This window comes from Thamnophis sirtalis, unplaced genomic scaffold, assembly GCF_051295495.1.
Source record: "Thamnophis sirtalis isolate CommonGarterSnake01/CBP01778 unplaced genomic scaffold, rThaSir2_p1.2 scaffold_4, whole genome shotgun sequence".
Taxonomy (NCBI): Eukaryota; Metazoa; Chordata; class Lepidosauria; order Squamata; family Natricidae; genus Thamnophis; species Thamnophis sirtalis.
In genome coordinates this window covers 9,271,827-9,738,828 of record NW_028261384.1, presented here as the reverse complement: position 1 = coordinate 9,738,828, position 467,002 = coordinate 9,271,827, and the positions used below count along the sequence as shown (strand labels likewise).

Here is a 467,002-nt window from a genome sequence, read left to right as displayed (position 1 = left end):
ATCTCCAGGGATACACCAAAGAGGCTGTTTTTGCCATCAAGAAGATACCTTAGATAGCTCAATGCTGTACCCAAATCCCAATTCTACAAAAACAGATGCATATGTAATATAAAAAGTATAGAAAACATAATTGTGCAGATTATGTTTTATGCATAGCAGAACATATTATTTAATAAATGATCATGCTAGTAGTTCTAGTTTTTTCCATTTTGGACATCCTTATCAGTTATAGAACCTGCTTTATTTTTGGATTTTTTTAAAAAAGCCTATTTAAAACTATTGTAAGCCCTCTCTTTCTCCCCCACAAAGCTTTTGATTATATCTTATGAACAGAGCACAGTTGATTCTGCACACTTAATTAGGTAACCTCCTGGACTAGGAAGAGCTTTCTACTACTAACAGACTGGCTGGTTTCACTGAATTAAAATAAAAGGTACTGTTACAAAAGTTAAAAAATCATAAATGGCATAAGGTAACCAAGCATTTAATGTACAATAGAAACCAAAAGGACAGTTGCTAATATGAGTGTCAAAAACACCTAGTGTTAATAATAAAAAATGCAATACAAAATACATAAAAATGGATATTTTTCTCTCTCCATGATATTGCAAAGATAAATCATAAAACATTTTTCTAGACATACTTTTTATGTGCTGCCTGATTTTAAAAAGGAGTATCAAAACCTTAACTAGAATCTAATCCCATTCGCAATCCTTAATGTGGACTTTAAACTACACTGCATAAATTAAGGACCAGGTTTCCCAATGGAAGTTTTCAATCCATTATCAAATTCAAGCTTCTCACAAATATTTGTGTGTATCAATAACTTGTAAAATGATCTGTTTTTTTTAACCTCTTCCCGAACAAATGGGGTAAAACTGAATATGATAAAAATCAAGTAACAACTTAGGGTAATCACTTAGCTGCCATCTGAAGTTATAACTGATCCAAATGGGGATTTTTTTTATGACCTGGATTCAAAATTCTGATGATGGAGCCTTGTCCCTCCACAGTCGCCTAACCAAAATTTGGGCACTTTTCAAAATAGCTCCGTTTATGGCCAGCTGCAGCATCCCACAATCATTGGCCGTGTTTTACGATGGTTTTGCCAAAAACTGACATTTACATCCAATGTTCAGCAAAAGGTGTCTCAAGAGAGAACCATTGGTTTGCCTAACAATTGCTGCAAAAGGTTGTATGCGACATGCAACCGTAATGGGCAGTGTCTATTATAGTCACATATTACCTGTAAACTTTTTAAAAATGCTGTCGCGTACTGTGGCATTTCAAATTGCTTTGGAAGAACAGAAAAGTTATGCCACCTGCCCTTTGCCCCTCGTTTGTCAATCATTCTCTCATGCAGAATTTCTCAACCTTAAGTTTGAGATATCTGCCTTTCAACTCCCAGAACTTCCCAGGCAACATGCCAGGTGAGGAATTCTGGGAATCAAAATCCAGACTGTTTTGATGCTGCAAATCCAATAGTCGCCCCGTATGGGCTTCCTGGCACATAAGGGAGCCTGAGGGGATGGGGGGGGGGGTACAGCACTGGAGCTGCATTGAAGCAGGCAAGTGCTACTTGGTCTTCGGAATCATCAAAATGGGACCCTGAACTGGTTAAAATATTATAGGACATTGAGATGGACATTTTATTAGATTAAAATTAATAAAATTATTTACAAAAAAGACAAGAGTTAAAACGTAATTTTCTCCAGAATCCCAGCCATAAATTCAAATGGAAAAAGTACCATAATACTTCTGCAAAAAATACTGGCAAAACACGGTAGTTTTCTGACAGACCATTTAGGCCGGCTTCATTAGATGCATTCACTAATTAAATTACATTGTCCTAATTATCATTTAAAATATTTCTCTACACTGTTGGACTCCGAGGAATGTCATCGCACTTCTACTCCTGCAGAAAGAAGGGGCAAGAAATGCAACCACTTCTGCTCCAACTTGAAGATTGCCGTGCACTGTGATTTCTGACCTTCATTAAAATAGTTTCCTTTAAGTGTTCAGGGATAGAAATAGCAGCAAGGATTGCCAGCCTCAGAAAATAATGCAGAAAGCTAAGAGTCCCTGCACAAGTGGGCATTCCTTGAGGCGGTAGGTACTCAATTCTCCAAGCGCCACTGCTGAAGGGAGGAGCCATCGCATATGGCCATGGTGACGTAGCCTTTGAGATTAAGTGGATCAACCATCTTCATGCACTGCCCAACAGATACTTGATACAGCCTATTGTTTTTCTGCAGAGAGAAACATAGCAGGTGAGATAGAACAGTTCCAAACCTATTTTTGCAGCCAAGTTATTCCTTTTAGCAGGCTTATGTACTTAGGTGCTCCCGTACCAGCTCTGCCTTTACTAGCAATAGTAACAGCAATAACATTTAGACTTACATACTGTACCATAGTGCTTTACAGCACACTCTGGGCAGTTTACAATGTACACATTATTTGAATATTGGCCCCAACAATCTGGGTCCTCATTTTACCGACCTCGGAAGGATGGAAGTTGAATTAAACTTGAGCCTGCCAGGATACAACACCAGGCAGTGGGCAGAGTTTGCCTGCAATACTACATTCTAACCACTGCGCTACCAGGGCTGTATAGATTTTACATTTTAGTCTTCATAAACTGCAACTTACTCATCAAAACATTACTTCTGAATAATTCTGTCAGCATCAAAAAAAACCCCATTGAGACACATATTCCATGCTGCCCATATAAACCTACTCATCTGGTCTTGAAAGGCCAAGTTTTGATTAACAGTACTTTCATTCTTCCACTAGTTTTTTGCTTCTATAAATTTATTAGTCACCAATAAAATTAAAATAATTTTAATTAATGATAATTGCTGCTTCAGAATTCCAGATTTAGACCATGGCTACTTCTACCAATGAATTAAGACTAAGTATTTTGGCATTGTTCTACTCCTAACAGGTATTAGTGGGCATTGGGCTACAAGGCAGGAGACTGGGAGTTCTAGTCCCACCTTAGGCATGAAAGCCAGCTGGGTGATTTAGCCCAAATCACCTCACACCTCACCACATTGTGTGGGAAAAAGAGAAGGAGAAAGAAGTATTAGGGATGTTCACCACCATGAACTACTTCTAAAGTAGTAAAGCTGGGATAAAAACCAAATAATCGTGCTGAAAGGCAAGGATTTAAGCTTTCAAAAACATCAAAACTGGTCAAAATCTTTCTGTCCATGTGACATATTCCTAATTGGAGGCCTTGCTATGTGAAGGACCCACAGCCAATAAGGTTACGGTAGGCATTCTCGTGAATATCTAGCTTTCACAATACTCTGTATAAACAGGAAATGATCCATGCACAAAGCGAACCAATTCTCAAGCTTATATAAACTTTTAACAACCTTTAGCCAGAACTGCACTAGACTGAAATTCATCCTGGCCAAATTCACTTACCCCAAGTAGCCACTGCTGAGATCCTCCGGAGCCATGACATTTCATAAGGCGTGGTGGATCGGACGTGCGCGTTTCAGATACATCCAAACACAAGAGGTTATTTAAGATTAATTCATGATCCTCGTTATATATCCATACCTACGAAAATGATTACGAATATTTTAGGATCTCTAGGAACCAATGAATTGAGGGTGGTTTAATCATGAAGGGGAGAAAACTTCATACGCTTCTCTTTCATTGTGTCAGTATCTTCACTACATTTTCATCTGCTTTGGTTTTCCATCCTGGAGCAAAATTATTTCTTACTGCAGGAGATGTTATTTAAGATGACATGATGTTGATTTACCCAAATAATTATAAAATTAACAAATCAACCAAATCACGTCTGCTCATATTCTGCCATTAATTAATAACATTAGCTGAATATACAGATGCTAATACTGAATGAAAAGGCACTTACAGCTGAATACACACCTAGCAAATAACAAATAGTTTCCTATTAATTTTGCTTCTGTTTGGATGATCTCAAAAGACCCCACCCACCTACCATTTGTTTCCATCTGTCTGTTTCACAGGCATATTTCCAGTTCATTAGATTTGTTTCATGTAATATTTGCTTAAATTCAGAACTTCTTTCCCCAACTTGATATTTTCAGTATCAGGTATATGTCCCATAATCCCACCCAAAGTGTCCAAGGGATTTGGAAAACTGATTCAATACATTTGAAAGGCAGCTAATGAAACAAGCTGGAAGCAAGTTGCCACGCGGAACACAATTTTAACCAAGGTACCCCTTAATATTTAATATACAGTGATTGATTTCTGAAAATATTGAAAAGATTTCAGGGAAAACATTAATTAAAAAGTGATTTATTCCCCCGTTTCCATAGAGTAGCTCAGTTTAGGCATAAATGTAAACCTATCTATAGATTAGTATTTTTTTAATTTGTCATCCATTAGTGCGAACTAGTCAATGGAGATTCTCAGTCATACAGGTCATGGTTGTCCCAAAGGTGCTTTTTCAAAAGGCAACTGAACTTTGTTTCCCCTTGAAGACATTTTGCTCCTCATCCAAGCAGCTTATTCAGTTCTGACTGAATGGTGGAGGATGGAAGGATTTATATTCCTTGCGATCATCTAGTCGTTAGCCCTCTTTCTGAGAGTCACTGAAGCCACTTAGAGGTTTATCTGTGCCCTCAGGGTCACCTGAAGAGTGCAAATGGGGTTGGAACCTTCTTGGAATGGCTGAAAGGACCGTGTTGTAAACAGGAGATAGATAAACAACCACTTCATAAATGCATGGCACAACATAGCACTTAGCAATAGCACTTAGACTTATATACCACTTAACAGTGCTTTTACAGCCCTCTCTAAGCGGTTTACAGAGTCGGCCAATTTGCTCCTAATAATCTGGGTCCTCATTTTACCCACCTCGGAAGGATGGGAGGCTGAGTCAATCTTGAGCCTGGTGAGATTTGAACTGCCAAATTCAGAGCAAAAAAATGTCACAAAATTGAGTGCAACCCGCAAAGGCAAGCAAAGAGTTTGGACAACGGTGGATTAAAGCAGTGGTTCTCAACCTGTGGGTCGGGACCCCTTTGGGGGTTGAACGACCCTTTCACAGAGGTCCCCTAAGACCATCGGAAAACACATATTTTTGATGGTCTTAGGAACCGAGATACCAATTTGATGGTTGGGGGTCACCACAACATGGGGAACTGTATTAAAGGGTCACGGCATTGGGAAGGTTGAGAACCAATGGATTAAAGTAAGGCAGCCCTCTGGGAAAATAGGAACACGACATGTGAAAATTAGCAAAATCAGCAAAAAAATAAGGGGTTTAAGGAAACTTGCCTGATTTTTATTACTGTAGTCACATTCCCTGACCACCACAAGTCCTCCTTTTTGACTCGGGTGGCTTTGCGCCGCCAGACATTTATTAGTGTGAAGGTGATGCAACTATAAGGAGAAGAAACAAACACACTGAGAAGAGAACATCCGATGTGAACAGAGGTCATATTCGCAACCACCCTTCCGTCCAACATTCCTATTATATTCTCTAAGAACAAAAGTGTGAGGAACAAAAAAAAAAAGATTAAATATAAATTACCAACCAACGTTTTCAGCGTTATTACACTGAGATATTTCACAAATGAAATATCTGTCTCTTTCTATCATTAAAACTTGCCACCATCCTGCTGGGCCAAGAATAAACTTGGCAAAAAAAGATACACGATATGCAGAGGCATAAGGTAGATCTCTCCTAACAAACCATCCGATCACCTTGTATGGCTACAACTGCAATATTTAGGTTGTGTAAAACTTTACTTCTAGAAGTGGAGACAGTGTAATTTTTGAGAAATGTTAGTACTTGGCGGCTTTAAAACACAAGGTATATAAATAGAAAACTAACTGGCACAATTATTACACTTTTTAAAAAATTTAGTGCTAGAAACCAATTTCTATAGAAGGACTTTATATTGAAAGTAGAACGGTCACAGTACAGTACAGACAGGATCTAATTTTACACAACCACGTAACAAATCATCAGCAGTATTAAGAAGGGAGACGGGAATTAAATGGTTAATTATAGGCAAGCTACAGAATTCTGGAAGACTGCTTTGTTTCCGACAGTATATAAGCATACCAAACAGATTGATAATTTTTTACAAAAATCAGAATATCTGTCTGGACAGCTGGGATGGATAATCATCTACACACAGACACTATTTGTTCACAAAAGAAGTACAAACATATTTGGGGACTTGATATAAACATCATTTTTATAGGATAAAGTACTCAAAACTGATTCTGATACAGTTACAACCTGTTTACAAAAAAAGTAAAACTGAAACTCCATTTTTATTATTTATCCAACTCTCACATTCAGCATTTTGTTCCACCGTTTCAAAGACTGAATTTAAGAACAACTTTATCTGATCTCCATCAAATTTCAATATAGGTAGTCCTCGATTTAGAACCATTTATCTAGTGACCATTCAAAATTTTGACGGCACCGAAAAAAGGTGACTTATGATCCTAGCAACCATTGCAGTAACCCCCATGGGCACGACTGGCAGGTGACTTTTATTTATGACGGTTGCAGGGGTCATGTGATCACCCTTTTTGACCTTATGGCAAGCAAAGTCAACGGAGAAGCCAGAGTGACTTAACAAATGCAATGATTCGCTTAACAAATGTAGCAAGAGAGATGGCACATTGGGACAAAACCATATTGATTCACTTCACAACTGTCTCACTTAACAACAGAAATTTAGGGCTCAATTGTAGCCGTACATCACTTGTATATGCCTAGAGATTCCTTCCTTGATGGCATCTTTTCCACCTCCATGTAACAAGAAGACAAAATGATTGAATGATGTATACAAAGCCGTTTTAAAGACTTTGCTATGAGGTCAGAAAATTGTCTTACACAGTCTATGAAACAGGAATTGTTATACATAAGAATCTGATTTTTATGCTAAAGCATGAATTAGCCACCCAATTTAATTTGTGAAGAGTAGATTCAAAACTAAGAAAAAAACAAACTTCTTTGAAAGACGAACATGCTTTCCCAAAAAAACACAAGGGGCTCAACTAGAGATAGACATGAGCCATCAAAGGGAGTTTGCTTTCCTTCCCTTTTTTCCCCCCTTGTCCAGAAATCAAAGTCCACTTTGATTTAAATTCAGCCCAAATAGGGAAATAAACCCTTTGTGTTCTGACTCATCCAGCAGGAGGACGACTCAGGGATTCAACACTGCATGCAGGTTAAGAAGACAGCCTTATCGGTTCATGATAGCCAAAAAGTGAAATCTGGTAGCACTAACAGATTTTATTTATAATCAAGCATTCGGTGGTTAAAATGTTGTCCTATAATTTTGTCTTTCTTCAGTCAGATGTCAAACTTGTTTCCAGGATTCTCAATTACAGGTATGGTTACAATTACTCTGTGGAGGTTGAGAACTGCAGAATTCACATGCACCAAAGATTTTGGGCTACCTGGAAAGGTATTAACCCATGATGGCGAAACTATAGCATGCGTGCCCAAAGTGACATACAGAGCCATGTTGCCTCGCATGCGCAGCGTCGCCTGATCCTCTTCCAAGTTTCTGGCGTGCATGCGTCAGCGGGCTCTCGTGCATGCAGCAGTGCCGGAAATTGGAAGAGTGGTTCTTCCATTTTCTGGCATGAGCGCCGGCCAGCTAATTATCAGGTGCGCATGCACACCAGTAACCAGTAACCAGTGTGGCTCGGAGGAGAGCCTTCTCTGTGGCTGCCCCGACCCTCTGGAACGAACTCCCCGTGGAGATTCGAACCCTCACCACCCTCCAGGCCTTCCGCAAAGCCCTTAAAACCTGGCTGTTCCGACAGGCCTGGGGCTAAAGAGCTGTTGCCCCCCCCCTCGAATTGGTATGACTGTTGTGTTTTAATTATGCATTGTTTCTTTATGTCGTTTAAATTCTTGTTTGTATCCCCCTTCCCTGGTTGAGTTGTGAGCCGCCCTGAGTCCCCTTCGGGGAAAAGGGCGGCATATAAATAAAATCAACATCAACATCAACACACACTGGAAACCGGACGTTCATTTTCCAGTGCTGTATGCCCCCCGAGCAGCTCTTCTTCCGGGTTGCACCCCAGATGAGCGCGCACAAAAACAACTCGGTGCCAAAAAGATTCGCCATCCCTAGTCTTAACCAACACTGTGGAGACTGTAACATGTTAGCTCACTAACTGATGGGATACTTGTAATCTCTCACACATATAACCTGCTTCTGCAAAACCATCCCACCTCCCCATCTGCCATAGCTTCATCCCAATCTAAATCAGCTACTTCAGCTTAACCATTTTGTGCCTCTGATGAACTGAATGATGAAAAAGAGTTTATGCCTTATAATAACATTTATTAGTCTGAAAAAGCGCTACTGGACGCCTCCTGATTCTGGGATGGATGCATGGTTTTTGATTGCTTGATTTCTATTAGCAACAGCACTTAGACTTATATACCGCCTCACAGTGTTTTACAGCCCTCTCTAAGCGGTTTACAGAGTCAGCCTATCGCCCCCAACAATCTGGCTCCTCATTTTACCCACCTCGGAAGGATGGGTCAACCTTGAGCCGGTGAGATTTGAACTGCCGAACTGCAGCTAGCAGTCAGCTGAAGTAGCCTGCAGTACTGCATTCTAACCACTGCACCACCTCAGCTCTTAGCTGATATTTAGAAAACGCATTTAGATTCTTTTACCTGAAAGATTTGGCATGTTAATAATATAGAATTCCCTACAAGATTATGACAGCTATTGGATTGATCGACTTAAAATGGATATTTAGCAAGTTTATGGAGGGCTGGCATAGGACTGCTATAATAGCTATATAAGTAAATCTACTGTATTTTGAAACTCTGCTTTTAAATATGAATGGATAGTAGACAGGAAAACAGGGAGGGCTGTAATTTTTGGAAATACACCACTATAACTAAGAGTGGGCATTTTTAAAAAAGATGACGGCTCCTTGGCTTTATAATATACTCTGCCTAGAATTTAGATTAAAAAGTTATAACCCTTTTAGATCACAGGTGCGACCACCAAAATAAATCTCTTTGATTTCTGCTGATTTCTACATAGCTCCTTTGTACTGTTTATATAGCTAAGAGAAGCTGCAGACTCAAGGAGCGGAAGCTATCAGAACAAAAGGTGAATGTGTACTTTTAACCTGGTAAGTAGGGCAGTGCTCCAGTTACATCATCTTCAGATTGATCCGAAAAGGCAGAAAATGTTAGGCAAGCCATGTGCCTTCACAGGCTGTGAAGCCCTTGCTGATAAAGGAAATCACATTGCAAGTGTGCTTATTAAAAAAAAAAACTGATCACCACTGACCATTCAGCTATGATGGGGGGGGGGTCTGCCTTAGTTTTTAGTGCAGGCTGTAGAAAACATTCAGAAAGATTAAATACTATTTGCCCAAAAGGAAACCAAATGACACAACAGTCAGACATCTTCATCCCAACTACTGCAGCGTTATTACTTATTTTAAAGCTAAACTTCTGTATTGTACTAATATACTTCCTTTCCCTTCAAATACCACTTGAAAATTTCCACTCCTAGATTTTTAAGAGCTCGGATTTAAGCAAATCTGAAGAATAGCCTCTTACCCTTCCTTGTTGCAGTATTTTTGGCCTTTTCTGTCCTTTATTGAAAAAGACCGGAGGCTGAACCTTGGCATTGGGCCCAGAGATTTGCATCTCTGGATACACATTGTCTAAATACCATTTGAATGACTTGCAGTTCAATTTTTTTCTTAATTCCACACGGTCAGTAATATTCCCATAGTTCCTTGTTCGTAGCTCTGGACGCAAGGCAAAATACTGTTCCTGTTTGAAAAGATTAAGGTAGCAAAGAGAGTCACTGTTATTCCTGTTATGGGAAACTAAGTCTAAGAACAGCTAGTCCTCAATGAACGACGGTCATCTGCCGACTGATAACTCTGTTGATAAGCAACGTGTGGAAGTGTGATGTCATGGGACCGCTGATTGTGGCTGTTGAGCGAATCCTGAATGGTCTTGGGTGTTACTTGCTCACTCTTTGCAATCTTCTCTGGCTTTTTGTTGACCAGCGTTGAGGGTCACAAACGCTGATTGTATGTGACTGCAGGATGCTGCAAATACTGTAATTGCAAACCGATGGCCAAGCAAGCCCCCGAGTGGTAATTACATGAGGCTACAGTGGCCACAATAAGAGGATCAGTTGTAAGTCTCCTAATTCAGCCTTGTTGTAACTTCAAATGGTTGCTGAATGAGTGATTGTTAAACAAGGACTACCGGTAACAATGGCCTTTATGGTGGGAGGAAGCTCATTTCTCTGAGCTATTCCTTCAAATTCTTTCCTAGGTAAAAATTACAAAATACCACTGAAAAAAAATTAAGGTTCTATATGTGTTTCCAACATTTATGCCTCTGTTCCCTCCCCATATAAATTTCCAGAAACATTCTAATAATCAAAAGTACTAATGCCCTGGAAACGGAAGATATAACGATGCTTATTTCTTCCAACAACCATAACATCAATAGATTTTTTTTCAGGAAGGTGGGAAAAAATCCATCTTTTGCTCCCTTCACAGGTTCACTGAGGTATAACTCTTGTCCCACCCACCCCGCCTCACCCAGTAATATATAGTTGTCACGGCCTTGCCTTATATTCATCCATCCACACATGTGCGAGGCGTAGAGAATTATGTGCCATTGTGTCCTGCCCTCCTGGAGACCCATAGGGACGCCTTTTACGGAAGATGTGCCCTACTCTGGAGCAAGGGATGATGAGAAGTTTGCCTCCACACATCCAAATCTGTTCGGAAATAGAAGGACTTAGTAAAATATTTGTACTGAAGGCAGGTGATCTTAGACACAAAATCTAGTTTCTGGAAAGGTTTTGCCTATTTGCGTAACTGTGACGTCTGGATCTTATTAATAGCCGAATGATCCCATTCAGGATGGCAACTGTCATCAAAGATTAATGTTCAGCTCTGTACTCCTCTCCCAAAAACACAGAATGAAAGCAAGGAGTTTTTGACCACCGTTATACAGAAGTCCTTGGCTTGTAACAGTTCACTGAGAGACTGTTCAAAGTTAGAATGGCACTGAAAAAAGTGACTTTATGACCATTTGTCACTGATACAACAGTTGCAGCATCCCCATGGTGACGTCATCATAATTAGGACACTTGGCAACTGGCTCATATTTACAACCATTGCTGTGTCCCGGGGTCATGTGATCACCGTTTGCGACCTTCCGACAAAGTCAATGGGGATTCACTTAACAACTGGGTTACTAACTTGTTAACTGTAGTGGTTCACTTGAGACAAAAAAAAAGGCTGTAAAACGGAGCAAAAGTCACTTAATAAATGTCTCACTTAACAATAGAAATCTTGGGTCCAATTTTGGTCGTACGTCAAGGACTACCTTTATTGTTAAAGCAAGATATCTGAGGTCCAAGATATTTGAGGAGCAGTCTTGGGTGCCAAACTCTGCAAACAAATCAGTTTTCTAAGTTCATCATCAAATTGTCTTCACTCCAGAAATATGTTCAATTGCCTAAATTCAAGCCCTGTCCCTTCCCAACAACGGCCCCACAAACTATATGCCTCTCAGTTTTTTATCACCGTTATATATAACATATATTTATATCTTAACCTATATGCAGTATATATAGAAAACAGATGGTAGCTAGATAGCTAGATAGCAAGAGAGAGAGGTATCTCTTATAACAGTTCTTCCTGCTTTGAGATAAATAATATTTCAATTACTCTGACAATAATTTCATGTGTCTCTATATATAAAAGTTTTTTTGTGTGTGTATGTGTGTGTGTGTGTGTGTTCTAGCATAACTCTGGAACGCCTCAAGCAATTTCATCCAAACTTGGTACACAGATGGCTTACTCTTTGGAAACAAATACTGGGGGGGGGGGGGGTGTTAACACAACCCTAACACCCCTCGGTGTGGGTGTTCTGTTAAGATACAGCCTGTTGTGCCTTAAAATGGCTTTTACTGCACAGCACAGTGGAGTTGCCATGGTAAGGGCTTCACAGTACTCCACAAAGGGGCTCCTCTGGTAAGGGGGAAAATCCAACATTAGAAATTATGTTTGGTCCGGATATTTTCCCCTTATAAATAAATACCAGGGCAATGCCAGGTTATCACCTAGTGCTAGATAATTTTTCTAGTATGTCGCAATGGATGCTTTACCTGAAATAATCTCAGAGAAACTATTATTCTAGAATTAATGTTTAGCTTTTTGGAGGGGTTTTTTGTTTTTGTTTTTTGAAGATAACTTCATCTTTCTAGCTATTTAAAATCAGAAAAATTCATACTACTGTTGTCTTCGATGCTACAGAAAGTGATCAATAATGTGCAAACACCTCCTAATTCTGAAAGCAGCCTCCATCAATCATCCAAGAACAAAAAAAGAATGCCCACTAGTAAATCCCAAAAAGAAACATACCCGAAATGATATTTCCAGATTTTCCCCTCCCCAGATGTCCATGCCGCTGTCATACTGTCCAAGCGCATTGAAATATTCTCTGTCCATTGCGAACAAGCCTCCTGCCATTGTGGGGGATCTAAGATGAAAATGAAATCTTCAGCAAAGCCCTGGCAGAAGTGGGAGTAAGCAGTGGGAAACATAGATCCACAAAGAACTTCCTACATCAAGAGAATATTTAAACCTAACCCCTTCTTGGAGCAGCCTTAGGAGGAAGCAGTGGTCAGTGCATGAATGGATCAGGGCTTGGCCACCAGTGCGGCCTTGGTCAAACATGGAGCTATTGATTTGGCCCTCTAAGACAGTCCCAGTTTCTGATGTGGCCTCTTGGGAATACTGCCCACCCATGCTCTACATACTACTCCTATGGTTTCATAGGATGGCAACAGAGAGCAAGGTTTAGTAACTGCCTTGTAAATTTAATAGATAAAATAAAAGAAGCAGTTGATCATAATAAAAGCAATAAAAACAAGAGAGAACAAATTTTATTATTTACTGAACAAGACTCAATTCTTAACACCTTTTAAAAAAATAAAATAAAAATGGAATTCTTCCAAAGGTCTGGCTTTAAATCTTTAGTTAAACCGAAGCATTTTTCCTGGGAATGTACTATAAGCGAATATCAATTAATACATATTAACAAACAAATATTGAGGGTACTGATATTGAGGGTACTGATATTGTCCTCCCTCCATATAAAATTAAATGTCTGTGGTTTGGCATGATACGGTTACTGCATTTTTAACCCACACCCTTGGTGGAAGAAACTCGTAAAACCTCTTTTCTGGTTTTAAGTGAAACTGTTCACCCCATTAGAGCAGAGTTCCCCAGTTCCTTTCTGGGTTGGCAGCCCAGAGGGAGGGGCAGGTGCCTTTATGCATGTATGCGCACAAGCAAAAGGAGCCACTATTGCGAGGGGGAGTGCGTACATGCACGCACGCATTGGCCAGCCACTCACGCAGCTGGTAGCCAACAGGCCATGGCCCAGTAGTGGGACACAAGCCCACAGGTTGGCGGCCTGTATTGGAGGACAATATTTGAAATTGGGATGTCTCACCTGATGGGGGCGATGGCTTGTTCAGGTCCTTCCAACTCTGACAAAGGAACGAGATCCCATTTAAAGTGAAGGCCCCAGTTGAACCCTCCGCGGACAACAGGAGAAGAGCTGTAGGTCAGCGTGTCCGCACTGATGATATCAATCACAGGACAAACAACTGCCCTGCGGGATTCCTGGATGGGTGTCAGCAACGGCTGCAACCACATCTCGTTCACTTCACAATGGCTGTCCAGAAACACAAGCACCTTTCCTGGGAAAGTAAAAGCGGAAGAGGCATATGAGATACAGACTAACCAAATAACAAGAGTTGGAAGGGACCTTGGAGGTCTTCTAGTCTAACCCCCTGTTCAGGCAGGAAACCCAATGCCATTTCAGTCAAATGGTTCTCCAATCTCTTCTTGAAAACATCCAGTATTGGAGCACCCACAGCTTCTGGAGACAAGCTGTTCCACTGATTCATTCTTCTGTTAGGAAATTCCTCCTTAGTTCTAGGTTAGTTCTCTCCTTGATGGAGTTTCCATCTGTTGCTTCTTGTTTGAGACAAGAAGACAAGAGACTGCCCAAAAGCCCTCCTGAGAACACCATGGTCTCAAGAATCTAATTTACACGAGAATATTATGACATTTATCACTTGCACCTTTCAGCATGAGTAAGAGAAACTGGGAATTAATACTGAGATTAAGTGATAGGAAAAGAAACAGCAAGGGAAGGGGGGGGGATCCCTCAATATTAATGGAAAGTTATGTTTAACTGGAAAGTACAGAGTGAACTTGTTTTGTACCCAGAGATATTGTGGGCTTGGTTCCAAAATACTGCAATAAAGCGAGCTTTGAGGGTCCCAGTGAGTGTAAAAGTTTTATTTATATTATATTATGTTCTATTAAGTGTGCAATATCATTATGTCTAAAATAAGGTACATAGCTTAATTAAAAATACTTTAGTACTAAAAGCTAAACTTGAGCTCCAGTAGTTATAATCTTTTTGCTTAGAGCCAAGGTGGTGCAGTGGTTAGAGTGTAGCACTGCAGGCTACTTCAGCTGACTGCTAGCTGCAGTTCGGCAGTTCAAATCTCACCGGCTCAGGGTTGACTCAGCCTCCCATCCTTCCGAGGTGGCTAAAATGTGGAGCCAGATTGTTGGGGGCAAGAGGCTGACTCTGTAAACCACTTAGAGAGGACTGTAAAAGCACTATGAAGCGGTATATAAGTCTAAGTGCTATTGCTGGTGGAGGGTCTTATAAAAAATGCATTATCAGTGAGTCCAATAAAATGAAGTGCAATATAACAAGGTATGCCTGTATTTCTATATATTTTACTTTTGGTGGAAATTGTTAGGTACCAAGTGAACTGATATCACTACTGTAATCTCAACATATTTAAATAATAGTTGCAGTGTCCCGGGGACAAGGGATCACTTTTTGTCACCTTCTGATAAGCAAAGTCAATGGGGAAACCAGATTCACTTAACGACAATGTTGCTGACCACTGCAGTGATTCACTTTAAGAACTGTGGCAAGAAAGGTCATCATATGCAGCAAAGGTGACTTAATCACAGAAATTTTTGGCTCAACTGTGGTTGTAAATCAAGGACTACCTGTACTATATTCTACAGATTTATGGCAAACAACTCTTAGTCAATTTAGTGCATTGATAAACCTCACTATTCCCAATAATTCCATTTAGGAAGTGCTGGAATGCACAAGACAAGGATATAACATTACTACTTAAAAGGCACAAGGTGTATTGTGTATTGCCTGCATTAGTGCTGGATGTTACCTGTAGCATGGGAAGCTCCAACCATTCTCCCTCGAATTAGCCCTTCACGCTTTTCATTTCTTACTAGTTTCACTTTATTTGGAAGATTTTTTGTTAAATATATGTCCAAGTCTTCTTTTAAATCAGCTACAACAGAAGAAGGAAAGATGAAAAAAAATTGCTTTATAGCTATCCTAAACCTTTCCAGCTACTTCTCACATTTCTTCTATTTTAAAAGGCTGGCAAAACAAACTTGAAACGAAACGCAACAGCTGTGACAATTGTTAAAGTGTTCTTCCTTGTGGAAGGAAATGAGATAGCTGATTAATCCTAGTGACACATCTCTTCTCTAATAAAGACTGGAATTTAGAAAGGTATGTCAGAATGCAGGGCATAATTAGAAATGCAAGAGAACAGAGAAACAATCAGACTACCATTTAATGAACAGAATTCCATTTTTGGAAGCAACTTGCGTAGCCCATGATGTGTATCCTTAAGGCCCTCTCTGCAAAAAAAATTCCCTAATAGAGGGTGACGTGCAAAATATTTGGGACATTTTGCACTTGAAAAGCTGTGTCAAGTTTGAAATGCTCAGTTCAGTAATGGAGCAGCTGCCCTGAACATTCCACAAGTGTTTTGAACTTGAAATGTGTCTCTTGTGTGTTCAATACACCTGTTTCAAAGAGATTTACTGGGCTCAAAATACTTCCATAATAGCTGGAACCCTGTCAAAGTATTTCCAATAATGCTGGAACAACCTGTTTCAAATACCAAACAACTGCTCAAAATCTGAAATACTTGTACACTCCATACTATTGTTCTTATTTATTCCAGGAAGCTGAGGTTAAGACAATAAAACCTACAGCAGAGTCATATTTTAATCCAATTCTTCCTAGAACTGAATTGGCAATCTTCCTGTGCATACAAGCCAGAGGTCACGCCACAACCAAGGATGGGGAAGGCATAATCAAAATGACTATCTAAGGAGCTGGCCCTCTGTTTTGTGGGTTGTCAAAATATTATTATTTTTTTGGGACCAGTCATGTGATAGTGAGCCTATGGACCACAGATATCCCACCCCTACCCCAGAGCGACACACAAATCTAAGAATCTCTTACCTAATTCACTTCTATCATCCACCAAAATGATTTCATGGAGAAGACGAGATGGTGTTCGATCCAGAACGCTATGAACAGTCCGAAGCAAGGCCGAGAAAGCTTCATTATAGAAGCAAATTATAACACTGGCAGAAGGAAGATCATGAGGATATATTTTTTCTTTACACCTAGAGAAGGAAAAAATATATTATCCTATATTATCATGTCACTTCACTTTCCCTAGCCACCATAAAGTCATTTGGCTCTTGGAAGAAAATGTTTATTTTATGATAGCTTACTTTCTGTCCCTCGTATCTGGCACATCTCTGTGATATCCCAATCGGTTACTGATGAGCACGTTAAAAGCATGCTTCTGGTAGCCCAAATCTCTCACTTCCTGATCCTGTTCATTGAAAATCATACCTGAAACGGAGAATCCACTGATTCTGTTAATATATTAATAATGATTTTCTAAAATATCCCCTTAATCTCAAAATTTCCACTAAGGAGGCTTCCCAAAACAAGCTACTCTTCCTACAATGGTTTTGGTAATCTATCTTGAAACTCAAGAAAATTGGCAGGTAAACAGAGACCATCATGAATTCCTAGCATGAGCAATATAACACTATAATATCTGTTAACAACATTATGATATTGCAGCTCTATTTTTCACTCTTTGCATTAAAAGCCATAATTTGTCTGTCTGGCTTAATGCAAAGTGTGAACCCTGCCACTGTGGCTTATATATCATGGAATTGGTTTGATTAATTACCTCCCTGCGACCAATTAGATCACACAGATTGGGCCTCCTCCGTATTCCATCGGCCAGCCAGTGTCGGCTGGCAACCACAAGGAGGAGGGCCTTCTCAGTAGTAGCCCCGACCCTTTGGAACGAACTCCCCGTGGAGATTCGTACCCTCACCACCGTCCAGGCCTTCCGCACAGCCTTGAAGAACTGGCTAGCCCGTCAGGCCTGGGGATGAAGATAGTTGCCCCTCCCGAATGATGAATGCATGTTGCCTATTGTTTTTATTATATGTGTCTATGTTACTGTTTGCATTTCCCCTTCCCTGATTTTATGTGAGCCGCCCTGAGTCCCCTCAGGGAAAAGGGCGGCCTACAAATTTCAATAAAATCAAAAAAAATCAAAAAAAAAAATTAAATGATTTCCCGCTTTCATTATTTTTACAAGTGACTCATGGCTGCAAACATATCCAACACATCTTCCTCCTCCTATTGTCCCCACAACAACAACCCTGTGAGGTGGGCTGGACTGAGAAAGAGGGACTGGCCGAAGGTCACCCAGTTGGCTTTCATAGCTGTGGCAGAATTTGAGCTCACCTTCTTCTCTTGCTTTCTAACCTGGTGCTAGACTGGCCCTCGTGCCAGTATGTTAGGATGGCAGCTAATTCACCAAATTAGCTTTAAACCAAATTCTTCCTCCTGCAATATCTGAATCCATATGGATCATTAATTGGCTTAGGCAGACAACATCTCTCCAAAGGTCTCAGCCTCCGCCCAACTTTATCAGACTTTCAGACTGATTCAAAGATCAGTGCCTGGCCTTCCCCAATATGGAGATAACTACCTTAGTGCTCTATCCCTCCAACCAGAGGTGGGTATTCAGCAGGTGCTGACCAGTTCTGGAGAAGCGGTAGTGGAAATTTTGAGTAGTTCAGAGAACTGGAAAATACCGCCTCTGACCGCCTCTGCCCCCATCCATTCTCTGCCTCCAGAGTCCCAGCTGATTGGGAGGGAATGGGGATTTTGCAGTAACCTTCCCCTGCCACACCCAGCAAGCTATACCATGCCCACCAAGCTATGCCCACAGAACCAAACATTTTGAATCCCACCACTGGCTCCAACATACCCATTTCAGGGGAAAACTCTGTATCACTCCTGAGGAGATCCTGCACAGCATTTCCCAAGGGATTCCTGATCTTGCCATATCTGGGCTTAGATTCCTGCATTCGTCCTGGTCCGTTCACAAGCTGGGGATAGAATCTTTTGGAGAAGGGCTTCTGAGGTTCAAGCCCCTTGATGGGCACATTTTTAAAAGATTGGGCCTCTTCACTGAAATTAAAATAAATGAACAGCAGAACTGTCCAGGTTACCGAGGTAAAGAGACAGCCATAGCAAAAATAGCGAAGTGTGACACTTCCCATTGTAAACCTAGCATTGTTGTTGGCACATTTTCAATCCCCTAAAAGAAAATCAAAAGGGAAAAAAAAAGTAAGTACAGAGATTCTTCACTGTTGCATATTAACAGTTGGCCTTTCTGAAGAGAGACAATTCCAGATTAATTTTACACTGAAAATTACCTGCGTTTTCATTTTGCATAAATGCAAACAGCAGCAAACATTCTAAATTATATATCTTTAAAATCCATAACACTCATGTGGCATTAAGGAAGGCAATGAATATGATTTAGAGTTGCATAGAATTCTGTAAAGATTACATTTTCAATTTATCAGATGTATAAATATTTCAATTTGGTCTCGTATACTCATGATGTTTCTCTGCAAACAGTAGGGTGTAAATTAAAAGATTAGGGATTCTCATATTTTATCAAAAGCTCTCATCTAATTTTTTCCCATTTTTCAACTCCAAGACTGAGCTGGACTGTAACTTGCTATATTTTTAATTAATTGATTACTTGAAGTTTAATCTGTAATATATTAAAAACCAAAGTTTAAAGATTTACTGCTTGGAGTATTTGTCACTTAGGTCAAGTAACAACTAATTTTTAACAGAAAAGAATTTTTAGTAAAGCTTTAAACCAGCCATTAGTTCTATCTCAATTCAGCTATCTCTTTCTAAATGAAAACCTGAGACCCAGATAGGTTTTCTGGTTCTAATATAGGAATAAATCCTCAAAACACAATAGGAGGTTTAAAGAGAAGGAGAATCAGATTAAACAAGTGACATCTATATAATTTATAGAGTGGTTAAAACTGCAAGCAAGATTTTCTAAACTCTTGACATAAATTATATTCTATGTCCTCTTTATTACTGGTTTACGGATCTTTATCACTCCACTAGCAATTATATACATGTGAATTATTCTTCTGAAGTTTACAATACTTTCAACTCAAAGCACACAATCAGTATTCATTCTAGATCAGGGGTGTCAAACTCATGTTATCATGTCGTCATGTGACGTATTGTGACTTTATCTTCCTTCACTAAAGCGAAGTGAGTGTGGCCAGCGCGTGACGCATCCAACCCACAGGCTGCGAGTTTGACACCCCTCTTTTATACTAATCCAGCATCTAAGTAAGCACAACAAAACCACAGGGGGTATATTTAAATGCACAGAAATAGCCTCTTTGAATCGGTCGTATGATACAGTTCTTGACTGATTCCTTTGCTTATATAAAATCCTTGAATATTTCAAAGATTAATATGTATTTTCCTAATCTTAAATATCTGTGGTTCATGTAAGATGGACTCAGTGATCTTGAAACATAGGAAAAGGAGAAGAGAACTTATGAAGCATTTCTCTGCAGGACCTGGAACAGTCTGAAAATGATTTGGAAAAAATGCTTCTGAACTGGTATTACTCTTCACTCCTACCCATTGGAGCATCGATCTTTTTTTCAGCTTTCCATGTTAGTCTTTTAAAAATGTACCTTATTTTTTGGAGTATGACATGCACCTTTTTCCCTCAAAAAAGAGACTAAAAATCCTTGTGCATCTTATACACTGAATATAGCATTTTTTGCCTCCTGAAACCCCACCTCCTTCAGCAAAATGGCCGTGCATAGCTTTGAGGAGCCTAGCAGAGTGCTCCTGGGGGCTAGGGAGGGCAGAAATGAGCAAAAAACAGGCTGTTTTTGCTCAATTTTGCCCCCCCCCACAGCCCCCAGGAGCACTCTATAAGCCTCCTAAAGTCTATGCATGCCATTTTTTTGACAATGGGCCCATTTCCATAAAAAATGGGACAGTTTTTGCTCGTTTTTGCCCACCCACCAAGCCTCCTAAAGGATATTCATGCTTCTTTAAAAAAAAAAAAAAAAAAAAAACAAGGCCGTTTTTGCAAAAAATGTGCCGTTTTTGGGAGGAGTGCAAAAACCTTTTTTTTTTTAAATTTGCCTCTCTAAAACCTTGGTGTGTCTTATACTCCAAAAAATACGGTAGCTCTTTAAAGAGTCAAAAATTAATGCAACTCCTAAATCAAAGTCAATGGGGAAATCATAATTCACATGATATTGTGCCCTAATAACTATGGATGCTTCACTTAACGAGTGCAGCTGGAACTAATGTAGTAAGTAATCTGGTGCTGACATAAGACAGTTCACTTTATGACCATGTCATTTAGCAGCAGAGCAAACAACTGTATACAGGCAGTCTTAACTGACCACAATTGGCCTGCAACTCTTAATGCAGGCAGTCTTCAACTTATAACCCCAGTTGAGATCAGAATGCAGGATAGATATAAATAAAATAAACATATAAATAAAAATAAATAGTTCTTCAGTCACTACCCGTTTATGTCCTGGAGCATTTCTTCCAAATCAATTTTAAAATGAGCACAACTATATTAACAGTTTCCGTGTGAGAAGGCATAAACTTTAATATCGTTTGGAAAGAGCTAGAAAAGTCATTTACAGCAGAGTAATAATCAACTAAGGATCATGAAATTTCTCAAAATTATAAGAACCCTCATTTACACTGATCCATTAAAAGACTTATATTATTTCTCCTTGCAGAAGAAACCTTGATTATTTACATGTTTGGCAAAATACTTAGTTACAGAGGAACCTGAATTATTTGCCTTATTAAATAACTCTTGAGCATGATCAAATCCAAATTCCCAAAGAGGTCACATATTTTCAAAATCCTATGTAGCTAGGTCTCTTCTCTCGCGTATCTTAAATCTTACCCTCTTTTATAAGCAAGATGCCTCATTGTTCTCTTTTCTAAAATCTATTTAGGAATCACAAATAATAGCTTTTGTTTTTTTTATTCTGCCTAGGTAGGTGGGTGGGTAGGTAGGTAGATAGATCTGGGTGCAGCTGCATCTGCTGGGTTTCCCATCAGCTCCAGTCTCTGCTGGAGGAACATATCAGTCAGCATATTGCCTCAATGTCATGTTGCCATATTTGTCGTGTTGAGGGACTGCTGAGGAGGGTCAAACTATTTTCCAAAGCACCAGAAGGCAAGGCAAGAAACAATGGATGGAAACTAATCAAGGAGAGAAGCAACCTAGAACTAACCCAATATTTACTAAAGGTGAGAACAATCAACCAGTGGAATCAGCTTGCCTTCAGAGGCTGTGGGTGCTCCATCACTGGGAGCTTTCAAGAAGAGCCATTTGTCTGAAATGGTAAGGTCTGTCCGAGCAGGAGATTGGACCTCCAAGGTCCCTTCCAACTCTTGTTATTCTATGTTATTCTAATCCCATGCCACAAAAGGAGACCAAAGTCATCCAATGCAATCCACAGCTTTGCCACTCTCTGAGCGAACTTCACATAGGAAATGAGACAGAATGTGAAAATTACTAAAGCACAGAAGCCACAGGAGGCATCAAGGTTTTCTGCCCGTAGGAGAAATAGCCTGTGGGATATTTAATGAACCCCTGCCATCCTCTAATCTTTGAGGTGACAATCAGCATAAAGAAACTCACATAGTTTGGGCATGTGATATAGTTTGCCAATTTTGTTTGGCACATTTGAAAGAAACAACACCTGGGGAAGATAACAGATAAGATGGATGGATGGATAGAATCAGGGAGATCACTAGAAGATGCCATTAGAAGAGTTAGATTTTGTTTTGAAGTTGGGGCCTAATACCAGATATCTGCTCCCCTACAATCACCAGAAGTCAACCCAACTTAAGCAGCTGACCCTTTAGCACCGTAGATTCTTACTTTAGCTGCCAACATTTCTCATTAAGTCTTTGTAATCAAAATCTCAAATAAATAGCTAAGCTGTTCCTACTCTACTCAAACTATATTCATACGTACATTTATTAACTAGTCCCTGCTGGTTCACTGTTTCAGAGGAATTTCCTTACTTAAACAAGAAAAACAGAATAACCCTTGACAGGAAAAACAAAAAAGGAGCAAGGAGTAACTTCCAGCAGTGACTTTCCTTGTGGGAAGCTAACAGGGAGCATTAAAAGCTGCAGCACTCAAGTGGTCACAACCAGCAAATTTTAATCCCATTAGAATAAGGGACAATAATAATAACAACAACAACAATAATCCTACAAGTAAAACAGACTCTGGAAGAAGAAAAACACAGCTTGAATGATTACATCCAGAAAAGTGAAGAACCAATGATTAAGGAAGTAAATAAAGGCCTTTTAAAGACAACTAAGTCAAAAGCTGAATATAAGAAAGAAGTAATTGAGAAGCGAGCTGAAAATTGGAAAAACAAAGCTATGCATAGCCAATACTTGAAAAGTATTGAAGGCAAAGCTGACCAAAAGCTAACTTGGAACTGGTTAAGATCAGGAGCACTGAAAAAAGAAACAGAAGGCTCTATTTTGGCAGCTCAAGAACAAGCCTTAGCTACAAACTACATGAAGGCAAAAATTCAACATGTTACCACCAACAGCAAATGTCGCCTCTGTAATGAGAAAGACGAGACAGTCGACCACTTGATCAGTGGGTGCAGCAAAATTTCACAAACGGACTATTTACAATACCATGGTCGCATTGCTAAGATCATTCACTGGAAATTGTGCCAAAAATTTGGATTTGAGTACTCCAAGACCCCTTTCACAGTTACTACTGTTGAGCAAGGTACCACCTATACTGTACCTGTGCATTTCGTTTTTCTTGCCTAAATGAAGAACCTTGCTCTTTTCACCATTGAATTTCATTTTATTAGATAGTGCCCAATGTTTAAGTTTGTCAAGATCCTTCTGTATCTTAAGCCCATCTTCTGGAGTGTTGGCTATTCCTGCCAGCTTGATGTCATCTGCAAATTTGATGAGTTCCCCATTTATTCCCTCCTCCAAATCATTGATGAAGATGTTGAAGAGTACTGGGCCTAAAACAAAGCCTAGGGGTACTCCACTGCATACTTCCCTTTACGACTTATGATTATGACTTGTATTATTTTACACACATTTCCTTTGTGAAACTAACCATTCCCTATTATTTTTCCTGTAATATCCACAACAGAAATAATTTGAGTTGATTTGCTATTCCTCAAAGGTCATACATGCATTAATTCTTGTGTAGAGGCTGCACATAAATTATTGCATGATAAAATCACCAATAGTGGTTTATTGATAATACCCACACATTCTTTAGTATATATACCTAAGAACATGGGTCTCAAGTTTATATTATTCCCATGAAGATATGCAACTCTACCAGCTTTTACTTTTCCATTGTGTTATTAATTTGACTTCTTATTTTCCTGGAACCAGACTGATACCATTCACTTAAGGAAAAAAACTCTGTGAAATATTTGTATACCAACTATTTCATAATGGAAATATTTCAGCTTATTTTCCGAGAATAAAAACTGGCCAGGTTGCTTTTTAAGTGCCAATTTAAAGCTATTTCTGACAAGCACACCAAGGCTGTATTTTCCATTCTAGAAATTACTTATTACCACAGTTTTAAACTTGTTATTACGTTCGTGCAACTTCGACCAATTTTACAAACTTGAAATTTTTATAGCTGTTTGAGGAAAATGATTTCCAAATATCAATCCACTATGAATCAAATGGGAAGAAATCAGGTAATAGTTTCAATGTGTTCAATATAATTGCAAAGCAATTCGTTCCCTGACTGATTGTATTCATTTTATAATACAACCATCATGTTCCATAGCCCACTAAATTATCCCATTCACCCCCACCCCCAATTTAAAAATCTTCAGCAAAAAGAACAGCACTGCTTAAAGAGGGCTGTTCTGCTCTTACCGACAGCAACTTCTTCCTAATTATTCAGCAGTCAATCTTTCTTTTAATTTCAGCTAGTTCTCCTCCTTTCTTCGGTCTCAATAGAGAAGACCCTCCCTCACTCAAGCCACTCTGTGTGCTTTTAGCCTTTTAGATCTTTGTAGATCCGTCTCCCCTGAGCCTTTTTTTCTGCAACAGAAACATACTCAGCTCCTTGGCCCATTCCTCACACATTCTGGCTTCCAGCCTCCTTAACACTCTGGGAGCTCTGAAAATGGTTCCTTTCATTTGGGCAATGCCCAAGCAATATGCACCGAGCAGAGCATAATGAAACAATTACCTCCACTGATCTGGATGCAATTCTTCTGCCAATGCCCTGTAATAGTGCACTGGCTTTCTGAGTCACACTGCATCACTCTTTTGTAACGTTTACCCTATGATCCACTAAGACTCTTAGATCCTTTCACAAGCCCTGCCTCCAAAACAAGTTTAGTCAACTAATCATTTGGAAGGCTAATCATTTCAGGTGTTTTTTCCCATTTAAACAGGGCTAAGGCATCTTCGTTCCAGTTTACACAGAAGTGCAACTCGGTGTAACTGGCACAAATGCAAGCAGGACCTTTACTGCCTCCGCCTGCAATCTGTCTCCCTCTTTCAGACACATCACGAGAAGACTGGCAGCTCCCTGGGAAAAGGCTCTGATGCTGGGAAAGGTGGGAGCAAACAGAAAAGAATGGCCGCCAGGAGGGCCCCAGTTGCAGCAGCAATGGATGCACCACTTATTATTTATTATTTAGTTAGTTAGTCACTCATGTACAAGATAACAGGAATAAGAATAAACACTGAACACAGGAAATAGGGGACAAATAAATGGGGACAGGAGGACAGGGACTGAAGGGACACTGGTGCACTTATGCACGTCCCCCTTTACGGATCTCTTAGGAACGGGGTGAGGTCCACGGTAGACAGTTTAAGGTTGAAGCTGTGGGGGGTTTGAGGATGTAACTCAGGTAGAGCATTCCAGGCATTGACCACTCTGTGGCTGGAAGTTGTATTTTCTGCAATCGGGTTTGGTGCAGTTTAACTTGAGTTTGTATTAGGAGACCTGAAGGACCCAGCAGGTTAATGATAAATCTCTCTGGTCAAAATCTATCTATCTGGTTGGTTGTCCCGAAGAGGCTGTAGAGATTCTCCAATAGACTTTTATCTACGTGGTTTCTCAAAGTCAACACACATTAATTGAGATGGTATACCATTCATCGTGGACTGGTATACTCCAAGATGATGGGAAAAGGTGCAGGTATTAAGCCCAAGTAGGGGCTCAAAGGACACTCCAGAGTTGAAGAGGCAAACACAAACATGCCTGCCTGCATGCATACACAACACACAACACACAACAAACAGGGCTTTTAAGAGTGCAGCTCTCCTTTGCTAAGTTTCCCAGCCTCCTCTCGCCCCCCCCCTCCCTCGGCCCACCCGTTCCCCCTCCCCTCTTCTTTGGGCTTACCAGATCTGGACCGCCTGCCGCCCCGTGAGCCCAGCAGCCATCCGCCTCCGAGACCCCCGGGACCCTCTGCCAGGCGGGGGCAAACGCCGGGCAGATCAGCTGCTCACCCGGGGGGGGGAGGACGGGTGGCTCGGCGCCTTCCCTCCCGAGGAGGAGGAGGAGGAGGAGCAGAGGCGGCGTGGCAAGGAAGAGTGGAAGCCGCCTCCCCTTCGCCGCCGGCTCCAGCAGCTCTTCCGAAGGCAGCCCGGCTCTACTGTTGGGCCAAGTGACCCGCGAGGGTTGTTTCGTCCTCCCGCCAGTAAGGGGCGCTGCGGGAACTCTCATTTTCTCTTTGTCTCTTCTCCCCCCCCCGCTTTCCCCGGCCGCCGCTCAGGCCCGAGCTGGGTTCCGCAGCCCTCACCGCTGGTCCATCCCGCCGCCGCTGCCGCCCTACCGAACACCGTGGTTCCCCTCCGTCTCTTCTCCCTCGGACTCACCCGTGTGGCCGTGACGGTACGGGAAGCGGCGGGGCGCCTCAAGCAGCATCCTGACCTTCCTCCTCTCGATGGCACCGCGGCGACCGCTCGCTGATACGGCGGGGAGGGGGGGTTGGTGTGGGGAGGGGAGAGCGCGAGCCGAAGCAACCGGCGATCCGAGGGGGCGTGGCTTGTAAGGGAGGCCTGAGGAATTCTGGGGGTTGAAGTTTACCCATCTAACAAGGTCCAAGTTTGAAAGAAGGGAGGGGGACACGCTGGATCAAACACTGACTCCACCTAATCAACCCGATCGTGAGAACTGTATCCTGCGTGGCTAATTAATTAATTATGGACTTTTGTGTGTGTGGAAAAGAAAACCGGGGGGGGGGGGATTTTCCAGTTATGGATTGCAACCTATGGCGATTGCCTTTGAAATGCCCAGAGGGCTGAAAACAAAATATTAAAATAGAATAGAAATAGAATAGAAATGAATGGAATAGAATAGAATTATGACAGGAGAGAAGCGAAATAGGAATAGAAGAATAGAATAGAATAGAAAAGAGAATAGGAAATATGGAATAGGAATAGAATAGAATAGAATTCTTTATTGGCCAAGTATGATTGGACACACAAAGAATTTGTCTTTGGTGCATATGCTCTCAGTGTACAGAAAGAAAAATAAAATAGAATACATTAATCAAGAATCATAGGATACAACACAGTGATAGCCATAGATTACTAATAAGCAATCAAATTATATTAGGAAACAAATAAAACAATATAAATTTTAAAGATACAAGCAGCATGGTTATAGTCATAAGTGGAAAGAGATAGGTACTAGGAAGGAAGAGAAGAATATAGTAATTACAGTCTTAGTAGGTATTATATATACAACAATGTGAAATTGCAACTCACAGTTTTTCAGCTGACATTGACTTTCATAGGCATTGAGTTCTTCTCAAGGGCTTGGGATTGATTTGTTAATCAAATTTATATGACTACCCTTCTTATGGAAGATGGCAGCTCTACTTGGGGCTGCCCCTGAAAAGTGTTCGGAGACTGCAATTAGTCCAGAATGCAGCCGCGCGAGCGATACTGGGTGTGCCAAGGTACACCCATATCACACCTATCCTCCGCGAGCTGCACTGGCTGCCCATTGGTCTCCGAGCACGATTCAAGGTGCTGGTTGTCACCTTTAAAGCCCTACATGGCTTAGAACCCGGGTATCTGCGAGACCGTTTTCTGCCACATACCTCTCTCAGACCAATAAGATCGCACAGGATGGGCCTTCTCCGGGTGCCGTCAGCGGGACAATACCGGCTGGCGACCCCTAGGAGTAGGGCCTTCTCTGTTGCCGCTCCGGCCCTGTGGAATGAGCTGCCCCCTGAGATCCGGGCCCTACCCACTCTCATGGCCTTTTGCAAAGCCATTAAAACCTGGCTTTTCCAGCAGGCTTGGGGCTGTTGACCCCTTGATTGGGTGTTTGTTGTGTTCCCTTTATAACTTTGTTGTGCCCCATTGTTTTTAATAATTCTTTTTTTAAAAAAAATTTCATTTCTGTAAGCTGCCCGGAGTCCTCCAGGATTGGGCGGCATAGAAATTTAATAAATGAATGAATGAAATAATAAATGAATGAGATAATGTACAACAGTCCAGAATGTCATTATGAGGTTGTTGGCCTACTTAGTACCAATAGATGCAAGAATTGTGGCCTTTTGTAATTAATGGATGAAAATTTTGTCAATATGCAATATTATTAGATTTTTTTTCATCCCACCTCAAAGCAATGAACATACCTAATTCTCCTGCTTCCCATTTTCCCCACAGCAACAGCCCTTTGAGGTGGGTTGAACAGGAAGCTTTTTTCATACCTGGACACATCTGTATTTTTCCGAGTATAAGACTCTTCAAAAAAGAGGCTGAAAATCTGGGTGTGTCTTATATACTGAATACAGCAATTTTGCCTCCCAAAACCCCGCTCCCTTCACCAAAATGGCTGCGCATGGCCTCTAGGAAGCTTTCAGAGTGCTTCTAGATGCTGGGGAGGGCAGAAATAAGTGAAAAATGGCCCAGTTTTTGCTCAGTTTTGCACCCCCAGGACCACTCTGGAAGCCTCCTAAAGGCTTTCCATGCCCTTTTTTTTGCTCGTTTTTGGGAGGCCCATCCCCCAGGAGCACTCTGCAAGCCCCCTAAGGGCGATTCATGCCTCTTTTTTGGGGGGGGGGAAATGCCCGATTTTGCAAAAAACGGGCCATTTTGGGGGGTTTGCAGAGTGCAAAAACTTTTTTTTTATTTGCCTCTTTAAAACCTTGGTAAGTCTTATACTCCGGTGCATCTTATACTAAAAAAAAAAATACGGTACTTTTTGCATTGGGATCAACACAAGAATAAATTATGGGAGGGTTTCTCAACTGGACACCACCACACCTTTATGAAATGTCACTCTAAAATCCACCTTATACCAATAGTTTCAATTCGGAACAAGAAAAATAATCCCTCAAATTTTGAACTATAATTCACAACCACTTGCTCTATCTTTCATGTTTTAGCTAGTTCATTTTCACTGTTTTTTATTGTTGGTAGTAGTGGATCTTTCTTTAAAAATGAAGTTGCACTAAGATGTATTGCTAGAGCAAATGACTTCTTTGGTGTCAAAATACAAATGATCCTTGACTTGCAACCATTTGTTTAGTGATCGTTCAAAATCACAACAGCACTGGAAAAAGGGATTCATACTTATGACTGTTGCAGCATTCCCATGGTCACATGATCAAAATGTAATCATTTGGCAACTGAATATGTTTTTATGACAGTTGCGTTGTCCCATGATCATCTTTTGCAACCTTCCTAGCCAGCTTCCAACAAGCAATTCACTTAATGACTGCATGATTCACTTAACCACTGCAGTTATTCAGTTAACAACTCTGGCAAGAAAGGTTGTATGGAACAAAAAGTATTAAAAACTGCCTTGCTTAGCAGTGAAAACGTTGGCCTTAATTGGCACAAGTCAAGGACAACCTATACTTCCGATTGTAACCAGTAAAAAGTGTGCAGGAAACGTGGCAGAGATGTCTTTTGTGGGAGAGGTGAGGGTGCACAAGCAAAATAACAGCAACATTTTCATAATGGTAGCTCCGCTCCCTTTTTACTAGCAGTGTACACAGCTTACACATTAAAAAAGAGTTGAGTTTTGATTGTGCTATCACAGTCATCATTGTGAGTCTGGAATATTCCCTCCAAATATCTCCACTGCATACATGTCTAAAGTTCTTTTGGTTTAATATATATCCTTGTCATTTTTTTAAAAAGTGCCAAAAAGTCAAATAAAGGACATCTTGTGATCGTTCCATCTTTGAAAATTGTTTCTGATCCATTTTAATCACATTTGGTCACATTTCCTCATGCATTAACTGAGTTTGGCAAGAACTTTGATCTTGTTTAAAGGCCACCATTCCTCAGAAGAAATGCGGTTTTTAATACTCTTGTTCTCAGTTCCAAAGCGCATAAAATTCAAAATACAGTGAGATTTAATATAAGTCAAAACGATTTCTCAGCATCCAATGCTGTCCTTCCCTCTATGATCACTCCCACTTAACCTTTAGCAGAGTTTTAGGTAGGAAAACATTTCAAAGTACCAATTGTTCCTTATCAACCTGGCAAATGTAATGAGAGATCTATGATAGTGAACGTTTATTTGCTGAAGCACAAATGGCATCTGATATTATGATTTGAAAAGAAAAAGCAAGCCGTGTTGCAACATATTGCCCTTAATAACAACCGTATTTTATCTGCTAAAAGTGACAATTCTAATGGTTGAACTTGTCCAAAAAGGGAGATTTAAGGCCACATCTTCATGAAGGCAAATGTTGCATATCTAAAAGCAGAGCCAAGCCTGAAAAATAGTGTTGTCAACTACAGGTAGTCCTTGACCTATAACAATAATAAAGTTAAGTCATGATGGGTGTAAAAAAGATTTGTCATGTGACTGATTCGATTTTACGAAAAAAAATTGTAGTAATTAAAACTGTTTCTCAACCTTGGCAACTTGAAGATGTCCGGACTTCAACTCCCAGAATTCCCCAGCCAGCAAATGCTGGCTGGGGAATTCTGGGAGTTGCAGTCCGGACATCTTCAAGTTGCCAAGGTTGAGAAACACTGAATTAAAAGAATGTCACGGTTGTTAAGTGAACCAACATTCACTGTGGATGGCAGTTTTGTCAAAAATTGGAAGTAAATGTCACTTTTAGCAAAACCGCCATAAAGTGAGGTCATGTGGCCATTGGGGCACTGCAAACTGGCATAAATTCAACCTCGTTGTTGAGGATGTTGATGGACAGAACTTTTGTGAATAGCGCCTTATAGGCCTGTCATAATTTTGGAACAGTTTCCAAGTGGTCATAAGTTGATGACTACCTGTACCATCAGCCCAATAATATTGCTGACATAGAGTTTTCCAATCTTATTCCATTAAAATTAGGCCTTCTGGGCCCATGTATCTATTTTAATAACTTACTTTCTTTTAATTTTTGTGTGTTTTATTTGATTTGAAGCTCAACTTTCTTTCAATGGGATAACGAAGACTTCCTTATAGTTTAGTCTTAGGATACCCTTTTGAGGTATGATAGATTGAAATTTGTCGATTGTCCAAGGTAGGCTGTTGAGTTTGGATTGGAACTCAGCCAAATTCCAGCCAACACCCTGCCCTCCCCCTCCCCCCAAAAAACAAGGACAAAAAATAGCTTAGTCTTCATATTCTGCAAACACATAAGATTTCAGTCTGGACAATGCACTGGACAATTGAAGGCAGTAGAATATGAGATGGAATTGTCTTTTCTTTTGCTTTTTAGACTACCATAATAACTTCTGCTTATACAATATACACACACATACACAGTATGTACACAGAGTTTTCTTTTGACTCATTGATTGAACACAGTCATGTGACATGTGAAGCTCAGATTATTTAAAAACTAATCTCCAATAAACACTGATATAGAAGGCATTTATTTATACATTTGATTTTTATCGCACCTTTATAAATATCTCAAGGCGGCAAACATCTACAATATTCCTTATTCTTCCTCTTTTTCCCTACCACAACAACCCAATGCGGTGGGTTGGGCTGAGAGAGAGAATGACTGGTCCAAACTCACCCAGTCTGCTAAGGTGGAACTAGAACTCACAATCTCCTAGTTTTCAATACTTTCTTTAAACACAGCCTTGCACACATCTTTCAAACTTGCTGGACTAAAATAGAAGATAGCTAAAATAAAATTAAAAAACAGCTACACGAGAAATGAAGTTTAGAAGGAATGAAGTTCACGAAAAGAGGAACTTGGATCTCTTTGTTGACACTGATATTGTTGGATTTTCTCAAACACACAAACATACACAAATTTTCTTTGGCCAGATGTAATTCCCTATGCCTTCACTAGATGGATCTCCAAAACCATCTGATAGATGTGCTGTGCTCAACTGACAAAGTAGCAGGATCTTGAAGAATCAAAAATCAGAGAAAAGATTGAAGGAAACAACATCAACAATTTCCAAAATGCTGATACGTCGCCTTTCAAAAACCAAAGAAGTCTGGAAACATCTGATCAAAAGGATTAAAGAAGGAAGCGAAAAAATTTGGCCTCTTCCTGAACATACAAAACAACAAACTCCTGACCTTTGTAAGGAACAAAAATGTCAAAATAACAATTGTGAAGAGATTGAATCATACAAGAATTCACTTAACTAGGATGACAGATTGATGAAAGCAGTCAATATAGTCCAGAAATAAAGCATCGAATTGCATGGGCATACATCGAGTATGGAAAAGCGAAATCATCAACCTGGCAATTAAATGCAGATTAAACTTCTGGACCATGAAAAAAACTAGACAGAAAGAAAATTGACTTGTTTAACCTGTGGTGCTGGAGAAGGCTCCTGCACATTCCTCGGATAGCAAAACTAACAAACAATCGATCCTGGAGTGTATAAAACCAGTGATATTGAGGGCAAGGTTACAACATTCTCCATTCTACAACTTACTTATTTCCTCCATGTCATGCAATCAAACTTGTTGGAAGATAATTTGCTCGGAATAAGTTAAAAGTTCCCCTCGCACATACGTGCTAGTTGTTCCCGACTCTAGGGGGGGCGTGCTCATTTCTCTTTCAAAGCCAAAGAGCATGTGCTGTCTGAAGATTTCTCCATGGTCATGTAGCCGGCATGACTAAATGCCAAAGGCGCACAGGATGCTGTTTCCTTCCCACCAAAGGTGGTTCCTATTTTTCTATTTGCATTTTTACATGCCTTCGAACTGCTAGGCTGGCAGAAGCTGGGACAAGTAACAGGAACTCACTCCATTACATGAAACTAGAGATTTGAACTACCAACCTTTCTGATTGACAAGCTCGGCATCTTAGCCACTGAGCCACCACATCGTTGCTCAGTGCTAAGAATGGCTCAATGGTCAGTGGTAAAAGGAAATGAGGTCACCAGAAAAACATAGTAGCTATTCAACATCAAAACCAGCACCAGCCAGAGCATTAAAACAACAGAAAGAAGCCATATAAGATTGGAATAGGAGGAGGTAACTGGTAAGTAGAATTGTTGATAATTGGACATGATTGAATGGCTAGCCTCCTCCTCCTCTTCAGAAAGAAGAAATAGGAATGGCAATTTATGTAACTCCATTAATACCCAGAGTTTCTCCATAGCTCTGTGCAACTTAAAATATAGCCATTTAACATCATCAATGTATTGAAAATGGAGTTACAAAAGGAGTTGTTTTCTAATGTCATTTTTGCTTTATTATTTTGGTTCTTGTTTTTTGCTCCATTTTTAGAATTCCGTGATGTCAGCCAATAAGTAAAGTCATACAAATGGGGGAGTGGCTATTGTTATCCGAGGGTCTCTGGCTCCTCGTAGGACCCCTGCTCCGGAGCTTGTTGGGTGTGAGTCCTTACTGGTGAAGTTGGACCTTGGGGGTCAAGTGGGCTTGTTGTTAACGTACCTGCCTCCCAACAGCATTGCAACAGCCCTCCCCTCGCTCCTCGAGTCAGTAGCCAAGCTGGCGGTTGAGTTCCCCAGGCTTATGGTGCTGGGGGATTTCAACCTGCCTTCAGTCGGCGAACACTCTGACAGAGCGCAGGAGTTCATGGCTTCCATGACAGCCATGGGCTTAACCCAAGTAATTCGGGGTTCGACTCACTCAGCGGGGCACACGCTCGACCTCGTATTTCTCTCGGAGCAGTGGAGTTGTGATCTTGGTCTGAGGGGTATCAAGATCTTGCCCCTGTCATGGTCGGACCACTGCCTACTGAGGCTTGACTTTCGGAGGCCAATCCCTCACTGTAGGGAGGAGGAAACGATTTGGTGGTTCCACCCTAGGCGCCTTATGGATCCTTTGGGCTTTCAGACGGCGCTTGGTGTTCTACCTGATACTCTCGTCCACAGTCCGGCTGAGGCCTTGGTCGCTGCTTGGAACTCAGCGGCGGCAGAGGCTCTTAACCAGATTGCGCCTTTACGGCCTATCCGAGGCAGCGGATCCAGGAGGGCTCCTTGGTTCACTGAGGAACTCCGGGAGATGAAGTGCCAAAAGAGGCGCCTGGAGCGCCGTTGGAGGTCCAGTAAGTCTGAGTCAGACCGAGCACTGTTAAAAGCTTGCATCAGAGCCTACCTTCTGGCAATTCGGACTTCAAAAAATACATACATTGCCGCTCTGATTGCATCCGCTGAGTCGCACCCAGCCGCCTTGTTCAGGATAACCCGCTCCCTCCTGAAAGGGAGGGATGTGAGCAATCCTTTACAAGGCAATGTCCAATTCCTCGCGGATAAAGTTGCTCGGCTTCGGACAAACCTGGACTCCAATTGCGCAGAGCCAGCCGAGGTACCGGGGGAAGGTCTTGAACGACATCTTTGGATTGACTTTCAGTCTGTTACTCCTGAGGAAGTGGACAAGGTCATCGGAGCAGTGAGTGCCTCCACGTGTGTACTGGACCCGTGCCCCTCCTGGCTGGTTGCGAACAGCAGGGAGGTGACACGGAGCTGGATCCAGGCGATAGTTACCGCCTCCCTCCAGGAGGGGTTCTTTCCGCCCCCCCTAAAGGCGGCAGTGGTGAGACTCCTCTTGAAAAGGCCGTCTTTGGATCCAGTCATTTTAAACAACTATCGTCCAGTCTCCAACCTCCCCTTTGTTGGGAAGGTTGTTGAGAAAGTGGTGGCCTCTCAGCTCCGGCCGTCCTTGGATGAAACCGATTATCTAGACTCCTTTCAGTCTGGATTCAGGCCTGGCTACAGCACGGAAACTGCTTTGGTCGCACTGACCGATGATCTCTGGAGAGCCAGAGACGGGGGCCATTCCTCCGTCCTAGTGCTCCTTGACCTCTCAGCGGCCTTCGATACCATCGACCATGGTATCCTTCTGCAACGGTTACGAGAGGTGGGGGTGGGAGGCACCATTCTTCGGTGGTTCTCCTCCTACCTCTCGGACAGGTCGCAGTCGGTGTTGGTTGGAGGGCAGAGGTCGACCCCTAGGCCCCTTAAATACGGAGTGCCACAGGGTTCAGTCCTGTCCCCCCTCCTGTTTAACATCTACATGAAGCCGCTGGGTGAGATCATTCGTCGGCACGGGATAAAATACCACCAATACGCGGACGATACTCAGGTATATCTGTCCGCCCCGTGCCAACTCAGTGAAGCGGTTGACGTGATGTGTCAGTGCCTGGAGGCTGTCAGGGTCTGGATGGGAGTAAACAAACTTACTGTCAATCCTGACAAGACCGAGTGGCTTATGTTTTTCCCTCCCAATAATTGGCCATGTTTTCCAACTCTCAGGCTGGGGGGTGAAATTATACGCCCCTCAGACAGGGTTCACAATTTGGGAGTCCTCCTGGATCCACAGCTGACTTTAGATCACCATTTGTCGGCTGTGACCAGGGGGGCATTTGCCCAGGTTCGCCTGGTGCACCAATTGCGTCCCTACCTGAACCGGGAGGCTCTCACAACAGTCACTCACGCCCTTGTGACCTCAAGACTGGGCTACTGCAACGCGCTCCACATGGGGCAGCCCTTGAAGAGTGTTCGGAGACTTCAGCTGGTCCAGAATGCAGCCGCGAGAGCGATTGTGGGTGCGCCTCGGTACACCCACGTTACACCTATCCTCCGTGAGCTGCACTGGTTGCCCATTGGTCTCCGGATATGCTTCAAGGTGCTAGTCGTCACTTATAAAGCCCTACATGGTATTGGACCTGGGTACTTGAGAGACCGCCTCCTGCCGATTACCTGTGGTTAGATCCCACAGATTAGGCCTCCTTCGAATTCCATCTGCCGGCCAATGCCGGTTGTCAACCACCCGGAGGAGGGCCTTCTCTGTGGCTGCTCCGGCCCTCTGGAACGATCTCCCCATGGAGATTCGGACCCTCACCACCCTTCAGGCTTTCTGTAAAGCCGTTAAGACCTGGCTGTTCCAGCAGGCCTGGGGCTGTTGAGTTCCATCCCCACTCGAATTGGTGCGCTTGTTGAGACCTTTTTAACTTGTTTTGTATTGTTGTTTGTTTCTGTTGCCTTCCCTTTTGTATTGTCCCCTCCCCTTCCCTTGGTTTTGTTAGCCGCCATGAGTCCCTCGGGAATAGGGCGGCATACAAGTTGAATAAAACCTAACCTAAACCTAAACTTATTACTGTAAATGTCTGTCTGTCTGGCTAGCTAGCTATCTACATAATACTCCCCTCCCATGTTTCCAGGCAATTTGTGTGCCTAAACCAACGAACGGGCTATAACATCCAATAAAACAGATTTACTGTGTGTGTGAGTTAGGCTGCTGTATAACTCTGTTTAATAAATAAACAAAAATAAATAAAACACCTTTACAAAAATCCACAAACTTTTAACAGATAATATCCGGTTCCAACTAAAAAGGCTGGCCACCATTATTTCTTACGATCCTCGAATCAATCTTGAATCCCAGTAACTACATGGCCCATAACATTTTCTTGGCAACATTTTCAGAAGTGATTGCTGGCACCTCCTTTCCTAGGCTGAGAATTCAGCGTCATCCAGCTGGCTTCCTGATTAAGGGAGGACTAGAACCCACACTTTCCTGTTCCTGGCCGAGTGTTTTTAAACCCTTCGCCACACACACTTTCCTGACATCATTACTAAGATTAAAAACCCTACCTAAACAAGATCATCTTTGCCAAGTGCACTTTTGGGAGCCAGGTGCTTCAGAGCACAAGACTCACCAGGGAGATAGTAGAAAGTCTCAAGGGAGAAATTTCCTAACACATCTCTTCTCTCAGTGACTGTTCTGGGAAATCCATGTGGACGAGGTCACCAGCAGGGTTACTCAAGGGACACATCGTGTAGGGCAGAGCTGGCTGGAGAATTCTGGGAGTTGAAGTCCACAAGTCTTAAAGTTGCCAAGTTTGGGAACCACTGATGTAGGGTTTTGGGAATTAAAACCAACAAAGACGCTAATGAGGAAAATTTGTGGAAAAGGCTTGGAGAGGGGAAATAGAAACCATGTGGTAATGGAGTACAGGACTTATGCTCACCTAGCAACCACTTGAAGTTCTGACCAAGCTACTGTAGGAAGTTATCACCCAGCCCTCTCCCAGAAAAATGAAATATCCTAGGAAATATTGAAAAGGCAGAATATTTCTCTGGATGTGAAAAGAAAGAAACATGTTTTAGAAGACAGAATAGCTGCCTGCAGCTTCCTACCCATCCCCACTTTGTCAATGGGCCATTAAGAAGGCCAAGCTAGTCCACTTTACATAATAAAGAGTTTTCCCCTTCAGCTCCAGAGTGATGGGATTAAGGCATGATAATATTGGCCCTTTACCCATCTCACCACAAGGACACATGGGAAGAAGCAAGGCTCAACCAAACTTGGATTCAAAACACAGCCTAGAGAGTTGCCCCTGCATTACCCCATGGGAGTCTGACAACCAATCAGAATACAAGATCAAGATCAAAGGCCAGAGAAGGCATAAAACCAGGGACTTCCAGCATCTCAGTCCTTCCTTCTCTTCTCCACCAACATTGAAGCATTGTGATCACTATTTCTGCTCAAGAGCTCAAGCCATGTGATCCTATCCAGCATTAAAACCATCTTTCCAAGCAGCCTCCATGTCTCCAGTGTCTTTTTCCACACTTGGAGCCGAACCCAGAAGGACATTTCTTCTAACACTACCTAAGGGATACTTGCAACCCACATTCAAACATTTACACCACTACCACAGCTACATGGCCGTACCTTGAGTGCTTGGCAGCCAGGCTTCATCTGCTGTTTGCAGCATCCCGCAGTCATGTGACATTTATAACAATGCAAAACTGCACCCATAGCAAATAAATGGTTTGCTTAACAGCTGCCGTTTTCACTTAACAACCATGGATCTGGATGATCACAGTAATTTGTTTTAACTCCTGAAAAACAGTTATAAAACCAGGTTGGTCACGTGATGTGGTTCTATGACCATCACGACTTGTCGCGATGACGGACAGGTGCTGTTAAGGCCATCACGTGAGGTAGTTTAGAAAGAGACTTACTTTATTGTCACTTTTGAATGTACACTAATAGGCATACGTTAAAATGAAATTATATTTCATACAGCACTCAAAGGATTTCTATCTCTAATATAAACATAAACATGCCAAGGTAAATAAATAAATAAATAATGCATGTGCCCATATATTTTATAAGAGTGGAGAAACAACACAGTCTGGTTTGAATACATACATGTAAATGGCAGGAGAAACAGATATTCTAAGTTTACTAGAGGATGGGATAGGGAGGGCTGCTAACCTTTTTGTCGTTGTGTGCCGACAGCATGCGCACGTGCCCGCACCCATAATGAATGCACAAGTGATCCCCACGCCCCACCACCCCTGCGTATGTGTGCGCGACGCCCACACTCCCCCTGCTCCCCCACGCATGCACGGGTGACACCCCCCCCTCGCGACTTGTTTTGGGCCTAGTAGGCCTCCCTGCAGCCTCCTGGAACAAAAAATGGACCGCAGGGGTGGTGCACTGCACTTCCCCATGCGCCTCTCACCCCCCATCCATGGACATGTGACCTCCGTGCATGCGTCTTCCACATGTGCCTCGTCCTTCCCACATACGCAATAGAGACCCGAAAATCAGCTGGCCAGAGGGAGGCGCACACTCATACATGGTGGAACTGAGCTGAGGCGGCTACTTGCGTGCCCAGCCGAAGCTCTGTGTGCCACCTATGGCACGCGAGCCATGGGTTCACCATCACGGGCATAGGGAATAAAGAGCAGTGCCATACAGAGTCATTCCACTTTGATAGCAATGTCCCTTCTAATTTTGAAATGGATCTTCTAAGTTTCCAGAATTTGGTAATCAGAATATACTGTATTTATAACCATTCTGACCAAATAATTACTAGTGATTTGCTGGGTGGGGGCAGGCAGGGATTAAGGTGTCGGCCAAGCCAATGAGAGACCCAGGATTTCCCACAAAGAAGCTTCCTGATTGACTTCCAGCCTATTACTTTACAAAGTAGTTGCCATTGTGCAGAAAATGAGAAGCAAGGCTGTTGTATCGTGAGCATCTGGAAGAAGTGCAAATTGCAAAATCTAAAAAATGAATAAATCACTTAACAATACCACTTATATTGCAAGTCTGAATTTGTCACCTGATGCATAGCAACTCCAAATAGCATCCGCTTGATTTAGCTTCATTGTGATTCTACCATATTAGACGCATTAGATGAAACTGTAAAAAAACCTTTGATTATTGCAACATTTATTCTGGAAAAAGAAATCCTGTGGAAAAGAACAGTGGATTCTGCTCGCAAGAGAGAGGGAGGAGTCACAAGGTTCTTTTTTAAAAAAAAAACATGCTTGGCAAATCTCTCAGAAGCTTTACAAAAGTGTAATAAAAATTACAATCATAAAATCCCCGTCTTCATTTTTTCCATGCCTAGTCATGGTAGGAAGAGAGATTGTAGAGGAATCCTCCTATTATTTTTTTTAACCCACTTTCTCAAATCAGTTTTCTTGCATTTGGACTGGAAAAAGAAGTCTCGAAACAGGGGGGAAAAAATCCAAGCAAACCAATTAAGGCTCACTAGACAGATCTTTGGCCCAGGAATCACCAGCTCCTCGTCATTGCTTCAGAATGTCCTAATAGGGCAGGTGCCTACAAAATTGGCAGTCTTGGGAGATTTTAACTCCTAGAATTCCTCAGTCAGCCAATTCTGGGAGTTGAAGTCCACAAGACTTAAAGTTGCCAAGTTTGGAAACCCCTGAAATAGGGAAACAAAATCTCTAATTCGTGATCAAAAAACATCCTAGAAAAACCATTGAGATGAACGGTAAACCCTCCACAAATTCCCAAAGGAACTTTTCCCTAAAGTTCCTAAGATAGAACTTATTGATAGTTGTTGGAAAATTGGGTGCATTTCAAGGCACTTTACAACAACCGGGGATAATAACCCCTCATCTGTGTTGTTCTGTTGGAAGAAATGTCCTGAAATGGGTTCAGCTCCAAGTGGGGAAAAAGACACTGGAAACATGGATGCTGCATGGAAAGATAATGGTGGACAGGATCACATGGCTTGAGCTGAACAGAAAAGGGGGAATCACATGCTTCCAGATGTTGGGTGAACAAGAAAAAAGAGCGAGACGCTGAAAGTTCCTGGCTTTATACTCTCTGTTCGGCCCCACCTCTCTATTTCCTGTTCCTGTGTAAGAAATGTATTCTGATTGGTTGTCAGATTCCCATGGGGCCGTGCAGGGGCAACTCTCTAGGCTGTGTTTTGAGTCCAAGTTGATGCCATGTGGTGAGTTTCTGTAGAAGGCTAATCCTATCTTTGTTATGTAGAGTAAATGGGCCCCTAATGGCCCATTGAGAAAGATGGGGGCTATTAAGAGGGGGTCTGTCTCCCGCCCAAAAACATGTTTCTCCATTTCTGATCCAGGGAAATTTAATATTCTTCCTTTTCAATATTTCCCAGGATATTTCATTTTTCTAGGAGAGAATGGGTACTAACTTCCTACAGTTCAGGGGGGCTCACGTGCAAATTATTTTCAGGATATTACTTGATGATATTGATTCCATGCTGCAAGCAAATATCCAAACTACTGAAATGTTTACCAGTATTTATTTACTTTATTAGATTTTTATCCCAGCTTTATAATTTTATAAGTAACTCAAGGTAATGAATATGTATATTATTTCTTCCTCTCCTCCTATTTTTTCCATAACAACAGATCTGCGAGTTGAGTTGCGCTAAGAGAAAGTAACTGGCGGAAAATCCCTCAACTACCTTTCATTCATAAAGCGCGATTAGAATGCAAAACATGTCCCAACTGACCTGTTTCCTTTCTTGGTGTCTCTGCCCATGTCAGGAATTTGTTTCAGCCGCAGCTGCAGAATGTGCTGATAGCACTGCCATATTTTAGTTAAAAGTGTCTTCCTTACAAATCCAATGGAGGCTGTTCCTGCTTTCATCCTTCCTACAGAGCCAAAAATAATCTTCCTAGGCTGCATTAACCCTATATGGTTTAGGACCTGGCTACCTGAGAGGCCGCCTCCTGCCACATACCTCCCAACGACCAACAAGATCTCACAGGTTGGGCCTCCTCCGGGTGCTGTTGACTGGGCAATGCCGGCTGGCGGCCCCCCCGGGGACGGCCTTCTCTGTAGCTGCGCTGGCCTTATGGAACGATCTACCCGTAGAGATCCGGACCCTTACCACCCTCCCGGCCTTCCGTAAAGCCACTAAGACCTGGCTCTTCCGGCAGGCCTGGGGGCTGTTGATCAATGTCCAGCCCCACTTAGACAGAATGGATGGTGTGCAATTTTAACAATTGTACTTTTCATCTTTAAATTTTTTTAATGCTTTTTATCTTGTCTGTAAGCCGCCCAGAATCCCAAGGGAGTGGGCGGCGTACAAATTTTATTAAATTGAAATTGAAATTAGCAGAGGGGTAGAGTCAAGGCACTTTCAAGCCTAAAACAAGACTAGAACTCACAGTCTCCTAGTTATTATATGCCAGCACTTTAATCACTGCACCAAATGGCTCTTAAAACCCTATAAAATATCATAAAATGAATGGATGGATGGATGGATGGATGGATGGATGGATGGATGGATGGATGGATGGATGGATGGATGATAGATGGATAGATGGATAAATAATGATATACACTTCCATTTTTCAGGCATGGCACCATTCTTTTACTGTTTGCCAATTCTGTTTCTGATGAACTGGATATGTCTTCTCCGCCTTTCACCTTACTAAAATTAAATGCCTAAAATTAAAAGTGTTTAAAATGTTTAAACCATACAGTTTCCTTTGATACTTTATTTACCAGTTCCTCATCCAGCTTTCTGACAGCTTATCAGTTTGAATCTGTTTGGCCTGTATTAACCTATATATTTGGTGACCTGTGTTTTTCCTATCTTGCCTAACTTTATTGTAAACTTTTAGGCTTCTGGGTAACAATATTTCTACCTCCCTCTCCTTCACGCTTTTTTCCAAGAATTCCCCCCCCTGCATTGGGAGTAGATCAGGGGAACCCCATCAATGGGTCAGTGATTAAATGTTTCACTTTAATATTTAGCAAGATTTTCATGACAGCCCTCATAATAGGGAGTGTTCCTAGGAGTTTCTTTTATATAAAAAGTGTGAGAGAATAGATCAAATATTATGATAGCACAAGCTGGTCAATTATTAGCTTTTCTGCAATTTCAGGTCAGACTCTACCTTACAAGGATGGCCATTAATATATGATTAAGTGGCAAAGGAATGAGAAAGAATGTTAAGGGCAGATCGAAGGTAAGGTACTAAATCAGATATATATTTGTACCTGCAATCAGGTATTATTTTTCTCCTCAGCATTCATGTGATTTTTTAACCTATTAATAAAGGGTAAAGGTTCCCCTCGCACATACCGTATATACTCGAGTATAGGCCGACCCGAATATAAGCCGAGGCACCTAATTTTACCACAAAAACTGGAAAAGTTATTGACTCGAGTATAAGCCTAGGGTGGGAAATGCAGCAGCTACCGATAAATTTCAAAAATAAAAATAGATACCAATAATGCCATTGCCCATTGAATAACATATACAGCCTGCCTGTGCCCATTAAATATACAGTAGCCATTGTAAAAATTTGCTCTGCATAACAAATTATTATCACACAATACCGGTGTATTCAATGAAATACTTCACTCACCTCGTGATGCTGATGTCCCGCTGTGATGATGATGTCCCGCCTCCTATGACACACGGCACAGTGATTCCTATCATTGGATCACTGTACCAGAGGAGGTGGGACATCGCTATGTGGCTGCTTGCCATAACAAGGAGGAGGTGGGACATCGTTGCAGAGCGGCAGGAGGGGGAGGAAGGGGAATCGTAAGATAGCCCTGCATTACATTAGAACGTGAGGAGGGAGGATGGTGCGGTGAACGCTGTGCGGCAAACTGACACAGAGGGGAAACTCAGGGGCGCTGGGCCATTCACGAGCGTCACCCAGCGGCATGGCCCCGCCCCTTTTTCTCCTCCATTTCGGGCAAATTTTTCACTGACTCGAGTATAAGCTGAGGCAGCTTTTTTCAGCTCAAAAAGTGGGCTGAAAAACTAGGCTTATACTTGAGTATATACAGTATGTGTTAGTCGTTCCCTACTCTAGGGGGCAATGCTCATCTCCATTTCAAAGCTGAAGAGCCAGTGCTCCGTGGTCATGTGGCCAGAATGACTCAACGCCGAAAGGGCATGAACGCTGTTACCTTCCCACCAAAGGTGGTCCCTATTTTTCTACTTGCATTTTTACATGCTTTCGAACTGCTAGGTTGGCAGAAGCTGGGACAGGTCATGGGAGCTCACTCCGTTACACGATGCTAGGGATTCGAACCCCGAACTGCCAATCTTTCTAATCGACAAGCTCAGCATCTTAGCCACTGAGCCACCGCATCCCTTAACCTATTAATGCAAGGTATTAAAATACTAATTAACATTCTCACCTCCTTCACGCTATGTATTCCATGACATTGGGGAATTTCAGCTCTTCTTCTACTTCTTGATAAGCAAAAGACCACAGAATCTGCCTTCCATGGAATTAAGACATAGAATTGTTCCAACTGAGCTGTTTTGCCCCTCCGTGTCTCTGCCCATGTCAAGAATTCCTTTTGGTAGGACTACTGGAAGTGCTGGTAGGTAGCACTGCCAACCTTTAGCCCAAAGTGTCTTCCTTTGAAAACCCAGTGGCGGCTGTATCAGCTTGCATTGTTCCTAAAGAACCCCAAAATAATCCTCCTCTGAGTGTTGAATGATTCTCGAATTAAGGGCAACCCACAAAAGAAAAGACAAAAAGACCCAAAGTTGTGTGTAAAATGCTCTTGGCAACATGGACTAAACCAGCAAATTCCGTGAATGGAGTTTCTTGTATTGCCAGAAAACAAGCCAGAATGACTAGAATACAGATAGCAAAAGAAATTCCAAATCCTTTTGGTTCTTCTTTGGAGAAACACTAGTCTAGATAGCTAACCAGGATTAAGCCTGGGTAATATTTAGAAGCGGAAATATTTACAGTGGGGAATGCTTATCTGTGTGATGGTTTATTACACACCTTTATCAAGACATAATAAAAAGCAGAAAAATATCATAAGCACAGAATTCCTTCGGATGAGGTTTAGTCCACGGCTTAACAGGTAACTTAGTAAGGTAGTATCGACAAATGAGATTGATCCAAGGCAACAGTTATACTTAATGAAATAATTCCTCCAGTACAATTAAGAAGGCAGATGTCCACAATGAAAATAGAACAGGTGTTGGGTAGAATAACTGGGCTCTTTAGTAACTTGCAAAACTAATAATTATTTCAACCCCAGTTTAAAGGCCAATCAACTTTCACAGAAGTGAACAGAAATAGGAAGTTGATTTTAGAATCGTAAGTTCAGGTCCTGGAAAAACTGGTAACCTTTGATGCATGCAGGGTATGTTGGCACACATACAAATTGGGCATTGCTTTGATCCTATGGTCACTGTTGCCATCCTGACTACAGGTAGAATAGAATAAAGTAGCAGAGTTGGAAGGGACCTTGGAGGTCTTCTAGTCCAACCCCCTGCTTAGGCAGGAAACCCTACATCACTTCAGACAAATGGCTATCCAACATTTTCTTAAAGACTTCCAGTGTTGGGGCATTCACAACTTCTGGAGGCAACTTCTGTTCCACTGATTAATTATTCTAACTGTCAGGAAATTTCTCCTCAGTTCTAAGTTGCTTCTCTCCTTGATTAGTTTCCACCCATTGCTTCTTGTTCTACCCTCAGGTGCCTTGGAAAATAGTTTGACTCCCTCTTCTTTGTGGCAACCCCTGAGATATTGGAACACTGCTATCATGTCCTTCTTTCTATTAAACTAGACATATCCAATTCCTGCAACCGTTCTTCATATGTTCTTCATATGTTTTGGTCTCCAGTCCCCTAATCATCTTTGTTGCTCTTCTCTGCACTCTTTCCAGAGTCTCCACATCTTTTCTACATCGTGGGGACCAAAACTGAATGCCGTATTCCAAGTGTGGCCTTACGAAGGCCTTATAAAGTGGTATTAACACTTCACGTGATCTTGATTCTATCCCCCCCCCTTTATGTAGCCTAGAACTGTGTTGGCTTTTTTGGCAGCTGCTGCACACTGCTGGAGGCAACTTACGACCTCAATTGAGCCCAGAATTTCTGTTGTTAAGTGAGACATTTGCTAAGTGACTTTTGCTCCATTTTACAACCTTCCCTGCAGTGAATCACTGCAGCTGATAAGTTAGTAACTCAGTTGTTAAGCGATTCTTGCTTCCCCATTGACTTTGCTTGTCAGAAGGTTGCAAAAGGTGATCACATGACGCCGGGACATCGCAACCATCATAAATATGAACCAGTTGCCAAGTGTCTGAATTTTGATCATTTGATCAAAATTAGGGATGCTACAATGATAGTAGATGTGAAAAATGGTCTTAAGTCACTTTTTTCCAGTCTCTCTGTAACTTTGAACGCTCACTAAATGAACTGTTGTTAAGTTGTGAGGCACCTGTATTTGAATGCTGCTAAGTCAAACTCAGCTCAATTATGAGTTTATTTTCTGTCTTCTAATACGAAAGCCTCAATCTGCTGCAACACAATCACATAATTCTACCCCAGTTCTGAATTGATTTTTTTTTGGGTAGTTTCTTGCAAAGTTGCCAATGCAACAATGTCTTAATTTTTCTTAATAACTGAATTAAATAGTTCATTTTCTTTTTATTAGCAGCCAAAGATGTGGTCAGATGACATAACTAAAGGGAAATTGCATTTTGATAAAGCCAGACGCCACAAAATGAACCCATTGACACTAGCAAATCAGGATTGTTTTGAAACTGCTTGTTTCCTTCTGTTTGATATCCAAAGAAATAACCTTGATAAAGGCATAAAAATTGCAGCAGACAACTTCTAAAAATTCATAACTGTCACAGGTAAACCTCGAGTTACGACAATTCACTTGTTAACTGTTCGAAGTTAACGCAATAACCCCGAGTATTTATGACACAGTCCCCAAATTACTAATGTTGCAGCACCGTGGCGGTTGTTCATCCTTACAAATGTCTGCAGAGGCATTGCAACATTCCTCCCTTCTATTTCTCCCACCATTGCTTCCTCCCAGTGGTGGGTTTCAAAATTTTTTAGAACTTCTTCTGTAGGTGTGGCCTGCTTTGTGGGAGTGGCTTGTTGGCTATGTGACAGGGTGGGAGTGGCTTGCCAGCCATGTGACTGGGTGGGCGTGGCCAACTTGTAAAATGTGGTGAAACTCACTTAACAATGCTCTTTCTTAGCAACCAAAATGTTGTCTCAGAAACTCTGGCATTTGAAGCACGCAAGTTTTAAATCTGTCAAGTTACAAGACCCTTGCACCCCTAACCCTTTAGAAAAAAAAATACCAGGGGTGTTCAAACTTGACAGCTTTAAGACTTGTGGACTTCAACTCCCAGAATTCCTCCTCTCGCTCTTCATCTTGATGATGTGCGGACGGGCGGGGGGAGGGAGTTGGAACCGGTTCTAAACGGCACTGTAGATTTGTGGAACCTCTTCTATAGAAGAAGTTAGAACTGACGGGGACCCACCCCTGCTCCTGCCCCTCCCATCCTGCCACTCTGGACGCACTTACCTTGCGAAGATCTACTCTCCTCTCTGCTGTGATTTCTTTGAGAGCGGGATGATTTCACTTCCTGCATTCCATCAGTTTTCGTGCACCAAGAGTGAAATGTTCTGGGTGCCATGATTTCGTGTGACTTCAGCCCACCATTCTCTGCAAAAGCGGACAGGTGCCTGAAGTCGCGAGGGATCACGGCGCCCAGACCATTTCACTCTTGGTGCACGAAAAATGTTTGAAAGCCAACAGGATCATTGAGGGAGCAAAATCAAGCTGCCTCAATGCATCCCATCGCATTGCAAATGTTTTGAGTGAAGACTGGAAGCTTCCTGGGGCCATGATCTTGCGTGGCAGAGAGGCTAGAGAAGAGACAGCTCATTGGATCTTCACAAGGTAATTCACCCGGCATGGCAGGGTGGGAAGGGGAAGCAATTGTGGGGAGCATGAGGCATATTAGTGGGCTGGGGGAGGCCTTGGGTCAGGGGTGTCAAATTCAGTTTCATTGAGAGATGTGTCAGGGTTGTGTTTGACTTCGGGGGTGATGTGGTGGGCATGCCTGCAACCCTCTGCCTGTGAAAACAGGGTTTGGGAGTGCTGCCCGTGGCCCTCACAAGCTCAATTTCTGAGTGTGGCGGCCTCCTGCAACTCTCTTGACTGTGAAAATGGAGTTGGGAGTGCTGCTCGCAACCCTCGTGAGCTCCATTTTCAGCTGCGGTGGCCTCTTGCAACCCTCTGCCAGCCAAAATGGAGCTTGGGAGGATTGCACGCAGCCTTCCCAAACACCATTTTCGCTGGCAGAGGCACTGCAGGATGGTCTTTCCCTGTTTCCAGAGCAGCCCCACGGGCCATATCTGAGCACCCTGTGGCCCGGAAACGGCCCATGGGCCTTGTGTTTGACACCCCTGCCTTGGGTGGTCTTAAGCAGATTGCCTGTTCCATCACTAGGCACCCCTCCATGGCCTTCCCCACTCTGAGATATACCTCATATGCATTTAACGATCTGCACATTTGATTAGCGAATGCCTGGCTGAAAGCAGGGAGTGTTCAAGTTCATTTTACGTGATTCACTCCAACGAATCCTCAGGTTACGAATGTAATTGGGAGGCTCCATTACATTTGTAACTCAAGGAGTACTTGTATTTATTTGGTGGGCTTTTTTTTTCTTTTTAGTTTTTGTACACTGACTTTTAAAAAGTCCTTAAAAACAATGGGAGATGAAGGAAGGAAGCAGGGAGCCCAGCCAGTCTTTTAACAAACGAACAGACAAAGTTATTTAGAAACAGCGTATATATTTCTAGAGACTAAAGAAACCGTTCTGTTGAGAGTATCTCAAGTTACCAGTATCAGCGAAGCTGTTTGAATTGTCCAGAGATTTGCTTTATTGATTCAATAGAGCAGGATGGAAAGAAGCTTAGAGATGTTAGTGGCTCCTAAAGCATCAGAGATGGATGGATAAAAACCACCAGTATTTGCTTTGTAGTGTTTACAACTTTGATCAGGGATCAGAAATCTCTAGCTCTAAATATGGCCTGAAACGCTTTTGGCATGCCAATTTTCTTAACAAGCACTGCTTTTTCATTTCGTAGAGATTGTTCAAACTCAGCAGCCACTTCTGTTTGTTAGCTTTTACCCTGTTAAAATGTCCCCAAATCTCTGCTAATCTTTGTTAATTCTTCAGCTCCTTTTCTCCCTTTAAGGCAAGGCTAAAGGTACATCTGAAAATATCTGATATGTTTCTAAGAAGAAATTACTTTATCAAAAGTTGTGATGCTTTTGCTTTTAGGCTACAAGCTTAATGATCTATTTACATGTTACTATGATACTGAAATTACAGTGTAGCAACTGAATGTGTAGCATTCTCTTGGCCAGAATAATTTTTGCTTGATTTAAAGGGGAAAAAAAAACCCTGAAATGAACAAAAATTTCATCACAATCTTGGCTACTGCTGAAATTATCTTTTGTTTCAAACTGGAATTTAGTTTTGGGGTTGAAAGTTATTGATTCAAAATAGTAAGAGACATCATCTAAATAGGATCTAATTAGGACCTATCTAATTCTACTGGGGAAAAAATATCTTGCCAATTATTTTGTGCTCTGTATTGTTTTTATTTTGGATGTAATTGGTAGGATAATAATGGCCTTGCTATTTTTGTGTCAGTTTCATGGATTCAAATCAATAATAAGGAAGTTTTCTTTATTCCTTTCACTGTTCCAGTGAAGTTTGCCTTCGTGGGGCCATCTGTCTTAAAGAGATAGATAATTTCTGTTTCATTACACTTTTCCTTCCTTGAGGAATAAAGTCATCCCCTGGGTATTAACATTTTCATTTATTGATTGTCTGGTAGGATTCATTGAGTCTTCAAGGTAGCTAACAGAATTGAAAGCAAGAACAGAATAAAAGAAACAATAAGTGGACAATGATATCAAAACACCTAAAATTTTCAAATAGTGGTAAAACAGATGTCCCGTATTTTTCGGAGTATAAGATGCACTGGAGTATAAGATGTACCAAGATTTTGAAGAGGCAAATTAAAAAAAAAAGTTTTTGCACTCTGCAGGCCTCAAAAAAATGTCCTGATCTTCACAAAAACGGGCCCGTTTTTTGCCAAAAAAAGAGGGCATGCATAGTCCTTAGGAGGCTTATAGAGTATTCCTAAGGGCTGGGGGAGGGGGGGCAAAAATGAGCAAAGAGATGGCCTGTTTTTTTTCTCATTTTTGCCCTCCCCAACCCCCAGGAGCACTCTGGAAGCCTCCTAAAGGCTATGCATGGCCATTTTTGCAAAAGAGCGGGGTTTCGGGAGGCTAAAAATGCTGTATTCAGTGTATAAGACGCACGCAGATTTTCAGCCACTTTTTTGGTTGAAAAAGATTTATACTCCAAAAAATACGGTATCTTGATGATTTCCTAAACTAGTGGTTAAGATGCCTGGCTAGGAACCAGGAGACGGTGAGTTCTAATTCTACCTTAGGCATGAAAGCTGGTTAGGTGTCTTAGGCCAGTCACCTATCCCAACTCATCTGTGGGGAAATAGGCAGGGAAAGGAGTATTATGTATGTTCATCTCCTTGAGTTATTTGTTCAAATAATAAAGGTGGAATAAAAAAAAACTTTAAGTGGAATGGAGAAAGAAATGCAGTTCCCAAGGAATCTGTGCTTCTGTAATCCTCATGGAAAGGAGAAATCCCAACCTGGATGCCCTAAGGCAGGTGTGTCAAACTCAAGGCCTGGGGGCTAGATGCGGCCTGCGGGGTGCTTAGATCTGGCCCGCAGGGCTGTGTCCTGGAAACAGTGAAGGACCATCCCACAGTGCCTCTGCCAGCAAAAACGGAGCTCGGGAGGGCCACATACTGGCAAAGGGTTGCAAGAGGCCATTGCAGCTGAAACAGATCTTGGGAGCCCGTTGTCGCTGGCAGAGCAGTGCGGGGGTTCCTACCAGTTCAGACCAATTCGGCTGAACTGGTAGTGGTTTGGTAGCTGGGTCACTGGAACCGGTAGCAACCCAGGCCTGCCACGCCCCCAAATTGGTTCCCTGATCGGCACCATCGGCGACGGCATCTTATTTTTCAGTTGTGCGTATAGCGAAGCATGCACACAAGCAAACTAGCAGTAGTGCCAACTGGCAAAAAACCCTGTGGCAGAGGGTTGCAGGATGCTGTCACAACTGAAAACAGATATTGGGAGCCCATTGTCACTGGCAGAGCGCTCAGATCACCACATCTGCCCCCTGATCAGAGGTGTTATTCTGCCAGTTCTCCCCGGTTCGGGCAAACCGGTAGCGGCAGTGGTGGGAGGCTCCGCCAACCCACCCAGACATCATCACAGATGCTCTGCGCATGCGCAGAAGGGAGCGCTCCCAGTTCCAAACCAGGAGCAAAGATAAGAGGATTTCTTGCCTGCCCGAAACGAGCTGGCCACGCCCACCTTAGCTATACCCATCCCAGCCCTCCGAAGTCAAACACAACCCTGTTGCGGCCTCAATGAAATTGAGTTTCACACCCCTGCCCTAAGCAAAGACTTTCACAGCATGGGGGCATCTTCAAAAGAATTTCTGGTGCATATCTTATCTACCTGATAGCCCTGAAACCAGAGAGATTGTCCCTTGGATAACCAAAGAGACTTGTAGGTAATACAGGGATGAAGGAGGCAGGTATGTTTTATCTCCCTGTGTGTGTGTGTGTCAACTGAAACTTCAAGGCAGAATTGTTCTCCTTGTGATGAAAATCTGAAGAAAATGGGTAGGCCAGTGCCCATCCCAGTTTTAATTCTTACAGGCTGCCTGTCAGATAGACTTCTGGATCGACCCGATGACTTTCAGGCATAATCTTTAAAATATATGCAAAATAATTAGATTGTCTTAACTCCTCCATCTTTAAAATGTGGGTCCTTCTGAAAAGCAAAGAAGAAGGAAAGGAACAAGAAGGGTGGGAGTTTGGGAGAGTGGGAGGGAGGGGGAAGGGAGGCTAAGATTTTCCCCTAATATCTGGTTAAAGTTAGCATTTTCAGAAAAAAAAGGATTCTCCAGCTAATAAAAAAACAAATTCTGCAGAAGTAACATCTATTCCAGGGGTTTCTACTTTTTTTTAAAGGGCTAAGAAAAAGTTTGCCAATAATTGCACTAATTTCAGATTTATTTATTTTTTGCTTCTGCTAGTTAATCGTATTTATTGTCATTAATAAAGGAAAATATTTGCAGCTCAGGGTTGAACTGAGGGGCCCTTGATGCACTCTGAGCTGGCTTGTTTTCTTGCAGATGTTTCATTACCCAAACTAGGTTAACAGCAGCAGCAGTGCTAGTAAGGAGTGTGATCCTTGCTGTCAGTTTATATTCTAGCAGCTTTCCTGCCAATGTTGGTTAACAGTTTCTTGATTGGGGTATTATTTACTGGATTGTTGGAGTTGATCTATTGCTGATATGGCTGCTGCCAAAGAAGGCAACAGCAAACAGACCAATGAAAGATTATCTAAGATGACCCTCACCAACACACATGCGCCTTCCACCGCCAGCTGATTTTCGGGTCTCTGCTCTGCATGCAGAGGATGCGCATGCATGCGGAGGGGGAGGGGTTGCATGCACAGGGGCGGAGGGAGTAGAGGGAGCGCCCCCCTGTGCCCCATTTCTGGACCCAAGAGGCTTCAGGGAGGCCTGCTAGGACCAAATGGGGGCATGGGGGGGGAATCACACGCATGCACAGGGGGAGTGCTGGGGGGTTGCGTGCATGCACAGGGTGGCGGGGGTCAAGGGGGGGTCATGCACACATACACAGGGGGGCAGGGCGCTTTGCATTGTAAGTGTAGGCATACACAAGTGATGTGTGTGCACAATTTCAGCATGCGAGGTTAACCATCACTGCACTAAAATATAAAAGGAGAGCAAACCACACTCCTTCCTAGCATTGATAATGTTACTCAGCTTGGGCAATGAAAGGCCTGCTAGAAAACAAGCCAGCTCATAGATTAGGCAAATGCCCCTTGATGGTCACGGATACACATTTTCTCTGTTTCTGAATACTGGAGTGCCTTTGTGCAGATTGCCACTTCGTTACATCAAAGAATTGGTGGCTAAGTGGCTGTCTGTGATTTTAGCAGTCTTCCTGTTTCCTCCATCATTAAATTAAATGTTCTCTCTGTGACATTTGGAATCCAAGTGGAATGTTAACCTTTCCTTCCTTCCTTCTTTTTAAAAGTTTGATTCTACTTACTGTAGGTCTTGTGAAGTTGATGGACCAAAAGAGCTACATGCCTCCTGCAGGAGATGGTGCTCTGGATTTCATTTTTACAGCCTTTTTCTCTTTCTTTTGGCCTTTTTGTTTTGCAGGTGGTTTTCATAAGCTGTGGAAGTCCTGTGTCTCACACACATGATGGGGGTCATAGGTGGAAGGTGCCAGGTGAGGTGATTTTTGGAATACAAAGGTGGAAGCAGTAATCACCACCCTGCAATTACATCAAGACAAGAGGTAGGTGAAGTGTGCAGAGACTCAGAAGTCTTCTGGAAAGTAAAGTTGTCACTAAAAAATATTTACAATCAGGATTCAATCATTAAGCCAACACCATGTTTTATTTTCAACATTCTCCAGTAGGAAGTTAGCACCCATCCCTCTCCTAGGAAAATGAAATATCTTAGGAAATATTAAAAGGGCAGAATGTTTTCCCTAAAAGGGTGGCAGAAACTCAGCCTCCCACCACCTTTGTCAATGGGCCATTAAGGCCTGGGCCAGTCTATTCTACATAACAAAGATCCACTTCCTTCAGGCAGACCCATAAAAGGAATCCCAAAACCCTTTCATTACATCATCACCCAGCAAGAGTCAACCAAGCTTGGGACTCAGGACAGCCTACAGAGTTGCCCCTGCATGGCCCCCATGGGAATCTGACAACCAATGAGAATACAATCTCAAATTCAAAGCCCAATGGAAGTATAAATCTCTCTCTCTCTCTCTCTCTCTCTCTCTCTCTCTCTCTCTCTCTCTCTCTCTCTCTCTCTCTCTCTCTCTCTCTCTCTCCCTCCCTCCCTCCCTCCCTCCCTCCCTCCCTCCCTCCCTCCCTCCCTCCCTCTTTCTCTCTCTCCTAGCATTAAAGCACACATGAAAAATAGTTCTAAGAATATTTTCATGTTGCATTCAGGTTTAATAATGCTTAAAGAAAAACATTAAAATCAGTTGTGTGTGAGAATATAGATCTAGCTCTAATCTTTCAAATTAATAGAGTAATTTATTTATTTTTTAATTTGGGCTTGTGGATCTATCAGAAGACAGCTTAATATGAATCATCCCCAAAGCTTGCGTGAACAGCTAGCATTTGCCTATCTTATCAAATTAAGATTCTAAGGGAATCCATGATAGTTAACTGGAATGCAGTTTGTGATTCAATGTCATGAAAAGGTAATGTTGCTGATGTAAAATTCCTTTGCATTTGGTCCTCTCTAGATATTAAAAGAAAAAAGAGAGACAGAAAAAGATGAAAAAGAAGAAGAAGAATGCATGCAGAAAGTGAATTTAAAAAAATAAAACAAACTATCTCTGCAAAATAAAGAGACTGGAAAAGGGAAGCAGATTAAGGGGTGGCAAATATGGTAGATTTTAATATTTTTATCCCAAGTTTGTAATTTTTATAAACAGCTCAAAGTGGCAAACTTACCCTATTCCTTCCTCCCCCTAATTTCCTCCACGATAACCCTCTGAGAGAGAGCCATCCAGACTACTTTAGTGCCTAAGGCAGGACTAAAACTCACATATCCTGGTGTTTGGCCCAAACTCACTCAGCTGACGTTCATACTTAATGTTGGACTAGAACTCACCATCTCCTGGTGGTTTGCCCAAAGTCATCCAGCTCAGAGGTGGGTTGCAAATCCCGGCGCTACTGATCCTCTGATGCTCACGCTTGCTATGCTTTTGCGTAAGCGCAGAAGTGTCTGGGCGGGTGGGTGGAGCCTCCTGCCACCGCCGTTCGCCCGATCCGGGCCAAACCTGAAGCAACCCACCTCTGATCAGTCTACTTTCATATCTGAGGTGGGTCTAGAACTCACACATCCTGGTGTTTGGCCCAAATTCACCCAGCTTTTGTGCTTAAGGCGGGACTAGAACTCACTACTTCCTGGCGATTGGCCCAGATTCATCCAGTCTTCTTCCATGCCTAAGGCAGGACTAAAACTCACAACTTCCTGGTATTCTAGCATGGTGCCTCAACTGTGAAACCAAAACACTAACTAGATCTGGTGTGGCAATATTGGTGTCAACTTCAAAGCGACATTTTGCTGATTGCAGCTGTTGCTGCTTCTCCGCTGGCACAGAGACAAGGGGAGGATGGCCACCTGTGGAATCCCAGATCCAGACGACAGGACATCCTCCCCTGGGAACCAAGGTCATTTGACCAGGTGCGTTACCAAGACCCAGACAGTTGCCAAAACAACGCTTCGACTTCTAATTGGACAATGTGACCTGCACCAATGTCTCTGGAGATTTTATTCTTTAACTATTAAAAAAAAAGAGCATGAAAAATATCCAGGGTTGGTTTTGCTTCAACCGGTGCTGATGTGATATACTCAATAAATCATAATCAACCATAAAATAATAAATCATAATAAATCAATAAATCATAGCATAAAGAGACCGGAATGTTTCAAGCCTGCTTGCTCGGTTGGGTTCACCAGTCGGGATGGTTTGAGTATTCATTTCATTTTCATTTCATTTATTGAACATTTATAGGCCGCCCTTTTCCCTGAGGGGACTCAGGGCGGCTTACAATCACAAAGGAAAGGGAGTGTAGGACAGTGCAAAAAGAAATGTGAACAAAAATAAATTAAACAATAAAACTCAACATTCACTCAACATTCGGGAGGGGCGAAAATAGGCTTAGCCCCAGACCTGACGGGCTAGCCAGTTCTTGAGGGCTGTGTGGAAGGCCTGGACGGTGGTGAGGGTACGAATCTCCACGGGGAGATTGTTCCATAGTGTCGGAGCTGCAACAGAGAAGGCTCTCCTCCGGGTAGTCGCCAGTCGGCACTGACTGGCGGATGGAATACAGAGGAGGCCAACTCTATGCGATCTGATGGGACGCAGGGAGGTAATTGGCAGAAGGCGGTCTCTCAAATAGCCAGAACCACTACCATGGAGCGCTTTATAGGTGGTGAGTAGGACCTTGAAGTGCACCCGGAGATCGACAGGTAGCCAGTGCAGCTCACGGAGGATCGGTGTTATGTGGGCGAACCGTGGTGCGCCCACGATCACTCGCGCGGCCGCATTCTGGACTAGCTGAAGTCTCCGGATGCTCTTCAAGGGCAGCCCCATGTAGAGCACATTACAGTATTCCAGCCTGGAGATCACAAGGGCTCGAATGACTGTTGTGAGGGCCTCCCGATTCAGGTAGGGCCGCAACTGGCACACCAGGCGAACCTGGGCAAATGCCCCCCTGGTCACAGCTGAGAGATGGTGGTCAAAAGTCAGCTGTGGGTCCAGGAGGACTCCCAAGTTGCGGGCCCTTTCTGAGGGGTGTAAGTTTTGTCCCCCCAGCCTGAGTGATGGTATGTTGGTCAGATTTTTGGGAGGAAAGCACAACAGCCACTCGGTCTTGTCTGGGTTGAGTATCAGCTTGTTTGCTCTCATCCAGTCTTTAACGGCCTCTAGACCCTGGTTCATCACGTCCACCGCTTCATTGAGTTGGCATGGGGCGGACAGATACAACTGTGTATCGTCCGCAAATCAACAGTAGCTGTTGATTTACATGATTTCGTTATATGATTGCTGTTTTCAAGTCCTCTTCCCTAGATTCCAGGCCTTCTGCTTGCCAGTGTGCTCAAGCACTATGGATGATAAAGCGCACTTGTTATTGGAAGCAGCCGCCGTCTGGCTGAACAGGGTATGTGAGTTGTCACTCTGACTTTACAATTCCAAGGAGGACTCTTACATAAGGAGATGCAACAATTTCCCAGAACTCTTCGATTTTGCTGAGCTTTTTGATTTAGTGATTAGCATTTGCTCCATTTGGGACTAGGGGATAGTTTATTTACTTCTGCATCTCCTTGGCGTGCCTGCTTTCTTCCCAGTGAGTCTGCATTAAATGCTTCTTGGCATCTGCTTGTTGACTCTGCAGTAGTTGGGATCAGCCTGATCAATGTTTTAATTCAGGGTGTAGAAGTGTGCAGCGTCTACTAGAACAGTGTTTCTCAACCTTGGCAACTTGAAGATGTCCAGACTTCAACTCCCAGAATTCCCCAGCCAGCATTCGCTGGCTGGGGAATTCTGGGAGTTGAAGTCCGGACATCTTCAAGTTGCCAAGGTTGAGAAACACTGTACCAGAAGATGAAATATTTTGGGAAACATTAAAAAGGCAGAATATTTCCCCCTAAAAGGGAGGAAGAAACTCAGCTCCCCCAACCTTTGTCAATGAGCCATTAAGGCCTGAGCCAGTCTACTCTACATACCAAAGGTAGGACTAACCCTCCACGGATCTCACCACAGGGCACCTGGGAGGAAGCAAGGCTCAACCAAACTTGGATTCAAAACACAGCCTACAGAGTTGCCCCTGCATAGACCCATGGGAGTCTGACAACCAATCAGAATGCAAGCTCAAGATCAAAGGCCAGAGAGGGCCCTTGTACCAAATAACTTCCTAATTACCAAGAATGAACAAATGCAAATATCAACAGCTCCCTGGGCCATAGAAGTTAATGCAGACAAGATTGCTGGAGGGAAGAACGGAGAGAAAGAGAGAGGGGAGGGAGGGAAGGAGACAGAGACAGGGAGATTGACTGACTGCAAACTGGGACTTTTCCATCACACCCAACCAAAATGGAAGGAAACATGCAAGGGGAAGTGGGAGGGGACTTTTTTTTTCTTTTGTAATATATCTTTAAAAAAATGCTGCCTGGAGATGCATCCATGAATCATGCTTGAAGTGGCAGACTAAAATTTTATTTGCCTGGCACTGCAACCTCTTTCATAACTGATTTTAATCAGTACTCCATAGTTTAACTGTGGATTTTCATTTTTATTTTATGTAGAGGTGGCTGCTGTTTCAGTCAGCTTTGAATGGAATATCTGCACATCCCTGTGTGTGTTTGTTCTTTAATTCCAGAACAGATTGTAAAACAGCAAAGAAAATATTTGGAGATTTAAAAAAAAAAATCATATCTTTCTTTTAAAAGTTGTTGTTTAAATCCAATTCTGAGTTCATTGATTATACTATGCCAATGTGGTTGGCCTGTTTTTGGCATGAGGCAAATCCCAGGCCCTGGCCGATTGCTGGGTGTTGCCATCACAGCCAGATGTGTTTTCTATAAACTATTATTAAACATAGTTTCGTTGGAAGAAATGTCCGTCTGGGTTCAGTTCCAAGTGGGGAGAAAGGCACTGGAAACAATAGTGGCTGTTTGGAAAGATGGTTTTAATGGTGGACAGAACCACATGGCTTAAGGTCCTGGGCAAAAAGGAACGTGTGTGTGTGTGTGTGTGTGTGTGTGATAGAGAGAGATTTATACCCTCTGTTGGGCTATGAATTTGAGCTTGTATTCTGATTGGTTGTCAGACTCCCCTGGGGCCATGCAGGGGCAACTCTGTAAGGTGTCCTGAGTCCCAAGCTTGGTTGATCTTGCTGGGTGATGATGTAATAAAGGGGCTTTGGGCAATACCTACTATGGCTCTGCCTGAAGGAGGTAGGTCTTTGTTATGTAGAATAGACTGATCCAGGCCTTAATGGCCCATTGACAAAGGTGGGGGGGGGCTGAGATTCTGCCTCCCTTTTAGGAGAAATATTCTTCCCTTTTAATATTTCCCCAAATATCTCATTTTCCTAGGAGAGAGGTGGGTGCTAACTTCCTACAGTTTAATAGCTATGCATAGCACAGAGGGTTAGCCCTGGTTCAGAATTCAGGGGGAACCCTATGAATAGTATGGGAAAGGAAAAAGGCAGAAGAGGTTTCTTGGATTCTTTCTAGCCATTTTTCCAACAGAGAGCATGGGGCTGCCAGTATGTTGTATTTGTGGATGTGCAATTTTGCTTTCGCCTCACGTTGCATTTCTATGCGTGGGAAGTGTGCAAATTGGGTTCTACGCTATACAAGTATCCCTTGAATTGCAACCATTCATGTTGTGACCATTCAAATTACAACAGCCCTGAAAAAAGTGACGTAATTGTTTTTCACAGTTATAAACTGTTGCAACATCCCCGTGATAATGTGATAAGAATTCGGAGAAGGTTCTATTGCTGGGAAAATCAGAAGGTAAAGAGAAGAAGATGGCTACCAGATGGATGGATTCAGTTAGAGTGATGGTGGTGGTGGCACCATTGGAAAACTTGGGAGAATAAATTTGGGATAAATCATCATTGAAAAAAAATCTATTTATGTGATCACAAGATGTCAATCCCTCTCTTAGAAAAAAATGAAATATCCCGAGAAATATTGAAAAGGCAGAATATTATATTTCCCTGGATCAGAAATGGAGAAACATGTTTTTAGGCAGGAAACAGACTCACTCTTAATAATCCCCACCTTTCTCAATGGGCCATTAAGATGCCTGAGGTGGTGTACTCTACATAACAAAGAGTTCACCCTTCAGCTCCAGGGTGATGGGATTAAGGCATGATAGTATTAGCCCTTTACCCAACTCACCACAGGGCATCTGGGAACTCAGCCAAACTTGGACTCAAAACGCAGCCTAGAGAGTTGCCCCGCATGGACCCATGGCAGTCTGACAACCAATCAGAATACATTTCTTACACAGGAACAGTAAACAGAGAGGTGGAGCTAAACAGAATATAAAAAAACCCCAGCAAGTTTTTTTCTCTCTCTCTTTTCTTCTTCACTCAACATCTGGAAGCATGTGATCACCTTTTTCCCCAGGACCTCAAACTATGTGGTCCTGTCCACCATTAAAATAATCTTTCCCCCACTTGGAACTGAACCCAAATGGACATTTCTCACAACGACATCATGTGGGTACATCTTGTCATTCTGACATCTGCCAGATTTTATGCCAAATCATCTTTAATTCTGTATTCATTTTCCCTGATATTTACTTTCAGAGTGATTTCAATTAAAAAAAAGATCCCAAAATTAACTGAGGGAAAAAAATGAGTTTAAAAAAAGAAAAAAAAAAGGTTTTGGGTATCCCAATATTGTTTTCCTAGGCAGGTTTGGGCCCCCAAAATAAAATAACTATGAAATGATGTGTTCACACCACTTTCAGAAATCTTGACAATAAACATCAGGAAATGTTTGGAGGTCTTAAGAAAGTTGCTATCTTTGGGAACATTTCCTAGTGATCCAAAGCCAATTTGCTTCCATTTAGCAACTCCCTTTTTTTAATAGCAATTTAAACAAAGGCTTCTCTTTTCTGAAAAATATATTCGTCAAGAACACCATCTTCCAGTGTGTAATATGTCAACACTAAAATATAAAGCTGCTTTGTTTTCCTTTAGAGCTGTGGTGCAACTATGTCTGATTACAACCCCAGGACAAGACAAAGATTGGATGATCATTCTATAAAGCCAGAAATAACTTACAGAAGCCAAACTTAAAACAGAGTTGTGGACAAATAATGAGATAGCATGAAAACACAAAAAAGTGGTGTGCACACAGTTTCTTTGTCTTTCCCTGATTTCCAGATTTTGCAAGCTAGCAGGATGTACGTGCTTTCTTGTATGTAATATTTGACTGTTAATCAAAATGAGAAGTTGCAATGGATATCAAACTAGATAGGGGTGGGATTTGGAGGTTCCCCGAACAAGCCATAACGTTAGCTATAGGTTCTGTTGAACAAGGGCAAACCCATAGCAGCCCACCCCTATATTTATCCATCTTTGGCACTCTAAATCGGCTTAAACCTCGCAGAGGTAAGAGATGTATACCTTCACCCACATACAGGTAATGTCCTTTAGATGTATATCTGTCAAAATAAATTGTACTCAATGAATGAAAAATGTTTGCATTCTTCATTTAATTTGTGTGTGTCTGTCTGTCTGTCTAATCTGTCTGTCTGTCTGTCTGTCTGTCTGTCTGTCTGTCTATCTATCTATCTATCTATCTATCTATCTATCTATCTATCTATCTATCTATCTATCTATCTATCTATCTATCTATCTCCCAACTTTATTGTTTTATAAATAACTCAAGGCTTTCCATACCTTATGCTATTTTCACGTCCTATTTTCCCCACAAGAAGTTTGGGCTGAGAAAGAGTTACTGGCCCCAAATCACCCAGCCTGCCTTCATGCCTAGAGCAGGACTAGAGCTCACAATCTCCTAGTGATTAGCCCAAAGTCATTCAGTTGGCTTTGATGCCTAAGGCCAGACTAGAACTCACAAACTCCAAGTTTCTAGCATTCTGGCTTGCAAGCAGCAGGCTTGAGCTAGCTATTGGAAAAGTTTAAGCTGTTTCTGTAATGGTATTCGATATTTACAAATAGAGTTTATTATTTGAAAACATCCAAGAGACTCCTGCGATGATCATCGAAAAGGAAGTAAAACCAATTAAATCAGAACTCCATTATTTGTAGAAGCAGGAACAGACATAAAAATGCAGCTCTCGTGTGCATCTGATCACTGAACACTCATTGCTCTCAATATATGTCAGAAATGTGTATGTTTTATATTTTTACTTGTTGAAACCAGGAAGTGAGTTTGATATTCCCCATTTTGCTGGACGTCTTTTCTTTGAATCAGATGGTCTTTTTTGGGTGATTATTCATAAGAACTGTACATATCTTTGCATCCAATTTGCTTTAATTGCTAGGTAAAGCAAGCAAGAAAATATTGTCCCATAAACCTTGAAAGGTCTTCTTTTTTTAAAAAATATAGTTTTTATTAAACATTTTAACCTTTAAAAACAGGGTGGGGGGAGAAACAAATACCGAAAAAACAAGACACACATAACAATATTAAATAGTTTTACAACCTTCTGTATTGGCTTCAGTGACGTGCAGTCAGGGGAGGCAGGGCCTCACTACTGTCATCATGAAAAGAAAAAAATAAATAAAAGGAAAAAGGCTGAGCTAGTTGCTGCCAGAGTCACAGTGGATGACTCTGCTTAGTGCTTAACTGTTTAAAAAAGCCTCTTTAAAAAAGCGCCCTCTGCAAGAGGAGGAGAGAGAACCACGTGCCTCATTTAGTCTATCTTTATAATCACTTGAGCAGAGTTAAGCAAGGGTTAAAAGGTGAAAAATTCCTTATGTAGATGAGGCACGTGGTTCTCTCGCCTCCTCCTCTAGAGGGCACTTTTTTTAGAGGCTTTTTTTAAACAGTTAAGCAGAGTCATCCATTGGAGACTCTGGCAGCAGCTAGCTCAGCCTGACTTCAGCAGTCTTGCCTTTTTCTTTTTACATTTTTTACATTTTCATCATGGCAGACAAGAGCAGAGTTGAAATCCTCTGTGACACAGCTGGAAAAGGTATGTGGGTCGGAGGAAGGAATTCAAAATTATTGTAATTTGTAAGTAATTTTTTATTGTAAGTAATTTGTGTGTGTGTGTGTATGTGTGCGTGTGTTTGTTTCTTCACTTCACTCAAACAAACTCTCTCTCAATTTGAGAGAGAGTTTGTTTGAGAAGAGAGGGGCAGCCTTGTTTGAGAAGAGAGGGGCAGCCCGCCAGCAGAGGCGGGTCTTTTACTGGCGCTTTATTTCTTTTGCCGCTGTGCCCCCCTTCCTTTTCTCCTTTCCCCCCACCGGGAGCCCCATCCTGCTCCCCTCCCCCTTTCCTCCTCCTCCTCTCCCCTTTCTTCGCTGACTGCAACTGAGTAAGGAGGCACTGCGGGGCCAGGCCCCTCGCACCCACATCCAGCCCACTGGAGTTTGCTGCGCCGGGGGAGGAATGAGACCCCGTTGTCCCGCGGAGCCCGCCACCGCTTGAGTGGGGGGGGAGGAGGAGGAAGAGAAGAAGAGTGGTGAGGCCTTGTGCCGGTTGGCCAGCCATGCGGGGAGTAGGTCGGGCGGGGAATGGGTGGGCTGGCTGGCTGGGGAGGGGGGATCATGGCCGCTCAGGTGCCCCCTAAAGCCCTGCCGAAGCCCTGGCTCATGTCCGCCATAGAGTGGGACGTGTCCCACTGTATGGCAGACACGGCGACAGGGCTTTAAAGTCCCGGCGCCGTATCCACCATAGGCCGGGACGCGTCCCGCTGTATGGCGGACATGGCGGCAGGCCTTTAAAGTCCCGGCATCGTGTCCGCCATAGAGCGGGATGCATCCCACTGTATGGTGGATACGGCGCCGGGGCTTCAGCGGGGCTTTCTGAAAACCGCGCAGGGGCTTTGATGTGGCTTTCTGAAAGCCTTGCCGAAGCCCCGGCGCTGGCAGACATAGGGTGGCAGGCATTCCTCACCAGCCATGAACACTGCACGTCACTGATTGGCTTACATATTAGGTTTTCTATTCTACATTGCCTTCCTTCCTATCAGTCTTAACATCTGTAATAGTGTAATAACAGTTGTATTCACAGTTGCAACAATAACAATTTGTTCATATCACCATTATATTTACATTATGGTCAATACTTTAAGTTTGATAGTAATTAGTAACTTTAGTTAATTTTTATTCAATACTAGTTTAGAAAAAGCAAAGAAAAAAAGACTTCTGTTTTGGCTTCAGTTTTCTAGCCACTTATATATTCTATTCCGTATTTTATAATAATCCGATTCTTCTCTTTCTTTTAACTCCATGGTCATTTTGTCCATCTCTGCACATTCAAGGACCTTGAAAGGTTTTCCAAGGTACACATGAGAGAGTGGGCTATTCTTATCTTGGCCTCTTCTGTCCTGTTTCTGTAAGGATGAATGTGTGATTGAAGGGTGTGAATTTTCTTCCATTCTCCTTATTTGAGAAAGCAGGTTTGTTTTGCCCTGGGAACTATGGACAGGGCTCTGGTTTTAGAGTTGAGATGTAATGACTGATGGCACCATGCTAGAGGGAAGATACAAATATTCAACATGCGTTAAAAACCACAGAAAAATCACACTCAACAATTTCCTGTTCAGCCAAGCTATCACATTTGGATTGCAGAAACCCAAAGGGCCACTAGATGGCAGCAGTTTCCCGCATCTCTTTGCTGTCATGGAGTAGTTTTCTTGCTACCCAGATGTGGCAGGCTTTCTCCACGGTCATTTGCATTACAGATAGTCCTCGATTTATGGCTATAATCAGGACCAGAACCTCCACTGCTAAGCAAGGTGGTTGTTAGATGAGTCATGTTCAATTTTGCAAACTTCTTTTGCCACTGTTCTGAATCACTGAGTGCTTCTGCAGAAGTGTTAAGGGGGCCCAGGCTCAATCCCAGCCTTAGAATGTCTGAATTAAATGGCCTGCCGAAGGATGCGGTAGCTATGAGGTGTGTGGGGGGACTACGGACATGGGAATGGGCCGGAACATTACGGTCATGACAGGGAGGGGCAGGTATGGCGGGAACTTCAGGGCGAGCCATTACCGGGGAAGGAGGGTCCACTACATCACAGCGATCCTGCCTTCTGGCCCTATTAATCCCACTCCAAGGCCAGATGGCGTGAGTAATCAGGACCCTGGTCTCAGGCTGCTGTCGCTAAATGCCAGGTCTGTAGTTCACAAGGCTCCCCTCGTACGGGACTTAATCTTAGACGAGAGGGCAGACCTGGCATGTATTTCTGAAACCTGGCTGGGCCCGGAGGGAGGAGTCCCCTCACTGAAATATGCCCAGTAGGTTTTCAGGTGCTGCATCAGCTGCAACCCCAGAGAAGGGGTGGGGGAGTGGCTATCATTATCCGAGGGTCTTTAGTTCCTCGTAGGATCCCTGCTCCAGAGCTTGTCGGGTGTGAGTCCTTGCTGGTGAAGTTGGACCTTGCGGGTCAAGTGGGCTTGTTGCTAACGTACCTGCCTCCCAACAGCATTGCAACAGCCCTCCCTTCGCTCCTAGAGTCGGTAGCCGAGCTGGCAGTTGAGTTCCCCAGGCTTATGGTATTGGGGGATTTCAATCTGCCTTCGCTCGGTGGTTACTCTGATGGGGTGCAGGAGTTCATGGCTTCCATGACAGCCATGGACTTGACCCAAGTAATTCAGGGCCCGACCCACTCAGCGGGTCACACGTGCGACCTCGTATTTCTCTCGGAGCAGTGGAGACGTGATCTTGATTTGAGGGGTATTGAGATTTTGCCCCTGTCATGGTCAGATCATTTCCTACTGAGGCTTGACTTTCGGAGGCCAATCCCCCACTGTAGGGAGGAGGAACCGATTAGGTGGTTCCACCCCAGGCGCCTGATGGACCCTATCAGTTTTCAGACGGCGTTTGGTGTAGTACCTGACGCTCTCGTCCACAGTCCAATGGAGACCTTGGTTGCTGCTTGGAACTCAGCGGCGGCGGGGGCTCTTAACCAGATTGCGCCTTTACGGCCTCTCCGAGGTAGCGGATCCAGGAGAGCGCCTTGGTTCACCAAGAAACTCCGGGAGATGAAGCACCAAAAGAGACGCCTAGAGCGCCGTTGGAGGGCCAGTAAGTCTGAGTCACACCGAGCACTGATGAGAGCCTTTATCAGAGCCTATCTCATGGCAATACGGGCATCGAAATGTGCTCATTTCGCCGCTCTTATTGCGTCCACTGAATCGCGCCCAGCCGCCTTGTTTAGAATAACCCACTCCCTTCTGAAAGGGAGGGATGCGGATGACCCTTTACAAGGTAGAGCTGAGGAGTTTGTTCAGTTTCTAGCAGATAAAGTCGCTCGGATTCGGACAGACTTGGACTCCAATTGCTCAGATCCAGCCGAGCTACTGGGGGAAGGTCTTGAGCGAAATTTATGGACTGAGTTTCAACTTGTCACGCCTGAGGACGTGGACAAGGCCATGGGAGCTGTGAGTGCCTCCACTTGTATACTGGACCCTTGCCCCTCCTGGCTGGTCATGAATAGCAGGGAGGTGACACGTGGCTGGATCCAGGCGATAGTTAGCATCTCTCTCTGGGAGGGATCCTTCTCGCCCCTCCTAAAGGCGGTGGTGGTGGTGAGACCCCTCCTGAAGAAGTCGTCTCTGGATCCAGCCATCTTGAGTAACTACCACCCAGTTTCCAACCTCCCCTTTCTTGGGAAGGTTGTTGAGAAAGTGGTGGCATTTCAGCTCCGGCGGTCCTTGGATGAAACCGATTATCTAGACTCCTTTCAGTCTGGATTCAGGCCTGGCTACAGCATGGAAACTGCTTTGGTCATGCTGATCGATGATCTCTGGAGAGCCAGGGATGGGGGTCACTCCTCCATCCTAGTGCTCCTTGACCTCTCAGCAGCCTTTGATACCATCGACCATGGTATCCTTCTGCGGTGGTTGCAGGAGGTGGGAGTGGGAGGCACCGTTCTTCGGTGGTCCTCCTCCTACCTCTCTGGCAGGTCGCAGTCGGTGTTGGTTGGAGGGCAGAGATCGACCCCTAGACTCCTTAATTATGGGGTGCCACAGGGTTCGGTCCTGTCCCCCCTCCTATTCAATATTTATATGAAGCCGCTGGGTGAGATCATTCGTTGGCACGGGATAAAATACCACCAATACGCGGACGACATACAGTTGTATCTGTCCGCCCCGTGCCAACTCAGTGAAGCGGTTGAAGTGATGTGTCAGTGCCTGGAGGCTGTTAGGATCTGGATGGGGATGAACAAGCTTGCACTCAATCCCGACAAGACCGAGTGGCTATTGCTGTTCCCTCCCAAAAATTGGCCTTGTACTCCATCTCTCAGGCTGGGGGGTAAAATTATACGCCCCTCAGACAGGGTTCGCAATTTGGGAGTCCTCCTGGACCCCCAGCTGACTTTAGAACATCATTTGTTGGTTGTGACCAGAGGGGCATTTGCCCAGGTTCACCTGGTGCACCAATTGCGACCCTACCTGAACCGGGAGGCCCTTAGAACAGTCACTTACGCCCTTGTGACCTCAAGACTGGACTACTGTAACACGCTCTACATGGGGCAGCCCTTGAAGAGCATTCAGAGACTTCAGCTTGTCCAGAATGCAGCCGCGCGAGCGATTATGGGTGTACCCCGGTACACCCATGTCACACCTATCCGCAAGCTGCACTGGCTACCTGTTGGTCTCCGGACACGCTTCAAGGTGCTAGTCGTTACTTTTAAAGCCCTACATGGTATTGGACCTGAGTACTTGAGAGACCGCCTCCTGCCAATCACCTCCCTACGACCAATTAGATCCCACAGACTAGGCCTCCACCGAATTCCATCCGCCAGCCAATGTCGACTGTCGACCCCCCGGGGGAGGGCCTTCTCTGTGGCTGCTCCGGCCCTCTCCCCATGGAGATCCGGACCCTCACCACCCTTCCGGCTTTCCGCAAAGCCACTAAGACCTGGCTGTTCCGGCAGGCATGGGGCTGATGAGTTCCCAGCCCCTCTTAAACTGTTGTGACTGTTGTTTTGTTTTAACATGCTTGCCTTGTGTTCTGTTTGTATTCCCCTTCCCTTTGGTTTGTTAGCCGCCCTGAGTCTCTCGGGAATAGGGCAGCATACAAGTTGAATAAACATTCCAAACAACACTGCGGTCATTAAGCGAATCATGAAGTTGCTAAATGAACCCAGTTCCCCCCCCCTTTGACTTTGGTTGTCAGAAGTCAGGTGGGGAGGTTGCATATGATGAATTTGCATATGGGATGCTGAGAGAGCCTGAGTTTTATGCCCTCTCTAGGCCCTGCCTTTGTTTTCTGTTCCTGTATAAGAAACATATCCCATTGGCTGTCATACTCCCAGGGGACGGGGGTCTTATCTAACTTTGTAGGCTGCCTGTCTTTTGAGCCCCAAGCTTGGCTGAGCTGTTGCTGGGTGATGATGTAATGAAAGGGCTTTGGGATTCCTATTATGGCTCTGCCTGAAGGAGGTAGATCTTTGCTATGTAGAATAGACGGACTCAGGCCTTAATGGTCCATTGACATAGATGTGCAGCAGGGGGAGGGGGAAGGAAGCTGCAGGGAGCTGCTTTGTCTTTAAAACACTTGTTGGAAGAAAAGTCCTCCTGGGTTAAGTTTCAAGTGGGGAAAAAGACACTGGAAACATGGAGGCTGCTTGGAAAGATGGTTTAATGGTGGACAGGATTACATGCCTTGGAGTTCCTAAAAAGAAAAGGAGGATCAGATGCTTCCAGATGTTGGATGAAGAAAAAGAGGCAGAGATGCTGAAAGTCCCTGGTTTTATGCCCTCTCTGGCCTTTGATCTTGATCTTTTATTCTGATTGGTTGTCAGACTCCCATAGGATAATGCAGGGGCAACTCTGTAGGCTGTGCTTTGAGTCCAAGTTTGGTTGAGCATTGCTTCTTCCTATGTGTCCTTGTGGTGAGATGGGTAAAGGGCTAATACTATCATGCCTTAATCCCATCACCCTGGAGCTAAAGGGGAGAGATCTTTGTTATGTAGAATAGATTGGCTCAGGCATTTTAATGGCCCATTGTCAAAGGTGGGGGCTATTAAGAGTGAGTCTGTTTCCTACCTAAAAATATGCTTCTCCATTTCTGATCCAGGGAAATATAATTTAATATTTCCTAAAATATTTCATTTTTCTAAGAGAGGGAGGGGTGGGTGCTAACTTCCTACGCCACAGCCACTGTAAACATGTATTGGTTGCCAAGCACCTGAATTCTGATTGCGGTTCAGTAATTCCTAGCCATCCCATCCAATCCCAAACGCCTGAGGACCTTTTTTGCTAAAGGTGTTTCCAAAAATGCTTCTTGCATTTTTCAAACACCAACTTTGATCATTTGTCTGGCACTCCCTAAAGCAATGGCTTCACCATGTCTTCCAGGCGGCTTGTTCATCTTTTAAAAATTCTAATGATGTCAGCGGCTGGGTTTATGCAATTTGTTGAACCATGGTTTCCTTACCTTGTGGATTAAGTAAGCCATCATGGTCTGGTACAGTTTTAAGACATGAGCTGTGATTTATTAATTACAAAGATTGGTTTTGAAGGAAGTTAGCACCCATCCCTCTCCTAGAAAAATGAAATATCCTAGGGAAATATTAAAAAGGCAGAATATTATATTTCCCTGGATGAGAAATGGAGAAATATGTTTTTAGGCAGGAAACAGGCTCACTAATAGCCCCCCCCCCCGTCAATGGGACATTAAGGCCTGAGCCAGTCTATTCTACATAACAAAGATCTACCCTGAAGGGGCAGAGCCATTTCATTGGCCTTCATTGCACCACCCACCAAGTTTCAACCAAACTTAGGACACAACCTACAAAGCTTGCTATGACCTCTGACAGTAACCAATCAGGATACACTTCCTGTGCCTCAGGAAGTTCAAAGCCCAAAGAGGGCATAAAACCCGGGGACTCTTAGTATCTCTTCCCTTTTCACCCAGGATGCATGTGATCCTGTCCACCATTAAATCATCTTCCCAAACAGCTTCCATGTTTCCAGTGTCCTTCTCCCTATTTGGAACTGAACCCAGATGGACATTTCTTCCAATAGTTTCAAGTATCATTATCAAGCTATAATGGGGGAAAAACCATTCTGGCTCAGAAAGTTACCCAACATCTGCTCAGTCGCCTTAAACCAGTGTTTCTCAACCTTGGCGACTTTAAGTCCTATGGACTTCAACTCCCAGAATTCCCCAGCCAGCTCTGCGAGTTGAAGTCCACAGGACTTAAAGTTGCCAAGGTTGAGAAACACTGCCTTAAACCATGAGATGGGTAGCAAATAAATTTGATAATAGTAGTCCTTGGACAGTGGATAAAAATGCCAAGTCCAACATCTTGATGACTGTGCAATGAACCATAATAAGGATCAGCTCAATGACCAAAATTACAAGGGACAAAACTCTAAATTTGTTTAAACTTTCATCAGGCCAGTTTAATGTAAATGTGTAAGAAAATGTTTTGGGGACACTGAATTAAAGCCATGCTAGATTTATCTGGTGGGAATGCCAGTTTCAGTTGCCCTAGAGGTGATGTGTTCGTGATAAATGGGAACATCTTTAGGACAACATATCCTAATCTTGTGTGACTTTCCACATTGTGCAAATGTTCAGCCAAAACAAACACGCCACGTGAAGCAAAGCAAATCGATTTTTAAAAATAACATATCCTAGAATTTTCACCATAGCCTCCTTATATTATTTTCTAATTGCATGGCTAAACACTCGCACGGTTCCACAGATGTATTTGTTTATTCAAAACAGCTTACACAACTTTCTTCCCTAAACATAAGATCATGGAGAGAAATGAAGAATACTATATTTCTTACCGAAGAAGTGATAAAACCTGGAGATTGGGAATAGTCAGGCAGGGTATGGATAACGTGCATTTAAAGTTACTTAAACATCTGGGAAAATAAAATATCAGAAAAAGGGCCAGGTGAGACTTTGTGGGGAAAACTTCCCACAGAATCACTTCTGAGAAAGTTATGCCTCCCGCTGACACACCCCAATTCAGAGAACCTCCAAACATGATCTCAGCATGTTAGAAAGTCCTGATGTGATTTTTTCCCCCAGATATCCAAACCTGAAACAGGACGTGATTTTCCAAGACAGTGTCATATCTTTAACTTACGTTCAGATAAAGATGGGAACAAAATCATTTTATGAGAAAACAGGTTCCTAAAGTAGAGTCCCAGCTAAACTCAACCAACCTAAACATCGTTTTAATTATTTCACCTGTTTGAAGGCCACCCTATAAAAAATGTTTTCCCCCAGGACAGCTAACAAGTCTTCAATTTTTTTTAAAATCATGTGGATTTCAATAGGCCTGGTAGATTTACAAGAGACAAAATCTGGCTCTAAGTGCTGAAATCTAAGAATTTAAATGGCTTCAATTAGACTGAAATTTAAAATCTAAGTGCTGAGCTTCAAAACTAAAAGGGGTCAGCACGTGGCGGTAGGGATTAGCATATTCTCAACTTTTCATTCTGCTTCTCTAAGAACAGTGTGTGTGTGTGCCTGCATGTATATCTATTCACACATCATTCCAAGGCACAGAAAGGGCTGCAAATTTGGAAGGAGAAATCTAATATCAGATTCCTATTCCTGTTCTCCCATCTGCTTCCAAGTGCAGCTGCTTCGGTGCCAGAGACCACCCTGCAGTTGGGTCGCCAAGACAAAATAACGACATGTGTATATTTGTCGTCATCAGGCAAATCCTGTCCTTATGTCCTTCGTCTGTAATGTTTGATGCACGTACATGTTGCAGTATTTGCTTCCCAGCAGTTGTGCCCAGATAAGGGAAGCTGAACAACTGGAAAGGGGTGGGCAGAAACTGCACTGTAAGGATTCAAAACTCAACCAACTTGCCCCAATAACCTCAATCCACGTAAAAAAATAATTCCCCTTTGCTAGCAAGGAGGCGGAAAGAAATGTCAAGGGTCAAGATTTGAGAGGTACTCTATACAGGTAGTCCTCGACTTAACAATCACAATTGAGCCCAAAATTTATGTTGTTAAGTGAGGCATTCGTTAAGTGAGTTTTAATTTAGCTCACACTAAATCTGCATGGGAGGGGGCGGGAAACTTCTTGCAAATTTCACGGCTTGTGCTTCTCTTTATTTGCCTCTGCCTGAAATTGGCAATAGCAATAGCAGTTAGACTTGTATACCGCTTCATAGGGCTTTCAGCCCTCTCTAAGCGGTTTACAGAGTCAGCATATTGCCCCCAACAACAATCCGGGTCCTCATTTAACCCACCTCGGAAGGATGGAAGGCTAAGTCAACCCTGAGCTGGTGAGATTGGAACAGCCGAACTTCAGTCAGATGAAGTAGCCTGCAGTGCTGCATTTAAACCACTGAAATTGACCTCTTCTTCTTCAATAGTAAGCCCAGTTGTGTTCTCACTGCTGAAGGCCAAAAGCCAAAGAGCCAAAAAGGCAAACTATTGAATATTGGTGTGGCAGTGCATTAGCTGGATGGTTGTTTGTTCGTTTATAAATTTATTAAGTTGCTATGCTGCCCATCTGGTCAAGAAATTCTGGGCAGCTTAAATCATCGTAAAATCAAACATACAAAAGATTAAAAAGTTTAAAAAAACAAAACAGAAATTAAAGAAGTTAACAACCGGAATGAGACGAGGTGGCGTTGGAATCTTCTTCCTAGTCCACTAAATCACCTCCCGTGGAAATGGCCCCTGGGGTCCCAGGCTAATTGGCAGATATGTTTCAGCCTTTCAGAAGGCCAAGAGGATGGGGCAAATCTTGGGAGGACAGGGGGATGATGTTCCAGAGAGAGGGTGGGAATTGTGGCAGAAAAGTCTCTTCTTCTAGAGATCCTGCTAGCCAGAATTCTTGACTGTGGGAGGGGGCCACAGCATTCCCTTTCTGCCGGAATGAATGGGATGGAGCGATCTTGTAAGAGCAGACATCTGAAATTGGGACTCAGAAGCAAATTGGTGACAATGCAATTCAGACAAGTGCCTTTCCTGGGCCACCCTAGGTAAAAGTTCCCCTTAAACACATGCTAGTCGTTCCTGACTCTAGGGGGCGGTGCTCATCTCCGTTTCAAAGCCAAAGAGCTAGCACTGTCCGAAGACGTCTCTGTGGTCATGGGGCTGGCATGACTAAATGCTGAAGGCGCACGGAACGCTGTTACTTTCCCACCAAAGATGGTTCCTATTTTTCTACTTGCATTTTTTATGTGCTTTGGAACTGCTAGGTTGGCAGAAGCTGGGACAATGAATGGAGCTCACTCCATTATGCAGCGCTAGGGATTCAAACTGACCTTTCTGATTGACAAGCTCAGCATCTTGGCCACTGAACCACCAAGTCCCTCTGGCCCACCCTAGAGTCTCCCAAAACTTTCTGCTCTGCTGCATTTTGTGCTAGCTGTTACCTTCTGAATACTCTTAAATAGGGTAACCCCCTTGCAGCGGTCCCAAGGCTGAAATGACCAAGAGCGTTTTTGAGTGGCCCAAAAGAAACAGTACCTCCCTCCAATAATGAAGTGGTAAAGGCCGCCGGTCTGTCAGCATCTGTTTAAAGGAAAAGCGGCGCTCTCTTTTCAAGGGAGCCACAGAAACCGCAAAATCCACCCGTGGGGAGGAAACGCGCGGGAGCATTCAGGCCGCTGCAGTGTCGACACCTTTGGCCGCTGGCGCCTCCCGCAGACTTTGTGCCAGCTGCGCAGCGGGCAGGCGTGTCTGGCGGCGACGCGCCCTCCGCCGCGCGCTCCCCCGCTCCAAACCAGCCACCCGGGGGGACACGCGTGGCTTCGTCCTCGCAGGTCACACACCTTTGCCCAGTCCAGAGGGCCCCAGAGGAATTGGGGAGAGCGCTGGGTACCCCGCCTGCCCAGCACCTCCGGTGGATTCCTTTCAGATCTGGCCAAGCCACCGCCGAGGAGTACCCGGGAGACCGGGCACCGCAGCGGCCGAAGGGCGTCCTTCAAGAGGCTGCTCGGCGGAGGTCTCCGGCGGCCTTGGCCAAGGGGAGAGGCGCGGAAGGCGCCGAGGGGCGTGTGCGCGCATTGTGCCAGGGCTGGCCGGGAGAAAGTTGCCTTTTATGAGCGTGCACTTCCTGTTAGCTGCCTCTCCGCCTCCTCGGCGGCTAGAAATGTATTTACACACACAGGTTTGCACCTCCCTCTCTGGGCAGGGTTTCCTCGCTTTCCCCCTCGCTTCTTTTCCTCTTGTTTGTGCCGCGGCCGCTGTCAGATTCGCCTCTTGCACGCCCGAAAGAGGCTGGTGCAGTCGCCGAGCGTCTCCGCGCTCCCTCTCGCCTCTGCCTACCAGCTGCAGCCGCTAGCCCGGGAATCCGGCGACCTCTCAAGGAGGGTTGCAACGCCCTTGCTTGCCCCACGCCCGCCAAAGAAGAAGAAGAACAAGAAGGGGGGGGACGTGATCTGCAGCCCAGCCCTGCGGGGGGCTCGGGCTGCGTTTGCACGCCCTCTTTGCACCCCCCTTTTGCACGGGGCTCTTTCTGGCTCTTTCCCCGAGCGCGCGGGGTCTCCAGGAGGATGCCTGCTTGGAAACTTTAGTCCGGGGAATTGGGGCGGATTCTGACTCTGCAGCAACCTCGGTGTCCCGCCAGTGGGATCGGGTTGACCCCGCAGGGGCATCCGGGGCTCGAGCTGGCGGGTGATGAGCCGAGGCTCCGTCCGTTGGCATCTCCGTTGACCCATCTCTTGGCCTCCGAAGCCCGAGCAGCGGCCAAGTAAACTTCCTCCGTCTTTGGATAGCTCTCTGCTCACCTCCCCACGGCGCTCCAACTCGGGGACCCGAGCTTTTGCAAGCGGGTGGAATTGTCCGTAGGAAGCTGGTGAGCAGCCTCTGTTCGCATCCCTGCGATGGGAAGTAAGGCCATGGACGCCAAGAAGAAGGATGCCTCGTCTGGTAAGAAGAAGGACGCTGGCCAGAAGAAACGCACGCTGCGCGTTCACATCCCGGTAAGTCTTCGCCGGGCAGGGTTAGCAGGACCTCTTCGTTTGCTGCTCCGTTCTCACGGTGTCCAGATCCGCAAAGGGGCTCTGCGCAGACCGCATGCTAAATCTGATTGGCTAGTTGCTGGTCAGTCGTGGGAACGCAGCCCTGGCAAGAAGTTGGAAGTTGTTCTTTTGAATGCTCCACGAGGTCTCCTGCGCAGAGTGCCGCGTGAAATCTGATTTATTTATTTTTTGGCAGTAGCAGCCACAGGTTGGGGGTGGGGCAGAAAGGAATGTGCACACGCCTGTCACTTAACAGCGCCATTGGGGAGGGATGTTGTGGCGGGGGGGGGGAGGGAAAGGGTGTGAGAGCAAGGCAAAGGATCCACAAAACGGGCATGTTTTGGAAGAAGCCTTCTAATTGTTTTGCTTCTCTTTGTCCTAGACTTACAACAGTTCCTTTAGTGACCATTTAAAGTTGCAAGGGCACTAAAACAAAAGTGACTTATGACCAGTTTTCACACTTAACAACTTGTTGCAACATCCCCAGGGTCACTCAAACAAAATTGGCAACTGACTCATATTTATGACGGTTGCAGCGTCCCCGGGGTCATGGGATCACCTTTTGCGACTTTCTGACAAGCAAGGTCAATGGGGGAAGCGAGATCAATGACTGCATGATTCACAACAACTGCAGTTATTCAGTTAATAATTCTGGCAATAAAGGCTATAAAATGGGGGCAAAACTCACTTAGCCGTCTTTCTTAGCAGCATAAATTTTAGGGAATGGGGATTTTGCAGTATCCTTCCCCTGCCACGCCCACCAAGCCACGCCCACAGAATCGGTAGTAAAAAAAATTTAAATTTCACCACTGTCCTGCACCTCAAAAATAATAAGACCTCCCTGAAAATAAGGCCAAGCACTTATTTTGGGGGGGTGTCAAAAGAAAATAAGACCCTGTCTTATTTTGGGGAAAACATGGTATGACACATACACACAAGCATGCACATGCATGGACATGTAGACACAGAGTTCCATACATATTTAAACCATTTTTTAATCTGATTAGACCAGTGTTTCCCAACCTTGGCAACTTGAAGATGTCCGGACTTCAACTCCCAGAATTCCCCAGCCAGCATTCGCTGGCTGGGGAATTCTGGGAGTTGAAGTCCGGACATCTTCAAGTTGCCAAGGTTGGGAAACACTGGATTAGACACTTCTAATGATGACCTCACTCTGTTGAATTAAACATTAAAATGCTGTTTTTTCTTACCCCTGTTTACCATGGAGAGCGCTTTAACATTCATACAACCCCAGGAAGAGGGATTCAGAAATAGTTTTAAAATGGGCAGAAGAGGGAAGCACCTGTACCTGCAAGACAAGGGGAAAAAAAACTCTTTAAAAACACATTCTTAGTTTTGGATGGGAAGCTAGGAATTAGCAACATTTATATCTTGAAGGTGCCTGCCCTGCACCCTGTTTGCAAAGTAGGGTGCCCTTCGGGAACATTGGGATTTTTGCAAAGTCTACTTTTTCATTTCCTGGTACGGCGGGGCCTTTAAAGATTTAAGCCTTCAGAAGAGTTGTTTGGTAAAGAGATCTGAAGGTGGTAAGCAGGCCAGCCCCTGAAGGAGCCTAGGGTCAGATATCCTGTAGTTTGCTGTTTCTTCCATGGAGCATCAAATCTTGAGGATCAGATCAAAACATGCTGACATGGATCCGAATCCCTGGATTGCATAGGTGGTTGAAAGGCAGCTGGACCATAATAACAGGTCCATCTAGGACAGGGGTCGGCAACCTTAAATGCTCAAAGAGCCATTTGGATCCGTTTCCCACAGAAAAGAAAACAGCGGGAGCCACAAAACCTACTGGGGATTGAAAAGCTCAATAAATCGTCTGCTGTTGAGTGTCGCACGTTGGCGGTTGTGACACATATTTTGAGCGACGGGGAGCCGCAGCAGAGGGATGAAAGAGCCACATTTGGCTCCAGAGCCACCGATTACCGACCCCTGCTCTAGGATCTCTAATCCTAGGAAGATTCTAAGGCAGGACTGGGTAATTATGGCAACTTTAGGACCTGTGGACTTCAACTACCAGAGTCTGTGCCAACATGGGAGCTGAGCCATCACATCCTGGGAATTCTGGGAGTTGAAATCCATAGGTCATAAATTTGCCATAGCTGCCTCACTCCTGGCCTAACGGAAGAAGTGACAGCACATGGATTGAAGATAATGGACGTTTCAGATTGCAGAGCTCTCCCCAGTCTGAACTGTTTTTGTTGGTAGATCTGAAGATAAGCAGGAAAAATGGGTGGTAGGCCTTCTTTTAGGGGTAGACCTCAACTTACAACCATTTGTTTAGTGACTGTTTGAAATAACAAACACCATGAACGGCATCCTTAGCATCATGTGGTGAAAATTCAGGCACTTGACAACAGGTATGTATTTACGGGACATGGTGGCTCGGTGGCTAAGTCGCTGAGCTTATGAATCAGAAAAGTCGGCAGTTCGGCGGTTCGAATCCCTAGCGCTGTGTAACAGAGTGAGCTCCCGTTACCTGTCCCAGCTTCTGCCAACCGAGCAGTTCGAAAGCATGTAAAAATGCAAGTAGAAAAATGGGGACCACTTTTGGTAGGAAGGTAGCAGCGTTCTTTGCGCCTTCGCCATTTAGTCATGCTGGCCACATGACCACGGAGACGTCTTCGGACAGTGTTGGCTCTTCGGCTTTGAAACAGAGAGGAGCACCGCCCCCCCCCCTAGAGTCAGGAACGACTAGCACATATGTGCGAGGGGAACCTTTACCTTTTATTAATGTGATCTGCCATTTGTGACCTTCCCAGCTAGCTTCCGTCAAGCTAAGTCAATAGGGGAAGCTGGATTTGCTTCCCAGCCACCTGATCCACTTACCAACCACAGGGATTCATTTAACAACTGTCGCCAGAAAGGTAAAATTGGATGTTACTCATATAACAAACATCTTGCTTAGCAACAGAAATTTTGGTCCCTATTGTGGTTGTGAGTTGAGGACCACCTGTGTTCCAGGCTTGTAGTCGAAAGACAATTTATTGTCCTCATCTTTGTTATCCCTGATTCAGTTTAGATCAGGTGTCTCCAACCTTGGCAACTTTTAAGCCTGGCTGGGGAATTCTGGGAGTTGAAGTCCGCCAGGCTTAAAGTTGCCAAGGTTGGAGACACCTAGTTTAGGCAACTTTTTTCCTTTAGGAGCCCAAGGGGGCTTACCTGGGTGTGTCTTCATTTTATCCCCAAGTATGGGTCCTGAGGCCATTTTGGTTTTGAAACAGATGGGTTCCATTCAGCCATTTGGAGATTTGAATCTGAATTTATTTTACCCATCTCAATCCAACATCTGAACCTTCAATGGCTCAGTGATGGAGACTATGAGAGTGACCCCTTGTGGTCAGGGTTAAAAATAGCCATTTTCAGGGTTCAAGATACAACGTAAGGGGAGTGTGGGACCATTTCCATATCCTGCATAGAAGGGAGGAAATGATAGTGGAAGGGAGCTTGAAGATTATCTACACCGACCCTCCACTCGGGGCTAAATCTGCAATGCAGAATTCAGTTGTAGCTATCATAAGAGATCAACATCCCCCTATGTTTAAATACCGGCAGGATAGGGTAATAGGCCCACTTTCCATAGAGGAAATTTATCCCTTGCACTTGCTGTAATCTTTCCAGATACCTGGAGGGCACAAACAGTGGGTTGGGGATGCTTCTGTGCATGTGTTGGGAAGAATTCGCCTCTCTTGGTATTGCAATATGATTTAATGAGGAAAGCATTGGCAGAAACTATGAACATCATGGCAGTGGAGATTAACGTGTACTCCTGGTATGCTGTTACATAATGTTGTTGGGGAAGTGAAAGCTATTATATCCATTGGCAAAAGTGAATGTTGACAAGTTGTGAACCTGCCATGCAGGCTTGAAAGTTTATATCAGGTGTCCGACAAGTCTATTAAAAAGCGTGACCCGACAAATGCGCGCAATAGCAATAGCAATAGCAGTAGACTTATATACCGCTTCATAGGCCTTTCAGCCCTCTCTAAGCGGTTTACAGAGAGTCAGCATATTGCCCCAACAACAATCTGGGTCCTCATTTTACCCACCTCGGAAGGATGGAAGGCTGAGTCAACCCTGAGCTGGTGGGATTTGAACCGCTGAACTGCTGATCTAGCAGTAGCCTGCAGTGCTGCATTTAACCACTGCGCCACCTTGGCTCATTTATCGTCGGCGCGCACGATAAAAGCGCGCCGACAAAACCGCGGCGGTAAAAACGCAATGTCATCAATGCGACAACAGCACGGTGACAGAAGCGCGATTTAAGTTAAGGTAAGGGTTAGGTTTAGGGTTAGGGTTAGGATTAGATTTAGGGTTAAGGTTAGAGTTAGGTTTACGGTTAGGTTTAGGGTTAAGGTTAGAGTTAGGTTTACGGTTAGGTTTAGGGTTAAGGTTAGAGTTAGGTTTACGGTTAGGTTTAGGGTTAAGGTGGCGCAGTGGTTAAATGCAGCACTGCAGGCTACTGCTAGATCAGCAGTTCAGCGGTTCAAATCTCACCGGCTCAGGGTTGACTCAGCCTTCCATCCTTCCGAGGTGGGTAAAATGAGGACCCAGATTGTTGGGGGCAATATGCTGACTCTCTGTAAACCGCTTAGAGAGGGCTGAAAGCCCTATGAAGCGGTATATATAAGTCTACTGCTATTAAGGTTAGAGTTAGGTTTAGGGTTAGGTTTAGGGTTAGATTTAGGGTTAGGGCTAGGTTTAGGTTTACAGCGTGCTTCTGTTGCCGCGCTGTTGTCGCCGCGCTTCAGCGCTCATTCATCGGCGCGCTTTAGAACTCGCGGTTTTGTCACCGCGATTTAGTCGGGCGTGCTTTTGTCGTTCGCCCTTTTGTCGGTGAACCTTAAAAAGAAGGCCCAGGAGTGACATGATAGCAGTCTTCCAATATTTGAGGGGCTGCCCCAAAGAAGAGGAAGTCAAACTATTCTCCAAAGCACCTGAAGGCAGGACAAAGAAGCAATGGGTGGAAACTAATCAAGGAGAGAAGCAACCTAGAACTACAGAGAAATTCCCTGACAGTTAGAACAATTAATCAGTGGAACAACTTGCCTTCAGAAATTGTGGTTACTCCAATACTGGAGACTTTTAAGAAGAGACTGGATAGCAACTTCTCTGGAATGGGATAAGGTATTCTGCTAGAGCAGGGAGTGGGACTAGAACAGGGATGTCAAACTCATGACAACACATTGCCGTAACATGACATATTGCAACTTTTTTCCCCTTTGCGTGGCCAGCATGTGATGCATCCCGCCCCCGGGCCATGAGTTTAACACCCCTGGGCAAGAACACGAGAAGGCCTCCAAGGTCCTTTCCAACTCTGATTATTATGTTCTTTGCAACTTTAAGATTTCAGCTCCCCAAATTCCCCACCAGCCCTACAAGTCTTAAAAGTTGCCAACGTTAGACGAGCTTGGTTTATATACTTTGATTCTGTATTGATCCATTTGTTGACTTGGGTTATTGATCAATCAATGTGGTTATTCACTCAGATTATAAACCATTCAGAATGCAAATAGGCTTTGAAGGTGGAAAAGGAGGGCTAAAAACATCCTTCATAATTTTTTATTCGCCCTAGTTTCAATTTGAGAAATGGTCTTGAAGGCAAAACGTTTTCTCTGTATCACACCGGAATAAGGAGCCATACAACTCACGTCCGAGTGAACATGATTTCTGGCTGTGATGGAAAATGATTTATTATTCTGGAAAGCATTGATTGGGGAATGTTAGGCAGCTCACGGTCTGGAAGACGCTTTTAAAATGAACTATTCAGTGTCAACGCGAGCAAAGTCTTACATCTTATCCCTGTTTACTAGAAATTATAGTACTTTGAATGTAATCTATATACCATGTTTTTTGGACTATAAGACACACCGAAGTATAAGACGTACCCTGATTTTGAAAAGGTAAATTAAAAAAAATAAGTTTTGCACTCTGCAGGCCTCCCAAACCCTCTGCACGCCTGGTTTTTTGCACAAAAAAAGGGGGGCCATGAAGAGATTTGGGAGGCTCTTAGAGTGCTCCTGGGGGCTGGGGGGGAATGGTCCATTTTTTCCTCGATTTTGTCCTCTCAAGCGCCAAGGAGCACTTTGCAAGCCTCCACGTCCATTTTTGCAAAGGAGGCGGGGTTTCGGTAGGCCAAAAATGCTGTATTCAGTGTATAAGATGCACCTAGATTTTCAGCCTCTTTTTGGAGGGAAAAGGGTGCGTCTTATACTCCAAAAATACGGTACATTTCATAACAGATGGTCCTAAGCTTATGACCAGAACTGGGAGTAGAATTTGTTTCTAAGCAAAGCAGTAGTTAAGTGAGACACACTTGATGTTATGATCTTTTGTGCCACAGTCGTTAAGCAAATTACTGCAGTCGTTGGGTAAATCATCGTCAGGGGAATCTGACTTCGCCCGTTGTCTTTGCTTATCTGAAGGTCACATATCATGATCATGTGACCCTGAGATGCTACAATGATCTAAATATATACCGGTTGCCAAGCTCTCAACTTTGAATCACGTAGCCTTGGGGATGTTATGACAGTCGTAAGGGTGGGGACTTGCAGTTGGTCAACTTTTTCAGTGTCGTTGTAACTTTCAAATGGTTGTTAAATGAATGGTCGTAAATGGAGGAGTATCTGTACCTAAAACTACATCCTTGGTACACAGTAGAATGTACCTCCAGATTAGGATCTACTGCTAGGTTTAAATCAGGGGTCAAACTCGATTTCACTGAGGGCCGCATCAGGGTTGTGTTAGATCTCGGGGAGACTCTGGTGGGTGTGGCCAGGGTGGGCATGACCAGCTCAATGGCACTTGTATTGGGGGCACTTATGGTGGCTTGAGTGCTAGACCAGCGAAAATAGGCTCCCGAGCTCCGTTTTAGGTTGTGACCGCCTCCTGCAACCGTCTGCCAGCGAAAATGTAGCTCTGGAGGGCCACACACAGCTCTCCCGAGCTCCATTTTTGCTTGCAGAGGCACTGTGTGCCAGTCCTTCGCTGTTTCCAGGTCAGCCCCGTGGGCCAGATCTTAAGCACCTCATGGTCTGAATCCAGCCCATGGTTTAGATCAATTTTTCAAATGATCTAAACGGATAGATGGACTTCAACTTCCACAATTCCCCAGCATGGTTTGGAAGTTGCCAAGTTTTAAAAACAACACACAGATCCAGGAGGCCTACTAAAAATGTGTCTTGTTTTTGATGAAACGCTTTTAAGATTGGCTTGAATTAGGTTGCTGGGTTTATATTCTGCTTAGTAGCACGTTGCCTCATTTACAAATAGAGGTTTTCTTTTTAAAAAGCCCCCTGGCAAGTTGGAGTAGTAATTGTGGTAGAGCTGAGAGTGATATATGGCCCTCGGACGGTCCACGTGCTTCCTGTAACTGAAGAATAGCAACAGATTTCGTGGAAAAGGGGAAGTGTTGTGTGAGTGCGGCATTCTCTTTTTCGCACATCGGGTGCGAGCTTGTTTGTGGAGTAGGGACTTTTTGGTAAAATCCCCTTTGCCTCAAGTTTACTAATTCAGCGATGGGTGTTGCAAATAAAGATGCAGGAGCTGCATGCAAAGAAGAGATATTGGGGACTTAGGAGATATATATATATATATATATATATATATATATATATATATATATATATATATATATATATATATATATATATATATATATATATATATATATATATATATGTTTTTTTTTTTGTTTTTTTATTTGTGCTGATAAATAAATAAAGGAAGACTAGTATAGATCTATTTCAAGCTATTTAGCTCTCATCAGCTAGCCATATCCTTACTGGGATTCGAACCTGTGCTCTATTGCCTCCCAGGCAGGGAGTTAACCATTTGAGCTACAGAGAACGACTCCTTTTATCAGCCAGCCAGGGTGGGAGGTATATACTTAAAGTTACAACCCCTGGTATGCCCAAGTGTGGGAGGAAGGTCACACTTCCATTCTCTGTCATTAGGCTCATCACAAGAGTCCATCCAGACAGAAACCCAATATTTTTACTGTTGCCTTTGTTATATTTGTGTTTTTTTTTATTTGTGCTGATAAATAAATAAAGGAAGACTAGTATAGATCTATTTCAAGCTATTTAGCTCTCATCAGCTAGCCATATCCTTACTGGGATTCGAACCTGTGCTCTATTGCCTCCCAGGCAGGGAGTTAACCATTTGAGCTACAGAGAACGACTCCTTTTATCAGCCAGCCAACTTTAAGTATATACCTCCCACCCTGGCTGGCTGATAAAAGGAGTCGTTCTCTGTAGCTCAAATGGTTAACTCCCTGCCTGGGAGGCAATAGAGCACAGGTTCGAATCCCAGTAAGGATATGGCTAGCTGATGAGAGCTAAATAGCTTGAAATAGATCTATACTAGTCTTCCTTTATTTATTTATCAGCACAAATAAAAAAAAAACAAACACAAATATAACAAAGGCAACAGTAAAAATATTGGGTTTCTGTCTGGATGGACTCTTGTGACGAGCCTAATGACAGAGAATGGAAGTGTGACCTTCCTCCCACACTTGGGCATACCAGGGGTTGTAACTTTAAGTATATATATATATATATATATATATATATATATATATATATATATATATATATATATATATATATATATATATATATATATATATATATATATATATATATATATATATATATATATATATATATATATATATATATATATATATATATATATATTTCTGTCTTGCTAGGAGCAGCCCGAGGTTGATAGATTCAGCTGCTTTCCTCTTTCTTTCCTTCTATGGTTAGAAAAAATAAATTATCTTCCATGATTGAGTGCATCTATTGCCATAGTTTCTTAAAATATGGTTTGTCAAATAAATAACAATTGCCTGGGCTGGCCCACATCACTAAGTGGAAAACATTGCTCACGACAGCTAACTAGGCATGGGTTGCTAAACTGTAGGCAGGTTTAATTCAATTGTAGTCAGAATCTAGATCTAGTGGATTTGTACTCGAATGCTGAAATTGTGCGCACGAACACAATAGCATGCATGGATGTGCCCACACCCATAATGCACTGCGCCCTGCTCATGCGTGCACAACACCACCACCAACCCCGGGCTCCTCTGCCACCCCGTTCATACGTGCGATTCCCCGGGCCCCATTTTGGGCCCAGCAAACCTCCCTGAAGCCTCCTGGGTCCAAAATGGAGCACGGGGCGCTCACCACACTCCCTCCGCTCCACGCATGACCGCGCAACCCCCACCTCCATGCACATGCAACACCCTGGCCCTCCGCACATGCATGCACGTCTCCCATGTGTGCAGCAGAGACCCGAAAATCAGTTGGGTGGTGGGAGGCGCTTGATGGTGGAGCTGAGTTAAGCAACGGCTCATGTGCCCACAGAGAGAGTGCCATAGGTTTGCCATCACGGCTCTATTTAATACACTTAGAGTTTCTCTAATGTAGGTAGTCCTCCACTTACAACTGCTTTACAATTGCGGTGTCCACCCTATAAGCACAACGTTTGCTTAACAACTGCTGCAAAAAAAAAAAAGGATCTTCTTAAAATTGTTTATGGTTTTGCCATAAACTGGAAATTACTTCTGACTTTCAGCAAAACCATTCCATGGTGAACAATGGGTTCACTTAACAACTGAGGGTGTTTGTTTAATGATCACGGCTTTCATTTTGCAACTACTGCTTTTAATAACGGAATAATAGTGTTGGAAGGGATCTTGGAGGTCCTCTAGTCCAACCCCCTGCTCAAGCAGGAAACCTTGTACCGTTTCAGACAAATGGCTGAAACGTCTCTTTTTAAAAATTGTCATTGTTATATTTTCCAGACTAAATTAGGGTTGTAAATTGAGGAATACTTGCAAACTGAGGTTTTACTGCAAACGGCACCATTTATATCTCTCTAATATAATTTTGCAAATAAATTGATGCCCATAATGTAAGCTCAGATTTAACCGATGTCCTCTCTCTCTTATTATCTGCTAAACCAAGCTGTTTGTTTGAAGGTGTTATGAACAGGCTTTTAGCAACTCAGGTCCCTCAATTTGCCACCCGTGTTTTGAGAATCCAATCGCTTGACCTTCACCTGGGAAATAACAGTCAAGCAAATCATGGGTTTATGTGATGTGGGGGGCCCCCGTGCCAGAGGTTCAGAGTTTGTGGTGCTAAAAATAAAAATAAAGGAAGTGAAGTGGAAAAACAACAACATCAAGTTGCTTAGAAAGACCCCTTGTGGGAGATGGGGCATCTCAAATCTGTGCAGAGGTTGAGTGTCTTCAGGTGGAACAGAGCAAGCCAAACCTTTTCAGAGTATGCGCTGAAAGTCTGCCCTGTTTATTCTGTGGTGGAGATCCCGAGAGACATAAATAAAAAAAGATAAAAGAGTTTGAAGCCAGATGGCAGGCTGTTTGCAAATGTTGCCTGATTGTGCAATAAATTAGTCAATAGCTGTTCCCTTCAGCAGGGCTACTGATGGGGGCTAGAATAAAATTGCAACATCTCAGTCAGCAAGCAAAGTATTTTGTCACCAGTAAAAAATTTCCTTTCCTTACTTTAACCAGAGCGTTGAGAATTAGAAAGACAGAGTTGAGCAAGGAGTAGGAATGCACAGTTTTCAAGAAGGCTTTTCGTTTTAGATTTTTTTTTTAAAAAAAAAATCTTACCTTTATTATTATTTTTAAATAACTCAAGGCAACAAACATATCTAATATGCCTTCTTCCTCCTATTTTCAACACAACAACCACCCTGTGAGGTGGGCTGGGCTGAGAAAGAGAGGCTGAGCCAAGGCAGGAATGGAACTGAGTCACGGTGGTGCAGTGGTTAGAATGCCGTATTGCAAGCTGACTCTGCCCACAGCCAGGAGTTCGATCCTGATAGGCTCAAGGTTGACTCAGCCTCCCATCCTTCCGAGGTGCGTAAAATGAGGACCCAGGTTGTTGGGGGCAAAAGGCTGACTCTGTAAGCTGCTGTAAAGCATTGTGAAGCAGTATATAAGTCTAAATGCTGTTGATTGGCCAAAAATAACTTATTTGACTTTCATGGACTAGAACTCATTGTTTCCTGGTTTTTAGCCTGGTGCTTTAACCACTGCATCAAATGGCTTTTCATTATTCTTGCTTTCATTCTTTTCACAAATATCTAGTCCTGTGATGGCGAATCTATGGCACACATGCCACAGGTGGCACGCAAGCCTCCACCCTAGCTCAGCTGCACTGAGCATATGCGCATGCCTGATTTTTGGGTCTCTGCCACGTATGCACAGAGGGGAGCACGGGGGGGGCATTGTCCTCCCCGCACCCCATTTTTAGTCCCAGGAGCCTTCAGGGAGGCCTGCTTGGCCCAAAATTGGGCACAGGGGGGAGGTCACATATGAATGCACGGGAGGAGCGGGGGGGGGGAGAGCAGGGAGGGGGGGTCACGCACACACTGTATTATGGGTGTGAGCATGCACGTGTGATCTTTCAGCACACAAGGGCAAAAAGGTTAGCCATAACTGATCTAGTCCAAATGAGAAACAGCTAAAGGTAGAGCTCATTTTGGCGTTGTCCTTTTTAAAGAACTCCTTATGCAATAAAGTTTTTTTATTTGTGAAAATTGGAGGTGCTAAATGAAAGATGTGGCTTAATTTCTGTCAAACGTTACGCTGAATTATGGTCCTGTAAATATAGATGTCGATGGACAGAACGTTTGAAAGCGTTGGAATGTATAAAAATAATTCAAGAGGCATTTGCCATCTCAGATGCTGCTTGTCTGACTGTTGCCCGGTCTAATAGAATAAGAGTTGGAAGGGACCTTGGAGGTCTTCTAGTCCAACCCCTGGCTCAGGCAGGAAACTTCCTTCTGTCTCCTAAGATCATTCTCACCTATCATTACATACCATTTTGCCTTTTTTTAAAAATAAGTCCCTCTCCTTCTTCTGATCAGGGTAAAATTGTAGGAAACCCAAGATTTAGATTTCCAATACAATACAATACAATAGCACAGTTGGAAAGGACCTTGGAGGTCTTCTAGTCCAACCCCCTGCCTATAGGAAACCCTATACCATTCCAGACAAATGGCTAACCAACATCTTCTTAAAGACTTCCAGTGTTGGGGTATTCACAACTTCTGGAGGCAAGTTTTCCACTGATTAATTGTTTTGTCAGGAAATTTCTCCTAAATTGCCTCTCTCCTTGAATAGTTTCCACCCATTGCTTCTTGTTCTGCCCTCAGGTGCTTTGGAGAATAGCTTGACTACCTCTTCTTTGTGGCAGCCCCTGAGATATTGGAACACTGCTATCATGTCTCCCCTAGTCCTTCTTTTCATTAAACTAGACATACCCAGTTCCTGCAACCATTCTTCATATGTTTTAGTCTCCAGTCCCCTAATCATCTTTGTTGCTCTTCTCTGCACTCTTTCTAGAGTCTCCACATCTTTTCTACATCGTGGCAACCAAAACTGAATGCAGTATTCCAAGTGTGGCCTTACCAAGATATTATAAAGTGGTATTAACACTTCACGTGATCTTGATTCATAAATATGTATTTATAAAATACATATTTGGAAAGGGACTCCAATAAGTAGGAAAAACCTTCCCTTTACCTCTGGCTTCACTATTTGAATTGGTCTGGGAGATGAAAAAGGAAAATATTCAACATTGGTCCCTTGGAATTGCATATTGTATACTGCTCAATCTTCACATCATTGTGAAGTCAACTGATCTGTATGTTATTTTGTGATTTTGGAGTCTCGTTCCCTCAAGAGTCATACTTGGGGAAGGAAGTTGATAGTGTTTCTCCTGGTACCCTGTAATTTTGTGGACTTAGTATTTTTAAAAGGCAGGATGGTTGAGCAGGAATTGCTAGGCTCGGTGCATTGCACAAATCACTGGGTTTCATTCGTTAAAATGTGGAATAAAATTCATTGATAGAAGATGCAGAAGGGAAAAATATTAACATTCTTCCCTCATATCTCTTGGAGTCTTATAAATGCTCTTGTCAACATGGAACTGCTTTGCTTCTTTCAAGCCTTAATGCTTCTCAAAGTGCCAATGAACTGGGGCGGGAGAGAAGAGGGAAATGGAATGCTGAGAGATGGTGAGCGTATGAAAATCATCAAGGTCACCACTGCAGGTGCTGGAGAAAGAGATAGACTGTTCCCATAACAAAAGGACGTCTCCTAATTGGGCGATATGATCACTCGGGTGATGGGGGGAGGGAAGGTATTGTTTAACTGGGCAAGCATTTGTGTGGGAAAGCCAGAATTGGTTTTTTTTTTGTTTCTTCAGTACCAAAATGGTGTATCCAATAATGTTTTACTTTTGGGAACTCCGTGCTCCGAAGAGTGTATCCTTATTTTGGGTTCACTAGACAGACAATTGAGTGGTGTCAAGAGTCTGGTTTTTGTCTTGCTTCTTTTGATCAGGAATTGTACAGCAAAATTGCATCATAGTGATCTGCTCCGTCTCTGATCTGGGCCGGTTCACACACAGACACACACACACCCCCAGGCAACCTGGTGGCATGACTAAACGCCGAAGGCACGGGGAACATTCTTACCTTCCCACCAAAGTTTGTTCCTATTTTTCTACTTGCATTTTTATGTGCTTTCGAACTGCTAGGTTGGCAGAAGCTGGGACAAGTAACGGGAGCTCACTCGGTAACGCGGCGCTAGGGATTCGAACAGCTGAACTGCCGACCTTTCTGATCGACAAGCTCAGTGTTTTAGTTACTGAGCCACCGTGTCCCTATACACTACATAAACATGACTAAATAAATAAATAAATACAAAGTTATGCATATACCCAAATATATTATACTACACGGAGAAACAACAGTCCAGTTCAGTGAGAAAAACGAATCTTGCAAGTTTACCAGACGGATACCAAACACTGCCCTAACCAGCATAAACGTGTGTGTCCAGATGACAAGATGGTGGCTAACAAAATTAAATATGTTATTCAAGCACAGTTTCTTTCTATATTGGTTTAACAGATGGTTAGAGGAGTTTGTGCCTCATGCAGTCATTTGAAATGTAGTTTATTCACCAATGCACCAGGGAACAAAGCATTCAGAACAGTGGTGAAATTCATTTTTTTACTACCGGTTCTGTGGGTGTGGCTTGGTGGGCGTGGTGGGACTTGGTGGGTGTGGCAGGGAAAGGGTATTGCAAAATCTCCATTCCCACCCCACTCTGGTGGCATTTGCCAGTTCTCCGAACTGCTCAAAATTTCTGCTACTGGTTCTCCAAACTACTCAAAATTTCTGCTGCCGGTTCTCCAGAACCTGCTGTATTTCACTCCTGATTCAGAGTGGGCTTATTCACTACATCAAGCTTGGCTACTGCGTTGGGAAAAGGCCACAGCGTTCCAGCTAAAAAATGAGTGGATTTTGCTGCATGAAGGGCAAGAATAGGATGGGAGACTGACTCACCTGCATTTGGGTGACTCATCAGAGAAATTCCAGAGACAGCCTGGTAATTGATTCCAGTTTTGTCCAGTGGATGCCTGTTAACAGTGGTGTTAATAATGGGAAATGAAGTAAATGCCTTCAGAATGCCTGCTTCACCAAATGGAGCATCATTCACTGGATAGTAAGGTACTTACTTAAGGTGGTTAGAACCATTTAATGGGATATTTTGCGTTTAACCAATGGGGAAAATTGAGACTGGGAAAGAATCTTAGGAGGATCTTCAGACCAGAGTTTGAAAAGCAAATCTTCCATGGATTTTGGTTGGATAATGTTAATAATAGGATTGCTACCATATGCAGGATGCAGTAGGTCATCAAAATAATAAAAGCAGTGCTTGGGCTGTTGCAAGTAAAAAGCTTCACATTTATTTGTTTATTTGTTTCTTTGTTTATTTATTTATTTATTTCTTGCCTGTATTATCTTTATAAACAACTCAACATATCTAATAAGTACAATTATAGTAAATATGTATTATAACAAACAATTATAGTATAAATAATTATTATGATAGCATGTGGCAGATCACAGGGGTATACAAAAGACATGAAGCTTGCATTCTGTCGATGCAACATTGCTTTTATCGTTAAGTCCTCCTCGCCTTACCATGGATGCAGCACAGTGGTGGGATTCAAAATGTTTTACTACTGGTTCTGTGGGCGTGGCTTGGGGTGTGACGTATGGGGGGGCATGACTGGGTGAGTGTGGCTTGGTGAGCATGGCAGGGGAAGGATACTGCAAAATCCCCATTCCCTCCTCATCAAGGAACTCGGGAGGCAGAAAATAGATGCGGGCGGGGCCAGCCAGAGGCGGTATTTACCGGTTCTCTGAACTACTCAAAATTTCCACTAACGGTTCTCCAGAACTGGTCAGAACCTGCTGAATCCCACCTCTGATGCAGCTGTTTTAAAATATAGATGACCACAGCTGGACCTGGAATTTCTTATGCTGGTTTGCTGCCGGTTTGGCTGAACCAGTAGTAATGGCGGTGGGAGGCCCCGCCCACCCGTCCAGTTGCTTCTGTGCATGCGCAGCAGCATTGTGCGCATGCGCAGGAGCACGTGCAGTTCTGAAACCAAACCAGTAGTAAAAATATTTGCAACCCACCATTGGGTGGGATCTAGCTGTGGATGAGCTTTAACCTCTAAAAGTTCCTGCCAGCTAAGCCAGTCTTGGAAAAGGCTGGGTCTTGTAGTTCAGCCACACTGGGAGAAAACAATCTGTCCTGCTGAGTTTTATCAATCAGAGTAATTAGATTTTAAAACATGGACTAGAAATTGCATGGTTTACTACTCTTGTAGTGAAATTACAGTGGAGGGTTGGGATGGTAGAGATATAAACAGTGAAGAACCTTTGAAGCTACGTGGTGGTGGTGGGGGAATGACATTTTCTGATTTGTTGGGGATTTGGGGGAAGTAAGTAAAATATATTCAATTCCCATCCACGTAGCAACCTCCTCCCTGCTTTGAATCTATTCTGTTGTTTTAAAAACATGGTTTATTGGTGCAGTTATCATGAATGGTACATTTATTCAATGCAAATGTGGAATTTAATCTGACAATAATGATGCCTACTGTTTGAATTTATTTTAAAATGTTCTTAAAAAGTTTCTTTTGCCATTCTCTGTGCTTTTTCGTACTTTGAAGCTGAATCAAGGGCAGATCTGCCAACAGATGTCCCCCTACAGCAGATCTGGCTTCGTTTTGGCAGAAATTGTCATTTTCATTAGGGACAGAAATACATTCGCACTGCAAAATTGGGCTGCGCCACTTTGGTTACACAGCAACTGTTGAGGATTTGACTTTTTTAGATAAAAAAACATTTGCATCCCATAAGTTAGGACAGGTGGTCCTCAACTTAGGATCATTTAGTTGGTGACTGTTTGAAGTTACAATAGTACTAAAACAAGAGACTTATGACTAACCCAGTGGTGGGTTTCAAAAATTGTTCGAACCTACTCTGTGGGTGTGGCCTCCTTTGTGGGAGTGGCTTGCTGCCCATGTGACCGGTTGGGTGTGGCTTGCTGCCCATGTGAATGGATATGAAGATGCCGACGACACTTGTCAGAACCACCTTAAATTACTTCACACACAGCACTGGCATGCATAAGAATATGATGTAAACTTGTTTTTTAAAAGGCATCTTTGGTTTGCGTTAAAACAACTTCAACACACGCAATGTTCTGATTGCACCACAAACGCAGTAGTCATCCTTACCTTTCACAGAGGCACTGAGTTTTATAAATATGATAGTGTAGAATAATATCCAAGGACCAGTGGTGGGTTTCAAATAATTTTGGAACCTCTTCTGTAGGTGTGGCCTGCTTTCCGGGTCCACTGGTGGAACCTCTTCTAAACGGTTTGGTAGATTTGACGAACCGGTTCTACCGAATAGGTGCGAACTGGTAGGAACCCACCTCTGGACTAGCCCCTGCGCTTAACATATGTTGCAGCATCCCGAAAATCACTTCATCAAAATTTAGGTGCTTGGCAATGTTGTGTATTTACAATAGTTGCAGTTTCTTGGGATTGCATTATTTCCATTTACAATATTTGGCAGGTGGCTTCTGGTAAGGAAAGCCAATGCAAGAAGCCAAATTTGCTTAATGACCACATGATTCGCTGAAAAACTGCAGTGATTTGCTTAACGATCATGGCAGAAAAGGTCGTAAAATTGGGCATGATTGACTTAACAGCTATCTTCCATAGGGGCAGAAATTCTGATCCCAAATTTTGGCCATAAATCAATTATTAGAAACATGGGGCAGCAAGTATAAGGGAGCAATTCATGAGAATCTTGACTTTTTATATTATATTCATTACTTACTTACCCTGCTAATTTTTCAATTTCTCTTTTAAAAAAGGCCCTTAAAAAAGAAGAGCAGCAGAAAAAACATTTCTATCTTTAAATTATTCCTCTAAATTCCAGAGGAGTTTTGTGTGGAGGCGAGAGAGTTGATTCCCAGAATTTCACTCCCATTGTATTTTTGCCTGTGGATCTAGAGCCAAATTTTTGTTTAGGACAATCAGTGATCAAGTAGGCATCTAAAACATTATTTCACGGCAACTTTTAACTGGTGTGGGCGTCAGCTCCCAGAATTCCCCAGCCAGTATAAATTCTGGGAGTGGAACACCACACCTCTTAAAGTTGTCAAGGTTGGGGAACACTGAACAAGAAAAAACATTTTGCAATCAACTTCATCATGTAAAAAGTAGAATTAATTTCCAAATAGTTCCTAAGTAGTCTTGTTCCAATTAGGTGCTACTATTAATTTATACCATTAAATATCAGAGTGAAGGTCAAATGATGCCTAGAGTAGAGTAGAGTAGAATAGAATAGAATAGAATAGAATAGAATAGAATAGAATAGAATAGAATAACAGAATTGGAAGGGACCTTGAAGGTCTTCTAGTCCAACCCCCTGCTTAGGCAGGAAAGCCTACACCACTTCAGACAAATGGTTGTCCAACATCTTCTTAAAGCAGTGTTGGAGCATTTACAACTTCTGGAGGCAACTTCTGTTCCACTGATTAATTGTTCTAACTGTCAGGAAATTTCTCCTCAGTTCTAAGTTGCTTCTCTCCTTGGTTAGTTTCTACCCATTGCTTCTTGTTCTACCCTCAGGTGCTTTAGAGAATAGCTTGACTACTACTACTACTACTACTACTACTACTACTACTACTACTACTACTACTTCTTCTTCTTCTTCTTCTTCTTCTTCTTCTTCTTCTTCTTCTTCTTCTTCTTCTTCTTCTTCTTCTTCTTCTTCTTCTTCTTCTTCTTCTTCTTCTTCTTCTTCTTCTTCTTCTTCTTCTTCTTCTTCTTCTTCTTCTTCTTCTTCTTGTGGCAGCCCTTGAGATGTCATCACCCCCAGTCCTTCTTTTCATTAAAGTAGACATACCCAGTTTAATGAAAAGAAGGAAGAAGAAATCCCTTAATTAGGGACCCTCTCTGTATGTGTTTGTGTATGCGCATGGCATCAGTTTTTCTTCCTCTTTCTGTGTGCACAGTATCTGCTGTGTACTCACAAGCGCCTCCTGTAGCTGCATTAGCGTATGTCCTGTGTGCATGTATGTTGATATGCAGGGAGACAAAATCTGGCAAAATCTGAGATTTCTTCTTCCTCTCTGCTGCCAAAGATGTGACTCACTTGCTGAATTTTCCTGCGGCTGTCCCTGCAAAGTTCTTGCATAATTATTCAGTGAGAATGCTCCCTCAGTAGACCATGCAAGAGATTTGTCCTTCCTGACCTCATAAAGCCATAAAAGAAAGCTAAACAAATGCTGGTCTAGGCAGTTTCCCAGTTGGCAGATTTTCAAGATACTGTGTTTCCCCCAAAATAAGACCTGGTCTTAATTTCTTTTGGGCCCTAAAATAAGCACTAGGGCTTCTTTTTTTGGGGGGGGGGGTGTTTAACTTTTTTCCATGTACGGTAGGCCCACTTCTTCTGTTTGTTCATGGCAGGGCAGGAGGCCATGTGGTGCATCAGTGCTGCTTCCATGAGATGAGGAGGGGTGGAGCTGCCCCACGCGTCCCGTAATGGCTTACTTCTCAAGTAGGGTTTATTTTTGGGGGTAGGACTTACATTAGGTGCATTTGTAAAACATTCTAAGGCTTATTTTCAGGATAGGTCTTATTTTCAGGTAGTTCATGGTGCTTATACTTGTTGGGGATGAAGTGGCAGGGTTTTTTCCCCCTATGTTTTTCTGTAGTTTTTATATTCTTTAAAATGTACAGGTTAATCTTCGACTTACAACCAAAACTGAGCTCAACATTTCCGTTGCTAAGCAAGTCCATTGCTAAGTGAGTTTTGCTCCATTTTACAACTCCCTCCCCCCTGCAGTGGTTCAGTGAATTTACGCAGTTGTTAAGTGAATCATATGGTCATTAAGTGAATCTGGCTTCCTCCCACAGACTTTGCTTGACTTTGATTACGTGACCCCAGGTGAAACCTTGAATGGCCACTATACAAATGGTTGTAAGTTGTGAACTACCTGTATTTGTACATACTATAGAGATCTATTAGTTTTTAATCTGTATAATGTAATCTTCAAAAAAATTATTGGAGAGGCAGTTTTCCACATTTTTTTATTATGGAGCCTGAGCATCTTTTAAAGCCAGCTTGCCTTTCACAACCCTCAATCTGTTTTTCCAGAACTTTATTCTGCTATTTTTAAAGTGGTTTCACAGTCCCAGAGAGGAACAAAAGCAGGGCCTGTCGGGTAGTCTTTTAAAAAAAAACCAGATTAGGGTCCAATACAACGGTGGATTGCTCTTACCATCGCTACCTGTATGCTGCTCACAGGGCCGCGTGTGCTATTTGTGCATGCGCGCTGCGAACGCATGTGCAATCCACCGGCCCTGTGACGCCCAGCTGCTTGTTGGAGCTTGCGCAGGTGCCACACGTTGTGCGCAGGTGCGCAATTTGCCGGTTGCTTTAAAAACAGGTATAGAACGCAGGCGGGTGGGTGGGCCAAATGAGCCACCGTACCAGTACACTGTGAGTTGCTCCCAGCTACTACTGGTGCAGCCGTACTAGACCGTACCTGCGTGAACCCACCATTGCTCCAATACCACTATTAGTAGTATATAAAAATGAGGAGTGGCTTCAGTTGTACTGCAGTGGCCACCATCTTAATTTTTTGGACGCTCCTGCAGCAGAAAGTTCCATAGTTCAACTCAGTGGTTTGTCAACCTGGTCCCTACCGCCCACTAGTGGGCGTTCCAGCTTTCATGGTGGGCGGTAGGGATTTGCTGTAACTCTGCTTTATAAATTTTATAAAGTAAACTTACTTCCCTACTTTATAAATCACCATTACTGTGGAACCGGTGGGCGGTTAGAAAATTTTACTACTAACAGAGATACAAAAGTGGTATAAAAAGGTTGACTACCCCTGGTTTAACTAAAAACCTTGTTAAGAAAAACATCCTTCTATGTTCCATTGGTTTTAATTCGTTTTACTTTAGTTTCATTCTGTCATGATGGGAGATAGGAAACCCTCCTTCCACAATATCCATCCATGCACAATTGTAGAGACCGCTGTAAGGTAATCCTCAACTTACGACAGGCTGCTCAGCGACCGTTTGAAATTCCAACCAACCCGAGAAAGGGGATTCATTGGAATGTGTCCTTTGAATGTGTCCCCCAAATTGTATTGAATTAAACATTTAATTTGGTCGCTAGCCATCTCTGCTTTGGAAGCGTTTCTGGGTTAGCATGCTAATTAAAATGGTTTAATGAGCAGCTGGTGAACTGCACTCTGTTATTTAAATATGAGTAAGTGTTCATTTGACGTACTGAAGGAAAATCTAAAGTGCTTTGTAGTATTGAGTTCCTGACCACTTCTTATGTTTATCCATCATTAAAAGCAACTGAACATACAGGAATGTCTCATTTTTTTTGCCCGTGTAAGAGACAGAAAACCTGTTAAGAGCTTTGCGTCTGTCTTCCAGAATGATCACTGTGGTTTGATGATCAGAGTATTTTCATAAAACGCCTTAGAATGATTTAACAATTCAAAACAAGAAGAATCCGCATTAAGCCAAATGCAAAATATCTAAGGAACCAGGTCAATGGACAATGTTGGGCTTCAGGCACGGGTGGGCTGCTGCAGATTTGCACGGGTTCAGGCGATCCTTTAGCTAAGGATCTGCCCAGTTTGGCAAACCCACAAATCTCACCCACCCAACACCACCCCTCTCTACAGTCTGTACGCAGTCCGTTTGGGATGCCAGGTTAGTACAGGGCCCACATGGCGCCTGGGGATGGCAAAAAATGGGCCTCCCGGAAGTTCCGGAAGGCTGGAAACGGGCCTATTTCTGGCCTCCGGACCCTGGGGGAGGCCATTTTTGCTTTCCCAGAGGCTTGAGGAAAGCCTCCAGATCCCGGGGAGGGCAAAAACGTTCCCGCGCCATTGTGCAGGAGGCTGACTAGGCCACGCCCACCATGGCCACACCCAGCCAGCAACAGGCAGAGAACTTGTTAGTAAAATTTTTGAAGCCCACCCCTGGCTTCAGGGTTCAGTTATCATGGTTCAAATTTCCTGATGTTTCATGGGCACCTATGGCTGGCAGCTTCAAAGGGAAACTGGTGTGCTAAGTAGACCGTAAGGAATTGAGGAGCAATTTCCCCCCCCTAACTGGTAATAATGCTGGCAGCAACCCAACCCGGGTCCAAACCCCTCTCAGGCAGGGAAACCTGTACCGTTTCAGACAAATAGTTGTCCATTTTCTTAAAAACCTCCAACGTTGGAGCACCCACAAATTCTGGAGGCAAGTTTCACTGATTGTTTTCACTGACATGAAATTCGGTGGGCGTGGCCTAGTCAGCCTCCTGCACCACAGTGGGGGGGGGGACGGGACACACAACGTTTTCACCTTCCCCAGGTTCCGGAGCCTTTCCTTGAGCATCTGGGAGGATGTAAACTTCCTCCTCCAGACTCCGGAGGCCCTCTGGAGACCAGAAACTTTCCAGCTCCCAGAACTTCCGGGAGGCCTGTTTTTCTCCCTCCCCGAGCCTCCGCACGGGCCCTGCATTTACCTCACCTCCAAACAGGCCATTGGAGACTCCTGGAAGTGGCGGGGTGGTGTGGGAAGGGCCAGCCAGGGGTAGGATTTGGAAGTTCTCCGAATTGGCCATAACGTTAGCTACAGGTTCTCCCAAATCTGGGCGAACCCGTAGCAGCCCAGCCATGATAGTCAAACAAGCAGCAACTGAGTCTGCAGAAAGAATGGGGCTATGACGAAATTTCAGAAGGGGCACTCTCTAGTTTCTTCAGCTATAAAGGTGGTGTGGGGGGAAGAGAGACAGACTTTCAGAATTGTCAGATTCTAGTAATGTAACCATACAATAAATTATAAATTGTTCATCTCCATGTACTTCCCACGCTCACAGAATACCGAATAACCGAGTAGGGAGGGGCCTTGGAGGTCTTCTAGTCCAACCTCCTGCTCAAGCAGGAAACCCTACATACCATTTTCAGGCAAATGATTGTCCAGTCTCTTCTTAAAAATTTCCAGGGTTGCAGCAACCACAACTTCTAGAGGCTTCCACCGATTAATTGTTTTAACTGTCAAAATGTTTCTCCTTAGTTCTAGGCTGGTTTCCTGTCTACCTTGCAAGGCTGATAGGAGATTCTGGAGGTCGAGAAAATGAACTACTTTAGTTATAATGGCAGCTGATTCTGAAGTTGTTCACCCTTAATGCGTGATAGACCCCTACTGTACATTCAGAACCACGTTTCATGGTGCTATTTCATTTTCTGTGAAACAGATCAAAGGTTCAGAATCACAGACCACAGAGTCTGTAATAGACGCCCTTAAAGAGGCTGACCTATGCCCTAAATTTTCATATTTTCCCCACCACCTTAATCCTAAATATTTGTGCTGTCAGGACCAACAAGGTAAGCCAAATAAGTCTTCCGAGAGTTACGTGATAAAAGTTTGTCATTTCTGGTTTGTAAGCTGATAGGAACAAAGGAGTTTGTTTAACAACTTGAGTCCAGAAAGAAGACAAATTACGAAGCGGCCTGTTGTATAAAAACATGTTTTGCCTTAATAGAAGCTCAGGGAGGAGTAAATTTACACTTTCAACTCTGGGGGTGATTTATAGTGCGAATAATTATTTTGAGAACCAGCACTGAGCCTTGCAAGAGTCACGTTTTTGGCCAGGACAACTTTGTTTCTTGAAAGGATTATTGCTGATATTATACAACCCACCTGTCTTAACCAAGCGGAATTCACAAAGTCTCAGGAAAGTTGACACCAGACATGAAAGCCACAATTGATGGGGTGTGAAAAGAGGAGCAAAGGTTTTGCTTCCCACCAGTGGCATCCAATAGAACAGGGGTCCCCAATCACCATTGAGATCTGGGCCACGCAAGCGGTAGACGAGTGCATGAGCAGCGTCATTTGCTCAGGCGGTGCGCCTGCTACTTGCGTGAATGGAGCTGCTTTTCGTCTCCCCCTGCCAATCCACAAAGCTGGAAAGGTTGGGGACCACCGCAGCAGAAGACATGATGATGTCAGGGGTGCTATTCACTTGCCTTCCCTACCAGTTCGCAAATGTGTGAAAGTTGAAAGCCTACCTGAGAATCTTTCCACGACTTCTTATACTAAAGAGAATCAAGACAGGCCAGACTAGAGTTTCTTTCTCACCCTTCCTGTCTATCCAGGCTATACTGATGTTTTCATAAGCGCTGCTATGTACCTTCTTCAAGCCACTATCTGTACCTATCTACAGGGATGGGATATCCCATGTACAAGATAGCGGGTATAAATATAAACATGGACATGAACGAAAATGATTTGAGTACAAGTAAATGGGAACGGTAGGACAGGGATGGTAGGCACGTTGGTGCGCTTATGCATGCTCCCTTTTACGGACCTTTTAAGAATGGGGTGAGGTCCACGGTAGACAGTTTGAGGTTGAAGCTGTGGGGGTTAGAGGACGTAACAACAGAGTCAAGTAGGGTATTCCAGTGTTGACCACTCTGTTGCTGAAGTCGTATTTTCTGCAATCGAGTTTGGAGCGGTTTACCTTGAGTTTGTATCAATTGTTTGCCCGCGTATTATTGTGGTTGAAGCTGAAGTAATCGTTGACAGGTAGGACGTTGTAACAGACAATTTTGTGTACTGTGCTTAGGTCTGACCGCAGACAGCGCAGTTGCAGATTTCCCAAGACCAAAATTGGCCTAAGGGCCAATTGTGAGCAAAGGAGTGGAGTACTCTTCTCGTGAAATATCCCTGGACCCGCTCAATCGTATTAATGTCTGATATACAGTGTGGATCAGAGATGGTATTCTGCCAGTTGACACTTTTTCAGGTGAACCACTAGTGGCGGTGGCGTGAGGCTCTGCCCACCCACCCAGATGTCATCACGGTCTGGGCATGCCCAGACATACTGAGCATAAGCGAAGTGAGCGCGCGGGTGCGGGTGCTGTGCTCCCGCTATTGAACTGGTAGTGAAGATAAGAAGATACCATTACTAGTGTGGATCTATGTCACAACACACACTCAAAGGGCTAGAGCTTCATTAAAAGGCTGCCTTGGCCATCTTGATTTATTTTGAACCTGCTCCGTTATGAAAACTTTCCCTGCTCCGCTTTTTATTCTGTATTGCATGGGGATTACTCTGGCGATGCATGCCGCTGCGAATGAAAATAGGGATTGCTTAATGAACGTGTGATACATCTCTTTGCAAACCCAAGTCTGCTTTACTCCTATGTGTACACTTGCAACGCCTGGGTGTTTGTATCTAAAGCAATGTCGCATGGGAAATAGTTTGGGGGAGGCCTAATCTTGTGTTGCCAATTTCAGATTTGTAAAGTTGGGATCATGCTGTGATTATTTGTGCAAAAACATGACCTTTGGCCTTGTTTCTAAGAAAAAGAATATTACTGCAGGATCGTATGAACTACTGAAGTGGCCTATGCTAACACTCTGGAGTATTCAGAAGAACTGTTGTAGAAACACTTATTCTGGAATAAGCCTTGATTTTATTTCTTTGCAGGGTTGCTTCAGGGCTGAGAAATGTTGTGCAAAATTAATAGCTGGAATTCCGCTGCTTCTGATAGTTATTCAGGTCCCAAATGCCTGTCTTTAATTTAACTTCAGAACATCAATTTCCCAAGAAGCCCCAAAGCTACATGTAGCCCTCAACTTAAAATTATTCATTTAGCAAACGTTCAAAGTTACATGGATATTGAAAGAAGTGACTTAACCACCAGTCCTCGCACTTATGACCATCACAGCATTCCCACGGTCATGTGATCAAAATTCAGGCACTTAGCAACCAGCATATATTTACAACAGGGGCAGCATCCCGGGGTCATGTGTTCGCCATTTGTAATGTCCCCAGCCAACGTCTGACAACCAAAGTCAATGGGAAAAGCTGGATATACACTTAACAAACCATCTGATTCGCTTAACAACTGCAGTGATTTGCTTAACAATCAGGGCAAAAAAGATTGTAAAATTAGGTGCAACTCAACGACTATCTTGCTTAACAATGAAAATTGTGTTGTAAGTCAAGGACTTGGCTGCATGATTGTTTTCGAGCATGTGGGTCTATGGCAGGCTTCCAGAAGGAGCATACATTTTCAATGACAGGCATTCTTTATCTTGGATCGCACAGCTCTGCTTTTTTTCATTAAACAGGTTATGCAGCCTGGAGGGAGAGAAGGATATCCGCATATTGTAAAACATAACAGTATTATTTTTTTTAAAAAAAGTAAACTTTGCTAAGCAGTTCTTGGAAGAGCTTCCTGTTTAAATTTATCAGCCTTAGTGATAATAGAGAACTCCAAATAATTAAATGCACACTGAATGTATTTGGGCGTGTGTGTGTGCACCCCAACATTTTTTCAAACCTGTTAACAGCATCTTTCCCAAATACTGATATAATAACAGGTTTGGAAGGACCTTGGAGGTCTTCCAGTCCAACCCTCTGCTCAGACAGGAAACCCTATATATGCATGATGGTGAACCTATGGCATGCATGCCATAGGTGGCACATTGTGCCATATCAGCGGGCACACGAGCCGTTGCCCTAGCTCCGCTCCAGAGTGCATGCTGGCCAGCTGATTTTCACCTGGCCCACCCATGCTGCGCTTCCCTTCCCAGGAGTCTCCACACGATGCCAGAAAAAATATGGGGCTCGCGCAAAGGCCCTGAGAGGACAATTTCAGCCTCTGGGATGGAGGTGGGGGCGGGGTAGGCCCTTTTCACCCTCCTCAGGCTCCTAGAAAGCCTCTGGAGCCTGGGGAGGGTGAAAAACAGACCTACAGGGCCCACCCGAAGTCGGGAAATGGGCCGTTTCCAGCTTCTAGAGCAGTGGTAGTCAACCTGGTCCCTACCGCCCACTAGTGGGCGTTCCAGCCTTCATGGTGGGCGGTAGGGGTTTGCTGTAACTCTGCTTTATGAATTTTATAAAGTAAAGTTACTTCCCTACTTTATAAATCACCATTACTGTGGAACCGGTGGGCGGTTAGAAAATGTTAATACTACCAGAAATACAAAAGTGGGCGGTAGGTATAAAAAGGTTGACTACGCCTGCTCTAGAGGGTCTGTCGGCGGGATGGGGGAGGCCATTTTCTCCCTCTCCAGGCTCCAAGGAAGCTGTGCACACATGCACAGGGCAGCAGGACCGGGTGTCACGTGGGCACGTGCAGGTGGCACAGCGCGGGAGAGTGCAATAGCGTGCACTTGTGCTTTTGGCACTCAAGGAGAAAAAGGTTCACCATCACTACCCTATACCATTTCAGATAAATGGTTGTCCAATCTCTTCTTAAAAACCTCCAGTGTTGAAGCACCCACAACTTCTGGTGACAGGTTGTTCCACTGATTAATTTGTTCCCTCATTCAGTAAATTTATCCTTAGTTCCAGGTTGCTTCTCTCCTTGATTAGTATCCATCCACAATTCAAAACATACCAACGATGCTCCTTGAATGGTGACGAAACGTTTGCAACCCAATTGCCAAGCTTGGAGCTCAAACCAACACCCATCTTCCATCTGTTGCTTCTTGTCCTACCCTCAGGTATTTTGGACAATAGCTTGACTCCCTCTTCTTTGTGGCAACCCCTGAGATATTGGAAGACTGCTATCATGTCTCCCCTAGTCCTTCTTTTCATTAAACTAGACATATCCAGTTCCTGCAACCGTTCTTCATATGTTTTAGCCTCCAGTCCCCTACTCAGGCTATCCTCAACCTACAACCATTTTCTTAATGACTGTCCAGACTCCAAGGTTTATTTCAAGACTGAAAAAGGTGAGTTACAACCGATCTGTAGACTTATGGCCATCACAGCATCCTCAAGGTTATATCATCAAAATTTGGGTGCTTGGCAACTGGCATGTATTTATGACGGCTGCCATATTATGTGATTGCCATTTGCGACCTTCCCAACTGACTTCCAATAACCAAAGTCAATGGTGGAAGCTGGAATTACTTAACAACATTGGCTCCGCTTAACAGCTGTAGTGATTTCCTTAACATCTGTGACAAGGTTGCAAAATTGGCCATGACTCACTTATCAATGCCATGTAGCAATTGTGGTTGTAAATTGAGGACCACCTGTAGGATGGTCTACTGCAGGGATGTCAAACTCGATTTCATTGAGGGCCGCATCAGGATTGTGTTTTACCTCTGGGGGTGGGGGTGGCCAGGGTTGTGTGGCCAACTCAACATCACTCATGTCAGGGGCTCCTATGGTGGCCCGAGTGCTCTGCCAGTGAAAAGGGCTCCCGAGCTCCGTTTTCGGCTGTGATGGCCTCCTGCAACCCTCTACGAGTGAAAATGGCACTCAGGAGAGCGCACACAGCCCTTTAAGCTCAATTTTCGTCTGTGACAGCCTCCTGCAGTCCACTGCCAGCAAAAACAGAGCTCGGGAATGTCGCATGGAACGCTCTGGAGCTCCGGTTTCTCTGGCAGAGGCACTGCAGACCACTCCTTTGCTGTTTCCAGGATGTCCCCACGGGTCGGATCTAAGCACCCCATGGGCCAAATCCAGAGGTGGGTTCCTACCAGTTCGCACCTATTCGGTAGAACCGCTTCATCAAATCTACCGAACCGGTTAGAAGAGGTTCCACCAGTGGACCCGGAAAGCAGGCCACACCTACAGAAGAGGTTCCAAAACATTTTGAAACCCACCACTGGTCCTTGGATATGATTATTCTACACTATCATGCTCATATTTATAAAACTCAGTGCCTCTGTGAAAGGTAAGGATGACTAGACATTTTTTTTTTTTTTAGACATTTTATTAAGACTTATAGGCCGCCCTTCTCCCTGAGGGGACTCAGGGCGGCTTACAATCACAAGGGGAAGGGTGTGCAGTAACAAGAAACAAACAATAAGTGACCAAAGATAAAATGATAAACCACAACATGCATTCAACAATCAACACTCGGGCGGGTAAATGGGAAACCTATCCCCACTGCGTTTGTGGTGCAATCAGAACATTGTGTGTGTTGAAGTTGTTTTAACGCAAACCAAAGATGCCTTTTAAAAAACAAGTTTACATCATATTCTTATGCAGGCCAGTGCTGTGTGTGAGGTAATTTAAGGTGGTTCTGACAAGTGTCGTTGGCATCTTCATATCCAGTCACATGGGCGGCAAGCCACTCCCACAAAGGAGGCCACACCCACAGAGTAAGTTCGAACAATTTTTGAAACCCACCACTGGCCAAATCTAACCCCTGGACCTTGAGTTTGACACCCCTGGTCTACCAATATGCTAGTAGCAAAGCCTGATTTAGAAAGCTAGTTTTTAGTAAATTGATTTAAAGCGCTTGCTGTTTGAAAAAGTGGGACATAAGAGATTTGCATTTCTTTGTTTACCCAAATAGCATGGAAAATGGGGACAGTGATTTGTAATCATCCTCATTCATTTAGGCAGAATTATACACTTATTATATGATTATTATTAGATCTGCTGTGAATGGAATGTAACTGTGCAGGCCTTCAGCAGCTGACTAAAACACACAATCTGGCAATTATCTGCAAACAATTTGAGCATGCTTGTACAGCTGTAGTAGAGAGGGACCTTGAGGTGTCTAATGAGCCTCCTTATGCTTTCAGTCCATGCCCCTTCCGGTTGGCTAAGGTCTGCAGAGAGATGTCATGGTTGGATCCAGAGGGGGGTTGCTGCTGGCATTACTGCCAGTTCGGTGCATGCACAATTGTGCATGCTCCGCGTGTGTGCACACTTGCACATTAATAGACCTGCACATGCACAAAATGGGGAAAAAATTAAATTTGTGCAATGAAATTGCAAAACAAGATGGCGCCGCCATAGGAGAACTGGTTCGGGGGCATTCCTGCCCATTCCAGCGGCCCAGGCCTCCAAACCACTACCAGTTCAGCTGAACTAGTAGGAACCCACCACTGGTTGGATCATTACACCAGTGAACGCTGTTCTGACCTAGGCTTCACCAAATCACGAAGCAGACTCCTTGTCCCGACAAAACCCCTTTTTATTAAGCTTAGTGTGAATTCCTCTCATTCACACCCAGCAAAATCCCGGCAAACAGTCTTTCAAGGGTGAATTTACAACCACAGACCTTATCAGGCTTGGAGAGCTGCCAGGCCGATATCTTCCAAACGCAACGGCTATATAAGAAAATACTTGACAACAAATATTCACACTAATTAATCAAACTAATTACCTCCTGCAGACTCCACTCCCCTTTTGCACACTGGGAACAGGCTCCAGCTGTTCATCCGCCTCACTGGTGTGGGACTCTGAAGGCAGCCGATAACTGTGTCAGCACTATCGGACAATTTTTGCCCTGTCCTCAATTCTTCCTTTTTAGGAAAGATCATTCAGACGATAGTTGGATTGTAGGGCCAGAAAATCCTGAGGAAAGCATTCTCTTTCAGTCACACTTGGGTTTACTGCTGTGGTGGCACTGATCTCAGTTGTGTGGAATTGGGAGGGGAGTGGTGCCTCCATCATAGTGTCCTTCTGGACTGGTTCAGAAGACTGTGATGGGAGCCATGGTGTGGTGACCTTTCCCCCTCTCAGGTCAGTTCCAATTGATGATAGTAGATTGCGGAGAAAGGTTTAGCTATAAGCTAAATGCCTGATGAGCAGCCTCAGGCTCCTCATTTTCTATATGAAGATGTTGGGTGAAGTCATTTGTAGGCAGAGATGGAGTAACATTGGTATGCTTATAATAGTCGGTTGTACATATTTGCCCCTAGCTAAGGGGATGCCATCAAGATCCTTTCTCAGTGTCTGGAGGCCATGGGTGTCTGGATGAGGAAAAACAGGCTTTGGCTCACTTCCAGGAAAGCCAGGTGCTGAAGTATGTGACCACTTCTGAACCTAGATGAAGAGATTTCCCATCATTGTCTCCAGAGGGGAGGGCATTCCCCACTCAGAACAAGTCATCAGTCCAAGCATCCTCCTGGATTTATGGTTCATGTTTAAGAAGCAATGCCCAAAGTGGCAGAATGGCAACTTGTGTTCTAAGTGCACCTCTTCCTGGGTCACCCCTCTCTTTCTGTGGACACAAGTCTTGTGTTATTTATTCATATATTTATTAAATTTCCACACTGAAAGGTTGGAGCTCGCCTTGCTTCTGGGGAGGGAGGTGTTAAGTGTTCCAAAAAAGATTGGAGAGAGAAGGTGAGAAAGTCCCTTTCCTAGATCCTGCCAGTTGGAACTCCTTGACTGATGGGATATACAATCAGTTGTGGGATTCAGCCGGTTCGCACCACTTCGGGAGAACCGGTTGTTAACTTTCTGAGCAGTTTGGTGAACTGGTTGTTGGAAGAAATCATTAGGGCAGAGAACCGGTTGTTAAGTTATTTGAATCCCACCACTGTATACAATATAATATTTTGTTCATGATACTCAATTACACACATATTTATTTCTCATCCTTGTCCACAAATAACGATAGTCCTGAACTTACAACCACAATTGAGCCCAAATTTCTATGGCTTAAGTGAGTTTTGTCCCATTTTATTACTTTTCTTACCACAGTTCTTAACTGAATTGTCAAGTGAGTTAAATGAATCTGGCTTGCCCATTGACTTTGCTTGTGAGAAGGTCGCAAATAGTGGCCACGTGATCTTGAGACACAGCAACAGTCATAGAATGAACCAGTTACCAAGCATGTGAATTTTGATCACACGATCAAAAGGTTGGAATTGAAAAACTGTCATAAGTCACATGTTTCAGTGCCGTTGTAACGGTCACTAAATGAACTGTTGTAAGTCGAGGATTATCTTTATAAGACATAGGCTTAAAAGAAACATTTTTGTGTGCACATTTGAACATGATGGATGAAGTGGAATATGGCCAGGGACGTCCTTTTTCAATTGTCTGTTACTTGCATGGCGAAACCTGAGACATTTTATATGCAAAACACAGATTCTTCCTTTGAGCTAGGTGGCTATAATCATATGCATGTTTGAACTACATGAGACTTGAATAGAGATGTCTCAACCTGCATGGTTATCCTTCCTTAAGTCCAGAGACTTAAGACTAGGAGATTGTGAGTTCTAGTCCTGCTCTAGGCATGAAGGCAGGCTGGGTGATTTGAGGCCAGTAACTCTTTCTCAGCCCAAACTTCTTGTGGGGAAAATAGGAAGTGAAAATAGCCTAAGGTATGTTTTCCACCTTGAGTTATTTATAAAACAATAAAGTTGGGAGATAGATAGATAGATAGATAGATAGATAGATAGATAGATAGATAGATAGATAGATAGATAGATAGATAGATAGATAGATTCCTTAAGTCCAGAGATATTTTAAATGCAGTCTCTCGCTCACAGGCTGTGGGCTGGGCTTATCAAAAACCCCAACAGGCAGATGTTAAATATTGAATTGCAATGAAGATGAAATGGAAAGATCATAGTGTTCCAGAACTGAAGCAGTTTCATCCCAATATGTCCCTTTTATATTATTGATTGCCTTTGATAGCGTTTATCAGAAGGTTTGTACTGGAACAAACCAGCTTAAATGAAAAAGGGACCATGAGGAGCTCTTGGAGACCATCCAGAAGGAGTCATTTCAGCTGTTTCCATCCTTGGGTCTAGGCAGGTAGTTCTCGACTTATGACCACAATTAAGCCCCCAAATTTCTGTTGTTACGTCAGATAGTTGTTAAGGGAATTTTGCCACATTTTCTTGTTAAGTGAACCTGGCTTCACACATTGACTTTATTTGTCAGAAGGTCGTGCATGATGACCACACGACACCGGGACACTGCAACAACTGCCATAAATATGAGTCAGTTGCCAAATTTTTGAATTTTGATCATGTGACCATGAGGACGATGCAATGGTTGTAAGTGTGAAATTGTCCTGTCAGGAAATTTCTCTTTAATTCTAGGTTGTATCTCTTTTTGATAAGTTTCTCTGTTGCTTATTAGAATTAGAATTCTTTATTGGACAAGTGTCCAATTAGACACACAAGGAAGTTGCCTCTGGTGCAAAACCTCTCAGTGTACATTTTTGTCCTGCCTTCAGATGTTTTGGAGAATAGGTTGACTCTTTGTGGCAGCCGCCTAGATATTGGAAGGCTTCTATCAGGTAGGGTTTCTTGCCTAATCAGGGGGTTGGACTAGAAGACCTCCAAGGTCCCTTCCAACTCTGTTATTCTATATAATGTCTACCCTAATCCTTCTTTTCATCAAACAAGACATACCCAATTCCTGTAACCATTGTTCATATGTTTTAGTCTCCAGTCCGCTAATCATCTAATGTGCTTATCCCTCCTTTTAGATTCCTTTTAGACTTTTGTTTTTATATATACACTTTTGCTTTATATATATATTAGTTTTTTATAATAAAATTGTTAGATGGCGTATTTTCTATGCTTTCTGATTGACTGTACCCCACTCCCTTTATGCTGGTCTTTGACAGTAATTAAGACTTGATTTAATTCATTGGCAAGGCAGAATTCAAAGTGAACCAGCAACCAGCTGGATCACATCAGATCTCCATCCAGGAGAGAGCATCTAGTTCATAATTGTGATCCAGCATATCAAATGAGTTTCTAAGAGTGGTTAGAAAACCACTGTTGAGCCAAGTGAGAGGACAGTTGATGGAGAGACAAATCAATCAATTTCTTTTTCCAATTTCATTTCTGGCTGAAGATGGTGTTTCATGAAGGCTGGCATGGAAATTCAGCAGACTGGAAATAGAAAAATAAAGATTTACCCAAATTGATTCCGTACCCCACTGTAGCTCTAGTCTATTTTTAACTAGCCTGTTTTTCACACAGAGAAAGAATCCTGGGATTTTCTCCCTTCTCTTAACAAAGAAAAATCTTCAGCTTGTGCCCAGATCAGCTAAATGGGAGCTGCAGTTCTGCATTGCATAGTACAGGTAGTCCTCAACTTATGGCCATAATGACCCCCAAATTTTTGTTGCTAAGCGAGACCTTTGTTAAGTGAGTTTTGCTCCATTTCTTGCCACTGTTGTTAAGTGAATCACTGCAGTTGTTAAGTTAATAACATGTTGTTAAGTGAAGCTGGCTTCCCCGTTGAATTTGCTTGTCTGAAAGGGGTCACGTGATTCAGAGATGCTACGAATATGAGCCAGCTGCCAAGGGTCAGAATTCTGATCACATGACCAAGGGGATACCTGCAATGATGGCAAATGTGAAAAATGGTGATTTTTGAATTGGTTCACTCTTTCCAATGCTGTTGCAAATTTGAATGGTCACTAAATGTACTTGTTGTATAAGTCAAGGTACATTGGTAAAGAGAATAAAATTTTATACGCTTCTTTCATGGTCCAATATTAAATATATATATAAAATATATAAAAAAATATAAACCCTTCTTTCATGGTCCAATATAAAAAAATAATGGTTAGGATGCTGTAAAATCCATGGTGAAAAATTACGTCCTTTGGGAATCCCCCCCCCCACACACACACCTGCTTTCTGGTTGTGTTTAACTTTCCCTCCAGAGCATGTGATAACTGCACCTTTCTACAATACTGAAGTTTCAAAACAGAAGAGAAAATATTCCCCTTTTCACAGTAATTTCTTTATTTGCCCTTCAGCTTAATTCCAACTGCAGTCCCTGGCCAGCGAATTTGGCCAGCAGAGTGTCCAGTAAACAATTAGTACGGAAGAGAACGTTTCTGCAGTGTTGTGTATTCACACTCCCCATGTTTGTCATGATTCAGCACCAGTCCCCCAACCCTTCTCCCACACAAAGAGCCTTATTTTTCACTCTGCAAAATTTACTCCTCTCCAGCACTCATCTCGGGATAAACAGAAAAAGCAAACCAGATCACGGAATGTGATCTGCGGCAAGAAAAAAAAAAACAATTACAGAAAAAAAAAAAGGCCGTGCCCTAATTAACCATTCTTGCATTCGTTGACAATCTTGCATTTCTTTCATTTTAAATTGCATTTTATTAAAATAAAAGACTGCTCATAGTACCAAACAAAGCTAATAATGCACAGATCAAAAAGGAGAACCCCACAAAATAAGGAAACGGCTCCGAGAGAGGGAGAACCAAAGTTTGCTGATTAAGAAAGGTTTTGCAATCTTTGCAACTCTACAAGCTGAAGTTTTTGAACCACCTCCCCAGGGGAGAATGTTGTTGAACTGGAGAGCAAATACTACAGAAGCTTTCTTTGCCAGCATGTGTGGCCCAAAGACGAAGCACCCTTGTCATATTCATAATTAGTTAGAGCTTTTTTTTTTTTTTTGCCCAATCCTGTTGTCAATCAGCGGGGCCATTTAAAGCTCATGCATCTCACGATCTTCTTTGGATAGAATATCTTGTAATACAGGATAGGTAGACCTCGAGTTATGACTAAGTGCTTAGCAAATATTCAGAGTTACCAACAACCTAAAAAAAAGAGGAACCCAAAGGTGCTTTTTTCCCCCCTTCCCAGAGACAACTGGACTTTCTTGTTTTTTCTTTTGAAGACTTTTCACTTTTTCATCCAAGAAGCTTCTTTAGCTCTGATAGGATAGTGGGGAGTGGAAGGATTTATATTCCTTGCAGGCAGCTGGTAATCTGCATCCTTTTAGAGCCATGATAGTGGCACGCAGAGCCATGTCGCCTGTTCCTCTTCTGGGTTTCTGGCAGACATGCTCGCACGATGATCACCTGGCTATTGTGCATGCGGAAGTGCCAGAAACTGGATGAGCTGGTTTTCCGTTTTCCGGTGTGAGCATGCACATCTGCCAGCTGATAGTAGGGTTCCACCACAAAACCGCGGACGACAAAATCGCGCTCGACGAAAGCGCGTACGTGACGTCATCACAGCGCGACGAAAACATTGTGCTGTGATCGATAAATGTAAAAATAGAGCGAAAACCTTACCCTAACCCCCCCAAACCTAACCCTAAACCTAACCCTAAACCTAACCCTTAACCTAACCCTAAACCTAACCCTTAACCTAACCCTAAATCTAACCCTAAACCTAACCCTTAACCTAACGCTAAACCTAACGCTAACCCTTAACCTAACGCTAAATGTAACCCTAACGCTCTAAACCTAACCCTAACCCTTAACCTAACCCTAACCCTAACCCTAACCCTTACCTTTATGTGAATCGGCTTGCTTTAATTTTATTTTTATTTCAATTTTTAATTTTTTTCGTCGCGCTGTGATGACGTCAAATGCGCGCTTTCATCGAGTGCGCTTTTGTGGACCGCGGTTTTGACAGGTCACGGATAGTAGCACGTGCATGCATGCCAGTAACCGGAAGACTAGCTGGGCAGTGCGCATGCATGTGCCGGAAACTAGGAAGTTCATTTTCCAGAGCGCACATGTCCCCTAGGCAGCTCCTCTTCCAGGTTTTGGTCCAGATGCACGCACACACTTCCTTCCTTTTCAGCACTCTTAAGACAGCCATCACTATCTTAGAGGGTAGTTGAAGCACTTGGAGGTTTATCGGTGTCCTCAGATAAACGTAAATGCTCCTGGTTCCTGTAGGCTGCAATTTTTCCTCTGGAAATCCATTCCTACTCCCGCACTATTCCAAGGGTGTTCATGCCAAATTGTATAGCTAAGAGTCTGTAGAAATTCTCGTTGGTTTAATTTGCAAGTTCAGAGCTGAAGAAGCTTCTTGGATGAGAAGTGAAATGTCTTCAAAACAAAAGAGAAGAAAGTCCAGTGGCCTGGGTGGCTGAGAATCTCTACAGACTGAAAAAGGGGGATTTTACAATTCGGTTCCAAAGTGCCAATGGTTAGGCCTCTTCCACGGTCATGTGACCGAACTTCTGTTGCTTAGCAACCAAACCGCATTGAGGCCCATTTGCCGTGCCCCACAGTCACATGACCACATATTACGACAGCTTTGCGAAAACTTAACGTACGTCCTATTTTTGGCAAAATTGCACCTTTAGTGAACCATTGCTTCGCTTAATGACTACAGTGTTTGCTTAATGACAGTAGGAAAAAAGGAAATAAAATTAGGTCAGTCATGGGACTGACTCATGTTATGCTCATTATGACATACGAGTTAATGCACAAGCTCCATCACAGTTAGGACTCACGTATGCCTGTATTAATTTGAGCTCGTCAATTTCAATCTCACTTGCCATTCGTGAGATTCCTCAGGCCATGTGCAAAAATCAGATTTGATTATCCACCAGACTATCCATTTGCAAGCCGCCATTATATTCAGCTGATGTAGGCCTATTACATATCATTTCAGTTCAATTGTGCTGGACAGATCCAGTGATGGGTTTAGATTCAAAAACAAGAATTAGGGGCAGGTAATAATATCCTTTAAAAAAAAAAAAAAAGAGCATCTGCGGCATTTTTAAGCTGCTTTCTTTCTTATTTTTTATTTATTCTATTTATATAAGCCACCCATCTCACATTTACATGGCTTTAGGTGGCTTACAGTAAAATAAATTAAAAATACAACCTACAAAACATATTTTTTTAAAAGCCACAATAAATAAAAACTATAAAATACACAATATAAATAACAAATTAAAAATGACATAGCCGCTGGGCATAACCCAAACCTATCATCCAGACAACTAAAGATGGGTTCTAACTTTCTTGGGTATAATAGCCATGTTACAGGTATAAGGAAATCAATTGGATGCATTTTGTTTATTAAGAAAAGGTATATGGCAACCCAATTCATTCGTGGTGACTCTGGGTGGCTTAGAGCAGGGTGTCAAACTCGATTCCATTGAGGGCCACATCAGGGTTGTGTTTGACCAGGGGGGGGGTCAGGGCCAGCTCAATATCACTTGTGTTAGGGGCGCCTGTGGTGGCCCAAATGCTTTGCCTGCAAAAACGGGCTCCCGAGCTCCGCTTTTGGCTGCCACAAACTACTGCAACCCTCTGCCAGTGAAAACGGAGCTTTGGAGGGCTGCGGGCTTGGGGGGCCGGGGTGGGCCAATCCTTCACTGTTTCCAGGTTGGCCCCATAGGAAGTTTGTCACTCCTGACTTAGATCATTGGTCTCCAACAGTGGTGGGTTTCAAAAAATTTTAGAATCTATTCTGTAGGTGTGGTCTGTTTTGTGGGAGTGGCTTGGCGGTCATGTGGCCGGGTGGGCGTGGCCAAGTTGGAAAATGTGGTGAAACTCACTTAACAATGCTCTTGCTCAGCAACCAAAATTTTGGGATCAATTGTGATCATAAGTTTCCTCCCTCGCTCCCTCCCTTCCTTCCTTCTTGTGTCTCTCTCCCCCACTTATTTTCTTTCTTTCTTCCTTTCCCTTCCTTCCTTCCTTCCTTCCTTCCTTCCTTCCTTCCTTCCTTCCTTCCTTCCTTCTTTCTTATCTCTCTCTCTGCAATTTTCTTTCTCTTTCTCATTCTTTCTTTCCCTCCTCTCTCTCTCTCTCTCTCTCTCTCTCTCTCTCTCTCTCTCTCTCTCTCACACACACACACACACACACACACACACACACACACACACACACACCATTTCTATCATGTTTGCTACTACCAGGTTCACGGCCAGTGAAGCAAGCGGGCAAAAGCTGCCAGCGCCAGCCGCCTGCGTCAGGGCTTGGGGGGGGGGGCGGCTTCGGCGGGGGGGGGGGGGTCAAAGAAGGGGAAACCCACGGCTAGGCAGTCCGCTCATACATGCGCGCCCCCGGCCACACACTTCCCCCTTTGCAAAAAGGCGAAGTCGAAGCAAAAGCGGGGAAAGCAGAACCAGACCCGAAGGCGGTTTGAGGGGGTTAAAAGAAAGTGAGGGGCCAGAGAGGAGCGGGGCGCAGCGCTTCTTACACGGCTTGGAGAGGCATGGACCGTGGGCTGGGAGACTCCCAGCTCGGTCCTCCTCCCTCAGCGGCCTCTGAGTCAGGGCGGAAGGAGACTCAGGCGAGCAAGCCGCGCACAACCCTCTGAGAAGCAGCGGCACATGGGGCGCTCCTGCCGCCTTCCAGCCCCCCTCCGTCCGTCTCCTCCCAACTCGTGCGGCGAAAAGAGGGTTTAAAGGGACTGGTGGGCGGCGAAAGAGAAAGCCGTCACGTGACGACGAACCCACTTGCTGCTCCCGCTCCAGCGTGCTTCCTTGGTTGCAAAAGTGGGGAAGTCCTCTGAGCGTGTGCAGAGTGTCACCTTCATTAACCCAAGTCGGGCTGAGTTTCCTTTTTTTTTTTTAACCGTGAGGCAGTTTAACATGATGGAGTGGTTGCACTGAATCATGAGGGCACATGCACAAACACCGCTGTCTTTAAAGTGCATGCCGCCACGCCGGCCATACAGTGGGACATGTTCCGCTCTTTGGTGAAAAGCTGCGCTGGCGGCACGCACTTTAAAGACAGCAGTGTGTGTGCGCCCTCACGATTAAGTGCAGCCACTCCATCCCGTTAAACTGCCTCACGGTTAAAAATAAAAAGGAAACTCGGGCCGACTTGGGTTTAATGAAATCAGCACTCTGCACACGCCCAGACGACCTCTCCACTTTTGCAACCAAGGAGGCACGCTGAACCAGCACGGCGGCATGCACTTTAAAGTTTAAAAAAATAAAAAGTAAAAAATAAAGTGCCTGCCCGCGCGCCAGCAGAGGCGGGTAAAACACACACACACACACACACACACACACACACACACAAATTAATTACAATAATACTAATTACAATTACTTACAAATTACAATAATTTTGAATTCCTCCCCCCTCCCTCAGACCCACATACCTTTTCCAGCTGTGTCACAGAGGATTTCAACTCTCCTCTTGTCTGCCATGATGAAAATGTAAAAAGAAAAAGGCAAGAGCTGCTGAAGCCAGGCTGGGTTAGCTGCTGCCAGAGTCCCCAATGGATGACTCTGCTTAACTGTTTAAAAAAAGCCTCTAAAAAAAGTGCCCTCTACAGGAGGAGGCGAGAGAACCACGTGCCTCCTTTGCATAAGGAACTTTTCTCCTTTTAACCCTTGCTTAACTCTGCTCAAGTGATCATAAAGATAGACTAAAGGAGGCACATGGTTCTCTCGCCTCCTCCTGCAGTTAAGCAATAAGCAGAGTCATCAACTGTGACTCTGGCAGCAACTACCTCAGCCTTTTTCCTTTAATTTTTCTTTTCTTTTCAGGATGACAGTGGTGAGGCCCTGCCTCCCCTGACTGCACGCCCCTGCTCCATGTTCCCTTATATGCTCCTAGGTCTACTCTACACATATATATTCTGCTCTGTGCCAGTTGAAACTGTTTTGCGTTTGTGTGTAACTCTCCAACCTTGGCTACTTTAACACTTGACTGGTTGAGGAATTCTGGGAATTGAAGTCCACATGTCTTAAGGTGGCCAAGGTTGGAGACCCTGCTTAGAGCAATATAACCCTAATAAATCCCCTCCCTCACTGACAACAATCGGATCGATCACTTGATAGGCTCAATATCACCCTGGGTCCAGGCCCACTAACAGAAACATGCATGTCCTATTTTCCTTTCGGAAACTCAAGGGTGCATTTTCCCCATAAAAACAGTCCTGTGAGGGTGAGTAGAATTGAGAGATAATGCCTGGTCCAAGGACGATGAGAAAGAACTGGATCTTATGGAATCTAGTCCATGGGTGTACCACAGTCATTTTTGGCAGGCATGTTTGGCAGGAAGTAGTTCAAAAAATTTCTAAATCGTGTTATGGCAATACAATTGAAGCTCTGTGTCATGCATAATAAAGGTGGCGCTTTGATTCCACCCTTGTGATTGGCAACTGGACTTTACTAACCATTCTTTTTTGTTATGAATAATTTAAAATTGTTTTAAAAGATTTTTAAAAAAGCTAATACAAACTGTGGAAAAAAAAGAAGAGGAAACAAAGGAAAGAAAAAGCTGAAAGTACAAGAAAAGTGGAGTACAAGAAAAGTGGGGAAAGTAGAAGAAAGACAGAAAAAAGTAAAATAATACAAATTATGAAGTTATTTCTTACTGGATGGTTTCAATAAAACTCTCTTCCTCCTTATAATCTATTCTGTAGTCATCAACTCCATAAATCATTAATTCAAGTTTCTTCTTCATGCAAAAAGTCCATGAGGGATTTCCAATCAATAATAAATGCAGATACTTTTTTTGCTGACCCTACTCTGTAGAAATTTTTTGCATTCTGAAGAGGCACCCCTAAGCACTACAATTTCCATAATTTATTTATTTGCTTATTATCCTCCTGTATTATTCTTACCAATAGAGCGTCAAATATACCTCTGCCTCCTCCTATTTTTCTCACAACAACAACCCTGTAAGGTGGGTTAAGGGAGAGTGAGTGATTCAAAGTCACTCATCTGGCTTTTGTGCCTAAGGCAGGACTAGAACTCACAGCTTCCTGATGATTGACCTAAAGTCATCCAGCCAGATTTCATGCCGAAAGTGGGATTAGAACTCATCATCTCCTGGTTTCTAGGCCAGCACCTTAACCAGAGGTGGGTTGCTCCCAGTTCAGCCTGGATCAGGCAAACCGGTAATAGCGGCAGTGGGAGGCTCCGCCAACCCGCGTGGACGCTTTTGCACATGCGCACAATGTCTCATGCTTGCATAAGCGCGCACAAGCAAATTGGTAGTAAAAAAAATTAGAAACCCACCACTGACCTTAACCAATACTGTAAAACCCAAATAATTGCCTATAAAGATCCAGCAAGGTAGCCTTGAAGGAAAAATTCAGAAACTATCAGTAAAAAGTACAGATGCTTTCCTTAAATCCTGGGAAGAGGAATAGGTTAAGAAGGAATTTAGATCAATTTCTCCATGAGTGTTTCTCAACTTTGGCAACATTAAGACCTACAAACTTCAACTCCCAGAATTCCCCAGCTTGCCATGCTGGTTGTGGAATTCTGGGAATTGAAGTCCACACATCTTAAATGTGGCCAAATTTGAGAGACAGTGAACTGAGGTATATAAGAGGCAGTATAGAAAAAGCTTAATCAGACTTAACACAATTGTCTTAATGCAACCTTAATAAAGCCCAGTTGTAGCCTTCTTGTTCTTTCGTAATCTGACATTACCAACAATTGGCCTCCTGCTATGAGGTGTGCAGTCTGTGGAAATTTCTGATTGGAAAATTCTGCTTTCAAGAGGTACAGTTCAAAAATGGTTTAAAAACAATGAGAAAGGGTGAATTTAAAGCTCATACTTTAAACTGGGCCTGGAATATGTTATTTAGGGAAAGGACAGAAGTTTGGGTTCAGCTAGATGATCTCTGAATAGGGTCAGATGAGCAATTACAGAGGTGACTTCATCAGAGATGCTAGGGCCAAAAATTTGAATACACTTCCTTCCTGTGTATCATGTTTAACATCCCTTTGTTATTGTTTTTTTTTAAAGAAACAAACTGCTGCCTCTTTAATGGATAAATTTTAGTTATAATTTTCAACCCCTGACAAAAAAATGTGTTATTTTTATTAAGAATTTGGATTATAGTAGTATAATATAAACTTAAATAAAGAAAAGGAAATAGAAAGGAGTAAAACACTCAAGGACAAAGAGTGTTATTTATTTATTTAAAGAAATAAATAAAGGGAACATAAATATACAAAGAAATTACTTCCAATCATTGCAAGTATAAACAAATTTAGCAACTATTGACTTCCCCTAAGGTTACAGACTTTTATGTCTTCATTCCTTATCCCATTTCTTATCTATAAACAAATCCATAAAATACCTTTTCTCCTGATGTCAGCAGAAAACCCATAAAGGGCTGCCAGAAGAAACAACATATCTTTTTAACCTCTCACAAAAATTGTGCTGCTGTTTCATAATCTGCCATTTGTCAAACATGATCTGAAAATGGAGGCTGTTTGGTGGCTATAAAAATGGATTGTAAACATATAGTTGCCTTGGTATCTATCAGCTACTTGTTCTTTAAATGATCTGTGCTACATTTTAAAATTAATTTTGAAAAGAACATGGTCAACTGTGAGAGGTTGGCTAACAAAAGAGCCCAGATAGAGATTCAAAGCCTGTGATCAAACCTTCCATTTTGACTTTTTTGACTCCCCCCCCCACCCAAGACATCTCTAAAAAAGAAGGGAGATCAAAGCAGCAATCTGCCTGTGTCTCATTAAAATACCTGCATCTTCTCTCAGATGGTATAGATGCCATCTATATGAAAATGTGCACCCTGGAAAACCTCCACCAGATAGGAATAAAATTCACCTCTCTGTATATTCAGAAGTCTTTTTACAAAATAAATCTGAATCTAAGATTGAAAAATCAGCTAGGTCAGTAATAGTAAGAACAATAGGTGTATTCTAAAGATCTCGTCAGTTTAATCAATCCCAACAAAATGCATCAGAAAGAGTTAACATTTGGATGATCCACAAAATCCATGTTTAGCAGTTCTAAACTACTATACTGTGCTATGGGAAATTTCCATCAGGAATGGGACTTTAAAAACAAAATAATAACAAAAATAATAATCCTTTGAGGATGCAGAACTCCAGAGGAGGAAACAGGGAGCAAATTAAGGACAATTCTTCTGATTAGCGCGCACAGCAAGACCCACAACTGTCAAAGGTTGAAAACCTTTGTTCACAGCTGTTTCCTCTCTCCATTTGTTTGTTTTTTTAATTGCCCTTTTTTAGTTAGGTTTTCTCAGGCTCCAGAGTGAATGGACCGCAGTTGCATTCATTGGTAAAAACTAAGCAGCCACATTTGGTTTAATCTCAATGTTTGAAACAGAAATAAAGTTTGAGGGACATCCTCCAAAGGACTGTTTTGATCTTGAATAAATAAGTTGATTTCCTGAAGGAAGTTAATGTCAGAATTATTTCTCAATAAGGTGACTTTGGCCAAACCCAGAAAACTAAACAGGATCAGATTGGATTAAGTGTTGGGAGATGACCAAGACTTGTTGGTAACAAGTCAAAAACACTTGGATAAAGGTAGTGGGAACTCACCTTTTGCTGCCAAAAATTATGGGGCTGGGGAACTTTGAAATTTATATATCTTAAAAGTTGCTGAGATTGAAAGACACTACAGGCAATCCTTCATTTATGACCACAAATATCTGTTGCTAAGTGAGACAGTTGTTAAGTGAGTTTTACCCCATTTATTACTTTTCTTGCCACAGTTGTTAAGTGAATCCCTTCAGTTCTTTATAACATGGTTGTTAAATGAATTCGGCTTCCCCGTTGACTTTGCTTGTCAAAAGATCACAAAAAGTGATCACCTGAGCCCAGGACACTGCATCCCTCATAAATAGGAACCAGTTGCCACGTAGCTGAATTTTGATCACATGACCATGAGGATGCTTGCAGTGGTCGTAAGTGTGAAAAACTGTCTTAACTCACTTTTCCCGCTGCTGTTGTAACTTCGATCACTAAACAAACGGTTATAAGTTGAGCAGTACTGTATTCATTTGGTCTCTTGTCCCACCTGTTTGTTCCTTGTCTAACACTCGTCATTCTACCATTTTTCTCTTTTTGACAGTCTATCTTTGTAGGATTGATATTCAGATTCCTGAGCTATAAATCAGCCCATTTTTAAATTGTTGCCTGGATAGCTTTTCTTGAGAGATGTGTACTCAAATCTGCAGCCAGTTGTCTCCCGGGAAAGGTTGGCCCACCTGCTCCAGAGCTTCTATCACAAAGATGTTTCTTGTGCCCAAATCTGCTTCCCAACAATTCCCACCCAGTGTTCTTTACAGGCTGTTCTTAGCTAGAAAGTAGGGCTAGCTGAAGGCGGGATGTCCACCATCTTGCAAATTTTGACTGCTTCCCACATAGCCATGGGTGCCCTTAAAAGGAAGAGTATCTTGAGATAGCATTTAACACCATGAGTGAAATAATGATACTGGTGTGATCATGCCCTACAACCAGAGGTGGGTTGCTGCCAGTTTGGCCCCGATCGGTTGAACGGGTAGTAGCGGCGGTGGGAGGCTCCGCCCATTCATCTGGACACTTCTGCGCATGCACAGAAGCTTCATGCGGGCATGCAAACGCTACTAAAAAAAATTAGCAACCCACCTCTGCATTCAATGATACCTTCAACAATATCATCAAACAATATCTGCACATCCCAGGTTATTGGGAAGGAATTGATTGGCCAACAAAAATGCTAAATCCAGTCTAAACACCTGGCTGACTATCCAACCAATCATAATTCTAGCTTTTATCTGGCATCCATAACACCATCAAACAATATCTGCCTACCCAAATCCTTGGGGAGGACTCAGTGCCAAATTCAACCCAAACATCTGGCTGACTGCAGTCAACCATAATAATATAGTTAGATCAGTGTATGATATTTCAAAGGCATTACAGTTAGGACTGGGATATTTTGCTGGGTTTGTATTCCTGTTCAAGTTTCATTCTCATATTATATTTAGAGCTGGGCTTGTGCCGTGATTAGAATAGAAGCATTGCAGGCAAACTCTGCTCACATCCAGGAGGTCAATCCTGACTGGCTCAAGGTTGACTCAGCCTTCCATCCATCTGACGTCAAATAAGGGCTCAAATATTGAGGGCAATGTGCTGACTCTGTAAACTGCTTAGAGGGCTGTAAAGCATTATGGACTGGTATATACTTGAGTCTAAGTGCTATTGCTATTTAGGCTGGAACCATTCGTATCGGCTCTGTCGTTCCATTGGACTATTTCAGCGAAGGGGAGATGGGGGATCTGCTGCTTGGGTAACAGTCTATCCTCCATATTAATCCACCCAGGCTTCGTGCTGAGGGGGACACTCCAGCTTTACCTCTTTCCAGAGCACGACACCATAGTCTTTTGAGACTGAAGGATGCCCATGATTGCTATTTAGGCTAACATCTTTAACTTTCTCAGCAAGGTACTTAACTTTTCAGAATAATGTTGTGTGATGCTTCACCCAGTGGACTAAGTTATAGCTTCTTAAACTAGTTACCTGTTGGTTAACTTTTTCTTGTGTTCTAAGCCATAAATCAGGGGTCCGCACTCCCAGGCCGCGGCCTGATTCTTGGCTGTGGCTAGCTTGGAGCCAAGGCGGGTAGGCGAGTGCATGTAGCTGCATTTGCCTGAGTGGCAGGCACTCACACGTGTGCAAAGCTCACATGGAACCATTTCCTTCCCCCTCACCCCGATGGTCCACAAAGCCTTAAAAATTGGGGACCACGGCCATAAGCCCTGATTCAGGAAAGAGCCAGTGACTACAGGTCATAATCTGGCCTTCAAGCAATGAATTGCAGTTCAGTGCTGTACTTGTGTGAATTCATTTTTTCACACCAAGTGTTTTTCACACCATCTTCCAAAGCTTTTTCCAGTCTGCTACTGACACTGAATCACACCCCCAATAATCCTCCAGCCTACATGGACAAGGATGGAACGATCATGGGAATTGCAAGTGGGCTGCATGATAGAAAGTTAGTTAGCTCAGTGTATTGCCATTGCGAAATTAAATGCCATCTTCAGTGCACATCATACATAAGAAAACTATAAAAATAAAACAAAAACACACATCCTTCACGTTCTATGCAGTTGGATTGAAAACCCCTGACACCACATTCATATTGCACTCATCCTCCGTTGCGTTTATGACTTCAGCTTGGCCAGTTGCTAGAAGCAAAGAGTTAAGATTGAAACAAAGGGTGCCTTGAGCTTTTTCAAGTACGTCACAGCTGTCCAGAAATTTAGAACAGTAAATTAGCCCCCCCCCCTCCCACCAGTGTTTTAAAGATTGGTGGATTTTAAAACTTGGAAAGAGTTTCAGCCTCAGAAAACTCTCAGAACCATCTTGACGTTAAAAATATAGGAAATGTCAGAGTTGATAAATGAGGTTGGAGGTCGCTGTCCATTAGAGTCTATTAATGTTCCTCTATTAATGTTCCTCTTCCGGTAGTCAATGTCTATTGCTTTACTGGAAAAAGCTTTCCTTTTCCCAGGGGTTTTTAAGAATTGCTCTTCTGAAGGACATCAGATTGCTTCACAGGGTGATCTGTCCATTAGCCTTGCTAATTTACATCGGTCCAATAAATCGGTGATTATCTTCTTGAATCTTTGGTCTTCTTAGAGAAGATACAGCAAAGCCAGTGCCCTCTGCTGTTCTAAAGCCATATCTTACCTCTTCATTTGCATTCCTTTAAAAAAAAAAGATAATAATCAATTCCTGGTTTGTAGAAAGACACAGCCATGTAGCTTTCATGGCAATAGTAAAGAGGTAGTTTGGCACGCCTTATTCCAGAATGATTTTCATCTTCCTAGTCCAGCCCAATGTTTTTCAACTTTGCAACTTTAAGATGTGTGGACATCAGCTCCCAGAATTCCTTGGAGTCCAAAATACATTATTATGCCAACCTCTGCTTAGATTCCATACCCTGACAAGACCAGCCAGCTGTTGCCTACAACATAAAGCACAGAGATCAGTTAAGGTGGATGAAGCCACAGTCCAATCTTGGTTATTTTCCTACATGGGTTGCAGGCTGGATTTTGACATTGGTCAACCTTCCTTTCTTATTTTGGCTGTCAACCAGATGGTTTCTCCAAGATGTATTCTGGTCAGCAAACTTTTCTTGGAATTACTTGGCTATGCCTTATCTCTAGGGTTGACAAGCTATTAATCATATTTTTTATCAAGTGGCAAGTGTCAAAAACTGGTAGCACAATTTAATTTAATGCAATTAAAATACAAAAATAGTCAAACATTGCAATATAGCAGCCTTGCCCTTAATCTTGCAAAAGAATGCTGAAGTACAGTTTCAACCAGTTTTTTTTTTTAAATTTAATCCTATTTAAAATTTCAGCAGATTCTCACAAGCTTGTTTTTATATAAGAAAGATGCTAAGGACACTATACAACACTGCACACCAGAACAACTAGACATAAGGACAGGTTTTCCCTAAATGCTATCATTCTGCTAAACAAACAATTCCTTCAACACTGTCAAACTATTCACTAAGGCTGCATTACTATTACTATTAGTCTTCTCATTGTTCCCATCACCCATCTCCTCCCACTTATGACTGCAGGACTGTCACTTTGTTGCTTGTATCCTTACGATTTATATTGATTGTTTCCTAGTAGATTTGATTGCTTATTTGTACCCTCATTAAGTATTGAATCATGATTCATGACAAATGTATCTTTCCTTTTATGTACACTGAGAACATGGGCAGCAAAGACAAATTTCTTGTGTGTCCAATCACACTTGGACAATAAAGAATTCTACTCTACTCTACTCTACTCTACTCTACTCTACTCTACTTTACTCTACTCTACTCTACTCTACTCTACTTTACTCTACTCCTATTCTATTCTATTCTATTCCTATTCTATTATTCTATTCTATTCTCTTTTCTTTTCTTTTCCTGTCTTCTCTCTACTCTACTCCTATTCCTATTCTATTATTCTATTCTCTTCACTCTACTCTACTCTACTCTACTCTACTCTACTCTACTCTACTCTACTCTACTCTACTCTACTCTCTTCTATTCTATTCACTCTACTCTACTCCTATTCTATTCTATTCCTATTCTATTATTCTATTCTATTCTCTTTTCTTTTCTTCTCCTCTCTTCTCTCTACTCCTATTCCTATTCTATTATTCTATTCTCTTCATTCTACTCTACTCTACTCTACTCTACTCTAATCTAATCTAATCTAATCTAATTTACTCAATTCTCTCTACTCCTATTCCTATTCTATTATTCTATTCTCTCTACTCTACTCCAATTCCAATTCCTATTCTATTATTCTCTTCTCTTTTCTTCTCTCTTCTCTTCTCTCTACTCTACTCCTACTCCTATTCTATTATTCTATTCTCTTCACTCTATTATAGTCTATTCCTATTCCTATTATTCTGTTCTGTTCTATTCTATTCGCATCCCAACGTTATTTCAGACTCAACTCATGGGGCTTTTTGACATCATAAAGCAGGGACTAATGACATCATATATGAATCAGGCAAATGGTTTTCCAATTTCTTCTTAAAAACCTCCAGTGATGGGGCACCCACAACCTCTGAGGGCAAGCCTTATTTATTAATAAGATAGAGCCATGATGGCAAACCTATGGCACGTGTGCCAGAGGGGGCACGCAGCGCCCTTTCTGATGGCATGCGAGCTGTTGTCTCAGTTCAGCTCCGCTGCGCATGCGCGTGCCTCCCACTGGCCAACTGGTCTTTGGGTCTCTGCCACACCTGCGGGGGACAGGTGTGAATGCGGGGGCACACGGGAGGGGAATGCGCGCATGCACGGGGGCACCTGTGTGGGGGCCACACGTGCGTGTGTGGGAACTCTGTGCACTTTGCCTTTTGGGAGTTTGGCCGTGAGCGTGCGCTTTGGGCACTCAGTCTGGAAAAGGTTAGCCATCACTGAGATAGAATATACATGGCTAGAACGCCAACTTAACCTTCAGTCTGGCACCTTTTCTGTTACTTCAACAAAAAATGTCTTTTTTTCCAGCCCTGATAATGTAAAATTATTTAGTGGGGAAGGAGGTGAAAAAGTGATTCTAGGCATTATATGTATTTCAGTGGTGGGTTGCAGTGGTGGGTGGCCTGCCCAGAGCACCGAATACCGTTCCGGTATGTGCTCCAGAGGGCCCGCCTGCCCGCCATCGTCCTTACCTGTCTTTAAACTCTTTGGCACTTCTGCGCACGAGCATGGCACGTACAGCGCCTGTGCGACGCTCCACCGAGTAGCGGGAGCGTCAAAGAGGCTTGCGGAAGCGTCGCAGTTAAGTACGCAATGTGCGCACGCCACGCGCATCCATGTGGGTGACACCGGGGCTGTTCCAACCGTACCGGTTGGAACGGAATCTAGAACCCACCACTGGTGTATTTTGACTAATTTCTCTCTGTCATCTCCCAGGCCTGTTGCGATGGAGGAAAGTAGAAGGAAATACCATGTATGGGCCTCATGGTTGTGAATGAAAGTAGAATATAAATGTAATAAATTTGCACAATTTATTTGAACTACAGGAAGTAGTAAAATGAAACCCCTCTGAAATCAAAGGGATTTGCCTCCAATTGAAGAAGACCAATGATGTATTTATGATGAAGGCCTTGTCCGTTTGAAAATAGGCTGGATGACCTTGGAACATCTCAGCTTATTTCACCATCCACATTTCGTGGAAAACATTTGAGCTCTGGATCCTGTTTTGAACATAAATAAGAAAAACATTTTACTCTCATTGAGTTGAAGATCCAGAAACCTCTGGGGGAGAGGTGGTTGTTTCCATTCACTTCTATAGAAAACTGCTTTGTGCTTCTGAAGGGAGCTTATTGTAATGAGTGATAAATCAACTTTTTTTTAAAAAAAGGACTATAAATCTCTATTTTCTTTCTAAACTAGCTGATAACCCAGCATTTTCTGGATATTTATTTATCTTAATCCATACATTTGTCCTCAGAAATATAATTTCTAATGTTGGAATTTCCCCCTTACCAGAGGGTGCCCCCTTGTGGAGTAATGTGAAGCCATTACCATGGCAAGACCACTGCGCTGCACAGTAGAAGCCATTTTACGGCAATACTGTAGAAGCCATTTTAAGGCACAACAGATTGTATCTTAACAGAACACACACCCCAAGGGGTTTTAGGGGTGTTTTACCCCCACAATATTTTTTTACAGAGGGTAGGTTTAGGTTTTAGGTTTAGGTTTTATTGGGATTTATATGCCGCCCTTTTCCCTGAGGGGACTCAGGGCGGCTTACAACCACAGGGGAGGGGAAGTGCAAGGTCAAAACAAAACAATTGGTGAACAAAAGAAAATTAATAAAACACAACTTTCATTCAGCAATCAAACACTCGGGCGGGTGATTGGAAACCTATTCCCAGGCCTGCTGGGAGAGCCAGATCTTGAGGGCTGCGCGGAAGGTCTGGATCGTGGTGAGGGTGCGGATCTCCATGGGGAGCTCGTTCCATAGGGTCGGGGCAGCAACAGAGAAGGCTCTCCTCCGTGTGGTCGCCAGTCGGCATTGACTGGCTGATGGGATTCGGAGGAGGCCTAGCCTGTGCGATCTAATTGGTCGGTTTAGGGAGGTAATCGGCAGAAGGCGGTCTCTCAAGTACCCAGATCCACTACCATGGAGTGCTTTAAAGATGGTCATTAGTATCCTGAAGCGCACCCGGAGACCAACAGGTAGCCAGTGCAGCTCGCGGAGGACAGGTGTAACGTGGGCGAACCGAGGTGCGCCCACTATCACTCGCGCGGCTGCATTTTGGACTAGCTGTAGTCGCCGGATGCACTTCAGGGGCAACCCCATGTAGAGCCCATTGCAGTATTCCAGTCTAGAGATCACGAGGGCTCGAGTGACTGTTGTGAGGGCCCCCCGATCTAGGTAGGGCCGCAACTGGCGGACCAGGCGAACCTGGGCAAATGCCCCCCTGGTCACAGCTGACAGCTGGTGGTCAAAAGTCAGCTGTGGATCCAGGAGGACTCCTAAGTTGCGGACCCTATCTGAGGGGTATAAAATTTGACCCCCCAGCCTAAGCGTTGGTATATTAGCCAAATTATTGGGGGGGAAACACAACAGCCACTCGGTTTTATCCGGGTTGAGCACCAGTTTGTTAGCACTCATCCAGTTCTTAACGGCCTCCAGACCCTGGTTCATCACGTCCACCGCTTCATTGAGTTGGCACGGGGCGGACAGATACAATTGCGTATCGTCCGCGTATTGGTGGTATTTTATCCCGTGCCTCCGAATGATCTCGCCCAGCGGTTTCATGTATATGTTAAATAGTAGGGGGGATAAGACCGAACCCTGGGGTACCCCACATGTTAGGGGCCTCAGGGACGATCTCTGCCCCCCGACTAACACCGACTGCGACCTGTCCGAGAGGTAGGAGGAGAACCACCGCAGAACAGTGCCTCCCACTCCCACCTCCCGCAGTCGTCGCAGAAGGATACCATGGTCGATGGTATCGAAAGCCGCTGAGAGGTCAAGGAGAACCAGGATGGACGCATAGCCTCCATCTCTGGCCCTCCAGAGATCATCATGGGTAAGTCATCCATATACCAAGTTTGGTTGAAATTGCTCGAGGCATTCCAGAGTTATGCTGTGACACACACACACACAGAGAGAGAGAGAGAGAGAGAGAGAGAGAGAGAGAGGGAGGGAGGGAGGGAGGGAGGGAGGGAGGGAGGGATGCATTCAGAGCTCCTAGATAGTAATTCTCCTTCCTCAGAACATTAGTCAAGGGGCTTTATCTCCTGAAAATTAAAAAAGGGGGAGAAAAGGAATCCAGACCAGACAAAATATTCTTTTTGGGGACTGAATCTGAAGGAGAAAGTTCTTGAATGGAACGGAGTAGCAATAAAGCTGACACTGATTGCCATTCTTCTGCCTGTTCATAGAACAGACCAATCTGCAGCCCAGGATACAAAAGAATAACATCCAGAACTGTCTATCTACTGACTCTTCACATTAGCATCTTTGAAACGGGGTTGCAAACGTCCCATCGTTTTGGGAGGAAACGGCCAGATGCAAACTTCCTTCTTGATTTAATTTTTTAAAAACTTGGCCACCATGACAGAATAATATGGGGAGTCAGGAGAGCAAATAAAAATTAAAATGCAGGATGGAAAAATGAGCAGATATATAGTCTTCCACCCCTCGGGCCACAAAACGCTATGTGTTAAAAACTAAGGTTGACGGATCTCAGCACAATTTTACAAGTTTAAGAAGAGCACTAATGGCTAATTCACACTATTGAAATCATGTCTGTTTAGTTGGAGTAAGAGCCGAGGTGGCGCAGTGGTTAGGGTGCAGTACTGCAGGCCACTTCAGCTGACTGTTATCTGCAGTTCAGCGGTTCTAATCTCACCGGCTCAAGGTTGACTCAGCCTTCCATCCTTCCGAGGTGGGTGAAACGAGGACCCAGACTGTGGGGGTGATATGCTGACTCTGTAAACCGCTTAGAGAGGGCTGAAAGCCCTATGAAGCAGTATATAAGTCTAACTGCTATTCCAATTGCTATTGAGGTATGAACCCAGAGGTTGTGAGTTGTAGTTTGCAGCTTAATGCAATGTAGGAACACAACCACTGTGGATTATTTTGCAAACCTGAGTTCATTTATCTATCAAATTTCATCATAAAATAATATAAAAGCAGGACCAAAAGCAGAGTTAAAAACAAAATTAGAATAAGGTTAAAATTTACAAGTTATGGTTTGTTGTATCCCAGCAAAGCAGTGGCTATATTCTTACAAGGTATATCTCAAGTTGCTCATCACTTACTGAAATTTAAACCACCAGCAGTCGGCAAACAATGGTTTATGGCTTAACTTTTAAGGATGATCCAACCAGTGGAAATTCATTCAATTCAATTAATTCAATAAACGATGGTTAATCAAACTGGGTTTGAAAGTTGTGTGGCTCAGATTGTTGACTTCAGTGAGGGCTCCCTTATGGATTGTAGCTGTAGGCATCAGGGTTGGTGTAGAATTGTATGAATATTTGGTGGTGCTACAGACTTATTGCACTCTGTACTATTGGTTTAGGCGTGAAACATATATACCTGGGATGGCGAATCTATGGCACGCATGCCACAAGTGAAACGCGGAGCCATTTGTCAGGGACGTGAGGCATTGCTCTGTCAGCTGGCCAGAGTGCATGCGCGCTGGCCAGCTGAGTTCAGCCTTTTTTAAAGCCATTTTTCGCCCTCCCCAGGCTCCAGAGGCTTTATAGGAGCCTGTGGAGGTCGAAAAGAGCCTCTGGAAGCTTCAGGAGCTTCCCTGAAGCCTCCGGAGAGCAAAAAAATGGCCCTATGGGCAAACCGGAAGTTCAGGAATGGACTTCTGCTTTGCTCTTAGGATTGGTTTAAGCCCTCCGGAGGCTTCAGGGATGCCTCCTGAAGGTCCCTGAAGCCTCTGGAGGGCGTGCAGGGGGCCGGGGGAGGCTGTTTTCATCTTCCCCAGGCTCCTATAAAGCCTCTGGAGCCTGGGGAGGGTGAAAAAAGCATGCAAAAAATGAGGGGGAGCGCCTCTCATGTGTACATGCGCACTGGGGGGGTTGCGCATTGTATTATGGGTGCGGTATGCCCATGCACAACCCCCTGTGCTCCCCCCCTTATGGCGAGTGAGACAAAGAAGGTTTGCCATTGCTGATATATACCATTGACTAGTATATATTGTGACATCAAGTTTGCACATCACTTGTTGACATCTGATTATTTTGTGGCTTTGGAAAGCAGCAGAGGGCAGCATTTCTTTGTCCTTTCTTGAAGTCCGTTATTTGGGGGGAAGAACTGGTTCTCCCAACAAGAGAAAGTTTTTACAGGTTGTCCTTGACTTAAGAATACAGTGGAGAATTCATTAAGTTAGCAAATCCTGCTTCCCCCATATACTTTGTTTGCTGGAAGCCAAGCTGGGAAGGTTGCAAATGGCATTCACATGATCCTGAGATGCTGTATCCATCATAAATACATACCAGTTACCAAGCCCCCGAATTTTGATCATGTGACCGTGGAGATACTGTGTTGGTTTTAAGTGCAAGGATCACTTTTTTCAATGCTGCTGTAACTTTGAATGGTCATTAAGCAAATGATTGTAAACTGACTTGACAACGAAGCAAAGGGTAAATTCCCTGTTGCAGATGTGCTGTCACAATGAATAATAATTTGGTTATTGTGTCATAAAACAGTACAGGTAGCCCTCAATTTATAATTGATTACTTAGTGACTGTTGAGTAATGACAGACTACTTACAAAGCTACTTACCATCCCGTTTTGACGTTCCATAGTCAGCCACCCTCTGCAGTCATATTCGCATTTTGAATGACTTTGCAGATGTTTGCAATATCCCACATCAATGGTTTTCAGCTTTGGTGACTTTAAGATGGTAGACTTCAACTCCCAAAATTCTCCAGCCAAGGTTGAGAAACACTGCCCCTACATCATGTGACTGTGATTTTTGACAGTTTTTGCCAGAAACAGGTGTTCACTTTCATTTTTTGGGCAAAAGCAAACCCATAGGTTATAATGGGTTCATTTAATGAGCAGTGAATTCACATAATGGCCACATATTCTTCTAATGACCACCTCAAAAAAGATCATTGAATTGGACCTAATCACATGGTGACCCACTTAATGACTGCCCTGATCTTTGGTCACAATTGTGAGCTCAATAACAATTGTAAGTCGAGGATTACTTGCAGTTTGGAAAATCCATATTGTGAATGCTTTCCCCATTCCATAGAGCCCAGAATGGTGAATGTTAACATTTGAGAACAAAATATATAATATGGTGGCCATCTGTGAAAATTGATGATAAGCTGAAACTGTGTTTTCATAGTAGGGAGCCAAACCTCTCATCTTGAGAGTAGCAATTATATTGATTTTCTCTATTTGATCTGCCCTGCAAAATAGAAAGATCGGATATGAGTTCTTTTTGTAGTTATCAAACCAATGTGCCAGGCACATTTAAAATGCAATTTCCAAATAAGGAACCATAACAACTGTAGACGAACAGCCCGGTCAGGATTGGAAGGAACAGGGAAAAAATTCACGAAGAAGGAAGAAAGAAACTATGTAAGGAGAATTAACAGATGTTCCCATTTTACACCTGTTTGCACTCTTAAAATAGCCAAATAGCCCTGCTATCTTGAAGATATGGGACCTGATCTAACCCCGAGCTAAATTGCTTAGCTCCTGTAAGATTCAGTAAATTAAGGACCAATGTTTTTATTAGTTCTATGAATTTGCTCAATTATCATACCCATTTTTGCTTCCGGGAACCCATCACAGGTTCTTATTTTAGAAACATGATGTGGAGCTGCACAGGTTCTTGACTGAAGCAGAGTTCATTCTGTGATCTTAACTTTCCCCTTCCCTTCTTCCTACATTTAGTGGTTGTTTATTTATTTAGCAAATTTATTTAGCAAATTGATATGGTCACCAATCTCAGATACGTGAATGTAGGGACAAACAATTAAAAACAAAATATTTTAAAAGCCGCATAAAAGAACCAGAACGTTTAAAGCAATGTTAATTCCAAATACTTGGGTGGGTGGGTGACTGATTACGGACTAGAAGCCTTTGAAAATCGCTATGGAACATCATGTTCAGTCTTTATTAATTGTCATGGCAATTCAGTTGTCATTAGTGAACCAGTTCTATGAATTTGCTATCTGATGAGGCTATTGTGGATGTTAATTACAAAAACGGGACCTGGAAAACTGCCAGGGTTTTATAAAAGTCAGTGATTGAATGATAGAGATAATTAAAATATGGATGCTTCATTTCCTTGCCCAGAAAAACGCCACTCTCCAAAACTGGGGGCGGGGAAATGCCAATGAACACGAAAACGTAGAATCAACAGAAATTAAGAACACATCAAATCAAGATGTCTCTCAGAGCCCAAATATAAAAAGAAGGAATAAACGCCCCAAACAAGAATTTCCCACCCAACAAATTGAAAGCATCAAGTTGATGAAAACCGCTGAATATCAAATCTGTTTCGTACATTAAAAGGTCCAAAAACAGATTGCCAACATATTTGAATACCTAAAACACCTATAATAAGGAATTTGGAAATCTGAAGTCCACTGATTTAAGTGAGGTAGATCCTGAGTTATGACCATTGTTTAGTGCCCATAGCTATAACAGCAATCCTGTGTGATTCTTCATCCTTGAGGAAAAAGGTCAGGTGTGTAAGGCAGGAGGGCATACACTTGATTTTTCCCACTCACTCACCACCTCAGCCTGATCCTATAGTACTGGTAGTCCTCAAGTTGCAACCATTTGTTTAGTGCTGTTCAAAGTTGCGTTGGCACAGAAAACAGTGACTCATGACTGTTACTGTCAGGCCTGCAGTAATATTCCTTTTAGGATTTTTGGCCTGCCACACTTTCTATTATGTTCCTATGCTGTTTCATTAGTGTAGTAGTTGGGAGGGGGGAATAGAAAGGAGTAGAATTGTGGAATGTGTTGTTGTCATTCCTTTCTAGAAGCCCAAGGTCACCTTTTGTCTCCGCACCTCTGCACCTGACCTGGGTGGAGATGCCAGCGTGGCTGAAGAAGATTGGACCGTGTGATGGATTTATGGGTGTGGGGATAAAGATCATGAACTTTCAACTGGGTGAAATCCCAGGAAGCTTTTAGATTTGGGATTCCACAGTTCGTTGCCAACATGTCTGTATTATTAAATTGGAACTTTAAGGATAGCTCTGCCTTGGACTCTGATTTAATTCTGCATGATATTTGGAACACTGACAGTTACTTATTTACTATCATCATAGCCAGTAGTGGGATTCGAATAATTTAACAACTAGTTCTCTACCCTAATGACTGGGTGGGTGGGTGTGGCCATAGTGGGTATGGCCAGGTGGAGTGATAGGCAGCACTCGGCCTCCTGCACCCCCGTGGGAGCAAAAATGAGCCACAGGGGGAACTGCGCCACCTACCCCCGTGCACCGTATTGGGCCTAGTAGGTCTCCCTGCCCTTACCTGGGAGCCAAAACAAGGCGCATGGGGACTCCTGGAAGGGGTGAGGTAGGAAGAGGTGGGATCAGCCAGCAATTTAACAACTGGTCCGCCTGAACCGGCTCAAACCATCTGAATCCCACCACTGGTCATAGTATCCCCCAATTGTGTGATCAAAATTTGGGTGCTTGGAAACTAGCATGTATTTACAACAGTTGCTAGGTTCACATGATTGCTGTTTGTGACCTTCCCACTGATTTCTGACAAGCAAAGTCAATGGAGGAAGCCAGATTAGCTTAGCGACTGCAGCAAAAAAGAAGGTCGTAACATCGAGTGTGGTCATGTGATTACATTGCTTAGCGAAGGAAATTCTGGTCCCAATTTTGGTCATAAATCAAGAATTATATATAGATTATCCTTATTCTATTTAGTACCAATTGCATGCGTAGTAGTGGGGGCAGACCAGAGAGTTTACAACGAAATGTGAGAAAACTGTGGTTGGAAGAACTAATGGGGAGAGACGGAATAAGAAGTGAAGGCAAGAAAGATGAAAGCAGCAAAACAGGGAACAACACAAAGTCGCCTCCCTGAGTACAGATAGTCCTTGATTTATGACAATAGCCAATCCCAGAATTACAGTTCATTAGGTCATTGCAGTCGTTAGGTTTTACGCCATTTTATGACCTTTTTGGCCAGTGAATCATGTCATTAAGCAAATTCTGGATTTCTCTATCGACATCATTTGTTGGGAAGGTTACAAATGTGATTTACATTGACTTCAGGACAGTGCAAATAATTATGGGCCAGTTGCCAAGTGCCCAAATTTTGATGACGTGACCATGGGGATGCAGCATCGATTGCAATTGAGAAAAACAGTCATAAGACACTTTTTTTCACTTTGAACGGTTACTAAGTGAATGGTTGTGTCAAGGATAACTGACACAAAAACATTTGACTAAAGTAGAACATGGCAATAAAAGAAAAAAAAAGAAAAAAAATGATAGCAAGGAAAGAAAAGTATGGGGTGCCCCTCTTCCCTTGGTGCTTCTTATGTCAGTAGTTAATCCAGCTCCGGCTTCTTCCTTGCTATGTCAAATAAATTCAGGGCAAGCACTGAGTGAAATTTAGGAGGTATGTCATTTTGGACAAGATAGCACTAACAATAGCACTTAAGACTTATATACTGTCCTTTAGTGCTTTACAGCCTTCTCTAAGCAGTTTACAGAGTCAGCATATTGGCCCACAACAATCTGAATCCTCATTTTACCAACCTCGGAAAGATGGAAGGCTGAGTCGACCTTGAGCCCATTAGGATCGAACTGCTGGCAGTCGGCAGAGTTAGCTTGCAATACTGCATTCTGACCACTGCGCCACCACTGCTCTTAGAGTTGATTGATTAGGAGATTTAATTGTTCTCATTAGTAGAGCCGAGGTGGCGCAGTGGGTAGAGTGCAGTACTGCAGGCCACTTCAGCTGACTGCTAGATCAGCAGTTCAGCGGTTCAAATCTCACCGGCTCAGGGTTGACTCAGCCTTCCATCCTTCCGAGGTGGGTAAAATGAGGACCCGGATTGTTGTTGGGGGCAATATGCTGACTCTGTAAACCGCTTAGAGAGGGCTGAAAGCCCTATGAAGCGGTATATAAAAATCTGCTATTAGAGGAGAGGTAGGCATTTTCATGGAAGAAGCCTCTTCTTATAAACATCACCCCAAAGTCTCAAACCAATTATCCTTATTTTTCTGTTGTTGTTTTTTAAATATAGTTTTATCTTCGTTGTCATGACCTCCTTGGAAGATAAGACAGTGATGCTGATGAAGCGTCATCCAATTTAAGAAAGCAAGCATCTACTACTCCGTAAAACTCTTGGCAGAGAACTTTTAAGGACCTCTTAAAGGGATCTATATTTTAGGCTGTAAAATGCATCACCTGCCTTAAAAGCATTTGGCTTAGATTTTTTTTAGCATTAGTATTAGATCCTCCTATGTTATGTAGCATACTGGGGAGCAAAGGATCTCCAGTATTTACAGTTTGGGGTGAGTATGTCAGTGTACGACCGGTGTGATGTTTAAAGTTTTTAAAGTTGTCTGTGAACTTTCTTCACCATGTATTTTGGGGGCATCCTCTTGGCATTGGGGTGGGGGTGGGGGGTCCATCCCATTGCCATGTTGGGAATTTGATTATTCTTTATACAGGGTATATGACCTCCATGTTGGAGTCTTCTACATGCAATTATGCTATGTAATCAGAGATGGTATTCAGCCGGATCGGACCGGTAAACGTATGTGAATCCCACTGCTGTATGTAATTTGCAGGAGAAATTCTTTTGGAGCACTTCTTTAGTAACACATTCAAAGCAATTGATTTTTAGGATTTGACAATTCGATTTATTGGAAGATGTTGAGTAACTTGTTAATCCTCACTGACACCTTGCAGGTCTCACTGGCCTAAATAGCATAAATAGAGGCAATCAAACAAAATGTGTCAGTGATATAGTTGGCTTGGACCAGATTTTGGCTTAGATGGAGAGAATAAAAGCTAACTTGCAGATGAATTTAGACTGTTCTTGGGAGATCCTGTAGGTAGATTTCCAAGGATGCTAGGCTGGTTCAAAATTCCCCTTTTTTATGACTGCTTTGTAGAGCCAGTCCTGGGGATCTACAAAATGGGGATTATGTTCTTCAAATTGATCTGATGCTGCCTGTAAATAGTAGGAGATTGAATGATCTTGTGTCTCCTGAAGGTAAATTTTTGAAACTGATGTAATTTATATGCGAGGGAAAATAGGTGGAATTGTGTGTTGGATATGTTTGCTGCCTTGAGTTATTTCTAGAAAAAAAAATTGTTGTTGTTAGTTGAGAAGTCAGATCTGACCCATCATGACCCTATGGACAACGTTCTTCCAAGGCTTCCTGTGCTCTACCATCCACTGGAGTCCATTTAAGATCATGCCTACTGCTTCATTTAATCTAGCCAGCCACCTCATTGTCTGCTGTCCCATAATAAAGATACAAATAAATAAATAAAATCCTGCTGATTACCAAATTTCTCAGGGGTTGCCCCAAAGAAGAGGGAGTCAAGCTATTCTCCAAAGTACCTGAGGGCAGGACAGGAAGCAATGGGTGGAAACTAATCAAAGAGAGAAGCAACTTAGAACTGAGGAGAAATTTCCTGGCAGTTAGAACAATTAATCGGTGGAACAGAAGTTGCCTCCAGAAGTTGTAAATGCTCCAACACTGGAAGTCTTTAAGAAGATGTTGGATAGCCATTTGTCTGGAACGGTATGGGGTTTCCTGCCTAGGCAGGGGGCTGGACTAGAAGACCTCTAAGGTCCCTTCCAACTCTGCTATTGTATTGTATTGTATTGAATCTCCTGATAGATCTTTCCCAAACTTCCAAAATTTTCCTCATGTTTGGGGGGCCCATATTAATTTGTCTTGTAATATGAAAGAACATCCTATTTGCAGTCATATGATCCTTTGAATGGGCCTATTAGCTGCATTAATTATTAATCATTTGAGTCTTTTGGGGAATTAAAGACGTTAAGGACAAAATTTCAGGTTTTTTGTTGCTTCTTAGACTGTTCATGAGAGTTAGACTTCCTTAGAGTTTGGGCAAGACTTTGAATAATATCAAAAGAAACCATACATGCCCGTGTTGGCGAACCTATGACAGTGTGCCAGAGGTGGCATACAGAGCTCTCTCTGTGGGCACATGCACCATCACCAGCTGCTCTTCTGGTTTCTGGCGCGCACATCTGTGGGCCAATGGTGGGTTCCGGATCCCGGTGCAACCAGTACGGTGCAATGGGGCTGGGCGTCCACCACATGCACACGTGTAGCATGTGCACATCGCGTCCATGCGTACTTACTGCCTGTGACGCTCCAGCTGCTCGGTGGAGCGTTGTGCAGCTGCTGTACGCTCCATGCGTGGAAGCCCTGACCGGCTCAAATACCTGTAAGGAGGATGGGCGGGTGGCCGGGTCCTCCGGAGCACTGTACTGGAACGGTATCTGGTGCCCCCAGCAGACACCAGTACACCCATACCGGGGCGTACCAGTCGTATCCCACCACTGCTGTGGGCCCTGGGGCACTGGAAAACAGCCTGAAAATAGCCAAAAATCCCCCCAAAATAGGCATGTGGATGCCAGCCAGCTGGTCTTCGGGTTTCCGTCACGCCATGTGCACGCATGTACGTGCATGCATGTGCATTCTGGTTTGGGCACTCGGTGCCGAAAAGGTTCGCCGTCACTGATATATGCTTTTATGTGAACCTACCAGTTTAAGGATCAGTTGTTACAGTAATATGTGGCCTATTCTTGAAGCTGAACATAAAAAATAAACCATAATCCTGAAAATGCATCAATAATATACGTGAAAGAAGAAAACAAAACAATAATATTTCTACTCCCAACTTCATCAGAATTCTGGCAGGCCCGTGCAAAATTATACACAATTCAAATAAGCTAGAAACCCAATACTGAAAAAAAAAATATTGAATTTTCATTTGCTGCAGCGAGTAGGAAATTGTGGTTTAGCCGAAGCATCATTATAAGCATCAGCAGCAGAGTTTTGAGTTGTCAAAATGTAAAAATAAGCTCCATTAATAGTCTTTTCATTTATAAAGGTGGCTTTTCCTCTATCACTATGAAAAAGTTGCTTACGTTTTTTTTTTTTGTAAATTACTATAAGTTTTTCATTCTAGTAGATGAATGAAAAAGAAATTAAGGTCTAATAGATTTGCAAGATCCACCTTTTTTTTAAAGAGCTGAAGCCAATAACGTCTCCTCCCATTTCCTCCCAATAACAATAACCCTGTGAGGTAGGTTTGATATGAGAAAGAATCACTGGCTGAAAGCAGTCCAGGGGAATTTCTGTAGCTGGGGGTAGCCTAGAATCTGTGTCTTCTTTCTTCTGGTCCACATTTTGGCCATCATTCCACTCTGGATCCCTTATTTATTAGGGATCCAATCCCACTTTTCCTCCAGAAGCTCAAATCATACTCCCCCTTTCCCATTTTTTCCACAATAACCTGTTTTGCCGAAAATAAGACCTCCCCAGATAATAAGCCTAATCATGGTTTTGAGCACATGCTCTAAAATAAACCCTCCCCTGAAAATAAGCCCTCCCTGAAAATATTGCAACACAGCAGCAACCGTGAGGTGAGTACGCTCACTGGCTCCTTCACCTCAAAAATAGAAAGACCTCCCTGTAAATGCCAAATGCTTATTTCAGGGGTCAAAAGAAAATAAGATCCTATCTTATTTTGGGGGAAATATGATAATTTGGAGATGTAGGTTGGGCTCAAAGGGTCTGCCTCAAATCATCCAGTTTTTGTAGCTATGGTTGGAATTGAACCAGAATCTCCTTGATGCCAGTCCAATAGTTTAGCCTCATGCTGACTGAGGAATTCTGGGAGTTGAAATCCACACATCTTAAAATTGCAAAATTAGAAAAACCCTAGGTTAAACTAAGTTCACACACTCAGCCACATCGTGGGAATTGTTATCTATGTGGCTAAACAATCCATGTGGTTATCCTTTTGTTGCTAACTGAACTCTCCTGAGATCAAAGCAAAAGCCTATCATGGAACCATAGAATAGAAAGTCATGTACAGAAAGTCCTAGATAGTTACTGTGAAAGAGAAACGTTCTCTCTAGGCACACTTCCTCTTTGGTTAGCTTGGTTTTTATCAGGAGGGATGAAAAATGAACCAAAATAAAATGGAGAAAGCCCCAAACCAGTGGTGGGTTCCTACCGATTCGGACTGGTTCAGCTGAACCAGTGATTTGGCGGCCTGGGTTGTTGGAACCGGTAGCGATTCAGGCCTGCCACGCCCCTGAACTGGTTCTCTGGGCGGCAACCGTAGATGCCGCCATCTTGTTTTTTTGCTTCTGTGCATGCACAGAGCAATTTTTGTTGCACTGCGCATGCACACATGAAGCACGCCCGGCATGCCCACCAGTGAAACCCACCCCCGCCCCAAACTTATCAGTGGATATTTCTGTCCATTTTTAAAGTAATTGTGCTTGGGGAAAAATTGGGAGTTGGGAAAAAAATACAGCAGCTAGGAAGAATGTAATAAGCACAGCCGTAACCCATGCACGACCACATAACCCTGATGTGTGCAGGAAAGACCAAATCATCCATAACATGGGGACAGAATCACAGTTGGAAGATGTCACTGATTGCAAGACCAGAACTCCAGTTTCAGCCTTTCGATCATCTGCAGTTTCTATTACTTGATTGGTGCCATTGGGGCTTTTGGAGACAGTGTCTAGGGAAAGAACCACCCTGTTAAATTCGCCAAGACATGGACATGAGCCAGTTTGTTCTGCTGGTTATGGTGCTTACCTAGAAATCAGGAGATGGTGAGTTGTAATCCCACTTTAGGCATGAAAGCCAACTAGGGGTGATTTGAGGCCACTCAATGGGAGACGATGAACTCTAGTCCCGCCTTAGGCATGAGAGCTAGCTGGGTGATTTGGGGCCAATCACCAGAAGACAATGAACTCTAGTCCCGCCTTAGGCATGAGAGACAGATGGATAACTTTGGGCCAATCACCAGGAGACTGTGAGTTCTAGTCCCACTTTAGGCATGAGAGCTAGCTGGGTGATTTGGGGCCAATTACCAGAAGACAATGAACTCTAGTCCCGCCTTAGGCATGAGAGACAGATGGATAACTTTGGGGCCAATCACCAGGAGACTGTGAGTTCTAGTCCCACCTTAGGCATGAGAGCTAGCTGGGTGATTTGGGGCCAATCACCAGAAGACAATGAACTCTAGTCCCGCCTTAGGCATGAGAGACAGATGGATAACTTTGGGCCAATCACCAGGAGACTGTGAGTTCTAGTCCCACTTTAGGCATGAGAGCTAGCTGGGTGATTTGGGGCCAATTACCAGAAGACGATGAACTCTAGTCCCGCCTTAGGCATGAGAGACAGATGGATAACTTTGGGCCAATCACCAGGAGAATGTGAGTTCTAGTCCCACTTTAGGCATGAGAGCTAGCTGGGTGATTTGGGGCCAATTACCAGAAGACGATGAACTCTAGTCCCGCCTTAGGCATGAGAGACAGATGGATAACTTTGGGCCAATCACCAGGAGAATGTGAGTTCTAGTCCCACTTTAGGCATGAGAGCTAGCTGGGTGATTTGGGGCCAATTACCAGAAGACGATGAACTCTAGTCCCGCCTTAGGCATGAGAGACAGATGGATAACTTTGGGCCAATCACCAGGAGAATGTGAGTTCTAGTCCCACTTTAGGCATGAGAGCTAGCTGGGTGATTTGGGGCCAATTACCAGAAGACAATGAACTCTAGTCCCGCCTTAGGCATGAGAGACAGATGGATAACTTTGGGGCCAATCACCAGGAGACTGTGAGTTCTAGTCCCACCTTAGGCATGAGAGCTAGCTGGGTGATTTGGGGCTGATCACCAGAAGACAATGAACTCTAGTCCCGTCTTAGGCATGAGAGACAGCCGGATAACTTTGGGCCAATCACCAGGAGAATGTGAGTTCTAGTCCCACTTTAGGCATGGAAACTAGCTAGATAATTTTGGGCCAATCACAAGGAGATGGTGAGTTTTAGTCCTGTCTTAAGGCATTGAAAAGCCAACTGAATGACTTAGGGTCCATCACTAGGTGACAGTGAGTTCTAGTCCTGACAGTGAGTTCTAGTCCTACTTTAGCTGGTTGGGTGACTTTCTCTCAGCCCAGCCCCTTTCACAGAAAACAGGAGGAAGAAAGAATACGATGCCTATTCACCACCTTGAGTTATTTAGAAAAACGATAAAAGCAGCGGATGAATAAACACTTCAGTAAAAAAATAAAAATAAACGGGCACTCATTTTCTGCCGGGGGCACAGGAAGAAAACCCATGTCTGTCCTCAAACCTCAATCGACAGCAAAGCCACGAGACCAATAGATTCTCCTTAAGTGTAGCAGTGGTGATTTTGCTGAATTGATCCCGTTTGCATCGATAAACATATCTTGCTATGGTGTCATCGGAAAACAAAAGTCTCCTTCCAACTATTTAAAAACAGCATCAACCAGGCTTCTAACACAAATCTCTTAAAGTAGAGAGCTTTTCTTAATTTCCCCCACACTTTACACTCTGCTTTTCCCTCCCTACCCCAGTAACTTTGATGCAGGAGGAATAATGTGCTCCCACCTCCATCCTTCAGCCTCTCTTGTTGGACTGGGAGCCTTTCACGCATCTGGAGGGCAGCGGCTATCCTTTCTCTCGGGGTGATTCCCATTCCCTTCTCTTTCTAAAGTTAAAAAGAGGAGCCTGCAGGATGTTCCTGAGCATATCGAAGCAGGCTCAGATTGCAGCTTTGTGCCCACGGAACTCCTCTCGCTTCCCATCGGTATGCCCTGGCATCAGACGGATTTCTCTCCTGGGGGATTCAGAGGACACCCAGACACCGGTTCTCATCTGTTGGGGGAGCAGCATCGTCACTTCCTGGACTTGAAAGCATTTTGATTTCCCCCCCCTTCCCTCTAGTTTACCCCATCCTCAGCCACCCTCTTCCCCAAAGATTATTATTATTATTATTATAATTTTCCCTTAAGTGCATTTCTGTGGCTATTTCAACCCAAGGTGCAGGATTTTTCTGAATCGTAAGTAATGCATGAGTCATCGGTATTATGTTTTCCTGTCGTAGGAAAAGCAGGCAAACAGCCTGTGTCAGGGGAGACATCTATATTTTAGAATAAGGGGTTTTGAGCGAGCGAGCGAGAGAGAGATCAGACGTGGGAAAGGGGTAGTAATCCCTGTGTGTTTTGATGAAGTGGATGGCTGTTGTTTGGGTTACACGCCTAACCGGCACGGTGACGCTTTCCTTAATTACAGAAAATGAAAGGTTGCAGGCATCGTGGTCTTGCCCTGCTTGTTTGCCTCCCACAACTCCCCCTCCCCTTTTTTTTACAACTAGAGCAAAAGGTCTGACAGGGGAGCTATGGGGAGAAGCAAAGAGAGAGAGGGAGCGCGGGGTACCGTCTGTAGGAGACTGGGTGTTCTTTTAACCATCTGTTCTCTGCAGCGGCGTTCGCCTCGCTCAGCTGAGCAGAAGGTGCCGGAGATTCCCAGCGAGTTGCTAGTCTGAGAAATATCTACCTAGCAATCTTAACGTTTGGGTCAGTTGTCTGAGAATTTGACTTTCAAACATTCGCGCAGAATAAGGCGGTATGGAACTTCATGGCTAAGCAAAATTTGCCGGCAAACTCAGCGGTGGCTGCAAATTTGGGGCAGGCTAAAACTACATGGAGGACAAACCAGCATCCTTCTGTCCTAATGTTGGGGTGCTCTAGGGGAAACCAGGGTTTTGGAGAAGACAGGCTTGCTGAGGTTGGCCTTGTACAGCTATGACAGAAGTTTCTGTACCCAAAAGCACACCTCACCTTTGGGGTTTTTGTCTCTCCCCCCCTGATTGATGCTCAGATATGTCTCCTTCAACTTTTACTCAAGTTTGGAGAACTTGCTCTAGTAGTGTTTTGTTTTTTTAAGGGCATTACTTCAACTTTCTCTCCCCCTTGGCCATTCTGGGTGGGTATTTTAATTACAGACCCTATATTACTTTTTCCATTGCTTTGTGGACTTGCTTCATTGGAGTGAGTGCCTGGAATTCTTCTTTTCTTCTTCTTCAAAAAAAGGATGATAATTGAAGGGACAGGAGAGGCAGGGGAAGAGTAGGAAACCTTGGGGTTTGAACCTGGTTGTCTGGGTGGGGGCACTGGATCAAACCGGTATGGTTAAGCAAACCAATAGAAATAAGCTGGCCATGTTTCGAAATCCGGGCAAGATAGGTGACTTCATCTCTCAGAATTCCCCAGCCAGCCATCTCAGAAGTTTTCTCCCACACCAATATCAAAGGCATTATCTTGCTTCTTCAGAGTCCAATTTCCATTTCCAGAGAGTGTTGCGGGGAATACCCGTGGCTTGTACGATTCTTATTTTTGTAGATGTAGACATATCATGGGATCTGAATATTTTTTTTCCAAGCTCTTCATGGTCCTCTACCACAGTGGTCTCCAACCTTGGCAACTTTAAGACCTGTGGACTTCAACTCCCAGAGTTCCTCAGCCAGCAAAGCTGGCTGAGGAACTCTGGGAGTTGAAGTCCACAGGTCTTAAAGTTGCCAAGGTTGGAGACCACTGCTCTACCAGATACTGGTCAGTGGCATATTTTTTCTTAACCTTTTGTTCCTTTATTGTTGGTGGTTGATTCTACAAGGCAGAAGATACTCAGGACTTCAGTGTCTTCACTCTCTATTCTAAGGCTGATTGTTCTAGCCCAGGAGTGTCAATCTCAAGGCCCGGGTGGTGTGTGTGTCAGATCTGTACTGCGGGGTACTTAGATGTGGCCCACGGAGCCGCCCTGGAAACAGCGAGGGATTGGCCCGCGGTGCTTCTGCCAGCGAAGACAGGATCCCAAACTCCATTTTCGGCTGCCACGGCCTCCTACATCCCTCTGCCAGTGAGAAAATGGAGCTCTGTTTTCGCTGGCAGAGGGTTGCAGGAGGCCGTGGCAGCCGAAAACGGAGCTCAGGATCCTGTTTTCGCTGGCCGAGCATTTGGGCCACCACAAGTACCCCCAACAGGAATGACGTTGAGCTGGTCATGCTGGCTCTGGCCCCTCCCCCTGGTTCCCCGAGGTCAAACATAACCCAATGAAATCGAGTTTGACACCCCTTTTCTACCCGATGTCCTTAGTTTGGCCTTCTTTATATTTAATTTTAGTCCTATGTTTTCCACAGTGTTCTTCGGTGTTTAGCACCGTTTCTGAGAGACAGCAGTGAAATTGAGATAGGAATTCGGAGAAAGACTGCCTGCAGATAAATCTAAATTATTTGAAAAGCTTTAAAACTCACTTCATTGGGTCAGGACAGATGTTCTTGTTCTGCTATTCCTTTTTTTTAAAATCACGGATGGTGCCACGACATCAATGTGGCTTTTAAAAAGAAGCAGGATACATTCTGAGGGGATTCTGATGCTTGCCACAAACCATGCTGGATTTCCTTAATGAAAACCAAGTCTGTGGAGCAAATATAGCTTATTTCCCTTAATTCATTGGAGCCAGGCAGATAAACTTTTTCTTACCTTGCTATGCTGCAGGTTAATTTGAAGCTGTTTTGCATCTGGCTGTGTTCTTCAACCTTGGCATCTTTAAGAGGTGTGGATTTCAATTCCTCCGCCAGCTACTGAAGTCCAAACCTCTTAAAAATGATAAGGTACAGGAACACTGACATATAGGAAGCAACACTGCAGAAAATGGAGTTACCTACGATCTGGCATGCAAACGGCACAATGTATTTTGGCTTAATCCTGGTTTATAGACTACATCCTGGACTTTGGAGGGGTGGGAACATAGCTTTATGGATCGCTTATCCCAAGTTCTGATAACACCCTTGATTTAAAAACACCAGAAGATTATAAATCAGGAGCTGTCCAAGTTGGTACCCACAGGCTGATTCTTCATTTAGAGGCTGCACATGAACAGCAGGTGGCAGCACCTAAATGATCTAGGCCAGTGATTTTGTCCTCATGTGCTGAAATCATGCCCATGCACAACAGCGCATGCATGCATGCTCACACCCATAATGCAATGCACCCCACCCCCATGTGCATGCACACATGACACCCATGTGTTCCCCTGCACATGCGTGGAAGCCCCCTGCGCTCCATTTTGAGCCTCCCTGAAGCCTCCTGGGACCAAAAATGGGGCACAGGGGGCGTGCACACCCCCTGTGACCTCCCCACACATGCATGCATGCCCCCATGCCCCCCCCCACATGCGCACACAACCCCTGCCCCCTGCATATGCGCGCACATCTCCTGCTTGCACGGCACAGTCTCAAAAAACAGCTGGCTGGCAGGAGGCATGCGCACATGCGCAGTGGAGCTGAGTTGGGAGATGGCTAGCATGCTCACACAGAGGGTTCTGTGTGCCACCTGTTGCCACGAATGCCATAGATTCACCATCACAGATCTAGGCTGATAGCAAAAAAGCTGAACTGCACCAGTACGAAATCCACATTTCCAATTTAGATTAGGAAATAAAATTAAAGATCCCAAAAGATAGGGATAAGCCACTTTTTATACTATGACAATGAAAATAATAAATAAATGTCCATGTAGATAACTGGTGTCAAACTGAATTTAAAAGAGGTTCTCTCTTTTTGCTTGAGATAAACAGTGGGGGAAAAAAAACACACCAGGCATTGAAGTCAGCAAATATTTTATTAGGACCTGAAGGAAGAATCTAAAGTTTGGCAATTGGAGTTGGGGGGGAGATTTTATGTAGAAAAATTTATTTCGGGGCACCATTAAAAAAAAATGTGGCTTCCTTCAATTCATTATGGAAACATTTGTCATGCGTGGGTGAAATTAGAACACCGCGGGGAAGGGAAGGTAGTTTTTGTTTGCTTTTGAAATGGAAATTATGTCCGTGCACACACACAGAGACGCATAATGGAGGGAAGTGACAGGATACGACTTTTTTTTCCAATTTGTTCTGCTCAGAAGCTTCCCCAGCCATCTGTGAACTCTGTTGGATGCAGACTGATAGTACCTGAACATCCGTAAACCAGCACAAGCAGTTCTTCCCCAAAAAAATGTTCTGCCGATGGCATAAGGAGGGAAAGAAAAGGCTATGCTAGCCCAATATAAGACTTCTGATAGTCTCGGAAGTTTTTGTTTGTGAATTGAATTAAATACTTCATTTGGCTAAGCATGATTAGACCCATGAGGAATTCGTTTCTAGTGCAGAATCTCTCAGTGTAATGTAAAACAACAAAATAATGATAAGCATAATAAGTGGCACATTGATTTTTTGGACCTTCAGCAATGCTAGACAGAACTGGCTGGAGGCATCAGGAATTTCGAATGATCCAAGTATTATCTTTGTTTTCTTATATCTGTCAGTCTTGGAAGTGTGTGTAAAAAGAGGAGGAGGAAATCGAGGCTTCCTAAATACGGGCGAATTACAACTCCCAGAATCTTGACTATGCTGGCTAGTGCAATCAGGAATTGTGTCAAAACACACACACACACACACACAAACACTGACTGTGTGGCTCAGTGGCTAAGACACTGAGCTTGTCAACCAGAAAGATCGGCAGTTTGGTGGTTCGAATCCCTAGTACAGGTCTCCTGCATGAGCAGGGGGTTGGACTAGATGATCTCCAAGATCCCTTCCAACCCTGTTACTGTTACACGGAGCTGGAAACCGATCAATTTCTGCTTTTAAGATTCCAGAAATAATTTAACAGGGCTGTAGTGCTGGAAAGAGGTGATGGGTTGGATGTTTTGAATCCAATAGGTAGGGTGGAATTTTGAAAAATGATCCAAAATAGATATGCGTCGGAAAAAAACTTTAAACCCATTTAGTAAACAGACAGGCTCTGGAGAAAGGGTTTTATAGGGTAGTAGCTACTATTTAAAGGTCTAAGTTTATCCTCAGAAGCGACTAAAGTCTTTTGGGGAGGGCTGGGGGGGGTGTTTTTAAAGATGCTATTCGGAAAAGCATTCCAACTGTCTGTTAAGCTGAGACTATAATAATCAGTAGGAAAGCAGATTTCCAATTCGAATACATGAAAGGTTAATATATCATCTCCATTCATTGGAATCTGCTTCTGATTGTATTATTTCCTTTCTAATGGATGGGTAATTTTATTTAGCCCATTTGAGGATGTTTCTACAGATCCTGAACTCATAAATGAATATCTAGGGTTGAACTAATGAACTAAATAAATCTTCAAGCTTCCTTCTAGGGAAATGATTTATCTTGTGGTGTGATGAATTCCATCTTGTTGGGGCTCTTGATCTTTGCTGGAAGAGAAATCTGTGATGGGTTTCTCTGGGAATATTTCCTTTTTCCTTTTGTTTTGGGTTCCTGAGGCCCGAAGGACACATTGACCAAGTATTGACCATGAGACAGAGGATGATATTGTGACAACATACAGCTGGACGGAGACACTTTTTTCCATTGCTGGTTTCGTTTTTGCGTTATCTTGGAAGCTTTATGTTTTTTGCTCCTTTTTAGAATGGATGCTAAATTATGCAGTGGATTGATGGTTATCTACTGGGAATTTCAGAAAGAGTATAATCCCAGGGGTTGGTTTGCTTATTTATGTATTAGAAATAAGTGGAGATTTCTTAGCGCTTAAAGGCATTGGAGGGGTTGAAGTGGTGGGATTCAATTTTTAAAATACAGATTCTGTGGGTGTGGCTTGGTGGGCGTGGCAGGGGAAAGATACCGCAAAATCCCCATTCCAGGGGTGGGTTGTTGCCAGTTTTACTACCGGTTCGCAATGCACGCGCAATGTGCGCACTGCTCAGTATAAATTATTCTGCGCGCATACAGAGAGCAATTTAAATTGAACTGCGCATGCGCAGTTGCTAAAATCCAAAGTGGCGGCGTTCCAGCAGTGGCAAGGGAACCAGTTCGGGAGGGTGTCAGGCCTGGACCGCTGCCGGTTCTGTGACCCAGGCCTGACTTCCACTACCGGTTCAGCCGATTGTTCAGCAGAAACCCAGCTATGCCCACTCCCTCCCCACTCCTGGGAAGGTTACTGCAAAGTTCCTATTCCCTCCCTATCTTATGACGTCAGCGACGCGGTTTAATCGGGCGCGGCTTAGTCGAGCGCAGTTTTGTTGTGCCACGATCTCTGATGGGTTGCGGTTTTTTTCTTTTCTAACCATTGCCAAGACCTTGTCTGTCCTCCAGCAAGAAATACTGTATATGGCACTTTTTTATAGCAGTCCTTGACTTCCAATCACAATTGGGACCTGAACATCCATTGGGGAGTGATGCGGTCATTAAATGCATCACATCTGTTGTACATGCATTCATTGTGAATACATGCAAGTTGCCAAGTGCTTAAACTTTGATCGCATAACTTCAGGGATGCTGTAACAGTGCAAGAACTGGTTGCAAATCACTTTTCCCAGAAATGTTGTAATTTTGAACCTGTGTTAAAAGGATAATAAGTCAAGGGCTACCTGTAGTAGAATTGAGAAGTAACTCTGAGCAATAGATGTTATGCTACAGATGTCAAGTCGATAGGACTCAACCATAAGCTGACAGTTGTTTGTTCCTCCTTTCCTTGCAAAGTTCTGCATTGTTTATTTTTCTTAAGCATTTTGGATATTCAGTTAATAAAAGCAAAATGAATTGCTGTGCTTACGAGACACCCAGAGAATTTCTGAATAAGTTTTGAAGCAGATACAAGCTGACCTGACCAAATTGCAAACTGATTTGGCTCAATTTCTGCTTCTGGATGTTTGACATTTTTAATTTCACAAATTAGCCTACAATCCCAGGATTTCCTTGTGGTCTTCCATCGAGTGATTTCCCAGGGACCTTTCTGCTAAGCTTCTGCAAATCCAAACAGAAATCCAGCTGTCATGATACTGATGCCTTTTATGCTTTTTAGCTCCCATTTCCAGGAGATTAGTTCGTCTCAGGAATGGGTTGCTCCCGGCGTTACTGCTGATTCGCTGTGCACACCGTTTTGCACACACTATGCGCAGTTGCTAAAAATGTTCTGCACATGCGCAGAACATTTAAAAAGGAGTAAAAAAATGCCAGAGACCGGGGAACCAGGGGCGTGGCCAGCCAGCCAGCCCTACCAGTTTGGCAACCCAATCGCAATTTTCACTACCAGTTCCCCCGAACCAGTGCGAACTGGTAGCAATCTACCTCTGGTTTGTCTGCTAGAAATTAGAATGAGAAACAAAGATTTTAGCATCGTGATTCGGGTTTTTTTCTCTGTGTGAAGTACCATGGTTGCTGAGCATCCCAGTACATACAGGATAAACGATTATTTCTCAGTAACTGAGGCCAAAGCCTAATTATGTTTTCCCATCCGCTCTAGCTTGGTCTGCGAAAACAGCAATCACTTCCTACATCCCCGTTGGTGTGCGATAAAACAGATCGAACCTTCGGATACTATTTAGGGATTGAATGCACCGTGACAATGAATAATAGTAACAACAGCAATAATAAGACTGAGACTTTAATGTCTTTGTGCAAAGCTTGATCGCTTTCACGCCTGGGAATTATTGATGGCAATTAACCAAAAAGCATGTGGGAAGTCAGCAGTAAGAACAGCTGTCTCCTTCATTGCTGTGAGACAGAAGTGAAGCCATGAGGCTTGTATGCACTGAGGAGACTCTGCACAGTTTTATCCTTTTTTGTTTTCGAGGTATACTTTCCCACTGGCTGAAACAGTTGAGGAACAGACCGACTCATCCAGGCAACAGACGGGGTTGAGAAATGGCTGTTTCGTTTCCAAGATTTACATGCAGGGACCCACCACTAAAAAAATATAAAAATTCCATTAGGTTCCATACTTCCATTTATATATTGGATTTTTTAAAATCCTGCCTTATAATCCAAGGTGGCAAATATACATGCTGTGTTTTCCCCAAAATAAGACCAGGCCTTATATTATTTTTTTGCTCCAAAATATGCATTAGGGCTTATTTTCTGTTAGGTCTTATTTGGGGGAAAAACAGTACTAATTGCTTCTGTCTGGCTGATGATCTTAACTGAGGCTTATTTTGGGGATAGGGTTTATATTACAAGCATCCTGAAAAATCATGCTAGGTGTCAGGTTTCCTAAAAATTCCATAATTGATTCATGAGTATCGAGCCAGGTTTCAATACAAAACCAGTCATTTATTAGGAGCATCATTAGGCAAGGCCTTTACGCAGTCAGATCTGAGCTTTGTTTGAATTATAGCTGAACTTTACCCTTGTTCCTTCCATCCCCTCAGTCTGTGTCATAAATCACATTCCCCAATGAGGTGCACCCCTCCCAAGCCTGCTGCAGTAATCTGAGATCCAATTCTAGCTGAAAGTTTGCATGGAATGCGCTCCTACCCCCTCACCATGACAACTTTAGGAATTGATACTAGGGTTTATTTTCTGATTGGGTCTTATTTTTGGGGAAACAGGGTAATATTCCTCCATCCTCCTATTATCCCCACAACAATAATCCCGTGAAATGGTGAGAAAGCGACTATTCCAAGGTCGCACAGTTGACTTTCATGGCTAAAATGGGACTAGAACTCACAGTCTCCTGATGATTGGCCCAAATTTATACAGCCGCATTTCCCGACTAAGGTGGGACTAGAACTCACCATCTCCTGGTTTACAGGCCAGCACTGCTACATCAAACTGCAGCTACATCATACCTCTAGCCTAGTTTCCTATTTTTAAAAATGCAAGACTTGTTTATAATTCCAATATCAACACAGGATGCAGCAAACTCCTTCTCTCTTATTGCCAAGAATCCTGGATGTGTCCATAAATCAGCAGAAGTCAAGCTCCATTAAAGGAGGCTTTTTTCCCCTTTTTATAGAAGATATATCATTTAAAAAAATAAGTCATCCTCAAAACTTTCCTCAAGGGATGCAACTACAGAGCATTCCCCAGTAGTTAAAGAGCAGGAGTTAAGGGAGAGGGGGGCTGGACTAGATGATCTATAAGTTCCCTTCTAACTTTGTTAATCTGTTAAAGAAATCTCTTTCTAAACCCATTTTAGGCAATTGAGAAGATTCCAGCTGTTTAGAGGAGCAGGTATAAAATGACTGTCAAATTATCCAGGCACAAGGAGGCGCTGTTAACTTTTATTTGCCTGATAGAAAAGATGCTGTCCTCAGCTTTTGAGTGTAGATCAGGGGTAGTCAACCTTTTTATACCTACCGTCCACTTTTGTATCTCTGTTAGTAGTAAAATTTTCTAACAGCCCACCGGTTCCACTGTAAGGGTGATTTATAAAGTAGGGAAGTAACTTTACTTTATAAAATTTATAAAGCAGAGTTACAGCAAACACTTACCGCCCACCATGAAAGCTGGAACGCCCACTAGTGGGCGGTAGGGACCAGGTTGACTACCACCGATGTAGATAATTCTTGACTTAAAACCATTGGTGGAAATTGAAAATTGTCAAAAATTTTCCCTACTGGTTCTGAGGGTGTGGCTTGGTGGTCATATTGTATTTGGGGATTGAGGCACATGCATGTTCATTCGTGTGCTCATGCACTTTGGGCACTTGGCACCAAAAAGGTTAACCATCACGGCCCTAGGGTAAAGTGACCAGACTTTAAGATGGGTAAAGCGGGACACAATAATGGGGGGGGGGGGGCTCGGAGCACCTGAGCTGTAAAATAAAATAAAAAGAGGGCTGTAAACCATGAAGCGTTACCCCTGCCGCCGCCGCTGCCTCCTCCTCCTCCGTGCTTTTGAGGGGCTTCCGACGACCAAGCCTCCTCGCTGCGCTGCCGCCGCCGCCACAAAGCCCCCCCCGCCCGAGGCCACCGTGATGTTTTGTCGCCAAAACATCATGTGTTGATGCGCGCACACACAGGAGGGGAGGAAGCCACACCCCTCGTCGGGCGCTGCAAGCGAGCCGAGCGGAGGGAGATAAACCACTGCCCTCTAAAGGCCACATTGGGAATGACACTTCAGAGAAATAAAAACTTTTTTTTAACGGCGTCCTTTTTAAAATTGATGATTCGGAGTCTTTTCTTTCTTTTAGAAAATCGGGACTTTTTGAACACGCTGCGGGACACGGGACAAATTTTGAAAAATCGTGACTGTCCTGCCAAAAGCAGGACATCTGGTCACCTTACCCTAGGGCTTACGGGGAATGAGGACCATTTTTAGGTTGTACTGATATGTTGAAGGAATAGATCAAGGGCGTCAAACTGGTGACCCCCGGGCTGGAGGCATCACGTGCACACCATGCCCAGCTCCGTGAATGGGAAAAACATCGCAAAACATTACATGACAGCAATATGATGTGGCAAGTTTGACATCCGTGGAATAGACTACAACCCACCACACTAGCCCAATGCAGATGTGATATCCCTTGCTGACATATCATGACGCAGTTAGATAACATCAGTAGAAGTATTTGTCCGCCATCACTGTTGATGTTGCCTAGTTGGGTAATGAAATGTCTGCAAGAAAACAACGAACTCAGAGAGGACTAAGGGCCCACCATGCAAAGGCCTATTTTTCTGTAGTTTAGCTACTATTCAGTGCTGTCACTTCCAACCTCAGTTTCACGGGTGTTGCCTTCCCTGCTCCAGGCCTAACAGTGTGCCATCTGAATCCCTTGAATTGGGATTTGGTTGTGCAAGGAAGTGCGTTCTTAGATAAGAGTGCCCAGGACTGTGGTGATTGGGACAAAGGCATCCTTGAGAAACCCCTGGGGCCTGGTCAAGAAAGGTTCAGTGGAAAAAAAGAAACGCCAGCTCTCTTTCTCTCTTTTTCTCATTCAGTGGCATTGCAGAACAATATTCTACCCCAAAGCTGCCTGCCTGCTGTATGACAAATGGTCCATTTGAGCATGAAGGATTGAATAAACAGAGAGTCACATGCCAGGAGCTGTGTCGTCCTGTCTTCCATCAGTCTGAAATGAAATTACATTATGCCGCACAGAACTACGGCAGCATTAAGAATCCTTTTAGTGTTCTCTATCTGCCCTTTGGCTGTTATCTTTCCACAGCAAGAACATAAGTAAAAGAACGGGTGATTCATAGCACAGAAAATGTACAGGACTCAACAATTCTCTCAGGCCAGCATTGCTCAGGCTCAGCAAGTTTAAGATCAGAAGTGGTGTTCAGCAGGTTCTGGCCAGTTCTGGAGAACTGGTAGTGAAAATTTTGAATAGTTCGGAGAACTGGTAAATACCACCTCTGGCTGGCCCCGCCCCATCTATTCTCTGCCTCCCGAGTCCCAGCTTATCCGGAGGGAATGGGGATTTTGCAATGTCTTTCCCCTGCCACACCCACCAAGCTTGACTGTAGTGATTCCCTTAGCAAACATAGCAAGAAATGTGATAAAATGGATCTTCTTTCACTTAATAACTATTTTGCTTAGCAATGGAAATTTTGAGCTCAGTTGTGAACGTAAATTGAGGACTACCTGTATTAAACCACTACCACGTTTCCCCTAAAATAAGAGAGGGTCTTATTTTCTTTTTACCCACAAAATATGGGTTGGGCCTTATTATGAGGGGAAGGTTTATTGTTTTGGGGTTGCCAGGTGGCTACTCTCTTGCGAGCAGACTCCCAAAGAGCCGGGCACAGCCTCATGGGCGAATGGCTGTGTTGCATTGTCACAGCAGCACAACACAACAGCCATGAAGCGACCACACTCACGAGCAGCCACCCGGCAAACCCCCTTTCCAGCCAGGCACAGTGCCATTCACTGACCTAGGGGTATCGCCAAGCCGCGTGAACGCCTGTTCGCCGCCGCCCGGCTCCTGTGGCTTGGAGGCTTCAAAATGCCAGTGAATGGTGCTCTGCATAGCTGGAGAGGGGGGTTGCATGAGCGGCTGTTCGGCTCCCACTTGTGGGCCTCCCAGCCTCACGATGCCCTGGCCCAGCTCTTCCCACAGAGCCAGAGCACCTCCGCTGCCGCCGCCACCACCAACACCGCCATGTCTTTTTTGCCCTATTTGTATCCTCTACCCCCCCTGACTTGAGTTGTGAGCCGGCCTGAGTCCCCTCGGGGAAAAGGGCGGCATAGAAATATAATCAATTCAATTCAATCCCAGCATGGCTTTTTTGGCGGCTTCCAAACCGAGTCTTCCGGCAGTGGCCGCTCTGGGTGTATGCTCTATGGTTTTGGGGCCAGCTGCCAGCAGAGCGTACAACCATAGATCGTATGCCCAGAGCGGCCACTGCCGGAAGACTCCGTTTGGAAGCTGCCGAAAAAGCCATGCTGGGATGGCAGTGGGTGGGGGATGACGCCATTGTCTGGTGGGGAATGACAGCAAAATGAACAGTCGACTGGCAGTCCCCCGATGTCTGTTTTTAATTTTAAATGTCTATCCCTAATTTCATGCTCAGCTTTCATTTAGTCATTCGGGAGGCCACTGACACCTTCCGAAGGCTGAAGATCCTCAATCCCAGAGTGAGATTTTGCCATAAGAGGCTGTGGGGCAAATGAAGAGGACAAGCAGATGACATATCGGGGCCAGGCACAGAATAAGCCTCAAGAATCGTCTGAGTTCAGTGCAAACTGACAGCTTTATCCTCTGTGCTACTAAAAATTGAGGAAACGTAAAGCAGAAAATGTTTAATTAAAAAGTGAAGTTAATCAGAAACGTCAAGTAGCACCTAGTAACAGCAGGAAGTTAAACTGATGTTTATTTTCTAGAAGTAGAACATTAGAAAGCTAGTTTGGTCTAGTGACTTAGGCATCAGGCTAGAAGCCAGGAGACGGTGAGTTCTAGTCCTGTCTTAGGCACCCAAGCTGGCGGGCTGACTTTGGGCTAGTTACCAGGAGACAGTTGCATCTCAAGAATGAAAAGTAGTTGAGGCACTTTTAAATCAGTCACTCTCTCTCAGCCCAGCCTCCCTCATGGGGTAGTTGTGTGGAAAATAGGAGGAGAAAGGACTATTTCGGAATGTTTACCATCTTGAGTTATTTATTTAAAAAATACCATATTTTTCAGAGTATAGGACACACCTCCCCCCCCCAAAAAAAGAGGGTGAAAATCTGGGTGCATCTTATACACTGAATACAGCATTTTTGACCTCCTGAAACCCCGCCCCCTTCATAAAAATTGAAGTGCAAAAGGTTTGGGAGGCCTGCAAAGTGCTCCTGGGGGCTGGGGAGGGCAAGAACGAGCGAAAAATGGGCCATTTTTTGGTCATTTTTGCCCCCTCCCCAGCCCCTAGGAGCACTCTACAAGCCTCCTAAAGGCTAAGCATGCCCCCTTTTTGGCAAAAAAATGAGCCCATTTTCACCAAAAACGGGCCGGGTTTTTTGCTCATTTTTCGCCTCCCCATCCCCCAGGAGCATTTTGCAGGCCTCTCAAACTCTCTGCATGCCCCTTTTTTCACAAAAAATGAGGTTTGTAGTGAGTTTGGGAGGTCTGCAGAGTGGAAAAACTTTTTTTAAAAATTTTACCTCTTCAAAATCTTGGTGCGTCTGATACTCCCGTGCATCTTATAGTCCGAAAAATATGGTAATTAAGATTGGATAAAAAAGAATGAATGAGGATGACTTGGGCATCTTTGTCTCATTAGATGTGATTTTTCTTATCCATTTAGTCCTCGACTTACAACCTTTCGTTTAGTCATTGTTCAAAGTTATAATGGCACTGAAAAATGTGACTTATGACCAAAAACGGTCATAAGTCAGTTACAACCTTTGCAGCGTCACCATGATCATGTGATCAAAAATCAGACCCTTGGCAACTGTTTCCTATTTATGACCGTCGCTGTGTCCTAAGGCCATGTGATTTCCCCTTCCTTGACAAGCAAGTCAATGGGGAAGCCAGCTTCTCTTGACAACCTTGTTACTAACTTAATAGCTGTAGTGATTCATTTAACAACTGTGGCAAGAAAGGTCGTAAAATGGAGCAAAGCACATTTGACAAATGTCTCACTTAACAACATAAAATTAGGGCCCAACTGTGGTCATAAGTCGATGGGCGTAACTATCGTTTAAAGATGCGTGGTTGTTATAGCACAGGGGTCTCCCTGTTTCCTCTTTTCCATCATCTTAATTTTCTTTATTAAATATTATTAATTCGCTTAACAAGAGGATGGGGTTCCTGCAAATAAATCAAGCAGTGGCGCCCCCCAATACAGTGTTCTGACCTAGGTTTCCTGATACAGTAAAAAGCAATTGCCAAGGTTGGGAAGCCCTGGTCTAGAACCTTCTGGAAAGAGAATAAAGAGCAAGGAACCAACTGCTTTTTCTAACGGATTCCAAACGGTGCCAGCCAGAGTTAGGAGGGAAGCCTTGTCAGCGCAGTGGTCCTTCCTCTGTTGGGAAGAAGACAGCCCGTAGAGGGTTGAATTTCCTGAGGGGAACTTTATTCACCAGGAAATAAAACCTTCAAGGACTCTAAAGATCATGAGACTGCGAGAGAAGAGGGAGAAGCACAACCCTCATACTGTCAAAGAACTGCAGGCTAGATCACCTGCTCGGATGTTGCATGAAAAAAGGAGTGTGTGTGTTTCTGCTCCCACTAAGGCCAAAAGTGGTTTTGTTCCAAGAGCAGCGACCTTTGAGGAGGTATCTCCTGCGATCCAAAAGGGTCCCCAGACCCAGTGTCTTTCTTCCACTGTCTCTGTCTCTATCTCTGTCTGTCTCTAGCTATCATCTATCTATCTGTCTATCTATCTATCTATCTATCTATCTATCTATCTATCTATCTATCTATCTATCTATCTATCTATCTATCTATCTATCTATCTTCTATCTATCTATCTATCTATCTATCTATCTATCTATCTATCTATCTATCTATCATCTCTCTCTCTCACTGTCTCTCATTGACCATCTATCTATCATCTCTCTCACTCTCTCACACACACACTCTCTCATCTGGCTATCTATCATCTCTCTCTCTCTCTCTCTCCCTCCCTCCCTCCCTCCCCCCCTCTCTCACATGCACACGCACATGCACAGACACACACTCCCTCTCTTTGTCTCTTATCTATCTAACTATCCATCCATCCATCCATCCATCCATCCATCCATCCATCCATCCATCCATCCATCTATCTATCTATCTATCTATCTATCTATCCTCTCTCTCATTCTCTCTCTCACACACTCTCCTAATTTCTTTCTATCTATCTATCTATCTATCTATCTATCTATCTATCTATCTATCTATCTATCTATCCTCTCTCACTCTATCTATCTATATCGCTATCTATATCTATCAATCAATCTATTATATATATATCTCTCTCTTTCTGACTATCTCTCATCTGGCTCTCTCACACTCTGTCTCTCATCTGGCTATCTATCTCTATCATCTCTCTCTCTCTTTCTGACTGTCTCTCATATGTCTGTCTGTCTGTCTGTCTGTCTATCTATCTATCTATCTATCTATCTATCTATCTATCTATCTATCTATCTATCTATTCTTTCTCTCTCCCTCTCTCTCTCTGACTCTGTCTTTCATTTGGTTATCTGTCTGTCTATGCCTTTGTCTCTCTTTCTCTATCAACTAACATCTATCTTTCTTATATAATATGGCATCTATATCATTGTTAAAGTAACTCCGGGCAGCTTACAAAATGATAAAAAGATAATTATAAAAACAATTAAAAATAGGAATGCTTAAACAGGAACTAAAAACTAAAAATCTGAGCAAGGCTGAGGCCTTCTTTCCACCCCATTAGTCACCTCTAGTGAAGGCCCCAAATCAGCCAGCAAAGCCAGGGTTTAAGGCCCTTTCGGGAGACCAAAAAAGTGAGGTCAGAGTTCATCTCCAGCAGCAGAATATTCCAGAAGGCGGGGTCCATGGTGGAAAAAGCTCATCTCTGGATCCTGCCAGTCAAATTGCTTGACACTTAGAGCCTGTAGCAATCCTCTTTTGCAGGAACCAAGTTGGGTGGGCCAATCCTATTGGAGTGAGATGGCTCCTCTGATACCCTGCTCCCATACCATGAAGCGCTTTAAAGATAATGACCAATATCTTGAATTGGACCATGGCAACAATAGCTTGACCATAAGAAAAGCTGAGCACCAAAGAATGGAGGCCTTTGAACTCTGGTGCTGGAGAAGACTCATGTGAGTTCCTTGGACTGCAGGGCCATCCAACTGGTCAGTCCTAGATGAGATCAACCCTGATGACTCTTTATAAGGCCAGATCCTGAAGAGGAAACTCAAATACTTTGGCCATCTAATGAGGAGGAAGGACTCACTGGAGAAGAGCCTCATGCTGGGAACGGTGGAGGGCAAAAGAAGGAACGACAGAGAATGAGGTGGCTGGATGGAGTCACCGAAGCAGTCGGCGTGAGCTTAAATGGACTCCAGAGGATGGTAGAGGACAGGAAGGCCTGGAGAAACGTTGTCCTGGGGATTGCAATGGGTTGGACATGACTTCGCAACTCACAACAACAACAGCTTCCAAATAGTTTTCAATGCTACCCTCATGTGGAGTGTGTTGTAGTAATCCAGTGGATAAATGACCAGGGCATGAGTGATTGTGCACAAGACCACACGATCCAGGATTCTCACTTATCTTGGAATAAGCCTTGTTGGACTCAATGGGACACCTGAGTAACCATGCCCAGAATGTACACTCTGTTACTACTGTTTGCTTATATCAGTTATTGATACAGCATAGCTTCTAGTTTGGAGCCATTATTCTGTCCTTCCCTGGTTGAACCAACTTTCTATCATCCTTGATGGCTGGCCAGTTGAAACTGGTAAAACCTGTGATCCCAAAGCACTTGATATGGGGTAGCTAGCAGGGTGTGGTCCAAAACGTCAAGGTGGCAACCAAGATAATATCCCCAAAGGCTGTTACCTATCTTTTATGTCCGTCACACATAAAACAAAATAGCCGGAGCTCCAATCACCTCTTGTAACTTCTATCTTGGGTATTGAAGCAACCACCTAGGCCAGTGGTGGTGAATCTATGGCACACGTGGCAGAGGTGGCACACAGAGCCCTCTCTGTGGGCAGATGTGCTCTTTTCCGAGCTCTGTTTTGGGTCTCTCTGCCGTGCATGTGCGCATGCCTCCTGCCAACCAGCTGATTTTTGGGTCTCTGCAGTGCATGCGCAGGGCGCACACATGCCTGCGCCCATGCATTGCAGTTTGGGCACGCGTTGCCTAAAAGGTTCGCCATCACTGACCTAGGCCAGCCTTGTACCCATCTATCCCGTGTTGCCACGTCCTTTAATGAGTCTCGTTGTTGCTTTGATATCATTCAAATAAACTTACCTTGGAGCAGGGCTTATCTGCTCAAATAGCTTGGGGGCTTAAGGATATTTGTGAATTATAGGGAGTGTTTGCTTTTCAAGCTTCAATGAAATTTTCTGAACTTCTGTTTGTTTTAGGATCTCAGTTCCTTTGCCATGCCGTTCCTGGATGGGGACATGGATGGGTCTGAGAAACATGCTCCGCGAAAGGTAGGGACCTTCAAATGCCCTTTGAAAACCAAATTAATAAACTCTTAAGACTGTTGTGTTATTTATCTTTATTTATTAAGCTTCTGTGCTGCCCATCTTGCCAGGGACGACCCTAGGCAGCCTACAGACTTTCAATTAAAATTCACAGTGAAACATGACAACACAATAAATAAGGATCATACATTTAAAATTAAATTAACCAGGGTGGAGAGCAGTGGTGGGTTCCGGATCCCATTACAACCGGTACGGTACAATGGGTCCCAGTATCCACCATATGAACGTATGCAGCGCGGGCATGCATCCTACTCTCCAGCAACGCCTCCCCGAGCCTCCACGATGCTCCAGCTGCTCGGTGGGGCGTCATGCAGGCACCGTTTGCGCTGTGTGTGTACACGGAAGCATCGTAGAGTTCAAATACAAGTAAGGATGACGGGCGGGCAGGCCCTCCGAAGCACAGTACTGAATGTACCTGGTGCTCCGGGCAGGCACCAGAACGCCCATAATGGGGCGTACCACCTACAACCCCACTGGTGGAGAGAACGGAAGCAAAAAGTGCACAGAAAGGAAACAGAGTGTCACCTTCTCCACTAGCTACCTAATGGCTATGTGTGCCATTCTCAGTATCCAATTAACCAGTGGAACTGCTTGCCTCCAGAAATTGTGGATGCTCCAATACTGGAGGTTTTTAAGAGATGAAATTGTTTATAGGGTTTCCTACCTGAGCAGGAGGTTGGACTAGAAGACTTCCAAGGTCTCTTCCAACTCTGCTATTCCAGATTAAAAGAGGGCTATGCATTGAAGGCTAAATAAGTAACATTTATTTGGGTGAGTTTGGGCCAGTCCCTCTCTCTCAGCCCTGGGAAACAGGCAATGGCCAACTACTTCCCAAGAACTTTGCCAAGAAAACTGCAGAGAGTAGGAGTAGTTCAACGTGTCTCCAGGAGTCAAGAGTGGTTTAAAAGAAAAGAGAGAGAGGAAGGGAGGGAAGGAAGGAGCGAGAGAAGGGGGGTCTCTTTCCATTTCCATTGTTCTTTATTTCATAAGCTCCTTGCCCCACCAGCATCAGGAAAGCCACCCAATTAAAAAAGCTGCTCATTAAGTATCATCAGAAAGGCCGAAAACAAGCAAAGGCTTTCATTTCTCCAGAACTATATTTATCCTTCTCACCATAATGAGTTTCTCAAATAACCTTCCAAATATCTCATGAACTACTGACCAGTTGCTCAGCAGTGTCTTCCCAAGGAAGCTTCTTATGACTCACTGGGACCGCATAATGGGGTAGAGTGGAGATTTTTGTTATGTGCAGAAAATGATTTAAGAGCAAAAAAAAAAGAATAATGGTCAGCTGCAATGAATGAAATGGAGAAGCAAGCAAGCAACCAGTTATGTCCCAATCTCATAGCACACTGGAGCTACGGAGAAGTCAGATCAGTCAATGAATTCTGATCCAATGGTTGTTGGGTGTTTTTTTGTTCCTTCCTCTAGCGGGTGTGGTGTAGCGGTGGGATTCCAAATGTTTTCCTAGCGGTTCTATGAGAGAGAGCTTTACGCGCACATGCAGCACTCAAATACCACACTTGGTGTCAGGCAGAGGTGGGTTCCTAATGGTTTGGCTCGGTTTGGCGAGTTGGTAGTAACTTGGGCCACGCCCCCAAACCGGTTCTATTGGAGGCGCCACAGGTGGTGTTTTTTGCTTCTGCGCACACGCAGAATCAATTTTTTTACTACTGCGCATGCACACGTATCCCTGAACGAACTGGCAGTAACAAAAGCCAGAACTCACCCCTGGTGTCAGCGCTGGTGAGCTAAGCTGTTTTTTTAGCTCAGCTGAGGCGCAGCAATCCGCTCTGCCATACGAATCAGCTGAGCTAAAAAAAGGAACATAGGGAATATAGGAATGATGGGCAGGAGGGCGGGGCCAGTCAGAGCTGCTTTTTACTGGTTCTCTGAATTACTCACAATTTATGCTACTGGTTCGCCCGAACCGGTCTGAACCGGCTGAATACCACCTCTGGTGTGGTGAAACAAAAAATTAGAATGCGTCTGTTCTTCAAACCAGTTTTTCTCCTGGCATCTGGTTAGCCATTGTGGGAACGTTAATGCCAACCTGGATGAAACTTTGATCTTTGTGATATTATTGTGAAATGAAAATGAATACAAGTAGCCCAAAATTTCCATCGATAAGGAAAACATTTGTTGAGTTTGATTTTGTGAATGACTACAACACGGTTATCGGATGAAGCTGGCTTCACCATTGCCTTTGCTTCTCAGAAAGTTGCAAAATGGGATCACTTGATCCCGGGACACAACAACTGTCACAAATACTTTCCAATGGGAAAGCATCTGAATTTTGATCACGTGACCATGAGGATGTTACAACAGTTGTAAGTGTGAAGACCAGTCATAAGTCACTTTTTTCCAAGGGTGGGTTCCGGATTCTTTTACTGCCAGTTTGCTCAAGGACCCGCTTGGGGTGCACATTCTTGATGCGCACTACACGCACATGCACAGAAATAAAAAATGCTTCTATGCATGCGCATAGCAAAAAACAAGATGGCAGTGCCTTCACCACTACCAATTGAATTGGTTCGGCCAAACCAGTCCGAACTGGTAGGAACCCACCTCTGCTAATGGTCCCCCAACAAATGTCACTATCTGTATTTCTCCTGAGGAAGCCATGCAAACATGTTCTAATTAGATAGATAGATAGATAGATAGATAGATAGATAGATAGATAGATAGATAGATAGATAGATAGAGATAGAGATAGAGATAGAGATAGAGATAGAGATAGAGATAGAGATAGAGATAGAGATAGAGATAGAGATAGAGATAGAGATAGAGATAGAGATAGAGATAGAGGATATAGATATAGGATATAAGATATAGATATAGATATAGATAGATAGATAGATAGATAGATAGATAGATAGATAGATAGATAGATAGATAGATAGATAGATAGATATGAACAAGAACATATATATATGTTCTTGCCTTCTGGAAGCTCTGCGCATGCACACAGTAGGAACAGGCTCACACTGTGTGTGTGTGTGTGTGTGTGTGTGTGTATACTTGTACATGTACATATACATATATATACACATATATACATATATATATATACATACATACATATGCACACCCGCACACCCCTTGAGACAGCTTCAAGAAAAATTCCAGGAGCAATTTTTCTGTCTGGCGTTAATGTTTTCCAGGATCCATTGATTTCACAAGTAGATTGATTTAGCAGCTGAAATTGGCTGAAGTACTGTGGAGCTGACTCACATCTACCATAGTGCGACATTTTAGGGTTTTTACAGTCTAATTGAGAGCAAAGAAAAAAGAAAAAAAGATTACTGTGTGAAGCAAAATACATTCCAGGGCCTTAAAAGGTTTGCATTCCACCCACTCTCTTCTTGATGCTATTCTGTGCTCTTATCTACGATGTAAAGCCTTATCCCTTGGATTGGAGTTTAATGCTTTAATTTTTTTCTAATCAAAAGCTAAAGGAAAAATTATGAAGTCACTGATGAGATGAGCCTGCAAGCACAGATGAGGTTTTGCCTGTAGTTGCCGGTGAAAATTAATAGCTGGGGGCCTTCATGATGTTTTTGTCACTTTATTCCTGGTTAACTTACTTTTAAAAACTTGTGCAGAAATTTCTGGGACCAAACCAAGAATTTGTAAGAGGAGATGAATATTCAAAGAGCCGTATGTGCTGAGAAACATGGCAGTTGTAGGCTACCCCATATATCAAACATCAGGTTGTAGAAGGACATCTTAGTATAGGAAGAGCCCATCAAACCTTATCTCCAGGTGCCTTGGACCTCAATCCCCTTCTCTGCTGCTCAGAATGGCCACAAGCAAGGGATTGACTTATTGTCCCAACATTTGAAAAAGAACAAGGTCGTCTTCTATTCCGTGGTGGCACAGTGGTTAGAATGCAGTACTGCAGTTAATTATGCTGGCTGCCTGCAATTTGGCAGTTCGATCCTGACTGGCTCAAGATTGACTCAGCCTTCCATCCTTCCGAGGTTGGTAAAATGAGGATCTAGATTGTTGGGGGCAAGAGGCTGACTCTGTTAACCACTTAGAGAGGGCTGGAAAGCGCTATAAACCACTTAGAGAGGGCTGCAAAGCGGTATATAAATGCTGTGCTGTTGCTTCTTCTTTTCTAGAATACTAGGAAACATCTTATAACACCAGTGGAGTAGGTTTGGGTCTTACAGGATGGTAGTCCTGGGAAAGATACAACATTTATTTTATTTTTTTGGCTAGATGGCTTCTTAAAGTGAGACCAGTGCTTTTGCTTCCAAGGGAAGTAGAAAAATTCAAGGATGTGAGATTGAAGTGTGGGTTTGTATTTTCCTCAAAAGAGAAGAATGCGAGAGAGGTGAAGAAGAGCATTATCAGTTCCCCCAGATTCACCCCAAAGATTCAGCACATGCTAAAAGAAGAGCAATACAAATAGATATTCTACTCTCCATCCGAAAGGAAGGAATCATGATAGACAGATGCCCCATCTCCTAGAATGAGAGGACAAGAGTTGAGCCCCAAAAGTAATATAGATGTTGTAATTCTTAAATCTACCGTGTTTAGGGCAGTCCTCAGCTTGTGGCCATTTGTTCAGTGATTGTTCAAAGTTATGACTACACTGAAAAAAGCTACTTGCAACTAGTCCTTGCATGTATCACTGTTGCAGCTTCCCTGTAGTCATGTGATAATTTCGGGCACTTGGCAATCAGCGTGTATTTATAATGGATGCAGCGTCCCAGGATCCCATGATCACCATTTGAGACCTTCCCAGCTGGCTCCCTACAAGCAAAGTCAGTAGGAAAAAGCCAAGTTTGCTTAATGACAATGGCAAAAAATCCAGGTTCAGTGAAATGATGATTTGTTTAATGACCACATAGCAGCGGAAGGTATAGTTCCAATTGTGGTCGTAAGCCGAGAACTGCCTATAAAGCATAGTGATATAGAGAAGCACAGGAAACACCAAACTGCAATGAAATTATGATAAGTCTCTCAGTCCAGCTCACCTTACAGGGTTGTTGTTGTGATGAAGGCAGGAGGAGGAAGGAGTGTTGTGTATGTTTGCTGACTTGAGTTACTTCTAAAGTAATAAAGGCAAGAAAAAATCTAATAAATAAATGAATAAATACATGATAAGAATCCTGAGCAAAGGAAATCTTCTTCTGTGTGGGTGTAGATGATGGGGGCGGAGATGGAGGGAGAGAGAGAGAAAGAATTGGAAATAAATAACTTAATCAAGTCCTAGAATCAGAAAATTCTGGCTAGAAAAAGCTATTTGATTTACAAATGGTGAATAAGAAATGGGCTAATTTTTTCTACCTTTTGCCTCGTTTAATCAGTGGTGGGATTCAAATAATTTAACAACCAGTTCTCTGCCCTAATGACCAGCTAGGTAGGCATGGCTCGGTGATCATGTGACCATGAGGGCATGGCCAATTCAATGTCACTCACGCCGATGGGCGCTTGGCCTTACCTGTTGCAATGTGATAAGGGTTAACCGGAGAGGCAGTTTCTGTAAGCAGGGCAATAAAGATGAGGCTAGAAACAACACCGGAATGTTTCCTCCCTGCCTTCCTTACAGGATGAGCCCTGTAAAGTGGAAAAAAACAAAATAAGATTTTTTCCAATAACCGTTTTTCCGAACTGCTTAGAAAGTTAACAACTGGTTCTCCCGATTAGGTGCGAACTGGCTGAATCCCACCACTGCATTTAATGTCTTAGGAAGAAGAATTCTGCACTAGGAGATTCTATGGTGGGGAAACCGAACTTCCGAATTGAATGGGGAGCTTCCAGTTAGGACCCTTGTGGCTCTTTGAGTGTTTAAGGTTGCCGACCCCTATCCTGTATGATTGGACAACTTGCTTTAGATTCCGCCAATTAAGGGATGTCATCTAGAGCAGTGTTTTTCAACCTTGGCCACATGAAGATGTCTGGACTTCAACTCCCAGAATTCCCCAGCCAGCGAATGCTGGCTGGGGAATTCTGGGAGTTGAAGTCCAGACATCTTCATGTGGCCAAGGTTGAAAAACACTGATCTAGAGGGACTTTGGAAGGGGGCCTCCTCTATTGCAATGCCTGCCCTCTGGAGCAAGCACCCTTTGCCCCTAACTCTTCCTACCTTCAAGCATGAACATGGTTCTTCCTTCAGGCCTTTGGTTGGGGTGTCTAGTGGACTCTGAAATTTGGGAGTGACTGGACTTTTTAAAAAAAAATGTCCCCAGGGGTAATTATATGGATTAATGTTTAATATTATGAGACTGTTTCTTAACTGAAGCTATCTGGAACCAGTTTTGGGGCTGGGCAGCCTAGAAGGTATGTCTGTTGTATTTGACGCAAAGGAGGCCAGCTGGCAGCATCCATGAGGTTGATGAAAAGATCAGGATGGTAGATGCTTTGTTTGCTTCAATAAATAATTTCTCATTCAAAAAAATGGCTCTTGCTGCATGTCCTGTAGAGAAATATGCTTGGATGCCCTCAATGAATTCATCCTAGATGACAAATCTTTAGGTAATGGTGCTCAAGGCTTTTTTCGAAGCCTTTGAAACTCAGTCAAATGGGCAGGTTTCCAACGTTTAAACCCCACCAATCCATCTGTCCTTCTGTGAGGGGGGAAAAAAAAGCCCAAATGAGATCTCAAATGAATTTTACTTTTTGGCTGTCCATTTTCTTTCCGAGGACTTGGAAGGTGGATGTTGCATGGGGTTTTTCTCTCCTAAACACTGTATAAGAAGCAAAATACACTCTTACCTGGGGAATCTTAGAAGGTGGATTTTTGTTTTGTTTTTTACTTCCACAAGTTTTATTTGGAAACCGTTTTTGTGTAGCGCTCAACCATCTGCATTTCTTGTGTTTAATCAGGGATTAAATTCTACTTTGTGCTGGTGCTGAAACTTATTTTTGACGTCTTAAAATTTGTCTTTTTTATTTAAATTATTTATATCTGCTTATATAAATGCTCATTTCACAACAGTAATTCTAGGTGGAGAACAAAATTAAAATAACATTACACATCTGAACCATGATAGGCATCTAACTACCATGTTTTCCCCCAAATAGGAGAAGATCTTCTTATTTGACCCCCAAAATAAGCACTTGGCCTTATTTTGGGGGAGGTCTTATTATTTCTGTGGTGCGGGAGGCAGCGAGCGTGGTCACATCATGGCTGCTGCTGTGTTGCAATATTTTCAGGGAGAGCTTATTTTCGGAGGTTGGCCTCTTTTTGATGTTGCTAGATGGATGAGAGATTATTGCCCCTGAGTTACAAACAATCTTTGACTAGATTATATATCCTTCATCAGCAGAGCTACAGCTCTTTTGGAAATACGATTCATCATCTTTCAAAGTCAGACCACAGAGTTTGAAAAGACCCCACTTGCTTAAAAAGAAGCTGGAGAGAAGGAGGATGGAATGACTGGTCAGAATAGCAGTTAAGATGTTGGACTAGGACCAAGGAGACTCAGATTTAAATTCATCTCTAGACAAGGAAGGTTATTGGATTGGTTGAAGGCAATAGTGTAAGCCCAAAGTATTTCATAGGTTTGCTGCTAGGATGAAAATTGCTAGAGTGGGGTCAGTGGTGGGCTAGTGCCGGTTTGGTTCGGTTTGCGCGAACCGGTAGTTCCAACTAGCGGCTGGCTCTGCCCATGCGCCCTCGCACTATCCTATATAATCGCTGGTTTTTCAATGCTGCGCATGTGCTCACATTTTCGGTTCTGGGTGAACTGGTTGTTACAGTATGTGACACCCACCTCTGGGTAATGTGTGTGTGTGTGTGTGTCTGTGTCTGTGTGTCTGTGAGTGCACATACACATACTGTCTTGGGGTCCTGGAAGACAAGTGAAGTACAAACTTAGTATACTGTCCTCCAGATATGTGGATTTCAGCAAAGTTTATGGATGTTCCATATTGGGAAAGAGTAATCCACAAAAATATTGTGTGTTTTTTGTGTGTGCGTTTATGTGTGTGTGTACTGGAATATACTGTATTACGTAGGTGTGTGTGTGTATGTGTACATGTACAAACACACACACACACACACACACACACACACAAACACACACACACAGAGGTTGAAGCTGTAGTTGAAGCTGAAGGTGGTGATAGCAAAGAGACATTAGATCTCTTTGATTTTTGCTTATTTTTGGCTCCTGACCCTGATTTAATAGTTCCCATTTATAGATTTCCTTTTATAGGGAAAAAAATGCATATTGCAGCCTTAGGTTTTCCAAATCTCACGTTACTTTCTTGATCCAGTATCTCTAACTTTTCTTATATTCTCAGGAACAGTAGTTGTTGAGAACTAGATCCTTGCACAGAAAAATAATGCTGTTTAAAAAGTGCAACATACACTATCTAAAAGACAGTAGTTTTTGTATGTACGTAATAAAGAGGGACGTGGTGGCTCAGTGGCTAAGACACTGAGCTTGTCGATCAGAAAAGTCTGCAGTTGGCAGTTCGAATCCTTAGTGCCGCATAAGGAGTGAGCTCCCATTACTTGTCCCAGCTTCTGCCAACCTAGCAGTTTGAAAGCATGCAAAAAAATGAAAGTAGAAAAATAGGAACAACCTTTAGTGGGAAGGTAACAACGTTCCTTTGGTGTTTAGTCATGCCGGCCACATGACCACGGAGACATCTTGGAACAGTGCTAGCTCTTCGGCTTTGAAACGGAGATGAGCACCGCCCCCTAGAGTCAGGAATGACTAGCACATATGGGCAAGGGGAACCTTTATCTTTATCTTTAATAAAATCTTGGACTTGGAAGCTGAGATAGAACCAGGTGCTATTTGGTTTTTAATTGTGTTAGTTGAGACCCTGGAAAGTGTGCAGGGAAGAGCAACAAGTCTGATAAAGAGTCAACAGCCTAAATTGTATAACGAAGAGAAGAATTGGGGTGGTGGTGGGGACATGATAACTGTCTTCCAATATTTGAGGGGATTCTCCAAAGCACCAGAGGGCAGGACAAGAAATAATGGATGGAAGCTTATTAAGGAGAGATCTGACCTAGAGTTCAGGACAAATTTCCTGACATCAAAAGCAATTATCAGTAGAACAATTTGCCTCTCAGAGTTGCGAGTGCTCCATTACTGGATGTTTTCAAAAATAGACTGGGCAACCTTTTGACTGGGATAGTATAAGTCTCCTGCCTTGAGCAGGAGATTGGGCTAGAAGACCTACAAGGTCCTTCCAGCCTTATGATTATGTATTCTATGATTTTATGAATTCCCAATATTTCAACTCTTCCCCCCCCCTTTTTGCAGACGGAAGACAGCTGCAATTCAGGAAGCCCCTCCAAAGGAATCTTCTCAAAGGGGTTCCAGAACCGACCTTCCAGTCCATCTTCTGCTCCTGTCAAGTCTAAACATAGTCCAGGCTCACCCAAAACGGTGTTTCCCTTCCCGTACCAGGAATCACCACCTCGCTCCCCTCGACGCATGAGCTTCAGTGGGATTTTTAGGTCGTCTTCAAAGGACTCTTCCTCCTCTGGCTCTAACCCTTCCACCTCCCCCGGAGGAATCAAGTTCTTCTCCAGATCAAGAAAAAGTAAGTCATTGATCCTGTTTTTTCCCATAAGAGCTTTGCTCTGGTTCCTTTGCCTGCTGTATGAAAATAAGATAGAGGTGTCAGAGTTTGTTGCAGCAATCACATCCAGAAAGCACACTCAGGTAACTGATTCAGCAGGATTCATTAACTTCTCTTTATATATATATAATATAATACATGAAGTAAATATACAATACCAAAAGCAGGTTTTCCAACATGGTAGTAAAGACAAGCAAAACACAGGCAGAGGAGAGAACAGTTTCAGTTTGGAGCAGCAGACTAGTTTAGAGCTCAGCACAGACTCAGAGCTATAGTACAGAGCAGCTGAGACACGCCCAGGCTCCTTGCTGTCTCCTTGTTGCTCACACACCAAATACTGTTTCAGTTTCCAATCAGCCCTCATTGACTGATCTAGTTGCCATGTCTCTTCATTGACTGACCTTGTTATCATGTCTCTCCCAAGTCATGAATTCTCATACACTGACAAGAGGTAGGAGGAAAGCAGAACAATTGTTCAATAGCTTGTCTTCCGAAGTTGAGCCTCTTGATATAATGGGTGGGAACCTGCTCTTATCATCTGTAGAAATGTACATTTTGTGTCCGTGTTCGAAATGGTTGAGGTGGACCAGCATCACTCTGCTGTGATTGGGGACAACCTATGCAAGAAACTGTGCTGACTCTTGCAAACAATCTTGGAACTTTGCTCTTCAACTTCTATTCCTTCCTTCCTCCTCCTCCTGCTCCTTTCTGTACAAAGGACCAGGACCATACATTAAATTGTGGTTCAGTAAATTTATTGCTCAAGCCTATACAAAAGGCTCCAGTCAACTAAAGTTCAGTACTAAATTGGCTCCAGATAAGGGTCAGTAGAATTTAAGAGGGGTTGGAATTGGATCATTGTAGGGATGTAACAATTCTAAGCTCATGGCATGTTTAACTCCACCACCACCAACAAGCATTGCCTTTTCTTCTCCTACATCTTGCAATTTTACCAACAAGTATATATAAAAGCTGAGGTGATATTGAATTTGGGAACTTTCTGGTCTATTCAATCCTTGAGTAGTATCCAGTGGTCTGACCTTAATGGCTGTGGTATGGATTAAGCAATGTTTCCCAGAAGTTTATAATGACTACTAATTATGATAGCTGCAGGCTATTTCTGGATCAGACTTAGTACATCTTCCCTCTAGGTAGCAAGTGCAGTTAGTCCTCAACGTATGACTATCACAAAGACCAGAATTTCAATTGCTAAGCAAGGCGGTTGTTAAATGAGTTGCGTCCAATTTTACATTTTTTTTGCCACAGTTATTAAGCAAATCACTGCAATTGTTAAGTGAATCACATGGTCATTAAGTGAACCTGCCTTCCCCTGTTGACTTTGCTTGTCAGAAACCAGCTGGAACGGTTGCAAATATTGATTATATGATCCTGGAGATGCAGCAGTGGTTATAAAAGCATTGCTGATTTGCCAAATGCCTGAATTTTGATCATGTAACTTTTCAAACGCAGTTGGTTTGAAAACTTACCTTCTACTGTAGCCCCGGTGCAAAACAGCTGAGGCACGGCAATAACTGAGACCACAAGAAGATATTTAAAAATCTGGGGCATGTAATGATGTGTAAGAATGTAATATTATTATGAGAATAACTTGAAACCTGAACCCGGCCTACACTTTGGCCAAAAAATATGTTTTCGGGGAGGGGGCAATAACAATGGAATTGCTATATATGTATACCTTTAAAAGGAGGATGCATGTTGAAATTATCAATATGAAAGATGTTTATTGGAATGTAATTATCATCATCATCAATATTAAATGAAGTTTGCTCAGATGCTGAAATGCACCATGCAAGCTAAGTGGAGAGAGTGGAAGAGAGAAAAGGAGAGCAGAGGAGGAAGAGAGGGAGAAGAAGGGAGGAAAAGAGTAGGAGAGAGAGAAGGAGTGGGAAGAGGAGACAGGAGAAAGAGAGAGGAAGGGGAAGTAGGGAAGAGAGGGATGGCAGAGGGAAGGAAAGAGGTAGGGAGGAGGAGAGAGGGAGAGGAAGCAGGATGGCGGTGGATGGGGTATAATATGGTGTATGAAAAGCAGAAGAGCAAATAATAATTGTTGCGTGTTGATGATAAGAGGAACTGATATAATATTGGACAACACAAAACAGTGCTGGCTATGTAATGTTATACCTGTGGTTACATGTATGAAAAAAAACAAAACCCTTAACTGAAAAAAAGAAAAGGGAATATAAGTATAGCACAGGGGTGGGTGGGTGGGCCCAGCTGATCATCGGAGCAAACCGATTTGCTCCCAGCTGATTGTCGGAGCTACTGGTTTGCCTGAACCGATCCAAACTGGTAGAATCCCATACCTGGATAGAGATATTACTGTATGAAGGAAGATTAACATTGGAAGATGACATAGTTGGAGTGACTTCCGGTTGGGCTTGGAAAGTTAAGAGTTTAAAATCTGCAAAGCCACTAATTCCTAGGGGTGACTTCCCAGCTTCCAACCAGCGTAGAAATGTAAACATATATCATAGATTGTTGCAAACAAGATCAAGAGTGTGGCTATAAAGTGACTTCTTCCATATCTTCCGAATGACGGACAATTCTCCAAACAGAAGTTTAATAGGGTCTGTTCTTCAGATTTACCCCTTAAGGTGGTGCTGTTTCTTGTATGTTCCTGTTTTCTGTTGCTCAGGTTCAGGCTTCTAAACTGCTACGCTTATGACATGGAGATTCAGAACTCCGGTTCTCCTTGGCATTTGCTACAGATGTCAGAGGTCCCAGGTGCTCCCAGGTTGTTTGCTTGCCAATATTTCATTACCCAAACTAGGTAGATTTATCAGTGCTAGTCCTAAGCACTGCAGGCATTCCATTACCCAAACTAGTTAAACACCATCTAGTGCAGTGTTTCTCAACCTGGGTGGGGAATTCTGGGAGTTGAAGTCCATGCATCTTCAGGTGGGCCAAGGTTGAGAAGCACTGATTCTAGTGTTAGTCCTATACTCAGAGACCACCCAGAATCCCTCATTTCATCCCTGAGCTACAAATATTAACCCAAAGGTGCTTTTTGAAAAGGCAAGTGGACTTTGTTCTGCCTTAGGAAAAACAGAGGCCAGTTGCCTTTTGAAAAAGCACCTTTGGGTCTTTGCACGGAACTGGAAAAACAAGGAGATTTCTCCTGGAACAAGAAATAACAAAGAAGATACCGACGTGCGCAGAAATGGACAGGCTGACTCTAGAGCTCAAAGACAAGGGTGAGACGGAATGCCACGAAATCTGGGACAAATGCTACCAATGATTAGAAATGAGGGGACAGAAAGCTGGGACAGAAAAACATGGATAAGTTAAGAATTGGAAAATACGGTATTAATATTAGACAAGAGGTAGGAATTGGATATGTATATGTATCAGTGGTGGGTTACAACCAGTGCGCCCTGGTATAAGATCACCAGGTACTGTTCTGGTACGGTGCTCCAGAGGGCTTACCCACACCCACACGTTCCTTACTTGTAGGTAAGGAACCCACGCTCATGGAGCCACCCATGCGCATGGAGTGTACGGCGCCTGTACGATGCTCCACCGAGCAGCTGGAGCATTGTGAAGACATGGAGCATCGCAGGCAGTAGGTATGCATGCGCGTGTTGCGCGTGTTCATGTGGATGCGAGGCCCTGTTGCACTGTATTGGTTGCAACGGGATCCGGAACCCACCACTGATATGTACTGATAGTAACTATATAGTAAAAGGGATTAATGGGTAGGTAATTTGACTGATTACACATACTTATGTAATGGATATAAATTGTTATTGTTGTAAGATCAAAAAACTCTATGGAAATGACTACGCCAGAAATGTCGCACTATGTCCAACATGTTTACTTAAAAAAAAACCTTTAAAAAGAAAAAAAAGGAAAAGCATCGTTGGGACAATTATGACCTGGATGATTGAGGATCTCCATAGACATATTCATTATCCTTTAATGATTCAGAAGTCAAGCTGATGCTTCAGTCCATGGATGAAATGCTACCAGTTCGGAGCAGTTCACCCGAACCGGTAGTAAAAATGCTACTGGTTCGTCCAAACCAGAAGTAAAAAAAATGCCAACTGTTCAGGTGAACCAGTTTTTCCGATGATCAGCTGCGCCATGTGATTTATATTGCGCGGCATAGCAGATTCCCCCCCCCACCTTGCTGTTTGCTTACTTTATCTTTTTGACGCTCTGCGCGTGCGTGGGAGGTACTGCGCATGCGCAGGCTCACATTGCTACGGAACCGGTAGCAAAGGTAACTGGATTTCAACCCTGCTTCAGACCCTGTTCAAGAATCTTTGTAAATATGTACATTAATCTCCAATAGGAACACAAAATCATATTCCACTAAGTAAAATTAATATTGAAGATTAGTTTATCCATATGTGTGTTTATTACCCAGATGCTTCTCATGGATAAATAAGAGAAATCTCTACCCACAATTGGCTTTTGGAAACAGTAGAGGAAGGTTTCAAATGGAACCAAGATGCTGTATTTGCTTTCAATAATTTGTTTCATCAATTTAAGAGAGCTTTTCCCAAACATGATAGCTTGCAGACATTCAGAATACATAGCCAGAATACATAGGCTAACAAGGCTAGTTTAAAATCCAGTCATTGAGTTAGATTATCATTGTGTGTGAATATTTGCAAAGATCAAAAGATTGCAAAATTCAGCCTGTTATCAAAGCATTTTTTAAAGACTCTGGATTTCTTCCAACAAAATCCATTTCTTTCCCATTTAATAAAATTAATGTTTTCCACTTTATTTGGCTAAGATAAAATGACATAGTAAGCTTCTCTTCTTTAGGGACCAAGGAAACAAAAGTATGATTTTAAACATGTTTAGATTAATTGTGGAGTTTTTCTAAGCTCGTTCAGGTATTTCGTATAATAACATTTGATTGTAAAGTATTAAAAATCCATTATTTAAAGAGCAAAATAGCACTGAGAGGGGGACGGGGAGACCAAAGTTTATTCCTGATGAAATTTGTAGGTAGTGAGATGATCCACACAGTCTCTGAATCAACTCATTTTTAAAAATATTTATAACTTTTATTACATATCAATGCATTATTGAATGAAACATGATGGCAAGTCCATGAACTTATTCAACAGAAAATACAAGCAAAAAGGAAGAAGGTAGTTGAAAGGGGAGAATTTGGAACTTAAATAGTACTTTCAAATTTAGTTTCAGGACAAGTCGTATTTTTGGGGAAACAAGGTATGTGTTTTGAGATTCTCTCTCTTTCTCTCTCTGGCTGATAGGTTTGGAGAGGAAATAATATTAGATTTTAAAACAACCCAAAGATATTGTTTATAAGCATTATCAAAAAATAATTGAAAGAAATACAATAAAAACAATTTAAAAATAAAATTACTCTCTTTGTGGCTTACCAGCCATGAAGTTTAATGAATTTTATGGTAACTTGAGCAATGTTGTGGAGATAAAAGGGTAAAAGACGTAGGAATCATTTGCTTATTTGGTAGGTTGAAACAAAGGTAGTCTTTGTTTAGTGACTGCTTCATTTAGTTGCTGTTATTGCTGTTACAATGGTGAAGTAAAAATAACTTTGTAGATTTACAATTATCATAGTTTGTAAAAGAAAAGAAATTGAAGGAAGATCATAAGTACAGTCACAGTTTTCACTTAGCAACCAGTTATCTTAATGACTAAGTTGCTGGTCCCAGTTGTTGGCATTAAACAAGGACAACCTGTATTGTGGTAAGCTATATATAATTTTACCTGTAGTTTGTGGAATAATAACATTAGCACTTAGACTTATATACCGCTTCCCAGTGCTTTATACCCCTTTCTAAGCGGTTTACAATGCCATCCTATTGCCCCCAACAGTCTGAGTCCTATTTTACTGACCTCTGAAGGACGGAAGGCTGAGTCAATCTTCAGCTGGTGAGATTCGAACTGCCAAATATCTGGCAGCCAACAGTCAGCAGAAGTAGCCTGCAGTACTGCACTCTAGCCACTGCGCCACCAGAGCTCTTAATAAGTCACAGTTGCTGGTTTCACCCATTGCAGAAAGCCAAAATGAAAGTATCCTTGCACTGGCTTTATGGGATGTGTCAATCTGCCCCCAACTGCAGTGATTCACTTAACAATTGTGGCAAGAAAGGTTGTAAAATGGGGCAAAGCTCACTTAACAACTGTGTCACTTAGCAACAGAAACTTTGGGCTCATTCTTAAGTTGAGGACCACCTGTAAAATATAAGGAGAAGAATGTACCACTGTGTGGATCTTCAGAGCACCCTTTAAGAAATGCGAGTTTAGAGGATCTAAACAGCTTCTATTAATAGCCAATCTTGTAGTAATAGTAGCAATAATATTTTCCGAGAGTTAGGAAGGGAAGAAAGCTTAATTGGGTCCAGCTCTATTAGGCTAAACGGAGGAGGAGGAGGAAGAGGAGGAGGAGGAGGAGGAGGGGGGGGGGGAGGAATTAAGCTGACTGAAAAGACATCCATCTTGCAAGTGATTCAGAAACAAGTGATAGTAGGATTCAAATTGAATCCTGCTGATTTTTCCATGTGGACTTTTTCCTATAATCTGCCTAAGATTTATTTTGGCTTGAACAGATTAATTTTAGATCACTGAAGGAGCATTGTTCTAAGGTTGAAAAAATAATCTGCTTGAGATCTGTATAATTTCTATTTTTGCAGTTGTGTTTTCTTTTCCATTTTAAGCTGATGCACCGATCGAACCTTCTTGGGAGACAAAAGACTTGGAAGTATTTCCAACCGGCCCCTGCCCTCAATTAAATGTCCTTTTTCTCACCTTCCTCTTTAGCTACACCATGCTGTCCAATTTCCCCCCCCCCCCATTCCTGACTAATTTTACATTCATCACTATCTGAAATTGGAGCTGATTCCAGGAGACTCAAGTCACCTCTGATTGAAAAATCAGTTTTCCAGAGGATATAGCTGGATAATTGGGACATAACCTCAAGACTTTCTCCCATGCTCGTGTTTATTTGTTTGTTTGTTTTCATCCATTTTGGCATCAATTCAAGGTCAGCAAGACAGAGTAAAACAATTTAATGGAAAGCAGAAAAAGAAATAGAGAGCAAGATGGTGCATCCAGCCAATACTGCCAAAACACAGACCTATCCAACAGGAAGCTGAATCACTGTATAGATCAGTGTTTCTCAACCTTGGCGACTTTAAGTCCTGTGGACTTCAACTCCCAGAATTCCCCAGCCAGCTGTGCTGGCTGGGGGATTCTGGGAGTTGAAGTCCACAGGACTTAAAGTTGCCAAGGTTGAGAAACACTGCTATAGATAGTCCTCGGCTTACCACCATTTGTTTAGTGACCATTCAAAGTTACAACAGCACTGAAAAAAGACACGGCCATTTTTTACTCTTACGACTATTTCAATATCCCCATGATCACATGATCAAAATTCAGATGCTTGGCAACCGTCTCATATTTATGACGGCTGCATTGTCCTGGGGCTGAGAGCTGAGGTGGCGCAGTAGTTAGGAGTGCAGCACTTCAGGCTACTTCAGCTGACTGCTAGCTGCCGTTCGCAGTTCAAATCTCATCAGCTCAAGGTTGATTCAGCCTTCCCTCCTTCCGAGGTGGGTAAAATGAGGACCCAGATTGTTGTGGGCAAAAGGCTGTCTCTGTAAACTGCTTAGAGAGCACTATGAAGCGGTATATACAGGTGCAACTCGAAAAATTAAAATATCGTGCAAAAGTTCATTTATTTCAGTAATGCAACTTAAAAGGTGAAACTAATATATGAGATAAGACTCGTTACATGTAAAGCAAGATAGTTCAAGCCGTGATTTGTCATAACTGTGATGATTGTGGCGTACAGCTCATGAAAACCCCAAATCCACCATCTCAGAAAATTAGAATATTACATGCAATCAATAAAACAAGGATTGTACATAGAACAATATCGGACCTCTGAAAAGTATAAGCATGCATATGTACGCAGTACTTGGTTTGGGCCCCTTTTGCAGCAATTACTGCCTCAATGCGGTGTGGCATGGAAGCTATCAGCCTGTGGCACTGCTGAGGTGTTATGGAAGTCCAGGATGCTTCAATAGCCGCCCTCAGCTCTTCTGCATTGTTCGGTCTCATGTCTCTCATCTTTCTCTTGGCAATGTGCCATAGATTCTCTATGAGGTTCAAGTCAGACGAGTTTACTGACCAATCAAGCACAGTAATCCAACAGTCATTGAACCAGGTTTTGGTGCTTTTGGCAGTGTGGCAGGTGCCAAGTCCTGCTGGAAAATGAAGTCAGCATCCCCATAAAGCTCATCTGCAGAAGGAAGTATGAAGTGCTCCAAAATCTCCTGGTAGATGGCTGCGTTGACCCTGGTCATCCCTGCTGTTTGTGCACCTTTTTTCCCCACACCTATCCCTTCCACATAACTTTCTATTATTGTGCTTTGATACAGAACTTTGGGAACATCCAACTTCTTTTGCAATTACCGTTTGAGGCTTTCCCTCCTTATGGAGGGTGTCAATGATGGTTTTCTGCACAACTGTCAGGTCAGCAGTCTTTCCCATGATTGTGATTCTTACTGAACCAGACTGAGGGACCATTTAAAACAGTGGTTCTCAACCTTCCCAATGTCGCGATCCTTTAATACAGTTTCTCATGTTGTGTGACCCCCAACCATAAAATTGGTTTCTCGGTTACTAAGACCATCAAAAATACATGTTTTTCGATGGTCCTAGGCAACCCCTGTTGAAAGGGTTGTTCAGTGCCCAAAGGGGTCCCGACCCACAGGTTGAGAACACTGATTTAAAGGCTCAGGAACCCTTTGCAGGTGTTATGGCTTAATTAGCTGATTAGAGTGGGACACTTTGAGCCTAGAATATTGCACCTTTTCACAATATTCTAATTTTCTGGGATTGTGGATTTGGGGTTTTCATGAGCTGTAAGACATAATCATCACAATTATGACAAATCACGGTTTGAACTATCTTGCTTTGCATGTAATGAGTCTATCTCATATATTAGTTTCAACTTTTAAGTTGCATTACTGAAATAAATGAACTTTTGCATGATATTCTAATTTTTCGAGTTTCACCTGTAAGTCTAAGTGCTATTGTAATTGCTATTTGTTCAAGTTTTGTGACCTGACAAGCAAGATCAACGGGGAAGCTGCTAATTTAACAACTAAGTTATCAACTTAACAATTGCAGTGATCCACTTAAGAATTTTGGCAAGAAAGGTTATAAAATGGGGCAAAATTCACTTAACAACTGCCTTACTTAGCAACAGAATTTTGAGCTCGATTGTGGTTGTAAATTGGGGGCTACCTGAAGTCAAGACCCAGGAAGACAACTAGATTTTTAAGGCTCTCCAGAACCCCATTAGGATGGGAGCCAGCAGATCTCAGGGGGGTGGGGGTAGGTGGGATCTCATTCTACAGGGCAGGCATTGCAGTCAAGAAGGTCCCAAGACATGACATTGTTAGTCAAAGAGACCTGGAATGTGCCAACTCTGCACATTTAGTGGCTGGGCAGACACCATGGACGTTAGGTGCTTTCCATAAATAATCTGACCTTATGCCATGTAAGCTTTATGGTCACAACCAGCAGCTTGAGATGCACTCAGAATCACAGCAATAACCAGTGCAGGTTATGATGGCAGAGGGACCTGTTGGATGTGAAGACCAGGCTCTCTCTGTCTTCAGTTTCTGGAGCTCGGTGGCCCAGTGGTTCAAATGCAGTATTGCAGGCTAACTCTGCTCATTTGCCAGGAGTTCGATCCTGACTAGCTCAAGGTTAACTCAGCCTCCCATCCTTCCGAGGTGGGTAAAATGAGGACCCAGATTGTTGGGAGCAATAGGCTGACTCTGTAAACCGCTTAGAGAGGGCTGTAAAAGCACTATGAAGCGGTATACAAGTCTAAGTGCTATTACTATTCTGCAGCAAGCTAGCTTTGGTGTTTTGTACAGAGCTATAAGTATGGTCTTGGCCAAGGTCTACTTACACAATATATAACTAGAAGGTGTCAATCTTGGGCAGCTTTCATAGAAATGACAGTTCTTAAACAAATGGTCACAAATAAAGGACTACCTTTGTTTTTCCTTCAAATGTTACAGTTTCATGTCCCAAAGACCAGGAGAAGATGCTGGTGTGGACTATCTTCAGCCCCTGTTGTTACTTCTTACTCCATGATTCACTTTCTAAGTGTTTTACCAAAGGGATAACACCCAGGAGTGACCCAGCTGTGGAGTTTTATCTCCTTTGCTATTTTCTCCCTTGTCAATTTGGAGAATGGAATCCAAGCATCGCAGAAATCTCCAGCTCTGTGTTTCTGTTAGAACATGCAAAGGGCTAAAATAATTATTTTGACTCAAATGCCAAACGCCTGTTTTATTATGATGGAAAATCTGTCATTTCTCTTCCCCACCATCCTCCTGTTTTACTATTGCTGTCATTTGAGGGAGTTGGAGTATGGATGGAAATTTTTGGGAAAGAATTTTTATTCTTGGCCAGTGTGTCTCAACCTTGGCAGCTTGAAAGTTGCATGGACTTCAAGAATTCCCAGAATTCCCTAGCCAAAATGGACCAGTGCAATCTTTCAAAACACTGTACAGAAGTTGCATTAGGCATAGATTAAGGATTTGTGATCCTTGGATGCTGTATCTGTTTTAAATGGGATGCTAATTTGAATGCTAGGACCCAAATTTTGATCATGTAAGGATGATCATGTAGGGATGCTATGGAAGTTGTAAGCGCGAGGCCGTAAAGTCTTTTTTTTCAGCGCCTTTGTAACTTCAAATGGTTTCTTAGCGTATAGCCATAAATCAAGGACTATCTTTGCATATTTAACTTTTTTTCTGGACAACTAATCTTTCGGACAGTGATATTAATGAGATTGTTGATTTGCCTCATAATTGGCGCAAAAGCTGCCATCAGAACCCAGGATGCTAAACTCTTGAGAACAGAAACTTTAGCTATGCTTCCGAAGACTTTTGAGTCGAACAGCAGGTCACTGAGGTTTCCAAATTAGATCATGTCAAGCTCAAGGAAACAAAACGTATTTTTTTGAACAGCTGCTATAGGACAAGCCGGTGGATCAGCCTAGGGTTGAGCAGATCAGCTAAGAGATCCTGATTCTTTCTCCATTGCCTTCCTAATTGCTTGGGCTTTCACTGCCCTTGAGAACTTGAGTGCAAGTGCAGCACTTTTTATCTGCCAAAATATTTTTCTGAGCTTCCTGCCAAACACTCTGCCCTCCCCTGGTGCAGCCTTCCATAGAATGGCGAATTGCAGGCACACAGAGAAATAGGAATGACCCAGCCACTGGATAATCCTGTTAGAAGGGACAAGGCATGAGTATCCCTCAGCATCCGGGCATCGGTGACCTTCACCGGACCTTTCTCACGGCCATAAAATACGATAGTTCCAAATTTCTCAAGCACTTTGCAGTTAATAGCATTCGGCTTCCTCTTTCTTTGTCCTACAGCCAGCCAGCCTGCTCTGCATTTCCCTGTAATTACTGGATCTCGGCGAGGTGGGAATAGCCATGGCCACACCACGCCTTTGCTAATTCCACAGGGTTCAGGATTTATCAGCTGTAATCCAAATGCAAAGTGTGTTGACTTAGAAATCAGCCTCTTTGGCCTGGTTTCCTGAGCCGTCATGAGATTGCATTCTGGTTGTGGTGATGCTTTGACCGAGGTAGGGAGATTTCCAGAAACATGATTTATGGCTTAGCATTTACATGTGAACCAGACCAAAGAGTCTTGTTGAGCCCAATCAAGTTAAAGCAAACAATGAATAATGATGATATACGAACCAGTTACTAAAGCCAATACTGTAACTGCTGCTCGGTATGGTTATTAAATCATAGAATAACAGGGCCGTAAGGGACTTTGGAGGTCTTCTAGTCCAACCTCATGATCAAGGCAGACGCCCTCATCCTCATTGTGAATAAATGGTTGTGAGATTTTTTTTCTTGAAAACCTTCAGTGATGGAAGATTTGCCACTCCAGGTAAACTGTTCCACACATTGTTCTCATTGTCAGGAATTTTTTCCTTACTTCTAGGTTGGATCTTTCTTTTACAATTCTCACCCATTGCTTCTCGTCCTCCCTCAGGTGACTTGGAGAATAAGTCAACCCCCTTATCTCTTAGCCCTTGAGTACTGGAAAATGGCTATCATATTATTCCTAGTCCTTTTATTAAGCTAGACATGTGGGTCTTTCATCCCCCTGCTGCGGCTCCCTGTTGCCTGTTGGTAAAAGGAAAAATGATGCCGCGCTAGGAGGAGACTCTATGGTGAGGGAACCAGATTTCCGGTCAGCAGAGTAAAAAGGACAATGCGCTAGGAGGAGACTCTATGGTGGGGGAACCAGACTTCCTGTCAGCAGAGTAAAAAAGGACAGTGCGCTAGGAGGAGACTCTATAGTGGGGGAACCAGACTTCCTGTCAGCAGAGTAAAAAGGACAGTGCGCTAGGAGGAGACTCTATAGTGGGGGAACCAGACTTCCTGTCAGCAGAGTAAAAAGGACAGTGCGCTAGGAGGAGACTCTATGGTGAGGGAACCGGACTTCTGGTTGGCTCCAGAATTGAACAGGGGGCTTCTGGTTAGGACCTTTGTTGCTTTTTGAGTGTTTAAGGTTGCCGATCCCTGAGCTAGACATACTGGTACCTAACTCCCTCAACCATTCATCATACAGTTTAGCTTCCAGGCATCTTATCTTTGTTGCTGTTCTTGGCACTCTTTCTAGGGCCTCAATATATTTTTGTTGTGTCTTGGTGACCAGAAGTGGACACAATATTCCAAGTGTGGCTTTGTTATGTGCAGTATAAAGTGGTATTGTCACGTCTCATAATATTAATCCATGGTAAACCAATGGCAAAGTTCACATGCAGACGTGACAAACCAAGAAGAAACAGACCAAATCAAGTTGTCTGATGGCTAAATGTGAAGTATGAACTCTCTAAAAAAAAAAGGATTGGTATTTGCTAGTCAGATAAATTTGTTCCAATGATCTTTCCATCCAGGGTATATGGGGAGGGGGCATTTGTGTGTGTGTATGAAAAGTAAATATGATGATTGCAAACATGTGATTGAAGCCCTGCATGTATTCCAAAAAAAAAAGGGCGGGGGGATTTTGATTACATATGGTAGTTGTGTCCAAAATCATCCACCCATCCCATAGATGTTCCTGCCTCCATTACTTTGCTTCTGATTTTGCTAGCTAAAGGAATTAAGCCTCCTTTGTTGGCTTTTCCGATCAATTCCTTATATAAGTCCTTCTTGTCTATCTTCAACTTCTCCTCTTCCTTTCTCTATTCTTCCTCCTTCTCTTCCTCCTCCTCTTCTTTTTCATTCTCTTTTTCCTACTCACCCTTTTCTAATTTCTCTCTCTTTCTTTTCCTACTCCTCCTTTTTCTCTTTTCTCCTTCTTTAAAGTAATGTTATCCTAGCAACAGGCAAATAGAGGCAAAGTCCATTTATATGAACTACTTTGAAATGGGATTGGGCTGGAAAAGGCATAGAAATAAGTGGGGAAAAAATGCAAGTGAAAAACTGACCATGCTCAATTTAGGAATTAGCAATATAAGGACGGGCACATCACAATTTCCTATCCTTTCTTGCTGCCGCTTTTCCACTGTCCATTTTATATTTGTTATGGCAGGTTCAAGACCGATCATCCTCAAGACTCAGCAAGAAGTTTACTGTCTCTTTAGACAGCAAAGAACAGAAATATATCAAAGAGTTCTTGATTTCCATGAGATGCAATTAAAACTAGTGGCCCCTTTTGACTCAGCTGCATAATGATGGTGTCCATGGAAGATTATCTGGCTAGTTCATTCTACCCAGATTATCAAAATGTTTAATGGATTAGCAAACCCTATATTTAAATGTCTAAAGACAGCTGGCTTCACTGTCAATTATTTTGACTGTTGCTCTCTATTTACTCATCTTGGATGCAATCCTTTTATAAAATCCCATTGGTTTTATGGGAACAACTCACTCTATAATTACTGGGTGGCTGTAACTACTTTGTGTAGTCATTCTGCCCCCAGACCATCAGTTCTCTCTACCTCTTGCCCTTACAAGTTTAGTAAATCCAAATTCAATATGAGGTATTCCCATACAACGAAACAGAAGAGAATCAGGTGATCTGAGTTTTATCCTGCCTGGGATAAAACTCTAAGCTGAATGCAGTAGGACTTTTATAACCCTAAGAGTGACATATATGTAATGTTTTATTTACTTCTGCATTTTGTCTACTGGCTCAGTCATCAAGAGAGCACCAACGTTTTGCCCTCACTTAAAACCTTCAACTTTTTTTTGACTTTGGTGGGCTTGTGTGAGCCTAGTGACTTATGGGCAATAATTAGCATCATGGACAGAATAGATTTTTCTTCTATATTAGAGAATGTAAGATCTGAAATGTTTCTGAGAAAAGTATTTCAATGCAGATAATTGGTTAGGGCGTACATGTTTATTATTACATTTGCTTTAATAAAACCTATTAGCAAATAGGTACAGTGTCCATTTACATGAATGGCTTTGAGATGGGATTGAGATGGGAAGGGAAAGTGGGGAAAATGTTTGTAAGTGAAAAAAATAACCGTGCTCAACTGTTGAATAGAAGTCTCTCTCTCGCTTCCCTCCCTCTCCCTTCTCTCTCGTCCCCCTCCTTATCTGTCTGTCTGTCTGTCTGTCTGTCTGTGCCTGCCTGCCTGCCTGCCTGCCTGCCTGCCTCCCTCCCTCCCTCCCTCCATCCACCCACCCACCCACCCACCCACCCTCCTTCCTTCCTTCCTACCTACCTACCTACCTGTCTACCTATCTGTCTACCTACCTACCTGTCTACCTGTCTACCTGTCTATCTGTCTATCATCTATCTATCATCTCCCTCAAGGAGAGTCTTGGCAGTCCTTGTTAGCAGTTACCAAAAAGGGATATGCCATGATTTTATATCCTTCTATGAAAAAAGAGACATCAGACTTCTACTACTACTACTATTACTACTACTACTCCCCTTGCTTCTTCTTCTCTTTCACCTCCTCCCTTCCTCCTTCTCCTCTCTCCTCCTCTTTCTCTCCTTTCCATCCTCCCCTCCTTACCTCTTTCTTCTTTCCCCCGTCTTCCTTTCACACTCTCCTCCTCTCTCCCTTTCTTTTTCCTATTGTTGTTGGTACCACTCCGTAGCTTGTCACTCAGCTGCCCGGGGGGAGGGAGGGGGGGCTTGGCAGGTCTTAGGTTTATCCACAGCAGCTCCACTTGAGAGCTCAGAGACATGAATCAAAATAGTTGCATGATGTCATAATGGGAATGTGCTCCAGCCAGTGGGTGCCAAGGATTGTCTGCTCTAAAAGCGTGGTTTCCTTTTACAGACTTTTTTAAAGGGGACATCACGCTGAACTGCACATGGTCATTCCCTTCCAGCAATCTCGTGCACCAGGCAGGCTTTTAAATAAAAAGAGGCAAGACGCAGATCTTGTGGTCATAGCCCATTTTCATCTGAAGCCAGTCTGCTTGGGCATTTCTTCTACCTCCAGAGCTGCTGCGTCTATTAGGCAGAGTTAGCAGGGATTTTAAGCACGGCTGTTGCGAGCTGGCTGGGTTTGTGCAGCTGTTGAGGGCATCCATAGATGCTGGTGGGGTTGCTTGGAAGGGGCATCGGGAAGGTCCCACTCTAGATGAACTTTTGCTAAAGCTTCCTGCTTTTTAATTCTGCGGGGGTTAAGTTGAGGGAACTGGAGAAGAACTGGCTTCATCCATCTTCATCCTAGACAGATTGATAGAATTTTCCCCGCTGCTGTGTTTTGACATCTTCGAGGGTGCCTTTCTCCCTCTACCCTCTGCTCCACCTGTGGGCTGGATTTTTTTCTTTTTTTTGCTTGGAACCAAGGTTATGATTGACAGCTCTAGTGACTGAGCCCATGAAGCGGTTTGGCAGCCTGCGGGGGAGTAAGAAACGAAAGGATCAAGGCAGGAGTTCGGAGAGGCGCAAATCAGAACCTCATGGCCTTTTAGGTAGGCAAACTTTGCTGGTTTTTGGGCAGGAGTGGGAAGCGTCTAGTGCCGTGTTTCTCAACCTTGAAGAGGTGTGAACTTCAACCCCCAGAATTCCCCTGTCAGATTGCTGGTTGATGAATTCTGGGAGTTGGTCCACACATCTTCAAATGGCCGTGGTTGATGCAAGAGGCAGCTAAATGGGGATTCTTAAGAAGGGCTGTTGGATCCACATTACAGATAACTTGAGGACTAGTAGAAGACAAGAAAGAGGTACGGAAAACTCTTAACTCATCACTACCATCTGGTGTCCATCTAGATCAATGTTTCTTAAGATGTTTTTGCTCTCTAAACTTTTCCTATTTTTAAAAATGTACGAAGGTTCCTAAAAGAGCTTTGCTTTATATGGGTTATATAGTCTTCTATATTTACCATATTAAAAATTAAAATGTATGCAGCCTTTAAAATATTTATTTACTGATTAGGGTAAAATAACAATATTTAACATTAGATATTAGCTTAACAATTTTCATGAAAAAAACCTTTTTTTAATCAAAGAAAAATAGTAACGAAAAGAGTGGCATTGTTTTAAATTTTTCCAAATATTTTCAATAGCTGGCAAATAATTTTGTTGCTATGATTCCCTAACGGGGGGGGGGGTCGTGTGGGATTCCAGGGCTCCACTGATCACTTGGAAGAAGCAGTGATGTAAATATTCACAACTCATATTTTAAAACTTGGATCTTTTTTTCTTTCGGACAGCAAAAGATTTAAGTTCCATTTTGTTTTATTTTAAATTTCATAATGTGACTTCGCTACGAATGTCTAGTAGTGTATGAAACTTTATTTTTTTTAGTTTTTTTTTTAAATTTTTAAACACATATACACAATAACAAAGACATACACTACATTTGTACATCACACCAGAACTTCGCATTCCTTCTTGTAGCAGTTATCAATTGGTATATCTCTACATACATTATTTTCCCTCTCAATACATTTCTATTCAACTTCACATTTTGAACCCTCTTATCTCATTCTCTTTCACTTATCGATCTATATTTGGCTATTTATATCGAACAAACTTTATTCTTCTTCTACTAGTATGACATTTTTCCTAGCTTTGTAACTTTTATTTTTCCTAAACTGTAATTGTTATTTTCTGTTCCTATCCTTCAACCACCTATACCATTTTCCCCAAGATAGATCTGTGGTCGTGGCCAGCACAGTCTGGCTGAAATATCTGAATATTAGTATTAATATTAGTGTGGGACTCAGCACATAGCAGATCTTGGCTGGTCTAAAACATCTAAGCAGGGTTTGACCTGGTTGTTACTTGGTTAGGACACAACTACTAGACTATCCCAGGACTGTCAAGAAAGATTCATTTATTCGGCTTCCTCTTTGATCAGTCATTCTGCTTAGTTCCCCTGGTATCTTGTTCTGTTTTGAAGGGAAAGCAAAGAAAACAAGAAATTTAGCATCAACATGAAGACGCACGGGGAGACTGTTTTGTCTCCTTTCTATAGTTTTTGAGAAGATACTGATTGTAGTATCTGAGGATGAGGAATGGCGAAATGTTATTTCCAACTTCAAAGGGAGGAGGGAGGGTAGGCAGGTGATTCTGTTGGTTTTCCAGCAAAACTGAGATAACTAAAGGCTACCCAATCATATGAAGCAAAAGGAAGATGAGAAGAGAAGTAGCTGGTATGGGAGAAATCATTTTCCCTAGATTCTCAACACAAACATCACCTATTCATACCTCCCAACTAAGAAGCAAACTCAAAAGGCAGCTTATTGTGATGTTTCAAATTTGGAATGTTGCAATGCTATTATCCAGTAAAGAAATGGCAAGGCAGGAAATGTGTATAAAAATGCATGTTGCAGGATGCAAAAAAAAAATCCAGATCCAGGATCTTGGCACAAGTATATTTGCCTTCATTTGTGAAAATTGCTTGTATGGATGAAAGCGCTGTCTTTTGTTACCCCAAAATGGCATGTGTGTGTGTCTAAGTATATTGCAGCAAAAATGCCCGTCTAGTTAAATAGGAGAAATTGGTTAGGATAGCATTTTAGAATTGAGAATGCTTTTCTATGTGGGCTTTATTAATGCAAACTAGCTGTAGCAATGGGATGAAATCGAGATGGGAATAAGTGAGGCTTTAAGTGAAGAACTAAAGGGGAAATATTTTTCTCATATTTTCTCAATCCAGAATATGCAGCACAGGTAGTCCCCAACTTACAATCATTTGTTTAATGACGTTCAAAGTTATAATGGCATTAGAGAAAGTGACTTATGACCAATTTTCAAACTTATGACCATTGCAGAATACCCATGGGCATGTGATGCACCACTTGTGACTTTCCGAGTCAACTTCTGACAAGCACAGTCAATGGGGAAAGCCACATGATTTATTTAACAACTGCAGTGATTCACTTAGCAACCATGGGAAAAAGAGGTGCAACTCACTTAACAATTGCCTTGCTTGGCAACAGAAATGTTGGACCTAACTGGGCTTCTAAGTTGAGACCTACTTGTAATTCTCAAGCCTCCAAAAGGCTTGACATCCTCCTCCTCTTCAGCCTCGTGCCCTCCAGGTGTATTGCCAATATATTTACAAGTGGTCCTTGAATTGCAGCCATAATTGAGCCTACAATTTTGGTTGTAAATTGTGAGAGCCGTAAAGCAGGTACTACATGACCATTCCTGAATTTATGAGCCTTTTTTGCAGTCACAAAGCGAATGTGGCTGTCATTAAGAGAACGCTGTGGTCATTGCTTTGGGATATTTTTTGCCAGAAACTAGAAATAAAATTCCTATTTTCCACAAAAATGTTGTAAATTGGATTCACGTGACCATGAGGTACTGAAAACGGCTGTAAGGGCTGCATCTGGAGGACGTGGTAACGAATCCAGGTTGATCCCATTTTCAGGGTCTCTAGTAAGCTTGAACATTTGCAAAATGACCCGTCGTAAATTAAAAACTGCTTGTAGTGATACAGGTCGTCCTTAACCTATGGCCACAGTTCAGCCCAAAATTTCTGTTACTAAGGAAGACCATTGTTAATTGAGTTTTGCTCCATTATATAAACTTTCTTGCCACAGTTGTTAAGTGAATCATTACATTGATTAAGTTAATAACACAGTTGTAAAGGGAATCTGGCTTCTCCATTGACTTTGCTTGACAGATGTTTGCAAAAATTGATCATATGACTCTGGGACAATGGAACAGTTATAAATACAGTCGAACCTCTGGTCACAAATGATTCTGACCATGACCAAATTGGTTTTTTTGGTAAGAACCAGTGGTGGGTTCCAGCCAGTACGCCCCGGTATGGGGAGCAGCAGCCACCGTACCAGAATGGTGCTTTGGGGGGGATCTGCCCACCCACTCTCATTCCTTACCTGTATTTAAGCCAACCAGGCAATTTGCGCATGTGCATGCAGCATACGGCACCTGCGCAACGCTCTGCTGAGCAGCTGGAGCATCGCAGATGGTGGGTGTGCATGCATGTGCAGCACACAGGCCCATGGTGGACACCCGGCCCCGTCACAGCATACCGGTTGCGACGGGATCTGGAACCCACCACTGGTGGTATTGTTTACAAACAACAGCAACCCACGCATGGCTGCTGCATCAATTTTGGTTAGGTTCGTGTCACGACCAAATCGGGTTGCGACCAAAGTTATGGAATGAATTATGGTCGTGACCAGAGGTTCTACTGTACAGTTGCCAGGCATCCAAATATTGAACACATGTACATTGGGATGCTACAATAGTTGTAAGTATGAGAACCAGTCATAAATCATTTTTTTCACTGCTGTTGTGATTTTGAGTGGTCATTAAATAAATGGTTGTGAGTTGAGGACTACCTGCCCTAGAAGTAGAAGTAGCAAATCATGATGCTGCAAACATGATGAGACCTGCACGCAAATCCCACGCAAGTGACCTCCTTCCATGCTGCACCCAGATGTCTCGGCCTGGGCAGTCCGTATCTTTCACCCATGAGATGCCTACGAGCGGTTCTAGGTTTGGGGGAAACTATCTATTTCTTTCATTCTCAACCGATTTTTGATAATTGAACTACCCTGGATCATATTTATCTGTGATTTTTTTTCCTCGTCCTCTTTAAAAAGGCTGCTCCTCCCCGTCGCGTTTATGAAAAATGCAAAGTCATTGATTTTATTTAATAAATGGTCAAGCCTCGATTTAAGCTCTTAGAGTCTTTGGGGATGGTAAATTAACAGTGTTCTTCTATAACGAACTGTAAGTGTTTTCTCATTAGTTCATTAATTAAATTACTATTTCAGTGTCATATCATTAGGGAGATTTGGAGCTGATTAATGGGAGAAGTGGGAAGGAGACTCCAAAAGGCGAAAGCATTGCTTAGCCCCCACTCAACCCCCCCAGCAGAAATCTTCTGAGTCTAGATTTACGGAAACATCGTAAATAATAGGCCCATGTGTTTTGCCCCTCGGAGTCCTCTGTGACATTGTGCAAAATCAAGGCAGGTAGGGAGAAACAGGATAGGGAACAAAAGTCAAGATGGCGGCTGCAGCTGAGTGATCAAAGTCCAGAAACTCTGAATCCGATTGTGATCGCAAGTTGAGATCTACCTGAATAAGAAACCCAGACAATGCTGCAGCATGCTATCGTCTTCCCCTTACTCAGGAGCAGTTGTTTGTTATTATGTGAGCACAATAGCTATGCCTTGTACTCAGTGGTGAAATTCAATTTTTTTTTTACTACCGGTTCTGTCGGCGTGGCTTGGTGGGCATGGCAGGGGAAGGATACTGCAAAATCTCCATTCCCACCCAACTCCAGGGGAAGGATACTGCAAAATCTCCATTCCCACCCCATTCCAGGGGAAGGATACTGCAAAATTTCTGTTCCCTCCCACTCCAGGGGAAGGGATACTGCAAAATCTCCATTCCCACCCCACTTTGGGGCCAGTCAGAGGTGGCATTTGCCAGGTCTCCAAACTACTCAAAATTTCCACTACTGGTTCTCCAAACTACTCAAAATTCCAGCTACCGGTTCTCCAGAACCTGTCAGAACCTGCTGGATTTCACCCCGGCTTGTACTGCTACTTCTACTACCACATTCACGTTGGAAACATCTACCAAGGCATTTCCAGGTGGAAAAGACTAGCTGGTGACATCACCATTGCCCAGGGGGCTCCTTTCATGTCCTTTTTTATTTTCCCACCAAAATGGTACCTATTTATCTACTTGCATTTGCCATTAGAACCCTGACATTTGCATGCTTTGAAACTGCTAAGCGAGCAGGAGCTGTGCCTAGTTAAATCAAGGTTTAGGGGTTTTGTTTGCTGCATGAACATGACCACTGAGTCTAGAACTCTTCCCTTTGGTCCTTGGGGTGGTCAGAAGTTTCTAGAATCTAAGAAAACTGGGGGGAGGAAAGAAATTGGGGTGCTTGGGAATATCCAGAGGAATACATTGAATTGGAACAATCGTCTATAAGGCCTGGAAGGCAAAGAAGACAGGACCTTGGAGATCTGCTACTGGATCTCCAGGTCTTTCAGAATCCTTGGCTGCCCATCCATCTTCCACAAGCTCCGTCTTAAGGTTCTGGGAGTGATCCTCTCCTCCCTCTTTTTCCCCAGTGTTAGTTCACACCTCAAGTAAATGGGCCCTCTTTTTTATCCTAATCTAGGTACCTAGCATGGTGGGCCACCACATACGTTTGGAAGGTGATGTAGAAATGAAGGTCTTTGGAAATTCTCAATCACCCAGGTGATGACTGTCCTTTTTTTCCCCCAGGAAGCAACTGGATTTTCTTGGAAAATTTTTTCCCCTTGAAAACATTTTGCTTTTCGTTCAAGAAGCTTCCTGCCTAAGAAATAAAACATTTTCAAGGGAGGGAAAAACTCAAGAAAGTCCAGTTGCCTTTTGGAAAAGCAACTGATGTGGAACTGAAGGTTTTGTTAATCTTCCCTCCCAGCAACTAGGAGACCTCTCAGCAGGGTTGGGTTTTTAACAGCATTTAGAGAAGTAATTTTATTCTTTTTTTACATTTGGTCCAGGAAAAAGCACACAGGTGGGCAAGAAAATTGAGGTAGCAACTAGGGCCATGCATGTGTAAAAAAGAGTTGGTGCTTCAGTTGTGTAGCTGTAGGTGACAGCTTGGTTATTTTTTATTGTCCCTCAATTGTATGCCAGGCATTGCCGCATTTTACGGTTAAAAGGGGCAGTGGGAAGTTTGTACCTTCCGACTTGCAAGACTGATGTTAGCCAACCTGGGTAAACCAGACAGGAAACACAACTTTATGAGCTAAATCTACTTTATTGTAAAGTGATCTTGCAGGATTTGAAGGTAAAAACTCCCCATTGCTACTTTTAACCACCTGATTGGTCCTTTCTGAGTTTCTTCCTCTTGATTGTTAAGCCACTGCGGGATTCTGCTTCTCTTCTCTGATTGCTTCCTAGGCTACATCTTTGTCTCCCAAGGTAACCCACATATTGCATTAGTGGTGGGTTGCCATTTTTTAATTACGGGCTGGGGCGACACTTTTGCGCATGTGCAGGAGCGTCCAGGCGGATGGGCGGAGCCTCTTGTCGTCGCTACTGGTTCGTCCGATCCAGGCCGAACCGGAAGCAACCCACCTCTGTATTGCATTATACTTACTGATAGCCAATAGGTATAGCCAGTCACAAAACATCAATTTATTCAAGCAGCTCTCACATCAGGATAATCACTATCAATCTCCCAACTTCTGTTTTCCTGGAGAGAAGGCCCCCTCTTGCAAATAGCTCTGGAGTGCAGCAGCTCACCCTTTTTATTTTTCAGATTTCTGGTGGAGCCCAAGTGTTCTCTGTGGGCATCGGTAGCAAGAATGATGGTCCTGATGCTTTAGTTTGCCACAGGGCAGCTTCCTTTTATATTTTGTTTGAAATTCAAATGATTTGCAAAAAGTAAGGTTGAGTATGGGCTTGATGTAGGACAGGGGTATCAGGCTTGATTTCAATGAGAGCCATATCAGGGTTGTGGTTGACTTGGGGGGGGGGGAGGAGAGAAGGGTGTGGCCAGAGTGGGAGTGGCTAGCTTGTCAGGGGCGCCTGTGGTGGCGCTACCAGTGAAAATGGGCTCCTAAGCTGTGTTTTGAGCTGCGACGGCCTCCTGCAACCTTCTGCCAATGAAAATGGAGCTCATGGGGCCGCTACATGGCCCTCACGAACTCTATTTTCACTGGCAGAAGAACTACGGGCTGGTCCTTCGCTGTTTCCAGGGTGGCCCTGCTGGCCAGATCTGGCCCATGGGCCTTGACTTGGACACCCCTGATGTAAGGTTACCTTATGTCTGTGATGGTGAACCTATGGCACCATCTCTGCGCCGTCACCAGCTGCTTTTCTGGTTTCCAATGGGCGCTGGCCAGCTGGTCTTCATGTGTGGCAGGGTGCCAGAAACCCCAAAACCAACCAGCCGGTGCGCATGGGTGCGCCATCCAGCTGGTCATTTGGTTTCTGGTGCTCCAGCACACACACAAAACAACTGGCCAGTGCATCTTTGATTTCTGGCACTCCGACACGCATGTTCCAGTTTGGGCACTCGGTGCTGAAAAGATTCACCACCACTGCCTTATGTGAAGTGCAAGCTCCCCAAATACCCACTAAATGGAAGCAAAGAAGAATGCTCCCTGCCTCTTTGCTGTCATCTGAGGTCATTCCAGTATTTTGCAGTCCACAGGTGATTATCCCTGCCCAGTGGGCATAAAGACAGGAGCCTGTGTGGATGCTACAATCGTGGGCCACTGCTGTACCCTAGAGAACACAATTTTGGAAGAAGTTTCCAGGCAGGATGACATTACATGTACACTTTAAAGAGGCCCCATTTGTTCAGAGATATGTTGAAGGACACTTTCAAAGGAGGCAAGAGTGAGAACAGATTCATCTGATCAGATCAACACTGAGAGGAGGATGCCTTCGCACGCTGCAGCTGTGAAAACATCTGAAGGGTTTCCAGTTCAGCCTGACAGCGATTATAAAATGATACCTCTTCTTGTGCTGACACCCAACTGCTAATTCAACCCCCAATCCAAGGATGTGCTGGGACTCAAATTTTTAATAGTCTGGTCTGAGAATATTTTTCTTGGAGGCTCCAGGATGGGTTTTCACTATGTTTTCCTGGGGTGGAAAACTTATTTAGTAATAAATAAATAGACCCCAGCTTTTGCAATTAAGGCTGGATGGGAGCAAAGTTGAGGACAGACAGGCTAATTGTAACAACAACAACAGCAACAACAACAAGTTTGGTTCATTGACATTGCAATACCTGGTGACGCGCGAATTGAAGATAAGCAGCAAGAAAAAAATCACAAAGTACCGGGACTTGCAAATTGAAGTTGAGTGACTATGGAAAAAGAAATCAAGTGTTGTCCTGATTGTAATCGGAGCCTTTACCTAATCGGAGAATACCTAAAGAGCTATCTCGCTATTTGGAAATTCTAAATTTTTCAGACTTGAACATTCTGATTCTACAAAAAACCACCCTACTTGGAACAGCTTATATCCTCCGACGTTACCTTAACAGTTCCTAGGTCCTTTTTACTATTCTGCCCCAGCAGTACAGATGGCTCAGGGCATGCAGTTAAACTCCACGCTTAGGACATTCTTTTGATCAAGTTTATTATCAGGCATTCTTAATAGCAAAATTTACAGTTCAGTGTTAAGATACTTCTGACTTTCCATGAACTGTCCCATCATGTAGTGTAAAAAGTCTGTGGTTTTCTATCTCCCTTGATGAGCGGAGACGATGAAGGGAGACGTGTTCTGCCCCATCCCAGTTAACCCAGGGTGATTCAGAGAGTGACCAGTAATAAATCACTTTTCCCAGGCAGAATGCCCCGCTGCCCAATCAGGGAACACAGATGTGGTCACATGTTATGGAACTACATTTTGTATTTGTATTTGTATTTGTGTTTATTTGTATGCCGCCCTTTTCCCTGGGGGGACTCAGGGTGGCTCACAATCCAAAGGAAGGTGGGGAAAACAGACTTTTACATATAAGACAGTACATGATTAAAACGCAACATTCATACCATTCGGGCGGGTTACAATCTTTAGCCCCAGGCCTGACGGGATAGCCAGATTCTAAGGGCTGGGCGGAAGGTCTGGAGGGTGGTGAGGGTACGAAGCTCCACGGGGAGATCGTTCCATTGGGTCGGGGCTACTACCGAGAAGGCTCTCCTCCGCGTGGTGGCCAGTCGGCATTGGCCAGCGGATGGAACTCGGAGGAGGCCTAAACGATGAGATCTAATGGGTCGTGTGGAGGTGATCGGCAGTAGGTGGTCTCCCACAAGGCAGTTCTGCCTACATTTCCCATAAGGTGGCTACATTTCCCACCAGGTAGTTTCTTAAAGGAGACAGTTCTTAATTCCTACACATTAGCTATATACTGTTGGGACAGCACACTCCCCACCTGGAATTATAAATTCCACTATCAACTAACTTTTAACTAAAGGCAAACAAAGGCATGGCATAAAACAATGCAAACTTGACTAACTAACTATGATAACAGAATCATAACAACAATATGCAAACCTAGCTAACTAATTAACTGAGTTACACAAAGGCATAGCATCAAACAGTGCAAACAATGATGTAAACACAAAGCATGCAAAGCTTGAGGTTCAATCTTCTAGTTCAGTCTTTCGTAGCCACAGTACCAGGTCATTGATTGGTCTGTTGTAGAGCTTCTTGGTGGAAGTCTGCTGGTTGTGACCTGACTCCAGCGGCTTCACAACTTGAACTTTCACCTGGCAAACTAGTCCATCATTACTGGGTAGGGCTTGGTGCACAAGTCCTATTGTCCATGAGTTCCGAGGTATGTTCTTGTCTTTCAGCAAGACAAGGTCTCCTTCTTCAAGGTTGGGCTGTTTGCGCTGCCACTTGCGGCGATCTTGCAGGGAGGGTAAGTATTCCTGCTTCCAGCGCTTCCAGAATGTGTTGGCGAGCAGTTGTACTTGTCTCCATTGTTGCTTATACATGTCCTTCCCTGCTGGTGGTGGCCAGTCACCTGTTTTCTGGGTCACAGTCGACCACTTGATCAGAGGGTGCAGCAAAATTTAACAAACTGACTACCTACAACGCCATGACCGCGTTGCTAAGACCATTCACTGGAAATTGTGCCAAAAGTTTGGATTTGAGTAGAGCAAAAATCACTGGGAACATCAGGTTCAGAAGGTTTTAGAGAATGAGAAAGTCAAGATCTTGTGGGACTTCAGAATCCAGACTGACAGGCACTTGGCTCACAACCCACCTGACATAACAATAGTTGAAAAGAAAAAAGTATGGTTCGTTGACATTGCAATACCTGGAGATGCACGGATTGAAGATAAACAGCAAGAAAAAAATCACAAAGTATCGGGACTTGCAAATTGAAGTTGAGCGACTGTGGAAAAAGAAATCGTGTGTTGTCCCGATTGTAATTGGAGCCCTTGGAGCAATACCTAAAGGGCTACCTCGCTATTTGGAAATTTTAAATTTATCAGACTTGAACATTCTGATTCTACAAAAAACCACCCTACTTGGAACAGCTTATATCCTCCAACGTTACCTTAACGGTTCCTAGGTCCTTTAAGGGTTCACTGCCTGGTTGCTGGGTGGGTGTGGCCATGGTGGGCGTGGCCTCATTGGCTTGCTGCACTTTGGTGGGCGGGGGCTTTTTTGCCCTCCCCAGGTTCCGGAAGCTTTCCGGCCTTCAGGAACTTCCAGGAGGCCCATTTTTCCCCTTCCTCTGTATTTACCTTGCATCCAAAACAGGAGGTGTGGAGACTCCGGGGGGGGGGGGGCAGGGTGGAAGGCTGGGCTGGGCCAGTCAGGGGTGGCATTTGGAGGTTCTCTGAACCAGCCATAACATTAGCTAAGGGTTCTCCTGAACCTGGCCGAACCTTTAGTAGCCCACCCTGATGCAGGGGTATCTCCTATGTGTGTTCAAAATGGTGAAGATAGTGGCCACAGTAGGGTGATCGATCAAAACTCTACCTGTTTTTATGTGCCACACCCCATCATGGTCACCATCTTCTTTACCATAGCTTGAAGACATTCCTGCAGAGATGATAATGAAACATGTGAAAAAAATCCAGACGGAAAACACGTTAGTTCTCTTTGTAGGGCCAGCTGTCAGTTTTCTGCCAAATGTACAAGTACCCCTTTTGAAGCTGCAGATTTTAGGCATTGAAGCCAAATTCAATATTATTTATTTATATCCCACTTTTATTATTTTTACCAATAACTCAGGACTGCGAACATACCCAACATATCTCCCTCCCTCCTATTTTCTCCACAACAGCAACCTTTTGAAGTGGTTTGGGCTGGGGAAGAATAATCGATCCAAAGGCATTCAACCTAAGGCCAGGCTAGAATTCATAATCTCCGGGTTTATAATCTTATACTCCCTTAACCAGGAGTGGGTTGCTGCCGGCATTACTTCCGGTTCAGTGCGCAAAACAATTTGTTCATGTGCATTTGCACCTCAAAAGAACTGTGCATGCGTACAATGTTAGAAAGGGGGGGGGGGATTACATTTTTGCAATGAAGATTGTTCTGCACATGCGCAGAACTGAAAATCAAGATGGCGCTGTTGCCAACAGAACCGGTTCAGGGGCGTGGCAGGCCGAGTTACTACCTACTTGGCTGAACCAGTCCTAACCGATAGGAACTCACCTCTGCCCTTAACCACTAGATCAAGATGGCTCTCCATATTCCACGACTGTCTTACTTTGAGCCCCTTACACTATGACAATGATTTATCATAGCTTGTCATCCAAATCCAGGCCTTTGATTAGACTGTGGTTAAGAAAGAATGTTGGGTTTGCTGTCTCCCAACTTAACTGTTGTTGCTGGATTGTTACAGAGGATGGAACGAGAGTTGTGTCCTGGCTTTGTCCTCCCCAGAGAAAAAGATGGGATAAACCAGTAACAATACGTTTTTACAACACTTATCAAAGCCAGTATGGATTTCTGTAGAAGTTGGGACAATTAGTTAGCGACATATTTGATTTATTGATCCACAGTGTTTTTCCAATTTGCTTTCCAACTGTTAAGAAGATTCACAGAAAAGCTTCTGTATTGTCAGGACATTCAGAGGTCAAATTTTGTTTGCGGAAACATCAAGAGCTTTCAGGGACAGAAAAAGACTCAAATATCTGGTTTTTCAGGTCAGAATAACAGAGTTGGAAGGGACCTTGTTTTCCAGTCCAACTCCCTGCTCAAACTGAAGACTTTATACACGTGATGGCGAACCTATGGCACGTGTGCCCAAAGTGGCACACGGAGCCATGTCAGCTGGCACACGCGGCATTGCCCGTTCCTCTTCTGGGTTTCTAGCTCACACGGACATGCGACGATCAGCTGGCCTTCATGCGTGTGGCAGTGCCAGAAAGTGGAATAGCTGGTCTTCCATTTTCTGGCATGAGCATGTGTGCTGACCAGCTGATCGTCGTGTGCATGTATGCCAGTAACCGGAAGACTAGCTGGCCAGTGCGCATTTGCGCGCCGGAAACCGGAAGTTAATTTTCCAGTGTGCACATGCCCCCTGGGCACTCCTCTTCTGTGTTGTGGCCCTGACGAGCGCGGGCGCTCCCTTTTCCAGTGATGGAGCACCCACAACTTCTGGAAGCAAGCTGTGATTAATTGTTCTAACTGTCAGGAAATTTGTCTTTAGTTCTAGATTGGTTCTCCCCTTGATAAGTTTCCACCTGTTACTTCTTGCCCTGACCTTCTGGAGCTTTGGAGAATACCTTCCCGCTCTGATAACCTCTCAAATATTGGGGAGAGTGGGGTGAACCGTCCTTGGATCAAGGCAGATGTGTAGCTATGCTTGGAGTTAGTTGGCTACAAGTCCTTGTTGAGTTCTTCTTTCATTGCCTTCCCATCACTTTAGCCCTTGAGTTATTGCATTTCAGAAAATATGGAGCCACAGGTCTGAACACAGGAAACAAGTGTGTATCAACAGGCTCAGTATTTATCAGCAGGATGCCTGCTGCATAGCAGAACTCAGGTTATATTTGTAGACTCAAACTATTAAATAACTGTTTATGGCAGTGCTTCTCAACCTAAGCAAGACTGGCTGAGGAATTCTGGGAATTGAAGTCCGCATGTCTTAAAAGTTGCCAAGGTAACCCCACATCATCAAGCCCATACTCCACACTCATTGGGGCTCATTGGTTGTTGTAAATTGAGAACTACCATGTTTCCCTCAAAATAAGACATGGCCTCATTTTCTCCCCCCCCCCCAAAAGCACTTGGCCTTATTTTAGGGGAGGTCTTATTATTATTGAGGTGCAGGAGGCTGCAAGCATGGTCACCTCATGCTGTTGTGTTGCAATATTTTCAGTGAGGGGCTTATTTTCGGGTAAGGGTTTATTTTAGCGCATGCCCTCAAAAGCCCGATTGGGTTTATTATTCGGGGACATCTTATTTTGGGGAAAACAGGGTATCTGTATATCCGCATGCTGCAGAAAGTCGGGTATATTGTCAACGGAATGATTTAAGCCAGGGATCCCCAACCCCATCTGTGGATGGGCACTGGGTTGTGGCTTGCCAGAAACCGAGCCATGCAAACAAGCGAAGCCCCATCCAAAGATTGTGAGACAAGGCCCCCACTGGTCCGTGGAAAAACCTCTCCCCATGGAACTGATTCTGGTGCCCCCAAAATTGGGGGGTGGGGTGGCACTGATCTAAACCATTTTCTCCTTTCCAGTAGTTAATTCTTTAATCATGGAGTCCTAGAATGACCAGGGACTGACATTCTACGTGAACAAACTTAGCGTAGCTTTAGATGACCTGGTCAGGTTTCAGGTCAAACCCAGGACAATCTGGCTTGGGAGAATTACTTGCAAAGGAGGTTTCAAAGAGTTTGTGTTTCTAGGCTTAACTTTTCAGATGATACGAGTGTCCCCAGATGCAGAAAAGGTTTCCAAACCTTTTGCAGAGAGAATTTCAGATCCATTTTGACAGGCACTCAAATTCCAGCAGCTCTTTAATGTTGAAAAATACTAGAAATTATAGCTTTCTCTGTACATTTCTTGGAGGTGGGGGTGGGGGGGGTGGAAGGCTGAATTTATTACATATCTAAGAAACTCAAGTGTCCTAGCAAGTAACTACACTTAGAATATTAATTTAGCAGAAGGGTGAATCGTAGTTCTTTCAAATAAAAACAGGAAAATTCCTAATGGCCTACAAAACTTATGCAAATCAAACCTGCATTGGTTTTGCATATTTTTTGATATCAGTGCATGCAGCATTTTCAGACTTGAGAAGGATGTCATTGACTTGCAAGGATAGCGATTTCTAGCTAATGCCTTCAATTCTTTCTCTTCAGATAAGCTTGGTCTGGAATACGGAGATCTAAAATTCGCAGTTCATCTTAGGGTAGAAGATTTCACGCATGGTTGAGTAGGTGCCCTGCGTTGTTAAAGAAGTGTCAGATCTTAATGGTGGAGCACATGCTTTATATTTTTGGACAGAAGAAGGATTGAAGATGGTTTGAAGGAATTCCCTGCTGGAGATCCTAAGGAGACCATCTTAAGCTGAGATGACAGATAACTTGACTTCCTATGTTGCCAGCTATTTTGAAATTGGGTGAACTTGTTCTCAATCACTTTTTTAAGGGACATTGTAAGAGAGTGGCATATGCTTCCTATCTTGGTGGATCTTCTGAGTAGATGGTCTTTCCTCCTTGTGTTCTCTTTGGGAATGTCCTCTTGGTTGTTGTTTCTTTAGCCCTGCCTTGACCCATAATTTCTGGCTGGCTGCCCATCCATGACCTCTCTTAAATTATTTCAGGCAATTCCATCCTTCCGGTTATGCAAGAGCCTCCACGCAATGCCACATGGACTAACCGAGATCCCAACTTTGTAGAAATATGTCTCTTGTCACTGGAAAGGAGTCCCATCTGACTCTCTTCCCCATCACATTTCATATGGCCTGGAAGCACCATCTTGTTTTCGATTCATTTACTCCATTGCAAATTTGCACCAAGGCTTGGCTTTGTGTCTGCAAGCTGTCACTATAGCAACCCTATACTCTTACTCAAGTTTTCTGACTAAAAATAGATCACCTTGAACCCAGGGGAAGAAGTCTAGGGAAATCCAAGGGGCCAGCAGAATCTGGAAGGTGATGGACAGGAGAGAGGGCTTTCGTAGTAACTGCAAAGTAGCTCAGCCTTTCTGACTCTGGGGTAAAATTTTCAGGGAGGAAAACTTGTCTGAGTGAGGAATTAGACAATATCCTTTGGCCCTTATGCTCCTCATATTGGCTGGGCAGGAAAATTCTCTTACTTCATAACTCTGACTTGGTCTCTTTCGATTTGACAGGGTGGAATTTGCTTTCAGGAGAGAAGAGCGTTTAGGGGTTAGCTCATGATGGTAGGAGGCGTTTAGGCATTTCCATTTCCTCGGCCTTGAGGTTCTACACATTTTGGGTCGATCTCTTTACAGTCTTAACAGGTTTGGCCATTTCTCTTCAGTTTTAGGAAAAATTTGCCAGAGAAAACCCCCATGGAGTTGTTTTTTAGACCCGGAGGGGAATGTTTGCTTATTTGTTTGTTTGTTTATTTATTAGTTTGTCAAACATGTACGAGATAGCAGGTATAAGTATGAACATGGGCATGAATGAAGGAAACCAATACAAGTAAATGGGCACAATAGGACAGGAACAGTAGGCGTGCTGGTGCGCTTATGCCCGCCCTCTTTACAGACCTCTTAGGAATGGGGTGCAGAGGCGGATTTCTACCGCTTCGCCCCCGAACCGGTTCTATCGTTGTTGGCGCCATCTTGATTATCGGTTCTGTGCATTCACAGAACAATCCTCATTGCAAAAATGTATTTTCCCCCTTTTCTAACGTCGTGCGCACGCGCATATACCTTTTTAGGTGCAAATGCGCATGCTCGTGGAACCGACGGTAATGCCGGCAGCAACCCACTCCCAATGGGGTGATGTCCGTGGTAGACAGTTTAAAGTTGAAGCCGCGAGGGTTGTGAAGCAGCAGGGAAGGAATTGTGAAGGAGCAGAGAAGATTCCAGACGAGACAGGTTGCAGAAATGAGCAACCTCACCAGTAAGGCTTTTTCCTCCCCCTCCCCTCCGAGTAATAGCAATAAAACTCAGAAACATCATCACCAAAACAAAGCGGCAGGGAGACCTTGATAACCAGGAGATTAAGGCAGAAAAACAGAAGCCTCTTATTTTGCAGAGGAAGAAAACTGAAATGCTGCAAGTCCCACTAGGCAGTAATTTCCTCTTCCCTTAAAGGTCCCCACGAAGCTGTTTGAAAAGCCACACAGATGTTAAAGGATGTTCAGTAGGGAGCACACATATGTCGCAGGTTCTGGAATTGTTCTGACCAGCGAAGCCACAGCTGCATCAGTGAAATAGCTCTGATAAAACATCATGTAAAAATAAGTGTATATAGATAGCCCTCGATTTTTCCTTCGTTTAGCAGTCATTTGAACCTACATCAGCACTGAAGAAAATGACTTAGGACCAGTCCTCACACCTATGACTGCCACAGCATACATCTGGTCATGAGATCAAAATTTGGGAGTTTGGCAACTGGCATATATTATGATGATGATTGCAGCATCCCAGCAGGATTTCCATGTGATGGAAATTTGCAACCTTCCCAACCAGCAATGGGGGGAAGCTGGATTTTCTTAACAATTGTGTGATTCATTTAATAACTGCAATGATTTGCTTAACTTGTGGTAAAAAGGATTGTAAAGCCAGGCACTGCTCCTTAAACAGCTGCCTTGCTTTACATGGGAATTCTGGCCTCAAGTGTGGTCATAAGTTGAGGACTGTCTGTGTGTACTCTGACTTGCACATCACGCTGAGTCATGATGGATTGAAATCATTACGTTTGGCAAGGCAGACAATGTGGCTTATAAGCCATAGAGGTTGGCTTCACACATTCATAGATGGTCTGGTTCTTTACTTTTGGCTTAGTATGTTACATCAATCCGATCATTAATAAACCATGATTCATTGCTTAATGCGATAGGATAACTCTCCAATTAAGGGAAACGAAGAGAAGCAAGAGTAGCAAAGGAACCGTCCTTCCTCTGTTAAAGGCAGCTGTCATCCATAATCCAAATGGTTTTACAACCATAATTGAGCCCAAAATTTCTGTAGCTGTGAGACAGTTGTTAAGTGGGTTTTGCCTGATTTTGCAAACTTTTTGCCACAGTTAAGTCTCTCTCTCTCTCCCTCCCTTCCTCCCTCTCTCTCATTATTTAAGACATGCAGATAGCATGCATATAAATGGAGGGCTTTAGCCAATTTCATTTTTTTCATGGGTCACATAGTGTTTTGCTTTTGAAGGGTGGATTTTTTTTTCTTTAAGAATTCTGCCATTTTTAGACAGCCATTTGTAATCTAGTGGGGAAAGGAGCACTTTGACCGCACTAAATTGCCCTTGGTCCCTCTTAGCTTTTTACCTAATGATCATCTGAAAAATATCTTCCATATTCTTAACAGTAACTGTTTATAAACCTGGGGTATTTTCTCACATTGCCATAGCAGCGTCACGTGACGTATTGGGACACACACCCCCTTGCTAAACTGTACATGGGTGTGGCCAGTGCGTGACACATCCAGCCCATGGGCCTGGAGTTTGACAGCCCTGATCTAAATGGTCAGCAGTGAACTTTTTGCCTGAAAAAGGTTGTGCATATAATCTGAACTTATGGAGAAATATCTTAACTACCATGGGATAGGCTTGTGACAGATGATTATGGCAGGATCGTAAAATATCACGGTTGGGGAGGAGCTTGGATAATCTAGTACCTGGATGTCAAACTTGTAGTGTCACGTTGCTGTCATATAACGTATCGCGATGTTTTTTCTCTTCGCGAAACTGGGCTGGGTGTGGCTTGTGCGTGATGCATCCGGCCCACGGGCCACCATTTTGACACCCCCCCCCCCGATTTCTAATCCATTATGCTTGAGGAATTCTGGGACTTGAAGTCCATACTTCTTAAAGCTGCCAAGGTTGAAAAACGCTAATCCTGCCTAACCCCTTGCAGGAATCTCGCAAGCTTAACCTCTGTAACTACAACCTAGGTTAAAGGTAAACAACAAGGCATTCCTAAGTATGGATAATTGGCCCATATAGGCCAAGTATTATTAGGACCCGATCATGGGAGGAATTATCCCTTTCTTCTCTTCTCCATCAGCATTCTAGGTAGTTAGACCCCACCTAGAATGCTGTCCCTATGTTGGCTGCTCCAAGTAACAAGGTTTGAAGGAGAATAGTTGAAGAAACTGGTATTCAGATATTCCTCAACTTACAACCGTTCATTAAGTGACCATTCAAAGTTACAATAGCAATTTTAAAATTGACATGACCATTTTTCACACTTACAACTTTTGCAGCACCCCCATGGTCACGTGATCAAAATTCAGACGCTAGGCAACTGGCTCATATTGCAGTGTCCCAGGCAGTGGTGAAATTCAATTTTTTTTTTTACTACTGGTTCTGTGGGCGTGGCTTGGTGGGCGTGGCAGGGGAAGGATACTGCAAAATCCCCATTCCCAACCCTATCTGGGGAGAGCCAGAGGTGGCATTTGCCGGTTCTCCGAACTACTCAAAATTCCCGCTATCGATTCTCCAGAACCTGTCAGAACCTGTTGGATTTCACTCCTGGTCCTGGGCTCATGTAATCCCCTTTTGAGACCTTCTGACAAGGAAAGTCAGTGGGGAAGTCTGATTCCCTTAACAACCATGTTACTAACTTAACAACCGCAGTGATTGACTGAACATCTGTGGCAAAAAAAAAATCGTAAAATGGGGGGAAAACTCAGTTAACAAGTCTTTCACTTAGCAGTGGAAATTTTGGGCTCAGTTGAGGTTGTAAATCGAGGACTGCCTGTATTTTGCTTGCAGAATTAGAGGTGGAGGAGAAATCAGGTAGGTGGCTATTTTCAGATATCCCAAAAACTTAGGAAGCTCAGGACTGGGATGGGCTTGTCTTCTGCAGTCTTTGGGGGCCGGATCAGAATGGAGTTGTTGGGTTGAAATTAGAGGAGAAGAGATTGAGGGTTGCTCGGCTTCGGGCGGACCTGGACTCCAATTGCGCAGAGCCAGCCGAGGCACCAGGGGAGAATCTGGAGCGACATCTCTGGATTGATTTCCAACTTGTTACCCCTGAGGAAGTGGACAAGGCCATGGGAGCTGTGAGTGCCTCCACATGTGTGCTGGACCCGTGCCCCTCCTGGCTGGTGGCTAACAGCAGGGAGGTGACACGGGGCTGGATCCAGGCGGTAGTTATCGCCTCCCTTCGGGAGGGGTTCTTTCCCCCCGCTTTCCCCCCGCTGAGACCCCTCCTGAAGAAGTCATCCTTGGATCCAGCCGTTTTAAATAACTACCATCCAGTCTCCAACCTCCCCTTTGTGGGGAAGGTTGTTGAGAAAGTGGTGGCCTCTCAGCTCCGGCGGTCCTTGGAGGAAACCAATTATCTAGATCCCTTTCAGTTGGGATTTAGGCCTGGCTACAGCACGGAAACCGCTTTGGTCGCGCTGACCGATGATTTCTGGAGAGCCAGGGACAGGGGTCATGCCTCCGTCCTAGTGCTCCTTGACCTCTCAGCGGCCTTCGATACCATCGACCATGGTATCCTTCTGCGACGACTGCGGGAGGTGGGGGTGGGGGGCACCGTCCTACGGTGGTTCTCCTCTTACCTCTCAGACAGGTCGCAGTCAGTGTTGGTCGGAGGGCAGAGATTGACCCCTAGGCCCCTGAATTATGGGGTGCCACAGGGTTCGGTCCTGTTCCCCCTCCTGTTTAATATCTACATGAAGCCGCTGGGTGAGATCATTCGATGGCACGGGATAAAATATCATCAGTACGCGGACGATATGCAATTGTATCTGTCCGCCCCGTGTCAACTCAGCGAAGCGGTTGACGTGATGTGTCAGTGCCTCGAGGCTGTTAGGGTCTGGATGGGGGTTAACAAGCTTGCACTCAATCCGGATAAGACCGAGTGGCTGGTGTGTTTCCCTCCCACTAATTGGCCAAGTATTCCATCTCTCAGGCTGGTGGGTCAAACAGTATGCCCCTCAGACAGGGTTCGCAATTTGGGAGTCCTCCTGGACCCACAGCTGACTTTTGAACATCATTTGTTGGCTGTGACCAGGGGGGCATTGGCCCAGGTTCGCCTGGTGCACCAATTGCATCCCTACCTGAACCGGGAGGCCCTCACAACAGTCACTCATGCCCTTGTGACCTTAAGACTGGACTACTGCAACGTGCTCTACATGGGGCAGCCCTTGAAGAGTATTCGGAGACTTCAGCTTGTCCAGAATGCAGCCGCGCGAGCGATTGTGGGTGCACCTAGGTACACCCACGTTACACCTATCCTCCGCGAGCTGCACTGGCTGCCTATTGGTCTTCCGTTACGCTTCAAGGTGCTAGTCGTCACTTATAAAGCCCTTCATGGTATAGGACCTGGGTACTTGAGAGACCGCCTACTGCCAATTACCTCCAATAGACCGATTAGATCCCACAGATTAGGCCTCCTCCGAATTCCATCCACTGGCCAATGCCGACTGGCGACCACCCGGAGGAGGGCCTTCTCTGTGGCTGCTCTGGCCCTTTGGAACGAGCTCCCCGTGGAGATTTGGACCCTCACCACCCTCCAGGCCTTCCACAAAGCCCTTAAAACGTGGCTGTTCCAGCAGGCCTGGGGCTAATGAGTTTTTTGTCCCCCCTCGAATGGTATGGTTGTGGAGTGTTTTAAATTGTGGTATTGTTTTGTTCGTGTTTTTTTTTTTCTTATTTGTACCCCCTCCCCCTGACTTGGTTGTGAGCCGCCCTGAGTCCCCTCCGGGGAATAGGGCGGCATAGAAATATAATAAACTCAACTCAACTTAACACGAGGAGGAAGTTCCTGATGATCAGATGATCAATCAGTGGACTAGGCTGTACCTTGTATCAGCCCTCCCAGGACAACTGGAAAGGATACACAACAGTGGTGGGTTCCTACCGATTCGGACCAGTTCGGCCAAACCGGTAGTCTGCCACGCAGGTCTGCCACGCTCCCGAACCGGTTGGCGCTGCCATCTTGCTTTTGGCTATGCCCATGCGCAGAACAATTTTTATGCATTAAGCATGTCTGTGCATGCTGCACGCCCACAAACGAACCACCAGTAGTAACTGCCGGAAACATCCCCCCCCCCCCGGATACACAACTAAATGATCTAAATCCATTTCATTGTAGGGCTCTATTAACTGAATTTTGCAAGGTAACATTTTACACATTTCCTTTCACCTCTTTTGATCACTGAATCTATGGGTGGGTGGGTGGGTGGGGGGTTCCTTCCTAAATTCCTTAATCCGGCTGTTAATCCTTTGGGCGCTTTCCCCTTTCTTATCTGATTGCTTCATAAGCAGCATCTCTTCTCCTGTTCCCCAAGGTCATCCACACATTCCATTACAGAGGATAGTCCTCTGCCCAAAAGGCTTTAGCAGATCCTGCAGGAGCAACAGGGGGTTGGAATACATGACGTCTAAGGCACCCTCCAATTCGATATAGTTCTACAAATCTCTGGGATTATTTAAAAAAAAAAAGATGTTTAAATTAAATCCATTGAATAAATAAATGGAGGGGCTAGGATCTTGGAAGCCTTATCACTTGTTGTGAACCTCACTTTTATTTCCAAGTATGGCTTAGAGTCCCAAGCATCATAGGCAGCTTTGGAAAATAGAAATGCTGAGTATCCGCAGCCCACCGTTAATTTGGAGTGGTTTTTCTAGTAAGAGGCTCCTCTCCCACCCCCACCCACCCCCACCCCCCGAAGAGAAAAACTAAGAGGAGTAAAACATTTTTGCGCCAATAAATCACAGTGTGGAAAACATGTTGGTGGGAGCATTCGGGTCTTAGACATCAAAGAAGGCTGGCGCACGTCAGAAAGCCCTTTTCCATGCAAATCAACCATTTAATTGCTTGTCTGTTTAGTTAAACTGAGAGAGCTTTGATTTCGTTTTCACTCTAAACTGTCCCTGGCAGAAGAACACAACAGCTTTGACCTTGAGAAAGCTTCACTTTATCTGCAGAGCGATAATGAAGTGGTGGCAACAGAACAGATTAATTATTGTGGCACACGACTAGGGAGGCATTTGGACTTTTTTTTTTTTTTTAAAGTTGACCCAGTCAAAAAAAAAATGTTCCTATTGCATTGAGATATTGCTTTACTTTTTAAAACCGAAATGGCTCTTTACATCCATTCTCTTGCTTACATAAAACTCAGGGAACATAAAAGAGAAATTAATTGCCCGCGGAAATTAGATATAAGAGTAAATCTTGCCCAATAAAGATTATCGAATATGAACAGGCGCTGTGCTGAAGCAAAGAATCTGCTCTCGTGAAATCTGTTTGGGCTTCTCTATAGAATTGGAGTTTGATTTTACTACCATTACAGCACTTTAAAAAAAATAGATCATTATCACGTGGGTACGCTTAGCCTTATCCTAAAACTTTAGAGTGATTCAGCCATTATTCTTTGAAGCTCGAATCCAGTTTATTTGAGACGAGGAATGCAGATACAGGTAGTTCTCAACTTATGACCACAAATGAATACACTACTGGTCCGTGAGAAAATGTTGGTGGTCCGCAGCAAAATTATTTGCATTTTTTATATTGCACTAAATCAGGGATCCTCAAACTACGGCCCCTGGGATGGATACGTGCAATGAACGTTTGTGTTGCTGCAGAGGGTCTCCCTCTTCAGGGGTTTTTATGTCGGTCAGGGGGAGAAAAATTCCAACTTGGGGTCTGCTTCAGCCTCTTGATGTGGGGCTTTGGGTGAAGGCTGGAGGGAAGCGCCATTGGTGGGGAAGAGCCAGAGGGCCTCGTTCCAGTGGGACTGCATCATGGCCTGGAACTGGCTGACCAGCTCAGCCCGCTGAGCCTCCAGGCGCCGGGACCTGGCCTTGCACTCCTGCAGGTCTTCCCTCTGCCTGGAAAGCCTATGCTTGTAGTCCTCAGTGAGGTCCTTCTGCTGAACTTCCTTCTTTGAACTGAGCCAGCTGTTTTGCCCACTCTTTCTCACGGTGGCTGCTTAGCTCCAACAATTGCTTCCTGTTGGGGCCCTAAGGAGCCCGGGCAGGTAGGCGAGGAGTGGTGAGTAGAGGCTGCAAGAGCCCCTTGACATGAGTGACATTGAGTTGGGCATAGTACAGTAGTGGGATTCAAATTTTTTTACTACCAGTTCTGTAAGCGTGGCTTGGTGGGTGTGGTGGGGGAAGGATAATGCAAAATCCCCATTTCCTCCCAATCAGCTGGGACTCAGGAAGGATGGGCGTGGGGCAGCCAGTGGTAGCACTTAGCGATTCCCTGAACTACTCGAAGTTTCCGCTACCGGTTCTCCAGAACTGGTCAGATCCTGCTGAATACCACCTCTGGGTCATATCTACTCAGTCACATGACCACCTTGCCACGCCCACCCAGCCAGTCATTAGACAGATCATATTAGAGGTCTGCGGGATTTAAAATTATGAATTTAGTGGTTCCTGAGGCCCGAAAGGTTGGTGACCCCTGCCTTAGGGGATGGGATCCACCACATTCCTTCCTTCCTCCCCGCTCTGATGGGTCGGGTAGATATGACTGGCTCTGTGTTCATGAGCATAGAAGCCTCCTGTATATCAGCAGGAAGAACAGGCTCTGAGGTGCTGATAAATTAATTGCCAAGCTGGTTGAGATGCTTTCTAACTGCCCTGGAATGCAGAGCTGCCATGATCCAGTTGCTATGTCAAGAAGGCAGAGAGGCAGGAGAGAGGCAGGCCATTCACCGTTTTCAGAATAGAAGCACCGGAAATATAAATGCTGGGTCGATAGAAAGCTTAAACTTGGAATACTCCTGAAGAGGAGTCTAGCAGGATTTCTTAGCTGTGTTCACAGGCTAAAATTATGCTTTCAACCTTGGCAGCTTTAACATGTATTGACTTCAACTCCCAGAATTCCCTGTTGAAAAACATTGCACTAAAGCAGTGTTTCCCAATCTTTTTTTGGCCATGCCCCACCTAAGCATCTCTGAAATCTTGAGCGCCCCCCCCTGTGACATATAATTCTTACTTTACTCAAAAAGTGAACTTTGCTCACGCGGAGGAAGCCTAAAGGGACATTAACTTGGTTTAAACAAGGTTCAAATTGTCCACATTTTAAAAAAAATCAAACTCCCCCCCCCCCCCCCGGTTAGTATGAATGTTGCCAGGGGTGGGAGCGTAGAGGGTTATTACATTTTATTATTTTTTTATTTCTTTTATATGGTGTTTTTATATTTGTTTAAGCCTCCTTGAGTCACGATGTGTGTGTAGGCAGCAATATAAAATTTCTAAATAAATAAATAAGTTGAGGTTAATCGGGTGAACCGGCAGGGGAATAAATGCTTTAAAAAAAAGTTTTTAAAAAAGCTTCCGACGATCGTGCGGCTCACAGCCGAGCCACGCGATTGTCAGAAGCTTTTTTTAAAAAAAAATGCTTTAAAAATGTTTTTTTTTTAAAAGCTGAAAGTGGAAAAAAAAGTTGGCCATGCCCATCCAATCACATGACACCTCCAAGACACGCCCTAAGAACGGTGTGTGTGTGTGTGTGTGTGTGTGTGTGTGTGTGTGTGTGTGTGTGTGTGATTAGATTTCACCACTGCTCTGCAGCGCCCAAGTCATTGGCTTCTGCCTTGCTCTCACGGCAAAGCAAAGACTCAGAAGCCGAGTCTCGGTTTGGTCTGGATCCAGGCAGCTCTCTGTCATGCATGGCATAATATTTATCCCAGCATGCCAAGTCACATGGCTTGGCAGCTGGACACACACTCTGAGCCCATTGACGTGGGTGCCTAGACACACCTCCCGGTCATGCTGCTGTTTGCTGGTGGCATCCAGAGAAAATCATGCTGATAGTAGCATCAGGCATAAATGGCTCAGGTCTCTGCAGGCCAGAAAAATTTGAATCAGATGACCCCCCCCCCACAAGGAAAGAAGCAGAGAGAGAGAGAGAGAGGGAGGGAGAGGGAGGGAGGGCAGAAAATCACATGACCCCTTAAGAGACGGATGGAGAGAAATGCTACCTGCACTTCCATCAGGATCCACCATTTTAGGGGGATTTTAATTCTGCTTTATAACTTTGGAAGTTTGGGGCTGCATTTGTTCAGTGTGGATCAGTGTCTCTTCTCTAAACTGTTTGAAGCTTATTTCTTAAAGTCATTATTTTGTACATAGGTTGCCAAAAGCAGCAGGAAATTCAAAGGCAGCATCTGCTTCCTTGCCACAAGGAGCTGGAAGCTTATGGTGTTTTTGCAGCTATCTTGATGTGTTGCTTCTTTTTCACATCTCCCAAAGAGTCTCTTGGTCTAGAGGAGGTGGGCTGGAGCTGATAGGTAGGCCCTCCAAAATTTTGATGATAAGACTTCCTTCTTTCTGCGTTACAGCTGGGATTGCTCATCCCAGAATAGCAGATCTATTCTCTTTTTGCCCCTGTCTTGTTTAGTCAGCCTGTCCTAACTTGCTGGCTTGTTCTGGATAAAGAGAAAGATGGCAGGGAAAGGGGAATCGCACCAATTCTTCTGGAAGAGGACAGAACTAAAAAGGAACTACAGGCAGCCCTTGATGTAAGATCGCAATTTGGATCAGAATTTCTGTTGCTAAACCAGCCAGTTGTTAAGTGAGTCGTGCTTGATTTTACAACCTCTTTTCCAACAGTTGTTAAGGGGTCACCGTGGTTAAGTGAATCATGCAATATTAAGCAAAACCAGCTTCCCCCATTGAGTTTGCTTTTGAGAAGATGGCTGGGGAGGTCGCCAATGCCGATCACATGACTCTGGAATGCTGTACTACCAGTTTGCACCAGTTCTCCCAAACCAGTAGCTCTGCCGTCAAGCAGAGAGCGAACTGGTTCTCTGTTGCTTTGAAAGTGGGCCTGCCCGCCCACCTCTGGGTTATACCTACCTTTATTTCAGTTTCTGAAGCCCAGCTGATCAGGGGAGACGGATTGAATTGACTCTCTTCAGCTGTTTTCCTTGCTTTCCGAGCTAGTTTCTTTCAAGTGTGCATGTGTGCATGTCTGGCGCACACATTCGGCGAACCGATAGGAACGCTGGTACGAACCTGCCACTGTGCCAGTTTTCAAGCACCAAATCGTGCACATGTGACTGTGAGGATGCTGCATTGGTCACAGGTGAGAGGATCAGTTTTAAGTTACGTTTTTCAGTGTTGTAACTTCAAACAATCGCTGAATGAATAAATGGTTGCAAGTAGAGGACTTTCTGTAATAAAACAGGGTTTATTGAGTAAACACAAAGCATGGCTATTGTCAGGTGTGCCACCTGTGTTACCACAACACAGGAAAACAGTCTCAACCCAACAAATGAGCAGATATGGACTGCAGTGAAAGCCGGCTAAAGAGTTTTCAGGGTAACAGTACATTGTTCCACTTTATTCCACCTTTCAAATGCTTTTGAAAAAGGCCAAAGGACCTTGATATTTTACAGAAAGAGTGTCCAACCGTGGCAATTAGACTAGTGGACTTCCATTCCCAGAATTGGCTAGGGAATTCTATCCAAATTCTGCTAGGGAAGTCCAAAAGTTTTAAAGTTGGACATCTCTGTTTTACAGTCTTAATCATATACCTAGGTAAATGAAATTAGTGTACCTCATAATATCTAGCATGGGAAGAGTTTTAGATGCTCAGTTTTAGGCAGTGAAGTTTTGTGTCATCTCTGCTATATGGATAAAGGTAAAGGTTCTCCTCGCACATATGTGCTAGTCGTTCCTGACTCTAGGGGGCAGTGCTCATCTCCGTTTCAAAGACAAAGAGCCAGCGTTGTCCGAAGACGTCTCCATGGTCATGTGGTCGGCATGATTAAATGCCGAAGGCACACGGAACGCTGTTACCTTCCCACCAATGGTGGTCCCTATTTTTCTACTTGCATTTTTTACATGCTTTCGAACTGCTAGGTTGGCAGAAGCTGGGACAAGTAATGGGAGCTCACTCCTACACCTGGCTAGGGATTCGAACTGCCAAACTGCTGACATTTCTGATCAACAAGCTCAGTCCCTTAGCCACTGAGCCACCACATCCCTCTATTCAAAGTTACAATGGCATTAAAAACAGGGAGTTATGATTGGTCCTTGCACTTACGACCATCACAGCATCCTCCGATCACATGATCAAAATGTGTTCACTCAGCAACTGACATGCATTTACATGCCCAGGGGTCATGTGATCACTATTTGAGACCCTTTCCCCACCATAAAGGTCCATTTAAATAGACTTAATGACTGCCACGTGTAAAAAAAATAAAATAAAATTTCCCCCAAAAATATTCCTATAAAGATCATTCAATATTATTATTATTATTGTACTACTGATAGTTCTCAAGTTATGACCAGTCGCTCAGCAGCCATTCAAAATTATGATAGTGCTGAAGGAAGGGATTGCTTAAGACTGGTCTTCAAAAGTTTGATTAAAACTTTTTAATAAGCAGTTTTGTGTCGTGATGGAAAACATTTGGGAAAGGTTGTTTTCAGTCCATGAAAACTGCATGCAACATTCAACTACTGCATTCAAGTTTATGGCTTTGTACGCCAGGGGGGAAAAAACAACCATGGCTTAGTGTGATTTATCAATCGCTTCTTTGCAAATCCATGGTTTGTGATCACCCAGATGCTGCCTGCTCCCAATTCTTTGCCTGCATCTCTGCGTTCTTTTTATAGCCTTCTAATTGAGTACTTTGAGCTGGATGGGGCACCTCCTTAAAAGGAAGCGGAGAGGAAGAACCAGTGGCAGGGCGTAGATTTCCCCTGGCTGCAAGCAAGGCTGGCTAGCAGGTGTGAGTCCTGGCTGATTCCCGCCTGCCCTTGCTGACAGGCACATGTCTGTCACACTCAAGAGGCTGATACTGGAGTCCAGGCCGTGGTGGCGTCATCCAGTTGTGATTCTATAATTGCAGCGGCTGTGTGTGGCGTCGACGTGTGTGGGTCAAAAATAAAACTGCAATAAAAGGGCCGTTTTTCGCTTGCTCTGGGCCTTGGTGAAGGGAGGATAAATTCATACAGACATTTGGGTGTGCTTCCCTCCCTCTGGACTGGCTTCTCTTGGTTTACATCAGGGTTACACAGGTGGTACTTTAGCCATTTTTTTTTCCAGACACCACACAAATATTATCATTTGAGACCCCCACATCTTCAACTGTTTGTGGTAGTGTTGGATCGGGTAAAGGAGGCACAAAAGGCTTCAGTAAACAGCAACTCTTTATTGCAAGTCAAGTAAACATCCAGCTGGGGAATGGACGGGCAGCATCCCTTTTAAAGGGATCTGTCAGACCTCTTGACCAATGAGATTCAACCTCTGTTCCCGCTGGAACAGAGGACCTTGGTGGAAACCTCTGTCAGCAGGGCGGGGGAGATATCTAACAGGTAGGAATTGGTAAAGTGCCATTATGTTGCTGTCAACTCTTAGAAACATAGAATATTGATGGCAGAAAAAGACTTAGTGGTCCATAGAGTCTGTCCTTTCAGTTTGTTTTATGTTTCCCTGTTTGTTTTTAAATTATAATACTCAACCTAAAACCACATTGAACTCAAACGTACGTTGCTAAGCGAGACAGTTGTTAAGTTGGTTTTGCCCCATTTTATGATCTTTCTTGCCACAGTTGTTAAGTGAACCACTTAAAAGTAAATAGTTTTGGGTTGGTATTATCTTGATTAGGCTGCCATTTACCATTTGATTGTTTGTCTGAGTCATAGTTTCTTGATTGGGATATTGTTTACTGCTTGATTGCGGGTCAGGGATTAATCCAAGAAGAAAACTACACTCCCACCAACATTAGCACAGGAAGGCACTTTATATAAAACAGAAAGCAAACCCTGCTTCCTTCTCTCTGATGACATTACCTAGTTGGGTGATGAAAAGTCTGCAAGAAAACCATCAAGCTCAGAGAGCACTAAGGACGCACAGACTTTTCTAGTTTAGCACAGGATAGGAACCTACTGAAGCCAGCACAACAGACAGGTGTTCTTCCACTTGGTTTCCTTTGCCAGAATAGAACTAATTTTGGTTTAACCCCTTTCCCCACTAACCGGATCTCACCTTCATTTTCACAGCCAGCGTTGCACGCAGAAAGGAACTTGGCTGAACATGTCCCAAGTGCAATGCAAGATGAGGAACAACACTGTATCTACCAAAAAGCAGTCAGCAGGGTCCCCAAAAAATAATAAAAAATAAAGATGGCAGCCATGGTTATGGTCACCATCTTGACTTTTTGGATTGGTCCTGCACTACTTAAATTTTGCATGATTCAGCAGCAGTGTGAACATCTGGTTCTTGTTATGCATGCGTACAACACAATGCCCAGTGTGTGGCGACCTTTGAAAACCTGCTCTGCAGAGTTAAGCAAAATAACCTTGTTTGCTTTGTCCACAGGAATCCGATGCCTGCTCGGCCTTTGTTCCCCTGCCTGTTTTAATCAGTAACCCTTCCCTGTGTTCATTCTTCCCCTCCTTCTCACCTCCTTGCGGGAATGAGCCAACATTTCCCCCCCCCCTCTTCTCCCGCCAGCTGTTTCCATGCCTCTTGGGAGGGTTCAGTATTCGTTAACAGGCAGTTTTTTTCTTTTTCTTTGCAGCTGTTTCTTTTATGCCGACCAGAAAGGAGAAAGTGGGAGTTGCGAATTCAGGTCTGACCCAAGTAAACAAATCAAGCCCTAATACAAGTAGTCCTTGACTTACAGCAGTTCGTTTAATGACCGTTCAAATTTATAATGGCACTGAAAAAAGTGACAGTGACAAGTTTTTCACACTTAACAACCATTGCAGCATCCCTAAGGTCACGTGATCCAAAATTCAGATGCTTAGCAACGGATTCATATTTATGACGGTTGCAGTGTCCCAGGGTCACGTGATGACCTTTTGACTAGTACATTCAGTGGAGAAGTCAAATTCACTTTACAATTGCAGTGATTCACTTAACAACTGTGGCAAAAGAAAGGTTATAAAATGGGGCGCAATTCACTTAACAAATATCTCGCTTGGCAACAAAACTTTCGAGCTTAGTAGTGGCGATAAGGGGAGGAGTATCTGTATACCTTTCAAAGCCAGACTATGGTGGCTTTAATCCGGCAGGTCCCAACATTTTGGGCACCAGGGACTAGTTCTGTGGAGGGGGGAGTTTTTTGTGGATTGAGGGTGGGAGGAAGGCATGGATTTGCACGCTGCCTGGATCCCACCCACGGATGGATGTGGACCTCTGCTTTAATCTCTCCCTGTTTGGTAATACAAGTGATGGTTCAGGCTATTTCTAGGAAGGATACCTAGGGATGCTGGAGCAAAATAATGATATTGCTTCAGAAAATAACTTTGGGAGCATATTATAATAGATTAAATTGTTTCTCAGCCTTGGCAACTTTGAAGATGTGTGGAGTTCAGTTCCCAGGATTCCTGGAGAGTTCTGGGAGTTGAATCCCATACATCTTAAAGTAGCCGCGATTGGGAAGTACTATTCTACACTCCCCTCCCCTCCCCTTCATCAGCATCCTTTTCCATTTTCCCACATAGGTTCCTCCTTCCTCATCTGCAGTTTGGCCTCTTCAAAGTGAGCAGAAGTTGGCTCCTTCTCAGGTTGGCGAACTGTTCAGCACCAACCACCAAGTCTGCTTATTGCAAATCAAACCCCATGCTGGAGAAATCCTTTCTTTAGCATTTTGTTTTGCAGCCTGATCACCTTAGCCCAATACACCTGTTTCTTTAAAGGTTATTTCTGGTGTGGCATTAAAAACATTCTTTTCCCCTCCTAATCTTGAGCGCAGTGCAGATTTCTTGATACTGCATACCTTCGATTTCATTATGTTACCGTCTGTGATGCAATCTGTGGTCTTTGACAATAAACTCTTAAGCATCCCCCCCTCCTGTTATTAATTACCTCTTCTTGATGACCAGGAGCTCAATTCAACACTGTAGTTTAGTATTTTGAGTGAAGCCAGCCAACTTATTAGGAAATCGTCGAGAACACTACTGTGAAGTCTTAGGTTATGCAGTGTTGGAAGAGAATCAATAGCAGGCTCCCACGGTTTAATTAGGAGAAGACATTTCTGGTACATCCTTTCAGAACTGGGACTTTGGAAACCATTGAAGATTTATGGCACTGGAAATACAGAATTAGGAAATAATAAGAATTGGAAGTGATCTTGGAGGTCTTTTAGTCCAATCCCCTGCTCAAGCAGCAGATCTCATACCATTTCAGACAAATGTTTGTCCAATCTCTTCTTAAAAACCTCCAGCATTGGAGCATTCACAACTTCTGAAGGCAAATCGTTCCACTGATTAATTGTTCTCGCTGTTATTCTCCTCAGTTCTAAGTTGCTTCTCTCCTCCTCTCCTCCTCTCCTTAAATATTGAAAGGCTGCTATCATGGCACACCTAGTCCTTCTTTTCATTAAACTACACCAGGGGTGTCAAACTCCCAGTTTAGTGAAGGGGGGAAAAGTCCTGATACGTCATGTGATGCTGCTGTGACAAGGCGGGTTTGATACCCCTGAACTAGACAGACCTAGTGTTCTTCTTCTATTTTTCCCATAGCTGTATTAGCAATATTAGTATCAGGAAGTGGTGGGTTCCTACTGGTTCGGAGTGGTTTGGCTGAACCGGTAGTTTGATGGCCTGAGTTGCTGGAACCTGCCACGCCCCCAAACTGGTTCCTATGGCACTGCCATGTTGTTTTTTGCCTCTGCGCCAGCAGTGGGTTGCAGGCAGTACGCCCCGGTGTGGGCGTACCAGTCTGCCCGGAGCACTGGGTACTACCGTTCAGGTATGGTGCTCTGGAAGGTCCACCCACCTGCCTGAGCTCCTTACATGTCCTTTAAGCCTTTCGTGCTTCCACGCATGGCGCATACGGAGCCTGCGCAATGCTTGCCGAGCAGCTGGAGCGTCACGGAGGCTTGCAGAGGCATCACGGGCAAATATGACGCATGCGTGCGCCACACGTGTCCATGTGGGTGACGCTGGGCCCATTCCAACTGTACCAGTTGGAACGGGATCCGGAACCCACCATTGCTCTGTGCATGCATGCATTTATTGCATTTATGGTTAAATGCGCATGCGCGTGTGAGCAAAATTGAGCACGTGCATGCAAAATTCCGTGTGCAGCGAACCGGCAGTAATGCCAGCAGCAACCCCCCCCCCCCTGGTATTAGGATAAACATTTCCCCAAAGACTAATGCTGGCTGCTGATCATCAAGGTGATATATGTGTGTTTGGGCTGTACAATTTGAGCTGCAGGTGTGAACTTACATAGTGGAACTTTCCACCTTGAGCAAATGAGTTCTGATACTTAGCTAACTAGCTTCTTATGGGGGAAAAAATCAAGATGTTGTGTAATACTTTGGATTCAAGGAAAAAATATGCTACTCAGGAAACTGGGTTGACTGCAACCTCTTAAAGCAGCTTACTTTATCCTGGGCTCATGTGGTGGCCTTCTTCAGCTGCCCCTTGGAAAAAGAGGCATTTAGATGAAGAAGGCACAGATAAGTGTGCTAGACTCCAGTGCTATACAAGGACTTGGCCTTCAAATTGATCACTATAGAACCTTTTCCCAACTAAAGACCCTGTTTTTTCTGGACAGAAAAGATACGTGTTGATGTATGTATTGTGGTGTCAGCCAGAGATTGTTCCTCTTTTCAGGACATACCGGTACTCTTTGACTTACAAACATTCATTTAGTGGCCATTAGAAGTTAACAACAGTACTGATAAAGAGGATTTAGAACCAGTCCTTAGCACTTAGGATGTTACATTCCCGATCATGTGCATTCAAAATTTTATCTTTGGAAATAAAAATTTTAAATAATTATTAAAAAGGATTTAAAAAATGAAGCATGCTACGTATAGTGCAGTGGTGGGTTTCAAAAATTGTTCGAACCTACTCTGTGGGTGTGGCCTCCTTTGTGGGAGTGGCTTGCCGCCCATGTGACCGGATATGAAGATGCCGAGGACACTTGTAACAACCACCTTAAATTACTTCACACACAGCACTGGCCTGCATAAGAATAGGATGTAAGCTTGTTTTTTAAAAGGCAGCTTTGGTTTGCGTTAAAACAACCTCAACACACTCAACGTTCTGATTGCACCACAAACGCAGTAGTCATCCTTACCTTTCACAGAGGCACTGAGTTTTATAAATATGAGCATGATAGTGTAGAATAATCACATCCAAGGACCAGTGGTGGGTTTCCAAAAATTTTGGGACCTCTTCTGTAGGTGTGGCCTGCTTTCCGGGTCCACTGGTGGAACCTCTTCTAACCGTAGATTTGACGAACCGGTTCTACCGAATAGGTGCGAACTGGTAGGAACCCACCTCTGGTCTGGGTGCTGTTTGTTTTTAGAACTGAAATTCAAAGATATGTTTGTATATACAGAAAAGGTGGCTGGAAGACTGGTAGATTTTTCTGTCTGGGACCCCGAGAGACCCCTCAGAAAACGCTTTTCACCCATGTTGAGCCTTTTGTGTTGTTTTGTAAGCATTCACAAGTAGGTAGACCTTATTTCTTTGCTAGTCTCAGAAGGGAGGAATAGCCTTCTACACAATCTGCAGGGAAAATAAGACTCTTTCTGGACAAAATAAAAATAAAGTCTTCACAGAGAAAAAGCAAGGACCAATATTGAAATGAAAGGAATTGGTGGTACAGATCTGGAGAAAATGGAATGTGACATGGGTAGACATCAGAGGTGGGTTTCAAATTCCAGCACTACCGGTTCGCTTGTGCTCTCGCGCAACGCTTGTGCACATGCACAGAAGCGTCCGGATGAGTGGGCGGAGCCTGCCACCACCGCCGCCACTACCGGTTCGGCCGAACTGAGAGCAACCCACCTCTGGTAGACACGTAACCACAAAATCGGGTTGCCTCTCCCATCTCCTCCCCCCCCCCCATCTCTTGGACACCCTCTTGCAGAAGCTTCTGGACTGAGGTCTACAAAATGAAACCTAATGTGGAAAAACATGGGTTTGCTCTGCCTCTTTTGTACAGGTATGGAGTACAACACACGTACAAAAGAAGCAGAATTTGAAGCATAAGCCTGCCATTCTCATTTGGACAAAAAGCTCCCTGTATCCTTCTGAAAGGAAAGTAGTATTTTCCCTACCTTTCATGATAAGGAATTTGTTCTCATTTATTACCACTTCAGAGGGATAAAAGAAAAATTTCTACACATGGTCCAGAGGTAAATTCTGATGTTTGCTGTGAGATCACAAGCGATCGGTAACTGAGACGTTAAGAATGAGCTGGACGAGTTCACTGAAGATCAGGCCGAAGCTATCAGCCTTGATAGCTATTTAATACTTCCAGGATCCCAAACAAGATACTTTCAACCGCAGCTGCTATCAAAGAAGGATGGAAAATGGCCCTCTTGGTTTGGAAGCTTGTTGGATACAGTTGATTGGTACCCAAAACATTAGACATCTTTAGAGAATCCTAAAGCTACATAGATAGTCCTTGACTTACAACCATTTGTTTAGTAACTTCTCAAAGTTACAATGGTACTGAAAAAAGTGAATTACAACCACTACCTGTACTTATAATTATTGCAGCATCCCCATGGTCTTGTGGTCAAAATTTGGGCACCTGGCAATGAACATATATTTACAATGATTGCAGTATCCCTGGATTATGTGGTCTCTATTTGCAACCTTCCCAGTTAGCCTCTGACAAGAAAAGTTAATGAAGTAAGCTGGATTCACTTAATGATTGCATAATTCTCTTAACAAGTGCAGTGATTCATTTAACTATGAAAAAATAGATCATAACATGAAGTGGGATTCACTTAACAACCACCTTACTTAGCAAGGGAAAGTCTGGTCCAATTGTGGTCATACGTCAAGGACTATCTATAGATTAGACTGAGAAGTTGATGAAATATCCCAGAAAAAAAACAGCGACAAGTTACCCGTGGGATACTGTTGAAATCAGCAAGGCCCAGGCTCCACTCCAAGGTTTCTCTTTATCATCATTGGTCCTGCAGGAACAGAATGCTAGACTAAATCAGGAGTTTCCAAACTTGTCAGTTTTAAGACTTGTGGACTTCAACAAATATGATAACAGTATTCTAGTATTTGAGGAGCTGCCACAAAGAAGGTGGGGGGGGGAGCTTATTTTCCAAAGTACCAGAAGGCAGGGCAAGAAACAATGGATGGAAACTAATCAAGGAGAGAAGCAACCTGAAATTAAGGAGAAACTTCCTAACAGTTAAGATAATTAACCAGTGGAACAGCTTGCCTCCAGAAATTGTGGATGCTCCATCACTGGAGATAAAGAAAAGACTGGGCAATCACTTGTCTGAAATGTTGTAGGGTCTGCTGCTTGTGCAGGGGGCTGGACTAGAAGACCTCCAAGGCCCCTTCCAGTTCTATTCTGATTGATTGATTCCTCAGTCTGTCATAGTGGCTGGGGGAATTCTGGAAGTTGAAGTCCACAAGTCTTAAAAGTTACCAATTTTGGAGATCTCTGGACTAGATGAATCTTCCACCAATGCAGTTCTTCTGATTGTCCTCACGTGGGAAAAAGATGGATCAGAAGAATCCCGTTTTTCTGTCCAGTGGTTAAACCCCTGGAAAGTCGGACAAAGTTTGCTGCCGTAAAGAGATATCCAGCACAAACAGAGCATGAGATAGCTAGTTAGACAGCTAGGGGCTCCTGCGTCAAGGGGCAAGTTGAGAGGGCAGCCAGTCAAGGTTGGGCTGTCTCAACATTTGTCCTGATGTCAACAGAGTCCAGGGATGCCTGAGCTTAAGGGACACATCCTGTGGTTTTAATTGGCTAATGATAAGGCAGAGAAGAGAGGCCCTTCTGGATTGGAGGAAAATACCCTGTGCAATAGAGGAATAATTACAGGTAGTCTTCAAAGTTATGACCACAACTGAGCCCAAAATTTATGTTGCTGAGTGAAAAATTTGTCAAAGTGAGTTTTGTCCTATTTTACAACCTTTCTTGACACATTTGGATAAGTGAATCACTGCAGTTGTTAAATTAGTAACATGGTTGTTAAGTGACCCCATTGACTTTGCTTGTCAGAAGTTCCCAAAATGTGATCACATGATCCCGGGATACTGCAACCGTCATAAATGTGAATCTATTGCCAACCATCCAAATGTTAATCACATAGCCATCCGGATGCTACTATGGTTATAAGTGTGAAAAATGGTCATAAGTCTCCTTTTTCAGTGCCGTTGTAACTTTGAAGGGTTACTAAGCAAACTCTTGTAAGTCGAGAAGTAACTGTACAAGCATTTTCTAGACTTTATGCCTTGTGGACTTCAATTTTAAGAATCCGAGAGTTCAGACATTCAGCAGCTGGCTGCATTTATGGTCCTTTGCAATATCCTATAGGTCACGTTACTATGTTTTACGATGGTTTTGCCAAAAACTGGCATTTACTTCCAGTTTTCAGCAGAACTGTGTCCATGGCTGTATGGCTGAGGTGTTTGCTTAACAACCGCTAACAGAAAGGTCATAATATCGGATTGGTTAATGATTGATCCATTTTGTAACTGTTATGACTTACGACCATATTAGGCAGGCTCTGTAACATTCATAATTCAATCTGTATCAACAGCCTGTGTTGCAGAGTAGGTCATGGTAACATAGTAAAAGGACTATGGGTAGTCCTTGACTTACAACCATTCATTTCATGATAATTTGAAGTTACAATAGCACTGAAAAATTGACATGATGTTTTTTTCACATTTATGACTATTGCAGCATCCCCATTGCCACATGATCAAAATTGGGGCACTTGGAAGTATTTATGATGGTTGAACTATCACGGGATCACCGACACGCAATGTCAGTGGGGAAAACAGATTCTCTTAATGACAGTACGTTTCACTTAACAACTGCACTGTGGCAATAAGGGGCAAAACTCACTTAACTGTTTAGCAATGGAAATGTTGGGCTCTATTGTGGTTGCACGTTCGAGGACTACCTGTTATTTCCTCCAATGAGACCCCGTGCCTCCATCCATCTGCATCTTACTAAATCTGCATCACTGCAATACAACAACACAGGGCCTTATTAGCTGTGGCACCTGGCCTCTCTGCCATGGGAAGCAGAGGCAAGCTTGTCAATTCCCCTCCTTTTACTGATCTTCAAAAGCTTACAAGGAATCACCTTCAGTATTGGCTAGTTGACCCCTCCTACTTCCTACCTGGCCTATTTCTAATTCTTGTTTTATCTGCAATTTATCATTTCCATGGTTCCCTGCTTTTAATGCCTATTTTACTCCTTGCCCCAGAGTCAGGGGTGGAGGACAGCCTATTCTGGATCCAGATATTTGCTGTGCTGTAGCTTTTAAATGTTTCTGTCCATGTTTGGCTGTCAAAGAATAAAGAGGCCCAAAAGACCCAGCATTCCTTTGGAGATAGTGTACACAACTACCTACCTGTGCCACTGTTTATCAGCTCTGCCATTTTAGGATGCGAGAACTTCAACTCTAAGATGTCTTAAAATGGTGGACCTTGAAAAACACTGCCTTATGCTACAAACCATGGTTTGTAAATCACGTGGTAAGTTTATGCAACTCACTGAGCCAGCATAAAGAAAGCCATGCCTTAATGCTGTGTGTGTGTGTGTATGCGTGTAGCGCAGGTGTGCGAAATTATGGAAAATGCATTCAGCATCTTTTCCCTTTAGTTATTTCATCTGAAAGTTCCCACTTTCCAAGACTACTTCTCCTCAATACTGCCTCGCGTGTCAACTGGAAATAAATAGAAAGATAGATATAGCTTTCAGATGCTCCAAAAAAGCAATTTGTATGATGATCGCTTATTGAATCCCTCTTACTGTCTTATATTTATTTATTGGTATGTTGATTACTGTACACTGCAGATGGTGCGGCTTGGCTCCTGCGTGTCTGGTTATTTTTATTTTGGCACAGCCTGTTATCGGACATCCATTCCACTGATTTGTTACTCCATTAGTGCTTGTTGCAATTTTACTCCACCAGTTGTAGCAATCAGGGCTGATGCAGCAATTTCTCCTTCTAGTGGTCATTTTAATCATCGGTAGCTTGTGCGCCAGGCTCGAGCACTTTGAGAAGCCTGGTGTGTTCAACAAAAGGTTATATTTAAAAGACATCTCAGGAGAAAGGAAATGTATTAAATCTTTTTGGAAGCAAGCATTAGTAGCCAGCAATGTTATTTGAGAATACATACTGAATTTTAGAACTAGGCACTTCAAATATGGCTCAGAAGCAGAGGTGGGTTGCTGCCAGTTTGGCCAAACCGGTAGGGGAATTCAGGCCTGGGTGGCAGAACCGGCAGCAACTCAGGCCTGCCACGCCCCTGAACTGGTTCCCTCACCACCGCTGATGTCGCCACCATGTTGGATTTTAGTGACTACGCGTGCGCAGTTCGCTGTAAATTGTTCTGTGCATGTGCACAGAACAATTTCCATTAAATATCGCATGTGCACACAGCGCGCGGGTTGCAAATTGTTAGTAAAACCAACAGCAACCCATCCCTGATCAGGAGATATACTTTTGAAGGTGTGGAAATAGCCACACCGCTTTTCTTAAGAGTCATTATATATATTTTTCAGGAATCTATGGGAGCCTAGAAAAAGATGTGGCTGCTTTAAAGAGCTGGCTCATTAAAGGAGTCTTGTTCCCTTGTGGTGAAATGTAGTCTGGATTCCCAGGAGGGAGGGACTGCATTCCAGAGGACAAAGAGACAGCAAAGTTTAGATGGTTTGATTGGGAGAAAAAGAATTAAAGTGGCTCCACCCTAGCAATTCTCATAATATATCTTTAATGATGCAAGTGGGCTGCTTTATAGTTTTGCAAGATTTCTATGTGTGAGGAACAATAAAGGAAACTGTTTAAAAGTAACACTATGTGTCTTTCTCGACTCTGGGAGCCTGATACACACTTCCCAAGCTTTGCAGAAGCCTGAATAAGATGCAGTTGCTTTAAAAAGGGCAGCATGCTTGCACTCTTGTGCATTTCGAAGCCTCTGTCCCAAAATCCTTTTTCTGAAGAATGTAGTACAATTCAGACGTATCTGGATAGGGGAATCAGTTTATGATTCACTCTTTCTTTTAAAATTCCTGCAGGCATGTTGATAAATGTAATTGAACATGATTGTGATTGGGTCACATTCTTTCTACCATCACTGCAAGTTGTCCTCGAATGGTGAGCACAACTGGGATCAGAATTTCTATTGCTAAGCAAGGTGATTATTACACCTTGCTTAGTAAGTAATATTACAATCAATGTCGGCTGGCGACCCCCCGGGGGAGAGCCTTCTCTGTTGCAGCTCCGGCCCTCTGGAACGAGCTCCCCGTCGAGATCCGGACCCTTACGACCCTCCAGGCCTTCCATAAAGCCACTAAGTCCTGGCTGCTCCGGCAGGCCTGGGGCTGTTGAAGTATCCAGCCCCACGGTAATCTATGAATGTGGTTGTATTTTAAATTTGTTGTTTGTCTTATTTATTCCCTTTCCCCTTCTTATTGTAAGCCGCCTGGAGTCCTTCGGGAGTGGGCGGCATACAAGACTAATAAACAGAAACAGAAACACTTTGCCACCGTTATTAAGCAAAACACTGCAGTTGTTAAGTGAACCTGGCTTCCTCCTATTGACTCTGCTTGTCGGAAGCTCTGTGGGGAGGTCACAAAAAGTGATCGTGTGACCCTAGGATCCTGCAACGGTTGCAAAATATATACCAGTTGTCAAGTGCCCAACTTTTTATCACACGATAGTCATTGCTGCAAAGACCAGTCACAGTGTTTTCTTCAGTGCCGCTGTAATTTCAAACAGACGCTAAACGAATGGTTGTATGTCGAGGATTACCTATACTTACAAAAAAGTAAAAGGAGCCAACCAACCAACCATATCATGTTGGCCATTCTTCTTGGCTTGCCATGTCCTCTGGTGGTGCACTGAGGATTAGTGGCATCTGTAAAACTAACGAGTTGCAATATTAAAGGTCATCATTTTTCATTCACACAACGTAAGTTCTTCTTTCTTGCTTTTCAGTTCCCCTTTTCCATGAGATTTCAACCCAACTCCATTCTTGTCTATATGCTTCATCTCCCCCCACCCCCACTTCAAATTTCCATGCTCTTTTTCAATTCTTCCGCTTTTATTCCCTTCCATTTCTGGCAATGCTTCACTCCTTCAAAGGCAGGATTATAGTATACCCACATTTAAAAGAGAGCAGAAGTCTGAGATATAACTCAGGTCTCATACACTAAAGATCCTGTGATCTATTTCCATATGGATCAACAACACTACATCCCTTTTTGTGTAGTCCGAAAGCCTTCCACTTCTTAAATATACTTAAGCAAAGCCCATTTGGGGCTTTTTAAAAAACTTCGTAGAAGCATCTGTTTTTCCATGGCAACATCTAAAATAAGAAGGTGTCGTCCTGAACAATCTGGTGAGCATTTTCATGATTTTGGCCCAAACTGCTGCTGTTACATTTTTAAAGCTTTGTTTTAACTCTTCAAACAAAATTCCTTTTTCGGTTACTTATCCAAACATACTTATTCCACTCAGCAGATGGAAGACAGACTGGTATGTTCTCTTTTCCTAGAAGGGTGGTAGGAACGGAGAATGGAGAATTACTGCTGAAATCCTTTTCACTGGAAAGCTTTTAATTTTTTTGTCCTGCCATTTTCCTATTTTCCTCACAACAACCCTGTAGGGTGGCTGGGTTGAGAGTGACTGACCCAAAGTTCCCCAACCTGCTTTCAGGCCTAAGGCAGAATAGTAACATCAGCTGGTTTTGGTGCCTAAGGCAGGATTAGAACTCACCATCTCCTGATGATGGGCTCAAAGTCACCCAAGCTGGCTTTCGTGCCTAAGGTAGGATTAGAATTCACATGCTGCTGGGCCAGCATCTTAATCACTCCACCAAACCGGCTCCCTTTTGAGGTGGGGAAAGTCATTTGCATTTATATCTTCATAACAATCCACAACTTCTCGGATAACAATCATGCAGGGACAATACAATAAAGCAAAGGGCCATCATCAGAGCCTTTTGCTAAATTCCAAGGTAGAGAGATCAATTCAAAATGAAGAGGTTGGATAGCAGTGGTACCAGAACCAACAAGTTGATTCTGGACCTGCTTCTGTAGAAATACTCCCCAGGGATCTTCGCCTGACAACCCCAATTGGAACCAAAATTTCTGTTGCTAAACAAAATGGTTAAGTAAGTTACACCAACAATTATGACCTTTTTGGCCATGGCTGCTTAGCAAATCACTGCAGTTGTTAAACAAATCATATGGTAATTGAGCAAGTCTGGCTTCTCCCATTGACTTTGCTTATTGGAAGCTGGCTGGGAAGGTCATCCCTGACTCTGGGATTCTGAAATCATTGTAAATCCATGCCCATGTCCAAGTTCCTGGATTTTGCTCCTGAGACTCGTAGGGATGTCAATGGTCTTAAGTGTGCCATAAGTCTATATTTTTTTGTTTCAGAGCCAGTGTAACTTAAACGGATGGTTGTAAATCAAGGACTACCTCTATGGCATTTGAGGAATAACTTGTCTAAAACTTAACTTCTCCTGAATGGGCTCACTCTTGAAGTACATCTACTGATTTTTCCACCATTGGAGAAATAGAGAGGCTATTTTTTCTTTTTTGTTTATTAAATTTGTATGCCACCCACCTCGCTAAGGTTTATGCTGATAAAGTTTGTAAGAGAAGAGCATAATAGATTTTTCCTTCTAAGCAATCTCATGACACACTCAAGCATGATGTGATGTGTACAGTTGGGCTAAAGGTGTGGTGAGAATCCAACTGGGGACAGCAAGTAGCTATGGAGATTCTTAGTCATCTGGGTCGTGGTTGTCCCAAAGATGCTTTTCCAAAAGGCAACTAGACTTCCTTTGTTTTTTCTTTGAAAAATGTTTCTCTTCTCACCCAAAAAGCTTCTTCAGTTCCTCAGAAACTTTTTGGATGATAAGTGAAATGTTTTCAAAGCAAAAATACCCCAAGAGAATCCAGTTGCTTTTTTTGAAAAGCACCTTTGGGATGTGTTGAGAGCAAGGTGTTAATTTTTTTTTAAAAAAAAAAACTGGATGATTTGCTCCATGTGAAGGTGAAGGTGGACTAACCTGCTCTGTTTTGTTGTATTTCATCTTTAGCGTCTGGCCTTTCCTCTTCACCATCGACTCCCACCCAGGGAACCAAGCAGCCGCCATTTCCACTTGAATGCTACAGACACGAACCGGAAAGGCTAGAAACACGGATTCACACCCCCTCTTCTCCTCCAGATACTGGCCAAAGATTTGGCCTGCTTCTGGGGCAGGGGGCTGCCAAGCCGCCCTCTCCAACACCTGTCTGTTGTGTTACCTCAAAAATAGTAAGTACAGGTTCCTATTTTTGCAACTTGAGACTGATAGCACTTCTGAGAGTTCAAACATTGGCCACAATGTAGACTGATGACACTTTCAATTCTCCTACTCTGGAGAGAAATATTGTTGTTCCTAGTTTGGACAGACAAGAGAGGAATTAGGCTGAGAATCCATATTTTGCCAGCTGATGGATGCCATAGTAGAGGTCAACTAAAAAACAAGCCTTTTGACTTCAAAGTCTTTTGACTTTTGAGTGGAACCCATTGTGGGTCTACTTGAAAATAAATTCACTGAAACGTCAAAATAACCATGCAAAGGATTTCTGCGAGGTCTTCGGTGCTCTCTAAGTTTAGTTGTTTGCTTATAGATATTTCATTACCTAACAAAGAACGTCATTAGTATTAGCCAGTGTGGGATTTGATTTCTGATGATATGTCGTAGATGGGTAATGAAATGTCCGCAAACAAACAATTAACTTTAGAGAGCACCGAGGATTCCACAGTTCAACCCATATATTCTCTTCTGGAATATTTCCTTACTTGACGTGGCTTCACACGCAGAAGATGGAAGACCTAGATTTGCTGCAGATTTAATACTAGTTTAGTTTTACAAGTTCCTTGTGTGACACACAAATTCCTTGTGTGTCCAACCACACTTGGCCAATAAAGTATTCTATTCTATTCTATTCTATTCTATTCTATTCTATTCTATTCTATACAAAATGTTTGCCCATAAGAAACTGAACTTCTGTGTGATCACTTAACATTATGATCTTACTTGGTGATCCAACAGTCACAAATTAATCACAGATTTCTACAGCCCAGAAAACTAGCCTGTGATTGGTTAGATTGTTATTTAATGGGTCTGGTGAATGTTGATAATGTGAATGAATGTGTAGGTAGTCCTCAACTTGCAACCACAATTGAGCCCAACATTAAGCGAGACAGTGTTAATTGAATTTTGCTCCATTTTACAAGCTTTCTTGCCACAGTTTAGTAAATCATTGCAGTTGTTATGTTAATAACACAGTTAAGTGAATCTGGCTTTCCCATTGACTTTGCCCGTCAGAAGTTCCCAAATGGTGGTCACATGATCCCAGGACACTGCAGTCGTCATAATATGAGTCAATTGCCAAGTGTCTGAATTTTGATCACGTTACCATGGGGATGCTGCAATGGTCATAAGTGTGAAAAACAGTTATAAGTCACTTTCTCAGGGCCACGGTAACTTGGAACAGTCACTAAATGAACTGTTGTAAGTCAAAAACTATCTGTATGTAAAATGATAGTACCTGAGAACCACAGCTCATGGATATTTGGAGTCTAGGTATATAGCTAAGTGGATTCAACAAGGATTATACCCATAATTACATTTCAACTACAGATAGTCTTCAACTTACAATTAAGCCCAAATTTCTGTTGCTAGGTAAGGCATGTGTTAAACGTGTTGTGCCTCCTTTTATGACCTCTTTGTCATAATTAAGTGAATCACTTGTGTCATTAAGCAAAACTGGTTTCTCCCATTGACTTTGCTTGTTGGAGGCCAACTAGGAGGTTTACCAAATGGTGAACACATGACCCCAGGACAGTGCAGCTATCATAAATACCATGTGCCCAAATCATGTGACCATGTAGATGCTGCCAACCGTCCTAAAACTGATCATAAAATCACTTTTTTCAATGCTGTTGTAACTTTGGAAAGTCACTGAACAAGTGCTTGTAAGTAGAGGACTACCTGTAATTCTAGTGCATTGATTCATTACAGTATCGTGTTTCATCAGTGCACTGATGATGTTACCTAGTTGGGTAATTAAACATCCGCAATGAAAGCGCCATGCTCAGAAAGTACCAAAGATCCCTCATTTCAGCCTGAGCTATAAATATCCTCCTTTGTTCTTTCCTTGAGTGCTAGTATGATGAAATTTTTCTGTTCCATAGTGACACGTAAGAAAGGAAGTCAACAGGTAGGCAGAAGGTAGAGGTATTCACAGAATGTGATTAAAATGTCAATATGGCAATGGAAGGCCTGCTCATTTTTTTAAATGCATGAAGCCTTTTTGTGTAGAGACCATGATTTATAAGTGATTGTAGGATTCCAAACGTTTTTTTTAAAGTGTTTCTTCTTTTATGATTTTAGCAGTCCAAATCAAAAATTTAGCAGCACAGATGAATAATGGGGGGAATCTTTCATTTGCTAAAATTTACTTGCAGCTGAATAAAGTTCAAGACCCCCTCCCCAAAGCAAAGCTAAGAATTGATCGATATCAAATAGGCAGCAATTGTAAATATGAACAATCCTGTGGATGTGAGTGGGATCCTGTGGATCGTGACCTATCCTGTCCTCCAGTCCAGTTAGATGTTCAGCCCCAAAGGAAGTTTGCAGTGAGAACTTCTTAGTAAGGCGAGAAGATTTAGCATTCCATTTGTTCCTCCAAAAGCCAATCGTTATTTCTGGAGGGTCCATCTGAAGATAGCAAACTTATTTTGCCATGGGAAACTCAGCCCCTGTCCTTTAAAACTCTACTTATCACATCTTCCTCTGATTCCATAACTTGTTATTTTCTCAATTGCTTAAGATTGCTAGTGTGTCCCTGTTAAAGGGAGAGCCGGTCTAATGCCTTGCAAAATGTTTTGCAGTGTTTATTCAATATTTTCTCAACAGTGGCGGCTTTTGAGATGTGTAAATTTCAATTCTGGGAGTTGGAAGCCCACAGATCTTAAAGCTGCCCAGGTTGAGCAAAAACTGGTTTATGTTACAACTTAATTCCTACAATGGGAAAAGCTTTTCTCTCCTGTAGGCTAAGGGGGCTGCTAAAATTGAACCCTTTATCTTTAAGTCCACCAAGGAAATAGGATTTTTAGCAGCTATAAAATGGCTTGAGTTTTCATTTTCCCTCCCCCTCGGGAAAAGGCTCAAGATGGGTGCGGCATGGTCATGGTTAAAAAAGAAAAATTCAACCGGGGGTGTGACATTAGGCTTTAAGGTAAAAACTTAAATCTCTGATTTATGCATATCCCTAAATCTCAAGGACTTCAATATTTATGGGTTAAGCTTCCTCCTTTCCTCCATGCCTGGGATTTTTAGAGTACTCCAGGCTAAGACATGATTGTGTTCTTTGGGCTTATGAACTATGTGAATGTGGCCATTGCTATTGCTTCGTGGTTTAGTGTGTTGCTCGTGTCCTTAAAACTAGATTAGCATAGTGTGTACACATAAGCATTACAAGTAGTCCCCAGCATATAACCATAATAGAATCTGTCCATTATAGCTATTAGTCACATGAGTTGTGGTTTGTTGTTTTTTTTTAGTGGTAGCTGTTAAGCAAACACTCTGGTGGTTAAGCAAATGAATGACTTGCTATGGGAGTGGTTTTGCCAAAAATGAAGTGCATGGTGTTCAGCAAAACCATCATAAAACATGGTCAAGGTGGCTGAGGTATTTTGCAAACAGCGACAAATATGGCTGTGTTGCGGAGTGCTCAAAAGTTTGGTCACATGACTATGAAGGGGCCCCAACCATCGTAACTTCCAGTCTCCTTTTGGGGAATTGGTGGTAAGTTGAGGGCTGTCTGTATCTAAATTTTATGTAGCTCTCATAGTCTCATTAAAATTGCAAACTATCCAATTGTTTCAGCACCAACAGGGTTTCTTAACATATGAGGTTGAAATCTGGGTGGCTCTGTGGATGAGAGTTCCTTGTATGAATATTGTTATAGTGTTTCACCTGTACCCCCTGTGAAATAAAAAAAAAACACTGGAGTTTTTCTTTCTTAGAATTAAGTTTCATAAATTCACTGCAATGTCCATATAGCCTGGGTTTGCATGCAGTTACAAATGGTCTTACATTCCTTCCCTCCCTCCACCTTTAGCCAGCTTTCGGAGAATGAAGACTAACATTAAGAGAGAGAGAGAGAGAGAGAGAGAGAGAGAGAGAGAGAGAGAGAGTTAATGATTCTTATTTAACTGAGAATACAGAGGTTACACTGAAATAATTTATCAAGGAGATTACAAGCGTTTCTTGCAAATCCCTGCATACCGAATTAAACTAGGTTGGCCTTATCAGGGCTGCCCAAATCCAGATCACCATTAAGATGTGGACCGGCACTGGCCACAGTATGCCAGAAACCAGTCTGCGCAAACAAGCGAAGCCCCATCCGCAAGGATGCAGGCAGCACACGAAACCACGCCCCCTCTAATCGGGAAAACCTCTCTCCCCAGAACCTGTCCTGGTGCCCAAAAGGTTAGGGCCTGCTGCTGTAGGCCACTAGATTAACCAAATTCTTCCATGCCTTAATAGTTGAAAGAAAACAAATAAGAGGTTTAGAGACTGGCTGCCCCTCTTCCCCCCAACCCTGGGATGTTTGATTCTTCTACAAAAATAGGTGTTATATGTAAATATTATTTGTTCCCAAGGTCCAAAGATTTTCTTAGTTCCAAAGTGGCTGCTATGAAAACAGTGGAGTTACCTCACCAATCTGGGGGAAGGGAGGGGTCTTTTCACTAGCCTTGCGGATTGCAAACCCTGTCTGCAGCTTCAAGCACCCAGCAGGGTCCTTTTGGGCCACAGAAACCTCAGAAATTCTCTAACTAAACAAATAGCTGGGTTTTTTTTAAAAAAAAACCTGCCCTTTTAGCCCAGAGGTGGTAAATTGCTCAGTCTGCCTGTTCAATTTGCCTGCCTTTTGAATAGCTCATCATTTCCTCTGAATTTCTGAAAATAGCAAAAGAAAAAAAAAAGTACAGTTGGTTTTTCAGCTGAGTTGTATTCCCTCCTACTCACAAAACAAACATTTCCCTGCCTTTGCACCTTGTAGAGTTCTCTCATTCGTCCTGCAGGACTAAGGGTGAGAAAGCATGTGAAGGTTAAATATGAAAGGGATTGTTTTGTACTTTTAAACGCATTTTCATGTGATGGCATAATAAAAGTCTCCCCCTAAATATGCAGCCCAGTGAAACAGCTGCCCCTACTCCTGAAAGGAGAAAAATGTATTTTAAAGAAAAGAGATTGCAGGGTTGATTTTAAGGTTTATAGTATTCATCCAGCCACTGATGACTTGTGCAGATATTTTTTTGTGATTCATACACTCTATATTTTATGTTCGGGTAAAAATCACATAAAAAGGGGGATACATTAATTGCAGGCTGGAATTTCATGACTGTACTATCATGTTTTTTCAACCTTGGCAACTTTAAGATGTGTGGACTTCAACTCCCAAAATTCCCCAGGCAGCATGCCTAGAATTCAATTCCCAGTATTCCCCAATATGCATGGACCAATTCCCAGAATTTCCCAACTATTATGCTTGCAGGGAAATTATGAACATTGAAGTCCACATATCTGAAAATCACTAAAGTGGAAAGACTACTGTTCCAAACCATCTTTGCAATGGTTTATTGAACAAATTACAAATAGTATTCATCCATTACAGAGAGCCCTAAAATATAATTTATCATAGCAAGTTCATAGAAACATAGTAAGCTAAAAGTCTAGCAAACTACTGTATAGAGCAGGGGTCGGCAACCTTAAACACTCAAAGAACCAATAAGGTCCTAACCGGAAGCCCCACGTTCAATTCTGGAGCTGACCGGAAGTCTGGTTTCCCCACCATAGAGTCTCCTGCCAGTGCAGCGTACATTTTCCTCTACCTGTCCTAACTGAAAGCCCTATCAATTGTGGAGCTGACTGGAAAACCCACCCCTTGCCATAGAATCTCTTCCTGGCACACCCTGCTTCCCCCCCCCCCAAATCAGGAAGCTCCTCTCAAAATTGTAGTGCCGACTGGCAAAAGGGAGCCGCAGCAGAGGGATGAAAGAGCCACATGTGGCTCCGGAGCTGCGGATTGCTTAGCCCTGGTATAGATAAGGAAAGAAAAGAATTTGGATTACTTTATCCAGTTATTCAATAGAATACTTGGCAACATGTTAATAACAAAAACCTACATTGTAAGCCATCTAGAATCCCTTGAAGCATGTAGCATATAGATTTTAGTAAGTTAATTAATTGTAATTAATTAGATTAAAGGGACAGCATGAAAGTCAGGTCTCTAGTGATTAAAAAAAACCATGATCAGTGAAGTCATTAGAGCTGGGAGCAAAAGTTCATTTGGATAGCATAAAAAGGAAATAAATATAAATGGACTTTTCCTGTTTCGGAATTAAATCTGTGCAGAATATTCTCTATTGCTTGGTTGGTCCATCAGGCTGATTGATTTGATTTATATCACATCTTTATTATTTTTACAAATAACTCAAGGTTGCAAAATATATCAAACATACCTTTCCCCACAGTAACAACCCTGCGAGATGGGCCAAGAGAGGGGAACTGGTTCAAAGTCACCTCAATTGGTTTCACAGCTAAGGCAGAACTATACCTCACAGTCTCCTGGTTTATAGCCTGGTGCCTGAATCACTAGATCAAATCTATTGGCTTACTAGCCGATAAACCAGCATTGCCTGGGTATTTATTTATATTGGGAAAATGTCTGGACCAAAGGTAATTTCTAATGTTGGATCTTCCCCCTTACTAGAGGGAGCCCCCTTGTGGAGTACTGTGAAGCCATTACCATAGCAATTCCACTGCACTGTACAATAGAAGCCAGAATGGCAGTGTGGCACAACAGGCTGTAACTTAACAGAACAAACACCCCAAGGGGTTTTAGGGCTGTCTTACCCCCACAATATTTTTTTCCCCAGAGGATAAGTCATCCATGTACCAAGTTTGGTTGAAATTGCTTGAGGCATTCCAGAGTTATGCTGGAACACACACACACACACACACACACACACACACACACACACACACTAACGTTAACTGCTATTCTGTCTACCTGATATGGGCTATCTGTATAATAAGTATATATGTACAGTATGCCCTTATCATCAGTATGCCCTTATCATCAGTATATGCTACATTGAAATACGTTTCTGTGTGCACACACTCACATATTTTCAGAGAGATTGTCCTAACCCAGAGATGGTGAAGGCTCACTGATTTTGATTTTTCTTAACCACCATGTCCCAGATCTTAACTAGGTTGCCTGGAGAACAGAAAGCATCAATGAGATTTGCGGGAAAGGAGAAGAGGAAAAGAAAAAGAAGGTGTAACAAGCCAGCTTTAGCTGTTGGAAAATCAAATTCTTTAAGGAAGCTGATTCATCATAAAGAGGGAGGAAGCTTCAGTTAAGACTTGGAAAATGTATTTTCTGCTTGAGTATTATTTTGAACTCAAAGTAGTTATTAATTCCAATTCATCACTGTCATACTTTCATTTGAAACTAGAGAAATTGAATGAGCAGCTCTACTTGCAAACAGTAAAAATGCCTTGCAAACTTCTTCATCAGTAATAGGTAGTTGGCTTATAACCATTCATTCAGTAGCTGTTCAGAGTTAAAACAGCACTGAAAAAAAGGGATTTATGACCAGGCTTCACACTTACGATCATCACAGCACACCAAAGATTATATGATCCAAATTCAAGCACTTGGCATGTATTTATGTCAGTTGCAGCATCCCAGAATCATGCGATCATCCTTTGCAACCTTCCCAGCCAATTTTTGAAAAGCAAAGTCAATGGGAGAAGCCAGATTTGCTTAAAGATATGGGATTTACTTAAAAACTACAGTGATTCACTGAACAACCATGGCAAAAAAGTTATAAAATCAAACTGATTTAAAGTTGTTTACCTTATCCTATGAATTAATACAATTGTTCCTTGACTTTAAAGAATTTTTAATTGGATATCAAGATTATTGCTTTACAGCTGTTTCTGAAACCCTTAAAATAGATTGCTCTTTTAAAACTCCTAAAAGTTATTTTAGTTGTTTTTATTATTTTATTCTAACTTACTGGGGGTTCCCTAAGCGACATTTGGAAATATGGGTTGTAAAATATCCAAAATAGAATCCATAAAAGGCACAGAAATCAGGGAAATGATCATATCATTATAAATCTTACTGTGATGTCTACCAGGAGGAGGAAAAGATGCTTTATAATGTCAGAAATACTTATTGTGTACTCTTTAATCACTCTCTATTCATATTTTCTTAATTCATATAGAGCAGAGATGGGCAATTACAGCAACTTTACAACCTGTGGACTTCAACTCCCAGAATCCCTGAGCCAGTTGGCTCAGAAATTCTGGGAGTTGAAGTCCATAGGTCATAAACTGACTACATTCAATGTTGAGTTAGAATCAATCATCTTGAAAACAGGCTGTTCCAATATTCTGGAAATGTACCCTTTGGGAACAGTCAAAATAGATCCTCGCCATCCAAAATAATCATTTTGACCTTGAAATAAGGTATTTTAAGCATGAAACATTTCAAATTCTTAACATTCTCTGTACCCTTTTCAGAAGTGTGATCAGTGTTCTTCAACAGGGATTTTGCACAATTATGCTGAATGAAGGATTACTTGTTCTAACATAATCTCTGAACAGATAATTCCATAGTGTCTTGCAAATACATCTGATGAATAAGCTACTATTCTCCTTCTTTTCTCCACTTCCCCTTCCCATGCTGCTTCTGGTTCATTCTATGTGTTGTACAAGTATTTTAATCTGCTTAACAACCACATAATTCACTTAACAACTGCAGTGATTTGCTTAACTATTGCAAGAAAGGTTTCAAAATGGGGCAAAACTCATTTAATAAATTGCCTTGCTTAGCAATGGAATTTTTTTTTTTGCTCAATTATGGTCGTAAGTCAAGGACCACTTGTACTTAATTAAATACAGAAAACTAATTGAGCCACTATGGCTTGAAACCATGGCTTATGGCCTACATAATGTGAATTCAGCACTTTGTTCAAGAAACTATGGTTAAACTATGGAATAGCACAACTTGGGGAACCAATCTCTATCTCTTCTTGCTGATAAATTGCAAAAATAAAAGCATTAAAAGCATTTTTTTTTCAGAAATAGACCTAAATAAATTTAAGATTTTCTGAGAACAATTTCTCCCTGCTAATGTGTTAACAATCTGATTCAGGAAGGGCAGATGTCAGAGTTTCCCATGATGCTGGCTTTGCATGAACACACAAGAGCTAAACAAGGTTCCATCTGGTTAATAGTTGGGGATGATCAGGAGTTCCCAGAACTAATGATAGTGCTTTCTCCCCCCTCCCCAAGTAGGTATCATTGCAGTTAATATTCAACAATTTAGCTAAGATTCCTGCTTTACTTGAATTTTTGATGATTTCCAAATGTTAGAATTATAATTTCCACTGCTGTAGATATATTTGCTAATTTAGACATAGAGACAGAATTCAGATCCACAGGACTGCTTGGGGGAAGTAAATAATCATCCACCCTCTTTCCGATTGCTATACTATTCCATTATGAAAGCAACTTCTAAATTTCAGGATTTGTACATGTAGATACACATAAATAGTGATTTGTTGGTCAGGCTTAAGCCTAATCTATTCAGAAATAAAACAAAGTCAATGGATAGTATTACTAGAGGATGGAAACATCAGAGACCCTGAAAAACTGAGAGTTTGAAAGAGGAGAAAAAACTTGAATTCAAGAACCAGTAAGTTTTCAATTTGGCTAGAAGGGAGAAATGGCTTCATAGTAGATTTGAAGTTTTTTATTGTTGGAATTTGAACTATCACAATTTAAATCATGAGATAAGAACTGGAGTGGAAACTTAACCTTTGCAAAACCATAATTGTGGCATATGATACCTTCACAAATGGTGGGAAAAGTACCTTTTATGACTGTTTGGGAATTAAGATTGGTGTGGGTGATTGCATTTAAATGGGAATTCCTTCAGCCTTTAACCTGCCAAGCTTATAAAAAATTGATTTTTCTATTTTTTTTTAAATAGATGTGCAGGTGGTCCTCAAAATATGACTATAATTGGAACCAGAATTTCCATTGCTAAGCAAGGCAATTGCTAAATGAGTTTTATTATCTTTTTTTGCCACAGTTGTTAAGTGAATCCCGCTTACTGATTGGCTTTGCTTGTCAGAAGCTGGGTGGGAAGGTTGAAAATGGCAATCATGTGACCCAGAAGTGGGTTGCTCCCGGTTTGGCTCAGATTGGCTGAACCAGTAGTGGCGGCAGTGGGAGCCTCAGTTCACCTGCCCGGATGCTTCTGCGCATGCACGAGCATGAGTGAACCAGTAGCGCTGGATTTTGAAACCCACCTCTGATGTGACCGTTCTGTAGCATGCTGGAACCGTCATAAATACATACTGGTTGCCAAGCGCCTGAACTTTAATCATGTGACCATGGGGATGCTGCAGCGGTTGTAAGTTACAGGACGGGTCATAAGTTTTTTTTCCCAGTGCCATTATAACTTTAAGGGGTTGTTAAATTAATTGTTGTAAATCAAGGATTATCTGTAAGAGAAAGCTTGGTTGCCCATTCAAAGTTATGATGCCCCATGGGTGTAGTTGCAACAGTGAAGCAAACTATATCATTAGTGCATTCTTGTCACGATGATTCATGATGTCATTTTTGTCTACTGTGTACAGATATCAACATAGCAAGGACACATTTTAAGCAGGATGTTGGAAACGGCTGTCTTTTCTGTTTTGGGCTAAGTTCAATTTTTAGTTAGTGGGTTTTTTTTCTGAATAAAAAGGACAACTATTAGTATTGCTTTATTCAATGTTTTGGCCATGATTTCTCTCAAAACGCTTGAATAATTGTACGCTATGCAGGCTGCCTAGCTGTGACAAGGTTCTTGGGCTTCTACCTAGCCTGATTAATATATAACCGCTGGATTTAGTCAAAACATTTGCTTTTTTTATCTCCTGGCTTGAGAATGTGCAAGTGTTGAAATGAAAATTGTGTTTTTGGGACAGCAACGTTTCCAGTCCTTGGAAACCAAAACGTTGAATAAAGCAATACCAATAGATTAGACCATTGCTTTTGCAATTATATGAAAGCAATATAAATTGAGTGTTCCTGTCTCTGTTTTGAGATTATGTTGAATCTCTGGTGCTCAATAGATGAACAAATAGTTGTTGGTTTACAATTGATCATTTAGTGACTGTTTAAAGTTACGACTGACCACCCAAGGAATACCTACAACTCTGTTTCAAAGGTCTGATGGCTGCCCCATCATATGATTGCATTTGAGGGCTTAGCAACCAGCCCATGTATACAGCTGTTCACAGCATTTTGCAGTCATATTAATGCAATTTACAACACTTTTAGACAGAAAGTGGTTTTTCTCTTTCTGGCAAAAAAAACATTAATGGATTGTTTAACAACTATCATGTTTGCTTAGCCACCACTGTGTTTGTTTAATGACCACCAGAAAGAAAGTTGCAGAATTGGGCATGGTCACGTGATATGCTTAATGACTGGCACAACTGGGCTCAATTAGGGTCATGATTGTTGTAAGTTGAGGATCTCATTCACTCCGATGTCTCTTTTCGTGGCCATTCTTGCACAACTAGATGTTTCTGAAATTTCGAGAGCATGACATGGGCACTCTCAGAAAATGGAGATTGTGGCCAAATCTCAGTATGTCTGTTTGAAACTCATGAGGTTGCTCGCCATTACTTCTGTGTCTTGTTTTTTTCCCCTGGGTAGATGGGCTCATTTCTAAATCAAGCCAATCTTACCTCCATTGTTTCAGTTGTTCGTTCTTAAGAAAATAATATAGAGACAACTCAGAGGCATTCTTGGAAATAAGAGTGAGTTCCCCTAAGTCAAGGTATACTAGCATTTTAAGAATTCTAGAAACTAAAGTTCAAAAGTTTTGTTGGGGAGCGAATAGAGCATTGTCTTTGTCATCCAATAGCAATGGCCAATATTCCTTACAGGGAGTAGGAATGGGACAATTTCATTCAGTTTGCCTTTGGATATAGGTTTACTAGACTGCATTTATAAAATTTAAAGGCAAACTTGTAATGTGGCTATATATTGTATGTAATATTATGTTTATTTATTTAATGCCACATACCTCACTGGTGTAAGGGACACAGTGGCTCAGGGGCTAATACACTGACCTTGTCAATCAGAAAGGTGGGCAGTTCAAATCCCTAGCGCTGCGTAACGGAGTGAGTTCCAGTTACTTGTCCCAGCTTCTGCCAACCTAGCAGTTCGAAAGCATGTAAAAATAAAAGTAGAAAAATAGAGGCCACCTTTGGTGGGAAGGTAACAGTGTTTTCTGTGCGCCTTCAGCATTTAGTCATGCCAGCCACATGACCACAGAGATGTCTTCGGCCACCGATGGCTCTTCGGCTTTGAAATGGAGATGAGCACCACTACTTAAGTGTCGGAAATGACTGGTACATATAGTATGTGCGAGGGGAACCTTTACTTTTTACTTGTGAAGCAATTATTTTGTTATTCACTTATTAGTTTTTAGCATGCTTTTATTTGGTTGACTAACAAATTTGATCAGAATCCTCCACATTTTATAACGCAATTTCCTGAATATTATGTATGGGGGAAACCCTCTAAACCCACAACCAGAAAGAATTATATCAGGAAAAACTGGTTGCAAAAAGACATTTCTTTTGTAATCTATCTTGGTATCTATATCTAAAAGATTTTTAGAATAAGGGTCTTGAGTTACTTCTAGATCAAGAGTTTAATTACTTTTGAGATAAAATCCAAAGTTTTGATATTGGTTTAATTACAGTTCACATTCCTATATTGCAACCACATTCTATTTTTTTAAAAATCTCATTCATATTACCTTAAGCAATCTTTGGCTGACACTAAGCTGTGGCTTTTTTCATCAGTATTCTGACTGAAAGTAACAGTTTCTATTAACTTTGCCCCCACACAAAAAAACCCACTGCTCTAAAAGTAAGTGCTAGTGAAATACAGATTTGAACTATTTTTGTTCTAAATGTATTATAAATGCTGTGCTTTCCTTTTATAAAATAGAATTTTCCATGACTAATGAAGTTCATAGAATGTCACAATATATTAATAGGTCTAAGAAGAATATTGTGACATAATAGAATTGCAAATACAGTATCAGATTCTGAAAATGCGACCATACTACAGAATATTTTTATTTGTGTATTTTTGGTGAATATTTAATATTCATTCTTATTAGTATTGCAATAATGAGAGACTATTTTTTTTTTGTCTTACATCTTCACATTCTGGATTGCTTTTTGTTCTAAACCAGTGTTTTTCAACGTTGGTACAGGTTGTCCTCGACTTACAACCATAATTAACCTCAAAATTTATATTTTTTAAACAAGACAATTAAGTGAATTTTGCCATTCTATGATTATTTTGCCATTGTTGTTAAGTGAATCCCTGCAGTTGTTAAATTATTAACACAATTGTTAAGTGACCTTGACTTCCCAATTGACTTTGTTTCTTAGAAGTTGCAAAAGGTGACCCAAGGACAATTTAACTGTCATATATTAAGCTGCAATAGCACTTAGACTTATATACCACTTCACAGTGCTTTACAGCCCTTTCTAAGCGGTTTACAGTCAGCACATCGACCCCAACAATCTGAGTCCTCGTTTTACTGACCTCAGAAGGACGGAAAGGCTGAGTCAACTTGGAGCTGGTCAGGATTGAACTCCTGGCAGTGGCTAGTTAGCCTGCAATGCTGCACTCTAACTACTGTGGACCACGGCTCCTACGTCATTTGCCAGGTGCCTGAATTTTGATCATGTGACTACAGGGATGCTATAATGGTTGTCTGAAAAACAGTTATAAGTTACTTTTCTCAGTGTCATTGTAACTTAGACTAGTCTCTAAATGAATGGTTGTAATGTATGGACTTCAACTCCTATAATTCTCCAATCAGCATACTAACTGGGAGATTCTGGGAGTTAAAGTCCACATATTTTAATTTTCCCAGGTTGAAAAACACTGTTCTGAACTATCTTTGCTATGGTTTATTGAACAAACCACAAGTAGTCCCCATCTACTAGTGAGCCATAAAATGACTTATAAACCATCAGGGCAAGTTCACATAAATATATTAAGCTGAAAGCCAACAAGGCACAGAGGTGAAAAGGAAAAAAAATGAATTACTTGAATAACATTCTTTGATAACATGTTAATAACAAAAATCCCACATTATAAGCCACCCAGAATCCCTTGAAGTATGCAACACATAGATTGTAGTTAATAATTCATGTAATTGGAATTAATTCAGCTAATGAGAGCAGCATGAAAATCATGTTTAGATACCAGTCAGCTCTCTGGTGCTTAAAAAAAAACAAAAACATGATCGATGGGGTCATTAGAGCGAAGAAGAAATAAGATGTATTTGAATAGCATTAAAAATGTAAATGGATGTTAATGGAGGACTTGTTTCAAAATTGCACACATACAGAATATTCAGAATATTCATATATGTTGTTCGGTAAGTTCATCAGGCTGAGGATGCATATGATCTAATGTCTTAAATGTAGCGATCCACTGCAGCCACCAGACATGACTAAACTTTTAAAGACAAGTTTTGCTTTTATTGGATTGTCTTTATCCATCTGATAGTGTTGGTAGGTCATGTAGCCCGTGCAAATGTTTGATTACATTACATTTTTCTTGGTTGAAATACAGTGCTTGGTGCTCTTTGAGCTTGGTTGTTTTCTTGCAGATTTTTCATTACTTAACTAGTAAGGCCATTGGTGGGGTTGCTCTCTGTTTAAGTACACGTGCAGGGGTAGGCAACTATGGCTCCTTTATGCTCTATGGACTCCAACTCCCAGAATTCCTGAGCCTGAGAATTGAAATCTACAGGTTGTAAAGAGGCCATAGCTGCCCACCCTTATTAGTGGCTTGCCTTGTCAGTGTTGGTGGGAATGTTGTTTTCTTCTTGGTAATTCCATGATTAGCCTATTATTTGCTGTTTGATTATTTAAGTTGACAGTTCCTTGATTGGGATACCGTTGCTAAGCCTTGGTTTCTTGGACTTAGCCACTGCTTGACATTTAAATGTTTTTCTAAAATGCAGGATAGACATCTAAGAGTTCTCACCATGAGGGAGATGTTTGTAAGAATTAAAAAAATAGGTACAAGATAATCTTCAACTTATGACTGATTGTTCAAAGTTATGATGAACGACCCCACAGCTACTTACAACCCAGATATAAAGTTTCTAGATTGGGCTATGTCCTCCCCCCGCCCCGCCACTCTTGGGGCCCATGATGGCTGCTCTATTCTCCTCCAGACATATGATCAGATTTTGGAACTTGGCAGTCAACCTACATTTACAGCTATAGCCACGTGATCACAATTTACCTCTTTTGCTGAAAATCAGTGCTTAATTTCTGGCAAAAGAATGCTCGCGTAGACAAGGGGTTTGGTTAATGACAGCAGCATTTGCCTAATGACTATAGCGATTTACTGAATGACTGCAGCAGAAAACATTGTAACATTGGGCGCAACCACATGGTGATACACTTAACAACCAGCATGATTTACAACTATAATTTCTGGCTCAATTATGGTCATAAATCGAAGACTACCTGTATTGTAACTAGTTTACATTCTAATTTTAAAAAAATTTGCCCTGGCTGCTTCCATTCTGTGAGCTCTGCCGCTGAGTGGTCCTTTAAAAACATCTTTCCTGTAGCCCAACAGGAGTTTGTTAGTGTCTGAGAATTGTGGAGCCCCTCTGTAAAAGGGGTGGCCAGATATGAAACAGTATCAGTATCTGGATGACTTGCAAGTCATCCACCATTTCTTTACCATTTGTTTAAAAATAGCAAGGAGCCCATGTCGTTTCAAACTCAACTTGGAACTGAGAATCTGGGAGAAAGCCAGGAGGGAGTTTTTTCATGTGAAATAATTAAAAACCTTAGCAATAAATTTCTGGTCTGTGCTAAACTGAGACCTGCCCAATTTTGTTCCTGGTGGTTCCAGCTGGTGGATCTTAAGATAGCTTAGGAAAAGCAAAGCCTGTATTGCAAGGTAGAAGGACAAACAACTGCAACCATTTGAAAATTGGTGCCAATAAATAAAAATGGCCAAATCGGCCAAAGAGCTCCTTCTTTAAGTTCCTTCTTCTATCCATGCAACCTTTCAGAATGGCAAGGCTGCATCTGAACACCCGTGCTTAAGTTCTGATAAGTGAAAATAAGTACATTTAATTAAGATTTTCATGTGTGTTTTAATTGGAGACTGGTTGAATTAAAGCAGTTGAAATCTCATGGGTAGGAATCCTTCAAGATTTGTATTCTTCGCATGGTGGCTCATTTGAAAGCACTATGTTCTGCATTCAAGGAGGTTGGTAAACTGCTATTGTGTCAGTTGCCACCCAGCATAGGAGCAAAGAGGAAACAGATTTTGAGTATACAAATGTTGCCACTGAGGTTCAGGGGCTTTAAGCCTTGCAAAAAAACAAACTTCCTTACAGTCCAACAGTAAGGAAAAATTAAAAAGAATCTGGCTAAATAATGTAATCACAGTGAATTAATATTGTTAAAAATGAACAAATTACACAGGTATAACTGGACAGTCACATTATCAATCCAGGATTAGTTTTTATTGTTGCAAAGCCATTATTGACAAATCAGGTTTATAATGTTATGAGAGTTACATACAGTGATTATTAGTTATCTGCATGAAGAAACTACAAAATAACATAAAGTGAATATAAATAGACTTCCCTTTGTTCTTGGGGAAAAAAAGATTGACCAGGCAATCATCTGATTTCTTGTATCTCTAAAGACATTTTGTTATGACCTGGAAAAAATCCACTTTCATGAATCAAAGTGCTAGAGGGGGTATGCAGCCTAATATTCTCCAGATGTTCTAGATTATAATTATAACTCCGATAATTCAATGCTGGCAGCACAATGGAACTAAAATATCAAGTATCGGAAGGAGACAGATTACTTCAAAGTAAATATTACTGAGTGGACTGGTGGTGCTGATGCTTAAATAAAGATTGCCATTGGTTGAGTAGGCTTTCATCGGGATTTGTTTATAGCTCTGATATTCTGCAAACTCAAGGCAGTGGCCACAACCTGTGCAATTGAAAGTCTGTCTCTTTTGGTGTTGATTCACTCACATGCCCACAGTGCCATTGCATCAACCTATTTTGATGGGAATCATTTTAGGATTGCATTTTCAAACATGACGGAGAGACTGATAATAAAAATAAGCAGGAGCAAAGAAACAATGACAGGAAAATAGAATCAGACACTCTTTTGCATATTAATCAAATAATAGGGAGGCATTTTAATAATGAAAAACTGTCAATGCATGAGTAATCTTTGACATGGCTACAATTGGGACAAGCTTCCATCACGAAGCGGTGCAGTCATTAAATGAGACACACATGAATTTACATCCTTCTTTTTCCATTCAGTCATTGTGAATCTGGCTTTTCCTATTCACTTTGCTTGTTGGAAGCCGCCTTGCAAAGTAGCAAATGGTGATCACAAGACCGAAGACACTGCAACCTTTGTAAATTCATATCGATTGCCAAGCATCTAAATTTTGATCGTGTGGTCAGAGGGATGCTGTAGGTTTTAAGAATGAAGACAGACTGACTGTAAGTCACTTTTTTCAGCATCATTGTAACTTCATTTCATTAAATAAATAATCATAAGGGCTACCTGTATAAAACTTAACTTTAAAACAAATGCTCTGAATTTCTTACAAGGAACATTTATTAGAATTACTGGTATGCAAAGAAAGATTTTTTTTTGATTCTTCAACAATTGTTCGGTTTTAATGGAATATATAAAGTAGAAGAAGTTAAAATTGAATAGGGGAAAATATTTATGGATAATCCGGAAATGGATGAGTTTTATATGATTCGGGAGGCTGATGAAAGTTTTAAATAAGGTTAAAATAAGATTAATTTCTTAATGATATCCATGATTTATTAATAATTTTGAGCAGTGCTTAAATATCTTAATGTGTTTTAGAATTAGTCATCAGTATTTTTAGGATATAAAAGTATTAAGTACTATTTTTTGAAATAAGTAAAACATTTTCAAAAATTGTGATAAGCCATAGGGTAATTTACTTAGCTTTAGCTTAGTAAATACACACATTGGGGTATTTTGTACAAATCTCAAGTGTGCTGGCTTAGTCAAGGCACAGCTTAGTGCAATGTTTTTCAACATTGGCAACTTTAAACCCTTGCTGGCTGGGAATTTCAGGCGCTGAAATCCACACATCTTAAAACTTGGCAAGGTTGAAAACCATAGCATAGTGAAATAACTGAATCCAGCCTTTGTGTGTATATTACCTATTAAGTCAAAAGGTGAAGTGGTAGATATAGTTCCAGTGACACGATATCAACATACAGATTATCTCTCTCTTTACAGATGCTAAAATTCTGGATAAGCATGCTTTGTATAAAATATCTATGTACTCCTAAAACTCTCATATTTGTAACCATTTAGTGGGTGAACTATTGCATCATAGGGCAAATTTTTTTGAACCACTTCAAACGGATTAATTTATTTTAAGTACCTTTTCTCAGTATTTTAGAGTAATGCCATTTTGAAGGAGTTGTGTAATCTTGTCAAGAAATATCTCTCTCAACAGGGCACAGGTTATCTATGTTTGGGGCATGTATTGAAATATAGCTAGTACTGTATTGAAAGAATGGCAAATTCAACTTGGATTAAATTTGGGCAGAATCTTAGATTTTAGCAAGTAAGTGTAGTAGCTCAGAAACACCACCATATTGGGCAGTTTCCTCAGAAATTGGTCAGCACTTAATTCCATTTTATATAAAACCCGATTTGAAAATACTGAAGCCTGAAAACATAGCATTAATAGATTTGTAAAAAGAATGGATGCAGCTTTTAGTTTTAAAGCAAATTATAAGATTTATTTATTTGAAATGAGATGTTCTGTTTTCTTTATATAACAAGTTTGTTTTTGTACAGATTTTCCTTAAGGCTAAGATCTTTTCTTTACCCATGTCAGTTCATTGACTATTCAGAATTGAATAATGTGTAAATAATATGCAGTATTTATAAACTGTAGATTTGAACAGATTGGGTGTAGTGGTTAAGATGTCTGTTTGGAAATAATGGGTTGTAATCCTGCCTTAGACTTGAAGCTGTCATCTGGTTTTTAAGCCAGTTCCTTTCTCTCAGCCATTGGGAAGAAATAGACAGGGACAAACTACTTTTAGAAAAATTCTGCCAAGGGAACTGTAGGGATTCTTAATTACTAAGTATCAAATTGCTGTGGTGTCTACCTTTAGAAGTCCTTTAGTGCTATTAGAGATACTTAGAATTTGGCAATGATTTGGCAGGAAGAAAAGGAAACAATGGATACCATAAACCCAGGTAGATAAAAGGCAACATATCTTTGTTGCATGAAAAATAAAAATTAATGAGTGGGTAGAAATACCTGGAAAGTATCCAATGTTGTTCAGTACCAGGTGAATCTAAAGTCAAGGATTGTTTTTAATGATGTGTCACTCACTCTGGGAACCTCAATCTGAAAAAAAGTAGATTTAAGTATTAAAAACTAAAATAAGTAATGTCTAGGAACTTAGTTTGGGTGCTTAAAAACAGATATATGTGGATGCTTTAAGAACCATTGAAAGATAAAATGTTATTATTCCTATTCAGTGAAAATGAGAAAGAAAGATGATTAAAGCAGTATGCTGCAGTTCTTTTCTTATTTGCAGGAATGACAGTTCTGGATTTCAAAAATCCAGACTGCAGGTTGGCATCGGTCATAAGGAAAAATAAAATTCTTTGCTGCCAACTAGGGCTGTATACTGTGCTGTCTTGGTTCGTAAGTTGTAAGTTGAGCTGTTGACATTGGGTTTCAGGTATTGTACAGATACATCCATTGAGGTTATCACTAAACCTGGGAGCTCAGGCACTTATAAAGCAACAGGTGCTATAGAAATGATGTATTTGTGTAAACAGCAGCAGCAAAGTAATACATAGGTCCCACATATCCTCTGCTATACTGTTAGGACAACTGACCAATCTGTTAAACCTGCTTGCACATCCTGGCCTGTAGGAATAAATGGAATTATTCTAGTAAAATTAAGGCCCCTTTCTATAAGACAGTTTTGCAACGTTGCAAACTCTTCCCTCCAGGCAGGTGAATGGACATAGACAATACCAACGTCAGCTGATGGGGAGGGGAAGCGGGGCGGGGGAGAAGAGAACGGGCAATGCCTGGGGCCTCTATTCCCATCCCAGCAAAGGTGAGTGTTTTAGGGGAGGACCTTCCGCCTGCTCTGAAAGCGAAGGCAAAACGGGGCTTTTAGCTGGCTTGGCTGGCTGGCATCAGGAAGCGTCCCCTCCCCTCCTTTGAAGGTGGTAGCTGCCCTCCCCCCTCCAAGGTGCAAACCAAGCGGGGCCCGGCTGGAATGTTCCACTCAGGAGGGGAGGGCGAGAAAGAGGAGGGGGGTGTCTGGAGGTGGAATTTCAAACGCACCAACGTTCTCTCGGGATCTGTTAAGCTCCAACCGCCGCTCCGCGGAGGGCACCTCCGATGTTGCGGGAGATGGAGACGCAGCCAGCCCGCCCGCCCAGGCCTGGCGGGAAGGCCGGGGGATGGAACCGGTGGGGGGAGGCGGGGAAGCCCGCCTGGCTCCCTCCCTCCCTCCGTGATGCCCGGGCTCCTCCCCTCGCCCATTCCCCTTCCTGGAGCGCCCGTCCATCGAGCCCTCGCCGCCGCCTCCTCGCCTCACCCCGCCTCGCGTGGGCTCCTGCCGGGAATGCCGCGGCGGGTCCGTTGAGTCCTGAGCCTGGATGCCGCTGATTCCGCCGTCTCTCTCTTGTGTCTCCCTCCCCGCCCTCCTGCAGGCAGGGCCGCCTCACTCCCCGGCCGCTTCCGAAAGGATGCTGGAGAAACTGGAGCTCGAGGATGAAGGTAAGCCCTGCTGGGCTGCGGTGGGGATGGGGGAAATATGGGGGTGGGGGGAGAAAGCGGATCACAAGGTGATTGAGATACGCGGACGTGAGGAGGGGGGCTGCTGGCAGATGGGCCGCCCACTATGGTTATTGTGGTCTTTAATAATTATGCCCCGTTAGGATGGAAGGGGAGATCCGGAGGTAAGGCTGGGTCCACCCACCCACCAACTCCCGTCTTACATCTGTCGCATCAGGTGTAATTCTGTTGGTGGGGAAAATCTGGTGAAGTGGTCCTCACCCACCCACCCCTGCCCGCTCTGAAGCTGGACGATTTTGAGGGTCTGTCATAGAGCAGGTGGTCGGAATGGTGCAGGCGGATGTCTGTGTACAGTACCATCCATCAGTTTTCCCGTTGTAAGCACACTCGGGTGGGCTTCCCAAGAAGCCCCTAATTTTAAAGGTATTCTGGCTCAAGGGACCAGATGTTGGGTTGGAATTTGAATTGCTCTGGGGAGAAGAGATCAGTGAATGTGCTGATAAAAGGTGATTGTTAGGTGGAGTTAAAGATGTATCTTCATGTATATTGTATAAAGGGGACAATGAAAAAAATATAATTGTGACCACAAGGGTGCATCTTATAGTTCTATATCACTTCCCATCTAATACAGGTAGAATTCAACTAGCAACCACCATTGGGAACAGAATTTCTGTTGCTAAGCAAGGCAGTTGTGAGTCACACCCAATTTTATGATTTTTTTTTTGCTATAGTTATTAAATGAATCACACAGTCTTTACACAAATACAGCCACCTCCATTGACTTTGCTGCTTAAAAGCCTGCTAGGAAGATCACAAATTGCATAACTCCAGGATGCCAACCACCACCATAAATAGATGCTGTTGCCAAGTACCCAGATTTTGCTCAGATGACCATGGAAATGCTGCAGTGATCATAAATACAAAGACCAGTCATAAGTCACTTTTTACAGTGTCATTATAACTTTAAAGAGTTGCTAAATGAATAGCTGTAAGTCAAGCACTATATTGCAAACTGTAAAGCATGTAAACCTACCAGCTGCTAAGTTTCCATCTGCAGTAATTTCTTAAATAGGTGTAAGATGTTCAAATCATGGAGTGGGGACATTATGAAGAAATTATTTTCATACTATTTAACTTTTTTATATTCCATTCTATTTCATCTTATTCAATTTTTTTAAAAAAATCACAGGTTTTTTAGACCTCATCTGATTTGTTTACTGCTTCTGCGGTTTTTATGCTAGTCATTGACTAATTAACTACCTTGGTTGAACAGTACTCTTGGTTAAAAACTGTTAACTGTTTTCTGGCATTAATTTAACTTGCTAAAAGCCCTTTTAATTCCTTAAGCAATTTGTCTTTGAGGGATATGATGATCAGAAGAACACTGTTCCTTTTAGTGTGCAGTTGTGTCAATTTTCTGAAGTAATGTGAAAAAAAAACTGAGACTGGACAAAGGTAGAATAATTGTGTACGGTACTATAATGAGGAAGAGATAATTAAACAAACCTGGATGCAGAATTTATACCTCTCACTCCTTAGTTGTTCCCCAAGTCCCCTGAAACAGACCTACTTTCATAGAATAAGTATGTTTTATGCCTTGGGTTTACTGTAACCCTCTAAAAGTGTTTCCTCTCCATAAATCCTCATAGTGAATAGGCCTTTTTTCTTGAATGTACTTTAAACCAATGTCCTCCCTCTCCCATAAAAAGAGGCAACTTGCTTCATGCAGTTGCTAGATCATCTTCTGCATTCAGATCTTCTATGGCAAGATGACTTTTTGGGACAAGATGAGACAAAATTATTGAATCAAAATTATTTTTTTAAAAAGTAAAACATTTCTAATATTGAGTGTCAGATGTAACAGATTGCTATTATCCTCTAATGACATGCAATGTTCTGAATTGAGAGCCAGTGTATTAAATCATCTGATATACAAGATTTTTTCTCTATACTTTGTGTAGGCATTGTTGTTAGTTGCAAGTTGTATCTGACCCATCGCAACCCCATGGACAATGTTCCTCCAGGCCTTCCTGTCCATCCCTGGAGTCCATTTAAGCTCATGCCTACTGCTTCGGTGACTCCATCCAGCCACCTCATTCTCTGTCGTCCCCTCCTTCTTTTGCCCTCTATCTTTCTTGGCATTAAGCTCTTCTCCAGTGAGTCCTCCTTCTCATTAGGTGGCCAAAGTATAGGGTATAAGGAAGTATTCAGTTGCATCAAACATGTTATATTGGAATATCTTTTTTTAAAAGTATTGATTCTTTTATATGGTCCAGTTAAACATTGTTTACCAGATTGGAGAAGTAAAGAGGTGAAGGCTTAGATCACATTTCATACTAAGACATAATGTCTTTTACCATGGGTTAGCATGATGTGTGGTTCGTTCAGCCATTGGGACTGATTCAGCAAATCAAGGTTAACGCAAACACTAGCTTAGCATAATGTGTGGACTCAAACACTGAGTTGTTTTAAATTATTTGAAAGCATGAGGTGGGAGAGTCATATTGGAAAGTTAGAATGTTAATTAATTATATACAACTGGTTGTAGATCATTAATTTAACTACAACCAGTTGTATACACTAATTAACATTCATCCATTCATCATTGATGAATTTATAAACAAATCAGTTGCAATTGATTTGTACGGTCCTACTGACCTGTTTTATAACTGTATATTTTATTTCTTAAGAGTCATTTTGTAAAATAACTGGGAAAGATAAAATAGGGGTAGGTACTTTGTAACTTATTTGGATAGCAAATTATTCAAAGCATTAATGCTGAAACTCAAACTTTAAAGCATGAATTTTCTTAGTAACAAATATTAGCCATCTAATTCCATAAGAGTTGATATAATAGACTTAATAAAGATATATCATTAAAAGTCTGCATGATTTGAAGATCCAACCTCATGAATAATGCATTGCAGTAATCCTACCTGGAGTTTACGAGACAAGAGATCAACATGGGTAGTGAATGATATACTTGCTGTTCTCAAAAACAAAACTTGTCTTATAATGTAGAAGCTACATTCCTGTATGCACAGTCTAAAAATCTGTTTTTACTTTGAAATATATGTGTTAAAGTTAGGATAAACATAAATTTAGTGTAGAGCTGTTTGTAGTAATCAGTGAAATTTAATGCAAATAATATGATCTTTGAAATAAGATATAAATAATTGAAATCTCTTAAATATGTAACATGCAAGATTTATTTAAACAAAACATACATTATTTGAAACTCTGGAGACTTCAGAAGGTTTTCTTTGGATAAAGCTAGTTAATTTACTGGATTACACACACACACACACACACACACACAAACACACACACACACACACACTCACTCACTCACACTCTTAGGCCTAACTTTTTATTAGTTCATTTAACAAAGGATTTATTTTCTATTTTCCTTTGAAACATTTTAAGCCCCAAAAGTGATAAATAATGGTCAGAAACACAACTATAAATCAGAGTTATTTTCTTTTTCCACTTCATCCAACTGCTTGTTTAATAAGGAATCTTTTAAATTGCAAAGTAAATTCTGAAATTACATTCCTAAATTAACAGTAAGGAGTAAGACCTACTGGGCACAGTGAAACTGCTTTGGATAAATAAGCAAAATTTCTAAAGGAACTTTAGAAATTCCCTGTGCTAAAATTAATTTAAGTACATTTGGTTCCTAGACCACCTCCTGAAAGCTATTTCTGATGTTGGTTGACTGCTGCTTACTTGAGGAAGTTGTACACAGATCTCACTGTGGGATGACTATAGATGTCACACTCCAGTGGGCAATAAATCTATTAATTGAGGCAGGTGTTTGCTTTTATAAATTACATTTTCTGAGAAGCTAGACATTTTAAATCTTAATTTAGATTATTGCTTTACAAACAGTAAAATTATTGTAGTTGCTGCATTTTGAAATCATTTAGAATATTATAGAGTATTCATTAAATGATTATATTGAAGTATATAAAGTATACTATATGGACCTTGCCCTGAAAAGCCAACAGAAAAATACAAGGAATTTGGTGTTTTGTTGTCTCATTTAAATTTGATATAAGTGTGTTAAAAAAAGGGATATTGGTAGAATCCAAGTCTTAATGTACTTTTGCTGAAAATCTGTTTGTCATTCTAATTCCCACTGGTTAAGGGTAATTATTTTCGGTGAATAGAGAGACATTCCCTCAACTTTTGCCATTTCCAAATTTTATTTTAGAAATTGACTATAGTATTTTCCATTAAATAAGTGTCTTCCAATTATAATTTTTTCATAGAGCCATTTCAGGCTTTTTTAAAAATTTGGGAAAATTTGCTGGTGGTTTTTTTTTTTAAAGTGCTGGATTCAGGTTTAGGGAAATTTATTCATTTTCTAGCATTTATGTCCTTCTCCAGCTCAATCACAGATTTTGGATAACTCACAATGATACAAAACACAAAATCAACACTCAATTAAAACAATTCAGCTTCAGCAGTAAAAGATAACATTAAAAAACAGATTATAGTATTAGTGGCCCCATTTAACTGAAATGCCCAAAGAGCAGCATGACTTTTACAATCTTTTGGAAAACTAAAAATGTGGGCAAGCTAGTCACAAGAAACAATTGATTTCCTATGACTGAGGGCAGGCTCCTATGATAGAGCCTTACCTCTGTTTTGATCCCTACCTTCTTAATTCTCACAGCAGAAGCAAATCTTCATACCTTCTCAGCTTGCACATACACAATGGGAAGGCACCACATTGAAAAGACAGTCTTACCAATAACAAATTCCACTTTCCATAACAGTTCTTCTTGATAAAGTGGACTGACATGCAAAGGTCAGTTGGTGTTTATAGCTACCTCTGTTGGGGCTGTGCAACTTGAATTGGCTTCAGTGCTACTCTAGGTTTGTGTTGAAACACTGAGGGTCATATTCTAAAATTGTGTGGGGTTGAGAGATATTTTATCCTATTTTTGCATCTCTAACATCAGGGAGATCAACTTGACCATTTGATTTATATAGCGGAGGGTATGAAATTTGTCCCTATGAACACCTTAAGCAGAATACCATGTTATGCTTTCTTCAGAAAAGGTTTGCCACTACGGTAATTTCCGTGATTCTAAAACTGACACAGTGACATTTGAGAGATCATAAAGGGGAGAATAGTTAAAAGGTTAAGAGTAGAAATCATGAAAATGATATGTGAGTTACAGAGATAAAAGCCTGCTGCTTGGAAATAACAGAACTGTTGTGCACAGGCAGAGTCCTTTCATTCCATATCTCCCACGAAAAAATGCAGTAATCAGGCTGTTTTTTAGTCAATTGGAAAGCAGAGCCCATAAGCTTCCTGAATTTAACTGTATTAAATACAGTGAACAATGCATTTAAAAATGTGCCCTATTTTCTAATTGCATTATATTTTGCGCATAATGATACCTAATTTAGAGAAATCTGAAATTCACCTCATTTATTTTGATGATATTAAAATTCCTATATTTTAATATATCACATTGCCTTCTCATGGGGGGGAGGGGTGGAATTATCGTCCCAGTGATTTACAAAGTATAAGAACCATTTTAAAATTGTTAGGTAACAATAAAAATGATTTAATGATATAACAATGGTATGATTAAGAAAAGGGACTAATTTCATTACATTTTTATTCTGTTTTTAACTAAAATAATGATCAAAATGAGTAATTTTACAGCATTCCTTGAGCTTTCTGTTTTAATCTGTCTTGAGTAACTAACTTTGCTGCACTGTTGGCTTATATCCATTTCTCTTCCGGACACTTTTAAGAACAAGGAACAGTTAGTAGTATATAAAACAGCATTTATTCTTTGAGGTTTCCTTTTCTAACTTTGTAAGCAAAGACCACACAGGTTTGTTACTGGATATCATTTCTTTTGTTCAAAACGATGCAGATAAAATGGAATAAATTGTTGAAGGTAAGTTGAATGTAGTTTCGTCATGTAAAAATTGGGCTATAAATCCTTAAGTGAAATCAGACCTGTTTTTTTTTTCTATCACTCATTATTCCAGAAATCAATTTATAAGATATTATAAATTTATTCATTTCCTATATTTTTATAATGTGATCCTGTAAGGGGAGGAACAGGTTAGACCATGTTAGCAAAAGATCAGAGGGTCTCTGGTAGCACATTTTCCAAATAACAAATGTTATTAGAACACACAAGTTTTCATGAGCTGCTCCCTTCCTCTGGCTAGGGAACCAACATGGACAAGATGCTAAGGTTGAAAAACATTATGTACAGTCTTTGTATATTAGATAAATAGGAGAAAAAAGAAGGACTAGGGGTGACATGATAGCAGTGTTTCATCTAAGGGGCTGCCACAAAGGAGAGGGGGGATCAACCTATTCTCCAAAGCACCAGAATGCAGGACAAGGAACAATGGATGGAAACTAATCAAAGAGAGAAGCAAGCTAAATCTTTCTAATAGTGAAGAAAATTAGCCAGTGGAATAGCTTGCCTTCAGAAGTTGTGGGTGCTCCAACACTGGACTGGACAGCAATGTTCCCTCTAATTGTTTTTCAGTGTGAGCAGAAAAGTATAGTATTTGAGCGGCACATTTTCATGCCTGAGCATCTGAATTTTTTTCACAGATGTCACCTAAGACAACAACGAAATCAGTATTATTTGAAACTCAAAGTTATGTTTATTCAAGGTACCCGCTTAATTAAAAGTGTGATATAATGTCAGTATCACTTAACAACGGTCCTGCTTAGAACAACCAAAATGTTGGCTCAGAAACTCTGGCATTGAAGCATGCAAGTCTTAAAGCTGTCAGGTTACAAGACCTTTGCACCCCTAACCCTTTAGAAAAAAAAATCCCAAGGGTCTTCAAACCTGACAGCTTTAAGCCTTGTGGAGTTCAACTCCCAGAATTCCTCCTCCAGTCATGTTGGCTCAGGAACTCTAGCATTGAAGCATGCAAGTCTTAAAGCTGTCAAGTTACAAGACCTTTGCACCCCTAACCCTTTAGGAAAAAAAACCCCAGGGGTCTTCAAACCTGACAGCTTTAAGCCTTGTGGACTTCAACTCCCAGAATTCCTCCTCCAGTCATGTTACAGCAACGTCATCTGCATGGATCTGCTCCATCTTCGGGTTTTTTCACAGGGGGCAGGGCTGCCGCTGAAGATGCCAACGAGCCCCCGCCGCCACTAAATAGCTGCTGCCTCCTCCTCCTCCTCCAAAAGCACCAACATATTTGCTGCCCAGCGCTGCAGCCGAGGTGAAGCCTCCAAAGCTCCCGCAGGCGCCCCCGCCCATGGCAGCGGCGGCGGTGCCTCCCCCTCCGCTCGGAGCACCTCAGCTGGGCTCTGGGTTACCCCTGCCGCCGCCTCCACCTCCGCAGTTTTTCAGAAGCCATGAGGCCTTTTTCCCTGCCCCCCCTCCGCCACCTTCCTACTAGCTCCCGCGGCCAAATGGCTCCTCAAAAGCATGGCGGAGGAGGAAGGGGGAGGGGTAACACGGGGGCCAGCTCAGGTGCTCTGCGTGGAGCCTCCACACACAACCGGTGTGCTCCACAAACGTTCCTGCTCACTAGCTCAAAAGCGCCCTCGCTGTTTCTCCAGGCAGCCCTCGCCCCTCCGTCCAGCCGAAGGTCGCTCCTGGCCAAGCAGGCTCCCCGCAGCTGCTCAGAGGCTCGCTCTCCTCCTCGTGGCGCTGTGAAATCCTTGGGTGGCTCCCAGCTCCTCTGCAATACAGGCAGTCCTTGACTTAGCCTCCATGCAGAGCACCTGAGCTGGCCCCCGTGTTATCCCTCCCCCTTCCTCCTCCGCCATGCTTTTGAGGAGCCATTTGGCCGCGGGAGCTAGTAGGAAGGTGGCGGAGGGTGGGGAGCAGGGAAAAAGGCCTCATGGCTTCTGAACAACCGCGGAGGTGGAGGCAGCGGCAGGAGTAACCCAGAATCCAGCTGAGGTGCTCCGAGCGGAGGGGGAGGCGCTGCTGCCATGGGCGGGGGTGCCTGCGGGAGCTTTGGAGGCTTCACCTCGGCTGCAGCATTGGCGGCAAATCCGGCAGTGCTGTTGGAGGAGGAAGAGGCAGCAGCAGCTATTCCCCTCAGCTTCGGGAGCCTGTGGCAGAAATCACTGCGCGCAGTTTGAAACGGCTGCGCGGCGTTTTCTTGCCACGTGCGCAGCCGCGCACCTTAGAGGGAACAGTGCTGGACAGTCACTTGACTCAAATTGTATAGTGTCGCCTGCTTGAGCAGGGTGTTGGACAAGAAGACCTCCAAGGTCCTTTCCAGCTCTATTCTGATTGACTACCTGTACTCCCAAATAATTTGAACTTCTCTAGACTAGTCATATCCAGTTCCTACAACTGTTCTTCATATGTTTTAGTCTCCAGGCCTTTAATCATCCTAGTAATTGCTCTTCTCTGTACTTTTCCCAAAATCTCAACATATTTTTTGTAATGCGGTGATCAAAACTGGATGCAGTATTCCAGGTGTGGTCTTATTAAGGTTTTATGAAGCAATACTAACACTTTACGTGATTTTGATTCTGTGCTTCTGTTTATAGAACGAAGGATTGCATTGGTTTTTTTGGCTGCTGGCTCATATTTAAATTATCATCCACTAGGATTCCAGGGACTCACTCATAGTTACTGTTTTTGAGCCAGGTTTCGCCTAATGTGTACTTGAACCTTTGGGTTTGCTTCTTCAACTTACAATCATAATGCCATCCATTTATAACCAACATGTGGTTGTGTTGATTATAAAATGGGATACCCACATGACCAGCATGATTTAACAACCTTTTTTGCAGTGATCATTAACCCAATGGTTTGCTATGGGATGGTTTTGCCAAAAACCAGAAGCAAATGCTCGCTTTTGGCAAAACCATTGTAAAAGGCAGTCACGATCCTGCAAATGGTTATAAAAGCAAACCGAATGCTGAGCATCTAATATGCAGTTGTGTCTTTGAGGGAGTGGGGTGGGGTAAGAAATTACAGAACTGGATTTTAAGTATCCCAGAGAAGTCCACTGTAACTTCATACATGTATGCATACCTACACATTATACATAATAAGAGTTTGCATGGTTGCATATCATGTGTCTTTATAGTCATTCCATGTTCATTCTGTTTCGTTACTGTTTATGGCTGGAAGGAGAGAGGGAAGCATCATCTTAGAGCTTTTTATTAGCTGAAAAGGCACTTGATTCATTATGACAAGTTTTGATACAAATTCTTATATATATACAAGTATTCTTGGCTAATGACCATTTTTCCAGAAACCTTTTAAATTTGAATTAGGAAACTTATACTAGTTCTCAAAATTATGGCTTTGCACCATCCCATGATCTCACAATTGCCATTTGCAATCTTTACTGCACACATGACAAACAAAATCTCTTGGCATAAGCATTTATTATTGGGAAATGTTTTTTTTTAATGGAACTTTTCCATGTCTATGTTGAAGCGGTACAGCTTAATCTGTTATTTTTGTAGATAAAACTTTTAAATATTGTTTGGACTTCAATTATTTCCTATTTAGGTTATATGCTTCCCTTTTGATTTGATCCAAACCTGTGATAGGATGTAGTAGAGCAAAACAATAGCCAAAATTACTTAAGAAGGTTGAATTGGATTGGTATTTGAATGGAAGATAACCAAGAGAAACCAGAGTTGCTGGTTAAATTGTGAAGTAAAAAAATAATCTTGAAGAAAATTATTTCTCTAATGCAGGGAAACTGATAACTTGTCCATGTAGTTTGCAGAGAAAAAAAGTGATTTATGAGTGTTTTCATGCTTATGACTATTACAACATCCCCATGGCCACAATGAAAATTTGGATGATTAGCAACTGGCATGTATTATATTGGTTGCAGTGTTCCGGGGTTATGTGATCACTTTTTGCGACCTTCTAAGAAGCAAAACCATTGAAGACATAGATTAGGTTAGGTTAGGTTAGGTTAAGTTTATTTATAGGCCGCCCTTTTCCCTGAGGGGACTCAGGGCGGCTTACAACTTATATAGGAAGGGGAAACATACAAAGACATATAGGACAATACATAATTAAAAGAGTAAAGCAACATTCATTCAACATTCGGGCGGGGATGGAATATAATCTTTAACCCCAGGCCTGACGGGATAGCCAGATCTTGAGGGCTGTGCGGAAGGTCTGAAGGGTGGTGAGGGTACGAATCTCCACGGGGAGATCGTTCCAAAGGGTCGGAGCTGCTACTGAAAAGGCTCTCCTCCGCGTAGTTGCCAGTCGACACTGACTGGCAGATGGAACTCGGAGGAGGCCCAATCTATGCGATCTAATGGGTCGTGAGGAGGTAATTGGCAGGAGGCGGTCTCTCAAGTACCTAGATCCACTACCATGAAGGGCTTTGTAGGTGGTAAGTAGCACCTTGAAGCGCACCCGGAGATCAACAGGTAGCCAACGCAGCTCGCGGAGGATAGGTGTTATGTGGGCGAACCGAGGTGCACCCACAATCACTCGCGCGGCCACATTCTGGACTAGCTGAAGTCGCCGGATGCTCTTCAAGGGCAGCCCCATGTAGAGCACATTGCAGTATTCCAGCCTAGAGGTCACAAGGGCCCGAGTGACTGTTGTGAGAGCCTCCCGGTTCAGGTAGGGTCGCAACTGGCGCACCAAACGAACCTGGGCAAATGCCCCCCTGGTCACAGCCGACAGGTGGTAATCAAAAGTCAGCTGTGGATCCAGAAGGACTCCCAAGTTGCGAACCCTGTCTGAGGGGTGTAATATTTGACCCCCCAATCTGAGTGATGGAACACTGGCCAAATTATTGGGAGGAAAACACAACAGCCACTCGGTCTTTTCCGGGTTGAGTACAAGCTTGTTAGCCCTCATCCAGTCTCTAACGGCTTCCAGACGCCGGTTCATCACGTCCACCACTTCATTGAGTTGGCATGGGGCGGACAGATACAACTGCGTATCGTCCGCGTATTGGTGATATCTTATCCCATGCCTCCAAATGATCTCGCCCAGCGGTTTCATGTAGATGTTAAATAGTAGGGGGGACAGGACCGACCCCTGCGGCACCCCATATGTTAGGGGCCTAGGGGTCGATCTCTGCCCCCCGACCAACACCGACTGCGACCTGTCCGAGAGGTAGGAGGAGAATTACTGCAAAACAGTGCCACCCACTCCCACCTCCCGCAGTCGTCGCAGAAGGATACCATGGTCGATGGTATCGAAAGCCGCCGAGAGGTCAAGGAGAACTAAGATGGAGGCGTGGCCTCCATCCCTGGCTCTCCAGAGATCATCGGTCAATGCGACCAAAGCGGTTTCTGTGCTGTAACCAGGTCTGAAGCCGGACTGGAATGGGTCTAGGTAGCTGGTTTCCTCCAAGGACCGCTGAAGCTGGGAGGCCACCACCTTCTCAACAACAAAGGGAAGGTTGGAGACTGGACGGTAGTTGTTAAGGACGGCTGGATCCAGAGGTGGTTTCTTCAGGAGGGGTCTCACCACCGCCGCTTTAAGTGCGGTGGGGAAGTGCCCCTTCCGAAGAGAGGCGGTAATAACCGCCTGGATCCAGCCCCGTGCCACCTCTCCGCTGTTGGCAACCAGCCAGGAGGGGCAAGGGTCCAGTACACAAGTGGAGGCACTCACAGCTCTCATGGCCTTGTCCACGTCCCCTGGGGCAACATCCTGAAACTCAACCCAGTGATGGTCTACCGAATTATCCACCTGTGCCTCGGCTGGATCTGCAGAAGTGGAGTCCAAATCCGACCGAAACCGAGCAACTTTGTCCGCTAAGAACTGGACATAGTCTTCAGCCCTACCCTGCAAGGGGTCCCCCGTATCCCTCCCATAGTTAACATAGTTAACATAGTTAACTTCACCTAATAACTGTAGCAGGAAAAGTCATAAAATGGGACAAAACTCATTTAACAACTGTTTTGCTTACCAAAATAAAATTTGGGCTCACTTGTCATAAATTGAGGATTACCTATATAATCTTAACTGGGAAACAGAAAAGTATTGAAGAAGGCCATAATACATCACTTCCATATTACATTAAGCATAAGTACACAGAAATGAGTATGCTCATCAGGAAGTGAATTCAATTCAGTAGGATCTTTACCTTGTAAAATATTTGCAAAATATGAAAACCGTTTAAATTAAAATTCTGAGCATTGTCATAAAAATGCGCGGTGGGAGGGAATAATACAATACTTAATGCAGAATTTGGCCAGGTCATTGGATTAAAGATTTGCTTCAAATAAAGATGCAGACTGTTTCTAAGTTGACCATGATAATAGACACCAGTGAAATTAGAGGGCCAGCCTAGACCAGAAACTAGGATTAATTCCTTTGGGGTTGATGGTGGGTGAGATTCACTGTCAGAAGAGCAATACCATATACTATTATTATGCTGGAACTGGGTGTAGCTTCTGAACAATAGTTGAGGAATAGCCTAGGAAATACAACTCTGCAAATAATGCAGCAGCTTCTCAGTCTAGGACCCCAACATGGCCCTGAGCATGGCCACTGAGGCTACAAAGAATGAAGAAAAAAGAGGCCAGAGGCAGAAAGAAATAGTGTAGAGCAACTCTCAGAGATCTCATCATTAAGCCCTATTTGGAAAAAGGTTCCCAGGAAGGAGGGTGGAGGGAGGAAGATGGAATGCCATCCTTCTCTCACCACAACAGGAAAAAGGAAGTGCCAGTGATAAACTTACAGGCCCAAGTCCAAACAGTGGTGGTAGAACCCAATATTGTTTACAAACTGGTAACCTTAATGTTTGGATTACTGAAAGGCACAAGCTAAACAAGCTTACCCTTTGAGTCAAGAGGATCCAGCTACTGCAGACTGTTTTGGCCAAGTTGCTGAATATGGCACCTGGCATGGAATGCTGTGTATTTATTGAAGCAACCACATTGGCTTCCACTTTAATACTAAGCAGCATTAAAGATTGTGCCTATGATGCATAAGGTCATAAACATTTTAATACCAGGACATCTAATGGACAGTCTTTGCCATTGCAGAGCTGAAATTGTGTGCTGGGGATGGGGTGGGGTGAATTGCTGCTGCTGCTTTTACTTAGAGCTGCAGAATGTGTTACCTGACCTTGTACCTACTGAAAAAGTTTTCCTTGAAAGTTGTGAATTGTTTGTTGCAAATATTTCAGGTGCCAGCTGAGCATCTGATTGTACTCAGGCCTTCTCTGCTAATGTTAAAAAGTTACTGTTTTTGCTTCCATTTTTCTTCTCCTTCCCTGTTACCTTGAATATTTTCATATTGTTTTATATGTGAGTGCATGTGTGTATAATACTTTATAGTTATTTTGGATTTATGTGTTGTAATACTTTGCTTTCAGACTTAAGATGTTATCCACCATAAGGATGACATTTGCTTTAAGAATTGGATGTTACAATGCCCAATATGGTACATGAAGTAATGAGTATTTTATTAGAACATTACAAAAGAAAAATCTGCTATGATTTCACTCAGTTGTTTGGCATACCAAATATAACATATCATGGTTAAGGAGGAAAAATGAGGATTTATCCAGCCCATCAAGTAGAAGAATGTGGGTTAGACAGCATCACCACCGGATGGATTTGTAACTGGCTGACCAACCGCACTCAACATGTAGTTCTCAATGGAACTGCATCTACATGGAGGGAAGTATGCAGTGGAGTACCCCAAGGCTCTGTTTTAGGCCCAGTACTCTTCAACATCTTCATCAATGATTTGGATGAGGGAATAAATGGGGAACTCATCAAATTTGCAGATGACACCAAGCTGGCAGGAATAAGCCAACACTCCAGAAGACAGGCTTAAGATACAGAAGGATCTTGACAAACTTGAACATTGGGCACTATCTAATAAAATGAAATTCAATGGTGAAAAGAGTAAGATTCTACATTTAGGCAAGAAAAATGAAATGCACAGGTACAGAATAGGTGGTATCTTGCTCAATAGTAGTAACTGTGAGAAGAATCTTGAGTCCTAGTGGACAACCATTTAAATATGAGCTAGCAATGTGCAGCAGCTGCCAAAAAAGCCAACACAGTTCTAGGCTGCATAAACAGACAGATAGAATCAAGATCACGTGAAGGGTTAATACCACTTTATAATGTGTTGGTAAGGACACACTTGGAATACTGCATTTAGTTTTGGTCGCCACGATGTAGAAAAGATGTGGGGACTCTAGAAAGAGTGCAGAGAAGAGCAACAAAGATTATTAGGGGACTGGAGACTAAAACATATGAAGAACAGTTGCAGGACCTGGGTATGTCTAGTTTAATGAAAAGAAGGACTAGGGGAGACATGATAGCAGTCTTCCAATATCTCAGGGGTTGCCACAAAGAAGAGGGAATCAAGCTGTTCTCCAAAGCACCTGAGGGCAGGACAAGAAGCAATGGGTGGAAACTAATCAAGGAGAGAAGCAACTTAGAACTGAGGAGAAATTTCCTGACAGTTAGAACAATTAATCAGTGGAACAGCTTGCCAGAAGTTGTGAATGCCCCAACACTGGAAGTCTTTAAGAAGATGTTGGATAGCCATTTGTCTAAAATGGTATAGGGTTTCCTGCCTAGGCAGGGGGTTGGACTAGAAGATCTCAAGGTCCCTTTCAACTCTGCTATTGTATTAATTTAATATATAATTTTTTGTACTATATTTCAGCATTTTTTAAAGTAGAAAACCCAAAGTAATCAGTTATAATTATACTTGTATGATGAATCTGAAATATCTAAAAAAGATTATTACCCTTTACAAATTTAATGCAAATACATCTATTTGGCAAATAATATGCTATTACAGTATTTTACTTATTACTATGATTTTTATAGTCAAATTAATATAGCAAAGACTCAGTGTAAGACCTGTCTGTCTGTCTGTCTGTCTGTCTATTTATCTATTTATCTTTGTTTATGCTTCATGTTTTCACATAGTTTTGCTTTCATTAATGGGATAAGGACTTTTGAGGGGATAGCAAAAGCATAATATTTGATGTCTGGGAATTTACGGTTTTAATTTTTCAGATGGATTTTTCCTCTTCCAGGCAGCTTCTAGAGCTTGGTCTAGTTTCTAGAGCAGTGATAGCTAACTTTTTTCTCCTCATGTACCAAAATCATGTACACATGTGCCCACAACCATAATGCAATGGGCATTGCTCCTCGTGTGCATGTGTGTATGAACCTCCCTCCCACCCCCGCACATGTGTGTGACCCCCGTTTGCCCTGTTTTGGGCCTAGCAGATCTCCCTGAAGCCTCCTGGGACAAAAACAGGCCATGGGGGGGGGACTGCAACCCCCAAACCCCATTTTGGGCCTAGCAGGCCTCTCTGAAGCCTCCTGGGACAAACAATGGGCTGTGGGGGGTGCCTCATCCCCCCCATGCTCCCAACCCATGCATGCACGCATGACCCCCCACGCACCCAAAAATCAGCTGGCCAGTGGGAGGCGCACGCATATGCGCAGTGGAGCTGAGCTGGGCAATGGCTTGCGTGCCCGTAGAGAGGGCTCCACATGGCACACGGTGAACATAGGTTCACCATCACGGCTCTAGAGGCATTTGGAATTTAAGGAAAATGGATAGGGAGGAAACCTAAAGGAAATCTTTTGGTAAATAGTCTTATCTGTCCCTTAATAGTCATTGCTATTGAGGTAACTGTGGAATCTGCCTTGAACACAAGTTGTGAGTTATTATAATGAGTAAATCTCCATAGCTGGCACTATTGTATTAATTTTTTTAAGGGGATTTGTTTTGTACAGTATTCTACATTCTCAGTCTACAAATTACATAGTGATTAATTTAATTTTAAATAATAGTAGAGGGAAAACTGGAATTGTCCCACTTAAAAATCTTTTGTCTAATCTTTGGAGGCTTCCCAATCTGTCATGATAGTTACCTTTTTGCACATTTTAAAATATGTTAACTATATATAAAAAGTTTCTGCCTACAGGAGCTGTTAACAGTGAAACCACCAGAGTCTAAGGGTTACAACAGGCAAGATAGATGCAGGTTCTTGGATTTTTCCCACCCTGCCCCACCCCCAACCCCCTTTCATATTTTTTTTCTAAACTAATTTAGCCCTGTTTTAGATATTGCATTACAGTTTTTGGATGTTCCCCATCAGAATGACCAGGATTTGAGGGAGGATCAATTTCTTCCTTCCTATTTTTTACATATTAATATAATGTCATCAGAGATGGTATTCAGCAGGTTCTGATCAGATCTGGAGAATCGGTAGCAGAAATTTTGAATAGTTTGGAGAACCGGTAAATACCACCTCTGATTGGCCCTGCCTCTATCTATTCTCTGCCTCCCGAGTTCCAGCTGATTGGGAGGGAATGGGGATTTTGCAGTATCCTTCCCCGGCCACACACACCACACATGCGCACAGAACTGTAGTAAAAAAAATTGAATGCCACCACTGAATGTCATCCTATGATAATTGAATGGATTTTGAATACAGCATGAATAAAAACGGAAGTAGGACATACTTTGATTTTAAAGAAAAGTTACCTCAGTAGCAGATTTCTCCTCTGAAAAGTTTGACCAGGATGGCTGCCTGCTCTTCTCCATATGACTGGCAAGATCCAAAATAAGTAAATGTAAAACTCTTTGAGGCAAAAAATTATGCAACTGATACAAACCTCAAATATTGCCAAAAAAAAACTTCCTGGAGTAAAAGGCATATAAAGCAGCATTTCCACACTCTGTTTGGAATTCAGTTTTAGTTTCTCTAGCAGTGGCAGAGACAAAGTGGTTTCAAGTGTGAAGGTGACTGACTGAGTGGCAAGCAGACCTGAACTTAAAAGTTTTTCTCCTAGGTATAGACAGTTGCTCACCTCTGAAAATCTTTTAGCTTAGCTTGATACAGTGTCTTGCCATTGTCTCTTTTACAGGGAAAATGTAAAAAAAGCTTCCCTGTTGCTCTTATACATCAAGATATTCTGTCATAGTCCTTTACTGCCCCCTGTTAACAGAAATATGGAGGACTCACTTTTGATGCAAGGCAAATGATCAGGGATCATAGAAGAAAAGCATGTAACATTTCCTGTTAGACTCAAGATGCTAGAATTACTAAATAAATCATTCTATATAGTCCTTCACTTATTCATATTTATATTTCATATTTCTAAACCACCTATATTCTCCCAAGAGGGTGTACAATATAACATAACTGATAAATATATGAATGTATAAAATTAACATTAAAATTAAAATTAAACTAGGGTTAAAAAATTAAAATTATAGAATAATAAATAAACATCAAAAGGGGAAAAAAATCATAGGATGGCCATTTAATGTTGGATTATTACAGGTAGGGGGGGACTGTCAGACTAATCAGCCCCATGATTGGTTGGTCTTTTGTGCCCCATGTGCAAGATCACAGAGCCAAGTGTTGATCTCTTTGCAGAAGACCAAGAGATTGGTGGTTTTCCTCACCTCTGGGATCAGGATGTTCCACAAGGCAGAGAAGTCCCTCTTCTTAGACCCTGCCAGTTAAAATTCTTTGACTGATGTGATCTGCCTGATTGAGTGAGACAGGCTGATGAGATGGGGCAAAGCACGTTCTATATTCTATAGGTAACCTGGTCCTATATCACATAAGAGGTGATGGCTTGCACTTGAATCGGACCTAGAAACAGACTGGTACCTAGTACAATTCATGGACCAAGGGTGTTATATGTGCCCTTCCTCAGGCACCCAGTATGGCCCACATGGTCCCACTGTGCATCAGCTGAAGCTCTTCAGGGGAAGCCTCATATAGAGCACTTTGCAATGGACCAACTGGGAGATAAACAAGGCATAAGGAACTGCACGTAGAGCTTCCCTATCCAGGAAAGGGCATAATTTGCAGCTCAGAAAAACACAAACATTTTTCATTTTCTTTGGAATCCATTCTCCAAATAGGACGTTAATGCAAGGATTTAATCACTACAATCACATTTGGGGCGAAATCCAGCTTGTTCTATTTGGATTAGAGATTTTACTGCTAGGGCTATTCTGTTTAACACAAATCTTTCTAAAAGTTTGCAGGTGACACAGAGAAGAGCAATTGACCTGTAACTTTGTGGTTACTGGTTTCAAAATTGCAATAATTTTGCTCTTGAATATCGGAGTATAGTATGGTACTAAAAAAGGCAAGCCAATGCTTAGTTGCTGGTCTACAGTTCTGCAATAGCTCTGGGTGCATGCGATCAAATCCTGCAGCTTTTATAAGAACAGACCCCCTCTATTTTTTCTGGTGTAAATGGGCATGAGTATAAAGCATTAATATAATACACTACATTAAATAAGGATAAATAATTGCTAAAGTCAAAATTTTGATTTTCCCATTTTGATTAAAATGGGAATGGAATCAGACTAGTACACATTCATTCAGCTTACCAGAGATCACTGGACTACAGATTTCAACTGTAAGAAATCAATGAATTGTAAACATTAATCCAGAGTTAAATAAATAAGCAGACAAGATTATGAGATTCCCCCTCCCCTTTTTTTATATTAGTTTATGTGTCCATTCTGTTATATTTAAATCAGATGTTTCATGGATGACAGGTTACCAATCTAATGTGGTAAACTAAATACCTTAACCTATATACATTTTACAGTATAATTCATAAAAGCTGGTCATACTGAGTAGTGGCTTATGAGAATTATAGTTTAAAGCATTTAGAGTATGTTTGAAAAAGAGTGATAACTTTTTTTCTAAAACATTATGTAAAAAGAGCTGCAAACATGTTGAAAAATACTCTACACTTTTATTTAAAATACTATCAAGATGAACAGTATTTTTTACAAAATCTTTAAATATTTTCTTACAGCTGTTGGTGAATCAGAAAGTGATATCTACATGCGATTCATGAAGTCACATAAGTGTTACGATATTGTTCCAACAAGCTCAAAGCTTGTAGTTTTTGATACTACACTACAGGTGAGTTCTTATTTAGGGGATTTCTTTCTTTGCAGTTAGTTGTCCGGTGTCTTTAATAAACAAAAAGAAAAATGATAAAAATCTTATTAGAGGTGACATTAGTTCATATTGGAATATGCTGGTACCCTTTTCTGTTGTAGCTTACAAGCACAAGTTCACTGTTTGCTAGATTATAGCCAACATAAATCTTGGGAAAGTGCAAAAATCCCTTATCTACTTCCAGTTCAAAACCCATCAAATTGCCCCAGAACAGCATGGTCTAATCAAGTAGTTCATCATCATCCATAGGAAAACAGCACATGTTGTACACTAAGCTATGTTTTATTTCAGTGTTGGTATGCTCAATACTGAATGCTCAATTTATGACCATTCGTTCAGCAATCATTATGACAGCACTTAATTGAATGACCAGTAGTTATGACCAGTGATTGCATTTTGAGTGCTACTTACTTGCTCACATTTATGAATGGTTAGCATGATCCACAATTAGGTGATCTCCAGTACAATCTTTCCCGATGGCTTCCCCAGAAGCTGGCAAGCAAATTTGCAAGTCCCTGGGATAAGTTGCCCCCCCACACTGTCCTCTGTCATTAAATCCCATCAGCAAATCTCATGGAACCTCGGGTGATCAGAATATGTTTGTACGTAGCTGCTCGGAACGAGGCTGTCTTCCCTGACCATGCAGGTGAGGCACCACTGTGGGGGCTCGTTCAGCGGCTGCTGGTGAGCCTGGGGCCAGATAGGAAGCTAGGTGACCCCAAAACGCCACCAGAGAGTTTGTAACAGCTCCGGAGGCTCCTAAAGCCTTTTTCCGACTGACAGGCAGTCCCCAGTGCCGTTCCAAGCCGTGTGGCGGCCATTTTGAAGTTTAAAAAGGACACGAAAAATTCTTGGCCATTTGACTTGCCGCTGCCTGTCTCCTTCTGCAGATCGCTGCTGGGTGGGGTTATTTAAATCGAGGACCTTGTTCTCGGTCTCCAGGCAAGTTCCCCCTTCCCCAAAAGGACTGGTTTCAAGCGGCTACAGGATTTTTGGCTTTGAACTGGCCATATCCTGTTTGACAGTGCGGATCAGCGGGCGCATTGAACTTGTCAAAAGCACCATTTTGACCTGCTGCAGACCCCACCCCCACCATTGTTCCCGGACAGAGACCAGGACATTAAGACTTAATTGACTGACTGCCATTTTAGCCTCATAACTGTCCCTCGGTGTTGGCCAAATTGATCCAGCTACTATGGCTTCCACCAGCACAGCTGAAGACATCAATCAAGCAGGTCCTTCCTCCCCTAAACTTAGCAGGCCTGCTACCCAAGGGCAAACAGCTCAAACCTAAGGAGATGTCTAAGGCCTCTCAGAGGCTAGCAGAGAGGAGCCGGAAAGCTATAGAGAAGCAAATCCAGAAGGGCCAAAGACTTGCAGGGCCTCCTCCTCCTCCTGCAGAGGTTCCCACTGGGCCCCTTGGCCTCCTCTCCATACAGAGATTTCACCATCTCTGGCAGAGGAAGGGGACATCGATCTTTCCTCTGACCCACCCAGGGCGTCCCCGGGGTCCCCAAGTCCTTCCCTAGGGGGGAATTCAGTGCAGGAGGCTGGTTCCCTCATTGATGAGGAAGACCTTTCCTTGTTTGCACCTAGGCCCAAGGGCCACAATTTGTCCAATGAAATGCAAGAAATCATTGCTAACGCGATATCTCAGGACATTGCTGAGGGAATGAGATAGCTACGCCACAGCCTACCTCGCCAGGCATGACCCAAGCCTGGAACTCAGGTTTCAGGTTCTAAGGACCGGGCAGGGAGGTCATCCTCTCTAGCTTCCTCGGCCGTAAGCGAGGAGTCCGAAACAGAAGGAGGGGCTCAGGAGACCCTGGATTTGTCTGAGGACAAAAATCCTGCTCCTGATCCGCCCGCCTTCTCTGGGTTGTTCAAGCCCTTGATGTTCAAAGCCATCCTCACCAAAGCCAGGGCTTCTTCCATTCAGATGGGTCTCTCAGGCCAGCCTAATAAGGAATCCACAGAGCAAAGCAGTAAGGAGGCTTCTAGATCCCAGGACCCAGGTGCTGGCTTCTTCAAGGAAAACGCCCCTCCCCAGCTGTTGCCAGCCCCTCAGCTGTTCTTGGATGTCATCCAGTGGCAGTGGGCTCAGCTGGGTTCAATGGCCAATCTGAGAGGGGTGGACAAGAAGCTTTATTCCATGGGAAACAGCATTGAGGATCTCTTGAAGCTTCTTCTGGTAGACAATCCCATAGTGGCTTTGACTTCCAATTCTGTTCTTCCAGCTGCTGGAAGGACTTAAAGCAGAGGACAAGAGGGTGGAAAAGGCCTGCCATAAGACCCATCAGGTCACCGCATGGGACATGAGGGCCTCCTCTTCATTCTCTTATTTCAGTAGGGCATCCCTCTTCTGGCTCTGTAAGCTGCAATCCAAATTGCCAGCGAATGACACCAGACCGCTAGGATGTCAATAAAATCATTGTGGCAGTTGAATACTCAGCTGACGCTTCCCTTAATGCCACCAAATTTTCTTTGAGCTTGATTCCACAAACTTTGAACTCAGTCCTTGGGCAGCAAGCTGAAGTTAACCCATGCTTGGACACTCCCACAGTGCCTAGAGAATGACCGTTCAGGTAAGCCAACAGTCATTTTCCATATAGCTGTAAAGAATTGGGCTTTCATCTCTCTTGGATGCCATCTACAGGGTGGGGCATAACCTTTTCCTAGGGGGTCACAGCAACACTTGTAATAACAACACAAATAATTCATACACCATTCGAAAGCCCATCAAAAACTGAGTTTATTGACACGATTTAATAGTCAGTATGACCACCATTAGCCCTTCGAACAGCATTCAAACGAGGTGGATAAGAACACAACAAATCTTCAAACAGTTCCGTTCGATTTTCCAGATTTTTCAACACAGTTTCCAAATTCATTCTCAAAGTTTCAACCGAAACAAATTTAACATTTAATAGCTCATTCAATTCAGTTTTTTATGGGCTTTAAAATGAGGTGTCGATATTCGGTTGAAACTTTGAGAATGAATTTGGAAACTGTGTTGAAAAATCTGGAAAATCGAACGGAACTGTTTGAAGATTTGTTGTGTTCTTATCCACCTCGTTTGAATGCTGTTTGAAGGGCTAATGGTGGTCATACTGACTATTAAATCGTGTCAATAAACTCAGTTTTTGATGGGCTTTCGAATGGTGTATGAATTATTTGTGTTGTTATTACAAGTGTTGCTGTGACCCCCTAGGAAAAGGTTATGCCCCGCCCTGTAGTAGTGGATACCAAAGTTGTATTTCCCGGAAAAGATTTGAAGAATTTGAACTTGAGAAATCAGTTTATTGAGTTGTGTCTCAAATCACAGCATACATACAGTTGCAATCATTAAAAAGAGTGGAAGTTGCCCTCAAAATCTATAATGAACTAACTTTTTAAAAATATAATTCTGTGAGGGGAGGAAATGAACAACCAGAACTTCCCAAAAAGCAGCTGTTGGATATATAATTCCTTTTCTATAGTAATAGACGAGCGAAGTTCTTCCAATTATGCCCTCATTTTGTGCATGAAAAGGCAGTCTGCATTTTCTTGGTTTTCTGGTCAACCAATCCGTTTTAAAAGTGGAAGAGGGATTGTGGAAGCAAGGAATCCATCTTCCTTGGAGTCAGAATGTCACTGGAGAAATGGCAAATAAGTTAGGTAGACAGTCTTCAGATACAGAGTTATGGAGCTCAACAGATGATAACCTTTCTGCTGCAGAAAACAGCTTTATGGATGAGACCTAAAAATATTTTATTATGGATTTAGAAATCAGAGCCAGAGGATAGCAGTTAAGCATACTTCAGGGTAAAAGTGGTTTTAAAATTGACAGCAGTTCCCATAATTTTTATTTTAGGCTGCCCAACATAAAATTTCAGTTTTATATTACCCAAATTGGGTAATATAAATTCCATTTTAAAGGACCAAAAAATGAGAAATGACAAGAGAAAACCAAGATTACAAATAATGTTGCTTGGAAACTCCATTAAATTCATTTTAATAATGTGGTTATTGAACATTATCGTTCGCATTTGTAAGAATCCTAGTTCTTTGCACAAAAAACTGATAATTTTGAAATAGACATATAACACATACTGTCATATTCCTTATGACGCTTTCTTCTTGAATACTGCTAGTCATAATATATTACTGTGGTGATAAATGATTTTTTTAGAACTAAGAACAAAAGTAGCTGTGATTTTTTTTCTATTTTTTTTCCTTAAAAAAGTATAATTTCACTGCAGGTTTCTTGTAAAATAAGCAGTTATCATGACTTTGAATGTTGTAGATGAGAAAGGAAGGCAAAAATTAAATGACCTTTTCTCTTACATATATCCTAATGTGTTTAATTTTTATTTTAGTTTATTTTATTGTCGTTGCACCTTGTACAATAAAATTAAATGCGATCTTCAGTGTACAATGACAGTTCAGGTTGTGGTTGTTAAGGAATCCTGTGCAGTCATGAAGCACAACATCAGGTGGTGGCTGGTTTCCTTATTGACTTGACTTATTGGAAGCTGGCAGTGAAGATCACAAGTGGTGATGATGTGATTGTGGGAAGCTGTGACCACTGTAACTGTGTGCCCGTTGCCAAGTGCCCCAATCATGATCCTGTGACAGTGGGGACACTGCGACAGCCACAACTTCAAGAACCAGCCATAAGTCTTCTTGTTGAACACTGTTGTAACTTTGAATGGTTGCCGAACAAGAAGTCACTAAGTGAGGACTATATATATAGTGAAAAGCCCTTCCCTTTCATGGTTGACAAAGCATAATTTGGTGGGCTCCATAGTACCCTGGGGTCTCTGGCCTGCTGGCAAAACCTGTCTTCATGCTTTTTGAAAGAATCTCGGGGGGGGGGGCAACCTTATTATTTCTGGAAGGATGATGTTCCACATATATTTTGCCTCATTTCTTCAGTTTTCATTTAGTTATGTTTTTTCCTAAATGATCCCTGTCATGCAACTATTGCAGTTTTTTGGTTGTGTGTATGTGTGTTTCAAACTCAAAATAGATACTTATTTCCAAATAACTGCCTTTAAGATAATTTCTTGCTGTGTTTTTCTTTTTTTCAGGTAAAGAAAGCTTTCTTTGCTTTAGTGGCAAATGGTGTTCGAGCAGCTCCACTGTGGGAGAGTAAAAAACAAAGCTTTGTAGGTAGGATGATATTTGTTGGTATGAAATTATAGAAAAATAGTACAAATGACTTTTTTCCTTCTTTTTATACTTTTCTTACTTTTATACTAAAAATGTGACTTCAAGTATACAGTAGAAACACAATTTAATGATCTTCCATTTAGCAGATTTTGGATGCAATGGACCAAATTTCTGTCTAGGCATGTCTTCAAAATAATGGACAAATCTGATGTAACTGAAATAGTTCAGATGAAACAGCTACATTTGCATTAATGTTAGTTCGTCCATAGTGATTTGCATCATTTTGGCATGCTGTTAAGTGAGGATGTATATGAGTGGGGTAATTATGATATCTCAACTCTTACTGTGATTTGTGAAGAATAAACAATACTATGTTTGTGTATATTTCCAGGACTTCACTTGGGTTTTCTGTCACTTACCAGTAAATCTGTAAAGTTTAAATTAAAAACAGATTGGAAAACTGGATTAAATTTGCTTTTTCTTTGCCTTGTTACAGGAATGTTAACTATAACAGATTTCATTAATATACTGCATAGATACTACAAGTCTCCAATGGTAGGTACCACCTCATAATTACAGCTTTTACAGATAAAACAGGATAACTGAAATAAAAGTATAACAATGGTTAAGAGAAAGAATACCATTCTAGCTTGGTACATAAATATGGAATTTTCCTACTTTGCTGTAATCTGTAGGTGTAAAACTGAACAGGATTTTTCAATATTATTACAGCTGATTATTGTCAAATGAAAAGAAAAATATCTGTTCCCTAGATGGTAGTAATGATTGGACCAGAAATCCTTTGATGTGTTTTGGGAAATATACAAACAATGGAATAGATCTAGTGTGATTGGTTACTATTCGACTGCAGAAACTTAAATTAGAAGTGTAGCTTAAATAGCTACGTAGATAATTAGTGGATTTTGAGTAAATCAGTAACTCTCAGCCTAGTGTACTCATAAGGCATTTTATAATAATTAGCTGTTACAATGCAGCTTAACAGTATAGCAACATTATATCCAAATCTAATACTCTGAAGTCTCCATACAGAGATGTCTGAAGAAAGGGGATGGCTAGCAAGTAAGCAAGTATCACTATGTAAACCCCACTTTTTATATACTTTCATGCCATGTTGCAACACAGGTATAAAAGGGCAGAGCTAATATTGTGATTTGATGCACATTTCAATTTGAGACATAACAATTGTTAGGAAGACATCTATGTTTCTATTTTTGTATCCAGCCTGAAATTAGTTATTCCTGATATTTGAATATAGTAACTATATTTGAACCTGCCAATAACTGAAAATGAAATATTTATTATTTACACATACCATTCAAATGTACAAATATAAATACAAATACAATAGCAGAGTTGGAAGGACCTTGGAGGTCTTCTAGTCCAACCCCTTGCCTAGGCAGGAAACCCATTTGTTTCAGACAAATGGCTATCCAACATCTTCTTAAAGACTTCCAGTATTGGGGCATTCACAACTTCTGGAGGCAAGCTGTTCCACTGATTAATTGTTTTAACTGTCAGGAAATTTCTCCTCAGTTCTACGTTACTTCTCTCCTTGATTAGTTTCCACCCATTGCTTCTTGTCCTGCCCTCAGGTGCTTTGGAGAATAGCTTGACTCCCTCTTCTTTGTGGCAACCTCTGCTATCATGTCTCCCCTAGTCCTTCTTTCTATTAAACTAGACATAACCAGTTCCTGCATATATCTAATACTTGTTTCTCTGTTTCTCTGGTTAGTCATATATATGGCATATTGTTAGAACCACATATATTTACATAAATTATTTTGGACATGGCAGTTTCTGGAGACAATAGAAAAGAGATAAAAAGAGTTGGAATAGATAACAAAATGCAAATGAAAATAGAACAACTGTGGCAAAAGAAAGCAAAGATAGTACCAATAATAATAGGCATCTTGGATGCAATCCCAAAAGAACTGGAGCATCCCTTGAAAACCATCAGCATTGACAAATTCACCATCAGTTAATTGCAAAAAGCAGCTTTATTCAGAACAGCTTACATCATGCAATGATACCTCTAACACCATCAACATCTGCGTACCTTGGAATGGACTTGATTGGTGGATAAAATGCCAAATCTTGTCTGAATCTGGCTGATTGTGCGATGAACCATAATAATTTTCTGTACTGACCTTTCAGTAAGTGTTGTGTTGAGGGAAAACCACTATTTTTTTTCCACGTTATTAGTCTTTCTTCCCAGGGTTTTTTTCTGTTTTACTGAATTTGAGACAATGAAAATATTGAGACGATACTTTTTTCACCTGGAAGTTTACACAAGAGTTTTAACAGTAGACATAGTTAAACTGGTACACAGAGCCAGCTGAAGCAAATGTGATATTTAATCTTTCTAAAAGAAATAATCCTATTTCTTATATGCAAATTAACTATGCCTGCCAATTTGTAACACAAATATCCCTTGCTATTGGCATTTATGAAAAATGTAGAGGAAAGGAAACCAACTTAAAAAGTTGCTGGCATTTGGAAATCTAAATGTTACAGTCTGGTTACTTAAGAAACAGATTGTCCTCCCACAGTAATTCTGTTCATCCTGTCTTCAAATCCCAAATGTACAATTACTGCATTTGCTTATCTTCTTTACTTCCTAGCAGTAGCATCTGCACTTATTTTGTGTCTCATACTCCAGTACATTCAACTATAATTGCTCAGTCATAAGTAGGAAATGATATATACATCAAGAAAAGAAAAGTGAATCAAGCTGTAGACTAATGATCAATCAGACTGCCAAACTACCAATACATTAAATGGGATGAAATTTTTTCCTTCATGTGTATTCCCCTAAGACTGACCTCAGTGTAGTTTACTTTAAACACACAAATGTGCCATGATCCTTAGTAGACTACTTCTGTTATATTATGTTCGCAGCATTGAATGGTATATTACTGCACTGCTCATCTCACACTAGTTTTGGTGGTCTTGTCCTAGATCCATTGTGTAAATAATAATTACATTAACTTAACCAGTTGGTTCAGTGCACCATCTTATTATGGATTCCATGCATCATTCTTTTGATATAGTATGGCTGTAGTTGTTTTCATTAATTTGGAATGAGGTGACTTTCTTACAACAGTGAACAAGGCAATTTTTTTTATTCAAATGCAAGCACATTCCTTTCACTGCTGAACAATTGGAGTGCAGAATAACCATAAATAGAGTTTTAAATATGAATAGAAAACCGGGAAGGGGTGCAATATTTCTATATAATGGCAGATCTAATTGTTGAATCCTAAAATCAAATTTTCATTTTTATTTTTTTTATTAAAATGTCTTCATATATTGCTTAGTAGCTACACAAAATTGTTTAAGATGAGTGTTGATATAACTTCTCTAAAATAAATGAATAAATATTATGCAACAACAGAATATATTTGCATCTAGTAGATATGAGGCCCTTGTGGTATTATTTCCAAATATTTCTGAACTGTTCATAGCATTCCTTTGTTGGTGAGCTGCTGGGAATTGTTTGACAGCAATTAGAGACTATAGATTCCCTATTACATTGCAAAGAATGCATGCCAGTAGCTGCCCTTCACTTCATTAGCAAGATCCAGCAGTTTCATCATTCAATTTTATCACTATTTTAAAAGGAGAAATTCAACTGAGGGCAATTTTTATTTGAACAGTGTTCTTCACTAAAATGTTATTTTGAAAGTACTGTTAACACTTCGATTTTAAATGAATAGTAGCTGGAGAAGCACAATTTTTTTTATTTGTGTACAAATTTAATATCAAGAATTTAATGCTATAAGGAAGAACAGCTTTGTTTTCAGAATCTACTCTCCCTGTATACTATTTACTATACATATACTTTATGCTTTTTAATTTTTTTCCTGATTTCCTTCCATTTGAGTTGGGTATACTATGATCAGAGCTGTACTGGTTCAGCAGAACCGGTAGTGACATGCCGGCCTGGTCGCAGAAATGGGAGCGATGCAGGCTGGACACGGCTCCAAACCGGTTTGCCGTCGCCACCACCGCCATTTTTTTTCCAGTTCTGCGCATGCGCAGAACAATTTCTATTGATGTACTTGCAGCACACATTCAGCACACGAGTGAACCGGCAGTAATGCTAGCCAGAACACCCCACCCCACCCTGACTATGATAAATTAATCAGTGTAAACTTCTATTCTAGTATAATACTGATGTGTTTCACAGTGGCTTGTACAATGTGGTAAGATATGTACCATTCAACATATATATTAAAATGCAAGCTGGTTCTGTAGTCTTCATTTTTGAAAGAAAAATCATAGCTTCCCATGCCTTAGATTGGCAGTTTTGTAATTCTAGCTCCTAGGAAACTGTGAACTCCCACTTAGCATTCACTTGTTAGAACCAACAGGGGAAAGGATTAAAAATTGAAAAAGGAAACAAAGTAGGAGGAAATATTATTTAGTGATTAACACTGTTCAGACTAGTATTCTGTTGGGGACCATTGATATTAGAAAATAAAATGTATTTTTCAAAGCACTGTAGGATGAAACATTGGAGAGAAATTCGTCTTCTAACCAAATTGTTTCTTTTTAATGCAACATCGACAGAAATAATGGTGAACTGAATATAGTTCTTAATTCTAATAACTGGAATCTGGTATCTCTATTATGTAGAAGACCTGTATATAGAGCTGAGCATTCGATCTCTTTCCTAATTATGGCAAGCTCCTTGGTTGAATTTTAAATTTGTTTATTCTCTAGCCCTTGCTTATATGGAGACAATTTGGCATTGTGGTTAAAGGCACTGGGCTAGGAACTGAAAGGCTTAAGTCATGAAGCCGGCTGGATAACTTTGGTCCATTCTTTCTCTCTCAGGCTTAGGAAAGAGGCAATGGCAAACTGTTTCTAAGAATCAGGTCAAGAAAAATGGCAGGGACTTGTCCAGGTAGTTGCAAGGATCAGGAATTATTTGAGAGCGAATACTCATATGCAAACCACCCAAAAGCTCATCACTTAGAAAAAAATCCCCTTAAAGCCCCCTTTTTTCTGTCCTCAATATTTTTATTCAAAGGAAGATGTCATTATTTTAATGACTTTTAAAAATATAAATATATGGTCTTTTTGTCTTTCTTTTTTATAGGTACAAATCTACGAACTGGAGGAGCACAAAATTGAAACATGGAGAGGTAAGTATATGTAGTAAACCATTCAAAATGAATGTGATCCTCCAAATTAGCTGTGCAACTCTTTTTACTAGATCTTTTATCATCCACAAATCAAAGAATTTTAATATACCTGTAAAATGGTCATATCCTAGCATGCAGAACTAACAATGTGTCTTGACGCTTGTTCCAGTAAATGAGAGTATTATTATTTTTTGTACTTTTACAGGTAGTCCTCGAGTTACAACCATAATTGAGCCCAACATTTATGTTGCTAAGTGAAACATTTGTTAAGGTAGTTTTGCCCCATTTTGCAGCCTTTCTTGCAACAGTTGTTAAGAGAATCATTGCAGTTGTTAAGTTAGTAACATGGTTTTTAAGCGAATGTGGCTTTCCCATTGACTTTGCTTGTCAGAAGGTTTCAAAAGTGGGAATTGACCCTAGGACAGTGATGGTGAACCTTTTTTGGCTCGCGTGCCGAAAGGGGGGAGGGCAGGGGGGTCAGGAGTGAGCGTGCCGCACCCATAGTGCAATGTGCAACCCCCAGCATGCATGCGCACATGACAGGCGCTCCCCCTATTTTTTGCATGCTTTTTTCTCCCTCCCCAGGTTCCAGAGGCTTTATAGGAGCCTGGGGAGGGCAAAAACAGCTTCCCCCATCCCCCACCGGAGGCTTCAGGAGCTTCCCTGAAGCCTCCGGAGTGAAAAAAAACCGCCCTATGGGCAAACCCGAAGTTCAGGAACAGACTTCTGGTTTACTCTTAGGGGCGGTTTAAGCCCTCCGGGGCCTTTTGGAGGCTTCCCTGAAGGCTCTGGAGGATGAAAAATGACTCTATGAGCAAACCAGAAGTCCTTTCCTGAAATTCCGGTTTGCCTGTAGGGCCTGTTTTTTGTGCTCCGGAGGCTTCAGGGAAGCTTCAAGGAAGCTCCTGAAGCCTCCAGAGGGCCTCTGGGGGTGGGGTGGGGAGGTTTTTTTCACCCTCCCGAGGCTCCTATAAAGCCTCTGGAGCCTGGAGGGCGAAAAATGGCCCCAAAAGGCTAAAGTCAGCTGGCCAGCATACATGCCTCGCATGCCCTGACAAATGGCTCCCCATGCCGCCTGTGGCACACATACCATAGGTTCGCCATCCTGGCCCTAGGACATTTCAACTGTCATAAATGTGAACCAGTTGCCAACATCTGAATTTTGATCATATGACTATGAGGATGCTGCAATGGTTGTAAGTCATTTTTTCCAGTGCCGTTGCAACTTTGAATGGTCACTAAATGAACTGTTTTAAGTCGAGGACTCCCTGCATATTATTTCATTCACATTATCTTTCTCATATAGTCATTGCAGTGATTTCCCCCAGTGGAAAAACACAGTTATATTGTAGATAGTGACTATGAGTCATGTCTTAATTTTATTTTATTGATAGGTCTTCTAGACCTGCTATGTGTTGTAGAAAAATATTGATAGCCTACTGAGTTTTAAAAAAATTAATTACCCTCCTGAAATGTAAACACTTGGGTAATCCCAACCTTTATCTAAAATACTTCCCACAATTTTTGTTATAATTGTAATATTCATTCTCAGACTATAGTGACCCCTAGTGGTTATTTGGTTCTGAAAACTATTTTTCCAATTTTTTGTTTATTATGATTATTTAATTATTTTTGAATTAAAAAGTCAATAGGTGCTCATTTCTTTACAACATAAATGTTTGTGATGAAACATTAATTGAATATTATAGGTTTATGAAAATATTCTTTTTAATTATACAGAGCTTTATTTGCAAGAAACCTTTAAACCCCTAGTGAATATTTCACCTGATGCAAGGTATATAATTATTTTCCTTATCTTTTTTTATTTGTAAATTATGTTAATGTTTTATTATAAACTGTTATTTTTATAACACTATTTCAAAGAAGAATTTAAAACCAATTCAATATCTGTCAGAAGTTAGGATTTTGATGGCACTCATTTATCTGATACTCATTTTAATGTTCTTTGTATTGATGACTTTGATTGATGACTTGTATAGATGAGCTTGAGGCAGCGATTGCTCAGCAGTTAAAGGAGCTGAGCTTGTCAGCTGAAAAGCTGACAACCCAGGTTCAAGACCTATGTGCTGTGCAACAGAGTGAGCTCCTGTTCCTGTCCCAATTCCTGCCCACCTAACAGTTCAAAAGCTGCAAATGCAAGTAGATAAATAGCTACCACTTTGGTGGAAGGAAACAATATTCTATGCACCTCTTATAGTCATGCTGTCTAAGGAAAATGATTTTGGATAACATTGGCTTCCTCAGCTAAGAAACAGATATGAGCATGCCCCCTAGAGTTGGACACAATGAGATAGAGGAAACCTTTACCTTTATAGATCAGTTATCAACTATGAATTATCAACTTACTGGACACTATCAATAACTTTGAGCCTTAATAACTTTCTTCTTTCTCTACTGTATATCTTCTCACAACTCTCCTTATAATGATTCTTCTCCTAGAACATTCCTACTTGTTTTTTTTATATACTGTTGGTATTAAAATATATGTAACATGTCTACTTGAGAATTAAAACTGTATATTCTTCAGCTTTCACAATTTCCTTGAATGTTGTATACTAAGAATCATTTATACTTTGGATTTTGAGTAATTCTTTCGTAGTGGGAAAATATCTTTTTGAAATAAGTCAATAGAATAGTACAGTGGTGAAATTCAATTTTTTTTACTACCGGTTCTGTGGGCGTGGCTTGGTGGGCGTGGCAGGGAAAGGATACTGCAAAATCTCCATTCCCACCCCACTCTGGGGCCAGCCAGAGGTGGTATTTGCCGGTTCTCCGAACTACTCAAAAATTCCGCTATTGGTTTTCTAGAACTTGCTGAATTTCACCCCTGGAATGGTACTAATAATTGCAATTATTTTCTCTTTAGCCTTTTTGATGCTGTATATTCACTGATCAAAAACAAAATCCACAGATTACCAGTTATTGATCCTGTGAGTGGAAATGCACTTTATATACTTACCCATAAAAGAATACTCAAGTTTCTCCAGCTTTTTGTAAGTGGGACTATAATTTTATTCTGTTCTAATTAACTAATAAATCAGTTGTATGAATGTTAAAAAAGTCTATGTCAGTACACTCATTACATGTACCTTCCAGTTTGCAAAATGCAAACTCTACCTTGTATAGAAAAGCACAATTTAGCAAAGTCTACTGGTTGCATTAACATGGATAGCTGCATGTGGCATAAATAAGTGTAAGGCAGAGAATTCGGTTGGCACCTGGTCTATTAAATTAAAAATGGTATATGAAAGTGTTGAGTATCCCAAGTGATAATGGGTTATGGAGGTCAGTATCGATGCCATCTTTTGAACACCATGGCATAAAGAAGGTTGGGACATGGAATGTAAGAGTAAGAAATGGTAGAAACATGAACTGTCAGGTGAAATGAAATAAAGAAAAATAAAATTCAAACCTATTGGCCCTGCTGAAGTAGAGCTTCTCAGCTTGTCCTCCTGTGTTTTAGATCCCTGCCCTTCCTGATTCATTAATATCTCCTGGGAGGGGGCAGGTGGTGGGGGTTCATTCAGTGAAAAATATATATTGGAAAGAGATGTACACTTTTCACGACACATACAGGAAGAATTAACACTGAAAGTTTCAAAGCTGTGAAAGTTTTATCTAAGATGATCTCTGACGTTCCAAATAAGGACAATGGTAAAAGTAGAGTATTCCATTGATAAAAGCATTGTGAGGATGAAACATAAAAGAACTAAAAGCTGAATATTCGTTTTAAACAAATGTGACATTTAGAATTGAGTTTACACAATAATTTTAGACTTACTAAATTTCAGAATTGATTTAAATATTTATTTAAAGATTTGTTGAAGTGGAAGAACTGAAGAATACATTCCTTGTGCAAGTTTTTTTTAAAAAGAATATTGGCTTACATGACTGGAGAACGCTTTTCAAATAATTATTTTGTAAAATTTGTCTTTTATATTTTTTTCAAGGTGTCAGAAATGCCAAAGCCTGCCTTCATGAAGAAAAATCTGGATGAACTTGGAATAGGAACTTACCATAATATTGCCTTTATACATCCAGACACTCCTATCATTAAAGCCTTGAATATATTTGTAGATAGAAGGATATCAGCACTACCTGTTGTGGATGAGTCAGGTGAGCAATAAGGATTATCAAGTTTGTTACTGCTTGTTGTGAGATCTAAAGACTGGAAATGTTTTTAAATTTTAAGAAGAAAACCACAAAATGTAGATATGCAAGATTGAGATCTGAAGCACTTTTATGCGCACACCACATTAAAATATTGTGCGTACCTAATTTAAAAAATCTTTGAAGATTTCATTATTTAATCAGATCAATGTTTCTCAATGTTGACAAATTTAAGATGCATGGTTTGCAACTCCCACAATTCCCCAGCCAACATTCTGGATAACTTTGTATAGCTTCATGTGGAGGGCTTAAAAAAAAGTAATGAATATTATTCCAAGAAGCCCTAAAAATCATATTACTGGGAATTAACATAGTTCTGCAGCAACATCTGGGAGTTGATCAGCCAAAAAATATGGCTAATCACTCCAAGTCATCACCAATGCAATGTCAAGCTGTGCCAAAGTCCAGGAAAACAACAGATTTGTTCAAAAGTTAAGTCATTCACCAAAATTTTTAATATTCCAAAACAGCATCTAAATCTACCATATTTTCCCCAAAATATGATGTTCTGAAAATAAGGGTGCCACATTTTTGGGTGGGCAAAAATATAAGCCCTCCCCTGAAAATAAGCCCCCTGGACAACCCCCTCCTCCGGCCAGGCAGAGCACCGCTCACCGACCTAGCAGTATACCAAAGTCGCCAAGCTGCGGGAACCAGTGGGGGCAAAAGGCGGGAACCAAGGGGGCAAAGGCTTTTGGGATACTGCTAGGTCGGTGATTGGCACTGTGCCCAACTGGAGAGGGGGATTGTTGGATGGCTGCTCTCTTGTGAGTGGTCTCCCGAAGAGCTGGGCACAGCCTCAGGGTTGAACAGATATGTTGCGCTGTCACAGCAGCACAACACAGCAGCCATGAAATGACCATACTCACGAGCAGCCACCCAGCAAACCCCCTTTCCAGCCAGGCACAGCACCATTCGCTGACTTAGGAGTGTTGCCAAGACGCATGAGCGCCTGTTCGCCGTCCCCCTGGCTCCCGCAGCTTGGCGCCTTTGGAATGCCCCTAGGTCAGTGAATGGGGCTCTACACGGCTGGAGGGTGTGTGTGTGTGTGTGCAAGTGGCTTTTCCGCTCCCCGCTTGCATGCCTCCCGGCCTCACAATGCCCTGGCCCAACTCTCCCTGCAAAGCCAGGGCACTTCCGCTGCCGCCGTCCCAGCATGGCTTTTTCTGCAGCTTCCAAACCACGGAAGTAAGATGCTGAGTCTTCCGATAGTGGTTGTTCTGGGAATATGCTCTATAGTTGTACACTCTTACCTCCGTGGTTTGGAAGCCGCAGAGAAAGCCATGCTGGGATAGTGGCAACGGAGGTGCCCTGGCTCTGCAGGGAGAGTTGGGCCAGGGCATCGTGAGGCTGGGAGACACACGAGCGGGGAGCGAAAAATCCGCTCGCGCAACTCTCCTCTCCAGCTGAGCCCCATTCACTGACCTAGGGGCATTCTGAAGATGTCAAGCTGCGGGAGCTGGGGGACCGCGAACAGGCGCTCACACGGCTTAGGCCTGGATTCCTTTCAGTCTGGTTTCAGGCCTGGGTACAGCACAGAAACCGCTTTGGTCGCACTGACCGATGATCTCTGGCGGGCTAGGGATAGAGGGCATTCCTCTATCCTGGTTTCCTCTATCAGCGGTTTTCGATACCATCGACCATGGTATCCTTCTGCGATGTCTGGAGGAGATGGGAATGGGAGGCACCATTCTATGGTGGTTCTCCTCCTACCTCTCCGGTAAGTCGCAGTCGGTGTTGGGCAGGGGACAGAGGTCGACCCCTAGGCCCCTCAATTGTGGAGTGCCGCAGGGTTCGGTCCTATCCCCCCTCCTATTCAACATCTACATGAAACCGCTGGGTGTGATCATACGACGGCACGGGATAAAGTACCATCAATATGCAGATGATACGCAATTGTACCTATCTGCCCCGTGCCAGCTCAGTGTAGCGGTGGACGTGATGTGCCGATGCCTGGAAGCTGTCAGGATCTGGATGGGGGTAAACAAACTCGTGCTCAATCCCGACAAGACCGAGTGGCTGTGGATGCTGCCCCCGAAGGACAGTTCGGACAGTACATCCTTGATCCTGGGGGGTGAAAACTTATACCCCTCAGAGAGGGCTCGCGAATTTGGGGGTCCTCCTGGATTCACGGCTGACACTGGAACACCACTTGTCGGCTGTGACCAGGGGGGCCTTTGCCCAGGTTCGCCTGGTACATCAATTGCGGCCCTACTTGGATCGGGGTGCCCTTCAAACAGTCACTCACGCCCTTGTCACCTCAAGGCTGGATTATTGCAATGCGCTCTACATGGGGCTACCTCTGAAAAGCGTTCGGAGACTACAGTTAGTCCAGAATGCAGCCGCGCGAGCGATATTGGGTGTATCGAGGTACACCCATATTACACCTATCCTCCGCGAGCTGCACTGGCTGCCAATTGGTCTCTGAACTCAATTCAAGGTGTTGGTCATTACCTTTAAAGCCCTACATGGCTCAGGACCAGCGTATTTGCGAGACCGCCTACTGCCACATACCTCCCAACGGCCGATAAGATCCCACAGGGTGGGCCTCCTTAGGACACCATCAGCCGGACAGTGTCGGCTGGCGGGGCCTCAGAAGAGAGCCTTCTCTGTGGCTGCTCCGACCCTGTGGAATCAGCTACCCCCAGAGGTCCGGGCCTCACCCACGCTCATGGCCTTCAGAAAAGCTGTTAAAACCTGGCTGTTCCGGCAGGCCTGGGGCTGTTGACCTTATTATGTAGGGTCCAGCCCCGATCAGAATATATGCGTGTTGGGAAATTTTTAAATTATTTTTTATTTTGTTTTTCTTGTTCTTGTAAGCCGCCCGGAGTCCTCCAGGATTGGGCGGCCTATAAATCTAATGAATTGAATTGAATTGAATTGGCAATACCCCTAGGTCAATGAATGGTGTTGTGCCCGGATGGAAAGGGGGTTTGCTGGGTGGCTGCTTGTGAGCGTGGTCTCTTCATGGCTGCTGTGTTGCGCTGCTATGAGCGCAACATAGCCCTTTGAGGCTGTGCCTGGCTCTTCGGGAGCCTGCTCACAAGAGAGCAGCCGCCCGGGAACCCCAAAACAATTAGCCCTCCCCTGATAATAAGGCCGAAGCCATATTTGTGAGTCAATCAAAAGAAAATAAGACCCTGTCTAATTTTTGGGGAAACTCAATATAAACAAGCATATATGCTTTAATGGTCAGGAAAACATTCTCTTTCTTATATTGAATTGAATATCTACAATTTTCATGGTTTTTTCTTAGTTGTTTTCCTTAATCCATAAAGCTAGAAAGCAAGTGTTCTCTTTCCAAAATGATGGAATTAATATTAATTAATTTGGTCTGTCAGTTATTTGTGATCACATTATAAGGCTTATTTTCTTCCCTTTTTAGGAAAAGTTGTAGATATTTATTCCAAATTTGATGTTATAGTAAGTATTATTGGTTTTTTAATAATATTTCTTTGACTTAGTTTTTCAGTGTGACCACTCTGAAATATGCCCTGGTTCATAGAATTAGTGTCATTCTGTATGAAATTACTTTGTCAATATGTTAAATAATATTTTGTAACCTTCTTTATAATTACTGAGCTAGTTCTTTCCCCTCCCCTACAAACTACTAGAACAGTAGATTGTGTAACATGGTTCCAAAAGCTAAGTATGATGCAGTCAGAAATTGTCTTAAGCATAGTGAGTTTTGCATAAATATAAAGTGACAGCACCAAAACTGTTAAGTAAAAGTGAGAAGAAAAAATAAATTTGAGGTTTTATTTTATGAATACTTTTGATTTAATCCAGGGGTTATCAACCTTTCGAACCTCAGGGACCACTAAATTCATAATTTTAAATCCCGCAAACCATTAATATGAATTCAGCACACCGCTCGCTGAAGCGTGTACACTCCCAGTGACAGGATGCTTAGCTTGGTCACCTGTTACTGAAACTTTGAACACTCAATTTGGACCCATTTCTCACAGAAAACAAAACTGGGAATGCTCATCTCTCTCTCTCTCCCTCTCTCTCTCTCTCTCACACACACACACACATCTCTCATTCTGATTCTCCGGTGCTCTCTGGGTCTCAAAGGTGCTTCTTCAGCCTTTGTTGGTGTTGGATGCACCTTGGTTGCTTGGGGAAATGCACAACCTGTTCTCCTTCCTGAAGCAGTGGCCCAACTTAGCTGCAGCTGATGTTCTGCGTCGTAATGGGCTCCAGGAGGAGGGGACACTGTTTCCCCCACTGTGAAATGCGCTAAATTTAACTGTGGTACAAGAGCAGCGGGCAGGCCATGGAAGCACAAACAGCAGCGGAGAAGAGAAACGGCTAGGTCGGGCCAGTGTCTGGGTGCTGAGAGGAAGTTGTGCATCTCCCCATGTGACCAAGAAATGCTCGTGAGATCTAGCAAGATATTAGGCTTCGCTTCTGCTCTGAAATATGGAGCAAATCTCCATCCCTCGCCCTTTCCTTCTCAGGCCAGGCGAAGAGTGACTTTGAGGGGAGGGCAGGAGGACAGCCAGTGGTGAGTTCAGTCAACAGGAAGCCACAGCAGGGGGACAAAAGAACTGTGGGTTGCCACCACCCGTAGCTTCAGCCCATCTGCGCCATCACCACCACCCTGCTGCAACAACACCATTACCTCGTTCCGGCTAGCGAAGGCTGCGCTATTCCTTGCACGTTCACCAGCTGCAAAGTTGCAAGTTGCACATACATCCCTCTACAGAAGAGATTTCCAGCCCCACCACAAGCTGCTTGGCCGGTCCCATATTTCAGAGCTCTAGTTACAGAACTGGCCCATTGGTCATCCTGGAGCAGCTCCTCCAATCTGGTGGGCTGCAGACCACCAACATTTTCTTGCGGACCACCGGTTTTTGACCTCTGAATTAATCTAAAGCAATCTAAAATAACTAATCTAAAAGTATTCCATGGATACTTTCTAAAAAGTGGGAACAACATTCTTGGTTGAGGAAAGAACTACTGAACAATTGTTTGTAGTATCCCATGTTTCAGATGAAACAGTGCTATCCTGCCTTAAAATCAAAGATAGGAAATTAGAATTATTCTGTTGCCTTTTTCTCTTTTTGTGATCATTGCCCGTTTTGAATTCAAAATTATGGGCAATTCATATACATAATTTGCTACTTTGCTAATTGTCATTAATGAGAATGCTGGGACAAAGTGAAAGGAAAGGGAAATAGTTGAGAGGAAATGGGCAAGCAACCATACTATTCTCCATATCCCTCACCCCAAGATCTTTAACTTTAGAAAGTGAAAAATTAAGTACCATTAATGTATAGTATGCATTATTTTTAACCAAAACACTCTTTTCTTGTACCCAATTAATCCAAAATATGTATGGTAGTGTCATGGGGCGCATACAGGTTTGTCTACTTCACTTTTTTCCATTGGTTAAATCACAACATGTGGATCATGCTTCTGGAGTAATAATGAAATTTGTTGGCTGTGCATAAAAAGTGGAATTGACTCATCTGTAACTTCCTTTTTTTCTAGAATCTTGCTGCTGAAAAAACTTATAATAACTTAGATATCACAGTGACACAAGCTCTCCAACATCGCTCTCAGTATTTTGAAGGTGTTGTGAAATGTAATAAGCTGGAAACGCTGGAGACAATTGTGGATCGGCTAGTTAAAGCTGAGGTGAGAATTGGGAGGGGGGGGCACAGTAGTTTTCTGAATAGCACTGCTTATGAGATTTTTCCAGAGATTAAACAGATGGAACAGTATAAGAATAGTGATAATACAAAAATCATTGAAACATATTCTAGCCACTTTAAAAAAAGTGCAATAAATTTAGTGTATGATAATTTTGCTTCTTAAATTGATTTATAAGGATTGTTAGATTTCCTAATTAAGTATGTCACTTATTGAGATTTCAAATTGATCTTGCTGTAAATATAGTTTGGAAAAAGTTTGTTGATGTGAATGGATTAAACCATCAAAACATTTAAGAACCGCTAGGAACAAATGCGTTGAAGATGTGTGAGAACAACATGATAGAAACATTCTGTTAACACACCTTTATGTGATAATTAAAATAGCTTAAAAAGTGAATAAGAAGAAACTGTTCAACCTCTCACTTTTTTTAGCAATCAGCAATCTATTCTAAATAAGGCATAATTGAGATGTACCTTCAAAACACTGGATGTCTTCTGGAGGGTAAAGCTGTTCTTTGCTTTGCTTTAATTGCAAGTTTGATTCACTTGCAGACAACAGAGCTAGACTAGAAATTTATGCCCATTTCATTTTAGCATACACATTCATATATCCTAAAATTTTACTGTTTTCTGCTTTTTCCAAGTAATATTTGGCTGGATTTTGAGAATGCATGGGTAATCTTCCCATATAGCTAATTGCTTACCTAAGCTTATGAATTTTCCAATTCTCTTCCTCCAAGCACCATCTTTTCAAAATATAAGTAGAAAGAAGCCCCAAAATATTCTGAATTATTTTCTATTCAACTAAAATCAGAAATGGCCTTGAAATATTTTGCTCTGCGACAAAATGAAGACAGGAGCAAATTACAAAGAAGTCAAGAATCTATTGCAAAAAGATTAGGGGCTACTATGTATGCTTTTTTGAGTCTCTACAGCAAAGAAAGATAAATTTAACAAACAAATTATAGTTATGTATTATTCAGGAGCCCATTTGTGTAAGAAAGTTACCAAACTTGAAAAGAAAGATTATTTGATTAAATCTGTGCAACAGTCATAGACACATTGAACCCATTCATCATAATATTCCTACGTAAAATATCACCAATATAAGGTAAACATCTATAAAAATAGATTTCCCCCCCTTTTCTGTTTCTTTCCTGTGTTCCCCATTTGTATCAGGTGGGTATGACTGTTCAAATACAAGAGAAGAGGAGCTCTAAATTGCCTGGCCGGTAGGTGGTTCACCTCTGTCCTCCATTGTTGAAAAAACTTGACTTGATTCTGTGTGCTTACCTTTTGACAGAGTGCCCACCCTTTCTTTTTTATCAGTTCTTTTCAATTCACGTATTTCCTAAAATGGATACAAAATGAGAAAATGATAGCAAAAAGAGTAATTTACAAGGGTGGGAAATCTGGGCCCTTCAGGTTGTTGTTGAAATTTAACAGCTTGGCCTGGCTATCAAGGCTATGCTGGTAGATGAAGTTCAGCACATCTAGAAGTCCATAGATTCCCCGTTCCTGTAGTAAAATATCATCTTTATTCTAGGAATGGGGAATTAGTGGCCCTTAAGATTCCGTTTAAAGTAGGAATGCTACATAGGATCATTTATCATTGTTATAGCATTTTATTTTTCCAAAGGATAATATTTCTTGAGATTTCCTGCAGAAATGATAATCTGTTTGCCTTTTTAATCAAATGAATGTCTTTCCTTTGATCCTCTGACCAGTTCCAGTTAATGCTATCAAATATTGATAAACAGAAATTTTGAGACAATTTTTAAATATATACAATTCATTTGCAGTAACCTGAATTGTAAGTTACTAGAGCATTAGAAATGGTATAACATGTTGATCTAGATGAGTTCTATAAGTCCCTCACTTGAATTAAATGATGTGAAGAGGAATGAAAAAGATCAGCTGTCTATTGGTTTCATATACCTGTTAAATACAGGGAATCCTTGTTTTGGAGTTACAAGGTGGGACTGTCAACTTGGTCATTAAATGAAGCAGTTGCAACTCTGCTTATGATCTTCCTTTAGCTTTCCTTTGCTTTACAAATCTATTATAAATCCTAAATGTTATAAATGCAAGAATTGAATACTCAGCTTTTCACTGCCCTTTTAACTGCAAACATTTGTTTAGAGACTAGATAAGGACTATCGGTAATATGAACAATATAATAGAATCTTGTGAACTTCCATATTGTAATCACCAATACAGTTCTTTTACTCCAATTTCTGAAGCTATTAAACAACCCAGAAGATTCAGTAGAATCACAAATTGCAGCTTGTTTTATGTGAAAGCAATATTTGATCCAGAAAAACAAGGAATGGCTTATAAAGAATCCAGTTTAATGTGATTTTCATATCTTGACTAATAGAAGAGAATATTGGTAATTCAAGATTAAACTGTAAGCCATTTCTTGGAGCCAGGTCTTGGAGCCAGGATCTGAGAGCACCAAGAACTCCATGTATCTTTGCTAATTGTAGTTCCCGGATTCAGACATAATGCCTGCATTCAAAGATACCATTACTAACTCTACATGACTAGGATTTCTGGTTATGTTTGTTGGAAATGCCAGAAATGGCTGTTTTGCTCATAGTTGCTCAAACTATTATGGCTATGTACACAATTTATGCTAATCCAAAAGCAAATAAGCATAATAATGGCTTAGCACAAAATGTGAGCTTGGGCAGTGGCAAGCTATGATTAATATGGCCTTCTGAATTATTTCCCATCTCACATAAAGGGAAAAAACAGCATGTAAATGCAGACGTCTTATTCATCTCTTGACTTGTGTAATATCCAAATCGTAACCTAATATTACAGATTGGATTGAAGCCTAAGTAGGACCACATATTTGATTCCCCCAAGCAGTTAACTCCTTACCCCAGTGCACAGAGTGAATGGTTGCTTTCCGATATAAACTATACAGCCTTCAGAGACTGCATGTAAGATGGAGATTTGTTAGTCTGCTTGGGTTTACTCACTTTGCCTTCTTTTGTGTCTCCTGTCCTCCTATTGGCTATACCTGTATTCAGTTAGCTAAAGGTAAAATATGGGAATGTGTATACACAAACACACATTCATAATTTGTTAAGGTTACACATAAATTAGTTTTTGCTGTCATATATAGTAAACTTCTTTCAAATCTCATGATCTTCAAAAATAATATATGACATAGGTTAGCTACTCAAAATATTTGCTGGGAAATGCTATCATACTATACTCTTTGGAGCATAAATTATAAAAACACGCAATTAGGATGAAGCTTTTATTAGGTTGTTCTAATTTTAAATATAGTTTATGTTTGAAAACGGTAACATTACACTTCACTTTTATCATAAAAATAGACTTGTTGGCTTTATTCTGTTCCTTCTTAGATTATGTTTCAGTATTTAGTTATAATCTCTATTTTTATCAAGAGTCTTCTTAAATTTATTTATAACCAGTAGCTATTCTGTTAGAAGCAATGAATAAATACCTACATACAAGGGCATCATTGCTGTTAAACTAACACTTTGTTAGTTTTTCAACAATTACTGTTGATTAGCTGTGTGAAATTCACCTGTTCTAGTGTAGAATATGTATGCCTTTAGTTTTACCTAAGTCCACAGAAAGGACCTAAGTGCCAATGCATAGCACTGATAGTTAAGAAGAGGACTTGGAATGTGTTGCAATGGCATATTGTTAATAAAGCTAAATATAACTTGATCCAGACATCAGATGGGAGTTTGAGGAAACAGATGTCATTGCTAATGTTTGCTCTTTGTAGACTACATAAATCACTTAAGTAAGAATGGCTCTCTAAAAGAAAACAAATCCAGTTTTTAGAAAGTGCTTAAAATGTTCACGTTAATTTGATTTGGGAAGTAACCATTCCTCTGTGTAAAATAATCTAATTGTCTCTTAACCTGCATATTTTTATTTTTATTGTGCTTAGGAGGACAATTGGACAGCCATTATTGTTATGTGCATTGTGTTTTCAGGTCCATCGATTGGTGGTTGTGAATGAAACTGATACTATTGTTGGTATCATCTCCCTCTCTGACATCCTCCAAGCATTAGTGCTTACACCAACAGGTATGAGTTCCACATTTCACTAGTAAGCATTTTCTCTAGGAACATGACAAATATTTTACATTACTTTTATCTTTACAACTCCTAAAACATAGGCAGACTATGAAAGGATTCCCCATTGAAATTGAAGACAATGAATAAAGATGTTTTATGCATGTGCCTCTCAAATGTGTAATAATTCATTTTAAACCAGCATATGCTTTAGATATAATCCTCCAACTTTAAAAAATCATTAAAACTTGGTCCAGATGCAATTATAAAAGTAGGAATCTCATTTCTAATTGGCTAAGTTCTAGGTTTAGAATGCAGTGATCCTCCAGTGGTTAAGACACCACACTAGATACCAGGTGAGTTCTAATCCTGCCTTAGGCATGAAAACCAACTAGGTAACTTTGGACCAATCACTCTCTCAGCCCAGCTCACTTTACAGGGCTACTATGAGGAAAAATAGGAGGAGGAATAAGTATTAGGTAAGTTTATTTTTATTTATTTATTAAGTTTCTACATCACACACTTCATAAGTTGAACGATCTTGATGTTTGCCATCTTGACTTATTTATAAACATATAAGAAAGGTAGGATTTTAAAATATCTTTAAAAATAATATAATGGGTGAGTATGTTCTTACATGTAGTTTGTATACTGAGATTTCTTAAACATTACAAGTGAACAAGAGAATTATTATTATTATTGTTAAGTACATTTGACATTTACAGAGTCCTGATTCAGTCTGAACAGAAAAGTTTAAAATAAATTAAAGATATTAATATATTAGCTGCACTAGAAGTTCTTTGTACTAGAAGTTTAAAAGTATATTGTAAACTAGAAATATTCCAGTTGATCTAAATATGCATAAAAATATTTTTGACAGAATGTAAAAGATGTTTTAATCTATTATGTATATACAGAGGCCTGACATATACAGTGCATTTAGAGTGTTCATACATCCTTCACTTTTATTGATTTTGTTATGCTGAAGCCTGGCTCTACAATTATTGAAATTCATTTTTTCTCATTAATCTACACTGAATACCCCATAATGCCAAAGTGAAAATAGAATTGTAGAAATGACTGTAAATTTATTAAAAAGAAAAAACTGAACTGAACTTTGGCAGAAATTACAAGTCCACTGTTCTTTGCAAATCCTTTCAAGCTCAGTCAGTTTGGATGGTCACCATTGGTTGTCAGACATTTTAGAGGCCTCTAGAGATGTTCAATAGAGTTCAGGTCAAGTCTGGCCAGGCCACTCTAGGATATTCACAGAGTTGCCCCTAAGCGACTCCTGTGTTGTCTTGGCTGTGTGCTTGTTTGTTGTCATGTTGGAAAGTGAATCTTTGGCCCAAACTGAGATCCTGAGAACTGTGGAACAGATTTTCATTGAGGATATCTCTGTACTATACTCCATTCAGCTTTCCCTTAATGCTGACCAGTCTCCCAGTCCCTGCTGATAAAAAATACCCCCACAGCATGATATTGCCACCGCATGCTTCACTGTTGGGATGGCATTGGGCAGGTGATGAACGGTACCTGATTTCCTTGAGATTTAACATTTAGAATTGAGGCCAAACAATTCAATCTTGGTTTCACCAGACCAGAGAATCTTGTTCCTCATAGTCTGAGAATCCTTCAGGTGCTTTTTTACAAATTCCAAGTGGCCTTTCACATGTTTTGCACTGAGGAGTGGCTTCCGTATAGCAACTCTGCTATAAAGTTGCAATCAGTGGAGGGCTGCAGTGGTGGTTGTCCTTCTGGAATTATGTCCCATCTCCATACAGGATCTCTGGAGCTGAGTCAGAGTAACCATTAGGTTCTTGGTCATCTTTTTAAGGCCCTTCTCCCCCAATTGCTTTGATTGGGTGACCAACTCTTGGAAGAGACCTGATTGTGTCAAACTTCCTCTATTTGAGAATTATGGAAGCCATTGTGCTGCTAGGAACCTTCAGTGCAGCAGAAATTTTATTACAGCCTTCCCCATATCTGTGCCTTGCAACAATCCTGTCTCTGAGCTCTGCAGGCAGTTCTTTTAACCTCATGGCTCTTGCTCTGCTACAGTATGCATTCTCAACTGTGAGGCCTTCCCTAGAGATGTATGCCTTTCCAAATAATGTCCAATCAATTTAACATAGGTCGACTTCAAATCAAGGTGTAGAAACACGTCAGCAACAGTCAAGAGAAATGGGAGGCACCTGAACCAAATTTCAAGGGTTATTGCAAAGGATCTGAATAATTATGTCAATGTACTATTTCATTTTTTTTCTTTTTAATAAATTTACAGACAGTTCTAAAATTCTTTTTTTACTTTGTCATTGTGGGGTAACAACTGTAGAATCGGGCTGCAGCATAACAAAATTGACAAAAGTGAATGGAGTCTGAATACTTTCTTGAATATATTAAGCCTTTATATAGGAAGAACAAAAGTGTGAGTAGCACTGAGGTGAACTAGACAGTGCTGGGCCTAATCCATCTGTGCAGAAATCCTTAGCCCTGTGACATAAGCATGGCATTATCTTGAAATGGGCTCAGATTTTGATAGGCACAGTCTCTATTTCTTATAGGGAATAGCATGAGATATTAAAGTAACTAATTTCATGAAGTACAATGGGAATAAAAAAGAAAGGAAATAATCCTACAGATAATATACCACAAAAGAAACACATTTTAAGGGAAACCATGAGAAAGCAAGCGCTAAATGGGAAAATACACACTTGCTGCACAGAGATGCCAGAGATTTATCTATTTGCTGTTTATTAACAGGCGCCCGGCAAAAGGAGAGTGGAACTGAATGACTGCTTTAAACAGAAACACCTTGGAAAGAATTTGAATAAAGTGGCTGGGTCATCTTTGCCTCAAGAACATTGATGGCAGTAGAGAAGAGTCAAGTGATGATAAGAATGTGTGTGTATTAGGCTAAGTGATGGATAGTCTATTATTTCCCAGTGACTGTCGCAAAACAAGCAGCGTGACAAAAAGCTTCTGTATTCAATGCAGGCTTGCATATCAACATGTTTGCCAAAAGATTTCATCTGATGTCCATCTCAAATGCACTGGAAAAGAATAGCATTTAATGTTATGTTTTAATCTGATGCAAGTCACTGGTCAGCAACAGATCTCCGACATAAGGCAAGTGTATGGCATATTCATATCAGAGTGCCTTATGTCAAAAAGCCAACAATATGTCATCACTGTTGCCCATCATAGTAAAAGAACTTGCTCTGCGAAACAAGATACTGTATTTGAAAATTCAAGTCGCTAAGCCTAAAACCAAATCAATTTCAGTTATCATTAGATTTGTTCTAAAAGCTGTAATTTAAATATCAGTAGATTACTTTAAACTTTAATTACAACTGTGTGTTTCTAAATGTTACATTCAGAACAGATGGTAAAACAAAACTGATTAAAAGCAGCTTTATTTATTTTTATTTCTGCAATTTTTACACATCTTTGGTGGATAGTTAAACTTCACCATATTCATTAATAAAGCATTGATTCATATGTAAGAAGCAATTCTCTTATTACTGAAACAGATAATAGAAGCAATCTTTACAGATGCATTACACAAAAGATTGAGAAATTGTTTATTAAATGTATTGCTACCCAGCATGTTTTGTTTGTCCACAGCAGAGAAATCATATAGTGGTATATGTATAAGTATGTTAAATTTATGTTGCCAGAAGGTAAGAATATAGTGCTAGAAATCTATATCCTACTAAAACACTCTTTCCTATAAGCTTTAACTGGGCGAAATGATGCATCATAGGACAACAATTTTTGAACCAAGGGTACCTCAAATGGTTTAATTTACAGAAAGTGTTCAAAATCTGGGATCCATGATTCCTGAGAGAATGAGATTAGGGAAATTTGTGGCTTCTTCAGCTCTGATCACCTGATGCTCATTTTGAACAGTTCTGTGAAATCTACGATAGTTTCCCAGCTACTTAAATATTCCTGTTTTTTTTTAAAAAAATAGAAAATTTGAAGTCAAAGCACATGGATACACAAATTTACCTGCAGTTAGTTCATAATTTTTATAAAAATTAGCAGTACTACTGGATTTTTCTAAAATATTGAATGAGGGGAATTTTACATTGCCTAACTACATATTGGTAACAACCTCTTGAAAGACAGGCAGATTTCAGGCAGAGTTAAAGCTTGCTTAATTTTGTTAAACAGATGCTCAGCTTTTAGATTAACTTTTAAAATTATACAGACTAAATAGGTGCACTGATGGAAGAAAACAATCTGGAAAAAGCAACCATCTGCCCTGTTTGACAATGCTCTCTTTAAATAAAGGCAGAATTCAAATTGAGGTGTGCAGATGTACACAATTTGCTGGTGAGAACATTTTATTCCACATGTAATCTTTTTCATAGGATAATTCTTCAAACTCATTTGCACTTGCCCAATTCCAACATTCCTTTCTCAGGGTATGATGACCTGAAGTGAGCACAGCCTTCAACTTGTCAACTAGTCTGTTTCTGCTCCTTTCCTCATGACGCTAATCATTTGCCATTGTTTTTTTCTCCAGCAAGCATCACTTTCTTGGTCATTCACCAGTAAACTCAGCAAATATGTATGTAACTCCCCCCTCCCACTGTTACCTACTTTTGCCATTTTCATGTCCATTCTAGGCAGATCTTTCAATGCAGATCTCTTCAATGTCTCCTTTAAAAAAAATGGAGTACCTTGCTATCAGTACAAACAATGCCTGAAATTTTTACGCTCATCTTTCAAATTTATCCTCTATTATATGGCTGGATTCTTTCAAGCATTACATAAACAATCTGGCAAATGCTAAAAATCTACTATTCTATATTATGCCCAATCTTGATAATTTTCATATGTGTGGACTTTAGTTCCTAGAATTCTTCAGGAGGCTGGCAAGGGATTCTGGTAGTCCACATATCTTAAACTCACCAAGATTCAGAAATTTGAATTTACAATTAATCAGAAACTAATCCCAGCAACATATTCAAACATGATTGTATTTTCAGCACATGAATGGTTCATTCATTGAATCAAGACTGAAAATATGTTTTTTTCAATAGAGCCTACATTTTTACTCCCCCTGGCATGTACACTTAAGATACAATAAACACCCGCATGCAGTAAGGAGAAAGGTGGTTAAACTGCCATTATTAAATATGAGGAGAAGCAGGGTCAATTTATGAAGCGGTCGCAGCTGTATTAAAGTTTCCGGTTTGCTGAATCTGTGCCTACCAGCTGTGTTCTGCTTACTCTGTGTTGCACCTGTCCCACCTGTCCCATATATTATATATATAATATGTTGGAACTCCTGAGACGAGTATGAAACTTGCAAAGCAGAAAGACCTGATGCGATGGCCGCCGAGGGAAGAAAAGCAGCTGTGTCCTTCTGCATGCAGACCCCCTGCAAGCTGGATCAAGGGGAGTCCACTTTCCGTCCTCAACATCTTGAGACTCAAGAGGCTAGAATTCCTTGATGTTGGGCTGCACATGGAGCCACCGCTAGATGGCAATAGAGCAGTTTGGAAACCAACCTCTGGCTATGGGCGAGAAAAAGTATGCACGTACATGTGGAGGAAGAAAATAGAGAAAAGTGGGCTACTTACAGAGACTGGGTGTAAAGGAAGAGACATACATGTAGCCACATTCTCACTTCTGTTTATTTCCCTTTGTCCAATGTTTCTCAACCTTGAGGGCTTGAAGATATGTCAACAAACTCCCAGTTACCCAGCAGCAGTCTGGCTGGGGGTTTCTGGGAAATGAAGTCCACATATCTTAACATTGTTGAGAAACACTGGGCATAAAGTAGACAAGTATGTTACCCAGCAGAGAACATTGCAAATCACATTGCTTCAACTATCTGCAGGAAGGAGATCAAAATCTGCAAGTGGGTGCTGTGTTGAGATCCAGGATCTTTTGTACCTTGCAAATGTTGACCTTGCTTTTCAGAGCTGATTTGATCTAACCCTGAAGCTTTGATTTGATCATCTGGAATTTCTACAGCTTTACAGATCTTGTGAGCATTCTGATTTTCAGGGGCATGAACCCCTAATTCCATCCCAGGGTCTCTTATAGGTTATGATCAAGATGATGGCCACAATGGTGCAATCAAAACTCCCGTTTTTACATACATTTTAAAAATCCACATGTGGAGCTTTTATTGCACTATTTTGGCGGACATCTTGATTTTTTTGACAGTATCTCTCACTCCTATTGCTTGCTCAGAATTATTTTTTTCCCATTGCCCTCAAATATGTGCATCAACTCTTCATGCAGCTTTCCTCATTCTGTGTGCATTAATTGGAATATATTCCCAACCTCTAGTCCATCAGTCATAACAACAGGAACTAGGACCTCTGCTCTTGGAGAAAGCCCCTAGTTGCTCAGTAACTTGCAAATGGCCCTTTATTTTTTACCAGGAGAATGTACCAACTACTATTACATTAACCTGCCCCACCAGGACAGGATGGAAAGTTATGTTACAGATCCCATCAAATAGGTATGTACCTCTGGTGGGACTGCAAAAGAGGGCCTTCTCTGTGGTGGCCCTTTCCCTATGGAAGATAATTCCACCTGAGGAACAGTTGGCTCCCACCCTGTTTGCTTGTTTGCTTATTTATCTTACCACCAGGTAACTGGGCAGCTTACAATATTAAGATAAAATTATACAAATAAAAAAAATCATAAAAATATGATACCGAATGTTCCTTTTCCAAAAGGCAGTAAAATGTGGTTTGGTCAGCGATACTAGAGACCACATATGGAGGTGAAGCCAAATAAGTAGTTGATTTAATTGTGTGACTGATGTCGTGGGTGGGGTGTAATTTTTAACGGGCTTTTATAATGTATTTTTAATGTGAGCTATTTGGAATCATTTATGTATGAGTTGCATGGCCCTGTAGATTTGTTTAATTAATTAGATTAGATATTGTAATATATTTGGGATGGAAGTAGAAGACGACCAGGCTGAGCCCAAGGGCAGGGTCAAACTTATCATCATTCTGGAGCCTCTATGCCCCTGAAAGAGACCTAATATCAGCCACCCTTGAAGTTTGTTGACTCTTACCTGGCGCCAATTTGCCTTGACTGTTGATACAGATTCTTGTGTATAGTTACATGGAATAAACTCACAGAGCTTTTGAACTCTATCCTGGTTCCTAGTTTCTTGCGCCTGATAGTGGATGCATGAATGATATTGGTTGGTCTCTGCACCTCTGTACTAAATAATGGAGAATAACTTCATTATTTTGTCCACATTGTTCCAGTCTGAACATTTAGCCACTTTTCAGACAAAAGAATCTGAAGCGTTTAAAAATAACTATTCCTGGGAAGCAGCCTGAGAGGCTACAAGCAGTCCAACCTTTTTCAGATTTTCTTTGCATCTGCCATAAAGTCAACACTAGACTCCCCAATCTCTGCTTTCCCAACATCGTCACTGTAGTACAATCCAAGTGACATTTTGAAGCAGCCTTACTTCACAGGAAACAGAGAACAATTTACAGTGCAGTGATTTTGAACAAATGTTTCTTTCTCCACCCCCACCCCCCTCTTCTGACATTTTGCTCAGAATGCTGTTTGCTTAAAGGCCGGCCAAGAGAGACCGGGTATGTTTTCACTGCAATGTGCTGTTAACAAGAGCACAAAACCCACGGGGGTTTGTTCAGGGAACCAAACCTTAAGAGCACTTGAAGGTTGCACTCTTCTTTCACCTGGAATTGCAAACTCAGGTGATGCATTCCTACTCTCCAAAAAGAGCATCACATAATATAGGCATCTCTGAGCTGACTTATTAGTAAATGAAGAATTGTTGGGGAGCACAGTGCATATAAATCCTTAACTTATACCCATTCATTTCGTGACTGTTCAAAGTTACAGTGGCATTGAAAACAGTGACAACTAACTGATCCTCACACTAACATCCATTGCAGCATCTCCACGTTCACGTGATCAAAATTCTGGCACTAAGCAACCGGGATGTTCGCCATTTGCAACCTTCCCAGTCGGCTTCCAACAAGCGAAGTCGATGGGGGAAACCAGATTCCCTTAACCACCACATGATTCAGTTAGTGATGTCAATGATTCATTTAACAACTGTGGCTAAAAAAGTTGTAAAATATGGTGCAACTCACTACAGCCACCTTGCTTAGCAATAGAAGTTCTGGTCCTAATCGTGGTCGTAAATAGTCCTTACCTGTAATGGGCTCCCTGTGTTTCAGTTGCCTTTTTCCCATCCAAAACTGCAAGCAGAAAGCAATGCTATTCTGCTTCTTCCCCCAAAGATTTTTTCCTTGTCCCTAATTGCATATAACTACCAAAAGTCCTAGATTACAGAATATTTTACGATTACACCAACTAGTCAGTCTTAACATCACAAAAGCTTATTGCACAGGAAGCATTACTACTGTATATCTGGCTTCATTCTAATAAAATTTCATAAAAAGAAAATCAATTCCACTTTTATTCTGGGGCCGCAAACTTTTTGGAGTTTCCTTTTCCAAGGAAAGGCACAGCCTTCATCCTGAAAAAGGAAGATTTTCAAATGGGAACATTTCCACCGTTCTTTAAAGCTCTTTTTGTTACCTTGACCATTTTAATGTTTTGTGGACTTCAATTCCCAGAATTCCACAGCCGCTAAAAGGAGCAAAGTGCAACTCCCCAAAAGTTTCAGCAAGCATACAGCTGGGAAATTCTGGAAGTTGAAGTTCACACATCTTAAAATTGTCAAGATTGAGAAATACTAATTAAAACTGAAAATAAAGGCGTACCAAAAACCACCACTATTCATAGTCTTGTTTAGGAAAGGGGCTCTCAGGTGGCGCCTCCATTTCCCCGAGAATTTCGGCAGCCCCGCCCATCGTTCGTATTGTGAACGTTTTGACAATGAGTCCTGCATGGAAGCATGCATGAGCGGCGTACACGCCCTTCTGTCCTCGCGCAGCCCCGCCCTGCAGCCGCTCACCAATCAGAAGGCAGCATCCTTCCCGTTCCCGCCCTTCTCGCACCCCTGCGGCCAATAGCCGAAGCATCGAGGAAAAAAATCAATAGCGAGAGGGTGGGGAGCGTGCATCCCACGAGCGCGAGGAGGAGGAAGAGGAGAAGGAGGAGGAGGCGGGACCCCGGCCGTTGGGCGGAGCAATCTTCGGAGAGCAATGACGCCGCGAAATTTCCAGGGCCAGCGAGCGCCTCCCGTCGGCCAATGGGCGGGGCCGCCGCCCTCTTCTCCCCGCCCTCTTCCGGGGGCGTCCCCACACTGGGGGGGATCCCGGGCAGGCAAACGGGGCGTGGAAGCGTGAGTGCGCGCGCGCGGGGGCGGGGCCCGAGGAGGATGGCGGTTGTCGTCACATGAACTAAAAAGCCGCCGCCGCCGTCGCGTCCCTCAGACAGTCCTCACGGGAGTCTCGCGCAGGTCACCCGCCGCCCCTTCAGCAGCAGATCCTCCGCGCCCGCTCGCCTTCCCTGATCGGCCGCCGCTCCTGCCTCCGCCACAGCCCTTGATGCCTTTGGGTGCTCGGCGAGGAAAAGATGCCACCGTCCAAGTCTCGTAAGATCGCCATCCTGGGATACCGGAGCGTCGGTGAGTCCCGCCCTGAGGTGCCCGGGGGTGGTGTTGGGTGCACGGCGGGCTCTGTCCCCGCTTCACCCGGCGGCGGAGAGGCTCGGGGGGTGGGCAGGCGGGCGAGGCCTTCCCATAAGAGCCCGGCGCTGGCAGGTGCCAGGCATCCGTCCGGGCCTCTCACGCACTGGCGATCGGTGCGCGTGGCGGATGCCGGGGCTGCCCTGGCCGATCGGCCGCCGTCGCCCGAGCGAGGTTTGCATTTCCCGCCTGGGCAGAGCCAATGCCACGGGCCTTCCTGGGCGGGAGGCGATCCTGGGAGCACGCAGGGATGCTCCCTCCGCTCTCCCGGAAGGCGCCGCCCGGGGTCTCCCGATCGCCCCCACCGCCACCCTCCCAGGCTTCCACCCGGCGGCCCCGATCGCGCCCCCCTGGCAGCGGCAGCGTTGGGAGAAGGGGTCCGGGTGGGCGGAGGCGCCTCCTCTCGCCCACCTTCTCCCCTGAGTGGAGGCTGCGAAGGATCGGTCCGATCTCCGCGACTCTCGCCGCCTCAGAAGGACCCCGCTGCCTTTTACGGCCGCCATAAAACTTTGGGCTGAGTTGGGTGGGAGTCACCGGCCCTTTCGGAGGGCACCGTGCAAACGGCGGGGAAAAGGTTAACGCGGGTTACGCAACCTTTTGTTTTGCTTCCTCAAATTACCACACTGTCTTTTGTGTGTGTGTGTGTCGGTGTCAAGGTGGTTTGGGCTTTTTGTCCCCCCTTTCCTCCCCTCCCCTTTCTGGAATAAAAAATTAAGGGGATGCTGTGAGCCGGAGGAGGATTAAAAAGACTACCTTGAGTTTCACAGAAGAATAAATGTAAACCGAAGGTGACTTTTAAATTGTAATATTCATTCAGCCTTGACTTGTTAAGTTCAGCAGGTGTGCTTGGAGTAAAAGTTTTCTTTTGTTTTCCTAGTAATTATAAATGTACCATGTGTTAACAGGGTTGGGCATGCCACAAAAGTGAAAGTGGTGCTTTAGGGAAAGCTATTTCCACTTCTCCAGCACCAATCTCATGAAGAAGACCACTTGCGCATTCTGCATCTTGGGTTAAATTTGGACAGCACTCTCTTTCTCTCCCTCTTTTTGTCTTTCTCTTCCACTTTCCCTCTCTCTTCCCCCTTTCTCTTTCTTTTCTTTCTTCCCCTTTTTCCCTCTCTCTCCCTCTTCTCTCTCTTTCTCTCTTCTCTCTCCCTCCCTCCCTCTCTCTCCCTCTCCCTCTCTCTCTCCTTCCCCCCCTTCCCCGCTTCTCTCTGTCTCCTGTACCTTTTCATACCTTTATATCTTTGCAAGCCATTTGTAATGTTCTCCGAAGGGACAAGTAAGTGAAAAGTCAAGATGGAGAGGATGGCCACATGTGCTAAAACCCGCTCTTTACTGTGCAGGTTGCCTAGTGTTTTATGTACAGTATATTAGTGACCTCCTCTCTTGTTCTAACACACATACTTTTTAAGTACTCTAATCCCACCATCTTCAATTTCCTTATATGTTATTCCAGATATTCCCACAGCTCTCTTCCCTATGAGTGGCAGAATTATGCTCTTCTATGCAGCCATCTTTTTTTTGACACACACATCACCTTCTGCCTACTTTTCCTTCTGTCCCCATTTCCCTGGCTTACATTTTCTCCCATTCTGTTGCAAATATTTTAGGGATATTTTGTATACTTGTCCATGATGGAATAAGGACTCCTGCATTGGGCAGGGAGTAGGACTAGAAGACCTCCAAGGACTCTTCCAGCTCTGTTGATTCTTTCTTTCTCCCCCAATTTCATTTCCCTTGTCACCTGCTTGCTCAGAGTTCTGAAGTTGAAGGAAGCTGTATTGTCCCTTGAATTTACACAGATAAAAAATGCTGTGAGTAAAGCTGCACAGTTGTATACAATTGGAGAAATCAAGAGATCTAATTCAGGAAGATTAGGTATTTCCAAATTTGCTTTCAGAATGTTAATTTTCAGATCAAGAAGCAATGAAGCACATTTTGTATTCCCATTTTTTGTGGTCTTTGTAATTCTCTAGGATTCTCAGTGTTGAAAATTGTCCAGAATGGCCTCCTACTTAAAATTAGGTTCCCCCTAATTCTGGCCCCCTTCTGGGAAAAAAGTGAAGAGTGAGCTCTTTTGGAGGACATTGGGAGGGGGAGTGTGTGTGTGAGATGTCAAATGGATGGGTCATATGTGTTTTATGCTTTCATTTTTCAGGTTCTTTCTATTATCTTGCTATGATGTTTTACAAATAGTTGAGAGTCAAATTAGATTGCAAAGGTTAAACAAAATTTTAATCAATTAATAAACAATAAACTGTTACATTCCGAGGTCCTTAAATTACAGGATTGTTATGGTTTGATGTCTGTGTTTTGACTTTTCTCCAGGAACATCAAGGCAACATAATTAGTTCTTCACCAACCTTCAACCTGTTATTCCAGCAATAATTTCAAGCAGTAGTTAGGCTGGAAGAGAGTAACTAGTACAAATTACCTAATGAATTTCCTTTCTGACTGACTAAGTATCCTAGAAAATTACAAAGTGAATTTGAACTTGACCCATGCCTCTAATCTTCTACCAGGATTCATCTCTAGTTAATTTTCTTCACCACCTGATTGTGACTTACTTAGGTGATCACCAGGAAGAGTAATAAAGTAGAGGCAGACTAGTCTCCTTGTGTGGTAAAGAAAACTATATGGGTATTTACAGAAAGTCAGCAGAAAGCAAGCTAGATAGAAAATTTACATTTATTCTGCAATACATACAATCTCCTAATTGCTACTGATAAACTAAATGCAGAATCAGAAGAAAAACTGAGGACAGTAGTCTAGAACAAAACCCTCTCAGATTATTTGACAATAAAGTGAGATTTGTTGAACATGAAATGTGAATTTGTTCCTAAGGAAATTTCCCCTTTTCTAACTGCTGAAAGCAGACTGAAGCTTTCTTAGGAATTACAAAGACTTTGCAATTTGTATTGTTTCTCATTATTTCCCCTAACTGGCATAACAAGTAAATGTAGGTTAACATGCATGCATAGTTTCTTCTCTGGCTATTGCATTTAAACATGCAGTTGACAGAACATACTGAATAATACTAATGTAGATTTTCTTGCATTGAAGAAATGTGATCACCTAGTTGCTATTGGTGACCTCAAAGCTTTCCCTAGTAATTACATTTGTGAATGATTTTGAAGGAGGAGCTCCTTTTTAGAATCCTGTGAGTGTGTTGGTGATATTCAGGAACAAACTAATGATCAGCTAGAGTGGATGTTCAGACTTATTCAGATAAATGTGTTAATTTTAAAAATATTGGTTAAGGTGAGCAGAATATAAAAGTCAATTGTTTTAGGACTGGAAAACACTGCATAGTTAAAGACTTACAATTAGAGATATTTTGCAGACATAGACTTACAAAACAAAATGTAAGTGACAATTACACGCTATGTTGTCATGTATTATACAGCATATTGTTAGGGAGTTACACATGGCAGTAATCTCTTCTGATGCTTATGCCTGGTTCAATACTTGGTTTGCCTACAAGTGAAATAACTGGATGCTTATTGAAGTTCTCATAACATAAATCAGTTTTACTAAACATTATAAAATGCCCCTTTATGTCACCTACCTGCTTCTTACTCCAAGAGAGAATCATTGTATTCTACCCCCAGATGATTACAAGCTAAACTGAATCTACTTTAAAGATGTATTATCTGCTTCCCCCTCCCCCCCTTTCCTTTAAGGGCTTTAAAGAACTTTAAACAAGGAGCCATTGACATTCTTTACATATTTGTTCTATTGTAAACAGAGTGATGTTAAAGAACAAGATGAATCAGAGAATAGATCCAAAGTCCAACCAGGTATATAGGCTTGGGCCGCAACATCTATGTATATGGGAGGGTTGCATAATAATGAGTTGTCTGAAATCAAGTAATTTCCATGCAAACTAAAGAGAAAATATCAAAGGTAAAATGATTAGCAGTATCACAGTAAGCTTTGGGGTGTGTTTACTATATAATGTGGAAATATAACAGGTAATTCAGTCAGAATTTTTATATTATATTCCTATAGGGAGCTGAACATCGGATTTAATGGCCTAAACACTTTCAAAGGCATCTTTCTAGCATTTCTCTTTCATTTGTATGAATTTTGTCTTCTAGTATGTATATTTTTGAACAAGAGGTTGAACCCCAAGAACTAAGCATGATAAGTATGCAAGATTAACCTGTAAAGTCAAGCTCTATTTTTTATTTTTTATAAGCATTCAAGTAACTTCATCATACTCATTCTGTGCCAAAAAGTATAGATTTCCTGTTTGAGGTAGATTCAATTGTTTTATTAATATCTACAAATTACTAAGACCTACCATATATAGTTCTAAAACAGTATATGTGTTTTAAAGACAAGACTTGAATTATTATAAAAGAATCATTATTCTAGTCTTCCTTTTCTTAGAAAACTAATGGGAATATGGAGAACCAGTAGTTAAGTAGTTTGAGACTCTGTTAAGTGCTTTTTAAATGACCAATCAGCAATTTCCAGCTCAGTCTACCTCAAAAGTTTCTCATGGGGATAAAATCAGGGGAAGATCTCTATGTGTTCTCTTTCAGTTCTACAAGAATGGTCAATAAAAATGTAATACAGTACAGTAGTAAGAATCAAAAGGATGCAGTCTTAGTGAAACAGATTGGCAATTCCTGTTGAGGTGTGACAATAACTGTCATGGGGAAGAGGATCAGACTTTCAATTGAAAATTATATATAATAAAGATATATCTAAGACCATCTGTATGCTTAACTTGTTTTCCAGTTCTTTCTCCTTTTCTATTATCCCATTTTTATTCTCCAAGGACACAAACAGATGTACCCTGAAATGGGAAAAAGAGAATAAAGCTACATGTATCAACTGGTTTAAATAAACACCAGAATTTGTACTATCTATAGTCCTCAACTTACGACCACAACTGATTCCAACATTTCTGTTGCTAAGTAAGAGAGTTGTTAAGTGAGTTTTGCCCCATTTTACAACCTTTCTTACTACAGTTGTTAAGTGAACCACAGCAGTTAAGTTAGTACCCGTGTTTCCCAGGAAATAAGATGGTGTCTTGTTTTCTTTGACCTCTGAAAAACCGGCTAGGGCTTCTTTGAGGGGGGAGGGTCTAATTGACTCATCTTGTGGCTGCTCACACACATCGCCCCTGGCCTTCATTTCACCATCAGAGCCTTCCGGAAAGCCTTCTGCAACTGAAAAACAGGCTCCAGATTGATGTGTGCATCACCCCCAGCTTCCATTTTACCCTCAGAGACCTTCTGCAGCTGATAAGAGAGCTTCGGATCAATCTGGAGCTCTTTTATTGACTACAGATTTCTTCCAGAAAGCTCTTTGCAGCTGATAACAAAACTCCAGATTGATCCGGAGTTCTCTTATTGGCTGCAGAGGGCTTTTCGGAAGTCCTGTCAACGCAAAACGGAAGCCAGGGGCACCCCACACATTAATCCATAGCCTGTTTCTCAGGGGCAACATGTGCAAGCAGTGGCAAGCGGCCACAGAAGAAGGCGAGGCAGATGTCAGGGTGCGCGAGGCCTGGTAAGTAGGGAAGCTCCACCACCCCCCATCCTCACCCTAGCTTAATTTTTACCTGTGTGCCTCACCCCACCCTCTGCTCCCTAGGGTGGGTGGGGTCTTAATTGGGGCTAATTTTGGGGGTAGGGCTTAATTCAAGTGCATGCGTTAAAAACATAGGGCTTCTTTTCGATGTGAGTCTTATTTTGGGGAAAACATGGTAAATGAATCTGGCTTCCTATTAACATTGCTTGCCGGAAGGTCTCAAAAATTGATCATGTGACCCCGGTATACTGTAACCATCATAAATATGAATTTGTTGCCAAGCATCTGAATTTTGATCATGTGACGATGGAGATTCCGCAACGATCGTCACATTTTCAGTGCCACTGTAACTTTGAATGATCACTAAACGAATGGTTGTAAGTTGAGGACTACCTGTACCTGCATTATGCAGAGAATTATTCTGGAGATGCAAAATACTGTATTTTCCAGAATATAAGACACACCTTCCCCCCCCCCCCCCCAAAAGAGGATGAAAATCTGGGTGCATCTCATACACTGAATACAGCATTTTTGCCCGCCCAAATCCCCCCCATTTGGCAAAAATGGACATGCAGAGATTTTGGGAGGTTTGCAAAGTGCTTCTGGGGGCTGGGGAGGGAACAAATGAGCAAAAAACAGTCCGTTTCTGCTCATTTCCCTCCCCCAGCCCCCAGGAGCACTGTGCAAGCCTCCGAAAGCCTCTTCATGCCCTTTTCTTTTTGCGAAAAATGGCCCATTTTTTGCTCGTTTTTGTCCCCTCCCCCAACCCCCAGGAGCACTCTACAAACCTCCCAAAGCTCTGCATTCCCCCTCCCCTTTTTGTGTGCAAAAAATGAACCTGCAGAGGGTTTGGGAGCCCTGCAGAGTTCAAAAACATGCTTTTTAAAAAATTTACCTCTTCAAAATCATGGTGCGTCTTATACTCTGAAAAATACGGTAGTTTTCGGAGGGAAATCAACTAGAGAATCCAAAGTGAGAAAGCTCTAATACTGTACTGAGAAAATAAAATATCTGATGAGCATTGAATAGATCTAAATTTGGACGGATTTTGATTTTTTTTATTCATTGACTCATTGAAGATCCTCAAAATACCAATCCTATATTAGTGTGCTTCAACCGTAATCAGAAAATGATCCACAGAATAATCGAATAAAACTCACCCTTAATTATTAAAAACGTAGACAAATACAATTAAGGATCTGGGTATAAATTTGATGTATAGAGGGGAATTGGACAAAGAAAGAGTTTGTTCCATAAAGAAAGAATTCATATTATCAAATCATCTTGGAGTACTGTGTGCAAATTCTGACATTAATGTGTTTCATTTTGCTGCTCATTGTGTTTTAATTATTCTAGTGCTGTGGACAATTCATTCAACATTAGATGCATTTGGGTGTGTGTGTGTGATTATGTTACATAGCTACACTTTGCAGAGTTGTCAAATCTTTAATAATAAAACTGAAATAGTTCAGCAAAAGTTAAACATGTTGGGTGTTTGTAAGGAGTTTGCACTGGATTCCCATAGTGCTAGAGCCTAGATCATGCTAGCATGTTGGCTGTTCCTCAATAGTAGCCTAAAATGCCAACTTTAATTAAAAGCTTCATTTTATGCCTGCCTAGTGGCAAATCTTACTGCAGTGAACTTGTAAGTGGGAGCAGTAAGCACTAGAGGCAGTATTCTTAACTGTAATATTGAGCCAGAGAAAGGGTTGTCTAAGGACACTGTGCTAGAATTAACTCTTGAATTACCTATATGCATTTGCTTAGCTTTGATACCCCTTTCAGAAGTATTTGATTACTTAAACAGCACCTTTAATACACTATGTCCCAACATTTAGATGTTTCTACTCTACTTTCTAGCAATATTTATTTACAGATTGGCTTCTTTAAGTGGGCTGCATAACTTATGTATCCCATTGTAATTGAATCTTGGATCACTGTGCTGTGGGCATTTTTGATATAAGTAGTTCCAAAAGGAAGCTATTTGATACAATCAAATCAGCATAGTTCTAATATTCTAAAATTCCAATAGTTGTGTTTGAAAAATGTGCACGAGTGCTGTCTTTGAGGATGAATTGCACTCACTTATTTCAAATATTTTTGTAGGAAAAAAATAAGAATACTGGATTGAATTCTCAGGACCACATGGAATCCTGAAAGCCAAAAGTCTTTAGCTGCCTTGACTATTTTAATTTATATTTTCCATAATACACATTTGGATGTCTGTTCTTCATGAGTGATGTTGAATATATTGCACTTTGTTTGAAATTCCTCTTATATTCTGCATGAAATAGAAAGGTCATACTTTTATGAAAATCAATTTAGGCATCAGATTATAATTAGAGTGTACAGCAGAATGTGATGAAGTTTAATCTTAGGTTGATTTTGGTCTGACAAGCACATTAAGTGGATTGTTGAAATATTAAGTTTTGGTTCTGCAATTTAACATTGTGAAGGAAACTACAATATCCAAAGAACATAAAGTGGGATCCCCATTATGCTTATTTGCTTGCAAAATGCTAGATTTATAGAGAGAGCACTTTTCTATAAAGAAAAGGGACAACTTCATATATATTTGAATGTTGAACTTGGATTTCTCACAGTCCTGACCGAACATGGCAAAATAGTTTCAGAAATGGAAGGATTATTTTCCTCAAAAGCAATTTATTATATGTGATGCTGATTTGTTAACTTTATTAAAATCATTCTAAAAAGGCCTAGAGACAATGTTCTTTATCCTGGCTTTGGTACTTTCAGTATAAGATTCAAAAGTTTAACATAGTCTTTCTGTTCATATTTGACTCAATATTATTTGTAATTTGGTCCATCAAGTGCCTATAATTCTGTTGACAACTTCATAAATATTAGTATTATTCTTTGTTTATCAGACTTCATCTTTCTTTCATTTTTGTCAGCTCAAAGCAGCATGCGTGCCTAATACTCCTGTCTTTTATTTTGCCTGCAACAATAACACTGTGGGGGCAACTGTCCCAAAGTCACCCAGCCAGCTTTTATGCCTAAAAGGATTAGAACTCATGGCCTCTAAGTTTCTAACCCAGGACTTTTACCTACTCTCTCAATTCTCTTTCTTTGCTTTCATCAACATCTTCTAGATTTAAAGCTTTACGGTATACAGGTAGTCTTCAACTTACAACCACAATTGGGAATGGAATCCTTGTTGTTGAATGAAGCAGTCTTAAGTCAAGCTACCCAGGTGACTGTTTTGCTCAGGGACTGCAGTGCCAACACTCCCAGAGCTTGGGTCTGTGGGATCTGAACTCCATTTTTTCACCCCGCCAAAGGAATTCAACTCCCCTCAACAAACGTTTCTTTCAACCAGTTCCTCGAGACAAGAGGGAGTCAGCCCTTTTGGCGGGCAGCAGCAGCTTACAACCTTCCCTGCCTGGTTTTCTATTGAACTTTCTGGGGAAACCCACCAAGAAGATGGCAAATGGCAGTTGTATGACTGTGAGACGCTTGGCAACTGGTCATAAGTGTGAACAGGTAGCCAAGCACCACTCAGATCACAATCATGTGACTGTGAGGTAGGGGTGATAACCTTTTACAATGGCCGGCAGTGTTCTATGAGCCAAAAATTACTCTTTTGAGATTGACCAGGCGAGCACCACATATACCAAACATTCTGTATAGGAACCATTTCATGTACAGAATAGCTAATTTAGGATGGCGCGTATAGAAACCAGAACTCGGGTTTTCTTGTTATACAGTATATATGAAATGATACAGGGCTGTTTGGTTCTCAATGGAAAGCAAAACAGAATTATTGTGGTTAAGAGCCTAAAAAGCAGCAGGGGGGGGGGGAAGCTAAGGATGGGGGGGAATTACAATTGTGCAGACTTTGGCAACAATTGGAGAGAGAGCAGAAAGGACGCATTAAATATTTCTAGGTTCCTTCTAGATTTTATTTTCAGTTAAAACCTGGAGTACAAAATTTTCCAGGCTTTGTTTCTGCAAAACTGACACATTTGAAACATTTTGGCAAGACTTCCAGCGCCCTGTCTGTAGTATTTACAGATAAAGAGTTAAATACAAAGAAAGTTAAAAAGACCATAAGTCTCAATGACAGTGACAACAATGACAGTGAAGAGATTTGGAAAAGCCAGTAAAATCATCAAGGCAAAGAAACATTTTCCAAGAGCAGTTCTAATAAATAATAGGACTGTGCATAATTTTGCAAAGAATTTAGAAATGCTTTTTCAGAGGTGGGTCGTTATGAACTTGCAAACTGGTGCTGCATTGATCTCCCACACGTTCAATACTATGAAGAACCTTTTTGAAATAAAATCCAAAAGACATTTTCCAGATTTTACTTTTCTAAAAATACATTCTTAATATTTTGAGAACTGTTTTTTAAATTTTAATAGTGGAACATTTTTTTACCTTCTGGATTTTATTCCCAAAGAGCTTTTGTCTATATTTGGGAATTGTTAGAAAATAGTGTGACAGAAATTTTGTATTGGTAGATTGGGGCAAAAATCATGTATTTGGTAATAGAAATTGGATAACTTGTGAATTTCCAGTAAGATTAAAATATTGTATTAATGGTGACAAAATTAGACCAAAGTTGGAAGAACAGGTAGTCCTCGACTTACAACAATTCATTTAGTGACCATTCAAAGTTACAATGATGACCATTTTTCACGCTTACAACCATTGCAGCACCCCCATGATCATGTGATCAAAATTCATGCACTTTGCAATTGATTAATTTATGACGGGGCAGTGTTCCCGTGATCACATGATCTCCTTTTGCGACCCTCTGACAAGCAAAGTCAATGGAGAAGCCAGATTTACTTATCAACTATGTTACTAATTTAGCAACTGCACTGATTCACTTAACAACAGTGGCAAGAAAGGTAATAAAATGAGACAAAATTAACTGTCTCATTTAACATCTGAAAGTTTGGACTCAGTTATCGTAAATCAAGGCCTACCTGTATTCATTTTTTTATATTAGGTAGGAATTGAAGTGTATATAAATTATATGAATAAATACGTATAACACTATGTTGAAAATGTATTTTGTGTTTGATTCCCTTCTTCCATTGTTGCTATTTGCTTTTTTATTTGCGTATCCTATCCCTTTAACAACTAGAAAATAGCAGATTGGATAGGATGCTGTTGATTCTGACTATCAAAAAAGCTTACCTAAAATGATAAGTAATGAGAGGTTAAGGAATGTGACTATTTTAACTTTGGGCCATCTGGATATGGTCTTCAACTCACAGAGTTCCCAACTGGCCATGTGTGTTAAAAGTAGCCTGAGATTTTTTGCAAATTTTTAAACATATTAAACACATTAATAACATAGGTTATTAATATTTAAACAATTATAGGCAGAGACATTTATGTAAAACAATTTATTTGGATAATATAGTGTATAATATAGGCGTATACATTTAATAAATAAGTAAATTTACAGCTTTTTCCAACTTGGTACTTTCAGCATTTCACATTCTGGTTGCAAATTCTGCAAGTTTTTGTCCTAACATATTAGGACGGTATCCAGTTGGGGAATGCTGACATATATTGCTATGTATGTTATTATTTTGAAACAAAGCAAACCTTTCAACTTCAGAAATTTCCCTTATGAAATTTTTGTCAGTATTGAAAGTGAGCAATATGATCCTGGTGCCAAAATTATTTGTCTTCTCTATTCCCTTCTTTTGTGTAAAATAGAAAAAAATGTTTGAGTAATAAGAGAAAAAATAGCTCTCTATTAATAGCTCAAGCAGAGAGAAAAAAGATTGCTGCAACTTACAAAAATATGCAAGAATTGCACCATTCTTGATTATTTCAATGCCCTAATAGCATAAGATTTAATGTTAATGCCCTTTATTGAATACTTTTGCAGACTGTTCTGGATTTATTTACTTACAATCTCTTACATCCACCCACAGTTGAACTGATAGACTGAAATAATCACTATCACTGGCATGCATATCACCAGTAACTTCAGTCACCATGTCCACATATAACTTTATACATTTTATTCCTAATCCTTTCCTCTGCTTGCCCATAAAGTATTACTATCTCCCATTCAGAATTAAGCATCTTAATCATATGGTCTCTTACGTCCTGAACAATTGCAAGTAACCCTGTTTCCCTGAAAATAAGACCTCCCTGGATAATAAGTTCAATTGGGCTTTTGAGCACATGTGAGTTCAGCCTTTTTTAAAGCAATTTTTCACCCTCCCCAGGCTCCAGAGGCTTTATAGGAGCCTGGGAAGGGTGAAAAGAGCCTCCCCACTGTCCCGGAGGCTTAAGGAGCTTCCCTGCAGCCTCTGGAGCGCAAAAAAACCTGCCCTATGGGCAAATCGGAAGTTCAGGAATGGACTTCTGGTTTGCTCATAGGGTCATTTTTAGTCCTCCAGAGGCTTCAGGGAAGCCTCCTGAAGGTGCCTGAAGCCTCCAGTGGGGCGGGGGAGGCTGTTTTCACCCTCCCCAGGCTCCTATAAAGCCTCTTGAGCCTGGGGAGGGCGAAAAAAGCATGCAAAAAATGGGGGGAGCGCCTCTCATGCATGCATGTGCACTGGGGGAGTCATGCGTTGCATTATGGGTGTGGCACGCCCATGCATGACTCTCCTGCGCTCCTCCCCTTACGGCACATGAGCCAAAAAAGGTTGCCATCACTGCCCTATACCATTGCAAACCAATTGCTGTCTAATATCTTAAAAACCTCCAGTGATGAAGTACCCACAATCTTTGAAGGGAAGCCATTCCATTTATTTATTGTTTTCACTGTCAAGAAATTCCTCCTTAGTTCTAGGTTGCTTCTCTCCTTGATTAATTTCCACCCATTGCTTCTTGTTCTACCCTCAGGTGCTTTGGAGAATAGTTTGACTCCCTCTTCTTTGTGGCAGCCGCTGAAGTCTGCTATCATGTCTCCCCTAGTCCCTTCTTTTCATTAAACTAGACATACCCAGTCCCTGCAACCGTTCTTCATATGGTTTAGTCCCCAGTCCCCTAACCATCTTATTGCTCTTCTCTGCACTCTTTCTAGAATCTCAGTATCTTTTTTACATCTAGCGACCAAAACTGGATGCATGAATAACTCATGAGATTAAGATGAAATGTTAAGAATCATTCCTGATTTAATAGGAAAGGGCATAACTATTATCTAAGCTGCACAAACTAAAAGTTAAACTGTAGCTTCAATAGTCTCCCTCCTTTCCCACTATTGTTTTCAAAATAATATGAAAATGAATCATTCCAGATATCCCTAAAATGTATAATAGCCTTCTCTCCAAGTGCTATGATCCAAAAGGGCTTGCCTTATGAAAAGATTCCCAGCAGCTTTGTGAGCATTAGATTTGGGCGTGATCCGACAAATGCGCACCGACAAAACCGCACCGCGATGAAAAAAACAACATAGTGGGACGCGAAAACAACGTTAGGGTTAGGGTTATAACATTGTTTTCGCGTTGTGGAATGTTTGTTTCGTCACGGCACGGTTTTGTTGGCGCACATTTGTCGAGCGCGCATTTGTCGGTGAACCAGATTTGGGCAAGATTCCAATATATCTTGAAGACATCCGGTAGATAGGGATAGTCTAGAGCAAATTATTTACAAGACTTTGAATTAAACTAATTTCTGAGACTGTTCCAGTTTTCACTCAGAGATGACAGCTGATATGAAGATAAACTATGCCAATGATTTGGTACAGGCGAACATGTCCAACTTAAAGATCCAGTGTTCTGTTCTTCCCACTCAAAATAGAAAGTAGGCAGGCAAAACAGTGCCAGTAATCTTATTCGATTATAACTTTATAAAATTATAATCTACTCCAGAATCTTTCAGTCAGCTCTGAATTGTAGCTGAGGTGCAACCTGCATGCCTACATTTTGTTGGCAAGAATGAAACATGAATGTCACATAGCTGACATCTTCTGGGATGATATTCTTTTTACATTACTATAATTTGATTTGTTTGTTTTTGAATACTACTACTTATATAATGTCAGGGATTCTAAATTATTGCTTTTTCTCATCCAATTTTTCTAACAGATGCATTCTTTTACAACTGTGATTGCAACATATTTCAGGCCCTACACCCAGTAGAGTTTTATGCATAAAATGTTGATCCTAATTTTAACATATGCACTGTTTGGAATCTCTATGTAATAACATATAATGTGTATGTTGCTTGAATGTAAGTCCTAATGCTAACAAGAACTTGAGTGAAGAATAAATGTGATCAATGATCATGTGAAGAAGATGGAAATAGCACTTGAAAAACGAGTTTTATATTTCATCAACATAAACATTGGTCTAAACTGGTGTTTTTCAAACATAGCAATATTAAGATTTGTGGACTTCAACTCCCAAAATTCCCAAGCTGGCATGCTGTCTGGGAAATTCTGGGAGTTGAAATCTATACATTTTAACATTGCCGGGTTTGAATAACACTGGTCTAAACAAAACATTAAACCAGACATAAATTTATGCCAAACTATTCTTTGAATGAAGGTACAATATATTTTGTGTCTTTATGCATGTTTTAATGAAACTGATAGGTAGTGCCTACTTCTGTTCAGTCTCCCCTTTTCCTCCTTCCATTCTTTCAGATAAAACAGGAACTTCCTTTACTAACAAAACCACCCTGTACAAGGTAAGAAAGAAATTAGTCAGTGTTTTTTTTTTAAGTAAGTGAAATCTCTTCTTTGGTTTCCATGAATTCTTTAAATACGCAATATTAGTACTGAAAAGTATTTATTGAATATTCATCTAAAATAGTATTCTGTATATTCTAGAGTAGGCTTTTCAAACAGTGAGTCACAATCTTCTAGAGATATCACATGGAAATTTAAGAGAGTTTGCAACCACCAGAACTGGAATGATGATGATGATGGTGACAGCTAACAAGATAACAAGGTTTTTACTGTCAGGTTAAACTAAGGAAATTAAGGAACAGTGCTAGAATGTTCTTTTTGTACCCAGCAAACTTTTAACTCAGCTTTCCCTGTTTGGGAGTGATTGAAGAGTTGATGAAGACTAAGGGCAATATCCTCATTGCCTAAGTGTGCAAGAGAAATATTTATATTTCCTAAAGAGAATGAGTAAATTAGTCTATACTTTCTGGTGGGGGTGGGAGGGTTCTTATTTCTATTATACCCATCATTACTTATCGTTGCATATATTTCTGGATATTTACAATACTTTTCTAGTTATTACTATCAGTATCCATCATAGTGTAGGTAAAAATATACACACGTTTGTGTTTTGTGTAATGACCTGTTCTTATTGTGGAAGTACTTTCATGTTAGTGTCCACGATAGACAGCTGACCTGATTTTCTTCCCATCCCCTTTAAATAGAAGAACTTTTGGTGTTTCATTTGTGCTGCTTGAACATCTGTAGTCTGAGCATGGAGATTAGGCCTAACCTTGTAAATTTTGTAAGTTTGTCTCATGCACAAGGTTGGGAAGGAGGAATCGAGTTAGAATCGAATTTATTTACCAGGGGGCATATCGCCCAAACCTATTTACTATTTTAAAGAATGACAACATTACAATGATTTTCCTTTCCATATGATTTGTTCAGAGATGAATTTTAAGTCGCCCTTGATGAACCTGTGCCCTAGCATGTTTTTAAGATCAACTGTTCCTGTGGATGAAAATGCATACAGTAGATGAACAGACATCGATTAATTGGAAATTAGCTATGACTGGTGCCTCTTGGTTTTAGGTTGCTTTTAAAAGCATTCTGATCACCTGCAGTGTGATGCCAATTATGATTGACAATCAGCTATAGGAAGTTCTCACTTAACTGATTGCAGTTGGTACAATGCATGTCAATTGCCAAGTGCCTGAATCACAATCAAGTGTCCGTCAGGTGGCACTTGCGGAACTTCAAGGACTAGTCATAAATCTTCTTTTTCAATGTTGTTGTAAATTCAAACAGTTGCTGGAAGAGCAGTTGGTAAGCAAGGATTACTTTTCCTGTCTTGGTACCTTCCAGGTGTGATGTTACTGCTGCTGCCCCAAAATTTGGCCTTGGTGTCTGAAAATCTTGAAATTCTAATCCCATTACATCTGAAGGGTACCAGACTGGATCTATTGTAGATTCAACATCTCTGAGAAAAGTGATTATGGCATAACACTTAAAAAATATCTGTATACAGAGGAAATCTGAGGGATTTCATGTTAATTTGAAAGCTCAGTCTTTATTACACCATGACTCTTTCTCTATGGCGAAATACTAACATAAATATAACTTTAGAATTAGAAAAATGTAAACCTCAGATGAAAATACCCACTACGTATCATAGTTTAAAAATTATATTGCCTGTAGACAAACATATCAAGCAGAAATTCAGTAGGTATTTCATTAAGCTGGGCAGTATAGGCGAAAAGATATAGTTACATTTTAAAATAGTTTTCCATGTGTCTAAATTAAGGTGGCATTCTGTTTCATATTATATTGTGCTTCTGAGGCTTAAAATCTGTTATTAACTTATGTGTCGCCCAACAATAAGTACATTAGTCAAAATATTATTTTTCAGGGATTCAGCTTTGAGGATAGGTTTAATATTTGATTATAATAAGTCTATGAATTAAAGGATGGTTTATGCTCTACTCTAAGAATTGTGTCTATTGAACTAATAATCATAGCAACATAAGTGAAGAATGACGTTATAGCCAGTTCTTCATCACAAAAAAAAAAGATTTCTGGTTGATGATCAAAATAATATTGTTTTAAAATATATATGTTGTCCACAATCAAAATCCCAATGGAAGCAAGTCATTTTCTATAACTCTAGAAGTAATTGTGGTGAATTGAAAGCTGTAGCATCTGACATGTAAATTGTTGTGATTTCACTTGGAGCAGGTATTAGGATAGCCTTCCCTCTCCTGTGTTTCAGGAATATGTTGTTCGTTTGGGCAATCTGGGTATATACTTTGTATATTATGTATCCAGAAGTGCTTTGGGTTCAGTTTGTGGCATCTTCAAGTAGGGCTTGAATGACAGTCATCTAGGAAAGCTTTAAAAGTTGGTGTCAGTCAATGTAGGCAAGGCTTCCCTCTCCTAAGGTTTTTTAGATTATTAGGGCCAATACTGGCGATGTTTGCTGGGCATAAAGAGGGAACAACGTTGGAGAAGGCTGTTATTGCTAGAACTAGATAAATAGTTTATAGTATGGTAAGATTCAGAATATCTGAATTGAGGATTATAAAATAACCATTCCTACGTACTTCAGCTAAACAAAATCAAGCCATGGAAAATATTTATGGACTGAAATTCCTATCATTTTTTCAGATCTCAGTCCATTTTTTTCAGGATGCTGAAAAACAAAAATCTGTCTGAAAAAAATGTTCTTAATGTATAGTGCGCAGCACTTGTAATACTTCCTTTGCTTTCTTCATAGGGAAATCATCTTTGACCATTCAGTTTGTGGAAGGCCAATTTGTTGATTCCTATGATCCTACCATAGAGAACAGTAAGTAATTCTGAACTTTGCACAATCAGAAGAATTCTCAACTATTTCACACAGTTTCTGTATCTTGTTTTTTTTAATGTTTTCCCCTAAATGTTTGGCTATCTTAATGTTAAATGTTCAATAAAGACAGAGATATATTCTATGGATATTATATACACATATACTATACTGTGGTAATACTTCTTATACAGCCAACTCTGTGGCATTTAATCATGGTTCTCATTTTTTAAATAAAATAAAATAAAATATGCAGCTACCAAAATATATATATATATGCTGCCATTTGGCTTCGGTAGGTTTTCTAGAACAGTCTTTCTACTTTCCAAGCTTGTGCCATTTTAACCCATTCTCTCCAGGCAGCAGACTTAACTAACCTAGCAGTCTTTTCATTGCAGGAGGCCCTTCCTGGGAACCACTTCCAGATATTCTTACAATTTAACCCATACATAAGATAAACCAATGCTCAGTTAATTATGGAATTCCTACTATTGTAATATATTTTATATTATTTTTGTTTATTTTTCAGAATATGGATCAATTTAAGATTCAATTATTTTAACATTGTTTACATTAAATTTTAACCTGTCTTTGCCCAAACTACCTCAATAATATGCTAGAATTTTATATTACTAAATACATCAGAGAAATCTCTGGGCAGTATCTAAGGTACTTTGTCTATAAATAAAGGCAAATATATGTGCCTAGGATCATGTTGCAAGATCCAGTCTGGGCCAGTCACTGGGGCCAAAAGTTTACTTTTCTGAGCTTTCGGACTCCTGCTGGAGCCCATCTTCAGGAAACCTCTAAAAGAAGTTAGAGAAGTTCCCTGAAGATAGGTTCCTGCAGGAGTCCGAAAACTCAGAAGAGTAAATCTCCAGTCCTGGTGACTGACCCAGATTGGATCTTGTACTTTGTCTGCCTCTCAAAAATGGTATCTGAAGATTTTCTTATTAAATGTCAATGAGTTCTAGCCGTCTCTTCCCACACATCTACAAATACATCCACACACATGCTGAGTGTACCGGAAATCAGGCCCCATAGGCCAATCACAATACAGTTTATTTATTTATTTCTCAGAAAAAATGTTATTGTACTTAGGAATGTTCAACGGTCACATGTCAAATGAGAAAGGAAGTGCTTAGAAGCAAATAACAACCAAATCATTTATAGTTTAATTCATGTAATAAATAACCATGTTTTTCGGAGTATAAGACGCACCAAGGTTTTGAAGAGGCAGATATTTTTTTTTAAAAATTGCACTCTGCAGACCTCCCCAAAATGGCTCATTTTTTGCAAAAACGGGCCTGTTTTCCCCCAAAAAAAGGGCATGCATAGCCTTTAGGAAGCTTATAGAGTGCTCCTGAGAGCTGTGGGGAGGGGGGGGGGAATTGAGCAAAAAAAGGTGCATTTTCCACTCATTTCTGCCCTCCCCAGCCCCCACGAGCACTCTGCAAGGCTCCTAAAGGCTCTGCATAGCCATTTTGGTGAAGGGGGTAGGGTTTCGGGAGGCAAAAAATGTTCTATTCAGTGTATAAGACGCATCCAGATTTTCAGCCTCTTTTGAGGGAAAAGGATGCGGTTTATACTCCGAAAAATACGGTATCTGTGGGGCCTTGGTACACCCTGTATAGGCAGGTGCATACGCAGACACACAAAACCATACATTACACTGTATGTGTGTGTACCGTATGCACATAGACAATACTATGCCACATGGTTTTAGTTAGCATTCCTGAAGGTTATTTAATCTTATTTCAAAAATATAAGTGTGAACACTATTTCTCATATTTAACACTCCATTATAGATGAGAAGTAAGAGTTCTACAATGTGTTGGCCTGTAATAAATATTAATTGTAGTAATTTTAGAGAACTAGGTCATTTTTTGTTTTTTTGTGTTTTTTTCCTCCCTTGTGTTTGAATTGGAAACATTTGCAAATATGATTGTTGTCTGTGAATCATAAATATGTTTAGAAGTCATAAAGCAATATCTCAATCCTCAACGAGGATTATAAAACAAGTCTGAGATTTACAAAATTCTGCAGTTGTCCAGTGCAGAAAATCTAGTTTGGCTGTATTCAAAATACATTCACAAAACCTTTGAGACTTCATTCTGTATGTATGTGTATGTATATGTATATGTATATGTGTATATATATATATATATATATATATATATATATATATATATATATATATATATATATATATATATATATATATATATATATATATATATATATATATATATATATATATATATATACACACACATACACATACACACACACACACACACACACACACACACACACACACCAGATTCAGTTCGGTAACTTAAAATTTGGTTTTGTAATCATGGCATCTTTCAAACGTTGAAAGATGAACTTGATTTGAAGTCTGTTGCAAAGAACAGAATTGATGAACTGTCTTAGGATGTGCTGAGCTGTCCACCAGCAGAATTGGCTGGAGAATTCTGGGAGTTGAAGTCCACAAGTCTTAAAAGTTGCCAAGTTTGAAGACCTCTGGTCTACTGTGTTACTGCCAGGAAGCTTGTGAAACCTTGGTGGAAAAATTCCCCAGCGCTCCTGTTTTGACTCAAATTCTGAGACCTTGGTAGAAAAGTTCCTCAATTTTCCTGTTTTGACTATAAATGTTTGAGACCTTGGAAGAAAAATCCTTCGATTTTCCTGTTTTGACTATAAATGGTTGAGACCTTGGAAGAAAAAATTCCCAGCGCTACTGTTTGGATTCAAGTTAGCTTTGCAGCTGGACCTTCTCTGCATAAAAGTGCTTAGATCAGTGGCTTTGGTATAGCAGCTATTTCTTCAGCAATAATGAATGTTTCACAAGATGTATTGCATTTATCACTCTGAAATTTTATCCACCCCACATTGCTGCTGATAGAATATCTAATGTTTATATTTGGAATGATTTGGATGGCACTAGGGAAAAGAATAAGACATAGATTATACAGATCATTTCAACATATTTTTTTTTATAAAATAGAATTTGATTTATGCTAACAAGATGCTGGTTTCATCGAACATTCACTGTCAGTCTTGTAGTCAAATGCTGCATTTCTTGACTTCCGTCGACTGTAACAATTTCTCTTGTTTTCATGTGCTAAACACTTTCACAAGATGATGGATATGCCAAGCTGCAGGTACTAAATTGGGGCAGGCAGCCTTAATGATAGCAGATACAGTTCATGAAATGGAATTCCAAATCTAGAAACCTGCTGCTATCAAGCTTAATTAACTTTAAAGATTCTGATTGGCTAAGGAAATTAAATTCATGTGTAATCAAGTACAATATATTTAAATGCAGATAAGTAAAATTGAAAAGCAAGAGGCATATGAGAAACAAGGATATTAGTTTAAACATGATTTTAATTTTGCAAATGTAAAAAAAAAAGCATTTAGTCAGTTAAAATGTAATTACTTGAGTCAGCCTTTTGTTAAATATTGTTTATAATTTCCTAGATGAGAAGAATCATAAAGTCCTCAAGTTCAGCATCTTCCTGCAGGGGGGAATTATAAAATTTTCCAATTCAGCCTGCAATTTCTAAGCATTGTGTATGAGCAAATGGACTGTAAAAAGTAACTTTTTCTGCCTCTGAAAAAGCAATGCTAATGCTGTATTTTATCAAATGCATGATTTTAATGAACGATGCATCTGAAACAATAATATATTCTTATTTTTATTTGTCCAGCATTCACAAAGCTGATTACTGTCAATGGACAAGAATATCACCTTCAAGTGGTTGACACCGCTGGCCAGGTATTAGTTTGGGTTCAATATCTTCAAATTGCACAGATATTTGTTGATGTCCTTGAAGAACTGTGTTATGATCAAATGGGTTCAGTCTTTTTAGTGTTACCTTCTTCACACCCGTTTTAACTTTCCAAGTTCACTAAGATCCAAAAGAACAAGAGCAAAAGCCACTACGAAGTCAATTCCAGAGGATTTGTCCAACCCAAGTGCAGGGGATGAACCATAACCTAAGAAAATGTCTCACACAAGACCATCTGTAATTCTCAGATGGATAAAGGAAGAGGCAAGATTCTGTTGCCTACAACCTTAAAATATAAGTAGTATTGGCAAAGTCTGTCTCCAACAGGCAATCAAGAAAATGCTATGGTAAATGGCAACATCTCTGAAAGGTGCTTGGGCTGGCTAGGAAGGCAACCAAAATAGAACCTTTAGAACTTTGGGAATGTCTCATAATAAGCAGCAGGATTAAAGTTCAGATCTTTGGAACTTAGACTATTGTTTGGTCCGGCCTTTTGTGCAATACTATTTATGCCCGTTCCAGATTTTGCTATAAACTGAAGTCTTAAGTCTAACCTTTGTAATACAGTTGAGTATGTGCAAAGTTACTAAAGTGGTTTATCTAATTTCGCATTCTTAACAGCAAAAACATAAAATTGATAAAATGTAAATCTAGTAACATAATCATTTATTTTAATAGTCTTCTTGCAACTCAATTTTAATATAGCAATTTAGGAATGCAAAGTTCAGTATTACTAAATAATTCCCACTTAGCATGTGTCAAAATCATTTGGTTAGAAACTTGATTATATGGACATGCCATTTTCCGTAATACTGCTTCCATGCCTTACATTTTCAACTGATTTCTTGCTGACCCTTGTACAGGCATTGAAATCTTTCAGCTATGCCTGGAGATATTATAAGACACAGTAGTGAAAAGATGTCCGTTTGTGTACATTCATCTATGGTGTTCCAATATTGTGATGATTGTGTTTAATCTTAAGCATCAAAGGTGTGTGTTGCTACAGAACTTCAATATGAAGCTTTCTCTTCCAACAGGATGAATATTCTATATTTCCTCAGACCTATTCCATAGATATCAATGGCTACATTCTTGTTTACTCAGTCACTTCAATAAAAAGGTAAATTATGTTTCTATGTACCATACACTATATCTTTGTTGTCTGATTTTGATCTGTTTTAATCTGTGCTTCAGTCTTTCCATAAGAATAAAAATCTGTTTTATGGGTTGCTTTTATATGCATTGAGGAGTTACAGCACATGAGCTAAAATATATCCTGTAATGGAAGGCTTAAAAACAGAAGAACTGGATTGTATTTTATGCTTTCCCCTCAAGTTGCCAGTTTCACCACATTCCTCACTAGCGTGAACCTACAAGGAAAAATATGTGGTCAGAGCAGTGACTGTGCTACCTAATGTCAAAGCGACCTTTTAATAAAGTTAGGATATAAGTTGAGTAAAGACTGTTAGTACAATTACAATCAGATTTACAGTACATGTTTAAAGTTATGGGCGTCAGAGATCTTCATGGTCAAAATGCTAGTCTAAACACTGGGACGTCTAAACTGCATATGTACGAGTTCTGAATTGCTCAAGGTTATCCACTATTTTAGATAACATATTTAAAAATTAAATAATGGAACAAGTAAAAATATCCAATGATTATGCAGGAACTTGAAAAGGAACTTTCTGATCTATTTCTCACACTTTCCCCTAGCAAGCAAGGGGTGATAATTTATTTCAGTACAGTACTGAATTCTCCACTAAGTTGGCATTTGTTCTTTTTTTTGCCTCCTGAAGTAAAAACCTTGGTGCTTTCTCAAGGCAGTTAAAACTTGAGATGCTAAATCCCATTACTCTAAATATATATATATATATTTTGCCTTTAGTTCATTCATGTATATAAGGTTATATTGTGATGTTTCCAATCTGCTGCTGCCTGATAGTGTGTATAAAATAAGGAAGGCAACAGAATTAAGATTCGGACAGACGTCCTTATTGGAAGTTGTGACCCAGGATGTATTATACAGGGCAATAGAGAACAAAACTTTAATGGACCAAATAACCTCAGCTTCTGAATTGCTACTGAGGCCAACACTGGAAATTTCCTTTGCTGGAACTCGGCTTCATCTGATGGGACTCAATTATCACTTTCTCATATGTGTGTGTTCTTGGCTGCAGGGGATAGAAAATCTTTTACTTTTGTTTTTTAAAAAAAACATTTAAAATAGGTTTTTGGCATTGCAGCTAGTTGGAGAATTAATAAAAGTTGTGATGCGGTAATCTTCGGTTTCCAAATTAATATGCTGAAAACTTTTGAGAGACTTCTTACATGCAAATGATCTTTTTTTTTTAATTAAAGCCTTTTCTTTCTGCGGTGGCTTTCAACAGATTTGTTTATGGTTTATTGATTTCAAAGATTAGTTTCATAACGATGTTTTGCCCCCTACAATGATTGATCTTGTGTGAAGTGGCCAAGTAAGTATATCCTCTTTCCAACTGACCTTGATAGGGTTTAGGGTCCCCCACTCTTGCCTTGGCCTGCTATATGCTTGCAGCCACTGCCTTCTCAATTCCATGGATAATCAGCCTTTCCGGGTGGCACGGATTGGCATCCTCTCATAGAAACATAGAAAACGGATGACAGAAAAATGTCTAATGGTTTGTCGAGTCTGCCTATTGAGTTTTGTTGTTGTTGTTGTTGTTGCTTTCTTTTATCTATTATTTTAGTTTAATTTTTGACATTTTGCATCCAATTAGAAATTTTAAACCTATTTTTTAAGAGAAAATGCTGTGATATTTTTTAAATCTAAGAAATATGCATAGCTTATTAACATTTTTGAATTAAAATGACTGAAATCTCATGAGATTAGGTGGCAGACCCTGGTTCTTGTAATATTGGACTACTTCCTTCTATTTCATAGCATCTGTAAGTGCCCTATTACTTACCCCATTTATACCGTATAGGTAGTCCTCTCTAAGCAATATAGTTGTTAAGTAAGCTGCACCAAATTTTATAATCTTTTTTTGCCACAGTTGTTAAGTGAATCACCATGAATCATATAGTTAAGTGAAACTGCCTCCACTGACTTGGCTTGTCAGAAACCAGCTGGAAGGTCGCTGATGAGGATCACGTGATCCCAGGACTCTACAACCGTCAAAAATAAATGCCAGTTCCAAAGCATTGGCACTGCAAAAATAAATTTGCATTTATTTTAATGTGACAATTCACTTTGTCACAGAATTTTAATCACGTGACAATGAAGATGCTGCAACAGCCGTTAAGTACAAGAACTGATCCTAAGACACTTTTTAGTACTGTCTTAACTTTGAATGGTTGTTAAATGAATGATCAAAAGCCAAATATACAATCTTTCATTTATCCTGAAATATATGTCCTACATTTTGGTATTACTACCCTTTTCTGCTTTTCCTTTGTTCCCATCTGGGTTTTCTTTCTTAGAATTTTTTTTCTTTGTTTTTATGTTTCTTGTATTGTTATGGTTTTTAATTTTATTAATGCTTTTAAAAACTTGTAAACTCAGAGTTTCTGGGAGTCGGGCAGCATTTACATTTTAAAAATAATAATATTAATGTAAAACAGACCCCTTATTTTGAATATGTAATCATTGTATTTAGTTGTGAGATTTTACCATTTAAAAACAAATTCATATGCAGCCCAATTAATATTTCTTGCCATGGATAAATTGGGCTAAAGACTAATTGATCATTTCAAAATATATCTCTATGAAAATGTTATCATTAGCAAGTTTTCACTGATTATGTATGGACTAATTTTTTCCAGGTCTGGTTTGGCACTGGAGCGCCGGGTCACCAAATATCTTTCTGCTCCAGACAACCCACTGCCAGAAATGATCCAATCTCCCTGAAGGTTTCAGTTTGCTCTCTGGAAAGACAGAATATTCTTTATACAACCATCATTCTTATTTTTCACATTTATTTCTAGGCAAATAGACACTCTTAAGAGTTTAATAGAATCATTTGATGTATTTAAAACTATTTGTAAACTGGGTAGAAATGTTATGAGAATGACTTTGATTGTCAGATATAATGTTATCCTTTTATTTTGCAGTTTTGAAGTGATTAAAGTAATCCATGGAAAGTTACTGGACATGGTGGGAAAAGTCCAGTAAGTAGCAACATAGTCATTTTCATTCCATGTTTCATTTTTTAAATTGTTTACAGTTGTTTTATTCCCTAAGCATTTGAGTCTATTCTGAAATTAGTTGTATATCTTTTCTTCCACAGGATTCCCATTATGCTGGTTGGGAATAAGAAGGACCTGCATATGGAACGGTATTGAATATTTCCTTTTAAATAGGAAGGTTCTGCTGCAGTCATGTTAAACTTAAAATATAGTGCAATATTTAGGGGAATTCATATTTTTCCCCCTCCAATGTTCTACCTTGGACACAAAATTTTTATCTGATCCTTTTTTCCTGGCCTTTATTTGCTTGTAAACCCAACTAAGCTTGGATCATTGGCCAGTCAATGACCTATTTAGCTGAAGGCAAGAATTGCGGGCCGCCAAGGACATGCTATATTTATCCTACATTTATCACTTTTTCCAAGGGTCTTAGGGTTATTCAGGTTCAATCTCACAGGCTCCCTATGTAACTGGTTAGATTAAGACCACATAAGAGGTTCAGGTTCACCCAATGATCTTCACAGGATATGTAGGAAATCTACTGTTACCTAAATTCTTGATTTGCTTTCTAGTTCTGCAATGAATCTATGTGGCATTCACGTTTGTGCGTGCCCACTGACTTGCACTCTCTTTGTGTGGGGCACTTGTTGTGAAAATGAATATTTTTCATTACATTAAGGCTTCATCAGAGGTAGATCTGGAGCAATAGTTCATTGACAGCTGTGTTTGTCAGGCAGATTGTTCTGAGGTTTTATTTTCTCTTTATGGCAGTATTTTATTGCCTTTTACTTCTCTACGCATGTACACATTATTTCATGCATTACAATTATTCTTGAAAATGTTGTTTACATTCCTCGCTTCCTATTCAGGTTATTGTTAGGCACCAGGGTCATTGTTGCCACTGCTACATCTACCAGTACTACCTACATTGAGACTTTTGGCCAGTTTCATGGCTTTTCAAGATGCTTGCAATACAGCTATCATTGACAACATGCAGTGTTTCTCCCTGTCGCAATTGCTTTCTCTAACCTGACATTCCCCAAATGCATTGGGATACAACTCCCATAACTTCTTGCAGTTGACTTGTTGGGTTCCATAAACCTTCTTAGGAACTCATCATATCTGGAAAAATTGGGCTAGCTGGAAAGCTTAGTGTCAGAGATATTTATATTTGCTTGCGTGTGGCTTGGGTCTGGGCTATTGGAAGGACTGCCTATCCTCTATTACATCCACCTGGCCTACAGGATGTGAAGGCAAAGCTTGTTATGGATCCCATCAATTAGGGATGTACATCTGGCAGGACCACAAAAATGGCCTTCTCAGTGGTGGCCCCTTCTCTACGTAACATATTCCCTACCCCAAGTCATGGCTGGCCCTCGCCCAGTTGCCTTTCCAGAAGGCCCTAAAAACCTGCTCTTGTCAACGGGCCTGGGAACCCCAAATGGAGCCAATCTAATAGCTGATTTCATTGTGTTGTTGTACTGTAGGGGGTGAGTATAGATTTTTAATTTTTTTTTAAAAAAAGTTATTTACTCAACATGTGTGAGTTGGGTAGCTATCCAGTTGTGGTTGACTTAAACCACAACTGAGCCAAAAATTGCCATTGCTAAGTGAGACAGTTGTTCTGTGAATTTTGCCTCATTTTATGCCCTTTCTTGCCAGAGTTGTTAAGTGAATCACTTCAATTAAGTTAATAACACAGTTGTCAAGTTAATCTATCTTCCCCTATTCATTTTGCTTGTCAGAAGGTCGCAAAAGGTGATCACATGACCCCTGCAACTGTCATAAATATGAGCCAGTTGCCCAATGTCTGCATTTTGATCACATGGCCCATCGTGGTATTGAAATAGTTGTAAGTGCGAAAACTGGTTATAAGTCACTTTTTTCAGTGCCATTGTAACTGTCACTAACGGTCATTAAATGAATGAGTGTAAGTCAAAGACTGTGTCTATACATTTATTTAATAAATAAATATTTAATGCTTGAGACAGAACTCCTAATTATGATAACAATTTCATATTTTTGAATATTCTTTTACAAGAAAGATTCCCCAAATAATGACTCTTTCTGAACTGATCAGTACAGGACTCTGGAAAATGTATGGCATTTCCCTAATGGGCCCAATTGGCTGTTCCAAAAATAACACCCAGCAAATTGCTTGTGAAGCTGTTGTAATGTGCAACTGGAGATAGTGCCTAAGTTGTTGCTACAACTTGGTGATCGTTTGTAACAATAGGAGTCCATCCCTTCCCAGCAATATGTGGATTGCATAACTGTAATGAAAACGACTACAGATTGTTTTTCCCATGAAGTGTTGACCCACATGGCCTGGCAACTGGCTCATATTCATGAGGTTTGCACTGTTCTGGGGTCACATGATCACCTTTTGCAACCTTCGGACAAGGCTACAAAACTCACACACCAAGATTCCAGGGCCAAACTGAACTTGAACTTCCAGGTGAGCAAATGGGTCTTCTCCCTATCATGAGTCCCTCACAACAAATTTCCTTTCTCTCCCATCTCCGCTCCAGGGTGATCAGCTATGAAGAAGGGAAAGCTTTAGCAGAATCATGGAATGCAGCTTTCCTGGAATCTTCTGCTAAAGAAAACCAGGTAACAATATATGTATATCTATCTATCTATCTATCTATCTATCTATCTATCTATCTATCTATCTATCTATCTATCTATCTATCTATCTATCTATCTATCTATCTATCTATCTATCTATCTATTCAAATCCCAGTTTTGAAATTCAGCAAGAAGAGACATAACACTCTCAAGAGCCTGTAAAAATATTATAATTATTAAAACTTTTATGTCACCAAATGGTAATAGCAACAGTCCAGCTTTCAGCCTCATGCAATTTTGCACAGCAATCCAGTCAATTAGTTTATGGATGTGCAGAAAAGGTAAAATAATTTGTGGTTTATTTCATTTTTGTGGGGGTCATTTTGCTTCTATTTTTATTTATATTAGAACTAAATACATGCCACACATTTAAAAAAATATTTATATCCCATATAGTTAAATGCTGTTTATTTATTGCAGCAGCATTCTTATCTGTTCATACACACTCTTATTTGGTTGCTTTCATAACCTGATGCTATTCCACATTAGATGTTTAACTGGAACAGACACAGGAAATAACCCATTTTAGAAATTTGGTAATATGTGTTTTGTGATTCAGGTTAGTCCTTTCTTCTGTAATGCTTTTGTTTTTACAGTTATTTCAAGAAAGGAAACATTTTATAAACAGGCTTAAACCAAAATCATGTCACTCTTCCTACAACTTGCCAATGATCCTTTTTCAAGGGGGAAAATTCAAGACTGCCATTTATTTGACTCTTTCTGTCACAAGTCACCATATGTTACCCATTTCAGCCATTTAGGCTATTGTGAAATTGTTACAGACATCAGAAACTGAATATAGCCATTTGATTCCAATTGCCTAAAATGTTTTTTTTTTAAAGTAAAAGAAGATATAGGGGTAAGAGCCACTATTTTCCATGGACCATCAGGGCAACTTAAGTTAGAGTGTGAGATGAAAAGCTATCATGAAGTAGAAGACTAGTTCAGGGGTGCCATACTTTGGCAACTTTAAGACTAGTGGACTCCAGAACTTAAAGGTACTCAGCAGGTTCTGACCAGTTCTGGAAAATTGGTAGCGGAAATTTTGAGTAGTCCGGAGAACCGGCAAACACCACCTCTGACTGACCCCGCCTCCATCTATTCTCTGCCTCCCAAGTCCCAGCTGATCGGGAGGGAATGGAGATTTTGCAGTATCCTTCCCCTGCCACGTCCACCAAGCCACGCATGCCATGCCATGCCCACCAAGTCACACCCACAGAACTGGTAGTACAAAATTTTGAATCCCACTGCTGCTCCAACTCCCAGAATTCTCCAGCTACCATAGATCATTCCATTTTGAAATAAACTGAAAAGAGCATTACTAGTTTTCTATTCAATCCCATGCAGCCTTACGTCATGGGGTTTGAACCTGGATTAATAATGATTATTATTAATGATATTGAACCCAACAAGTAATAAGGTTTATGCCCTGGCCCAGTGGGTGAGACCAGCTGTTTGTGACATACTCAACAAATCACAAACCACTGCTTATCTATTAAGATGAGAACAGATTTTCCTTGTTTCTAAACTCCTGATTCAATAATAGATTTTTTCCCCCATCAAAACAATGTTCCTATAGGTTTTTTCCTAAAGAGAAAGTTACTTGCAGGTTAGAAATCAGTGTAGAAAAAATGTTGATTAATTGTCAATAGAGTTTAGGATTGTGCTAAAGTAATATTCAGGAGAAATAAATTAACTAGCTCCTTATGGACCATTTATAAATATATATATAGGAATACATTGATATGGTGAATATGTTCATTTCATTTTAGATTTTAAAATGTCACATGAGATCCTGTGCACATCTGATCATAAACAAAACACTGTTCAATTACTTGTTGTATTACATTTTTAAGATGCCCAAGGGATTATTTGAATCCAAATTAGACATGAAACCCAATTCAAAATTAAACCTTGTTGACAAATAATTCTTGCAATATAAGGAGGCAAGCAATTGGATTTGCTAATGGGTGGGATTCACTAATTATTGGAACCAATATTTTCTCTTGCATTTTCTGGGCAACTGTTTCTTCTTCAGTTCCAATCCTCAAATACATTTCAATGCGCTTGTTTTAAAAACAATGGAGGCAAAACTACTAATGAAAAACAATGTCATAGTAAGAGGCGGATTATTTTAATCAGGCCACACAGAAAGCCAGTATTTGGATAGAAAAATCTATAGTTCCTGGGTGGTTGTTCCTGTGTATTCTGTACTGAAGCTTTCCTCAACTTGATGATTTCTGGATAGGCTAAGATTACATTTCTCTAAATTCACTGCCAGAACCTCCATGGGCTCTTTCAAAAGACAGGTGCAGTATCTAATCCACCCCACTTAACCACCAGCACTGGCACTGGGTATTAATCATCGTTCTAACATAAAGGGAGGAACTCTTACAATTGTGCGTTGGATTCTTAGAAGATCTCCTTCTGATTCCTTCTTTCAGACTGCTGTGGACGTTTTCCGGAGGATAATTTTGGAAGCAGAGAAGATTGATGGAGCATCTTCACAAGGGAAATCGTCCTGCTCAATGATGTGACTGCACACTGGAGGCTCTAAAGTGGGGATATGTCTTCTCTCTAAAGAAGCAAACTGCCTGTTCCCCTCACAGTGAAATTACGCTTTTTATTCTGTTAACTTGAACTATATACACTCAATTTGAGACTTTTCCCTTCTGATTATGTTAAAGTCTGACTCAGAAAGGCTTCATTTTCATTTTCAAATTTTAAGCAATCATATTTTCAATTTATATATTTCTTAATATTATGACCAAGAATTTATTGGCATTAATTTTTAAGTGTAATTGGATTAGAATAATCATCCTGATGAAGCATATTGTTACACTACTAACTAGGCTTAAATATCAGTGTTTCTTTGTGTTCAATGTATACTTGTAAATAAAATACTGCAAATTAGGTGTGCCTCTTGTTGAAGTTCTTTCATGATTGCAGTTCTTTTCACATTAATAATGCTTTGCGTCAATTGTTCAGGATAATACAATTCAATGTGGCATTTCTGAACTCTGATGGTATATGTCAAAAAGAAAATTCTTGGAGGTAACTTCGAATCATAGGTCAGGAAGGGACTATGCAGATCTTCTAATCCAATTTCCTGTCCAAGGCAAGATATCTTATTGTATCCTGGACAAATGATTGTCCAGTCTTTTCTTGAAGGTATTCTACTGATTAATTGATCTCATAGTTAGGATTTTTTTCTCCTTACCTGTATGTATGTCCCATTGCTTCCACCCATGACTTGTCCTTTCGTCCTATTCCACCCATGGCTTTGGCCTGGTGCCCTAGAGAATAAATCAATCTTCTCTTCTCAGTGACAGCCCTTCAACTGCTGGAAGACAGCTATCGTGTAATCCTTAATCCTACTCTTAGATAGACTAGCTTTTTCAATCTCACAATTTAATCTACAGACCCATTATCATCTTGGTTGCTCTTCTCTACACACTTCCAGGTTCTCAATATCTTTTTTATATTGTGGTGACTTAAAGAAACTGGAAGATTTTGATTGATTGATTGATATACAGAATTATATGGCTACCTCTCCTACGGTGACTCTAGGAAGCTCACAACAGTGCTTAAAAGAATTAGCTAAAAAGAAACGCTTCTGGCAAAAGCCATATCCTAGCCCATCTATGGTGCTTGGAGGAAGACACAGGTCTCACAGTCCTCTGGAAGGTTAAAAGGGTGGGGTCCCCTCAGATCTTAGGTCGGAGGTTGTTGCAAAGGGCTGGGGTGATCACAAAGAAGACACACTTCTGAAATCCTATCAGGTATCCACTTTTAAGAGAGAGAAATTAGAGTGTGTCCAGCTTAAAGGCAATAATCATCCCTTGAGGAAAGCAAGGGCTAGTCAATGCAGCTGACAGAGCAGTGGTGTTAATTGGCACCCCCAAACTGCACATGCTACTGCATTCTGCACCTGTTGCAGCTACCAAAATTGTCTTCCAAGGACAGTCCCATGTAGAATAATAGCAGTAATAGCAGTAGACTTATATACCGCTTCATAGGCCTTTCAGGCCTCTCTAAGCGGTTTACAGAGAGTCAGCATATTGCCCCCAACAATCTGGGTCCTCATTTTACCCATCTCGGAAGGATGGAAGGCTGAGTCAACCCTGAGCCGGTGAGATTTGAACCGCTGACCTGCTGATCTAGCAGTAGCCTGCAGTGCTGCATTTAACCACTGCGCCACCTTGGCTCTAATGTAGAAGGCATTGTAGCAATCCAAATGGAAGATGGTTAAGGAAGATGGGTGAGGATGAGCAAGTGTTTTTGGTCCAGGTTTCAATCATTTCAGCTGGCAAGAGCTTTCATAGGCAGGAGTGGGGATTACACTTCAGAAGATGAGCGCAATCACACAATTGAAGACTCGGCTACATACATTCCAGAAAACAGGTCTTCAATTGCAATATTTCTACTGCCATCTTGACTCACCCTGGAGATGTCCCTAATGACTGGTTCTTACTCTGTGGGCAATTAATTAACTCCTTTTGGTGATTATATTTTAATTTGGCATTACTCTCTTCTTGGAAAGCATGGTTTTTTTCCCCCTTTTGTTGCTTCATATTCTTGTGAAGATTATTTTCAATGTGATCTCTGAAATAAGGCCTGGTCTGAAAGTGGCATGACAACTTTCCTGTAAAGCTTATCCTGATACAGTTGACTGTTGAGGTGTGTGGGAATGCATCAATTGACCAATATCACGGTGAATGCTTTAAGTTGATGTTTTTATCCTGACAAGAGTAATGGAAAAAGACTGCAGGACAATTGTGTTAAATTGCCAGCTATTTTACTAGAGTAAGCAACATGTTAACCATTGTGATCTTTGCTCACTTAGTAGATCCTGCACACAGTATTATAACACACATTCAGCCATTGTGAAGTTGCCATTAGGCAGAAAATTCAAATCACTTTCCTTGATGATGCCTTCTGCCTTTGTCTCCTACGGCTGTAAGGTGGCTGTAAGATACTTTTGGGGTGAAACTAATTGGATCTTTCCTGCTAATTGGAAAGAATAGAAACTTAGATTTAGATTTTAGATTTATTGAACATTTATAGGCCGCCCTTTTCCCTGAGGGGACTCAGGGCGGCTTACAACAATGGGGGAAGGGAGTGCAAAACAAGACATAAAAGAAAAACGTGAATATTTTAAAAAAAAATTAACTATAAAACACAACATTCACTCAACATTCGGGCGGGGTGAGAGTAAATCCTATCCCCAGGCCTGACGGGATAGCCAGATCTTGAGGGCTGTGCGGAAGGCCTGGACTGTGGTGAGGGTACGGATCTCCACGGGGAGGTTGTTCCATAGCGTCGGAGCTGCAACTGAGAAGGCTCTCCTCCGCGTAGTCGCCAGTCGGCACTGACTGGCGGATGGAATTCGGAGGAGGCCTTCCCTGTGCTATCTGATGGGACGCAGGGAGGTAATTGGCAGAAGGCGGTCTCTCAGATAGCCAGATCCACTACCATGGAGCGCTTTATAGGTGGTAAGTAGGACCTTGAAGTGCACCCGACGATCAACAGGTAGCCAGCGCAGCTCACGGAGGATCGGTGTGATGTGGGCGAACCGTGGTGCGCCCATGATCACTCATGCGGCCGCGTTCTGGACTAGCTGCAGACGCCGGATGCTCTTCAAGGGCAGCCCCATGTAGAGCACATTGCAGTATTCCAGCCTAGAGATCACAAGGGCTCGAGTGACTGTTGTGAGGGCCTCCCGGTTCAGGTAGGGCCGCAACTGGCGCACCAGGCGAACCTGGGCAAATGCCCCCCTGGTCACAGCTGACAAATGGTGGTCAAAACTCAGCTGTGGATCCAGGAGGACTCCCAAGTTGCGGACCCTGTCTGAGGGGTATAAATTTTGCCCCCCCAGCCTGATTGATGGAACGTTAGCCGAATTTTTGGGAGGAAAACACAACAGCCACTCGGTCAACTTATTTCTAAATTCTGCCATTTAATTTTGCTCCAAGAAGAAATTAGGACATTACAGAGTTTGGACCATAAGGCTTAGAAATGGGCAAATCTGAATCAGATTATTCAAATTATTATTATTTAAAGTGTTTTAGGTGAAGATTTTTTGGAAAATTGGATAACACAATTTGTTCTTAACAAAAAAGGGATTGGCATGTTCTTTTCCAAATAGCTTGAGTGCAGTACAGATAATCTACAACAAAACCACAATTAGGATTCGAACTTTTATTGCTAAGCAAGATAGTTACTTCTGATAGACACACCTGATTTTTACAACCTTTTTGCCCTGGTTAAGCAAGTCAGTGGTCGTTAAGTGAAGCGCATCATTAAGTGGGTCCAGCTTCTACTGACTTGTCAGAAGCTGGTTGGAACCGTTGCAGATAGTGATCACATGACCCCAGGATCTTGCAACCATCATAAATCCTTGCTAGTTGCCAAGGGCCTGAATTTTTATCATGTAGACATCAGAAAGCCACATTCCAAAATAACTCATGAACATTTTTCATGTTGATTGGTATTGTTGTAAACCATTTATAACAGCACTTTAAATTAGGTCCACAGAAGCAAGTCTGCAAGCGTTTTATGTTTTCTACACTGATTTCTTATCTGCTATAATTCCATAAGGGGGCTGGAAATATACGGGACTATTTTTCAGTGATTTTATTATACAAACGAATCAGGATCAATACCTAAATAAACCCTTGCTAGTTGCCAAGGGCCTGAATTTTTATCATGTAGCCGTGGGGATGCTGCGATGGTCATAAGAGTAAGGGTCAGTCATAAGTCTACCTCTTTCAGCACCATTGCAACTGCAAATGTTTGCTAAATAAATTGAGGACAATTTGAATGGAATGCTCCATTCAATATATGCTATTATAACAAAGGATTTGAGGCTGTTGCTGGAGACTCGGTCATAGGAGATCTCTCCTTTTGATGGCTAAGAGGCTGAATCAAATTCTTCTCCAAAGCAGAGGCAACATCTCCATGGTCATCGGCCAATATATTCCACATTGAAACATATACAGGTAATCCTCAACTTAAAACCACAATTGAACCCAAAATATCCATTGCCAAGCAAGATGGTTGTTAAGTGAGTTTTGCCCCAGTTTATGAGCTTTCTTGATACAGTTGCTAAGTGAATCACTGCATTTGTTAAGTGAATCATTTGCTGGTTAAGCAAATCTGGCTTCCCCTGTTGACTTTGCTTGTCAGAAGGTAGCCAAAGGTGATCTACATGACCCCTGGAAGACCGCAACTGCCATAAATACGTGCTAGTTGCCCAGTGCCTGGAATTTGATCCCATGCCCTTGGGGATGCTGCAATTATCATAAGCGTAAAAGAAAAACCGGTTATGCCATCTTTTTTTCAGTGCCACGGTAACTTCAAACAGTCACTAAATAAATGGGACTATAGTCAAGGACTATTTGTAGCATTCTGGCCTTGGGAATCCACTTAATGGCCCTGATCCCCCAGCAGGCACCAGATTGCAAGCTGCCTTCTGCTACTTCTTAGGGCTCAATTTCCCCATCTCTGGAAAAAGGACAATTGCCATTAGCTTTATCCCCAGGGGTGATGTGAAGATTTAATTAGCTTATGTCCCCAGAGTGCTTTGAGCAGAGATCTTCCTGCTAATAAATGATGTGTGGGACCAAAATAGCACTTGCTAAGCCAGTTTATTTTCATTCTGAATTTGCTGATTATTTGGGAATTAACCCTGTAGCGCTCAGAACTTTTGCAAGCACTAGAGCATGGAAGGAAAGTCAGGCCAGAAAATTATAGCAGTCTTTTGAATACAAGAGAAGTTAACTTGCCTTCATTCCTAGCACCACAAATAGGACTAACACTGACTAAACAACAATCATGTTTGCAGTCAAGTCTGCTGAACAGGTGTGCACAATATAACTGTCGGTGTTTTAGCAGATATAGAAACGTAAATTGGATAAAATGCAGAAATCACATATTATTGTGCTTACATTGTTACTAACTTATTAATGATGGCCATTCATAAAACAATTGGTTGGTGACAATCTTGTGTTGGTGAACTAACAAATATATGTGATGTGATAAAGAAAGCAAAGGCTACTGTGCCTTTCCAATGGCTGCAGGCTAACTTTTTTTCAGATAGTTGGTTAACACATGGATAGTTTTTGTGCTGTCTTACACCAGCCCGATGTTCTTGCTTTCTTGGGAAGAAATTAGGCTTGATGGGCATGCCAGATCCCCCTCCTGAAGTCACAGATAAACTTGTCGTTTTGGAGGCCTAAATGACAACGGAAAGCCACGTTCCAAAACAAATCATGTGTGTTTTTCATGTTGACTGGTATTGTTGTAAACCATTTCTAAAGGCACTTTAAAATAGGTCCACAGAAGCAAGTCTGCAAGAGTTTATGTTTTATATATTGATTCCTTATCTACTATCCTATCTATCTATACTACATACTATATACTGAATTCCATAAGGGGGCTGGAAATATCCAGGACCATTTTTTAATGGTTTGTCTTGCAAACGAATAAGGATCAATTCCTAAATACTGTTGTTTACTGAAATCAAGATGAAACTCGTTTACTACAGATTCTTTTTGTCAGGCACAACCAACTCTACAAGATTCTTGTAGAGTTTAAGTTTACTACTTTATTATCCCAAAGATACTTTTTCAGAAGCAACTGGACTTTCTTGTTTTTTCTTGTTTTTTTCCCCCTCCCTCCACCCTCCCCCCAACCCTACTCCTCCTCCTCCCCCCCCCCGACTTCCCAGAACTCGTACACGGTATGGATTTTTAACAAACACAGTCTAAAATCTATTGAGAAAAAAGAAATAAAGAAATTAATGACATCTCTACATTGATCTTAGCTTCTTCTTGCTGAATTAACTTTAAACAATTTAAATCATTTCTGATCTTAAGCATAGGCTAACTGGAATTTCTTGGTCCCGTATTTATTTTGTATATAGTCAATCCATTTTTTCCAGTCTCGTTTATATCTCTCATTTGAGTGATCTTTAAGATATGCCGATATTTTAGCCATCTCGGCTAAGTGCGTAACTTTCAATGTCCATTCTTATGTAGGCAAGTCTTCCTTCTTCCAGTATTGCGCCACCAACAGTCTTGCTGCCGTTATTAGGTGCAGAATCAAGCTGGTCTCTACCACTGTAAAGTCAGTACATATACCTAGTAAGAATAACTGAGGAGTGAACTTTATCCTTCTTTTAAAGATATTTTGCATGACCCACCATATTTTTATCCAGAATGCCTTAACCTTTTGGCAGGTCCACCATATATGTTAATATGTAGCATCGAGAGAACCACACCTCCAACATTTAGCGCTGTACATTCGGATACATAGAAGCCAGCTTTTTAGGATATAAATGCCATCTATAGAACATAAAAATTTTCTCTCAGATTTTGAGCTTGTGTGAATTTCACATTTGTTACCCATATTCTTGTTTTTTTCTTTTGAAGACGTTTCGCTTTTTATCCAAGAAGCTTCTTCAGCTCTGACAGGATAGTGGAGAACGGAAGGATTTATATATTCCTTGCAGACAGCTGGTAATTTGCATCCTTTTAGCGGGGTCCGTTGAAACACTTGGAAGTTTATCTGTGTCCTCAGGGTCACCTTCCATTCCCCACTATCCTGTGAGAACTAAAGAAGCTTCTTGGATGAGAAATGAAATGTTTCCAAAAGAAAAAAACAAGAAAGTCCAGTTGCCTCCTGAAAAAGCACCTTTGGGACAACCATGACCTGGATGAGTGAGAAACTCTACAGATGTTTACTACTTCATTATATTTTGCCTATTATACAGGAATCACCAGACTCTCGGCCTTTGTCTGGGAATAGATAAAATAGGATATACGAGCTTAAGAGGAGGGGGTCTGTTCTGGACCTGTTATGGCTGCACAAAGGAACTAATTTTGTTCTTGAGTCCCATTTCCCCCCCTCCCCCATGACCCAACAATTTAAATGAGTCTGCTTTACATCAAAGGTATCAGGGGTGGGTTGCTGCTGATTTTACTACCCGTTGGCAACCTGCATGCATCTGGCGCGTGCAGTGCATGTGATCACTTTTCAATGTAAATTGTTCTTCGTGCATGCACAGAACAATTTACAGTGAACTGACCATGCACAGTCATTAAAATTCAAAATGGCAGTGGTGCAGCAAGGAAACCGGTTTGGGGGTGTGGAGAGACTTGGGTCGCTGCCGGTTATACAACCCAGGCCTGAATTCCACTATTGGTTCAGCCGAACCGGGCTGAACTGGGAGCAACCCACCTCTGAAAGGTATCCCTAATTGGCTTGCAGAAATGTGAAGAAACACTAGATGGCAGCAGAGTGTTTTTATCAGAGATGGGTTCCTACCAGTTTGCACCTATTCGGTAGAACCGGTTCGTCATATCTACCGAACCAGTTAGAAGAGGTTCCACCGGTGGACTCGTAAAGCAGCCACACCTACAGAAGAGGTTCCAAAATTTTTTGAAACCCACCACTGGTCCTTGGATATGATTATTCTATACTATCATGCTCATATTTATAAAACTCAGTGCCTCTGTGAAAGGTAAGGATGACTACTGCGTTTGTGGTGCAATCAGAACATTGCGTGTGTTGAAGTTGTTTTAACACAAACCAAAGATGCCTTTTAAAAAACAAGTTTACCTCATATTCTTATGCATGCCAGTGCTGTGTGTGAGGTAATTTAAGGTGGTTCTAACAAGCGTCGTCGGCATCTTCATATCCGGTCACATGGGCGGCAAGCCACTCCCATCTGGTCACATTGGCAGCAAGCCACTCCCACAAAGGAGACCACACCCACAGAGTAGGTTCGAACAATTTTTGAAACCCACCACTGGTTTCTATAGATCTTTATTGATGTCTAGTGGATCTTTACATTTCTGCAGCCAGATCCAGTATGCCTAAGTTTAACTGGGGAATTTGGAGACTGAAAGGACAAACTGTTAGGTGGCACTATATTTACCGATACTCCGGACTTTCTTCTGAAGATATTTAGATATTCCAGGATAGGAAGTTTAAGTGGAAACAGACTATATGAGAAACAAGAGACTATCTTTTCAGTATTTCTTTCTATTTGTCAACCTTGGCAGTATGAAGGTATGTAGACTTCAATCCTCAGAATTCCCCACCAGCTAGGCTCACTGGGGAATTCTGGAAATTGAAGTCCACACACCTTCAAGCGGCTAAGGTTGACAAATACTGTTTTAACTACTAAGTCGGTTCTAAAGGAAATAGTAAGCACTTAACACTTGTTATAGAACTGCCTCAATGGAGTGATTCTTTTCTTAAATTGTTAGGTTTACATTAAAATTCCTACATCAACTGAATCTCAGCTTTGGAGTTCTTGCCAGGTAAACATGAATTATTCCCATGATCTATTATTTGGTAGATTTGCCTCTCACCTGGTCTCGGCTTTGCTCACTTGAAGAAGAATTTGCATTGGTACTTTTTGCAACTACCAACAGAAAACGTTCCCAATTATTCTCCATAATCAGGGAAAGTGTTTTATACTATATCACTGTTTATATCTGATATCAATTTATTATTAAAAAGATACTGCAAGGCAGAAATGAAAGTTAAACATTCCAGTGGATTGGATGATTTCCAGGGGCAATCGGGGGGAAACCGGAATTGTGTTGTTTTGCCAGTCAATGTCGCACAACTGGGGTGGTCCACAATGTGCAAACATTCCCTTTGAAATGCAAAGAAGGGAAAAGGGGATTGAGAAATAAAATGGAGAGCATCCTAATTAATCTAAATATACAATTTAACAGTGACGTTTGCAAAGCTCCCAGGAGGAAATTTGAATTAGGGGCCACACACAGTGTTACATGCTGGAGCAAAGTTGCATATTTATTTATTTATTTTGTTAAAAACACTCAGTTTTCAGTGAGCTGATTCACTAGATGCAAAAGTCAATCTGTCTTGTAGGAGATGCCATCAACATGGATAACCAATGAATATCGGAATGGGATAACTTACTTATCCAGGTTAAGAATTTATGAGTAGATGGAACAAGTCCAGTGGAGCAAGTCTCTCTCTTCTAGATCAGGGGTCTCCAACCTTGGCAACTTTAAGCCTGGAGGACTTCAATTCCCATAATTCCCTTGTCAGATTTCAATTCTGGGAATTGAAGTCCGCCAAGCTTAAAGTTGCCAAGGTTGGAGACCCCTGTTGTAGATTATCTTCCATGTTTCCTAGGCCAGAAACTGGAGATAGGCAGGCGATATGATCATTTCCAGAAAAGGACATTCATGAGCTGAGTTAATTCCCTCTTGTAGATGCTATGAAACTTGGATCTGATACAATCATGCAGACTTACAAGGCTCACAGGATCATTGGAGTGGGGAAGGAACAAAACTGAACAAATTAATTTCTCTTCTTGTCTGACCCATATTCAATCCTGATGAAGCAATGGTGGATTTTCTTTTCTAAGATCATCTCTGCATTTCAGGGAGAAACTGTCCGTATTTACCAGAAACAATTTTAGTAAAAGTTCAAATGTCGAGATGTTATTTGTTCCAGCTTGAGAACTTTATCTTGTAAATGCATCCATTGCTTTAAGTAGTGGCGATTGATTTTTTCCCCCCTTGCAAATTCTGAGACAGGATGAAAACAGGCTAAGGCCTCATTATGCAGCTCAGTCTTTGTTGGGTCATAGATTAGAGGGAAATTAATCAAAAGGGGACATATTAACTCCTTTGGGAGTTAATAGATCAGTAGGAATAGATCTTCAGAAATTCAAAAGAATAAGAAAGCACCAAGACAGGAAAAAGAGACATATTTACATTTTTAAAGGCATTTTTGGAAATTAATAGATTTTTAGATATGTAGAAAGATACTATAGGCATAAGCTTCAGAAGACCACTGAAGTAGTCAGGAGTCAGTGAATAGGAAGACCATGGGTAGCCAAGAAAACTAACTAATGTATCATTGAAAATATTAACCCAGAGTTCTCATTTAGTTGCAGATAACCAGGCCACAATTAGCCTAATCATTATGCAAAGTCCAGTTCTCTGAAGATGACTTTAATGCTAGGAAAGTTGGAAGGAAAGAGAAGGCAGCAACCAGAAGCCAGCATGATGGACTCAATTATGGTGATGATGGGGCACCATTAGCAAACCATTAGTGGTGCCGGCGGGAGGTTCCACCCACCCACCCAGATGCTGATATGATTCACTTAATAACCAGTGATTCATTTAACAATTATGACAAAATGGGTCATAAAATTGGATGTGATTCCTTACCAATCACCTTGCTTAGCAACAGAAACTCTGGTCCCAATTGTGGTTGTAAGTCGAGGACAACCTGTATGTCATATTTAGATCTGAAGTAAAAATGGTGCATCAGATCTAGGATGGGTCACCTCCTTACAGCTCTTGGATCCTTCTTAACATTTCATTAACTGAAATGTGCTTTCTTGTACAGCAGCTCTATATCCAGCAGCTTGCTTGAGTTTCAATAGGTTCAACAAGAATACCATTTTGTACTGCAAGCACCTTTCTACTTTGCATCCATACCTTGCACAAATCTAGTAAATTGCAACAATTTTGAGTATGATGATGATTTGCTGGTGTGTTGAGCTGATGTGCGTGTTTACTATATGGATGCTTCTAGGGCCACCTGTTAAGCTTTAGGATGCATATAAGCATGGGAAACCTCAAAGCTAGTTCGGGTTGATTTGTTGAACTTTTTATCTTTAATGTTCAGGTTGTATTTAAAGTGTAATTTATGTATGTTCATTTGGGCTTGTTGAACTTTTAAAAGGATTTTGTGAACATTCTTAATTGTGCTTTCCTGGTGTTGAAGTTCAAGAATACATTACAAACGCCAAGATTCTATGTTGGCTACTGGGAGTATGGCTGAGATTTGTGCATAACTATTTTGCCCTGATGAAAGACAAAATATAGTCACCCTTGACTTGCTGGTTGTAGAATCAGGAGCAATAACTGTGTTTTTTTTTTTCTTAATTGAGCTGTAATCTTTATTTATTAAAACAAAAATTACTGTGTTTTCCCAAAAATAAGACAGGGTCTTTTTTTCTTTTGACCCCCGAAATAAGCACTTGGCCTTATTTTCAGGGAGGCCTTATTATTTGTGAGGTGCAGGAAGCGGCGAGATGCTGCTGTGTTGCAATATTTTCAGGGAGGGCTTATTTTCAGGGGAGGGCTTATTTTAGCACATGCCCTCAAAAGCCCGATTAGCCTTATTATCTGGGGAGGTCTTATTTTCAGGGAAACAGAGTATAAACAATATTTGATTACAAAAACATTTTTTTTTGTTTTTTGGTGTTTTCGGCTTAAAGCGTGGTCGGAGCTGCCGTCTTTCTATAAATCTTGGTGGGGGTGTGTGGGGTGCTGGTGTTGTTTCAGTAAGTGGATTGATTGGATGTGTGGCTGTATCATGATTGGTGCTAGATTGGTGCTGATTGGTGCTGGCTGTGGGTCTGTTGCTGTTTTGTGTTGTAACAACCTGGGTGGTGGGTGGGGCTCATTTGCACCATGCACAGATCAACTCTGTAGCCAAGACTCTCATCTCCAGAACCAAACGCCTAGCCAACAAAGACCACTTGAAAACTGAATTACACACTCTCCCAAACGTATTAATCTCCAATGGATTCCAAAGAAAACCAATTACCAACCTACTCCAAAGGGAGACTCCCCTCCAAAACCAAGACACAGAACAGGACAACGGCATCGCCCTCCTCCTTTACATCAAAGGCACCACAGATAAAATCAGCAAAATTCTCCACAAACACAATATCAAGACAGCCTTCAACACTGACTAAAAAGTAGCCAACATCTTAAGAAACCCCAAAGGCAAAATCCAGCTAGAAAACCAAGGAGTCTATAAAATACCATGCAAAATCTGCCCTGCAACATACATAGGACAAACGAACAGGAGAATAAATGCATGCATCGCAGAACACAAGAATGCAGTAAGAAAAAAAGAAAAAACTTTCTCCCTTTTCCAGCACCTTAAAGCTGTATGAAATTAATTTTGAAGGAACCAGGTTAATCTCCAAAACTGAACACTTCAACAAGAGAATAATTATGGAAGCTATCGAAATAGAGAAACACCCCCACAACATGAATAAACATGATGATACCTTCCACCTACCAGACATCTGGAAACCATCCCTAGTCAACAAACAAGCCCCACCCACACACAGACCATTACAACACAAAACAACAACAGACCCACAGCCAGCACCAATCAGCACCAATCTACCAATCATGATACAGCCACACATCCAATCAATCCACTTACTGAAACAATGCCAGCACTCCACACACCCCCACCAAGATTTATAGAAAGACGGCAGCTCTGGCCACGCTTTAAGCCAAAATCACCAGTCTGGGGATGGCGAGTGAGACCTCGCCAAAACATTGCCAAGACAATCTCAAGCTTACATGGGAAAAGACCTGAATACAACAAGACCAGCATGCTGAGTCAAATAATCCCAGTTTCTCTCTCTGGTATAAATGGGAAAATTTTGATTTTAAAAACTAACACAGAACTATAGAAGCTGGGGGAGAAGAGATTGTATTGATATTATTTCACTATTTGTATTTTTAATATTTTAATATCTAGAAGTTGTGAGAACCTTATGCATTCAAGCATCAGATTTAGAAAGGTAGATGCTAGATGAAGCCATCTCAGAAGATTGGTAAGTGATAGTGGAAACTATCAAGTTGCTATCTTGGAGCAGGAGATAATCCAGGATGTGAAAACCTGGGAGGCTTCTGGGAGAGGAAGTTTCAAACATCCAGTCTTCCACCAAGAAGCTTAGCTATTTCGCCTCTTTCCCTATGCTGGGAAGTGTTTCTAAGTGCTGTCAAAATAAATATTTTTGAAATGAACACTTTTGTCCTCTTAACAACTTTTGTTAGTGCTTATTGCAAGAGCTAAAAAAGTCTTTTATGAATGAAGGCAAACATACATCTCCTAGGATAATGTTACAGGATACAATCAGGGTCGGTCACTGGGAAGAGGTTTACTCTTCCAAGCTTTCGGATTCATGCTTCCAGAGAGAAGTTCCCCAAGGAAGGGCTCAAGCTCAAATCCGAACACACGGAAGACAAAAGTTCTCGTCCCAGTGACTGATCCAGACAGCATTCTGCTAAAAAAAACAAATTATTTCATTAAGACGCTTCTTTCATAATATTTAACTAATTTTGAGCTACTGTTTCCCAACACAATTCTCTACTATTGCTTTTTAATGCTTGTAAACATGTTTTTTAAATCTTTATTTTTTTCTGCAAGTTGAATAGCAAGTCACAGTAAGAATTAGAAGCAGACCAGTTTTATAGGTACACAATTCACTGCTGCTGTTTATTTTCTTTTTTAAAAGGTTTATGGTTTTGAATCTTGTATCCAAGATTCAATGTATATTTACTCAGAAAAATCTGAATTCTCTAAGGGCCCAGAGGTATACTGAAGGAATATGCAATCTCCTTCAGGGCAAGTGTTATGCTTGTTTTTTAAATGGCCACACACCAAAAGGAAGCCAGAGGAAGATAAAATAAATATGGTTAAGACAAAGCTACATTTGACATGATTTTAATTTTAATTTAATCAAAATTGAATATTCTAACATGTTCACTCCCTTGGTATTGAGTTCCCCTTTTAAAAATATTCTGTGCAGTACATTTTAAAAGAGTTCTCCTTTTTAAAATATAGTGTAATATCATAATATTTATCCAGATCCTTGTTTGCTTAAGGTACCATGAGCATGCTTGGAATCAATGTGGGATTTAGTTATGTTTGTGGCATACTTTGCAAAATGTGCTAAAAATGACTAGTTGCAGGAGAAGGAGTGACAGAATCTGGGGGGTGAAATCAAAAGAGGAATCAGCCAGAATCTCAACATAGTCACAAATGGCCCAACCCCAACCCCTCTTGAATTTCATTGGCTATTCTCTAGTGCCAAAATAGTGTTAACAATTAGTTGAAAAAGTTCCTGTGCACAGGCCAATTAGCATAAATCAGTTTACTTGAAACGCCACGATCTTTCACACTTGACACTAGACTAGTATTGTCTCTACCATAATCAGGATAAGTTGAATGTGGTATGGGTATGATTGAGGCATATAGCTAATTATGCCTTTTTTTTCTATATGCTACTAAATTCTTAATTCCTATAACTTTTAACTGAGAGAAATGCTGCAATCTAGGGAAAACCTTTTGAATCAAAGTATCTCAAATGGACTAATGTACAGAATGCATATATAAAATCTGGGAAGCCCCCATCTCCCCTGGAATTCAAATTGGACAAATTTTATAAAATATAAAAATTATCATAAAACATTTTCTAACACAATACCAAATGTCAGTAAATATTTCTTATGCTTGTGTTTGAGATGAGAAAACCCCATTTTGTCCAAAGATTCAGGAAACACCTGAGATAATCATGGTTGGATACAAGGATGATGATAGGTTTTCAGTGTGAAACAATAATACATATCTATTTTTAACTAGAAAGACAAGAAAAAAAAAAACCCAAGAGTGAATGTTAAACAAGTGCAAGAAAGAGCAAGACCTATAGGAAAACGTAGGAAATACACACATAAATAAAGGTAAAGGTTCCCTTCGCACATATGCGCTAGTCGTTCCTGACTCTAGGGAGCAGTGCTCATCTCCGTTTCAAAGCCAAAGAGCCAGGGCTATCCTAAGACGTCTCTGTGGTCATGTGGCCAGAATGACTAAACGCTGAAGGCGCACGGAACGCTGTTACCTTCCCACCAAAGGTGGTTCCTATTTTTCTACTTGCATTTTTACATGCTTTCGAATTGCTTGGTTGGCAGAAGCTGGGACAAGTAACGGGAGCTCCCTCCATTGCGCTGAGCTAGGGATTCGAACCGCTGCCGACCTTCTGATCAGCAAGCTCAGCGTCTTACATAAACACGCACACACAAATATCCACACACTTTAACTCTAATTCTGACATTTTTCAGTGTTTTAGCCTTGATCTCCCATTCTTCACTTTCCTTGTGAGCTTCCAGGAGCCACCAGGAAGATCACAAATGGCGATCATGTGATCCAGGGATGTTGCAATCCTTGAAACCAGCATGTGGCTTTTTGCCATGCACTCACATTTTGATCATGTAACTGTGCGGATGCTATGATAATCATAATTGCAAGAACCAGTCATAAGTTGCTTTTTTCAGTGCCAAAGAAATTTCAAACAGTCATTAAATGAATGGTTGTAAATTGAGGATCATATGTACTGTAGGATCAGGCCAAGCTAATGCATGAGAAGAACAAACATATTCCCTCTTCATCTGCCTTCTACACGTGCCATTTCTCCCCAAGAATTGAAAATTACACAGAATTGCCCTTATAGCTATTTTTCTCAAACTCAGCCACTTTAAGATACGTGGACTTCAGCTCCCAGAATTACCCAACCCGGATGGCTGTCTGGGGAATTCTGGGAGTTGAGGTCCAAGCATCATAAACTGGCTGAAATTTATTTGTTTGTTTGTTTGTTTGTTTGTTTGTTTGTTTTGTCATTTATGTAGAGCCGAGGTGGCGCAGTGGTTAGGGTGCAGTACTGCAGGCCACTTCAGCTGACTGTTATCTGCAGTTCAGCGGTTCTAATCTCACTGGCTCAAGGTTGACTCAGCCTTCCATCCTTCCGAGGTGGGTGAAATGAGGACCCAGACTGTGGGGGCGATATGCTGACTCTATAAACTGCTTAGAGAGGGCTGAAAGCCCTATGAAGCGGTATATAAGTCTAACTTTTAGATATTGCTATTGCTATTGCTAATAAGAATAAACTTGAATAAGAACACAGGAAATGGGTACAAATAAATAGGGACAGTAAGACAAGGACATTAGGCACGCTGGTGCGCTTATGCAAGTCCCTACTGACCTCTTAAGAATGGGTGAGGTCCACAGTAGACAGTTTAAGGTTGAAGCTATGGGGGTTTGAAGATGTAACAATGGAGTCAAGTAGAGCATTCCAGGCGTAGACCACTCTGTTGCTGAAGTCGTATTTTCTGCAACTGAGTTTGGTGTAGTTTAACTTGAGTTTGTATCTATTGTGTGCTCACGTATTATTGAGGTTGATAATATATATAGCATCTGAAGTAATGAGGAGACCTGTGTTTATGCAACAGGTTTATTCAGAACATTAACCATAACAAGAACAACAATTTGCGCTCTGACAGCTCTTTTATACTCCCAGCTGTCAGAGTGTTATAGCGTTAACCAATAGGAACACACCAATTTTACCGTCTGAATGCAACCATAAACTAGTCCAACCAACTAATGCCATGCCTGATTGACAGAAAGGGGGCAGGACATGTCAGGACGTAACACTCCTTCTGCCCAGTTAGTGCAAACATAGTCCTTTAGGTAGGCGGGTCTGCGTTGAGTTCTTTCCGACCGCCTAGGCTCCATCATTTCTGGATGCTAATATTGATCCGGCCCCTCTCCACGGGAAGGCATGGTATCGCCTCGCCCTGTGCCATATTCCACTGTCTCCGACCGTCTGGAACTCACAAATGAATTGTCCGGCAAGAATTGTTCGACTTCCGGGGCAGGACTTTGCCGTTGGCGGCGGCTTAATTGAGCTGCCCCCAGATTTCTGGTTCGTTATCTGCTTAAACACCTAGCAGATATCTCATTCTTCAGGCAAGAAGATTGAAGAGAGAGATCCAGCTGGTAAGAGCTTTCTTTGAAGTTTGCAGCTTTTTTTTTTTTTGCTGCGAACAGAAGGGGGGAGACAACCAAAGCTGAGTCATATCTCCGGCCAGAAATCTCGGCTGTTTCAACAGCACAAGGCAAAGAAACCCCTCTTAGTACAATTTTTGAGACATTTATCTGAAACTAATACAAGCAGAGCCCATACCTGAGAACTTTATTTGCTTTTTCTAGAAAAAATCCTAGCTTCAGTTTTATAAAAGTTTCCTTTGTGCAACTGCTCCCAAGATGGCGATTCTGTAGCTTCCGCATTTGCAATAATGGTACATTCCTATTTCCTTGGCAAAGAATCAAAGGAATAGCATCCCACTAATTAATTAGCTCCACTTCTCTGAAGATTCTTTCTTATCAACCTCTAAAAGTTTTCAAAGACTCTTTGCTAATATAGAAACATTCCAAACACAGGTTTTTTTTGCCGAACTGTTTTGGTGTAATGCCAGTCTTTTGAAACCTTCCGTAAACTCTCTGCAAAAAGGGAGGTGAAAAACTTCTAAGAACAAATAAAGGGGGGACTTAATACTTTCTTCTCTCGCAAGCTACACAACGAGCCAGCAGAATTTGAATAATTGTTGAATAATTGTTTGAAGAAAAGAAATAATGGCACCAAAATCAAAGTCGGGGAGACGTCCTTTTAGGAATACACCTCACGCACTTGGCACAAAGTTGCAGCTCTCACCCTCTACGCCCCCTACTGGAGATTTGCTAACGAAAGAATTTTTTTTGAGACTCTTAGAGAATTTAGAGAGGAGATAAAGAAACTTAATGCAGACTTATGTGATAAGCTTGATACTAGGATTGCCAAAACAAAGGACGATATGGTGGGACTTGTAACTGTATTGACAGAATATGTTGCTGGAATGGAAGATAAGCTAGAGGTTCTTGATGAAGCCAACACTAACTTGACATCCAAAATTGAAGTGATGCAACAAAAAGTTGAAAATGCAGAAAAACAAATTGTTATGATACACTACAAACAGATGGAGCTTGCATTAATAGTCAGGGGGCTGCGTGAAGACGAACAGGAGAACCTGAAGCAGATTTTCTCAGAGGCCTTTAATCGTCTGGTGGGAAGACCGGGGATCAACTTTGACTGGCAGATCGAAAAAATTTATCGCATTAACTCTTGGGCGGCAAAACAGAGACAATTTCTTCGAGATGTAATTATATATTTTACTACAAGAGAGTCTAGAAACGTGATACTACAAGAGTCTTATAATACCAGGCTACAAATTGGCGGACAGGACTTGATTGTCTTGAAAGAGATACCACCCCAAATGCTAAGAGCCAGGAGAGATTATGCTTTTCTAGTGGAAGAACTCAGAAACCGTCAGATACAGTATAGATGGGATGTGCCATTTGGTATTATAATTACATTTGATAAGCAAAAATATCGTCTCAACTCTGTATGGGAAGCCCGAGATTTCTATCACAAGACCCTGAAGGTGGGACACCCTGAATCATCTGGATCTGGAGAAAGACTACGAGAAGGACAAGATAAACAGCAAATCACACAACTACCAGACAGAAAGCACCATTTCTTCCTTCCGCAAGGGCAAGGGACCAGAGAACAAGGACCTAGCCGTACGGCTACCAGACGAATGGGAAAACAAGGCAGATTGCAACAACCTCAATAATCATCGGCCATTGATCAAGGAGTTATGTCTGAACTCTTTACAGAAGAGAAAGAAAATATTTTACTATCTCAAACAGTTCAAGAACGATATAACTTGTCTGCAAGAAATTCATATTAAATTAACTGATCCAAAATATCTGTTCAACCTCGAACTTGGTCAATATTTTGTGACCTCTGCTACACAAAAGAAAAATGGTATAGTTGTATACTTAAGAAAAGACATTAAGGCTGAGTGAACTGAAGCAGATCCCTTTGGAAGATATATCGCATTAGACCTAATTCTAGAAGGGAAAAAGACTTGATGGATAACTTTGAATTTTATACAGATCACTAATGATTTATCTTCTAGGGTGAAGAAGACAAAGATTACGGCGAGGGTTCTCTTGGATCATAACCCAGTCTGGACGGAATTGGGAAGGGTAGTGCAGGCAAGAAAGTCTTGGAGGTCGAATGGGAGTTTATTTTGATATGAAAAGTATATTAATGATCGTAAAAAATTGCTATCTGAATACTTTGTTCTGAATATGAATAAGGGTATATTCAGGGAATTTGTAGGAGATGTAAGTAAAGCATATATGAGAGGAGTACTGATGAATACAAAAAAAAATATAGACATAAACAAGGGCAAAAACGAAAAGAGTTGGAAGAGGATACCAAAAGAAAAATTTGAAATGTATCCAAATTGTGTTATAGAGGAAGGAGGCACAAAGGGGACAAAATTAAGGGTTTAGAAACAGACAGATACTTAGATAAAGAGATAAGGCCCCTAGCTAGAGAAGAGTACAGGCAAAAGCTGAATCAACAAATAACTTCTGGGGAAATCCTGCAGGTAATCAAACAATTAAGATTAGGAACAATGTAAACTGCTTAAAGTTTGTGTAATGGTAAGAAGCTGAGTTCAACGCAGAGATTTTACTGACTTTTTTCTTCTCTTTCTTTTTTCTTTTCCCTTTTTCTTTTTCTTTATTATTTTTTTTCCCTAACTTTCTTGGTTTTAATACATCTTAGACTGTGTTTGATAAAAAGCTATACCGTGTACGGGCTCTGGGAAGTCGGGAGGGGGGAAGGGAGGTGGGGTCATAGGGGGGAGGGGGGAAATATAGTATGTGCCAGATTTTAAAGTAACATGATTGCACTTGTATACTGTTGCTTTTTTTAATTTTAGTATAAAAATAAGAAGCTGAATATATTGATAGCAATAGCAATAGCAATAGCAGTAGACTTATATACCGCTTCATAGGGCTTTCAGCCCTCTCTAAGCGGTTTACAGAGAGTCAGCATATTGCCCCCAACAATCTGGGTCCTCATTTTACCCACCTCGGAAGGATGGAAGGCTGAGTCAACCCTGAGCCGGTGAGATTTGAACCGCTGAACTGCTGATCTAGCAGTAGCCTGCAGTGCTGCATTTAACCACTGCGCCACCTTGGCTCTGATAGATAGTAGAAATACACCGAAGGGGGGAGTAGAGGGAAAGAAGAGGGAGGGGTAGAGAGGGTGGGAGAGAGGATCGGAAGGAGGGTGAGATGGAAGGGAGGGGGAGAAAGGAGTGATAGAGGGGGAGGGGAAGTAGGAGAGGGGAATGTTGGAGGGGAGAAAGGAAAGTTGGAGGGGGGAGAAAGAAAGGGTGTATGGAGGGGAAATGGTATATTGGTTTTGTATTTTGGGGAGTACAAGGATGGCTGTGTTTATTGCCCAATGTTATATGGCCCCAATCATGCACAATATATATGTGACTGTATGAAATGAAAATGAAAAAATGAAATAAAACATTTGAATGGGAACATATGAAAAAAAAAAAAGAACAATGCAGGTTTCACTGGAAATAAAGATAGGTCTGGAATGCAACCGGAATGGGGAGTCTCAGGCAAAGCCTGGCAATTAATAGCTGCTTCTGTCGAACTCCAGAGCCCCACAGGAGGTTCCAGGTCTGTTTCACATTGCCGCAGTTGGTCTATATGGCACCGCCACTGTCACCCATCCTCCAATTGGACCCTATAAGAACACGGTCCAGTTACCTGAACAATCTGACCTGAAACCCATTTAGGATCCCCAATACAATTTTTAGCAAATACCCTTTCCCCCAGCTTGAAGGTTCGTGCACCAGTGAGTTGAAGCGGCGTGTCAGATTGGTAATTGGGATGCAACCGATCAAGAATTGTGCGTAAACGCCGACCCATTACCAATTCTGCTGGATTTTTCCCAGAGATGGGACAAGGTGTTGTATGAGAACAGATATGTGTTAACTTTCTGTTCCCATGACCCAGTTGTCATTCAGCTTAACGCCTCTTTTGTGGAGCGCACGGCCCGTTCCGCCTTACCATTGCTAGCCAGATGGTAAGGTGCCACTAGGGCATGTTTAATACCTAAACTAGCTAAAAATGACTGGAAGGTTGCGGAGGTGAGCTGAGGACCATTGTTTGATACTAAAGTGTCAGGAATGCCGTGTGTTGTGAATAAGCATTGTAGCGCTCGAATTGTGGATTCAGAATGCATGGAACACAGCTCAACCCAATGGGAAGATGCATCCACCACGATTAGGAAAGAGTGGCCATTGACTGGGCCTGCAAATTCTAAATGTAACCAGGACCATGGTCCCCTTGGCATATTCCATTCCTTAGGAGGAGCCGCTGGTGGAGCTGGCCTAGATGTCTGGCAAGGAAGGCAAGACATAACCCAGGTTGTTATGTCAGCATACAACTTCGGCCACCACACATACCCCCCCTAGCCAGAGCCTTCATTCTGGCTATGCCTGGGTGACTAACATGCAAATGTTGCAAAATGTCACTGCGTAATGTTTTGGGAACTATTACTCTTGTTCCCCAGAGGAAGCAATTACTAAGCTCTGACAGTTCAGTTCATCTTGTAAAGAAAAGTTGGAATTCGTCAGGAAGTTGGTAACTGGGCCACCCTCGACGTACCCAGTCTAATACTTTGGACAGAATTGGGTCTGTTTTGGAATGTGCCGCTATATCCGTTGAAGACAAGGGCAGCTGCAACTCATCAATTAGTAATACGCTGCTTGTAGGAGCAGGGTTTTGGGTTAGAATTGGAAGCGGGCAGCAACTTTATGCATCTGCATGACCTATTGTTTTCCGGGTCTGTATTCCACGCGGTAAGAATATGCCGCGAGGAATTAAACCCACCGTAACATCCTCGGGGAAAGTATATTCGGTGTGGGTTTGTCACCAGCTAAAATTCCCAATAGGGGTTTATGATCTGTTTGAAGGAGGAATTGTCAGCTATACAAATAGTGGTGAAACCGCTTAATGCTCGCTACAGCTGCCAAAGCCTCCTTGTCCAATTGACTATAATTCCGCTCTATCTTGGACAAGGAGTGGGAAAAATAAGCGATTGGCGCCTTGCTGCCATTAGGGCACCTGTGGCTCAAAACTGCTCCTACCCCATAAGGAGAGGCATCGGTGGCTAATATCAGTGGTAAGGATTTGCTGAATTGCATTAGTACAGCTGAAGACATCAAGAGAGATTTGACAGCCGCGAACGCATGCGCCTCGTGGCTATCCCATTTCCATGGCGCGGAGCTGTCCAGCAGTCTATGCAACGGTTCCACTACGGAAGCCTTATGGGGAAGAAAAATAGCATAAAAATTGAGTAATCCTAAGAAAGCCTGCAGTTCAGCCCTGTTAGTGGTAGGCGGGGCGTTTTTTATGGCTTCTAATTTAGCCTGAGAGGGGTGGATGCCATTAGCATCAATATGGAACCCCAAGAACTCTACAGCTGGAACCCCAAAATGACATTTGGATTTTTTAAACTTTAACCCCCTTTTTTTTAATCGCTGAAGAACGGCGATTAATGTTTGGAGCTGTTCTCACTTGGTGTTTGCTGCTATAAGCACATCATCAAAGTAGAGTAAAACCCCAGGAATTCCGTGATGCATTCTTTCCATAATGCTCTGGAAAATGCCAGGCGCTACACAGACTCCAAATTGGAGCCTGTGGCAAAGGAACACGCCCCGATATGTAACAATCATTTGCGCATCCACAGTTGCATCGTCTACTGTCAACTGCTGATAAGCTTGAGCTAAAATTTTGCCTTTGCCAAGGGAGTGCAGCAGATGCTGCACCACAGGAACTGGATAAGGATGTGCTTGCAGGGCCTTATTGATGGTTGCCTTATAGTCGGCACAGATCCTAATGGATCCATCCGACTTAATGGGTATGATCATAGGGGTCTCCCATCTAGAATAATCAACAGGTTCTAATACTCCTTGCTTAATCAATTTTGTAGCTCTGCGTCTACTTTAGCTTGCAATGCAAAAGGAACCTTTCTTGCCTTAAAACGGATTGGCGCTATGTTTGGATCTAAATTAAAAGAAATAGGAGATCCCTTATAGGTTCCTAAGGAATCATTAACTACCTCACAATATTATTTGGTGAGCTCCTCAAATTCCCCGGAATCCATTGTGGCGTGGACTCCTGTTATTTCTAACCCCAATGCTTCGAACCAATCTAGCCCTAATAAAGTGGTCAAAGGTTTGGCCACTACGGCCAAAGGTAGTTTCCCTTTAAATTAGCCATGTTCTATTAAAAATTTTCCACTTCCTTTAAGAGGAATTGGATTATTTTGATAGTCTTTTAAAATGCAATGGCATCTTTCCAGTCGATCTTCCTGGACCCTCGGTATTAGACGTTTAAGGGTGTCCCAAGTGATGATGGATTTCGCGGAACCAGTGTCGATTTCCATCTCGCACGGGACCCCTTCTATTAGGACGGTAATGTATTTCTTCTTTCGGCTACTGGTAGTTGCCAAGGCTGTGTTGATAGCTTCATATTTTTTTCTCTTGCTTGCTCCACGAAAAAACAGTCATCAGTGCTTCGGAATGTCTGGCGATTGACAGGTCGGCCGCTCGGACGATTGAAGTATTTAGCGGCAGTATCAGATGAGGGCTGGGTCGCCCTGCACACATAAGCCAGGTGCCCCATTTTGCCTCAATATCTGCACACAGATGTTTTGAATCTGCATGTGGAGCATAAATGATTGCCTCTGCAACTGTGACAACCCGCCTGAGGCAATTCTTTGGGAGTTCTTCTCCTTCTAGCGGCACTAATGTTTAAACGGCTCACTTCTTCGGGTAGCCAGAGGTCTTCCTCTCCTTCCACCTCTTGTTGATTTACCACAGAAGAGGCCCCAAGGGGTTTATGAAGGGATTGAAATCTTTTGATCTCATCAGCCGATCGATTTGAGTGTTCGGCTGCTCTCGCTTCATCCATGGCATTAATTAAGTTTAAGTCAGATCTACCGAGCAATCGCCGTTGTAATCAGGAATCTTTTACAAATTAATTGTTCTAACAAAGCGTCATCCAGGTCAGGGAATTCGCAATGGATAGCCGTTTTTCTTAAAGCGGCCACATATTGGCTCACAGTCTCTGTTTCCCCTTGTATACATTGGCAGAAAGCACACCGCATAGCGTAACGGGAAGGTTTAGGAGCATAATGGCCCTTTAACTTTGCTATGAGAGTGTCCCACTGAACCGTAAAAACTTGGGCTGGGGCAGCTAGAGCTCGGGCAGTGGCAAACATCTCAGGTCCGCAAGAATTAAGGAAATACCCCCGTCTTCGTTCACCTGAGATCTCTTTAAAGTAATTTGTGAGTAGAAAACATTCGAACCGCTCAATAAACGATTCTCAAGATTCTCGATCAGGCATGAAGGCAGCAAACGGAGCGGGAGCCACAATAATAATAATTTTCAATTAATTTAAGAATTATATTACTGACACTATTATTTAAGAGGGACCTTTTCCTCAAGATCCCACCTTCGTCGCCAAAAGTAACATATATAGTCTCTGAAGTAATGAGGAGACCTGTGTTTATGCAACAGGTTTATTCAGAACGTTAACCATAACAAGAACAACAATTTGTGCTCTGACAGCTCTTTTATACTCCCAGCTGTCACAGCGTTAACCAATAGGAACTCACCAATTTTCCCGCGTGAATGCAGCCATAAACTAGTCCAATCAACTAACCCCATGCCTGATTGACGGAAAGGGGGCGGGACACGTCAGGACGTAACAGTTGAAGCTGAAGTAGTCATTGACAAGTAGGGCGTTGTAGTAGATAGTTTTGTGTACTACACTTAGGTCAGACCGTAGCCGCATAGTTCTAGGTTGTCCAAGCCCAAAGTTTCGAGCCTTGTGGCATAAGATATTCTGTTGTGAGTAGAGGAGTGGAATACTCTTCTCATGAAATACTTCTGGACTTGCTCAATTGTGTTAATGTCCGATATATCGTGCGGATTCCAGATGTGCTGTATTTGAGGATTGATCTGGCAAAGTCTAGAAACATTGCCTTGTAAGTTAATGAAGATTCTCTGTCAACCAGGTAGAATTGTCTGGAAGTTAAGTCATGGCAACTGAACCTATTTTCTTGTTGGCTTGAGACATTTCTCTGCCCATTCCAGCAACTTCTTCAATCTGAGGAAGTTGGTTAGGGGAATCTGAGTAGGTAGTGAGCAGTTGGAATGTGCCAACTTCTAAATTTCCTAAGGGTGTTCCCACACCAACTTCTGGCTTTATTTCCCGAAGTTGGTGGTTAATATGTCAGTGATAGGTTCAGTTGCCATGATTCAATTTTCAGACCATTCTACTTGGAAGACCGAGAATCTTCATCAACTTATTGCTACACAGGGGAAGAAACTTTGAGGTTGGAATACCCCTAAGAATCTTAGGAATTGGTACATTCCAATGGCTCTCCTATCCCCCTAAACCAGAGGTCTTCAAACTTGGCAACTTCATGGTATTGGATCTGGGTACTTGAGAGACCGCCTGCTGCCAATTACCTCCCACAGACCCATTAGATCTCACAGGGTTGGCCTCCTCCGGGTGCCATCTACCAGCCAATGCCACCTGGCTATTACCCGGGGGAGGGCCTTCTCTGTGGCAGCTTCGGCCCTCTGGAATGAACTCCCCGCAGGGATTCGGACCCTCACCTCTCTCCAGGCCTTCCGAAAAGCCGTCAAAACCTGGCTTTGTCGGCAGGCCTGGGGGTGATGAGTTCCCTCCCCTCTCGACATGTATGGTTGTGCGACTGTTGCCTACTTTTATTATTGTGTTTTGTCTTTTATGTTCCCCCCTTTTTCCCCCTTTGAGTTGTTCGCCGCCCTGAGTCCTCCTGGAGAAGGGCGGCATACAAATAATAAAATACCAAATACCAAAAAATACCAACTTTAAGACTTGTGGACTTCAACTGTTGAAGTCCACAAGCCTTAAAAGTTGCCAAGTTTGGGAGCCCCTGCCCTGAACCAACTTGTTCAGGCTGAAGAAGCTGCTGTGATGGGCAGCAAAACGTCTCAAATCAACAAGAAAATAAGTGCAGTTGCCATGACTCAACTTCCAGACACTGCCCTGTAGGCTTTCAGCATTTATCTAGCTGGATATTAGCGTTCCCTCAGGGATGAAGCGGAGGGAGGGAGGATCCCACCATTTCTGTCTCATCCCCTGACAAGTGGCTGAGTGCTGATCTCACTGTCTGATTTTCTCCTTTCCTTGTACCATGCGCTTCCTCTGGATGAGCCAGCCCATCTCTCAGAAGGCATGTGTGAGAGATGCGTGCCAGAGAACGCTGAAGGGGGTAAAGCTCTCCGCTGGAGTCAGGGAGTGCTTGGCTTGAACAAGGCACAGCTGGAGCCTTGGTTTATGCTTCCTGGATCTAACCCAAGGGAGCATCTCAAAGGAGGGCAAAAGACAATAACTCTAGGCATGCGGGCCAAAGGGTCTGAATTTCCCTGCCAATGCTTTGCTGTGGCTAGAGAGGGTCTTTTTCTCTTGATGCATCAGCGAAAAACTCTTAACACAGTTTTTGGTTAAAAACACAGCGTTTTTCATGGGGCAGGATTGTTGCTGTATTGGGATTCCCTCATACATTTCCCTTTCTTCCTCCTCTTCTTGAAAAAGGATCAGGTACAGCAAGAGTCAGGAAAATTCTCAGCTTGAAACCTCAAGTTTCAAACCTAGACGTTTCCAGATTCTTCTGCCAAAATTGCAGGCAAATGCCAGGCTGCTGCTGGTGGTGGTGGTGGGGAAGTGTCCTCCCTTCCCAAACAATGGGGACTTACAGTGAAATTTCAGTCCCTTCCAATCAAATGGCATCACTGTTTCCTCAGTCTTGCTCCCTGGCACCAGTGAGGTCCAAGTTTCTGCAATGAATCAGCCCAGCTCTAAAGAAACAGAAGGAATTACCTGGTTAATTCTGATGCTCCATTTTCAGAAGGAGGAGGAGAAAGAGGAGGGGAGAGAAAGAAAGAAAGAAAGAAGAAGGAAGAAGGAGAAAGGGAGAGATATATAAGAAAGGGAGGAGGAGGGGGAGAAAAGGGAGGAGGAAAGAAAGAGAAAGAAAGAAAGAAAGAAAGAAAAGGAAGGAAGGTAGGAAGGAAGGAAGGAAGGAAGGAAGGAAGGAAGGAAGGAAGGAAGGAAGGAAGGAAGGAAATCCTAACCCATCTTCTATCTGGTTTGATTCAGGCTTCAAGTGCTGTCCTTGGAGTGCACACATTCTTCCATCCATTCAAACACATAAGGTGCTAAATCTGCCATCACTCTTTACTACCAAATATAGTGGTGGTTTATAGAACGGTACAGGGGAAAAAAAGATCATAGTATGTCAGTCAATATTATTAGATGGTGTGCTGCATACAATAGACCCCAGGCAGAGAAAGAAATTTGGAAATAGCGGCATGCATTTCTCAATCCTTTATATTTAACATGTTTCTCACAATGCAAGGAGCACGCATGGGATTCCTGTCACCGTTTGGCGAACTTTACTACAATCCATGGCTTGTTGTAGATAAAAAGAAGTGAGCCCGATGTTGCTTTCCTTGAAAGGATCCTGGAGAAATGCTCATCTGATCTAAACCCTTGAGTTAAATCTGACGTATGTAAGATGGGATTCTTTTATAATTAAGTGGCAAATCAGTCTTCCCCAATAGGCTTATCCAAATACATTAGACTGCAGCTGTCACAAATTTCCAGCTAGCATGGGCAACATCTGGAGGACACCTGGAACTGGAAGATAACAGCTGGTTGTAAGGATTGGCAACTCTTCCCCTCTTGTAGGGAGGACACTTGGGCTTTCAATCTCCAAGGGCTGCAATGAACCATCTGGAAATCCAGCAGAATCCAGCAGAAGAGAGTAGATATTGCAGAGTATCAGCTACATGCTATGCAAGTAAGAGGAGAAGCATCAACAACCAGTTAGTGCAATTAAGTCTGCGGCCTGAATTAATTCCTGCTGGTTCCCTCTAAGATGCCAAGAAAAAACAAATCCTTACTAATAACAAACACAGACACACACACACTGTTATTATCCCAACACATAATGCATGTTGTTGTTGTATGAAACAGAAGCAAGGGAATCTTTTTTTTTTCTTGTTGTCTGTATCCTACCTTTATTACGTTTACAAATATATCAAGGCTGTGAACAAATCCAGCACACCTTCGTCTTCCTATTTTCCAACATGGTGAGATGTGTTGGGCTAAGAGAGAGTGACTGGCCCAAGATCACTCAGCTGGCTTTCATGGCTAAATAGCAATAGCAATAGCAGTTAGGCTTATATACCGCTTCATAGGGCTTTCAGCCCTCTCTAAGCGGTTTACAGAGTCAGCATATCGCCCCCAACAACAATCCGGGTCCTCATTTTACCCACCTCGGAAGGATGGAAGGCTGAGTCAACCCTGAGCCGGTGAGATTTGAACAGCCGAACTGCAGAACTGCAGTCAGCTGAAGTAGCCTGCATTGCTGCACTCTAACCACTGCGCCACCTCGGCTAAAGCAGGATTAGAACTCAAAATCTCCTGGGGATTGGCCCAGAATCTTGCTTTCATGACTAAGATGGGCCTTGAACTCACAATCTTCAGCTTTCCAGCCTGGTGCCTCAACCATGAGACCAAACTGCTTCGAGGCCCTTAGTTTCAGCAACATGGCTCAAAGGGAGATGAAAAGCTTCCACCGTTCTGCTCTCTTAGCTTCTGTGATGATGTGCCAGATTCCTTACAACTTGATCTCAATTTACAACCAGTCACTTAGTGACCATTTTAAGTTATGACTGACATGAAGAAAGGGCTGACTTAGATTTGCCTGACTGTATGTCACTTCCAATTTTTGGTAAAATCATGTCCATACAAATTTATTTAATGCTTAATGACTGCCACAAAAAAGGCCTTAAAATCAAGTTACAATTGTAATGGGCAGGCTCCATTATAGTCCTATGTCAAGAATTACCAAGTGTTTCTCCACATTGGCAGCTTGAAAATGTGTGGGCTTCAATTCCCACCATTCCTCAACTGGCATACTCGATATGTTACTGTTGTTTTTTGCAATCCAGCCCATCATTTCATCATATCTCTCATTCAAAAAGGCAGGATCTTCATCTGCATTTCTAGTTATCTGTAAATTGAAAGCTTTTAAACTCCACTTGCTATAACAAAGAAACACGATGGAATTATGGACTACAAAGAAACACGATAGAATTATGGAAGTTAAAGTTCAGACCTACATTCTCATGAGGTCAGAATGTCTGGTATGAATTCATAAAGGCACTGCAATTCATTTTATTTTGTAAATAATTCGAAGTAAAATCACTCTGGCTGCTATTGGCTACTAAGACACAGCATTTGACAGATATTCCTGAGTTCCATCGGCTGCCCTGGTTTGCTCACCAAGAAAATGATCTCACGTTAAGTGGTTCTCCTAATCTGTCGGAAAGTCTGCTGAGTGATCTACCTGAATCTGCTCATTTCCAGCAAAAGGGTCGTCTTCTTCTTCTTCTGTCTCAGGAGTGCAATGGGAGGCTGAGCTGCTCACTTTCGATAATGAACATCTGGAGGAAATGTATGCGCATGCCGCTGCCCTGGAGTTCACCCTCTGTGTGAGCTGTGGGAGGAGAAGGGGGGGGGGAGAAACGGCTGTTTCTCCCCAAAGCAATCTGACTTAGATCAAGAAACCTTGCAGCATTCTTGCCACATAGGCTGGTGATAATTTGGGCTGGGCTGCTCTTAAATCAAAGTTATCAAAATACAAGACTGGTAGCTTAGGACCAAGAGGCTCTAAGTGAGGATCAGGGAGTTGGTGTGGGCAACAGATAAGAACGGATTTGGCACGTTCCCGAGAAGCCTTCCTGGGTGTGTATGAATATTTGCATTCAAAGGTTTGGTGGATGGAATGGAAGCCACCTCCAATATTGAAACACCTTTTTGGACTTGCTGAAAAATATCCACAAGGTTTATAGCCAGCCAGTGCCTTCTGCCCCGCATTAGCTTGGCCATTGAAAGAAAGTATTAGAGCCAGGGATAGCATTCACACTGCAGAGCAAAGCTGGATAAAGATCTGTTGCTATCTGGAGGTTCTCCACACCATGAGGTCTCCGCTGTGAGATGCGGCAGAAACAAACAAAAAACAGCAGCAAGGGTAGAAGGACCATTGATTCGAAACACATGCTCCATCCCCCAAAGCACCTGAAGGCAGAACAAGAAGCAAAGGGTGGAAAATAATCAAGGAGGGAACCAACCTAGTAATGAAGGGAAACTTCCTCACAGTAAGAACTGTTAATCTTCTTTAGGAATCAATCGTCAGACGTTATGGGTGCCTCCATCATTGCAGATTTTAAAGAAGAGATTGTACAACCACTTGTCATAAATGATTTAAGGTCTCTGGCTTGAACAGAGGGTTGGGCTAAAAGACGGTTTCCAACTCTGTTATTCTGTTTCTGTTTCTAATAAAGGAGAATATTTGTAGTTCAGAGCTGAAATGAGGAGTACCTGGTACTCTCTGAGTTTGGTTGTTTTCTTGAAGATGGTTCATTACCCAAAGTAGGTAACCTCATCTGATCATCTAACACTGATGATGTTATCTAGCCTGGATAATGAAACCTCTGCAAGAAAACAACCAAACTCAGAGAGCACAAAAGCAGAGGTGGATTGCTACCGATTCGCACCGGTTCGGGAGAACCAGTAATGGAAATTGGGAGGTAGGGACAGCAGGCTGGCTGTGCCCCCAAACCAGTTTCCCGGTCTCCGCTGCCATTGTCAGCTTTCCATCTGTTGCTTCTTGTCCTGCCTTCAGGTATTTTGGAGAATAGCTTCACTCCCTCTTCTTTGTGGCAACCCCTGAAATATTGGAAGACTGCTATCATGTCTCCCCTACTTTTCAAATTATTATATATATTATTTATTTACCTATTGCGACTTGTATAATGAAGGGCTCTCTGGGTTGTTTAATGCATCCAATAGTAGATCTGCCCCACTTGCTGTAACTTGGATTATCTCTGCCCTTCAAATGGATTGACTTCTGTTTAGCCACCTAACCTTAGGAAGCAGTGACACCTGAAGATTTGGGACACAAGTTGCCATTTTGTATTTTTATCACGGTGAGCCCACTTCTCCTTGACCTCCATCCTCATAAGCCGTGGGCACTGAAACTGAATGACCACCCAGACATGGGAAAAGATGGTGAACCATTTCCTTTTTTTTTTTGTGGTCCTTGCTCTTCTCACTCAGTTCCTCTTCCACTCAAGGTATCTTAGCTAACCTGCTATGGATGCCTGTTGCTCTCTTTCCATGAAATTGTCTCTCTTGGATCACTATTTCCTTTGTCTCAGCAGTGTTGCTCCTTAAATTGCAGATCTGAGTTTTGTAAATCTTAGCAGGATTGCAGTATCACGTGGTACTCTTTACCCATTTGGAAGACCACTTGCCTCACACAGCCTGAATTTGTAACCCTTCAGATTAAAAAAAAAAAACCTTTGCAGAAAACCAGATGTTTGTTTGTTTGTTTGTTTATTTATTTGTTTGTTTGTCTTGTATGCCGCCCACTCCCGGAGGACTCCGGGCGGCTCACAAAAGACAAGGGAAAGGGGGGAACGAGACAAAGACAACATATTAAAAACAAAACCAACATTCACAATTTCCGTGGAGGTAGATGCTTCTCAGCTCCCCCCAGCCTGCTGGAACAGCCAGGACTTGGTGGCTTTGCGGAAGGCCGGGAGGGTAGTAAGGGTCCGGATCTCAACAGGGAGCTCGTTCCAGAGGGCCGGAGCTGCAACAGAGAAGGCTCTCCCCCGGGGAGTCGCCAGCCGACATTGGCTGGCAGATGGAAGAGTTAACTCTTCCAGTCAATTTCTCAATGCCCGAAAGAGAGAAAAGAAAAACCATCCCTTACCAAGAGTGACAGACCTTACTTAAATAAACCCAATATTTCGCAGACTCTGCACTGTACTCTTTGAACACACACATGGAGGCTCTACACAGCTATGGACAATTGTAGTGCAACCATTGGAAAAAGTGTCTGGTTGAAAAATAGTCTATTTAGACAACAGTAGGATTTACAATGGGATTTATGACTAGAATTAGAACTAGAATTTCTGTTGCTAACAAAGGGGTTGGGGTTTTTTGTTTTGCCATGATTAAGTGAATCACCACAGTTTTTAAGTGAATCGTAGTCATTAAGTGAATGCAACTTTCCCCCCAGTTGCAAAGGTCTCGGGGTGATTGCAGGGATATTGTGACAACCCTCGTAACTTCAAAAGGTTGCTCAGCAAATGGTTGCAAGTTGAGGACTACCTCTAAAACTGCCCATCAGGATTGTAAACTCAACGTCTGATGGATTTGTGTGCTATGCTGCAACAAAGGCAGAAGAAAGGGTACTTATATTCATAATGCAGCCGCGCGAGCGATTGTGGGTGCACCAAGGTACACCCACGTTACACCTATCCTCCGCGAGCTGCACTGGCTACCTATTAGTCTCTGAATCCACTTCAAGGTGCTGGTCGCTACCTATAAAGCCCTACATGGCATCGGACCTGGGTACCTGAGAGACCGCCTCCTGCCGATTACCTCTCTCAGACCAATTAGATCGCACAGGTTGGGTCTCCTCCGGATTCCATCTGCCAGCCAATGATGGCTGGCGAGTCCCCAGGGGAGGGCCTTCTCTGTTGCAGCTCCGGCCCTCTGGAACGAGCTCCCTGTTGAGATCCGGACCCTTACTACCCTCCCGGCCTTCCGCAAAGCCACCAAATCCTGGCTGTTCCAGCAGGCTGGGGGGAGCTGAGAAGCATCTACCTCCATAGAAATTGTGAATGTTGGTTTTGTTTTTAATATGTTGTCTTTGTCTTGTTCCTCCCTTTCCCTTGTCTTTTGTGAGCCGCCCGGAGTCCTCCGGGAGTGGGCGGCATACAAGACAAATAAATAAATAAATAAATAAATAAATAAATAAATAAATAAATAAATAAATAAATAAATAAATAAATAAATAAATAAATAAATAAATAAATAAATAAATAAATAAAATAAAATAAAATAAAATAAAATAAAATAAAATAAAATAAAATAAAATAAAATAAAAGTATTAATTTATGTATCATGAATATGTGCCAGTTGCCAAGCAACCAAGTCTTGATCATGTGACCAAGAGGATGCTGTGATGGTCATAAGAACAAGGACCAGTTGTAACTCCTTTTTTTTCAGTCCATGGTTTCCTGCTTGAGCAGAGGGTTGAACGAGGAGACCTCAAAGGCCCCTTCCAGATGTGTTATTCTGTTAACAGCTAAGGTTGGAGTGTTTTGTAAAACACACATATAGCATATACTGAAAACATGGAGAACAGTTATCAATCCCTCCCACCCAAAAGATGAAGGAGCTTTTTATAATTCTGAAAGTGACGTAGTTCAGGGGTAGGACATAGATGATTTAAGGACTAATTTTTACTTGGAACAAGAACTACAGTTGAGTAAAAGAGTTCTACACACCTGGAGGGACTGAACAACAGAAACAATATAAGGTAACTGCTTCCCAAAAGAAGCAAAAATCACAGAGAATGCACCCAAGAGAAAAGAGGAGAGGACTTTTATTTGCCTGAGCTAGCAAGCAGCAGTAGCATCCAATGATTGCCGATGCACCTTTCAACTGATTTAATATTGACTAAAATGCTGTGGAGCCTTTTCTCATCTATCAGTCCAAGAATCATGTTGATTGAATGGAATGCTGAATTATAAGAACATACTTTCCAGGAATCGGACTATTGATGTAACTATTATCTCTCTGATAGCAAAGTTGGTATTGATGTTTTCTGGTCATCTTTCCTATCATGGACCTGCAGAAGTAGTTTAGGGCATGTTCCTGCAACTCTATTTCCAAGCGAATAACAATGTAAACAGTAGAATGTGTGAGATGGAAGGTAAGAAACTCATATGGTACATCTTGGGATTAGCTTAATTTGTTCTTCCGAGGTTTCAGCATTTTTCACATACCTGATAATCATACTGAAGGCTACATTATGAAGTGATAAATTTTTGTGCCAAAAGGCATGAGAATAGTATCCCAAATTTAGTGACTTCTCTCCAGAAGTTCATCTCAGGAGCCAATTACAAGAAAGTGCATTGTAGAGGAAACAATTACCTCCTATGGACTCCACACCTGTCAATCAAAGGTTTCCGATGTCCTTTAGATGTTGTCCATGGGAAGGCATTTACTATAGTTGAAAACTAACCCACTTGGAAGGACCAAGGTTTGATAAAATTGTTATAATGTCTAACCAAGAAAGAATCCCACCCAATATGGTCTAGTTTTAACTTAAAGGACATCTGGTCAGGTGTATTTCAGCTAGAATTCAGAAAAAAATATTTTATATTAGAAGAGGAAGACAATGCTAAGAATGTACAAGAGCCTATAAATGCAAATTTGTCTTTTCATAAACCAGTTACTTTCATTTGAATGATGTTGTCCTCATCCTTGGTGATGCTTTCTAAATGCAGCTGTTCCCATGTGTAGTTTCAAACATTCAGAATGCAATCAAAGGAGATTCTTAGGTTGCATTGAAATGTTGCCTTCCAGTTCCAAGGCCAGAAATAGGGCTCTGGTGAGAAAACCAAAGCTTTCCTTTTTCTTTCCCTGCCCTTCCAAATTGTGGAATTGAAATGGAAAAAAAATGAACGGCTGGTCAGGAAGTGGCAAAGGAAGATTCTGAAGATTTGAGTGGGTTTTGACTCACTTCCAAAGCAAAAGAATATCAGGAATAGATGGTTCACATTGATTTCTTCTTACAGAAAAGACAGTAGGCAAAATTTCCACCAAGGCTGGAAATTCTTCCAAACACTCTCACATTACTAGTTGGTGAAGGATCTCCAGTTATCTTGCGGAAAGTTGTCTGAAAAATTGGATTGCACAATTTATTATTTATACAGATACTGTAACTCAAGAAGGCAAACAAATTTAATTTATTTATGTTGTTGTTAGTTACAAAATCGTGTCCAACCCATCGTAACCCCATGGACAACGTTCCTCCAGGACTTGCTGTCCTCTCCCATCCTCTGGAGTCCATTCAAGCTCACACAGACTGCTTCAGTGACTCCATCCTGCCACCTCCTTCTCTGTTGTCCCCTTCTTCTTTATTTATATCCTGCCTTTATTATTTTTACAAATAACTGAAGGTGGCAAACATATACAACACACCTTCCAGGCAGGACTAAAACCCACTATTTCTGGGATAACTAGCTTGATGTTTTAACCATTGGACCAAACCAGTTCAAGTATGTTAATAACAAAAAAGAAGAATATTTTTCATTGAAAATTAATCAAAGCTGATTGAGGCAGGGGAAAAAAATATTCCTTTATTTGGCCATTGATTGAAATCAAAATGTGAATGAAGATTGCTCTTCTTTTCTGTGGTTGAATTTGCAGCAATTTTTCAGCTTCATATATAACTTTTCAGTGATGCCAAACCCAGCTTTCCCTATAGAGAGTTCTTCTAGAACTCATCTGCCCTGTAAAAATAGCAAATTAATCCCTTCTGGAAATAATTAAGTGACAAGCAGTAATTTTGTTTGCCACTTAAAGTACACTTTACAAAAAGATATATACCAAGATTCTCAGCCAGAAAGTTGGAGACAAAAAAAAAAAGAAAGCAAATTTTTGGAGCCTAATGCAATCTTGCCTGATCCTGCTTATGCTGCTTGCACTGAGCTGCCTGCCCACGTGATCAGAGTTTCCAGAAAGGCAATTTCTCCGAAATATAAGCATGCAGAGGGTGAAAAGTGCTGATACTTGCACAGTGGGACATGATTATTTTGGCTTCTCACAAGAAATAATAACATTGGGGTCATCTGAACCTGTAATAATATTCATCAAAAATAGGACTCATGTTTTATAAGTCCTGCTTTTATCAGTTTGAAATCTCAAAGGGCACTTTCATTAAAAAAAAAAAAAGGCCTCTTTGCCGTTGGAAAAAGGACTGTTGGTGCGTACACTTTCACACACATACAAACAGTTGCCTGTTTCTCATTCTAAGCAATGTCACTATGGGTGGCCACTGAAAACAGGCTGTTTGTGCTTACATTTGATCTTCTTCTTGTAACATTGGAAGAAAATTTCATGATTTCGAAATGAAGGTTAAATCAACTGTATTGTGATTAGGACCCTAAATATGGGTTGTATTATTGTCCAAGTATTATGGAGCAGGTCTATTAAATACTTATCTATTATGGAAACACAGAAAAGCTACCCTTTTACTCCGGCTGGTACATGCCATGCCATAGTAAGTTTGGAAATGTTGTTTGGAAATGTTTATTCCATTTGTATGCCGCCCTATTCCTGAGGGACTCAGGGCGGCTAACAAAGGGGGTGGGTGGGATATAAACAACAGAACAAAAGACAAAACAAGTTAAAAACAAAGCAACAGTCGCAACAATTCAAGTGGGGCTGGAAACTCATCAGCCCCAGGTCTGCCGGAACAGCCAGGTCTTAATGGCTTTGCGGAAAGCCTGAAGGGTGGTGAGGGTCCGGATCTCCACGGGGAGATCATTCCAGAGGGCCGGAGCAGCCACAGAGAAGGCCCTCCCCCGATGGGTCGACAGTCGTCATTGGCTAGCAGATGGTATTCGGAGGAGGACTAATCTGTGGGATCTAATTGGTCGTAGGGAGGTAATTGACAGGAGGCGGTCTCTCAAGTACCCAGGTCCAATACCATGTAGGGCTTTAAAAGTAATGACTAGCACCAAATGAATTGAGACTTGGGTCTCCTGGCAGCCTTGATAGAACTTTGGGAGTACCCTGGTGATATCTTGGCTTCCTGAAGTGTGGATGATGTTGTTGCTTGGTTTGGATAATGAAACACTTGCAAGAAAACAACCAAGCTCAGAGAGCACTGAGGTCGACCTTACAGTTCAACCCTGAGCTAGAGGTTCTATTCCTTATACTAGGGGTCAGCAAACTGTGGCTCCGGAGCCACATGTGGCTCTTTCATCCCTCTGCTGTGGCTTCCTGTTACCGGTCAGCTCCACAATTGATAGGGCTTTTGGTTAGGATGGGTAGAGGAGAAAGGATGCCGTGCCAGGAGGAGACTCTATGGTGGGGAAACCAGATTTCTGGTCGGCTTCAGAATTGAATGGGGGGCTTCCGGCTAGGACCTTTGTGGCTCTGAGTGTTTAAGGTTGCCGATCCCTGCCTTATACATTACACAAGTAGATAACCATCAATGCTAGAAAAGAGTGGGGTTTACTGCTTGATAGCTTGTCTGAATGGGTATTCCTTGATTGGGTACTAATTACTACTTGAAGCGGTAAACAAAAGCCTAACTAAGGAACAATCAAGAACACTGCCACCAACGCTAACAAGTCACTATAGGATATAGGAAGAAAGCTAAACCCATTCCCTTCTAGCACTGATGATATTACCTAGTTGGATGAAACGTCTGCAAGAAAATCACAGTTCAATCCTGAGCTACAAAACTTATCTTTTATTGGTATGGAAACAAACACAGTAGTTCTCCCCAGGGGTTGGATTGTCAACTGGCACATTTCAATTCCCAGATTAGATCTGAGTCTCCACAGGGAATTCTACCCACCTGCTGTGAGTTCCTTCTTGTGCCTTCTCTACTCAATCAAGAAGAAGGCGCACCTACCTCTCCAATTAATTTCAGGTGGTATTTTGGTCTAGCGTTTTTAGGATTCCCCTGTGTAGATACATACTAGTCTTTAGTATTTTCCTGTTATCTATCTGAGAATTGAGATCTTCCCAAGCAATTTTGGAGTACCATGATCGCATGACGCCAGGACCCTATCAGGAATACGACTCAGTTGCCAAGCATCTGAATGTTGATCACATGACCATCGGCAGGCAGCAACAATCGTAAGTGTAAAAAAAAAATCCTTTTTTTTCAGTACTGTTGTAACTTAAAAAGTCACTAAATGAATGACCTATTTAAGTCAAGGACTTCCTGTCACTGTTGCCTGGATGCTATGTGTTAGATACTAGCAGCTATAATGGTTTCCACCAAGGTCCTCTGTTCTGGCAGGAACAGAGGTTTAATCTCATTGGTCGAAGGGTGTGACAGCTCCCTATAAAAGGGCTGCTGTCAGACTCAACCTTCGTTGGATTGTACATGGTTGCTACTGAGTTAATAAAGAGCTATTGTTACCGTTAGCCTGTGGGTGCCTTTCCATTATCCAATCTAACACTGGCGACAAGGATAGGATTGGAAGGCAACTAGGCGAACCAAAAAAGAGCATAGCAATCCAGCAAGTAAATCCAGCCTGGAGCTCAGCGCGGTTTTGAGCAGCCATTTTTGAGCGGCAAACTCAAAACGCCCTCAGAACACAAAATGGCCATGCACATCCCACCAACTCCATATGACCCAGTCACCGAGCACTGGGACTCGTATATCCTGAGGTTCCACTGCTTCCTTGAAGCCAACAACCTCATGGGCTTTTCTGAAGGCCGCAAGAACATGTTCCTCGGTTACTGTGGATGGGAAGTGTTCGAAACTGCCAAAGACCTGTCAGAACCGCTACAATCGGTTGCTTGGTCCATGCTCCAGCAGACGCTGAGGACTCACTATGCTCCCAAGCTGTCTAAGCAAGTCCGCCAGCACGAATTTAATATTCGCAACCTGAAGGAAGGCGAATCAATCAATGAGTATGTTGCGGTGCTACGAAAGGCCGCAGTGTACTGTGAGTTCTGAGACCTTGACGAGCTTATTCTTGATCGCATCATATGCGGTGCGCGGAACATTAATTTACAAAGGAGGTTACTCGCCAAATCTAACCTCACTCTACAAATTTCCTTGGACGAAGCCAGGACATCAGAATCGGCCATGAAGTCAACAGAAACCCTGCAGCGCCAAAGCACTTCACAAGACACGTGAAAGAACACACACATTCATTGTGAGGCTGCAGAGGCTGAGAGCTCAGGAAGCAAAGATGACAGCTGCTGCATGCGCAGTAGCCACAGCAAGCCAGTGCACAAATTCAAACAGCGTTTCCTGCCTTGCGCTAACTCCGGAGACCATGTCCGATTGGCTTGCCGTTTCCATGATGCTATCTGCCAGCGCTGTGAGCGAAAGGGGCACATCGCCAAAGTTTGCAGAAGCGAGCACCCCACGATGACCTGGCAGCCAAGAAGCTGATCAAACTGCCAGCAGAGGCCCTACCAAAGGGCATGGCAGAAGCCACCACAGTGCTCAGAGGGTGACACCTGAGTCACCTACCACACCTCAATCGGCCAAGTCCGCGCTAGGCAGCCCAAAAAGCTGATCAAGGGCTCTCCATGCAAGATGGAGATTGACATGGGGTCATAACTGACCATCATGCCGTGGACTACACTAAAGCAGGTTCTCCCTAGCCTGAAGAAGCAGCATCTATGCGCCCCTGATATCCGCCTTCATGATTACCAGGGGAACCGAGTCCCCATCGTGGGCCAGGGCACCTTCTGGGTGAATTTCAACTACTTCAGTGTCCAGCTCCCAGTGACGGTGGTCAGAGGTGACCTGCAGAGCCTCCTGCGGCTTGACTGGTTTGAAGTCCTGGGGCTAGAAGTGACCAGTATCAATGAGAGCGCTGATGAACTACTCGCAGACCCTACCCCGAGACACCAGTCTTTCGTATTGACTGTTTAAATACTGGTTCCACCTCATTTAGTGATGTTGCCCGCCACTCTGCAAGAGACTCCACGATCAAACAGGTTTTGAACTGGGTGTGGAGGGAGTGGCCCAAGGGGCCTGTTGGGATTGATTTTAAAATTTATTTAGCCAAACATGATGAGTTATCGGTTGTTAATGGCTGTCGGGGGACTGGGTCGTTGTTTCACCCAAACTGCACGTTGTAGTATTAGAGGCTTTACACATAGGGCATCCTGGAATTGTCAGGATGAAGTCTTTGGCTAGGAGTTACATGTGGTGGCCTAACATGGACAGGGAGATCGAAGAGTGGGTGGCTACCTGCACACCGTGCCATGAGTCCAAACCAGCTCCCTCAGAGGCTCCCACTAAGGAGTGGGAGCGACCTCAAGCACCGTGCTCTAGGGTGCACATTGATTTTGCTGGCCCAGTTCATGGCCAGACTTTTCTTGTAGTTGTGGACGCCTACTTGAAATGGCTACAGGTAGTCCTGATGACCTCCACTACGGCAGAAGTAGTTATCAAGGTACTACAGAGACTTTTCTTCATGCATGGCCTGCCCGACGTCCTGGTCTCTGGCAATGGCCCCAATTCATGGCCCTGCAATTCAAGACCTTCTTAGCAGCACAGGGAATTGGACATGCCCTGGTCACGCCATTCCATCTGGCCTCCAATGGTCAGGTGGAGAGAATGGTGAGATCTGCAAAGGAGGCACTTGCTAGGATAGGCCCAGGAGATTGGCAAACACGGGTTGACCACTATTTGCTAATTCAGCACATCACACCCAGTGCCACTACAGGGAGAAGCCCCTCCGAGCTTCTCATGAGTCGCTGGCTAAGGTCCCACTTAGACTGACTATACCCAAACTATTCTGCCGCATCGCCCCCTGACTCCACAAGCAAAATTCGGAACTTTAGCGTAGGGGATTCAGTTTACGCCCACAACTATGCCGGGAGGACTCTGTGGATTCCTACCACAGTGATAGGCATCACCGGGCCTCGCGCTTATCTTGTAGAACTCGAGGACAGTCGAAATTGGAGAAGGCACGTTGGCCAACTCCGTGGCCGCCTCTCCAACTCCACTCTTAGGCAACAAGAGGTAACTCCTGCACGAGTTAGCCAAAGCCCTACCCAAATGGAGCAAGAACTCACTCCATCCATAGGCAGCTCAAGCCCGAGGGTACCGGGGAACTTATCTGGTTGTGTTGCAGGCCCGCAGCGAGCTGGGAGCGAACCATCTCGAGAAGCTCCAGCCACGGACTGTGAAAGGTTCCAGGAGCTTCCACCAAGCGGAGCTGCCGAGCAAACAGGTCCATCCGACCTGTCGAAAGAACACCCTCCGACTGAATTGCACAGGTCAGGCAGGGCTACCAAAAAGCCCGCCTACCTGCGTGACCAGTAGGATTATTCCATCTAAGAGGGGAGGGGTGTTAGATACTAGCCTCAACTATGATGAGCCGAGGTGGCGCAGTGGTTAAATGCAGCACTGCAGGCTACTTCAGCTGACTGCAGTTCTGCAGTTCGGCTGTTCAAATCTCACCGGCTCAGGGTTGACTCAGCCTTCCATCCTTCCAAGGTGGGTGAAATGAGGACCTGGATTGTTGTTGGGGGCAACATGCTGACTCTGTAAACCGCTTAGAGAGGGCTGAAAGCCCTATGAAGTGGTATATAAGTCTAACTGCTATAACTGCTACTACTGCTATAATGGTTTCCACCAAGGTCCTCTGTTCTGGCGGGAATAGAGGTTTAATCTCATTGGTCGAAGGGTCTGACAGCTCCCTATAAAAGAGCTGCTGTCAGACTCAACCTTCGCTGGATTTTACATAGTTGCTACCGAGTTAATAAACAGCTGTTGTTACCGTTAGCCTGCGTGTGCCTTTCCATTACCCGATCTAACACTATGTACCATGGCTAAACTACAAAGCTGAGGGCCATGCAACATGAACATCTGCTAAGCCGACTTATCATGCAGATTGCCCTGGATTTCAAATGTAAAATTCCGCATATCCTCTTGGCATTCAAGAAGGTCAACACAATGGAGAATATTAATTTTGGGCAGGGGTGGGGAGCCTTGGCCCTTTTACGACTTGTGGACTCCAACTCCCAGAATTTCTGATCCAGTATGGGAGTTGTTGGAGTCCACAAGTCATCAAAGGGCCATGGCTCTCCACCTCTGATTTAGGGGGATAAACGGGTTAGGGGCATAATGATTATTAGCAGAAGAGGGAGGGAGAAATGCTGCCAGTCATAGTCCATGCGTGCCTTCGCTTGCTTGACAAAATTCTAACTAGGGTATATAACCATGGCTCTCCTGTTTTCCCTTGAAACCAGAGAACTGAGAGTTGCACTTCCTGTTTGCCAGAACAAAACCACAGGATTATCCTGTGAAAATTGAGCTGGGGAACAGTCTGCTCCAAACCAAATGGCTAAAGAAAATACATAAAAGATTTCTGTTTTCATCTATCTGCAGTTAGATAATATCATTATGGAGTCTTACACACTCCCTCCCCCTCCCATTTCCCCCCTCTCTCCCTTTCCTCCCTCCCTCCCGCTCTCCCTCCCCCTCTCTCCCCTCCCTACCTCCTTCCTCCTCCTTCTCTCCCCCTCCCTCTCTTTCTCTCCCTCCCTCTCCCTCACACCTCCCTCTCCCTCCCTTCCCCTCTCCCCCTCCTCCCCCCTCACTCACTTCCTCCCTCTCTCCCTCCTTCCCTCTCTCCCTCCCTCTCTCCCCTCCCTCCTCCCCTCTCTCCCTCTTACACACACACACACACATACAGATCTTTATTTACAGGCAAAATAGTGTAGATCATCAGCTTCCCATAGCTGAGTTGAAAATGCACCCAGCAGACTGAGGGCATTGGGTCTGCAACTAATGAAAACAGGATGCTTATGAATTAGCCATTTTTCAGTGTAGGAAGGGATGTTGACTTATCACATCTAGAACATGTTTTAAATAACCTCCCCCGTGTTTGCAAATAAATCTTCCATGGAGAGCGACTTGTTACGGGTATTTTTTGTTCAAAGTGAGTTGTGGCATGAGATCCGAAAGCTCCATCCAGAGGCCTCGGACTCTCCTGGACCGGTTGACCTCTTACAAAGAAGAGTTAGCTTTCAATTGTCCTTGTTTATCCCCTTTTCCAACTGCATTAAAAACTCCGATAGATTAAAAAGACAGGAAGCCACATTCTTCGCCATCATTGATCTGGCTGCCCCTTTACACTCTGGAGTTTTTAGACTGTGAGGATCCTGGGAACAGAGATTCGTCTGCTTCTGTTGGTCAGCGAGGGTTTAAGGGCCTGGAAATTCTTCAGAGTTCTTCTAGATCCATGATGGTGAATCTATGGCAAGTGGAGCCATATTTGCTGGCACGCAAATAGTGATTTTTGGCCTTCCGGAGGGCCGGGGGAAGATGTTTTCACCTTCCTCAACTTCAGGAAAGTCTCCAGAGGCTGGGGAGGGGTCATGCGTGCATGCATGGAGGGAGGGGTCATGTGCGCATGTGCTGGTGGGTGGTGAGGATTGAATTGGTGTGGGCACACCTGTGCATAGGATAGCGCGCATGCACACAATTTTGGCATGCCATAAGAAAAAGGTTTGCCATCAGTGTTCTACATCCATATTTCTCAATCTTCTCAATTTTACAAGGAATGGATGCCACTTTCCAGGCAGCTTGCAAACTTGAAGAGGTATGAACATTAACTCCCAGAATTCCCTAGCTACCTTGTTTGTGTGTGTGTGTGCGTTCGTGCGCATATTACATTTTTTGCTGATAAATAAATGAATGGAGAGTAGTATAGATCTATTTCAAGCTAGTTAGCTCTCATCAGCTAGCCATACCCTTATTGGGATTTGAACTTGGGCTATTTTACATGTTAGGCAATTATATTAACCTCTAGGCCACAAGCTTTCCTCCCTTTTCAGCTGAGCCAGGGGAATGATTAGGTGTTTTGTCAAAGCACTTGGTATACCCAAATATGGGAGGGAGCATACTGCTTCTCTTTTGCCTTTCAGATTAATAACAACGACAATAACAACAACAACAACAACTACTTCGCCATTGCCGGATGAGAAAGGAGGAGGGTTGGGGTCAGGTTGGCAACCTGGCCCCATAAAAAAACCCACCAACCCATACAATATGGTGAAAGAAACGAATAAAAATTTTATACCGCATTGGTCGTCACGCGGGTTAACAAGGGCCACGGTGAATGTTGGGGTCCCTGGACATCTGTCGACAAGTGGGCTACAAGTGGACCAGCCAACAAAATGACAAAAATATAGTGCAGATGAAAACCGTGCCATAATGGCCTGTTACTACAACTCAGAGCCAGAAAAAAGAGGTTATTTAAAGCGAATGTATGAATTATGGAAACAACAATATCCAGATTCAAATGTTAGTGAACAATGACTAGCAGATCAAAGGCGATTTATTATACGGAATAAAGTGTTTAGTGAAGTTGAACTTGAGGAAATTCAGGCAAATTGCAAAACCAAAAAAACAATATCAAAAGCAGAAATAACTGTTATTCAAGACACAACTAAAGACATTATAGTAGAACTCCCAGAAGAAGCTCTCGGGGAGGAAATAACATCACCACCACTAGAACCAGTTATCACTGAACCAACTGATGAACTAACTCAAAAACAAAAAGAATTGAAGGATAAGATCATGGAGCATTTTCTGCTTAATGAGAAAAGGCAACGTTTACCATCACTAAAAACTGTGCCTAAGAAAATTGTGGCCCCTATCATGAAAATGGTTAATACAGTGTTTTCAACAATTTATTTATTTATTTATTTATTTATTTATTTATTTATTTATTTATTTGTTTGTTTGTTTGTTTGTTTGTTTGTTTATTTATTAGACTTATATACCGCTTCATAGGGCTTTCAGCCCTCTCTAAGCGGTTTACAGATTTTTTAGCAAATTGAGTCAGCAACTTGCCCCCACAGTCTGGGTCCTCATTTCACCCACCTCGAAAGGATGGAAGACTGAATCGACCTTGAGCCAGTGAGATTTGAACCGCTGAACTGCAGATCACAGTCAGCTGAAGTGGCTTGCAGTACTGCACCCTAACCACTGCGCCACCTCGGCTCTTTGAATTGAACCGGGATCCATCTTGGAAACAAACCAGTTAATGTACAGCGCAGCTGTAATAGTCACTAATGAACTAGGCATTAAAATCAAAGTACCTAGTCACACAACAGAAAAAGCATCAAAGCCAAAGTGGAAAATCTGATTAGAACAAAAAGTCAAAAAATTAAGGGCAGATGCTAGTAACTTAAAGAACATGCATGAGCAACGGCTTAAAAACAACAAAATCATAGATCGGCTAATCAGAAGATATAGATTGGATACAAGAAACATCAATGAAGCTGTAGAGATTGTAAAACAGCAGATAACAGCAACAGCTATAAAAATTGAAAGATATGAGGCATGAATCATCCAATATAAACAAAATCAACAATTTCGATCAGACCAATGGCGTTTTTATCAAAGTCTTAATGTGAATGGTGACACCAAAAGTGAAAAACTGGAAAAACAGGCCACAGTTGAATTCTGGAAAGAATTGTGGGAAAATGCAAAGGACTACAATAAGGAAGCAAAGTGGATACATGACTTTGAGAAAAGCATTGGCAACAAACAAATGCAAGTATTAGAAACAACAACTGAGATGGTCAAAAATCGAGTAAAAAAGGTAAAGAATTGGACATCACCTGGAAAGGACCAATTACATGGTTTCTGGCTCAAACATCTGACCAGTTTACATGCAATATTGGCCAGGCAACTGAATGAAATTTTACAAAAGGGCCAAATTGATGAATGGTTGACAACTGGAAAAACATACTTGATTCAGAAAGATGCAACTAAAGGAACAACACCTGAAAACTACAGACCAATAACATGCTTGCCAACAACCTTCAAATTACTCACAGGCATTATTGCAGATAACATGATGGATTATTTGGAAACAAACAACATCTTGCTAGTAGAGCAAAAAGGCAACAAAAGAAGGAGCAGGGGCACAAAAGATCAGCTCCTAATTGATAAAATATTAGAAAATTGTAAGAACAGAAAAACGAACTTGAATATGGTCTGGATTGATTACAAAAAGGCATTTGACTCATTGCCACATAGTTGAATCATAAAATGCTTAGAAACAACTGGCATTAGCAAAAATATTACATCCTTTACTGAAAAGGCGATGAAACAATGGAGAACTGAGTTGGCAGTAGGGAATGAGATCTACAGAATGGTTAATATTAAGTGAGGAATTTTTCAGGGTGATTCACTTTCACCTCTTCTCTTCATCATCGCAATGATCCCACTATCAGTAATCTTAAAAAAAATGAAATTAGGCTACCAAACAGCCAAAGAAGCTGAAAAAATTTCACATTTACTATATATGGATGATTTGAAACTCTATGGAAAGTCAGAAATAGAAATCCAATCATTGACAAACACAGTCCGAGTATTCAGCACCGATATTTCAATGCAGTTTGGCATGGAAAAATGCGCCACTGTATCCATAAAAAGGGGCAAAATCACTGCATGTGAGGGAATTGAAATGCCCAATGGCCAACCAATTAAATGCAACAAAAATGAAGCCTACAAATACTTAGGCATTCTGTAGTTGGATAACATCAAGCATGGAGAAGTAAAAACTATTGTTAGGCGAGAGTACACCAACAGAGTTAGGAAAATTTTGAAATCTAAATTGAATGGTGGAAATACAATCAAGGCCATAAATACCTGGGCAATACCAGTTATAAGATACACAGCTGGTATAGTTAACTGGACACAAGCTGATTTGGACCTTTTGGACCGAAAAACCAGGAAACTAATGACAATGCACTACAGTTTACATCCACGTGGTGATACTGATAGATTATACCTGCCCCGAAAATCAGGTGGCAGAGGATTATTACAAGTGAAGCAAACAGTTGAAGAAGAAAAACATGCACTGGCTGATTATTTAAAAGAAAGTCAAGAACATCTATTAATCGAAGAAAAGAACAAAAATCTACTGAAGGCCCAACAGACGAAACAAGAATACAGAAAAGATGTGATAAAATCAAGAATGGAGAGTTGGCAGAACAAAGCACTGCATGGCCAATTTCTGGAAAAAATAAAAAATAAAGTGGACAGTGAACAAACTTGGTTATGGTTAACAACAGGTACATTAAAGAAAGAAACAGAGTCACTAATCCTGGCTGCGCAAGAACAAGCTATCCGCACAAATGCCATTAAGGCCAAAATCGAAAAATCCTCTGATGATGCCAAATGCAGACTTTGCAAAGAAGCTGATGAAAGAAGTTGATCACATACTCAGCTGCTGTAAAAAAAGCATGCAGACTGATTATAAATTGCGGCACAATTCAGTAGCACAAATGATCCATTGGAATTTGTGCAAAAATTATTAAAACAGCAACAAACTGGTGGGAACATCAGCCTGAAAAAGTCACCGAAAATCAGATGGTCAAGATCTTGTGGGATTTCCGTATACAAACGGACAAAATACTGGGGCATAATACACCAGACATCATACTGGTTGAAAAAAATAAGGTCACAATTATAGACATCGCAATACCAGTTGATAGCAGGGTCGCCGAGAAGGAACATGAAAAAATCGCAAAATATCAGGACTTAAAAATTGAAATTCAACTACTATGGCACAAACCAGCAGTGGTAATTCCAGTGGTAATTGGCACACTGGGTGCTATTCCAAAAGCACTGGAATTACACTTAAAACAGTTAAAAATTGACAAAATCACCATCAGTCAAATGCAAAAAGCCGCACTGCTTGGATCTGTTACAACGTCCTAGGCCCCTGGGTGGGGTCCGACTAGTAACCAATGCCAAATCCAGCGAAACAACTGGCCGCGGTGATACAATTGTACAATAATAATAATAATAATAATAACAACAACAACAACAACAACAACAACAACAACTCCGCCGTTGCCGGTCCCAAGCCCAGATGAGAAAGGAGGAAGGTTGGGGTCAGGTTGGCATCTGGTCCCATAAAAAAAAAACCGCCAACCCATACAATATGGTGAAAAAAACAAATAAGAATTCCATACCGCATCGGTCGTCGCGCGGGTTAACAAGGGCCGCGGCGGATGTTGGGGTCCCTGGACATCCGTTGACAAGTGGGCTACAAGTGGACCAGCCAACAAAACGACAAAAATATAGTGCAGATGAAAACCGTGCCATAATGGCCTGTTACTACAACTCAGAGCCAGAAAAAAGAGGCTATTTAAAGCGAATGTATGAATTATGGAAACAACAATATCCAGATTCAAATGTTAGTGAACAACGACTAGCAGATCAAAGGCGATTTATTATACGGAATAAAGTGTTTAGTGAAGTTGAACATGAGGAAATTCAGGCAAATTGCAAAACCCAAAAAACAATATCACAAGCGGAAATAACTGATATTCAAGACACAACTAAAGACATTATAGTAGAACTCCCAGAAGAAGCTCTCGGTGAGGAAATAACACCACCACCACCACTAGAACCAGTTATCACTGAACCAACTGATGAACTAACTCAAAAACAAAAAGAATTAAAGGATAAGATCATGGAGCATTTTCTGCTTAATGAGGAAAGGCAACGTTTACCATCACTAAAAACTGTGCCTAAGAAAATTTTGGCCCCTATCATGAAAATGGTTAATGCAGTGTTTTCAACAATTGAACCGGGATCCATCTTAGAAACAAACCAGTTAATATACAGCGCAGCTGTAATAGTCACTAATGAACTAGGCATTAAAATTAAAGTACCTAGTCACACAACAGAAAAAGCATCAAAGCCAAAGTGGAAAATCCGTTTAGAACAAAAAATCAAAAAATTAAGGGCAGATGCTAGTAACTTAAAGAACATGCATGAGCAACGGCTTAAAAACAACAAAATCATAGATCGGCTAATCAGGAGATATAGATTGGATACAAGAAACATCAATGAAGCTGTAGAGATTGTAAAACAGCAGATAACAGCAACAGCTAGAAAAATTGAAAGATATGAGGCACGAATCATCCAATATAAACAAAATCAGCAATTTCGATCAGACCAACGGCGTTTTTATCAAAGTCTTAATGTAAATGGTGACACCAAAAGTGGAAAACCAGAAAAACAGGCCACAGTTGAATTCTGGAAAGAATTGTGGGAAAATGCAAAGGACTACAACAAGGAAGCAAAGTGGATACATGACTTTGAGAAAAGCATTGGCAACAAACAAATGCAAGTATTAGAAACAACAACTGAGATGGTCAAAAATCGAGTTAAAAAGGTAAAGAATTGGACATCACCTGGAAAGGACCAATTACAGGGTTTCTGGCTCAAATATCTGACCAGTTTACATGCAATATTGGCCAGGCAACTGAATGAAATTTTACAAAAGGGCCAAATTGATGAATGGTTGACAACTGGAAAAACATACTTGATTCAGAAAGATGCAACTAAAGGAACAACACCTGAAAACTACAGACCAATAACATGCTTGCCAACAACCTTCAAATTACTCACAGGCATTATTGCAGATAACATGATGGATTATTTGGAAACAAACAACATCTTGCCAGTAGAGCAAAAAGGCAACAAAAGAAGGAGCAGGGGCACAAAAGATCAGCTTCTAATTGATAAAATGATATTAGAAAATTGTAAGAACAGAAAAACGAACTTGAATATGGTCTGGATTGATTACAAAAAGGCATTTGACTCATTGCCACATAGTTGGATCATAAAATGCTTAGAAACAACTGGCATTAGCAAAAATATTACATCCTTTACTGAAAAGGCAATGAAACAATGGAGAACTGAGTTGGCAGTAGGGAATGAGATCTACGGAATGGTTAATATCAAGCGAGGAATTTTCCAGGGTATTTCACTTTCACCTCTTCTCTTCATCATCGCAATGATCCCACTATCAGTAATCTTAAAAAAAATGAAATTAGGCTACCAAACAGCCAAAGAAGCTGAAAAAATTTCACATTTACTATATATGGATGATTTGAAACTCTATGGAAAGTCAGAAATAGAAATCCAATCATTGACAAACACAGTCCGAGTATTCAGCACCGATATTTCAATGCAGTTTGGCATGGAAAAATGCGCCACTGTATCCATAAAAAGGGGCAAAATCACTGCATCTGAGGGAATTGAAATGCCCAATGGCCAATTAATTAAATGCAAAGAAAATGAAGCCTACAAATACTTAGGCATTCTGCAGTTGGATAACATCAAGCATGGAGAAGTAAAAACTATTGTCAGGCGAGAGTACACCAACAGAGTTAGGAATATTTTAAAATCTAAATTGAATGGTGGAAATACAATCAAGGCCATAAATACCTGGGCAATACCAGTTATAAGATACACAGCTGGTATAGTTAACTGGACACAAGCTGATTTGGACCTTTTGGACCGAAAAACCAGGAAACTAATGACAATGCACTACAGTTTACATCCACGTGGTGATACTGATAGACTATATCTGCCCCGAAAATCAGGTGGCAGAGGATTATTACAAGTGAAGCAAACAGTTGAAGAAGAAAAACATGCACTGGCTGATTATTTAAAAGAAAGTCAAGAACATCTATTAATCGAAGTAAAGAACAAAAATCTACTGAAGGCCCAACAGACGAAACAAGAATACAGAAAAGATGTGATAAAATCAAGAATGGAGAGTTGGCAGAACAAAGCACTGCATGGCCAATTTCTGGGAAAAATAAAAGATAAAGTGGACAGTGAACAAACTTGGTTATGGTTAACAACAGGTACATTAAAGAAAGAAACAGGTACATTAAAGAAAGAGTCACTAATCCTGGCTGCGCAAGAACAAGCTATCCGCACAAATGCCATTAAGGCCAAAATCGAAAAATCCTTTGATGATGCCAAATGCAGACTTTGCAAAGAAGCTGATGAAACTGTTGATCACATACTCAGCTGCTGTAAAAAAATCGCGCAGACTGATTATAAATTGCGGCACAATTCAGTAGCACAAATGATCCATTGGAATTTGTGCAAAAATTATAATATTAAAACAGCAACAAACTGGTGGGAACATCAGCCTGAAAAAGTCACCGAAAATCAGATGGTCAAGATCTTGTGGGATTTCCGTATACAAACCGACAAAATACTGGCGCATAATACACCAGACATCACACTGGTTGAGAAAAATAAGGTCACAATCATAGACATCGCAATACCAGGTGATAGCAGGGTCGCCGAGAAGGAGCATGAAAAAATAGTAAGATACCAGGACTTAAAAATCGAAATTCAACGACTATGGCACAAACCAGCAGTGGTAATTCCAGTGGTAATTGGCACACTGGGTGCTATTCCAAAAGCACTGGAATTACATTTAAAACAGTTAAAAATTGACAAAATCACCATCAGTCAAATGCAAAAAGCCGCACTGCTTGGATCTGCACGCATATTACGAAAATACGTTACGACGTCCTAGGCCCCTGGGTGGGGCCCGACTAGTAACCAATGCCAAATCCGGCGAAACAACTGGCCGCTGTGATACAATTCTATAATAATAATAATAATAATAATAATAATATAAAATATAATAAAATATAATAAAAACCGAGAGCAGAGGGTGGTCAAGGACTCCTACAAGTAAAACAGACTGTGGAAGAAGAAAAACACAGCTTGAATGATTACATCCAGAAAAGCGAAGAACCAATGATTAAGGAAGTAAATAAAAGAGGCCTTTTAAAGACAACTAAGTCAAAAACTGAATAGAAGAAAGAAGCAATTGAGAAGCGAGCTGAAAATTGGAAAAACAAAGCTATGCATAAAATACTTGAAAGTATTGAAGGCAAAGCTGATCAAAAGCTAACTTGGAACTGGTTAAAATCAGGAGCACTGAAAAAAGAAACAGAAGGCTTTATTTTGGCAGCTCAAGAACAAGCCTTAGCTACAAACTACATGAAGGCAAAAATTCAACATGTTACCACCAACAGCAAATGTCACCTCTGTAATGAGAAAGACGAGACAGTCGACCACTTGATCAGTGGGTGCAGCAAAATTTCACAAACTGACAACCTACAACACCATGACCGCGTTGCTAAGATCATTCACTGGAAATTGTGCCAAAAGTTTGGATTTGATTACAACAAAAACCACTGGGACCATCAGGTTGAGAAGGTTTTAGAGAATGAGAAAGTCAAGATCTTGTGGGCCTTCAGAATCCAGACTGACAGGCACTTGGCCCACAACACACCTGACATAACAATAGTTGAAAAGAAAAAAAGTATGGTTCATTGACATTGCAATACCTGGAGATGCACGAATTGAAGATAAACAGCAAGAAAAAATCACAAAGTACCGAAACTTGCAAATTGAAGTTGAGCGACTGTGGAAAAAGAAATTTGGTGTTGTCCCAATTATAATTGGAGCCCTTGGAGCAATACCTAAAGGGCTACCTCGCTATTTGGAAATTTTAAATTTATCAGATTTGAACATTCTGATTCTACAAAAAAACACCCTATGTGGAACAACTTATATCCTTCGACGTTACCTTAACAGTTCCTAGGTCCTTGGTTAGGACTCGAGCTGTTAAGCTACCAACAGCCCCAAAGGCTGTGAATCTCACCAAAGATTAACCACACAACAACAACAACAACAACAACAACAACAACAACCCATGTCCAAGAATTTTACAAGATACATCAACAAACTGCAGCTTCTTGCAATAACACCAGCGGAACTGCAAAAAACTGTGCTACTTGGAACATCTTATATTTTAAGAAGGTATTTGATTGATACCTGGGACGCTGGCAGCAAACCATATCAACCATTAGCACTAGTCAATGGTATTTGTGATACATTTTTGAATGTTCAGTTGGCTGAGTTTCATATTTAATGAATAAAGTATATATAATCCTCAAGAGCCACGGTGGCACAGTGGTTACAATGCAGTATTGCAGGTTAAAGTACTGTGAAGCGGTATACTAGTCGAAGTGCTAGCGTTATTTCTATTTACCAACTGTTCTTTCAGCAACTGTTCAAAGTTATGACAATGCTGCATAAGGATACTTACGCGAAAACTTGGGAGATGGGTTGTTGCAGTGTCCCTGCACTCATGTGATTGCAATTTAGGAACTTGGCAAACAACAAATATTTAGGACACCTGCAGCATCCATGGTCACATGATTACCCTTTACAACCATTATTTCTGGCTTCCGACAATCAAAGGCCATGGAAAACCTGGGAGGAAATTGCATGTTGAGGCCACAAGGATGTTGTGCTTAACAACTCATGTCGATTTGCTTAATGACCACATCCAGAATTGATGAACCAGTATCATAAATCAGGTGTGGTCACGTGATTGTTGCATCTACTTAGTGACAGTTGCCATTTCCAATTGCAATCAGCAAGTGAGGACTATCTTTCATTAACAACTGTATTTTTCGGAATATAAGACGCACCAAGACGCACTAAGGCTGAAAATCTGGGTGTGCCTTATACACTGAATACAGAATTTTTGGCCTCCTGAAACTCTGCCCCTTTTGCAAAAATGGATATGCAGAGGGTTTGGGAGGCTAGCAAAGTGCTCCTGGGGATTGGAGAGAACCATTTTTGCTCGTTTTTGGGCCCCCAGCCCCCAGGAGCACTCTTAAGAGTCTCCCAAAGCGCTGCACATCCCCCCCTTTATTTGCAAAAAATGAGGCGTGCAGGGGGTTTGGGAGGCCTGCATAGTGCAAAAACTTTTTAAAAAAATTTACCTCTTCAAAATCATGGTGCGTCTTATACTCCAGTGTGTCTTATAATCTGACAAATATGGTATTTTCTCGACCCTTTATTTCAAACATCAAATAGCTTGGTTCACAGGAAGGTTATTAGCTTGAATCAAAATTATCTCTCTAGAGTGTTAAAACTTGAGTTCAATTAAAAAAACATATTGCCATAGGTTTGGGATGGCATGGCCAAGCTGCAAAACAGCATAATTCTTTTATTATGCTAAAAGGAATTGCCTCCCTTTTGTGGGTTAGAGCTGTTAATATTTAAGACATCTTAAAATAAGAACATCAACACTACATTTATTAATGAGACAGAAATGTACTTAGCCCAGAATTTATTAACAGCAGAGAAAAACTTTGTATCTATGAAAGAGTGCACTAATGTCCAATTTAATGCAGCTTTTGCCTTAATTGGGTTGATAATGCAAAGATAAAACCTTTAGCTGGAATAGTGACATTAAATTATTTCCTTCCCGTATTCCTTGTGTTAGGGAGTGATGTAAATAGGAAGAATTAAGATGGGACTTTGTGAGTAAAAAATATCTTTTAATTTACAGCCACCATTGCTCTGTTCTTGGGATTTCAATCTGGAAATATGTTGGGATGAATGTCAATAGGAAAACATCTGTTTTAGGGTAACTTATTTCTTGGTGCAAAGGGTAAGCCATGGGGGAACTGTGATTTCAAATCAGAAGATAGGCATATACTTTGTGGACTTTTAAGAGAGTCAACTGATATAAAAATCATACCTGATGATTTATGGAATTCCTTTTTTTCCCCTTTTGCTGCTGTTTAATTCTTCAGGAATGTGTTGTTAGCGAGGGTTAAAAAAAAGTCAAAATAATGGCCAGAACCATGAAATCAAAGTTCTAAAAATTTAGAATTCAACTAATATTCTACAGGGGTTTCCACAACATCCATATTCACCAACAATTATTTTTTGCAGCAACTACATGAGAATATAGATGGCTACATTTTGGTTTGGTGTGTTGTTATTCAGCATGGTGGGACTTTGCCAAATCCTTCCCTGACTCGCTACCTAAGCCAGCCTTCTCCACAGAGTTTGATTCAGAGGTGGGTATTCAGCAGGTTCTGACCAGTTCTGGAGAACCGGTAGCGGAAATTTTGAGTAGTTCGGAGAACCGGTAAATACCACCTTGACTGGACCCGCCCCCATCTATTCTCTGCCTCCCGAGTCCCAGCTGATCGGGAGGGAATGGGGATTTTGTAGTATCCTTCCACTACCACGCCCATCAAGCCACGCCCACAGATCCAGTAGTAAAACAATATTGAACCCCACCACTGGTTTGATTCCCATTATTCTCAGCTGTGTCTCTCCTAGCTATGGAATTCTGAAGTCTACACTTCTGAAGGATGCTAAGGTCGGGGTGGGGGGGGGTGATCTAACAAATAACAGCATAGTTGAAAATGAGCAAAGACGTTGACCTTCAACTGCAATAAAATCTGTCCTACCAGTATTGAGAGGGGACACAGTGGCCAGTGGCTAAGAAGCTGAGCTTGTCAATCAGAAGGGCAGTTCAAATCCCTAGTGCCACATAATGGAGTGAGCTCCCGTTACTTGTCCCAGCTTCTGCCAACCTACCGTGTTTCCCCGAAATTATGACATGTCCTGATAATAAAACCATGCCATATTTTTCCTGTGGGTAAAAATATACACCATCCCCCAATAATAAGCCCCCTGGACAACCCCCCCTCCAGCCAGGCAGAGCGCCACTCACGAACCTACCGATATCCTGAAGGCGCAAAGCCTCACGAGGAGCCACCCGGCAATGCCCATTTCCAGATGGGCAGAGCGCCACTCATCGACCCAGTAATATCCCAAAGGCGCTAAGCGGTGTGGCACTCTACCCAGCTGGAAAGAGAGGTTGCGTGAGCATTTGTTCTGCCTCCAGCTCGCATGCCTCCCTCCCTTACTATGCCCAACTCTCCCTGCAGGGCTGGGCCAGGGTGCTGCCGCTGCCCCGCTGATACCATCGCGGTGGCAGCGGGGCAGCGGCAACAGCGGGGTGGTGGCAGCAGCAGCAGGGTAGCAGTGGTGGCGCCCTGGCCCAGCCCTGCAGGGAGAGTTGGGCATGGTGAGGCAGGGAGGCACGCGAGCTGGAGGCAGAACAAGTGCTTGCGCAACCTCTCTTTCCAGCCAGCCAGAGTGCCACATGGCTTAGCGCCTTTGGGATATTACTGGGTTGGTGAGTGGTGCTCTGCCCGGCTGGAAAGGGGTGTTGCCAGGCAGCTGCTCATGAGTGTGGTCACCTCATGGTGACTTTGTTGCGCTGCTGCGACAGTGCAACACAGCCATTTGCCCCTGAGGCTGTGCCCGGCTCTTCGGGTGCCCGCTCACAAGAGAGCAGCCACCCAGCCACCCGAAACCAATAAGCCCTCCCGATAATAAGGCCCAAGCAAAATTTGAGGGGCTCAAAAGAAAATAAGACCCTGTCATATTTTCGGGGAAACATGGTAGCTGTTCGAAAGCATGTAGCAATAGCAATAGCAGTAATAGCAGTTAGACTTATATACCGCTTCATAGGGCTTTCAGCCCTCTCTAAGCGGTTTACAGAGTCAGCATATTGCCCCCAACAACAATCTGGGTCCTCATGTAAAGATGCAAGTAGAAAAATAGGAACCACCTTTGGTGGGAAGGTAAAAGCGTTCCGTGCGCCTTCGGTGTTGAATCATGCCGGCCACATAACCACGGAGACATCTTTGGGCAGTGCTGGCTCTTTGGCTTTGAAACAGAGATGAGCATTGCCCCCTAGAGTCAGGAACAACTAGCACATATGTGCAAGGGGAACCTTTACTTTTACCTTTACCAGTATTGAAACTTCTTTTTAACATTATTGTAGATAGGAATATTCTCTGAAGATCATATGAATTTCCTAAGGCTTGCTGTTTGATGGAAGCATGAGAAATTCTCTGTTTATTGCATGTTCCCCAGCTCTGTAACCAAAAGGTTCGACCAGAAGGACAGAAGAACCACAATCTTTTCTTTCATTCACCTTCAGCGTCATGAAAAGGTATAAACCATAATTCCCGTGTATGGGGGCTCCAACAGCTGCATTGCCTAGTTGTTCAATTCTTATATCTCTCAGGCAGTGATGGGTTCCTACCGGCTTGGCCGAACCGGTAGTGGTTTGGTGGTCTGGGTCGCTGGGTCACTGGAATGCCTCCAACCTGGTTCTGCTGGCAGCGCCATCTTGTTTTTTGCTTCTGCGCATGCGCAAAGTGAACCGGTAGTAGTCTCTGCCAGAACCCACTCCTGCTCTGAGGTGTACTTGATACTCTCTGAGCTTGCTGATTTTCCCGCAGACAATTCATTACCCAAACTAGGCAATATCATCAGTGCTAGTCCTGACGATATTCCATTGTTTGGGTATTGAGATGTCTGCAAGAAAACAAGGAAGCTCAGAGAGCACCAAGGACGAACCCACATTTCAACCCGGAGCTATAAATATTCTCCTTTATTGGCAACTTATATCTTTCTAAAAGCAATCTGCAAAGAAATGAGAATTATGGGAAGATCCACCTTAATAGGACTGACCTCCAGATGTGTGGGTTTAAAATACCTGTTTTCCTAGGCAGCTGGATGACCTGATAGCATTAGTCTAAAAAAAGGTTGACTGCATGATTTGTTCTCATGTTGGTTTGATCTGCTTAAGAGTCTTAAAGCCTTGATTTCCTACAACAAAATGAAAATGTTTTTGGGTTCCCTAAAGTATACATACATAAATACATAAATACATAAATACATAAATACATACATACATACATACATACATACATACATACATGTGTGTGTGTGTGTGTGTATATATATATGTATGTATGTATGTATGTATGTATGTATGTATGTATGTATGTATATATCAGCATATATTATTTATCAGCACAAATACAACACAAATGTAACAAAGGCAACAGAATAAATATTGGGTTTCTGTCTGGATAGTCTCTTGTGATGAGCCGATAGACAGAGAATGGAAGCAGTAGACTTCCTCCCATATTTGGGCATACCAGGGGTTGTAACACTTAATACATACCTATCTCCCTGGCTCAGCTGATAAGGAGGAGAACCTTGTGGCTTAGTGGTTAACACATCTGCCCAAGATGTAATACAGCACAGGTTCTAATCCCAGTAAGGGTATAGCTAGCTGATGAGAGCTAAATAGCTTGAAATAGATCTATACTAGTCTCCCTTTATTTATTTATCAGCACCAATGCAACACACACACACACACACATATACACACACACACATATACACACACACACATATATACATATACATACACATACATATACACACGTGTGTATACATATTGTATGTGTGCATACATATTTTGTGAGTGTGTGTGTGCTTACAGTATGTGTATTCCAACAGAATCAACATTAGCTTTTCTCTTCTCTTTATAAAAACTAATACAGATGTTTACTTATTAAATATAAATCTTTTTTTTTTAAACCAAAGCTATTTGCATTCTGAAAAGAAAACAGTACAGGATCAAATGGCACTTCTGGATTTCCTTTCATTTTATTCCAAGTACAACTGAAACTTGTTATAGGAGCCTGAATACAAACAAATAGAAGGAAGCCAAATCTGACAGGTTCGCTCTGAAATTCAAATATAAAGCCACTTTTAATACTGTTGACTGTCCAGAGAGGAGGAGGAGGGTGTCATCTGAAGCCTTTGGTAGTCAGCAATTAAAGAAATATGGGAGCTCTTTGGTTGATTGAATGAGTATCAGTAGCTTTTGATACCAGGTAACTGCAAGCTATGAACCCAGTATTTGATGTGAACAAAAGCTATATCCCCATGATCGCATGATCGAGATTCGGATGCTTGGCAACTGGCTTTTATTGATGACGGCTATAGTGTCCGAGGGTCATGTGTGATCCCCTTTCACAACCTCCTGACAAACAAAGTCAATGGGGAAGCCAGATTCAATTAACAACCATGTTACTAATTTAACAGCTGCACGATGCATTTAACCATTGTGGCAAGAAAGGTCGTAAAACGGGGCAAAATTCACTTAACAAATGCCTCTCTTGGAAACAGAAATGGGGGGGGGCGACTGGGGCCTAAATTAAAACTCAACGAAAACTCAACGAAAAACAACCAATAACAATAAAAATACAGTGGTGTTTAATGGCATTAATAGGGTACTTATGTCACAGGTGCCATTCAATTCCCAGCTACCATGTCAGGGCTGACTTGATTTGGGGGGGGGAGAATGTGATGCTCCATGGTGTAGGCAATGCCACAGAAAAGGACTTAATTTGGTTTATTTAAGCTTTCACTCTGTCAATTGTAGGGTGTTCAATAATAGAGTAAACAATGGCTCTGCTAATGAACCAGCCTAGGTGACGTTTGCCCAGATGTGCTCGGCTTCTGCTGTCCTCATCCTATTAATCTCCCTTCCTCATCCTAGTGCCTTCCAGATGTTGTTCGGGGACAATAGCTCTCAGATTTTTATTTATTTATTTATTATGTTTTATCCTACCTTTATTAATATATAAGTAAGTCAAGGTGGCAATCGTACATAGCACTTCCTCCTCCTCCTCCTCCTCCTCCTCCTCCTTTCCCCATAAAACAGCCCTTGTGAGACGAATTAGGCTAGGAAAAAGTGATTGGCCCAAAGTCAAGCAGCCACCTTCACGCCTAAGGCAGGACTAGAGCTCCCTGTCTCCTAGTGATTGGCCCAAACTCACCCAGGCTCTTTCATGCCTAAGATGGAACTCTAACTCACAGTCTCCTGGCGATTGGCCCAAAGTCAACAGCTGGCCTTTCACCCCTAAAGCTGGATTAGAACCAGAGGTAGCCGGTTCGGACTGGTTTGGGCAAACCGGTAGCAGAGATCGCGGCCACCCTGGCTCTATGCCATCCTATTTAGCCATGTTTTTGAGGCTGGGTGCATGCCCGGAAGGCCGTGTTCATGCATGGAGAAGGTGCGCGTGTGAACCAAGCTTGTGCACACATGGCGAACCAATGGTAAAAATAAGTGAAACCCACCCCTGATTGGAACTCACTGTCACCTGGTTTCTAGGCCAGTACATTAAGTGCTATTCCAAACCGGCTGTCTTGGGAGTTGTAGTGTGAAGACATTTGGGAGACACCTTATTGGAAAACCTGAAGAGACATTGAATAGGAAACCACCAGACTTCAGGGAGGCTGGAAGAAATGGCCTGGCCCCAAAATTTCTGCCTCTTGTGAAATACATTATAAGACATCACTGCCAGGATGCATGAATCCATGACACACTTTTCCTGACTCACTGACTGGATGCAGTCCTGATCTGTCATAAGAGGGATGGATCTAACTTCACTGCCATATTCTCCTGGCCCTACATTTTTCACAGAGAGTAAAATGGGGCAGGGGTTGACGGTACAGTCGGAGAGTTGCCTGGTTCATGGGCATGGTGCAAATAAAGACTAGAGAAAGGTTTGATTCTACTATCCAGGCTGTTGACTCAACTTCTTGACCTACTCTGAGGACATCACCCAAATAGGACCAAAGTCCTGGTTATTCTGACCAAGGCTTCCCGAGAGCATGAAGCCAACTCCTTGGCCCGACAAAAACCCCTTTTATTAATTTACTGTGAATTCTGCTCATTCACATCTAGCAAAGTCTTTCAAGGGGGGATTTATAGTCACAGACCTTATCTGGCTTGGAAAACTGCCAGGCCGATCTCTGCAAAACCTGGCCAGGAATCTTGGAGAGTCTCGAACCAATTAAGCAAACTAATTGTTTCCTGCAAACTCCACTCCCCTTTCGCTCCTCTTTAATTTCCTCTGAGAGGGGCCATTCATTGTCCACCTGTGGCCTCATTCCCAAGTCGACCCCTGTTTTTTAGCTGTTCCCTTCCCCTGGCAGCTCTGCGCATGTGCACCCTGGGAATAGGCTCCAGCTGTTCGTCTGCCTCACTGATGTCTGACTCTGAAGGCAGCTAGTAACTGTCAGACGGTTCTGGCTCCATCTCTGCCTCCGACACAGAGCCCCCATCAGAACCTTCCCCAGACTCCAGGACTGGCCCAGGTTCCTCCCCAACCTCCTCACTGTTCGAATTGGCTGCCAGCTCCGCTGGCTGCTGATGGGCCACAACACTGTTAGTCTTTTCAGCAGATTTTGTTAGAACTATAGCGAGGTCCCTAAGGGAAGCTAACCAAGGACATGTGCCTTTAACTAGTCCTGCGCACTAATTTAGCTTGACATCTTTCAGCTGATTCCCGCAGCCATCATGGCTGCCATGTGTAAGTGGTTACAGCACCAAGCAAAGCTTTAAATGTATCACTCAGACTACTACAGATATAAGAGTAAGGTAGTTGATTGAAAAAAACTATAATAAAGCAAATGATGGCTTAATGTAGGGTTTCCATAGGCACTTCTTGACTGGAAACCAATGGCGCTGAAAAAAAGTGACTTATGAATAATCCTCACATTTTTGACCTTTGCACCATGCACACAGTTCTGTGATCAAAATTCCAGCACTCTGAAATTGGCATTTGACATGGTTGAAGCATCCTGGGCTCAGGTCACCATTTGTGACTTTCCTTTCTGGCTTCTGACAAGCAAAATCAATAGAGAAACCCAGATTCACTTAACAACGTATGATTCACTTAATAAATGCAGTCATTTGCTGAACAACCATGGCAAAAAAAAAAGCTGTAAAATCAAGTGTGATTCAGTCTTCCTTGTTTAAGATTGGAAATTCTGGTCCGGATTGTGGTCAAAAACAAGGGCTATAAATATAAATATGGGCCATCAAACTCCAGATCATTAGGTGGCAGCAAAGACATAATGAAGTGATCATTGCTGCCCCCTAGAGATTCTTCAAATATTTTCAGCCTGGATTTAGCCATTTTAGTTTTAGTGCAATATATGTGGCCTCCAAGATCACTGCAGATGGGGGCTGCACCCAAGAAATTAAAAGTTGCTTACTTCTGGGGAGGAAAGCTATGGCAAAACTAGACAGCATGCTAAAAAGCAGAGACATCACCCTGACAACAAAAGTGCATATAGTCAAGGCTATGGTTTTCCCAGTCGCAATCTATGGCTGTGAAGGTTGGACCATAAGGAAGGCTGTGTCCCAAAGAATGGAGGCCTTTGAACTCTGGTGCTGGAGCAAACTCCTGCGAGTCCCTTGGACTGCAAGGAGATCCAACTGGTCAGTCCTAGAGGAGATCAATCCTGACTGCTCTTTAGAAGGCCAGACCCTGAAGATGAAACTCAAATGCTTTGGCCACCTAATGAGAAGGAGGGACTCCCTGGAGAAAAGCCTGATGCTGGGAAAGATTGAGTGTAAAAGAAGAAAGGGACGACAGAGAATAAGGTGGCTGGATGGAGTTACTGAAGCAGTCGGCGTGAGCTTAAATGGACACCAGAGGAAGGCCTGGAGGGATGTTGTCACAATGGGTCAGACATGACTTCGCAACTAACAACAGCAACAACATGTTTCAGATTCCTGGGTTCAGCATCACCACTAAATCAATTGGTGAAATAATCTGTCACCGATTTAATCCCTTCTGAATTTAACCTCCCATAATTTTTGTAATATGCTGACTCTGTAAACCCCTTAGAGAGGGCTGTAAAGCACTACGAAGCAGTATATAAATCTAAGTGGTATTGCTGTTCCTTCTCTCCCTTTCTCCTCTCCCTCCTTCCTTCCTTTCCTCCCTCCCTCCCCCTCAGTGGTTAGAATGCAGTATTGCAGGTTTACTCTGCATTCCCACTGTCAGCAGTTCGATCCTGACCTGCTCAAGATTGCCTCAGCCTTCCATCCTTCTGTGGTTGGTAAAATGAGGACCCAGATTGTTGGGGCAAGACTGGACCACCATAAGCCAAAGTGTGTTTTCTGATCTTCACCAGCATTATTTGCAAACCACAGTTCATGCCTGAGCATGGCGTGTGTGTGAACCCAGATTCAAATTCACTCTTACCCATAGAAACTCATTTGGTGAATTTGGATTCAATCTACCTCACAGGGTTGCTGTGATGGGAACAAGTTTAAAGCAGAGATTTGATCCCCCCGAATGGTGTTTGGAGGAAGTCAAAGAACAAAACGGGGAGGACCACAACTCTCCAACCAAAGTCCCACACCATTCCCACCTGCACCACAACATTTGCAGAAAAAAGATGGGTCTTTGGTTGCTCTGTTGTAGAGGCCACCTTGATTTTTTGGCCTCTTCCTGTGGAGATAGGTTGTCCTTGATATACAGCCATTCATTTAGTGACAATTTGAAGTTGTATCAACCCTGAAACAAACTGACTTATAACCGGTTTTCATACTCGTGTGACTGTTGCAGCACACACCCACACACACCCCTGGCCCTGAGATCAAAATTCAGGCACTTGGCAACTGGCATGTAATCATGACAATTACAGTCACAGGCTCTCTGTGATCTCCCTTTGCGGTGTTCCCAACCAGATTCCAATAAGCAGAGCCAACAACGAAAGCCAGGTTCGCTTAACGACCATTCACTTAAAAACTGTAGTGATTTGCTTAACAGCAGCAGCCAAAAGGGTTGTAGAGTCGGGCACAGCTCACTTAACAACAGCCTTGCTTAACAATAGAAATTTGAGGGGTCAATTGTGTTTGAAGGTCAAGGGTTACCTGGAATTCGCCTTGACACTCAGATTGCGGTGGTGTGTTGATCTTATTAATAAATACAGAAATGTTGCGTCATTTATCACCTGACATCTCATGGTTTGTGCCAGCCCCTCACTCTCCCAGTTTCGGCTGTCCCATCTCATCCTTCGAGGGCCCTGGGCAGTGGTGGGATTCAAATAACTTAACAACCAGTTCTCTGCCCTAATGATTTCTTCCAACAACCAGTTCACCAAACTGCTTAGAAAGTTACCAACCGGTTCTCCCAAAGTGGTGCGAACCGGCTGAATCCCACAACTGCTCCTGGGGGAGAATCACTGGGCCAACAATTTTGGCCTTTTCCGAAAGCCGCATTGGTCGGGGCGTTCTGAGTCTCTGTGCTGTAATTCTGCTTTCTTTAGGACCGTGTAGAAAATCGGAGGGGTGGTATTTGATCCCCTGCAGAGCGTGAATAAACGGAGAAGTTATGCTTTGCACAACTAATGGTACGAATGTAAGGAACAGCGGAAAAAAGGTTTGGGGGGAAAGAGAGCGAAAGAGATGGAGGTGGGTGGGGAATTCAGATGGAACTCTTTCAAACACAACCAGAGTGGCTAAGAGCTGGAGACAAAGGCAGGAAGACTTTTTAAACAAGAAAGCATAAAAATTCAGGATTTTCACCCATCTGGGATGCAGTAGCAGCCAGCCGAGCAAATTGAACTACATTCTGATTTAAGGTCATTCTCATCATCTTTTGGAGAATGCGAACAAACTTCTAGACAGCTAGGATTGGAGAATTTCAGAAGCTGGGGACAAAAACCATCCTAACAAGGTACCTTTCTTTTCTCTTTCCTTCATTCCAAGCAGCATTTTCTTGTCATCATCAGCCAGGAAGTGAGTTTCATCACTCTTGGGCTGGAATTCTTTCCTGGAATTTGAGTTTTCCAGGATTTTCTCTCCTCCCTCCCCCCACTTCCCTAAATATTAATAATTTTGTAACATGAAAATTGCTGTACCTTCTAATATTTTATGTTTTGGGATGCGCCTGGGCAAATTTGAATTTAAAAGGACAAATCATGTAGCTATTATGTTGAAGGCTGAATGGGGGGGGGTGTCTTTGTAAATTGGATCCTGCCCTCCCCCTCAGAGGAAGTTAAGGGTCTGGAGCAGTTGGGAGCAAAACAGGACCATCTTTTGGGGGGTGGGATCTGAAGCCCACAACCAATGGTGGGTGTCTTTGCAAACTATATCATCACTGGAAAATTGAAGGGGTTCAAAAGTAGGGAAAATACTCTTGTGAGATAATGGAGGGGGGGGAGAGAGATAAGAGAGCACTGCCATTTCATTTAAATCTGAAAAGGAGGGGGAATGTGGCAAAATGTGTACGTGCATTCCAGATCTAGACGAAGCTTCCTCCAGGCAGTAAACCCTCACCAAGGCTGATGAGTTCTTAAGAAGAAAAATTGTGCGTGTGTATATGGCTGCGGGTTCCTTACTCGCACACTCCAGTGCAGTCTCACAATATCGCGTGGGAGATACGGCGGATGGGGTAAGAGGGAGGTAGGCGCGTGTGGAAACGGTTACGTGCCAGGGGAGCGTCAGGCGGCGGCGGCGCGTCTTGGTCAGCGAAAATGAGGAGGGAAGGTGGCGAGAGAATGCGCGAAGCAGGGGGAGTCTGAGATGTGGAGGAGGGACTCCTAAAGGGATGGCGAGCCTGGAAGATAGAAGCCTGGGGGAGTGGGCGTCCGGGTCTCCTCCCGGTGGGGGAAGGAGAAAAAAAAAGAAACAAAGCGAGGGGGCGTCTTTGGGAATGCGCGCTGAGCGTCTGGAGAGGAAGCGGGCGAAATCGCCGGGGGTTGGGTTGGGGGCGTTGCTCCGCTGCGGGGAGGCAAGGGGAGGGGGCGGAGGGCGCCTCCAGGGTTGAGAAAGCAGCGAACCAAGGCTGCCCGGGGGTGGGGTGGGGCTCGAGAGAAATAGGGGTCAGTTACAGCCCAGCCAGTCTCCGGTGGACGTTAGGGAAACCGCGGCGCAAAGTTGGAGAGGGTTTCGCGCTCGGCTACAAGTGGCCAGGGGGCGAGCCGTGAAAGGGGGAAGGGCTGCCTCCTCCTCCTCTCCTCGTCTTTTCCCCTCCCTTTCCCCCTCCCCTCCCCCAATGCAATGACCACCCTTGCCCCAAGTTGTGGTTAGATTTTGCTTTCCCAGATCTAGTGTCGTCCAGATGTGAGGATATTGAAGCCCCCTCATATCTATTTGGCGGAGAATCATGGAAGGGAAGTTTGATTTAAACCCGATGCCCGGTTTGTAAGAGGAAGCCACATTGAACTTGGGAGGGGGGGCCTGGGTTGGGGGTGTTAACATGGGCTGCTAGGAACCCTTCCCTGCCACCCCATTAAAAATCACACCCTGAAAAAGGTGTTTTCCTTTTAAAATAAAACTCTAGAGGTGCCCAGCCTTGCCAACATTTAAGACTTGTGGACTTCAACTCATAAAATTCCACATAAGCCTTTGAAAGTTGCATAGATATTCTGTGAATTGAAGTCAGCAAGTCCTAAAATTGCCAGGATTGGACACCTTTGCTGAACCATGTAGGAGTTTTTTATTCTCCCCTAACATCTTTCAGTTCACTTCCACTCATGATGATTTTATAAAATGAAATTTTCTTAGGAACAATCCCCAAGTGTATTACTGTTGCTTTACTATATTTTACTATATGTTTAAGCTTCCCAGCCAAGGAGGAGCTGACCAGAGTTGGATATAAGATGGGTGCCTATATAAATGTTTTTTTAATAAATGAAATAAAATAGAAAAAAAATAGCCTGCAACTCTGAGATCTCCTCGTGGTCCCTCATCCAATTAATAACCTAGTCTGATCCTACATAATTCTACAGATTTGTCTAGTGACTGTTCAAAGTCACAATGGCACTGAAAAATAATGGTTTACCATTGGTTTTTCAACTTACCATGTTTGCAGCATCCCACAGGATCATGTGATCAAAATTTGGGCACTTGGTATATATTTAAAGTGCTTGCAGTCACGTGACCCTCATTTATGACCTTCCCAGCTGGCTTCTGATAAGCAAAGTCAATGGATGAAGGCAGATTCACTTAACAACCACATAATTCACTTACTAGCTGCAGTGATTTGTTTAACCACCGTTGCAAAAAAAGGAAAGAATTACGTATGTCTGACTAAACAACTGCCATGTATAGCAAGAAATTCTGGTCTCAATTGTTATAAATTGAAGAGCAACTTGTTGTTAGTTGCAAAGTCATGTCCAACCCATTGCGACTCCATGGACAACGTTCCTCCAGACTTTCTTGTTCCCTACCATCCTCTGGAGTCCTTCTAAGCTCACACCTACTGCTTCGGTGACTCCATCCAGCCGCCTCATTCTCTGTCTTCCCCTTCTTCTTTCGCCCTCCATCTTTCCCAGCATGAGGCTCTTCTCCAGGGAGTCCTTCCTTCTCATTAGGTGGCCAAAGTATTTCAGTTTCACCTTCAGGATCTGGCCTTCTAAAGAGCAGTCAGGGTTGACCTCCTCTAGGACTGACCGGTTGAATCGCCTTGCAGTCCAAGAGACTCAATGCAGGAGTCTTCTCCAGCCCCAGAGTTCAAAGGCTACCTACAATTAGCTTTTTTGCAGTCAGCCAAGGCCAGTCTAATGCAATAAGCAAATTAAGAAGAGCAGAATAATCTGCCTTAATTCCGTTTACTATAATCAATTCTGTTCCTTCCAAGAATTGTTGTATTGTTTGCAGCACATACTACATTCAGCAGAACTAGATCGGGTCACGCTGACCTTTTGGGATTCCTTACAGATCTCTTGAGAGCTCTTAATGGCTGCCTTGGCCCAACCTATTAAATCATAAACCACGATTTACAAGCACCACGGCTAAGCCAAAAGTAAGCAAATCACATATCAATGGGGTTTATGAATTCATCCCTAAGGGAGTTCGCTCTGTGTGAAGCAGCCTGCTCAATGGATAATGGTACATAACTATTGTTTCTAATGGATATCCTTGCTTATCCTTTCACTGCAACCATGGACAGCAAGGGGTCTGCATATTTTTTTTTCATAATGACCTGGATCAGGGGTGTCAAACTCACAGCATCATGTTGATTGATTGATTGATTGATTTCATTTATATGCTGCCCTTTTCCCCGAAGGGGACTCAGGGCGGCTCACAATTCAGTCAGGGAAAGGGGTACAGACAGGGGATAAAAGACGAACATAACAGTACACAATTAAAACACCACAACAACCGTACCATTCGAGGAGGGGGGCAGAAGCTCTTTAGCCCCAGGCCTGTCGGAATAGCCAGGTTTTAAGGGCTTTGCGGAAGGCCTGGAGGGTGGTGAGGGTTCGAATCTCCACAGGGAGTTCGTTCCAGAGGGTCGGAGCAGCCACAGAGAAGGTGACGTATCGTGACTTTTCTCCCCCTTCGCTAAACCTGGCGTGGGCGTGGCCAGCGCGTGATGCATCCTGCCCACAGGCCGAGAGTTTGACACCCCTGACCTAGAATGTATTAAGCTATGAATCCCACCCATTTCGCAGAAGTTTAGGCAGCACGCGACTTACAACCACAATCGAGCCCAAAATGTCCATTGCTAAGTGAGACATTTGTTAAGTGAGTTTTGCCCCATTTTATGACAATTTTTGCTACAGTTGTTAAGCGAATCACTACAATTGTTCAGTTAGTAACATGTTCGTTAAAGGAATCTGTTTCCCATTGACTTTGCTTGTCAGAAGAGGATCACAGGATACTGCAACCATAGTAAATAGGACCCAGTTGCCAAGCATCTGAATTTTGATCGCATGACCATTGGGGGATGCTGCATTGGTCGTAAGTGTGAAAAATGGGCATAAGTCACCTTTTTCAGTGCCGTTGTAATTTCAAATGGTCACTAAGTGAACAGTTGTAATGCAGGAAGTACCTGTAGCTGTGGAATAGTTAAGCTACAAGTAGTCCTCAACTTATAACCAGAATTGGAACTGGAATTCCATCACTAAATGATGCAGTTATTAAGTGAGTTGTCATATGACCTTACCCAATTTTTCTGCCATGGTCATTGAGCAGATTCAGCTTCCCCCATTGACAGTTGCAAATATTGTTCAAAAGACTCTGGGACCATGCAATCATCTTAAATACATACAAGTTACCAAGCACCATAATTGCCATCACATGACCTTAAAGAGATGGTAATAAGAATGCAGACCGTCCTAAGTCACTTTTTTCAACACTGTCATAATTTCAAACAGTTGCTAAACCAATGGTCATAAGTTGAGGACTGTTTGTGGTTCATTGGTGTTCTTGGAGAAGACCAGGGACAATTGATACTGTATGAAAATGATCCAAATGTCATCATGGGTGTAATTTCTGCAATGATGTGTCATGCATGCAATTGCCTTGGTATTCTAGTCTCTGTGATAAAATAAATATAATTTGGGCTCTAGAGAAGCATTTTTCAACCTCAGCAGCTTCTAAGATGTCTGGATTTCAATTCTCAAAATTGCTGCCTAGGGAACCCAAACATTTAAAAGTTGCTAAGCTTGAGAAATGGTGCTTTACAATATCCGGTGATAAAAGAGGATAAAATTAGTTGATTTATTTTTCATGTGCCTGTAACTAAGTGCCATGCAAAACAATGAAATGCAACACCAAAACTTTGGTATAGCAGTGCATGACATTCCAGTATGAGTTCACAAATATGAGTCGGCCCTTATGCTTTCTGGATATGCCTCCAGCTTCCAGGAACAAAATGAATTGTGAATATTCACACATTACACTCATTCAGGGGTCGGCAAGCTTAAACATTCAAAGAGCCATTTAGACCCGTCTCCCCAGTGGTGGGATTCAAATAATTTAACAACCGGTTCTGTGCCCTAATGACCAGCTGTGTAGGCGTGGCTTGGTGGTCATGTGATTGGCTGGTCGTGGCCAACTCAATGTCACTCAAGTTGATGGGCGCTTCGTCTTAGCTGTTAAAATGTAATAGGGTTAACTGGAAAAGCAGTTTCTGTAAGCAAGGACAATAAAGATTAGGCTAGAAACAACACCAGAATGTTTCCTTCCTGCCTTCCTTACAGGATTAGCCCTGTAAAGTGGGGAAAAACCAAAATAAGATTTCTTCCAACAACTGGTTCTCCAAACGGCTTAGAAAATTATCAACCGAAACTCAAAAAATTAGAATATTGTGCAAAAGTTCATTTATTTCAGTAATGCAACTTAAAAGGTGAAACTAATATATGAGGTAAGACTCATTGAAAGGTTCGCCATCGCTGAGGTAGGGAATTAAATTCCTAAAACATTTTTCCTGGTAAACAAACACACTTATTTTTTGAAAGATACACAGGTAGTCCTTGAATTACAACTGTATTTGAGTCCTGCAATCAAACTTGTAAGTCATTATTGTCACAGAGCAGTGCATCACGTGACTGGATCCGATTTTACGACCTTTTGTGTGGTAATCATTAAGTGAACACTGTGGTCGCAAAATGAAGGCAGTGGTTGTTAAGCAGATGTTGTAATTGGGGAGTGAATCAATTTATTTGCTGTGGGGTGTGTTTTGCCAGGTACTGGAAGGAAACACCGGTTTCTGAAAAAAATCTTGCAAATCACAGTCTTGATAGCAGGACAATTGCTCAGCAACAAAAATATGGTCACGTGACTGTACAGGAGGTGTCGGTCGGCCATCGGAACTTTGGAAAGTATTTTTTTGGGGGGGGGGTGTTTCCATCATAATTTTGAACATCCATTAAGCAAATGAACATAAGTCAAGGATTACCCGTATGGACCCAGAGACTGTTCTCATTTGTAGATTTTAAATCATGGACAGATTCATTTGTCCTGGCCCAGGATTATTTTGCACCATAAAAGTAGCCAACAGCTAGCATTATACTAAATCGAGAACTTCCTGTATTTTTTGCTTCTCTCGCGCACAAGACGAACAAACAAGAAAATTGAGAAACGATGTCAGCATTTCAGTAGGTTTCGGTCAATATTCCTCCCTTCAATGTCCTGAATCAGCAGAAGCCTGCTGACATTTTTAACCAAGGTCAGCTTCATAGTATACTATGGAGTAACATGTGCCTTGTTTGATGGATGTGCACTTCTGGCTAAGGAAATACATTTGTGTGCCTGAGTAATTTAGGAAAATGTATCATCCGAATGTTATGTTTTAGAAACAGAAAGCAATGGCTCTTTTGCTGATTTTTTTAAACCCCAAAAGATGGCTTAATCGGTTTTAATGTTCTTTCGTCTTCGTAAGGCTTTCTCCTGGTCTTAAGATGATCTGGACTTGATGGGGTGTGCCCATTCCAGCCACTGCCCTGTGGCAGAATGGGGAGCAGCTCTTCAGCCCTCAAAATCTGCACAGACCACCAAGGAGGCATCAACTGGATCAGCCTAAGTCCGGACGGTCAGTGGCTGCTAACGGGCAGTGAGGATGGGACGGCACGACTCTGGAGCACTGCTAACAACCAATGTCAGGCCCACTTTCAAGGTAGGTAGAATGACACAATAATAGAGTTGGGAGGGACTTTAGAGGTCTTCTGGTCCAAAATTTGTCCTTTGGTTCCAGGATATAAATTGATTATGCACCATCTAGTCCAGGGGTGTCAAAATCGTGGCCTGCAGGCCAGTTGCGTCACATGCTAGCTCCCCCGCAACCCGGTTTTAGTGAAAGGGGGGGAATTCCTGATACGTCACATGACGCCGCCATGATGGTGCAATTTTGACACCCGCGATCTAGTCAATATTGACTCTCAGCAACCAGAGAGATGGGCTTTCTCCAGGTGAACTATCTCCAATCTGGTCCTTCAGAACTTCCAATGGTGGACCCTTTTCTATTGGAATATAATCTGTCCATGTGGCTGCTGGCCATCCTCTTCTCTTTCTTCCCACCCTTGTCTAATATTATAGATTTTGCTATATAAAACTATATAAGGGAGCTGGGTCTTTGCTGTTGGTTGATTGACCGACATGCCAGGAAGTTGATGTTGGCTTTTTGATGGCTCTTCTCCAAAATGACTCATCCCCCAGCCTAGCTGTTCAGTCTCCCAACTGTTGGAGTTGCTGCTATGCAGGTAATCTTCAACACCAAAGGCGCTGTTATCTTCCCACCAAAGGTGGTTCCTATTTTTCTACATGCTTTCAAACTGCTATGTTGGCAGAAGCTGGGACAAGTAACGGGAGCTCACTCAGTTATGTGGTGCTAGGGATTCGAACTGCCGAACTGCTGACCATCTGATCGACAAGCTCAGGGTCTTAGCCACTGTGTCCCTTGGCATCCTCAACTTACAACCATACACTTGGTGACTGTTTGAAGGTAAAATGGAAATGAATGAAAAAAGAGGCTTGACTATTTTTCATACATACTACATCCTCATGTGATTAAAATCCAGGCATTTGGCAATTGGCAGATGCTTATGAGAGTTCCAGTGAACTGAGGTGAATTCTGTTCTGATCTTCTGACAAGCAAAGTTTTGTGTTAGCTACACAATAATTGTGTTACTAACTTAAGAACTGAACTGCTTCACATAACAACTAAGGCTAAAAAGGTCGCAAAGTGGGTCAAAATCCATTTAAGCACTGTCTTGTTTAGCTACAGAAATGTTGGGGTCAGTTGAGGTTGTAAGTTGAGAAACTGCCTGTAATCAAGTCCACGTACCTATGGCACATAAACTCTTCCAAATTGGCCAGATGTATGGAAAAGATGGATATGGGGAGTCAATTTGGTGTGGGGATTAAGATTGTGGCCTAGAAACCAGATTGTTTCACCTTAGTCATTAAAGCCAGCTGAGTGACTTTGGGCCAATCACTAGGAGACTGTGAGTTCTAGCTCTGTCTTAGGCATGAAAGGCTGCTTGGTGACTTCTGGCTAGTCCCTTTCTCTCAGGCCAACTCACCTCACAGGGTTGTTATTGTGGGAAAAAGAGGAAGGAATATTGTGAATGTTCGCAGCCTATTAGTTATTTATAAAATAATAAAGGTGAGATAAAAATCTAACAAATAAGTATGGATGCCATATAGCTGGGTCAATAGTGTCATAGAAACAGCACAGTGTGTGGCTGCTTTAGGCTTTTGTTTACGTGCCCATGCACTTAATCACATGCACGAATATTTTTATCCCCTCCTATGTCTCATGATTCTGCCCTGTGGGGGTGATCTTCAGCCCAGAAGCGAGATTGTCCTTGCCTCTCCAGCTTTTAAAATAGATGTTGCAGGCAGAGAGACATGTCAGGCTAAGGTGGCAGGCAATCTGAAGCTTTTTCTGACTAAAATCCTGAAGTAGAATTTAAACGGGGGTGAAGTTTTAGAGGAGGAATCTATTCTCCCACCCCAATTTTTCCCTCTACAGTGTTTCTCAAGCTTGGCCACTTTAAGATAGGAGGACCTCAACTCCTAGAATTCTCTAGCCAGGATGGCTGGCTGGGTAATTCTGGGAGTTGGTCCACTCTTCTTAAAGTGTCAAGGTTGAAAAACACTGCATACTCTGGAAATCATCTATAAGTTTTTACAATGTAAAGGCATTTTAATGTGCTTGATTGTTATGCTGCAGATGTTTCATTATTGGGTTTATTAGCATGTTTGCTATTCATTTTTCTTTATGTACACTGAGAGCATATGCACCAAAGACAAATTCCTTGTGTGTCCAGTCACACTTGGCCAATAAAGAATTCTGTTCTGTTCTGTTCTGTCCTGTCCTGTCCTATTCTATTCTATTCTCTATTCTCTTCAATATTTTTAATTCTATTCTATTTTATATTTTATATTTTTCATATTCTGTTCTGTTCTATTCCCTATTTTATTCTGTTCTGTTCTATTCTCTATTTATTCTTTATTCTGTTCTATTCTCTATTCTATTCTATTCAATATTTTCAATTCTATTTTATATTTTATATTTTTCATATTCCATATTCTGTTCTGTTCTATTCCCTATTCTATTCTGTTCTATTCTCTATTTATTCTCTATTCTGTTCTATTCTCTATTCTATTCTATTCAGTATTTTAATTCTATTCTATTTTATATTTTATATTTTTCATATTCTGTTCTGTTCTATTCCCTATTTTATTCTGTTCTGTTCTATTCTCTATTTATTCTTTATTCTGTTCTATTCTCTATTCTATTCTATTCAATATTTTCAATTCTATTTTATATTTTATATTTTTCATATTCCATATTCTGTTCTGTTCTATTCCCTATTCTATTCTGTTCTATTCTCTATTTATTCTCTATTCTGTTCTATTCTCTATTCTATTCTATTCAGTATTTTAATTCTATTCTATTTTATATTTTATATTTTTCATATTCCATATTCCGTTCTGTTCTATTCTCTATTCTATTCTGTTCTATTCTATTCTTTATTCTCTATTATATTTTATTCAATATTTTAATTCTATTTTATATTTTTCATATTCCATATTCTGTTCTATTTTATTCTATTCTATATTCTTAATTCTATTCTATTTTCTATTTTTTATATTCTATTCTATTCTATTCTACTCTGTTGCGATACCCAACAGTTCAACCCTACACACATTATCCACCATTGAAAAGATAGCAATAAGTTTGACCTGTCTATCTGTCTGTGTGTTTATTCGTTCATTCCAGGCCATGAAAGCTACATCACCTTTTGCCACTTAGAAAACGAAGTTGCTTTCACCTGCAGTGCAGATCACACTATCAGAAAATGGGATATGATGACCGGAAGATGCCTCACTATTTATCGTGGACACACATCCATTGTGAATAGGTACATGTTAAGGGTGATTATTTCATGTTTCCTAGACTCGCTTGCTCTCTCTTTTTTTCTCTCTCTCTGTCCCTCCCTCCTTCCCTCCCTCCCTCTCTCTCCCCCTCCCTCCCTCTCTCCCTCCCTCCCTCCCTCCCTCCCTCTCTCCCTCCCGCTCTCCCTCCCTCTCTCCCTCCCTCCCTCCCTCCCTCCCTCTCTCTTCCAGTCTCTACTATGTTTAGGATAACCCGCTCCCTCCTTAACAGGAGGGATGCGGGAGACCCCTTGCAGGGTAGGGCTGAGGACTATGCTCAATTCTTGGCGGACAAAATAGCTCGGTTTCGGTCGGACTTGGACTCCACCGCAGTAGATCCAGCCGAGACACAGGAGGACCGCTTGGCAAATCATCTCTGGGTTGAGTTCCAGGATGTTGCCTCTGGGGATGTGGACAAGGCCATTCGAGCTGTAAGTGCCTCCACCTGTATTCTGGACCCGTGTCCCTCCTGGCTGGTTGCCAACAGCAGGGAGGTGACACATGGCTGGATCCAGGCGGTCGTGACCGCCTCCCTTCGGGAGGGGCACTTCCCCGCCGTACTTAAAACGGCGGTGGTGAGACCCCTCCTGAAGAAACCATCCTTGGATCCAGCCATTTTAAACAACTTTCGTCCTGTCTCCAACCTCCCCTTTATCGGGAAGGTTGTTGAGAAGGTGGTGGCCTTCCAGCTTCAACGGGCCTTGGAGGAAGCTAGTTATCTTGACCCCTTCCAGTCCGGCTTCAGACCTGGTTACAGCACAGAAACCGCTTTGGTCGCATTGACCGATGATCTCTGGAGGGCCAGAGATGGAGGCTATGCATCCATCCTGGTTCTCCTTGACCTCTCAGCGGCTTTCGATACCATCGACCATGGTATCCTTCTGCGACGACTGCGGGAGGTGGGAGTGGGAGGCACTGTTTTACAGTGGTTCTCCTCCTACCTCTCGGACAGGTCGCAGTCGGTGTTGGTCGGGGGGCAGAGATCGTCCCTGAGGCCCCTAACATGTGGGGTGCCACAGGGTTCGGTCTTATCCCCCCTACTATTTAACATTTACATGAAACCGCTGGGCGAGATCATTCGGAGGCACGGGATAAAATACCACCAATATGCGGACGATACGCAACTGTATCTGTCCGCCCCGTGCCAACTCAATGAAGCGGTGGACGTGATGAACCAGGGTCTAGAGGCCGTTAGGAACTGGATGAGCGCTAACAAACTGGTACTCAACCCGGACAAGACCGAGTGGCTGTTGTGCTTCCCTCCCAATAATTTGGCGAATGTACCAACACTTAGGCTGGGGGGTCAAATTTTACACCCCTCAGATAGGGTCCGCAACTTAGGAGTCCTCCTGGACCCACAGCTGACTTTTGACCACCAGCTGTCAGCTGTGACCAGGGGGGCATTTGCCCAGGTTCGCCTGGTCCGCCAGTTGCGGCCCTACCTAGACCGGGAGGCTCTCACAACAGTCACTCGAGCCCTTGTGATCTCTAGGCTGGAATACTGCAATGGGCTCTACATGGGGTTGCCCTTGAAGTGCATCCGGCGACTACAGTTAGTCCAGAATGCAGCCGCGCGAGTGATAGTGGGCGCACCGCGGTTCGCCCACGTTACACCTGTCCTCCGCGAGCTGCACTGGCTACCTGTTGGTCTCCGGGTGCGCTTCAGGGTACTGATGACCACCTTTAAAGCACTCCATGGTAGTGGATCTGGGTACTTGAGAGACCGCCTCCTGCCGATTACCTCCCTTCGACCAATTCGATCGCACAGACTGGGCCTCCTCCGAATCCCATCTGCCAGTCAATGCCGACTGGCGACCACACGGAGGAGAGCCTTTTCTGTTGCAGCTCCGACCCTGTGGAACGATCTCCCCGCTGAGATCCGTACCCTCACCACCGTCCAGACCTTCCGCGCAGCCCTCAAGATCTGGCTCTCCCAGCAGGCCTGGGGATAGGTTCCTAATTCACCCGCCCGAGTGTTTGATTGTTGAACGAAAGTTGTGTTTTACTATTTTTTCTTTGTTCACATTTTGTTTTGTTTTTGATGTTGCACTTCCCTCCCTTGTGATTGTGAGCCGCCCTGAGTCCCCTCAGGGAAAAGGGCGGCCTATAAATTTTAATAAATTCTAAATAAATTCTAAATTCTACATCAGAGGTGTCAAACCTGAGGGCCAGGGGCTGGATCCAGCCTGTGGGATGCTTAGATCTGGTCCACGGTGCTGCCATGGAAACAGCAAAGAACTGGCCCATGGTGCCTCTGCCAGCAAAAACAGAGCTGGGGAGGCTGCATGCATCCCCCATGCCCCGTTTTTGCCTTTGACAGCCTTTTTCAGCCCTCTGCTAGCAAAAACGGAGCTGGGAAGAGACAGGGAAGGAGGAAGGGAAAGAGGAATGACAAAGAAAAAGAAGTTTCCTTTTGCAACGTTCTCAGGAAGTTTCCAACTAACAAAGTCAATAGTGGAAGCCGTATTTGTTTAACGACCATGTGGTCCCCTTAATAACCATGGCCGAAAGGGCCATAAAATAGGGTGCAACTCATTTAACAATTGCCTTACTTAGCAATGGGAATTCTGCTCTCAGCCGTGATCGTAAGTTGAGATACTACTATAGTAGAAAAACATAACCTTCGAACAGTGGTGGGTTACGACCTGTACGCCCCGGTAAAGGCATACCGGTGCTCGCCAGGAGCACCAGGTACCGTTCCGGTACGGTGCTCTGGAGGTCCTGCCTGCCCACCGACCATCCTTACCTATATTTGAGCTCTTCGGGGCTTACGCACATGCGCACGGAGCTTACGGCACCTACACGATGCTCCACCAAGTGGCTGGAGTGTCGCGGAGGCATCGCGAAGCGTTGCAGATGATAAGTACGCATGCGCATGTTCATGTGGTGGACGCCGCGCCCCTTTGCACCATACTGGTTGCACCGGGATCCGGAACCCACCACTGCCTTCGAAGTGAACTTTCTGTGCAAATAGAATGCATGTTACTTTGTTAAGCCAGGATGAGAAATTTGGTGAGTGGCTTTTTTCTCCCAACAGAATCCTAGTTTTCAAGGATTACCTCTTCAGCGGATCCTATGACAGGACTGCCCGCTGCTGGAGTGTGGATAAGGAAAAACCGATCCAGGAGTTTCGGGGCCACCGCAACTGCGTCCTGGCCCTGGCGCTCTACTCTTCGAAGGATGTCCTTGAGGAGGAAGAGATGGAGGAGGAGGTGGAAGAGGTGGAAGAGCTGAGCCAAGACTTCCTGGTGACGGGGAGCACGGACTGCACTGTCAAGGTCTGGTGGGTGTCCACTGGGCGCTGCCACCAGACCCTGCTGGGACACACTGGGGCTGTCTTATGCCTTATACTTGATGCTCCGAATAGGGAGCTCTTTTCGGGAAGCACTGATTACACCATCCGTACTTGGAACATTGTGACAGGGGAACAGTTGAGAGTCTTCAAAGAGCATCAAGGGTCCATCATTTGCCTTGAGGTAAGAGAGGCTGCATTTCTTCCAAAGGTGGAATTGAAGTTTGCAGTATTTGTGCAACTGATATTTTTTGGGGAGGGGAAAAAAATGCAGGGCAGGAAGCTGGTTTGAAGAAGGAACAACAGAAGAGCTGGGCATACAGAGTTGGAAAAGGATTCTTAACAAAACAGCATCATCCTGTCTATATGTTTATCTATCTACTGCAGGGCTCAGCAGCCTGCAGCTCTGGAGCCGCATGTGGCTCTTTCATCCCTCTGCTGCGGCTCCTGGTCGCCAGTCAGCTCCACAATAGATAGGGCTTTCAGTTAGGACAGGTAGAGGAAAAAGGACTCCTTGCTAGGAGGAGACTCTATGATGGGGGAACCAGACTTCCGGTTGACTCCAGAATTGAACGGGGGACTTCCAGTGAGGACCTTTGTGGCTCTTTGAGTATTTAAGATTGCTGATACCTGATCTACTGTCTCTCTTTCTATTCTATTCCTATTCCTATTCCTATTCCTATTCCTATTCCTATTCCTATTCCTGTTCTATTCTGTTCTGTCCTATCCTATCCTATCCTATCCTATCCTATCCTATCCTATCCTATCCTATCCTATCCTATCCTATCCATCTATCTATCTACACATATGAACTACATATCTGTGTATGGTCTGAATGTCTATCATCTATATCACATCTATCTATCTCTATATCATTTATCTTTATCATCTATCTATCTATCTATCTATCTATCTATCATCTATCATCTATCTACAGTATCTGTCTGATTTATTAAATTTATTTGCCACTTATCTCATTTCAAAGCAATTCTAGTTGGCTTACAGCATTAAAAGCATAAAACATAAATACTTCTAAAAAAAATAAAAATGATAAAAATATTCCTGATATGAGAGACTAGTTGTAATCCATAGGATTTCTAGCTGAGTAGATTCACAATCCAGCACATCCCGTGGCGAACAGAAGAAAACTTACTGGCTGCCCTTATCCCTAAAGTGGGTTTTGGATCACCCCACTAGAAAAGCTCGGCTATTATGGTTTCTGACCCATGGTTTCTGACTGGAATCTGTGGACCCACATGTGGTGGTATATTCAAGAAACCATGGTTTATGAAAACCATGCTTTAGAAAGATGTTAGAAGCAATCTTGTTTGGGGAATTAGTGTTGGAGATGGATATTCATGAGTAACAAAACATGGAGAATTTCTAGGGAGCAAAAGTAAGAGCAACAGATGTCAGTGTTTCCTTTTATTTCTTGCAAAATAATTGTTGTTATTATTTATTGGTTGAGCAATAATATCTGCACTGAAGCCAAATCATAGATTCCAAGGAAAGCATTTAATATATGTATGTAAGGTAAGGTAATTAGGAAATGGTAATGCTTTGGTACAGGTAGTTTTCAACTTACAATCACAATTGGGGTCAGAATTTCCATTGTTAACCAAGGTGGTCATTAAGTGAAGCACATGGTCATTGAAGAAATTTAGGTTCCCTCGTTGACTTTGCTGATCAGAAGTCCAAATTTTGAACATGTGACCACAGGGACACTGTAACAGTCACAAATGCGATAACTGTTCATTAGTTACTTTTTTTTTCACTTGAGTTTTGAATGGTCACTAAGCGAATGGTTGTAAATTGAGGACTACCTGCACCTAGAAAGCAGTTGACTAGATTGCTGCCCATAGAACTATGGTTAGTTTTTGGGGGAAAGAATCCATGGATCTTGATAGTGATTAATGCAGCGATGGATTACTCTAAATACAGACCATTGTTTTGTGCTGGTGGGTATGAAGGAAGCATTTTGGTTAGAAGACAGACTACTATATAAATAATTTCAGTAAATAAACACTTAAATAAAAATAAATTATTCTGGGAATCCGCAGCGTTCCATATTTCTCTGACGTGCCTGCAAAATATTAGCATTTGCTTTTTCCAGGAAAATTTTGATCTTTTATCAAGACTTGGAACAGTCTCTCAGCCCAATTGTTCTTGCTTTCTATGATCTGTAGTATCATGCTCCAACAGAGCAAATAAAATCTTTTTCAAATCCAGCTGAGGAGACCAATTAAGCCATTTTCGGATTATAAATTGGAATTGTCTCTCTTTGGCCATGCCTTTACAAAAGTCATTGTTGAATATATAGGTACCCTGTGTTTCCTTGAAAATAAGACCAGGTCTTATTTTCTCTTGGGCCCCAAAATATGCACCAGGGCTTATTTTGGGTGGGCGTGTCTTATTTTGTTTCCATGTAAGGGAGGCCCACTTCTTTGCCTTGCCTGCGGCAGAACAGGAAGCTGCGTAGCGCGTCAGTGCTGCCGCCATGAGGTGGAGGGGCGGAGCTGTTCCACACGCCCCTCACCGGCTTATCTCACAGCCAGGCCCCCCCAGCCAGGCCACCCACACCGCAACACCTGTCTTGCCTCATGGCTACAGCATCAGCACACCAGAGATGGGTTGCTAATTCTTTTACTACTGGTTCGGGCTTGCTCCCACATGTGCACAATGCTTCTGTGCATGCGCAGAAGCACCAGGGCGGGTGGGCGGAGCCTCCCACCGCCACTACTGCTGGTTTGGCAATCTGGGCCAAACCGGCAGCAACCCACCTCTGCAGCACACCACCCAGCCTCCTGGTCCATTGCAGCTGCAAGCAGGAGAAATGAGCCAGCGGCCCCGTGGACTCCTGGTGGATATGGCTGCTGGTGCTGCCACTGTGAGGCATGTGCCAGGACATGCAGGGGCCCTGAGGTAAAGTGGTGTAGGACACGGGCAGCTCCACTCCCCCCTGCCTTGCCTCAAGGCGACAGCACCATGAGCAACCAGACAAAACGGATGGGTTGCCACCTGCGCAGGGGTAGGGCTTATTTATTTATTTATTTATTTATTTATTTATTTATTTATTTATTTATTTATTTATTTATTATTTATTTATTTATTTATTTATTTATTTATTTATTTATTTATTATTAGACTTATATACCGCTTCATAGGGCTTTCAGCCCTCTCTAAGCGGGTTACATATTTTTAGCAAATTGAGTCAGCATATCGCCCCCACAATCTGGGTCCTCATTTCACCCACCTCGGAAGGATGGAAGGCTGAGTCAACCTTGAGCCGGTGAGATTTGAACCGCTGAACTGCAGATAACAGTCAGCTGAAGTGGCCTGCAGTACTGCACCCTAACCACTGCGCCACCTCGGCTCCTATGTTTTTACCATGTAAAAACATGGTAGGCTTATTTTCTGAATAGGTCTTATTTTTGGGGGGGGGAAACAGGGTAGTCCTTGATTTACAACCATGACTCAGCCCCAAATCTATATTGCTAAGTGAGCGAGACATTTGTTAACTGAGTTTTGCCTCACTTTATGACTTTCCTTCCTACAGTTGTTAAGTGAATCTCTGCAGCTATTAATAAGACGATTGTTAAGTGTATCTAACTCCCCACTGACTTTGCTTGTCAGAAGCTTACAAAAGATGATTCTGCGACACTGCAATCATCATAAATTTGAGTCAGTGTAACTTCAAACTGTCACTAAATGAACTATTGTAAGTTCGAGGTCTATCTATATTTGGAAAAACTATTGTTAAAAAGATTCTTTTCCTGACTACCACTTCCCCTGTCCCCTCTAAATCCTAGAAAATTAATCCTTACTTTTGTTGATGGAAAGTTTGTCTTTCTAATGGAAGAGGGAAAAAAAATAGAGTGTGTTTTTTCTTGATTGACCACTTTATTTTATTTTGACATAAACACAGCAAAGAACCTGCATAGGTTTTCTCATAATATGCTTGGTATGTGTCTGGTGATATAGGATACTTTGAGCCTCAGGCTGTGTTGTTTTTACATTCCATTAGCCAAATGAATGTTGTGGGAGATTGCACGGACATCTTTTTAAAAATTCAAAATAATGGATCACTTTTAGAAGCGTTCATTCCTTCAAGAGATTTTTGAGAACGGAGTGATGGATTTGCAACACATGGAAGCTTTGTGAAAGGGAATGTTAATCAATTACTTACCCAGATTTTCTGCAGAGCAGTGATTTTCAATCTTGACAGCTTTAATAAAAATGAAGTGCAACTCCCAGAATTCCTCAACCAGCATTCTGACTGGGGAATTCTAGGAACTGAAGTCCGCCTGTGTTAAAGCTACCAAAGTTTTCAATATACAAACATTGGTAGAATAAATTGAAAATGTTGATGATGAAATATACAATGTCCTAAGGATTTGTAACGGATCCTATTTTACCTTTGACTGTTATTAAGTAAATACTTATAGATGATCTTGCTTCAGACTTTTTAGTCTGAATTGAATTGTTTTTCCCGGTCCATTCAGAAATATCTGTCTGAGGTGGCGCAGTGGTTAAATGCAGTACTGCAGGCTACTTCAGCTGACTGCAGTTCTGCAGTTCGGCTGTTCAAATCTCACCGGTTCAGGGTTGACTCAGCCTTCCATCCTTCCGAGGTGGGTAAAATGAGGACCCGGATTGTTGTTGGGGGCAATATGCTGACTCTGTAAACCGCTTAGAGAGGGCTGAAAACCCTATGAAGTGGTATATAAGTCTAACTGCTATTGCTATTGCTATTGCTCCTTAGTCCAGATTCAGAAAATTTTATATTAGAAGTACAACAAGTAGAGATTGTTTTAAAACTAGCAATAGCATTTAAACATATAGACCACTTTATGATGCTTTACAACCCTCTCTAAGAGGTTTACAGAGTCAGAATATTGTCCTCAACAATCTGGATCCTCATTTTACCCACCTCAGAAGGATGGAAGGCTGAGTCAACCTTGAGTCGGTAAGACTCAAACTGCTGGCTGGCAACAGAATTAGCCTGCAATGATGCATTCTAACCACTGTGCCATCATGGCACTTATTTCCCCTCTTATTTCAGATGTACCAGTGTTTTTCAAACTCAGTAATACATAATGTTTGTATTATGTCAACTTTGGCAGCTTGAAGATGTACGGAATTCAACTCCCAGAATTCTCCAGCCAACATGCTTGTTGGGGATTTCTGGGACTTGAAGTCTACGTATCTTCAAACTATCAAGGTTGAGAAATACTGTGCTAATAGAACAGAGGTGTCAAACTCGATTTCATTGAGGGCCACATCAGGGTTGCGTTTGACCTCTGGGGGAAAGGGTGGGCGTGGCCAGGATGGCCGTGGTCAGCTCAGTCACTCGTGTTGGGGACACTTGTGGTGGCCAAGTGCTAAGGCAGGACTTCCCTCAGGCCCTCACTCACTTTCATTATAATCTCCTTCCTTCCTTCTCTTCTTTTTCCTTCTGTCTTCATTCTCCTTTCTTCTTCCTTCCCCTCTTTCATTATTTTTGCTTCCTTGCTCTCTTCCCATCTTCCCTACTTTTTCTTTCCTCTTTCTCTTTCTCCTTCCCTGTTCCTTCTGGCATGCTCGATTGCAAAAGAGGAAACATTTCTCCTTTTGTTTTGTTTCTCTTTTAGTTTGTTTTGCTAGCCCTTTGCCAGGGAAAACAAGGCCTGGGAGGCAGTCATGGGGTTCGATTTTTTAAACTAATGGTTCTATGGGCGTGGCAGGGGGAGGATACTGCAAAATCCCTGTTCCCTCCCCACCCCACTAACCTGCTTTCCAGCTCTGTTCTCCTGGGCAGGGCAACAAAAAGAAGATCAGATGGGAGGCTGGGAGGCGGTGAGGGTGGGGACAGCCTATTTGCCGGTTATCCGAACTACTCAACATTTCCGCTACCAGTTCTCCAGAACCTGTCAGAACTGGCTGAATACCACTTCTGCCGGAAGGGCTGTGTGTGGCCTTCTTGGTAGAGCATCGTGGCCCAATCCTTTCCTGTTTCTAGGGCGGCCCTGTGGACCAGATCTAAGGACGCTGTGGGCTAGATCCGGACCACAGGCATTTAGTTTGACACCCCTGTAATAGAAGATCATTGGTGTGATTCAAGGGTCTCTTCTAATATTTTTAAAGTCACTCAGCCTGGGACTGTCTAGGCATCTTAATTCAACATCATATAGCATATCTTTGTACCTTCCCATGTGTATCTTTCAGCAATGACAGGCAATAGTAATGATGACCATTGCAATAATAATTCAGTGGACCATTTGAAAATGTTCCAAGCAATGTACATGAACTGCTACAGATAATTGACAGGGGAAAAAAAATCTAAAAAGTAATTGAATTTGCTTTAACCCAAATTTTTATGAACTCCTGAACAAATTTTCCTCATGGGGGAGCTTCATCCCTGGAGGCTTTCAAGAAGGGACTGGACTGGCATGTGTCAGAAATGGTGTAGGGTCTCCTGTTTTGGTTGGGTGTGTGTGTCAAACTAGATGACCTCCAAGGTTCCTTCCAACTCTGTTATTCTTTTAATATTTGATGGCACACAATATGGAGTGTTTGTTGAAGCTAGCCTAGCCAAGTATGATTTGAATTCTATGATAGAAAGAAGGACTATGCACATACTTAGGAATCTTTGGCTGATAAAATTAAGAGGGAATGTGAAGTTAGAATAGAATAGAATAGCAGAGTTGGAAGAGACCTTGGAGGTCTTCTAGTCCAACCCCTTGCTTAGGCCAACCCCCTACACCACTTCAGTCAAATGGCTATCCAACATCTTCTTAAAGACTTCCAGTGTTGGGGCATTCACAACTTCTAGAGGCAAGTCGTTCCACTAATTAATTGTTCTAACTGTCAGGAAATTTCTCCTTAGTTTATCTACAGAATTCATCGCTCTCATGGGTTGTGGACTGAAGAAATTTTCAAATAATGTTTAGTGTCCCTGGAACTGTACGTTGTAAATTTAATCAAATGCAATTAAGAAAAAAAACCTTATTTGGACCAAATAAATCCATGGCTCCCATGGACCACTGCTTCACTAGCTTTAAAGACTAGCTTCATCTTAGACAAATAGTGAGCAAACATCTCTCCTACCTAATTTTTGAGCTCTTCTGAAAGTCACTAGGGCTTAGTTCCATACAGAATGTATTTTCAAAGGTCTATATTACCCTTTCAACATTGCTGTTACTGTATGTACCTCCTTCTGTTTATGAAGAGAAAGACCAGATCAGTGGTGGGTTTCAAATTTTTTTAGAACCTCTTCTGTAGGTGTGGCCTGCTTTGTGGGGGTGGCTTGCCGGCCATGTGACTGGATGGGAGTGGCTTTCTGGCCATGTGACTGGGTGGGAGTGGCTTGCCAGCCATGTGACTGGGTGGGAGTGGCTTGCCAGCCATGTGACTGAGTGGGCATGGCCAACTTGTAAAATGTGGTGAAACTCGCTTAACAATGCTCTTGCTTAGCAACCAAAAATGTTGGCTCAGAAACTCTGGCATTTGAAGCACGCAAGTCTTAAAGCTGTCAAGTTACAAGACACTTGCACCCCTAACCCTTTAGAAAAAAAAAACCCAGGGGTGTTCAAACTTGACAGCTTTAAGACTTGTGGACTTCAACTCCCAGAATTCCTCCTCCAGTCATGTTGGCTCAAGAACTCTGGCATTGAAGTGTGCAAGTCTTAAAGCTGTCACGTTACAAGACCCTTGCACCCCTAACCCTTTAGGGGAAAAAAACCCAGGGGTGTTCAAACTTGACAGCTTTAAGACTTGTGGACTTCAACTCCCAGAATTCCTCCTCTCGCTCTTCATTTTGATGATGTGCAGACGGGTGGTGGGAAGGGAGCTGGAACCAGTTCTAAACGGCACTGTAGATTTGTGGAACCTCTTTAATAGAAGAGGTTAGAACTGGCAGGACCCATCCCTGGACCAGATGGAAGGTAACTGTGACTTCACGTGATCTTTCTTCTTTAACTTTCTGTTCTTTCTTTTATCTGTCTCAGCTTGTGAATCGATGCTTGTATTCAGGTAGCACGGACAAAACAGTGAAGTGTTGGTTGGCTGACACTGGAGAGAGGATAAGGACCTACAAGGCTCATAAACACACTGTCAGTGCTTTGAAATACCATGCTGGAATATGTAAGTTCCAACTTATGCCATCATATGTTTGTTTACTTGTGTGTTCTATTTATGTTTTGAAAGCCTCATCGTCCTGTTATTCTTGCCACAACAACAACCATTCACTGAAATAGATTGAGCTGAAAGAAGAGGGCCATACCGCAGCCTCCCCCATGCTAGAGAGCTAGTTTAGAGTAGAGCAGTGTTCTTAACCTTTTCTTTTCCTTCCTCCCGACTCCATGGGAAGGATACTGCAAATTTTCACATTCCCTCCCCACTCCAGGGGAAGGATACTGCAAAATCTCCATTCCCTCCCCACTCCAGGGGAAGGATACTGCAAAATCCCCATTCCCTCCCCACTCCAGGGGAAGGATACTGCAAAATCTCCATTCCCTCCTCACTCCAGGGGAAGGATACTGCAAATTTCCCCATTCCCTCCCCACTCCTGAGGGAAGGATATTGCAAAATCCCCATTCACACCTCACTCTAGGGCCAGCCACAGGTGGTATTTGCCGGTTCTCTTAATTACTCAAAATTTCCGCTACCAGTTCTCCAGAATCTGTCAGAACCTGCTGAATTTCACCCCTGCATGGACACCTTTAAATATCTTCCACGGCCATAGACCATCTCCAAGACTTAACTCAAGATTTAAATCATAGCACTTCTTCAAGCTTTTGTGGACCCCCTGCGATGACATCACAGCCCCCAGGGGTCCACAATCCATAGGTTGAAAACTACTGGTGTTGAGGTTAAGGTGCTGGCTTTACAGGAGATTGTGAATTGTAAACAAATCTGCCTTAGTCATAAAAGTCGGCTAGGTGATTGTGAGCCAATCACCAAGAAACAGGACATTCTAGTCCCATTTTAGGCATGAAGTGCAATTTAGTGGGCCAATCCGTTTCTCTTATCCCAACCCACCTCACAAGGTGGTTGTTGTATAGAAAAAGTGGAGAGGAAGGAATATTATGAATGTTTACTGCTTTTAGCTACTCTAAGTTGGTAAAGGTGAGACCAAAACCAATCTAATTAAAAGCCAATTCGGTATCTTTACATCTTCACCATCTCACCAACGCTGTTTCTGTAGGAAATGTCAGCAGCAAGAACTTCAAAAATGCCTTTCATTGTTAGGAGCCATGGTGGCACAGTGGTTAGAATGGAGTATTGCAGGCAAACTCTGCCCACAGTTGGGAGTTCGATCCTAACCATCTCGAGGTTGACTCAGCCGCCTATCCTTCCAAGGGCAGTAAAATGGGGACCTAGATTATTGTGGGCAAGAGGGTGATATTGTAAACCTCCTACAGAGTGCTATAAAGCTCTATGGAGCGGTATATAAGTCTAAATGCTATGCTGTTGTTATTCTTGTAGGCATCATAACTGAGCCTTGAGAACCTGTCAGAGGTTCTCTTTCAGTTCAGTTCATTTCACTTTATTTGTATGCCACCCTTTCCCCTGGGGGGACTCAGGGCGGCTCACAGTTCAAAAGGGGTGGGGGAAGGACAAACAATTTACAACATAAAGCATTACATCATTTAAGAACTCAACAGTCATACAATTCGAGTAGGGGTTAGAATCTTTAACCCCAGGCCAGCCGGGATAGCCAGATTTTAAGTGCGGCGCGGAAGGTCTGGAGGGTGGTGAGGGTCCGGATCTCCATGGGGAGTTCGTTCCAGAGGGTCGGAGCAGCCACCGAGAAGGCTCTCCTCCGGGTAGTTGCCAGTCTACACTGGCTGGCTGATGGAATTTGGAGGAGGCCTAATCTATGCGATCTTATCGGTCTAGTGGAGGTGATTGGCAGTAGGTGGTCTCTCAAGTACCCAGATCCAATACCATGAAGGGCTTTGTAGGTGACAAGTAGCACCTTGAAGCGCACCCGGAGATCAACAGGCAGCCAGTGCAGCTCGCGGAGGATAGGTGTTACGTGGGTGAATCGAGGTGCACCCACGATCACTCACGCGGCTGCATTCTGGACCAGCTGAAGTCGCCGAATACTCTTCAAGGGCAGCCCCATGTAGAGCACGTTGCAGTACTCCAGCCTAGAGGTCACAAGGGCACGAGTGACTGTTGTGAGGGCCTCCCGGTTCAGGTAGGGACGCAACTGGTGCACCAGGCGAACCTGGGCAAATGCCCCCCTGGTTACAGCTGACAAATGGTGTTCAAAAGTCAGCTGAGGGTCCAGGAGGACTCCCAAGTTGCGAGCCCTATCTGAGGGGCATACAATTTGACCCCCCAGCCTGAGAGATGGAACACTTGGCCAATTCATGGGAGGGAAGCACAACAGCCACTCGGTCTTTTCTGGATTGAGCACAAGCTTGTTAACCCCCATCCAGTCTCTAACAGCCTCAAGACCCTGGTTCATCACGTCCATCGCTTCATTGAGTTGGCACGGGGCGGACAGATACAACTGTGTATCGTCTGCATATTGATGGTATTTTATCCCGTGCCGTCGAATGATCTCACCCAGCGGTTTCATGTTGAAAAGAAGGGGGGACAGGACCGAACCCTGCGGCACCCCATGTGTTAGGGGCCTAGGGGTCGATCTCTGCCCTCCGACTAACACCGACTGCGAACTGTCCGAGAGGTAGGAGGAGAACCACTGTAAAACAGTGCCTCCCACCCCCACCTCCCGCAGTCATCGCAGAAGGATACCATGGTCGATGGTATCAAAAGCCGCCGAGAGGTCAAGGAGCACCAGGATGGAGGCATGGCCTCCATCCCTGGCTCTCCAGAGATCATCGGTCAATGCGACCAAAGCGGTTTCTGTGCTGTAGCCAGGTCTGAAGCCAGACTGGAATGGATCGAGATAACTGGCTTCCTCCAAGGATCGCTGGAGCTGAAAGGCCACCACCTTCTCAACAACCTTCCCCACAAAGGGGAGGTTGGAGACTGGACGATAGTTGTTTAAAATGGCTGGATCCCCCCCCAAGCGGGGGGAAAGACCCCCTCCCGAAGGGAGGCGGTAACAACCGCCTGGATCCAGCCTTGTGTCACCTCTCTGCTGTTTACAACCAGCCAGGAGGGGCACGGGTCCAGCACACATGTGGAGGCGCCAACAGCTCTCATCGCCTTGTCCACGTCCTCAGGGGTAACAGCTTGAAAATCAATCCAGCGATGGCTTACCAGATTATCCCTTAGTGCCTCGGCTGGTTCTGCAGGATTGGAGTCCCGGTCCGCCCGGAGCCGAGCAACCTTGTCCGCGAGAAATTGGACGTAATCCTCAGCCCTGCCCTGCAGCGGATCGCCCGTGTCCCTCCTATTTACTACATCTTATACCAAGCAAACTCAAGGCAGGGCTGTTTTAAGTTTATTTCTTATCCCTTGAAATTCTGAGGGTTGCTGACCTCTGATGTAGGTGATAGCAGGCAAATCTTGAAATACCGGACTGAGCTTTCCTTCCCTTCCTTCTAATACTCTATTGCAGTGTCTCTCAAGCATGGCAACTTGAAGATGTATGGACTTCAGCTCCCAGAAACAATATTGGCTATATACTTCATACTTCATACCTCCTAAGATATTCTGGGAGCTGAAGTCCACACATCTTCAAATTGCCAAGATTGAGAGACACTGCTTCAGTGCCGTGATGGCAAAGCTATGGCGCGCGGGTGGCATGGGGAAACATTTGTCAGGGCACGCGAGGAGTTGCCCTGTCAGCTGGCCAGCCTTCAGGAGGCTTCCCAGAAGGCTCCGGAGGGCAAAAACCGGCCCTTCGAGCAAACGGGAAGTGACTATTTTTCGACCTCCGGAGCCTTCAGGGAAGCCAGAGGTTGAAAATCGGCCCTGCAGACAAACCGGAGGTCACCATTCCCGAACTTCCGGGTTCCCCGTAGGTCCGTTTTTCACCCTCTGGAGGTTTCAGGGCATCGGGGGATGGGAGGATGTTTTTGCCCTCCCCAGGCTCCTAGAAAGCTTCTGGAACCTGGGAAGTCAAAAAAACCTGCGGCAAAAGCAGGGTTTTTTCCCCCCGCACGCATAGAATTATGGGTGTGGCACGCCAGTGCACAACCCCCCTGTGCTCCCCATTGCTTCTGGGACAGGAGCCAAAAAAGGTTCACCATCACTTCTCCAGTGAATTAAGGAGGAGCAAGTCGTATCTTCTTCACATTTTCTATCTTGGCCTTAAAGAGTGCTTCTGTTGTGTTGCACCTCCAAAGTTATCTCCTTGGCTTTCTAGAAGAGAAAACATAATCCAGATCTCCCATTCTTTGTCCAATATCTGCTCCACTACATCACACGTGCTCATGGGCTTGAGAGAGGGACTGGCCCAAAGTCATTATAGAGCTTCTATAATAATTTGTGGGATTAAACCTGGATTTTTCCACCTTGGCCCTACATTTTCACCATATTGAAAGTCCATTCTCTGCTCTCGGCTTTCTTAAAGACCTACCACTGTCTCAATGCTTGGTTAACTATATCCCATCCCTTCCTGGAAAGCAATTCAGAAATGAAAGCAGTTTCTGGTAATCCCGGATAAATTTTCAGAAAAAGGCAGGATGCTGTCAACTCTCTTCCTTTCTTGAACAGCAGACCAAATCTTGTTCATTTAAAAATAAATAAATGCTTCCAGATGGTATAAAATCGTCCCAGCAGTTGGCAAAGCTGGTTTGCTTTCTTGATTTGTCAGTGAGAAGAGGAAACAGGGTTTTCAAATCTTTCATATGTCTTTTTTTTTTGTTTCAAGCAATTTCATATCCTTCCAGGCTGTGTTGACACTAGCAACTCATTTGTATTGTGGATATGTAGCAATGTTATATACAGTCCATTTAACCTGACTGATATTTGGTCTGTCCTGCATTCTCTTTGTGATCAACAGGTGAACATTGAAAATATCGAGAAAATGTATAGTAAACTCTACTGCTGGGATGTCCAACCTTGGCAATTTTAAGACTTGTGGACTTCAGTTCCCAGAATTCTTTAGGCAGCATTTGCAGAATTTACCAAATCTTAAAGGCTGGATACCCCTGTTCTATATTTTCAAATCTATGGCATATTTTAATTGCTCTTTCTATCTATATGGACAGGAGCATAAGGCAGAGTTAGAGCATAAGGCAGAGTTATTTGTAAATAGAGCTTTTAAGTGGGGAGATAGAGATCTTTGTCATGAGTAAATTACATGTAGCTTACCTTTTACCTCTGTCTTCCTATTTTTTTTATACAGAATAGAATGCAGAATGCAAAAGAACAGATTTGGAAGGGAACTTTAAGGTCTTCTAGTCCAACCCTCCTGCCTGAGTAGGCCCTATATCATTTCAGACAAATGACTATCCAATCTCTTCTTTAAAATCTCCAGCTATGGAAAACCCACATCTGGAGGCAAGCCATTCCACTGAGTAATTGTTCTCACTGTTGGGAAATTTCTCCTTAATTCCAGGTTGCATCTCTGTTTGATCAGTTTCCATCCATTGCTTCTTGTCCTAACTTTAGGTGCTTTGGAGAATAGGTTGAACGCCTCTTCTCTGTGGCAGCCCCTCAAATATTGGAAGACTGCTATTGTGACACCCCTAGTCATTCTCTCTAGACTAGCTATACCCAGTTCGTGCCGTTAAAGAGTTTGCACAATGCATTTCAGCCAGGGATTGAAAATTTTTAGCAACCGGTTCTCTGCCTGGTTGCTGGGTGGGTGTGGCCATGGTGGGCATGACCTACTCTGCTTCCTGCACCACAGTGTGTGTGTGTGTGTGTGTTTTCACCCTCCCTAGACTCCAGAGATTTTTGTTGAGCCTCCGGGAGGGCAAAAATGACCTCTCCTGGGTTCTGGGAGGCCTGTTTTTTGCTCTCCCAGAGCCTCTGCGTGGGCCCTGCACTTACCTGTCATCCAAAATGGTTGGGGCCAGTCAGTCCTTGGAACTACCGGTTCAGCGAACCGGATATAAAATTAACATCTGGTTTGCCCGAACCGGCTGAATCCCACCCTTGATTTCAACCATTAAGAAGAGATTCTACAATTGTTTGTCTAAAATTATGAGGGTAGGGATCCCCCAACCCCTGGGCTGTGTCTCAATATCTGGTTGTGGCATATTGGGAAATGGGCCGTGCAAGCAGCAGGGGAGCAGGAGAGCAGGTGACAACTCAATTTGCGCTTGTGCACATTCCTGCTGTTTGTGTGGAATCAACCCTTCTCCGCTGCTTGCTGCCACTGTCAACAAAACCAGAAACATTGAGGACCACTGGTATAGGGTCTCCTGCTTGAGCAGGGAGTTGGACTAGAAGACCTTCAAGGACCCTTCCAAATCTGTTATTCTGTTAATTAACCATTGCAGATCTTCTTGGTGGCTTGGGGATCTCATCATCACACTAACGAGATCAAAATTTGCCATTTGGGGAATACAGAATCCCTGCTACAATCTTCTCCAGGGAAGTGATTTCCAAAACTTTGCTACCCATCTCATTCTTTGTCATTGACCAGTTTTTTTCAAATGCAATTTCTGTGCAGCTCTTCTTGATGCTCCTGGGAGAAACATTTGGCCAGATTTGGTGTTTTCACAACATTCCTAAGTGAGTCAGTCAGAACCAGCATTTTTCAGCATCCTTAGAAAATTTTAAGATGTATGGTACTTCTGCTGGCTGGGAAATTCTGAGAGTTGAGGAAGTCCACGTATCTTGAAATCTCCCTGTTCAGAAAACACTGGTTTAACCCCATAGAATATGGGAACATTTTTTTTAGTGGGGGAATAAAGTCTGCTTGATGGACAATTACCTCCTTTAGGATTTTACCAATCTCTCATTAACCAGATTCAATATGATGTAGAACTAGGGCCAAAAAATGACAAGGATTCAATTCCTATCAAAGTTGCAGTAATCCAAAAGCTTGCAATTTCTTGGATCTACTTCAAAGGACTCAAAAATTAAACTTAGAGTCCCAATCAGGGGTGGGATTCAGCAGATTCGGACCGGTTTGGGTGAACCGGCTACGACGATCAACTGAGAGCGAACTGGTTCGCTCCGACGATCAAGTGGGCCCGCCCGCTCCTGCGCTATACTGACCCATGTTTTCTTTGTTTGAAGCCCAGCTGATCGGCGCAGCAGAGCAGATTGCTGCGCCTCAGCTGTTTTATTCACTGGGGCTGCAGTAGAAGGTGAGTTTTTGAGCTGTTTTCAAATGCACTTTGGGTGCACGTAGCACTTAGTGAACCAGTTGTTACACCAGTTGAATCCCACCACTGGTCCCAATGTTTATGAGAATGCACTGTCTGTACCTTTATTTCATTGATTTAAAGCATTTGTACAACTACCCATTTTATATAATTAACTTTACGTGCTTCCAACAAGATTAAAGCTTTACCTCCACAGGCATATATGCATATATATACGTTTATAGATATTCCTTGACTTACAACTGCAATTGGAACCGGAATTTCTTTTGCTAAACAAGATAGTAGTTAAAGCAGTCCCAGCTGATTTTACAACCTTTTTTTTGCAATGGTTGTTAAGTGAATCACTGCAGTTGTTATGAATTGTGCAGTTGTTAAGCAAAGATGGCTTCCCATATTGACTTTATCTGCTGGAAGCCAGCTGGGAAGGTTACATGACCCCTGGATGCTGTAACCATCATAAATACCCCCTAATTTTGGTCATGGGGATGGTGTGATGGTCTTAAGTAAGAGGACCAGCTGTTAATCTCTTTTTGAAGTTCCCCTGTGACTTCGGATGGATGGTTGTAAGCAGTGGTGTGATTCAAATAATTTAACAACCGGTTCTCTGTCCTAATGACCAGCTGGGTACATGTGGCTCGGTGGTCATGTGACTGTGTGGGCATGGCCAACTCAATGTCTCTCATGTCAATGGGCCTTAGCTGTTACAGTGTAATAAGGGTTAACCGGAGAGGCAGTTTTTGTAAGCTGGGCAATAAAGATGAGGCTATAAACAACACCAGAATGTTTCCTTCCTGCCTTCCTTACAGAATTAGCCCTGTGAAGTGGGAAAAAATAAAAGGAGATTTCTTCCAACAACCGGTTCTCTGAACTGCTTAGAAAGTTAACAATCGGTTCTTCTGAGTAGGTGCGAACTGGCTGAATCCCACCACTGGTTGTAAGTCAAGAACTACCTGCACACTGACAATGAAGTACATCTTAAAAAGAAATCTTTAGCCACTATTTCTTAGTGAAAGAAATAAAGCATGGGCCAAACTTTTGAGTGGCTTCATTACAGCAGTCTACAAATGGCCTTGGAGGCCTTCAGAAAGAATGACTCAGTTACCCCACCCAGATTAGACGATGGAAATAAAGTCAAGGTTTATTGATATCAGAGTTGGAACAGTATGGTGGCTGTAAAATTTCGTTCCCAATCTTGTAAGTTTTTAAGTTGTCTTTTGGCTTTTGGGATGCCTGGCTTTTAAGGGTAACAGCTGGTCTGTTGGATTTGACAAACAAACCTGGAATAATTTTCAGTAGTAGGATATCTTTCAGATGGAATTGGGGTGTGGGGGGAAAAGCTATCACATTACACGCAAAAATGCCCTTTTTGGAAGACATTAGATTGGAAAATGAATTGTTCTGTTGTTTAAAACCACTGCTGTATTTTAGGAGTATAAGACGCACTAAGATTTTGAAGAGGTAAATTAAAAAAAAAGTTTTTGCACTGTGCATACCTCCCAAACCCTCTGCATGTCTCATTTTTGTGAAAAACAGGGCATGCAGAGAGCTTGAGAGGCCTGCAAAGTGCTCCTGGGGGCTGGGGGGAGCAAAACCAAGCAAAAACGAGGCCAGTTTTTGCAAAACCCAGCCAATTTTTTGCCAAAAAAAAAGGGGGCATGCATAGCCTTTAGAGTGCTCCTGAGGGCTAGGGGGCAAAAATGAGCAAAAGAAATGGCCCATTTCTCAATCATTTTTGCCATCCCCAGCTCCCGGGTGCACTTTGCAGGCACGTGTGTGTGTGTGTGTGTGTGTGTGTGTGTGTGTGTGTGTGGTGCTGATAAATAAATAAAGGGAGACTAGTATAGATCTATTTCAAGCTATTTAGCTCTCATCAGCTAGCCATACCCTTACTGGGATTCGAACCTGTGCTTAATCCCAGTAAGGGTATGGCTAGCTGATGAGAGCTAAATAGCTTGAAATAGATCTATACTAGTCTCCCTTTATTTATTTATCAGCACGCACACACAAAAAAACACAAATATAACAAAGGCAACAGTAAAAATATTGGGTTTCTGTCGTGATGGACTCTTGTGACGAGCCGATTGACAGATGATGGAAGCAGTTAGCTTCCTCCCGTAATTGGGGCTTACCAGGGGTTCACTCTCTCTCTCTCTCTCTCTCTCTCACTCTCTCTCTCTCTCTCTCTCTCTCTCTCTCTCTCTCTCTCTCTCTCTCTCTCTCTCTATCTCTATCTCTATCTCTATCTCTCTCTATCTCTCTCTATCTCTCTCTCTATATATATATATATATAAATTTCTCAGGCTGTGAAGAAGAAAGAGGGAGATTTTTATTTTCAGACTAACAAGATTCTGCCACTGTAGTCTTACAATAAAGTAGGATTAGCTCAGCTGGTTGTGTTTCCTGTCAGGCCTACCTGGTAAGGCTGACAATTGGCCTGCCCATATTATTGTCAGGGTTCCAAGTAATAATCCCACAGTAAACAAAACTCCAAGGCAGGTAGATTCCTCAAAAAATAGTTTTATTGGATATATCATATTGGCACAGTTCTGGGGAAAACCGACTCTGAAGGTTCCCATGGTTTTCACCTAATTAAAAGCAATAGTTTTTCACTTTCTCAAAACAATCAGTTACAAGGTCCAATCAAGGTGCCATCCAGTTCCCTGGTAATGTCACTCCTCCTCTCTTAGAGCAGGTGTGAGAATGCCCTTGGTTCCCAGGAGAAAGTATTTTGTTTTGGCCACAAAACCCCAGCTATCTCTATTCCCCCCCCTCCCTATCTCTCAGCTCCAGTGTAGCAACACTGATGCTCCAAAATGGCTTCAATCTGGTCAACTTCAGGGTTGACAATTATTTTGGATGCGGGAGGAGTTATTTGGGCACTTTAATGTTGAGAAATGAAATCTTGAGTAGCACAGGGCATAAATATTTGACAGAGATTTGTTGTTTACTATTAAAAACTTCTTTAATTGTTAATTCCTCATCAATAAATAGCGAAAATTAAACCGCAAGATTCATCTGGTAAAATAGTCCACCCAATATTGCTAATGAGGTTCTATTAATCATTTCAAGAGTAACTTGATGTTCCTAATAGATTGCAATTGATTGATTACAATTGATTGATGTTCCAAATAGATATGTCAGGCAGCCATCTTTTCTTTTGGATCTTTGGCCAGCCACACTTTCTATTATTCTACTAAGCATTTTCTATTGTGGGAAAATGGGAGGGGGATTGTACAGAGTTAGATGATATGTAGCCATAACAAAATTCTTTCTAGAAAGCCAAGATCATCCTTTGTCTGCACCTGACCGGAACTGGATGGGTGGAAGCTGCCAGCATGGCAGTGGATGATTGGACCATGTGATGGGCTTGTGGTTGTGGGGACAAGATCTTGAACTTTCAACTGGGTGGGAAAACCGGGAAGCCTTCAGGTTCAGGTTTTCCCAGATGCGCCAACATGGCTCTCTTAATAAATTGGAACTTTGAGCAATACATTGCCTTGGACTCTGATTTAATTTTGGATGCTATTTGGAACCCTGACAAGATTTTCAGTTAAATTAGGTTCCCTGAATGAATGTTTTGGTGTGTTATTAATGAATTTAAATGCAACACAACAGTTGCCTTGAATTTAAAGTACAGATTTGCTCTTCCCCGATCCATCACTCTATTGATGTAAAGGAAATTCTATAGTTATCTGTGGCAAAAAGTACTGATTCCTGTTTTCTTCTTATTAAATTGTTTCTATATAATGAATTTATTAGACACTTAACACCATCATTATTGGACTTTTCATGTTAGCAATAAAATAAAAAGTGACTTTAAATACTAATTCCAGCACATGGTTAATTAGTTTTGTATACCACATTGAATTACTGTAATTACAATTAATAGCAATTTCCCTGATTATAGTTTCAGTTCATAGTATGGTATTGTATATCAGTATACAGTAACTAACCATAGTTGTCTGAAAAGCAAGCACATTTCCAATACAGGTAGTCTTTGACCTAAAAGCAGTTGCTTAGCAACCATTTAAGTTACGACAGACCATGAAAAAGATACTTTTGACCTGTATTCAAAATGGGAAATCGATCCCCTCCCCATTTGCTTAATGACCACTACAAAAAAGATGGTAAAATCAGGCACATTCATGTGGCTACCTGCTTTACAACTGTCCCATCTTATGACAGGCTCAGTCACAGTTGTAAGTTGGGATAGTACTAAAATTTCCAGGAGTTAAAATATAGTCAGGCATGTATAAGCTTTATAAAGGATGAAAATCAACTAAAATGAACACAGAACTCATCCCCCCCAAAAATGGATTTGGAATTCCTTTCACAGGAATTTCATTGATACCAACAAAGTGTTTCCCTTGTAGCCTATTTCAGAGGGTTACTTCAACAACAACAAAACTCTATATAGTCTCATATATGTTGTTTATAGGGACATATTTTGAATTGAATTGAATTGAATTTATTGCACTTATATGCCACCCTTTTCCCCGAAGGGGATTCAGGGCGGCTCACAATCCAAGTCAGGGAAGGGGATACAGATAAGGGATAAAAAGACGAACAAAACAATACAGAATTTAAAAGCACACAACAATCATACCATTCGAGGAGGGGGGCAAAAGCTCTTTAGCCCCAGGCCTGTCGGAACAGCCAGGTTTTAAGGGCTTTGCGGAAGGCCTGGAGGGTGGTGAGGGTTTGGATCTCCACAGGGAGCTCGTTCCAGAGGGTCGGAGCAGCCACAGAGAAGGCTCTCCTCCGGGTAGTCGCCAGCCCGCATTGGCCGGCGGATGGAATTCGGAGGAGGCCTAATCTGTGGGATCTAATCAGTCTATTGGAGGTAATTGGCAGCAGGCGGTCTCTCAAGTACCCAGGTCCAATTTTGCCCTATTCATAATATAGATTTGAGTTTAGGTAATCCAAAAGACTCAATATTTCATCCATTTTTTCTCTACTTTTGTTTCCACCAGGTCATTTGCATCTTATTATGATTTGTCCCCAATTTTGATATTTGGCAGAGCTATATATTATATTTACAGCATCGTATTTGTTTCCCTTATTTATTTTCCATTTTATTGTAGTAGGCTACAATAGCAGTAGCAATAACAATAGCGCTTAGACTTATACACAGCTTCACGGTGATTTACAGCCCCCTCTAAGTGGTTTACAGAGTCAGCACATTGTCCACAAGAATTTGAGCCTTCATTTTACCAACCCCAGAAGGATGAAAAGCTAAGTCAATCTTCAAGTAGTGAGAATCGAACTCCTGGCAGTCAGCAGAATTAGCCTGCAATACTGTGTTCTCACCACTGCGCCACAACAGCTGTTCCCTTTCCTTTGGGATTATAATGTAATGGGATACAAATATTATAAGAGATGTATAATGTAAGATAATCTGAATAAGCCTCCCATCCTTAAATTTTCTCATCAGTGTTTACGGGAAGCGGTGATGCTTGTGCGCGAGCTTTTAATACGAAGACTGGCATTCTGCAAAGAGTGTTTCGCGGCCATAAATTGGTTATTAACTGCATTCAGGTAAGCTGTCAACATTTCAAATTCTCTGATTTTACTATGGATGAATCTGTTCATGTATTTTAAATATTCTGCATATTCCGAAATATTCAGTCCGAAGTATTAATAAGGCCATTTCATTTAGATACTCATAAAGAGTGCCCTTTCATCAATAATGTTTATTGCAAAAAATATATATCAATAGAAGAGAATATTTGTAGCTTAGGGTTGAACTGTGGAGTTTTTGGTGCCCCCAGAGCTTGGTGTTTTTCTTGCAGGCATTTCATTACCAAACTAGGTAAGTGTTCTGGTCTACAGGCGGCCCGTGGAGCTGGCAGCAGAGTCAGACAATGAGGGGAGGAACATGGGACAATCCTGGAGTCTGGGGAAGCCTTGGCTGAGGGCTCTGTGTCAGAGGCAGAGACGGGGCCAGCGCCATTTGGGAGTTAGGTGCTGCCTCCGGAACCTCCAGAATCGGACATTGGTGAGGCAGAGGAACAGAGGGAGTCTGTTCCCAGTGCGCGCATGCGCAGATCTGCCAGAAGCCAAGAACAGTTAAGACAGAAGGGATGACTTGGAAGTAAGGCTTGGAGGTGATTGGTCTCTCCCATAGGACATAAAGGAGGAGCAAAGGCATGTGAGCCTTTGCAGGAAGCAACTTGGTTCATGCTGGTCGGTTTACATTCTGAAGCTCCTTTTTGACTCTTTGTTCCGTGTGGCCTTGCCAAGCTAATTGCCAAGTAAGCCTTTGGCAGCGTTTCAATGAAGATAAAAGAGGGCGCTTATCAGCCTTATCCCGAAAGACTTTGGCAGCCTACTGTAGGACTCTTTCCAACTGTTTGGGACTCATTACGGGCTGTGAAAGAACATAATTCACAGACTTTGAAGTAAAAAGAGGGTCTTTGGGACTAAGCGTCTGCTTTTTACTGTATTAGGAAGCCTAGGTCAGAACAGTAACATCATCAGTGCGAGAAGGAAGAGAGGTTTGCTCACTGATGGGGGAAATTACCTATACATAAACAGAGAGCAAACCCCTCTCCCAGCAATGATGATGTTACCTAGTTGGGTATCTAAAAGAAAACCATCAAGCTCAGAGAGCACCAAGGACCCTGCAGTATTATTTATAAATTCTTCCCTTGCTTTTACATTTTTACTTTGTTTAATAACTCCTACAGTTTAAAAAAAAATGCTAAGGAAATACAATCACCCATACTTTTATAATGTTAGTTCCTTCTTTTGTATGAGGAATTGGGATGACTTTAGATTTTTTTCCCTTGAGTTATACGTATTGATCGAAACTGGATTGAACCACGTTTCCACATAATCCCCTCTGCTTTGAAAGCAAGAGAGAGCTCTGTCTTTGCTTCCGTCTCGCGTTGTGACTGTCGATGCTAAGCATGGCCCTGTTGTTCCAGATTCACAATGAATTATTGTACACAGCTTCCCACGATGGCACGCTGAGGATCTGGGACATCCGGCAGATTTGTAAGCGGAACAAGCGTCGTTTGAAGGAACGGTCTATCCAGGGTAGGCATTTCCACAAGGGCAGCCTGCCTCGCCTTTTCAACAACAAAGTGGGCTGTGTGCTTCATCAGGAAAATGGCGGACCACGGGAAACAATGGAACTTGAGTGAGAAGTAGAGATGATGAGCAACGTGAGCAGCAAGCCAGGAAAATAACCATAACCAGCGATTGGAGCTCAACCTTACCAAACCTCATTTTGCTTTTGTGCCTGGCTGGCATTGCCAAGCATCTACCTGAGGGTTGGGTTCCACACGAAGAAACAGGCTAGAACCATGATGGCGAACCTATGGCACATGTGCCACAGGTGGCATGTGGAACCATTTGTCAGGGAACTTCCCGTTTGCTCAAAGGGTCATTTTTAGTCCTCCGGAGCCTTCAGGGAAGCCTCCTGAAAGCCCCTGAAGGCTCCAGAGGGCTGAAACCGGCCTACGAGCAAACCGGAAATCCGTTCCCAAACTTCCAGTTTGCTCGTAGGGCTGGTTTTTTGCACTCCGGAGGCTTGGGGAAGCTCCTGAAGCCTCCGGAGGGGCTCCCGGGGGGCAGGGGGGCTGGTTTCACCCTCCCCAGGCTCCAGAGGAGCCTGGGGAGGGCAAAAAAAGCATACCAAAAATGGTGGAGAATGCTGGTTGTGCGCGCATGAGCACTGAGGTTGTGGAATAGCATTATGGATATAGCACACCCCCCACATTCCCCCCCTGCGCTCCCCCCGCTTTTGGCACGCGAGCCAAAAAAGCTTCGCCATCACTGGACTAGAGGATGTCAGACTAGAATATGACAGACAAAAGTGTAACATACTAGCATATGAGCCTCCCTGATAAGATGTAAATTTCTATCTTGATGCCAATGGAAAATGAGCTATAACAATGCTTGCTCACCTTCTTGAATCCAATACATCCCCAGTGCAGAGGTGGGTTCTTACCGGTTCATACCAGTTCGGTCGAGTAGGTAGTAACTCGGCCTGCCACGCCCTTTAACCGGTTCTCTCGGCAGTGCCATAGGCACCGCCATCTTGTTTTTTGCTTCTGTGCATGCGGATTGTAGGACGGTGTCCAGACATTGTTCATATTGTGTGGTCTAGGGCTTAGGGGTGGAATTCCAAACAATCAATGCTATTGGAAGGGACAGAGAAAGAGATTTTTAAGAAACAGGCATGCAGAAGGTATCAAATTGGATGGAAGGGACATCCAAAAACACATAAGATAAGAATAGCTGCTTTGCATGGGAATTGGCATCGGTGCCATTTTTTCAGATTATTGAGCCTAAATTGGAATCCAGCTGAACATGTTTTACAGTTGAGAGAACTATCTTCCCCTCTCACTTCAAAACGACTCTGGTGCATCCTGAATTTGACTACTTAGTAATCAGCATAAATCTATTTTGGATCGACAGGGCATTCTGTCAGCGCTCTATGCCAGTATTTCTCAACCTTGGCAATGTTAGGGGACTGGACTTCAACTCCCAGAATTCCCCAGGCAGCTGAGCGGAACCAGCTGGGGAATTCTGGTAGTTGAAGTCCAGACCTCTTAACGTTGCCAAGGTTGAAAAACACTGCTCTGCACTTCCAACCATTATTCCATTCTGTCCAGTTTTCACCAATAATTTAAAAACATCACAACCTTGTATCATACTTTCCTTAGCATACACTTTTTTCTCCATTACTTCCTCAAGTATGCATATCATTTTTGCAAAAAAAAAAAAATTAAACATATCATTCTCTGCTGAGGATTCCACAGAAGACTGGAGAAAGCTTAAACAATTGTGCAGGACAAACACTTGTGTGATGGGTTCTTAAATTTATATTTTCATTCCCTTGGAATTGCTTTGTACCACTTCAAATGTTAGTCATGAGAAGTGCATAAATGGACTTCAGGTTTGTCAAATGATTGGCCAGACAAAACTACATTTGATAAAGAAATAACTCAGCTCTTTGAACAATTATTGTAAATAATGATCTTTCTCAGAGGAACCTGCCCAACAAAAGCAGTTTTCAAGTTGGCAACTGCCAGGCTAGATTTACAGGCAGTCCTCAACTTATGACCACAAATGAGATCAGAATTTCTATTGCTAAGCAGGGGAATAGTTAAGTGAGTTGCAACCAATTTCACAAGCTTTTTTTTTTTTTAGCAAATCACTGCAGTTGTTAAGTGAATGATGGAGCTATTAAATGAATCTGACTTCCTGCTCCTGCCCCACCTCCTCAGTTTTTGCTTGTCAGAGGTTGGATGAGAAGATCAAAATGGGCATCACGTGACCCAGGAAACTGCAACTGTCAATAAATACATACACTCAAATTCTGTTCATAATCTTTGGTTATACTATGAGAGTCCTGAGGGCTGATCTTATGTTCCTTTTTTTTCCAGCGCTAGTGTAAAAGTCATTTAATGAATGGTTATAAGTTGAGGATCTCCTGCAACCTTCTCTCCCACTGAATTGGCTTGAATACCCAAGATGTTTTTATAGTATTCTGTGGGTTTATACAAAAAAGTACTGTTTTTGATATTTTGATAAACACCAAGAAAGAATCCATTTTCACATGTTGTAAGAAACTCACCAAAACTACAAACTACTTTTTTTTTCTTTAAAAAAAAAGAAGACTAAATTTACAGTTCAGCTTAGAAAGGTTTTCAGCAGGCCATTGTTCCAAGTGCGAAATAAGATCTTGAGATGCTTCTAGAAGCAAATCCACTCGTCTCCTCTGTCAACTGCTTAGTTCAGCTGCACCTATCCGTCAGCAAAGCAAAATAGTTTGAAGCAGTGGTGACATTCAAATTTCCCTCTACTGGTTCTGTGGGCGTGGCTTGGTTGGGGGGGGTGGCCCTGTGGCTGAGTGGGCATGGCCAACTCGATGTCACTCCCTCCCATGCCCACTCAGTCACATGACTCTCCCCACCAAGCCACGTCCACAGAATCTGGTAGCAAAATTTTTTGAATTTGTATTCTACCTATTTTCTGCCCAGGCCCGGCCTAATCTATCAAAGGCCTCCCATTCACCCTTTGCCATGTGACATATCTTTATCTTCCTCCTACGGCTGGCTGCCAGGGAAGGAAAGCCAGGGCTGAGCCGTCACCGCTGGGCTCTCCACCAGCCCGCATCTTACACACACCGCATGTCGCAAAATGCTTGCAGCCTCTTCTTCTTCTTTTTTGGTGCGTCTGGATGCTTGTGCTGAAAAAAAGATGGTGGCTGTACAGGCTTCTTGCAGCGAAAATTACACTGTTGCCTGCTGTGCCACTCTGCTTGGATTTCCTCGGGCAGCCAGAAGGGGCAAGCGAGTGGCTGGAAAGGGTGAGCAGTGAGCAGGCAAGCATGGGCGTGGCCAACCAGGAGTGGTTTTTATCAGTTTGGCGAACTGAGTCAAATCATCCTTATCTGAACCGGTCTGAACCGGTTGAATTTCACCCCTGGTTTGAAGGCATCAGGGTATCAAGGGATATCGAAGCAACAGCCTGTTGCGTCCTACACATTAAGGACTTCCTGTTGATGCTATTCATTAACCCTGCCTTGTAGTTTTCCATTTTCGTTTTTATAGATTCAAGGGGACTTTCAGTTCTGACTCAAGCTCTTTCTTCTGAGGAAGACGTGCTTGTGGTCTGGAGAAGAATTCCTGGCTGGAGAATCCTGGAAATTGAAATTCATGCCTCTTAAAGTTGACAAGGTTTAGAAATATTGATCTAGATTCCATTGATTAGAAGATGTAAAAGGTTGGGGGAAGTTATTGGGAGAAGGGACATTTTAGCTAATTTCCACAGGATTGAGGGCAGAAATGGAAGTCTTTCAGAAGTGAAGTTGACATGGGTTGGATGATACTTTGTTGAGCTAAAAATCCTTGCGGGAATGTGTTCCAGAATTCAAAATGAATTAATGTGGCTCTCTCTTGGTTTTGAGGTAGAGAATGGAAGTTGTGCAACGGCTGTGAAGAACAATTCATTTCCCAGAAAAAGAAAGAGGGAAGAATTTTGGAATACTTCAAATTTCCTGGTTGACTGAATTTTTGTATCTGGGAATGAAACTCATCTTAGCTTTTCTCTCTTCCTGGCATTTGTTTAGATAACCACTGAGCCATAAGTATATAATAGTTACTGTGGATTTTGTTTTAGCTGAAACAAATATTTTTAATCATTTGTGTACTTTGGGGGGTGGGGTCTTCGTTACATACTGTAATCCTATCACTGTCCATGGGGGGGGGGGTGGAGGATAAAAGAAATTGGAAATAAATATTCTTTTAAAGAGAACATGGTGTTGTTTAGTTTGGACTGATTTTGGTCACAGTGAATGCGAAAAAAAGAAGCATCTTTTGGGTCCCAATTACATTATTGAAACTGGGAAAAAATAATAATAATAAATTGCTGCTAATTGATCATCTTGTATCTTGTAGCCAAGAAAGCATCTTAGAAGGACAGGACAAATATATGATGTTGATAGGCCAAAGTTGGGAAAAGAGAAATGACAATTCTTATCATTCTTCAAGAAGAAGAAGAAAGAAGAGGAGGAGGAGGAATATGAAGAAGGAATATAAAGGAAAAGGGGGAGGAGGAGGAGAATCTCAATGACTATCATTGAATAGCTATCCCAATTTGTCTTCCCATTGCTATAATATTAGCATTCCATATAGTTGTGCCTATGCCTAGGGTGTAGACTTTGATATGGAATACTACCTACTAAAATTCTACTACTAAAGTTCAGCAACTTTAGGAGGATCACCTATTTCCAAACTGCATCTTACAGTATTATATACTCGACCTTCTTCAAAACTTGGAAATTAATGAAATTTGCTTGCTAGCTGATGAAAAGAAACTGAGAAATAATACTTTTCAAAACCCCTTTTCACAATAACTGTTCTATTATTCTTCCTTTCTAAGATTGTTTAGATGGTAAGGGGGAACATTTTTGAGATTTCCAGATCTTGCTAAACCACAAATGATCTCAATAAATACCTGAAGATGTCAACGCTTGGATGTCAAGATGGCATCCAAATGTAAATAATTGCCAAATGCTTGTGAAGTTTCAACAATCTTTTTGAAAATTACACAAGAGCTAAAGTGTGGGATGGCTTCAAACAGAAGATTTGAAAGATCTCTTAAGAATTTGGGTAATTTTAAATGAATCTTAACTGGGGAAGTGAAATGCCCACTCCATTGTGCATAATTACCTGATGAAGCCTGTTAAAGTACCAGCCACCTTACTTGAATAGATCACAGTTAGAATAGAATAACAGAATTGGAAGGAACAATGAAGGTCTTCTAGTCCAACCCTCTACTTAGGCAGGAAACCCTACACTATCCCAGACAAATGCATATCCAACATCATCTTTAAAATGTCCAGTGTTGGAACATTTACAATTTCTGGAGGCAAATTGTTTCACTGATTACTGTATTTTTTGGAGTGTAAGACACACTGGAGTATAAGACACACAAAAATTTTGAAGAGGCAAATTAAAAAAAAAAAGTTTTTGCACTCTTCAGACCTCCCAAAAATGGCTCATTTTTCATGAAAACAGGCCCATTTTTTTTTCCAAAAAAAGGCATGCATAGCCTTTAGGAGGCTTGTAGAGTGTTCCTGGGAGCTGTGGGGGGGGGGCAAAATTGAGCAACAAATGGCCTGTTTTTCACTCATTTCTGCCCTCCCCAGCCCCAAGGAGCACTCTGAAAACCTCCTAAGCCTATGCATGGCCATTTTAGTGAAGGGGGCGGGGTTTCAGAAGGCAAAAAAATGCTGTATTCAGTGTATAAGACACACTCAGATTTTCAGCCTCTTTTTTGAGGGAAAAGGGTGTGCCTTATACTCCGAAAAATACGGTAATTGTTCTCACTGTCAAAACATTTCTCCTTAGTTCTAAGTTGCTTCTCTCCTTGATTAGTTTCCACCCATTGCTTCTTGTCCTGCCCTCAGGTGCCTTGGAGAATAGTTTGACTCCCTCTTCTTTGTGGCAACCCCTGAGATATTGGAACACGGCTATCATGTCTCCCCTAGTCCTTCTTTCTCTTAAACTAGACATACCCAGTTCCAGCAACCGTTCTTCAGTTACTGTCTTCTGATTATAATACAGGTAGTTCTTGAGTTAAAACAATTTATTTAGCAATCATTTGAAATTATGACATTGAAAAAATTAACTTGTGTCCAATCCTCACATTGAGCAACTGTCGTAGCAACCCTGGTTCAGAATTTGGGCACTTGGTAACTGGGATATATTTACGATGGTTCGTGAACTTTCCCTTTCAGAAAAGAATATTCCACCCTGACCAAATCACCATGGCCAGTTTGTCCCAGGAAAATTTAACAATTCAATTTAATTATTCAAAATAACACATATAATTTTTTGTCTTTCACATTTCTTTTTGTTCCTCCTTTTGCATCCTTTCTTTAATGATTCTATTCCGCCATTTCTTTGATATCAGTGTAACTCTTGTAATGAGTTGTCCCGCAGGAAGTTGCCTGTGACAAATTGTCATATAGACCCTTCCCAGTGGATGCCTGACAAGCCAAGTGACAGGGTTCCAAATAGCATCCAAAATTAAATCAGAGTCCAAGGCAAAGGATTCCTCAAAGTTCCAATTTAATAAGAGAGCCATGTTGGCACATCTGGGAAAGCATGAATCTGAAAGCTTCCAGGTTTCCCCACCCAGTTGAAAGTTCAAGATCTTGCCCCCACACCCACAAGTCCATCACATGGTCCAATTTTCCACTGCCACGCTAGCAGCTTCCACCCATCCAGTTCCGGCCAGGTGCAGAGACAAAGGATGACCTTGGCTTCCTAGAAATAATTTTGTTATGGCTACATGTCACTCAACTCTTTATAATCCCCCTTCCCATTTTAACACTATAGAAAATCATAATAGAATAATAGAAAGTGTAGCAGGCCTAAAGTTCAGAAAGGTAAATATGGATTTCAGGCGTGGACGCCAAGTCAACAGAGAAAACCAGATTTGCTTAATGAAGATGTGATTCACTTGACAAACATGGCAAAAATAGTTGTAAAATTGGTCACTTAATAAGTAATTTTCCTTAACTACAGAAATTCTTGTTCCAATTGTGGATGTAACTCTGGAGGGCTACCCGTATTCTCAAAGTCTTCTAATCCTGAAGATATATGCACAAAGGTTAAAATGGTAAATTTCCATCACAGTAGATCTCATCTGTTCTCTTCCCTTCTGAGCCTAGTTTTGACTTAAAAGAATTTCAATTCAGCCCGAAGCTCTGCGCTTTGACAAATTAAAGTGAAGATGAAGATTGGCAAAACAAAAAGTGACATCGTTTGGGTAATTTCTTTTGCCACAATGAAAAGGAGAGCTGAGGTGGCTTCCACACAATTCTTATGCCTGCTTTGACTGAGGTGGATGGATGATTTTTTCATGTGTTTTTTTTCTGTTTCTGAGCCGAGTGCATGATTAATGTTTCTGCCAATGCCTTTTTCTTTGCTAATTCCAAACACCTGAGCAGAATTTTTCCTTGGAGGGGCAGATTTTGATGGCGTCAACTTTCAAAGAAGAAATGCAAAGCTTTTCTGAGGTAATTAACATTCATCAAACTCAAACTCAGAACTCACCAAAATGATAGGTAAAGGTAAAGGTTCCCCTTGCAAATATGTGCTAGTTGTTCTCGACTCTAGGGGGCGGTGCTCATCTCCATTTCAAAGCCGAAGAGCCAGCGCTGTCCGAAGGCGTCTCCGTGGTCATGTGACTGGCATGACTATACGCCGAAGGCGCACAGAACGCTGTTTCCTTCCCACTAAAAGTGGTCCCTATTTTTCTACTTGCATTTTTATGTGCTTTCAAACTGCTAGGTTGGCAGAAGCTGGGACAAGTAACGGGAGCTCACCCCATTATGCGGCGCTAGGGATTCAAACCACCAAATTGCTGACCTTTCTAAGCAAGAAGCTCAATGTCTTAGCCACTGAACCACTGCGTCCCGTCCCCCAAATGATAGTATGAAAAAAAAAAACTACTGCAACATTGTAGCAAAATCCTAAACTGGGAGAAAGGAAGTGAGTTTCCAATTATTTAAAATTACTATGAGAAGGTGAAGGTGACAGCACCTTCTAACCCATACCATTGTCTTCAAATGTGAATCTATACAGACATCAATATATCACTTTGTAAATATGTGATGGATTGTATCTGGGCCTTGCTAATATAATGGTTACCACCTCTGTTAATCAGTGTGAGAATTTCTCCTCATAGAAAATTGGAAGTCATTGAGCTCATCAGATCAACGTAATCACTCCTGATTTTTATTTTTATTTATTTATTATTCCATCATCATCATCATCATCATCATCATCATCATCATCATCATCATCATATACTTTATTCATTAAACATGAAACTCGTGTCAACTGAACATTCAAAAATGCATCACAAATACCATTGACTGGTGCTAATGGTTGATACAATTTGCTGCCAGCATCCTAGGTATCAACCAAGTACCTTCTTAAAATATACGATGTTCCGAGTAGCACAGTTTTTTACAGTTCCGCTGGTGTTATTGCGGGAAGCTGCAATTTGTTAATGTATCTTATAAAATTCTTAGACACGGTACCAAGTGCCTCGATGACAATGGATGTCACTGTTACATGCTTCATCCATAGCCATGTACTTTCGATGGCCAGGTCGCAATATTTCATTATTTTTTGTATTTCTTCTACTCTGGCGTCTCCTGGTACCGCAATGTCAATTAATTGTATGTTTCGGCTCTCTACAACAGTGATATCTGGCGTGTTGTGTTCCAAATGACGATCTGTCTGTATTCAAAAGTCCCACAAGATCTTCAGCTTCTCATTTTTGGTAACTTTTTCAACTTTTTCAGATGATGATGGTGATGATGATGATATCTAGGTGATGAACAGCCCTAATATTCCTTCATCCTCCTATTTTCCTCAGAACAATCCTGTGAAATGGGTTAGGGTGCGAGAGGGAGTGGCCTCAAATCACTTTCATGCCTAAGGCAGGACTAGAACTCACAGCCTCCTCCTTTCCAACTTGGTACTATTAAACCAAATTGGCTCTATGGAGATGACTAAGGAGATCTGGGAATTGAAGTCCACACCTCAGGATGTTGCTGAAATGGAGAAACATGGGAGAGACTGAAGTTGAAAAATGAAGAATTTGCCAGCTTGTCAATAGACACTCTTAAAAGCAAAACAAAATTGGATCACCAACAATAATTTTGATATGAATATTAGGGGTGCATACCTGACCTCAAGCATTTCCCAGCCCCTAAGATTAACCGTCAATTGCATGCTCATTGGAAGATGGGGCTTCTGGATTCATTGTGCATTGTCTTTCCCTCCTAAGGCCAAGCAACTGAGAAATACAGAGTGTTTATAGATGCAAGTTAATAGCTGCCTGGCTCTCTAGTAAAAACCCCTAAAATTAGGCGGGCACACAATAAATGTCTCCCCCTAGATCTACCCTTGTTCAGTCACACATTTTAGACATCCATTTGTTGCTGACTCTTCTGACTTTTGGCAGTACAATTTTGGCAGATCGATTTTATATAAGGCTGAATTCATTTGCACCTCTTCTGGATCTTGCAGTCCCAAGTCCATAAAAATCTAGAGATCTGCCTGCAGGAATCTCTTCCAGAATGACTTACAGCTTCATTCTCACGGGTCTGGTTAAGCTGTTCCCTCTTTCCCGCCATATCTCAGTGTTTGTTTCTCCCTGGCATGAATTCCTATGACTGCTGGCCCCACACTGTTAAAATAAAAAAGCTACTGTAAGCTGCCAGCTGCAAGGCAGAACAATGACACTAATTAGGGATCAACTCTAGCCCTCCATTGTGGTGACGTTTGGTGTTCCAGATGTTGGTTTGTACTTGTAAACAGGAAGCACAGAACCAAATTGGTACTAGCTTTGCTGATGATAGCGCTTGAAAAAAGCAAAAAAAACCCGCTGCCACCCATCAATTTCTAGGCATGTAATCGGTTAGCTTCAAAAAATATTTTGACTGGAAAGCAGGGAACAAACTTGACTGCTGCTTTGGTGCATGTGGACAACTAATGCTCCAGTCATTTCTTTTCCAGACTAAACAATTCTAAGGATGGTCCATTCAATAATGCAGGGAAGAAACCTCAGTTAGGAAATATGATGCTTTGGAAGATCTGAAAATGTGGAGAAGCTTTGTCTGCCCTCTAATGGTTGCATTGCTTTATTAGTTTTCATTTGAGCAAGACTCAAAGAATCCGGTTTTTCATTTTTCCCCCCTCTACAGAAGTGTGATTCATCTCACACTCAAAAGTGGTTCTTCAACATGCAAGAGAAGTAAGCTGGCATATTAAGAGTCACACTTGTAAAGTTTCAGTTGAGAAGGCCTATATCCACTGAACACTGTAGAACAGAAGCAAGATAATCTAAATTCACTGCACTTATGCTTTCTTCCAACGAAGTGATTTATTAAATGCGAAGAGGTAGGCTGGAAAACCCCGAAATGACATTGTTATCGATCCTAGTTTTATTTATTTTTTTCACAGGCAATGGTGCATCTTGTATTTTTATAACTGCAGTCACAAAATAGATCTCTTATCAAGCAAATTTCCAAAGTGGCCCCCTAACCAGATTGCATGCACACCAGTATGGGAGAAACAAACATCTATTCATAATAAAGTATGTGTTCGTAAATGTGAGGAGTGGTCATAAGTCAGCTTTTCCAGTGCTGTAACTGTTACAGCAGAATTCCCACGGCCACATCATCAAAATTTGGGAACTTGGCAACTGGTATATATTTGGGATGGCTGCAGAGACCCATGTTCATATGATTGTCATTTGCAACCATTCCAACCAGCTTCAGGCAAGCAAAGTCAATCAGGGGAGCTGGATTCACTTAATGATAGCATGATTCATTTAATAACCAATCTGCTTAACACCCGTGATGAAATGCTCATAAAATTGAGTCTGATTCACTTAACAACTGCCTTACTTACAGGGAAATTCTGGTCCAATTCTGATGGTGCTCACATGCATGTGAATTGCAAGTTTGCATTAATAATGGTGTGTTTTGTCTTTTGCCCTCCTGTAGATGCTTAAAATAATAAAGGAAGCTGGAAAAGAGAATTAGTTTTGTCTAACGATTAAAGCATTGGGCTAAAAACTGAGGAAACCACCAGTTCTAGTCCCACCATAGACATCAAAGCCAGCCAGTTCCTCTCAGCCTCCACAGGGTGTTTGTTGCCTTGGGGAAAAGAGGAGCAGGAAATATGTTTGCTGCCTTATTTATAAAAAAACATGGGACAAAACAAATAAACAAATAAATATCACTTTCTTTAAAGATCGCAGACATTAGTAAACCTAGGGTTTCAAAGTTGAGGCAAATCACCAGTTGGTGTCAGGTTCTAGTGAAAAGGGAAGGCCATATAAATATGACTTTTTCCAGGAGAGTTTTCATCAACTGGACTTTCTGGTTTTTATTTCTTTTTCTTTTACAAACATTTCGCTTCTCATCCAAGAAGATGCTTCAGCTCTGACTGGGTGGGGGGGGAATGGAATCCAGTCAGACCTAAAGATGGATGAGATATGAAACGCCTTCAAAAGATAAAGAAATACAAACAAGAAGGTCCAGGTGCCTCTTGAAAAAACACCTTTGGGACAACCAGGACCTGGATGACTGAGAATTGCTACAAAGAAATTTCAGAGACATTTTCTTTCTCTCAGACACATACCGTATTTTTTAGAGTATAAGACGTACTTTTTCCCCTCAAAAAAGAGGCTGAAAATCTGGGTGTGTCTTATAGACTGAATACAGCATTTTTGCCTCCCGAAACCCCGCTCCCTTCACCAAAATGGCCGTGCATAGCATTTAGGAGGCTTCCAGAGTGCTCCTGGGGGCTGGGGAGGGCAGAAATGAGAGAAAAACAGGCTGGTTTTTTTGCTCAATCTTGCCCCCTGGAGCACTCCATAAGCCGCCTAAATGCATGCCCCTTTTTTTGGACAGAAAATGCTTGTTTTCACGAAAAATGAGCCATTTTTTTGCCCAGTGGGGGGCACCCCTCCAGAAGCACTCTACAAGCCTCCTAAAGGCTATTCATGCCTTTGAGAAAAAAAAACGGGCCTGTTTTTGCAAGAAACGGGCTGTTTTGGGGAGGTCTGCAGAGTGTAAAAACTTTTTTAAAAAAATTTGCCTCTTCAAAATGTTGGTGTGCCTTATACTCTGAAAAATACACACTCTTTCCCACCCTCCTCTCACAAACACACTCATTCTTTTCAGCATTTTCAAGACTGTCTTTGTTCCTGCTAGTATTTTTCAGCTTTTCAAAAACACTGTAGCCGTGATAAATGTGTTTTTTATTGGTTAATAGTGTTTTAGCAAGACTGTTTAGAAAAGGAAAGTATTTCAGTTCCACACACAATAGATTTACAATAGTATTAAAAAAGGAAGGAAAGAAAAACTCCATTAAAAACTGCTCTACGCACAAATCCTTATTTCTAATGAGAAAATATCAGGACTAATCTTCATGGGATCCTACTCAAGGGCTGCCCTACTGAGATCATTGGCTGTTTTTTAAAAAAATTATATTGCTGTGAAGGGGTGCAAAATGGATTTTATTCAAGCTATGATTTAAATAAATCAATTTTACATCAACATATATATATATGCTGAAGTGTTCTACAAAAATATTTCTGTAAATATTTCTGTTCTACAACTGACAATACTGTCCAGGAGTGGCTTCAGATTGTGGTTAAAGGGACTTATTTTGCATGCCAACATTTCAAAACTATGCAGCTACTTAAGGCATCTGGCAAAATATAAGAAAGCGACCTAACCTTAAGCTCTGGATCGGGACTAAATTAGTTCCAGTTAAGTGAGCTGAATTCTTGAGTACCACGAGACTTAAAAGCAACTAACTCTGCCTGATCTAGCCCAAAAGACCCTGAAGTGCGTAAGTGAGATGCAGCCTTCCAAAGTTTTGCCTCTACTTGGAAGGGATCTGCAGGTGTCTTATATAGGACAGGTACTCATTAATGACAATTTCCTCCTCTTCCAAAGTTAAGTCCAAGTAATCTTCTTCATGTTCCGGAATATCTTCTAAGATTTCACTGACAGCATCCACCTCCATGTCTTCGTCTGTTGAAGCCCCAGATGTGCCTACAAATACACGAGAAACGAAAAGTTCACAGAGAGCAAAATTTCACTTCTTGGGCTCTTTTAATCCAGCCTCTCTACAGAGAGCATCTTCCAGGAATAGATGGGAGTTGGTCAATGACAGACTGCACCATAATTTCTTACCTCATCTGTGAAATACCCTGTTTCCCTGAAAACAAGACTTCCCCGGATAAGAAGCCCACTTGGGCTTTTGAGCGCATGCGCTGAAATAAACCCTCTCCCGAAAATCAGCCCTCCCCAAAAATATTGCAACACAACAGCAGCCATGAGGTGACCGCGCTCACTGCCTCCACCTCAAAAATAATAAAACCTCCCCCAAAATAAGGCCAAGCGCTTATTTCAGAGGTCAAAAGAAAATAAGACCCTGCCTTTTTTAAGGGAAACATTTTAATGTATTTAAACAAACTAGAAAGCATTTGCTCAAGGTTTAAGACTGTTCCTGCTTTTGATGAAGACCAGTGGGAAATGGAAAGACAGGTAGTCCTCGACAGTTACCACAGTTACTTAACTGCCTCGCTTAGCAACACGAATTTTAAGCTCAATTGTGGTCATAGGCTGAGAACTGCCTGTACAGTTAATCCTCAAGTTGTAAGTGTAATTGAGCCCTGCAATAATGGTTGCTGTCATGACGGTTATAAAAATGGCCACCAGGTGACTGGATCCAATTTTACAACCTTTTATGTGAACAGTCGTTAAACGAATGTGGGAGTTAAAAGTTAATCCATTGTTGGGTTGGGCTGAGAGTTACTGGCCCGAAGTCACCTGTCTCAGGTGACAGTACGATCCAGTTTCTATCTGATGCCTTAACCACTAGACCTGTGATGGCGAACTGATGGCACGCTCGGCAGTGCCTGTTCCTCTTCTGGGTTACTGCATGTACATGTGATGATCAGCTGACCTTTGTTCATTCAGCTGTGCTGGAAACTGAAAAGCTGGTCTTCCGTTTTCCAACATGCACATGTGCACTGACCAGCTTAGCGATGCATGTGCATGCGCATCAGTAACTGGAAGACTTACCGGCCAGCGCACATGCGCCCACCAGAAACTGGAAGTACATTTTATGGCATGCACATGCCCCAAGTAATTCTTCGTCATCACGCCCCAGACGAGCACACGCACATGCATGAAGTGCTCCCTTTTTGGCACTCGGTGCCGAAAAGGTTCGCCATCACTGCACTAGACCAAACTGCATGTAGAAGTCCAAGTCAGCAACGTGTGACCTCTCTGAAGCACACAGAAACTCCACAGTTTTCCCATCAACTCCATCCTCTTCATATGCTGCGTCACATTAAGAACCTTGTCATCTCTCCCAATTCCCTGCCTCCAACTCAGTCCCGTGGTCTGCTTGTCATCTCTGAACTGGGCCCTTTTACCTGCAGAATCGGTAGGGGAGTCTTTGGATGAGCTGGATTCATTGGAAGTGCTGGTGGTGCTGTCTGAAGAGGTCTGCAAATCAGCAGGGAGGGATCCCCCATAATGAAGGAGTGTCTGTACAGCCACTTGAATGTTGCCTCGGAATATTTTCAGAGCTTGCTCCGCAACTCCAGGATTAAAGCCCATGTATACCAGCTAGGTGAAAACATACATTAAGCCACATTTTAATCTCCTCCTGAGAAATTCAGAGCTGATATCTCAGAAGAGACCTATTCCCTAGTATGAGGTGAAAGCTTCATCTTTCATGAACTCTCAAGAGAGCGATGGAAATTTTAAAGCTGAAAATGAATGCACTAGATTCCAACATTCTAGTACCTTCCTCAAGCACCCCTCAACAGGCAGAATCCCAGATTCTCAGCAATGCCTGCTCTGACTGGGGAATTCTGGGGATTGAAGTAAATGCAGTGCAATTATGCCCAGGTTAGGAAATCCAACTCTGAGGCCAATAGCAATAGGACTTATACTGCTTTGTGGTGCTTTACAGCCCTAAGTGGTTTACAGTCTCAGCATCTTCCCCTCCCCAAACAATCGGGGTCCTCATTTTACCCACCTCGGAAGGATGGAAGGAGCCCCATCAGGCTCGAACTCCTGGCAGTGAGCAGTTATCCTGCTGCGTTCTAACCACTGCACCACCTGATTCTTGCACTATAACTGGAGACAATCTGAGAATCCATAGGTAGTCCTTACTTATGGATTGCCTTGTTTAGTGACTGTTTGAAGTTACAGTGGTGTAAAAAAGAAATCTCAGCTTTGCGACCAATCTTTGCATTTATGTCCATCACAGTGTCCCATGTTCATGCAATCTCTGTTTGCAGGCTTCTCAAACAATTCGCAACAAGCTTCCATGGAGAACTTGGAAACAAATTCGTAAGTCACAATATGTGATGTTTTCACTTAACGACCACAATGAGTTGCTTAGTGTCCAACTAGGAAATTATAAGCCCATCATTGTCATTGATTTACCTACTTAATGCCTGAAGTGCTTAATTAGTACCTGTCCTAATTGGGCTGCTAAGTGAGGATTAGATACACACACACACACACACACAGAGGTATATATGTAAATAGGCTTCAAAATTACAATGAGTATCACTGAATGTCAAGAATTGTTCATAAGTTTACATTAGCTTCTAAAATATAGACCTTCCCTCCTTCCTTTCTTTCACTGGTATCTGACTAAGTTTCGGAGAAGATTAAAATAGCCCCCCTGCCCCCCTTGGCTCACATTATTTTAGCATTTTTTAACATTAAAGAATGTCAGCCAAACCAGGTAAAGAAAAACTGGGTTTCGCCAAACAAGAAATTCTGACTAAAACTAAGACTCTCTAAAGCATTTCTCACAATAGGAGTTCTTCCTTGGATACACCGGGATCTTTTTTGAGTCGCAAATGCTCCCATGCACCCTTACCAAGATGCTCTGCAGATGGGATGAGTAACTTGCAACAAGTTGGAAACTGCAAATGGACAAGACCTCAAGAGAAGAGAAAAGAGGAAATGCACACGAGACACGGGCCGCATTCCCAACTGACCTGTTCAATACTTTGCTGGGGAACCTGAAAGTCATCCCCTGGAGTAGAAGCATCATCATTTGGTAACAGCAATTGGGGATTATCAAGTATAATCTAGAGCACAAAATGAATAATGTAAGGAACTAAACCAAGGAGGGATATCCCAAGATAGTACCAATAGTCTTCACTTTATAGGTAGTCCTCAACTTATGAGAACTGGGCCAGGGCATCCATTGCAAAGCATTGGAGTCGTGCCCGGTCTTTATAACATTTTTGCCATGGTTGTTAAACAAATGCTGCTTCCCCCATTTGCTTATTGGAACCCCACCCTGGAAAAGTCACAAATGACATCTGGGACACTGCAAACATTGGGAATACATGCTGGCTGCCAAGCAACCAAATTTTTATCATGTCATTGTGGGGATGCTGTAAGTACAAGGATTGGTTTTAAGTCACCTTTTTGAGTGCTGGCATAACTTTAAGGTAAAGGTTTCCCTCATACATGTGTGCTAGTGGTTCCTGAATCTAAGGGGCGGTGCTCATCTCTGTTTCAAAGCCGAAGAACCAGTGGTGTCCGAGGACGTCTCCGTGGTCATGTGGCCGGCATGACTAAATGCCAAAGGTGCACAGAACGCTCTTACTTTCCCACCAAAGGTGGTCCCTATTTTCCTACTTGCATGTTTACATGCTTTTGAACTGCTAGGTTGGCAGAAGCTGGGACAAGTAATGGGAGCTCACTGTTATGTGGTGCTAGGGATTCGAACTGCCATCCATTCTGATTGACAAGCTCAGTGTCTTAGCCACCCCCTCATAACTTTAAATGTGATTAATTAATGGTCGTAAAGTTGAGTGGGGCTTGTCTAAAGCAAGCAATGTTTTGACTTGATGAGAACAGAGGAAAACACTAGGAATAAGAGTTACCTTCACTGCTTCTTCAATGTTCCCTTTTGACTTGTGAAGTGCCTCTCTGGCTGCTCGCTCTGAATAGCCCATACTTTTCAAGGAATTTATGCCTTCTAATTGCTTTCTCCTTTTTGCCTTCTCCTCTCTCCGTATGAGAGCTTTCTCCTACACAAGAACAACAGTAAGGCATCTTTTCACTATCCAGCAAAACTGAAGGTTTCCACTCCACTTCTTATCTATAGATCATTCCTCAACTTTGAATGCACTCCTTCCTTCTTTTTTTTGACGAGGTGCCAGGTCACAAAGCCATAATCTTAAAATCACTGCCAATTTCTAGCAACCACACAGATAAATTATTTTTCTTCCTCCGCTTATCCCTAGCCAGGACTTTGAACAGTGTGCTCATAGCGCTGTTCTAGCTAAACACTGATATTCATGCTTCACTGTGCAATTGTGAAATTGTCTAAGAGCTTTTTCTCTAGGAATCTGGAGCCCTGTTCTCTCAAAACAACCCTTCCATTCTAGCAGTCATGTTGGAATATTTAATAGAATTATAATATTATAAAGTTTTGTTTGAGCATTTGTGCTTTCATAAAGACCGAGAAACCGTGCCTCATTTTGTTTTCTTTTAAGTTTGGCTGGCTTCCTTACTCCTCACTGTTCCCAGGCCTTGAAAGAAGTTTATCCAGGGAAGTGAGATAACTGATAGAAGAAAATATTTTGTAGTTCAGGGATGCATTGTGGTGTCCTTGGTGTTCTCCGGCTTGGTTGTTTTCTTGCGGATGTCTAGAGGAAAACAACCAAGCTCAGATAGCGCCATATGTCTGGCACAACCAAGATCAGAGAGCGCCATATGTCTGGCGGAAGAAAAGCAACCAAGATCAAGGGGCACCAAGGACCTGAAGGGAGATAAAGTGAACATTCCAAAGACAGTTTATGCTTAGATAAATTCATTCTCAGAAAAACCAAGAGGCCTTGGTAAGGAAGGGAGGAAGAAGTTCCTTACACAGAATGATACTGAGATGGGAAATGGGAGACTGGGTAAGGGAGTGTATCTGATCGGAATGTACATTATCTGTGCTGGATAGAGGGGGCCAGATGGCCACTCACCTAACAACTTTCTGTTGTTGCTCTTAGGTGAAGAATAAAGAATTTAATTTCAGGCAATTCTCCCCCTCCCCTCCCCCTTAACACCAGCTCAGAACTGAACTTGGTAAGGAATAAATATCAAGAGTTAGAAACCATTCATTTGGTGAGAAAATAGTGGGATTTATTGGTATTTCAGTGCAAACCAAGGAGAAATTGGCCATTTCAAATTTGTAAGAGAAGCAGAGTTCTGATGTAAGGCAATGCACTTGTGTGAAATAGAAGTACAAGCCCAGGTTTTCTCAACCTCAGCAGCTTTAAAAGAGGTGTGGACTTCAATTCCCAGAATTCCCCAGCCAGCTGGCTGGGGCTGGGTAATCCTTGATGGCTGGGTAATTCTGGGAGTTGAAGTCTTAAAGCACCTTAAAGCTGCTGAGAGTGAGAAACACTGCACCAAATGCTTGAGATGCGAATTTTTACTGCCATTGCACTACTCCCTGCATCCCGCCCTGCTATGAAATTGCATAGCACTCTTCCTGCCCCTAAAATACCCCCTTGGCTCATTACCTCCCTCCTGTTGGAAATATGATTGGCAGCATGCTCCAAATGGCCATCACAAGCTCGGAGACCGAGGCGAGCCTCTTGAGCAGAGAAACCCAGAAGTAACAAGCTATTGATCTTTTCTGGGTCAATGACCAGCTCTTGGAATAAGCTATGTGCCTGCAAAAAAAAAAGAGAGAAAAAGAGAGAGGGAGAAACAAACAAACAAACTAGAGTGAATTACAGAAGAAATTGGTTGCTGTTTAGAGGCGCAGTCGTGAAAACATCATGCATTATTGTATTAATCTACTATAAATGCCACTTTATTCAAGGAGGCTTAATCCAAGAAATTACATGTTTAGATCTGCAATTTTATGGAAGAATTTTAAACCTTGATAGGAACACAATCACTCACTCTTTGAAGACATTCGGCAGCTTCTTTCTCTCGGCCATTGTGATAATGGCTTATGCCTTCAAGCAGGTAGAGCCTCAAAAATAAAGCTTTCTCCCTCCCAGAGCTGCCCTGAAGGAAAGGAAAAATTTACAAACGGGTCAACACGCAAGGAAGGTTTCACAAATCACAGAATAACAATCCAAATATACATAATAAAAACCACTGGTATTTGAGTGGGATTAAGAAAAAGAATTAGAGGATTGAGTCCTAAATAACAGGACCTATACAAGGATCATCTACCAAGCAGTTTGTTCCTGATCTGGTGGAACTTTGCAGAATTAAATGAAATGATTTTAACAGGCACGCCCTCAAATGCTTCTGATATTTTGGCTTTAAACATTCAGACTTTTAAACTTTTAATTCCTTGAAGGTTTTGGTGTAAATACTGTGTTTCCCTGAAAATAAGACAGGTTCTTATTTTCTTTTGACCCCAGAAATAAGCGCTTGGCCTTATTTTCAGGGAGGTCTTATTATTTTTGAAGTGCAGAAGGCCCCTTCACCTCAGTCCGTGGCCCACGGATCAACTGATCCAGAGAGGGCCAGAGGTTCTGTCTCTGTTTCTGGCACACTCTTGCCAGCCCGAGCATCTTTGGGCCTGCCACTCTTTTTGCGGCCGCCACTAAGAGAAGGGCCGCTGTAACTAGGTTTTGTGGGAGCGGCCTCCGCAAGGCTGTTCCGCCTGGATGGCAGGTGCATGTGGGGTGCGTAGGGGATGTCATTCCCCCCCCTCCCCCGGAAATGGCATGGACCTGCTGTGCATGCATTTTAAATATTTTAGGGGAGGGCTTATTTGGGGGAGAGGGCTTATTTTAGCGCATGTGCTCAAAAGCCTGATTGAAAAAAGCCTCCTTATTATCCGGGGAAGTCTTATTTTGGGGGGAAACAGGATACTCTTTCCAGCATATCTTGCTTAATGTTCAATGTAAATGAGGACGAGTTTCATTTATTAGTAAGTTTACGTATTACGTTGCCTATCTCACTATCCAGTGACTCTGGACCAGCTTGTAATGTGAAAAAAAACCAACAACCCATAAATATAAAAAACACTGAAGTTCTTTTTCATGTACTTAATATTCATTCAACGTCTCTGAGGATGGGGGCTTGTACATAACATATGTAACCAACCTACTTTTATGGTGACCAGCCTTTCGTGGTTCTCTCCGTAACACTTCCTGAAGCAGTCGTGCGCTGACAAGAGCTTTTTCTCGGCATCGTCAAGACATTCCAGCTGGCCCAGGTGGAAATAGCACCAGACAATGTCCAGCTGCAGCACGGCGTAATTATCCACGGTGGTGAGGAGCTCTGAGCAACTTTCACTGAAAAGCAGAACATATGGGACACAGGTGCTGCGGAGCTGCTGAAAAGCAGGTGGAATTTAGAGGTGCTATGGATGTGCAATACAGGGAGTCCTTGGCTTACAACAGTTCGTTCTAGCGACCGTTCGAAATTACAAGGGCACTAAAAACGTGCCTGGCTGTCAGCATGTTTATGGTGACTGCAGCGCCACAGGGCCACGTGATCGCCATTTGTGAAACTTCTGAAAGCTTCTGATGAGCCAAGTCAAAGGGGAAGCCGGATTTGCTTAATGGCTGCGTGATTCCCTTAACGACTGCCATGATTTGCTTTACAACTGCGGTAGAGAATGTAGGGACGGGTGCGACTTGATTTTAACCACCTTGCTTAGCAACGGAAATTTGGGTGTCCACTGCGATTGTAAGCCAAGGACTATCGGTACAGCCACCCATCATATCGGGGATCTCGTAAGCCAGGGGGATAAGGACGGGATCCTGCACTGAACATCCGCGGGGGGCAGGATGGGTGAAATAGCATGAGAGAAATGTAGTTCCCAAAGAAGGATATGGAGCAGCAATGCCACCAAAGGACACAGTGAACAGCCAAAATATGAACAAGGTAAGTGCGGAATACGCCCAACTCCAAAAGAAACACCAATGTGTCAGCTCTTTTCTCTCCGAGCCACAACAACACAACTTTACAGAAGCCTCAGGTACCTCCAGGCAAACTGGCTAGAATGGGCTGAATGGAAACTGGTCCAAAGGCTGTTAGGAGGAGCTGAACTGGTTTCAGTCGGGGATGCTTAGAGGGCGGATCATGAAGTCTTTCCTGCAGCTTCTCTGGAACTTTACGCCTACAGCTTGAGTTTGTGAGGTTCACGTTTGGGCTGGGAAAGAGATCGATATGCAACCTTGTTATGCCCTTATCTTCACACTTGCTAGCACAAGATGCCTCTTTCCCTTTCAGAGTACAGACAGTCCTCGAGTTACAACCACGACGGAGCCTGGTAGTTAGGGTTGCTAGTTGTGACTGTTGTAAAGTGGGTCAACATGTGACTGGAACTGACTTTGCAACCTTTTTTTGCAGTGGTCGTTCAAGCAAAGCCATTGTTCTCTTTTGCTAGAAGCCAAAAGTAAAAAATGGCTTCCAGCAAAACTGTCATAAAACACAGCCACCTGACTGTGGGGCACCGCAAACAACCATAAATGAGGGGCAGGTTGTTGAGTGATCAAAACGCAACCATGTCATTGTGGGACATGGGCAGTTTAAAACCGGAGTCATTAAGTAGCTTTTGTAACTCTAAGTGGCTGTTAAGTAACCGGCTGTAAATTGAGGACAATCTGTACTGTGTTGCCACATTCTGGGATTGTTGGTTCAGTGACAATGTTGCCAATAAAGCTGAGGCCAAGGCTAGCCTTTATAAAGCTGCTGTGCTTCTTTCTATTGTTGTGGGCTAAGCACATTTGGAAATGACAAGAACAGAAGCGAAATGTTTTTGGCCCATTTTAACAAGTACATAAAATTGCTAAGCAAAGCCACTATAATTAGTTCTGAAAGAGGTTTTGCAAAAGGAAAGCGAGGTTGTCTTTTTTACCAAAAGTGTTTATCCGCATCCAACAGGTAGGGCAATGCCACAGCGTATTCTTTTTTTTTCAGGAACGCTCTGCCCTTCTCATGGTACCCCATGGCTATTAAAAGAGCCTGCCAAAAAACAAGGAGGAGGCGAAGAAACCTTTTACTCACAACGAAGACGAAAGAAATTGCTTTTCAGACAAAACACGTTGTGGGGGAGATGAGACAGGCAGAACACAACTTTTGTAGAGTTCACGCTTACTTTTTTGGCTTGGGGAGGAATCTGAATAGTTCTTCCAGTCTGGTTTGCTATGTCCAGGTAAGGTGTGCTCTCCGGATCGAAAGAATTTTCTGGAACAAGAGCATGCGCATAAAAAAAATACCAAACACATTTTCAAAAAAACTGATTTATTTTTTAAATAAATAAAAGGTGAACAAGCTACATTTTGAGGACCACACAGCCCTTGCTCCAAGTTTTTAAGTGTAGGTACTAGAGATCCCCCAACATTATCATCAAGATTTAATATGACAGAAAAAATAGTATTTTACAAGCGCCACATTTTTAATGAAAACTAGCTGATAACCGGGTATTTATTTATAAGGAGAAAATGTCCGGACCAAATGTAGTTTCTAATGTTGGATTTTCCCCCTTACCAGAGGGAGCCCCCTTGTGGAATAATGTGAAGCTGTTATAATGGCAACTCCACTGCACTGTACAGAAGCAGCCGGTATGGCGGTACGGCACAACAGGCTGTATTTTAACAGAACAAACACCCCGAGGGGGGGTTAGGGGTGTCTTATCCCTACAGTATTTGTTTCCAGAGGATAAGCCATCTGTGTACCAAGTTTAGTTGAAATTGAGGCATTCCAGAGTTATGCTGGAACACACATACACACACCGCCATTTATATAGAGAGAATAAGAAGAAAGATGAAGAGCCATTTATATGTATTGAGAAGAAGAAAGGAGGAGGAGGCAGAGGAGGAGGAAGAAGAGGAGGAGGAGGAGAAGTAATGAAAATCTTCTTTATTTAATTGCTGTCTTAGAGGGTTGTGCCAGTAAACTCAAAGGGATAGAGCGATCGTCAGCCTGATAACAGATGGGCAGTCACTAAATAAGTTGGGACCAAGAATTCCTTGGTATGCCTATAAAACTTGGACCACAATGACCAATCTAATCCCCTCATTCGCTATTCACAAACAAGAATTTTCATAGGAGTTTTCCAACCAGGAATGATGTTGCATCCCAGAAGGCTGAATTTTTCAATTAATGAATTCTACCTTCCTCACTCAAACACTCCATAGTTGTGAAAGAAGAATTGCTTGTTTTACAAAGTATGGGGTGATAATTCTTTCTAAATCAATGAGTTATTATTCTAAATAATAACTCAATGATTAGCCATTTTTGGGGGTGGGGGGAGGGGCGTGCTTTATCTGAGATTAACTCTCTATTCTCAGCCACACAAGTTTACATGTTGATTCTCAATCACTCACTTTCTCTAAGCCCGATCTACCTAACTGGGTTGTTGTTGTACTCCTCTCTCCCCCCAAAAATCAGATCAGGTTAGTGAGCTTGAACAGAAATGCATGTCCAATGCTCACACACACACACACACACACACACACACACACACACACACACACACACACACATACATATACATATACATACACACACACACACACACACATATATAAGATTTTTACAACCCCTGGTAAGCCCCAATTATGGGAGGAAGCTAACTGCTTCCATCATCTGTCAATCGGCTCGTCACAAGAGTCCATCACGACAGAAACCCAATATTTTTACTGTTGCCTTTGTTATATTTGTGTTTGTTTTTTTATTTGTGCTGATAAATAAATAAAGGGAGACTAGTATAGATCTATCCCTTACTGGGATTCGAACCTGAGCATATTACATACCAGGCAGATCTATACTAGTCTCCCTTTATTTATTTATCAGCACAAATAAAATAAAATAAAAAAAAATGTAAAATGTAAAAATCTAATAGATACCTTTCACCCTGGCTTTGCTGATAACGGATAAGAGCCTGTGGGATAATGGCTAAGAAGTCTGCCTGGTGTGTAATATGCCCAGGTTCAAATCCCAGTACACAGATGACTTACTCTCTGGAGAAAAATACTGTGGGGGTCAGACCCCTCAGGGAGTGGGTGGTGGTTCTGTTAAGATACAGCTTGTTGTGCCTTAAAATGGCTTCTACTATACTGCTGCGTTATCAGCTAGATACTACTTAATTGCAAAATGAATATGAGGTCAAGTCAAGGGGAAGACCAAGAAAATCATGGCTGGATGGAGTTGACAAGAGATGTAAAAGGGAAAGGTGAGAAATTTAAAGGAAAAAAATGGCACAAAAACTGTTGGAAGATCTGTGAAGGAAAAAAGAATCTCTCTCTCCCTCTCTGTCTCTCTTTCTCTCTCTTTGTACCTTACTCTTAGTAGTCTGGGACTTAAAGAAAAAATTTCTTTAACCTCTTTCAGCAAGTATTTCTAATCCCCTTTTTGTCCTCTGCATCCTTTGGCTGATCTCTTTCTTCTTCAAGGCCTCCTGTTCATACTGTATCTCTTCTTCACGGACTTTTCTTCTGGCTTCTTCCTCACTCAGCTTCAGCTCAAGCACCATCATTTTGACATTGTGGGTGACTCCCTGCTCCTCTAGCGTCTTTCCTGAAAAATGGAAGCAGATTGATGTTCCAGCCAAAAGCAGGAGAACTTGCTGAAGTAGGAAACAGCTCTGTTCAGAACCTGAATGAACAATTATTCTGAAAATGCATTTAAACACAAGATACATACCTAATTCCAGTTGCTTTTTGTTTATAATTACTTTAATGCAGTTTTCTTCAAATCCATATGTCTGTGCTATTCTGGGAAGAAGAACAATAGCTAGTAAAAGCAATTCGGCTTCAAAATTATACAGCTATGTTATCTTTTGAGGAAAAAAACTAACTTTGCAAAATTATCTTATATATCCATTTTTCTTATCTATAATTACTTTATTGCAGTCTTCTTCAAATCCATATGTCTGTGCTATTCTGGGAAGAAGCATAATAGTTAGGCAAACAATTCAGCTTCATGATTATACTGCTATGTACCTTTTGGCCATGTGATGCTTTATAACACAGTGACTTATAATGGAAAATTCTAGTTGCAATTGTGTTCATAAGTGGAAGACTGTCTTACTCCGAAAATCTATTTCTATATTCAAACTGAGGAACTGGTAAAATATATTTCTTCTATATTTATATCTTTCTGAGACTGAATATATGCAAATGATCCGTATGGCATGTATACTATGATATACTTATAGTATGCAGTTATATAAAAATAAATTACAGGAACTTTTAGCAAAGCACTCAAGTGAATGGTAAGTACTTACTGGGATCGCAGCTCTTTGCCTGTGATAACCAATTTGGTTTCCAGTATATTCTTTGGCATCTATGAAAAATAGAATATACAGATTCATTTAAGGAGGATTAAAAATTTTTGGGATGTTCAAGCATGTTGGCCTTATTTACTGAGCAGCAGTGTTGCTATATTCTGGATATTGTTCTGACCAGCTTAGCAGCATTGTTTAACGTAAGCCTGGTTTCATTCCACTCCTTCCTAACTTTTTTTCATTTCTTTTCTTTCCAATTTACACACATTAGTGAACACAGAGCAAATGAGAATGTTAATAATTCTACATACATACATAAGGCAGAGGAGGGGGAAAAATGAGAAGAGAAAGAAAAGAAACCTCAGTGAACAATGCAAACCTCAATTCTAGAATTAATGACAGTAATTATCCCTATGAAACCTGAAAGAAAATGAGGAGAAAAAGAATCTGGCAAAACAAATCTATACACAGACATTCTTGAAAATCTCTTCACTTGCAGATTGCTTCCGATTTTGGTCCTATTAAAGCTGGAGTCTCCAGCCTTGGCAACTTTAAGCCTGACGGACTTGAACTCCCAGCAAAGCTGGCTGGGGAATTCTAGGAGCTGAAGTCCGCCAGGCTTACAGTTGCCAAGGCTGGAGATCCTTGTACTAAAGTACAAGAAGCATCAATTTCAAGTAAATACACAGGGCCTTAAGAATTCAGTACTGATAATCCTTAACTTATGATCACAATTGGGACCAAAATTTGTATTGCTAAGCAAGGAAGTTGTTAAGCAAGTCACCATCCCTTTTCATAACCTTGTTTGCCAGAGCTGTTAAATGAATCACTGCAGTTGTTAAGTGAATCACGTAGTTGTTAATTTAATCCGGTTTCCCCCATTGACTTTGCTTGTTCAAAGGTTTTGAATGGTGATCATGTGACTCTGGAATGCTGCTGTAAATACAGTTGCCAAGTGCCCGAATCCTAAGACTTTTTATGGATAGAGTTTTTAATGAATGACTGGGATAAATGTAGGCCACAAGAGAATAATGAACATAGCAACATGTTTTATATTTCCACTAAACGAGCATTCTTTTTAATGTGAGGGGTGGTGAAGGTTTCAGTCTTAGCCAGAAATTGTTGCCAAATGCATTTCATTGCTTTTATTCAATAATTTCATCTGGAGCTCTGTTCCCCTAATCAGCTGCCTTTTACAATCCTATGTAGGATTAACTAGGTTTTATTAGTGTTTCCACAACATGTTTATCAACTATTATCTTAATCAGTGCTGAGACAATTGACCGAGTTTTACAGCAAACATAACCACATCAGCTGGGCTTGCCTAACACACATTAGGCTAAAATCATTTTCTGGTTCAGTGTGTAGTGAGAACAGAAGTAATATTTTGTCTTGAGAGTTTGCCTCTTCCGGACTTTTGAAAGGAAGTCAATTCCAGGGGAATTCCTACCCTATTCTCTTATACATAAGTAAACTAAACAGCCTCATTTTTCTGGTGAAATCTGTAATGGTGGAAGGAAAGAGATGACCAGAAGCAAGATTATTGGACTCAAGTTACGGTAGCAAAGGGGACGCCATCGGAAGAGCTGAAGGACCAGGTTAAGGAGAAAATCTTCCTGGAGAATGTTATATGGCTGCTAGGCAACACTAACTTGATAGCATATAATCGATCAATAAATCAATGCAAAGTCCCCCCTCTCTTGAAAAGTCTATAATGTTGCCCCAAAGGTGCTTTTTCAAGAGTTGAAACTGGACTTTCTGGTTTTTCTTTGAGGATTTTTTGTTTCTTATCCAAGAAGCTTCTTCAGCTCAAAGAAAAACCAAGAAAGTCCAGTTGCCTCTTGAAAAAGCACCTATAGGACAGCCATGACCTGGATGAATGAGGATCTCCATAGACATACTGTGCTGGGATAGAAGGAAAGAAAGAGAAAATGAAGATGACCAGCAGCAAGGTGGATGGACTCTGTTAAAAGAGTGGCGATGGGGATGTCGGAAGAGCAGAAGGACAGATTGTCAAAGAGAAAAATCTATCTATGAAACTATTAAGAATCAACAGTGCCCTAATAACATGTAACCACTCAACTGTCTCATTTATTTGTCTATATACAAATGAACTATAGGTAGTCCTCAAGTTATAATCATAATGCAGTCTGCCCCAATTTTATATTTTTTTATGGTGGTCATTAAGTGAACATACTGATTGTGGGTAAATCTATTGTTTGTGATGAGTGCCGATTGATTGAAGAGATTGATTTTGAACAAAACTGTCATAAAACAATGGCCGTATGACCGAGGGTTGGGATGCAAACATCAGAAGGGTGGATCCAGCTCATAGGTCTGCAGGTCGTAACTTTGAGTGGTAGTTAAGAAACCAGTTATAAGTCAAGGACCACCTGTATTATCATTCCGATATTTGACCAAAATGCACATGCCTCATGTCCACTTCTGTCCAATGGGCAAGAGCCGAGGTGGCGCAGTGGTTAGAGTGCAGTACTGCAGCCACTTCAGCTGACTGTTAGCTGCAGTTTGGCGGTTCAAATCTCACCGGCTCAAGATTGACTCAGCCTTCCATCCTTCTGAGGTGGGTAAAATGAGGACCCAGACTGTGGGGGGCAATATGCTGACTCTGTAAACTGCTTAGAGAGGGCTGAAAGCCCTATGAAGTGGTATATAAGTCTAGCTGCTATTGCTATTGCTATTCTCTTCAGATAATGGGAAGCAGCTTCTTACTTTGCCCATCCTTGAAGGTAAGGCTACTTCCAGGGTTGCCACGCCTGTTGACTTAAAAGCTTCATTTCTCATCCCTCTCTCGACAGCTTTGCAACGTATTTCTTCCAGAAGAGCTTCTATTTCGTTGTCATTGTAATTGAGCCTGGCTGAATATTGCCGGGTGAGATCCTAGGAGAATAAAAACAAAATCTGCTAAGAATACAGTAAGCCATAAAAACGCACGATGCGACAGGAGAGGTAACATGCTTGCTTACCTTCAGCTCCTCTCCAGCTTCCTTGTTGCTGTTGGTATAGGGAGGCTTCCATAGCTGAATTTTGTCTTCACGCAAATAGCTTTTCAGCTTCGCTGCAAGAAACTTGTTCTGGGCCATCCTGGCATAAAAAAAACAAAAGGAAAATATTAATTTTGGTGTGAGACTCTTAGTTCATATATACGTACTCCTCAACTTACAACACTTGCTGGTATTAAAAAAGGAACTCACAACTGGTCCTTGCACAAAGGACTGTTGCAGCATCCCCCCATGGTTATGTGATTAAAATTCAGGTGTGTGGCAATTGGTAGGTATGGCTACAGCATTCCCTGAAACTTCCCTGAAAGCTTTCGACAAGCAAAGTCAATGAGGGAAAACAGATTTCTCCCACAACCACGTGATTCATTTAAAAAATTGTGGAAAAAAGGGCATAAAATCAAGTGTAGTTCACTTAACAACCATCTTGCTTAGCAACAGAAATTCTGGTGCCAATTGTGATTGTAAAAGAAGGACTATTTCCATCAAAGAAACAGTCATGTCACTATATTTATTTTTATACATGTACATACCTGTGTTTCCCTGACTCCTGAAATAAGTGCTTGATTTTATTTTTGGGGAGGTCTTACTTTTGGAGTGCAGGAGGCGGCGATCACCTCATGGCTGCTGCTGTGTTGCAATATTTTCAAAGAAGGCTTATTTTGGGGGGAGGGTTTATTTTAGCGCATGCGCTCAAAGGCCCGATTGGGCTTATTATCCAGGGAGGTCTTATTTTCAGGGAAACAGGGTAGTTTCCCAAAACCTATTGAGTGTTTCTAAATAATTCAAGACCACTATCCCGTGACTTCTCTTTCAGATTTTCAGAAACAAGTTTAATTTTATATGAAAGTTCATACACTGTGGAGAATTGCAAAAATCCTCCTAGCATCCTACTGTCCTGATCCATAGATAAACAGGACTTTCTGCTCATAAGATAGAAGAAACTGAGTAACAAATAGCCTGTCAATAGGAAACAGTGTGGTGAATAATGAATTATGTTTATTTTTAATTTGCTCATGGAGTTGTCCTCATTTTACAAGCAGCAACTGGCAGGGTAGTTATAAAACCTCACCCACTGAAAGAAGCTAAACGTATGTGATTTTAACTTTGTCCAGTGGAGATGGGTGCTGAATCAAAGTGTAAAGAATTCACGTTTTCCTTAAGGTGACACATTTTTAAATTTCAAAAGTCTAAAATCTCATCAATTCTTTTACACAGCTACTTCAGATGTGTAAAGTGAAAGTTTGTAGCTCAACTGGAATTTTATTTGGTTTTGGTGCCTTTGAGCCAGTTTTTGACTCCTGATGACTGCCTGGATATGTCCTTGAAGTTTTTTCTTGCCTTGAAATTTTTGTGGTTTGCTTCACTCCTTCCTGGGGCTGAGAGACAGGAAGTGGCCCAGTTCATCCAGCTGGCTTTGTGTCTAAGGTGGGACTAAAACTCAAGCTTCCCGGCTTCAATCACTGATGGTTGAGGAACTCTGCGAGTTGAGGTTCGCACATCTTAAAGCCGCCAGGTTTGAGAAACCCTACACTATCCCAAACTGGGATTCTAGAATGAAATACTGGATTAATGCTAAATTTATCAAATATGCTTTTGTACATTTCATTGCATTTTGATCTGCAGAATGGACTTTGCAATGTCCAGGAAGGCAACCCAGAAATGCCTGGAGATTAAATAACAGTTAAAAGCCATCTGAAAAGTTCACTAAAGAACAAAACAGAAGTTTTATGGGCAAACATTTCAAGCCATTTCAAGCCCCCAGAAAAATCCAGTCCTCATGAAAAAAAAAAAAAAATCTGAGGATTGCAGCTATCACTACGGCTCTGCCATTTCTGGTCCCCTGCATTTTACTCTCTTGGCAGCAATCCCAATGTGATCCAAGCAGATGCCATGTTTTACAGATGTAGCCAAATAATCCAGCCAACATTTCTGTTGTTTTGGATTTGGGGCCCAAGAAGGAAGCCAGAGAAAAGCACTGACTGGTCCTTTTGCAGAGACTCTCCCAATCACCATTTGGGAAAGCAGAAGGGCAGCAGCTTAGCTTCCTTTCATGTTACCCATTCCACCAACTGTATGATCCTCCTGCCCAGCTTCGCCAATATTCTTTCAGCCAGATAAGGAAATGGGAAAGCCTCCTTCGAGCCAGGCAGATCTCCCAAGCAGCTGGTTGAGGAAAGGAGGCCATCTTAAAGGGCAAATTGATGGAGAACAAGGAAAGGATATAGAGATTGGTTTCTGGAATTTTTAATAGCAGCTCTAATCTGGACCATGTGACTGGAAGAGAGTTGGAGAGGCAGGAGACTTGGGACAGATCCTAATGATCATCACCATCATCATCAATAATTCTGATGACTGGAGACGATTATTTGTCCCAGTGATTTTTCAATTATTAAAAGACTGGTAGAATATTGGAGAGAAAAAATAAATTATTATTTTTCCCTTTCCACACATATGCTTATTTTTCCCTTACATGAGGAAAATTGTGTTATTCTACTATCATTTTGGCATCTTCTTAAATCAAGTGATTAAGAAGTAAATAGAGGTAGTCTTCCACTTATGATCACTATTGAGCCCAAAGTTTCTGTTGCTAAGTGAAAGATTTGTTAAGTTAGTTTTGCTCTATTTTACAACCTTTCTTGGCACAGTTGAATCTGCTCTCCCCATTGACTTGGTTTGTCAAAAAGTTGCAAAAGGGGGGCACATGACCCCAGGCCACTGCAAACTGTCATAGATATGAGTCAGTCGGGAAGTGTTTGAATTTTAATCATGTGACCACAGAGATGCTGCAATGGTCATAAGTGTGAAAAATGGCCATAAGTCACTTTCTTCAGTGCGGTTATAAACTTTGAATGGTCACTAAATGAACTGTTGTAAGTCAAGGACTACTTGTAGAGTATTTAACACTGTGGACTGTAAGACACCACATCTTAGCTTTTTTGTCCATTTTAACAAATGTTATGCTGGGTGTTTTATTTTTCATTGTTTCACTCTAGCATTAGCAATACCGCTTCACAGTGCTTTACAGCCCTCTGTAAGAGGTTTAGAGTCAGACTCTTGCCCCCAACAATCTGGGCCCTCATTTTACCCACCTTGGAAGGATGAGAGGCTGAGTCAACCTTGAGCCTGGTGAGACTCAAACTGGTAAACTGCCGGCTGCTGGCAGTCAGCAGAAGTAGCCTGCAGTACTGCACTCTCACCACTGCGCCACCTTGGCTCTAATTATCAATATCCTTAATGCTTTTATAAAAAACGGTAACCCCAGGAAAAAAAGACCAAGCAAAAAGGATTTTGTTGTGTGATGGGCAGCTCTGTGTGTGTGTGTGTGTGTGTGTGTGTGTGTGTAAATTAAATAAATAAATAAAATATTGACTTGGTTTGATTTGGTTAAGATGTTTTAGAGGGTTTTAGCTTGTTTGCTTGCAGCAATGCCACAAGCAGAAACAAATCCCCAAAATTATATCGGATGGTTTACATAGGCAAATTGGGGGTGTATGGAGGGGGGGAGGGGCCAAACAAGTGACAAAAAAGATGCGATGAAGGCAGTGTTTGATCATCTTAGATTCAGGTTAACAGAGTTGGAAGGGACACTGTAGGTCATCTAGTCCAACCCCAGTCCAAGTGGGAGACCCTACACCATTTCTGGCAAATGGCAGTCCAATCTCCCCTTGAAAGCCTCCAGTGATGAAGCTCCCACAACTTCCAAAAGGCAACTTCTGTTCCATGGGTTGATTATTCTGTCAGAAAATGTCTCCTTATTTCTAGGTTGAATCTCTCCTTGGTCAACTTCTCAACCTCAGCATCTTTATTCAACCTCAGCATCTTTATGAGGGGGTGGACTTCAATTCCCAGCATTCCCCAGCCAGCATGCGCTGGTTGGGGGGGATGCTGGGAGTTGAAGTCCACCCCTCCCACTTGTGAAGGGAGGCTGAGCTGAAATTCCAAAGGGGCGGCGTTTGTCCCGAGGGTAGTGTCAGTTCAAAGGGGGCGGGGCTTGCCCGGTGACATCACGGCGCAAAATGTGGGTGGGGCTTGCACTGTGACGTCACGACGCGAGCGTCGGTCCTTCATGCTGTGACGTCACGCGCCTCCTCATACGGCACGGTTATCTTGGGGAGTAGGTGCCGGCTCCCAACCCCCAAGATGGCAGGTGTTAGAACCCAGCTCACTTGGAGGAGGCTCAGGTGAGACAAAGAGGGAGCCCTTCTGAGGTAAGGACCCTTACCTCGCACCCCTCCCTCAAAGATCTCCAGCCCGCTTGCCGATCCCCCTCGCTAAGAGAGGGGGAGAGAGAGAGACGCCGGCCGGCGATCTCTGTCAGCGGCCGATCCCCGCCGTCCCTGAGAGAGGAAGACGACGGAGCCCCAAACGCCCAGACGGTCGCCCGCGGGCGCCACACACTCCACTCACCTTCGCGAGCTGTTCCCCGTCGCGCGGCCCTGGCGAAGGAGGGCGTGTGAGGGGGGAAGAAAAAACTTCGAATGGCTCCGGTGGACGTCAGAAACGAAAGCGAGAGAACACTCCTGCGCTGACGGAGGAACTCCGCCCGGCCGATGGGGGGGGGGCGGAGCAAGGATCGGGGCACGTGACCCAAGGCCGGGCGACCTTCCGCCGCCATTTTGGCTCCTGTCGTCGAACATCGGAGTGGGCATGCGCGAGCGTGACAGAGGGGGCGGGCCTGGCTTTCCTGAATCCTCCCTCCCTCCCCGGGCTGTTTGGTTTAAAGAAACGCTTTCGGAAACGATTTGCAGACGGATGCGGCCCTCTAGTGGTCCTGTCGTGCAGTGCAGTCCTTGCATTTGGGATCGGACTGCCAGCGGGCTCCTTTTAAAGCAATGGATGGCTTCCTCAAAAGAGAGCCTGGGGCCGCAGGAAGCCTCCCTCTCCAGTAACGTGGAAGAAGGGAGAAAACAAAGACACCCCCCCCAAAAAACCCAAAGAGGAGACACCAAATTTATCTTGTCGTGTTTATGTTTATATTAGAGGTGGAGAGCCTTTGAGAGCTTTATGCAACGTTATTTCATTTTAATGTATGCTGATTAGTGTACCTTCAAAAGTGACAATAAAGTATTCTTTTCTATATTCTATTCTTTTCTATTCTATTCTCTATTCTATTTTTCTATTCTATTCTAAATAAAAAACAAAAAGACCCCCAAACAAACTTTCTTTTGTTTGTTTAGAGTCTGGCTTGTTCCTGGGGATATGGGTGCTCCTTCTTCGAACTTGATCCTGGCGAAAATTTGCAGTCCTTCCAGGTTACTCTTTGAAATCTCTCCTCCATCCTCTCTGTGTCCCCATAATCCTCCCCCCTGGTTTCCCAACCAGGCCAATTTTTGGTTCAGTCCATCCTCTCCTTTCATTGCATGCCTAAAATCAGTCTCTGCTCACTTATCTTCATTTCAAGGGAGCTGTCATTGCCATTGGTCCAGAATAGATTGGGTCTTGCAGGAACCATCAACATGTATCTTAATAGATATAGTAACTTAGCAGGAATAAAGAAATGATCTACCACTGACTTTGTTTTAACTTCCAGTGCAGTCTTCAATCTGAATATTTCCTGATGGTCTCCCATTCAAATTCTAAACATAATTTGCTTTGCTTTTTTCCCAGGTCAGTTAGATGCTGGTATTTTCTGCAATACAGCTAATCCTTGACTTATGAGTGTAAAGGAGTCTGGAATTTCTTTTGTAACTCAAGATGGTAATAAATTGAGTCACTCATGTAACCAACCTGCTCTTACAACCTTTTTTGCATTGTTGATAAGCAAATGCCACATCATAAAATGAACATCGTGATGAAGCAATTCAATGGATTCAGAAGTCTGCAATTGACTATACACATAATATTTGACTTGTGACATATCGAGTCCAAAATTTTTGTTGATAAGCATCTTAGTTCTTAAGTGAGTTTTGCCCCATTTTATGACTTTTTTGGACACAGCTGTTAAGTGAATCACTACAGTTAAATTAGCAACATGATTGTTATAAATGAATCTGACTTCCCCAAGTCTCAAAAAGGGACTATATGACCTCAGGACATTGCAACTATTATAAATACGAACCAGTTACCACACATTTGAATTTTGATCATGGGGATGCTGCAAAGGTCATAAGTGTGAAAACATAAGTTACTTTTTCAGTGCCGTTGTAACTTTGAATGATCACTAAGTGAACGGCTGTAAGTCAACTATCGGTAGTGACATTGGTTGCTGGTGCAGTCATGGGACTGAGGGGGAAAGATGTGCAGTCATTGAAATTCTGGAATTGGATCACAAGTTCCTTTTGTGTGGCTGTTGTAATGTCGATTGCTAAGCAACCAATCATTAAGCCATGATTGCCTCTATGCACGTTACCTCTATCTTGGTAAACTGGAATTTCTATAGATCATGAATGCAAACCCAACAAAGGATCTGGATACAATGTAAAATTTTATTCCTAATTTATCTTATTTGCAAAATAATATATGTATGATGAAAGGAATCATAATACATGCATAGAAAGCTGTATGTCATAGTTACTAATCTCATTCAGGATCCAAAAAGTTTCCCTTTTCTGACTTGCAAATGAGAATGTAATGTGCAGAAAGCAAATCTGGAATATAAAATATTTGCTGTGTTTAATGATAGCAGAAAGATCATTTCAAGGTTTATCAGTTAATTTTGGAGTGTATATCCTGGAAAAAAATACATTGAATTCAACAAATGTATTCTTTTTATTGATTTCTAGATGGAATATCACAAATTGCCAATTCAGACAGCTATTTAAAATTCCCCTTGTTTTGTGTCTATTGAAAAATAAGACCTACTAAAGTTAATTGGACTCATTTTCAGCTAAGAATGTATGTGATTGCCTTGCATGCATTGAGGCCTATATTTACCTCAGTTGAGCTACATTAATAATTTTGGAAAGGCTGATATTTATGATAGATGTTTTTGTGATTATACAGCACAATGGGAAGAGTATCCTGCTTCCTAAAGATAATTCTTTGAAAGGAAAGACAGTTCAAGTCACTTAATGTTTTTTTTTTAATGCATTTCATTTATTCTTAAAAGGAATAAAGAGGTGTTTAGGAATATTTGGAATAACCCTCCAAACCTCCTCCTTTTTAAATGAGGAAATAAACTTACTGACCTGGAATAAATGGAAGTAGTTCTTGACTTACAATCGCAATCGACCATAATTTGCTGAGCAAGGCGGTTGTTAAGAGGCTCATAGCCAGTTTTATGACCTTTTTGCCACAGTTATTAAGTGAATCACTGCAGTTGTTAAGTGATTCATATGGCTATTAAGCAAATCTGGTTCCCCAGTTGGCTTTGCTTCTCTCAAGCTTGTTGGGAAGGTCACAAATGACATTCACGTACCCTGTTTCCCCGAAAATAAGACCTCCCCGGATAATAAGCCCAATCAGGCTTTGAGCGCATGCGCTAAAATAAGCCCCACCCTCCAAAAATAAGCCCTCCCTGAAAATATTGCAACACGGCAGCGACCATGAAGCGACCACGCTCACCACCTCCTGCACCTCAAAAATAATAAGACCTCCCTGAAAATAAGGCCACGTGCTTATTTCGGGGGCTAAAAGAAAATAAGACCCTGTCTTATTTTTGGGGAAACATGGTAAGCCTGGGACATTGGAACCACCCTAAATACAAATGGGTTGCCAGGCAGCCAAATTTTGATTAAGTGACTGGGAGAGGATGCTGGAGCAGCTGTAAGCACAAGGACTGGTTGTAAGTCACTTTTTTCAGTGCTGTTGTATCTTTGAACAGTTGCTAAACAGTTGCTGAACGATTGTAAGTCAAGGACTATCTGTATAGGGACAGTTGTTAACCATTAAGAACAGTGGTGAAATACAATTTTTTTTATTACCAGTTTTGTGGGCATGGCTTGGTGGGTGTGGCAGGGGAAGAATACTGTAAAATCTCCATTTCCTCCTGATCAGCTGGGACTCAGGAGGCAGAGAATAGATGGGGTCAGGGCCAGTCAGAGGTGGCATTTACCAGTTCCCTCCGAACTACTCAAAATTTCTTCTACCGGTTCTCCAGAACCTGTCAGAACCTGCTGGGTTTCACTCCTGGATTTCTACAGGACAGTTTTGTTTTCTCTTCACAGTGAAGTTTATGCTAGTCTAGAGTGTTATTCACTCAAAATACATTTTAAGAAAATATAGCTAGTAGGTTGACATTAAAATACAACACATTCAAGCATCTGGTTTCAATCTGGAGCAGTGTAATTCAAATCATTTCCAACCTGGGAGGGAAATCTCAATGCTTGATATCTCTGCCACAAGGTGACCTGCGATTTCCTTATTGCATTTCCCTCCTATTTTCACTGAGGAATTAGGGGAGAAAAATTCCCTTTTCTTCTGATGAAGAATGTTGGGCTGGCTGAGCAAAAACAAAAAAACAGAACATTCCTTCATCAGCAAACGTACCTAATTTTAGCATTCTCTCACTCTATGTGAGAAGCAGAAGTGTGGAAGTAGCTGCAATTCTACATTAGCGGCATCCAACCTTGGCAACTTTAAGACTTGTGGACTTCAACTTCCAAAATTCTCCCAGCCAGCCTAAGTTGCCAAGGTTGGACATCCCTGTTCTACATAATCTTTCCTTAAAATTGCAAACATAACTCCTTGAGCAGGGGTGTCAAACTCAATTTCATTGAGGACCGCATCAGAGTTGAGTTTGGCTTTTGAGGATGGGCAGGGGATGTGGCCGGCTCAACATCACTCATGTTGGGGGCACTTTTGATGGTCCGAGCACTCTGCCCTCCCAAGCTCTGTTTTCACTGGCAGACACACCACGGGCTTGTCCTTCACTTAGATGTGCCCCAGAGTGGCCCAATGGGGCACATCTAAGCACCCCATGGTCTGGAACTATCCCCAGGGCCTTGAGTTTGAAACCACTGTCCTAGAGCAATGATTCCTAATCTTTGCCACTTTAAAAGAGATAGACTTCAATTCCCAGACATCCTCAGCCAGTATGGGGGTTTGTGAGAAATGATGTAGGGTCTCCTGCTTGAGCGGGGAGGGGGGCTGCTGGAGTAGATGACCTAAAAGGTTCCTTCCAACTCTGTTAATCTGATAATTCTGGGAGTTGAAGTCCACCCCTCTTAAAGGTTGGCCAAGGTTGCGAAACACTGCCTTACAGAAACATTGATTTAAAATAGTACATGTGAGTCCATCAGTTCTCATGTTCACAGGAACAGAAACGCTACCTGTATATTTCAGGCAAATTATACCTGTGCACGAGGAAAAAAGAAGCTTTCTGTATCTACTTTACCTGTAGTGATAGGCCTACCACTGTCTTCTATTACACAATTCTCATTGGGAGACATATAACCCCAGTTTCCTTGCGGCTTCAGAAATCTTGGGGTTTTTCTTCTGAGGGAAAGGGTAATAAGATAGCTTAGTAGATGTTGGTTTTGAAGCTGAGATGTTGAGGCTGGAATAAGCCCAAATGGAAGTTACTGATGTCCGAGTTGAGTTGGAACTGACCATCTCTTCAGGAGGGCATGAATTTTCCTCTTTGATGGCGAATGCAATGGCCGGTTCAGTGCTGTCTAGTGACTCCTCACAAGACCACATGCTATGTTCAGTCTGGTTTTGGATGCCATCACAAGGCTGTCCCTGGTGACGTGCCAGACGGTGGATACCAAGATGTATCCGCCATGGTGAGCTGTCTTGTCCATTTCCCTGGCAGGGCAAATCCACTTTGATCTCTCTTCCTTTCAATGCTTTCCTCATGGTCTTGTTAATTAAAACAGCACTGATCATGGATTCCTTGGGAATGCTCCCATTTCCACCTGTGAAGAAAATTCAATTTTAAAAGGGAAATCTTACTTTCTGATAATGCGTTAATAGAAGTATAGAAGTATTTCTCAACCTCTGTAAGTTTAAGATGTGTGGACTTCAACTTCCACAGCCAGTTATGATGCATTATAGCCCTCAATCCTTTATGGCCAATTTGTGAGCGGAGGAAACGCAGTTGGGATTCAACTGTCCTCCTGAACCATTAGATAATTGCTTATGCAGTTTGGAGAACCGGTACGAGGTGTTTTTATTTTATTTTATTCTCTCTCCCTTTAGTTAATAGCTCCACTTAACAGTTGTAGCTGGAATACAGGCTGAATCAAGTCAATAAACAACAGGAACTGACAGGATTGGGGCAGGGAAACCCATCAATCACTCATCTAGGGATGGGCTTAACGTCCTCCCTTCAGGAAGAAGGACAAGATTACAAACATTTTCATTATGAAGAGTATTAAGTAACACTTCTGTGATCAGCTGATACACCCTGGAGTTCCCCAAGACCTTTTACAAATGCTGCAGTGTTGGCTACTTCTTGCTTCTTCCTGGGGTGTGGGGGGAGATACAGGAAGGGACAATGAAGCATTTTGATCATACAGGCTGTGAATTTAATGCATCTATGGTCCATCCAGCTGTACTGCTTGTGCTGTGAAGCACTCAATGTAGAACATAGAGAACATAGAATAATGGAGTTGGAAGGGTTAATATCTTTTGGCAGCACACCCAGGCTTTCAGTTAGCTTGAGCGGCTGCTCTTAGTTTCCCTCTCAGTCAGCTGTGTTTGCTTTGGGGTTGACTTTTTTTTTCTTTTAAAAAAGAGGAATGGCTATTATAAGTTTTCTGCATTGTTTTAGTGGTGCCTGGCACTGTCCTTTTGGGGTGCACTTCCCTCACTCTTTTTGAAACCCTCTAGTGATGGATCACCCACAACGTCTGAAGGCAAGCCATTCCATTGGTCCAGTAGTGGGATACAATCGGTATGCCCTGGTACGGGCGTACTGGTGTCTGCTGGGAGCACCAGATGCCATTCTGATACAGTGCTCCGGAGGGCGCACCCGTCTGCCCATTCTCCTTACCGCTATTTGAGCCGATCGGGGCATTTGAGCACGTGCACGGAGTGTACGGCGCCTGCACGATGCTCCACCGAGCAGCTGGAGTGTCACAGGTGGTGGGTACGCATGTGTGTGCTGTGTGCATGCACGTGGTGGGCTCCTGGCCCCGTTGCACCGTACCGGTTGAACTGCATTGGTCTCACCTTAGGAAATTTCTTCTTAGTCCTACATTGTTCTCTCTTTGGTTAGTTTCCATGCATTGTTTCTTTTTGTGCCTTTTGGTGCTTTGGAAAATAGATTGACTATCTCATTTTTGTAGGATTCCCTCAAATTTCCTGACAGAACAATTAATCAGTGGAACAATTTGTCTCCAGAAGTTATAAATGTTCCAACACTGGAAGTTTTCCTGCCTAAGTAGGGAGTTGGATTAGAAGACCTCCAAGGTCCTTTCCAGCTCTGTTATTCTAGTCTAAACATTGGAACGGGGCTATTTTATTGTGACTTGGACTAAGGAGAAATTTCCTAAGGATGAGACCAATCAAGTTGGCCACGCCCACTGAGTCACATGACTCATTTCCCACAGAAAACACAGGGAGTCACAAAACCTGGGTAGGTGTGGCTGGGGGAGGGTATCAAGCAGGGGTGGGTTTCAGGCGGTTCGCGGCGGTCCCGGAACCCGGAGGTAAGTAACTTCCGGGAACGCCGAAGGATCCACCCGCCCGCCCGCGTTTCTTACCTGGTTTTGACGAGTTCTGCGCTTCCACGCATGTGCAGAATGCATTACAGCGCCTGCGCGATCCTCCAGGAGCAGCTGGAGCATCGCACAGGCACTAGTACGCATGCGTGCACTGCGCGCATGCACAAGGATGCCGGACCGGTTGGAACGGGGCGAGAAACCCACCCCTGGTATCAAGTGACTGGGTGGAAGTAACATTGAGTTGGTCACGCCCACCAAGCCACACTCACAGAACCCTACCACTGGTTGGAAAGCCTGCTACACATTCCAGAGTTCAGCATTTCAGCGTTTATATGCCACAAGTGATACCATATTTTAAAAAAGAAGCTTAGAAGAGAGCGCATCCTTGACTTACGACCATTTGTTCAGTGACCATTTAAAATTATGACAGTGCTGAAGAAAGTGTCTTGCAATCGGTTCTCACGCTTACGATGTTTTCAATGTCCCCAGA

General features: G+C 42.3%; 6 protein-coding genes and 2 long non-coding RNA genes across 23 annotated transcripts in view; 4 read left to right on the top strand and 4 right to left on the bottom strand.

Annotated features, from left to right (window-relative positions):
• Positions 1-468: 468 nt before the first annotated feature.
• GALNT11 (polypeptide N-acetylgalactosaminyltransferase 11) lies at positions 469-26,240 on the bottom strand. Of its 5 annotated transcripts, none has more exons than XM_087712469.1 (12): positions 26,219-26,240; positions 18,240-18,572; positions 16,669-16,792; positions 16,391-16,557; positions 15,294-15,419; positions 13,520-13,769; positions 12,424-12,541; positions 10,617-10,769; positions 9,581-9,799; positions 5,287-5,391; positions 3,433-3,570; positions 469-2,249 (listed from the first exon to the last, which is right to left on the bottom strand). In XM_087712469.1, exons 2-12 carry the CDS (start codon positions 18,532-18,534, stop codon positions 2,118-2,120), a joined length of 1,827 nt encoding a protein of 608 aa, XP_087568595.1. In that variant the 5' UTR covers positions 18,535-18,572; positions 26,219-26,240; the 3' UTR covers positions 469-2,117. The 5 variants fall into 5 exon arrangements, with proteins under 5 accessions (XP_087568595.1, XP_013931509.1, XP_087568596.1 ...); XM_014076034.2 differs by lacking the exon at positions 26,219-26,240 and adding an exon at positions 25,743-25,880; XM_087712470.1 differs by lacking the exon at positions 26,219-26,240 and adding an exon at positions 25,743-25,842 and having other exon boundaries at positions 18,240-18,442.
• LOC148045766 (uncharacterized) lies at positions 26,145-52,255 on the top strand. The gene is made up of 3 exons (XR_015696312.1): positions 26,145-26,234; positions 31,608-32,784; positions 52,161-52,255. It is a non-coding gene; the product is annotated as an uncharacterized LOC148045766 (long non-coding RNA).
• A 20,205-nt stretch (positions 52,256-72,460) lies between these two features.
• PRKAG2 (protein kinase AMP-activated non-catalytic subunit gamma 2) lies at positions 72,461-294,735 on the top strand. 10 transcript variants are annotated; one of them, XR_015696311.1, is made up of 18 exons: positions 152,602-152,878; positions 155,667-155,738; positions 165,032-165,314; positions 223,444-223,661; positions 244,347-244,413; positions 245,063-245,122; positions 263,198-263,307; positions 268,419-268,500; positions 268,997-269,055; positions 273,626-273,671; positions 275,412-275,466; positions 276,559-276,685; positions 277,643-277,808; positions 281,248-281,285; positions 283,362-283,508; positions 284,705-284,757; positions 287,515-287,608; positions 290,360-294,735. XR_015696311.1 is itself a non-coding variant. In XM_014076024.2 (17 exons), exons 1-17 carry the CDS (start codon positions 73,028-73,030, stop codon positions 290,389-290,391), a joined length of 1,755 nt encoding a protein of 584 aa, XP_013931499.2. In that variant the 5' UTR covers positions 72,461-73,027; the 3' UTR covers positions 290,392-294,735. The 10 variants fall into 10 exon arrangements, 9 of the variants coding, with proteins under 9 accessions (XP_013931499.2, XP_013931501.2, XP_013931500.2 ...); XM_014076024.2 differs by lacking the exons at positions 152,602-152,878; positions 284,705-284,757 and adding an exon at positions 72,461-73,126; XM_087712450.1 differs by lacking the exon at positions 284,705-284,757 and having other exon boundaries at positions 152,614-152,878.
• LOC106556965 (uncharacterized) lies at positions 240,071-244,296 on the bottom strand. Its single transcript, XR_001314070.2, has 3 exons — positions 243,976-244,296; positions 242,926-243,015; positions 240,071-241,067 (listed from the first exon to the last, which is right to left on the bottom strand). It is a non-coding gene; the product is annotated as an uncharacterized LOC106556965 (long non-coding RNA).
• Positions 294,736-296,885: 2,150 nt separating the features above from the next.
• RHEB (Ras homolog, mTORC1 binding) lies at positions 296,886-327,735 on the top strand. Of its 2 annotated transcripts, none has more exons than XM_014076021.2 (8): positions 296,886-297,161; positions 314,159-314,230; positions 317,944-318,014; positions 319,062-319,144; positions 322,117-322,173; positions 322,293-322,340; positions 324,723-324,804; positions 327,267-327,735. In XM_014076021.2, exons 1-8 carry the CDS (start codon positions 297,110-297,112, stop codon positions 327,357-327,359), a joined length of 558 nt encoding a protein of 185 aa, XP_013931496.1. In that variant the 5' UTR covers positions 296,886-297,109; the 3' UTR covers positions 327,360-327,735. The 2 variants fall into 2 exon arrangements, with proteins under 2 accessions (XP_013931496.1, XP_013931497.1); XM_014076022.2 differs by having other exon boundaries at positions 296,887-297,161; positions 317,944-318,011.
• Positions 327,736-397,667: 69,932 nt separating this feature from the next.
• Positions 397,668-426,869, top strand: WDR86 (WD repeat domain 86). The gene is made up of 6 exons (XM_087711823.1): positions 397,668-397,879; positions 400,991-401,132; positions 404,183-404,621; positions 412,423-412,558; positions 425,060-425,163; positions 426,555-426,869. The coding sequence occupies exons 1-6, from the start codon at positions 397,717-397,719 to the stop codon at positions 426,771-426,773; spliced, it is 1,203 nt and encodes a 400-aa protein (XP_087567949.1). The 5' UTR covers positions 397,668-397,716; the 3' UTR covers positions 426,774-426,869.
• A 12,053-nt stretch (positions 426,870-438,922) lies between these two features.
• On the bottom strand, positions 438,923-459,525 carry NUB1 (negative regulator of ubiquitin like proteins 1). The gene is made up of 15 exons (XM_014076019.2): positions 459,371-459,525; positions 454,928-455,045; positions 454,674-454,841; positions 451,944-452,002; positions 451,361-451,431; positions 451,040-451,234; positions 448,812-448,900; positions 448,572-448,678; positions 446,814-447,000; positions 445,646-445,753; positions 445,258-445,410; positions 443,623-443,769; positions 442,723-442,815; positions 441,133-441,328; positions 438,923-439,741 (listed from the first exon to the last, which is right to left on the bottom strand). The coding sequence occupies exons 2-15, from the start codon at positions 455,042-455,044 to the stop codon at positions 439,569-439,571; spliced, it is 1,863 nt and encodes a 620-aa protein (XP_013931494.2). The 5' UTR covers position 455,045; positions 459,371-459,525; the 3' UTR covers positions 438,923-439,568.
• A 1,843-nt stretch (positions 459,526-461,368) lies between these two features.
• The window catches only part of CUNH9orf152 (chromosome unknown C9orf152 homolog), a 20,252-nt gene continuing 14,618 nt past the window's right edge, over positions 461,369-467,002 (bottom strand). The window contains exons 2-3 of one of the 2 annotated variants that reach the window (XM_087712448.1): positions 464,238-464,760; positions 461,369-461,550 (exon numbers count right to left, since the gene is read on the bottom strand). In XM_087712448.1, coding sequence (XP_087568574.1) covers positions 464,279-464,760 — 482 coding nt within the window. In that variant the 3' untranslated portion in view covers positions 461,369-461,550; positions 464,238-464,278. Of the gene's footprint in view, positions 464,761-467,002 lie in introns of both variants that reach the window. The other variant, XM_014076007.2, reaches the window with a different exon arrangement.

Coding starts and splice junctions, on each gene's coding strand:
- GALNT11 (XM_087712469.1), bottom strand. CDS start 18,534: ATGGGAAGTGTCACACTTCGCTATTTTTGCTATGGCTGTCTCTTTACC. Junction 16,793..18,239: donor AGAGTTTTCCCCTGAAATGG/GTATGTTGGAGC, acceptor TCTCCGTTTCAG/GTATGATTTTCAATGAACAG. Junction 13,770..15,293: donor TGGAGCTTCCCATGCTACAG/GTAACATCCAGC, acceptor TTACTTTCCCAG/GAAAGGTGCTTGTGTTTCTG.
- PRKAG2 (XM_087712450.1), top strand. CDS start 152,717: ATGAGACTGCGAGAGAAGAGGGAGAAGCACAACCCTCATACTGTCAAA. Junction 223,662..244,346: donor GTTGTGTTACCTCAAAAATA/GTAAGTACAGGT, acceptor GCCCTCCTGCAG/GCAGGGCCGCCTCACTCCCC. Junction 268,501..268,996: donor TAAAAAACAAAGCTTTGTAG/GTAGGATGATAT, acceptor GCCTTGTTACAG/GAATGTTAACTATAACAGAT.
- RHEB (XM_014076021.2), top strand. CDS start 297,110: ATGCCACCGTCCAAGTCTCGTAAGATCGCCATCCTGGGATACCGGAGC. Junction 297,162..314,158: donor CCTGGGATACCGGAGCGTCG/GTGAGTCCCGCC, acceptor CTTTCTTCATAG/GGAAATCATCTTTGACCATT. Junction 314,231..317,943: donor TGATCCTACCATAGAGAACA/GTAAGTAATTCT, acceptor TTATTTGTCCAG/CATTCACAAAGCTGATTACT.
- WDR86 (XM_087711823.1), top strand. CDS start 397,717: ATGGGGAGCAGCTCTTCAGCCCTCAAAATCTGCACAGACCACCAAGGA. Junction 397,880..400,990: donor ATGTCAGGCCCACTTTCAAG/GTAGGTAGAATG, acceptor CGTTCATTCCAG/GCCATGAAAGCTACATCACC. Junction 412,559..425,059: donor GAAATACCATGCTGGAATAT/GTAAGTTCCAAC, acceptor TTTTCTCATCAG/TGTTTACGGGAAGCGGTGAT.
- NUB1 (XM_014076019.2), bottom strand. CDS start 455,044: ATGGCCCAGAACAAGTTTCTTGCAGCGAAGCTGAAAAGCTATTTGCGT. Junction 448,901..451,039: donor AGAAATACTTGCTGAAAGAG/GTTAAAGAAATT, acceptor CTCTTGTTCCAG/AAAATTCTTTCGATCCGGAG. Junction 447,001..448,571: donor GATGCGGATAAACACTTTTG/GTAAAAAAGACA, acceptor TCTGCTTTTCAG/TGAAAGTTGCTCAGAGCTCC.